Below are 576,716 nucleotides of genomic sequence, written 5' to 3' on the forward strand. Positions count from 1 at the left end.
ATCGAAATCGAGGCAAAACGTCATTGTGACGTATTCGTATTTCAGAGCTCGGTTCTCGCGATATTTGAAAAAGCATAAATACCCGCCTCCACAGCAATCCATCGCCATTTGACAGAGGGAGAGAGCAGGGTTAGGTCACAGGCTGTATTAGAGCAGGGTCAGAGCAATAATTGTTCACCTTATTCTTTGTATTATTATTTCAATTCTAATGTATTAAATTCTATTATTATTACTAATTCTATTAGCAATTGTTAGAGCAGGAAGAGAGGAGGATAGAGGAGGATTTTTTTTCCAATATTTTGCACTACAACTGCTTTGGGGTGTCCCATATTCCCCAGTGTGAAACACTAATTTTTCTGGCTGTCAAAATTGATATTTGTCAGCAGTATTTCTACAATATTTTGCACTACAAATGCTTTGGGGTGTCCCATATTCCCCAGTGTGAAACACTAATTCTTCTGGCTGTCAAAAGTGATATTTATCAGCAGTATCTATACAATTTTTTGCACTACAAGTGCTTTGGGCTCATTAAAATGGAATCAAAACAGTCCACATATGAGCAGAATTAGCAAGCAGGTGCTGGCAGCAGTCCTGATGGTAGTATTCCCAGTAAGTCATCTGATAAAGTACATAGTCTTTTTAAATCAGGGAAAAAAACACGCACCCAAAAAATATTTACCGTGTTGAAGCGAAAAAGAAATGTAACTGAGGAAAAGTAAACTGCCGATAAAAAAAAATTGCCAACATGCCATTCTACACAAGCAGTGGCAAAGAAAGAATGAGGCCTTCGCCTTTCTTTATTAGTGCCAGATCAAAAAATTTTACTGAGCCTTCTTCTTGTATGGTCACTCGTGACCAAGCAAGTCTAAAAGTGGTGCACAACTACTGTTATGCGGGAAAGCCGAACTGCAATAAAACAGTAAGGCATTAGAGGATAATGTATGCTCAGAATCAGAAATGACACCAATCCCTGTGGAGAGTCCATCCACCAGTGGTATGTCTAATCTTGAGCATTCTGTTTGTGTACCCATAAAGAAGTGCCCTTTCAGCAGTTCTGCTGATGTGTGCCTGAACAGCTCGAGTGTAGCCGGTGATACACCAATTGAGGATGCCACTTTGGAATTAGAAGAGGATGAGGGAGAGATTTGTGTAGGCGACTAGGGCGCTAATGATGATGTTGATGATTATGATGCAGACAGATACCAAATTGCCTTTCTCAATTTCTATTTATATTCTAGATTATATAACGGCTGAATAGTTTTCTATTTTACTCCTAGTGGAGAGGGGATCTGATGCAGACAGATACCAAACTGCCTTTGTCCATTTCAATTTATATTGTACAGTCTATAACGGCTGAATTTTTTACTATTTTGTACAAGTGGAGGGGGGCCTAGAGAGACAGAAACCAAACTGCTTTTGTCCATTTCTTTAGATATTTAACTATAAGTGTAGGGTGTAATATACACCCAAAGACGATGGCTGCATTGCCAATATGCATAGATGGAGAGGAAGACAATCTGGTTTGTGTGCAGTATTAATGATGGCCTACCAGGAATTAAACTGTTTTTTTCATAACTATATAGCTTTACAATTACATTACTTATCCAAGAAACAGGTGGAGCACTAAATTCGGTTATTTTATGGCCAAAAACATTGATTTTTAAACAAAATTGAAAAACAAAACCAAACAAAACCAAAACACGCAAGGGCGGTTTGGAAAAACCAAAACCAAAACACGACGGTAATCCAGATCCAAAACCAAAACCAAAACATGGGGGTCAGTGAGCATCTCTAGACTGTGAATAAAGGTGCTGGGCATAGAAGGGGCATGTGTAACTAAAGGTGCTTGGCAGAGAGTGGGCATGTATGACTAAAGGTGCTGGGCAGAGAGGAGGCATGTATGACTATAGCTGCGGGGCATCAAGGGGGCATGTATGACTATAGCTGCTGGGCAGAGAGCGGACATGTGTGACTATAGCTGCTTTGCAGAGAGGGAGATGTGTGACTATAGCTGCTGGGCAGAGGAGGGCATGTGTGACTAGAACTGCTAGGCAGAGAGGAGGCATGTGTGACTAAAGGTGCTGGGAAGGGGGAGCATGTGTGACTAAAGGTGCTGGGAAGATGGGGATATGTGTGAATAAAGGTGCTGGGCAAAGAGGGGGCATGTGTAACTAAAGGTGCTTGGCAGAGAATGGGCATGTATGACAAAAGGTGCTTGGCAGAGAGGGGGCATTTGTGACTATAGCTGCTGGGCAGAAAGGGGGAATGTGTGACTAAATGTGCTGGGCAGAGAGTAGGCATGTGTGACTATAGCTGCTTTGCAGAGAGGGGGATGTGTGACTATAGTTGCTGGGCAGAGGGGGGCATGTGTGACTAAAGGTGCTGGGCAGAGAGGCGGCATGTGTGACTAAAGGTGCTGGGTATAGAGGGGCATGTGTGACTAAAAGTGTTAGGCAAAGAAGGGACATGTGTGACTATTGCTGCTGAGAGGGGACATGTGTGACTAAAGGTGCAGGGCAGAGAGGGGGCATATGTGACTATAGTTGCTGGGCAGAGAGGGGGCATGTGTGACTAAATCTGGGGGGCATGTGTGATTAAAGCAAGTAGGCAAATGGGGGCAAGTGTGATTAAAGCAAATGGGCAGAGGGGGGCAAGTGTGATTAAAGCATTTGGGCAGAGGGGGCATATATAAGTAATACATTTATCTGTAGGAATGCGGCCTAGTGCTTTTCACCTGCTAGACACGCCCACAATGATGCACAACCACGTCCCTAATGATATGACCACACCCCTGTGACGTGCATCGCTGCTAAAAGGCAGTGCATAAGTTTACATGCTAATCACCTATAGGGGGCTCCATGAAGTTGTTGTATCGGGGCACAAAATTCCTCTTGTCCGCCCTGCTTGACCTCATAAATGCTCTACAGAATGAATGGGCACAAATTCCCACAGAAAAACCCCAACATTGTGTGGAAAGTCTTCCAAGAAGAGCTAACGCTGTTATTGCTGCAAAAGGGGGACCAACTCCATATTAAAGTATATGTATTTGAATACAATGTCATTACAGTCCCTGTTGGTGTAATGTTCAAGGGTCCGAATACTTTTGTCCATATGTCATTGACACAGGATATATGATACTTTCAGAAGTTACAAGAGGTCTTCACAGACATTTATTATGAAAATGATATTGTTTTGATCCATTATATTTTCCTCTAAGGTGTATATATATTAGACTTTAATTGACATAAATAATGCTGTTTTTTTCTTGCTAAAGGAATTTTAGCCAAGCCTATTAGGACCCTTTGATGTTTTAACTGGGCAGATAAAAGGGTTAATTGTATCTCTGTTATAACAGGGAAAAACCAGGGTACTTCATTAGAATACATTGCCCTAACTTGCTTGCTTACACAGGGATTTGCTGGAAATCATTTTAACTAAATGTAGCTCAGATTATAGGATAGATCATGACATTAACATTTTATTTCATAATTATGCTGAGTAGGCTATAATCATCACATCTACTATTAAATACCTTATTATATATTAACAATATTTTTTTTAACCCATGACATTATTAAATATGTGAAATGGAACAGCGTATTGCTGTTTACATATTGAATGCACTTAACACATATAAATGCTATTGTTAACAATATAAATTATATGTTTGCACCTGATATTATTTATAGCAATGATGTGATATTACCCTTTACATATCACTGTATTTGATTACTGTGCCTGAAGAAGGGGAGAGGAACAACCACAAAACATTGTGTGTCATGATACCCACCTATCTCATAGTAAACCAGCTCTGATGAGTCTCTCCACCATTTTACTTATTTTCCGCAATGGATGAACTCAAAGTTTAAATAGTTACAAGACATGCAAACACAAATGATTGCTTGGTAACAATGAGTCATTTATTTTCTCTACAATGAATGGAAATGTTCCTTGTATGCAGTGTGCACAGTTCAGGTATAGTTCAAATGTGTTAAATGGGGACACATTTGTACATGACCAGCTAAGCAATCCCAGATATCAGGATATCATTTTGTGCCAGTTTCTATGTAGTTTTAAATGCCCTTGTGGAGGATAAACTACACGAAAAAATGTTTTTTATATTTCGCACTTGGAAAGGACCAACCTCTAGATTATTATTTCAGGATGTAATCCCACTAATCACACTGAAGGGGTGCTCTTCCAACACATTTACATTCTTAATTCATAAAGACTAGCATTGGAAACAAAAAATAGACAGACACTACAGTCCACAATTTCATAATTACAAGTTGTTGAAAATTTCATTTTTATTACAATAATTAAAAAAAGAGAAAACCCATGCCAGGTAACTTCATGGTGAAATAATAAAAACTATAGACTGAAGAAAACTTATATAATGTGAGAAAAAAATAGAAAAATAATGAACAAAATATAGTGTCATTAAAACCAAATACCCGTAGAAAGAGCCAAATTGTTTCAAAGTAGAAAAAGGGAGGTGATCATGATTTCTACTCCATGCTCGTATCAAGTCAAAAATGCCTCCCATACTTCTCCTTAATATGTTGATCCTACCTTCATAATTCTCTTTTCTGGAATGGATGGGAATTATATTGTTCTATTTGCTATTCCCATGCTCTAGTCCATCTCATGTTTTTATCATTTTAGGGACAAGAATTTAATTACATATACTGAACGCCAGAGCCGTAACTAGGGTGGTGCCGGCGGTGCCGTCGCCCAGGGCGCAAGCCCGAGGGGGCGGAGCAGCCGCCCGCTACCTGCCTCTGTGTCCTGGCTCTGTGAATGCAGGCTGCAGAGTGCCAGCGAGCCCATGCTGTTCAGGTTCCACCCATGGAAACTAAATATGTGAGCCTCCTCTTCTAACCTCCCCTGGGACAGTCTCTCTCCCTCAAATTCGCCCCATCTCTGAGTGTGACAGACAGCGGCATACCTCCAGTTTCACGGACTTCGGAGGGGGTGGAGCTTATCCGAAAGTGGGCGGAGCTTCACCTCTGTACATCTTCTGTCTCTGTAACACATCCCCCTGTGTGTCACAACTTCTGTCTCCTCCCCTTTCCTTCTCTGCTTGGGAGAGCCTCTGTCCCCCCTTTGTGTGTGTGTGTCAGCCTCTGGCCCCCTCCCTGTGTGTGAGTGTGTATGTGTCAGCCTCTGGCCTCCTCCCTGTGTGTGTGTGTGTCAGCCTCTGCCCCCTCCATCAGTGTATGTGTGTGTCAGCCTCTGGCCCCCTCCCTGTGTGTGAGTGTGTGTGTGCCAGCCTCTGCCCCCTCCCTCTGTGTATGTGTCAGCCTCTGGCCCCCTTTCTGTGTGTGTGCCAGCCTCTGCCCCCTCCATCTGTGTCTATGTGTCTTTGTATGTGTCAACCTCTGCTCCCTCTCTCTGTGTGTGTTCATGTGACAGCCTCTGCCCCCCTCCCCTTTGTGTGTAACAGCCTCTGCCACCCCCATGCAAGTGAAAGCCTTTGTCTCCCCTCCTCTTCACCCCTCCCCGCCACATGTCACAGTATGGCTGGCATTTGTGTAGAGGGGGTGACCAGACTCCTCCTGGCTTCTGGACTCTGCCCTCTATCCCCATCACGACGTCATGACGCTGCTAGTGGATTCAGAGGAGCCGAGAAGAGCCAGGAGCTACAGCGGCGGCTGGACTGGGAAGGTAGAAGAGGACTGTCTTAAAACAGCAGAATATAGAAGAAGAATAGCGAAGAAGAATACAGACGTATAGAAGAGAAGGTAAATATGAAGCAATAAATTGTCCACATTCACATATGCAAAATCTGGAAAACAAAGTCACTTTAATACTACAATCTGTGCTTTTTCCCCACATGCCTCTGTTATATTCCCAGCACACCAAATAATTTAATATTCTACACCGTGCTAGCATCTCTCCATAGAAACACAGAATTTGACGGCAGATAAGAACCACTTGGCCCATCTAGTCTGCCCTATGGTAACCTCAAACCGTATTTGATCATTAGTTCTTTGTAAGGATATCCCTATATATATCTCAAGCATGTTTTTTTTATATATTTTTAATATGCAGGAAAATATATGGCTGATATCACCATCAGATGAGTTGTACCTCTCCCAATACACCATCACCTTTCACTCTGCCAAGAGTGTTGTTTGTACATTTTGTTTGGGATTGTGAGGGTAGTATGTACAGGAAAAGGCTACACTGTCTGGAATCGCTATATTACTTTTATTTTTGTTTTAAGCCAATTTTTTTGGAACTCCTAACTAGAGCGGCTTACACCTGTGTCCCAGACCAGGCCCAGGTACAACAACTAGAGAAGGAGAAACACGCCACCTGACCTGTCTCAGGGTACAGTGGACGGACCAGGATTTTCATTTGCACCTCATCACTGAGAGAAGGACAGTAAGTCAAATTATTAGTTTTTGTGTGTGTATATATATATATATATATATATATATTGCGTAGTGTGTATAGGTTTTCTTCTAGATACAAGTTTTTTCACCATTGTTGGGGCTCTTTACAGCTTTCAAGAATATCAATGACACATAGAAGGAAAAGTGCTAGCCACACCCCAACAGTAGGTTGGCCACACCCACTCAACAAAGGTCACTCCCACTAAGATGGGGGGCGCCGGTGCCCTGTCTCGCCCAGGGCACTAAAATGTCTAGTTACGGCACTGCTGAACGCTACCAAAATCCAGCAAACCTCAAACGTATCACCTGTCTCCCCTATCTTTCAAAGTCGTTTAAATGCGCCCTTTGGATTGCACGCTCTGTTTGTAACAAAATTACCTGCATACACAACCTCTTCCTCTCAAACAACCACAACCTTATGGCAATAACAGAAATATGGCTCACTCAATCATACACTGCCTCACTTGCAGCCTTTTCACATGGTGGCCTTCATTTCACCCACACCCCCAGACCTGGAGGCAGACAAGGAGGTGGGGATGGACTACTTTTTTCCCCAAAGTGCATATTCACAGTTATACTAAATGTCCCATCACTCACCTTCACATCTTTTGAAGTGCATACTGTTAGGATTTTTAACCCATTCTCTATGCGTATCGCTGTGACCTATCGCCTCCCTGGACCCCAACAACAATCTCTTGAACATTTTTTTACATGGCTCCCTCACTTCTTATCTTCTGTAATCCCCACCATCATCATTGGTGATTTCAACATCCCTTTCTCTTTCATCCATCTGGGGGACACTGCTTAACCATGGGGTTGAGTAGGGAGGGAGGAGTCTGGCACCTAAAGAGTTAACTTTTTTCCTGCTGACAGCATATCCCTCCCACCAATTCCCCACATACCTCAGTTTAAATTGGGTGCCCTAGGAGAAGGGCTGCGCATCAGAAGAGCTCCAAGAGACAGTGAACACTGTTCACTGGTAATAGGTTTTTTTTTGTTGATAGCAGCGAGAGGCTCTGTGTACAACTGAGCTGACTCGTGGGAGAAGCGCCTGTCAGCTGGGGGCGGCCCCGCAGACAGAGGAGGTAAAACGCTTCTCACAGCGGGAAGCAGTCGGCAAGAGACTCTCCCCGCTGATAGCAGGACGGGCGCTGCCATTAGGCAGAAAGCGCCATTACTGCTGCCGTTCCCCGGTAGCCAGCTGGAGCATACCAAGTCCCCTCCTCCTATGGGATGGTAGTGGGTACTTGAAGGATGGCGCGCTAGTGATAGCGCTGTACGGGGAACATATTCTAACAGGATTTCCCCTAAATAAAGAAAGTGAAAATCGCTGTTAATGAAAAACACAGAAGGAGATTCCAGTGGTAGGGGAATGTGTTTGAGGAACACCACTTACCCCCCCCACCCCCCTGCTGAGTGAGTATGTGGAAGATCCCTTTTGGTGCCAAAGTTCAAAAGGAGGACAGATGCAGCAGTCATTTGGAGAGAAGTGCACTGTTGACACATATCTTCCCCGCTAAGTATCACTTTGTTTCTTCTGTGTATGCATGTGTATTATAAGACAATGATGTGTTGAGAGAACTGTTGTTTAAGGAAAACTATAAAGCTCTCCAAACCTGTCTTATTTAATCAGAAATACTATGATATGTTAAATAACCTAATCTGTATTTTCTGATAAATGTTGTGGAAGTGTTTGGGCGTGTCAAACATATTGTCTGTTCCAAATGTAATGCTAAATTGGCTTGTGAGCATTGGCCCAGGTGCTCTGTGCTAATTGCAGTCATTCTGGAAAACCTGCTGCAGCCTTTCCTTGGCTAATTATACCTTATACTCTCTATATAGGATTGATAGAGAAGTATAGATTCTGACCGCATTTTTTAGAGAAGAGCATAATGTTTATAAAAAGATTATTGCTCGCTCAGGAACAGAAATACTATCTTTGACTGGTTCATAGATGAATGTGTACCTGTATTTTGCGGTGAGAAAAATAAAGCAACAGGATTTCACCTAAGAGAAAGTGGAAATCGCTGTTAGCAGAGACACAGAAGGAGATGCCACCGGTAGGGGAATGTGTTGAGAAGCACCTCTTCCCCTCCCCCACTGAGTGAGCAGGTGGTAGATCCCTTTTGGAGCCAAAATACAAAAAGAGGTCAGATGCAGCAGTTATTTGGAGACAAGTGTACTGCTGACACGTATCTTCCCCACTAATATCACTATATTTGTTCTGTGTAGGCATATGTATTATAAGACTATAATGTATTGAGCGAGCTTCAGGTTAAAGAAAACTTTAAGCTCCCCAACCTGTCTTATTTAATCAAAAATACTATGATATGTTAAATAAATAACCTAGTCAGTATTTTCTGATAAACATTGTGGAAGTGTTTGTGCGTATGAAATGTGATTTTGTTTTTTCCTTATCTTGTCATGACTGATAAAGGTAAAACAACTCATGTCAAACATATGATCTGTTCAAGTATTCTGAGCAGAGAGCCAGCAGGGGGGACCTGTGTAAGAAAGCCACCCCTGCCCCTCTGCTGAGAGAGCACGTGGAGATTCCGTCTGGTGGGAAAGGACACAGCAGCTATTCGGAAGGAAGTACAGCTGCTGACACACATCTCCAAACTGCTAAGTATCATTATTCTCTCTATATATGCTGAATAGAGAAGTATAAATATTGTGGGCACATATACTAGGGAGAGCTTGATGTTAAAGAGATTACAGCTCTCCCTTCTGAAAGGTATCTTGTGTGTTTATGCCTATTCTGTCTATACGTGACTTTATTTTTATTTCTCTTATGAGGGCTGATAAAAAGTAAAGCAACACGTGCCAAATAGATGGTCTGTTCCAAATGTAATGCTAAATTGGCTTGTGAGCACTGACCAAGAAGCAGGTGCTCTGTGCTAATTGCAGCCATTCTAATGCAGTTGCTTTGGCTAATTATATCTTATACTCTCTATAGACTGATAGAGAAGTATGGATTCTGATCACAATTTGAGAGAAGAGCATGTTTATAATAGATTATTGCTCTCTCAGGAACAGCAATATCTTTGGGTGTGGTAGCTTGTTTTCTACTAAAAATGTGATGAAAACAGAGCAACATGTGCCAAGTGTTTTTCTCCCTGTTCCAAAGGCAATGCTAAATCAGCTGGTGAGCATTTGGAATCAGGGATGCTGTGAGGATTGCAGTCAGTCTGGAAGGTCTACAGCTGCTCACTGACGTCCCTGGGCTAAGTATATTCTATACTCTCTATGTAGTGGGTCTACTGATAGGAAGTATAGATTTTGACTACATTTGGGGGTAGAGTATAATATTTATAAAAGATTATCGCTCTCTCATGTACGGAAATACTATCTTTTGACTTGTTCATAGATTAATTAGTATTTCTGGGTGGATACCTTTGGTATGTACCTGTATTTTACTATGTGGTGGCTTTGTTTTCTACTAACAATGTGAGAAAAATAAAGCAACATGTCCCAAGTGTTTTTCCCGGTTCCAAATATAAGGCCAGGTTACCTGGTGAGCATTAGGATCCATGGATGCTCTGGGCTGATTGCAGCCAATCTGAAAAAAAACCAGCTACTTGCAGCCTTCCCTTGGCTAAAGAGATTTTATACTCTCTATAGGAGATAGAGAGGTATAAGATTCTGAGTACATTCCGGGGGGAATAGCATAATAATTATAAAAATTATTATTGCTCTCTCGTTGACAGAAATACTATCTTTTTTTGACCTGATCATAAGATTAGTTAGTATTTTCTGTGTAAATATCTGGTGGTAGTTGTAGTTCAGACAGCCCTTTCGCGGGGGCGGGTCTGGCAGAGGCCAGACTACCAGTTCAAGGGCCGGGGGAAGCAGGAGACAGTCCCTTCCCTCTGCTTAACCAGATGGTTTGTTCAGACCAGTGCTGAACCTCAAGCAGTTAGATCTGCATCTGAGAGCAGACTCCTTTCGGATTGAATCCCTGAGAACGGGCATAAATGGCCTGGAGACAGGCCAATTCATGGCATCTATATACATCAGGGATGCCTATCTCCACGTTCCGATCTGAGAGGGGCATCAGCCTTTTTCTCAGGTTTACGATAGGCACAGCTCACTATCAGTTCAGAGCTCTTTCGTTCGGGCTGGCCACAGCCCCAAGGGTGTTTACAAAGATTATGGCAGTTATGGCGGCACTTCTTCACTCCATGGGGGTGCAGTTAGTGTCTTATCTGGATGATCTTTTAGTCAAGGCTTCAACAGCACAGTTGTTGGAACAACATCTTCACCTTACGGTGAGGGTGCTGGAACAGCACGGCTGGCTCTTGAATATAACAAAGTCACAGATGGTCCCTCAGCTGGTGGTTGTTGGAGGACAACCTAACAAGAGGCAGATCCTTTGCCCCGTGGGCTTGGGTCCTGGTATCCACAGACGCCAGTCTGAGTGGTTGGGGGGGCAGTGGTCCTTCACCTAAGGATACAGGGCCTGTGGTAAGAAAGACAGTGGGGTCTTTCCATAAATATGCGGGAGCTCTTGGCCATCTGGAAGGTGCTACAGAGAGCTCAGAGTGTTCTTCAGGGAAGGCCGATCCGCATCCACTCCGACAATACCACGGCAGTGTCATACATAAACAAGCAAGGAGGCACCAGGAGTGCAGGAGCCTCCCTTTGAACCTCTACTCTCATCAGAGTGGCGGTTCTTGACCTGGAAGACAGTCTTCCTGCTCGCCATTGCCTCGGCTAGAAGGGTCTCCAAGCTGGAAGCTCTATCTTGCAAAGAACCTTATCTGGTCTTTTATGAGGACAGAGCAGTTTTAAGGACTATTCCGTCCTTTCTCCCTAAGGTGGTCTCAGGTTTCCATGTCAATCAGGAAATAGTTGTTCCGGTGTTCAGAGAGGAACCTCTGACTCCAGGAACAAAAACAAATAAGTATTTGGATGTAGTGAGGGCATTACGTATATAGGTTAAGAGATCTGCAAAGATACGTAAGACAGATTCTCTATTTGTATTATTTGTTTTTTCTAGGAGGGGATGGCCAGCATCTAAGCAAACTATTGCCAGATGGCTTACCCTGACAATTAAGGAGGATTATATTGTATTAATCTCCCTGTGCCGAAGGGGCGGCACGGAATGGAGCCACGATGGACCAGCTGTGCAGGGCAGCCACCTGGTCCTCGGTCCATACCTTTACGAAATTCTACCAAATTAATGTATTTGCGTCTGGGGACGCCTCCTTTGGCCGTAGTGTTCTACGTGCAGGGAGATCAGAGCGGTCCCACCCTTCAGAGGGATTGCTTTAGTAAGTCCCCAATGGTTAAGCAGTGTCCCCAGATGGATGAAAGAGAAAACAGGATTTATACTTACGATAAATCTCTTTCTCTGAGTCCATCTGGGGGACACTGCGGTCCCCCCTTTTTCTTTTCTCTCCACTCCCCCCTCTGTTGAGTGGTGTATCTTGGTTGATTGGCCTCTCGTCCTAGGGCTTTGGTAATCAAACTGAGGTATGTGGGGAATTGGTGGGAGGGATATGCTGTCAGCAGGAAAAAGTTAACTCTTTAGGTGCCAGACTCCTCCCCTCCCTACTCAACACTATGGTTAAGCAGTGTCCCCCAGATGGAATGAGAAAAAGAGATTTATCGTAAGTATAAATCCTGTTATTTCTAATCCACGTTCCAATGCTGCTTCAAAACTGCTCTCTATGACCTTCTCACTTGACCTCTCTCAGTGGATTGAATCCGCTACTCATCAGGATGACCACTGCCTTGATCTTGTGTTCTCTAGACTATGCTCAGTTTCTAATTTCCTTAACACTTCTTTCCCCCTCTCGGATCATCACCTCGTTAGTTACTCGCTCACTCCCATTTCTTTAACCTCCCTGCTGTCAAACTCTTACAAGCCTCCTCATACCCGCAGGAATATTAACTCTATTGATTTTCAACAGATTTCCACCTCTCTCCCTCTCTCCAACACCTTTTCTTGCCAATCTCTACATTCTCCTCCCCTGATATGGCAATTCCTCATTTTCACCATACCCTAGCAAATGCTCTTGATCAAGTGGCTTCAGCGATTTTTTCATACTCTGCATAGACTTTGTTGTCAACCGTGGCACACTAAAGTAACACAAAATCTACAAAAACGTAATGTCACTGGCATAATCTTGTACCTCTAATTATTTCAGCGCATATACTGCTATCTACCACTCCTATCAAAATGCTCTGGACACTGCTAAACAAGCATACTTCCAATCTCTCATCTATGCTCAGGCTTCTAACCCCAAATGCCTTTTTAACACATTTAAATCTCTTCTCAATCCTCCCACCCCAAACCCTCCAGCTACCATCAGTGCCCAGGATCTTGCTTCCTATTTCAAGGACAAGATTGATAAGGTCAGACTTGAAATGGTATCATCTCCCTCAACTAGCAATCAGCTCAGTTTCTTCCCGGCATCATCTGGCACCCTCTCTTCATTTGATCTCAGAAATGGAGAGGAAGTTTCTTTCTATCTTCTTATCTTCCTACTCTACCTCCTGTCCCCTCTCACAAATTGGAAGGTCCTTGTCTTGTGTGCTCATTCCACCTCTAACAAAAATCTGTAATCTATCTCTCTCTACTGGTATCTTTCCATCACTATTCAAGCATGCAATGATTACTCCTATTCTAAAAACACTACATTCTGACCCAAACTCTCTCTCAAATTACCGCTCCTCAGCTCTCATGCCCCTCCAAAATTCTCGAGAGAATTGCCTACACTCGCCTCACATGTTACCTTTCTGAAAACAACCTATTGGATCCTCTTCAATCAGGCTTTCGCTCTCAACACTCCACAGAAACTGCGCTGGCCAAAGTTGTCAATGATCTACTTACAGCTAAAACTAAAGGTGATTACTCTCTTCTAATTCTCCTGGATTTCTCTGCTACATTCAATAATTTTGACCACTCTCTCTTGATGCAGACTCTAAAATCTCTAGGTCTTCAAGAGACTGTCCTATCCTGATTCTCATCCTACCTATTTAATCGCTCTTTCAGTGTTAATCTCTCTGAAACAACCTACAATCGCTTCCTTTATCAGTTGGAGTTCCACAAGATTCAGTTCTAGGTCTTCTGCTATTCTCTATCTACACCACTTCTCTTAGAAAACTAATAAGCTCCTATGGATTTCAGTATCATCTCTATGCGGATGATACACAAATTTATCTATCCCCTCTTGATCTTTCACCATCTGTGTTGTCTCGCGTTACTGACTGTCTTTCTACCATTTCATCTTGGATGCCCTCTTGCCAACTCAAACTCAATCTTTTAAAAACAGAATTAATAATATTCCCTCCCAACAATGCTATCTCTGTTGACAACATGACCATAAATCCCACCCTGCAAGCTCGCTGGTCTAATCCTTGACTCGCAACTATCATTTGTTTCCGACATCAACTCTATATTTACATCATGCTGCATCCATCTAAAAAACATTTCCAGAATACGTACATATCTCGCACAAAACACTCCAAAAACTTTAATTCATGCACTCATCTCCTGCATTGACTATTCCCTTCTTACTGGTCTTCCCCTAAATAGACTCAAACCCCTACAATCTATTTTGCATGCAGTGGCCAGACTAATTTTCCTTGAAAATTGTTCTTCCTATGCTGAGCCACTCTGTCATTCTCTACATTGGTTGGTTGTTTTTTACCGAATCCAATATAAAATTCTTCTACTAACATATAAGGTCATCAACAAAACTTCATCAATATACATCTGCTCACTTGTCTCAAAATATCTCCCAACTCGACAACTCCATTCTGCACAAGATCTGCGTCTCTCTTGCACTCTCATTACATCCTCCCATTCCTGGTTACAGGACTTTTTTCGAGCTGTACAAACTCTGTGGAATTCTCTCCCTCGCACAGTAAAACTTTCCTCAGGTCTACAAACTTTCATGCGTTCTCTGAAACCCACCTCTTCATTCAAGCTTATAATATTTCTCTACCACTCTTTAATCTCCCTAGGTTACCTTATTACCACCCTCTACACAGCTAACACAAGACAACAACCCTCTGACCAACATTGTTGTGTGACTGAGCATACAGACCACTAAATACTTTGTAGCCTTTGCATTCTAGCTGGACAAATATTTAATATGATGTAGCACTTACCCTTGTTTATCAAACCATTATCCCATAGATTGTAAGCTTGCGAGCAGGGCCCTCTTTCCTCTCTGTATGTATGTATTACCCAGTATTGTTTTATTAATGTTTGTTCCCAATTGTAAAGCGCTACGGAATCTGCTGGCGCTATATAAATAAATGTTGATGATGATGATGATGATGATGATGAATTACAGGCGCTATTATATTATTATTATATGATAAACACATCATTCACTATACTACATAGTATACACATCTAATAATACGGGGTACATATTAATTTACTAATATGCTGATTAATTAGTACAGTTACCATTGATGCATCAGTCAGTACTCTGCAATCGTTGGCATAACAGTCAGTATCTTATATAGTTCATATTAATGTTAAATGGCAACACTCATACTACTATTGTTGCATGATAGCTTCCTTTTAAATAAATAAGCTCTTTAGATTGCCAGATCCTATATTTTTATTTTGGCTCCTACTGAGGGCACTTATAGATCATTTCTTATGATCCTCCCAAATATGGTGATCTAACTGCAATTAAATCATATAGACCATTTATCACAGGCCTCTCAGATGCAGGGGTCTAGTTATTTTTGCTTTATGGATACTTCTGTGTCATCTAGGACTAGATAAAGAGTATACTTTTAACATATCCACAAGCATCCCTCCAGTCTGAATTATACTCCTGTCTCCTCTGGAGCTAACTGTAATGGAATAAATTATGGTACAAATATAAGTTGGATAAAATAATGTTGATGTATATAATGTGTTTAAAATCTGTATGATCAATGGTCAATTTCTGTTTTCTGTGCAATGGGCTAAATTCTTTTTGTATGTTATACCCCACAATGGGCATCTATTCATAGGATGTTAAAATTGTTACCAGTTTTGATGCTATATAGAATGTAAGAGGTCACATATGCCCTTTGACCTGCTTAGACATAGAATTCTATGTACAATGATGTGATTGTAAAAAAATATATATAAGTTTGTCCTTGTAAGGAATATTCTTAAAGTATGTGAAGTGATTAGTGACGTATGTAAGAGGGGTGGGGTTACTTGAATATAACCTGTGGTCTTACGTGGGGAAGACTGCTTGTTTCAGTCTTTGAATACAAGCCATTGCATATGCAATTTGAAAGAATAAAAAGAACTTTTGCTTTTCAACATTTACAATTTTTGAATCATTTATACTTCAACATTTTTGGAGGTCGCACCGAGATATCATCTGTAAATAGCGCTCAGCCAACACTTCTGGAAGAGGGGAGACGAAATTATATACTCAACTGTGGCCACAAAGGTAATATATTTTTATCTTATGATTATATATTTCTGTCTCCCACTCTGGGTTTGCTGAAAAGGTATTTATAGTTATCTCTGTAAGTGTGAACTTGCAAACGTATCTTTAATTGCTTGTCAATATGTTTTATATATTTGTATAGATGTATAAGCATAGATTTGGAACCAATTAGAATTTCCATTTATTTTCTGTTCATTGCTCAGAGACTGGTTTACCTTGTTAACCATGGTATGAATGGTTGCATGTATGTGAGTGTGAATGGGCTTTCTTGACGAGGCCAGAATCCAGGTCAGTTGTCAAATTCAATGTATTACTCATGGTTAACGCTTGAAGGAGGCAAAGAATAGTCCCAAGTCACTTACTGTGCGCCTTAGATAGCAGTGCGTGTAACATGTGTGTGAAAAGTCCAGGATTTATCTGATGAGATAAAGTGTGGTATCCCTAATAACGGTTGAAGCTGGTAAACAGGGCGTTGCATATTAATAGTGGTTATAGCCCTATTACCATAACGCAGATTGACTGGAGTATAAAAATGATAAGCTGCGCCATGGAAACATATGCAACCACACAGGAAAATCCTAATAGGTTGATATTTTCCCTGGTTCTCCAGTGGCTGTTATGTTCCATATATATAGAAAAAAGTCTGTTCAATATGTGCATAAATTATTAACAAGGTGTCCTGAATTTACAGAAAAAGGAAATTTTGATTTAAATGTCTTAGGAGAAATAGGAAAGGGTGTTTCTAAAAGTAAAGAAATGCAAGCTTTGCAATTTTGATTAAATGAGGCTATAATTCCGCCTCCACATATTGATCAATATATGCCAGTTAAAACTCCTAGTGCACCAGGAAGCAAGATGACCCAATATCTGATTTGTTACCTATTGTAATGGGAGCACAAAGAAGGTTGTATCCACAAGTGTCTCTCCATGTGGATCATCAAATAGATATATCACAGGGAGATAAAATTGTGGATAAAACAAAAAGGGATGAAGAAATTGTTGTAAGGGTTGATGGGCATCAAAAATTAGATGATAGTGAGGAAGAAGTAAGGGGAGCAGTAGGAGGTCTGGTTGCAGAGGTTAAAAAAACCCTTATGGGTAAAGATTATGCAAATACTGAAATACATTTCCAGTATTCCAAGATGTGAAAAATCCTCTGAGGTCCACATGCTTCCTTTAAGAACTATTACTACAGATCAGGGAGCACAGTGGGTAGCTCATGTTCCTTTGGACACGAACTGAATTGAATTAAATTGTTATGGAATGTAAAGACTATAGAACTAAACCTACAGAGGTCATGATCAAATTGCAGAGATTATACAAAATGCATAGTCCCACATTTTCAGATATACTGCAATTGTTTCATGCTCTGTTAACCTCAGATGAGCTTACTACTTTAAATACCCAGTGTAGTGGAATGAGGCTAATTTTCAAACCCCTAGCAATAGTGCAAGAGTTGAAATTTATGGGGGCGTGGTTTGGACGCCATTCTGTGTGGACGGAGGTTTTGCCAGCTCTCCCCTCTTGGCTACAAATTTCACATTTTCCCGTGAGCTATCTGCCCTAATTAGGACCCTGCCACACGGCTTACATCAGAACAACACTCTGCTGGTCCCATTAAAGTGATTCCGGGCGCACTGCTCCAGTTTCTGACCCTCCATCGGCTGCCTGTCTCGCGCCGCTAAGACCCCCTTTCTGCCTCCCTCGAGACCCACAGCTGTAAACACCCCATCGCTACCTGTGGGAAGGTCCGCTCTGGCTTCTGCCCGAATCAGCTGGGCTCCCCCGCCGCTCCAGCGGCCCCCGATCCACAGAGGGCCTACTTCCGGTTCTGAACCTCGGCCTTGAGTGCGGGCAGTGGTGGTCGGCGCGGCACTTCCGGTGGGGGGCGTGGCCTATCGGCGGGAGTTGAAGAGCTTGGATTGCAGGGCAAACATCGTTTATGACTGCCTTCCAGACAATCACTAAACAGTGACAGGTTAGTGGTGGTCTCTTTCTGGATCAAGCTGACTGACATCTGAGTGGCACAACAGGGACCCTCTACAAAGTGGGCTTATCTGGTTCTGTGACAGAGAACAAAGAATCCCTTTGCCTGGTATTTGTAACTTCTACACGAGAGCTTTGTGCCCTGAGTTAATCTTATCTATATACTACTATTCTGAGCTGAAAACCAGAGCTGAAAATCTGCCTGCACCCAAAAGTTTGTCACACTGCTGACATCTGCTGGTCAATTATAATATTGCGGCTGCAGAGCTTTCTGTAAAATACCTGACATCACAAGGTGTTGACATTCCTGTTAACGCATGGCTGAGAATATCTTTGTAATGTGTATGAAGCATGGGCATCTCCCTGCCACTATGGAAGTTTTGAATTAACATGCAGGATACCCACCCAGTGTGACACTCTAAGTAATCAATCGTTTAGCGGAGTATACTTTCCAAACCTTGCTGGCTTTACATAATAGACAGTCTGTCATGGCTCCTAAAAAGATTAAGCCTACTGTCTTGGCTCCTCCACTTAAATTCCAACCAAAGCCAAAGTCGGCGTCAAGTTCTCCTTCTACCTCAAGAGATTCCCCCCCAGTGGCTCGAGCTACGGAGTTAGAGATCCCCCCTCTACCTCCTGTTTCTGATTTGGGAACCAATGCCGCATTGGATGCTCCACTAACAGCGCGTGTTCTACAATCTACCTTACACCAGATGTTGACTGCTCTCCGGGCTGACCTGACGTCTGAAATGAAAGCGGCCATTGGAGGCTTGAAATCTGAAATCACTGAAATCGAGGATCGTACAGACCACCTTGAAACAAAGATGGGAGAAATGTGTGCATTTAACAATGACCTTGCCTCCTCATATCAATTCCTGCAGAGTGAGGTTGCTTTCTTGAGAGGTAAAATGGCGGATCAGGAGGATCGGTCCCGCAGAAACAACATTAAGATCAGGGGCATCCCAGAATCTGTTTCTAATGCAGATCTGCAAGATTATGCCGTTTCTTTGTTCAAGAAGCTAATCTCAGTGAGTGATGATAGAGACTTTCTCATTGACCGCATTCACTGTCTTCCACGCCCTCGATCTATGTCGGGGAATCTACCGAGAGACACTCTTCTTTGGGTCCATTTTTTCCATATCAAGGAGGCTATACTCCGAGTGGCTCGAGATGTGTCTAATGTGGCTATCCTGGGGGATCTGCAGCTCTTTCAGGACTTGTCACTCATTACCATCAACCAAAGAAGAGCCCTTCATCCAATAACGGCAGCCCTGCGAGCAAATGACATCCCTTACCGTTGGGGCTTCCCAGTTAAGCTACTGGTATGCCATGAGGAGTCCTCATATGTCATCTCATCCCTTGAAGCTGGCACTAAACTCTTGGAGGACTGGCATATTTCTCCTACACCCGGAACCGCGTCTAGCAAGACCCCGCTTCAATCAGAGTGGACTCGTGTTTCTAAAGACTGAGGTGTAATACTACGGATAAAACCGTAAAGCCTTACAACTTCTACCTCTGGCTTGATAAGTATAATTATTAATAATTCCTTTTTGATTTCCCTTTCTTTTTGGATATCGAATATTTAGTATATTGTGTTAATACGCTTGTGGTTTGCCTTAAAAACCCTTGTTAACTTTCGAAATGTATCAATCAGGTTTAGCTGAGGAAGACCTGGACCCATGCGAAGATTAGGATGTCGCAGTGGGTGGGCCTGGTGCCCCCGCTGGGAACACTCCCCTCTTTGCATTGTCTGTATCGTATTATTGTAGGATATATTCCCTGTTATAGTACACCAGAGGTTTAGTCTGATGTTATATGGTTACGGTATTATTGCTGTTTGGATTTTTTTTCTGTTTTTTTTTTCTTGTGGCTTACTCTTTCCTGAGTGTTACACGGGTGGGACCGTATCCTTGTTCCACCACCTACCCACATGGTACCTAGTTTGCCACATGCTTCCCTCTGTGGCAAATGCTCTGACCCCATTCAACGGGTTAGTTTAGTTTTTCTCTTCTTTTTTTCTTTTTGTACCCTTCCACCCTGGTCCCCCTTTTCCCCGGATCACTCGCACTATACACTACAAGAATGGAACTGGCTCACTAGTGACATCTTTTCCTTTCCAGGTTCCATAACTTATGGTTCGGTTTTACTCCTTGAACGTTAAAGGACTCAATTCCCCAAATAAACGCCGACTGGCGCTTACTACATTTCATAAACGTAGAGCAGATGTTATAGCCCTGCAAGAAACTCATTTTTCATCCCGTGCCCCTCCCCAACTTAGAGACACGAGATATCCCCAGGGATACTTTGCTAACGGCCAATTCAAAAGGAATGGGGTGGCCGTGTTGTTCAGTGCTCCTGTATGCTTTAATCTACAGACAAAAGTAGAAGATAAATCTGGCTGATTTATAATTCTGGTTGGACTTCTAGAGGATAAACAGGTGACCCTAGTCTCCCTATATGCTCCCAACTCCCGTCAAATTCCTTTCCTTAAGTCACTATGTGAGGAGATACAGAAAGTACGTAAAGGCCACCTGGTCCTGATGGGAGATTTCAATTTGACCTTAGATCCCAAAATAGACAAATCTAGGCCATTAAAATTGGCGGGTCCTGATCCAACCCTGGGTCCTTCGACAGCCTTTCGTAAACTATTAGCGGAATATGATCTTTATGATGTTTGGCGGGTTCAATTTCCAAATGTGCGGGACTACACTTACCACTCTAGCGTACACAACACATACTCTAGAATAGACATGGTTCTGACGGACAAATGGACACTACAACATACTAATGCAGTTAATATTCTTCCTATCACATGGTCAGACCATGCCCCAATTGAGTGGACCTGGAATTTAAATCTCACTAAAATCCCCCCGATACCGTGGCGGATGCCGGCCTATTTACTTACTTCCTTTGAGGCCAAGCTCGGCTTATCAGAAGCACTGACACAATATATCCAGGTGAATAACCCGCAGGATACCTCCCTATCCACTCACTGGTTTGCTTTGAAAGCAGTTTTACGTGGTTCAGCTATTCAGATTGGTGCACGATTGAAAAAGCAATTCCTTTTTCGTCAACGTACGCTTGAATCCACTCTAGTCACCCTAGAATCACAAAACCAGACCCGTCCTTCTAAAACCCTCCAAAAAGAAATAAACAACGTTAGGAAACAGTTTAATACACTTTTTATTACCCGCATGAAATCAGCTCTTACTAAACTGCGTCAGAAATTTTATTCCACGGGCAATAGAGCCAGTCGGCTTTTGGCCCGCAAACTTAGAGGTAAGCAAGCTAGAAATCGAATAAAAACTCTGAACGACTCTAGGGGTAATAAGATCCACAATCCCGCTGATATAGCAAATCAATCCGCTAAATACTATGCTAGCTTATACAACCTCCAGGATGACAAAGACACGGTACAGCCATCAGAACTGTCTATATCTACCTTTCTCCAACACCTTAATCTCCCCTCGTTAGATCGCGATAGCCTGAAGCAGATTAATCTCCCTTGGTCTCAATGTGAGATCGAGGAGGTCATTAAGCGTCTCCCTAGAGACAAGGCCCCTGGTCCGGATGGCTTCGTAAATGCCTTTTATACCACATTTCGGTCGGAGTTGGCCCCGCTCCTTACCAATCTTTATAATAACGTTTTGATGGGGGGTAGCTTCCCAGCTGTGATGTTAGAAGCGCAAATAATAACGATCCCCAAACCTGGTAAGGATCACTCCGACTGTAAAAACTATAGACCTATAGCACTACTTAATACTGACCTAAAAATTTATGCTAGGTTGATAGCCGACCGTCTGAATCCCTTCTTACTACAGTTGATCCACCCGGACCAGGTGGGCTTCATATTGGGTCACCAGGCGTCAGATAACACACGGCGCATTTTAGATGTGATAGACCTTTTGTCTGAGACCAGAGAGATCGTTATGCTTTCTCTGGACACAGAGAAAGCATTTGATAGGCTCCATTGGCTCTATATGAAAGAGGTTTTACTTACATTTGGTATTCAGGGCAACATTTTACATGCTATATTAGCTTTATATCAGGGCCCTTCTGCAAGAATATTCAGTAACGGTTTTCTATCCGCTCCTTTCTCCATTACTAATGGAACAAGGCAGGGGTGTCCCCTCTCCCCTCTGATGTTTGTCATGGCTATAGAGCCTTTAGCGCATACAATTAGACAGGCTTCCCAATTTCCAGGCATTACTTTCATTCCTATACACACAAACTATGTTTATTTGCGGACGACGTATTTCTATTTGTTACCAGCCCGGAGTCCTCACTGTTAGCCTTGAAACGCATCCTAGATGACTATAGCTCGGCCTCGCTATATAAATTAAATATCACTAAATCTGAAGCCTTACCTATTAATATACCGCAATCATCACTATCGTTTTTGCAAAAGAAATTTCCATTTGTCTGGGTAAAGGATTCTCTACCGTTTCTGGGTATACATTTTCCCTCTACCTTGTCCGCCATATTTGAAACTAATTTCACTCCAATCTTTTTGCAGCTTTCTTCCCTAACTAAGAATTGGCTTAACTTTGAGGTCTCCTGGCTGGGTCGCATAGCTGTTTTTAAAATGATGTTACTATCTAAACTGATGTATATTTTTCGCACTATTCCTTATACTGTACCTAAAAGATTGATGGCCCGATTTCATACGCTAATGATGTCATATGTGTGGCGGCAGAAACGCCCCCTTCTCTCCCATAAACGTATGGCCCTATCTAAACAACGTGGGGGTCTGATGCTCCCTAACTTAACTCACTACCAAGAGGCCTGCATATTGAGCCAACTGCGGGATTGGGTACTCCCTCCTACCTCTAAGCCATGGGTCGATTTGGAGAGAGCCTTGTGCCCTAGCTACCCATTGTTGGATCTTCTCTGGACACCTAGGCCGGCTCGCCCATCTGTTATATACAGGTTACGGTCCATCTCGGATGCCATGCAGGTATGGGATAGAATTATTGGGTTGCATGCTAACTTTGTACTCCCATCTCGTAATCTCTCTCTCTAGGCAGTGGGTCAACTCATCTCAGATCTAAACCTTACGGTTTGGAAAGCCAGAGGGATTTCCTCAGTATCAGATTTGTTTGCTCAAGACCTTTTTCTTTCCTTTCCTCAGCTCCAAGATCGCTACAACTTGCCATCCTCAGAAACATATAGATACTTGCAAATCTGACATTGGGTCAGAACGGTCTCTAGGACCCCCTACTCTCTTATTTCACTCCCATCGTCTGTCATAAACAGACTGACAAAGGGTAGTGGTAGAGGTGGAATAACGTTTTGGTATCACTACATTCACTCTCTAATTCCCCCTGCTAAAACTCCTGCACAAACCCAGTGGGAATCGGACGTGAACCTAAGGCTCACTGAGCAACAATGGGAAAGAATTTATGTAACTTCCTACCGTATGTCCAAATGCATTAATCATACAGAGATGAAGGTCAAACTTCTCAACCGGCTGTACCTTACCCCGGAGCGGTTACACAGGTTCTGGCCAAGTTAATCAAAATTTTGTTGGCGCCAATGTACCCAAATAGCCAATATTTTCCATGTTTTCTGGGCTTGCCCAGTGATTCAGCCGCTGTGGGGCGAGGTATTTGCTCTGATCTCAACTGTCTTAAAGACTCCGGTTGCCCTAGACCCAGCTCTGGCTCTTCTCCATGTCTACCCGACTTCCATTCCGAAGCACGACCGTTACCTTTTGGGCCACATATTGATGGCTGCTAGAGCAGCAATAGCACAAAACTGGAAGTCTCAGGATCCCCCAACCACTACCCGAATCATCTCTAAGATACAATATAGTTTTGAGATGGAAACAATAGATACGCCCTATTCCTCATCTGCATCAGCTCCCATCATGAGATAGTTTAGGTGGCATGAATATATCACAGATGGCCCTGGGGCTCCTCAAGAGGTTCCTGACTTCCCAGCAGCCCACTCCCCAGAGGCCCTCATAGAATCCCCCTAGCCTGTCAAGCAGTTCCAACCCCCCGATACCCCTTCCATGGTAGAAGCATCTCGTGGAGGTCATAATGAAGGTTGATATGTTTTGCTGTATCATTTTATTTTTTTTTTTTCCTTTTAACACTAAATGTTAAATGTACATTGTTTATATAGTGTGCCTTATGTTAATCAAGTGATCCTTTCCCCCTGTGCGGGGACTCCCCTATGTGCTCCCCTTTGTTTGTATTCTTCTCTTCCCCCTTTTTTTTTCTGTACCCCATATATCTTTAAAATTGTTCAATAAAAATATTGATGAAAAAAAAAAGAGTTGAAATTTATGTACAGTGGAATTTTGCTATCGCAAATTTAAAGAAATGTTTCCCCTGAAAGAAGATTCGTCCAAAGTTTTTTGATTAAACAGGGAGCAACTGAAGGGGTAAAGGAATATAATGCTAGATTCAGAAGGGAAGTTGTAAATTATTCAGGCATTTCTGATGTGTTTGCAAAAGTGGATTTTAAAAGAATTTTAATTTTGACTAGTGCTTTTGTGGAAGGGTTGAAAAATAATTTAAAAGTCAGAGTGCAAATTCATGACACTCTCTGGGCTATAAAATATATTGATGCTTTAGTTGCAATTGCTGCATATCATGAGGATAATATGGTAATTAAAAAAGTGCAAGCAGAAACAAAATTGATGAAGATAGTCAATATCTGTTCGCATTTACTTATCAGGGTGATCAGTATACTTGGACTAGAATTCCCCAGGGTTTTGTGAACAGTGGTACTATATTTAGCCAAGCCTTAGCAGCTGATTTAAAGACTTTGAGATTTTCACAATATAGTACGCTTGTGCAGTATGTTGATGATTTGTTGTTATGTTCTGTATCTTCTGAAGCATCGGTTACAGACACTGGTGAATTAACTCATTTGGCTTATTCAGGACACAAAGCGTCAAAGGGTAAAATGGAGATGTGCAGTCCACAGGTCCTGTACATAGGACACTGTATAACTAAATGAAAAATACATTTATCCCAAGATTGCATACAAGCTATTCATGATTTAAGGAATGGGTGGTGGGGGCTCTTTTTAGGGAGCTTACCTTGGACGTCTGCGCTTGATGGGAGTATCTTTGGGGTTGGTGCTGCCGTTACGGAATTTCCGGGTGTTCCAATTCCTGAGCTCGTTGCTTGTTGCGTTGTCTGTGCCGTGGCGCAGCCTGGGGTGGAGAAAGAGAGTGGTAGATGGGGGGAGAACACAGATTTGTGGTACCGACAACGTGGATGCTTATGGTGTAAGCAGTTGATTATAGCTCGTTTTGCTGTTGTTGGTCTATAGCTCTTCTGCCCTGTTTACAGCTCTAATGCAGTGTATATTGTGGTAGTGGTACCGTCTGTATGTGGGATCTTTTTTCTACAATCATTACCTGCTGACATATTAGCCACAACCAGTGTCAAATTAACAGTGGGATCGCTTCTATTTAAAAAACAAATATTCATGTTAACCTTCCCCCTTACCGTGGCGCTTACTCGAAAAACACACATAAGGGGGGTGATATAATTGGCTTATTGAAACATAATGCGGCTCAGTAAGGTAATGACTTATCTGGGAAACGTTATATATCCATCGATGTGGAAGCTGTAGCATCTCTTGGAAATTTAAAGAAACAGCTACCCATGAGTACAACTGTGATGCAGGTGGGCTTTGTGTACATATCCAGCATGAGCTATTGATCATAATCTGACCACTAAGGTTATACATTTGCAAAAACGTTTTCAGACTTTCCCTGTTTGTTATTGCATATGTTTTCACACTCCTCCTGTTTCTATGCCTCATAAGTGTCACGAGGCGCCGCGGCTCGCTTCCAGCGCCCTCTGGCGTACGGCCGTCACCTTGACGACCGGGACGTCATTTCCGACTAAGACCCAACAGTCGGACGCTGCTTGTAAGAGGCCGGGCGCGCGCGCGCACAGTGTCCTCCAGCTAATTAGTCCAGCCTGTGGCTGATTTAGTTTAAGTATACTGCCGCCGTGTATATTTCAGGGACAAGCCCTGATTGGTTGCTCTGGGTATAAGAGGCAGGGAGGGCTTAGCCTCCCTGCCGGTTATAGCTTCTGTTGCCAGTCTGCTGACCTGCTCTGTGCCTTGTTCCTGCCTGTTGGACTTTCTGCTGATTACCCGTGTATGGCCCTTTGCCTGGATTTGGACTTTGCTTGTGTATCTCATGACCTTGACCTCTGGCCTGTTTACCGATCTTCCTGTCTGCTCATGACCCTTGACCTCGGCTTGTTAATTGGAATTGCTACCTGCTGCCGGCCCTTGACCTCTGCTTGGACTTCACTCCGCTTGCCTGGGTTCTCCCCAGCCGGTACACACTTCATGACCCTCTGTCAGTCTGCAGCCCAGCCTGTCCCCACCATCAGGGGCTCCAGTGAACACCTGACTGGCAGAGTAGACTCCGGGTTGTGTTGTGGCGGCTGGAGGGGTTCCTAACAATAAGGGCCCAAACGGTTTTGTACAGCACCTGTTTCAGCAGTCTCAATAAAGGGGAGTATCCTGACTGCTCTGTGCAAGGTGTCTGAACCCTTTGTATGTTCCCATGCTAAAGATGCTGCATATATTGCAAGAACTATACCTATGGTCATTAATGATAGTCCTATCATTATTGTCCATGCAGGTTTTTATACATGTCAAAGCAATGGTTTTACACATTTTTATACTTCTGAACCTGACTACCTTTGTGCAAAAATCTTGCAATGGGATGCGTGAATCCAGGTGTCTTTCCCCTCGAGTTTTGCTGATGTGGGCGTTGTCAATAGAACTTGATAAGGACCCTCGTATCTGGGCTTAAGATTTCCCCTGACCACCCAGGCCCCAGGCTGCATTTTGTGGGTTCCTGTATCAAAATTATGGTCTGGAATGGAAGAAAACACTTGACCATGTATTTTAGTTAGTTGTTTTTGCAACATGGTAACATAATTCAACAAGTCACCATGTGAATGCTGTAGTTGCTGTGGAAAATAGCAGCCTGTCCTGTGTGCTGTGCCAAACTGAATCTCATACGGCTGAGCCCTGTATCCTTTCTGAGTGTATTTCTTACCGAGTGCAGGGCCATGGGTAGGCATGAAATCCATGGCAGGCCTGTTTCAGCCATTATTTTCTGCATTTTCAATTTCAGAGTACCATTAAGGCGCTCCACACATCCCGAACTTTGGGGTCTGTAAGGGGTGTGGAGGGCAGATATGATTCCCATGTTTTTTAACAGTTCATTGAATCCTTGCCCTGTAAAGTGTGTCCCTCTGTCACTCTCAATGACCTCTGGTACCCCATATCTGCAGATTACCTCACTCATAATTTTCTTGGCTACATTTTTAGCATTTGCTGTTCTGCATGTCCACGCCTCTAGCCAGCGACTGAAGAGGTAGACACACACTAGCACATACTCAAAGCCTGAGCATTTTGGAAGTTGTATAAAGTCTATCTGTATCCTCTGAAAGGGATACTGTGTCTGGGGTGTGCTTTTCCATGGAATTGGGACAGACTTACTTGGGTTATCCTTTGCACAGATTTAGGCATCCTGCCACTAATGCCCGTGCTGCTTAGGCGAACCCTGGTGCTATCCATAACCTATCAGTAAGTGCAACCATAGCATCTTTCCCCAGATGCACTTTCCCGTGTGCTATATTGGCCATAATGGGATAATGTGCTTTTGGTAGATACAAATGCTGACCTTTACACCACTCTCCTTGCACTTCTAGTGCTCCATGTTTTGCCCAAGCCATTTTCTCATTCTCTGTTGCTTGCTTATGCATAATTTGGAGTGTGGTACTGTCAAACTTAGGGTCAGGAGTCACCATGTAAATAGACTCCCCTTGGGGTACTGGGGCTATGGCAGCTTCTCGGGGTAGTGTCTCCAGGCGCGGGCTGGCAGGTTTCGGCCCGGGGGGGCGCACAAGCGGCCGCATCACGTTACATGCGATGCGGCCGCGTCATAATGCCTGTGCACTGATGCGGCTGCATAATATTAAGTAATTATTTCATCCACGGGGATGGGAAGGGAGGAGGCGGCCAGCCCGAACAGCCGTTAGACTGAGCGGCCAGGGTGCCTGCTGCCCCCCTGCCTCCCGGTCCAGCCCGCCCCTGAGTGTCTCTGGTGTGTGCCTTCACCTTCATCACTAACAGTTTGGAGAGCAGCTGGAATGCAGTGAACAACGCCCTAATGTGTTCTGCGTGCTTGACTGGTTTGCCTGCTGAACCCATAAAGTCCCTACTTTTCCATACAGGGCCATAATCATGTGCAATTCCAAACGCACACCTTGAATCAGTGTAAATGTTTACTTAATGTCATTCTGCATATATGCATGCAAGTGTCAGAGCTTTTAATTCAGCTTCTTGCGCTGACATGTGACTCGGTAGAGTCTATAGAATCACTATTTCTGTGTATTTGGTTACAGCACACCCTGTATAAGGGGTGTAGTAGTGTTAACCATCTACAAAAAGAGTGATGTCTGCATTTGGTAGTGGTTTATCTTTAATGTCAGATAAACCCAAGATTCCTGGTGCATTAGTTCTACACAATCATGTTCAGAAAAATGTTGTGTTTGCATTTTATCTTCCTGAACAAGCTGGGATTCCCCCAAATCCCTAGGGGAACCCCGATGTATACAGGTACTTCTCCCATCTTTTGAATCTTGCAACAATAAGGTAGCAGGATTCAACATTGTGCAACGCTTAAGTGTAACGTTACAGGAAGTTAGCAGTGCTGCTTCATATTTGGTAAGTCTGGCTGCTGAGAGGTGTTGTGTTTGCGCTTGATTTAAAATCTCTGTTACCGAATGTGGCACCATTAGGGTTACTAGATGCCCTAGCACAATATATGTACTTTTTTTTTCAAGCACTACGGCCGTTGCAGCCACTGCTTTAACACATGTAGGTGCTGCTCGCATGACTGGGTCTAATTGTGCAGAGTAGTATGGAAGTGGCCTCTGCTTGTGACCATGCATCTGTGTCAGTACTCCTTGCGCATGTGCACTGACTTTATGACAAAATAACGTGAAAGGCTTGTCATAATCTGGCAAAGCCAGTGCTGGGGCATTAAGTATGTCATGTTTTAACTATTGGAACACCTGTTGTGTTTCTGTGAGCATGATGAGACCCTGCTGTGTTGGTCCTTTCAAAACCTCATATAATGTTTGCAGTTTGCTGGATGCTGCTGGAATCCATTCTCTACAATATTAGTAGGCCCAAAAATGCTCTCAACTCTTTATATGTTCGTGGTATTTCAACTTTTAGTATTACTCCTTTACTGTATTCTGTCAGATGCTTTGCCTGGTGTGAAATGCAGTGTCCTAAAAATTCTACCTTCTGTAGAACTCATTGCACTTTGTCTTTTGAAACTTTACAGTTTTTGTCATAAAGAAACTGTAAGAGTGAAATTTTGTCTTGTACACAATTAGTGTGAGTATCTGCGCAAAGCAAAAGGTCATCCCCATACTGTATAACTACTGTGGAGGTGTGGCATGGCAACCAGTCTTTTAATACGAGAGCCATGGCTTCTGAGTATTCACTTGGACTGCTAGCACCACATTGTGATAATCTTAACCAAGTGTATTATTTGTCCTGATGTGTAAATGCAAATTACTGCTGACTGTCCTATGTAATGGGAACAAAGAAAAATGCATTTGCAAGGTCTATCACTGTAAACTATTGTGATGTAAGAGAAATTTGGTTCAACAATGTGTATGGGTTGGGCACAATAGGCGAATTTACGATGATACGTTTGTTGATCTCCCTTAGATCGTGTATCATCCTAAAAGATGGCATCCCATCTGTATTGGAGGGCCCCTTCCAGATTGGGAAAAGGGGTGAATTCCAACTGGATTGGCACTCTTTAAGTATCCCAGATTTTAAATAATTCCCTACTTGCTTACTTATGGCTGTTGTTTGATCAGGCCTTAAGGGGTACTGTTTAACTTTTACTGGCTGTGCCCCCTGTTTTAGTTTAATTTGTACAGCTTGTACAGGCATAAGGCCTACTACATACATTTTGCCCGTGGCCCACAGGTCAGGATTAACCTGCTGACAGAAACTCTAAATCTGTCTCTTGTTTTACATCATGCATGTTAACGGTCATAAGGTTAACGGTGCAGTGTCATAAGCAAGAAGGCCTAAGCTGCCTGCAGTGGGCATAAGAGTTACCTCCCCATCTTTATATTGCATGGTGGCATTAAGGGCTGACAGTAAATCAGCCCTAGTAGGTTCATGGGGAAAATGTCAGACACCAAAAACTGCATGTCTATTGCTAGGGTGTCATTTACTTGTACATGTAAAGGCGTTGTCTTATGTAGCAATTGTATCTGTCCGTCTAACCCTGTGGCTGGCACCACTGCAGAGGAGTTTAAATTGTAGAATCTACTAGTGCTGTGGAACTACATGTTGCAGCAAGGCATGGGTGTCAGGGCATGTTGGCACTTGTGATTCTGTGCCAGCATTGCCTGGCTGCCATTGGTATGCATCAGCATGCCCTGACAGTTTAGGGCAGCCCGGCCTGGCTGGGACTTGCAGTTCCACAAACAAAAATGGCATGTTTTTTTGTTTTTTTTTTACATACAATCACCGGTATTACCCTACACCCACTGCCCAGGGTTGTAGGAAGAGCTCTTTGGCTTTCAGTACTGGATTGGATGTTCCTAGAGGGGGGGCTCTCACTTTTTTTTTTTGCGGACCGGACTCCCTAGGGAATCCAGTCTAGCGCAGAACAGCCTGGGGTTGGTTTGTCATTATGGCAGGGGAACCCCCTGCCTTGTGTTTCCCTCTATAGTGCCACCCACCCCGGCTGGTTTGCCTAGTGATGGTTGCCTGAAAATGGGGGGGGACCCCACGCAAATTTTTCCCGATTTTCGCTCAACCAGCAGTAAGCTGGCAACATTAGGGTTAATAGTGCTTGGACTGGGGGACGCCATGCTTTTTTTTTTCCAATAATATAATTTTAGTGAGCCTAAAATCGCCAGAGTTTGGCATGTAAAACTTTCAACCAATTAGAAATCAGTATTGGTTTGCAAATGGCAATTTTCTGCTAAACCCAGGTGAGTTTGCTAAACACGGGAGAGTTTGAAATCAACACAAATTGTGGGAGATAAACAGCGATTTGGGAGATCATACCAAAAATCGCTACTTAATATATATAGCAACTTGGGGACTCAAATCACTGGATATCTTGTGGCGATTTTAAAATTGCTGAAAAATTTGGACATTGATACATTTACCCCTAGGAGTCCTCCTGATCTTCCACTGTAAGTGGAGAAAAGGGGTTCCTCCGTGGATGGGGAAAAGAGTTTCTCTGGGGGTCGGGAAAGTGGTTGCTTCATGACTTCCTCCTGGGGCAATTCATTGGCCTCCTGTTGACAGTTGTGGCAGCGTTTTGTTGGAAGAAATATGACACATTTGTTTTCAATTAAATGTTATCTCTCTCTCCTACAAAAACATATATACATAGATCTATTCTTAGGTTTCAATGTTAATTATTTAATAACACACATGGAACATTACTCCACTATTAGCCAAATACAAACACCTCTAAACTACTTGCATATGGACTTTACCTAGGATGTTTATGAAAACTTCAGTTTCCTAAAGTAAATGTAATCACATACTAATAGTGAAACATCACTGTTTCATAGCAGGCCTTGTACTTTGTCAATTGAAGATTATTTTAAGCCACATTACTAATTACAATACTTTTTCTTCTACAGTGGGATATAATTACGAGGACTAGATCAAACTGTAATCAGTTTATTCAAGTTATTTATTTATTTTTAATTGTAAACTTATGCCTTGCAATTTCACCCTTAGGTCTGCAAGGAGCTGCAGTTGCCTTCTCCTCGGGTCTCCCCAGTGGCGCTTCAGTTGCTATATAGTACGCTGCTGCCATACCCGCGCCGTGGGTACAGCTTTGCAGCCCTGTAGGTTGCTTTCTTTTGCTTGTTGCTTATGTAACAAGCGACAAAACCCAATCAATGCCCCATTGTACACGTAATGTGCCATAGCTCAATTCAAGTAGAGCTTGCTGTCCTCATGTTTGTAAGTGGATGAGACTTTTCAATGTTCTCCTTACTGATTGGCTCTCAGGCCATGTGTCGGCGTAGGTATGTAAGTTGCGGATCCCTTCTATACCATAACTAAAATGGTGGATTTCCTTTCACTTGTCCCAAATGGAGTATCTGTTATTCAATCACAATTGTGGGCCGTACCAAGGCAAATAGGGGCGTTCCAACACCTGGGCATTCACACGTAACAAATGGTGGGAGAATACACACTATATAAAACTGGAGAGGCAAAGAGTGTACTTTACCATTTTGTGATCCAGGATATATATCTGTATATCTGCCCTATACATTGCTTTGAAACGTGAGGAAGAGTCAGCTGGGCAAAGCCAATCCTCCACCAAGCATAGCCAGCTCAATTCTACCTACAGAGAGGTGGAGATTCTGCTGGAACTTGTGGTGGAGAGTCTGCACCATACCAACCGGAAGCTATCCACCCCACCGAGGCACTGTATTTAGGAGGAAATCACAGAGCAGGTTAATGCTGTGGCTCCTATTTGGAAGTCTGTAATTGAGGTAAAGAAACGGTAAGAGAATGCATAGCTTGTTCAATTATATTGTGCTCAGAATACTGTATTTTATGTAAAATGTATTATGCATTCTACACCGTTATCATGTGTCTAAATACCGCTACTAAAAATATCTATTGTTAAAAAGAATACATATTATCTTTAATGAGACGTTGTGGAAATTCTTACTTGATATAATATTCATTCATACCTGTATTAAGCTGTGGTAAACAAAGAAAATATAGCAGACATTGAAAATAGAATTATCTTTTTAACTGGGTTCAAATTGGAATCAACCTTGTGTGATAATGAAGGTAGTTAATTAAATGATTATTACATATCCCTAAGTATTGAGGGTATATTATTTGTGCGCCATTCAAAAGGTAATTCTTTCTTTATTCGTGTATTTTTTTAAATCTCACATGGAATTTTTTTTTAAAAAAAGTGTCAGTAAAATCATTTAACACCACTTGGCATGAAGATGTTTTATCTTTTAACCCCTTAACAGACTCTGCTTAATGGGCAGAGTCAAAACTTCTGATAACATCCTTTCAACCAGTTACAATAAAACTCTGCTCGGAAACATCCTACTTATTGCAGTTAAGTGGGTTATATTCATTTAAACACTGGTGGTTGTGGGGCTGTTTTGCCATCATGAAAGTCAGCAGTGCAGGAGTGTTTTTTTATGGGAGGGAGGCAGTGAAGACAACCACTTCTATCTCAACTTGATATGGCCATGTCAAAATCGTAATGTGCCCACACATTCACTGTCCTGCTTCCAGAATTTAATATTTAATAATTTTATATTCTTAAGACATATAAGATCTTTGTTTAGGTAGGATATTGCACTACATATATTTTCAGGTTACATTGAATAGACTGAGAAACAGACAGAAAGGGGAGAAAAATAGAATTATTTTTTTTAAGATTCAAATAGAGTTTAGTTTTAGGCCCTCTCTTTTTTAAAACATAAATCACAGGCTATAAGCAGAAGCTTGGTAATTATCTTTTTTTACTTAGTTTGTTTCTTTTTACTGCTATTAATGATTTCACTGTGTCATGTGACTACCATAGCAACTACAGTCACATGGCGTATAATGTAGCGATCAGAGGGGCTTTGGAGATTTTTATTGTTATAAAAGAACTTGCAACATATACTTTATGCAATAACTTGAAAATTGTTGAATACTTGAGCTTCAAAAGGAGTCTATATCTCATTAAAAAAAAAAAAAAAAAATAACATAAATAAGTCAATTGATGGGCAAAGAAATTAACTAAAAAAAATTATGGTCAAGTTTCACCAAAACAACACAGGAAGGCCAATGTCATAAATGTAAAATCATAAATACAACTTGACTATATTCCTTAGTTATACAATAATGTACCTAAAACAGATAAACTGACATGTTAGCTGTATGCAAAGCATTTTTTCAAAAATAAAGACTCAGAACAAAATCTACAAGGATTGGAAATGAAAGAAAGCCACAGAAGGAGAAGGTCTGGCTTTCATCATCAACATTTATTTATATAGCGCCAGCAAATTCCGTAGCGCTTTACAATTGGGAACAAACATTGATAAAGCAATACTGGGTAAAACATACCGACAGAGAGGTAAGAGAACCCTGCTTGAAAGCTTACAATCTACAGGACAATGGGAGTTAGAAACACAAAGGCATGTGCTACATCATATTGCACAATGGACCAGCTAGAATGCAAAGGTAAAAGTATTGAGTGGGCTGTGTGTGTTGCAGTGCTGGTCAGAGGGTTGTTGTCTTGCGTTAGCTGTGTAGAGGATGGTAATAGGGTAATCTAGGGAAATTAAGATGGTGGTTGAGGAATATCATAACCTTTTCTGAAGAGGTGGGTTTTCAGTGAACGCTTGAAGGTTTGAAGACTAGAGGAAAGTCTTACTGTGCGAGGGAGGAAATTCCACAAAATGGGTGCAGCCCAGAAAAAATCCTGTAACCGAGAATGGGAGGATGTGATGAGAGTGGAGGAGAGACGTAGATCTTGTGCAGAACGGAGGTGTTGAGTGTGGAGATATTTCGAGACCAGTGAGGAAATGTATGTCGGTGCAATTTTGTTGATGGCCTTGTATGTTAGTAGAAGATTTTTATATTGGATTCGTTGAAATACAGGCAGCCAATGTAGAGACTGACAGAGTGGCTCAGCAGAGGAAAAACGGTTAGTAAGGAAAATCAATCTAGCCGCTGCATGCAAAATAGATACGCGCAGTTTCTCCACCACCGCTGCCAAATTGATCTACCCATCAACTCTCCAAACCCTGAACCTTTCTCACCGCATGCAAGATATTACCCATCAACAAGGGAGGATCTTCTGTCTAATGGAGACCTGACACCATGCCATCCATGTGAAGTACTTAACCACTACACTAATTAAAGGTGCCCATCTCAAAGTTCCCACACCTCTAGAATGCCCTGTATGCTCACGTCGGGTTAACTGAGACCTGAGAGACAAGGAATACCCAGGGAGTGTGAAATGCTCTCATAAACACTTATGTTGAAGGGACATTTAAGCAAGAAATGGTCAATCATCTCCACCCCTCTAGACACTCCTCCTGTGGGCAGCCACAGCCCTTCTGTGCTTTAAATTTCACTTCACAGAAAACTGCCCATGAAAGGAGAGACAGGGAATATATCTGTACTTTGGGAGTTCACAAGAGCTATACCTACCTTACAGACACTGTCCGGGCAGTCCCTCAATGACAGCGGCTCAAAGTAGGAGTGCAAGATTCTCCTCTGCATCTCACTTCTAAAGGAGCTCTTGACCTCCTCCACTTCAATTCATGATAGCCATGCCACCTTCTAACCAAGAGATACATAGATTGGGAGATACACATGGGGAACTCAAACTCTTCACTGCACCTCCCCCCCATCCATGTACTAAGGCTATTTATCCACCAGGAAGGAGCCTCCCTGGTCTTCCTCATAGTACCATACCCTCCTCGGTTTATAAGTCGCACTTGATGAGGTTTAGCCTATTCCCCCAGAGCATCTGGAAGAAATTACTGTATATCAACTATGGCAAAATGCACACATAGCTAATATACAAAAGGATTAGTATCAGGTAAATTTTGATAAGATCAACTCTTTTTCACAGAGACATTTTCCATCTCTTTCAAAACACCACTTTGGCGGAAGCTTCTCCAAATCTATGCTCCCAATTTTAGGTTGTATAATCGCCTGAGTCGAATTGGATGCGAAGAATTTTTACCTCTTCACTAGCCTTGGGGAGACAGTTCAAAGGGTCAAACTATTGACCACCCTCACCCGACCAAAGAACTTTGCACTTATCTTGGTTGACTCTACAGCCTGAGGCCTCAAAGTACTTTTGTATTACATATGTCACTACACCAGCCTCTGCCACATCAGACAGAACAATAGTGACATCATCTGCATAAGCCATTACCTTCTGAAATGCCTCTGGGCTCAGCTGAGAAATTATTTAGGACTATGTAATCCGCTTTCACTTTTGTTTTATATCTATCTTTCTGTACTAAATACCCAATTTTCTATGACTGCTGTCTGAACTGGGGTCACAACCTTTTTGCGGACACATTAGGCCTCTAATGCTGGAGGTTTTAATGTGGGAACCTGTATTGAGAGCTTTGTAACTACTACCTCCTGCTGAAGGTTAGTAGTACTCTGTGCAGTCGAATCACCCAATTGCAATGTAGAATTCTCCACTCCCTTCAACCATCTCATCTGATACCTTATTATGTTCAGCAAATGGTCACTTGCAGAAAGGGTGACCCTTTTGACATCAAAAGTTGCATACAATTTTGCTACATTCACCTCCCATATGCCCTAACTGCTGACACATCGAACACTTTTTCTCTGTACATGTAATGCTGAGGTGTCTAAATTAATTGCATTTGTGACACTGGCGAGGCTGATTCTAACAGATAAAAGATTAGGCGCTCATTGACTCTGAAATTGTTCTATATTCAGTGTGATGCCTCTATATAGCCAACTGAATTGTCTCCAGTGTGTTTATACTAAGGAGCCTTAAAGACTATGTTATGTTGATCTCCAAAAGGGAATAGTTACCATAGGATGTATTGTCTATAAAAATAATTTTATTTGACATCAATAGGAACAAATAAAACAGATAAAATCCCCAATCAACTACGATTGGTAGAACTTATTAATCAACTTGTAGGATAACCATTCATAGATAATGACTTTACATATAAAACATTCTCCATATAGGTGCTAAACCATCCTTTTTATAACTCAATATGTCTAATGTAGCAGCTAGTATGATCAGCGAGTATGTTCATTCAGTCACAATATAATGCTTGCCAGTCGATGTCAACAGACAGTCTGAGTGTGACAGCTATTCCAGCACAAAATAAGATAACAATAAAGTAGGTCCCGCTTGGTAGCTTGAGAACAAGATGTAAATATGTTGCTGACACAGAGATGTAAATATTGGCAACAACAAGTGCAAAGGAATACTTGCTGTTCGGGGTTCAAATTACCGCTGGGTACTCAGTTTTACAACAATGCTGTCAGTTGTGTCGAACAGACTTGTGTCACCTGCGTTCCAATGTGGAACGCACTGGTTCCGCCAGATATCCTGTAAATTAATCGTGCCTCAACACGTTTCATCTGGGGTTCAGACTTTCTCAAGAGGGAGATATTCCTGGATCTCCCCTAGATGGTAATTAGTAGTGTAGACTCTAGTGTGATTGGTCTTTGATTATGCCATTTTTCTAGATGTAACCAATCATAATTCACTAAGTACGGAGATAATACATTAAATTCACTTGTTTTGTTTCCATAACTTTTATATGAAAGTACTGCTGTTATCATGAAGAATGAACATTGTATCGTCCCATAAATAATAATTTAATAAAAACAATCATGTGTCCTTATATATAAAAAAAAATAACAAATTAAAAATTCTCACTGTAGTTAAACACATTCTGTATAAAACCATTGGATTTAAATAATTATAATGTTATATTATTATTTATAAGGCGCCACAAGGTTTCCGCAGCGCCGAGCACAGTACAAACATTGGACAGTACAGGGAATAACAGTACAGAACAATAAACGAGAAGTACCAAGACTTCAGATGCTCCAGGGAAAGCAAAAATATTGAAGTTGGAGCAGAAAAGAAGGTAGAGAGACAGGAGCGAGAAGGTCCCTGCTCATAAGAGCTTACATCCTAAAGGGAAGGCAAACAGACAACCGACACAAAGGGAGTCAGAGAAGCGGAGCAAGTGCACCCTCTTCAAAAGAGGAGCCAGGAGATGAGAGAGCGAGCATGGAAAGAGGGTTAAGTGGAAGGCTGGTAGGCTTTGAGAAAGAGATGAGTTTTGAGTGCCTGTTTGAAGGAGCACAAGTTAGGGGACAAACGGATGGATCGTGGGAGGTCATTCCAGTGCAGGACGGCAGCCCAGGAGAAGTCTTGAATTCTTTAGTGGGATGAGGTGATTAGAGTGGAGGAGAGGCGACGGTCATTGGCCGAACGCAGGGACTGGGCGGGAGTGTGGATGGAGAGGAGATTGGTGATATAGGGGGCAATAGAGTGGGAGAGGGCTTTGTAGGCGAGGGTAAGAAGTTTGAAAAGGATTCGGTAGGGGAAGGGGAGCCAGTGAAGGGCAAGGCAGAGAGGGGAGGCAGAAGAGGAGCAGCGAGAAAGGAAGATAAGCCTCGCAGCCGCATTGAGTATAGAAGGAAGGGGGGTAAGGCAAGAGCGGGGGAGGCCGGTGAGGAGATGATTACAGTTGTCTAGCCGGGAAATGATAAGGGCGTGGATAATAGTTTTGGTTGCTTCTTTAGATGAAAGGGCCGGATGCAGGCAATGTTGCGAAGTTGAAAGTGACAGGATTGGGCAAGGGATTGAATGTGGGGGTAAAAGAAAGGGAGAAGTCGAGGTTGACGCCCAGGCAGTGGAGTTTGGGGACGAAGGAGATGGTGGAGTTGTTAACAGTGATGGAGAGATCCAGATGGGATGAGGACTTAGACGGAGGGAAAACATTGAGTTCTGGTTTTTCAATGTTGATTTTGAGAAAGCAAGAGGACATCCAAGAGGAGATGGCAGAGAGGCAGTCAGATACACGAGAGAGGAGGGGGGGATCAGGAGAAGAGATGTAAAGTTGAATATCATCGGCGTATATGTGATACTGAAGGCCGAATGAGGTGATGAGAGCACCGAGGGAGGAAGTATAGAGTGAGAAGTGTAGAGGGCCAAGAACAGAGCCCTGAGGGACTCCTGCAGGGAGAGGAAGAGGATGAACTGGACATAGATACAGAGAAAGAGCGGTAGGTGAGGTAAGAGGTGAACCATGTAAGGACAGAGCCAGAGAGACCGAGAGAGTGAAGGGTCTGCAAGAGAAGGGGGTGGTCCACTGTGTCAAAGGCTGCAGATAGGTCCAGGAGGATTAGCAGGGAGAAGTGACCCCTGGATTTAGCAGATATAAATAATTTATATAAATAAAACAGCCATGTTTCCAACCATAGTTACTCATTTTCCTAACTCAATTCCCAAAACGGTTAAACATGTAAACCTATTAATTGTTCTGAATATATGGTGGTAATTTGGCACAAGATAATTGCTCCAAGGGTTTGGATTCCACAATGCCTTCACTCATTGTGACTTTTGGGTACAGCTTACCTACTGTACCAGGTGTTCTTAGGTGGTCTCCCATCCCATCCCATTACTTACCTTTCTTCACCCTGCTTGGCTTCCAAGATCGAACGTTTTGGGCATTTCCAGGGTGATATGACCGTAGCAGCTGTTCTCTAACGCTATTGCATTAGAGAATTCATCACTTGTGATTCTGCCAATGGGATGGGAGACCACCTACCTGGTACGGTAGGTAAGCTGTACCCCAAAGTCACAATGAGGAAAGTCATGGTGGAATCCAAACCCCTGGAGCAATTATCTTGTGCCAAATTACCACCATGTATACAGATCAATTAATAGGTATATATATATATATATATATATATATATATATATATATATATATATATAAAACGTCATCTAATGTACCTATAACATAAGGGTCATAGCGTATCTATAATTTTAGATTAGATAATGATTATACATGTTTAACCGTTTGAGGAGCGGTAACAATTTTTATTAGGTGGCCACCTGAACAACTAACATCGATAAAAAAGTATTAACACTTTTATGCTGCATTAGGAACTCTGGTCCCTGTCTCTGGGTTACTAATTAAGCAGCTGTTAAACACTCTGTAGGACGGAGCTAACTATAAGGAGCTAAACAAACTGATTGGTGCTGGCTGTTGATGTCACTTTGAGATATCGTTTTATACCAGGATTTGGGTAAAGAAGTCTGATGTTGATTCTCTACATGAAAGACTCTTCTACTACTATTCTTATCCAGTGAATTATTATCAGGAATTTCTTCCCCTTTGTGCAACACAAAATTACACAGAGTTGTTGCTAATTAAATGCTATGGTTAATAAGTAATATATAAAAGTTGCAGCTGTTACGATTTTGCTACTAAATTTGTACTGTTTTTAATCAATTCAATTAGGAATGTATTTTTAGTCCTGTTTGTTTTTAGTGATTTAGGTTCAGGACGCTTCTGGTTTCTTTCTTCCATTTTTTTATGTTCCTTATATTATGCATTAGTGTTATTATTTTCTGCTATGATACCGTTATTTTTAGGTTTATTATTAAATTGATTTTATATATCTTCTGCCCTCTTGGTTTTTTTTATTGTCTATGAATAGAATTTAGAGTGCTGTTTTTTGTTTTGTTTTTTACTGTTTTTTGATTAAAGGAATATATAGGCAATTCCTTATCTCTACAGCAGCCTTTATTCTGTTTGGTTATTTACTACTTATTTTCAAACACAAAGTATTTATCTGTATTTTTATTCTTAAAATTTTACATTGCCCATTCTGCGCCAGAGGAAGTTCTGTTTTTTGTCATATACATTTGGAAAAAGCTACTGAAGCAGATAAACAAGTAAGGTGCTTACATGGAGCCACAACTCCAAGGGATAAAAAGAGCATGTTAAGAATTGCGAAAACAGCAAGAAAAGATGCGGAGGTGGATGTTAATGTCCAACTAGGAAAAAATGACAGGGCTAATGCTGAAGTCATAACCGTAAAAGATGGTTTTAGAAAGTTAGGGACTGCTCTCGAGTGGCAACCACTGTAACTTTTTCAGCAGTATTGACAGTACACAGAGGTGCAGACTGGACTCATTTACACCCCATTCATACTGCACCAAAAACCCGGGTTTTTGCAGAGGCACGCTGAAAAACCCGGGTCTTGGTGCAGTATGAATAGTCCAACCACAAAATCCTGGGTCTAAAATCCCGGGACTTAGACCCGGGATTTTGCGAGGGGTAATTCCCGGGTTGGACCCCGCTCGCCTGCAGTAGGAATGGTGCAACCCGTGTAATTCCCGGGTCTCACCATTCATACTGTAAAAATAAAATAAAATGGGGAAGTAAAAAAAAAAGATTTTAATTAATAAAAAATACATAACAAATGTTTACTTAACTTATTTTCAGCCAGCGGTGTCTCCGGTGCATTGCCGGCTGTCAGGGGGACCTCTGGGTACTAAAATGATGTCATTTGTAATGAACTAGAAATGACGTCATTTTAGTACCCAGAGTACCCTGACAGCCGGCAACGCACCGGAGACACCGCTGGCTGAAAATAAGTTAAGTAAACATTTGTTATGTATTTTTTTTTAATTAAAACATTTTTTTCCACTTTTTTTTTTTCTAAAACCCGGGTCGGGCAGGTGCTGTATGAACCCGCCCGACCCGGGAATCTTCTTATCTATACTGCCCTGTGCCCCGGCAATATCCCGGGTTAACAACCCGGGATATTGCCGGGGCGGCAGTATGAAAGTGGTATTAATCAGAAACTTCAATGGGTGGCTAAACAAGTAGTTTTAGGAGGAATTTGGTTTGATATACCATAGTCATGTCATCTAGCAAGAAAGGGGCTTGTGAGCAGTTTGGAAGCTTCATCAGGAACTATTTAAACTAGCAGAGGGGGGCAATGAACTAAACAGGAATAAAGCAATCTCTCCCCCCAACCAAGAGGTATCGTTTCTGAAGGCTAATGAAACAAGAAACATACCCACAGTAACAGAAGACAATGCAGATAAAAACAAAATAAACATAGATAAACATAGTACCAGACGACACACAAACTCTTAAAACTATGTGTGCAAATGGTAGGAGCTTAGGAAATAAAATTCCAGAACTAAGTGCGATAATGACAAGGGATGATCTGTATATTGTGGCTATTACGGAGTCATGGTGCAATGAATATCATGACTATGACATAGTTATACCAGGATACACTTTATTTTGGAAGGACAGAGTGGGAAGAATTGGAGGAGGGATAGCAATGTATGTGAAAAAAGCATAAATACTACTTTAACACAAAATATTGAAGAAAAAAAACTGAGGCCTTTTGGGTGACCATATAAACGGAGACGACTATTCTTCGTACTGGGGCGATCTACAGATCACACAGAAGTGAAAGTTAATCATTGTATAGGTTCATGGAAGATGCTTGAAAGGGTGGGGTTATTCAAAATGTACAAATACAGAGAAAATTCCCCAAACATACTGCTATAACCAGCAAAGGAGTTGCTATCTCTACTTGTACATAAAAATGTAGAATTCTGTTGCACACATTTGCAAATGAATGGAAAGCCATCTGCCACTACTCGGCGGCTGCTGCTAATAGGGTGGTCATAACTCTAAACATTGAAAGTCACTGTTTTGGGTCATACATATATGTTTTAAAATTAAGAGCTAACTTACCAAGTGGTACACCAAAAAGCCTCCAAATGGCAATACAACACCAGCACTCCCCATCAGCTGCTGACACCAAACATGCCTCTCAAACAATACAGAAGTAGTAGTTTCTCAAACAATGTATAGGTTCATAGCAGGTGCATGAAAGGGTGGTTATCCAAAAGGAACAAAGAGAGAGAAAAATCTCCCAGCACACTGCTATAACCAGCAAATGTATAGATCACCAGCTCAGGAAGAGGAACTAGACCTGAATCTATTGCAGGATATCAATAAAATTGCATTAAAAGGAGAGGTAATAATCATGGGAGACTTTAATTTACCTTATGTGAAATGGGAGGGGCCTTTTACAAGTTCCACTGTGTAACAAAACGTACCTTTTCCACACTCCAGTGCTGACCTCTCTGTGCCGTGCACGGCACTTCCGGGTAGCGGAGCTCAGACCACGCTGATTGGATACAGAGTCTGTGGAATCTCCTACTGTACCTATCCGTCTGAGCCGCGTACCAGTTATCGCCTGTCTGACCAAGTCTGTAGAATCTCTTTGTATACCTGTCTGCCCAGAACCGTGTACCAGTTATCGCTAGAGTCGGGCGGGCTCGGTTTCTCAAAAACCGAACCCACCTAAACTTCGGGGATCCAGGTACGGAGCCTCTATTTCGGATTCCAAAACGTCATTGTGACGTCGTCGAATCTGGAGTTTTGGAATCTATAAATACCGCCCTCCACGGCGATCTAGCGCCATTTGAGAGAGGGATACAGAAGGGGTAGGATAGAGTGACAAAGCACAGAGCTCCATTGCTGAATTTGTCATTGCTGAAATACAAATATACAAGTCTTTGCAGGCTTTTCTTCTGAATTTGCACCAAAAAGTGTACAGTGTTATTCTAATGGATTCACAGCAGTACACAGAAGATCAGGAGCAGCTGCTGCCACCAGTCATGACGATAGTAATCCCTGTACATCATCTGGTAAAGCCTATGTAAAAGTACATAATCTTTTTAAGTCCGGCAAACAAAAATGTAACAAAACACCTTTTACCTTGGTCAATTACAAAACACCTGTAATCAAGGCATAGTTAAGTGCCGAAAAAAATAAAATTGCCAACATGCCATTCTACACAGGCAGTGGCAAAGAAAGAATCAGGCCTTCGCCTTTCTCTAGGAGTGCTAGTTCTGCAACTGTCAATGGGGCATCTTCTTGTAAGGTCAGTCATGATGATGCAAGACCTTGTCATTCTGACTCAAATTCAACAGTGTTATATTGAATAAACAGACACATAGGGGGAGAAGAAGTGGGAGACAGAAAATTAATCATCTTCCTCAGGACTGTCAATGGTGTTATAGTCTCTTAGTAGGCTGTGGATCAGCCTGCAACAGTCCTGGATGGTCATCTTCTCCCTTTTCAATATGAGGCGATTCCTGGCAAGCCAAATAGCGTCCTTAAAGCAGTTCATTAGGCTCCAGGCCACCTGGATTGCCCCAATGATGTGGGTCCCATGAAATAATCCATAAATTACTGAATGGTATGAAAGGCAAGTTCTGGGCACACTGTCCTTATGTTCATGTTCCAAGGCATCAAACAGTGCCTGTGCAGTCTCAAAAAATATGCTGTGCTGTTTCACTTCTGGTGATGCAGAAGGGGCAGTGAACATGTCGGCACAGGTCCCAGGAGTGCATAAATGTCCTGAGAGGCAGACCCTCCTGGATAGCCATCCATGCAATGTCTTTGTGTCTATTAGTCAGCCTCTTAGAGGCCACATTGCAGACAAAGAAGGCGCGAAGCATGGTGGGGATATCCGGGATCCCTTTCCCACCTTTGAGGGTCTCCTTGTACATAAACAACTGCATAACAGCCTTAAAGAGGGATTAAACTTGCTAAAATGATACACTGTGGTTGAACAGGGCTGTAACCTCCATTGCTAGGTGTCGGTGTATGCGGACTTGTGAATGTCCTCAAATAGGCAAAATACATGAAATTTTGCTCACAATTGTTATTATTATTTATTTATGTATGCGGGAATGTTGATGTTCTTAGATAGTCAAAATAAATGAAACTTTCCCCAACATGCAGTCCGTGTCAGTACTATAAGCAAAGACAAAGTGCAAGTCTCAAGTGGTAACTCTGGTGACAAACAGCTCCTACACATACCCATATGATTGTTCTGTTGACAAAGCATTAGAAAAGGGTGTCCTTATGTGCCATGTTCCAGACATGGGTCCTCACAATGCAATAAAAACAAGTATGTGTGTGTATATATTTCATCATCATCTATTCATATAGCATCACAAATTCCGCAGCATTGTACAGGGAAATCACTCACATCAGTCCCTGCCACATTGGGGCTTACAGTCTAAATTCCATAACACACACACTATAGTCAATTTAATATCAACTAATTAACCTACTAGTATGTTTTTGGAGTGTGGGAGGAAACCGGAGCACCCAGAGGAAACCCATACAAACACGGGGAGAACATACAAACTCTATACAGGCCAGCCATGTCACGGAAATGCTAACCACTATTTATATATTAATATATAAAGACAGTATGATAACAGCCAAAATTACAGGTAGATAATACAGAATTGAAGAAATGGACATGTTGCACCAGTAGATAAATGAGGCTTTATTGAGAATACGTATTTTCACATGTGTTAACAATTCATGTTCTATACACTAGCATATAGGAACACACAGATGAAATAAGGGTTGATTATTGATTCGCTATGAAAAGATCACCGATTCCATATGCTTCATACTTAGACACAGCGCGTCGGGACACTTAAGCGACACAAAAAAAAAAAAGGCAGTGATATATAGGTGTGTCATTAACTTGAAAAATCAAAAGGAAACCATGACAGGATACATAAAGCAGAGATAATCTATAAAAAATATTTTTAATATCTCAATAAATATAACATATATTGCCTCAAATTGGTAATTAAAACAAAACATTTTAAAAACACAGGGGCTAAAAAGTGTATAAATGGAATCACAAATGTCTACAAATGGACTAAATAAATGAGTATGTCCGTGTAGTTCTAATACATATATAAGTTTGTTCATACAAAGATAAAGTCACAATACAATCCTTCCAAGGGGGATGCTTTTCTTTTTTGTTTGTGGTTGCTTTTGATTAAGGGCTAGCAATTAGCCTTGCTTTGCAGCTGCGATTTGTGTTTATTTGGTGTGGTGCAGCCCAGCCCGGGATTCCTTTTTTCTTTTTTTTTGTTCTTTTTACAAAAGATATGATGTGCTTTGGGATGATAAAACATGATCCTGTCAGCCTGCACACTAATGTGCTATCTGACCTAACAGTCGTTTATTGGGTGATTTTTAGTAGGGATGTGCACCGGCCACTTTTGGTGTCTCGTGTTTTGTGTTCGAATTTGTTTCGCAAAACACCTGACGAAAGGTTTTGGTTCGGATTTATTTTGAAAAAAACATAAAAAGTGTTAAAATCAAGTTTTTTTGGTTTATTTTCACTCCTACGCTATTATTAACCTCAATAACATTCAATAACAATCATTTCCACTAATTCCCAGTCTATTCTGCAGAATCAGTGAATTTTGTAATATAGCAGTACCAATGGACTTATACTGCAGGATTGTTTTTGGATATTTTTTTTTTTAATTTCTTTTTTTTATAATTTTTTTTAGAACTTTTTTTGGACTGAGCAGAACACAGCACAGCACAGCACGAGATATAGCAGGACAGAGGACCACCTAACACAACCTCCATCTACCCTGATCAATGCCCGAGTGAAGATGGCGGCGGCTAGCGGGGAATTTATAGAATACGAGTATCGCGAGATCCGACAGCGGGATTATGACTCAGAGCCTCGGTTTCATTTTTGCAATTGGCGGGAATACCCGGATCTGTCTCGGATCCGGCTCGGATCGGCAACGTTCGGATGGGCTCGGATTTCAGATATCCGAGCCCGCTCATCTCTAATTTTTAGTGTGTGGACATTTTATCCTTTCTTTTAGCAGGCATATTAGCATTTGTATTGCCACGGCTCTTTCTCCACAGACAGGTTACCCACTGCTAGCATTCACAGCTGACTCATTAACCACTGTATCACTTCTGTTACCATTACAAGACAGCTTACATTCACTTGTATAAACCACATTAACCTTTTAATTGCCACTGTTACCTTTCATAGACATCTTTTATTTTAGCAGATATATTAACATTTGTACTGTCACTTATCTTTCACAGACAGGTTACCCACACTGCTAATATTCACAGCGGATTCGTTAGCAATTGTTTCACTGCTGTTACCCTTCACAGACAGATTTTCTTTGATTTTAGTAGATACATTAACATTTGCAATGCCACTGGTATCTTTCACAGGCAATTATCAGAAATGTTTTTAGCAACAATAATACTACTATCAGTATTAGAACTTGTGTGTCCCAGACTCTCATACTCACCATCTGTGAGTGTACCCATATCGTCCTCCCTTGGATATTTGGGGCTGACAGGGTCGGTTCAATGTTTCTTGGTGCCCTAGGCAAATGATCAACCAAACCCCCACCCCCATCTAATACCCAAACTTGACTTTGTAAAATAAAAAGTATAACTCCTGGGGGGAGGGGGTTGCAAATGTTACATTTCAAAACAAAGCAAAAAAAAACAAAACATAAAAAAAACAAACAACTTTTGGCAACTGCCCCACACATTACTACAGTCCCATTACCACCTCCACCCCAATACTCTCCCCATAAATATCTCTGTCACCACCACCACCCCTCTCCCCACACATTATATGTAGGCGTTGGCTGGCAAACTTTAATCTGAGGAACAAGCACACAGCAGCGGTCCATCATAAGTAACCCCCAAATTTAACCCCTCATGATAATTAGCCCCTTATCAATCAATCCTATCATTAACTTCCTCAAAATCATTAAATATCTCATTATAATAACCACTTTATCAACATTAATCTCCCCATTATTAACCCCACAACATTATAAATTAACCCCTTTACAGCTATTTACGTCCACATCATCTCCCTCATTTAATCCTTTAGTCTCATCATAACAACCCCTTCAACATCATTAACACCTTGATAATCATTACCTCATTCAGCATCATAATTCATTTATACAAACATCATTAAATAATCCCATTAATATTAATTAACCCATTTATTAACTCGCTCAGCCTTATCAAAAGTACCCCATTAAGATCATTAATCCACTCAGCCTCCAAACTAATCAAGCACATTAAACTCCTCCTCCATCCCCACTTACCTGTTGCTGCTCAGTCCTCCCTTTAATAGTCAGAGGGGATCACGTGCCAGTTCCCTACTGTGTGCTTTCTTTTACAGCGATCACCCTGCAGGCTGGAAGTGATACAGCTGCCTGTGAATTTGAGCAGGTAGCTGGGGACCGGTAGGGGCTGTGTGCTTTGTTCCAGCCTCTCTTCTTCACCCATGAGTGCTGGAGAAATGTCTTCTATCAGGGAAGCATGGTTGCCCCCAAAAGCCTGACACCCTAAGCAGCTGCCTAATGCCAGTGCTGGGCCTGTGTGCTGATGAAAGAGTTCTTTGAGGCAACCACATCCTGTAATCCTGTGCTTCTCCTCATGGAAAGCACCTATTTTCTCACTAGTCTTTTGTGGCTTTGACTTGCTAACGTCCTCTGTTCCTTTGATGTGCTCTCATAACCTCTATGGATCTTTCTCCGCTCTGCGGACACCTTTAAGTTTTCTAGACTTATCTCTTTTTAATTTAATATTTTCATTATGTTGTTAATCTCGCAAGTGTAAGCAACACTTTTATAACTAAAGTCACGTTTCCTCTACCTTTTCTTAACTGCAAATTTATTTTTCAGCCAGGCCACTTCCACCTCCTTGACTGTAACCACAGCATCATCAGGTCCCATAGATTCAGTGTCCTCCCCACTCATGCTCACCTCCCCTTGTTTTCCCCTGCCACTGGAGCCTCCACCCTGCTCAGAAGAATTACAAGAGGTATTTCTCCAGGGTCCCCTGCTCAGGGACTGGTAGTCCAGATTTATTGCTTCCACTTAGGGTAGTCACTGGATTTTTGGCTACCTCCTTCAATCCATTTCCTCACCCCCTGATGTTTTCCGGAGTGATAGGGATCACACCTGCACTGTTTGGCTACAAACTGTAGCATTTCCCTGGGCCTAGTTCACTCCTGGATTGCTCTAGAGGAGCAGCCACACTAGGCCCTGAGCCCAGGGCCTTGTCTTGTTTTTCATGCCTCAGGTCATTTTAATCCATGCTGCTGCTCTCTAATTATGAAGGAGCTGGAGGTTTTGCAGGTCTCACAGCCTGGGGACTCTCCTGGTGAGGATCCCCAGGAGGCTCAATCTTACTCTAGAGCTTCACTAAAATACAGATTCAGCTGCTGGTTTTGGAATGCTCATCTGAGCTCTGTTTTCACTGTACGGATTGTACTCCTGCTTCTGCCCACCTTTGCCATCACATGACATGGCAAGAGTCTAAAATCCTGTGCCTGTATAGCAGACTGACTGTTTGTGTCTGTCAACCATGCTGATTTCCCTCTAAAGATATTATAAAAAGGAGATAATTATTTATAACATAATAGTTAAGGAAAATACTCAACCGCATGTTTAAAAAGGTACTTAAGTTGTTGTTTTAAAGAGAAAAACAGCATTTATGTGGGATGTTTGCTATAAGCAACTCCTTTAATTTACCACAAGTTTTTTAATGGTTAGTTTTAAGCAGTAAAGGGATACCAAACATGTAGTTTTGTGTCATTGAATTATAGTTACTTAAAATAGGTAACAACAGAAATAATAAAAACAATATTCAAATTCAGGCTGCAACAAATCATCAAAAGTTTAACAGATATGCAGTGAAACTAACAAAGAAAAAAGTGGAGTGGGGGTAGGGGCTCGCAGTTTGTGTTTTTTTTTTTTTAAGTTTTATTTGACCATGGGAGACATTGACAAGTTATGAGACTCCAGTAGTTATCCTTAATACCAGAATTTCTAAAAAGTGCCTATACACAGGGTGATGTGGCTATTATAAAACACTATATAACACATTATAGTGAAATCTAGAACTATACTGACTATGTGGGAGATCAGAAGCAAGAGGGGAGAAAATTATTAGTTTGATTATAAAAATTTAATTGATGGAGCAGTGAAAAATAAATAAATGCTAACATCAGAAGCAAATGTATTAATTAACCCTGTCACCGCCGACTTTGAATCTTAGGAGGCCACACTATTTTTTTTTTTTTTTTACACTGTAAACTTTACTTTTCATTTTAGATAATATATACACAAGCACGCATGCATATGTATTGCACACTTTTCCTCAAAACAATAAGAACACATTCTGGGTTCACATTCAAAATCTCCCTTGGATTTTATTTTATTAACTTTAAGTACGAGTTTTTATACCTTTTATATTATAATGAGTTAACCTATGTACGCAAACTATATTACAAGTCTCTTTATGCTGTAATTAACTTCTACACCATGAGCAATCTCCTCTGCTTTTAAATATTCAGTGATCGAAGTGGGGGTGTCTCTACATTTCAGGATTCTTTAATGGTACTATGTGGGACAAAAAGTACAGTACTTTGGGGTAGTTGCTCTACTATGGGAGATAGATTGTACAGACAGTAGGCAAATGTGACTTTGCACAAACTCATGTGTTGTCCTCAGGTCCTGATTGGTTCCTCTTATCCCTGCTGTGCGATCTGTATTATCAGACTTTTCATATTGTTTGCAGCACAATAGTAATGTACTGCATATTGTATATAGCACAAGTTGGGTAACTTCTTCTGAAATAATTAAAATTATTTTTGTTTCCAATTGCGCTGAAAAATTTGCTATTAAATTCTACTTGCTCAGTCAAAGTGGTCTCAATGTGGAAATACCCTTTTTAATTATACCAGTTTTGTTTTATTAATATGAAAACCACCATCATGGCTGTTCAAACTGTACAGTATTTAAATCCTATAGCGCTCAGTGGCAGAACATATAACCACACATACCAAATAACATATAACATGTAATAACATGTGGTTTCCCACGTTAATGAAACGTACACTGTGTAGACCTTGATTACACTCATGCACTTACTAACATGCAGCAAAATCCCCTTTGGGGTGATCTGATTGATTATATATATTTATATATGGGCTAAAAGCTGGATATAGCGTTGATCCATAAGGTAATATTAAACCTATATATTAAAAAGTACCGTTGTAGACTCAAACTTAGATGATAATGTTACTCCACACGATAAACCAGTCCTCCAAGGGCTGTAGAAGATGTATCATCCGTTTGGAAGAGCTGTATTCCTGAATACAAATCCAACCGCCCGATGGTAAGCGCTGTTGGTAATCTCGATGTTCAATCAGAGAACCGCAAGTGATGCTGGGTAATGTAGTCCATATATGAGATGTAGTAATGGATCCTCCAGCGTTGGACACTGATATAACTGCAACCACCGGCAGTGCCTGTGAAGCTTCCGGCTGTTGCTCCTCTATGTTGGTAATGGGCTCGGAGCACGTAGTGTTATGTGCAGAAAATAAACAATAGAGGGAGGCAATGCAGGTTTTGAAACCAGAGAGACACATGAGTAGGCTAGGAACATCAATGACCAGCTGGTCATTTATGTTCCTAGCCTACTCATGTGTCTCTCTGTTCCTGGATTACCTGCATGTTTCTGGCTGCTACTACAAACTGGTTTCAAAACCTGCATTGCCTCCCTCTATTGTTTATTTTCTGCACATAACACTACGTGCTCCGAATTTCACACTATCAAAATCCCCCCAGACCGCAAGCCACTCTTCAAATTTCCATACCAGCATTAGGTATTGAAAGTGTTGACATACAATTCTATACACAATTTTTTTCTGACGTTTTCATGTGAACAGCAGAGGTTTACAGGCACATAGATCACCAATTTTGATGAATTGAGGTGTGAATCATCAGCTTTGGGTGTCTCTGAGAGAACAGAGTCAATTTGCTTTTTATCAGCACTTGCCCAAGGCAATTTGGCGTTAACAAATTTTTACATGTTAATGCCAGTACTCATTTGGTACAAAAATGGAGAGGAGAAAAATAATATAAAAGAAAAAGGCAAGTCTCAAAGAGCAGTAAAAGTATGGAGCATCACTGGGGCCAAAGTAGGGCTTGGAGGGCTGGACTCAATGGCAAGGGAGCCACAATATGATGCTAATTTGTGTCATACTATGGCATCCAAAGAGTCAATAGAAAGCAAGTACAGGTCTGTGCCATTACGTAGAACAGTTTACAGTGTGATTCCAAGTTAGACCTCTGGGTGGTATCAAGTGGCTGTTGGCAAAGCCTAGGCTGAACTTAGGATAACAGCCACAAGACGGTACTAGTGAGCACCAGATGTCCAGAGCAGTATGAAAGAGGAGGCTGAAATTAGCTTCTTATTCCACCAGTTTCTTAATCACACTCCAGCTTCTTATTCAGAAAACTTTATTTTTAAAGGACTAAATCTAGTTGGATCACTGAATTCACATTATATCTACACTAAAGGGTGTCTCTTACACAAATCGCAATGGTGCTTTGCCTAGCCTAACATGGAATAGGGCATGAAATCAGGTGGCAAAGTGGGCACAGGCACTATATTTTATCATTTTTAATAAGTAGCTGTAGTTTTGCAAGGGTTAAATACTGTTAGGCCACCAATTTGACAGTGGGAAACAACAAAGGGTGGTCAGTTACATGCAAACCACTTGTATTTTGCCTGGCCCAACACTATTTTGGTCATAAAATCAAGTGGCAAAGTGGGCACATATAGAATTTTCATCATTTTGAATAAGTAACTGTAGTTTTGCAAGGATGAAATGCCGTTGGGCCACACATTTGATAGTGGGAAACAACAAAGGGTGGTCAGTTACATGCAAGTCTTTTGCCTGGGCCAACACTGTTTTGAGCATGAGATCAGGGGGTAAATGTATCAAAGTGCGATTTTGCAACTCTAGTGATTTTCTCGGGAGAGTTGAAACTCGCCGATGTATGAAGCTGAGATTTCATGCAAAATCTCCAGAGTTCTGCTTCTGTCAAAATCGCTACTTGCAAAATCGCCAGAGATCAAACTCCCGACTGTTTGCCACTGCAGCTATACAGCTCTCAAATGTTTGAAGCTGCGAGTTAGCAAACTCAGGAGTTTGCTTCAAAACACTCCAGATACAACACGCTGCTTGATAGCAGCGTGTTGTAGAAACACGTCACTGTTACACTGCCCTGGCAGTGTTAAAATGTTAAAGAATAGATAGAAGTTTAAAAAAAAAAAAAAAAGCGTGAGGTCCCCCCACTATTCATGCTTAACCCTAGTGCTGCCTGACTAGTGCTGGTCCCGTGAAAATCGGGGAAAAATTTTGCGTAGGGTCCCCCCGATTTTCACTTTACCAGCACTAGGCAAACCAGCCAGGGTTGGCGGCACTATAGCAGGGGGGCGCGCGGCAAGGGTCCCCCTGCCATAATGACTAACCAACCCTAGACTGTTCAGCGCTGGGCTGGATTCCCTAGGGAGTGGGGTCCGCCGAAAAAAATGAGCGGGCCCCCCCCTAGAAAGAACCAGCCCAGTGCTGATAGCACTAGGGCTCTTACTACTACCCCTGGGCTGTGGGTAGTAGGGTAATACGGCGAAAAAGTTTGAAAAAAATAAACGGACGTCATTTTGTTTTGTGGAACTACAAGTCCCAGCCAGCCCGATTGCCAAAAACAGTGTGGCCATGCTGGTGCTTGTATAACTACAAGCACCAGCATACCCACGGCAGCCAGGGCATGTGGGCACTTGGAGAACTACAAGTGCCAACATGCCCTGACATCCCTGGCTTGCTGGGACCTGTAGTACCACAAAAAAAAGTTTAATAAATAACAACACCCTTGTAAATACCGCACATATTTATTAAAAATAAAAACCCCACAATAAATACACTAACCACCCTCATTAAAACCACATCTATTTATTAAAAATAAAAACACCCCAAATACTCAAAGATGTCTTCTTTCTTCTTCCAAAGTTCCAGGCTTGCCCCCAACCCAGCAAATTTGTACTTCCAAAATGGCTTGAAGAAATTCAGCATCACTTCGGCCAGAAGGGCCCCATATTTGTAACATCCCGAATCTTTGTTCTTGATTGTAGAAAAATAATAAAAGCGTGGGAAAATCACATTATACTGTAGTTTTAGCTTGCGGTTCGGACCTCCTACATAGTAGGAGGTGTTTGCGGCGGATAAAGACTTTTATTATTTTTCTACAATCAAGAACAAAAATTGGGGATGTTACAAATATGGGGCCCTTCTGGCCGGAGTGATGCTGAATTTCTTCAAGCCATTTTGGAAGGGTTAAGCATGAATAGTGGGGGGACCTCACGCTTTTTTTTTTTTAAACTTTAATCTGTTCTTTAACATTTTAACAGCTGCCGGAGCTTGTATGACAGGCCAGTGTAACAGTGATGTGTTGACAACTCACTGTTACAACACAGGAGAGTTTGCCAAACACAGGAGAGTTATAGCTAAACTCGGGAGTGTTTACATCGCTCAAAATCGCCAGAGATGACCAGCGATTTTGAACTTGAGTGTCAAAATCGCAGCTTGATACATTTCCAGTTTTTGTTTTAAAACCCGCGATTTGCCGCGATTTAAACACGCTGACAAACTCGCACTTTGATACATTTACCCCTAGGTAGCAAAGCACTTTCATAATTTTGAATAAATAACTGTAGTTCTGCAAGGGTTGATGTTTTTTTTTTTAAATTGCAACAAAATAAATCCCATATCAGTTTGTCCAAAATAAAATAGACTATATACAACATCAAGGGGTAAAAAGGACCAATAGGGATGAAACTTTATAAACACCAAGTTCTACTACAATCCCTCCACAAAAAAATACTGCATCATGTCACAAATAAGATAACTGTATACCAAAGAAACATGACATCCCCTAACACAATATTCTGCATTACAACAACCCCGTCACCAATCTATAATACCACCCACACACCCTTTACTGTCAGGAAATGAAAACAAACTTTAAATGTATGTAAACCTTACTAAAAAAATAAAGAGAAGGATTTCTACAAAATCTAATAGTGAAAGAACAGGATAGATAGCAAAGATTCAATAGACTGCTCGTAGCATCCATCCAGTCCCTCTCCATTTCCATTATTTTCCAAACCTACTATCCACCATATACCTACTGGGAAGGATTTTGCACCTAATGGACTCTAAACACAGTGCGCTTCATGTGTAAAAACTAACAACTGCGCTAACTAAAAAAAACAAGTGCTTAATTTAAAATCTCCACACCTTTGAGCGCTCCATACACCTAGTCAGGGTAACTAAGCCCCAGAAGGCCTAAGATGTAAAACACTCCCATGTAAACCTCTATATTAAAAGGACACTGAAGCAATAAGTGGTCCATTGTCTCTACCTCTGCGTAACATTGCTCCTGTGGATACCCACGATCGACACCCAGGGGCAGATTGGGAAATTAAAGTGGCCCTGGAAAAATTCTGGAAGTGGCCTCATATGGGCTGGACCAAATCAACTGTAGGCAGAGCCAACTAAAAAGTAGGTGGGATCAGCACACTTATCTGTAGCCACATAGGTGGTAGGTGAAGCTAATGCAACATAAGATGGTAGGCAAACTCTTATTGATGCAAGGTGGAACGAAGACACAAAAAACGGCTATAAAGTATTGTGCTCTACCCAAAGTATTTAATGAATGTAGAGAACTGAAAAATGGGCTGTGTCTCACGGAGTGTCAAACATCACTGGAAACTTATTTTAAATTGAATCTGTCCACATAGTAAATTTTGTATTTAATTTTCTAGGAGGTGCACCTATATATCTATATTTAGTAATTCATACTCAAAAAAGGAAGAAACAGGAGTATATTTTTGTGTGGCACTCTGGGATGTGTAATATTATAAAATAAAATAATTAATTCTTTATGAACTAATTTAAAATTAAGTATCCTCCCTGATTACATGGACACCAGCGAAACATTTCTTAAAAACAAATTAAAATCCATCCAAACATGCTTTTGTGAAACAATGTGAAAATTGTGTAGAAAAAAATTGCAGTATTAACTGTAATGCCTGTATCAACCTTACATATGCTTAATAAAGAGTCCAATGTTCATATCTTAGCTTTAAGGCTCCATAATTTAATATAACTACTTGTGGAGCCTTGAAACTAAAATATAAATATTGGAGTCCTTATTAAGAATATTTAACTCAATACAGGTATTGCAGTTAATACTTCAGTTTTATTTCAATTAACCCATTAATGGCTTAATGGCAGACCCATTTCTCCTACCAGTCTTCCACATTGCACTGGACCACAGCTGAGATCGGTGGATCCGGATTCCCTGTAGCACAGGAGATCATCTGTGTGGCTGTCACTGTCCCAGCCACAGCCTCCGCACAGCAATAAGCAGCCTGCAGGCAGGCGCGGGCTGGGAGGTATCAGCCCGGGGGGCACGTGATGCGGCCGCGTCATAATGACGCGGCCGCATCGCGTGTCACGTGATGCGGCTGCCTGTGCGCTGACGCATCGGATGCGGCCGCCGGCGACATAAAAAATATTACTGCACCCACGGTGGGGGACGGGGGGAGGCGGCCGGCCCGAACAGCCGCTAGACTGAGCGGCCCTTGTGCCCGCTGCTCCCCGGTCCAGCCCGCCCCTGCCTGCAGGGACCTCTTCACTGCCAGGACCTCCCGCTTCATTTTGGGCTGGGCTGGCATGGATAAAAATTCTAACACCTAACCAAAGGTCTAATTTCAACACTATACTACGAACTTGCTCCCTCCTTTTCAACTTTTAGAGCCCCCCACAAACTGACTTGGGAGCGGGACCTTGGTGAGGAGCTCTCGGAGGAGGAATGGTCAGAGATATACACGAATGCCGCCTCTAGTTCCATCTGCGTTAGAATCAAAGAGAATGCCTACAAGGTGCTATACCGATGGTACTATGTGCCTTCGCGTCTATGCAGAATTCTCCATGACTCTTCTGATCTGTGCTGGCGGGGTGCTCCCAGGAAGGCACATTCCTCCACATATGGTGGTCGTGCCCAAAATTATCAGGCTTCTGGTCTGAGATCAGAGGCCTGATTAGTGTAATTCTTCAGGTGGACATTCCACAGGAGCCCAAATTCTTTCTACTTCTTCTGGGGGCCCCCTCGGCATCCCAACACCAGAACAAACTGATTAAGCACATTGTTTTGGCAGCTACTTGCCAAATAGCAGCAGACTGGCGTATGCAATCCCCTCCCTCCATGCAGTCCATAATTAATAGAGTCTGGCAGACTCAACGGATGGAGTATATGACTAGTATTATTCGGAACACTTCGAGAGCTGTCACCAAGGTTTGGGACCCATGGTTAGCCTTCTTTCAGGCGTGCCCACCCTTTACATAATCCAGTTCTTATACCTCATCTCCTTCTTGGACGTCTTTCTCCTTACAGTGGATCTAGTCACTTCTTACCCTCCTTCCTTTTCCCCCTCCTCTCTTGCTTCTTTCTTCCTCTTCACTCTCTCTTTCCTTCTTTCCTCTTAACAAAAAATTTGGGTCACTCGCTACCGCTATATTCAAAGGTTCGGTCGTCTCAGTGGTTCATATGTTCCACGCTGGCTGTTGATTTGTTTACTTCCTGTCTATTTTTTTTTTATAACTGGACTCACTTTGTCAACCGTTTCTTCTTTTGTTGTGATTTTGACCTTGTAAAATAAAACTTTTAAAAAAAAAAAATAAAAAAAATAATTCTAACACCGCCCCCTGCTGGTTGTAAAAAAACAAAACAAAAAAAAACGGAATGAAGAAAAGTAAATGAAAAATACATGGACACATCAGACTGCATCCAGGTTGCCTCTTTAGACCACCAGCATACCAGGAAACTTCGTGCTAGGCTCTATGACCAATACGCCCATGTCGACACCCATATGCTTCAGGCTTCTCTTGACGTAGAGACTCCAGTGAAATGCAAGCCAAGTGAGATCTCTAAACATAGGATAAATCTGCTTAGAATTCACCAAAGACAGAACCTTCAAGCACATATCAGCTATGCAAACCTTTAGTAACAGGCGTACATCAAAGTGAGTGTGCAAAATCCCCCTCTCCAACATCCTCCTAGAGGAGTTTTTGGCCTCTCCCACTTCAATCTTCCATTTCCTTGTCATCTTCAAACCCTAAACCACATAGGCCGGGCAGGGCCGGATTAAGGGAATGGAGGCCCCTGGGCTAAGGAAGCCTCCATTCCCCCGTGATCCGAGCCGCCCCCAAGGCACTTACCTCCTTCCCCGATGCGCTGAACACTCTTTACTGAGATCTCATGAGAGCGAGATCAGTAAGGAGACTACAGCGCATCGGGGAAGGACCGCACTGAAAGTGCTCAGCAGCGACCGATCAATAATGCTGCTGAGCACTTTCAAGGGCCCCCTGGATGCCAGAGGCCCCTGGGCTGTAGCCCAGTTAGCCCTATGGTTAATCTGGCCCTGAGGTATCCATGCTTAACTCGAAGATTTTTTACGGGACACCCATCCAACCTTGTGTTGAAAAAGGGGTGTACACAAACTCAAAAAGCCAGCTACCCAATGAGGGGGAGACTCCAAAATGAGACTTCCCTGATGAATCTTCAAGAAGGCAGTACTAAGGAACAGCACTGGGTTTACCACTTCCAGACCATGTTCATCCTTCGGTTTGTATGTCACAATCCTCTTGATAAAATTCAACGTGTACCTCCATAACAACTGAAAGAACAAGGAACTTACCATCATCTCGGAAGTCTCTTTTTAGAGTCTCCCCCTTTGTAGGACAGCAGTCAGGTAAACAGAAGCTATAACAGGCGGCTAAGCCCTTCCTGTCTTAAATAGTGCTGTCAGCTAATAGGATGCGGCCCAGGGAGCGCTGAGAATTCACAGGTGGCGAATGATTCATTATCCCCCCACGCGCCCGCATTTTGTCCCGATGCTGGTGTGTAGCGAATCTGACAGAAGCATCCCGGCTGTTGCCAAGGCAACTGGTACGCCCTGGCCAGATGTGACATCCCAGCTGTCTGACAGTTAGCCAGGACGCAAAGAGAGGTAGCAGCCGAGTCGTCGAAAGCACCGCGTCTGCTTAGACATTAAGCACTCATATTTTTCTAAAACCCCCCCCCCCCCAAAAAAAACCCTTTATTTATAAAACACCAACACACATTTTCCACAAAGTAAGGACCGAGACAGGCCATAGCAAATTTCAATGTATAAATCCGGCAAAGACTGTGCACTTGTCTGAGCCAATACACAGAAAAACATAACAAGAACGAGCAAGTTACACATATATTTAGTTGGACTGAAATGCAGGGCCATCTTAAAAACATTATGGGCCCCCAGGCAAAGCAGTGCACCTTGAAGCTTTTTTTTTTGCAGGATTATTTATTCTAATTAAGAGCCCTGCATACGGGGCCCCCTTGCCCGTGGGGCCCCCGGGCACCTGCCCATCGTGCCCAATGGAAAAGATGGCCCTGCTGAAATGTGCAGAAAATTTGTAATAGAATACCTCTAACAGTTGTATAAGAGTGTGGGGTTTTGTTATATTGCTCCAAAATATAAGGAGATGGCGGGGCAATTGGAACGCACAATTTTTTTTTTTAGTTAGTGCAGTTGTTAGATTTTACACATGGAGCGCACAGTGTTTAATGTCCATTCGGGGAAAAATACATGTAGTGTGGTGGTGGATAGTATTCTGCATGAGGTTTGGAAAATAAGGTAGGGACTGATGTGAATGAGTTCTCTGTACAGTCCTGCGGAATCAGTGGCGCTATATAAATGGTGATGATGATGATAAGTTAAATGGAGAGGGGCCGGATGAAAGCTGCAAGCTGGAGTAGACTCTGGTAGGGGTTTGGACATCTCTAGGTAGTAGCTAACAACTGGAAGTATCTCGATTCTTGGATATGTATCCTGTTCTTTCACTATTAGATTGTGCGATTATCCTTTTTTTTTTTTTTAAAAGTAAGGTTTACATACATTTAAAGTATGCTTTCATTTCCTGCCAGTAAATGGTGTATGGGTGGTATTATAGATTGATGGTTGTTGTACTGCAGAGTATTGTATTAGGGGAGGTTATGTTTCTTTGATGTATATAGTAATCTTATCTGTGAAGTAATGCAGTAGTTTTGCATTTAACCCTTGCAAAACTACAGCTACTTATTCAAAATGATATGTCCAGTTTGCCACCTGATTTCATGTAAAAACAGTATTGGGCAAGGCAAAATACTAATGTTTTATATGTAACTGACCACCCTTTGTTGTTTCCCCACTATCAAATATGTGGCCCAACAGCATTTAAAACTTGCAAAACTACAGCTATTTATTCAAAATGATAAAATATGGTGACTTTGTCCCCTGAATTCATGGCCAAAACCTTTTTGGGTCAGGCTAAATATTATTGCAGTTTGTGTAAGGGACCCCTCTCTAGTGTTAATCAGATATGAAATCAGTAATCCAACTTCATTTAATCCTTTAAAAATAAAATTTTCTCAATAAAAAGCTGGAGCATGAATAAGAAGCTGGCCGAATAAGAAGCTAACTTCAGTCTCGCTGCAAAACTACATTTACTTATTCTAAATGATAAAAAGTGGAGCATGTCTATACTTTACCACCAGATTTGTTGGGCTAGGCTAAATACAATTGCAAATTAAATTGTGCTCTGGGCCATTGCTCTTCTGATACAGACATAGTTACGGCCCAGATCCAACTAGATTTAATAATTTAAAATAAAAGTTTTTCTGTATAAAAAAGCTAGAGCATGAATTAGAATCACTTCTAATTTATGCTCCATGACAAGCTAAGATCAGCCACAGCTGCAAAGCAGCACATTTCAGACTTGTTTGGGTTTAACCACCGGGCATTGCAGAATGTTAGACTGACTGGCAGCAAAATTGTTACAATGTAAGTTGCGCGGGAAAACTCCAGACTTCTGACCGTTGTCCTCTTGGCGCGCGAGAGCAGCACCTCAGCCTCACACAGCACGAGAACCCTCTCCGCTGTCGGACCGCGGTCTCTGGGTACCCGACATTTATAGATTTAATTGAGAAACAAACCATCATTGCTGTGTAGTCGCACCCCGCCCTGCTTTCGGGGTTCAGAGGAAGCGTATTAGCGCATGCGCATTTTCCAGTCCCAGGCTGGCCGTGAGGACGGTAAACGGAGCGACAAGAAGATTATTTACTGTACCGTAGGACAGTTTCTACTGATGGTCAGTTGCTCACCCGATCCACAATGGAAGATCGCCAGGACCTGGTAAGTTGGAAGTGGCATGTTACTGGTGAGTGACTGCGTCAGTGTATAAGAGTGTTTAATTTCTCTATCATGTATTTGTCCTTCTGGTATGTTAGTCTCTAGGGGACAACGAGGCGGTCGCCTCGGTAGACCAGGCTTTGGCAGTATTTAGCTATCATGTCGCGGAATTGCAAGTTCCAGAATGCACTGTTGATAATGCAAATGCTGGAACTGTGTAGCGCCAGAGCAACGTTCTCCCTTATATCTACTGTAGCAATGCGTACCTTTTAATTTCCGCCTTATCACCGTTCTGGCTTGTGACAGGCGGACGAAGAAGAGGCGGACAGTAACTATGCAGTTAGTTAGGGACTTCCTGTGTGCCCCCGGTGTTACCGAGAACCAAATGTTGGAGCAGTGACAGGGAAAATTTACAATTAGCCAATATACTTCAGGTTGACTTTCCATTTTGGCTATACGTGGTATTGAATTAAAAATGTTTAATGAAAAGTGGATATCCCTATTAAAGGGAAAACCCATCGTTAGTGGAGACTTCTCTTGGTGCAAGTTGGGGGCAACATCCTTCCTGCCGTTAGCGTTAGCTCAATTGCGATGCACCCGTGTCCTCTATTTTATTCCCTGCTTCAGGATGGTATTATCCATACTCTGTGTTCTCCACAGAAAGTTTTGCCACCCGGCTGTCCGGGTCATCAGAGTGTGTTAGACCACTAACCAGCCAGTCTGACTTGTTCAGGCAGGTGTGGATAATAACCTTAATCATTTTGTCATTATTGCACAGTATTGCACTGCTCCCACCGAACTACTGGGTGGGGGCAGACGAGGCTGCAGTTAGCTTCTTATTCGGCCAGCTTCTTCGTTTCTAATTCATGCTCCAGCTTCTTATTCAGAAAAGCTTTTTTTTTTAAAGTATTAAATCAATTTGGATCACCGATTTCACGTCAAATTAACACTACAGGGGGTTCCTTATACAAAATGCATTACTATTTTGCCTGACCCAACAAGGTTATGGGCATGAAATCAGGGGGCAAAGTGGGCAAAGTCACCATATTTTATCATTTTTAATAAGTAGCTGCAGATTTGCAGGGGTTAAGTGCCGTTGGGCCAGCAATTTGACAGTGGGAATCAACACAGGGTGGTCAGTTACATATAAAACATCTGTCTTTTGCCTGGCCCAACGCTGTTTTGGGCATGCAATCAGGTGGCAAAGTGGGCACAGATAGCATTTTGAATAAGTAGCTGCAGATTTGCAGGGGTTAAATGCCCTTGGGCCAGCAATTTGACAGTGGGAATCAACACAGGGTGGTCAGTTACATATACAACATCTGTCTTTTGCCTGGCCCAACGCTGTTTTGGGCATGCAATCAGGTGGCAAAGTGGGCACAGATAGCATTTTGAATAAGTAGCTGCAGATTTGCAGGGGTTAAATGCCCTTGGGCCAGCAATTTGACAGTGGGAATCAACACAGGGTGGTCAGTTACATATAAAACATCTGTCTTGCCTGGCCCAACGCTGTTTTGGGCATGCAATCAGGTGGCAAATTGGGCACAGATAGCATTTTGAATAAGTAGCTGCAGATTTGCAGGGGTTAAATGCCGTTGGGCCAGCAATTTGACAGTGGGAACCAACACAGGGTGGTCAGTTACATATACAACATCTGTCTTTTGCCTTGCCCAACGCTGTTTTGGGCATGCAATCAGGTGGCAAAGTGGGCACAGATAGCATTTTGAATAAGTAGCTGCAGATTTGCAGGGGTTAAATGCCCTTGGGCCAGCAATTTGACAGTGGGAATCAACACAGGGTGGTCAGTTACATATAAAACATCTGTCTTTTGCCTGGCCCAACGCTGTTTTGGGCATGCAATCAGGTGGCAAAGTGGGCACAGATAGCATTTTGAGCATTTTGAATAAGTAGCTGCAGATTTGCAGGGGTTAAATGCCGTTGGGCCAGCAATTTGACAGTGGGAATCAACACAGGGTGGTCAGTTACATATAAAACATATGTCTTTTGCCTGGCCCAATGCTGTTTTGGGCATGCAATCAGGTGGCAAATTGGGCACAGATAGCATTTTGAATAAGTAGCTGCAGTTTTTCAAGGGTTAAATGGCGTTGGGAAATTGTGTGTACTGCTGGTGCAGAGATGGTCCTGAGGCCCAAAGTGCAGAGAACTAGGGCAAAGTTTGGGGTTAGGCCGGCTGAACCCTTTGTTCAAAAGGTGGTGGGTGCTGAGGTTGGAACAGGTGGTGTAGCAGGGGGTGAGAATTGTGGGGAGATCAATATTGTGGGTGTAAAATTTCCGCTCAAGTCTGTAATTCAAGTAGGTGGGGAGCCTACTAAGGTTTTTAACCTGTAGTGTTAATTTGACGTGAAATCAGTGATCCAAATTGATTTAATACTTTAAAAAAAAGCTTTTCTGAATAAGAAGCTGGAGCATGAATTAGAATTGAATAAGAAGCTGGCCGAATAAGAAGCTAACTTCAGCCTCGTTGGGGGCAGTGTAATACTTAACCATCATTTTGTTGTTATTAATGTTATTGCCCACAACTGCCAGCACAAGTCAGACTGGTGGTCTAACACACACTGCTGACTGAAGTGCTCACACAGTGCCTATTACAAATGGGCAAATAATGGTTTGTCCTATTATAATAGTGACTCCATTGGACTCCTAAGAGCCAGGAGGCATGTAAAAACAGCTCGGTGCTGCACCTGGTAAATAGGTCCTGGGCAGAACACTGATATAGGTTATGTAGAATCTCTGGTTCCTATCACACATGATGTATGACATCAGCTACGCAACACTTGGCTTTTTTATGGCTTCTGTGACATTAGTTGTTGATTGGTGTGAATTACTATTAAAAGAGCATCTGTCACTTATGAAGTAATAAAATAAACCATTCCTTGTAGCTTTAATTTTTCCAAATGTTTTTTTATATCCAGAAAATCACTTTTGTTTAGAAACTCACCCAGTCCTCCTCAACATTCTCATTAATGACCCTATATAAAAGCAATAAAAGGTAGGGGAATGATGATTAATGTTGTTGTCTTGTAATGACAGAAACACTTCTATGACTGGACACACAGTGCTGTAGCCCAGCTATCAAGCCTGCTGCTAAGGCGCAAGCCAAACTTGTCAATTATGATGCTGCTGATTTGTGCATATACAAGCAGTTTAAGGGGCATGTTGGGTGGTGGTGTGTTAATAAGTGATTTTCTGTCTAAAGATTTGAGGTAAAATCTCCAAAGTATTGTTGATTTAAATGTACGACTGTGCTAGATTATTACTTCATAAATGACAGGTCCTCTTGAAATGGGTATGAATGCTTGAGGGTTTCGGATGTTGGTGGCAATGTAGATGTAAACAAGGCTGCAGTTGGCTTCTTATTTGACCAGCTTCTTATTCACTTCTTACTCATGTTCCAGCTTCTTATTCAGAAAACTTTATTTTTAAAGGTTTAAATCAAGATGGATCATGATTTCAGATTAGAGTAAAACAAAAGGGGGTCACTTACACAAATTGCAATTGTATTTATCCTGGGTATGCGTTGGGGCATAAAATCAGGTGGCAAAGTGAGCACAGATAGCATTTTCATTTTTTTGAATAAGTAGCTGTAGTTTTGAAAGGGTTAAATGCCATTGGGCCACAAATTTTAGAGCAGGAATCAACACGGGGTGGGCAGTTACATATAACCCACTTGCCTTTTGCCTTGCCCAACACCATTTTGGACATGAAATCAGGTAGCAAAGTAGGGAGTCAGTTCAACCAAGTGTGTCCACCACCCATCTCAGATTTTAATGAACATTTTTTTAGTTAACAGACGATGTCCCAAAAAATCATTTCTGCCAAAATATGGGCACCATACTCCTTTCAAAGCTCTCCTTGTTACATCTGTATCTTGCAAAAACAGAAGTTTTTTTTTCCTTTCACATTTATCCCTTATAAAACACAAAAGTGTAGTTGGCCTGTTATAATATGTTACTGCTCATCAATCTTTAGGTAGTCCTTTATGGTATTGTGATTTTTGCTCATTAAAACTCATAATTGGGAGATAAATTGTAGAAAGGGCCATGGTAAAAAGTATGTTTACCACTATGATACAATTTGTTCTGGTGAGCTTGTTAATTAACAAAAACTGAATTGGATTTTTTTTTCTTGTACAGGATCTACTTAAAAAATCATACAGGAGAAGATATTATAGAAATAGGTAAGTGTGGTTCATTACTTCTAAAGTAAATAATGGGAAATTCTAGTATGTTGGCCTTATTTAGAGCTACTAGTGAACAGTGTTAATTTACAATATATATGCTTAGGGCTCTACAAATACTGCTAGCTTCCCAATACACCCATCCTGTGCTTGCATTCTGGATATAGACACATGTGAGAGTCCCGATTGCAGTGGTTTAATCTATCTATTTCCCCTGTTCCATACCCATTCCTGTGATTGTAGAAGTCCCATGGATGGTAACTAGAGAGCAGGTTTCTGACTTACATTTCACATTATGTGATCTTCGTTTCCCATTGTAAGGATGAATCATCAAATATATCTGAATATTCTTTATTTTAGCAAGTGGGGGAGAAATAAGGGTTTTCCAAGCTTGTGTAATCCCTCCTCCAGTTGTTATGAAGATTAGACAAGTTACTTATTGGTAAATGAGGAAGGATACTGTGGAGAACTGCAGATTCTAGGTTTGGTGATAATGCAACATTTGTAACTTTCTTGATTAGGGCAAACAATTTAATCAATATTGGAATTGTTACAGTTGTAGTCCACAAAATATGGAAGCTATTTGGAGACTTTATTATATTACATCTTATGTAATATTACCAGCGTGATATACTGAATATGTAAAGTATCTGTTTATACAGCCTTTCTGCATCTGTTTCTGGTTAAAACATTTAGAAATATAGTTGGAGCTGGTACAGATCTTTAAAAAAAAATCTAAATTGAGGGAGATGCCGAAGTCTGCTTCCCTTTGATTTGTAGTTGTAGGCTGTTCTGAGGAAGTAGGATTGTTTAGGATCAGATGTCAAAAAGTTATTTCTCACTTATTTGTAAGTGGATTCACTATATGTGGGGATTTGGATCGACAGCAGTGATAATATAGTTTTTAAATGCTTAGGGGCATATTCAATTCCGATCCCGATCCGCGGGATTGCGCCGGAACGGCCGCGAACCTAATCCGCGGTACCGCAATAACGTGGATTTTCGTTCGCAGCCCATAGGGCTGCGTACGAAAATCCGCGTTATTGCGGTACCGTATTACCGGCAGTACTGCGCATTTTTACCGTGGATCGGATCGGAATTGAATATGCCCCTTAATGATTAACTTAATTTGATAGTGTCTAACTTGGGCTGGAGTTTAAGAGGGTTTTCGCCCAAGTTATATAATTTGGAACAATATGTGGGGAACAAATTAGCTATTTCTCAAACTTTGGAGATTTAATGCCCACTGTTGATAATTAGCCCATGCATTATGTTTCTAGCTTGTTAAACCCTAACTTTGCATATTGCTTATAGTAATTTATTTGACCTATTACCTTGTGCATTGAATTTCTAATGGTGATTACGGGCCTTCTGATTTTGGATAATACAAGAGTGTTTATCTCTTAATATTATAAACTGAAGAGTCTTTAAGGGGGGTATTCAATTACAATTTGCGTCCGCGATTACGTGCGGCTGCGCATTTAAAGTGTCATTACGGTAGCGCAATATCACGGATTTCTGAAATCCATGATGTTGTGGTACCGGGACCCGTGCGGCCGTGAATTGTAATTGAATATGCCCCTAAATGTCTCTATATAGTGCATGTGCTGTTTCTCTACATCTGAGAGGTCATTTTCTGCTAATAGGCTTTGGCTTAAGTCCATCTGGCCCTTTGGGGAAATTTAGACTTATCCATAAGTGGGTCTGGGGGGAAAAGATTAAATTACCCATAATGATTAGAAATGTATCTTCTGAGCTTCCGGATATCAAAAAGTTACCTTTTTAAAGGGGTACCTGAGGTCCTGAGTGTGGGGGCTTGTAAACATAATATAGTGACTAACTGTTCTTTCTAGTAATCCTACCAGAATCAAACATATGCCTTTTCTTCAAATAAAACCTGCTAGGTCTTAATAAGACATGTAACAAATAGCTAACCCAATTATATTTTTATGAGTCATTAGATGCAACACTGGGGAAAGTGATTGTCAGACATTTGAGGAGAATTGGCAAAAAGAGGAATAACTGCATTGATAATTGGAACACATTAAATTGTATATCTGAAAAAACACAATATCATCTATGTATGAAAAGGAAAGAATGCTTATCATGGTGCCTTAAAATATTTTTTTTTGTTAAAATGATAATGTTAATAACATTAATAGATAAATAAGCATATTTTCAGAGCATCTAAGACAGGTATCAAGAAATTCACACAGAGAAAATTATTATAACTGCCTTCATGACATCAGGGAATCAAATACTGTTGTAAGAACAGCAAATAATGTATTTAGGACATGAGTAGTCTCACAGATATGCTTTATCATAGGGAGAGAAATAATCTTGTAGATGAGTAAACCAAATAATATTGGTCCCTTCAATTACCAGTATTCCAAGGAGAATTTCTTGTATGGCTACGACTGCAGATTTAACTTGGTGAAAAGACTTCAGAGCCATTCAACGTTATGAAAGTAAGAGAGACTGATGTATAGTGAAAAGTACCAGTAACAGGACTCACGATAGCAGAATCCAATTAAGAAAAATGTACTGCTGTTGTTAAATGAGTGTGGGCATAATCAATGTGAGATTGACCTGGGAACAAGTGCGAGCGGGTGCTTCGGGATTGGATAGCGGGGGATACTGAAACAGACTTCATGAGAGGTCTAGTGCTGTAGCCACAATTTGGAATGGATCTCAGTATCTGAATGGGGAGAGGGCAATCTCACAAAACATAACATTATTGGTATAATAATGTTAATGCATTAAAGAAATGTATTTCCCTGTCCAGGAGCTGACTTCAGCTGTCTATTAGCTAGAGATATAATGGCTGAAGCTCCCTAACTTGACATGTCCAATGCATTTCAGGGAAACAGCTGGGTGGCATTAAGAAGTAGCCGGGTAGGGGCAGTGTAGTACTTTGCAGTAGTATTGAAATATGTTGGAGGTTATTGCCCACACCTGTCTTGATTGGTCAGACTGGTAGTCAGTGGTCTAACACACACACTGCTTACTGTAGTGGTCATAGTGCCTGTTCTAATAGGAGAAACAATGGTTTTTTATATTATATTAGGACTGTGTTGGGTGCCAAGAGCTGGGTGGAGCACCTGGGAAATAGGTGCTGGGTAAATCTCTGGGGAAGCTAAGGCAAGCTGGAATCTCCATCAGGGATTCTCACAAGGTCACACTGGATCTTGTACTTCCTATTATCCAACACCTGTGTTGGTTCAGTCATTATAGAGGGGTGAAGGAATTTGACTTTGCCTCTGTACGGTTGTATATGCCAATCTGTTAGTACCTTATGGACTAAAGATAATGGGTGTAGGACTATTTAGATGGACCTTGATTTGGACTGGAAATACCTATCTGTACCCAACTTTACTGGGAGTGAAGTGACCAGGTGAAATAATCTTTTCTTTGCCAGAGTCAAGGGTGAACAATTTCTTACAGGACTATTTGAGCCTGAGGCTTGTCTGTCAGTCAAGATCTGTTCTTTATGTGTAATAAATTAATTCTCAACTGGAAATCACATGATGGGTGTTCTGGTGCTTAGGTCTAGCCAGTGTGTGAATTTTGATATGATATTTTTGGAAGGGGGGTATGTGAGAATGGCTTTGGAATGTGCTTCCAACGTTTGCACTGTCTGGAATGCCCCTCAACCAAAAGTCTAGGGGCTAGATTTACTAAGCTGCGGGTTTCAAAAAGTGGAGATGTTGCCTATAGCAACCAATCAGATTCTAGCATTCATTTACTTAGTACTTTCTACAAAATGACAGCTATAATCTGATTGGTTGCTATAGTCAACATCTCCACTTTTTCAAACCCGCAGTTTAGTAAATCTAGCCCTAGATCTCTCAGATTTTCCTCAGGGGTGTTAAATCAGTCTATGTTTTTAAACAAGATACATTTTTATTGTTTTTTTTTTTCTTTCTTCAAAACAGAAAAAAAACAAAAACTAGCAACAAAACAATATATACAAAATAACTACAGTTTCCACAATAACCCTTCAAAATCCCCACAAATAAAGACAAAGAATTAACTTGGTATAGACCACAAATAAAGTCAGACATATGTAAAACGGCTTATAACAGACATAGATGTTCTCGTAATGTAAATAATACACAAAGTGCATATCGTACAGAGTATTGCATATCTAAAGACCAGTAAGGGAAACACAAAACATGTAAGCAATGCGTATAAAACTAAAGGAATATGCTGGTGCACAGGATACAACCAACCATGAGGCTGCCCCCCTCCCATTACAACAATAGGCTATCTAATCAAAGACTACCAAATTCCCTGAACAGTCTCTGTACCGTGAACGGTACTAGCGGGACCACATCTTATGATTGATATATATATATATATATATATATGTAGACAACAAGATATAAACACTGGCGCTCAATGCAGTATTGTATAAATGAAGTGATAAAGTTAAACCCACATATACACCTCTTCCATGTGAGGAGGCAGCCTTCCTTCAAAACTCTGGCTGGTAAGGCCGAAAATAGATGTGGTAGGTGCAACAGAAGGAGGGCGCAATAGTGATGTCAACAGATTATACTGAACAAAGTGGGTACAGAATAGGTTGGCATAAGGATGTGATATAAAACTCTGGGTTGGTATCCAACAATAATGTAGTTGAACCAGTTCACAAATCCAAATGCTAGACAGAATGTTCAAGCATGACAGTCACTGATGTAAAGATAGTCAATTTCTAATGCCACAGTATGAGGTGTGCTAGCTAACCATATGGAGCTCGTTGAACAGAAGTAATACTGTTTGCGATTCAACAGATAGACAGGATTAAGTGGAATTGCGTGTAACGATACAGTTCACCAGATAACAAATCAAATAGGTGGGAGCGTACCAGAAAGTAAAATAAAACCAGCTTATCTGTATCAGGGTCTCCGACAGGAAATCTCAGCTCCGTCTGGTGTGTCAGGAACAGGCAAAACAGCAACTGCAGTATACAGTAGTTCTCAGCCTCAGGCAGCCGTCCCCATACAGTCACCGCTCACAGTCTCCAATTAACCTAAAAATCAGCTTTAACAAAACAAACGTCTTCATCCAAGAAGGAAACCAGAATCCGCGCTCTTGGGAAAGAGCGCGGATTCTGGTTTCCTTCTTGGATGAAGACGTTTGTTTTGTTAAAGCTGATTTTTAGGTTAATTGGAGACTGTGAGCGGTGACTGTATGGGGACGGCTGCCTGAGGCTGAGAACTACTGTATACTGCAGTTGCTGTTTTGCCTGTTCCTGACACACCAGACGGAGCTGAGATTTCCTGTCGGAGACCCTGATACAGATAAGCTGGTTTTATTTTACTTTCTGGTACGCTCCCACCTATTTGATTTGTTATCTGGTGAACTGTATCGTTACACGCAATTCCACTTAATCCTGTCTATCTGTTGAATCGCAAACAGTATTACTTCTGTTCAACGAGCTCCATATGGTTAGCTAGCACACCTCATACTGTGGCATTAGAAATTGACTATCTTTACATCAGTGACTGTCATGCTTGAACATTCTGTCTAGCATTTGGATTTGTGAACTGGTTCAACTACATTATTGTTGGATACCAACCCAGAGTTTTATATCACATCCTTATGCCAACCTATTCTGTACCCACTTTGTTCAGTATAATCTGTTGACATCACTATTGCGCCCTCCTTCTGTTGCACCTACCATATATATATATATATATATATATATATATATATATATAAATATAGATATATATCTTATCTGGAGGTTCTGAGTATGTATGTCACCTCTGCAGGAAGTGTGGCCTGTGGAGAGCAGCAACCTATTTTGTGTTGTTTTTTTTTTTTTGTTTTTTTTTTAGACTAGATACTCACGGACCATGGTGTTAAACATTGTACAGACGTGTTAGATTTGCCCGATTTGTATGTCTTTCGTCCCATGATGTGGTGTTTGTAGTTTCAAAAAATATCTGAGTTTAGTGATGTTTTTGAGGTTTTATGTGCTGGTTTGTGTTGTGGGTATCGTGCAGCTTTTCTTATGGTCTCCATGGGCGGCTAGGCTCCATTCCAAGTTTATTTTAAAGAAAATTTTTTTTTCAATGCGGATTCAGTTAATGACCCTTTAACCTCATTATTTCTATAGAAACTTTTAACACGTTATGTTTGATGCATTGGATACCATAGGAAATTGTACAAAACTGCTCTGTTAATACATGGTAATTAGAATAAACAATTTTTGGATTATGTAAATTCTTTACTAAAAAACTTAGAAAGAAGTAGAAAGATGAGTCAATGTGTTTAGTAAAAACTACTGGAGAGCATTTTAAGTAAATACATTAGAGTGATCTAAGAGTGCAATTTTTATGATGTGAATGAGTTCTCTGTACAGCGCTGCGGAATTAGTGGCGCTATATAAATAGATGATGATGATCACTTATTGATCATTCAGTATGTATATTAGTAACTTCCTTTGTTGCACTTGGCTTCCTTTTACCTTTTAAGTATACAGCACAATTTTCTATTAATTTAGAACAAAAGTTTTATTTGATCTACTTATGTGTACAGGCATGTGTGGCCTTTGTTCTCTGCCCACTAGTATACATGGCTGGGTAAATTTCTTCCAAGAGTAGAAAGCCAGAAAAATATATGAAATTATTAGGAGGTGGGTTTGCCCGACAGTACCCAGCATGTATGTGCCTATGTGCCAGCACTGTTGGACACAGCAATTTGTGAATTGGGGCTATTTGATAGATCTCAGTGCTCCACCCAGATGGATGTTTATCACAGGGCTCCCCCTGCCAACCAAACAAAGCATTTTGCTCTGCTAAAGGCCATTCACTCCCTGATTTATTCAGGTGTCGTACTTCCAATTTCAGACCATCAAAAAAGGTTTGGGGTGGTTATGTTATGGCCACTGCTGCTCAGACCAGGGGGTAAATGTATCAAGCTGAGAGTTTTCCGGCAGGTTTGAAAAACCAATCAGATTCTAGCTATCATTTATTTAGTACATTCTACAAAATGATAGCTAGAATCTGATTATTTTCAATAGGCAACATCTCCACTTTTCTAACCCGCCGGAAAACTCTCAGCTTTATACATTTACCCCCAGATATTTGAATTCAAGAACTGTTTTGTACACAAATGTTTAGCATGCTGTTGAAGCCATGGTCCTTAGAGCAAAGGCTTTGTGTTATAGTGTAGTGCAATTCATACTTCGGGTAAGAAAACTGGTTTCGATCAGAAATTCAGAGTCTGGAGAACATACACTATATGAACAAAAGTATTCGAACGCTTGATCATTACACCAACAGGGGCTGTAATTACATTGTTTTCAAATACATATACTTTAATATGAAGTTGGTCCCCCTTTTGCAGTGATAACAGATTTCACTATTCTTGGATGGCTTTCCTCAAGATGTTGGATTGATTCTGTGAGAATTTGTGCCCATTCATTTTGTAGAGGATTAAGGAGGTAAGGCACTGATGTTTGACGAGAAGGCCTGGCTCGCAATCTCTGTTCCAGTTCATCCCAAAGGTGTTTGATGGGGTTGAGGTCAGGGCTTTGTGTAGGCCAGTCAAGTTCTTCCACATCGAACTCATCAAACCATGTCTTTGCAGTCTTTGCTTTGTGCACTGGGGCCCAGTCATGTTGGAATAGAAAAGGGCCTTCCACAAACATTTGCCAGAAAGTTGGAGGCATAGCATTGTCCAAAATGACTTGGTATGCTGAAGCATTAAGATTGCCCTTCACTGGAGATAAAGCGCCTAGCGCAAACCCTGAAAAACAGCTCCATTCCATTATCCCTTCTCCACCAAACTCCAGAGTTGGCATAATACAAGTCAGGCAGGTAACATTCTCCCGACATTTGCCAAACCCAGACTCGCCCATCTGCCTGCCAAACACTTGAAGTCATTGAGCTCTTCAGACCGACCCATTTTGTATCGCAAATGGAGACTGCATGGCTAGGTGCTTGATTTTATACATCTCTGGACACGGGTTTGATTTAAACTCCTCAATTCTATAATTTACAGGTGTGGGCAAATACTTTTGTCCATATAGTGTGTTTCATGGTCCTACCTCCTTCTTTTAGTTTACTGAGGTTTCTTATGTTCTGATTAGGGATTGGATGCTGGTCAGTGGCTTAGCTTTTTTTAAGGTTCAGATGTCGGCTGACATTGCTTTCTTTCAAAGAAGACTGGCTCAGTTACTAGATGTTTAGACGTTTTTGCAGGGTGTGATCGTTTCGGTGTCCTTGTGGGATCACACTTTGCTTTTGAATTCTTTGTAACCTTCACATTTGGAATTGTTGGGATCAGTTTATTTGAAATTCCTAATTTGGAAGACTGTCTTCCTTTCTTCCTATTCTAATGCCAGAACAGTTTCAAAGCTGGCATCCTTGTCCTGTAAGTCTCCTCTTCTCTTCTAGTTTTCTATGAGCATAGGGTGGTTCTTAAGACCAAACCTTCCTTCCAACCTAAGATGGTTTCCAGATGTCACTTTACTCAAAACATTGTCATTCTGACTGGTCAAAGGTAAATCTCCAGGGGGGAAAAAGACTCTTTGCTCTCTGGACGTGGTTAAAGCTTTGTGGACGTATGTGCTTAGGAGTCGAGATGTATGCAGGGCAGAGCATCTTTTGGTCCTCTTTGATGTACGTAAGAGGGGCTGGCTGTTTTACAAGATTACCATTTCTAGATGTCGTTGTGTGTATCTTGGCCAAGCAGCTGTGTGACTACCTACTACTGTGTTCACACTTTCACCAGATCTTACATGCTTAATGTGTTTGAATCTAGGTATTCCAGTTTTGTGAGAAAGGTGCTCTGAGTGTTCCCACCCTTGATGGCACCATCCCCACAGTACCTGGTTTCCCCCAATTGATTTTCATACTTGGGTTAAATGCTTTTCTTTCTCTTAGTTCATTGGAACAGCAGTAGCCTACCCTTTCCACTCTGGGTTCTTCTTTTGTGTCACATGTTTTAATCTGATTTTGTCCAGGATGATGTTTTCCTAGATTTCTGTTAATTTCTCTCTTTCTCTCTTGTTATGTGGTGCTTGGTTAAATATACACTGAGGGCCATACAGGGGCAAGGCTCCCGAATGGCTTCATCTACACCAGGGGTGTCCAACCTTTTAGCTTCCCTGGGCCACATTGGAAGACGACGAGTTGGTTTGGGCCGCACATAAGATACACTAACAATAACGATAGCTGATCATCCAAAAAACCATAGAAAACATAGTTAACATATATAAGAGAAAAAAGTGATATATATATATATATATATATATATCACTTTTTTTTCAAATCCCCCTATACATACCTTTCAATCGCCCTGTTCAAAAAATCCTCTCTAGTTATTATACTATAATCACTTTTTGGATTGTTTTGATGCAATATTAATAAAGTGCATTTAAGCCAGGCATTGTATATCAGGGTGCCCTGACCAGGCCTGCGGTACCTGACATATACATCACTGTGACCCCAAATTGTGACCTGTTTTGCTTATTACACCACTATGTTAGTTAAGGGATAACAACTTATAATGGGCCAAAGAGAATAATATATAATGCCCCATTAGTATTACAAGTAGTAAGTATGTAACAGGGAGATAAGGGCCGTGATGCTCCAGGACCAGGTGACTTTTATTCACTGGTCAGCGTCCCTTGAAATAATAAAAAAAATCCCCCTTAACTTACCTTTTAATCGGCTTGTTCTCCTGTCCTCTTCTCTTCTTTTCTCCAATTCTGTGCTGCTGATTGTTCTTCTCGCGCGGGTGACTCCTCTGTGCTGCGCTCCGCAATGGATGTCGGCCGACATTCACTGCGAGCACCGCACGGAGGAGGAGACAAGGGAAGGAGTCGAAGTACCAGCTGACATGACCGCAAGGTAAGTATTTTCTTTTCTTTTTTTGCAGGATTTTTTTTTTCCATTAACAGTGCTGCCCCCTTGCCACAACCAAAACTCCTTCTGGGCCACATTTACAGGCGTGCTGGGCCACATGCGGCCCGCGGGCAGCGGGTTGGACAACCCTGATCTACACTATACCCCAAGGTATCTGGTATTCTCCGGTGTATCGGTTTTAACATTATTATACAAATTCTATTGTTTTATAATCATTTTGTGTACAAATAATTTAGTTAATATTACTGTGTGGTGCCTTAAGTAATAAAAAAATCCATTAACGGACTGTCAAAGTGCATTTTACTTCAATTTATTGTTTTTCTTATTTATTAATAGATTACAGGATTTACCTGATCTGCAACCTGGGGATGATCCACTGTCTACAGTAAGCGATTATTTCCATGTCCCTGGTAAGATACTATATATAAATGTTTCAGTTTCTTAATATTGAAGGAATTTCAAGTGGTGTGTGTATTTGTGTTTTTTATCATTGCAATACATTGTTTATGCACATACTATATATGAGTTTCTTAAATAGAACCAGAAAATACCAGCTTAAAGAGCAAGTATAATTTGACATGATATATACATATATATATATATATATATATATATATATATATATATATATATATATATATATATATATATATATATATGTATATATATATATATATATAATATAATATATATGATATAAATGTCTAGTGGCGTGTGTTAGTCTGTCTGTGTGTATGTGGAAAAAATAAAACCAAGCTGCAGCGCCACCTGCTGGGCGGAGTTATACACTGACCTACTAAATTCTTAGTGTGTGTTGAAAAAAAAATTCAGAAAGGGCTGAAATTTGGTATACTAAGATGTTTTTAATTTGTTAATTGTTAAACGTGTTTATAAAGATTTAAAATATATATATATATATATATATATATATATATATATATATATATATATATATATATATATATATATATATATTTTTTTTTCTTTCTTGAAGGAGAAGTGACAGTTGGGAGTGGTCGGTGGTTACCGGGGGTGACAGTGGGGAGTGGTTGGTGGTTGAGGCCTGGGCTATGGCCCAAATGCATGACAAGAATGTTTTTAACACCTTAAGTAGCTTGATTTGTCTAGAATGCATGAGTATCATGCACGGGTTAACTTGTATATAATATATATATATATATATGTGTGTGTATGTCAAAAGGTTGCATACTACTATGCTGAATAATGTAGATGAACTATCTGGTGTTTATACTTCACTAAACAAGTCCAGTATGCTCTTTCATCCCTCCTGCAGCTGGTATAATTTTTGTTGCACTGTGTAGATTAATGGTTTCATTCACTAGGAGAGATCCCAGTAATGTCAGAATTACTGCATTTTTAGCTTTTTATAGTTCGTCCAAAGGTGTGAAATCATTTCCCTTTACACTGCACGGAATATTTTTCTGGCCAACACAAACACCTAAATTGCACACTGGCAATGATGCTAACTATATTTGACACGCGGACACAGTTATAAACAAAATACAAACCTTTTCATGGAAATGCTTGGAAAGCAAGGATCTAAAGGTTCCCATGTCTATTTGACTGTACCACTCAAAGTTGTCTTGTGAGAACAAACCCCACCTGTTAAGATCTCAGCTTATTGTCACTGTTAAAGAGAGAGGGAGGTAAATAATTTGAATAGCCACAGTGATCCTCTCAGTCATGATCCGTAGAATCTATTTTTCTAAAACAACTTGCTACCTATTGGTTAAATACATTCTCTTGGTGTATCTAAAAGGTATCTGAATACTTACGGTAGTTAAAAAATATCCTTTTCTGTTCACAGAGTGCACATATATTTGAAAGATGAAAGTACATGCTCCAACCTTGCTACTGTGTCTTTGGCATGTTTGACTGCTATAACACTGTGTACTATGTATTAATCTTTGTCCCCTTGAGAGCTAAAGACTAGTGGAACTTGTCCTTTACATGATCCCTAAATTGCTATGGACTAGTCACATTTGTCCTCTGCATTAAAGGATTTAAGAAAACCTATTGTTCACTTTCCATCATGAAACTGTGGGTTTTCTGAATCTGCCAGAGGAAAGTAATCTTTCCCCCATTGGAATCGTCTGCGCACATGCTCATCACAATGTGCGCGTGCATGTGCACAGTCAATTCAAGTCTGTGGTTAATTCAAGGGATAGGGGGGAGGCTCTTGTAGAGAGTTCTTCCCTTTCCCTGGCACTTGGAATGGTGGTGGTACCCTTATTTTAACGAGAGAAGTCCCATCTTTCAATTGTGGGTATTTTCTGTTTAGCTTTCTTATTTGATCGGCAGACAATAAATATGTGATGAGCCCAAAAATGCTCAACTTAGGGGTGAAAAACGCCTCAGCAGCGACGAGGTTAAAAACAAAAGATGTCCACAAAGGTATCATTTTCCTTTAATGTGTTACAACAGTACATGTTTAGTTTCTTAGTACTGTGTCCTTTCCAAGTCACAAAACCTATTTTGTTGCAAATGAAACTTAAAACCTAGTTGATAAACAGCTTTGAGATTAATAATATCTAAAATGAAGGCAAAAATAATAATGAAAAAGCAATCACAGTATTTCATAGCAAGTACAGCAGGTGAAATAAGTATTGAACACTCATCAACATTTTACTCGGTAAATATATATTTAATGTGGCTATTGTAATGAAATTTACACAAGGGGTATATTTACTAAACTGCAGGTTTGAAAAAGTGGAGATGTTGCCTATAGCCAATCAGATTCTAGCTGTCATTTTGTAAAATGTACTAAACAAATGATAACTAGAATCTGATTGGTTGCTACAGGCAACATCTCCACTTTTTCAAACCCGCAGTTTAGTAAATCTACCCCCAAATGTCAGCAACAACCCTTGCAATCCACACATGCAAAGAAATCAAACCATAGATGTCCATAATTTAAGTTTTGTGTAATAATGTGAAGTGACACAGGGATAAAGTATTGAACGCGCTTCCTGAAATTTATTTAATACTTTGTACAAAAGCCTTTGTTGGTAATGACAACTTCAAGACGCCTCCTGTATGGAGAAACTAGTCCCATGCATTGCTCAGGTGTGATTTTGCCCTATTCTTCAACGCAAATAGTCTTCAAATCTTGAATGTTCTGTAGGCTTCTTCTATGAACTCTGATCTTTAGTTATTTACATAGATATTCAATTGGATTCAAGTCAGGTGATTGGCTTGGCCATTCTAGCAGCTTTATTTTCTTTCTCTGAAACCAATTGAGAGTGTCCTTGGCTGTGTGTTTGGGATCATTGTTTTGCTGAAATGTCCATCTTCGTTTCATCTTCAGCATCCTGGTAGATGGCAGCAGAATTTTATCAAGAATGTCTTGGTACATTTTTCCAATCCTTCCTTCAATTACATGCAGTATTCCAGTACTGTGTGCAGAAAAACAGCCCCACACCATAATGTTCCCACCTCCAAACTTCACTGTTGGTATGGTGTTTTTGGGGTGATGTGCAGTGCCATTTCTCCTCCAAACATGGCATCCAAAGAGTTAAATTTTGCTCTCATCTGACCACACTATATTCACCCAGCATTTCACAGCCTTTCCAAATGTTGTGCAGCAAACTTTAAGCGAGCTTCAACATGTTTTTCTTCATCAAAGGAGTCAAGCGTGGTGAGGGTGCATACAGGCCGTGGCGGTTAAGTGCATTACCTATTGTTTTCTTTGAAACAATTGTATCTGCTAATTACAGGGTTTCCTGAAGCTCTCCACAAGCAGGGTGTGCTGATTTAAATCAACTTGATTTTAATCACAATTTAAATCACAGGTTTTTTTTTTAATTCATTGATTTAAATCACCATTTAAAAAAAATCCAGGTTTTGACAAGCTTTTAATGGTAATTGGCATACTGTGCAATATGGACAACAGTCCTTTGACCTTTCATTAGCTGCTCTACTAATTGAAGGTCTGTATCTATGGCTATTGCATGCTGATCTAATTTAATAATGACTCGTGATACAAAGAGGCACAGACAAGAAACAGATAAGTCCAGAATCCAGAGAGAATGACCAACACCACCCCAAACCAGTGTTTCAAGTTCAGAGAGAAAGGACAATTAAAAGAAGTAACTTATCACTGTAAAAGCAACCCCGTTTAATGACCTTTTGTTTTACCACGATGTTGTGTCAGCAGTGACACCAATAGACTGGTGTAAAATGCACATTGGTTCAGAAACTAGCTAGTAGTGAAAATATCATGGTAGCAGTAGAGCAATTGCTAACAGCAGCAGCATCATCGAGTTCACTGGAAAGAATATTTTACACGTTTGGGTTGGCGCAGTCAATACTGAGAAACCGCTTGGGTACTGACAAAGCTGCAAAACTTGTGTTTCTTTTTAAGGCGTTCAATAAACCTAATGTGTCGTCTCATTCAGATTTACAAATCAGGCAAGGCAATTGCCAACTATTGTAACTTTTAACATCATTGCTGTTTCTTTCCTTTTGCAGTTTGTTGTGATTTGTTTGTAGTTTGTTGTGCCCTGCCATGATTGCTGACACTGTCAAGTCATTTAAAATGAATATAGTAAAGAAACAATATTTTAAGAGAACTTTGTATTATTGTTTTTACTTGGTTTATAGGTTTACTTGATCATTGAAAAAAAAAAAAATAAAAATCTGATTTACATCAAAATAATCAGATTTTTTTGATTATTTTTTTTCCTCACTCTACACAAGTGGTCCTTGGTTCTTGGACAACTCTTCTGATAATTTTTTTCACTCCTCTGAAATCTTGCAAGGTGCACCTGGTCGTGTCCGGGTTATGGTGAAATGATGTTCTTTCCACTTCCGGGTTATGGCTCCCAACAGTGCTCACTGGAATATTCTGCAGTTTAGATATTCTTCTGTAACCATGCCATCAGTATGTTTTGCAACAATAAGGTAGAGAAGGTCTTGAGAGAGGTCTTTGCTTTTACCCTTCATGAGGTGTTTCTTGTGGTGACACCTTCGTAATGATTGCTTTATAATTTCTGATAGATTTCAGATGGTGTCTTGGCTTTCCATACCTTTATGCACCTCCCTTTTTTCATGTCTTCAATGCTTTTTCCCTGTATCATTTTACATTATTACACAAAACTTAAATTATAGACATCTATGGTTTGATTTCTTTGCATGTGTGGATTGTAAGGGCCGTTGTTGACATTTGGTGTAAATTTCATTACAATAGCCACATTAAATATATTTTTACTGAGAAAAATATTGATGTCTTCAATAATTATTTCACCCCTGGTATAATATCACAAGGAGACAGAGTCTACTAATTGGTCACGGCAGTTCTCCAGACTGTTAACATTCAGGATTCAGAGGATCCTTCCATTGGTGTCATTTCTCTTTTTATGAGAAAGCTAAAGCACATTATTTCTTTTCATTCTTCTTATCAGTTGTCCAAAATGTTATGGGATCCAAGGTCTTATTCTGATTTCTGCTGAAGTTCCTAGTAGTTTATCGATTACAGCTTATGGCTACAGCAAGGTGTCCAAACTTACTAAAATTCCTGTCCCAGGTGCTGCTTCTCTTAAATTCAGTACAGAACCATGGGCATTTTGAAATCCATTTGTGTTGCAGTGGGTGTCAGCTCGACACCCATTCTGGACATCTGCATGGGTTGACAAGACTAATGAAAAATCGTTGGAACTGGTGATCGAATTGCTTCAGTTGGGCTTTCCATGCTCAGATTTACTGGTCTTACTGGATCACATTAGGAAAGCATCAAAGTACCTAGGCAAAGCTGTATGTAGCCTTTGTTGATTCTAAAATTTCAGCAGTGATCGCTAGAAAGTGTTCTTTGGCTCAGATCTTGGGAAGTGAAGTCTAAGGACTCTTGCATCTTTGTCCTTTGATGGTCATGTTCTTTTTTGCGCAGAGCTAGACAAAATAACTTGGCAACAGGAAAACGAGCCTCCATCTTCATTTAAATGATCCCAAGTCAAAAGTGCGTGAGTTTCAGTTCTTTCGCTTTCCCACCAAACGCAGCTTCCTCCTCAAGGGGTAGTCTTTTGTTCTGTGAAGTGCACAACTAAGGGGAAAACGGGCATTGGCGTCCAGCCTCCAAGCCCTCTGACAATCCAGCCGCATGACGGGATTCTAAAAATGGCATCCTATTCAAATATGTGAGTAAGAGGAATTGTAGAGAGGGGTTATATTTTAGTTCTTCATAGTCCTACACCCAGTCAGATCGTTCCTCGGGAAGCCCAGTGGAAAAGAACAAAGACTGGTTATCACGGAGGTCATTTTGTCTGTGCTGGTGTCAGCGATGTTTTTTCCAGTAGTGGAAATACGAAGACCAATGGATATGACGCCTATCTTTTTCTGGTTCAGACAGGACCTATTGAGCAGTCGGGAACCTGAAGTTTCTAAACACTAGTCTTCAAGTGGAAAGGTTCAAAATGGTGTCCCTATGGTCAGTAATCAATGGCATGGAGCAGATTGAATTTATGGTTTCTATAGAGATATAGGACCTGATTCAGTATGGGACCTAGGCCTATTTACTTAGCATATTTTTACACTGCACAGTTTCAGAAAGTGAACCTATACAACTGCAGCTATTCAAACCTGTATCTTTTTGCCACTTGCAACTCCTTACACCTGAAGAGCGTGACGGGGAGGGAAAAGGTGTTCTAACATTGATTGTGGACTTGTTTGAGAAACTGTATGGATGCAGATTTGGGCATAGTCCCAGAAACGCCTGGAAAAGGGGTTTTATTTGCGGGTTTTGAAGGGCAGGTAGCGTATGAAGACGTTGCTGCGTGCAATTAGAGGTTTGTGATTGATGCGCATATTGAGACTTTATTAGTTGCTCGATTTGCCAAGAGTAGTGTTGTTTGAAAGATTAAATAAAATATACTGGTGTTTTTTTTTGGTTTTTTTACCAATCTTAAGAAATTGGTTTTTGCTGTATTAGCTATGATATTCATCATCATCATCATCATTTATTTATATAGCGCCACTAATTCCGCAGCGCTGTGCAGAGAACTCAATTACATCAGTCCCTGCCCCATTGGAGCTTACAGTCTAAATTCCCTAATATAGACACACACATACAGATAGACAGAGACTAGGGTCAATTTTTGATAGCAGCCAATTAACCTACCAGTATGTTTTTGGAGTGTGGGAGGAAACCGGAGCACCCAGAGGAAACCCACGCAAACACAGGGAGAACTTACAAACTCCACACAGATAAGGCCATGGTCGGGAATCAAACTCATGACCCCAGTGCTGTGAAGCACAAGTGCTAACCACTAGGCCACTGTGATATTGAAGTCTATATGATACTTCATAGCAATTGCGTTCATAAAAAACCTTTTATTAACCTGTTCCCAAGTTGGACGTAAGTGTCTGAGGGATGTGTCTTTTTTCAAATGGATGCGTCTACTCATTCAGACCTGGACACCTTTTCAACACTGGAAAAGTTGCATGCACGTGTTTGCATATGTATATCGTATTCAATTGCAAGTTATGTTTACATTGTACTAGGAGTCAGATTGGCTATGGTTTTCACGGACACTGTGCTCAGTTCAGAACGAATCGGAAGTGATCACTTATTTACACAATTTGCTTTTAAAAGCAGAATCTTCTTTTATTCTCAACCACTTTCAGATAACAGCTGTCACATGCTGAACCTTCCAATGTACTGATTGGGGTCTGGTGCGCTGTGTCCTTTCCAGATGGTGCGTCAAGGGCCCATTATTTATAACTTTGTTCGTTCTCTGACTGGCTGCTCGTTCCCTGCCTCGTTTACCTTTGACTGTTTATCACAGCTGGGACTACAGCATGATGCCACATATTCATGTCCAGATAGCTCTAGCTTCTCTGACCATTTGACTATTGTCCTTATGCTTTTCTGCTATTCCTCCAGCATCTCCCAATGTCTTACTTGTGTCTGCACCAATCAGGTGTTATCCTGGTTTCATTACCCTTCTCTGTATCTGCATCAATCTGGTGTATTCCTGTTACCATCTTCCAGTGTGGTCCTGGTATCATCATCATCGTCTATTTATATAGCGTCACTGATTTCGCAGGGCTGTACAGAGAACTCATTCACTTTAGTACCTGCCCCATTGGAGCTTACAGTCTAAATTCTCTAACATATACACACACACACACACACACACACACACACACACACACACACACACACACACACACTAGGGTCAATTTTGAAAGCAGCCAGTTAACCTACTAGTATGTTTTTGGAGTGTGGGAGGAAACCGGAGCACCCGGAGGAAACCCACACAAACACGGGGAGAACATACAAGCTCCACACAGATAAGGCCATGGTTGGGAATTGAACTCATGACCCCAGTGCTGTGATGCAGAAGTCCTAACCACTTAGCCATCGTGCTGGTATCCTCTTTTTCTCAGTGTATGCCTGGTGTATTCCTAATATTGCTGCTAATCAGCAAACATCTGACATCTGAAGGTGGCCCATATTCAATCTTCGTTTAGCCGTTCAATTCATCAATCTCACCTGTGGTGGATGAGGGACAGGGACCGCTCTTTTTCCTTCTTGGACTGGACTATAGCAACGATGAGTGTCAGTCTTCAGAGATGAGGAGTGGTAACATTACGTCTTTGGCTTCAAGGCCAATGGTCTAGCGAAGAGTTAGAGCTCACTGTGCATGTATTAGAACTCAGAGCTGTGTCAGATGCTCTAAAACCTGGTCAATTATTTCCGAGAGGCTGTTTGTTACGCATCTGTTAGACACTGCCTGATTCACTAAGGGAGCATAGCAATGGAAGCAGTGCGATGCTCTGGGAAATGTTCTGCTGGGAAACCTTTGGTACTGGCATTCATACGGATGTTACTTTGACACGTATCATCCATCATCATCAATCATTTTATTTATATAGCGCCAACATATTCCATACCGCTTTACAATTGGGGACAAACATAGTAAACTAATAAACAAACTGGGTAAAACAGACAAAGAGGTGAGAAGGCCCTGCTCGCAAGCTTACAATCTATTGGACAATGGGAGTTTGACACATGAGGTTAAGTCTACATTTGCAGTTGGCCCAGCCAGACTGCAAAGGTAAAAGTGACTCATAAGCTAAATGATCCTGTCACACAACAATGTTGGTCAAGGGGTAGTTGTATAACGGGTGGTAATAGGGTAATGTAGTGAGGTTAAGAAGGTGGTTGAGGATTATAAGCTTGTCTGAAGAGGTGGGTTTTCAGAGAACGCTTGAAAGCTTGTAGACCAGATGCTTGTAGATCTTAATGTGCGAGGGAGAGAATTCCATAAAGTGGGTGCAGCCTGAAAAAAGTCCTGTAACTGGGAATGGGAGGATGTAATGAGTGTGGATGAGAGACGCAGATCTTGTGCAGAACGGAGTTGTCGAGTTGGGAGATATTTTGAGACAAGAGAGGAAATGTATGTTGGTGAAGCTTTGTTGATGGCCTTGTAGGTTAGTAAAAGTATTTTATATTGGATTCGGTAGAAAACAGGCAACCAGTGTAGAGACATACAGAGTGATTCAGCAGAGGAATAACGATTTGCCAGGAAAATCAATCTTGCCGCAGCGTGCAAAATAGATTGTAGGGGTTTGAGTCTGTTTTGGGGAAGACCAGTAAGAAGGGAATTGCAATAGTCAATGCGGGAGATAAGTGCATGAATTAAGGTTTTTGCAGTGTCTTGTGTGAGATATGTGCGAATTCTGGAAATGTTTTTTAGATGTATGTAACATGATTTAGATATAGAGTCATGTGGGAAACAAAGGATAGGTGTGAGTCAAGGATTACACCTAGGCAGCGAGCTTGTGCGGTGGGATTTATGTTCATGTTATCAACAGAGATAGAAATGTCAGGTATGCTCTTGTTGGTTGGTGGGTGGGAATATTATTAACTCTGTTTTAGAAAGATTAAGTTTGAGTTGGCGAGAGGACATCCAAGATGAAATGGCAGAAAGACAGTCAGTTACACGGGACAACACAGATGTCGAGAGATCAGGAGAGGATAGATAAATTTGAGTATCATCCGCATAGAGATGATACTGAAATCCAAAGGAACTTATTAGATTTCCAAGAGAAGTGGTAAAGATAGAGAACAGCAGAGGACCTAGCACTGAGCCTTGCAGTACTCCAACTGATAAAGGAAGCGGAGCAGAGGTGGCCCCAGAGAAATTGACAGTGAAAGAGCTATGAGAACCAGGATAGAACATACCTAAACATTGATGTAGACCAAGTACACCCCTTCATGACAACAGTATTCCCTGATGTTAGTGGTTTCTTGCAGCAGGATAATGTGCCCTGGTATACTGAAGCAAATTGTTCAGGAATGGTTTGAGGAACATGACGAATAGTTTAAGGTGTTGACTTGGCCTCCAAGTCAACACCTTGAACTTTCCCCCCCCCCAGATCTCATCCAATCAAGCATCAGTGTCGTGCTGGAAAAATAAGACTGATCCATGGAGGCTCCACCTTGCAGCGTAAAGGATCTGCTGCTAACATCTTGGTGCCAGATACCACAGTACACCCTCAGACTTTTTGGGGAGTTCAGGCCTTGACGGGTCAGAGCTGGTTTGGCGGCACAAGGGGGACCTTCACAATATTAGGTAGGTGGTTTTAATGTTGTAACTGATCGGTGTACTGTAGGAATCCAGATGTGCAGTAACTTTAAAACTTCTTAACTGTTGTATTAAAGTAATTCTATCGTTTTAAAATAAGCATTGCCCAATCAATTGAATGTGTGTCCAAAGCACAAAGTGATTTATTTTTAACAGATGTAAATAGTCAATAATTCAATACATTATATATCATGATAAAGTACAGTACAGCACAGCCAATACCAAAAGATAAGTACATACCAATGCAATCGCTTGCGCTCGCTTGCGCACCCACGGGACCCGATGGACAATATTCTGTATAGAATATTGTGTCAGAGTTGACTGAGGCCCCAGTGAGATGCAACTAATATATATACAGTCAGTGTTTCATTGTGAACAATAGAGATGACGTAGATTGTTTCTATAGGTCCAGACGTTGGGTGGGTCCAGGCCAGACAGGTAATAGGTTGATTCAATCTAAGGAATCCAAAGGTGGGGGTCTTCTCTCCAGGGGGTCTGCTCCTTTTCATAGCCAGTATCATACAAAGGTTTTACTCTCTAATATCAATAACTAAAGTATGCAATGTGCGATCGCTTCGCCGACTGCACCGGACAGCTGCTGATGATTAGGGCTTCAATATGATATCAGGCATGACACCTTTCCTATTACCTAAACCTTTAATAACACTACAATGTACATATAATCAACATATACATATATATATACATATACATATATATATATATATATATATATATATATATATATACATATATATATACATATATATATATATATATATATATATATATATATATATATACACATACATATATATATATATATATATATATATATATATATATATATATATATATATATATATATATATATATATATACATATATATATAGACTAATAATAAACCGAATACTATCTGCTCCTGAATTACAGTGTAACAGAACCAATATGAAATTATATAAATAACTAACTGTTGTAATGCGAGTGTGTGCGTGCGTATTTTACCGTGCGAACGCACCACGTCATGTAACACGTGGCGTACGCTTCGCAATATGCACGGCAAACCAATATTAAACCAATATACTTTCGTTCATCCAATTATACGACTTCAACAGTCCACCCTTTGATAGTACAATAAACTATCACCTTAAAGATGTTAGAAGCAGGATCTCAGTACCACGTTTCATTGTTATGTAATACAAATCCCCTTTGGTGTATGTCCACACTGTTTGTAGATCTAAACAAGTTATCATAAGAGAGAGTCTTAATCCTCTAAACAACTTGTTCTTTTACTATAAACCGTACACTTCTAGAGCTTGGAGATAACTTTTTGTATGCCCTTCGAGGGTGCAATAAAACACTTAATACATTATTTGGAAAGGTACATGGTACAGTAGAACGTGTATCAGCTATACAGAATTCTCTACTACAGTTCTTCAAGTTTAACAGGTTCTTCTGTCCAACGCATGTCTTTAAGCTCAGAATACATTTAAACACTTCATGTTCATCAATAGCATCATCCTATGTCTATCAATAATGTCATATGCAATCTCCTTCAGCTTGCGTTAATATACACACATCTAATAATGTCACCAGTTCTTTTCATCAACACTTGTGGGCGGGCTATTGTCTGTTCATTCTTCCCAGTCTCCCAATACCCAGATTTAACAGTGATCGGCTTGTAAAGCATTGGGAGACTTCAGACTAAGGGACCTAGGTGTCCTACTTTTTCCCCTAGTGACCTCCCACCCATAGTTCGGGTACCTCAAGAATATTTAGTGGAAAGAGAACTAATCCTACTTGATATAATCACTGAGGCACGCGTGAGCACGCCCAGCACTTTGTTTGGTCTAAAACCTTACCCTCCCAAGAATGATAATCATTCTCAAGGATGCCTGCTCGAGTCCGGATATTACTGGACTGGCATCGCTGGGTGTATATCTCTTTTTTTTTTTATAACTATGGGGTCGCCGTACTTACGGACGTAATGCTACTCAGACAATAGCCCCTCGCACTTTCTCCAAGCTCCAAGGTTTCCAAATTTTCCTTTACCCCTGAATTGAATAGAGTAATTGACTGGACTGATTATGCTACTAACTTCTTCCTCCCCAATACCTCCTTATCACTACCTGAACCAGTCTCTGTCACCTGCTAATAATTAAAAGAATTAACCGCCCTGAGAAGAGAATGAAATGAGAGAACACAAAAGAGGATAAACTACAACTTCATGCTGGACAACAGTCTTAGCCTTTGGCTCAGGCGCTACTAACTGCATTCGAGGCCTTTCAGTACAGACTCATGAGTGCCCTTGGACCCTTCTCTGAGTGTTGGCCCCTCTGCAGTGGGTGGTATGGGCACCAGTGTGTCTCTGCTACCCTTGAAGCCGTGAGGCTGGTAGCCTACACCTGGTACCTGTCTGGCAAATAACCTAAGCTTAAGAAATTACTGCTCCACAACTTACTCTCCTGATCCAACATCCTGACAGTTAGTGTGACCTTTCAGGAAACAGTGTTTTGGACGTTCTCGGTTGCTGTCTCACTATTTACCTTCTCTCAAGGTCTAACCTAGCCTCCCAGTTACAATCTCATCTCACGAGGGGTCGAGAACATTTCAAAAACTGACAGGTTAGGAGTCTGCCCAGGGGTGATCTCTTGGTAGCTGGAAAGGACTAGTGGCACTTCAATCAAGTTCCAACTCTTATTCAATTCATTCTACCGAGTACCACTACTTTATGTTCACACTGGTTTATGGCTAATTGAAAGTATGTGATTTGTTACCACTACTCATACATTATACATCTATTATCAATAACATGAATACCCCTATCATCTATTATAACTCTAGGACTATCACATTGAATAACAAAAGCTTTGAGTATGATACAGTAATACATTAGACACATTTCAATACACCTCTACCCAGACATTTTTCATTGGTACACCTGTGTATACTTGAGGATCCTGCATGGTGGTAATTGGATGACGTGCATTTGTTTTACCTGGAGGAAAACCCATCAGCAGGAGGGATATGGGATGGCTATATTAGTCTACCTTGTCCATCTCTCCAGAGTCCACCAGACTCCTCACCACATCTCTTCACCTTCCAGACAGTTTATCCTTCAGGTAACACAAATCTTCCTATATTAACCAATATGTGTATGCGTGCATGTGTGTGTGTGTTCACCTTTTTAAAACTAAAACAATACAACAAAAAACAAAACAAAACATAGATTTGTTAGCTGTCACATAAAACCCTGCTGTCTATTTGACAGCTATGTTCTCCCTGGTGTGACAGCCATGTATGGTTGTGCGTGTAAGTGTGGACCTTACTAGCAGCTACTTCCGTTGGTAACTGTGTCCCTGTATAAAGTCCTCTATGTAGTGTCCTAATCATGTGCTGGTATTGCTATAAAACGATTTCTCAGTCACCTCAACATCGCCCTCTAGACTAGAAAAATGCTAAAGACCAATGTATATCAATCGATTTTCCCTCTGCCAACTCACATGTCATTCTCAGTACCTCATATTCAGCTACTTGACTAAGTGGGAAAGGCCAAGAGGTCTCTTTCTATAACACTTTCTTCAAATATAACAGTATCCAGTACATGCCTGTCTAACAGTGAAAATTATAAAACATGAAAATTCTACATTTTCTAGGGTTTCACATTATGTCGTATCTTGTGGTAAAAAATCCTACTCCAATGTTCTACACAGAGATGCATATCTGTATGCCTATCCTCTAGCAATCTCCTGTCTCCACCCTTTGTGCATCCATAAAAAGGCACATTTTTGTACAGGAGGCACGAGCCAAAACAAAAAACAAAACAGATATGCAATCTATAACACATGAATCGTATTTCCACAACAGAACCTTTCTGCTTAAAATCAGCAGTTTCTATACACATGAAAACAAAACCCCTGACTGTTTCTGTAACTCATATCAATCTAGTGTGTGTATCTCTGAATTTGTCTTATGTAAAAACATAAAAATATGTTTTAGCCCCATTGTTGAGACTGTGTCTGATTTTATCTCTACCAGAGCAGAGAGAGAGAGAAAGAGAGAGGGAGAGAGAGAGGTAGAGAGAGAGAGAGGGAGCGGGAGAGAGAGAGATAGGGAGAGAGAGAGAGAGAGAGAGAGAGAGAGAGAGACTAACGTTTGTGTAAAGAATGAGAAATAGGAAAGCAATGAATGATGGGAATACGAAGGTTTGAATACAAACATACATGTAGAAAGGGAGATTTTTTTTTACAACAAAATGACAGCTGGATTGGACTCTGACTCTATGGGGAAATGGCTGTATTCATTCCTCTGTTCCCCTTAGCTATTTGCTAACTATGACCCCTCCCCATACTTGACTAGGGGTTCTTAACAGTGCAATCCAGTGTCGTCCGTCATTTGTTCATTAAGAACTCGGTATCTCATTGACTACATACCTTTTCAACGGACTTTTCTAACTTATAATAGAGAAATGTGAAAATGTACTCTTAGTGACTCATATTTTCTCTGAAATACATAAAACGATATTTTGGAGCAAAGTATGTACATACTTCATTGTTGGATAATGATTCTCAGCCAAACAAATTATCATGAGTCACTGCAGCCTAAAACAAAAGAGTGTTCCAATTGTCTATTGTTAATTAGTCTTTCAAGAGTAATTCTTCTATTTCTCTATCTCACCCCTTTTAAACACTTGTCTATACTTCTTTTGTGTCCCTTTTATCTGTGAAAAGAAAAACAAGATAGTTATCTTAAAACAGCAAACAAAACAAACATTTCTATTCTTTGCCGTCGGCTAGCGATTTAGGAAAACAAACATGTGACAACATAAAACGAACAAACAAAATCAACAAAGATTACTTTTAAAAAAATAAGTTTCTTTCTACATTTTGCACCTTAATGCTCACCACAGATTAACTCTAGAGTCGGCTATATTTCTCCCCCAGAATATTAGTTGTTACAGAGTGTGCAATCAATTAAAGGGGAACCTCTGAGAGAAGTGTACGCCTCCTTTGTGGATGTCTATGTGATTTCCAACCCAGGTATTCATTCTTCTCTCTACACAGTTCCTACTCATGTGTCCCTTCTTATGGCAGTTGTAACATCTCACTATTCTGGGTTTCCTGTTATGTGGGTTGTATTCTGGTGGTCGTGTGTGCAGTCCCTCTAGTGCTGGGATACTTATCATCATTACCCTATCACTTAGTGTCTCTTTCTGTTTGTTTATACTTTTATCATGTTCTATAGCTGACTCCCTGAGAGCACTTACATGGTTCCTTTCCAGTATGGTAATGAAGTTTGCACCCTTCCTTTTAAGTTTTCCCTGAGGCCATCCATTAGAACTTTAACAGCAACCTCTCTGTAATATGGATTATCTTTTATGTCTGGTACCCCAGTATATTTGCCCATTGCTATCAAAGCTCTGCAAAAATAGTCTGCTGCATTTTCACTATCTTTTTGCTGGATACTAAAAATTTTACTCCAGTCCACTATCACTGGGAAATATGTGGCCAACTGTGTGATTATATGTCTAATATTGTCCTGATTATCATCCTCGGTTAAGGATTCATCCTCCTCCAACATACAATCCTTAATGAACTTTTGTATGTCAGTATTGAGAGGAAGACAGGTCTTCAATAATACTCGCCAATCGTTATTAGTTGGCTCATACACATTACCATAATATCTAATAAACTGCTGACATTTGGTCAAATCTTTCCTAGGATCAGGGAAATCAGACAAAATTGAAAATGTTTCAGACCTAGTGCATGGATCATGCTTTGCTACATGTTTTAAGGGAACATCACTATTCCTGTCTGCTTTCCCATTGGGAACTGCTGCTGTGCAGACAGGATGTAAGTCTACCAAATCACTGAAACTAGTTGCTGAAATTGCTGCTGCAGTAAAATGGATGTCTCCCCCTGTGTTAACCTTTTCATTACTCTCACCACTTTCAGCAGCTGCCCCTGCTGGTGGGACCGTTCCTCTTCTTTGTCCTGAAACATTACTTTTAACGTTACTTAAAACAACATACAAGTTACTAGTTACAGTTTTTACATTTTTGGTATTGGCTGTACTGCCCGCCCCGACCGAATTTATCGGGGGCGTGTTTGCGCTCAGTTCGCCACGCTTTGCAACGCACACTTCCGGAATGCTTGTTTCCGGTACGCTTACTTCCGCTGAACACGTGTTTTTCCTTACACTCACTTCCGCTGTGCGTTCGCTGCTCTGCCACGTGTTACCTTCCATTTGCCACGATTTTAAACAATGATTATGTGCATTTCTCACTTTCGTTGACTTAATCAACCGTACTTTATCTTTTACGGTATTTAGCACCTCTGCATTAAAACTCCCTGTTGTTGGGAAAGGCCTATCACATTCTTTGGTCATTTCGACCCACGTGTCACAATACACAGTTGCGTATGCACCATATTTTGCACACATGAGAAACCTCGCTGACTCAATAAGACCTTCCTTAGGCAGTAAACTGGCAATCTCTAGCGTATGCCTAGCACCCATGTTGCACAATATACTTTCTACCTGGAACACAGACACACCGCAATGCTCTGTTCTTTCCGGCCAAATGTGAAACACAGACACACCGCAATGCTCTGTTCTTTCCACCAAATAATTTCAACTCTGTTGCTATACTCACCGCTAGAGATCTATAATCCTCGGTGAACGTATTTCCTTTAGCCGCGCTCACTCGCTTTTCTCGCCCCTGGCGAGGGTCCCTAATACAGAAATATCACTGTGGGCCCCAAGGGCTATCAGCTCCTCGATACCCTGGCTCAACCACAAAAATCTGCTGAGTTTATTATCGCTGGGAGCGCAAAGTCGATACAATCAACCTGCCTTTCCAGTATAATTCCTCCTAGCTGCTTCACCAATTCGCACTAACGGTGCGACCGGATCGCACTGCCTACCAATACTAATTATTAGCAAACCTTGCGATCTATTGGTAGCGCTTTGCGAAAACCCAGTTTTCGCATTCGGTATACCTGCCCTGTATACCGTCCTTCAGTTGGGCAATCCGCCTCGTCAGACAGCAACTGAGCACCTCAACAATATAACAGTGTATCTAAGTTACAACATCACACACTATACACCTTTTCTGCGCAGAAAATCAAAAGTTCCCAACAATAGTAATAATGTCTCAGAGGCTTTCACAAGTAATTATACTATGCATGTATAATAACTATCAAAACAATTGTTCAACCACGTGGCAAATCTACCGGAAGTTTGCGTACGCACAGCAGGAAGTACACATACGCACAGCAATGCAATACACTTTAAACCATTAAAACGACAATAAAAAGAAACATTTTTCTTTCTTGTCCCTAGATTCTAATTAGCGTTCCTTCAGTCTATACAACAACGGACATTCGGTTTCGCAACACACAGTGAACCACAGGTATTAGACGTATTACGTTCTTTCCTGCTTTATACGACGCGTCCGTCCATCCACCCTTTGTTGAGGAACCGAATATCGTAAGCGTTGCATACCTGCCGGTAACGTAATTCCTAACTCACGAGCCCCCATATTATTAAAGTAATTCTATCGTTTTAAAATAAGCATTGCCCAATCAATTGAATGTGTGTCCAAAGCACAAAGTGATTTATTTTTAACAGATGTAAATAGTCAATAATTCAATACATTATTATATCATGATAAAGTACAGTACAGCACAGCCAATACCAAAAGATAAGTACATACCAATGCAATCGCTTGCGCTCGCTTGCGCACCCACGGGACCCGATGGACAATATTCTGTATAGAATATTGTGTCAGAGTTGACTGAGGCCCCAGTGAGATGCAACTAATATATATACAGTCAGTGTTTCATTGTGAACAATAGAGATGACGTAGATTGTTTCTATAGGTCCAGACGTTGGGTGGGTCCAGGCCAGACAGGTAATAGGTTGATTCAATCTAAGGAATCCAAAGGTGGGGGTCTTCTCTCCAGGGGGTCTGCTCCTTTTCATAGCCAGTATCATACAAAGGTTTTACTCTCTAATATCAATAACTAAAGTATGCAATGTGCTATCGCTTCGCAGACTGCACCGGACAGCTGCTGATGATTAGGGCTTCAATATGATATCAGGCATGACACCTTTCCTATTACCTAAACCTTTAATAACACTACAATGTACATATAATCAATATATATATATATATATATATATATATATATATATATATATATATATATACATATATATATATAGACTAATAATAAACCGAATACTATCTGCTCCTGAATTACAGTGTAACAGAACCAATATGAAATTATATAAATAACTAACTGTTGTAATGCGAGTGTGTGCGTGCGTATTTTACCGTGCGAACGCACCACGTCACGTAACACGTGGCGTACGCTTCGCAATATGCACGGCAAACCAATATTAAACCAATATACTTTCGTTCATCCAATTATACGACTTCAACAGTTGTTAGTAGCTCCACCCCCTGTATACCTGTCTTATGTAATGCACCAGTTTAGTTTTAAGTCCCCAGCCCTGTAGGGCATGTGTTTTTTTTTTTTTTTTTCATTCATTCATTCCTCTTAAATGGAACCCCATTGGCGTTATTCTGAGTCCTGTATGGTAGCCTGTGTTCTCCCCACCATCTATTTCCCGGGTGCTTGAAGCCCAACAGAGTCCTATTATAATAGAATAAACCATTGTTTCTCCTATTAGAACAGGTACTACAGCCAGCAGTGTGTGTTACTGACCAGTGCTGGCAGGTGTGGGCAATAGCCTACAACATTTTTTAATATTGTTACAAAGTATTACAACTGCCACCACCCGGCTGGCAAAATTTTCTGGGGAGAACACTGGTGGGTGGGTATATATAGGGCAGCTCACTGCACGGAAGGCAGTGTGCTACTTCCGCCACACTTGCTTCCAAGGCTGAATGCCTCCAGGGGAGCCTGTCACAGCCATTGCAGGCTGTGTCTTGGGTCCTGTACAGCGGCTGCAAAACGGCAGCCACAGCTTCATTGCGCATCAAAGAATCTGCAGATGGTGATTATAACCCTCTTCCAGCACAGTGATGGGAGAGGGATGGTTAAGAAGTTGCAGTGGACCCCAGGGTGGCTGCCTCTTAGTGGGGGCAGTCTTCATTTTTTTCCTTGAAGGGCTGATTCAGGTGGGAGTTACTCAGTTGTAAGCCCCCTATATGCACTTAATTCGTGTTGGGAGTGTCTAATCCATTTCTGATCCCTGTTTGGTAGTTGCTTCTTCCCTCTCTGTGTATCTCCTGCTTGGTAATCTGTAGCTCCACGAGTAAAGACACCAGATCAGCACTCCTTTTAACTATGAGATGTCTCACCAGACATACGTTTCGCCTGGGGGCTGTTGGTAATAACGTCACAGACCCGGAAGTAGGTGTGAGTGCTTTTTGGGTGGCACGGCATGGTCTCTTTATTGACAACTAGTAGAATGTTTAAAAATGAACTCACCTTGATCTTTTAACTCTGCGCATATGTAGCCTGTGTCCCCTAATGGATTTGGAGAAATTGATTAAACGTATGTGTAAAAATTCTATTTTAATTATTCTGACTAGTTACATGTCTTATGTGTTCATTGTTATCTGTTCTACCTATTACTGCAAATCTGAACTATTAATTAGTAGCTTACTAAGTTGAGATGAAATCTGGAATTTTTGTTATCACTGAGGCTCAGATTGGTTTCCCCAAATCTTTTAATAGTCCATAACTGGTCTGCTGTATGCTAATAGTAATCACCTAATTCAGTCATGCAAGGATATAAATTCCTTTACTTTTTCATCCTATCTGGGGTACATTGCAGCTCCTCAGTTTAGATTAATTGCACAAGGGATTTGGGCTTATTTTTTTCTGCTAGTTAGCTTTTACTTTTATTTTTTATTTTTCATTTTTTTTAAAATTTTTATTTTAGGAAGTTTTTTTTCCTCTTCTATCCGAGGAATGTGTTCTACCTATATGTTTATGCAGCCACACTACACTGTCTTGTGAGAGCTGGACGGCTCTCACTGACAGCACTGGTAGTGTTTAGTGCTGACAGGCGGCTTTATGAAGCCGCTGTCACACATTCGGCTTCCCGACATACCAGCGCTGCCTGACAGGCATAAAGTGCCGGTACTCGGAGCGATGGCGGGCTCCATCTTGTGGGACCATACCAAGTTCGCTCCTCAGGCAAAGGAGGGGGGAATATTGGTCTAAGCTGCTAAAATCGGTCTGGAATGCCAACGGAGGATTAAGCAGCGGCGGGCTGTTAAAATAATAGCACCATAGCCTCTGTTTTCGGACCAGGAGCTCCCACCTCCGTTTTCTTGCACGCTTGGATTCTCCCAGTTGGCGCTAAGAGATTGCCCGGGAAGACCGCAGACTCTGCTCAGCACATCAAGTGACACGGCTGATTGACTCCTCTCCCCCTTATCTGACTTATCTGGAAAGCTAAGTAGCAGTACTATATCTTATATTCAGACTGGAGATATATATATATATATATATATATATATATATATATATATATATATATATATATATATATATATATGATTATTGTGTTGCTGCTGGATTAAAAGTATATTAGATTCTACTTAGACAGCTTACATTTTTCATATTGCTTGTTACAAGGTATATCTTGTCTGTAATAGATTAGTTAGTATTCTTGTATTTTTTCCACACTATACTTTTTGCGACTGAATTCTGTTGCTTCAGTGTGTTTTCCTCTTAAAAATGTCTGATAAAAAATGCACCTCTTCCAAATATTTCACATGTTCAAAATGCAAAGTAAAGTTGCCTATTGAACAAAAGAACCCGTGGGCACTTTGTACTGACTGTGACGCAGGAACCCACAGTACGCAGGCCCAGATTAACGTACTACCACTCCCAGAAGAACCAGCATAGGCAGCTTTCCTGGCAGAGTCGGTTACTACACTGGTCCAACTGTTTACTAAGCCCACAGGGCTAACAGCAGTTTTTGCTGTTCTCCCTGCTGCTTCGGTACAAACTGCCCTCCCTGTGACTGCAGGAATGCCAGTGACCGCAGGGACATTTGAAGTAGCTTTGGCGAGTACATCATCATTGCCCACTAACCCAGGCTCTTCCTCTGGAGAACTGTAAGTGTACCGCACTGGGTAAGCCCTATATCCTAGTAAAAATCAATTTGACTTATTATCTCCATCGATATCATATACTAATGATGAGACCATAATTCATTTTAATAATTGCAGATTAGTTTGGGCTAGGATAGGTGCACCTACACATTGTATGTTATAATTACAAAAAGAGAGAGAGAAAGAGAATATGTGTACCAGGGCACTCTGAGGGCAAAAGCATATTAAAATATTTGTATTATCAAATCTTTATTAGGTAACAAGTTGATTAGCGAAATAATAAAAACCACAAAGTGAATTAATTGTTGAACCAATAAGTCATATACTGTTAAAACTACAACTGAATGCTAGACTGTGGCGCTGTTAAACTTTATTGGAGTTAATAAATACCATGCTAGTTATTTTGAGTTCATCTAGTAATTTTTTATAAACCCCTCAAATACCAGTCAATTATACTCCATAATAAAATTAAATGAATGCCTCTATTTAAATATATTACATCGTTGTCATGCTGAGTGATATAATTAACTTTAAATCAAGGCAGTCAAAATAGTGTCCTTACAAATAATTTCCGTTCATGAATGGATCTTATCACCATCTATAACTGGTAATAATGTGTGGTATTCAGTAGGGAACAGGCTTATCCTAACTGAGAATTTGTGTATAGATGGTTCAATTACAACATAATTGTTCCTCACTAGCAAGAAACCCCAAATCAGATAGTATCTTAATGCTTGACAGCCTTGGAGGTAGTAAGTTGGATAGTAAACCTTTCTGTTAATATCGCTAAGGCATCTGAAGCCTAAAGAGCGGGGTCTCTACCGATAATTGTTATAATCAATCCAAACTCAGGCACTCGCATAACCTAAACTATTACTAAATATCAGGCATTAAATAGAAACATCGGACATAGAAACGCCAGCGCGAGTTTCGCTAATGAGCTTTGTCACAGGCAAGCCGATTCCATTCGATATTTAAAGATCTAAGACACGCCTATTATGACGTTAGGCCTAGAGACGTTTATGGTAACAGTGGCCAAGGAAACATGACAGACACCTCATGAAGGCAATCAAAAGTGCTAGTCCTTGTAACTGCTATGTTATCGAGTAATACAAACCGCCCTCAAATGCATATTTACGAGGCAATTGTATACAAAGAAAAGTGTTTAATCATATCACACTGTATCTGAGGTGGATAATATCCTGGAAGTTTAACAAATAACACTGTGATAAAGACTGTGATAAGAAAGCACAATGGGCCAGTCCAAAATAAGAGAAATTACTTGATCTGAGACATAAAACTGAACTAGTGGTTAAATAAGTGTTTAACTATACAGGTAAGTGATATAGATGTAATTAAATATAATATATGTTATCAGAATATATTATATAGTGTAATAGTGATAGTGTGACATTCAATAGACTTTGATTAAAGGGTATTTAATCAAGTATGATCTATTATGATAATAGAAGGTAAGTGAGTAAAATAAATAAACAGTGAATCAGTGTTGATAACTAATATAGAGAAGTTACTAGACAACAAGTCTAATCTGAAAACATAATAAGTAAAGGTGACTAACAGTGTAGCATAACCTGTAAATCAGACTAATGTCCAAATCAATCAATAAATAAAATAATATATCTGGCAGACAATATGCATCCTAAGTCTATCATAGGTCTTAAACAGCAGGTATATTGAAGGGTATAAATCCTTAAAGAAGAAGGAGAAAATCCACATGGTTCTATCTTCCTCTGGAGAACCAGCTTGGTCCTCATCCTTGGTAAGAGGCCTAGATAGATTAAACTGCTTTCTAGAAGCACCAACACCAGTACTTTCTAGAAATAAGAGTCTTCGGTCTGCAAGTCTTCCCTCTCTGATTCTGAGAGATCATCAGAAAAGGAGGGTGAGCTTATTTTTGAATCAAATTTTACAGATATCACGGACCAGGAAGATTCCCTTAGATATCAGGGCATTGACTATCTGATTTTAGCCGTCTTCTGTTAGAGCTAGTGGGCGTGGTTTAATTGCATAAATTGTTACAGCTGGTTAGTGCAAGCTCTATTTAACAGGTGGTGGTAAGCGATTTCAATGAGCTTGTGATTTCAAGTGCTGTTTGTTTAAAGTGTGGAGTTAGATCCAGTAAGGAGTTGAATCCAGGAAGGGGTTTAATCTGGTAAGTGGCTAGCAAAGGTTAGTACTCTCATTCACTGTAGGCTACAAGAAGTTAGGTTAGCCATAATAACTGATCTAAAGCAGACCATTGCAACATTGATAGAGATTGCCAACCTGTAGCAGAGTTTACAGCTCACCATTGATGCGTTAGCTGAGCAGGGTGGAGCAGAGACAGAGGAGGATGCACAGGTAGGCAGCTAGGTAACAGTTACTAGGATTAGCAGAGGGAGGAAGAGGCAGGCCAGTTCTGAGCTAAGCAATCCCAGCAGATTTGCCAGATTGGATGAAGATACTGTGGAAGGCAGTTCAGAATTGGTAGAGTTGGGTGAGACTGCTTCCTCTAGCAACCAAGGGAACGGTCTCTCCAGCATAGAGGGGATCAAAGTTACTCAGGGACCCAAGCAGATAGTGGTGGTAGGGGATTCAATTATTAGGAAGGTAGATAGGGCAATCTGTTACCAGGACCGTGCATGCCGAACAGTGTGTTGTCTCCCGGGTGCTCGGGCTCGGCATATTGCGGATCGGGTGGACAGATTGTTGGGATGGGCTGGGAATGACCCAGCGGTTTTGGTGCATGTTGGCACCAATGACCGAGTTAGAGGAAGAAGGTGTGTCCTAAAGAGTGATTTCAGGGACATAGGTTGCAAACTTAAGGCAAGGACATCCAAGGTAGTATTTTCAGAAATACTGCCAGTGCCACGCGCTAGTCCATGAAGGCAGCGGGAAATTAGGGAGGTTAATGCGTGGCTAAAAGATTGGTGTTGGAAGGAGGGTTTTAGATTCTCAGAGCACTAGGCTGATTTCTCGGTCAGTTGCCACCTCTATTGTCTAGATGGATTGCACCTGAATGAGGAGGGGGTTGCTGTGCTAGGGGAGAGGATGGTTAGAAGGTTGGAGGAGATTTTAAACTAGGCTTCGGGGGGTAGGGCAAGCAAGTATTTATGGGATAAATATTGAGAGTAGTAAGGAGGAATTTAACAATAGTGAAGGGGGGTGGATTGGGGGGGAAAGGGAAGCATAGCCCATAATGAGAGGCCCTTTTTAAAGCAAAAAGAAATACCTAAGGGAGGTAATAGACTTAAGTGTATGCTTGCAAATGCAATAAGTCTTACAGGTAAAATGGGGGAGTTAGAACTAGTAGCTATGAATGAGCAGTATTATATTATAGGTGTCGCGGTTGGCTCATAGAAAATAGATCTCTAGGCTCTGCTGAACATGGCTTGGCCCACCCACAGGCGCAGAGTCTAACAGGCAGGTGGTTTTCACCAGGTACCCCCGCAAGGAGGTATGGTCTTTGCGGCACCAAACCTGCAGGTAGCGGCCCTGTGAGTGGGTGAACAGCAGAACAGTGTGGAGGAGCCAGGCGAAGCGGGTAGAGACACTGGAACAGCAGGAGTACAGCATTGGAGTTATGCTGAGCACACACGGGAAAGCAGAGGTAGCTTTAGGGAGAACAGCTGATGAGTCATAATAGTAGCAGCGGCTCTGAGCGGTAGCGATGAGAGAACTGAAGCTGTCGCGATGAAGTACACTGGAGATGGTAGTAGCAGTGCTGGAGCAGCAATAATTCAACACAGCAGATGACTGAGAGCAAACTGAAGTAGCGGAGGTAACAGCTGATGAGTCACAGGTGTAGTAGCGGCTCTGAGTGGTAGCGATGAGAGAACTGAAGCTGTCTAGAATTGTTTAAGTCTGAAGTTTCCCCAAAGAATGTAATAAAACATGCAAATAGGAAATTAGATTGGCTAAATTAGAAAATGAAAAGCAAGTTGCAAAAGAAAGTAAGACAAACCCCAACAAGTTTATTAAGTATATAAATGGCAAAAGGATTAAAAAAAGATAATATAACAAGTGAGATTGATAAATTGATAAATGATAGTAGGGAAAAAGCAGAGGTATTAAACAATTTCCTTTATCCAGTATTTACTAGAGAGGAACAAATGGTAGGAATAATACAGAAAAATGGAAATGAAACCATACCATTAATTAATACTTGGTTGTCAGAGGAAGAAGTCCAAAGTGAGTGAAGAATATTAAGATAAATAAAGCTCCAGGTCCAGATGGCATACACCCAAGGGTCCTTCTGGAGCTAATCTCAGAAATGCTAGACCACTATTCTTAATTTTCAGAGATTCAATCTAATCGGTCTCAGTTTCAAGTGATTGGCGAATAGCAGATGTGGTACCGTTGTTTAAAAAGGGGACGAGATCACAACCAGGGAATTATAGACCTGTAAGCCTGACATCAATAGTGGGGAAACTACTGGAAGGTATATTTAGGGGTTGTATTCAGGATTACTTGGTGTGCAATAAGATTATTAGTGGGAATCGACATGGATTTGTGAGGTATAGGTCATGTCAAACTAATCTAATTATTTTCTGCAAGGAAGTTAGTGTGAACTTAGACCAGGGCAGCACAGTAGATGTGGACTACTTAGATTTTGCAAAGGCCTTTGATACAGTGCCACACAAGAGGTTGGTTTACAAAATTAGGGAACTGTGTCTAGGAAACAACATTTGTACTTTGATTGAAATCTCGTTAGAGAATAGGGAACAGAGAGTTGTGATAAATGGAACATTTTCTAATTGGTGAAAAGTTTTAAGGGGAGTACCTCAAGGTTAATAACCTTGGTGATGGTTTAGAGAGTAAAGTTTCTATTTTTGCAGATGACACTAAACTCTGTAAGGTAATAAAATCAGAGCAAGATGTAGCTTCTCTACAGAGGGACTTAAATGAACTGGAGGATTGGGCGGCCAAATGGGATATGAGGTTCAACATAGATGCAAGGAAAGTCGGTGTAATTTTGCCACTGTATAAATCGTTGGTAAGACCTCATCTTGAATATGCAGTACAGTTCTGGGCACCACACTATAAAATAGAATATTTGGAACTAGAAAAGGTTCAGAGAAGGGCGACAAAATTGCTAAAGGGTATGGAGTCATTAAGTTATGAGGAAAGGTTAGCCAATTTAGGCATGTTTACTTTAGAAAAGAGGCGTCTAAGGGGAGATATAATTACTATGTACAAATACATTAACGGTCAATACAGAGAACTTTCATGGAAACTTTTTACCCCAAGGACTATACACCGGACACGCGGTCACCCCCTAAGGTTAGAGGAGAGGAAATTTCACAACCAGCAAAGGAAGGGGTTCTTTACAGTAAGGGCAGTCAAGATATGGAATTCATTGCCAGGGAAGGTTGTGATGGCAGATTGAATAGATATGTTTAAGAAAGGGTTAGACAAATTTTTGCGGGAAAAGTGTATCCAGGTATACGACCGTTAATTAATATGAAGGATAGTAGTGGATAGAGGGTAAAAATAGGACTGCAATATTGGGGCTGGCGGGATTTTCACAATTGAAACTGATTGACGGTTGCTTACTCTCTGAATTTCAAATATAAGTGCAGGATCGCAGGAGATCCAAAATAGGTTGAACTTGATTTACTGATGTCTTTTTTTTTTTTTGAACCTCATCAACTATGTGACTATGTTACAAGCTCTGGATCTTATGGATTTTGGATGAACCCAAATCTTCGGATCAGGGTCTTTTAAAAAAAATGAGAATGCACGCTATTCAGGTTCCTCCGTCAATGGAACTCACAGACATTGCAGAAACTGTTTGGAAACAGCCAGAACGGAAATTTATTTTTCCAAGGATATTCCTTACCCTGTACCCGTTAAAGGAGGTGGATCTGGCCCGATGTGAGCTGATCCCAAAAGTTTATTCACTGGTAGCTCGCTTAGCTCGTCCCACTACGCTTCCGATGCGAGAACTGCAGCCCTACAGGATACTACTGACTGCAAGGTTGAGGGTTATCTAATATCTATCTATGTAGCGGCAGGCACTTCCTTTAGGCCCATGTTTTCATTGGCATGGGTTGCCAGAGCGATAAAAACATGGGCAGAACAGCTGGCCGAGGGACTGCAAGATTCCGAATTGCTTCTCCTTGCCTTGCATCTGAAAGAGGCGTCTGGATACTTATATGAGGCGGCCCAGATTGCAGTCTCTCTTTTGTCCACCATTTCGGCCTCAGTGGTGGCTGCTAGAAGGACCCTATGGTTGAGGTCCTGGGACGCAGACACAGAATCTAAGAAATCGTTTGAAACTTTACCCTAATCGGGTGCAGTGTTGTTCAGGCATGAATTGGAGAATATCATTTGCCAGGCCACGGATGGCAAAAGTGCTTTTTCTAGACAGCCCTTTCGCGGGGAGTACTTTGCTAGAGGTCAGACGACCAGAAGCAGAATGTCTGGTATCAGGGAACACTCATTTAGAGAGAGTTCCTCCCCCTCTGCAAGATGCAGATCAGGAAAAAAACCAGCATCCCCTTCTTGCGGCATCAGGATTGTGTGTGGGGGGGGGGCGGGTTGAGTCTATCCAGGGAACAGTGGATAGCGGCCTCCAAAGACCGTTGGATTTGCTGAATCATTACAAGAGGGTACATGATAGACCTGTCAGGCCCAGCCCCTTGTCGCTTTTTTACAACATCCTTACCCCACAGTCTAGAAAGGAGACAGGCGATGCGACTCTGTGTCACTTCTCTTCTTTTTGCAGGAGTCATTTGCTTGGTATCAGACGACCAGAGCAGATGACGGTTTTACTCAAATCTCATTCTGGTCCTGAGACCGGATGGCTCATTCCGACCAATTTTAAATTTAAAAATGTTAAATCTACACCTAAATGTGGACAGATTTCGCTTGGAGTTCCTCCGATCAGTAATCAATGGACTGGAGGCAAACAAATTTTTAGCGTCAATAGACATAAAGGACGCTTACTGTCATGTCCCTATCTGGCAAGGGCATCAGTCAGTTCTCAGATTCATGGTAGGAATAGCCACTTCCAATTCTGGGCTCTCCCTTTTGGTCTTTTCACAGTGCGCAGAGTCTTCACAAAAGTTATGACAGTGATTGCAGCATGTCTTCGTTCCAGTGGAATCAAAATAATAGAAAACGTAGACGACCTCTTCATCAAGGCCACATCAGCGACTTTGTTACAACTCACCTGATTCTTACCATCAGGATCCTGGAGCACCATGGATGGCTGATAAACTTAAAAAAATCACAATTGATTCTCTTCCTGGGGCTCATCATGGACACTAGGGAACAAAAGGTGTTTCTTCCGGAGGACAAGGCCAGGTCTTAACGAGAAGTAATTATGTGGGTCCTGGCCACTCCCAGTCCAACCATTCACTTAAGCATGCGTCTCCTTGGGAAGATGGTGTCGACATTCGAGACAATTCCTTACGGTCGGTTCCATTCCTGCTTCCTCCAGTGGGACCTCTTAACCAAGTGGTCAGGTTCACACCAATATTTGGAACACCAGAGGATACATTTGTCGTCCAAAGCAAAGAAGTCTCTTTGGTGGTGGTTGGTCCAGGATCACCTAGCGACAGGCAGGTACTTTGCCCCGTGGTCCTGGATTATAGTGACCACGGACATCAGTTTGAAGGGTGGGGGGCTACAGCCCTTCACTTACGCCTTCAAGGCCTTTGGTCGACTCAGGAGTCCTCCCTGTCTATCAACATTCTGGAATTGAAGGCCATGCTAGTGGCTCTTTGAGGCGCCCAGACCCTTCTTCGGGGTTCTCCAGGCAGGTTACAATCAGACAATGCCACAGTAGTGGCTTATGTCTACATACATGGCGGAACCAGAAGTGCAGGTGCAATGTCAATAGCAGCACAGATCTTTGCCTGGGCAGAAAAGTACATTTCCTCAATCTCAGCTGCGTTCATCCCAGACATCCAGAACTGGGAGGCAGATTATCTAAGTCGTCATGCAGTGATGCTGGGGGAGTGGTCACTCCATCTAGAGGCATTCTTGTCACTTATCCGGAGATGGGGTCTTCCAGACCTGGATCTCATCGCGTCGAGGCACAAAAGGAAGGTCCCAAGATGCTGCACAAGATTAAGGGACTCCTTGGCGGTGGCCGTCGACGTCATGATAATGCCCCGGACTTGCGGTTGGGATATCTGTTCCCACCCTTACCCATGATTGACTGCTTTTTCAAAGGAGTAAGACAGGGGGGATTCCCAGTAATTCTGGTGGTAATTCTTTGGCGGTCTAGAGGATTCTCTCCTAGAGAATCCTCGTAGAGAACTTGTCTCGTAGACACGTTGTTGCATGCTCGCAGGTCAGTTCTGGCTCGTATCCACCACCGCATCTGGCGAACCTATATCAGATGGTATGAGAATAGGCCATGCCATATGTCAACCTTTTCGTCTTCACCGTCTTCTGCCATTCCTCCAGGATGGCCTGGATGCAGGTCTCCGTTTAGGCTCTCTAAAAGTACAAATTTCAGCCCTTTCGGTTTTCTTTCACCTTCGATTGGCGGACATGCCTAATATTAAGATGTTTCTGCAAGGAGATTTGCATATACAACTGCCTTATGTCTCGCCTACAGCACCATGGGATCTCAACCTGGTACTTAATATGCTTACGGAGCCTCCTTTTCAACAGTTACATTCAGCTGATCTAAGGTTCTTAACGTGGAAAGTAGCGTTCCTTCTCGTAATTGTATTTGCTCGTAGAGTATCAGATATGGGAGCAATTACGTGTCGTGAACCATATTTGGTTTTTCACGAGGATAGAGCAGTTCTACGGACTATTCCTTCGTTCATACCTAAGGTGGTCTCGGGTTTTCACATGAACCTGGAGATTGTGGTTCCAGTGTTTCAGCCCGGAGCATCGTCTTCCGAACAGAATTCGATGCAGTGTTTGGATCTCAGAATTTATGCAAGGAGAATTTCTCACATTAGACGCTCAGGTTCCTTATCCTGTTTGACTCTCTAAAAAGTATGGCCAGCCTTAAAGCAATCCAATGTAGGATGGATTATTGCAACCATTAGGCAGGCTTGCATCAGTGCTAACCGGCCTGTTATGCACGTTTTGTCGCTATCCAATAACGATTGTCGAATCCCTATGTGTTTCCAAAGCACAAAGTAATTTATTAGCCAAAAGAAGCAGAATAATATAAGCGAAATAAAACAAGTACAGCCGTTGCTTATCGCAGGCGCTCTGGATCAAGTGAACAGTCATTCAGGTGCGAAGGCTGTGGTCAAAGAAGACTGGTCAGTAAGCCCAGAGCCCCTGCCTATATGCAGCCAGAAATACAGTAAAACAATGCAGATGATGTGGCTTGCTTCTATTGGTCCAGGCTTCAGGAAGGTCCAGTGTACTGCAGGTCATAGGCCAGTTCAAACCAAAATATCCAAAGGTGGGGGTCAGCTCTCCAGGGGATGTGCTCCGACTTACCCGCCAAGAATCCAGTTTCAACTAGTCTATTTGCATATTACAGTTGGTATCACTTTAAACATTTATTTCCTAACATCGCTAACTAGAGTATGCAGTGTGCGATCTCTTTGGCGAATGAACCGGACAACTGCTAATGAATAGGGGATTAAAATACTAAACATTCCATCTGGGGGACACTGCGTTCCCTCCATTCTGCTCTTTGGCTGTATGTTATTTGGTTGTTTGGCCTATCTTTCTTGGGGCTTTATAATTAAACTGAGAAGCTGCAGAGGGTTACAGAGGGGAGGGGTCAGTCAGCTTTGATACATTACACAAGTTAACTAGTTAAGTGCCAACTCCACACTCCCCTCATACAACCCTTGGTAGCCGTGTCCCCCAGATGGAATCCGAGAAACAGATTTATCAGAAGTATAAAAATCCTCTTTACCCTGGAAATTGCATAATAACGTAGATTATGAACATTATTTTGTATTGAAGAGCAGTGCGGTTTCTGCTATGGCTAATACGAAGTACAACACCAGAATTTGACTTTACATTGAATGTTTATATAAAAACCAAAGCATTTAGAAAGTTTTTCTTGTTTAACAGCTTCTATACTTTTTTTTGTTTTCTCACCTTAGGTGGTTATGCGTCACCTAATACTAGTACATTTTCATCGTCTGTTGGTAATGATAAAAGTAATACAGAAATTCAACAACGCGAACAGGTAAGCCAAAACTTAAGGTTTTTGGAATAAGGCTTTTTATGTAAATACTTAAAATATTGTTATAAAAAAACCCTTGATATTCCTCCTAATTAACATGTGTAGGAACATTCCTTACAGTAAATGTAGGTGGAATATTTGTTATGTAAATAAAAGTTTACCAATAATGATAAAATTAAATAAATAAAAATAACAAAATACAATAATAATGGATGAAAAGGGATATATGCACATTTCTGCAAAAATTAGTTTCAGGATAATATAGTGGGATGTAGACATGCAGATTAAGAATTTAGCATTTAAAGTAAAAGCATCAGTTGGACTTTTCCAGGCGAATGTTGTGTCAGTGGTCAAAGTGAAAATTTAGAAGTGGCGTTATGAAAATATAAGTGAATGGAATTTGGTAGTTTTTGGTATTTTTTTTTTTTTTTTTGTAAACAGTTGTCCCCTCTTTGCTTGAATTCTCAACCATCCTTCATTACTACTTGTGTTTTACCTGAGATCCAAACTCGCCCATACTTCTGTTTTTGCTGCATCTGTTATATACCTTGAAACCTCTCTGTTTAAGAATCAAGGAAAGGTGTGCATCCATTGAATACTCAAAATAAATTATACAAAAAAAAAAGTTTGGCATCAGCAGTCATTTCTCACATTGGCTACTGGAATTATTCCAGATCTGAAGCATATACCCCACTAGCATCAGTGTAGGCATCTTGTAGATTTTCATCTGCTGTCTAACTACAAGTCCATGCATGTCCTTCCCTATCTGCCTAGCAGTTCAATAACAGCTAGGGTGCCATAGGTTGCTCAATCAGGTATTTCATTACAAATGCCCCTCTCCTCTGTTTCTTAAGGTTTATCTGTTGTACTCCCCCTAGCTCCTGAAGCTTTCTGCTCTCTCAATCATTTATTTGTTCTTTCTCTGTTTTTTGTTCTTGGGATCTTCCCACTCACAATCGCTTCTGCTGACTTTTCTGTTCACAAACGATGCATAAGGTGAATGTGTGCCGTCTGTTAGGTGTATGTAATGTGTGGCCGCACTGCTAGGGGGAAAGGGAGGGGCACATAGATGTGACAGGCGCCACTTTGGGAGATGAAATGAAAGCAGTGGCAGAAGTGGCGGTATTGTCTACTGGCCAACTTCAGTTACTGGGATGAATTGTAAAAAAAAACAAAAACCTTGCATAATCTGAAAACATGTCTGTATAGAAATTACGAGAGTTCTCAATATTCTGTGGGACTGTATAAGAGCCTTTCAGTGTAAGCCATGGTTCCCATAACTTATGAAAAGAATGCAGTTAACTATTAATGATAGTTGTCAATCTTTCCATTTTAGTGGTTTCCCAACGTTTCATCTCAATTTGTGCAAGTGTGGATACGGGCCATATATATGATCTAGCCTAGCTAGAGTCAAATAATTCCAAAGTACTACAGCGCTCTAATGCCAGAATGCATTATACTAGACATCAAATCACAACAACTATACATATATATATATATATATATATATATATATATATATATATATATATATAAAACCATAGTGAACATCTTTAAGGTCTTAATTAGATTTGTATGTTGAATATCGTGGACCTAAGATCCTTGTATAACTTCTCACGATCACTTAGTTCCAAATAATGCAGGCTAAATATTATTAACCATATAAGAGTACCGTAACAAGTTGATCCTGTGGATGACGCTGTTATCCAAATGTGTATATTCCTCCAAATTACGGGTTTGTGCACATATTTAAAATGCCTGTTAGTCAAAAAGTTCCCTCCCGGGATTCTGATGTTCTGCCCGGTGTGTAGCGCGATGTTTAGCGTGGTGTTCCTATGTATATATGTATAATTCTCAAGATATAAAGTATTGTATCTCATTTTATTTATATCAGAATATATAATATATATCAATCAAAATGTTTTTATTATAAGCTGGTTTAGTGTATGTAATGCATGTATGCATATATATGTATAAAATGTATGTATGTGTGCTTATATGCATACATTTTTATATTGTAGATGACCAACACAATATAGAATTATTGATATTGATGTGGTGTATTGAAATATGGGAACAAGTTTAAATTGCTATAACCAGCATTTTTTTTAGAAAATGTGGTTTTTATAAAAAGATGTTTTATATATGATCTGAATTAGTTGGTAGACAGGTCTCTATTATGATCTGCATACAGACTTTATACAAATATATACACAATTATATCTTTTTAATATTAATATTTTAAATTTATTAAGTATAGTAATTTATTAGCAATGGTGCATTGATACAATGAAAAAAGTTCATGCCCTATTAAGACACATTATTATTGTGAATAGAGTACACAAAGGGTTAAGTAGATAGATTTAGGGAAGGCTGATGCTGACCAATAGATACAACATCAGTGGTATATAGGGCACTAAGTAACTACAATTGTCCAATCTTAATAAAGTTCCACAGGAGGAACGAAACGCGTTGAGGAGGCAATTGAGAACAAATTTACCTGTACTGCAGTGTAAGTACAGATGTACATTTTGTATGGAACAATAAAGTTTTTGATATTTATCCATTATTCTGGTCTTCCCTTGGTGTTGACACATGGGCTGGAGTGTTCTGCCGACGAGCGGGGTTGCTGACATCTGGCTGGGAGCTGGTCGTGTGTGACGCTGCGGGAGGTGCAACCTTCGGGCCTTCAAACGCTGAAAGAGTTGGATTGGAACACCACGCTAAACATCGCCCTACACACCGGGCAGAACATCAGAATCCCGGGAGGGAACTTTTTGACCAACAGGCATTTTAAATATGTGCACAAACCCGTAATTTGGAGGAATATACACATTTGGATAACAGCGTCATCCACAGGATCAACTTGTTACGGTACTCTTATATGGTTAATAATATTTAGCCTGCATTATTTGGAACTAAGTGATCGTGAGAAGTTATACAAGGATCTTAGGTCCACGATATTCAACATACAGATCTAATTAAGACCTTAAAGATGTTCACTATGGTTATATATATATATATATATATATAAGTACAGTTGTTGTGATTTGATGTCTAGTATAATGCATTCTGGCATTAGAGCGCTGTAGTACTTTGGAATTATATGAATTTTTGAGTCTATTGGGGAGTCTCCCTACATGCTGCCCATGCCAGAGTGAGTGTAACTAAATTGAGCGCTTATCCAAATTTATACGTAGCTAGGGTCAAATGCCTCAGGTAAAGAGACTTTAGAACCATATATTCTTATAATACTTTACTGATAAAATTTACATAGACAATAGGTGATCAGGAACAGAGTGACAATCTTCGAGTTCTGCTTGCTGTGTATCTTGAAAACTTTGTAACCCCCAGCATGCTGTACAAAATAATTAAATATAGTGAGGTAGCTTTAAATCCTTATATACATATCCTCACAAACTACATGATGGTAGTAACTGCACTTTGTCTTACAATGTAGTGTATAAATTCTAGAATGTGAATGTGGCGGAGAAGTTTTGAGTGGAGTACTTTATATTTATTCATCCAAACCTGGTAAAAAAAACAACAAATAAACACAGATGAAGAGCAAAACTTAAATATAGGAATTCAGATGTATGGGGCAGCTTTCTGTAGGATCTTTGCAGTTATATGGATGAGCTAAATGTTATTACGGACAAAATAAATAAATATTTGAGTATATTGATGTTTGTATAATACTTAGTCTTAAGGGTGGCATTGTATTATTCAAACTACCATGTGTGTGTGATTTTCACAGAGCACACATTTTCAGAAGTGTGTCTGTAGAGATATGATGAGTGTTGCAAGAGGGCTCTTGTTACTAAAGTTTAATTTCACTGCAAGAGAGAGAGCTGGGAATATTGCCTTGCAGTATACTTTACAGATGAAGAAATAGAACTTGATTCTGAGAACTGAAGTTTTAAATGCAGTAACCGATGATCCTGAAACCTCAGTCTCTTACCATCATGAAAAGCTTCTGCTGCTAAGATATGAAACATTTCAGAAAACATGCTGTAATCCGGCGGTTCCCAAAGTGTGCGCCGCGGCTCTCAGGGGTGCCGCGGCGCTGTCACTGGGGTGCCGCGGGCCAGCCATAAAAAAAAAGATAACACAGAAACTTACCAATCCGCCAGGCGCCGGGACCCAGCAGCCTCCTCTCTCCCGCAGCAGCTGTCACTGACGTCGATATTCAGTGAGAGCTGCGGGAGAGAGGAGTCTGCTGGGTCCCGGCGCCTGGCGGATTGGTAAGTTTCTGTGTTCTCTTTTTTTTTTTTATGGCCGGTGCGGGGCAGAGTGAAAAGGATCGTGACAGCGGGGCCGTGTGACAGCAGAGGGGGACAGTGTGAGAGGGGGACAGTGTGACAGCAGGACAGTGTGACAGCGGGGCCATGTGACAGTGGGGCAGTGTGACAGCAGAGGGGGGCAGTGTGACAGCAGGGCAGTGTGACAGCAGAGGGGGACAGTGTGACAGCGGGGCAGTGTGACAGCAGAGGGGGACAGTGTGACAGCGGGGCCGTGTGACGAGGGGGACAGTGTGACAGCGGGGCAGTGTGACAGCAGAGGGGGACAGTGTGACAGCGGGGTAGTGTGACAGCCGAGGGGGACAGTGTGACAGCGGGACAGTGTGACAGCGGGGTAGTGTGACAGCCGAGGGGGACAGTGTGACAGCGGGGCAGTGTGACAGCAGAGGGGGGCAGTGTGACAGCAGAGGGGGACAGTGTGACAGCGGGACAGTGTGACAGCGGGACAGTATGACAGCAGAGGGGGACAGTGTGGCAGCAGAGGGGGACAGTGTGGCAGCAGAGGGGGCAGCGTGATAGAGGGCAGCAGAGGGGGGCAGTGTGACAGAGGACTGCAGAGGGGGCAGCGTGAGAGAGGGCAGAGGAGGGGGACAGCGTGAGAGAGGGCAGAGGAGGGGACAGCGTGAGAGAGAGGGCAGAGGATGGGGACAGTGGGGCAGAGGAGGGGAACAGTGTGACAGAGCAGAGAAGGGAGACAGCGGGGCACAGGAGGGGGACTGTGTGACAGAGGGCAGAGGAGGGTGACAGAGGGCAGAGGGGGCAGCGTGAGAGAGGGCAGAGGAGGGGGGAGAGTGTGACAGAGCAAAGGAGGGGGGACAGCATGACAGAAGGTAGAGGAGGGGGCAGCATGCCTGGATGCAGAGGGGGCAGCATGCCTGGATGCAGAGGGGGCAGAGTGTCTGGATGCAGAGGAGCAAACAGGACTGCATATAAATTATTTTGGAGGGGTGCCTTGAAAAAATTTGGAGACTCTAAGGGTGCCTCGAACTGCAAAAGTTTGGGAACCACTGCTGTAATCCTTTCTTGTCTCACAAAAAGGAGCCAGAAAAAGCTTAAAAGTTAGGTCACTGAAGTGGACCAAAGAACATGGTGACTGTCAGCTTATTTTAGGCAAACTGTGTGAGCCTGTGCATTATTAGCGATACCCATAACCATGTAGCTTATAACTGTGTATGCTTTCATTACGATAGTTATGAAACACTTAGCGAAACTGTTGTCAAAATTGGAGTATGTTTACTACTTTAGTGATAGTGCTAGTGCACAATACGAGAACTGCAAAAACTTTTTTAACATGGCTTCCATAAGAATGACTTCAACATTCAAGGAGAATTAATTTTTTTTCCACATCTCATGGTAAGAGTCCATGTGATGGCATTGAAGGGACAGTTAAATGTCTAGTCACAAGCACCAGTCTGCAAGCAGTGGATTTCCCATCACATCTTGACGACACGTTTTGACCTGGGCATATGAAAATGTACATAATATAAAGTTTTTTTTACGTGTCAAAAAACTAAATACAAGACTGCAAAATCAAGCTGCATTTTCAGCTAGAAACAGAATACACGTTGTCAGGACCACGTTCTCATCACAGATTTCGGCCTATTGGTAATGATGAGCTACACATATATCGATTGTCGTCAGACGACGTAAAGACAGGAGGAACCAAAGTTAGAGTCACTATGACCGCAGTCACAAAAATTGTGGACAAAAGTGATCTGCTACCTGGAACATACATAGCAGTGTATGATAACATCTGGTAAGATTGGGTATATCATTCAATGTAATGAGGAAGAACAAGATGTGCTGATACACTTCATGAAATAAAACCAATCAACAAATGTGCTGTCCTGATCTTCAAGAGATTAGTGTTTTGTTCCTTTTATTCACGTCCTCTGTGTAACGGAAGTTCCTACTAGCCAAGGAAGTACTGTAAGGCAATATACACTTTCTGCTGACACTTTAAGGAAAATAACATACCGTTACAACAAGTTCCAAACAAGGGAAAAATAATGAGATTGTTGACTCAACTTCAGTTCTGGACTAAAGTTATGTTAACGGTTTTAAATTTCACGGTTTCTTGTGTTAATTATGTATGTGGCACAACAGTAATCGAACATCAACCTCATTATTTTTTTTTCTCCACTATGAAACAGGGTATGCTGCTTTTTTTTTTTTTTTGTGGTAGTAATGTATACCTTTTTTAAACCCCCCCCCCCCCCCCCCCAAAAAAAAAATGGGACCCCTAATGTCAATTTAACTTAACGTTGTTAATTCTGTACGAAAAACGTGCATTTTTGCCGTAACGCAAAACATGAGGCAGATAAAGTAATTTGGTTTGTAATTTTGGATTCGGGAGGAAGAAATTTTGTAGTGATTCCTTAATAAACACCCATGATACTTAAAATAAACTTGATAATGAAGCCGCGACTAGTAAATTATTTAATAAATTGAAAAATCAATATTTAATCAACTAATTGTCAGACAGTCGAGATATTTGGCAGAAACAGTTGTATTAACATCCTCTCCTAAAAAAATTTTTTAGAGGGAAATTTTCATTACGGTTGTGGTATAAATATCATTTTTTTCTTGATATTTTTCAATGACATATAAACTTTTTCCTGTGATTCTAAGACAACATTAATCTGTAACACCTTTGTTCCAACCTTGCACAAATTTCCTACCGTACCTGGAACACATTTTAAAAGTAGATAAATTCGAACACATATTATCCAAAAAAATAACATTTTCCTAATATCCAGATAAAACCTTTCTACCATCCTGACACTCCTGAATATATACCTGTAAACCAAGTAGAAGGATTCCACCAGGAACTTTCCCACCAGTCATCATTTTCAGAACCTAGATCATTATGGTTTATTCTGAACTTATCCTTTATTTGTGTGATATTTAACATATATTTATCTATCGCTTCCTCTGGATTGTCAGTTGTGTTCGTGATGTATGTGTAGCAGTGAACATCATAAACAGTTTCTAATGTGTGACTATCCACTACCTTGTGCAGATAAATAATCTAATGTTAACCTAGGTTGGATTTATTCAGTTTTATAAGCTTGAAGCTGTTTGGAAATATACCTGAAAATGTCATCATAAATTTCTGTAATATTGTCCAACAAATCAACTAATTGTTCATTTGCCACGATATTATTTAACTATCCAATATGTCCATGAGTGAAACCATTTTCAAAGCCTACTTTTAATTTAACTGAGTTTTCTGTTTTAAAAAAAATGGTTATTTTTAGCACCTATAGTTTTTATAGATCTCCTCCTTCTGTTTTATATTGTGAGTGATATTGTCAATCAGATCCTTATGTTCCATTACATTTGTACGAGGAATTAATTCACCAAAATAACATGCCTTCAGAATTTGAAGGTAGCCATTTATATGCTCGCCTTCCACATATGAAATACAAATTCTCAGGAACTGTATATGGTATACCAGACATTAAACTATGAGCTGCCTCATAGCCCAATTCACAAGTGGTCTGATTTACAGAATGTTTCGTCCACCTAGTTACATTTTCACTTAGTGTTACATTGATCAGTTCTTAATTAAATTTAGGTTGTTAAACTTTTGAGTCCTCAAATATTCTTTAATTGCTCCTAAATATATTTTTGATACATTATAATATACTCCTTTCTGCTGAATAGTAGGATTAGCAGTTTTATATTTTCATGTATCTATTATAATATTTATCAACTTTATATGCGGTGACATGGTAGTACTGTACTCTCCCTTAGTCTTGTTACCACATTTTTTTCTCACCTAATTTACTTTAATTTATGGGAAACGATATAAGACCAACATTTTGATGTCAACGCGGTACTTAAGTACAAACCCTACACTCGCTAGTATTACGTTTCTGTCACGAAGGAGAATGCTGTACCTGCAGGTATTGACACCGCTTCACTAGGAGGCGCGGAGTCTAACACGCCGCTGGTCTTCGCCAGGGACCCCCGCAAGGAAGTTTGGACTTCGCGGCGAATGACGTGCAGGTCGCGGCCCTCCCAGGGAGCTTCCTGCGAGGTGGCGAAGGTATCGTGGTTGTACAAGCTGGAGTAAGGAACCGAGCGGGCAGATGAAGTACAAAATCGGAAGGCAGAGAATGGTCAACAAGCCGAGGGTCAATCCGGAGAGAATTATGCAGAGCCAAGGAAGAATCCAAAGGAGGGTCAGGAGGAGCCGGGTCGGTACACAGGGAAGCAATTGGAATAATATATATAACGCTGGAGGCTAGATTAATGATAAACTAGTTGCTCTGGCACCATAATGGTGTCAGCGCCCCAGAGCCCGGAAGACGCGCAGCGCGCCCCAGTGCCGTCGCAACGGACGCGAATGCGCGCGGAAAGGACCGGAAGGAGCGTCTCCGTTGCCTGGCAACGGAGTGCTCCGTGGGAGTAAGACATCCGTCCCCGGCCAGCGGGGATGCATGGGGACGGTGTCTGACAGTACCCCCCCTTTTTATAGAGGGCCACAGGACAACCGTTGTTTCTTCAAGAAGGCAGACAATAATCGTGGGGTATGTAAATCCTCTTTAAAAACCCAAGACCTCTCCTCAGGTCCAAAACCCTTCCAATACACAAGGTATTGCAAGCATCCTCGAATTTTGTGTTCAGCAAGGATTTGACTAACCTCATATTCATCAGCCATAGTGGTAGGAATGTCTCGCGGAATGGGGATGACATGAGAAAATTTGTTGATTATCAGAGGTTTGAGGAGCGAGATATGAAAAGTGTTATGGATCTTCAGAGCAGGAGGGAGTTGGAGTCTAAAGGTAACTGGATTAATTACTTGAATCACCGGGAAAGGACCAATGAAACGAGGTGCCAATTTCATAGAGTGGACCCGTAATCTAAGATCCTGCGTGGACAACCAATCCTTGTCCCCAACCTGGAGGAGCGGCACTAATCTACGATGGTGGTCAGCAGAAGATTTGTAGTGATGTCCAGACTTTAGGAGGTTCTGCTTAGTGGAAGTCCATATTTTAGCCATATCTCGAGTCATGGTATTGGCGGCAGGAACCGTGGGAGACAGGGAGGAGAACGTGGGGAGAATAAGATGGGTACCAAAAACGATGAAGGGGGAATAACCAGAAGAAGGTGAACGATTGTTGTGGGCAAATTCGGCCCAAGGCAGCAGAAGACTCCAATTGGACTGGTTGTCAGATGAGAAGCAGCGGAGAAATAATTCCAAGTCCTGATTCGCCCGTTCCGTCTGCCCGTTGGTTTGTGGGTGATAGCCAGAGGAAAATATAAGAGAAATGCCTAAATCCTTGCAAAAGGCCCTCCAAAAGCAAGATATGAACTGGACTCCATGGTCAGAGATTATTTCCTGAGGACACCCGTGGAGGCAAAAGATTTCCTTGATGAAAACTTGTGCCAATTTGGAGGCAGACGGAAGACCCTTTAGTGGAACAAAATGGGCCATCTTAGAAAATCTCCACTGTTACCCAAATGGTGTTGAAACCACAGCTGGAAGGCAAATCGGTGATGAAGTCCATAGAGATGCTGGACCAAGGGTGATCAGGAATGGGAAGTGGTTGCAACAGTCCCGCGGGGAGTTGCCTGGGAACCTTGTTTTGGGTACAAGAGTTACAAAGTCCCGGACATCCGTACGAATCGTTGGCCACCAATAGTGACGGAATAATAGTGAGAGGGTCTTCTCGGAAACGGCATGTCCTGCAAATCTTGAGACATGTGCCCAACGAAGCGCCTTCAGATGTAGATGAGATTCTAGAAAAGAACAACCCACAGGAGGAGTACGAATGACAGCAACAATGCAGGAAGGTTCAATGACCGGTGGAGGCTCAGCAATGGGTGGAACATCGGAGATAACGAAAGAACGGGAGAGAGCATCAGCCTTGGAATTCAGAGTACCAGCACGGTAGGTGAGTTTTAGATCGAACCGAGCAAAAAACGAAGACCACCTGACTTGTCGGGGATTCAAACACCGGGCATCTCGCAGATAGATGAGGTTTTTATGATCGGTGAAGACGGTGACCGGATACTAGGCACCCTCTAGAAGATGACGCCACTCCTCAAGTGCCGACTTAACTGCAAGTATCTCCTTGTCGCCAATGCCGTAGTTAGCCTCGGAGGAAGAGACTCTCGTAGAAAAGAAGCCACAGGGAAGGAGTGTACCAGATCTGGATTCCTGTGATAATACTGCCCCAACACCAACAGAGGAAGCATCTACTTCTACTAGGAAGAGTTTGTTTTGATCTGGCTGAGCACGTACGGAAGCGGATGCAAAAGCCTTCTTGAGTACTTCAAAAGTGGAAATGGTCTCTGGAGATCACTTCTGGGGGTCAACAGATTTTCTAGTAAGGGCAGTGATAGGAGCAATGATGGCGGAAAACTGCGGAATAAACTGCCGGTAATAATTGGCGAAGCCAATAAATCTCTGAATAGCTTTCAGGCCCATCGGTCTTGGCCACTTAAGAATGGCAGATAACTTCACTGGATCCATCTGGAGACCGGTTACCGACACAATATAGCCCAGAAAAGAAATCTGTGGAACCTCGAAGACACACTTCTCGAGTTTACAATATAACTTATTGGAACGTAAGCGAGATAAGACTTCTTTCACATGAAGACGATGGGATGGTAAGTCAGGAGAGAAGATTAAAATGTCGTCCAGGTAGGCAACCACAGAAATGTAGAGAAGGTCTTGAAAAATGTCATTGATAAACGACTGGAAAACAGCAGGCGCGTTGCAATGGCCGAAGGGCATAACTAAGCACTCAAAGTGCTTTTTCTCTAGTACAGATAGCAGTCTTCCACTCGTCTCCTGGGCGTATGCGGATGAGGTTATACGCCCCTCGTAGATCCAACTTAGTGAAGATCTTTGACCCAGCGATCCTATCAAAAAGCTCGAATATAAGTGGTATGGGGTACCTGTTCTTGACGGTGATGGCATTCAATCGCCGGTAATCAATACAAGGCCGTAAAGTGCCATCCTTCTTTTTAACAAAGAAAAATCCCGCGCCAGCGGGTGGGTAGATTTCCTGATGAAGCCTCGCTGGAGATTTTCAGTGATTATATGTAGACATTGCTGAATTCTCAGGGAGAGACAATGGATAAATTCTGCCTTTGGGAAGCGGTTTGTCCGGTAGTAACTCAATAGCGCAATCCCAGGGGCGGTGAGGAGGAAGAGATTCAGCAGCGGTTTTGCAAAACATCCTGAAAGGAGATGTAGGGAGATGGCAAGTCAACTGGCGGAGAAGTCAGATGACACTGAAGAGAAGATTGTCCAGGTTTAACGCTGGAGAGACACGACTTGAAGCATTGGGGACCCAATGAGATAACCATCGCATGATTCCAATCAAATTGGGGAGAGTGAAGCTTAAGCCAAGGCAGTCCTAAAATAACAGAATTCACAGAACGAGTAAGAACCAAGAACTTGATAACTTCAGAGTGTAATACCCCTACCGTCAGCCGAAGAGGAGCGCAGATGTGCGAAACGGAACCATTGGATATTCGATTCCCGTCCACTGCGGTGAGGAACAACGACTGAGGCAATTTTCGAGAGGACAATTGGAGTTGCGATGCCAGAGTGGCAGAGATGAATTTTCCGGCGGAGCCGGAGTCCACAAAGGCTGCGGTCTCAAAGGGGCCGACCGGAATATCCAGGGAGATAGGCATGAGGCAATCAGTGCCGGAATTAGAATAGGGAGTAGCAACCCCAACTCCTAGGTCGGCCTCCATGCCACCGACTAAGAGGGGGCGTATCCCGGTCTCTTGGAGCAAGAAGAAATAACATGGCCGGGTTCCCCGCAGTATAAAAAGAGATTCTGCTTGAAACGTCGCTGACGTTCTTCAGTAGATAACCGGGAACGTCCAATCTGCATGGGTTCCTCCGAAGGTGCAGGGTTCTGAAATAGCTGAGCAAGGCGTGGTGAGATCCGTCTGGTAGCCGAGCGTTCCTGAGTCCGCTCCCTAAAACGCACATCAATGCAATTGCATAAAGAAATTAGGGAGTCCAGATCAGCAGGCAGTTCACGTGAAACTAACTCGTCTTTGCCGCGGTCTGCAAGGCCTTGCCAGAATGTTGCCACTAAGGCTTCATTATTCCACCTGAGTTCGGACGATAGTGTCCGAAATTGGATTGCGTACTGGCCGACTGTCAGAGATCACTGGCGAAGGTTTAACAGACTGGATGCAGCAGAAGACACCCGGCCGGGTTCGTCAAACACTCTCCGAAAAGCTTCAATAAGGGTAGATACATCAGACTAGAGGGGATCATTCCGTTCCCACAGGGGGGAAGCCCAGGCAAGGGCTTGTCCAGATAGGAGAGATATAATAAAGGCCACCTTTATCCGCTCAGAGGAAGAGGATGCAGGGTTACACTCGAAGTGGATTAGACACTGATTTAGGAATCCTCTGCATCTCTTGGGTTCTCCGTCAAACTTGTCCGGCGGGGAAAGCTTTAAGGAAGCAGTAGAAGCCACAACAGAAGAGGATGAGACAGCCACGGACCCAGAGGTCGTCACAGGAACGGCTTGAGCAGAGGTCACAGAAGCCTGGAGAGATTCGAGACGAGCAGCGACACCCTGGATGCACAGGAGCAACTGCGCCTGTTCGGACTCCTGCTTTTCGACTCTGTGGGCAAGGTGGAGAAGAAGGTCCCTGGCAGATGGTTCACTGGGTGTTTCAGTCGACATGGCCAGAGCAAACTGTCACGAAGGAGAATGCTGTACCTGCAGGTATTGGCACCGCTTCACTAGGAGGCGCGGAGTCTAACACGCCGCCGGTCTTTGCCAGGGACCTCCGCAAGGAAGTTTGGACTTCGCGGCGAATGACGTGCAGGTCGCGGCCCTCCCAGGGAGCTTCCTGCGAGGTGGCAAAGGTATCGTGGTTGTACAAGCTGGAGTCAGGAACCGAGCGGGCAGATGAAGTACAAAATCGGAAGGCAGAGAATGGTCAACAAGCCGAGGGTCAATCCGGAGAGAATTATGCAGAGCCAAGGAAGAATCCAAAGGAGGCTCAGGAGGAGCCGGGTCGGTACACAGGGAAGCAATAGGAATAATATATATAACTATATATAACGCTGGAGGCTAGATTAATAATAAACTAGTTGCTCTAGCACCATAATGGTGTCAGAGCCATCCTTATATAGAGAGAGCGAGGTTCTCATTGGTGGCCAGAGGGCGGCGGTCAGACGCACCGACCGTTAGTCGCGCATCCCGTTGCCGTGGACGCGCCTGTGCGCGGTAAGGACTGGAAGTAGCGTCTCCGCTGCCTGGCAACGGAACGCTCAGTGGGAGTAAGACGTCCGTCCCTGGCCAGTGGGGATGCATGGGGACGGCGTCTGACAGTTTCTTTCCTATCAAATGATGAAATGCATCTATAGGATGTTGATCATGGAAGTAATTAGGATTATCAAAATACTATTGTGCACATTGTTTCCTTAAATGACGCTTACAGTATATACAAATACATACTTGAATTGGAGGTACATTTTTGCAATGCTCCGGTGATGTAATTTCTCTTTTACATCACTTTTCCAAGGTGGTAACATTGTTCAGTTGTCCATTTACTGGACTGTACATATACAGTTCAAGAAAAAGACCAATTGAAAATGTCATTAGTGTTAAAATAAATAGCAATGACCACAATTTCAAATTTGGTTTAGGACCTATTAACTCTGAATACCAGTTTCTTTCCATCTCTTGTCTTTTCCTCTAAACAAGACTTACATCCCCTGACTTCATCAGGAACCTAGTGTCTTGCCTTTGCAAGGGCTCAGATATTATTATGTTCTCAGAAATGTCGTACTTGTAGAGTAATAAAGGTGATAATTATCCTCTTACTTGATCACTTTTTAAAATGTGAAACATGTATCCAAGTGCTCTTTTCCTTGACTTTTATCGCAGTTGGCGTTGTCAATGACACAAGATATAGATCTTCCCACCAATCAGTCAGCGAACCAGATCTCAAGAAACTTCTTATCATCACTGAATCTCCAGGATGCAGATTATGACAGGACTGTCAATTGAAATTGTTTGTGTGCCTATCACAGCAGCTTGAATCTGTCTCAACTGTTTAGTATAAACGATAAACTGTAGTTAACAGTCACATAATTAACTTGGCTTTGACTGGTATTGCAATTCAGAGTCAAATTAGGAATTTTTCCAAACAGAATTTTATATGGTGACAAGTTGTGAGGCCCACGAGGGGTTAATCTGATAGCATGTAAAACTATCGGTAATGCGTCAGGCCATTGCATTCTTGTTTCCTTAAATATTTTAGACAGTTTATTTTTAATAATTCCATTGTATCTTTCAACTTTCCCTCTACTTTGCAGATGATAAGGTGTATGCAGTTGTTCTTTTATACCTAGCAATTCACACATTAATTTAAAAACAAGTTGTCAGGATTCAAACCCAGGGCTTCTGCCTCCGTGGACTGCTGCTCTGCTGACTGAGCTATTCTGGCTGCTGGACAGTTCCTTGTCTTTATTCAGTGTTCTAGATCAGTTCCAGTGATCTTCCGATCTTCAAGCTTGCCTTAGCTCCACCCCTTGACTTCCTATAAAAGCCTGGCCAGTTCCTGTCTCCAGTGCCTGATTATTGTGCTCTGTGCCTGTGATCTAGCGCCTGCTTCTGTTGCTTTTCCTGTATACCTGCATATACTACACGAGTACCGACCTCGGCTTGCCCTCCACTACGCTTCTGCCTCAACCTTTGGACCGCTATATCTCTATGTGTACCGAATCCGGCTTGTTTAACCTTTCTTCCATCTCATCTCTGTTAGCCAGCCTTCCTCCCTGCCACTGGGCTCCTATCCAGTCTCCGGACCGTGACTCAAGTCCAGTAAAATGAGGACCACTATCAGAAGAAATTACCTGTGGTATGCCATATCTACATACAAATTCTTGTACAATCTTTTTAGCTGTAACATTTGCAGTGGCTCTCACAACTGCATAACCTTCAATCCAACCAGAAAATTTATCAATGCACACTAATACATATTCTAACATCCTACACTTACAAAGTTGGATGAAATCAATTTGAATTATTTGAAACGGGCCGTCAGATGGTGGCAGGTGATTCTGAATTGTTTTTACTGCCCTCCCTGCATTACTCTGTATGCAGATAATACATGAATCTCGGTACCTGGCAGCTATGGCTGAAAATCCAGGTGCATACCAATGCATTTGGACTATATTCTGCATAGCAGTCTTATCTGCATGGGTCAATCCATGACTTATTTGTGCCAATGCTGGAAAGAGTGCTTTGGGAGATACAGGCTTACCAGACTTCCCAAGCCAAAGTCCATCTTTATCAATTTGGCATCCTACTATTTCCCATCTGGCCCTCTCCTGTGAAGCACAAACTTTTTGCACCTCAATTAGTTCAGTTTGATCAGCAATTACAAAATTTAGTATTTCAGTACTCTCAACAATCTGTGCAATGTCTGTTTGTGCTGCTTTCTTAGCAGCTAAGTCAGCTCTATTATTTCCTTTTGTTACTTCATCATGTCCTGTCATATGCGCTTGGCATTTAATAACTGCTACCTGTTTTGGTAACTGAATAGCATGCAGTAATTCATTTACAATTTCATTATGAGCAACAGCTGTACGAAATTTCTTTGTCACCATATTTCAGCATAATCATGAAAAACGCCAAGCCCATATTTACTACCTGTAAATATTTACGTTTTTTCCCTCTACCAATTGACAAACTTTAATTAATGCTTTTAATTTGTCAATCATATTATCATCTACTATTGCAAATCCTGACTGTGATGTTCCTGTATCATTTTTCCTGTGGCAACTCTCCTCTACATTGAAAATGAAATCAGGATTCTGCTGTGTTTTTTTTTTTTTTTTTTTTTTAACTCTTTATTTGTTACCAGAGGAAACAGCATAGAAAAGAGCCAACAACAAGTAAAAACCAACTGTGTTAAGACAACAAGATGTCTCCTCTTATTTTAAAGTTTTATAGTAGAATGGAGGGGTAGGAAAGGGACAGGAAACAAAATGGGTTAAGGAGGGGGAACGGGGTGGAGGGTTGGGAAGGACAGGCACGTATATCACCATACCTATTATGAAGGAGGTTGTAAGCAACATATTTACAGAATAACAACCTATAAAATAAATAAGAAAATAAAGTAGACGACAAGATATATGGATCTCTTACCCATGGCGCACGGCGACCAACCTGGAGGATCCGGAGACGGCCCAGAATCTATGTACCATTACCGTCCCATCTCTCAGCTCCCTTGCCCCTCCAAGCTTCTAGAGAGACTTGTCTACACTCGCCTCACACGCTTTCTTTCCGCAAACAACCTGTTGGATCCTCTTCAGTCTGGCTTTCGCTCTCAACACTCCACAGAGACTGCGCTGACCAAGGTTGTCAATGATCTGATCACTGCTAAAACTGAACTCCTCCATTACTCTCTCCTAATTCTCCTGGATCTCTCGGCTGCATTTGACACTGTTGACCACTCTCTTCTCATACAAACGCTGCAATCCCTAGGTCTTCAAGACACTGTTCTATCCTGGTTCTCATCCTACCTCTCTAATCGCTCTTTCACTGTTAATTTCTCTGGAGCCACCTCTGCTCCGCTTCCCCTATCAGTTGGAGCACCACAAGGCTCAGTGCTAGGTCCTCTGCTGTTCTCTATCTATACCACTTCTCTTTGAAATCTAATAAGTTCCTTTTGGCTTTCAGTATCCTCTCTATGCAGATGATACTCAAATCTATCTATCCTCTCCTGATCTCTCGACATCTGTGTTGTCCCGTGTAACTGACTGTCTTTCTGCCATATCATCTTTGATGTCCTCTCGCCAACTCAAACTTAATCTTTCTAAAACAGAGTTAATAATATTCCCACCCACCAACAAGAGCATACCTGACATTTCTATCTCTGTTGATAACATGACCATAAATCCCACCCCACAAGCTCGCTGCCTAGGTGTAATCCTTGATTCACACCTATCCTTTGTTCCCCACATTGACTCTATATCTAAATCATGTTACATACATCTAAAGAACATTTCCAGAATCCGCACATATCTCACGCAAGACACTGCTAAAACCTTAATACATGCACTTATCATCTCCCGCATTGACTATTGCAATTCCCTCCTTACTGGTCTTCCCAAAAACAGACTCAAACCCCTACAATCTATTTTGCACACTGCGGCAAGACTGATTTTCCTGGCAAATCGCTATTCCTCTGTTGAATCACTCTGTATGTCTCTACACTGGCTGCCTGTCTTCTACCGAATCCAATATAAAATACTTTTACTAACCTACAAGGCCATCAACAAAGCTGCACCAACATACATCTCCTCTCTTGTCTCAAAATATCTCCCAACTCTGCAACTACGTTCTGCAAAAGATCTGCGTCTCTCATCCACCCTCATTACATCCTCCCATTTCCGGTTACAGGACTTTTTTCGGGCTGCACCCACTCTATGGAATTCTCTCCCTCGCACAATAAGTCTCTCCTCTGGTCTACAAACTTTCAAGCGTTCTCTGAAAACCTACCTATTCAAACAAGCTTATAATTTTCCTCAACCACCCTCTTAACCTCACTACCTTTAGCCTGTTACCGCCTGTTACACAATTTCACACAAGACAACTACCCCCTGACCAACATTGTTGTGTGACAGGATCATTTAGCTTATGAGTCACTTTTACCTTTGCAGTCTGGCTGGGCCAAGATGCAAAATGTATACTTAACCTCATGTGTCAATCTCCCATTGTCCCATAGATTGTAAGCTTGCGAGCAGGGCCTTCTCATCTCTCTGTCTGTTTTACCCAGTTTGTTTATTAGTTTACTATGTTTGTCCCCAATTGTAAAGCTCTTCGGAATATGTTGGCGCTATATAAATAAATGATGATGAAGGACCATGTTCTAATAAGGCATTATACGGGGACAGGTCCACCATATATGAAGCATCGTGCCTCTGGCCACATTCCCGCCAACAGCTCGAAGTAGCAGTGGGAAACAATCTAGACAACCTATCTGGGTATAGTAGCACCTATAGTACAGCTTGTATGCAGTTTCTTTAATAAGTGTGAATATTGAGCTCTTGGCAATCCCCTCTCTGACCTCCTCCCAACAAGACTCATACGGAGGGGGTCCCAGGTCCCTCTCCCATTCACGTTCATGGCGTCCTGGAGTGTCTATGTTTTTTTTTTTTAAACCTGGTCGTGATGCATTATTTTGCTTCATGTACACAACACAATCATGTGGCTCATGAGCAAAATTTGTAAAATTCTGACTTTCACTCTTATTGGTATTCTCTTCATCTGATTCGCTTAATGCCAAATCATTATCATCTTATCCAAATATACCTCCCTCTCTCTGAACCTTGCAAGATTCAATATCAGAAGCTATAATCAACAGGGTTGCAGGGTTTAAAACATTGCATCTGACAAGTGTAATATTTGGAGCCATAAGAAGAATCAATTCCCATTTTGTTAGTCTGGCATTTGTAACACATCTAATCATATGGCAATTTAAAAGTGCATCTACTACATGTGGGACTTGTACTGTAAATGGATTTCCCAAAACTATATCTATAAACTATATCAGCACATTTATCTACTAACAAAGCTGCGGCTGCAACAGATTTTAAGCAATTTGGAAGCCCTCTAGCCACTGGATCAAGTTGTTTACTGTAATATGTAGCAGGTCTGGGGGTATTTCCATGGGGCTGTGTTAAAATACCAGCAGCATGACCTGAATGTTCATGACAAAACAAAGTGATTGATAACTCATAATTTGGTATACCCAACGCAGGGGCCATCAAGAGTTCTTGTTTAAACTGTTCAAAACAACTTCAGTGTCCTATGTATAGGACCTTTGGATTGCACAACTGCATTTTATCCTTTGACACTTTATGTCCTGAATATGCCAAATAAGTTAACAACTCGCTAGTGTCTGAAAGTGATGCTTTAAAAGAATTGAAGCATAACAACAAATCATCTACGTATTGGATGAGTGTGCTCCCTTGTTAAAAACTCAAATTCTTTCAATCAGCTACTTGGCTAAATATAGTACCACTATTTACAAAACCCTGGGGAGCCCTAGTCCAGGTGTACAAATATTGACTATCCTTGTGTTTATGAATAGAAAAATAAGCAGAACATAAATCAGTGTTAGGTCTGTCTGATCATGTGACCTGAGAGGCGGGGAATTCAAACTTCCCCGCTATTTAGTCTTAACTCTGACACTCCTGTGTCAGAGCAACAAGTGTCCTTGTTGTCTGGCTGCTCCTGATCCCTGTGCTTTCTCTGTGCACTTCTCCCTGTGAAAACTGGCAGACTTTCTGTGTACCGACCCGGCTTGTCTATTTAACCCTGCATCTGCTGAATCCCTGGCAACATGCACTGGCTGACCTTCTGTGTACCGAACCGGCTACAGTTCCTAACTCCTATCGTTATTGTCTCCTCGTGCCTCTCTGCTAGACAGCAAGGTACGTCTGGCTTTCTGCTTCTTACAGTTAAGCTGTTTAATATCCAGCTAGACGAGGCCTTTTACTGTGTTCCCAGAACCGTTCACCTTAATACTATCTCTCTACCACGCCGGTGGGCTAACCTAGGGGCCGTGGCCTGCGGGCCTCCGGCAGCTAAATCCATCCCGCCTTTGGAGAAGACTGGGGGGTCCGTTAGACTCTGCTTCCTGGGAAGGCCAGTGCCAATTCCCTGTTGGTAGTTGTCTCCAGTGAGACGTCTCAATCAATGATTGAGAAAATCTGGGCTTTTGGTGGTATTTGCATAAAAATCGTTACAGGATCGGGAACAGCTGGATGTAAGGGTTCAACTATAACATTAATAGCCCGTAGATCTTGAACTAGCCAATAGCATCGGCCACCTTTTTTTTTGTTTTATAGGGTAGATGGGCAAGTTACATGGACTTTGGGTTTTAAACTCCTTGCTGTAATAATGATTGTATGACAGGGAAATTACCTTGCTCAGCTTCTGGCCTTACAGGATACTGAGGCAATGAGGGAAGTCTTACATTTGGTTTTAATTTAACAGAAATTGGGCTAACTTTCATTTTCCCAGTTTCGTTTGCTTCAGTAGTTCACAACTGACTAGGTATTCTTTCTAATATGTCATCTACCCTTTTGTTTAGCTCTGCTTGGTAGCACCATAGGGGCTGAATTTTATGTGTCTCATGATATCTTGTACTATCATTCATGTCAAGAGCTAGCTGCATGTCGTGTCTCTTTTTCTCATTAATGTCTAGAAACACTCCATCAGGAGCACAAAATATTGAACATCCTAATTTACACAACAAATCTCTACCCAATAAATTAGAGGGAGCATTTGTTGCCAATAAAAAGTGTTTATCTGTGATAGGACCTAACGTGACTGTAACTGGCTGTGTCTTTTAAATAAATTACTTGTCCAGCTACTCCCACTGCATTAAGAATTTTGCTAGTAGTTGGTTATACAACCTCATTTTTTAATACTGATCTTGCAGCTCCTGTATCAATCAAATATTCATGCTTTTTACCATTAATTGTCATCTTTACAGTGGGGTTCTTTACACCTGTTCTCAATATTGGACATTTGGAGCTGAAGCTGGAGCTGCAGGAGAAGTTCTTATTTGATCTGGCCTCACCCTATCCCTTTGTTTCCTAGGTTTCCTGCAATATTTAGCAAAATGCCCCATCTCCTGTCAATTATAAGGAATCACTTGTGATCTGTTACTTCTGTTAGGGTTTACATTTCCCCTCGTTTTGAGTCAAACACCCTGTATGGTTGCTTTTGCAGCTTCCATTTGCAAATTCATCAATTTTGTTTCTGCTTGTGCTCTTTTAATGACCATATTATCTTCATGATGTGCAGTGACTGTGGCTAACCCATCAATGTTTATTGAAGCCCACAAGGGGTTGTGTATCTGAATCCTAGTCTTCAAATTTTGCTTTAACCCCTTAACAAAAGCACTAGTTAATATTCTTTTAAAATCACCCTTATCAAACACATTAGAAAAGCCTGAATAATAAACAAATTCTTTTCTGAATCTAGCATTGTATTTTCTAACTCCTGCAGTTGCACCCTGTTTAATCATAAAATCTTTGGTCCAGTCCACTCTCAGGGGAACATTTCTTTAAACTTTGCCATTGCAAATTCCCATTGTATATCAATATGGGCTCTTGTATCATTTTTAGGGGCTTGACAATTAGCCTTCTTCCACTTACACTAAATATATAAAGTAGTAAGTGAGGTTGACAGCATGAAACAATTGCAGTATATCTGAAAATGTGGGACTATGTGTTTGGTACGATCTTTGCAATTTAATCATTACCTCTGCAGGTTTAGTTCTATAATATTTACATTCAGTAACACTTAAATTCAATTTGGTTCTTGTCCATGGGACATGTGCTACCCTCTGTGCACCTTGATCTGTAGTTATAATTCTTAAAGGGAACATGTGGTCATCAGGGGATTTTTCATGGCGTCTTGGAGCACTTGTAATGTTACTTGCAGATAAATTTGCATAACCTTTACCCATAAGGGTTTTTTTTTTTTGTCACTTTAACTTTACAATACGGAGACTAGTCCATTCCATCCTTGTACCTAGGCCCAAAAGCAAATATTTCTTAAATCAAGGCAGGAGACACTGAGTCGGAGATTTCCAGCCTATGGGGGGACTGGGATGGGGCCCCACCTTCGTCTGTGACGTAATTATGCCAGCTACGCCATTTCACTAATGGGGAAGTAGCTGCCGTAGAATACGGAACTCCTAGGGTCTCCATCTCAAAGCTGAAGTTCACTTTAGATATCACCTTAGCCAAAGACGGGGGAGACAGTTGTTTCCAGGCCTGAGCTATAGCAGCTCTGGTTGCAATGAGCACTTGGCCCATCACGTACCTGTCCCAGGAGGGAATGGAGGGGGGATAATGATGTAACAAAGCAAGCTCTGGGGAAGGAGATGTAGGATATCTAAAAACCTTTACCAACAACTGGAAAACCTCTAACCACAGGGGTTGTAGGACTGGGCATGCCCAAAAGATATGGAATATATCCCCTCTCTCAGTGCAATTACGCCAACATGTCGGGGGTACTGAGGGCCAAATTTTGTGCAGTTTCTCAGGGGTCACGTACAATCTATTCAGAAGTTTCACCAACATTTCAGTATGATTAAGGCATTTAGACATTGTGAAAGAGTTTCTAAAAATATGTTCCCATTCCTCCTCCGTGAATACTACCTGGAGATCTACCTCCCATTGGAGTTGAATTTTTGATTTGGTGATAACGACTTGCGAAGTTAAAATATTATACCAGGTAGTTATGCTAGCTTTGTTGTAACTCTTTGTCAAGTTTACCTGATATATAGCCGGGGGGGGGAACCTATGACTATACCTCTGAATGAGGGCTCTGACAGCCAGTGTCTAAGCTGAAGAAATTTATAAAAGTCGCTCTTCGGCAAATGATATTGTTCACTCAACTGAGAAAAGGAGGAGAGTGTACCTGAATTAAACAATTGGCCTAAAGTCGGAATCCCCCTAGATACCCATCCCGACAGGTTTAAGTCAGGAATCTGTTTTGATGCTGCTTGTATTGAGACATTTTCCGTGGGTCGAGCAAAACCCTCAGGGCCTTCACACAATCGGTCCCAGACTATCAAGGCGTCCCTGGTGAGAGCGGGCAGGTTATGGGCTTGCGGTCTCCATTCCCGAGGAGCCCAAACTAGATCAACTAAAGGAAAATCAGGATTACGAGCCTTTTCCAGGCCCACCCATGGCTTCCCACACCCTGGGAGGAACCAATCACGCATCTGAGAGAGTAAACAAGCATCATGGTATTTTCCCAGGTCGGGGAGGGCCAACCCCCCCTGTGCTTTCCTCCTAACCATACGCTGCAAGGCCATCCGAGGCGGCCTAGCCTTCCACACATATGTCCTCATAACCTTGACTAGTTTATTTAACAGGCGCTGTGGGAGATGGAATGGGAGCATCCGGAACAAGTACATCATCTTTGGGAGGAGCATCATTTTGAATGCCGATATTCTCCCCAGCCAAGAGACCTCATAGCACATCCATGAAGTAGTTAAGGACTGGAGTTGGTCAAGTAATAAGGAGAAATTCTTATCTATCAAACTATCAAGATGTGGGGTAACCTGAATACCTAAGTACGAAATTTCTGTGGATTTCCATATATAGGGATATTTGTCTTTCAACTTCTGTAATCTCTCCTGCGGAATGTTAATGGGAAGAGCCTCCGTTTTGGAAGTATTCAATTTATACAGAGAGGCTGCGCTAAATTGGGCTAGAAGTGTATGGATGGCAGGTAGCGAGGTCTCCGGGTTGGCAACGAATAATAGGACATCATCTGCAAATAAGCATAACTTGTGGGCTTCTTCTTCCACAACCACTCCCACACACTCCTGATCAATTCTCACTTTAGCGGCCAGTGGTTCAATAGCCATGAGGTACATGAGAGGAGACAAAGGGCAACCTTGACGGGTGCCATTAGAGATTGGAAAATTATCGGACAAAAACCCATTGCTAAATACTCGCGCCGATGGTTTGACATACAGCGCCAGGATAGAACTCAGGATCTCCCCGGCCAGCCCCATACGCTCCAAAACCTTTGTCATATACATCCAGTGGAGTCTGTCGAACGCTTTTTCAGCGTCCAATGAAAGCAAGAGCAGTGCATCCCCCTTCAAGTGGGTCTGCTCTATAATGTGAAAAATACGCCTTGAGTTGTCTGGGGCTTGTCTGCCGCTGACAAACCCCACCTGGTCTGGATGGATCAAAATGGGGATAACCGGGGAGAGCCTGTTAGCGATGAGTTTCGCAAAGATCTTAATGTCCGAATTCAGTAGGGCTATAGGCCTATAATTTTTACAATCTGTAGGGTCCTTACCCGGCTTGGGAATTACAATTATATGGGATTCCAGCATTTCAGGAGGAAATTTCCCTACTGCTGTACCTGCATTAAATAGTTGCTCCAAAATGGGCACTAAATCTTCATGGAAGGTGGTAAAAAAGTTATTAGTGTAACCATCTGGTCCGGGCGCCTTATCTTTGGGGAGATACTTGATTGCCTGTCTAATTTCCTCCTGGGACCACGGAACATTGAGCTTTTTCCGTATCGATGGGTCTATAGAAGGGAGTGGGAGACCTTCCAAAAAGGAGGATATATCATATTCAGATGGGTGGTGTGTAGCGGGGTCTAATTGGAGGTTATATAAATTTGAATAAAATGAAGCGAAAGTATTTGCTATATCACGAGGGTTAGAGCATTTAGACCCTGTAGAGTTTACAATGCTTTTAATTCTGTTACGGGCCTGGAGGCCCCTCAATTTTCTTGCTAATAACCTTCCCGCTCTATTACCTGCCACATAGAATTTTTGGCGTAGTCTAGACAATGCTAATGAAGTGCGGGTCAGGAGTAACTTATGCAGTTCAGATTTAACATGGGAGATCTCTGCACCAATAGATCTAGAAGGATGTTGTTTATGTTGTGTTTCTAGGAGTTTAAGCTTGGTTTCTAGCTCTGACTGTCTATGAAAATTTGCTTTCCGCATTCTAGCTGCCACCTGAATAGCTGCACCTCTCACTACAGCTTTGAGGGCACACCAGTAAGTAAAGATAGAGATCTCTTTGGGGTCGTTTGTTTGCATGAATGATAAAAGAGCCTCTTTAATTTCTAACTTGGCTTCTAGAGAAGAAAGTAGGTGGGCTGCCAAACGCCAGGGCCGTAGGGGAGGGGGCTGTCCCGAGGGTTTCCAAGACCATACCACTGGTGCATGGTCTGACCAAGAGATAGGGAGAATCTGCACCTTACGTGTATTCTGCAATGACCATTTATCTGATAGAATGAGATCAATTCGTGAGTACGTGTTGTGTACTGAGGAATAGTATGTGTAGTCACGAACATTAGGATTAGCTACCCTCCAAACATCATACAGACCATGTTCTGCCAGGAGTCTCCCAAACACTAATGACGGGTTCCCCGGGGTTGGGGAATTTATTGGTCCAGAAGGGAGCGATCTATCAAGCCTAGGATCTATGACTAGATTGTAATCTCCCAAAATTATCACGCTACCCCGTTTAATCTTATCTATTAGTGCAAAAGTCGACTTCAGGAATGGGACTTGTCTCGAATTCGGGGCATATAGGGATACTAGGGTGACCCATTTACCCTCTAGTTGACCAACAATTATCAAAAATCTGCCACTCTTGTCTTCAACCTTTGAGGATAATGTAAAAGTGCATTTGGAGCTGACTAAAAGAGCTACTCCACATTGTTTATGAGGCCCATTAGCGGTGAAACATGTGGGATAATGGTGATTCCTAAAGACTGGGGTGGCCCTAGCTGCGAAATGAGTTTCCTGAAGACCTACTATATCCGCTTTATGTTTATAGAAAGAGAAAAAAGCTAATCTACGTTTGTTTGGAGAATTTAATCCCCTGACATTTAAAGATAAAAACTTAACCATTATCAATGGTGATATGTACTGAGGGATATGGGTGACCTACTAGAGTCGAGATACTTCTAGGGAGTTTCAATGCCAACCAAAAGGCGAGGAGAGTGAAACATGGGATGTTGTGTTCCGCTAGGAAAGGAAGGGAAAGGTGACAAAGGGGAAAAGGGAAAGGGGTAAGAACCCCCCAACAGGATGGGGAAACGAAAATAACCCTATACATAGGGTCAAAGCATTTGCCGGAAGGACAGGGCACCGACAAAATACTTAACTTGGGGCACATGGCACGGGCCACAATGCGCCACCACCCGCATACAAAGACAGACATAACTGAACATATGAAAAACCATACCAATTACCCGAATGAAGTGAGAGATCTTAGGTTTATACCCTCCAAAAGCTCAACTTCTCAAAGTAGGAGTATTAATTCGATGTAAGCTGCCAACTACAAAAATATATAACTTTCCAGTACTTAACAGATTAAATATTGTGCTTCCCATACTGGCATAACCCTAACTGCAAAGTACAAAACCACCTCCCAGAAAAAAACGTTTTCCCTCCCTCTTATAGACATCAACCCCTAGAATACTAACAGATTTTTAAGGCACAAACAAGCGCAAAGCTAACCATTGTATCCGTAGGGATGGCTGGAACGACTTACCCTGGAGGGAGAACAAGATAAAGAACTAAGACAAAAACAGCAACAGTCCCCCCCCAAGCATCCGCATAGTGAGACTTATAACCCACACATTATTGTTTCAGAGAATAGAACACATGAGTAACCATGAGGGAGCCTACACACCGGGCAGGCCCAGCTAGACAAATATCAACATTGGAAAAGGATATCAGGCTTTTTAGAGACTCTCACTATATAGTGTCCCGGCAAGAATGTCCAAAGCCATAAAGAGAAATTCCAGAAGAACCGGACCGGAAACCTAGGATCACAAACTCCCAGGGATGGCTGTCCTCAGCTCTAACAAGAAAGATTGACGATGTGAATAGAAAATGTCCTCAACCCGACTCCAAATTTCACCTATATGGAAATATCGACACTGGGAAGGCCCCGGGAATTAGGGTCAGGCCGAGGTGATTGGATATTCCAGGCCTCCAATGTCTTTGATCCTTCTTCCACTGTAGAGAAGACATGCATCTTGTTGTTTCTATGGACCAGGAGTTTAACTGGGAAACCCCATCTATAGGGAATGTCATTGTCTCTCAGTATTTTAGTAACAGACTGAAACGAGCGGCGTTTGGTTATTGTAGCTTGTGAAATAGCTGTAAACCTTGCAGAATGTCTGAGTCCTCTGCTTCTCTCACTGCTCTCAATATCTGCTCCTTTACATGGAAGAAGTGAATGCGCATAAGGGTATCTCTAGGCAGAGTATCTGATACATTTCTGGCTTTAGGTAATCTATGTATTCGATCAATAAGTAAATCCTGAGTGGAAGCTGTTGGCAGGAGCTTCCGAAACAGCTCTGTGGTGTAAGACAGGAGATCTGCATTGGAAACTTGCTCCGGAATGCCCCGTATTTTAACGTTGTTCCGACGGGATCTATCCTCCGAATCAGCCAGTTTATCTCTCAAACTAGACACCTCAGCTTTGAGTTGTTCATGCGAAGTTATCAGATCATTATGAGAGGCCACCATCCCGTCCATATTGGTCTCCAGATGGCCCGTCCTTTTCCCAATCTCTACTACTTCCTTCCGAAGTGCGTTGATAGAGGAATGCATTTCAGCAAGTTTGTCTGTTTTAAAGGTAGAGAGTAGGTGTTGCATCATTTGGAAGGTGGTCGGAGCGTCTGGGTCAATAGAAGCTGAGGCATCACCAGGTGGTTGTGATACCGGTGACGCCGTTCTGACTGGGGGTAGTGAATCGCCATGCCTGTCAGCTTCTTTAGGGGAAAGAGAGGAGGCAGTCGGCTTCTGAGGTTTAAAGAAAGGTAATGGTTTGGCTGGATTAGCTGGTTTGTTCTTTTTAGGAGGCATGTTTACGTCAATGTTCCAGCAAAATGATAACAGCTCTCAGACAGTTATGCTTGGATAGCCCACTCTAGGAGAAGACAATGAAATATAATCAACACATTGGTAGGGTAGAGTGACTTCACCTAGCGGAGGGGAGAGAGATGCATGCGGGTGGCAGCTATAGTTACATTTTAGGTCAGATGCATTATTGCATGATTGATCAACTTCTAGGCCAAGTATAAGCCTTGCCTTAAGTAGACTCTTGATGCAGCACAGACCGGCTACAGGGTGTTAAAATAGATAATTCAGGCTACAATGGGTGCAAAATTTATTAGAATATCGGAGGCCAGCAGGTGGCAGTGTACGTCAAGCCAGTGTATAATATTGCAGGGTTAAACTCAAGATTAAAGACTGCAGTAGCAGCTCAAGACCACTAGATGGCAGCGTTCCGTAACTTGTGAAGGGAAAGAGCTGATCTGCACAATCAGATTGTCCCGACCCGACTTTTGTTCAGTTACTCACTGCTGTGAACCAGGCCACGCTGCGGGGAGACAGTCAGCAGGGTCAGCAGACAGGCTGGTACCAGGACTACTGCAGGACTCAGCAAGCCTCCCAGACTACAGTGCAGAGCAGCAGCTGCAGGGGCACAGATTTCCAGGCCACTTCTTACAGCACCAGACCCGTCCAGAAGGCACATCACAGATGGAAGGAGCCCCTCCCAGCACTCATGGAGACGTTTTCGGAGCGCAGGTAAGTGGGGTACTCGAGGGACCGCTGGGCTGTGCAGGAAATGCCACTGTGATGGAGGTCTAGGTGGCAGCATAGGCCACAAGCTGCAGCCCACAAAGCTGTGACTCCAGACGAGCTGCGGATGTCACATTTGACCCCAGACAGTTGGGGGGCCACCAATCCGTCACTCAGTGCTGTCTTGGGGAGGTAATGAGCCCAGAATTTACTAAAATATAAGGCAATCACAGGAGCCTTAAAAATCTGCGTCCTCGCACTATGGCGTCCAAGCCACGCCCCCCCATAAGGTTTTTTTTAATTTCTGTAACAGAACCCCCTACTGCTCCCCTTACCACACCCTCACTGTCCTCATCATATATTTGGGACTTATCAGAACTTACAGAAGTTTTATCATCCCTTTTTTTTTTTTTTCTTTCACATGTGTCTCCCAGTGGCATATCTATTTGATGATCCACTTGGTGAGGCAACCTGCAGATATAGCCTTCTCTCTGCCCCCATTACAATAGGTAATAAATCAGATATTGGGTCGTCTTGGTCTCCTGGTGCACTGGGAGTTTTAACTGCCATACATTGATCAATATATGAAGGCTATCACTGCACTAGGAGTCTTTGCCCAGCATATCACCAGATGATGATCTTACCAGAGTAGTGTGGGTTACACAGTGGTCCTCTGGTAGCAGGGTGACTAGTGGAACATATGACTCAGCAGATGGTGAGAGGATGCAAATAGAAAAGTCAATGACTAGCAGCAATCTGGGTAGTGATTAGGTAGATATGAACACGAGGATCTTGATGGACGTGAAGAAGTGCAGGAAGGTAACGGGGAAGTCAGTGGTCTGCGGACAGCAAGTTGTACCACTGCTATAGTGAGAAGACTTGTCCAGGTGTAGGTAGGTAACGGGGAAGTCAGTGGTCTGTGTACAGCAAGTTGTACCACTGCTATAGTGAGAAGACTTGTCCAGGTGTAGGTAGGTAACGGAGAAGTCAGTGGTCTGCGTACAGCAAGTTGTACCACTGCTTGTAGTGAGAGGACTTGTTACTGGTGCAGGTAGGTAACTGGGAGTCAGTGGTCTGCGTACAGCAAGTTGTACCACTGCTATAGGTGGGGATAGGTACAGGTGTCGATGAGTGGAAACATAGAATGTAGACACTGAGAGCACAAGGAACTTGATCCCAAACAATATGCACAAGTCTATGTTGGTGTGGCAGGCACTGCTTGACAGAGACGAATTCACTACTGGAATCCAGGCTAATAGCATAAAGTAAATTAGTATATGTATCTCACGACTGAGCAAAGAGGTAAACTTCCCAGCAGATATGCGGAGTAATAACACAGTCTCAGGGAGATGGAGGATTCTGTGGGTAAGTGGAGAACATTCCAAGCGGATATGCAGTAAACGAGTACAGTCAATAGAAAGTAAGCATACCGAGTTTCAGTTGAGCAGGCTGTCCACGAGAGGATACCGGAACAGCTGAGCGGCTGCACGCCAGCACAAGTAAAGAAACCACAGGTGAGTGGTAGCGGTAATCAGGGTCCGGTTCAGCACACAGGCAGAGAACTTGACACGGGTAGAACAACGATGAGCAATGCAGGAATCACTGGAGATAGCGAACACGAGTAGAACACTGAAGGTAATAGCGGACTGGAAGCTGCAGATCATTAGAGCAGGATTCAGCAGGGAACTGAAGACATAGTAGAACACAGGAGACTTGAAGCGGTCTGGAAACCGGCAATGAGTTGAGCAGGAAGCTGACGACACGGAGAAGTACACAGGAACACCTTCAGAGACTCACAGGGAATGAGACTCCAAGATCAGGCAACGAGGTAATGAACACAGGTGCTTTAAATAGGGAGCGTTGCCTGATCAACCAATTAACTAAAAGCAAAATGTCAGAAGAGTTCTTAGGAACTGCGCCTGCGCAGACCATCAGGATGGCGGGCGGCCACGGTTCAGGATAGGTGCTGGCAGGAATACTGGAGAGCCACGCACCAGTGAAGAGGCACTCATCGTCCGGTGAGTGACAAAGGCATGATTGTAGCATTATTGAACCATAATTGCAAGACTTGCACTTTTTTACTTTTTGAAACACTTTTTCCTTTTTTCCCCTAAAACGTTTAAATCAAAACTTCCTTTTGCTGTAAATTCAGGACAACTTGTTAACCATTCATGCATGTATTGAACAGATTTCTTTCCATATTTATGGAAAATAATTGCTGCCGGACTCCCAGGGTAGATATCCAACCAACTTGGCTTCCACTGTATGGCTACATTTTGTCCCATGTTGTAGGTTAATCTTTTCTTTTATAGTCCGACTTATTCAGTATCTGCACTATGGTAATAGCACTACAACCACTATTAAAATGTATTACACCCCATTTATAGGCTTCAACCATTTAGGGGAACCACACTTTATCTCGTCAGATAAAACCTGGTGTTATCACATGCACATATTACATACACTGCTATCTAAGGCCTATTGGGGTACTTTTTTTCTATGTGTTTTACAGTACTTTTCATGTGGCTTGGGACTATCTATTCCTTCTTAAAGCCTTATCCAGAAGTAATACTTGAATTCTGAATCTTTTCCTGGACTAAGGCCCTGTCAAGGAAACACACACACACACACACACACACACGCACGCAAACTTTCATACTATGGTTAACAAGATTAAACAGTCTTTTTGATAAATAAATAGCAAATGGAAATTCTAATTGGTACCAAATCTATACTTTTACACTTACATAGTTAACTATAAATACCTATTCAGCAAACTCAGAGATTAGGAGACAGAAGCATATAGTCAGAAAAGATAAAATATTACCTGCGTGGCCACAGTTGAATATAAATTTCGCCTCATGTCTCTGGATGTATTGGCTGATCACTATTTACGGATATTCTCGATAGGGCCTCCATAATGTAGAAGCACTCAGAAGCAGTAAGTGTTGAAATAGCAAAGTTCCTTTATTTCCCTTGTATCCAATGCATCGAGTCTTGCTTCTGGTCAGAGCAAGGACTGAAGACAGATTAGAATGACACATATTTTAAACAGGAAAACCCACCCCTCTAGCAAACGTCACTATTCATGTTGCATCCTTTTGAAATAATACACACCAGAAATCAAACATAAATAACTTTGACAGACATTTCATCAGAAAGAAAACCTATATGCCTAGGTCAAGGAGCATGTGTGACCTAAAGCTTATGTCCACTCTAAACATCTGGTATCAATTTGAACATCCTGTTAACATGAAATTCAGTGAATGACACAAAGAAACCATATTACCCTATACACAAAATACAAGCAATACAGAAACTGGAAATATTCTATCTGAACACATATATATTACAGTAATAATATTTCATCCAAGTTAAATAGTTGTACCAAAATTTAATCCATAGCAATTCAATGGGGTTGGCCGGAGCAAATTATGCCGCTACTTGGCTCAAGTGGAAAGCCAGAAAGTAAAGTTTAGTATCCGGAAAACCTCTATCTCGGTTTCTTTCTAGCGACCTAGCAGTGCTAGGGGTTATATCGTTCAAAACTAATTTAAGGAAGAGGAATTGCAACTCTTGAAAAGTTGAGTGAAGAACCTTGAATGTTAAGGTCTGAAGAAGGTATAGCAATTATCCTCTCAAACCATGAGGTCATATATTTTCTCCATGTAGTGAGGTCAGATTTTATTCTAGCAAACAGTTCTGCAGGTAAAGATAGTCATAAGAAGTAGTGATAAATATTCACAAACTTGTAATTTTTCTATGATGCTACTTAAGTGCAATGTTGGATAGAATCCCAGCTTTGATACGCGGAGGAGTTTGCATCAACATGGTCTTCGAGTTAGAAAAGTTTATTTTATAAAATGAAATGCTACCTCATATATCAAATGGTGTAAGGTAGGGATATAAGTTTGGGGTTGAGATGGGGATGAAAGATTCGGTGTTCTCACCAGGACCTATTTCCTTTGTGCTCCATCCTGCTATTTTACTTGCCCCCTAGCTCTTGGAGCCCAGCACTCCTATTATAATTAAATATAATAAACCATTGTTTCACCTATTAGAATAGGCACTATGTGAGCACTACAGCCAGGTGTGGACAGGATTCTCAAATGTTTTTAATATTATTGCAATGTATTATAACTGCCCCCATCTGGCTAATTCTGAATGTCACCAGGCCGGCAAAATTTTCTGGGGAGAACACTGCATGTCATCCATTAACAGGGAGCTTTTATTTTATTGATCCCCCTTCTCCAATCGACAAACAGTGTCTGAGTTTCTGATTATGGCAGCAAGAGGTTCTATTGCCAGGGCAAAGACCAGAGGTGATAAGGGTCAACCTTGTCTTGTCCCATTGTAAATTGGGACAACATCTGACTGGGAGCTATCAATCATCACCCTAGTTGCAGGAGAGGCATAAAGAGCAGCGATACTAGTGAAAAAAAATCACCTGTAAAGCCAGAAGATTAGATAAAATCTTAGAGTAAAGCTTAATATCATTAGACAAACTGTTAACACACCAGAAAAAAAATATGGGTCTGCAGCAACCGACTAGGTAGGTTCAATGGCTAGATGTGGTGCAAAAGCACCCATCTTGGGAACCAGTGATAGGGCCTTTTCGATGGATCTAGCCGAAGGCATGCTATTGTGGTGCCAAATCGGGATCCGGAAGGGGAAGCCCCATCGATATCTGATGTCGTTATTCTGTCAAAACGTAGAGAAAGGCTTAAGTTCCTCTTTGAAAGAGTTGTCTGTGCCAGAGCCTGGAAAAATTTCCACAAAATTGACCACAAGTCAGGGAGAGAATTGCCGGTGATGAGCGAGTGTCGACAGTGCACGGTATGTTGAGAATGCCGTAGTGGTGCCGTTAGTAGTGCTTTCAAGTGCAAGCAGTAACTTCAGCGTCTGCAGAAGCATTCGGACAGGTCTCAGTACATCAGGGTTGCCTTTGTTGCACAGTCGGGATGTAGGCTGGAGAGAAGACTGAGCCCAGGTAGTTAAGATGGCAAGGCTGGAATGCAGAGTCCACCTCAGCTGACCCGTTCCGACAGGAGCGAGGTGGTGTGGGCACTAAAAGCTAAAGCCTGACCTAGAGCAGTGGGGCTTCCCAGAAGCCAGCACACACTGGATGGGTAAGCGTCTTGTCTGCAGAGGTTGGGAGAAGCCAGACAAGGCGGTTGGTAATATTTCACGGGAGGGGGACCTCGATGGGACCAGATAATATAACAGGAAGTCAGAAGCCTAAAAGAAACATGCCCTTCCAATATGGCCCACCACCATATCAGTTCTGCCTGTTCTATTTTATTTGTGCAACAACCAAAAATATAGTTTTGTTCATAAATATGAATATATTCATCATTTGTGTGATGCATTCCTCATAGATTTTCATTTGCTAAACTATTTTTTAATGTCGACTGGGAGGGAAATCGAATCACCTATCTTTCTGTGTTTGTACGTGTGTTTGTATGCATGAATTATGTATATATTTTGTGTATATTACTTTCTGAATACTTTTTTTCCCTTTTTGTCTAGAGAGTTGAACAAGTTTCTTCACCAAACCTAAAAAACTCAACATTTGATGATCCTCAACATATTAAAGGTTGGTATTTGATTGAAGTCTCTGATCACGTGTTTGTTAAACATATATAATTATTATATGCTGGCTGTAGGTCAGTGATGGCTGCAGAGCTAGTGTGTTTCTAGTTCTAAGGGTGTGTTTTTTTTTGTGTTTTTTAAATCAAATATTTTTATTTAAACTTTTTGAGACACTACAGAAAAAACAATAAGAAAAGAAATAAAATAAAAAGGACAAATTAAAGGGCAAATAATTGTAAAGGGCAAGACTAGATCCCCAGAGCGGGAAAAGGCACTCAATCCGGGTCAAAGTCGTCCCCCAGCGCCGCCACTGCGTATCTCGACTTTTAGTGTGTTTAGTTACAAGTGAATTAGTATATTGATTAATATATTGTAATTCGGAGTTATATTGGAGGTAAAAAGGAGAACAACTTTCTATACCACTGCTAAAGGACAACAAAAAGACAGATCATTTGTGCCTTTTTTTTTTTACTTGATATATAGTATGCGTACTCTTTTAATTATTTGCTTGCTTAAGATTTTTGTAGTGTGAGATTAATGGGGGTTAATCCAAGTAAGTGATCATGCAGCTCTGTTCCCTACTTATTCAACTGATAGACATTGTGTTAGCCATTGTTTATTTGTTACAAGTGTGTGTTTTCTATAGCATAGTTATAATTACACAAGAGCTGGGCAAAGGGTGAACAAGAGAAGAACATTCTACCTTGAAAACATAGCTACACTAGGACAACTTTCAAAACTCAACTGAAACTACATTTCAGTTCTGACATTTTCATCTTTCCATGACTTCATGCTTCCCACCTCAAGAAGTCTGTTGTGAACTCTAATCTTATTTCCTTTTCACCTCAAAAAGTTTGTTTTTATCTGTCAGTTTATTTCCCTGCAATATCCCCTCTGTTAATCAGCCTGCTCTACAGATTGCTCAGCCAGACACTCCCCATGCAACAGCTTTTTCAGTCTTCTATGTAAACATTGCATATTCTTGCCTACTCAAGGCTTTGCCTGCCATCACAAATATGAAGAATTGAAACAGAGTTTGAACTGGATGTGGACTGGACTTTGTGGGCAGCACGGTGGCTAAGTGGTTAGCACTTCTGCCTCACAGCACTGGGGTCATGAGTTTGACTCCGACCATGGAGTTTCTATGTTCTCCCTGTGTTTGCGTGGGGTTTCCTCCGGGTGCTCCAGTTTCTTCCCACACTGCAAAAACATACTTGTAGGTTAATTGGCTGCTATCAAAATTGACCCTAGTCTCTCCCTCTCTGTCTGTCTCGTTCTCTGTCTGTGTGTCTATATTAGGGAATTTAGACTGTAAGCTCCAATTGGGGCAGGGACTGATGTGAATGAGTTCTCTGTACAGCGCTGTGGAATTAGTGGCGCTATATAAATTGATGATGATGATTATCTCCCCATCTGATACTGCTTCTTCCACTGAACTCTCCCTCGGGATCTCTCCTCCCAACTCCCAGTCCTAGCGACTGCCAAGGAGACTACCTTTCTGTCTCCTGGCTACACCTTTAGTATAATCCCCCCTGAACTCTCCTTCTCCTCCGTTTGAAGTTCACTCCATCCGCATCTTCTCCCCTCCCCATCTTTGTGTTCGTGTTGTCTATTGTCCCCCTAGCCCTTAATCCCAGTTTCTTGATAACTTTGCCGCCTGGCTTTTTCATTTCATCTCTTCTTATCTTCCCACTATTCGTGATTTTAACATTCCTACCGACTCTCCTATTGCTGCCGCTGCATCTAACCTCCTAGCTCTTACTTCCTCCTATGGCCTTTCCCAATGGACAACTTTTGCCACCCACCTTGATGGTCACTCCCTCTCTGAACACAATCCCCTTTCCTTTACCCTCTCTTTACCCCTTACCCACCCCCTCCCAAATTTATTTGCACATAGTGTCCCATCATCAGCATGGACACCATCCTCTTAGCGTCCTCCCTTGAACCACTCCTCACTTCTATTTTTAATATTTTGAAAAACATAAATGTTCATACTGTTGTTAATAAATGCTCACAGTTTTATTTTGGGATCATGATGGGATCATCTGCTACAGGAGCTTTCGCTTTGGACTGTTTGTTAAAATAATGAATAGGCCTGTTCATTACTTTTAATTTATATCTTTAAACAATTCCTTTGATGTATATTATGTACTATGACACAGTATGTTAATACTGAAATATTTAAAACATTTGTGATATTTTTTTTTTCTTTCACATATAAGAAAGCTTACTACTGATCATTACCATTTGGCGCTGCTGCTCTGGATAGATGGTGCTACTTAATGGGTTGGAACTGGCTGAAGGGTTTATTTGTTTAGTTTTTACATTTCAGAAAGGGTTTGCATTCGACCTGTTGGACTTAACACGGCGGTTCCCAAACTGTGCGCCGCGGCTCCCAGTGGTGCCGCGGCGCCGTCACTGGGGTGCTGCGGGCCAGCCACAAAGAAAACCACAAACTTACCAATCCGTCGGGCGCCGGGACCCAGCAGCCTCCTCTCTCCCGCAGCTGTCACTGAATATCGACGTCCGTAACAAGCTGCGGGAGAGAGGAGGCTGCTGGGTTCTGGCGCCTGACGGATTGGTAAGTTTCTGTGTTTTTTTTTTTTTTATGGCTGGCGCGGGGCAGAGGAGGGTGACAGCGGGGCAGAGGAGGGTGACAGCGGGGCAGAGGAGGGTGACAGCGGGGCAGAGGAGGGTGACAGCGGGGCAGAGGATGGTGACAGCGGGGCAGAGGAGGGGGACATTGTGAGAGAGGGCAGATGAGGGGGGACAGCGTGAGAGAGGGCAGTGTGTCTGGATGCAGAGGGGGCAGAGTGCCTGAGGGCAGATTGTCTGGATGCAGAGGGGACAGCGTGGCAGAGGAGGGGGACAGCGTGGCAGAGGAGGGGGACAGCGTGGCAGAGGAGGGGGACAGCGTGGCAGAGGAGGGGGACAGCGTGGCGGGATGCAGAGGGGGCAGTGTGTCGGGATGCAGAGGGGGCAGTGTGTCGGGATGCAGAGGGGGCAGTGTGTCGGGATGCAGAGGGGGCACTGTGTCGGGATGCAGAGGGGGCAGTGTGTCTGGATGCAGAGTGGGCAGAGTGCCTGGATGCAGAGGGGCATTTTTGCATACAACTAAATAAGTATTTCTGTCCTGACCTAAATACTTATTACAATTTTTTGACCCAACTACTTCTAAAACAGGACTGCTCAATAATTATTTTGGAGGGGTGCCTTGAAAAAATTTGGAGACTCTAAGGGTGCTGCGAACTGCAAAAGTTTGAGAACCACTGACTTTACAGATTCTCCTTGCAGAGAACATCTACCTTAGTAATCCATAAAACATCCGGCTTTCTTGTGTATGAAAAGATGGTGATGGACCAGCTGGATGGAGGAATGTCACTTTCACTTCATCAATGTTTTCATCTTTCTCCAGAATAAATGCGAGCTACCATTTGTTGTCCTAGACAGCAGTTACATAACCTCTGATGTCATCTTGAGGATTTGAACAATGACCCTCTTGCTCTTTTTTCAAAGTTGTTTTCTGCAGCTGGCACAAACTTTTGCAACTTTTGGCATTTCAAAAAATAATCTAGACATCCATTCTGAAACCGTTCTCATCCCCTTCTTATTAGAAATATGATTAGCCTTTTTAAATGTGTTGAAACAATAAGGTATCTGTCACTTTCCTCCATGTTTATTCTTCTTTAATAAAACAGTTTAAACACCAATGGGGCTGGATCACTTATAAATAACTTATTGTATAAATATATTTAAATTTCTAGCACAGTGCGCTAATTTATATCATTGCAAATGTACTGTTTTTTATTATATTGTGTTGCTCTTTTGTATAAGAAATGTATTTATTTAAGAGATAGTCAGGGGAGAAAACTCTGCAGCTGGCACAAACATTTTCAACTTCTGGTATTTCATAAAATAATTTACAAATCCGTTCTGAAACAGTTCTCAACCTCTTATTAGAAGTATAATTAGCATTTTTAAATGGGTTGAAACAATAATGTACCTGTCAATTTCCGCCATTTTTTATTCTTCTTTACTCTTCTAAACCAATGTAAGCACAAACTACTGCAAATAATGGTCTAAACCAATTTAAACACCAAAGCAGGCTCTACTGGGCTGCCAGGGTGTTGGGACAATAATTCCCATAAGACTCTGCTGAGGGCGTAGAGGAGCATGTGCTGAGCTCTGATTGGAGGATCCCATCACATGTTCCCCTGACTCGTTTAGATCAGCAACAGCCTCATTGGCTGTGCCATCTCTTCTCTGCCTGGCCAGGTGACTGAGGCTTCTTCTTGTGAGTTCAGTGTTGCTTTCAGTCTGCTTGGTCTCTTCATCCCAGCACCCCTTCTCCAAGTTGCTGTTCCTCCCAGCTCCCAGCACACATTTTCATAGTCTGATACTCCACTGCAATTAAACACTCCTCTTTCATCCATCTGGGGGACACTGCTAACCATGGGGTTGAGTAGGGTAGGGAGGAGTTTGGCACCTAAATAGTTAATTTTTTTTACTGCTGACAAGCCCTGCCCCTGCCAACCCCCAACGGAACTTAGTTTGATGTAGGTGCCGAAGCAGTATGGGCTGAAGTTAAAGAGCTGCACAGTGAACAGGGTTCACTGTAGTTAAGTTTTTTTAATTTATTTTTAAAAGTTATTTCCCTTTTAGTTTACACGAGTGGCTCTGTAATACAGAGCACACTCGTTGTAAGAGAAGCAACGGTCAGCAGGGGAGCCGCGGCTCCCGCTGACCGTTTTACACTGAAAACTGTGAGTCTTCTCACAGTGTGACAAGCGGTCTGTTCAGACCGCTGTCACACTGCTGCAGGGTCCGGCGCTACCACAGGTAAAGAGAGCCGGGACGCCTGCTGTCCCCGGAGGCCATTTTCTGAGGAGGAGAGGAGAGTGGAGCATATCAAGTTCCCTCCTCAGTGAAAGAGATGGGGGGACTTGCAGGAATGGCCGCGCTGTGATCACCGGAGACTGCAAGGGCTGTGGTCTGAGCAGGATTCTGTTCTTCCTATAAATGTGCTGGAACTGATGGCCACCTTGAAAGCAGTGCAGGGAGCTCAGAGTGTTTTGCAAGGAAGGCCGGTTCGCATTCAATCCAACAATGCCACGGCAGTGTCGTACATAAACAGACAAGGAGGCACCAAGAGTGTAGGAGCGATAAAGGTGACGTTTCAGAATTTGGCTTGGGCCGAAAGATACGTGCCTGCGCTGTCAGCAGTTTTCGTCCAAGGAATACAGAAATGGCAAGCAGACTATCTAAGTCGGCACGAAGTTCTACCGGGAGAGTGGGCTCTTCATCCGGAAGTGTTCCAATCACTGTTAAACATGTGGGAACTTAAGGATCAAAATTTGATGGCGTCACGCGTCAACAGGAAGGTTAGAGTTTTGCGCAAAAGCAAGAGATCCGCTTGCAGGGGCAGTGGATGTGTTGACAATGCCATGGGACTTCAGGTTAGGTTACTTGTTTCCCCCCATATCAATGATTCCCAGGGTCCTTCGAAGAGTCAAGCAGGGTGGTCGACCAGTCATTTTGGTGACTCTAGCTTGGCCACGAAGAGTCTGGTATCCAGAGATTCTTCTTATGGCGGTAGGTCCGGGTCTTTGGTTACCGCTTCGAAATGATCTGCTGATTCAGGGACCATTCTTGCATCAGAGTCTAGACCGGCTGACTTTAATGGGATGGCTTTTGATTCCAGTCTGTGGAAATCTAGAGAGTCTTTTTTGAGGGTAGTGGACACTCCTCAAAGTTAGGAAGCCTGTTTCGGCTCAAATTTATCACTGCATCTGGTATACTTATATATAAAGTGGTGTAGGAAGAAGTCTTAAAATTCAAAGTCTTTTTATATGACTAGGTTTCTTACTTTTCTACAAAATGCCTTGGATGGAGGTCTCCGTTTGGGAACTCTAAAGGTTCAGGTGTCAGTACTGTCGTTGTACTTTCACAGTCGTTTGGTGGAGATACCGGATGTTAAGACTTTCTTGCAGGGTGTGCTTTGCATCCAGCCGCCCTATGTTCATCCAACGGCGCCTTGGGATCTTAATTTGGTCCTTAATATGCTGCAGGAGCCTCCATTCGAACAGTTACTCTCAGTGGAGTTGCGGTTTTTAACTTGGAAAGTGGATTTCCTGCTGGCTATTGCCTCAGCTCGGAAGGTCTCTGAGCTGGGGGCTTTATCTTGTCGTGAACCTTATCTGGTCTTTTATGATAGAGCAGTTTTAAGAAATAGTCCATCTTTTCTTCCTAAGGTGGTGTCTGGTTTCCATGTAAATCAGGAAATAGTAGTTCCGGTGTTCAAAGAGGAGCCTCAGGTTTCTGGAACAGGAAAAATTTGATTTTTGGATGTGGTTAGGGCTTTACGGATTTATGTTAAGAGAACTGCTAAAATTTGTAAGACAAATTCTCTATTTGTTTGATTTTTTTTTTAGACGTGGATGGACAGCGTCTAAGCCAGTGGTTCCCAAACTTTTGCAGTTCGCGGCACCCTTAGAGTCTCCATAATTTTTTCAAGGCACCCCTCCAAAATAGAGCAGGTCTATTTTAGAAGTAGTTGGGACAAAAAAATGTAATAAGTATTTAAGCCAGGACAGAAATATTTATTTAGTTGTATGCAAAAATGCCCCTCTGCATCCAGGCACTCTGCCCACTCTGCATCCAGACACACTGCCCCCTCTGCATCCCGACACAGTGCCCCCTCTGCATCCCGACACAGTGCCCCCTCTGCATCCCGACACACTGCCCCCTCTGCATCCCGACACACTGTCCCCCTCCTCTGCCACGCTGTCCCCCTCCTCTGCCACGCTGTCCCCCTCCTCTGCCACGCTGTCCCCCTCCTCTGCCACGCTGTCCCACTCCTCTGCCACGCTGTCCCACTCCTCTGCCACGCTGTCCCACTCCTCTGCCACGCTGTCCCCCTCCTCTGCCACGCTGTCCCCCTCCTCTGCCCTCTGCCACGCTGTCCCCCTCCTCTGCCCTCTGCCACGCTGTCCCCCTCCTCTGCCCTCTGCCACGCTGTCCCCCTCCTCTGCCCTCTGCCACGCTGTCCTCCTCCTCTGCCCTCTGCCACGCTGTCCCCCTCCTCTGCCCTCTGCCACGCTGTCCCCCTCCTCTGCCCTCTGCCACGCTGTCCCCCTCCTCTGCCCTCTGCCACGCTGTCCCCCTCCTCTGCCCTCTGCCACGCTGTCCCCCTCCTCTGCCCTCTGCCACGCTGTCCCCCTCCTCTGCCACGCTGTCCCCCTCCTCTGCCACGCTGCCCCCCTCCTCTGCCCTCTGCCTTGCTGTCATCCTCCTCTGCCTTGCTGTCCCCATCCGCTGCCTTCTAAAACGCTGTCCCCCTCCTCTGCCCTTTGCCACGCTGTCCCCCTCCTCTGCCTTCTGAAACGCTCTCCCCTTCCTCTGCCCTCTGCCGCGCTCTCCCCTTCCTCTGCCGCGATGTCCCCCTCCTCTGCCCTCTGCCACAGGCGTGCCGCGGGCCAGCCAGGGAAATACCAACAAAACAAAAACTTACAAATCCGCCGGGCGCCGGGACCCAGCATCCTCCTCTCCTATGCAGCTTGTCCGGCGGATTTGTAAGTTTTTGTTTTGTTGGTTTTTCCCTGGCTGGAAAACAAAGACAACCAGCGCAAATATCACCAGATGCTAAATATTCAAACACCATCAATAGATGTAATGGTAGAATGAAAAATGACTGTATCGGTATTGTAAGGGTCCCAGCCGGCTATGAAATACAAAATGATTTATTCAAATATCACATTCATTAAAAACAAATGATAAACGTATACATGTGATTATTCACAATTGTAGAAAGTTGGAGGTAGTGAGACCATATATTTATCCCCTGTAGTTGCGTGGGACAATAAGGTATATATCGATACCAACAGAAATGGACCCCAATGATGAAAAGTTCAGACTCCGATAGAAAGTACATAGGGAAATGATTCCCAACAATATATCTCGACACTGAGAACCGGGAGCAAATGAATAATGAGGGAGCGATGAGAGGCAATGATGGAGTATGTAACGCACAATTTTTCCGTGGCCGCGCTCAACCCTCGATGTTCCTTGAACAGGGCAGGCAGACTTGTGATTGGATGCGCACCCTCAGATGTCCGTCCAGGAACAAAGTATTGTGAATAGAAATTCCTAGCTCCGCAAGTTTCTTTCTGTCCAGGTATGATGTTAGCACAATTGAGTCTCTCAAAAGCTATCAGAGTATAACAAAAGTGTTTTCCCTGGCTGGCCCGCGGCACCCATGTGACAGCGCCGCGTCACCCCTGGGAGCCGCGGCGCACAGTTTGGGACCCACTGGTCTAAGCAATCGATTGCTAGGTGGCTTATCCTGACCATTAAGCAAGCTTATGTCAGTACTAGCCGTCCTGTTGCGAGAGTATTGTTGCCCATTCTACCCGTTCTGTTTGGGCGTCTTGGGCTGCGCGAAACGGAGCCTCAGCGGATCAGTTATGCAGAGCAGCCACCTGGTCCTCAGTCCATACTCTCACAAGATTTTACCAATTTAATGTCTTTGCGTCTGCGGACGCCTCATTTGGCCGTAGTGCTCTACGTGCTGGGCTATCAGAGCGATCCCACCCTTCAGAGGGGCTGCTTTAGTAAGTCCCCATGGTTAGCAGTGTCACACAGATGGATGAAAGAGAAAAGAGGATTGATACTTACGATAAATCGGTTTCTCTGATTCCATTTGGGGGACACTGCGTTTTCTCCCTTCTGCTTTCTTCTATGTGTCTTGGTTGATTGGCCTAACTTCTTGGGGCTTTTTAGTCAAACTGAGTTCTGTTGGGGTTTGGCAGGGGGGGAGGGCTTGTCAGCAGCTAAAAAAGTTGACTATTTAGGTGCCAACCTCCGGCCCACCCTACTCAACCCCATGGTTAGCAGTGTCCCCCAGATGGAATCAGAGAAACCGATTTATCGTAAGTATAAATCCTCTTTTTTCAAATGTGACACATATGGTCCATAGTCAGGTAATGTTTAGGTGGCCTTAGATTAGTCACCAAAGGGCTTTTCTTCATTAATTAAAGCTCCCCCAAACCTAACCTGTCCCTGTAAAAGGCGGGCCTAATCGAAAAACAACTTAAGTGTCTTTCCACATAGTGTATCTTTCCACTTAAGTTCACATGCCTGCGGAGAAGTGGGAGCAGGCGCTGTCTGTAATATCTCCTCCCCAAACAGACCTGAAGAGGAACTTGTATCCTCTAATGTTTCTTTTCTTGATTTTCTCAGATGTGTAGTGCCTCAATAAATACAATTTTCATAAATCACTCGAAACTGAAAGCTCTTGTAGTAGATGACCCCATCATGATCCCAAAATAAAACTTTGGGGATTTATTAACAACAGTATCAACAATTTTTTAGATGTTTTTAAAATTTTTAAAAATTTGCCTTTTTGAGAAAATCAACATTTTGATTTTGAAAATTCAACATTTTTAATATATAATATGAAAGCCCATAAAAAGAGGTTTAAAATGAGACCTTGCCCAACTCTATCTCAATCAGGTGAGCTAATGCAATTTAAAAAAAGTTAACAGCATGTTTTTCATTAAAAAATTGCAGCTTTAAAGGCCAAAACCAGTGCACATATCAGCCTAAGATTTCGGGTTTTTCTTTACACCCATAGCAGATTTTAGAATACCAAATTTAAATATAATTAGATAATGCAAGGTAGAATTGTTCTCAAAATTGTGTTTATTTGATGTAGAATGACTGCAAATTAGCTTCAGGAGATTTTATTGTTTGCTCTTTTAAAGAATTTTAGAGTAGCCGTCCTTGTTTCAGATCCTTTATGGCTCTGTTGTACCTCAATTTAGTGCTCAACACTCTGATGTTTGACCCTTTTTGAACCACTGCAAGAATATTTTTTGAGATGGATGAGTAATGCAAACACTGGTGCAAGGAGCCCTTTCTGAATGTCTGTGGAGATAAGTAGATTTAGAGTCAACCCAGCATTTCTGTCTAAAGAAACATCTTTTTCATGGTAGGCCAATATTAATGGATGTCCTACTTTACATTTAATAGTTATTATCATCTACATAGTTTATCTTTCTCAATTCCCACTGTTGGTAGACACGTTCTCTGCACAGCTACTATCTAAATTTATGATTTTGCAACATATGTGGCTAGTTTTTAATACTCCCTACTGTCTTGCTTGGGTACATACTATTGTAATGGCTGTCATGGAGGATTGAAGAGGAAAAATATGAAATATTTTCCCTTTCTTTGAAATACTCTGTGGAAGCCCTGTTTCCCACCCATGCTTATTATGTTTTATATTTTTTAGAGAAATCTTTGAAAGTTACTCAAAGAAATAGGGGGGTTATTCCACATCAGATCACCCAAAAGAAACATGAAATATCCACGACCGATGTCAGATTTTTTGAAAATGTAGTTAAGAGAGGATGTCAAAACAACTCTTTCTGCCAAATATCTCGACAGACAATTAGTTGATTAAATATTGTTTTTTCAATTTATTAATCGCAGCTTCTTTATCCAGTTTGTTTGAAGTATCACGGGTGTTTATTAAGGAATCACCACAAAATTTGCACCTCTAAGGTAACTCTTCCTCCTGAATCGAAAAATCCAAACCAAATTACTTTGTCTGCCTCATGTTTTACGTTATGGCAAAAACGCACGTTTTTCGAATAGAATTAAAAACGCTAAGTTCAATTGACATTAGGATCCCATTTTTTGGGGGTGTTTCAAAAAGGTATACATTACTACCACACAAAAAAATCAGCTGGGTACTTTGTTTCATAGTGGGAAAAAAATAATAATGAAACAATGAATACATAATTTACACATTGTTTAAAACCCATACCAAAAAAGTGAACTAAACTGAGGCAATGGGATAAAACTTAAAACATACAGGAAATGAAACAAACAGAAACTGATGGGAAGGGGATTCCCTTTAGAGAGACCAAAACTGAAACTTTCCAGAGAAAGAGAGAGGGAGACACAGAAAGAGTCAATCATGGCAGCTGCTCATTTGTTAGTAATATGGCAGTCTGTATTTAAAAGACTATCTACCCAAAAACCATTGGATTACATAGCTGGGACCACTTTAGAGATGAAGAAAATGAACTTTTGATTCTGAGAACTGAAGTTTCAAATGCAGTAACTAATGATCCTGAAACCTCAGTCTGCTACCATCATGAAAAGCTTCTGCTGCTAAGACATGAAGAATTTCAGAAAACATGCTGTAATCCTTTCTTGTCTCACAAAAATGGAGCCAGAAAAAGCTTAAAAGTTATGTCATTGAAGTGGACCAAAGAACATGGTGACTGTCAGCTTGTTGTATATCTTAGGCAAGATGATTGTGACACTTGAAACAGTGTGAACCTGTGCGTTATTAGCGATACCCATGACCATGTAGCTATAACTGTGTATGCCTTCATTACGGTGGTTATGAAACACTTAGCGAAACTGTTGTCAAAATTGGAGTATGTTTACTACTTTAGTGATAGTGCTAGTGCACAATACAAGAACTTCAAAAACTTTTTTAACTTATTACTTCGACAAGGATGACTTCAACATTCAAGCAGAATTACATTTTTTGCCACATCTCATGGTAAGAGTCCATGTGATGGCATTGGAGGGACAGTTAAACGTTTAGCCACACGCAAAAGCCTGCAAGCAGTGGAAACCCATCACATCTTCACACCTTTGGACCTGGGCAAATGAAATATATATTGCATAAAGTTTTTATTTTTACGTGTCACAAAACGAAATACAAGACTCCAAAACCAAGCTGCATGTCCGTCTAGAAACAGCAAAGACTGGCAGGAATACGTTCTCATCACAGATTTCGGCCTATTAGAAATGATGAGCTGCACATATATCGATTGTCAGACGACATAAAGACAGGAGGAACCAAAGTTAGTGTCCCTACGACCACAATCACAAATAATGTGGACAAAATTGATCTGCAACCTGGAGCATACATAGCAGCAGTGTATGATAACATCTGGTACATTGGGTATATCATTCAATATAATGAGGAAGGACACAATATGCTGATACACTTCATGAAACAAAACCAATCAACAAATGTGCTGTCCTGGCCTTCAAGAGATAAGTGTTTTGTTCCTTTTATTCACGTCCTCTGTGTAACGGAAATGCCTAATATCCAAGGAAGTACTGGAAGGCAGTATACACTTTCTGCTGACACTTTAAGGAAAATTACAGACCATTACAACAAGTTCCAAACAAGGGAAAAATAATGAGATTGTTGTCTCAACTTCAATTCTGGACTAAAGTTATGTTAAAGGTTTTAAATTTCATGGTTTCTTGTGTTAATTATGTAATATGTAATTATGTAGATGGGTGGTGGATATCCCTGGTTGAACTGACATGGAATTGACCCAGGGGGAAAGGAGGAGCTGTGTTATATACCACACATGGGGAGTTTTCTAATCTGGAAAGGAATATTCCCTGTTAAAATACATGGCAGTCATTACAAGGGAAATCATTAAAGGTTAACATATTTAAAATTGTTTTGTCTAAGTTTGGAAGCTTTGTTATATGTCATTCTAGGTCTTGTAAGTAGTATTTCCTTTAAAACTTCATCTTTCAGCAATATAAGCCAATGCTTTTCAAGTATCTGTTTAAACTTGACTGCTAATTATTAAATTGTGTAATAAATGGAATCTTTGTCTCCACTTCCTAATTCTTCTAATAAGTGACAGTGACAGGTTGTTTTTATAAATCGCCTTATCTACCTCAAAACACTTTTTAATAACCACTGTGGTATTGTAACATTATCCTGCTCAATGTAGAAGGACTAATGTTCTAGTGATATCTGTGACATCAAAGGTGTGGAGAACTGGGAGGCTGAAACAGGATCCATCCTGGTTCCTTCACACAGAGGTGTTTGCTGAACTGGTACTGTACTGGGGTCAGTCAGAAATAGATCTCATGACATTGCGTCTGAACTTCAAAGTTCTTCAGCTTTTGTGTGAACGGATGTTGTCACAGATGCCATGAGTTCCCTGGCAAGTTGATCTCTGCTATGTCACCTGGAAGGTTGTGTTTTTACTCAGAATTTCTTCTCTAATTACACAGGTCTGCAACCAAAAAGCTGTTTTCATAATTTTATCTGATTCTTATGTTATTTAGTGCGCTGAATTCGAAAATGACCACCGTTTTTTCCTGGGACGTCAGGTATTTTCACAATCGAAATGTGCCTAGGTGAAACAGGTAGCTGGAAATCGCTAAATTTCAAATTCATCATACTTGGGGAAAAAAACTGAACATGGAAAATCAAATTTATTTTCACTGCCTGTGCTCCCAAAAACATGAAAATACCCTTTTTTTCTATGTTTATCGGACAGTAGAGACCGACAAAATCACTGGAAGCAAAAAACTTGGCCACCAAGAAGTTTAGTTGTTTGTGAAAAGAATGTTCTTAGAGATACATTGGTACCCTCTGAGAAGGTTTTATTACTACCACTCCATATAAAATCAGGATTAATGAAGCAATTTGTTAAGGCACTTCCCAAACATAGCGAATGCTTCAAGTACTTGGGATCCAAGTTTCCAGGCTTAACGGAGGCAAAACTGGAAGAAGGGTTTTTTGTTGGCCCGGATATTAGAAAACTCATGTCCGACAAAGACTCCATCAGTTCAATGACTCCAACTCAAAAAGAAGCGTGGGTTGCCTTTACTGTGGTCATAAATTTTTTTGGGGGAAACCAAAAGGACCCAAATAACAAGGAAATGGTGGAAACAATGTTGAAAGCGTTCCACAAACTTGGTTGCTCCATGAGCTTAAAAGTCCATTTTCTCAACTCACACCTTGACTATTTTCCTGAAAATTTGAAAGCAGTGAGTGGAGAGCAGGGAGAACGTTCCATCAAGATATAAAAGAAATGGAAAGAAGGTATCAAGGGAAATGGAGTGTTACGATGATGGCTGACTACTGATGTTGTACAGGGATTTTCTGGAAGCCACCTACAAGAGGAAAAGCTAAAAAAAAAAGGTTAGAGTTTAAAAAAAAGACGATTTCACATGCAATCTACTTGAGTGTGGTGTTAACTTTGTCGTCACCTGTGCAAATGAGTTAATATTTTTCATGTAAATAAAATATTTGCGTTAAGAGATTTTTTTAAACGATGACCACTTGTTTGTTCGAAAACCTGACGTCCCAGGACAAAATGGCTGTCCTTTTTGGATTCAGCGCACCAAAAAAAAGTAAGAATCAGTCAACTAAACCAAAACAGCTGTCCCAAATTTTTTTTTTTGCAGACCTGTGTTGTGTCCCATTTTCAGGCGCTGTGTTCTACCCCCCTTTCCTTGTCTTTCATTCTGACAGGGCAGTGCATTTTCTATTTTATTCGAAGATGGTCTCCTGGGTTCACTTGAAATAGGAGATTCTTGTTCCAACCTTTTGTCTAAATTCCAATTTGTTTTTGTAGCATCTGGATGTGGTTCAGATTCTCAGGTGGAATGCGCATCTTCGGTTAGTAAGAGCAATAACATTATTATTCTGTCTGTTGCGCTTTGTAGAGTTAAGAAACCCAGACTGCAAACTTTGGGTGTGGTCTTACGTTCAGCTGTTTCAGAGCTACCTGTAAGGGATTCCATATTTTCAAGGCAAAAGTGATAGTTTAGGCCTACGCTGTTTGGAAAGAATCATTTTGTCATTTTAGATTCTATGTCTAATTACGAGACTGTTGCAGAAGGTGTAAAATTTGCAGCTAGTGGTGTTAACTGCTTGGCCCACTAGTAAAGTTTGGCACCAGCAAAACCCTGTCTTTAATTGATTTGATTGAGAATGTCTTGCTTTATTTTTGCACTTTATCTTTAATACAAATTAAGAGTTTTGTGGTATTTGAGTTATGTAGTTTTTGTGAGCAAAATTGGAAATGCGACATCTATTGGGAGTGTGTGAAAATGGTATAAAAGCTTAAGGAGAAATTTTATTTGATAGCGATGATCCTTCCCAGCCATGAAATTATCATCATGTTTTTAAATTCTTTTTAAAAGTGATACTTAGTGTCGTATGAGGCAATGAAAAGTCCTAGATTATGTTTTAGTTTTTTTGGACTCCCAGTATGAATTTAAAAGTAGAAATAAGATTAATTTCATATTAAAGGGGGGCATGTTGTATTAGGTCCTCTGACTTTTAAATATTGATTTTATATCCTGATATTTTCTAATAATTCTCAATCATTTTGTGGAAGTTATGTATAGTAATGCCGATTGAGTGAGTGGAGAGAGATCTGTGAACAATGATGTTCGATAACCAATGTTTCTCATCTGCACTCCATGAATATTGTCACATTAATGACTAGAGAATGCCACTGACCGATATTGTCGCGACTAATCTGGGAGGCGCAGAGTCTAACGCACCCCCGGTATTCACCAGGGACCCCCGCAAGGAGGCACGGGCTTAGCTACGTAGGGTGCGCAGGTTGCGGTTCTCCCAGTTGGCTATCAGTGCAGCGGAAGAGAGCAGGAGTAGTCGTACGGTCCGGGTCGGTAGCCAAACAATGGTGCAGTACACAGGGATGGTCTGAAAGAGTGGTCAGGAGGAATCCGGACGACAGAATCTAGAAATTAAGGAGGGCCAAAACGCAGGACAAGGGATAGTCAGGAACAAAGCCAAAAAGGTCAGAAACAGTGGAAACGGGATACAGGATGGTGATGATGAGCTGGTGAAACCAATACTCTGACACCGACTGTAGGGAGGAGGTGCCAGATATACTCCATGGTGGGCCCTGATAGGTGGCTGCTAAATTCGGCAGTCAGATGCACCTGGCTGCCAACATGCGAATATGAACACAATCTCTTAGTAAATCAGTTTTAAAAAATTTGACTGCTTGGGTGGTATAAAATATCTTTATACTTCTTAAGAAATCTTCAGAAATGCAACATTTATTAAGTGTTTGGAACAAGAATTGCCAGAATATTCTATCAAATGCCTTATGTCCACCGAGTGAAAACTCAACTGCAAGGGTTTTTTCTAGAAGTAATAATTTGAATATAAATCTATGGTCCTCCTTGTATTATCCGTGGCGATATGCAATTATGTATATCTTTTCCCTCTATGAATAAAAATAATACAGGATTCTAACATAATGTTTTGGAACCTTGGAGTGATGAATTAAACATGGAGTGGAGGTGGGTTGTCAATACACCTGAAAATGTTTTATAACATGTATCTTTTTTTTTTTTCAAAGGGGAGACACCTGTACTGAGAAATAATCTCTCAGGAAATCTACAGACTTCAAAAAATTTATTGGAATCTTCTCCTGTTCCTAACAAATCTTATGAGAAACTCTTTTCTGATGATTCAGATGAAAGTCAACATACTTTAACTACACTAATTGAAGATCTGAAAGATGGAGCCAGTGATTCAGGCAGGCAGTCTGACAAAAGTCCAGTAAAATCCAGAGAACAGATGTACAGTTCTGAGAGTTCGGTGGTGCAGGAACACCCATGCCCAACTGCTAACCTTCTTACTAGAAATTGGTAAGGTTTTATTGACTTTATTTTAAAGATAATTGTTATTGGTAATTTTAGATTACAAGTAGAAAGGCTTTTTTGTTCTAAGAAATAAATGTATAGAATGTGAAAGTATAGGGTGACAAGCAGTGCCAGAGTGGGACTATAAATCAGCCCTGGCATTTAAAGCACCCTCTGTTGATGAGTTGGAAATCAACCATGTGGCCACTTTGTGTTGGGGGTGTGGTCAGCATGGGGCATTGATACATACATTATAATAAAACATTACATTTATCACGCCCTCCCCATACACATCATGACACCCACAGTCCACTTTACTTTCTATGCTTCTGATGCTGCTGACATCCATCAGGGTGGGAACTTCCTATAGAATGAGCAGAGAAGCTCTTATCTCACAATATTGCCAAATCTCATGAGACTTAGCCTGCAGCAAGTCGAAGAGTTCTGTGTCCTGTCCTGGGACTTGGAGCAACTATCAGCTTCCTCCTGCTAACCAGAGCTGGATTAAGGCTAAGGGGGCTCAGGGCACTTAAGACAGGGGGCTCCTATGATATAATATGATTATTAGACAAATGCACAGACAATAATGTGTGCACTACTTTTAGGTGTGCACAGTTTTGCCTTCACAAGCAGTACAGTGGGAAGCAGGACCTACCTCCCAACTGTACTTGCAGTCAGACCAAACCCTGACTAAGCGGGACAGTCACCCACCAAATTCAGGACAGTTGGCAGACTGTCCTGGTCTCTTACCTGTACTTGTCAACTGCGGCTGCTGTGTTTTTAGTTGCTGCTTGTCTTGATCTTGGAATGTCAGAGACACAATTTGGAAAAAAAATGGGTACATAAAATTTAGAAAACTCCCATCAGCCTCGGCATTAATCAATAGCACCCACGTTATATAATTATGCCTCCTTCCAGCCCCAACATTAAAATAATATTATGCACATTTGATAAATAGATCTATTTCCCTCCAAACAGCCCTTGCATTAAATTAATATCCTAAAACTACCCCAGCATTAAATTGAAGGTCCCATCACCTCACCTTAAATAAATAGCCCCTGTTTGTAAAAGGATTACATATTGTTTACCTTCTGGAAAGCTGCAAAACTAAAAAACACTCTTTGCCCCCCTCATCCAGCTCCAACATTAAATCAATTGCATTCACATTTAACAAATAGGCCTATTTCTCCTAATGACCCCCAACATTATTTTGTTGGCACCCCCATTACATCAATAAATACCATGTCAATACATTGTTTGTACCCAGATTACAGTAATAAATAACTCTCCGACACACTACAACAATTTGCAGTACCCCTTCACTTAACAGCAACACTCCTACATTACAGCAATTATGAATAGCCCCCAAATTACAGCAACAAGCATTACCCCCACATTACTCTTTGCCACTTATTAACAATATTAACCCCCAAACACAGTACATCATTACAACCATGCCACCCCCACACTGGAGTAATATCAACAATTATACGGTCACTGTAGGGAACCAATGTTCTGCTTTTTCAAATCTTCCACAAAATAACAACGGAGTAGCTATACATATAATTAACAAGTACACTTTTCTCTCAATTAAATTGCAATGGCAAAATGTTCATGAATCATTCCACATGAAATAAAACGCTAACAAATATATCAGAAAAAGAACAACTTTTGAATGATCACCTGACCCATCACTGTCACTTTAAAAGTATTTCCATCTACAGGAAAATGTCAGAGGAAAATATTTTCACGGATGGCTGTATTAATAGATGACCTTGAAATTCTTTCACGAAGGAGCGACCATCTCTCCTCGGCTAGGGTCACCCCAAGATCCTGTTCCCAAGCCTGCTCAAAAGGTTCCTTAGGAGGAGATGAGGAGGATACGAGAGAACTATACAGGATCAATATATAGCCTCGGCGACCCGGACTATAAATACAATGCCTCTCGAAGGGTGTTGGCAACGGCAGCTTAGATGATTTAGTCTGGGCTTGTATAAAGCTTTTGATTTGCACATAGTGAAAATATAGGTTGCTTGGAAGTGTATGTCTCTCACTCAGGTCTGTGAAGGAGCTTGGTGCATGCTCTCCCATCAGGTGAAAGAATCGATCTAACCCCACTTTTCTCCAAGGGTAGGCAAAAGCATTAATGCAACCCTGTGGGAAACGGGGGTGTCTCCACAGCTGGGTGAGAGGCGAGGGGTACTGGCCAGTGTATATTTTTTATTCAATTTGTCCCATACCTCCAACGTAAAAGGGATAGAGGGCGTAACAGAGGCTGAGGCTGGTCTGACACTCCTAGGAATCCAAGGTAAGAAGCGAACTCCTATATCTGGAGACAACAATACCTCAATATCCACCCACTTCTTGAGTCCTAACGGTGAGAGTCAAGAAATGAGATGAGTCAGTTGTGTAGCTTGGTAATATTTGTCAAATAAGGGAAGGCCCAGGCCACCATTATATTTAGATTTAGCTAGACAGATTTTACTACGTCTGGGTCTCTTGCCTTGCCACACGAACTTGCCACATATAGATTGAACAGAGCTCAAGAAAGAGTCAGGGACTTTAACCGGAAGGTTCTGGAATAAGTATCAAAGTCTGGGTAAGACATTCATTTTGATGGTATTGATCCTCCTGAACCACGAGATGAAGAGAGAACTCCAGGTCAATAAATCTTGTTTTATTGTAGACAGCAAAGGGGGGTTATTAGCCTGTAACAACGTTTCGTAGGAGGTTGTTATATAGGCTCCCAGGTATCGGATTGCTCGGGGACGCCATTGAAACTCGAAGTTGAGCTCTAATACTTTCTTTATATGAGGTGGAAAATGTAGCGCAAGCGCTTCTGACTTGGAGTTATTCACTTTATAGCCAGAAAGAGAACCAATATTTTGCAGTTCCGCAAATAAATTAGGAAGAGAGGTTTGAGGTGATAATAATGTGAGAAGAACATCATCTGCGAACAACGAAATCTTGTATTGTCTACTCTTGACCTGGATTCCCTTCACATCTGGGTTCAGTCGAATCCGAGCAGCAAGTGGTTCGATGCATAGTGCATAAATAAGAGGGGAGAGAGGGCATCCTTGTCTCGTCCCATTACCAATGCCAAACACGGATGAACTCAAACCATTTGTCGACACCGAGGAAGATGGATTATGATATAAGGCTTGAATACCTTGAAGAAAGTTGCCAAAGTATCCAAAAGATTGGAGGGTTTGAAACATAAATGGCTAGGAGAGCCTATCAAAGGCCTTTTCTGTGTCTAACGCTAAAACTACAGAAGGGAGTTTGGTTTGGTTTATATAAGAAATCAAGTCTATAGTTCTCCTGGTGTTGTCCAGAGCTTGTCTGTTTGGGACAAATCCAACTTGATCTGAATCTATGAGGTGTGACAGATGATTGTTCAACCTACTTGCCAAAATTTTGGCAAATAGCTTAATATCCGTGTTTAGCAACGAAATGGGCCGGTAGTTAGCGCAAACTGTGGGATCTTTATAGGGCTTGGGTATTACTATAATACTGGAATGTGAAAATTGCTCCCCTCGTAGAATTGAGTTGAAAATAGAAAGTAGGTGCGGAGACAAAATATGCTTAAAAGTTTTATAATAAGAGGTGGTAAATCCATCAGGACCAGGAGCCTTTCTAAGTCTTTTGGGATTTAAGAGCTGCCTTAAGCTCCTCCTAACTGATGTCTTCGTTCAATTTAGAAGCTATGTTCTTGTCTAGTTTTGGAAGGTTACTCGTCCTTAGGAATTGTTGGATGATAGACGGTGAGGGGGGTACCGGGACACCCTCTTTATTCATATTATATAAAGATTTGTAGTAACTATAAAAAGAGTCATTGATAACTTTCGGGTCGTAACGCAACATACCCTTCCTGTCTCTTACTGCCATTATTGCCTGGGCTGCTCGTTTTGCTTTCAATTTATTTGCTAGCATAGTGTCAGATTTGTTGCTTTTCTCATAAAATTTTTGATTAAGCCAGCGAAGGGCTCTCTCTTTGTTTTTTCCGCTAACAAAGGTTGGATTTCTCCTCTAATGGAGAGGATTTGCTTATAAACTAGTTTTGAGTGATTTTGTTTGTGAGTACCCTCGAGCTGTTGCAACTGGGCAGTAAGAGAATTTAGTTTCAAGGTTTGTTGTTTTTTACGAAAGGAGGCAAACTTAATAATGGCCCCTCTAATGACTGATTTATGTGCCTCCCAGATCGTGGGAAGAGAGATGTCAGGCGTTAGATTAAGATCAAAATATTCTTGGAGTTGAGACTCTATCTGCTCTTTGAACACGGGCAGTTGGAGCAAAGATTTGTTTAATCTCCAAAATGAGCTACTTTTTGATTTATCCAACAGATGAAACAAAGCCGTGACTATTGAATGATCCGACCAAGGGTTGGGGAGTATGGCAGTGCAAGAGAGGAGTTGTATAACTTTACTACAACCCATAATCATATCAATTCTGGAGTAAGAATTGTGTGGATGTGAGTAAAAGGTATAGTCACGAGAGGAGGGGTTATGGGCTCTCCAGGAGTCGAACAGACCAGTCCCAGCCATATGTTTGATCAGCGCTTTTGTTTGGGTAGTAGGCGGGGGGACATGCCGCGTTACTGACCTGTCCAGTTCCTCCGACAGAATAGTATTAAAATCCCCGCCTAATAGGAGAAGACCTCTCTGTATTTTACTTAGCTCAAGGAAAAACTTGTTAAAGAAACTAGACTGCCCTGTATTGAGGGCATACAAATTTGCCACAGTAATAGTTTGATGTCCCACCTGACCCACCAATATAATGAAGCGGCCCTCATGGTCTAGACTAGACGATGTAAGCTGAAAAGGCACGGAGTTCCTGATCATGATGGCAACCCCACACCTCTTGACTGGTAGGGAGGCATATTCCACAGTGGGAAATCTACGGGAGGACAAGGAGGAATGGTCGCCCTGTTTAAAATGAGTCTGCTGTAGGAATACAAAATCAGCTTTCAAATCTTTTACAGTTCTGTGTAGTAGTGATCTCTTTTGTGGTGTGTTTAATGGAAGCAAAGGTCAACGACATGATGCTCTACGAGAGTACTAGGGGGGCGCACTAAGTTAATCGAGGGGAGCAAGGGGGAACAAGTAGAGCTTGGATAGCAAAGAGAACGAAAGGGGAAGGGAAAGTGTAGAAGGGGAGTATTGGTGAGGGGATAAGGGTAGTTAATGATCTACCACCCCACCCAATGAAGTGTGGGGGAAGAGGTGACTACTGAGGTTGAGCCCACGGTAAAGTGGGAATTCGAACCGCCTCAAATAGGGCGGGTCCAATGGGCTCAGGAGTTGGGTTTCAAGTAACTAAATTTAAGGTAATGTGAATAGGGAGATTATGAGGACTAACCTGTCTACACACTCCTATGACCCAATGTATATGGGGTGCGAGGCAGGGCAGACAAACCTAGCCCAACCCACCCAGCAACACGTATTACAAACAGAAGTATAAATCCTTATAGAGGTTTACAATACTACAATAACGTATATGCAGGAACAATTAAAGCAATATTAAAGACTTAGATTCTAAAACAAAATTCCGGGGAACCTTAAGTCTCCACCCGATCTCTGGCACCAGGAGGCGGCCATGCCCCATAAGCTACCCAACAAAGTCCACAGGCACCGACTGTAGACAGAACCATGTTGTCGATCGGGTCCCATCACTTACAATATGTGAAACAGCAGGAGAGCCCAGGAGACATGGCCGTCCCACAACTGCAGGAAGTTATCCTAAAGAACAATTTGGGAAACAAAGTGTAAACAGAACATGAACATTTTGAAACGTGTAATAGCAAGAATAGCATGTGAATAAATGATCAACATATTATGTATGTCATTTTTCTAGAACAAACTAGCTAATATAATTTGTAATTTAAACTTTACTAATCAACTACACATAGTCCCTTTCAGTTGAGGGTGTCGGGACCAATGGTACTTGCCGAGGATGACAGATTTCGATTTATGGAACCGTCACACTTGCCAGGAAGACGTAGAAGCCTACTCTCCGTTCCAGGAGGCTGACGTTTAGAATGGTCACTTAGTATCAAAGGGAATGAAGAACTTCTATCACTGACTGGAGATCGGATCCGGACGGCCCAAATCAAGTGTGCGTAGCAAGTCCCTGCCTTCGATCGGATCCTTTATGGTGATTTGACGACCACCTGCATCTACGATTAAGGGGAAAGATAAACCCCACTTGTATTTATATCCATGCTCTCGTAAAGTTCTTGTGACGTCCTTTAATTCTCTGCGCTTCAAGATTGTGGATGGAGCCAGATCCTGGAAGATTTGAATCCTGGAATCTTCAAATAGAATATAAGGGGAGTTCCTGCTTGTCGTAGTTATGCTTTCTTTGGTTTTAAAAGACAGGAATTTAAGAACAACATCCCTGGGAGGTTCAGTGTCTTTAGGTTTAGGGCGCAAGGCCCCATGTGCTCGTTCAATGCATATGGTTTGATCTGAGAGCTCAGGGACTAATTTTTGAAATCAACAAACCAGATAGGGTTCTAATTGCTGATGGTCCACCGACTCCGGAATGTTACGAATCCGAAGATTATTCCGGCGTTCTCTGTTTTCTATATCTTCTGATTTCTCTTTGTAGAACAGCAGCTCCCTATTTAGATATCAATATCTTGTGTTGTTTCCTGCAGCACTTTGGAGTTTGATTTTACTTTATGTTCAATAGAGGCAGTACGTTTAGTCAACTGCGCAATTTCGCCGCGGAGATCCGCCGACAGCTTTTGAAATTCGGTTGTGAAGGTGTACTGGAGTGAAACCATCATAGCCTGAATAGTGGCTAGAGCATCCGCAGAGTCAGTCGGGTTTCCCTGAAGCTGAGGCTTGAGGAGACGGAGGGGGAGGGTTGGTGTGCATGGGAGAATCCTGTCTTTTCATGTGTTGAAGGATTCCCGTCTGTGTCCCCCTTTTGCCTCTGGAGCTCTTCTTATGCATGTTTATTAGCAGTACACCAAACAAGGACTATAGGCAAGAACAAGGGTGTCTCCGGGTGGGCCAGGCCAGATAGCGTTGTTTAAGCGGGCATTACGGGAGAACAAATGTCCACTCCGAAATGGGTAATGGAAGATGTTGTTTAAGGCTTGAATGAGTAAAGAGCCACTTTGATTGTGTTAAACTCGTTGCATCTGAACTATTACTGTTTAGCCACTAGATCGCAGTGTAGGCACAGTAACAGGGAGACTGTTGTACAGCAGGTATGAGACAGCAGTTTCAGTTGCAATATTTGAGTTAGACAGTAGAGGGCGGTAAATCTTCACTCTTCTTATAGGATCAGTGTGAAGCTGAATTTATTTGATGTATAATCTCTTAATGCCTTGAGCTTTTTGAGACACTAGATCTCGTCCTGGGGGGTTTATATGTTGCCAACACAGATCCCTTTGCAGCAGTAGTATTATACAATTTGCCCTGGGGTGTAATAATTAAAGAGGAGCACTGATCTCGCTTTCCACAACCTGAGCTCTTCCCACAGGTATAGGGACAGAGCGTTGAACCCCCTATTTCCTTCCGCCAGGGAGTATTATATGCCCCGTTTTGTATGTGCCTTATGGATACACAGCTGGGCTTGAAGGGGGTGAAGTACTCACTCACAAACGGCAGGCAGGCTTTTCGCTGGGTCACGGCGACCGGCAGTTCCCCGTCGAGAACCGGAAGTGCTGCTGGCTGGCCACCGCTGGAGATGGAGACTGCGGATGAGGCGCTGGATGAAGGGCATAGGAGGCACCGACGTCGGACCAGGTAAGGGTCACTCTCTTTGTTGCCAGGGCCGCAATGGGAACGGATGATGGTGGTGAGGCGCCAGTTAGGCGGGGGACCAGCCCCGGAGCCAGCGGCTACGTCTGTGCCAGGTGAGCAGGCAGAAAGAGGTCTCTCACCGCCTCTTACTGCCCTCCAGAGCCTCCGATGTTTATTCACCCGCCTGGGACAGGGAACGCAATGAAGTGGGCGGCTATGCGGGGCCTCCAGGCGCGTCCGTTAGGGCTTATGGAGCCCTTAGCAAAGGCAGACCCAGGGGTAAATGTATTAATGTCCGGATTCTTCAACTTCGGCGTGTTCAGCGTCTTCGGCGATTAAATTTAAAGCGGTACTGCATTGTAAAGGGAAGTTTCCCTTTACAATGGAGCGCTGCTTTAAATTTAATCGCCTAAGATGCTGAACACGCCGGAGTTGAAGAATCCGGACATTAATACATTTACCCCCCAGTCTTCAAATGAGCCACCACGGTCCAGGGGGGTACTGGATCCCTTTTTCTGCGGGGCGGAAGGGGACTTTTCAGGTCCAAATTGAGCCAGTGTTATCGGAACTCTCTTCTCATGCTGCCACTCACGATGGCTGCCAGGCCACGCCCCCCAAAAGGACATGTTTTTATAGTGCAGTAAGTCCGCCCATTGTAGTGCCTTAGCACCGGTGATTGGACAGTTAGAAAGAGGCATAGTTCTAAGCACAGATTGGAAGCAACATAGGTAGTCTTTGTTATCCATAGAAAAATAAGCAACGTAAATAAAGTACGACATATCATTTGTGTCTTTTCCACTATGAACTATCGCATACAGAGGGCATAGAATACCAATAATATTGTAATGTGAATAAATAGGTAGTATAATATGAATACCATATATATTAAAGTGAGATAAAATGGTATAGAGCCAGGTAGAGGGAGAGCCTAGAGGAAGTTTTGATATATACCTTGATATACAAAAGTAAGAATGGAAACATATTCTCTAGTAGTTGGTAGAAGTCAATTTCTGAATGTAAGGCTTATGCAATTCACCATTCTCTAGAAAAGTGCCCAGATCGAAATCCAGGTTTATATTGGATTATTGTATATTGTATATTGTAGCCCACATGGACACTTGAGTAGATAAACCACCACTATTCTTACTTTGTGAGGTTCTTTCTCTTTTTGCTTATATTTATTAAGAGTTAAGGGGAATTTTTCAATGACCTCCTCCCCACACCTTTGATAAGTTTCAATATATAGGCTCTTTTGGTGATAAGGGATAGAATGTGAGCTTGTTCTTAAGCTCTGTGTGTAGATAGACAGAGGTCCCCTTATTTGTATCAGGAATTCCATCCCTTGTGTTTTGCATAAAGAATTTTTGTAAAGTTTTTATCTGAACTTTTAACGATATTGGATTTGGATTACTATTAAGGAACTGTACTTCTCTCCTTTTGGATGTAGGACTGTTTTTCCTTACAGGATCCTATTAGAAAGTCAGTACAATAGGACAATCTTGAGGATTATTCCAATTATCTTAATTCCTTTTTAGACACATATATATTTATTTGTGCTGATATTTGACTCCTTAGTTGATTATTTAACTCTTTAGTGGGATTTCTCATTGCCTTTATTCATTGTGCATATATCATTTGATTATACCAGTTGTGTTCTGGCCAGAACTTTCTGTTTGATTAATTGAATATTATTACATTGTTGCGTTTCGGAACTCTATTTGTTAACTTTATTAAAATAATAAACTAATTTGCACCCCTTAAATTGTAACATTGTTTGTCCAGGATCATATTAACTCCTTTTTGCCTTGTTCTTCTTAATGACTGAGGCAGCAAAAGTTTAGATTTCACCTACTAAGATATAGGCAACCCATCTCTGGACCTTCTACCTTCTTACCCTACTGCTCTCCCCTCCCCCCTGCAGACCAGCAAGCAACCCCTCCTCTCATTTTCCTCGTCACCTTTACCTTTTTCCGTTTACCCATATTTAAAAAATTGGTCAATGTGTTACTCAGCTCTGTGCCTTCGCATAACTTTGTATTATAGATAGATATAGAAGAATATACATTGATCAGCCACAACATTAAAACCACTGACAAGTGGGGGCGTGGCCTGGTGGAGCATGAGGTCTTGCCTCTTTTGCTCTCCACTGGACTGGGTAAGTATTTATCTGGCCTTGTATCAGGACTTTGGTGGTCGTTTTGGTTTGTGGAGTTTCATCTTTCCTGTTGGGTGATACCTGTCTGGCCTTCTCCCCAGAAATCATCTATCTGGAGTGTGTGTTGTCAGGATATTTTCCTTCCCTTCCTCTTGGCCCCTCTCACATCCTGTGCTGCTATCCACAGTTTTGCCCCCCCCGGACCGTTCTCCTAGGCCAGTGGTTCCCAAACTTTTTCAGCTCGAGGCACCCTTAGGGTCACCATAATTTTTCCAAGGCACCCCTAAGCAAAAATAATTACAGGGTAGTCCCGTTTTTTAAGTAGTTGGGTCAAAATGACGTAAGATGTATTTAGACCCCTTCAACATCACATTGTGTCCCTTTATCATATCACTCTGTATCCTCTTCGCCATCTCACACCCTGTGTCCCCCTCTTCGCCATCTCACACCCTGTGTCCCCCTCTTCGCCATCTCACACCCTCTGTCCTCCTCTTCGCCATCTCACACCCTGTGTCCCCCTCTTCGCCATCTCACACCCTGACCCCCCTTCAGCATCTCTCTCTGTCCCCCTCCTTAAGTGTCTCTCTGTCCCCCTCCTTCAGTGTCTCTCTGTCCCCCTCCTCCAGCGTCTCTCTGTCCCCCTCCTTCAGCGTCTCTCTGTCCCCCTCCTTCAGCGTCTCTCTGTCCCCCTCCTTCAGCGTCTCTCTGTCCCCCTCCTTCAGCGTCTCTCTGTCCCCCTCCTTCAGCGTCTCTCTGTCCCCCTCCTTCAGCGTCTCTCTGTCCCCCTCCAGCCTCTCTGTGTCCCTCTGTCCCCTTCAGTGTCTCTGTGTCCCCTTCAGTGTCTCTGTGTCCCCTTCAGTGTCTCTGTGTCCCCTTCAGTGTCTCTCTGTCCCCTTCAGCCTCTCTGTGTCTTCGTTCAGTGTCTCTCTGTCCCCTTCAGCCTCTCTGTGTCCCCCATCAGCCTCTCTGTGTCCCTCTGTCCCCATCAGCCTTTTTGTGTCCCCCATCAGCCTCTCTGTGTCCCCCTTCAGTGTCTCTCTGTCCCCTTCAGCCTCTCTGTGTCTTCGTTCAGTGTCTCTCTGTCCCCTTCAGCCTCTCTGTGTCTTCGTTCAGTGTCTCTCTGTCCCCTTCAGCCTCTCTGTGTCTCCGTTCAGTGTCTCTCTGTCTCCCTTCAGTGTCTCTCTGTCTCCCTTCAGTGTCTCTCTGTCTCCCTTCAGTGTCTCTCTGTCTCCCTTCAGTGTCTCTCTGTCCCCTTCAGTCTCTCTCTGTCCCCTTCAGTCTCTCTCAGTGCCCCTCTTCAGCGTCTCTCTATCCCCTTCAGCCTCTCTGTGTCTTCGTTCAGTGTCTCTCTGTCCCCTTCAGCCTCTCTGTGTCTCCGTTCAGTGTCTCTTTGTATCCCTTCAGCGTCTCTCTGTTCCCTTCAGCGTGTCTCTCAGTGCCCCCCTTCACTCTCCTTTACTTACCTTGTTCCCTGACGTCTTCTCTGCTGCAGCTCCTCACTGAGGCTGCCGGACATGATGATGTCACGCCCGGCAGTCAGTGAGGAGGAGGATCCGGCGCTGGATGATGGGTAAGTTGTTTTTTTTTTTTTTTGTTTTGTTTTTTTTTTGTTGTTTTTCTTTCTTTTTTTTTCTAGGGCGATCGCGGCACCCCTGTGACAGCGCCGCGGCACCCCAGGGAGCCGCGGCGCACAGTTTGGGAACCGCCGCCCTAGGCTATGGGAAAACACTCCACTATTACTGCCACTGGCAGGCTGGATAGGTTTGCTAAAAAATACTCCACTTCTGCTTCTGGGAAGGTTCAGCAGTCTGTGTCCAAGGCGTCCCAGTCCACCAAGGATCCTCCTGAAGAGCCGATAGTTACAATACAGGTGACCTTGAAAGCCATCCCCGCCTCTGGAAAGAAGTTGACAGACAAAATTGGGGAGGTCCAAGTGTATCTGTCCCTCCTGTGGCAAGACTTTCAGAAGTTTCGGGAGCGAGTAGCGGAAACTGAGACAAGTATTTATATTCTTAAGGATAACACAGCACCTATGAAACATCAAATTAGTTGTCTGGGGTCGCAGATGGCGTCCTTGAAGCAAAAACTCTCGGAGATTGCGGGTCTTCTCGGTTGCATTAATGTCAGATTTGTGGGACTTCCGGTGTGGGCGGAAGGAGGATAAACTGGAGTCCTCCCTTAAGGCATGGTTACTGGTCTGGAAGAATTCATCGCTCAGTTTACGGTGGAGAGAGCATACCATATTCCCTCTCAGCGTTCTCCTGTGGGAGTGCAGCTCCACACCTTCATTTCTAAGCTGCTGCATTACAAAGATTGTCATGCTTTCCTCCTTCTGGCACTGCTGAGAAACAATTTAATGCTTCAGGATTAGAGAATGGCGGTATTCCCTGACATCTCTATTGTCGTACACAAGTGCAGTGCTCAGTTTATTCATGTGAAACAGCATCTTCGTGAATTTCATTACCCATACGCTATGCTCTTACCAGCCAAACTCCGGGTTGTTGCTAAAGGGTCGACCTTCTTCTTTGATTACCTGGTTGATGCGACTGCTTGACTGCTTTTTTTCTGACCAGTGATGAACTGTGTACTTCAGTGGACTACTTTTGGCAACCATGGCTATTGTATGCATTCAGCTGTGTTCTCGCTCTATTTATGTATGTTTTGTTATCTCTGCATAATTTACCTGCTCTTCCATTTAGTCACTTGCTGGGACGTGGTTTTCAGATTGCGGATAGCGGTTATTCGCCCATAGAGTGTGAGCATCACGGGATATTGGGTGTCACCTCTCCCTTCTTTGTACACTGTATACTGCTATGGGTGTCACTGGGTGGTAATTACTCCCACTATAGGGCAATCTTGGCTGGGGTGGGGTCCCATTGCTTAGAGCTTGCGGTCTCTGTTTCCTTTGTATCACTTGTTGTTTTTTCTGGAGGAGGAGGGGTGTTCATGTTAATATCCAGGTGTATTTGGGCAGCGATTAGATATTCGGGGTGAGGGGTTGTTGAGTAGGGACTGGAGAACTGTGTTATCTAGTGTTAGGTACAGGGTCATGTTTTTTACTTACAATTCTCAAAGGTTTGTGGTGCTTTGTTGTTATTTGTGCTGATGTTACCGCAGAGTGACTGGATATCTGTACGGGATCGGGTGAGAGGTTTTCCTCTAGCGATTCTCCTGCGTATTCCCTAGTGTTATAACAAGTGGCAACATAACTAGTGGTTTCCTCTGTTTCCTGACCTGGAACCTTCGGGGCCTCAATGATAGGGTGAAGAAGTCAGTTGAAGAGGTGTAAAGCAGATTTTACCTGTCTCACTGAGACCCCTTTGATCAGGGGTAGACTATTGACCATTAAGAAGCTGTGAATTTGCTGGTTCTACCATGTATAGCCCATGCCTGTAATTCCAGGGGGGTGTCCCTTATTATCTGTAAGAGGGTCAATTTTGTACTGTAAAAGGTTAATACTGATCCCTTGGGCATATATGTATGTCTGAGTGGCACATTTAATTCAAATCTGTTGATTCTTCTCTGGATTTATATCCTGCCCCTATAATAGCGAGCTCCTCAAAAGCTGCAGTGACTTTATTTTCCTGTTTCCTGAGACCTCTGTGCTTTGCTTTGGTGAATTTAATGCTGTCTTAGATACCCATATGTACAGGTGGTGGATGTCGGGGAGCTCTCTGCTTTCCGTGAAGATGAAAGTATCTGGGCATATGGGTCTCCAATGATATGGGTCATTACATTAACTATAATATTCAACCTCAAATTGATTTGAAAATTCGAAGGCATTCCTGGAAACCGTTGCTGATGGCGGTCATGAGTCAAGTTAATCTAGTAAAAATGATCTTTCAGATGAAGTGCTTATATGTTTTATATTCCATAATCCACAATTGACCATATTATCTAGTCCCTTGTGTGGGCAGATAAGAGGGCCTTTATTAGGTTGACTACACTCTTCAGGTCTTGGAGGACTGTTTTCCCTACTAGATTTCCCTACTGTTATCCCTGCCGGGTTCGACATTGCCGTGCCGAAACCTCCACCTTTACTACTTTGCCTCTCAGTTAGCGTAAATTAGAACAAGGCTGTTGTCCCGGGGAGAAACTGATCTGCATGATTGCCTAGTATCTGAGATGGGTTCCCAGCATTACAGAACCTTGTTCCTCCTGGCTGGTAGACACAGTGTGTGTGTGATCCTACTATTGTGTCTCAGGCAATAAAAATTTGTGAATTATCGGTTAAAGTCGCCGATGTCTCTGTGTATGACGCGGTAACCCCTTCTGGTGTAATTCAGATTTTGTTGGATTAGATGGAAAGGGTAGAGGCTTGGCGCAAATATGGAATACACCATGTTTGGCAACTGTATGAGAATGGGGTTCTACGGTCCATTGAGCAGCTTCAAATGTTGCATGGAATCACTAGTAGTCATTTCTATAGATACTTACATATTAGGCATGCTCTTGACTCGCAGTTATGGGTGCAATTGGCGAGGTTGGCCACTCTGCTTCAAATTTGGTCCATTTACTTCATCCCGAAAGAGGGACTGAATGTGGTTGGCCTTCTGAAGCTGTGACTCGCCTGGGAGACTCATTTGGGTGAGGTTAATGATAAAGGCTGGGGTAACATGCTTGAGGGTCCAAATAAGGTCGCTGCATCTGCTAGGTTTTGCCAAATCCAATTTTTTCTTTTGCATAGAGCCTATCTTACTCACCTCCTGCTTTCTAAATTTAGCGAGGGTCCAGGTGATACTGTGTCCTAAATGCGGAAGTCCGGTGGCAACTTTTGACATATGGTATGGGACTGCTCGGTGGTGTCTGTCTTGTGGGGGGAGTTTGTGGGCTGTGTGGTACAACAAGAGGTGGGGATGACTTCCCTCCATTCTGAAATGTGTCTTTTCTGTCTGGTCCTGGTAGGAAATACGCATAAACTTATGAGACAGCTGGTTACCATGTTGTTTATTTTCTTGAGGTAGAAAACCCAAGGATTCCAACCCTTTATGCCTTACCTAAAATTCATAAGAATGACAAAGTTCCACCAGGGAGACCTATAGTCTCTGGGGTTGGAAGTTTAACTGAGAAAGCTAGTCAGTTTGTAGATCAACATTTACGAGAATTTGTAACAGGATTACCATCATATACAAGAGATACCCTAGACGTATTATCCAAGATCAATGATTTATCTGTTGACAGTAAGACCATGTTAGCATCTCTTGATGTAGAATCTCTGTATACTAATATATTACACCAATATGGCATCTTGGCAGTTCAGCATTTCTTGAACATGAAGACCCACAGTGAATTTAATACATTCCTTATTGAACTTCTTGATTTTGTTCTAACTAAGAACTATTTTCTATTTGAAGATAAATTCTTTCTGCAGACCAGAGGAACCGCTATGGGCACATCTTGTGCACCGACGTATGCTAATATTTTTCTTGGTTGGTGGGAACATCAATATGTGTTTAATGAGGTCAATGAGAAATATACTAGACATATATTATTATGGCTACGTTACATAGACGACATTTTGATTTTGTGGGATGGGCAGGAGAATACATTTCATGAATTCATTGGAATTCTGAATATAAACCATCTTAATTTGAAATTGACTTCAGATATACACCAAAATACTATTAATTTCCTTGATTTGAAAATACAAATCAATAGTGAAGGCAGATTGTGTACTGATATCTATAGAAAGTCCACAGCTACTAACAGTCTGTTACACTATACCAGCTCACACTTTCCCCCTGTTCTTAGAGGTCTACCTAAGGGTGAACTTCTTAGGACGAAACGTAATTGTTCAGACGATAACACTTTTCAGGTCAGATCTCAAGAATTACAGACGAGATTAAAACGACGTGGCTATAGCAATAAAGTTATACGGAAAGCAGCCCATTCGGTTCAAGAAAGAAACAGAGAAACATTAATTTATCCATCTCCTAAAGTAAGTGTTCGGGATTCTGGAGTAAGAATGATTGGGTCATTCTGTAATGAATGGAAGGAAATTTCAGAGATCTTTCAGAAACACTGGAATGTATTATTGCTAGATGATGATCTTAAGCAAATTTTGGACAACAGAGTTTCCATGACCTGGAAGAGATCTAAGAATCTCAAGGACCAACTGGTACACAGTCATTTTAGTTCCAACAATAAGATTACTAGGAAGACTGTTGGATTTTTCAAATGTGGTACATGTAAGGCATGTGAGTTTTGTATACAAACTAAAGAATACACTGATCGGTATTCCAAAATTTGGCCAATAACAGATTTCTTGAACTGCAACTCTATTGGCGTAATATATTGTTTAACCTGCCCGTGTAGGTTGAAATATATCGGCATGACAAGTAGGCCGTTTAAGAAACGTATTTTAGAACATGTAAACAATATTAAAAATGCATCCCGGGACAAAGAAAAATTTAAACCTTTGACAACAGTGGCAAAGCATTTTTTGTCATATCATGGAAGTAATCCCAAACAACTACAGGCCTTTGCCATGGAAAAGGTCTCTCTAGGGATTCGTGGGGGTAATTTTCATCAAGAACTCCTTAAACGAGAGGCGAGACAAATCTTTATGATGAATAGTCTGATTCCAAACGGTCTGAATGACTCAAATAATCTTATGGTCTACCTATAAATGACAATTTTGTTATTTTTATATTCTAAAATGTATATATAGCATTTGCAATCTATACATCTTGTTAGTATAGCCCCATATTTCATTCATCAGAATTATTCACCTTCATAGTTAATCAATATGGTGCAGATATTCAATCCTGCACCATTATTAAGATTGGTTCACATAAATTATTCCTCCGTTAGTTTTATATGAGGATCTTCCTTGCACATTTTAAATTTGTTTTACACTGATCATAATTAATTAAATTTATACACTTACCTGAATATATGGGATATAATATATCCAATTTAGGTAGGATCCATGAAGGTTTAAATACAGACACAATTGGTCTGAATTTAGTGTTTATATATTTCTATGTCAACAACCCCTAATATAGGTTCTTCCTAGAAATGATAATCATACCGATCCTTATATTTTTTGATTCTCACATAGTAGTCACTTTTATCTGTACAAATTTTTGTACAGTCTAATTTTTATTCATCACTTTCACTTTTATATTATTTCACTGGGATAGGTGTCTAAATCCCACACCAATATTAATATATATACTATATCCTCTCTTTAATTGCAGATGAGGATAATTATTTTGCGCATTTATCTCATACTTACTATAGTTATTTATCACTATCATTCTTGTATATGCTGCTTAGTATATAGGGTAGTATTGACATCTAATTTAGGTAGGATCCAGGAGGGATCAAACGTAGATACAATCAGTCTCAATTCAGTTATTATATACTCTTTGTTTACATGCTGACAGCCGGGAATGACGATCTTCCAATGATTGATTACAAGGGGCGGAATAATGCTAATCCGATTAATAGGATTGGCTGCAGCAACTGTCGATCAATAGAATTGCTTGTCACGGAGTTCCGCCTATCATAACGTTACACGTCATACTAGTAGGCGTGAACTACTGCATAAATATGTTTACTCCTCACTGTTTCTGGTTAGCCTTGAAAAAGCATGTAGCGAAACGCGCGTTGGCGTTTACCCTGCTACTGCTCCCACTCACTCTCTGTTATAATTGTTTAAACTTAGTAATTCTCAGGATACATCAACCCTATATGGGTGATAGATATTATAGATGTGTGTGTGTATGCGTGTGACGGCTAAACGATATGGCTGTAATTTAGAAGGACATTCACTTAACATATAGGTGACTGACCTATAATAACAAAACTAATCCACTTAATGATATATGGAACAATACATTATCAGCATTACCAGCATATACTGCTAGATCAGAGAGCACATGCTAACTCTGTAGTCTGCTTAGTCCTTGGTATATTACCATATATGGATAGAACGGTCTAAACTTGTGCATTAACAGCTGGGTCTGAGCATATTAAAGTTTAACCCTCACTGGGCTTTACAAGATAATATGTATATGTACTGGATAGTTCAACAATAACGGACACATTTCAAATCTATATGTAGTCTTTATTACATCAGTGGTATGAACAGTGATTAAGTAACCATTCTAAAAGACCAAAGTGACAATACATTGTGTCATTTATAAATTAACTGCTTCAGAGTGAATTGAAGCAATGTAAAGGCCCTTATTGAACAACCGTCACCGCAATAATTAATTCACACCACATATATCTTTATTAATGAATGTTACCTCAGAATAACAAAACGTTTTCAATAAGAGAGTGACTAATAATATCATACATTGACAATGTATATATGTTGGTATAAAGTAGCAGGGCATAGCAAATTTTGCTATTTTAACTCACAATTATAGTCACAATTATTTTAATATTTCGCTATCTGAACTAGGAGGGATTATTTTAATGTATATTAATAAAGACATAGATATTTTAGTAACTATGATCGCTGAGTGTCTCCAATTACACAATTCTTCCCTATCCCTCTCCTTTTTGCTTCTACATTAATGATGGTGTAGGAGTGCACCCACCAGTAAAGATACAATTTTCAATCTTAGAAGTTATAGATATTATTAAACTGGTAGCGATACCTAGTGCAGCGGTATTTTCTTCTAAAACCACGTTGTTTATGTTGTATAAAGTTGTAATTGCAAAAATTGCTTCATAGGTTGCCATTTCGAGGGACTGGATTGATCAGTGACACTGTTGGCCAAGAACGATTCATGTACACTAGTTGTAATTTGGTTGACAAATATGAGAAGTTATGGTGTAGACCCTATGTGGTGGAGGGTCTGCTGAGGTGGATCCCCTATAGGTGCTGTTTTCCGGGCAGGTTTTCAGACACTCCATATCAAGTACTTGCTAGGTGTGCTCTGTTTGCAGGGTCCTCCACTTTTGATATGCACTTTGACTCATATGTTTTCCGCTTCTTACAGCCACAAGATGAAATTGTTTTGTTGCCATGCTTTCTGTTTATGTACTGAATACTTGATTATTACTGCTTCTTGTTCTTGATTTTTTATTTATTGATTTTCATGACGTTGTTGCCCCTGTGACGGTTTAATTTAGTAATGTTAATGTTAAGGTGCTAAGCATCTCCAGTACGGCAGGTCTTGTGTAGTGTGTCGTGGTTAGTACCTACCAAAAGTGGTCTAGACAACTTTTGAACCGGCGACAAGGTCATGCACTTCTAAGGCTCATTGATGCGCGTGGGGGGGTTTAGGCTAGCCTGTCTGCTCCGATCCCACAGAAGAGCTACTGTTGCACATATTGCTGAAAAAGTTAATGCTGGCTGTGAAGATACCAGCTTTAATGTAACTCTGTGCCTTACAGCTTGCCCCTCTCAGGGGGTGTTGTCTATCCAAACTTCACCTGGCAACCAGCAAGGCAGCGGTCCTCAGTCACTGTCACTCTGCTTTTGGCAGACACACAGCTCCCCAAGATCTGGATTGGTAGATCAGGGCAAGGGCGGTACCCCAAGGACCAATTGTCCCTTTCTTGTCAGGGCAGAGGCTGTGGCCTCAATGCCAGCATGACATCATCTATCACCGAGTAGTGAATACCTCTTTGCTGTTCTCTGGAGCTCTTTTTTAAACCCCAAAATGCCCACCTCAGGAGTTTCAGGACCTGATTTATTGGTCCTTTTCTTTGGCTATATAGCAGAGTTTGTTTAAACAGGAGAGATCACAATCCAGACAGATTACATTTAAATACACAATGCAGTCCTCTGTAATTAAACATAAAATTTTATCTGTGGACTTTTTCATTATCTGAACACATGAGACCTCCTGGTGTGATGTACATTCATACAGGACTGGTGGACAATAATCTGTTTGCCTAGACTGAAACAATGGCCTAGTCTGCAAAATAAGAAAACCATGCTGATAGACATTTTAACTACTTACAAATGGAATATATACAAGTTTAAATATGACTGACAAATATGGGAAACCAGAGAGCTAGAAAAAGTATATGGTTTTTATAGTCCACAGTTTGTGAGAAACGAGGTGCAGACTGGTTGAGGTGACAATTAGTACTTCGTTTCACCACACTGGTTGTGATAGAAAAGTGTCAACACACAGAGCATTGCAGCTTGCGACGTATGGGGCTCAGTAGCTGCAGACCGGTCAGAGTGCCCTTACTAAGTTGCTTGGTCTAATAAATCATGTTTTATTTTATGTGCATGGCCAGGTGGGTGTGCTTCGTTTACCTGGGACAGATATGGCACCATGATGCACTATGAGAAGAAGATAAGCCAGTGGATGCAGTGGAAATGTTCTGCAGGGAAACCTTGAGTTCATTTGGATGCTACTATGACATGTACTAGTTATCTAAACATTGCTGAAGACCAAGTATCCACCTTCATGGTAGTGATATTTTCTGATGGCAGCAGCCTCTTTCCGCAAGATAATGTGCCCTTACACACTTCATAAATTGTTCAGAAATGGTTTGAGGAACATGACAAAGAGTTCAAGGTGTTGACTTGGCCTCCAACTTTCCCAGATTTCAATCCAGTCAAACATCTGTGGGATGTGTTGAGGGAAAAACATGGAGTCATGGAGGCCCCACCTCGTAACTTAAAAGATCTGACGCTAACGTCTTGGTGCAGATACCACAGGACACCTTTAGTGGTCTTGTGGAATCATGCCTCGACTGGTCAGAGCTGTTTTGGCGGCACAAGAGGGACCTACACAATATTAAGCAGGTGGGTTTAATGTTTTTTTTTTTTTTTTGTAGAAGTCAAACGTTGGGAAAGAGGTTTGATTGATCATAGCGTACACTCAGTGGCCAATTTAATGATTCAACAAGTTGCACACGCAGTTGCTTTAGATGTGTCGACTTCACATTCCTGTTGGGAATCTTATACATTCCAAATGTGCTCCTTTGGATTGAGATCTGTTGACTGAAGACCATACACTGAACTTATTGTCCTGTTCAGGGCACATTGCCAGTAACAATACAATGCTTGGTTAGTATTAAGGTGCCTAGTTTATGCCAAGAAGACATTCCCCACACCATTACACCGCCAGCCTGCACCATTGACACAAGGCAGAATGGATTCATATTTAAGTCATATTTTAACTCTACCATCTACATGTCGCAGCAGAAATCGAGCACCAAGGATATTTACAAACGTTATGACTGGTCATGGCAGCTCTCTTAAAAACAAAAGGGGTGAAGGAGGCATTATTGACGAGAGAAAGCAAAGTTACCCATAAACATCCTTGGGCTACGAGCAGTTTTCATGCTGTGGGGCAGGCTCCATTACTTTTGAGGAACAGACCCATTTGTATCCCAATATGACAACACCACTGTTGTGGCATATTTAAATCACCAAGGGGATATCAGAAGTTCCTAGCTATGGAGGAGGCAGGAAAGATCATGTACTAGGCAGAACATCATGTCCCAGGGATCTTGGCTGTTTTTATTTCAAGGGTGGTCAATTGAGAAGCAGTCTTCTTAAATTGACATGCCATTCATCCCGAGTAAGGGTCCCTACATCCGGAGGTTTTCGACCAACTTGTGGATAGTTGTTGGTAGCCGGAGATCAACATGGTTGTCTTTCGACTAAACCACAATGTAGTTTTGTATTGTGCAAGAACCAGGGACCCGCAGGCATCTAGTGGAGGACATGACGATTTCCAGGTGGTAACAGCTAGTGTATCTTTTTTTTTTCTCCAATCCCCACGTTACCTCAGGTACTGAAGAAGGCCTAGAGGGAAAGGGTGCCTGTATTTCTAGCGGCACCGCTCTGGCAGAGAAAATCACGGTATGCTGATCTTCTAAACATGGCGGCAGAACCTCCATGGAGACTTACTCTCTGAAACCTTCTAAGCCAGGGCTCATTTAACACGGCTGGCTTTGACGGCATGGCGGTTGAGGCCATATTTTTGGAAAAAAAAAAACAACTTCTATCTAAGAAGTTCATCCAGACCCGGATCAAGGTTAGGAATTTGGCCACTTCCAAATATTATCACAGAGACTGGGGAACTTACATAGGCTGGTGTGAAATGTGACATGCTACCACCTGTTCTTTTTATAGGATTATAAGTAAACACAGAGAGAGAGAGATAGTATGTTTACCAGGGCACTCTTGAGGGCAAGGGCATAAAATATTTATACTTCAAATCTTTATTAGGTAACAAGTGGATTAGCGAAATATTAAAAACAAAACACAGTGAAATAGACAGTAAACCAAAAAATTCAGTTACATTAATAAGTATTGTATTGGTATTTATTTAAATTTTACAAAAGCTTTAATAGATTTCTCAAATACCAATCATTTATAATTATAATACAAGTTAGTGCCTTTATTCAGATATGTATCTTATCATAAGTATGCTGAGTGATATGATAAACTAAATTGCAGACAGCCACTCATGATAATTAAAGATAGTACCACTTTGTAAGTAAAGGGTATTGCCATCCATCGGTAGCAGCAGTTTGAATGGTACTATTACAATGTAATTATTCCTTGCTACTCGAAAGCCCCTCACCAGGTAGTATTACAATAATTGGCTTAAAAGTAGTGAGTTGAATGAGAACCTATCTGCTACTATCGCTCAGGCATCTGAAGCCTGAAGCGCTGGATCCCAGCTGTATCAAAATTACCAAGCTGCTAATACACATAGTATTATATAGATACAAGTAAGCTGTGAGTCACCCTAAGGCATCTAAAGCCAAGAACGCGGAGTTACATGCAATAGAATTATGATAAGAAATTATGGGACTTAAAAATTAGTATACAGTCAAAATAACTAGTAAATAGAACATTACGTTATCAACCTAAAATAAAATAAAATAATATTGTGTGTTTTTGTTCTATCAAAATTCTGTAAAAAAATGTAAGTCCCTACACATGGACAAAGCAAAAACGAGAAGAAAAAAAGCAAGTCCTTATAGTTTTACAGGAATACCATAAAGTTATTGTAGTCATTGTTAAGTGCGTATTGTCGCTAACCAATAACGATTGTCGAATCTCGATTTGTGTTTCCAACTCACAAAGATTTATTCTCAAAAAGTAGCAGTAGATATTCAAGCGAAAATTATAATAAGTACAGCCGTTACTTATCGCAGGCGCTCTGGTTCCAGTGTACAGTCATTCAATCCTGAAGTCTGGGGACGAGATGTCTGCCCACTAGATGAGGAGCTGTTGTTTATATGCACACAGAAATACAGTAAAACAATGCAGAATGGTATAGCTTGCTTCTATTGGTCCAGGTTTCAGGAAGGTCCAAGGGTTTGTCAATCATTGGCTAGTTCAACCTAAAGAATCCAAAGGAGGGGGTCATCTCCTCAGGGGGTATGCTCCGATCTTCCCGCCAAGATTCCTTAGTCTTAAATAGTTCATAATTCCCTATCATTCATAAATTGTGTATGCACTCTGCGATTCCTTCGCAGAGTGGCCCGGACAGTTGCAAATGTTAAGAGGAGTATTATGATACCACACATGATATGATTCCTTCAACCTGTGCCATATGTTTTACTGATATGCATATAACTTATGATATTACACATAAATACTACTATATTTCGACATAAATGACTGTGTTGCAACTACCATTAATGTGTACTATTTTACAAGTGTGCGTGTATTTGCGAATGTATGTAAAAGACTAAATACTGTTGTTGCCACGTGTTGCAGCTGCGTACGCCCTTTTACGCCGTAGAGTGCCCTTTTACGCCGTAGCGCGCCGTACGCATCTTTTCAGACAAAGACAACCAAGTTTGCTCTATTTTAATTGAAATGACTTTATCCAATATGCTGACTTCGACATCATTTAGGCCGTTAGTCCAGGAAGTTACTGCTTAAATTTTTTTTCATTATCAAACAAAGAGAACAGATGTCTATTAATCCCACAAATTTAGCGCCTGATATTCCTCTTTTTGACACTGAAGCTGAAATTGAGGCACTATAGAACTTTGAAGAACTGGATTCGCCAACTAGCCCTACAGAAGATGTCCCTAACCAAACCAGTAAATCCTTACCACTTAAACATAAGGAATCAACATTTTCCCCTGATTTATCAATATGTCCTCAAGTCAAAACCTTCAGGGACATGGTCTCGAAAGACTTGTACTAACTCCATCAGCAAACTAAATATAGAAGTAAAATTAATAACAACTTAACCCGGGATGAATTAACAGCACTGATGGAAATTGAGGAATGGGATGACATCATAATAAAACCCTCAGACAAAGGGGGCAATGTCGTAATGTGGCCTCGTACAATGTATCTAAAAGAAATTTATCACCAACTAAACAATAGTAATTGCTACAAACGTCTAATTTTCAACCCCACATCAAATTTTCTATCCCAATTTAACCAGTTGATTGGAAATGCTTTCTCTAGGGACATTTTAACAAAATCCGATTTCCAATACCTCTCTGTGAGCAGAATACCAACTATTTACTTCCTTTCAAAGATCTATAAAAATTAGTGCAACCCATCAGGAAGACCTATAATCTCAGGTGTGGTTTGCCTGACAGAAAAAGCAAGTAGGTTTATTGATAACCATCTTCGTGATTATGTAACAAGTTTAGATTCTTATGTATGGAATACTTTGGATGTATTGTCTAAGCTTAACAATATTACGGTCAGTAACAATACTCTACTAGCTTCCCTTGATGTAGAGTCCCTTTATTCAATATCCCTCACAAATTAGGGATTAATTCAGTCGAATACTTCCTTGACATGGGACTCAAAAGTAATTTCAGTGACTTTCTAATCACATTATTGGATTTTGTATTATCCAAAAATTATTTTCTGTTTGAAGAGAATTTTTTCCTTCAAATTCAATTTATTCCTGGGGTGGTGGGAGAGAGAATTTGTATTTGTCGACTCCAACAGTATATACACAAGTCACATTTCTATGTGGCTGAGAAACATCGATAATGTATTAATTTTATGGGATGGAGATATATCATTATTTAATGAATTTACAGCTCTCTTAAATTCCAATACGGTCAACTTGAAATTAACTTCGGAAATACAAAAAAATCAAAATTAACTTCCTAGATCTGACTATTTTCAAATTAGAGAGTGGTAAACTTGGAACAGATATCCACCGTAACCAAACAGCCACTAACAACCTCTTACATTCATCAAGCTCACATTACCCTGCAGTCATTCAAGGAATCCCTAAGGGTGAAATGCTTCGAATACGAAGGAACTGTTCGGAAGACGACAAATATAAACAATGAATAGAGAAACTTGAATCCAGACTCAAATGTAGAGGCTACAGTAATAGGACCATCAATAAAGCTAAAAATACGGTCAAAACTAAGATAGGGAGATGCTAATCTATCCTTCCCCTAAAATTAGGGCTCTTGATACTCCAACTCGTATGATTGGTACTTATTGTACTGAATGGAAACAAATCTCTACTATTTTCCAAAAACATCTTAACATTTTAAGGTCTGATGAGAACCTTAAGAGTATTATTGGTGACAGAATCCATACGACCTGGAGGAGGTCCAAAAATTTAAGAGACCATCTAGTTTAAAGTAATTTACCCTCAACCAAAAGAATTACTAACAAACCATTGAGTTTTTATAAATGTGGTTTATGCCGTGTCTGTCAGTTTATGAAACAACTAAAGCAGTACAGCGATCGATTTTCAAAAGTATGGATGATTAAACAGTTTTTGAACTGTAACTCACTTAACGTTATTTACTGTTTAAGTTGCCCATGCAACTTATGTTATGTTGGCATGACCAGTAGACCATTTAAGGTCAGGGTATTAGAACATGTTGGCAATATAAAGAGAGCCATGAAGGACAAAGAAAATTTCAAACAACTTGCATCTGTTAGAAATCACATTTGGCAATGGCATTGGCATTTTTTGAAGTACCACAATTCTGACCTCAAATTTCTCCAGGCATTTGCTATGGAACAAATCACCTTAGGCTTGAGGGGTGGGGACTTACAACAAAAATTACTTAAGAAAGAATCTAAAAGTTTTTTTTAATGAATAGTCTAGCCCCACGTGGCCTAAATAACTACAATAACTTTATGGTATTCCTGTAAAGCTATAAGGAATTCCTTTTTTTCTCCTTTTTGCTTTGTCCATGTGTAGGGACTCGCACACTTTTTCACAAAATTTTGATAGAACGAAAACACAAGATATGTCACTAATTTTTACTTTTTATCTCATTATGTATGAACTTACATTTCCTAATACAAATATTTTGAGAGACAAACAATACACATTTTATAGAACTCACTTTATTTTTTATTTTCTATTTTTTTATTTTTATTTATTATTTTTATTATTATTTGTTATTTTTATTTTTTAATAATATATTTTATTTTAGGTTGATAACTTAATGTTCTATTTACTAGTTATTTTGGACTGTATACTAATTTTTAAGTCCCATAATTTCTTATCATTATGATTCACTTATGATGCTTTAGTTTTAATTCCTTTATTATTATCACAATGGTTATTTTTCTCCCTCACACAGTAATTACATCATCATTCACACCAAATAAATATACTTTATATTTAATTTCAATATATTAAATCTCACCATCACTTATATATTTAGTTATTCACTTTCTTATCATCAACTCAATTTGATGTTCTGACCTATCACTAGTCACTTATCCAGCATCCCTGCACATACAGTCTCTGCTTAAACGTTATTATTAATCCATCAGGATCTCTTTACCTCATATACGGAGTGACATCATTGGAATCCTCTTCTCCTTTTATATATACACGATCATCTGCCAAAATAAACACATGAAGACTACTTGGTACTACTCCTTTACATAATAATGATAAGTTCTAGCGCCTGTGATTGGCTACAAGTGGTGTCCGTCATTTCTCCCTGGCTACCGTTACCATAAACGTCTCCAGGCCTAACGTCATAATGGGCGTGTTTTAGGTCTTTAAATAGCGAATAGAATGAGTGACTCGTCTTGCCTCTGACAAAGCTCATTAGCGAAACGCGTGTTGGCGTTTCTGTGCCCGATGCCTCTCCTCCATGCTTAATATTAAGCTATAGTTCAGTTTATGCGAGTGTTAGGATAGGAAGCCAAACAATAATTCTATTGCATGTAACTCTGCGTTCTTGGCTTTAGATGCCTTAGCGTGACTCACAGCTCCCTGTATCTATATGATACTACGTGTATTAACCAGCTTGGTAATTTTGATACAGCTGGGATCCAGCGCTTCAGGCTTCAGATGCCTGAGCGATAGTAGCAGATAGGTTCTCATTCAACTCACTACTTTTAAGCCAATTATTGTAATACTACCTGGTGAGGGGCTTTCAAGTAGTAAAGAATAATTACATTGTAATAGTACCATTCAAACTGCTGCTACCGATGGATGGCAATACCCTTTACTTACAAAGTGATACTATCTTTAATTATAATTAGTGGCTGTCTGCAATTTAGTTTATCATATCACTCAGCATACTTATGATAAGATACATATCTGAATAGAGGCACTAACTTGTATTATAATTATAAATGATTGGTATTTGAGAAATCTATTAAAGCTTTTGTAAAATTTAAATAAATACCAATACACTACTTATTAATGTAACTGAATTTTTTGGTTTACTGTCTATTTCACTGTGTTTTGTTTTTAATATTTCGCTAATCAACTTGCTACCTAATAAAGATTTGAAGTATAAATATTTTATGCCCTTGCCCTCAGAGTGCCATGGTACACTCTCCCTCCCCCCCTCTCTTCCTCTCTCCCCCTCCCCCCCCTCTCTTCCTCTCTCCCCCTCCCTCTCTCTCTCTCTCTCTCTCTCTCTCTCTCTCTCTCTCTCTCTCTCTCTCTCTCTCTCTCTCTCTCTCTCTCTCTCTCTCTCTCTCTCTCTCTCTCTCTCTCCTTCCCTCCCTCCCTCCCTCTCTCCCTCCTCCATAGTTACTAATGTGTGGGTGCACCTATCCTAATTTGAAGAGATTGTGTATCCATTATAACGAACGTTGGCACGCCACATCGATGGTGACAACATTGTCATTTAAATATCTATTCTAGGATTCTGGGCCTACCCAGTGCGGTACACTTAAAGTTCAATATTTTTTTTTATAGGATTGTCTGGACAGGGTGCTGAATTTGACTTCCCTTGACTTCTTCCAAGAAGTCTGGCTATTTTGCCAGAGGTCCAGACCTCTCTATAAGGGTTTATTCTTGTGCAAACGCCCTTTGTTCCACTGATAGTGCCATCGAATCTGAACTTGGTTTGACACTACAGAAGTTGCTTTTCGATCCTCTGGAATCTGTTAATTGAAGGTGTCCTTTTTGCTTGCCATATCTTCTGCTAGACTAGAGTCTGGATTGGTTACTCTGTCTTGCAGGTCACCGTTTCTTGTCTTTTACTCTGACAGGATGTTCTGTGCACCAGATTTTCTGTGGTGTGGAGGTCAGTTTCCACACTTTGTGGCTTTGTCTCACTGCTTATTCACTGTTTCTGGATTTTCGTTCTGCTTCACACTGATTTCCGTAGAAGAAACCAATTATATCGCACTAGGACAATCCTATATTAACCAGGAGGTGGAATAAATGATAGGCTTTTTATAATACATCCATCTACCTGTAAATGGTGCACCCACACACATTACTGAATGTAAACATGGACAAAGAACAAGTATGTGTTTCTGAGGCACTCAAAGGATAATTGAAATAATATAAAAAGTATCTGAAGTTTATTGGTATACAGTAAATTAATTTTATTGAGTAGTAATTAGAGTAGTGAAATATTAAAACTTGAAATGAAAAAAATAACCAAAATAAACAATAACTGGTAAAACTGGCAGACGTACTGCCAGAACGCGCTGACCCTCCTGTGATTGAATATAAGTTGTTAAAGGGTGCTAGACTTTAGTGATCCACCAAAACACCTTGCATTTATTATATAATGGAAGGGTTAATGCTCTTAATAGGTTAAATAAGTCTGTGTACTGATCGAAACTTTTTAGTTGTATAATCAAAAAAGAATCTAGTACAGACTGTTGAGGACAGCAGGACTACATATATTAGATGAAAATACTGGGTGGATTTAACCAATCATAGGTTTAGAGTAGTGTTTATGTGAAGAAGGAAGTTATACAGTCTCCCTCTAATATCGGAGCAACCTAAGTATAATGAGATAATAGTGTGTTAAATCACTACCGGTATCTCTGATAGTAGTGCTGTCTAAATGAATGAAATGATCCATAATACACCCACTCTAATGCTATAAAGCTAAGTATTGAATAATCTAGTGAAGTGGATCCAAGTCTGTAGAGGATTGCCTCGCTAGGAGATACAGTATATAGAGTCCCTGTTGAACAAAATCGCTGTGTTTGCTTGTTAATACTAGTCCGTGGTTCCCCAATTGTATATAGAAGTATGATAAAGATACACCACAGTAGACTAGAAGAACCGACCAGAGCATGATTCGCTATTATAGAAGAACCATGATGAATCTATCTAGCACCCACACTATAAATCTGATAATAGTAACAGAGGAGAGTCAGCGCGTTTTACTGAACTCAGCTTTTTCAAGGCAAACCAGACCCTATGTTCCGATAGGGTATTTATAGTGTAGGACCCGCCTACTTGTTGACATCATGTTGATTGATCGCTATGGCAACACAGGACACTTCCTAATACCAGCGTTTTCTAATTCTCTTGTAATAAGAAAAGAGTGGCATAATTAAATTATTCTGAAATGCTGAAATAACATTGTCCTTTATGGTAAGTGTATTAAAAACCTCATTATCTTAAGAATGTAATTAACTGATGCTAATCGTTTCATAAGAATAGTCCACTGAGACACATCAGAAACACAAAAAATAAAGTGTTTATATTATTAAGACCATAGGGAACAAAGAAATTATATAAAAAGCACATATTAAATGTGATAAACATAAGAGCAAAGACTTAGATGTTTGATAAACGAAAAGAGATAAATAATAGATTAATAAACACCTGTGATAAAGGTTATACAAATATGTGATACATTAAGTTACATATATGAAGAAAGATCCATATGTAAGGAGAGAGTCAGATATAGTTAATGTAATCACGAATGAAAATATGAGATACCTTGTAAGGAATAAAAGTAACTATAGAAAAATGCTTAAAGGGGAGTATCTGGTGTAAGAAAAGAAGCTGTAAAGCAATAAGGTAAGTGTTTTAAACAATTAGCAGTGAAAAGAATGTGTGTTGTGGAACTAAATATAATTCATGTGAGCATCAAAAAAAGGGATAAAAGTGAAAAACCTGAATAAAATATATTACATTGGGATATATAAATACAATTCAAGAAGGGAGCACCATGCATGCTCCAAAAGGTATGAGTGATGGACTAGTGAAAATATGTGCTCAAATATATTGATATTATAATTCAAAACATCCCCAATAGCATACAGAGGTAGAAAATTACAAGTATACCGAAAAATTGTTATGGTCATTAAGCCCTCTAGGAGCCAGACTATTCATCAAGAAAATCTTTCTTGTTTCCCTTTTCAGTAATTCTAGGTTAAGATCACCCCCTCTTAGACCCATATGGATTTGTTTCATAGCAAATGCCTGAAGTCCAAGTGGTTTTCCATTGTGACATTTTTTAAAATGCCTAGCTACTGTTGTAATTTGTTTTAGATTTTGTGTGTCCCTTTCTGCCCGTCTGATATTACCCACATGCTCTAGCACCCTTCTTTTTAGGGGTCTGCTAGTCATGTCAATATAACGTAAATTGCATGGGCAGATGAGGCAATAGATCACATTTGGTGAATCACAGGTAAGAAATTCATTGATTTTCCAAATTTTACAGTAGCGATCTTTATATTCCTTAGTTTGGGTCATATATTGGCATGCCTGGCATTTACCACATTTATAAAATCCAACAGGTCTATTAGAGATTTTAGGTAATGGAGGTAAGGCACTATGTACAAAACTATCCCTCAAATTTCTTGAACGGCGCCATGATATGGATACTCTGTCTCCTAAGATTTTATCAAGATCATCATCTGATTTGAGTATTGCTCAATGTCTTTGAAAAATCTCTCCAATCTGTCTCCATTCAGTACAGAATGAACCTATGAGACGAATGTTTGAATTTTGAATCTTGTCCTTAGAGGACGGGTAAATAAGATCCTCTCTATTTCTTTTGTTGACCGCTATTTCGGCCTTGTGTATAACACGTTTGCTATACCCTCTAGCAACTAATCTATTTTTGAGTTCAACCGCTCTATTATTAAATGTTTGTTCTTCAGAGCAGTTGCGTTTCATCCTGAGGAGCTCCCCTTTGGGGATGCCCCTAATCACTGCTGGATAGTGGGAGCTAGATGAATGGAGAAGGCTATTAGTTGCGGTTTTCTTTCTATAGACATCAGTACTAAGGTGTCCATCTGATGTTTTAAGGATGGTGAGATCCAGAAAGTTAATACGATCTTTATGTATTTCAGATGTCAACTTAAGGTTAAGGTCGTTTGTATTCAAAATTTCAGTAAATTCTAAAAATAGACTTTCCTCTCCATCCCATAGGACCAGAACATCGTCTATGTATCTTAGCCATAAAACAATATGGTCAGTATATTCATGGTTCTCCTCAGTAAAAACCTTCTTTCTCTCCCACCAACCCAGAAAGAGATTCGCGTACGTGGGTGCACATGCACTGCCCATTGCGGTTCTTCTTATTTGGAGGTAAAATTTCTCTTCAAAAATAAAGTAGTTACAAGTCAAGACAAATCTTAATAGATTTAAGATGAAATCATTCATATCATCTAAGGCTCTCATATCCAAGAATATTTTATTGCCTGTAGGCCCTGTTTATAAATTATATTCGAATACAAGGACTCCACGTCAAAAGATGCCAATCTTGTTGTATCATTAACAATAACATTATTGATCTTTGCCAGTACATCCGAAGTATCTCCTATATAAGAGTCAAGACTGGTAACAAATTCTCTTAGCTGTACATCAATGAATTTACTGGCATTTTCGGTTAGATTTCCTATGCCGGAGACTATTGGTCTGCCAGGAGGGTGTCTTTCGTTCTTGATAATTTTTGGTAGAACTTAGAATGTGGCCACCTTGGGATGACATACTACCAAAAAGTCAAAATCAGTACGTGAAATAATTCTTCTTGCATGTGCATCATGCAATAGTCTATCGTATCTTAGCTGATAATTGGCTGTTGGGTTGAAGATAAGGCGTTTATAACCGTCAGTATCATTCAGCTGACGGTAAACTTCCTTTACATACTGTGATCTAGGCCATAAAACTACATTCCCGCCCTTATCCGATGGTTTTATAATTATGTTATCCCACTTTTCAATTTCTTTGTATGCTTTCCATTCTCCCTCCGTAAGATTGTATTTAGCCTTAAACCTGTATTGTTTTTGTTGATACAATTGGTCTAGATCCCTAGATACAAGATCTTTGTATGTCTTCACTTGAGGACAAATAGTCAAATCAGGAGTAAAAGTTGATTTCTTTTTATTTTTAGGAGGCATATTTTCATCCAATGGTTCCTTATCTAAGGACAAAAGGTAATCTGATGTGTCAAGTTCTTCCAAGATTTGGAGTGCCACTCTTTCTTCATCTGAGTCTAATTTTAGATTTTCTGGATTGTGGTATAAATCCGAAGAGGTTGCTTGATCTCTTGTTTTTATATGAATTTTTTTTTTCAAAAGCAGTTTCCTAGAGAAGAGTGTAAGATCTTTCTCCCACTCAAATCTATTAAAATTTTTGGAAGGTGAGAAAGATAAACCATTTTCTAACAGAGAAATTTGGTCTGGAGTAATCTCAATATCCGAAAGATTTGCTATTTGTTTGGTTTACATTGAGGGGCTATACTTTTGCCAGTTGGATTGAAATTGTCATTTACCTGAGGCTGTTAGTGCTTTCTGGTAGACTCATCTGCTTGTTTGGTCTGGAAGGCTGAACTCGGCCGCTACGCGTTTGTCCGTACAAGTGTTTATCAAATTTTATGGTTTGCAAGGTTTTGCATCCCAGAATGCAGGTGTTGAGCGCCTGGTTTAAGCGTTATTGTTTCAGAGCAATCACTTTCTTTGGGGCAGCTTAGAATTTTCCCCATTGTTGCAGTGTCCCCCAATAGCATGACAGAGAATTGATGATTTATTTACTCACCTTAAAATCCATTTCTCTTAGTCCATTGGGGGGACACTCACTCCCTACCCTTGCTCTGACACTTGGTTGTTTTATGTTCTAGGTTTTCTGTTGTTACTCCTAGTTATGACCTCTCTTCTGGACTTTGTTATAAAATTGAAGATGGCTCCCATGGGAGAGACATAGTAGGGGAGGTGCTATCCTTCAACTGTTCAAGAGTTAAAGTGGCTTAGCTCCAATTCCACCTACTATACCCCATTGTCGCAGTGTTCCCCAACTAACTAAGAGAAATTATTATTTTATTTTTTTTAAATCTCCCAAAACGAAAAAAAAATGAAAATAAATAAATAAAATGCTTCATATAATGTACATATGAATCAATCTTTTTGAAAAGGTAAAGTGAAGATTTTGCCCATAGCATTCAATGAGATTCTATATTTTATTTAATGCATTATAGAAAATGATAGTTAGAATCGGATTTGTTGCTATGCGTAATGGCTACCCTTCTACTTTTTGATGGCAAGAAGGCGTTTTAAAGTACCTGTTATTTGGATTAAGTGGATGGTGTTATCAATCACATGTTTACCATTTATGTTTGATCATATTGATTGATTGAACATTCCCGGTTACAGGACTTTTTTCAGGCTGCACCCACTTTATGGAATTCTCTCCCTCGCACATTAAGACTCTCCTCTGGTCTACAAGCTTTCAAGCGTTCTCTGAAAACCCACCTCTTCAGACAAGCTTATAATCCTCAACCACCTTCTTAACCTCACTACATTACCCTATTACCACCCGTTATACAACTACCCCTTGACCAACATTGTTGTGTGACAGGATCATTTAGCTTATGAGTCACTTTTTCCTTTGCAGTCTGGCTGGGCCGACTGCAAATGTAGACTTAACCTCATGTGTCAAACTCCCATTGTCCAATAGATTGTAAGCTTGCGAGCAGGGCCTTCTCACCTCTTTGTCTGTTTTACCCAGTTTGTTTATTAGTTTACTATGTTTGTCCCCAATTGTAAAGCGGTACGGAATATTTTGGCGCTATATAAATAAAATGATTGATGATGATGGATGATACGTGTCAAAGTAACATCCGTATGAATGCCAGTACCAAAGGTTTCCCAGCAGAACATTTCCCAGAGCATCGCACTGCTTCCATTGCTATGCTCCCTTAGTGAATCAGGCAGTGTCTAACAGATGCGTAACAAACAGCCTCTCGGAAATAATTGACCAGGTTTTAGAGCATCTGACACAGCTCTGAGTTCTAATACATGCACAGTGAGCTCTAACTCTTCGCTAGACCATTGGCCTTGAAGCCAAAGACGTAATGTTACCACTCCTCATCTCTGAAGACTGACACTCATCGTTGCTATAGTCCAGTCCAAGAAGGAAAAAGAGCGGTCCCTGTCCCTCATCCACCACAGGCGAGATTGATGAATTGAACGGCTAAACGAAGATTGAATATGGGCCACCTTCAGATGTCAGATGTTTGCTGATTAGCAGCAATATTAGGAATACACCAGGCATACACTGAGAAAAAGAGGATACCAGCACGATGGCTAAGTGGTTAGGACTTCTGCCTGACATCACTGGGGTCATGAGTTCAATTCCCGACCATGGCCTTATCTGTGTGTTTGTATGTTCTCCCCGTGTTTGTGTGGGTTTGTGTGGGTTTCTTCTGGGAACTCCGGTTTCCTCCCACACTCCAAAACTCCAAAAACATACAAGTAGGTTAATTGGCTGCTATCAAATTGACCCTACTCTCTATCTCTCTGTCTGTGTGTATGTTAGGGAATTTAGACAGATCCAGTGGGTCAGGTACTGATGTGAATGAGTTCTCTGTATAGCGCTGCGGAATTTGTGGCGCTATATAAATAAATGATGATGATGATTTAACCAGCTTTAAATTCAGCATTTTACTTTGCTATTTCCTCTTTTTTTGGTTTTGGAGAATATGATTTATTGGTCTGTTTCAAATATCTTTTCCATAGATCTTTGTTTTCTCAACAAACTTTTAACTGTTTTATTTGTAATATACTGTGGAATCCTGGTAAGTTCTGATTGCCCTTAGTTAACTTTTTTCTTATTTAACTCTATAATGTATATTTTAATATTTTCAGGCAGGAAACTTGTGAGTTTCAAATAGAAGAAGAAGAAACCAGCTTTAATTTGGGTGGCTGGGTTTCACCTGCTAAAGCGACCCGGACACCTCTCCTGAGGCCAGAGGGAGACAAATCAATATCCTCTATTGGTGAGACAGAAAAATCATCTCTAAATGTTTGTTAAAATTTTGGATGCAGCAAAGCATGAACATGGAATTAAAATTAAATTCTGAACAAATAAAAAAAAATAGTTTTATCCTGTATTACAATCCTTTTTATGCATGTGATTGCCCCTACCTTATTTCTGATGTATACCTTATCTCTTTCTGCAAATTTCTGTTTAAAAGCATATTTTGTATTGCCAAGCTACAGCTTGGCATTTATGAACATGGAACAAAAGATTATGGCTGCTCGTTTCCAAGCTTGCTGCTCCTCAAATCAGCTATCCCTGCAAAGGATAACCAGTGACTCCAGTTATTGTGAGAACTGATGGATTATGTTTTGGGATTGAAAGATTGTTACATGAAAAGTATTAACTTTTTTTTTTGTACTGTTTGTTAGTTTCCTCATAAAATATCCATAAAAAATTATTTTAGTTCATTATAAAATTTATAAAGAAAAAAACCTTTGCTCTGGTAGGCTTGGAAATTTAGAAATTAAATAAAAATTCTGTTAATTAAGGTGTTACTCCCATCTGATCATGAAGAGGCTAAAGCAAGATGTGCTAGAGAAATAGTTATATATTTTGTATTTCTACAAGTTAACTCAAAGATCTACATTTTGACATTTTAATTTAGTTGTACTTATCCTGTAAATTAGTGTCTGTTGTACAGCTATTTAACTGATCTATACCCTAGGTACAGTGGTTGAAATCTGATGATACTGGATGGTGTGCCATGTAGTCGCATCTCCCTTCGGTCTACAGACCTCCCGCACTGCAGATCATGTGGCTGTGTGCTTGTCCTGGCTGTCACCATTAAGTGCAGTGACTGGGTACCTAATTCTGTTTAATTATAGCAAGGAGTACTTTCTCTATCGTTACTTAGGAGGAGTCACCCACATTGTCTCCCACCTTCACATCTCTAGTTCACCATTGTGTCCACTGTGGTGTAAATATTCTGCCTGTAAGTATCAACGGCGGAAGACGTCTGTGACGAGACTGGGTACCACAGTGGGTATAAATAATGTGCCAACCTGATCCATCAGTCAGTGGGCGAATTTGGCTATATTAGTCGCCTAGTGGCTAGATCCAGCATTGTATTGTGACCAAAGAGGGAGGGGGGAGGCTTGCCATAGGAAGTATGGAACAGCTGTGGACACTGACACCTCACAAAGTAGTGGATTGTGTTAATAACAAAAAAGTCTGGATTCCATCTAAGATGAGGAGGTGGGATTTGTCTTTCCACGTTCCAAAACTGGACTTGATTGCAGGGAAACAGGTGGGCTACTGCTGTGGTCATATTCTACTTTCACGCCTGTTACCACCTAGGATCCAGCCACCACCAATGAAAAAGGGATCATGGCCCAGAGGGTTGACCCAAGCACAATGGGATTTTGAAGGGAGTTCAAAAGGGAACCCTGAAAGGACATTGTGATTGTTGCTGTGGTATTTACTTGAAGAAGGACTTGGACTTATATTGAGTTGTTGTACTCTATCAGTGCCAGAGAAGAATGTTGGAATCAGGAACCTGCTCAGTCAGATTGGATGCTGTATCTTTGAGACTGATTTGTCCTCCTGTGGACTTTGTTAGGATTTTTGCCTACACTGGTGAAGTTACTGATACTTTGTTATATTTGGTGGGGTAATATGTTTCTCCTTCCGGAGAACTGTTGCGTTTACTTTGTGTACACATTTGATAAATAAAGAGGTTTTCTCTTTAATATTCACATTTCCTATCTGGTGGACACTGTTACCATGGGGTTGTATGATGGGAACTAGGAGTTGGCACTTAAACAGGTAATTATTTGTTTAACCTACAGACAGATCCCTCCCCTCTGCAACCCCCTGCTTCCACAGTGTAATTTGAGTGCCCAAGGAGTTGGGTTTATTGTGTGCCGCTCTGCAGCATTTTCTTACAGACTTAGAGAAATTTCATTTATTTTCTCTTTCTTTACTTAAGATTAGGTGTAGGTATCGCAGCGCTGCTACTTTCTGGAGCTGTGTTGGAAGCATTTCTTCACGTGACCCCTGCTTCTGTATTGCCAGAGCACGGATGGATCTGGTACTATAGATCACTATAAGAAGTGACAGCGGTCTAAACTGACCGCTGTCAATTGTGCACAGTAGGGTGTCCAGCGCTGCTTGTCAGCAAATTGCGCCTTGATCCCAATGCAGGCCACCATTTTTAGGATGGTACCAAGTTTCCCCAGTAATGAGATGTGGATATTTGGAAAGCACACTGTCACAGATGGGCTGAAGGATGATGCAGGCTTAAATATAGAAGCCAGCACATCAGCCCGAGAGAACAGCAGTACTGTTAGGTTGCTTGATAACAAGACAAGCACACCATAACAGATATTGGAGGGGCAAGGAGCACCATAAAGAGAGTACAGATCTACAGAAAGTGGCGACTTGGTGTCTCCCTGAAAAGAGCTGAAAAACGGCAGCTGCCTGTTATCCGCTACTGAGGCAAGCTGTATGTTCTCCATGCTGCACACAGACTTCTCTCCTGTTCTTCTCATGCTTTTCAGAGGGTCCTTGGCCCTCTAGGAGGGCTAAGTACACTGTTTTGTCATAAAAGTTTTTGTTTGTTTTTTGTTGACAGCCATGTACTTTATAGATGTATGTCCTGCTACATTACAGGGGTTCGTAAGCGCTATATACAGGTCACACACATACTGTAACCTAAGGTTACTCACTGAAAGTATACGCTGGGTCTCCATCTCTCTATTTTACTTAAGATATTGTGAGGCAGAAGGGGTCGGAGATACTGTTTGGACTACTACCCAAGGACAAATCGGTATCCTCCCTTACTACTCTACTCTGTCATAATCGTGTGTGCTAACTTATTCTTCCTGCCTGCATTTTTTTTTTGCTTGGTAAACAACAAAATGAAATAAAAAAATGTCAGACAAGGGAAATCCTTTGTCAAATCCTTGCTCGGGTTCACAGTGGAGAACTCCCATTATCAATTCTGGGCTCTTCCCTTTAACCTCTCCACAGCTCTAAGGGTGTTCACCCAGATCATGGCAATAGTGGCCGCACTGCTGCGCTCCAAGGAGGTCAGCATAGTTCCTTTCCTGGACGATCTGCTAATCAAGACATATTTGGAACAGCTACTGAGACAACCTCTCTCTTGTCATTCGAGTTCTGGAACAACATGGGTGGATAATAAACCTTCCAAAATACAAGCTCACTCCCTATCATCCGATGGTCTTCCTATAGGTCTAATCTTGGATATCAGGTTGCAAAATATTATTCTTCTGGATACCAAAGTGCTCTTCCTTCAGATCTCTGTGCAAAGGGATTTGGCCCTTTTTCTGCCTTCCATGCTAGTATGCCTGAAGCTTCTGGGCCAGATGGTCACCACGTTCGAGAATATTCCCTTTGGGAGATTCCATTTACGCACCTTTCAGTGGATCCTGTTGAAGAAATGGACGGGCTCCACCATTCACTTGGATTCCCACTTGATCCAGTAGTCTCAGGACTCCCGCCTGTCCCTCTGTTGGTGGCTAATGAAGGATCTTTTGCCCATGTGTTGTCTATGTTCAGGTCCATTACCATGTTGTCTTGGACAATTGACAATCAACCTAAGGTTGTTTAAGGTTTTCACCTGAATCAGGAGATCGTGATTCTGGGTGAGGGATGGATGTTTGGGCCACCAATCCAAGGAATCTACGGATGTTGTTGCCTCCTTCGCTTATATGTCAAATGAATTTTAAACATTCGCAAGACAGATTCCCTCTTTGTGCTTTGTGCTGTTGCAGGTGCATAAGAGGGGATGGCAGGCTAATAAGCAGACCATCGCCAGGTGGATCATATCCACCATTTGGCAAGCCTATATCACAGCAGATCGGCCTGTTACTACCTGTTTTGCAACCCATTCCACCCAATCAGTGGGTGCTTCTTGGGCTCCACGAAATGGAGTTTCAGCGGATCAGCTTTGCCGAATGGCCACCTGCAACACCAACCAATTGTTAAGTGCGAAGAGAGGTATGTTTGAAAGATTTAGGGATACGAGAGAACAGGACATAGTAGAAACATGAATGTTAGGTTAAGGGACATGGGAGAAATTAAAGAACATGGGAGAGATCAGACACAGAATAAGTGAACCACTATTGTTCAATTTGTCTTTGACATTGTTCAGTTAAATTTTCCATAACCATGCTTCTCAAATTTCACTTCATCAAGTACTATGTGTAGCCTTTGTGTGACTTAAATAAAAATATGATAGTGGCTGCTAAAGTCATAAGTATATTCCTTAAATCAGTGCTGCTATTTGTTAATATGATGCTCACCTATTCCTCTTGTATTGAAAAAACTTTTTTGCAAATGTTAGTACTTTACTTTTGGATTTTTTTTGTTGTTGTGGGTTTGAGAGATTAAAATAGTAAAACATTTGTTTTTAAAAAATACCCTATTAAGCTCATAATTTTTTTTCTGTTCTCCCTGAAACATGTTCTGAATGTGTTCCTTTACTTTGGATAAAGTTATAGGAAATGTAAATGAATGTCGTTTTATTGTTTTTGTATTTTTCTTCCTTTACGCTTATGCTTTTTTAAATTCTAATTGTCTGTTTTCATTTTATACTTGGATTGTCATTTCACTGTCATTTCACTGTTCACAGCAAAAGGATGAGACAATAGCCAAGTGATAGAAATGCAGGTTTATTCATTAGTAATACACTATTTTAATTTTGCTTCTCATCTCTTTTGCTATCACCTTCAAGGACCAAAAGTTACTCTTGATTTTCAGAGGCAAAAGTCTGAGATTATACAAGAATCAGTAATTGATCATCCCCTAATAATAGGGTAAGAATATTTGTTTTTGTCTCGTTAATGGAAATATTGTGACGCTTGTCCAAAATCTTTCTCCACAGTAGCATTAATAAATTAATTTCACCTACTTGTTTATAACTTCTTAATCATTTTGGAAAATGTTCTCTTAAGAGATATTTTAGAAATGTTATTGTACTGAATGTACAGCTTGTTTTTTGTTTTTCTTTATCATTATGTTTTAGAGTGCCAACGTTTTTGAGTCTTTTGGAGTAAACCTAAAGCTCTGCATAGTATATATATTATGCTCTACTAAATACAATGAAGCAAAGACAATTGATCAGATTATTTTGACTGCTGGCATCCAGTTGAACACTGGCATTGAGGCTCATAAATACGGATAGAAGGCATTCACTTTCGCAAACCTTAATTAGTACTAGCAGTGACAGAGATGCGGAGCTGGTGTCAATAGCTGGTATCAACAGCAAAAAGAATCTGGTCAATGTAGCTGAGACTGGTGCACTAACTGGCTGCATGGTGCCAAATCGGCAATCGGAAGTACCAGACTACAGGCAGATTAGAAGTCGGGAACAGTCTGGTTCAGAATACACAGGAATTGGCCACAATATGAACAGGAACCCTGGAGTATTGAGCCTAATACTCTGGAACAGGCCTGTGTATAGAGCAGGTTTAAATAGCTGAGCTCATGAGTAGGGCTGGTCACTGTCAGAACTTCTTTTAAAGGGCCTTGTGCCTTCTATTGCAGTAGGATTGTGGCTCTTGGTTCTGGATCTGGAGCTGAAGGAAGAGTAAAGGGGGCATGCTGGACAGTGGGTTTGAAAAGTAACAACCAGACTCCAAAGTGTTACACATCCGAAATATAATTTTTTTATTAAATTGTCCCAGTTACTGCATACATTTAACTACTTTATACAAATATGTGTACCACATCATATTTATATATACACACATCATATACCACATCAATGGTATCTTGTTCATTAATGCTCCCTCTTTCTCCAGGATTTTTTTTTTCTTCCTGGTTGAATTTCATATAGATTTATTGGAGACCGATTAGTTTCTATTTGTAGCATAATGGAGTAAATGTATAAATCACATAAATAAAAATACAGGGTGTTCTAAGCAAAATGGAGGAAACATAATTTCTCATTATTGGTCAGATAGTTATTTATACATTTTTAAGTCCACTAGAAAGAAAATCCCAACGTATACATAATCTCCTAAAGATAAGGATATAAAAATGGTCACGCTCCGATTTTAGTTATGGGACCAATAACAAACAAAAAAGTAAGCTGTACAAAAATAAAATAAAAGCTGTGGGGTATGGGCATAGTGCTTTTGGCAGCCAGACAAGGTTTATGGAATTGGACAATACATATCATACTATGTGTGACATTCATAAAACACTTTAGCGTCATGTTGAACAAGTGAATTGGGTGTGTGGTTTTTTTTTTGTTTTTTTTTTAATATAGGTTTTGCTGTATTTTTATGTTTTTTCTATAGAATTTATATTGTTATTTATGTAGTTTTTATTAAATGTTTTGCTTTTTTCTAAGAATAAAATGTTTCCATAATATACCTTTTATACACATAACCTAAATTGTATTGAACAGTACCAGCTATAATCTTAACACAATGTGTTGTACCAGATTAATACAGTGAATATCCATGTAGTATTCCCAGGAATATAATTTACAATCAACACCACTATAAGCCCATGTAGAAAATATGTTTTGTTTGTAATGCAAACCGTGCCTGTAGAACAACTCCAGAAGCACTTTGGCATTTCTTATTTGGTGTCTGGAGATGGATGGATTGTATACAGTGATCACATTGACCAGCTATTTTACCCTGTATTACAGTTAAAGTACTACATTTCAAAAATGAGCAGGTTTTGGAGGATGTGATATTTCCCACTTCTTTTCTCGTTCCTTGGTCTTATTCTGTTCTTGCTGTGACAAATTGAAAGCCAGAATACTGTCATGTGGTTGCTATGGGATGTAGGTCTTTTCTAAGCTGTGATAGCGACAAGAATTGTAGAAGGGACTGCAGCAGCGGAGCTATGTACATGGAGCTCCCCATCCTGCTCTGTCAAACTGACACCTTATTTTCCTCTCCTTGCTACAATTCTTAGGTGCTGGCTTTGGTGATGTTGAGCTTACAAGTCAGATCCTAGTGACAGCTTGGTAAATTTGTATATGATTTTGTCTACATACACAACTGTTTTTTTCAATAGAAATGAGAAATGTTATAGCAGCTGCTCACATAGGAACAACCGAAGCCTGCTACATTATATAGACATCCCATTTTCCTCTCCCTGCTCCAATACACAGACACCATCACTACTCTACCCAGCTCTAATTTGCAGACACCTCCAGTGATCATTTTGACAGGCTATAGCACGTGTTTGAAACTACATCACAGCTAATATTATGAAGGAAATTAAATAAAAATAATAAAATACAAATAATTAAGAAAATATTATATAGGACCCAGAAATAGTAATGTAGAAACCCAAATATTTTAAATGATGGGTCCCTGTGACACACAAAATTATGAAGTGTGTGTGTGTATGTATATATATATATATATATATATATATATATATATATATATATATATATATATAATGTGTGTGTGTGTGTGTGTGTGTATTATACTCTATGTACACTATATGGACAAAAGTATTCAAGTCTGAGTCCCCCAAATCCCCACCCCACCTGTAAACCCATCATATATCTTGTAACATATGGTACTTTCTCCCTAGGTAGAGCTATAGCTGGACACATACAGTAAAAGTGACGAGTCAAAAACAATGGATCGCAAAAGAAAACATGCAAAATAATCAGTGTACAGGAACATACGACAATGTTGGAACTTACACATAACAGGCAGATAATAAGAGTGCATTAAAAACAGTGCAATTGGAACTATATCAGACAACCTCACCGCTACCCCAACCCAATCCCCACCCTGTATACCTAACAAAAAACAGTGGTATACTGTGGTAAACCTTCTTACACTTTTATAGAAAACAGTTCTAGAAATCCAGTCACTTACATTGAAAGAGCATTTTATAGTACTAAATTAGCTAATTTCCTGTCCTAGAACTGAACAATATGTGTCCGTATCAATTAAAGTTCTCCATCTCACCTGTGATCAGCATGAGGCCTGCATTTGTTTTGAGGAAGAACCTAATGTCAGGTGCTTGTAGTAATGGAGAGGAACAGAGAGCTAAGTGAACGTATGACCAAGCAGCCTCTGCAGTGTCAGACCAGGCTAACCATTCTGGAAAACTTTTCTTTAGCATATCCATATCGGTGAGTGGAGCAGCTCTAATGGAGAAAGGGCTTAGGAAATGCCTGTAGTAACCTACAATGCCTTTTATTATTTGGTATTGGCCAGTTTATGACTGCTTGCGCCTTGTCTAGTTGAGGTTTCACTTGCCGTCGTCCGACAATGTATCCTAAATATTTGGTTTCTCTCCTAGCTATAGCACATTTTATGGTATAGCTGTCAAGCCCGTGGACCTCAATGAAGCTAAGACCACTTCGATTTTATGCAGATTTCACTTCCAGTCTGGCGTATTAATAACTGACATCGTCTAAATAAGTGGTTGCATTTGCAGAATGGGGTCTTAGAAATTTATGCATGACCCTTTCGAAGGTGGCAGGTGCCCGATGCAACCCAAAGGGTAGAACACCAGGGGTGGAAAATGCGGTCTTTTGCTTGGCTGAGGAAGTAAAGGGAATTTGCCAATAACCCTTTGTTAAATCAAGAGTAGTCAAGTAGTTACTACTGATATATTTTCTATCAGTTCGTATACCCGTGGCATAGGTTAGGTATCGAACTGAATGCTTCTTATCCACCTAGAGACATTGCAGAACCGAATACTTTCATTGGGCTTTCGGAGAAGCACAGTAAGACTCTTCCACTCACTAGTCGATTCCTCAATCATATCCAGCTGTACAAATCTCTCAATCTCCTTTTTCACCATAGCTTGTCTGGCTTCAGGAAGGAGGTACGGCTGGTTCGCAACAATTCCCAGCAGAGTGACAATGTTTTGTTCAATTAAAGTAATGCGCCTATGAATTACGGAGAAAGACATCCCTGTTCCAACTTGCCCCCAGGATTAAAGGATCGAACTGCAGCAGTTTTATCATACCTTTTTCTTTTGCCATTCCTGTGCCTCTTTTACATGTTGTTGTATGATAGGGCATATATTTCCCAACAACTCATACTTTTGGGCCTCAAAATGTACCAGATTTGTCTCTTTGAGGCCTTGCTGTTCCCACCCTTCTTTCAACGAATCCAAGATATCTCTGGGCTGTCTCCCAAACAATATTCCAAAGGGACTAAACCAGTGGTTCCCAAACTTTTGCAGTTCGCGGCACCCTTAGAGTCTCCAAATTTTTCCAAGGCACCCCTCCAAAATAATTATTGAGCAGTCCTGTTTTAGAAGTAGTTGGGTCAAAAAAATGTAATAAGTATTTGGGTCAGGACAGAAATACTTATTTAGTTGTATGCAAAAATGCCCCCTCTGCATCCAGACACTCTGCCCTCAGGCACTCTGCCCCCTCTGCATCCAGACACACTGCCCCCTCTGCATCCAGACACACTGCCCTCTCTCACACTGCCCCCTCTGTTACACTGTCCCCCCTCCTCTGCTCTCTGTCACGCTGTCCCCCCTCCTCTGCCCTCTCTCACGATGTCCCCCTCCTCTGCCCTCTCTCACGATGTCCCCCCTCCTCTGCACTGTCACGCTGTCCTCTCCTCTGCCCTCTCTCACGCTGTCCCCCTCCTCTGCCCTCTGTCACGCTGTCCCCCCCCCCCTCTGCCCTGTCACGCTGTTGCCCTCCTCTGCCCCTCTCACGCTGTGTTCCCCTCCACTGCCCCTCTCACGCTGTGTCCCCCTCCACTGCCCCTCTCACGCTGTGTTCCCCTCCACTGCCCCTCTCACGCTGTGTCCCCCTCCACTGCCCCTCTCACGCTGTGTCCCCCTCCACTGCCCCTCTCACGCTGTGTCCCCCTCCACTGCCCCTCTCACGCTGTGTCCCCCTCCACTGCCCCTCTCACACTGTGTCCCCCTCCACTGCCCCTCTCACGCTGTGTCCCCCTCCACTGCCCCGCTGTCACCCTCCTCTGCCCCTCAGTCTGTCCTGCTGTCTGCCCCGCTGTCACACTTCTCTGCCCCGCTGTCTGCCCTGCTGTCTGCCCCTCTGTCACACTTCTCTACCCCTCTGTCACACTCCTCTGCCCCTCTGTCTGCCCCTCTGTCACACTCCTCTGCCCCTCTCACGCTGTGTCCCCCCCCACTGCCCCTCTCACCATGTCCCCCTCCTCTGCCCCGCTGTCACCCTCCTCTGCCCCTCTGTCTGCCCCGCTGTCTGCCCCTCTGTCACACTTCTTTGCCCCGCTGTCACACTCCTCTGCCCCTCTGTCTGCCATGCTGTCTGCCCTTTGTCACACTCCTCTGCCCCTCTGTCTGCCCCTCTGTCACACTTCTCTGCCCCGCTGTGCCCCTCTGTCTGCCCCGCTGTGCCCCTCTGTCTGCCCCGCTGTGCCCCTCTGTCTGCCCCGCTGTGCCCCGCTGTCTGCCCCTCTGTCTGCCCCTCTGTCTGCCCCGCTGTGCCCCTCTGTCTGCCCCGCTGTGCCCCTCTGTCTGCCCGCTGTCTCCCTCTGTCTGCCCGCTGTCTGCCCCGCTGTGCCCCTCTGTCTGCCCGCTGTCTGCCCGCTGTCATGCTCCCTCTCACTCCTCTGCCGCGAGCCAGCCATAGGATAAAACAAAGAGCACATAAACTTACCAATCCGCGCGGCGCCGGGACCCAGCAGACTCCTCTCTCCCGCAGCTGTCACTGACGTCGATATTCAGTGACAGTTGCAGGAGAGAGGAGTCTGCTGGGTCCCGGCGCCGCGCGGATTGGTAAGTTTATGTGCTTTTTGTTTTTCCCTATGGCTGGCTCGCAGCACCCCAGTGACAGCGCCGCGGCACCCCAGGGAGCCGCAGCGCACACTTTGGGAACCGCCGGACTAAACCCTTTTGAGACCCTCAATAAATATCTTTATGGAGGGTAGGAGGAGACCCAGTGGTATATAGGGGTTTCATTAGCAATTCCTCTGTTGATCAAGCTTGGTTACCATCTGGGAGATTGTGAACAGTCAAGGGTGCGTTGTGCACAGATGGGTAACTCATCGGAAACGCTGCATTTGAGGCATTGACGCTGGCCAGCCGCGGCTTTGTGGTGGAGTTTATTTGGTTTATTTTGTCTTCTGTGGCCCACCATCAGCAGACAAAATATCTACTGTCTGTTATTATGTCTGTTAAGCAAATTCAGCAAATTCTCCCAATTTATGACTTTAAAATAGGATTTGCGGAATTTATTATTATAGATGAAATTTTAATACCTTACCAAATAAGTGAGTAAATAACAATTTTCAATGTCACTAACAATTTGCTAGTAAATGCTTCAGCTGTGGGTAGTTTTATAACTGCAATCTGTAAATGTAGAAAATAGGTATGATTTTAAAAAATCATCTTTTGTTACATTTTTAGAGTGATCTGTCACGTGTCAGTATTTTTCCAAGTTTAATGAACCTGATTACTTGCGAAACTCAAGTGATTTAATATAATCCTACCTCTGCTTGTTTTAACAGTGTTTACATAATTATAAGTTGATCCTGAGAGAGTATAAAATGGAACACACAATTAATGTTTATTTAACATTGTGTCTTCTGTTTAGGTCATCTGTGTATATGTATGTATGTGTGTGTGTGTGTGTGTGTGTGTGTGTGCGTGCGTGAGACCATATACCAAGTTAGCAATTTTGCTACCTATGAGGAGGAATGCAAGATTTACATTTAAGTGTGCCCTACCAGGACTATGGTCTGCATGTGAAAGAAGATTTACATTTATATGCGTGTAAACATTTTCATGCAGGTTTGTTGTTAACATCATAGGAGTCCATTTACAGCCAGAAATACGTAAAGGCGGCTCACGGTTGTCTGTATTCTCCTCCCTTATGCGCCCAGTCTCAAAATAGATATTTTTTCATTCGGATTAATCTTGGGGAAGACAGAAAAGGGATTCAGAAAAAGCGCAAAGCTTAGAATCTAAATAAGACAATTTAATTCACATTAAATTATTTAAGAACAAATAGCATAAATGAGCATAATAGAATGACCATACTTAATAATATTGCTAGCACAGTCCTGTTTAATAGTGCCAACGGCAAAGGGGAGAACTATATCCATTCATATATGGCTGTCCAGCATCACAAAGAAAAGCGGTATAGTTACCAGTCACAGCTAGACTGGCTCTTGATATAGTACGCACAACTCTGTGTGCACATCCACTTGTAATAACGCTCACAGATTGCACCATTAAGTGTTACACTTTATATTATGTTTAATCGATCAGATTGTTCCAACCTGTGTGCAGTGCCAGTATAGCCACTCTGTGGTTCTCCCGCAAGTTCCTGTATCTCTTCAAAAAAACACAATAGATAAAAAAAAAACAACCCCGGGGTTTGAGTACTGGTCTGTTAGTTGCTCCAATCTGGTTAAATGAGCTAGCCTGACGCGTTTCTCGGTGTTAAACACCGTTTCATCAGAGGCAATATCTTGGAGAATGTATAATAAATTAATGCGCTCAAATTGCCTAGAACAAACCTATAATATAAATGGAAACTATTTATAGAATTAGATATTTAACATGAAATAGTGCAGAATGGTAAAAACAGTGAATTTAATTAGTATAAATAAACAGTTCCAGAGAAAAAGGAGGAATGAATATTTCCAACGATAATGGGATTTGGTGCATGAATACATACATGAAATGAAATAGAAATAGCAATAGGAATAAAATAAAATAAAATAAGAAAATAAAAATACAATAAAATTAAAATAAAAGTAAAAAAATCCGGAAAATGCAAAAATGCAGTCCAAATAGAAGCACTCATGAAAGTCCTGGTGGAAAAATAACTAAAAAAATGACCTAATAACGCAAAAAGCAATAATCCCAAATGGGGATACAAAAACTGTCCAGATACCTGATGTGTGCTGCGGTCATCCGGCGAATATCACTATGGTAGACAGGATGAAAACAGGAAGGCTAGCGGTGGAGCTCACGGGAACAGATATTGACTGTGTCCCTAGCGATGCTGCAGTGTGATGATGGAGAGCCTGGCGTGCGTTCCACAGTGGAACGCATGAACCGGATATCCTGTGACGTCACGAATGTGGGCGTGTCCCAACGCGTTTCATCTGCAGGAGCAGATTTCTTCAGGGGATGTGGTATGAGTGGAGCATCTGATGTGCTTCCTTATATATTGACAATAAATGATTGTTTGATAGAGTGTAATTGATGATTTGTTACTGAGCCTACAGAAGAGCTTAATTGTCCATTGTAATAAAATCTAAACGCCAACCAAGTCATATGAGTATACAGGTGATAATACGTCTATCATAAACAAGGTGGTAGTTATAAATGTTAAAAATGTAATTACATACCAAAGGTTAATATAAGCCAATTGAAAACCCTAATATGGATTTGTGTAACAGATTATATTGATAACATTAAAAAAAAAAAATAAACATATAAAGGCGACCACGATCGTATGATATATAATAGTTCTAACATGTAGTAAAACTCCATTTATTTCTGCATAAGCTAAGATGTTTAATTGGACTGATAACAAGTCAGAATAATACTAATAATAATTATAAATGTAGGGCTGATACATACATGACTGATGCTTTAAAACCTCTATGACTAGCTAGCCTAAATGATGACAATGATAACTATTAGGATAATTAAAATAAATGGATGAACTGATTCTAATAAGTAACTATGTTTATATACATGAGGTTAAACATATCAAAATAAAATGAATGGCAATATTAGCCATCATTAAAACACATAAAGAGGCATCCTTCCAAGGTAAGTATAAATTGTAAAGGATTTCCTACATGATGGTTTAAGGAGATACTACATCATGGTAAGCGAGAGGTGGCGTGTCCTGCCACTATTTGTCACTCTATTGGGATAGATCTACTACATGTCTACTACTGTACTGAATATTCCCGGGAGGTCTCCCATCCCGGTACTAAGCCAGCTCCAACCTGCTTGGCTTCCAAGGTCGACGGAGATTGGGCATCACCAGGGTGGTATGACCGTAGTATGCATGGAGATACTTTACCCAAGGGGACAAAAAGGCATAGACACTACATGTCCACAACTTGCAACCAATGTAGATAAGATGTTTCTAATAGTGAAGACATATTCTACATTGAAATGTCGAATTCCATATTCAGTCCTCGTGGTGATAAAGTGTCAAAATAGAGGATCAATTTACTTTCTTCTTTATTAATGTTTTTAATGGGGTCCCCTCCTCGCCAGTTATTGTATACACATTTGATACCCAGAAACTCCAACCCAGTAGGATCACAATTATGTTTAATTTTAAAATGGCTGGAGAGGTGATGTTTATCGAGCCCATTTCTTATGTTTCTGATGTGCTCACCAATTCTGACCTTTAAGGGTCTGATTGTTCGGCCTATATATTGCTTACCACATGGGCATTGTATGAGGTAAATGACGTTCTTGGTGTTACACGTTATAAAGTCTTTGACTAAGTACTTTTTTTGATTGTGAGATGAGTAAACCTCAGTAGTTCCTTGGGTACTGTTATGTTGGATTGTACGGCAGTTAATACATTTGCCACAGTGGTAAAAGCCTGGTTTCTGTATATTTTTGGTCAGCCAGTTGGGGTGTACAGTGTTATCTTTAATGTGATTTTGGACTAAAACCTTCTTGATATCTGGCGCTTTCCTGAAGACTACTTTGGGTTTAGCTGAAATCAGAGGACCTAAGATTTCATCCTTCTGTACAATATGCCAGTGTTTGTAAATAATATGTTTCAAGTGGTTTGCTTGATTAGAAAAATCTGAAACAAAGTATATTTGGTTATTCACAGGGACTGCTCCTTTGCAGGGATTGGGTTGTAAAGGTATTTTATATTTGAGTAATTGATTTCGATCAGTATTTTGAAGCTTGTTAAATGCTGTGTCAATGATACGATTATCATACTGCTTTTCCTGGAATTGTGACTTGAGTTCAGTACCCTGAGTGATATAATCCTGCAAGTTACTGCAATTGCGTCTAATCCTCGTGAATTGACTAAAAGGAATGCTTTTAAGCCACTGTGGATGGTGATGGCTAGTAGAAAGGATATAACTGTTAACATCCACTTGTTTCCTATATGTTTTGGTTGTTATACTGTTATTTTGTATGAAGATTTCTAAATCAAGAAATTCTATAGATGACTGACTATAGTTGGCAGTAAAATGTAGGCCATAATTATTGGTATTGATGTGACTGAGAAATTGTAAAAGAGAGGTTTCTGACCCATCCCATATGATGAGGATGTCATCAATGTACCTATTCCACAGCACTAGGTTTCTCTCCCAGCTATTATTTGACCAGATGTTTTGATTCTCCCAAAAACTCATATAGAGATTGGCATAGCTGGGGGCAAACCTAGTGCCCATTGCGGTCCCTTGTATTTGCAGGTAGAATTGGTCCTGTAACCAAAAATAATTGTGTTTCAGAATGAATTCAATATTTGTCAATATGAATTCTATCTGTCTGTTGTCCAGTGTATGGTCTTGCTCTAGAAAGTGCCGTGTGCTAGTGATACCTAAATCATGTTTAACCTCGCTTTATACTGTTATTAAACATGATTTAGGTATCACTAGCACACGGCACTTTCTAGAGCAAGACCATACACTGGACAACAGACAGATAGAATTCATATTGACAAATATTGAATTCATTCTGAAACACAATTATTTTTGGTTACAGGACCAATTCTACCTGCAAATACAAGGGACCGCAATGGGCACTAGGTTTGCCCCCAGCTATGCCAATCTCTATATGAGTTTTTGGGAGAATCAAAACATCTGGTCAAATAATAGCTGGGAGAGAAACCTAGTGCTGTGGAATAGGTACATTGATGACATCCTCATCATATGGGATGGGTCAGAAACCTCTCTTTTACAATTTCTCAGTCACATCAATACCAATAATTATGGCCTACATTTTACTGCCAACTATAGTCAGTCATCTATAGAATTTCTTGATTTAGAAATCTTCATACAAAATAACAGTATAACAACCAAAACATATAGGAAACAAGTGGATGTTAACAGTTATATCCTTTCTACTAGCCATCACCATCCACAGTGGCTTAAAAGCATTCCTTTTAGTCAATTCACGAGGATTAGACGCAATTGCAGTAACTTGCAGGATTATATCACTCAGGGTACTGAACTCAAGTCACAATTCCAGGAAAAGCAGTATGATAATCGTATCATTGACACAGCATTTAACAAGCTTCAAAATACTGATCGAAATCAATTACTCAAATATAAAATACCTTTACAACCCAATCCCTGCAAAGGAGCAGTCCCTGTGAATAACCAAATATACTTTGTTTCAGATTTTTCTAATCAAGCAAACCACTTGAAACATATTATTTACAAACACTGGCATATTGTACAGAAGGATGAAATCTTAGGTCCTCTGATTTCAGCTAAACCCAAAGTAGTCTTCAGGAAAGCGCCAGATATCAAGAAGGTTTTAGTCCAAAATCACATTAAAGATAACACTGTACACCCCAACTGGCTGACCAAAAATATACAGAAACCAGGCTTTTACCACTGTGGCAAATGTATTAACTGCCGTACAATCCAACATAACAGTACCCAAGGAACTACTGAGGTTTACTCATCTCACAATCAAAAAAAGTACTTAGTCAAAGACTTTATAACGTGTAACACCAAGAACGTCATTTACCTCATACAATGCCCATGTGGTAAGCAATATATAGGCCGAACAATCAGACCCTTAAAGGTCAGAATTGGTGAGCACATCAGAAACATAAGAAATGGGCTCGATAAACATCACCTCTCCAGCCATTTTAAAATTAAACATAATTGTGATCCTACTGGGTTGGAGTTTCTGGGTATCAAATGTGTATACAATAACTGGCGAGGAGGGGACCCCATTAAAAACATTAATAAAGAAGAAAGTAAATTGATCCTCTATTTTGACACTTTATCACCACGAGGACTGAATATGGAATTCGACATTTCAATGTAGAATATGTCTTCACTATTAGAAACATCTTATCTACATTGGTTGCAAGTTGTGGACATGTAGTGTCTATGCCTTTTTGTCCCCTTGGGTAAAGTATCTCCATGCATACTACGGTCATACCACCCTGGTGATGCCCAATCTCCGTCGACCTTGGAAGCCAAGCAGGTTGGAGCTGGCTTAGTACCGGGATGGGAGACCTCCCGGGAATATTCAGTACAGTAGTAGACATGTAGTAGATCTATCCCAATAGAGTGACAAATAGTGGCAGGACACGCCACCTCTCGCTTACCATGATGTAGTATCTCCTTAAACCATCATGTAGGAAATCCTTTACAATTTATACTTACCTTGGAAGGATGCCTCTTTATGTGTTTTAATGATGGCTAATATTGCCATTCATTTTATTTTGATATGTTTAACCTCATGTATATAAACATAGTTACTTATTAGAATCAGTTCATCCATTTATTTTAATTATCCTAATAGTTATCATTGTCATCATTTAGGCTAGCTAGTCATAGAGGTTTTAAAGCATCAGTCATGTATGTATCAGCCCTACATTTATAATTATTATTAGTATTATTCTGACTTGTTATCAGTCCAATTAAACATCTTAGCTTATGCAGAAATAAATGGAGTTTTACTACATGTTAGAACTATTATATATCATACGATCGTGGTCGCCTTTATATGTTTATTTTTTTTTTTTAATGTTATCAATATAATCTGTTACACAAATCCATATTAGGGTTTTCAATTGGCTTATATTAACCTTTGGTATGTAATTACATTTTTAACATTTATAACTACCACCTTGTTTATGATAGACGTATTATCACCTGTATACTCATATGACTTGGTTGGCGTTTAGATTTTATTACAATGGACAATTAAGCTCTTCTGTAGGCTCAGTAACAAATCATCAATTACACTCTATCAAACAATCATTTATTGTCAATATATAAGGAAGCACATCAGATGCTCCACTCATACCACATCCCCTGAAGAAATCTGCTCCTGCAGATGAAACGCGTTGGGACACGCCCACATTCGTGACGTCACAGGATATCCGGTTCATGCGTTCCACTGTGGAACGCACGCCAGGCTCTCCATCATCACACTGCAGCATCGCTAGGGACACAGTCAATATCTGTTCCCGTGAGCTCCACCGCTAGCCTTCCTGTTTTCATCCTGTCTACCATAGTGATATTCGCCGGATGACCGCAGCACACATCAGGTATCTGGACAGTTTTTGTATCCCCATTTGGGATTATTGCTTTTTGCGTTATTAGGTCATTTTTTTAGTTATTTTTCCACCAGGACTTTCATGAGTGCTTCTATTTGGACTGCATTTTTGCATTTTCCGGATTTTTTTACTTTTATTTTAATTTTATTGTATTTTTATTTTCTTATTTTATTTTATTTTATTCCTATTGCTATTTCTATTTCATTTCATGTATGTATTCATGCACCAAATCCCATTATCGTTGGAAATATTCATTCCTCCTTTTTCTCTGGAACTGTTTATTTATACTAATTAAATTCACTGTTTTTACCATTCTGCACTATTTCATGTTAAATATCTAATTCTATAAATAGTTTCCATTTATATTATAGGTTTGTTCTAGGCAATTTGAGCGCATTAATTTATTATACATTGCATGGTACACAGGAAGGGATTCCTGAATTATTGCTGCTCTTGCCGTTTGGGGTTGAGCGCAGGTCCTTTTTTGATTTGAATATCTTGGAGAAGAACAGGGTTATCCCAAATTGAGACAGTGGCAGCATCCAGACCCTATCCCCTAACATTTGAAGGAGCGCTTATTGACCATCTGATCTCTTTTTCCATATATAAATATATCTATCTATTATTACAATTAAACACACACAGTATATATGTTGTGATATAGTACAATTTCTGTCCTTTATGGAATATGCCTTTTAATATTTCTGTGTTTTGTTTTGTTTTTTATTTGTTTTTGTTTTTTTTAAAACTTAGGTTTTCACCGATTGCCTCTGACCCTTTTGATTCTTCAGCTGTTGTTAAGAATGTTGAAGAAGAATTTGAAATTAAAGACCTCTCAGACTTTAATCAACGGGTCATTCGGCTACGTCCTGTGAACTCTAGAGCAAAGAAAAACCTAAATTTAATAAAAGGTGCAGAACTGTCTGTGCACAGGCAAAAGGTTCCCTGTATTTCTAGTGATGTTTGCCTGAAAGAATGCTCTTTAAAAAATCCTGAGGAATGTGTACAAAACGATATTCAGTCAGATGAAGAACCTAGTAATAATACCTATAGTCCCTCAGGAGAAATGACTACAGTTATGAATTTAAAAAAGAAAGTCCTTTTAGAGGGAAGGAAAGCTAAACAAGGTTCAAGTGAAAAACAAACTGGACATAAAACAAATTTGCAGTTAAAAAATGTTGCTTTGCCACTTGCTGAAAGTGGTGTTGCCCAATCTTTATTTGAGGAACATTCACCTAAAGAAGACTCTTTGAACAATACAATGATAGAACATCAACAATCAAATCAACAAAGTCAAACGTCTAGAAAGAGTGTTGTTGTAGAACAGATTGTTCTTTCGGGCTTTGAGACTAACGAAGCTTCACTTTCTAAATCAAGAGGTAAGTGTATTGGAAATTTTATGTAACTAGTGACAGAAAATAGAAATAAATTCTGTAGTCAAAAAAAATAAATTTAAGTTAATTGCTAATTTTCATATTTTTATCTTACGGGGCGACCATAACTTAATTAAGGATGTTACTGCACTGCCACTCATCTGTTACGTAAAGTAGAGGGCTGATTTATTCTGTGAGCTCATGGTGTAGAAGAAATGAATAACTGGAGTCCTCCTCATTAGTACTGAATGGCTATTAGCATTATTATGGGGTCTTAATGGATTTTGTTGTCCAAATGTAGAACCCCTTTTAATTTAGTTATGCACAATGGGCAGCAAACATTGTAAGATAGCATATTTAATTGGTTGTTCTCATCCTTCTTTTGATTTAGCTGTGGTTGAGGATGTGGACGAAGATTTTGAAATAGAAGATGTGTCAAATTTTAAGCAGATCTTTCCTCCACACCCCAGGAAGTCAAAATCTGTGAAAAACCTATGTTCTACAGACAGTGGAGAAATGTCTGTAGACAAGCAAAATGTACAGAATATTTCCAATGAAAATGATTTCCTGAATGAAGACTTTTCAAAAAAAATCCAGCCCAAAATCATTCAAAAGCATATTAAGTCACATGACTTCTTAGTGGATAGGAAAAATAAACAAGGTACATCTCAAATACAGAAGGAACTAAAAAGAAAAGCGTTGTTAAAAAAGGATGCATTGCCACAAGCAAAGAATAGTATGGATGAAGAACCTTTAATTGGAGAACATTTGCCTCAAATGGAATCTATTTTAAACAATAAAAGTCCAGGACATAAACAATCAAAACAAAAAAAAAGTGCTTCAACTTCTAAATCAAAAGGTAAGGGCTTACTGGTTACCAGAAATGTAAATTCCTGTTTTCATTCTTCAGTGTGAAGTAATATATGGGTACATGATATAATAGACTAAAGTTGTTAATAACATGTGCAAAGGACGTTACAATTATTGATATTGTTTATTAACGCTTTATTACTATTTCATGTGTATATATATATATATATGTCATTCTAGAGGTGTAGGAATTGTGCTTCTTCTTGGATCCTTATCTATTGTGAAAGTGAGTGTATAAATGTAATATCACAGCTATAATCTTAATTTTAGAGATGTGTGTTCAATACATCAAGATATTTCTACCTCTATACCTAAAATCTTGCGTAAAGGGTGAATTATTTGGCATTTGGGAGATTTATGCAAAAACATTAAACATTTCATGGTGATTTTCTGTGATTGCTCTTCATATATAACGTGATCAATTTACTTTGTGTATTTTATGTTTTAGTTTATTCTAGCTTATGCTTGCTAATTGAAAATCTGTTTACTTTTGTTACTAAAAAAGACACTTAAAACACTATACTGATTGCCTTTTACCAGGCCACTACTAGGTTTCAAATATAGTGGAACTCCCATCCCCCCTAGAGGTCACTAGTACTCGTTTGACCCTAGCCCTAGAACATTGGCACTCTTTTTTGAACTTTCATCACAAGTTCAGTTTCAAAAATTCCAGGGAAATGCAGAAAAGATCAAGGGATAGCTGACAGAATTGATCCATGGCAGGAGATTATGAGACACCATTGAAAAACAAAATATGTGTGATTCAGGTAGGGAGGAAAATGGGAAGGACACTAAGCACTGTGCAAGTCTAGTAGAGGATATCAGAAGGTAAGCCAGCTTGGGTATTGCAAGAAGATTCAGTAACTGTCCAGGTATGTGGTCAGGACAGGTGGCAAGCTTCAGTGGTCAATATCCTGGAAATTGCTTTCAGCAGGAGTCTAGATTCAGTTGTCAAAGCTCAGGAAATTGTTCTCAATGAGGGCAGAATCAAGGCAGAGTCAATGCACAGAATATATGTCAGGCAAATTCAGGCCATAGAAATTCTAGGTGACTGTAAGAAGGGTGATTATTCTAGGGGTATAGGGTTCTAATCTCCCTAACAGTCTGGCAAATGTATGGATGACCATTTAATAACGCTTCTTGACTAATACCGTCAATCAACTCCTCACAAGGATAATTCTGATTTAACCAAAGAAATATAATTCATATTTTCCCCTAAATCCACAGGACTAATATTCATATAATAATTTATGTTTATCTTTTCAAGAAAAACAGCACACAAGATGTAGCTTCATTTTAATGTGTTGTATTATTAATTAACATTCTAATTGTAAAATGTATGTATATTATAAAAGTAGACAGTGGAACAGTATTTTATACAAACTCAGCAGATTTAATTTACTCTTCTGACATTGGTGGCATAGAATAGATTTTCGTACAATACACTACATTGTTTGCCTGTTGTATAAATATAAAATTCATTGTGTCTGTGTAAGTGCATGTGTGTGAGTCAAGCTTTACCTATTGTTCCAGGTGTGTGAATGTATTGTGTGAGTATGTGGAGGAGTTGGAGGCGGGAGTGAGCTGGGGAAGGGAGAGGGGGGGGGGTAGTTTAACTTTATCATGCTTTGCAACAGTCATTATTCACTATCCACATTCCATTCACATGGAAGCTACTAGATGGCAGCCATTTTGCAAGCATGGTAGCTTCTACTCACATCGCTGCCATATTAACTATTTCAATTTCTCCAGCAATAAACTGTATTATTTCAAAATTTTCCATTGCAAACCACCTTTTAACAATCTGAACACTTCCTGAACAATACTATCAATGAGCAGGGCCAGTTCTTAAACCTCTAGTAATATACTTGTACGTCCACCACAAATATCTATTTTACACAAAAGACATTTAGTGAGAGCCAGCAAGGCATGTTACACAAGACATCTATTCTAATTTTGTTTTGCAACAAACTCAAATGCTACCTTTTTTATTTCAACAATCCATCCCAAATATAACAGGAATTCCAAGAATTATAAAGCATTACAGGAGTCAGCCATCTTAAGCACATGTGCTTACCACGATGGCTAAGTGGTTAGCACTTCTGCCTCAAAGTGCATGAGTTCAATTCCCGACCATGGACTTATCTATGTGGAGTTTGTATGTTCTCCCTGTGTTTGCGTGGGATTCCTCCCACACCCCAGAATCATACTAGTAGGTTAATTGGCTGTTATCAAAAATTGGCTCTTCTCCCACCCCCCCAAATCGGGCAGGGAATGAAGTCAATGAGTTCTCTGCACAGCGCTGCGGAATCAGTGGCGCTATATAAATAAATGATTATGATGATGTGCATGTAATGGCCTAATGTACTGCCAATGGAACTTTCATATCAAAAGGGCCCAGTTCTTACTAGACTAATCCAGCCCAAATATAACAATATCACATACAAATCAGAGTAAACTCAAACTGAGCTATTCCATTTAAATCTACCAACCACACAAGCTTTTTCCCTTAACTCTCATAAACACATATATACTTACACATACCTTACATTTACACATTTGAACAGTATTCCATTCAATCAATTCAAAACTCCATCATTGCATTCATTTTCACATGTTAACCAGCCCTAAATTGCCTTCCAGACCACCTCATATATACAGTCCTCCCTCTAACCTTGGGAGCAGGGCAGGAAAAAGAACATTTTTTCTTGTGTTACAGTATCAAACCTCTGGGCGGAGTTTACTTTACCACAGGAAATAGATCTGTTACATTCCACGAAGATATGGACTCAGGTTGTAACCCTGATTGACGCTGGCAGGCCCAGAGGTGCAGAGTCTAACGAGTTCCCCGCTATTCACCAAGAACTGCCGCAAGGCAGGATGGACTTTGCTGCCGGGAACTCGCAGGTCGCAGTCCTCTGGGTTGCCCCAGGGAGTAGTACTGCAGAGAAATGAACTGTACTAGTGGAGTTCTCCCTGGAGATGGTGGAGTGGGAGAAGTGGCAACCATGTCAAGGCTGTATACATGCAGATGGAGACCTGCCCCCAGTGATAGGCGGAAGCAGAGTAGAATGGAAGCCGGATCAGTGCACAGTAAAACAATCAGGCGTGGTCAGCACGCAGAGATTCGGTACGCAGAAGACAATGAGATGCGTATCCAAAGTAATGGGACTGAATCAGACACAGGATCAAAACCAGGGGTCAGGAGCTGGCAACAAAGTTGTTCTGACACTGGACAAGTGTCAGTGTGCTGTTCAAATAGCCAAGCAAGTTTGAAAACCCCGCCCTGAGCTGCCGCCATGTGAGAGGACGCCCGGAAGTGCCGGGCAGCGGCGCATGTGACATGGCAATGGAATGTGGATGGGTAAGTCGTGACAAGACCACATCCTTTGAAATGTTAATCTGAGCAGCTGCTCAAGACTTATACAAGCATTCACAAACCTTATGTTTCTAGTGGAGGGAGGAGAACTTTGTTCACAGCAACTTCTGATTTAAGCATGGCAGAATTCTGATTATGTTTTTAAAAAATGAAATAGATTATATATACTCTTCAGTACTTTCAATATCCGCAATAAGTTAATGTAGGGGAGCATTATTGCTCCTAGTAAACAAGTTTTCCAAATAAACACGGGAACGATGACACCTAGATAGACTTGTCTATACTCTGTAATATGGGAATGATGTAATGTAAATATGTTCATTATATGTGGATCACTTAAGCCACCGAGAATACTAAATGTATGTGCTGTAATTATACTTTTCTGAAACGTGATTTCTCTTGCAGTTAGACACATACCTACATACTTATGCTATCGGAAGAAAACTGACAAGTTCTCTCCTATAAGCTTCCTCCCCTTTTGTTTTTTCAGTGCCCTGTAAAGGAGGTTTGGCATGGTAAGTCGGGCCCTAGTGTGCTAAATTCTTGGTAGCATCCTACAATGAGGCAGTCTCAACTGTCTCTGGTAGTTCCTCAGTTTCTGGCACCAATCTTAGCTATTTTCAGCTTTGCTTTATTGCCACTACATTTGATGGATACTCTTAGCTGTTCCCAGGAGTATAAAAGCATAAATTATCTTGCAGCATCAATGGTTCCCCCATCACTCTTACCACAGTGAAAAATTGCTCATTTTCCACACTTCAGGCCTTGGTGGTTTGGAAGTCATTCTGGATGCCTAGGATGATAGATAAATATAGCAAGTTGAACCTGCAGACTGTCTCTTGAGTTGCGCGTTTCACTTCACTGTTGGCTGAGGAGCAGCAACCTCATAAGAGGTTGACCGTTTGCTATCTGGGATTCTGCATTGGTGACTACGTGTGTCAATTTCTATGGATGGGGGCAGTGGAGCTTCAGCACAGGTTTCAGGGTCTTTGTCTTCACAAGACTAGCCGTAGGACAGCAGGTTTTTTTTTTTTAATAAAGTTTGTCAGACAGTGCTGCCGCAGTGGCATACAGTAATCACCAGGGAAGTACCTGAATTACCCTAGCAATGAGAGAGACCGCTGATAATTTCTGTTGGGCAGAAAAGTTCATTCTGGCATTTTCAGCAGTCATCATCCTAGGGGTAGAGAACTGGGAAGCCAACTTAATCAGTAGGCAGACTCTTTATTGTGGAGAATGGACTGTCCACCTAGAGGTATTCCGGCAGCTGGTGTTCATCCAGACTTCAACATGATTGCATTTTGGTTGAACCACGTGGTGGAGCGCTTCTGCACCAGTACAAGGGATACGTAGGTGTGCCTAGTGGATACAATATATGTTTCTTATAGTTTTCAACTGGTCCATCTATTCCCACTGTTTGAAATGTTTTCGTCAGTGCTAAAAGATGATCAGGAGAGGGTGATTCTTGTGCCACCTAACTGGCCTGGGAGGTCTTGGTATAACTTGATCTTAAGCATAGCAGTGGGCGTGATGCCATTTTTCAAGATCAGACTGCTTAGTCAGTCCCCCTTTCTCCACCAAAGTTTTTCTAGGCAAGCTTTATCTAAATGGCGGCTGAAGCCATTATTATTAAGGCCAAGGTGTTCGTTTACAGTGTGATCTAGCAGATAATGAAGACTAGAAAGCCTGTTTCACCAAGGAATTACTGCAAAATCTGGAAGATTTACATCTCCTGGTGTGAATTGAAAGGAATTCCTACCTGATCTCACAGGAGGGACCAGTTACTGCTGTTCCTGCAGTACAGTCTCTATACTATTTTTTTTTTTTTTTTTTTTTACCCCTGAAGTGCAAACCTTGTAGTGAGTGATGTATGTCAGCCTCCAAGAGCACCCAGTGGCTCCATGGCATGTCAGTCTGGTACTGAGATCACTTCCAGCATCCACCTTTTCAATTATTTAGGCGGAGTTAAGTTACCTAACTAAGCCTTCTTTTCAACCCAAGATGATCTGCTGGTTCCACCCAATATGTCTCCATTGGTATATGGTTCTCAATGTTCTCTGGACAATCTTTTGTCAGGTGGGTTATTCTAGTAATTCCCCAGACTTACATTGGGGCAGTGTGCCTGTGAGGCACATTTCACTAAATCAGTTGGTGCTGCAATGCTGCTGCCGCTAAGCAGCTGTTCCGTGTGGCCACCTGGTCTTTGGTGCACATCTTAACAAAGTTCTACAGAATCAAATCTTTGCCATTCAGCGATATCAGTTTTGGATGGGAGGTGCTGCACTCCTTGATTTCTGAGCAGGCCATCTCTTAGGGGCAGCTTTGTAACGAGTGGGTTGATCTTTCCCATTTGCAACTTTGAACATTTATAATGTGTGATGCTTATATGAACGGTTTGGTTTGACATCATGTAGTTTCTTTTAGTTTTATTAATCTCTTCATAGTATCCTTGGACTATGGACAAACTGCTAGAGAATAGCTTGAAAGGACCCACCGTGTTCTTAAATAAAGCCATATGGTTTTCATATATACATTACAGTGGATTACAAATTGGCGATTTTTTTTCTTCTTCTTTATTTCCAGACCTACATCCCCCATCTATTTGCCCAAACACAAGCCAGCAGCATCTGAAGACCCTTCAGCATCATAAAAGTTTGTAAGGGATTAACCTTGCATCACGATGTTCATTATTCAGTCTAAACCTCCATTGTTCTTACTTTGACTTTAACAGATATTGAGGCACCATCTCAGCAGCGAAGAAGCATACGTGAGGATGGACCGGCGTTCCTTGTTGTTTCAGGGAGAATTGTAGGGAAGTTGCTTCCTTCGTTTTCTGCAACAGAAGCTGTTATATGTGCAGGAGTAGGGGCAACAAGAACAGGCTCCTGCAGTGTGAGACAATCAAGCCGGAAACCACCGCTACTAACTATAGACACACTGAATCAGAGAAGCGTCAGCTGGCAGCACCAGGTGGGAGGAAACCTTGTGAACTATTCGGCGGTTCACAATCTTTTTAATAAGTATTTAGGTCAGGTCAGAAATACTTCTGAAGTTGTTTGCAAAAATAATACACATAAATCCAAGGGAAAATAATATTTTATATATATTTTTTCAATTATAATTCTGTCAAACAACAATTTACAGCTTTAAAATGATAAAGAAAATAAAACAACAATAACTGCAGAAATGCGCCCCGTCACGATTACACTGCGCCCTCCTTCATTCTTTTGCCCCTCAATCACTGTTTCCGAACACCATTTCCCCTCTGTTCTTTTACTTGGCCTTCCTTCTTCAACTCTGCGGCGCTCCTCACAGAATATGTTGTACGTGATGACGTCAATGTCAACATTCAGTGAGAGGGGAACTGTGAGGAGAAAAAGGATGCTGCATCCCAGGCTCCGCCAGAATTTTAATTTTTTTCTTTTTATTTGTTTGTCCTGGCGTACACTTTTGGAACCGCTGCCCTAGACACATCTTAGCCAATCCTGATACAGCTGAATTGGACAAGACATGCAGGGTGGGATTATCCTTGTGAGAAATTTTGAAAACCTAATATGGTCCTGCTGGTAGAGCTTCGGGAGCTTGGTATCAAGAGCCTGTCTCTTACCAGCTGCAGTGTGGTTCCTTATTCCGAACAATGCTTCTGATGCCCATCTTTGCAGCTACACCTTATTGCCAGGAATCTGGAGTTGCTCATGGATCTGTTAACCTGATGAGCCTGCTAGAGCAAGGAAGATGGGTCCAGGTCCCTACCAACTGGGTGGAGAGATTTGGCCAATTTGGCTGGGATCAGGAAGTCCAAGGAAACGATCTACAGCTTGGCTGGGACATCATAATTTTCCTATAACTTGTACTGGTAAAGAGAACCCATTATTCTTTCTAAGCAATTTGGGGATTATTGCACACTGGGGCGCTATACGGTGAATGTTGAAGTTTGGTGAGCACTGGGTGGTTAAAGTACTGTTAGAGATATATAAATATATATCTCAAATCAATATTTTGTGCACTCACCTTTTGCCTTCTAAACAGCATCAATTCTTCTAGTTACACTTGCACTCAGTTTTTGAAGGAACTTGGCAGTGAGATTGTTCCAAACATCTTGAAGAACTTTCCACAGATGTTTTGTGTATGTAGGCTAGCTTAAATCCTTCTGTCTCTTCATGTAATCCCAGACAGACCCGATGATGTTGATTTCACGTGTCTGTAGGGGCCATATTATCACTTTCAGGACTCAATGTTCTTCTTTACGCTGAAGATATTATGACATTGGCTGTATGTTTGGAGTCATTGTCCTGCTGCAAACTAAATTTGGAGCCTACTCTTTGATGGTATTGCATTAAGGACACCATTAATCCTGATCAAAACCTCAACTCCATTTGCTGAATTGCAGCCTTAAACTTGTAAGAACTCACCACCATGCTTCACTGTTGCCGGAAGACACTCATTATTGTACTGCTCTCAAGCCCTTCAGCGAACAAACTGGCTTCTGTTACAGCCAAGTATTTCAAACTTTGACACATCAGTGCTGAGCACCTGCTGCTATTTCTCTAAGCCTCAGTTCCTATGCTATCGTTCATTGTTGAGTTACTTCGCCATGTTTCCACGTCAAAAGTATGGCTTTTAGGCCACAATTCTTCCATGAAAACCACTTCTGGCCAGTCTTCTCCTGACAGTAGATGGGTGTACCTGGGTCTTGCTGTTTATTTTTCAGTTCTGAGCTGATGGCACTGCTAGACATCTTCCAATTTGTAAGGGAAATAAGTATAATGTGCCTTTTATCTGATGCACTAAGTTTCCTTGGCCAACCACTGCTTCTATGGTCCTCAGCGTTGCCTGTTACTTTGTGAAGAGCTTGAACAGCTCATCTTGAAACCCCTCATTCTGCTTAGATATCTTTGCCTGTGAGAGACCTTGCTGATGCAGTATAACTCCCTTGTGCCTTGTTGCTGTGCTCAGTCTTGCCATGGTGTTTGACTTGTGACATGAAACTGTCTTCCCTAACCTCACCTTTGCAGCAAACTATTAAAGCCATCCTGACAACTGGCAATAGCCAGCCTGTGTGAGACTCCGGTGACTGCTGTGTATTATCACTAGGGATGTGCACCGGCGACTTTTGGTGTCTCGTGTTTTGGATTCGGATTTGCTTGAGGTTTTGGGTTCGGATTTGTTTCGCAAAACACCTGCCGAAAGGTTTTGGTTCGGATTTGAGGTTTTGGATTCGGATTTTTTTTTTTAAAAAAGCATAAAAAGTTCAAAAATCAAGTTTTTGGGCTTATTTTCACTCCTACGCTATTATTAACCTCAATAACATTCAATAACAATCATTTCCACTAATTTACAGTGTATTCTGAACACCTCACAATATTGTTATTAGTCCAAAACGTTGCAACGAGGTATCTTTCTGGACTGCGTAGTGGAGTGGTCACCACAATATAATAAGAAAACCATCAACTGGTCTTAATTACACCAAAAATTGTATCTGGACTGCGTAGAGGAGTGGTCCCTACAATATAATAAGAAAACCCTCAAATGGTCTGAATCCCACCAAAAATTGTACCTGGACTGCGTAGAGGAGTGGTCCCCACAATATAATTTAAAAACCCTCAAATGGTTTGAATCCCACCAAAAATTGTACCTGGACTGCGTAGAGAAGTGGTCCCCGCAATATAATAAGAAAACCGGCATCAACTGGTCTTAATTACACCAAAAATTGTATCTGGACTGCGTAGAGGAGTGGTCCCTACAATATAATAAGAAAACCATCAACTGCTCTTAATTACACCAAAAATTGTACCTGGACTGCGTAAAGGAGTGGTCACCACAATATAATAAGAAAACCATCAACTGCTCTTAATTACACCAAAAATTGTACCTGGACTGCGTAGAGGAGTGGTCACTACAATATAATTTAAAAACCCTCCACGGGTCTGAATTCTACCAAAAAAGTTTATGGACTGCATAGTGTAGTGGTCCCCACAATATTATTTAAAAATTTTCCAGCAACAGTCAACGTTGTTTAATATCTGATACACCTCTATCTGGACTGCATAGTGGAGTGGCCCCGGTACTAAATTTGGTACCGGGGCCACAATACCTCCTCCAACTTCCAAGTGTAGTGTTTAAAACATATAAACACTACAGTAGTTCTAGCACGTCAATACCTCTTGTCTTAAATTATGACAGGGCATTTTACTTTTGGTTTAATTTTTTGAATTTGTTGACATTTTATTTTACTTTTTGAACATGGCAAACGACTGTTGAATGGTCACATAATGCCAAAAAAAGAGTTGCAAGATGGAATTGTCCTTGGGCCCTCCCACCCACCCTTATGTTGTTGAAATAGGACATGCACACTTTAACAAACCAATCATTTCAGCGACAGGGCCTACCAAACAACTGTGGCTGAAATGATTGGTTTGTTTGGGCCCCCACACCAAAATAACAATTCCTCTCTCCCTGTACAAACTAAACAGGCTCTACTGAGGAAAGATGTCGTCCTCATCCTCAACCTCTGATTCCTCTCCCCCTACAGTGTGTACTTCCTCCTCATCACACATTATCAATTCGTCCCCGCTGGACTCCACAACCACAGGTCCCTCAGTACTATCTGGAGGGCAGTGCTGTACTTCATTTAGGAATTGATTATTCATTTTTATAAACATCATTTTTTCAACGTTGTGAGGAAGCAACCTCCTTCGCCGCTCACTGACCAGGTTCCCCGCTGCACTAAAAACTCTTTCCGAGTACACACTGGAGGGGGGACAACTCAGGTAAAATAGAGCCAGTTTGTACAGGGGCTTCCAAACTGCCTTTTTTTCCTGCCAGTAACAATATGGACTGTCTGACATGTCTATTTGGATGGTGTCAGCAAAATAATCCTCCACCATTTTTTCAATTGTGACAGCATCCAATGCAGCGACAGTAGACATGTCTGCAATGGTTGGCAGGTCTTTCAGTCCGGACCAGATGTTGTCAGCATCCCCGCCAGCGGGTCTTTTAGGAAAATTGAGCTTTTTCCTCGCAGCCATAGATGTGGAAGAAAATGAGGGTGGAGCTGTTGGCATGTCACGGTCCTCTTCAGAGGACAATCTCCTGACCAGCAGGTCTTTGCACCGCTGTAGACTTGTGTCCGCCGGAAACAGAGACACAACATACGCTTTAAACCGAGGATCGAGCACGGTGGCCAGAATGTATTCCTCTGATTTTAAAAGACCGACCACCCTCGGATCCTGGCAAAGCGTACGAAAGGCTACATCCACAAGAGCTACATGCTTTGTGGAATCGCAATGGTTTACCAGCTCCTCCCTCACTTTCTCCAGCTGCTTCTGCAACAGCCTGATCAGGGGAATGACCTGAGTCAAGCTGGCAGTGTCTGAACTGACTTCTCGTGTGGCAAGTTCAAACGGCTGGGGAACCTTGCACAACACGGAAATCAATCTCCACTGCGCTTGACTCAGGCGCATCCCCACTCCTTTGCCTATGTCGTAGGTGGCTGTGTAGGCCTGAATGGCCTTTTGCTGCTCCTCCATCCTCTGCAGCATATAGAGGGTGGAGTTCCAGCGCGTCACAACCTCTTGTTTGAGGTGATGGCAGGGCAGGTTCATGCTTTTTTGATGTGCCTCTAGTCTGCGGTAGGCACTGGCTGAATGCCGAAAGTGTCCAGCAATTTTGCGCGCCACTGCAAGCATCTCCTGCACACCCCTGTCACTCTTCAGGTAATGCTGCACCACCAAATTAATGGTGTGGGCAAAACATGGGACGTGCTGGAAATTGCCCATATGTAATGCCCGCACAATGTTACTGGCATTGTCTGACACCACAAATCCCCATGAGAGTCTAAGTGGGGTAAGCCACTAGGAGATAATTTCCCTCACTTTCTCTAATATGTTGTCAGCGTTGTGCCTCTTATTAAATCCTGTAATACACAATGTTGCCTGCCTTTGCACGAGCAGCCGTTTTGTAGATGCTGCTACTGATGCAGCTGTTGCTGCGGAACGGGATGTGGGCTGTCACAGTCATAAAGTCCTTCATTTGCCCAGAGCCACTTGTCCACATGTCCGTGGTTAAGTGGACAGTGGGTACAACCGCATTTTTTAGAGCACTGAGGACACTTGATCGTACTTCTCTGTACATTTTTGGTATCGCCTGCCTAGTGAAGTGGAATCTCGACGGGATTTGGTACCGGGGACACAATACCTCCATCAACCCTCTAAATCCCACTCCACTGATGGCGGACACCGGGCGCACGTCTAACACCAACATTGCAGTTACAGCCGCAGTTATACGCTTTGCAATAGGGTGACGACTATCGTATTTTGTGATCATGGCAAACGACTGTTGGATAGTCAATTGTTTTGTGAAAGACTTAGCGGTCTTACGACTTCCCCTCTGGGAAGATGACCGACTAACAGCAGCAGTGGCAGTAGTAGGCGTACCGCTGCAGGATGCCTCGGATGAATACCGTATTGAAGAGGACTCAGTCTGGCTGCTGACTTGGGCTGCAGGACTGAATCTGATGGAGATCGTGGAGGAAGTTGACGAGGAGGGTGTTGCTGGTTTGTATCCAACTGGACCACGGGATTTAGGTATCCCTGTACCGATGACGGTCCTAGCTCCAGTTCCTGAACTAACCACTGAACTATGAAGGTTATGCAGGTGACGTATAAGGGAGGATGTCCCGAGGTGGGCAAGATCCTTACCCCTGCTTATTTGAGCTTTACATAAGCTACATATGGCAATAGAATTGTTGTCCAGATTGGGATAGAAATAACTCCAGACCGAAGAGGTGCATTTTCTGGTCTTCTGACCCGGCATGGCAATGGGCTTTTTAATCCCATGGACATCAGCAGTTTCCCCCACTGCTGCCTCATTTACAATAACCACATCAGCATCATCATCATCCAGTTCCTCCACACCGCCAGCTACATCAATAGCCTCCTCCCGAGCCACCTCTTCCCGTACAGTGATGGGAAGGTCAGGCTTGACAACCACCAACACCCTTGGACTCGCCTTGGGGATTTGTGATAATGTCTCTTTAGAAGGCAGAGTTGTTTGCTGTGTTGTTGCTGACAGCATAACTCTCTTAAATTTTTTGTGGGGGGGGAGGAGGAGGGCTTAGTTCCTTGGGTGAAGCTGAACCACTTGTCATGAACACGGGCCAGGGCCTAAGCCGTTCCTTGCCACTGCGTGTCTTAAATGGCATATTGGCAACTTTACGTTTCTCCACAGATGATTTTAAGTTTCTCTTTTTGCTACTTTTACTTAACTTGGGTTTTTGAATTTTACATGCCCTTTACTAGGAGATTGGGCATCGGGCTTGGAAGACGACATTGATGGCATTTCATCGTCTATGTCATGACTAGTGGCAGCAGCTTCAGCATTAGGAGGAAGTGGGTCTTGATCTTTCCCTACTTTATCCTCTAAATTTTTGGTCTCCATTATATGTAGCACAAGATACTGCAGAATGTGTGAACTTGGTAATATTGCAGTACCAATGGACTTATACTGCAGGATTGGTTTTGCAAATTTTGTTATAATTAATTTTTTTTTTAATAATTTTTTTGAAAATGGGGAATAATGGGGAAATAACTATGCCCTTAGAAGGACAGAGCACAGGACACAGCACCACTGGACTGAACAGGACACAGCACAGGACACAGCTGCACCACTGAACTCAAAATTGACAGAGCACAGCACCACTGGACTGATACTGCAGAACACAGCACAGCACAGAACTAAACAGCACAGCACGAGATCTACCAGGACAGAAGACCACCTAACACACCCTCCCTCTACCCTGATCAATGCCCAAGTGAAGATGGCGGCGACTAGCTGGGAATTTATAGGATCCGAGTATCGCGAGATCCGACAGCGGGATTATGACTCCGAGCCTCGGTTTCAGGTTTTCATTTGGCGCCAATACCCGGATCTGTCTCGGATCCGGCTCGGATCGGAAACGTTCGGGTGGGCTCGGATTCACGAAATACGAGTGCGCTCATCTCTAATTATCAGAACAATTTTTATATATATATATATATATATATATATATATATATATATATATATATATATATATATATATATATATATATATATATATACACACATATATATTTATATATACATATATATAACTAGTAGCTTCCCTTTCTTCAGCTCACTACCTCCAGTAAGTTTCAAAGGTCATTTATGTTCCCATTGGAGCTCAAAGTCTATATTCCCTAGCATACACACACACAGATCTAGGGTCAATTTGATAGCCGCCAATTAACCTACCAGTATGTTTTTGGAATGTGGGAGTAAACAAGCGCCACAGAGATAAAGCCACCGTGCTATACTTGACATTAGCTTCACTTGTGCATTTTGTGACTATAGGAGATAGGCAGGGTTTGTTTCTATATAGCATGTTCAGTTTAGAATACATTCTGGCAGTGCTGGCTTTAGCTCTGGGATGACCTAGCCTGCATCCCTCCTTAGAAAATAGCACACCATGCTTCTTACCTGCTACTTACTGTCAACTGTCATTTTTTTTCTCCACTATGAAACGTAGTACCATGCTGTTTTTTTGTGTCGTAGTAATGTATACCTTTGTTAAATTAATTAATTTAACCTATCATTTTTTAATCAATATTTTTGTTGACATTTTTGAAATACAGTACAAAAAGAGAGAGAGAGAGAGAGAGGAAAAAAAAAAGAAGTACATGACATAGTTCCGAGATGTGCTGCATTGCACAATATTAGAATAGACTATAACAACAATCCAGATATCGCATTGTACATCAAGATACAAACATAACACCTGCATGACAATATGAAATAACAAGTATTATATTGTGTTCAGCTCCTTTAATCTCTTTAATGTAGGGGTAATAGTAAGACTAGTTAAAGACAATGAGATAGGTGATTACTTGTGATCAGCCAGTGATGTTGGAAATACGTATAGGGGGTGAAGGAGAAGCAGTCTCAAGATACAGCAAGAGAAGGTGAAAGACATCAAATATGGTCAAAGTTCACAGCCAGAGACCGCTCTGCATATCTTGACTTTGCCCATCTCGACCATACCTTAAAGTATTTTGCCATTGTGTTTCGGAACGGTAGAGTAAAGCGCTCATGCCCCACAGCTACATTAACTAGGACTACCCAGGAACCAAAGTCTAGCCCATCCTGTGCCATCCACACTCTAGCAATTGCTAACTTGGACAGAGCGAAAAGATTAAGGACATATCTGGTTCAACTCTTCCCTAATAGCAAGTCAACTCCCTAAACAAATATAAATAAGTCTTGGGGTACAGCAGTGGAATATCAATTCCCGTGTCTTGTATATACAACACCATCTGTCTCTAACCACAGGGCAGCCCCAGAGCAGATGCCAGAAAGTGTCGGACACTGTCGAGCGTATTGTTCCAGTTCTTGTCAGTCAAAGGTCCAAAGTCTAGTTCCCAACCCCGTCACAGTCGACCCAAATCGTCAGGTCTAAGTAGAGAGAGTATATTGGCATATAATAGTGAGATGGTTTTAGTGGAACCCACCTGTCTAAGGAGCACTCTAAGAGGGTCCGGACTAATGGTGATATGAGTGTTTCCCAACTGTGCTGTCGGGGCGTGACGAAGCTGCAGGTATGTATAGAAAAGGTTATTTGGTAAATGAAAATCATACTTGTAATTATGCAAATTATTTGAGGACCCCATTGGAATACACTTTTCCAAGGGAGGTAATTCGCCCGGCCCTCAAGGTTGGAAACTGTCGTAATTTTTAATGCTCCGGGAGTGTGCTATTAGCCCATAGTGGAGTGCTTGCATTCAATCCCGCAGGTTCCAATGTCCCCTTTACGATGTTCCAGATAATTAACGCCTGCTTAAGCAATGGTGGGATCATTCTCGTAACTCTAGTGCCCAGCATGCATGTATGTGTGGTCTGTCACACCCTGGACATCCTCTAAGGAAACTCGTCAGGTCAGCTGTTGGAGAGTCTCTAATCCTCCCCAGGAGATGGATCAGCTGCGTAGCAAAGTAGTAAGCCCTAAAGTCAGTGTGGGCCAGGCCTCGAGACACCTGAGGATGACATAAGGAGGTCATTCTGATATGTACTTGTTTCTTCCCTCAGAGCAGAGAGGACATGTATTTATTAATTTGAGAGAAGCGACATCCTAGGAGATAAACTGGGAATTGTGCAGTATGTACAAGAATTTTGGTTGTAGAACTATTTTAGTTAAATTGATGCTGCCTGACACTGACAGATACAACCTCATCCAGGTAGAGATCTTGGCTCGATGATAACTGATCACTGGATCCATGTTTAGCGATATATAGTCCGTAGGCGAATTTGTAATCCATATTCCCAGATATTTAAATTTTAACGTCACCTGCAAGGGGGGGAAACACCTAGCAACACTATTCAGGGCCCCCCACCAATGGGGAAAATGCTAGACTTGGACCAGTTTATCTTCAGGCCAAATAATCCACCAAATTTATCTACCAGGTGTAACCGTGTGTCTAGTTATGCCTGTCCAGCGAGAATGCAGACAAGGTATGACCGTTTACGGTAATTCTGGCAGCTGGGGCAGAATAAAATTCAACCAGATCAAAAACCTGTGATCAATGCTGAATTTATACATGACTGCCTACAAATATTCCCATTCCACGAAATCAGCTGCCTTGTCTGCGTCTAGAGATACAACCACTGCCCCATCTCCGTGACTACCAGGCATCTGTAAATTGGTGTAAAGGCGCCCGAGGTTGATGGCCGTAGACTTCGCCGGCATGAACCCTGTCTCGTCTGGGTAGATCAGCTGAGGAATAACCATATTTAGTTTCATGGCAAGTACTTTAGCTAAAATGTTTGTGTCCGTTGTTAACAGGGAAGTGGGCCGATAGGACTCTGGTAACAGTGGGCCCTTATTCGGCTTAGGGATGACCACTATTGCTGCCTCAGACATGGATGGCGGAATAGCGCCTGCCTCATAGAATTCATTTATTCATTTTAGTGCTCCATTAACTTCAAGATAAAAAAAGGTGCTATTTTTTTTGTACAGCTCCATGGGAAGTCCATCCACCCCCGCGGCCCGTTTACATTTAAGAGATGCTATTGCCGCCTGTACAGTAATGGGGGGCCTCGAAGGAATCCACAGCCTTCAATGAGAGCTTGTGGAGACACACTTGGGACAGGTAGTCATGCAACTGGGTTCTGGAGTTGTCTGCCCTGGAGGTGTACATGTCCTCATAGTAGGCCCGGAATACTATAGCAATTTTCTCAGTCTGGAAATGAGTGGTCCCCGACCAATTAGAAATGGCAGATACAGTATTGTTTTGCATTTCCATCCTGGCCAAGTATGCCATGGGGCTACCACTCTTATCACCCTATGCATATACATCATGTTTGGAGAATAGGAGCTAATGGCAGATTTATCTAACAAATAATCATCTCATTCCTTCTGTGCATGCAGCCAATTTGGCAGGTCAGCAGAGAGTCCTGTTGACAAATATGTTTGTTCCATGTCCCGACAGGCCTGATCTAGCCATGAATCCTCCGCGTTGGAGGATTTTTTTTGGCCCTCAACATGGTTGTCCAAGGTTCCACAAAGGAACGCTTTAAATGTATCCCGGTGAACTGACGGGCAAACAGGAAAGGGCTCCCACTTGTTGCCGAAACATCTCCCACCACCTATTAAGACCCTCGTCCATAATTGCATTAAAATCTCCCATGCAGACCACTGGGACATGCAAGGAGAGTGCAATGAATGTAGAGGCCTTCTTGAGTACCTCCTAATTGAAAGGTGGAGGGATGTACACGGCCAGGAGTATAACAGGTTATTATCTATCGGGGCTCATAGGAATACATGCTGACCATAGGCATTCAGCTTTACCTCCTCCAACACAAATCTTAAATTCTTTTTTTTTTTTATTGATACCCCCGCGAGTGTGAAGAGTGCACCAATTGATGCGCACAGTCCATGTTAAAGTCCTCTTCTCCAGTTGAGCTTCAATACAATTACAATGATGGATAAAATGTTGAAGTTCAGTGGGCACATTTGCACATGCAAATTCATCTTTTATTGTATCATGTAGTCCCATATGTAGGGGAGAATCTATTTGAGAGCAGAGTGTTTCATAAGCAAAATGATATGCTGTTCCTTTAACCTATCAGATTGGAAATGGCCATTGTACAGTTGGAAGTGCAAATGACACTGACTAATTTATCCCAGAAATCCAGGCTGGTTGGAAAGTAGCAGAATAGGGTGTAACAGGTAGGTGGTTGTAGTGATCGAGTCTCCAATTTTAAAATATGTGGTTTATTTATTTTTTTGCTTTGACATTTTATAGTAAACCACTGAAAACCGTTCTGTGCAAACTGGGCCTTTTGTGAAATGACTTGAAGCCTTTACTATAGTTGTAAATCAAGCTATGAAGCTATCTTTTAGGAATTTCATTAGATTGCCAAAAGTGCCAGCATGCCCCGACGCTCAGGGCCCGCAAATAAAATTTTAATAAGACACCTTTCATTGTAAAAAAATTTTTTATTTTAAATAAATTACAAACCCCAGTATTACTCGCCAACCACGAAGTTCTTAATCTGTAATAATTGCAGTGGTCTGTGGTTGTCAAAAAAAACAATTAAAATTCATCCCAGGGTGCGTTTTCCTTGCTATATTGCCTGCAGCCCCATCTAGCAGATCCTAGTGCTGGTTCTAGTAAACTCTGAATGGCTCAGAGCTTTTTGTCCCTTCCTCCCTGATTTTGCTAGCACCAGCCTAGTTAAGCAGTACAAGGTATAATCTGTATAGAGAGGGAGAGGCTTGGGCTACCCGGTCAGTGTTCTCCCCAGAAAATTTTGCCAGCTGGGTGGCATGAAGAAGTAGCCAGATAGGAGCAGTTGTAATACTTTGTAATAATATTGAAAAATTATGGAGGTTATTGCCCACACCTGCCAGGACTGGTCAGACTGGTTATTAGTGGTCTAACACACACTGCTGGCTGTAGTGCTCACATAGTGCCAGTTCTAATAGCGGAAACAATGTTTATTATATTGTAATAGGTCTCTGTTGGGCTTCAAGAGCCGGGTGGCAAGTAAAAACAGTCAGGTTGAGCACCTCGAAAATAGTTGTTGGGGACAACAATGCTGGTGATGGTTGTTTTTTTTTTTTTTTTTTTTTTAGTTACCGTATTTTTCGCTCCATAAGACGCACCTGACCATAAGACGCACCTAGTTTTTAGAGGAGGAAAACAGGTAAAAAAAAATATTCTGAACCAAATCTCAAAGCAAGATGTGGAAGCTGGTAATCGGACTTACCCTTTGGTAGAGCAGGGCTACAGCTAGGCTGCAATGGTCTTCCGTATACCCGGTTCGCTCCCGTCTGTGTAAGGCTTGTTGCCGTGGGGACGCTCAAGCGTCCTGCTGTCAGGCGGATGTCTCGATTCAGTGGTAAGTGGTCGTTCTGAATGAGGAGCAGTCGGTGCGAACATCATGTTGAGTCTGTTTGCTATACAGAATGTGGCTGGGATTAACGTCACCTGCTGGATGCACAGATATGACACTGGCCACCAGGGAGAAGCTGGTATTCAGTAAAACCACATGGTCCTTCTTCAGCTGGAACGCCGGATGGAAGGTGGGGAAAGGAGAAAGGATAGACCACCTGATACTTGGTATGGAGCATGAAGCTGTGCAGCAGACACAGAAACTCGGATTACTAAGGGAAAAGTTCAGTAGTAATATTAGGAAGTCCTCCGGGACTAATAAACAGGTGTTGCCAGCTGTACCGAGACCTGTTCAATCAGCCCTGGAGGAACAGCGAGAGTTCAGAAAACGCCAAATTTCTGGATGACCGTATATTAGATCAGAGTCATGAGCAGCTTGGGAGCCGTTCTTCATTCTGCATGTTTTATTCTGTGCCAGGAACATTGATTCAGTCATCCATTTATTTTCTGCTCCGTGGTGGTAATGGAAATTTGCATCCGCTCCCGTTGTGTTCAAGGAATTCCTCAAAGTTCTGCGCTCTGCGGCCGGGACACTTAAGCCGAGGTAACAACAGATCGGCTGTAACCCATTCAGTGCAAGATCATCTTCTATCGAGCGAAGTGTCCCATAGCTGCGACATCAGAACAAGGCTGTATGTGAAAGCCAGGGAAGAAAACCTAGAGCTTAGAGCTGCTTGAAATTGGCGGTAAAGCCGTAATTATCATGAAATTTTAACAAGGTCCCTTTTGCTGCTTAGCAGCAGGTAGAACACAAATCAACGCAGTCACACTCGGGCGGATTCTATGCCTCACACTAGAGTCGAGCGATGGGATCACCACTCTGGCCACACGTGTAGGTGGCCAAACGGAAGAGACAGTCGTTTTCCTGTTGGTTGGAGTGACCGGATCATGTAAACTTTTACTTCACAACCGCTCGTTCAGCGGCACCACGTCACTGCTGCCTGTATCTGCTGCACAGCTTCATGCTCCATACCACTGAATCGAGACATCCGGCCGGCAGCAGGACGCTTGAGCGTCCCCACGGCAACAAGCCTTACACAGACGGGAGCGAACCAGGTATTAAGGATCTGTACAAGGCTTTTTTGTTCGTATTCGCTCCATAAGACGCACACAATTTTTCCCCCACTTTTTTGGGGGGAAAAAGTGCGTCTTATAGAGCGAAAAATACGGTAATAACTTTTTTGTACTGGGCCAGGTGACTATAAACGGTAATAGTTTTAGAGCGCTCGTTTTTCCGGCGGCCGGAGGAACAATAGAATACCCCCCTAAATGTCTTGTAAGTTGTATTCGAAAAAGGCAAAATATTGACTAGGACCAAATGTTGACATAAACATTGGAACACACACACACACATATAATAATATTTTTTTTTTATTTTAACACCTGATGAAATGTAATACTTTCGGTATGATGATCTTTCTCTTGTAACCTGCCTCTCTTTGCATTAAGTACATCAATATTATTTAATATAGTCAGGTGAAGTTAGTGAATCGTGTAATTTCTAAATTATGGTAAATTCAAATGAAGTCGCAAAAAGACTGTTTGAATTATTCCAGTGAACTTAGTGAACAAGAATTTTTCGTCCACCATCCACACATAATTGTTCATGGCTGTGGATTGGATTGAGGGTCACAATACCTGAACCCAAGCTGTCTGTGATCCTGTTTTTCTTTGATATATGTTAACATTTTATTTTATTTTTTGCTTTGGTTCCTGGCCACTAGATCACAATGCACTGTGTTAATAGTAAAAATAGCTTTCACATTGATACATAATTATGCTTCAAAATAAGTAATTTTTCAGCATACTTCCAAAAGAGATACTGTCTCTGTTTTAACATATATGCAGAAAAATTGTGAAATTTATTCTGGTCACAAAAATGTGGTGTTAATCTACTATGTAATAAAAGTAAATTTATTATGTTAACCATCATTTCATAAAAATTTGATCTCATGCAGGTAGGGCAGAGAAAATCATTGTAACTGATGACGTGGAAATGCCAACTCTAGAGACAAACATCTCTGCTGACAATAATCATAATGCGGTTGATGAAAATGGAAGAGCGCTTCGGAGGACTAAAAGATTATCAGTGCCGCCAGGACCATATTGGATTGCTTCTCAAGCTGATTGTACTTTTCCAACAGAGCGTGAGTTTCCGCAAGGTCCACTCAAAAACAAGAAGCGTATGTTGTGATTGTGCTAAGGATCTACAGCATTGTCATAAAACTGCTCTGTAACATTTTTTTTATTTTTTTTTAAAGTTCTACCCCATAAATGCAGTTTTTTCTTTTTTTTTTACCAACTTTAAGTACACTTTGCAAAATGGAGATGTTTAAGGGGACATGCACAGAGGTGGTTATGGTCTTTACAATGTATATTCTGTTTATGTAGTAGCAGATAGAAGAGAAAGAGAAAAAGCTGCTTGGACAGAAATATTTAATAGATGAAAAAATGGGCAGATGGCCTGCCTATAATGGGTTTCCTTACATAACACATGACAGAACCTTAATGCCATTTTCCCATTTAGATTCAATCACTCATCAAGTAAAAAACTTTGTGTCCATGAGTTATCTACTTCACAGAGATAATTGATAGTCTTCTATGCCTACCACCCTCACCATCTGCTGCTACCAGTAATGGAAACTTATTAGTGTGCATGTACTGTACTTTAGACTTCTCTGCACTGCCAAGCTAGAACTTCTAGGGGGGGTATGTGTACAAACCGTTTTGGTTCAACCAATGCCTTTTTGTAGGAGGAAACAGGAGGAACAGAGAGGGTTCATTGATATTCCTGTAAATAAACTTGTTTAAATTAATGCAGGATACATCTCTTTTTCCTGCTTCTTCTACAGAAATGGGAAGCATATCAGGCAGGTTAGATTTTACCATGAAAATAGCCTTTTTCCAGTTTGAATATGACCTTTCCCTTAAACAGGTTAATTGATTTTTGTTGTGCTTTTTCTTTTAGTGTTTATACGGGGCATAAAAGAATGAACAGCTAATTATCTGTGTCTGCTTTTTACATATCCTTTCATGGTTACTCCACTTTTTTACTTTTGTTTTTATTTATTTAAATTAAGCGTTTTCATTTCTTTATAATTTATACAAATCCGTACAAGCATCACAAATATAACTAAAAAACAAATTAAAGAACCAGGCAAAAAAGCGTGACAAATCCAATAAAATTTTAGAAGAATTATACATGGCAAGCAGATTTTCCTGACATAACATCTCCCATCAGAATATAGTATATAGTTGTTACAGGAATCAAAATTATAACAAAATTAGAAATGCACATTAATACACATTATTAATAGCATAGTATAGCACGATATAACATGACATAGAGTAACATGTCCTCGCGGGTCAACCAAGCAAACCAGGACTCTCTGAACATAAAGTGTAAGGGGAATCGGTCCATCTGCTACAGATACTATAAAATTGTGTTAATCACTTTCTGCTAATATATACAAATCTTTCATGCCTCAATGTTTTATACACCAAACGAATCCAGTCCAGAATCTTGGCCTCTAGGAGCTAACCACAATCTGGCTCTACTAACATTAGCCAACATGAACACATTTGTTATAAATTTTAGTGTCCCCTTATTTGTCATATCTTTTAGTTTTAGGCTGAAGATACATGTACCTTGGAAAATATATGCTATTGTTACTCCAGTGTTGTTAATACCTTTAACAACCTTAATCGAAAAATGTTTAACATGAGGGCCCAACCGTTTGAGATGCTAGCAAGTCCCACAGATATCTCCACACTAGCAGTTAGTGTTTTGACCTCTTTAAAATTTCTCCAATCTAAACTTGGTAAGGCATGCCCTATGAACAATATACACTTGTATTTGCTGGAATATTAAGGAGGTATTGGAGTACCCCAGCTACTTAAAGTGATCTCAATCCAATGTTTGAGATGACACAGGTTCAACTCCCACTTGTCCTTTAGCTACAGTAAATCACCAGTTCCACCATCACAGCTCAAAACCGCTGTACCCCAGTACACTCATCTAATAGGTGCCAGAAAGAGGCAGAGTTCATTTTACATTTAAGATAATTGGAATTGTTGTGATGGGTCCATTTTAGTGGAATCTATTAGACAGATGTTCCAGACATTCACTTCCCACTAGAAATTTAGTAGACTTATGTCAATTTATTGCTAGTCTGGAGTAGTAACCAAATTTATTTTCAAAAACAGAAAGAGTGGCATGTCATCCGCATAGCGGGAAATCTTGTCCTCTCTATTCAAAGTATTAAAGTAATTTCATCATTTTTCAATAAGCATTGTCTATGCGATTTCTGTGGTTCCAAAGCACAAGCAATTTTATTTAGCCAAAAGCAAAAGTTTAGCAGTTCAATAAACAAGTACAATACAGCCGATACCAAATACATACATACATACATACATACGCTGCGCTCTCTGCTGGATCCAGCTAGACAGTCCTTCAGTGCAGAAGACTGTGGTCAGTGATGACTGTCTAGCTGGACCCAGGGAGATAGAGATATATATATATATATATATATATACACACACACACACACACACACACACACACACACACACTCAGTGATACAGAGAAAACAATACAGATTATGTGGTTTAAACTGGTCCATTTACACTACACAGACAATATCATTCTAATCATTTTTTCCCTATCATCGATAACTAAGGAACGCAATGTGCGATCCTTTCTTCGAATGAACCAGACAACTGCGAATAAATAGGGGATTAGAATGATACCAAACATATCTATCTATATCTATCTATCTATATCTATATATATATATATGTGTGTGTTTATATATATATATATATATATATATATATATATATATATTACATACATACACACACACATACACACACCCTATGTGGCTATATCCCCATAGAGGGATATAGATTTAGACCATTTTCAACGATTTTCTCACTAATATATTAAACATCGAGTTGATATAAAATCGCCAGCAAAGTGTTTCCTTCAAAATTGCTATTCTCAAAATCACTTCAAATTGTGCTCCCGATGTATGAAGCTGCTATTTTGCAAAGTCACCCGAGTTTGATTTGAAAATCGCCAGAATCAACACACTGCTTTCTATAGGCAAGATTAGCAAACATCATTGTTACACTGCTGGTCAATGTTACTTTAACAGGAGGCACAATGGAAGTTTAAATAAAGCTCGTTTTAGAGGCGCAATTTTTAAAAAAAAAATATATTACAGGGGCCAAATTTGTGTTATGAATAAATTGTAAACATTTCCATAATGAATGTATATTTTTTTTATTTAGTTTATTATATTGACTTACTATCTAATTAATTACCAGTGGGACAGTCATTGTTTTCCTATGTTGTGGCAACACTTAATATTTCCAGATAGGGTCACCTTTTAAAGTACAAATTTGTGGCACTATATACATGCTGCTTTTTCTAGGAATGATTAGCAAACACATCATCTATTGGTCTATGCAGACTAATGAAGAGTATAACAAGGGACCCAAATGGCAATTACTCTGAAGGTGGTTGAAAATGGTGTTGGAAGGAAAAGTCTTGTTGGGTGTTTTGGTGCAACATCTAATAACATAGTAACATAGTTGATGAGGTTGAAAAAAAGACACCAGTCCATCAAGTTCAACCTATTTTGGATCTCCTGCGATCCTGCACTTATATTTGAAATTGATCCAGAGTAAGCAACCGCCAATCTGTTTCAATTGTGACAATCCCCCCAGACACAATATTGCAGTCCTATTTTTACCCTATATCCACTACTATCCTACGTTTTAATTAACGGTCGTATCCCTGGATACACCTTTCCGCTAAAAATTTGTCTAACCCTTTCTTAAACATATCTATTCAATCTGCCATCACAACCTTCCCTGGCTATGAATTCCATATCTTGACTGCCCTTACTGTAAAGAACCCCTTCCTTTGCTGGTTGTGAAATTTCCTTTTCTCTAACCTTAGGGGATGACCACGTGTCCTGTGTAGTCCTTGGGGTAAAAAGTTTCCATGAAAGTTCTCTGTACTGACCCTTAATGTATTTGTACATAGTAATAATATCTCACCTTAGACACCTCTTTTCTAAAGTAAACATGCCTAAACTGGCTAACCGTTCCTCATAACTTAATGAATCCATACCCTTTATCAATTTTGTCACACTTCTCTGAACCCTATCTAGTTCCGTATTATCTTTTTTATAGAGTGATGCCCAGAACTGTACTGCATATTCAAGATGAGGTCTTACCAACGATTTATACAGTAGCATAATTACACTGTCTTCCCTTGCATCTATGCCCCTTTTTATGCATGCCAATACTTTGTATGTCCTTGCAGCTGCTGCTTGACATTGAGCACTATTGCTAAGTCTACTGTCTACGAGCACTCCCAAATCCTTTTCCATTATAGATTCTCCTAAATTAATTCCATTCAATTTATAGATTGCGTTCTTGTTTTTGATCCCTGAATGCATAACCTTACATTTATCTGTGTTAAACCTCATATTCCATTTGACCGCCCAATCCTCCAGTTTATTTAATTCCCTCTGTAGAGAAGCTACATCTTGCTCTGATTTTATTAACTTACAGAGTTGTCATCTGCAAACATAGAAACTTTACTCTCTAAACCATCACCAAGGTCATTAATGTCACGGCTGTGAGTACCGCCGCGGCTCGCTTCTGTCTTCTTCTGGCGTCCCGGCCTTCACCTTGACGACCGGGACATCATTTCCCCTTCCTGCCCAGCCGTCACCAGGGCAACGGCCGGACGCCTCTACGGTAGCGCTGCGTCCCGGCGGTGGTGGTAGCCGGGCACATGCGCGCAACAGGTAGCCTGTGGGCTGATTTAATGAGGGGGGCTGAATTTACAGGCATTAGCCTGCAACTGTGTATTTTAGGGACAAGCCCTGATTGGCCCTGCTCTGTACTAGTAATTAGCCTGCAGGAGTGTATCCAACTCCTGATTGGTCTGTGTCTGTATTTAAGGCAATGAGGTCTGCTGCCTCATTGCCGGTTATAGCTTCTGTTGCCAGTCTGCTGACCTGCTCTGTGCCTTGTTCCTGTCCGTTGAGTATTCTGCTGATTACCAGTGTATGACCCTCTGCCTGGATTTGGACCCTGCCTGTGTTTCTCGTGACCTTGACCTCTGGTTTGTTTACCGACCTTCCTATTTGCTCATGACCCTTGACCTCGGCTTGTTTGTTGGAATTGCGACCTGCTGCCGGCCCTTGATCTCTGCTTGGACTTCACTCCGCTTGCCTGGGTTCTCCCCAGCCGGTGCACACTTCACGACCCACTGTCAGTCTGCGGCCCAGTCTGTCCCCACCATCAGGGGCTCCAGTGAACATCTGACTGGCAGAGTAGACTCCGGGTTGTGTTGTGCTGGCTGGAGGGGTTCCTAACAATTAATAAATATATTAAAAAGGAGTGGCCCCAGCACGGAACCTTGAGGTATTCCACTTAAGAATTTTGACCAATTAGAAAATGTTCCATTTATCACAACTCTCTGTTCCCTATTCTCTAACCAGTTTTCGATCCAAGTACAAATGTTGATTCCTAGGGGCATATTCAATTCCGATCCGTTACCGCGGAAAAATGCGCACTACTGCTGGTAATACGGTATCGCAATAACGCAGATTGGGCTGCGAACGAAAATCCACGTTATTGCGGTACCGCGGATTAGGTTCGCGGCCGTTCCGGCGCGATCCCACGAATCGGGGTCGGAATTGAATATGCCCCTTAGACCCAGTTCCCTAATGTTGTAAACCAACCTCTTGTGTGGCACTGTATCAAAGGCTTTTGCAAAATCTAAGTAGAACATATCTACTGTGCTGCCCTGGTCTAAGTTTTCACTAACTTCCTCGTAGAAACTAATTAGATTAGTTTGACATGACCTATCCCTCACAAATCCATGTTGATTCCCACTAATAATTTTATGGCGTACCAAGTAATCCTGAATACTATCCCTTAAAATACCTTCCAGTAGTTTCCCCACTATTGATGTCAGGCTTACAGGTCTATTATTCCCTGGTTGTGATCTCGTCCCCTTTTTAAACAACGACACCACATCTGCTATTCGCCAATCCCTTGGTACTGAGACTGATGAGATTGAATCTCTGAAAACTAAGAATAGCGGTCTAGCTATTTCCGAGTTTAACTCCATAAGGACCCTTGGGTGTATGCCATCTGGACCTGGAGCTTTATTTATCTTAATATTCTTCAGTCGCCTTTGGACTTCTTCCTCTAACAACCAAGTATTAATTAATGGCATGGTTTCATTTCCATTTTTATGTATTACTTCTACCATTTGTTCCTCTCTGGTAAATACTGAAGAAATGAAAGTGTTTAATACCTCTGCTTTTTCTTTAGTATCATTTATCAATTCACCCATCTCACTTCTTAGGGGTCCTATATTGTCTTTTTTTTATCCTTTTGCCATTTATATGGGGTTTGTCTTTTTGTAATGTGCCTTTTATTTTCTAATTTAGCCAATCTAATTTCCTTTTTGCATGTTTTATTACATTCCTTGTACCTACGGAAGGACTCCTCTGACCCTTCAGACTTAAACATTTTAAATGCACGCTTCTTCCTTTGCATTTCTTCCCTTACCTTTTTATTTAGCCACATTGGTTTAGACTTAATTCCTTTACATTTATTTTCCATAGGAATGAACTTATACGTGTCTGTTTCCAACAACATTTTAAAGACAGCCCACTTTTCGTCCGTATTTTTTCCTTCAATGACTTTGTCCCAGTCTATGCTCTTTATAGATTCCTTTAGCATATTAAAATTTGCCTTTCTAAAGTTTAAAGTCCTAGTTGATCCCTTTTACCATTGCTTCTGGAAACTAATTTCATATCATATTATGATCACTGTTTCCCAAGTGCTCCCTTACTTGAATATTTGATATTACGTCTACATTGTTTGTTATTACTAGGTCCAGTATAGTCCGGTATTTGGGGCATGTAATGGTCTTTTAGCATGCTCAGATACCTATTTCCCCTAGCTGTACCGCAGGTCTCAGTACTCCAATCAATGTCCGGATAATTAAAATCCCCCATAATTAAAATTTGACCTAGTTGTGTAGCCTTTTCAATTTGCTGTAGAAGTTGGGCTTCCTCTATCGTACTAATATCTGGCGGTTTATAGCATATCCTTATCGGCAACTCCTCTGAACTGTTTCCTCCGCTGGATATTTCCACCCACAATGCCTCTATATTATCACCAATATTCTCGTATATAACTTCCTGAATACTTGGTTTTAATTCTGGCTTAATATAAAGACATACTCATCCTCCCCTTTTATTTACCCTATCCCTCCTGAAGAGAGAATAGCCTTCCAAGTTGACTGCCCAGTCATGTGTATCATCCCACCAGGTCTCCGTAATACCTATAATATCATACTGCTCATTCATTGCTACTAGCTCTAACGCCCCCATTTTACCTGTCAGGCTCCTTGCATTTGCAAGCATACACTTAAGTCTCTATTGCCTCCCTTAGGTATTTCTTTTTGCTTTAAAAGGACCTCTCCTTATCGGCTATGCTTCCCTTTCCCCTCCTTCTCCACCCCCTTGACTCTTGTTAAATTCCTCCTTACTACTCTCAATGTCTATCCCATAAATACTTGCTTGCCCCTCTCCCCCCGGAGCCTAGTTTAAAATCTCCAACCCTCTAACCATCCTCTCCCCTAGCACTGCAGCCCTCTCCTCATTCAGGTGCAATCCATCATGACAATAACGATGACAACTTACCGAGAAATCAGCCCAGTGCTCTTAAGAATCCCAAACCCTCCTTCCTACACCAATCTTTTAGCCACGCATTAACCTCCCTAATCTCCCGCTGCCTCCCTGGACTAGTGCGTGGCACAGGTAGTATTTCTGAAAATACTACCTTGGATGTCCTTGCCTTAAATTTGCGACTTATGTCCCATAAATCATTCTTTAGGACACCCCTTCTTCCTCTAACTCGGTCATTGGTGCCAACATGCACCAAAACCGCTGGGTCATTCCCAGCCCCTCCCAACAATCTGTCCACCTGATCCGCAATATATGCCGAGCCCGAGCACCCGGGAGACAACACACTGTTCGGCATGCACGGTCCCGGTAACAGACTGCCCTATCTACCTTCCAAGTAATTGAATCCCCTACTACCACAATCTGCCTGGGTCCCTGAGTAACTTCGGTCCCCTCTATGCTGGAGAGACCATTCCCCTGGTTGCTATCGGAAGCAGTCTCATCCAACTCCACCAATTCTGAACTGCCTTCCACAGTATCTTCATCCAATCTGGCAAATCTGCTGGGATAGCTTAGCTCAGAGCTGGCCTGCCTCTTCCTCCCTCTGCTACCCTTAGTAACTGTTACCCAGCTACCTACCTGTGCATCCTCCTCTGTCTCTGCTCCACCCTGCTCAGCTAACGCATCAATGGTGAGCTGTAAACTCTGCTCTAGGTTGGCAATGTCTCTCAATGTTGCAATGGTCTGCTTTAGATCAGTTACCTGGGCTTCTAAAGAGACCAATTGCTCACATTTCTCACAGAGGTATAAACCTTGGAACACTTGCTCCAAGTGTGCATACATATGACAAGATATGCATTGAGTGAGATCATCAAGCCTGCTACTACTCATCTTATTATGGCTAACCTAACTTCTTATAGCCTACAGCGAACTTAAGAGTACTAAACTTTGCTAGCCACTTACCAGATTAAACCCCTTCCTGGATTCAACTCCTTACTGGATCTAACTCCACGCTTTAAACAAACAGCACTTGAAATCAGACAGCAGTGAAATCACCCCAATCTGATATTGGAGTCCACAACAAAGAGAGAGAGAAGCATCCCCATCACCAGGCTTCTCTTTGGTTGCACAGGCCACTTGTGTTTTTGGTGTTGTAGTTGTTTTTATGTAGTGTTGCAGTCATCTACATTTATTTATGTTTATTTGTAGGTGATTCTGGATGTGGGTGTCAATTTTGATTTATGACACATCTGTCATAGAGGGGTGATAGAACTTATCTTTTGGCCTTTAGAAGTCCACATTCATGTGCCTTGATACAGTCTGGCGGTGTGTCTCTATGTCCAGGTAATAATCAATAAATTGTTTATTTATTTTGGCAGCAGTCTCTGTAGACTGGTGGAAGCTCGTCTGCCACCCCTTTTCTTCCCACTGATATGCACTGGAGTTGTGGGCACTGAGGTGTTTGGGGTAGTGCTCTGGCTGCTACCATCTGAAGATGGGATCACTGGAATTCGTGCCATTATTTGGCCACAAATAGAATTTAAATTTGAGTACATCTCTCGGACTGCCCCAGTAAGGTTGTTAATGCCATTGTTCATTTGCACCAATGAATTGTCAATCCTCTTCATTCTGCTACATAATTGCATTTAATTGTCCTATATGTTCCTCAAATAGTAAAACCCTTTCGTAAGCCACCATGGAATCCCTCTCAGAGAGACCTTGTGGAAGGAAATTGTACATTTACAGGATTCTGGATTATTGTTTGACCATAAAGGAATAAAAGAAATGAATTTATATATTATTCCCCAGTATTAGGTTGTGGTTGTCGGTGTTTCCCGCACATTTATAACCTTGAGGAGCTCGATTGGAATGAGCTTCTTGAACTCCTTCTCGTACAACTTGTGTAGGTCAACACTAGAGCAGGCCCGCCACCAGCGCTTGCTGCAGCTCTTTTCTCCTCTGCCATTTTCTCTAACTCTGCACTTGTTCTCACTGCCGCTTTTGGCAGTTTTCAATTGTTCGCATATTGGGACCCACCGCATTCACAGCGGCACATAATTGTGAGTATAGCTGCTTCTTACGTGCAAATGTGGTCTTTGCAGCACGGCTCCCCAAAATACGCTAATACACAGGCACTAAATTGTGTATGAGTGCAGAATTTTCCTGAAAACTAAAGCGCATGTTGCGCCCGGATTTTGTTTCGCCAACAGAAGGGCCTGACTCTTCCCCCTCACCTTCTAGCTCCTCTCTCTCCTCTTTCCCACTGTACCTAGCCTCCTCACCTCTCCTTTCTCTCAACATGATAACAGACAAACACACAGGGGCAAAACAGACCAAACAAAATAGTGTGAAAAAGAAAAGACGGGAAATACAAAACAACAAACAAATACACTCACAAACTAAGGACAGGGAAAATACAGTAAACATCAAAAAAGTATCTCGACATACAAGGGAAACTAAATCAACTAAGACAAAAACCCCCCTCAAAACTCACTTTCACACCTTATCACAATATAAACTCTCTTCTACACAGTTGCCTGCTCTCTCTATGCTCCCGAAACCTCTATCAACTCAAATATGGAAGGACCTTGCTTTTTATTATGTTCTTGAGGTCAAAATCACCAAGTTTTCCATGTAAAGCTTGCATCTAATCGGAAATGAGTATTGGATTGAAAATGACTATTTTTGTCTAAAGACAGGCTAGTTAAAATCGACGCAAATCGCGATATGAACAGCGATTTGGTTTTTCAGACTGATAATTGCTACCTAATAGATATGTCGTCGCTGATAAAATTGCAGCTTGTGTACGTCTACGACCTAGTATAGATGCTAGGTGTTTAGTTTTGTTTTTTATTTAATTCTGTTGTATATGATACTTGGTGTAATAATATGCCATATTCTCGCAGTCACATTCTTTAAGGAAAAAAAAATTGTTATATTTTTTAAACTAAATTTTAACCTATGTTTTTAAATTTGTATTAACATGAAATCTGTCTTCATGAATCTATTGGGAAATACTGTACCTTGAGGATATAAGGGCTCAGCCCGGAATTTGGCACTTAAAGTAAAATCTGCACTGTTTTTGAAAATTCTTACACATTCTCTATTCCCACTCTACCTTGTTATCTTTCTATTCAAGACCCACGGGACAGAACAGAAAGTAACACAGCAAAGAGAACAAAAACATCCCCTGAACATTTTTCCTGGAAAACTTTTACAGGTAGAGTAAAAGCACTAGAGTGGGCATACAGCATGCAAATTGGATTCAGAGAAAATGATTTCATGTAATTACAAAAATCTTAGATGTTTTCTTGAACTTTGGGAGGATACTGGACCTTCCCAATGCTGCCCTTATAAGTGTGATGCTGCACCTTTGGATGGAGAAACACTAAACTTGTAAAACTTCTTAAAGGCACAAAAGACCAGCTGGCTGCCCAACACAGTTGATCAGCTGAAGCTCTGAGGTGCTCCGTACAGGATGCATTCTGGTAGAATGTGCTTTTATGCTGACATGAACAGGTTGAAATCACAAAAGCAATTTTGCAGTTCTTTGTTTCACGTTTGGTGGGCTCTCTAAGCTCCGGAAACGACTTTGTCAAGATTTAGCCTAGAGCAGTCTGCTAGATCAGTGGCACATGTAAAACCCACTGGAGTTTGCATTGAAAAACACAAACCACATGTAAATACCTGTGTAACCCATGCCTGCAGTTGGTATGTGCTGGCCTACTGACACATACGTTTTCTTATTCATTTCCCATTAATTTCAATGGGTTTTTCAATATATGCACTTTAGGTGGAGACCTCTTTTAAATGTATGCACTGTTGGAATGAATGGGATTATCCCTACATTTAATAAATAAAATCCATCATCCTGACCCCTACTTGTTCCCACTAAAGCAGTAGGACAATAAGTGTATGTTACGCCGGCTAGAGTAGATTTCAGCCCTAGGCTAGGCAGCCAATTTTAACAGTCGGAGATCCCCCTGTCATAGTGGAACCAGAGTAGAGTGGTTAAAAGGGTATCTAGGGTTTTTACAAACCCTTAGTGTCAAGACCGCAGATTTTACTTTGTGGATTGCATTTTTGTTTGTTTGCTTCTTTTTATTTGTCTACACAAGTGAGTTTTATATGGGTTTTTTTTGTTCTCTTTCATTCAATCTGGGGTACACTGCTACCATGTTTTTTATGAGGGGATCATGGAGTTGGCACTTAAATAGTTAATTGTTTAATGTAACTTGCTGACAGAACTCCTTCCTTTTGCAATCCCCTGTAGCTCCTCAGTGTTTAAGTGCCAAAGGAGTTTATTGTGGGCTGCTCTGCAGCTAATTCTATTACTTTATTATTATTTTTTTTGCTTTTCTGTTTAATGCTTTGAAAGACTAGTGTGTGCTGCTTTGCAGCGCACATATTTGATGGGTCTGTGATGGAAATTGCTCCCATCAACAAACCACAGCTGTCAAATAGTTTAGAACCAGACGTTCTCACTGTCGGCTTAGGGGCTGTTTGAGTGTACACTCTTTACTGCAGTCAATGACCGCTCTGCCATTTAAGCAGAGAGCACCGCGATTCTGAAATGGTGACCGACATTTTGGCGGATCATACAAAGTCCCCAACTATTTAGAGGTGGGACTTTGTTTACATGCTATCTGTGGTTAGCAAAAAGCGCCAGAGGAATGAAGAAGAGGCTGTTTGCGGACTTAGGACACAGAAGCCATTGTTAGCAGCCAATGCCTTCTGAGACCGACAATTTTGAGGATGCTTGAAAACCCATCAGAGTGTGGTGCTAGACAGATCATGGCTCCTCCACCCTTTCCAGACACTTGGTATCTTCTCAGAGCGGGAAATGAAGGAGGACAGCAGTATTCATCTGTTAAACTATTAGAAGTGCACACTGCTGTTACCAAAACCTACTGACCGTCTCCTCTCCATTTTCACTGTACTAGTCCTTGGCTGTCCAGTAGTTCTAAGTATCATTTTATTGTTCTATTGTTTTATATTGTTTTTTTTTTTTAAATATAGCTATCTTTTTTAGCACATTTGAAAAAATATCTTTTTTTTTTTTTTGTAATAGAATTAGCAAAGAGGAAACAGGAATGTGTCCTAAGTGTTAGCACGCACCTGCCCCCTTTTATACTATGTGGTCATGTAGAAAGCTTCAGAAATTCTGGAACCAAGGTTCTGCACTTTCTTAGCTCTTCTCTTAACATCTTCTTACCCATTGATCTGGCCGTCATCATTCTCTGTAATTATGACATCTGGATCTCGGTCACCCCCCATTAGATATCTAGGGCATTAAATTGTTTCTTATAGTGTCCTCACCATTGAATTACCCCCTCTACCCTTTTCTCTCAAAGGTTAAAACTGAACTTCTGAACACACTCTATTTTGAGAGAAGGGCGACCGTTCCGGATTTTTAGAGAAATGGGTATTTCAATTTTATGCTAAATGAGGACCATACATAGAATCCTTGTATGAGGACCTACGCAATAATATACTTAAGATGTTTGATAACACAACTTGGTTCCTGTATTGGTCCCTAGGGAGTGATTGTTCTTCTGCCATTCTCTTCTCTCTCTCTTCCCTTTTGCTGGCACATTGAGTCTGGGCCTACTGCATTGGAAACTGCGCCACTCCCCCCTCTGTTGACTGTTTCACCTGCCCCCTGTTTACTCTTTCAAGCGACCCATGGTTAGCCCAGGTTCTCTGGAGCATGAATGAATTTTACTCAGAAGTGCATGACTTGAATGCAAAATTCTTTTTTCACACCAGATGGGTTCACACAGTTGGAATGGGCTGAAAAAGGATTTTTATAGGTGGTCGGGGATCAACGACACACAATTCTCATATTTTGGGCTCTATACACCACCACAATGGATTTGAAATGAAACAAACAAGTTGTGCTTTAACTGCAGACTTTAAGCTTTAATTTTAGGGAACTTACATCCAAATCAGGTGAACAGTGTAGGAATTACAATGGTTTCTATATGTGCCTCCCACTTTTTAAGGGACCAAAAGTAATGGGGCAAACTAAATAATCCTACATCAAACTTTCACTTTTTAATACTTTGTTGCAAATCCTTTGCAGTCAATTACAGCCTGAAGTCTGGAAGGCATAGACATCAACAGACGCTGGGTTTCATCCCTGGGGATGCTCTGCCAGGCCTCTACTGCAAATGTCTTCAGTTCCTGCTTGTTCTTGGGGCATTTTCCCTTCAGTTTTGTCTTCCTCAAGTGAAATGCATGCTCAATCGGATTCAGGTGTCACGGGCACTAGGAGTCTTTACCCAGGGATCACCAGGTGATAGGCTTACCAGAGCAGTATAGGTGGTAATATGGTACTCTGGTAGCAGGGTGATCACGGAACAGGAAATAGCAGATGATGAGATGCTCAGGAAAGTCTATGACTAGCAGCACTGGCAATATGGAGGTAGTAATACACGAGGAACTGTATGGACAAAGGACACGTGAAGGTAGTCAGTGGTCTGCGGTAGCAAGTTGTACCACTGCTATAGTGAGGAGGAATGTCCAACAGAAACGAGGAGGTGATGAGAGTCAGCGGTCTGCGGATAGCAAGTTGTACCGCTGTCTGAGTGAAGGAATGGAATCCAAGTGGAGATATCCGGGGAGTCAGTGGTCTGCGTTAGCAAGTTGTACCACTGCTATGTGAGAGGATACTGGAACAGGTGAAACTGTAAACAGGAGTCAGTGGTCTGCCACTAGCAAGTTGTACTACTGAATATATATGTGAGGAGGTGCACGGGGAGAGACTGCAACACAATATATACACGGGCACCTTGACTTTGATCCACAGTAATATGCACAATATAAATGTATAAATGACTGAACAATACTGCCAATATAGAAAGTCTCTTGAAGTAGTCCAGCATAAGATAACACAGTCAATGATGGCAATAGACTCAGCGGATAGCACACTCCAGAGGAGAACCAACACAGTCCAGCAAGGTATGCAATACACAGCACAGTCAATGAGAAGTATGCATACCGTGGTTCAGGAGGCAGTCAGACAGGAGTGCAGAGATACCTGAACGGCAGGAGGCCGGCAGGATGCGAAGTCCCTGGATGGGTGAAGCGGTGGTCTAGTAGGTGCAGCGCACGGGAAGGTAGACCAGCAGGGAACACAGGAAAGCGTGGAGAGCGGATCAGCAGTAGATGGATGAGTAGTGCTGAGGAGTAGCAGCAGCGGGTCTCTGCGGGAACACGGAGGTAGCCAATAGCAACCAGCAGGTGCAGTAACGATGGGACACGGGAGAGCAGAGTTGAACAGGCACTGTTGATCACGGAGAATAGCGGGTAGCAATAGTGGAGGCAGACTCAAGGAAACACGGGAGCGTTGACGAGGACTGAAGACTGAAGCGCACCGAGGCAGCGGATAGGAATCAGCCAAACAGTCACGATGAAACACAGACGGGTTGCAGGTTGAAGACTGTAGTGCACGGAGGCAGCGGATAGGAATCAGCTAGCAGTCACGATGATGAAACACAGACGAGTTGCAGGTTGAAGCCTGTAGTGCACGGAGGCAGCGGATAGGAATCAGCTGGCAGTCACAATCATGAACAGGTGAGTGGATGTGGTTGAAGCCTGTAATGCACGGAGGCAGCGGATAGGCATCAGCTAACAGTCCCAATGATACATGGTAGAGTTGAAGTGATTAGAAGACTGTAGTGCACGGAGGCAGCGGATAGGAATCAGCTCACAGTCACGATGATTCAGTAGATGGTAGAAGTGGTATGGGAACCACAGTAGCAGAAGTGGTTTGGAAACCACAGAGGTAGAAGTGGTTTGGAAACCACAGGAATCAGCAGGGCTGAATAAACAAGGAAACACAGGAACACCTTCAGAGACTCATGGGGAATGAGACTCCAAGATCAGGCAATGTGGTGATGACCACAGGTGCTTAATATAGGGAGGTTGCCTGATCTGCCAATTAAGTTAAAGGAACATACACTGGAGGTATAGAAAGGGCTGCGCATGCGCAGTCCCTCAGGATGGAGGACGGCCACGGTTCCTAAATGTCCGGGAAGAAGCACTCACAGTCCGGTGAGTGACAGTACCCCCCCTTTTAAAGGTGGGCACAGAACGCCTGGAACCGGGCTTGTCCGGATTTTTGGAATAAAACTTCTTCAGAAGGGCAGGAGCATTAAGATCTTCAGCTTTGATCCATGAACGCTCCTCAGGACCAAAGCCCTTCCAATGAACGAGGAAACGGAGGACTCCTCGCGAAATTTTTGCATCCAATACCTCAGTAATCTCGAAATCCTCCTCCTGATGAACTTGAACTGGCTGCGGTGCTGAGGGAGGAGTCGAGAAACGGTTGATGATGAGAGGTTTGAGCAAGGACACATGGAAGGCATTGGAAATCCGAAGATTCTTAGGAAGAAGAAGTTTAACACATACTGGATTGATAACTTGAATGATCCTATATGGACCAATAAAACGAGGGGCGAATTTCATAGATGGAACCTTCAAACGAATATTTTTGGTAGATAACCAGACACGATCTCCAATTTTTAGTGGTGGAATAGCCCGCCTCTTCTTATCTGCGAAAGACTTATATTTGTTAGATGTCTTCTTTAAACAGGTTTTGACCTGAGACCAGATATTTTTGAAGGTCTGACAAGCAGTCTCCACAGCAGGAACTTGGGTGGGCGGGAGGGCAGGAAATTCCGGAAAAGACGGATGGTGACCGTAGACCACAAAGAATGGAGTTTTGGATGATGACTCATGGTACATGTTGTTATGGGCGAATTCAGCCCAAGGGAGCAATTCTACCCAGTTGTCTTGGTTGGCTGAAGAGAACATCCTAATAAAAGTCTCAAGATCTTGATTGACTCGTTCCGTTTGTCCGTTAGATTGCGGATGGTAAGACGATGAGAGTGCTAATCGTATGCCCAAGGTTTTACAAAGGGCCCGCCAGAATCTGGAAACGAATTGTACTCCTCTATCTGACACAATCTCAGACGGACATCCATGGATGCGGAAGATTTCTTTAATGAAATGTTCAGCCAGAGTAGACGAGGAAGGTAAACCGGACAGAGGGACGAAATGAGCCATCTTCGAAAATCTGTCTACCACTACCCAAATAGTATTGTGATTCTTACTTGGTGGCAAATCAGTAACGAAATCCATACTAATATGGGTCCAAGGCTTGGACGGAATGGGTAGTGGTCGCAGCAACCCTGCTGGAGTTCTGCGGGAGGATTTGAACTGAGAACATAAATCACAGGAAGCAATAAACTCTTTGACGTCTCTCCTCATTGAAGGCCACCAGTAACTACGAGAGAGAATCTCAAAGGTCTTATGTTCACCGGCGTGTCCAGAAAAACGAGAGGCATGGAACCACGAAAGGATTTTCCTCCTCAGAGTAGGAGGCACGAGGGTCTTCCCAAATGGTAGCATTTTGGTGGATGAAGCAGCCAGAGAAATACATTTGGGGTCTAGAATAGCATGGTTGGGAACCTCTTCTACATCAGAGGACGTCACAAAAGCTCGAGATAGAGCGTCAGCTTTCTTGTTCTTAGCAGCTGGTTTGAAGGTTATAATTAATTCAAAACGGGAAAAGAAAAGAGACCATCTTGCTTGACGAGGGTTCAAGCATTGAGCAGATTGCAAATATGACAAGTTCTTATGATCCGTGAAGATCGTCACCGGATGGCGAGCTCCTTCCAACAAGTATCTCCATTCCTCTAATGCAGCTTTGATGGCCAGCAACTCCTTGTCCCCGATAGTATAGTTTTTCTCTGCGGGCAGAAGACCCCGAGAGTAGAAGGCACAAGGATGTAATTTTTGTTGCTCCGAGCGTTGGGAGAGAATAGCTCCTAAGCCCACATTAGAGGCATCTACTTCTAGGAAGAAGGGGAGTGTCACATCAGGTTGTCGCAGAATGGGAGCAGACGAGAAGGACTCTTTGAGGATTTGAAAGGCTTGGAGAGCCTCAGATGACCATTGCTTAGTATTAGCCCCTTTCCGAGTTAAGGCCACAATGGGAGAAGCAATGGATGAGAAGTCTTGAATGAAGCGTCTATAGTAATTGGCAAAACCTAAAAAACGCTGGATGGCACGAAGAGTAGTTGGCTGAGGCCAATGTAGTACAGCATTTACTTTGTCTGGATCCATCTTCAGGCCAACTCCGGAAACTATATACCCCAAGAATGGAATCTGGGGTAACTCGAATGAACATTTTTCCAATTTACAGAACAATGAGTTTTTCCGTAGTCTGGAGAGGACCTCTGCCACATGTTGGTGATGAGAAGGCAGGTCCTGTGAGAAGATCAATATGTCGTCCAGGTAGACAACGACACATACATATAATAAGTCCCGAAAGATCTCATTGATGAAACCCTGGAAAACCGCGGGGGCATTACACAGCCCGAAGGGCATTACTAAATATTCGTAATGCCCATCTCTGGTGTTAAACGCGGTCTTCCATTCGTCACCGGAACGGATTCTAATTAAATTGTAGGCACCACGAAGATCCAACTTAGTAAATATCCGAGCTCCCTTGATGCGATCAAATAGCTCAGTGATCAGCGGAATGGGATACCGATTCTTGATAGTAATGGCGTTGAGTCCACGAAAATCTATACAAGGGCGTAATGATCCATCCTTCTTTTTGACGAAGAAGAACCCAGCTCCAGCGGGAGAGGTGGAAGGTCGAATGAACCCACGCTGGAGATTCTCCTGTATGTACTCAGATGTGGCTTGAGTTTCAGGTAACGAGAGAGGATAGACCCGACCCCTGGGAGGAGTCTTGCCAGGTAGAAGGTCGATCGGACAATCCCAAGAACGATGAGGAGGAAGACGTTCAGACTGAGCTTTATCAAACACATCGGCAAATGAAGCATACTGAGGAGGGAGTCCCGGGGAGGAAGATGAGATGGAAGATTGCTGTACTTTAAGAGGAATAACTTGAGAGAGACAACGATGGTGACATTCAGGCCCCCAAGACGTAACTTGAGGGGTGCGCCAGTCAATCTGGGGAGAGTGACATTGAAGCCATGGAAGGCCTAAGACAATCGGACTTGTCGTAACAGGAAGAATTAAAAACGAAATTTCTTCATGGTGTAGTACACCAATCTGAAGGGTTACTGGAGACGTACTCTGGGTGATGAGACCATTGATGAGACGTGATCCATCTATAGCCGTCACAGTAATGGGTGTTTTTAAAGTGATCACTGGTAGGGACCATTGATTCACTAGTGATTTAGAAATGAAATTTCCTGCTGCTCCGGAATCAATCAATGCCTGTGACTCAAAGGATTTAGTAGCAAAGGAAATCGTAACATCGAAAGCGCAGACTTTAGATTTCATAGACAATGGAGAGGACTCCAGGGACCCTAACTTCACCTCTCCAGAACTAGTTAGGGCCTGGCATTTCCCGATTTCTTAGGGCAAGAACTGAGCATATGTGTGGAATCAGCACAATAGATACAGAGTCTATTCTTTACTCTTCGTTTCCTCTCTTCTAAAGATAATTTGGAACGTCCTATCTCCATGGGAATCACAGAAGGTGAAACTGGACGAAATTGAGGGTTTAAACGAAGAGGTGCTTTAGCAGAAGTTGTTTTCTCAGATTCTCTTTCACGAAATCTCATGTCTACACGATGGCAAAGAGAGATCAAATCTTCTAGTGACGAAGGAAGCTCTTGGGTAGTCAGTGCATCTTTAATTTTATCGGAGAGCCCCTGCCAGAAGGCGGCAACTAATGCTTCAGTGTTCCACTGAAGTTCAGAGGCTAAGATCCTAAATTGAATGACATACTGTCCTACTGTATGGGAGCCTTGTCGCAAACGAAGAATGCTGGAAGCAGCGGAGGTCACACGACCTGGTTCATCGAACACACTTCGGAACGTGGAAATGAATTTGGCACTATCTTGTAGAATTGGATCGTTTCTTTCCCACAGAGGGGAGGCCCAAGCCAGGGCTTGTCCAGAAAACAATGAGATAAGATAGGCCACTCTGGAACGATGGGTAGAAAAATTTTGAGGTTGGAGTTCAAAATGGACTGAACATTGGTTAAGGAAACCTCTACAAGTTTTGGGGTCCCCGTCATATTTTGACGGAGTAGGCAGGTGAAGCGTAGGAGCTGTAGACACCTGGGATGGCACTGGGGAAACGGAGGAAAGCACAGGAGCTTCAATACTAGCTGTAACAGTCTGTCCAGATGTTCCTTGGGAGGTTAACGATTGGTAACATTGAAGTAACAGCTGTTGGCGAGCATCCTGTTGCTCCACACGACTGACCAGAAGCTGCAGCATCTCTTTAGCAGTAGGTTCCGTATCTGGGTCTGTCATGGCCTGATCTTACTGTCACGGGCACTAGGAGTCTTTACCCAGGGATCACCAGGTGATAGGCTTACCAGAGCAGTATAGGTGGTAATATGGTACTCTGGTAGCAGGGTGATCACGGAACAGGAAATAGCAGATGATGAGATGCTCAGGAAAGTCTATGACTAGCAGCACTGGCAATATGGAGGTAGTAATACACGAGGAACTGTATGGACAAAGGACACGTGAAGGTAGTCAGTGGTCTGCGGTAGCAAGTTGTACCACTGCTATAGTGAGGAGGAATGTCCAACAGAAACGAGGAGGTGATGAGAGTCAGCGGTCTGCGGATAGCAAGTTGTACCGCTGTCTGAGTGAAGGAATGGAATCCAAGTGGAGATATCCGGGGAGTCAGTGGTCTGCGTTAGCAAGTTGTACCACTGCTATGTGAGAGGATACTGGAACAGGTGAAACTGTAAACAGGAGTCAGTGGTCTGCCACTAGCAAGTTGTACTACTGAATATATATGTGAGGAGGTGCACGGGGAGAGACTGCAACACAATATATACACGGGCACCTTGACTTTGATCCACAGTAATATGCACAATATAAATGTATAAATGACTGAACAATACTGCCAATATAGAAAGTCTCTTGAAGTAGTCCAGCATAAGATAACACAGTCAATGATGGCAATAGACTCAGCGGATAGCACACTCCAGAGGAGAACCAACACAGTCCAGCAAGGTATGCAATACACAGCACAGTCAATGAGAAGTATGCATACCGTGGTTCAGGAGGCAGTCAGACAGGAGTGCAGAGATACCTGAACGGCAGGAGGCCGGCAGGATGCGAAGTCCCTGGATGGGTGAAGCGGTGGTCTAGTAGGTGCAGCGCACGGGAAGGTAGACCAGCAGGGAACACAGGAAAGCGTGGAGAGCGGATCAGCAGTAGATGGATGAGTAGTGCTGAGGAGTAGCAGCAGCGGGTCTCTGCGGGAACACGGAGGTAGCCAATAGCAACCAGCAGGTGCAGTAACGATGGGACACGGGAGAGCAGAGTTGAACAGGCACTGTTGATCACGGAGAATAGCGGGTAGCAATAGTGGAGGCAGACTCAAGGAAACACGGGAGCGTTGACGAGGACTGAAGACTGAAGCGCACCGAGGCAGCGGATAGGAATCAGCCAAACAGTCACGATGAAACACAGACGGGTTGCAGGTTGAAGACTGTAGTGCACGGAGGCAGCGGATAGGAATCAGCTAGCAGTCACGATGATGAAACACAGACGAGTTGCAGGTTGAAGCCTGTAGTGCACGGAGGCAGCGGATAGGAATCAGCTGGCAGTCACAATCATGAACAGGTGAGTGGATGTGGTTGAAGCCTGTAATGCACGGAGGCAGCGGATAGGCATCAGCTAACAGTCCCAATGATACATGGTAGAGTTGAAGTGATTAGAAGACTGTAGTGCACGGAGGCAGCGGATAGGAATCAGCTCACAGTCACGATGATTCAGTAGATGGTAGAAGTGGTATGGGAACCACAGTAGCAGAAGTGGTTTGGAAACCACAGAGGTAGAAGTGGTTTGGAAACCACAGGAATCAGCAGGGCTGAATAAACAAGGAAACACAGGAACACCTTCAGAGACTCATGGGGAATGAGACTCCAAGATCAGGCAATGTGGTGATGACCACAGGTGCTTAATATAGGGAGGTTGCCTGATCTGCCAATTAAGTTAAAGGAACATACACTGGAGGTATAGAAAGGGCTGCGCATGCGCAGTCCCTCAGGATGGAGGACGGCCACGGTTCCTAAATGTCCGGGAAGAAGCACTCACAGTCCGGTGAGTGACAGTACCCCCCCTTTTAAAGGTGGGCACAGAACGCCTGGAACCGGGCTTGTCCGGATTTTTGGAATAAAACTTCTTCAGAAGGGCAGGAGCATTAAGATCTTCAGCTTTGATCCATGAACGCTCCTCAGGACCAAAGCCCTTCCAATGAACGAGGAAACGGAGGACTCCTCGCGAAATTTTTGCATCCAATACCTCAGTAATCTCGAAATCCTCCTCCTGATGAACTTGAACTGGCTGCGGTGCTGAGGGAGGAGTCGAGAAACGGTTGATGATGAGAGGTTTGAGCAAGGACACATGGAAGGCATTGGAAATCCGAAGATTCTTAGGAAGAAGAAGTTTAACACATACTGGATTGATAACTTGAATGATCCTATATGGACCAATAAAACGAGGGGCGAATTTCATAGATGGAACCTTCAAACGAATATTTTTGGTAGATAACCAGACACGATCTCCAATTTTTAGTGGTGGAATAGCCCGCCTCTTCTTATCTGCGAAAGACTTATATTTGTTAGATGTCTTCTTTAAACAGGTTTTGACCTGAGACCAGATATTTTTGAAGGTCTGACAAGCAGTCTCCACAGCAGGAACTTGGGTGGGCGGGAGGGCAGGAAATTCCGGAAAAGACGGATGGTGACCGTAGACCACAAAGAATGGAGTTTTGGATGATGACTCATGGTACATGTTGTTATGGGCGAATTCAGCCCAAGGGAGCAATTCTACCCAGTTGTCTTGGTTGGCTGAAGAGAACATCCTAATAAAAGTCTCAAGATCTTGATTGACTCGTTCCGTTTGTCCGTTAGATTGCGGATGGTAAGACGATGAGAGTGCTAATCGTATGCCCAAGGTTTTACAAAGGGCCCGCCAGAATCTGGAAACGAATTGTACTCCTCTATCTGACACAATCTCAGACGGACATCCATGGATGCGGAAGATTTCTTTAATGAAATGTTCAGCCAGAGTAGACGAGGAAGGTAAACCGGACAGAGGGACGAAATGAGCCATCTTCGAAAATCTGTCTACCACTACCCAAATAGTATTGTGATTCTTACTTGGTGGCAAATCAGTAACGAAATCCATACTAATATGGGTCCAAGGCTTGGACGGAATGGGTAGTGGTCGCAGCAACCCTGCTGGAGTTCTGCGGGAGGATTTGAACTGAGAACATAAATCACAGGAAGCAATAAACTCTTTGACGTCTCTCCTCATTGAAGGCCACCAGTAACTACGAGAGAGAATCTCAAAGGTCTTATGTTCACCGGCGTGTCCAGAAAAACGAGAGGCATGGAACCACGAAAGGATTTTCCTCCTCAGAGTAGGAGGCACGAGGGTCTTCCCAAATGGTAGCATTTTGGTGGATGAAGCAGCCAGAGAAATACATTTGGGGTCTAGAATAGCATGGTTGGGAACCTCTTCTACATCAGAGGACGTCACAAAAGCTCGAGATAGAGCGTCAGCTTTCTTGTTCTTAGCAGCTGGTTTGAAGGTTATAATTAATTCAAAACGGGAAAAGAAAAGAGACCATCTTGCTTGACGAGGGTTCAAGCATTGAGCAGATTGCAAATATGACAAGTTCTTATGATCCGTGAAGATCGTCACCGGATGGCGAGCTCCTTCCAACAAGTATCTCCATTCCTCTAATGCAGCTTTGATGGCCAGCAACTCCTTGTCCCCGATAGTATAGTTTTTCTCTGCGGGCAGAAGACCCCGAGAGTAGAAGGCACAAGGATGTAATTTTTGTTGCTCCGAGCGTTGGGAGAGAATAGCTCCTAAGCCCACATTAGAGGCATCTACTTCTAGGAAGAAGGGGAGTGTCACATCAGGTTGTCGCAGAATGGGAGCAGACGAGAAGGACTCTTTGAGGATTTGAAAGGCTTGGAGAGCCTCAGATGACCATTGCTTAGTATTAGCCCCTTTCCGAGTTAAGGCCACAATGGGAGAAGCAATGGATGAGAAGTCTTGAATGAAGCGTCTATAGTAATTGGCAAAACCTAAAAAACGCTGGATGGCACGAAGAGTAGTTGGCTGAGGCCAATGTAGTACAGCATTTACTTTGTCTGGATCCATCTTCAGGCCAACTCCGGAAACTATATACCCCAAGAATGGAATCTGGGGTAACTCGAATGAACATTTTTCCAATTTACAGAACAATGAGTTTTTCCGTAGTCTGGAGAGGACCTCTGCCACATGTTGGTGATGAGAAGGCAGGTCCTGTGAGAAGATCAATATGTCGTCCAGGTAGACAACGACACATACATATAATAAGTCCCGAAAGATCTCATTGATGAAACCCTGGAAAACCGCGGGGGCATTACACAGCCCGAAGGGCATTACTAAATATTCGTAATGCCCATCTCTGGTGTTAAACGCGGTCTTCCATTCGTCACCGGAACGGATTCTAATTAAATTGTAGGCACCACGAAGATCCAACTTAGTAAATATCCGAGCTCCCTTGATGCGATCAAATAGCTCAGTGATCAGCGGAATGGGATACCGATTCTTGATAGTAATGGCGTTGAGTCCACGAAAATCTATACAAGGGCGTAATGATCCATCCTTCTTTTTGACGAAGAAGAACCCAGCTCCAGCGGGAGAGGTGGAAGGTCGAATGAACCCACGCTGGAGATTCTCCTGTATGTACTCAGATGTGGCTTGAGTTTCAGGTAACGAGAGAGGATAGACCCGACCCCTGGGAGGAGTCTTGCCAGGTAGAAGGTCGATCGGACAATCCCAAGAACGATGAGGAGGAAGACGTTCAGACTGAGCTTTATCAAACACATCGGCAAATGAAGCATACTGAGGAGGGAGTCCCGGGGAGGAAGATGAGATGGAAGATTGCTGTACTTTAAGAGGAATAACTTGAGAGAGACAACGATGGTGACATTCAGGCCCCCAAGACGTAACTTGAGGGGTGCGCCAGTCAATCTGGGGAGAGTGACATTGAAGCCATGGAAGGCCTAAGACAATCGGACTTGTCGTAACAGGAAGAATTAAAAACGAAATTTCTTCATGGTGTAGTACACCAATCTGAAGGGTTACTGGAGACGTACTCTGGGTGATGAGACCATTGATGAGACGTGATCCATCTATAGCCGTCACAGTAATGGGTGTTTTTAAAGTGATCACTGGTAGGGACCATTGATTCACTAGTGATTTAGAAATGAAATTTCCTGCTGCTCCGGAATCAATCAATGCCTGTGACTCAAAGGATTTAGTAGCAAAGGAAATCGTAACATCGAAAGCGCAGACTTTAGATTTCATAGACAATGGAGAGGACTCCAGGGACCCTAACTTCACCTCTCCAGAACTAGTTAGGGCCTGGCATTTCCCGATTTCTTAGGGCAAGAACTGAGCATATGTGTGGAATCAGCACAATAGATACAGAGTCTATTCTTTACTCTTCGTTTCCTCTCTTCTAAAGATAATTTGGAACGTCCTATCTCCATGGGAATCACAGAAGGTGAAACTGGACGAAATTGAGGGTTTAAACGAAGAGGTGCTTTAGCAGAAGTTGTTTTCTCAGATTCTCTTTCACGAAATCTCATGTCTACACGATGGCAAAGAGAGATCAAATCTTCTAGTGACGAAGGAAGCTCTTGGGTAGTCAGTGCATCTTTAATTTTATCGGAGAGCCCCTGCCAGAAGGCGGCAACTAATGCTTCAGTGTTCCACTGAAGTTCAGAGGCTAAGATCCTAAATTGAATGACATACTGTCCTACTGTATGGGAGCCTTGTCGCAAACGAAGAATGCTGGAAGCAGCGGAGGTCACACGACCTGGTTCATCGAACACACTTCGGAACGTGGAAATGAATTTGGCACTATCTTGTAGAATTGGATCGTTTCTTTCCCACAGAGGGGAGGCCCAAGCCAGGGCTTGTCCAGAAAACAATGAGATAAGATAGGCCACTCTGGAACGATGGGTAGAAAAATTTTGAGGTTGGAGTTCAAAATGGACTGAACATTGGTTAAGGAAACCTCTACAAGTTTTGGGGTCCCCGTCATATTTTGACGGAGTAGGCAGGTGAAGCGTAGGAGCTGTAGACACCTGGGATGGCACTGGGGAAACGGAGGAAAGCACAGGAGCTTCAATACTAGCTGTAACAGTCTGTCCAGATGTTCCTTGGGAGGTTAACGATTGGTAACATTGAAGTAACAGCTGTTGGCGAGCATCCTGTTGCTCCACACGACTGACCAGAAGCTGCAGCATCTCTTTAGCAGTAGGTTCCGTATCTGGGTCTGTCATGGCCTGATCTTACTGTCACGGGCACTAGGAGTCTTTACCCAGGGATCACCAGGTGATAGGCTTACCAGAGCAGTATAGGTGGTAATATGGTACTCTGGTAGCAGGGTGATCACGGAACAGGAAATAGCAGATGATGAGATGCTCAGGAAAGTCTATGACTAGCAGCACTGGCAATATGGAGGTAGTAATACACGAGGAACTGTATGGACAAAGGACACGTGAAGGTAGTCAGTGGTCTGCGGTAGCAAGTTGTACCACTGCTATAGTGAGGAGGAATGTCCAACAGAAACGAGGAGGTGATGAGAGTCAGCGGTCTGCGGATAGCAAGTTGTACCGCTGTCTGAGTGAAGGAATGGAATCCAAGTGGAGATATCCGGGGAGTCAGTGGTCTGCGTTAGCAAGTTGTACCACTGCTATGTGAGAGGATACTGGAACAGGTGAAACTGTAAACAGGAGTCAGTGGTCTGCCACTAGCAAGTTGTACTACTGAATATATATGTGAGGAGGTGCACGGGGAGAGACTGCAACACAATATATACACGGGCACCTTGACTTTGATCCACAGTAATATGCACAATATAAATGTATAAATGACTGAACAATACTGCCAATATAGAAAGTCTCTTGAAGTAGTCCAGCATAAGATAACACAGTCAATGATGGCAATAGACTCAGCGGATAGCACACTCCAGAGGAGAACCAACACAGTCCAGCAAGGTATGCAATACACAGCACAGTCAATGAGAAGTATGCATACCGTGGTTCAGGAGGCAGTCAGACAGGAGTGCAGAGATACCTGAACGGCAGGAGGCCGGCAGGATGCGAAGTCCCTGGATGGGTGAAGCGGTGGTCTAGTAGGTGCAGCGCACGGGAAGGTAGACCAGCAGGGAACACAGGAAAGCGTGGAGAGCGGATCAGCAGTAGATGGATGAGTAGTGCTGAGGAGTAGCAGCAGCGGGTCTCTGCGGGAACACGGAGGTAGCCAATAGCAACCAGCAGGTGCAGTAACGATGGGACACGGGAGAGCAGAGTTGAACAGGCACTGTTGATCACGGAGAATAGCGGGTAGCAATAGTGGAGGCAGACTCAAGGAAACACGGGAGCGTTGACGAGGACTGAAGACTGAAGCGCACCGAGGCAGCGGATAGGAATCAGCCAAACAGTCACGATGAAACACAGACGGGTTGCAGGTTGAAGACTGTAGTGCACGGAGGCAGCGGATAGGAATCAGCTAGCAGTCACGATGATGAAACACAGACGAGTTGCAGGTTGAAGCCTGTAGTGCACGGAGGCAGCGGATAGGAATCAGCTGGCAGTCACAATCATGAACAGGTGAGTGGATGTGGTTGAAGCCTGTAATGCACGGAGGCAGCGGATAGGCATCAGCTAACAGTCCCAATGATACATGGTAGAGTTGAAGTGATTAGAAGACTGTAGTGCACGGAGGCAGCGGATAGGAATCAGCTCACAGTCACGATGATTCAGTAGATGGTAGAAGTGGTATGGGAACCACAGTAGCAGAAGTGGTTTGGAAACCACAGAGGTAGAAGTGGTTTGGAAACCACAGGAATCAGCAGGGCTGAATAAACAAGGAAACACAGGAACACCTTCAGAGACTCATGGGGAATGAGACTCCAAGATCAGGCAATGTGGTGATGACCACAGGTGCTTAATATAGGGAGGTTGCCTGATCTGCCAATTAAGTTAAAGGAACATACACTGGAGGTATAGAAAGGGCTGCGCATGCGCAGTCCCTCAGGATGGAGGACGGCCACGGTTCCTAAATGTCCGGGAAGAAGCACTCACAGTCCGGTGAGTGACATCAGGTCAGGTGATTGACTTGGCCATTGCATTACATTCCACTTGTTAGCCTTAAAAAACTATTTTCTTGCTTTTGTAGTATGCTTCGGGTCATTGTCCTTCTGCAGTATGAAGTGCCATCAAATGAGTTCTGAAGCATTTGACTGAATATGAGCAGATAATATTGCCCGAAACACTTCAGAATTCATCCTGCTGCTTTTGTCAGCAGTCACATCATCAATAAATACAAAGGAACCAGTTCCATTGGCAGCCATACATGCCCACGCCACGAAACTACCACCACCATGCTTCACTGATGAGGTGGTATGTTTTGGATCATGAGCAGTTCTTTTCCTTCTCCATACTCTTCTCTTCCCATCACTCTGGTACAATTTGATCTTTGTCTCATCTGTCTATAGGGTGTTGTTCCAGAACTGTAATGGCTTTTTTAGATGTTGTTTGGCAAACTCTAATCTGGTCTTCCTGTTTTTGTGGCTCACAAATGGTTTACATCTTGTGGTGAACCCTCTATATTCACTCCTGTGAAGTCTTCTCTTGATTGTTGACTTTGACACATATACACCTACCTCTTGGAAAGTGTTCTTGATTTGACTGTTGTGAAGGGGTTTTTCTTCACCAGGGAAAAATTCTTCTGTCATCCACCACAGTTGTTTTCCGTGGTCTTCCGGGTCTTTTGGTGTTGCTGAGCTCTCCAGTGCGTTCTTTCTTTTTAAGAATGTTCCAAACAGTTGATTTGGCTGCACCTAATGTTTTTGCTATCTCTGATGGGTTTGTTTTGCCTAATGATTGCTTGCTTCACTGATAGTGACAGCTCTTTGGATCTCATATTGAGAGTCGACAGCAACAGATTCCAAATGCAAATGTCACACCTAGAATCAACTCCAGACCTTTTACCTGCTTAATTGATGATGAAATAACGAGGGAATAGCCCACACTTGTCCGTGAAATAGGTTTTGAGTCGATTGTCCCATTACGTTTGGTCCCTTAAAAAGTGGGAGGCACATATAGAAAACGTTGTAATTCCTATACCATTCACCTGATTTGGATGTAAATACCCTAAAAATTAAAGCTGAAAATTTTTATAACTTTTAGAAATTGCACTTCAGGTCAAATCTATTAAAGGTGCACAAGGCTGAGAGTTAACTCCCTGTCATTCCCCAATTTAACCATATCAATCCTGATGAGGGTGGATAACATAACTTGATTCCTACCAGTGGTGCCATATCTTATGGTATTTATGCATACATTAACCTCTCATGCCCCCATACTTTAGTAGCTGGATTGATCCAGTGAGTTACGCTAGATGGTTCAGCCGCCATCCACCCTCTAGTTATAATAATCTTAGCCAGGGATGCTAAGTTACATATATATTTGAAGAGTGAGTTCTTCAAATTCTTTTGTAGTGTAATGCCAAACAGACAGATCTTAGGCCATAAAGAAAGAGTCACAAGTAGTGTGGAAAAGATACAGTTCCATATTTGGCCCCAGAAGGATTGGACAACTGGGCATGACCATAAAAGATGCCAAAAAGTGCCCTCAGGGTTATCGCACTCAGGGCACTCTGCAAAGGTGCGCAGTCTCGTCGTGTGCATCCTGGCTGGTGTTAAGTATACTCTGTGTACCATTTAAAAATGGATCTGCTGGAACCTAAGACAAGAGGTGGCATGTCATGTGATGTGTCATGATTACTTTATGATTTCTATGACAGTCAGTAAAACTGCTTGACTTCACAGTGAGACTGCAGAGACTGCCAGAGAACTATATAGACACTGATTTATGCAAATCATTTTTTAGTTCTATTTTTTTTTATTGACAATCATGACTATTGCTGTATAAAATTTCAGTTATTAATTTAAAAATGTATGCGTTTATCTCTGGCCGTGTTAATGATACATATACTCTTTTTTTTCTTAAGTTGGCAGATGGTTCTCTCTGCTTCCATGTGTTATCATGGTGTAGCGTATTTAGTAAAAATATTATGTAAAATAATTTACTTTAACAACAGTTGTTTTTTTTTACATGACCAAAATATGTGATTTAAATTATGAAAACAGTGAAGTTTGTATGTAATGTAACAAGATGCTGCAAATTTATGTCATTAATTTGCATCCTGTTTAAAATCTTTTTTTTTTTGTAGCTTTTAACATCTGTCACCCAAGTGACATAACTGTATGAGTCTTAGATATGGACCTCTGCTGTACCCTGAATAAATTAGCCCTGCTGGTACAGTTAAAGGTCAATTCTTAATGACACTGTCAGGGTAGCGAGCTGGATGGAGCTACTAACAGGTATTGGCACCACTGTACAAGGAGGCGCAGAGTCTAACGCACCCCTAGTTTTCGCTAGGGATCCCCGCAAGGAGGTTTGGACTTCGCTGCAAGGGATGCGCAGGTTGCGGTTCTCCAAGACAGTCACCGGTGTAATAGCATATAGGGTAGTCAGGTCAAGCCGGGTCAAACCAAGAGGGCGATGGTGCCAAGGGAGAATCGCAAGAATGGTCAGAAAAGCCAAGGTCTAGCCAGGAGAGCGTATGAGCAAAAACGGAATCCAGGAGAGAAGTCAAGCAAGCCGGGTCAATACAGGAAAAGGAAGCTACAAATACAGAGGACGCTGGAGATGGGTTTGGACCTGATGCTCTGGCACTCTAATGAGTGCCAGAGTCCGATTTATATAGAGGGACTACAGAAATGATTGGTCAGTGATCAGGTCATTATAGACCGCCGACCAGCGCTGGAACATAGCATCCCGTTGCCTGGCATTGAGGTGCGCTACTGCGCCTGCCCAAACGGCACTTCCAAACGGCCGAGGGAGAGAGCCGGAAATGACAAGCGGCCGTCCCCGCTTCCTGATCGCGATGCGGGGACGGCGTCTGACAGACACACTTTATCCTGTAACTTGTTAGTTCTGATTTGCTTGGTAATTTTAAAGCAAGTTTTCTACTAGTTTACATGAGATTTAGACTCTGTGGATGCTGTATAGTTTGTCAGTGAATGAGGTTTAATTTTACTTTTGCAGTGTAAACAGAATTCGATACTTATGCAGTGCCACAATTGCATTGGTTTCCCATTATTACTTGACTATAATCCATACATTGATTTTTTTGTTCATTAATTTAGAATCATTTTGCTTTGAGCAAGCTGAGCTAACCTTGGTGTTGACTTCACAAAATCCTCTAAGAGGCTTAAATTTAGTATTCTGTACATTGCTTTTTATGTGCCTTTCAGGGATGGGAAAGTTGCTGAATGTCAACACATACATGTACGGTGGGAAGGTTTGAAAGCTCCAACTTTTACAGTATGTATGAAGGGTATTTGGCTTATGGTTAAAGGTGTTCTACATTGTAAAAGGCTATTTATTTCTGACTCTACAGCGGGTGCTACATTCCCTTGAGAGTCTGCTATTGCTCTCTGTTATCAGAAGGGTCTAATGATGAGGCAAATATACTTTTGATGTTAATATCGTAATAACCATTTAATAACTACCTCCATTATCACTCACAAAGGGTAGGTTTCAGTTTAAACCCAGTTCTTAGACAGATAGTGCAAAAATTGAAATATAATTATTTACTCTGATTACCACAGTCTAATACAGTGAATAATACATATATCAAGAAAGTCTCAGTTAAGATAATATGTCGTCTTATTAGTAATCGATATTTTCAGTAACAGTCTTTACACATAGTGTAGAAATAGTGTAGAAATCTTAATACATTTTACATAAAATACAATGCATTGCCTACTTCAGCTGCTTTTCCTATGTGTAAATGTACCTTTCCTATCTATTTTATTAAGTAAACATGGTAGTACTATACATGTATATGTATGTATATCCGATTTCAGTGTTTGCATGTATGTATTTATGTAGATGTTAGTTGGAAGTGGGGGGGTTGCAAAATGGAGGATTTTCCAGACCACATTTTCTCCAGTCAATTTATTTAGCACTAATCTATATGTGCAGAACTTAGTACAAATCTCCTTTATCTCAACTATTTCACTTTCTTATCTTCTGTTTAACAGTCTTTCCAATCTAAAGGACTGATTCATTAAGGATCTTAAATGAAGAGGTATCTTATTTCAGTCTCCTGGACAAAATCATGTTACAATGCAAGGGGCGCAAACTAGTTTTCTGTTTTGCACATAAGTTAAATACTAACTGTTTTTTTCATGTAGCACTCAAATATCAACTTTAAATTTCAGTGTTCAAATAAGCTATCAAGTATTTGCGTGCTACATGAAAAAAACAGTCAGTATTTAACTTAATGTGGAAAACAGAAAACTAGTTTGCATCCCTTGCATTGTAACATGGTTTGGTCCAGGAGACTGAAATAAGATACCTCTTCATTTAAGATCCTTAATGAACCAGGCCCTAAGTCCTGATCTTAGCTGTATTCTTTATCAAATGATTTATGCAAAACTTAACCCTGATCAATATAATCATTTCCTGCTACACTTTCCCAAAACCATACAATATTTTTCTATGTAATAGCTTTCTACAAAACTTTCCCAAAACAATCATTCTAATCTTCCATGTCACTTTCTAAGTAAACTAACAATATTACTTGCTATGCATTTACACTAACAATATCACATTCATCATGTTACAACAATTAAACAGTTTATTCCTATTTATTCAACATAATCAATCTAACACCATACATATCATTGTCTTACTCAATCTGACTTTTCCAAACTTAAGTTTTAAGAGAAACAGAAAAATCCCACTAAGGGTTAATGGCGCACACTGTGTAGGCGGAGGAATGAGCACAAGATAAATGTCTAAGAAGTTAGTGCATAAATATTATGTATTGATATAGATATACAGAGAGGGGATAATACAGATCTCCGCTGCTGCACTCGTGGTCTATTGCACAACAACCACTATCACACATATGTGTTTATCAACCAAAACAAACAAGACACATTGCGCTGCGAAGATCACTATTATTATAACTCAATGATTCTACCTGGAGAGTCCATTAAAAGCAATAGGAGATATTTGAAGACATCAAAAGAGTATATATTTAATCGCAGATAGTACAATAAAACATAGATTCTATATAACACAGTATAAAAGTTTGTATAGCCGGCCGGCATATATCAAGAGATCCAATATACAAACAGATCATCTAAGTTAAAACCAGATATAACGGGCAGTGACCGTACTGCTCCCAACAGTTAGAGAAGTGTTATTATATTGGCCAATAACTCTTTGAGAACAGGCTTGTGTTTTAATTTGTGTCACAATTAGAACAAGAGTAGTGAAAGAAGTCTCTTTCCAAACTTAAGCCTTTTCCACCAAACACAAACTCTACTCCCTTTGCACCCAAAGACAGACCCAGTACAGGATGTGATTGTAATTAAAAGATGTAAATTACAAAAGGCCATTGCACTGAAACCTGGCCAAGCAATGGTCTGTGTAGGTCATATTTCAAAGCCAGACAAACTGGCTTTGCTTAACAGAATTCTAATAAAGAGGGGGTCTTCTCTTCATCATACACCCAAATTTTTCTCTTTCAGCAACAAAATGCAACTAACAATCAACAAACCATTTTTAAATGGCTTTTTTTATGCCTCTTCAGCCAGAATTAGTAGGACAATAATATATTTCACAATGCAACATATAAGTTTTCAAGGTTATGTCTATAACTTATATGTAGCTAGTGGGAAAAATATGCATATTTAGTAAATTAATAAATCACATGTTTAGATGAGTTTTAGGGGCATATTCAATTCTTGGCGTTATAGCCAAAAATCTTGCGGTGCGCGCATTATTACTGTTATTACGGTAATAGTGCGTGTAAATACTGTTATTACAGTAGTTTTTTCGCTGGATTTCAGCTCGCGGCTCAGGGAGGTGCAAGCTGAAATCCAGCTTACTATTATCGTAATTACGATAATATTTTTAACGCCGCGGGGATTCTAAAGAATTGAATATGCCCCATTGTGTTTATAATGTCATTTTGATATTGCTTGTTATACGTTCAGAAATATTGCTGACATTTATGTTTTTAGCTTAATTCAGGAAAAGAATAATAATTTTGGCATAGAATTGACAACAGATCTCCCATATATATTTTTCAGAAGGGGGTTGTTCGGCATCAACAGTGATTTCAAAAGGGAAAAAGCAAACAAAAGAAAATAACACAGAAGATAACAACAAAAACATATCAAAGCATTCTCCAAAATCTGAAATGAAAGATCAAAAAAAAAAAGAAAAACAAGAAAAATTTATGCAGACATCAAAAACAAACAAAGGAATAAAAAAACAAAAGATCAAAGCCAATGAAAATTCCAAATCTTTGGATTCTGCACAAGTGAAAAAGATATCAAAACCAAACATGTCTTCAAAACCTAAAAAACAAGTAATGTCTAAAAGACGTAGTGCTGGAAAAGGTGATTTGCCTATTGAATGTGGTAGCACTCCAGATAAGGGTTTAGATAACAACTTGCAAAGTGACAGTAATTTCTCACAGACCTCCACTGTTCAGGGTGTTTGTCATATAAAACAAAATATGTCACTTAAACGAAAACATGTTGATGAAGAAGATGAACACGTGTCTCCTAAAAGAAAAGTAAAGTATGTTCGAAAAAATAAATCTAAAGAATTAGCAGATTTTGAAGACTGCAGACAACTTGATACTGAAAGTATAGACGTTGGTACAAATGCAGAGGAAAGTCGAAAATCACAACCACAGACCACGGATCTCCAGTAAGTAATGTGTTTTGTTTTGTTTTTTCTGGCATAGGTTAAAGTCACACACATTGTCAAATGAATCTCTTTGAAAATTTCGTGAAAGTATGGTGACCAAAAAGCAGGTTCAAAATATTTAGCATTACACTTGCATTACTCTTGTTTTACTTTGAAGTGAGTCTTAATATATTGTATTGTGTTTTTTTGTGTTAGGACAGTGTGCTGCTTTTGTTTAATGCTACTCACCTGTAAGCCTGCACTTACCTGGCATGCTCTTCGCATGTCGACTTGAGATTTAGTTTCTGCCTATGGGGATTGGTTGATTGGGTATTTTTATTTTTCTGTTTTGTTCCTCACATTTTTTCTTTTTTTTTAATTGTAGAATTTTTACTAACTACATTCTTTACATACTTTTCTTTTAGTTTGCTTCCTCTCGCCTTTCCCTACAGCTCTTGATTAGGTTGGAAATTTGTTGCTTGTTGAAGGCACTTTATCAAGGTTGCCATCACGGCAAATTGCTTACAATTTGTGGTGTCATCTTCCCTAACAGCAGGTACTGCCATTCCACAACTCCTGACTACTTTATGTGAAATACCCTACCCTGATATCGGGTGCACATTGTGGATATCAATTATGGCAATAGAGAATGGGGAGGAGGATCAACAACCAAGCCATGCTTATTTCAGCTCTCAGCCTGATGACATTAATATGTGCTTTTCTGAGATTCGGTGGGTGTCTGTCATTCTCTACTTCGACGATCTGCTGAACAAGTTGGGCTCTCCGGCCTTGCTGTAGGCTCTTGTTAATGAGATAGCGTAGACCTTGAGAGTCTCTTAATTGGATCATCAACTAGAAGATATTCAACCAGACACCCATAGGTTCGTCTTCCTATGGCTGCTGTTTGACAAGAGTCAACAGAAGATGTTCTTACCAGAGGACAAGATACTCTCTCTCTATAGAGTCTTGTAAAATGTCTGTTAGCTTGCAGACTGGAGTCTGTACATTTTTGCTTGAATGTCTTAGGAAAGATGATCTCGATCTTTGAGGCCATGCAATTTGCACGGGGCCACTCAAGTCCGTTCCAGATCAAACTTATTTATAGTAGAATGTTCTGGTCATCTGTGTGTGTGTGTGTGTTAGGTAATTTAGACTGATGTGAATGAGTTCTCTGTACAGCGCTCCATAATTAGTGGCGCTATATAAATAACTGATGATAATGATGAGCCCTGGGCTTGAAAACTGTCAGCAGCTAGGCCCTTCACCCCATAGTGTGGTACTTTCACTCGGAGGTCATTGAGTTGACAAGTGTCAACATGATGGCATCTGTTTCACATGAGGGAGTGTTTTTGCTCAAGTACAAGGGATCCTTTTGTGGCATCTGCCGTAAAGACCACACCTGTTAAGTCAGTGGCTTTTTTATCACAAATATTTAGCTCGGCTTCCTTTAACAGCATGTCTTTTAAAGCCATGATCTTTAGAACTAATGGATTCTTTGACAAGTCAGACTATGTTCACGGCTATGATTCCTGTTTCTGCCAGTAATGATTGTAGGGTGTGAAAGTTTAACATTGCCTGGTATGTAATGAAAGAGTTTCCCTACCTCTTCTTTTCAGTTTGCCCATTCTTCGCTGTCCTTGCAGGAGGTTCTGGAAGGGGGTTGAGAATTAGCTTTTTGAAGATTCAGGATTCCGCCTTCTCAGTATTATTTTAGAGCAAACTGGCACTAATACTGGAAATGCAGACTTTCCTATAAAGAGCGAAGCATGTGTAGCCTTCATACATCCCCCCCCCCCCCCCTCAATAGCTCCTTTTGATCTGATCCTCGTGGTGACCCTCTTACAGCAACTACCCTTGAATTCAGTGCAGTTAAAGCTCCTTATCTGGAAGACATTCTTAATGTTCTGTTACCACAGCTAGGAAAGTCTTGAAGCTGGGGCCTCTTGTAGGTCACCATCTGTCATCTTTCATGAAGTCACAGCTGTTCTTCAGAATAACGCTTGCTTTCAGCCCAAAGTGGTCTCCCAAGTTCCACCTTAATTAAGATATTGTTATTCTAGCCTTGAAAAATGATAGGTCTCAAGATTGAAGAGGGCTCTCATACTCTCTGGACATTGTCAGCACCTGGAGGACCTAGGAACTAGACAAGACAGGTGAGTTTTTGGTCCTCTGTGATGTCCATGAGAGGTTGACAGCATCCTTACAGGCCATCGCTTGGTGGATTACTATGGTGATTCATCAGGCTTACATTGGGGCAGAAAGAAAGCCTGTTCCCAAAATTTTGACAGCCATTGTACCTAATCGGTTGGTGTTTACTGGGCTGGGTGGCCACCTGCTCTTCGGTACACAGTATTGAACATTTTTGCGTCCAAAGATGCCATCTTTTGACGTAAAGTATTGCTTCTGTTGCTATGTAGGAACAGCTTTGGGACTTCCCTAGCTTTTCCAGCTTCTCCTACTTGAATGAAAAACAGGAGAAACAGGATTTTTATACATAAGTGAAAACATTTTTTTGTGGTACATTGAACACCATCCATTTTTTCTCTTTTTCTTTGCAATATCCTGTTCGCTATTTTCTTGTTGTTGGAGAAACTTATTCACTCCTCCTTTATATGACAACTCCGAATGCTGTCTCTGTAGCATGGTGTTTCCAGTGTCCCCCAATGGACTTCGAGGAAGGCAATAAACTTGAAAATCCTATATTCTGACATTTCAGCATCTGCCTATTTATATAATCCTGTCATACAAATTTAAATCTTCCACTTCAGTGCAAAATTAGTTGCATTCCTGGGTGTAAATTTTTCATGCTGCGGGTTTGAATAGTGGAGATGTTACCTATAGAAGCCAATCAGATTCTAGTTATAATCTATTTAGTGCATTCTACAAAATGACAGCTAGAAACTGACTAGTTGCTGTTGGCAACATCTTCACTGTTTCAAACCCGCAGCATGATACATTTACCCCCTGGTCTTAATCTGCACTTAGCGGTACAGTCCTAAATTTGCCCCAGTCCTCCTAGTCACCCTGCACTTTCATAATTGCCTCTTTTTTATGTTAATTTTATTCCCTGATAAACTCATAGTCAGGCAGATTTGGCCTTCGGATGATTTACTAATTTGGTGATAGCTCATAACTGGATTGTGCAGACATTATCCTCAGAAGATCACATTTACACATCGGTAACATAATGTAATGTTCAATATTTTAATGCGTTTGCTTCAGCTGAGGCTACTTTTCCACAGAGCAAATCTCCTGTAAATCCACTATTATTGATGCATAGGAGAACATTAATAGTCCTGACTTAATTTTCGATATGTAGAACTTTGGATTTTGCGTTCTTACTGTATCATTTGCAAAGAAAAAAATAAGTAATTTATCTATTTGCTAAGAGTGGGTTTTGTTCTTTTTACAGACAAATAAAATTCAATGATCCCTCTTTAAATCACATGAAATATAATGCCGCGAGGGTTTTTTTTTTGTCAACAGTTGCATTAGAATATATTCAGTCCATTATATGTAACCTTATTTATTGCTGTTATCAGCTTGCAGTATAAGAGAGCACAATTTGCTCTTCATTTAATTAAAATTACACTTTATTCTTTTAGTCAAAAATGTTTTTATTTTTTGTGCTTGCAATAGTTTATGAACATCTGCAGGTCTCAATTTTAGACAACGAAAATGAGTACATTATAATAGTGACTTCTTTGTCATCAGGTTTGTCAAGATTTGTTTTTAATAGTTGTCATTTTTTTAATGAGCCTGTCCTATGGACCAGCCTGTAGCATCACACTAGTTGGTAAAGTTGATGGCGAGTTGGTAAAACTGATAGTGGAAGAGCTTACACATATGTTTTCATTCTAGCAGTCTTTTATCTGGGGTATGCTACCTGTGCAAATGTGCATTACAGTATACTGTATTAATTTTGAGGTATGTCACTGTCATTAGTACCAGCCTTGCCATAATGCCAGATTTAGTCTGTGTTTTAAGCTGGTGATAAAAAGAGGGAGCATTTTTTTTGTGTGTTTTGAATATATAATTTAGTTAATGCGCAAAAAAGATTTCTGTAAAAGCATTAAAGAATTTCACTCCAATTGTGTTATGTGCATAATAAGCAACTATTGTGCGTGGTCTTGCTGCTTTCATAAACAAAATTATGATTTTCACATGTTATGCATAATCCGATTAAAAGTGAATTCACTAAAAAAAATTCTGTAAGTCTTCACTCACAGCAGGAGAACACCACTGGCTCATCGTGCTTTTCAAAATTAGATGTTTACCACAACCCAAAAGATTCCATTTTGTAAGTTAAACAAAGATGTAAATTTCCATGTATATTGTTTAAAGATTATATACAATTTCTCAGTGATAACTTAACGTACCACTCCTTGTTGAGGGCCCATGTAAGGAAATCCTGTCACCTGGCCTATAGCTGTGTAAAATTTAGAGACAAATTTTACAGTTAATTTGTTAAGCATTGGGCTAAAAAAGGCAAAATCACAGTGTAAAGGGGGAAAATGTTCTTTTATCAGTTCAGCCAATGTCTCCAAAAACAGTGCGAGTTGTTGCCCTTCTTTTTTGGTTATGAGTCTTCCTTCATTTCTGTGTGTACTTTTTTTGGACCTGGGTTGAACAGATTTTGGTTTCAAAACTAGTTTTGTGGCCAGTTTTGAAAAGGATGTACCACAATGGTTTTGCTTGCTGTGACTTCATTTTGCATGCCCCCTGTACATGAATTCACAAAGTAACGTAGTTCTATATAATTATTATTTTTTTTATCACTAGACTTTCTTAACCTTTTTTATTTGGCTAATCTTTTTGTAGCCAAAGTGGGCCAGTGTTAAGACGAAGGCTAGTTCAATTTACAAGTCCTGTGGAACCACTTGCATGCCCCTTGAATTCTCCAGGTATGTGTTTATTAATATGCAAATTTCATGAACAATACACACTTCTCTTAATATTTATGTACATAATGACGAGTATAGTACTGCAGAATTATTGAACAAATTTGTTAAGTCACTTTTATGATGCTTCCCGTTTGGTGATAAAATATGCATACACTCATAAGGAATTATTGTAATATGTGCCTTCTTTGGTTTTGATTAGTAGCCGTAGCTCCTACTTTTTTTTTTTTCTTTCATTTTTCATTAATCCACTTGGACATAATGAAATAAAGACTTGGGGCCTGATTCATTAAGAAACTTAAATTAAGAAGTTTCTTATTTAAGTCTCCTGGCCAAAACCATGTTACAATGCAAGGGGTGAAAATTAGTTTTCTGTTTTGCACATAAGTTAAATACTGACTGTTTTTTCATATAGCACACAAATACTTGATAGCTTATTTGTACACTGAAATTTAAAGTTGATGTTTGAGTGCTATATGAAAAAACAGTCAGTATTTAACTTATGTGCAAAACAGAAACCTAATTTGCACCCCTTGCATTGCAACATGGTTTTGTCCAGGAGACTTAAATAAGAAACTTCTTAATTTAAGTTCCTTAATGAATCAGGCCCCTGGTGTTTATACATGTTGCGCTTTTGACTGAGAAGGCAGTTAAAGGATTACTGGTTTAATAATAGCACTTGTAGGGATAGGGTTAATGTAGTGCCATGTCTGTTTTTAGCACTACTGCCCCCTTCAGATTGTTAAGTTGCACAGTGAATTGTTTGCTGCTTATATGGTCATTTTTTGTTCAGCTCTATTGATCTTTGTTGATTGCATGCTCTATTGCACTGCACTTTTCTATTTCTTTACCACCAGCTAGTGGCATATTAGATCTTATTGATCACCAATCACAGTGTGTACAAGCCCAAATTGTATACAAGGGTTATTTTCACCTTAAAGGTACACTCTGGTACATATATATAACACAATTATATTGGGAGGTACTGTTTTGGGATACTTGCCAGGGACAAGTTCAGTATTCTCTGAAAAATATTCATTCTGCACTCTTGTGTGGTTGTTATTTTCCTGCTTCTATTAGCTTTCATTCGCAGGTGTATTGGTGCAGCTGTACCTTACAAGGATGAAGTCCGAAAAGGGGAAAGCTCCTTGGGTAAAATCTTACACCTGTTCAAAGTGTAAAGCAAAATTTCCCAGTGGACAACAGGACCCGGGGGCAGTTTGTGCAAAATGTGAGATGGGGGCCCAGGGTGAGAACGCCCAAGTTGATGCCCCACCACAGATGGTGGAATTTGTGTGGGTGTGAAGATACCGGGTTTATGTGGCCCAATGCTACCCACTTCACGCTGGCTGGCCACCCACGGGTGCCTTCCTATGCCAGGGAAGTCTACCCAGTACCTTCTAGGATTTGTATTGTCACTCAGGCAAATGCAGTTATAAAAATAAAACAGTATATTTATTGTCATACAGACAACTCTAGAATCTTATCTACACACAGTAAATAAATGCCAGGCAGGTTTACCACATTATCTGTCCCTTACCCCAATAGCTTAAGGAATTATAGTCACCTGCTGTCCAGACTTCACGACCCATGGATCACTCTCAGCTGCATATATAGACTCTAGTTAGAAAACGACAATTCAAAACTAGTAGATCTTGCACCTTCATGAATGAAATCCCAGAATGAACACCATTCTCCCCCCCCTGGAGTCGTTCCTTATAGCTCACGTCTAATTTCCACAATCTTTCCCCTCCCTGGGCAAACCTCTGGGTCTATTCTCCTTAACCATTGGTCAGTGCTGGACTACGGGGGGGTTGGAGAGGGCAGTGAAGATGAGCTGTCCTTCCAGAGAACCTCCCCTGTTAGATAGCCTGTCTGTACTAGCCTGGTGTGAAAAATGGACACTAATTAGTTTTCCTACTCCAGCACATGGCAACCTGATCCCTACCCATAATCCCCCTGGCTTCACTTTAAAGACAATGAATAGCAACCTTACTGCAAGTCATCAATATACAATACACAATATACATATGTACAATAAACTATAATGTCCCCTTAGCCACATGTTATTGGACAATGCAGTTGTAGTCTGGTGAGCTGGGGAACAAAAGCATGGGCTATAAAAAGTACTATAATCCACATTATGTGAGAAATGAGACACTGAATGCTCACAGGGTTATCACACTCATTTCGTCACAGTGGGTGACTACGCTGCCGCAGGCGGTAACAGCCCTTGTTCAGCTTCTCGCCTGTCCAGCATAGATCCCACCACTTGCGCCCCCCCTGCTCCCTTTCCATTAGTCCCTTCTGCAACAGCACTCATGCCAGCTACAACGGAGGATGGGATCTGGGCCCTGCTGGTCCTACACCTTATCCCTCTCTCTCCAGGGTCCTCCCCAGAAGAAACCTACTAGGTCTGCGTCAATATTTAGGGGCTTGTACCGGTTGAATCGGTTCCTGGATTCGCCCAGACCTCAGGCACCAGGAAACAAATGTCATAGGTCCACTCATCCTCTCCTTTCGGTCTCTGATTCAGTGGGATCATTGGAGAAAGGGGTGAGCTCATTGAGGACTCGGACTCCACTCAGATGGGGGACTTGGAGGACCTTTCCAGATTCAGTGCATTGAGGATCTGGTACTGGTAGTTTGCAAGGCCTTAGACCTTTTGGACTTAAAAGAACCTCAGTCGGCTTACCTGGATCTTTTTAAACACAAAAAAAGTCAAGCTGTTTGTTTCCTGCCATCAGCGGAACTTACAGATGGATAGTGGAGTCGGCTTGGAAACAGCCAGATTATAAATTTGTAGATTCAATGCTAATTTTCTGCTGCATGTTGATGAAATGGCCCACTGGGAACAGGTTCATAAAGTTAACACACCCATGGCTAGTTTCGCTTGCCATACTACCCTTCCTGTACCTGGTCCAGCTGCCCTTCACAATAGCATCGACTGCAAGGTAGAGTGCTTTTTCAAGTCCATCTATGTGGCGATGGGTACTCCGCTCAGACCCATGCTGTCCTCTGCATGGGTGACTAGGGTGTTGGAGACCTGGGCCCAACAGCTAGAAGTAGGGTTACAAGACTCAGAATGACTTCTGATAGCTCTGCATTTGAAGGAGGCTCCGGAATATTTGAATGAGGTGGCTTAATAAGCCAATGCTGAGTCGAAAATGTCTCTTCCCTATTCGAGTTCGGTCCTGTTTGGGCTGGAATTAGACAATATCATCTGTCATGCCACGGGCGGTAAGAACACCTTTCGCACAGTGAATGTTCCCAAACCTTGAGTTCCAAGGTTTGGGTTTTTTCGCAGGCCTTTCCAGATGGTTTTACCGTCAGAGGTCAGTCATACAGAGGTAGACCATTTGCAGCCATGGGCCACTTCCAGATGGGCAGATCCTCTTACTTAACTAGTCTTCCTTGCTCCATGCTCCCAGATAAGCCTAATGCCTGACTGGATCCCCCTCCTCCTCGTGGTGGGATGCCTGCTGTAGTTCAGAGACCAATGGGCTGCATACAGCTAGGATCAGTGAATATTGGGGATCATGCAAAGAGGTTGCATGATCAATCTACTAGGTCTGGCCCACCATTGTTTCTTTGCAACCACTCTTCCACATGATCCCGTAAAAAAGATCAACGATACTTCAATCTGTCACTACGCTTCTTTCAGCATTTGTCATCTGCCGGGTTCCAGTGGGGTAAAGGGGGCAAGGGTTCTATTCCAGCATCTTTCTGGTCCCCAAGCCAGACTGGTTGTTCTTTCCTATCCTCATTCTCAAGGCTCTCAACCTCCTCCTTTGGGAGTACAAAGTCTGCAAGGAATCTTTCTGATTGAGTGTGGCATATCTACATCAAGAGGTGTGAGCGTGTGGTCTGCCACATGGTAACATTTTAATTTTCCAGTTTTCTCGCCTTGGTACTGGATGACTTAGAGGAGGGTCTTTGGCTCAATTCCCAAAAAGTACAGGTGTCGTCTCTCTGCTTTTTTTTTCCATCAGTCAATATCGTATTTTCCTGAGGTGCAGACTTTCCTTCAAGGGGTTCTGCATATCCAGCCTGCTTATGTTCAGCTTACAGGACCCTGGGACCTGAGTTTGGTCTTCCCTTCGAACTGTTGAGTTCAGCTGAGTTAAGAATCCTGACAAGGAAAGTGCTTTTTTAATGGCCATAGTTTCCACACACCGGGTGTCAGAGATTGAGGCCCTTTCCTGCCATTCACACTATCTCATCTTGCACGATAACACGGAAGATGACATGACTGTGTTCTGTACAATTCGTTCCCGGTCTTCCAGGAGATGGCTGCTTCTTCGGGTCTCAACTCCATGACTGCTCTAGATGTGGTTCATGCTCTCAGTTTTTATGTGGAGTGGACATCAGCCATTTGACGGGCTGATTCTCTGTTTGTTTTGTTTGATGGCCATAAATTGGACTTGCTGGCTACAAACAAGACCATTGCCAGGTGGATCAGATCCACTATCAAACAGGCCTACTTGAGTTCTGATCGGCCTGTGCCTAGTCGTATTGCTGCGCATTCTACCCGCTCCGTGGAGACCCTTTACTTTTTTCAATGTTTTTGCTTGTCCGGTCATTAGTCCTTTTAGCATCACATTAATTCCCAGCTATTTTTACTGGATGCTGTGACAATTGCATAAACAATAGGTAATTAAATCGGTATATGAAAATTACATCACCCCCGTAATTTATTTTGTTACAGGAAGATGTAAGATTTTAATGAAAGTTTTTAAAAATAAGCTTCTAACTAGAGATTTTAGTTACTTTTATGGGTAACCCACTAAAAAAAAAATATTCCAGTGGGTTACCCAATAAAGTATTCCAGTTGTCATCTAAGTTCGGTCCTATGTGGTCTTTTCTTTACAGAATTGTGTGATGTACTTTTATCTAATTTTCTACATTGCATCAATGGAGATCCCCAAATCTGTTAATGTTTTTTCTATATAACCTAACGAATGGATTAAGTCTAATATTATTCCTTCTATCAGGCTCTGTCTGACAACCAAAGAATGGTAGGAGTGAGACCATAGTCTCTCCCTTCTTCTGCTTTCAATTTTTGTTTTGTTTTTTTCACTCTGCGGTGAAGACGAAGCAGTTGGCTCAGGCTGAGAGTACGGGACCATACAATACAATTTAAAGTTGCACGTTACCTTAAGCTGTCTGCAGCTCAAAAATGCAAGTGTGCAGGTGCACCTTTGCCCTTTTGCAAATGGGTCATCTTTATTTTGATCTATAAATCAAGCCCTGTATTGCGAGGAGGGATGTACTGTATGTCTCAACATTAGGGCTCAGGTACTCCTTTTGTTGCTTTCTTTGGTGGCATGAAGCCCTTTTCTGGCACTTCATTGCAAAATAAGGGCACCAGGACACTGCAATACTAATTTGAAGGCCCCCAGAAGCCACATATGTGGAGTCTCCCAAAAAATTATGAAAAATTAGACCGTTGTGTTTCGCAGCAGCCTTTTCTGAGATAATAGTGACTGAAACTGCACTTTGGAACATCCTTTAGGCACATAAATTCTGCCTGTCAAGAGCAGTAAACAAGTGGAAAAAAACTTGGCCCTACACTTTCTTTTCTTTGCTCCATATGTGTGGGTGGAGATCATATGGGGTAATGTCAAATTACTAGATGCAGCTGCTTTTCTGGCGCATTCTAAAGTTGTAGCAGTGATACAAGTTTTGTATAGCAAATGGAAAAGGGATCCAACAACAGAATAGATGAGGGTTGTTAAAAAAGGGGAAGGGAGCAAAGTTTCCTACCAATGTTACATATACATTTTGACATAATGCGTTTAGGACATTTCTAAGTTTTATAATACCTTGGCTCAAGTGACGTACATAGAGCCTAACTTAATAAACCATTTATGTTACAGGAAAACTGCTTCTATACCTAGAGATATAGATATGTATATACAATAAGCCTTGAAGTTTGTACACTACAGCAGAATATGAGCACCTGAGGTTTATCATTACTGGTTGATCTCCACCCTTTGCCCCTGCACACGGAAATGACACAACACTAAATGTTCATGTGTTTCCTGGAAGTGCGGAGTTCTTGTATTGGTTCCATATGCTCTAGGTCTTCTGAAAGGCAGACACTCTTATCATTAACTAGACTAGATAGCATTCCATTAAGTATATGTACCATATGCAGTCTAGAAAATGCTCTTTGGAGGGGACTGCTTCCCTTCCCTAGCAATTAAAAACTGTAGCTGCTTTTTCTCTTTCATCCAGTCTGGGGGACACTGCTTACCATGGGTTGTGGAGGGAGCTTGGGGAGTTGGCACCTAACTAGTTAACTTTTAGTACTGCCGACAGACCCCTCCCCTCTACAATCCCCCTGCCCCCTCTTTTTCAGTTTTTTTCAGGTTTCCATCGAGTTGGGCAGTGTTTTTAGTGCTTAGTGTAATTTTATTACTTTTATTTTATTCTTTTTATTTTTACCTCATTTTTTCCCAGTAGCAGGCTGGAGTGTGTTCTAATATAGGGGACACACTCACAGCACAGCAGCGCAGACGCTCCCCTGGCAGATGAGAGCCAGCGGTTCTCACTGACAGGGACAAGAAGGAGATGGAGGAAAGGGTGTCTAAAATTGAGAGTGACAAGCGGTCTCACGGACCGCTGTCACTCCTGAGCCTCCCCTATAACCGGTGCTGCCATTGCAGGCATAGAGTGCCGGATATCGGATATGTCAGTTGACGGCGGCCATTTTGGATTTTGGGAAGGAGATCCTAGGAAGAAGGGGGCTATACCTGGATCCCCCCTCATGCATAGGAGGGAGCATCAGGTATTATCCGCTGTGGAGGTCTCCATTACTCTGCTACAGAAAATGAATTTTTATTTTTTAATCGCTGCAGAAGCAGCACTACTGAAGGGGGGGAGCTAACACATAGAGCTCCCCCTCCTTCCTGAGAGAGAGATGGTCTGTCCCAGTCTTCTGGCGCCAAGGAGAAGCCCGGGAACAGAGAACACATCTGAGGGAGCAGGCACCAGGATACTGCTGTTGGACTTCTCCCCTGTTTGGCCTATGGCTAAGTATCTGATTTATTTAAACACATATGCTGTATTGCTGTGTACAAGAGGGCTAGTAGGAGTTATATTATAGTTCTCCTACCTGCTTAAATATTATTTTGTGTTTAAAATATTACGAGTACAGCTTTTTATCTAGATTAGTTGATTCTTGTAGTTACACTTTCCTCTATACATATTATATCTCTCTCTCTCTACTCAGCTAAAATCTTTCAATTTAAGTCTGTGTTTGGTGTGCCTTCCTTTATTCGGAAATGCCAGATAAGGGAAAGGGCCCTAAATCAATATTTTTTACGTGTTCTAAATGTCATGTAAAATTAACTTGTGGGCAGAAGGACCCGTTGGCGCTCTGTTTGTGAAGCAGGGGTTTCCCCTGCGCAATCCCAACAGGTCTCAGCCCCTCCATCGGAGGAACCGGCCTGGGTGGCCTCCCTGACACAGTCGGTTTCCTCCTTAGCACAGATTGTTTCTCAATCCAATCAATTGTGGTCTAGTGGGGCAACTTCGGTGTCTAATAATCCAAATACACCATTGGGCCTCCCTGCTTCCTCTGGTTCCAGTGGAACGTCTATACCAGGACCTTCCTCATTACCGACGGACCAAGCCCCTGTTCCCACAGAGCCGCCATGGTCCGCAGCTTTTATAAAGGGTTTGGATAAACTGAACCAGTTACTCGAATCCCCAAATATTCCGCCTGCTAGAAGGAAGCGGCCTAGATCTGATAATACCCTTATGGTCCTTTTAGACTCTGAGGCGTTTTCAGTGGAAGAGGGGGATATTAATTCTGATCCTGACCAGGTTCTACCGTTGGGACAGGAAGAAAGCTCTAAAAGCCAATTTATTAACGATTTGGTTTTAACAGCAAGACAAGCGTTGGATCTCCCAGAGACAGAAATCTTTTTAAGAAAGCCAAAAGAAGGGCTAGCCGTTTTCTCCCTTCTGTAGAACGTAGAGATATCGCAGAAGGAGCCTGGAAACAGCCGGAGAAAAGGTTCTCTGTTCCCAAAGGTTCTCTTCCTTGTATCCATTGCAGGAAGAGGATATGGTAGCTGGGAGAGCATTCCAAAAGTGGATATTCCTATAGCCCGATTGGCCAAGCACGCTTTACTCCCAGCCCCAGGTTCTGCATCCCTACAGGATGTCAATCACCGCAGAGTGGAATCCCAGCTAAAATCTATATTTGCGGCTGCAGGTTCTTCCTCTAGGCCCACATTTGCGTCAGCTTGGGTTGCTAGAGCCATGGAAGCATGGGCAAACCAGCTGGCAGAGGCATTACAGGACTCTGATATACTTCCCCTGGCTTTGCATTTGAAGGAGGCATCGGGGTACCTGTATAAGGTGGCCCAGTATACAGCGGCTGTATCCTCTTCTATTCAGGCTGCATCTATCTCGGCAAGAAGAAGTTATGGCTGAAATCATGGGAAGGAGATGCGGAATCAAAAAAGTCAGTGGAAACCATTCCTTTTTCAGCGACAGGTTTGTTCCCTAATCTCTCAGGCAACCGGGGGCAAAAGCACTTCCTTGCCAGTATTCTCTAGCAGGAGCCGGAACCCTCGGGTCAGCTCTTTTTCGTCAGCCTTTTCGGGGGACCTCCTTTCCTAAAGGACAGTTCTTTAGAGTCAGACAGCCCAATTCTCGAGGCTCCTCTGCCAGGGGGAGATCCTCGTTTGCAGCTAGGCGCCAGGCCTCCATATCCCAGGAGAAGCCTGCGTCATGATGACCACTCTGTTCTGCAGGGGGCGCCAGTGGGGGGACGTCTGTCTTTGTTTCAGGAACAGTGGGCAGCGTCCTCCCTAGATTCTTGGATTCGGGGTATTATATCAGAGGGGTACAGGATAGACCTGTTGGGCCCCGCTCCACATCGTTTCTTCCAAACTCCGCTACCCCGAGATCCATCAAGAAGGCAGGCTATACAGGATTGGGTCGCTTCTCTTCTTTCACAAAAAGTTATCTGCAGGGTTCCAGATTACCAGAAAGGGCAGGGGTTTTTATTCAAACCGGTTTCTGGTCAAGAAGCCGGACGGCTCCTTTCGCCCCATCCTAAATTTAAAGGGCCTCAATGTGCACTTATAGGTGGACAAATTTCGTATGGAATCCCTAAGGTCGGTGATAAACGGCTTTAGAGAAGGATCAGTTTATGGCGTCCATAGACATAAAGGACGCATACCTCCATATTCCAATATGGATTCACCATCAGTCTCTTCTAAGATTCTTGGTGGGATCCTTCCACTATCCGTATCGGGCCCTCCCCTTCGGCCTCTCAACAGCGCCGAGGGTTTTCACGAAGGTCATGTCAGTTATGGCAGCATGTCTTCACCTTCAGGGGGTTCAGGTCGTGCCTTATTTGGACAATCTGCTCATCAAATCCTCCTCAGTAGATTGCTTACGTCATCACTTGTTCCTCACCTTGGTGGTTCTCGAGGGCCACGGATGGCTGATCAATTTAAAGAAATCCCAGATGGTTCCGTGGCAACGCATGGTTTTCCTAGGCCTCATCATGGACACCAGCCAGCAAAAGGTTTTCCTGCCTGTCGAGAAGATTGCTTCAATTCAGAGCATAACAACTCAGGTCTTGTCTTCCCCCAGCCCCTCAATGCACTTGTGCATGCGGCTGCTGGGAAAGATGGTGGCCTCCTTCGAGACCATCCCCTTTGGTCGAGCCCATTCTCGTTGTTTCCTGTGGGATCTGTTGACAAAATTGTCAGGATCCCACCTTCGCTTAGATCTCCAGAGGATCTCTCTATCCCCGAGGACGAGACAATCACTCCAGTGGTGGCTGATTCGGGATCACATGACGGTGGGCAGGTCCTTCGCTCCATGGTCATGGATCATAGCCAGGACAGACGCCAGCCTGAAAGGTTGGGGGCGGTGATCCTACATCTCCGGCTCCAGGGCTTTTGGTCGGTTCAGGAGTCGACCCTTCAATAAACGTGCTGGAATTGAAGGCTATTCTTTTAGCCCTTCGGGGGTCCAGTCCCTCCTCCAGGACCACCCCGTCAGTCCGACAATGCCATGGTTGTGACATATGTCAACAGACAGGGAGGAACCAGGAGTGTAGCTGCAATGAAGATTGCAACTCAAATCTTGATTTGGGCAGAACTATATGTTCCAGCAATATCGGCAGTATTCATTCCAGGAATAAGAAATTGGGAGGCCGACTACTTAAGTCGAAATCAGTTGATGCCAGGAGGGTGGTCACTCCATCCAGAAGTGTTCCAGTCTCTGGCTCAGAGGTGGGGTCTTCCGGATATAGATCTCATGGCCTCCAGACACAACAGAAAGGTTCACACATTTCGCGCAAGGGCAAGGGACCCCTTAGCGGTGGCAGTGGACGTAATGATGATGTCATGGGACTTCAGGTTGGGATACATGTTCCCTCCGATTTCCATGCTTCCTCGTGTGCTCAGACGAGTAAAACAAGGAGGTCTGCCAGTAATTCTGATAGCTCCCTCATGGCCGTGCCGAGTCTGGTACGCGGACATACTCTCTATGGCAGAAGGACCGGGGTTTCGTCTTCCATCTCGAGTCGACCTCCTTCTGCAGGGTCTCTTCCGTTACCAGAATTACCTCAGATCAGTTTAACGGCATGGCTGTTGAAGCCAGCCTCTGGAGGGCTAGAGGTTGTTTCCTCCAGTGTGGTGAACACTATGATGCGAGCCAGAAAGCCAGTCTCAGCTCGCATCTATCACCGGATTTGGAAATACTATATCAGATGGTGTGAAAATAGGACATGTCACACGTCCTCTTTTTGTCTCCCTCGTTTATTGGCTTTTCTTCAGATGGCCTGGAAGCAGGGCTTCGTTTAGGTTCCCTAAAATTCAGGTATTGGCACTTTCAGTCTTTTTTCACCTGAAATTAGCGGATTTGCCAGATATTAGGACTTTCCTTCAGGGAGTCTTGCATATTCAGCCTCTCTATGTTCCACCTACAGCACTGTGGGATCTCAATCTGGTGCTGGATATGCTTAAAGGGCCTCCCTTTGAGCCTTTACTGGTGGCAGATTTGAAATGGTTGACCTGGAAGGTCCTTTGTCTTTTGGCTATTGCATCTGCATGTAGGCTTTCAGAATTAGGAGCTCTGTCTTGTCGGGAACCATATCTGGTTTTCCACGAGGACAGAGCGGTGTTAAGAACCCTCCCTTCTTTCGTTACTAAAGTAGTTTCGGTTTTCCATCTGAACCAAGAAATTGTAGTTCCGGTCTTCTCATCTACTTCCCATTCGGATCAATAGTCTATGGAAAAGTTAGATGTGGTTAGGGCTCTCCGCATTTATGTCAAAAGAACTTCTCAGATTAGACGTACTGATTCCTTGTTTGTTCCTTATGATGCTAATAAGAGAGGCTGGCCAGCCTCAAAACAGTCCATTGCAAGATGGATTACGGCTACTATTAGGCAAGCTTACATAAGGCTAACCGTCCGGTGCCAGAGAGACCTGGTCCTCTGTCTACACCTTTAAATTTTTTTACCAGTTTAATGTATTTGCATCCGCGGATGCAAATTTCGCTCGTAATGCTTTGCGAGCGGGATTTTCAGAGTAGTCCCACCCTTAGGGGGTTGCTTTAGAACGTCCCCATGGTAAGCAGTGTCCCCCAGACTGGATGAAAGAGAAAAGAGGATTTATGTACTTACGTTAAATCCGTTTCTCTGATTCCGTCTGGGGGACACTGCGATCCCTCCCTTCTGCTTTTCTTCTGTGTTCTCTTGTTTGACTGCCCTTTTTTCTCCTTGGGCTTTTTAATTAACTGACAGGAAGAGGAAGAGGCAGGAGGATTGTAGAGGGAAGGGGTCTGTCGGCAGCACTAAAAGTTAACTAGTTAGGTACCAACTCCCCAAGCTCCCTCCACAACCCAGGGTAAGCAGTGTCCCCCAGACGGAATCAGAGAAACGAATTTAACGTAAGTACATAAATCCTCTTATTTATGTGGGTGGTGGGTTTGTTATTTAGTGAGTGAAGACATTTGTTTATTCAAAATTTCTAAGTCAGGGTCAGCAGGTAACTGGAAATCAGTTACTTGATTTAGTAGATTAATTACCACTCTCCAAAATTGGGCTATTGGGTTCCAGATTTTGATGGTTTTGGCAAAATATGGAATTATATAGAATGCATATTAGACCTTTGTGTTTTACACAGTATATACTTGTGTCTTTTATTGAGTAAAATTCATTCGTTTAGACATTTTCATTTGTGAATGGATAAAGTTTTTTAATTTGTAAATAGTGAAAGGAAGTTGAGTGCACTAGGTTGTGTTTCTCACGGTGGGTGGTGCGAATTCTTCACAAGTGTGAAGGAATTGTTGAATACCTGACTTGCACCATGGGGTTGCGACACTTGTAGTTTCCAAATACGGATGAAAGGTAGGTGGGAGCTTGTATTGAATGTTAGATTTTTCCCATTTGGTAAACGGTAATTTAATTGTAGGAATGTCATGGACAAATGCTGGTTGGACGCCTTTACAAAGCCATGGGAAGTAGTCCAGACTGTCATTTCCCAAAAAAAGGACCTTTCAATTTCCACCTACTTTTAACTCCGGGTTTAGTTTGCCAAGCGATCATATGTCTAAATTGTAAGGCTTGATAGTATTTGTATAATATTGGAATGACATTTCTCCTGTATTTGGTGATTTAGTCTTGATTTCCATTATCTAGGTTTGTTTTTGACACTTAGAAAAGTTGTTAAACTGCATTTGAAGTAAGTGGCGAGAACATTTTGGAAAGGGAAAAGTAAATTCTGCATACCGAAAAAATATACATGGGATTCCAATTTGTCAGATCCCTCTGGAATGTGTCAATTAGTGGGAGAAATTTTGATTGGAATAGTAGATTTATAAAGTTTGGTTTTAGCAATGCCCAAGTTTTGGTTGGCTTTATTGTCCCCAGAGGAATTCAAAATAAATTTATATTACTCCTTTTTTTTTTTTTTTTGTTGGAGTAATCGGGTAAGTGAATAGCTAGGGTTTTTGATTTCCGGTTATTGAAGTTATATCTAATCCTTGTAAACTATATGTAAGGGAGGTGTATATTGTGAGTTAATTTAGGTGCTAAAAAGACAAAGTCTTCAAATAAACAGAGGATACTTTAAAGTAGAACAATGTTTTATTGTAAAAAGAAAAAAAAAAGCGTAAACATATACTTACCTACAGCTGATGATTGATTAGAAGAGGTGTAAGATACAGCAGTCTGGCACAGGAGCACAACCCTATTAAATAGGCTGGACAGGTAAAGATGTCCCACGTACTTTCTGCAGTCAGTCTTGGGCGAAAGACTCGTGATTAACAACAGGTCTGACTTCTATAGTCATTTCCACAAACTATCTAAAGATGTTGCTTTATTTGGTTTCAACATATATTGAAGCTTTATAATTGGCTATGCATTTTTGGCATCACATCTTGTAGCTCGACCAACACGCTAAGTATGCTGACGTGATCTATCAAGCCTAAACAAGCATGAAAAGAGAGATATATACAGTTTCTGTTATCTCTTAATGACCTCATATTCCGCAAAGGAGGTATGCAGGTTGGTTACATCATCCACAAAAGGAGAAATATGGTAATGGTGGGAACCCTTTAAAATCAGTGTTAGCCCCTTGACAACCGTTTGACAAGTCTCTGTTGTTTGGATATGTTCCCCCGTCAGGTTTAAGAAGGATCACTAAGCTTATAAGTTTTAGAAAATCCTAAATTAATTTGATCTCCATATAACCTTACGGGTTAACGCTCCTCTTCCCTATAATTTGATGCACAAAACAATGAGCAGAATATTTTCCTGTACCCCTCCCCATTTCTAAAACCTTTCCTTGCCCCGTTGTTCGTCTCCCCCCTCCCTCTGAAAAATAAAAACAAACAGCATTTTTCTTTTCCATGAATAACATACCGGATTTTAGATAATTTATCTTGGTCTTTCTTACTATTGTGTGTAAACATTTTTGAATTTCATATGTATACAGTATGTTTATACATTCTCTTGGTATGTTTCAAACTCGTTGTTTTCTTTTGAAAAAACCCTAATAAAAATTACTTTAAAAAAAATAAATAGAAATCAGTATTAGCACGGATTTTAGCCACTAGGGGCTCTAAGCAGTGAGCATATATCAAAGGTAAAAAGGGCATGTCTCTCTTGTGCCATTGTTCACGCTGAATCTTGGAGAATTCAATACAATTTTTTACATATCATACATTACATATGTATGCTGGTGGTGCCCGGTAGCCAGTTGTGATGGAGCTCCAAGTGCAGCAAATGGTGTGTGGATTGGAATCCTGTGGTTTCCGCTGGATCTGGGCAGCTTTAATGGATGCTGGTTATATTACAATGTTACCAGGATTGTGAAGCTCCGAGAAAGTAGGGCTGTCTGTAAAGGAGTCTGCTCCAATGACCCGCAATTGTGGGTGGCGTTTGGCCCAGTTCTGTGTTTACAGCGAAGGCGGAACCAAACTTGGTCATCCATAATTGACCATCAGTTGTACGGGTCCCTTCTGAGGGACGGAAGACGCCAGAAGTCACAGCAGCGCAAGCTTCTCGGGCTGTAGTGTGGGATATGCCTTAGTTCAGAGCACTGTTAAAATTTGTCTCCCGAAGCAGTGCAAGGGATGAAATGTCCCAAATATATTTGGATAGACATATCGGAGTTTCAGGAGCTGGTAAACAGTACTTCTGTTTAAGATGGCCGTCAAGCTAAGTTTGCATTTTGGATTATCGAAGCAAATTAGGAATAGAAATAAAACAGAAGCACACCACTATACACATCTAAAGTTGAGTTATTTCTAGGGATGTGCACCGGCGACTTTTGGTGTCTCGTGTTTTGTGTTTTGGATTCGGATTTTCGTGATGTTTTGGGTTCGGATTTGTTTCGCAAAACACCTGCCGAAAGGTTTTGGTTCGGATTTAAGGTTTTGGATTCGGAATTTTTTTGAAAAAAGCATAAAAAGTTCAAAAATCAAGTTTGGGCTTATTTTCACTCCTACGCTATTATTAACCTCAATAACATTCAATAACAAGCATTTCCACTAATTTACAGTGTATTCTGAACACCTCACAATATAGTTATTAGTCCAAAACGTTGCAACGAGGTATCTTTCTGGACTGCGTAGTGGAGTGGTCCCCACAATATAATAATAAAACCATCAACTGGTCTTAATCGCACCAAAAAATGTACCTGGACTGCATAGAGGAGTGGGTCACCACAATATAATTTAAAAACCCTGAACTTGTATGATTCGCACCAATAAATGTATCTGGACTGCGTAGAGGAGTTGGTCACCACAATATAATAAGAAAACCATCAACTGGTCTTAATCGCACCAAAAAATGTACCTGGACTGCGTAGAGGAGTGGGTCACCACAATATAATTTAAAAACCCTGAACTTGTATGATTCGCACCAATAAATGTATCTGGACTGCGTAGAGGAGTGGGTCACCACAATATAATTTAAAAACCCTGAACTTGTATGATTCGCACCAATAAATGTATCTGGACTGCGTAGAGGAGTGGGTCACCACAATATAATTTAAAAACACTGAACTTGTATGATTCGCACCAATAAATGTATCTGGACTGCGTAGAGGAATGGGTCACCACAATATAATAAGAAAACCATCAACTGGTCTGAATCGCACCGAATAATGTACCTGGACTGCGTAGAGGAGTGGTCACCACAATATATATAATAAGAAAACCATCAACTGGTATGAATCGCACCAAAAAATGTACCTGGACTGCGTAGAGGAGTGGTCACCACAATATATATAATAAGAAAACCATCAACTGGTATGAGTCGCACCAAAAAATGTACCTGGACTGCGTAGAGGAGTGGTCACTCACCACAATATAAATTAAAAACCCTGAACTTGTATGAATCGCACCAATAAATGTAATTAATAAAAAAAACCTCCACGGCTCTGAATTTCCCCCAAAAAAATTCTGGACTGTGTAGTGGGGTGGCCCCGGTACTAAATTTGATACCGGGGCCACAATACCTCCTCCAAGTTCCAAGTGTAGTGTTTATAACATATTAACACTACACTAATTCTAGCACGTCAAATCCTCTTGTTTTAAATAATGACAGGGCATTTAACTTTTGATTAAATTTTTTTAATTTGTTGACATTTTCTTTTACTTTTTCAACATGGCAAACGACTGTTGAATGGTCACATAATGCCCAAAAAATAGTTGCAAGATGGAATTGTCCTTGGTCCCTCCCACCCACCCTTATGTTGTTGAAATAGGACATGCACACTTTAACAAACCAATCATTTCAGCGACAGGGCCTACCAAACAACTGTGGCTGAAATGATTGGTTTGTTTGGGCCCCCACAACAAAATAACAATTCATCTCTTCCCTGTACAGACTAAACAGGCTCTACTGAGGAAAGATGTCGTCCTCATCCTCAACCTCTGATTCCTCTCCCCCTACAGTGTGTACTTCTTCCTCCTCACACATTATCAATTCATCCCCGCTGGACTCCACAACCACAGGGCCCTCTGTACTATCTGGAGGGCAGTGATGTACTTCATTGAGGAATTGATTATTCATTTTTATAAACATCATTTTTTCAACGTTGTGAGGAAGCAACCTCCTTCGCCGCTCACTGACCAGGTTCCCCGCTGCACTAAAAACTCTTTCCGAGTACACACTGGAGGGGGGACAACGCAGGTAAAATAGAGCCAGTTTTTACAGGGGCTTCCAAACTGCCTTTTGGAGTTCTACCACGTCACTACCTCTAGTTAATTTAGATTGCAAGGCTTTGAAGATAAAAAAAAGCAGGCTGCACAGACTGTGGAGCTAGAAAGTGAAATTAAATGGACCACGTTACTTTGGTAGCTATCTATGCCCCCTACCCGCACTACACTTGTAGTTGAATATAAAAGAAGCAGCCTGCATAGACTGTAGAACTAGAAATTCAAATATACAAAGAAATGGACAAAGGCAGTTTGGTATCTGTCTGCATCAGATCCCCTCTCCACTAGGAGTAAAATAGAAAACTATTCGGGCGTTATATAATCTAGAATATAAATAGAAATTGAGAAAGGCAATTTGGTATCTGTCTGCATCATAATCATCAACATCCTCCTCAGTGCCAGCTACATCAATATCCTCCTCCCGGTGAACAACATTCACACCTTCATTAGCCAAATCTGTAACTGGACTGTGGGTGATCCTTCCAGCATATGCAGAGGGCGTGCTGCAAATGCTGGATGGAGTCACCTCTTCCCGTACAGTGATGGGAAGGTCAGGGTTCACAACCAACAAACCCTTGGACTCGCCTTGGGGATTTGTGATGTCATCTGTTTAGAAGGCAGAGTTCTTTGCTGTTTTGTTGTTGTTGCTGACAGCATAACTCTCTTAAATTTTTTGTAGGGGGGGGGAGTAGGAGGGCTTAGATCCTTGGGTGAAGCTGGACCACTAGTCATGAACACGGGCCAGGATCTAAGCCGTTCCTTGCCACTACGTGTCGTAAATGGCATATTGCTAACTTTACGTTTCTCCTCAGATGATTTTAAGTTTCTCTTTTTGCTACTTTTTGAGAACTTGGGCTTTTTGGATTTTACATGCCCTCTACTAGGAGATTGGGCATCGGGCTTGCCAGACGACGTTGATGGCATTTCATCGTCTATGTCATGACTAGTGGCAGCAGCTTCAGCATTAGGAGGAAGTGGGTCTTGATCTTTCCCCACTTTATACTCCAAATTTTGGTTTTCCATTATATGTAGCACAAGAGAGCGTACCCCTAAGCCACACACACTTGGCAAAGCCTTTAAAAATTATATGCGGCACAGGAGAGTACCACTGGACTTATACTGCTGAATCAGTGAACTTTGTAATAGCAGTACCACTGGACTTATACTGCTGAATCAGTGAACTTTGTAATAGGAGTACCACTGGACTTATACTGCTGAATCAGTGAACTTTGTAATATATCAGTACCACTGGACTTATACTGCTGAATCAGTGAACTTTGTAATAGCAGTACCACTGGACTTATACTGCTGAATCAGTGAACTTTGTAGTAGCAGTACCACTGGACTTATACTGCTGAATCAGTGAACTTTGTAATAGCAGTACCACTGGACTTATACTGCTGAATCGGTGAACTTTGTAATATATCAGTACCACTGGACTTATACTGCTGAATCAGTGAACTTTGTAATATAGCAGTACCACTGGACTTATACTGCTGAATCAGTGAACTTTGTAATATATCAGTACCACTGGACTTATACTGCTGAATCAGAGAACTTGGTAATATTGCAGTACCAATGGGCTTATACTGCAGGATTGGTTTTACAAATTTTGTTGTAATTAAAAAAAATTTAAATTATTTTTTTGTATTTTTTTTTATAACTTTTTTTAAATTTTTTAAACACTTGGGAATATTGGGGAAATAAGAACTATGCCCTTAGAAGCACAGGACCACTGGACTGAACAGGACACAGCACAGGACCCAGCTGCACCACTGAACTCAAAATTGACAGAGCACAGCACCACTGGACTGATACTGCAGAACACAGCACAGCACAGAACTAAACAGCACAGCACGAGATCTACCAGGACAGAGGACCACCTAACACACCCTCCCTCTACCCTGATCAATGCCCGAGGGAAGATGGCGGCAACTAGCTGGGAATTTATAGGTTCCGAGTATCGCGAGATCCGACAGCGGGATTATGACTCCGAGCCTCGGTTTCAAGTTTTCATCTGGAGCCAATACCCGGATCTGTCTCGGATCCGACTCGGATCGGCAACGTTCGGGTGGGCTCGGATTCAGGAAATCCGAGTGCGCTCATCTCTAGTTATTTCATATAGTGTCCATTAAAAGATGCATTTAATATTATTTACATGTTGATTCTCAATGGTCTCGTTCTGTGGAAAGTTATTACCAACTTTTTTGTATGAACTGTTACATTTACCATTGTAATGGTATAAATGAACTGATGCAGAAATGGTCGTAAAACGGACGTAAGAAAAAAAGAGCATGCAAAATAGCGTATATCTACCCATATGCTGAGCAATACACATCTTGATGTGCCTTGCTCTGCATCGGCATCATGTTTGTCTGCCAAGTTATCATCATCATTGCTGATTTGAATCTATCCTGTGCAGGTGCAAATTATACACCTCCTAACAGGCATATATGCGTATTTCTACAGGTCTTTGCGTGAACAGGTCTTTACTATATTATGCTTGGATTTACATTCAGCTTCCCTCCGCCTCTTCACGCACATATGCGCATTGTTACTGTGGGCGTTCACAGTATGAATTATTACATACAACCTGAAGTAGGTTCCTCTCTGCACCGGGCCCACTGTATGTAATCCATTGGTGTTTGTTCAGCATATATCACACTACACAAAAATTATGTAGCTCTTAACTAGTGCAATGGATTTATACTAATCTGGAAAAGCAGCCATTTGATTAGGAAAGCAAAGAGACAGAATAGTGTAATGCAGTGCTCATTCTTTGCACTGTCTGCTTCAATCGTGGGCTGACACTAGCATTATAGCAAGAGAGACATTATAAAGTAGGACGTTTGATATATTTTATACATTTTACTGTATTTTTGTATGTCATCAGTGGAAGCACTGTACGTTTTCTTTATAAAATATATACATAAAGAAGTGACACAGTTCGCAACACAATACTTAGATCTGACTCATCTTGGAGACATTGCCTTTTTCAATTCTCATTACATTTCTTCTTTTGTATTGTATTCAGTTGTCATTACATTACTCGTTTTGTATTCTTAAAGGAAACATCCACCTTCTCACATCATTTGCTTAGGTTGTGTAGAGTAGTAGTAATGGAGTAGTTCATATCATTTTTTTAGATGTAGAAACAGAAAATAAATAGTTAAAAAGGAAAAGGCACACATCTAAGGCTGGATACACACTATGCAAAATTTTTCCCGATGCAATATCATTAACGAGTTTACCAACAGCTGAAAATCCCGATCAGTATGTCGATTCATGTGTATACACTATACACTTTTTACAAGATTTACCTTCAGATCTGTGCTCTTTATGTCATAACCATTGTCTGAAAAGATTGTGACTCTGTAAACCCTATGGAGATCTGAATGGATGGACCCTCTGTAGTGTGTACACAGCCTTAGCGCTATATGGGATACATTTATTTTAACTTAATCTGTGGTCTCTTTCTGTGGAAAATGGTTACCAACTCATGTTTTGAACTGTGACTTTTACAGTTGTAACTGACTTTTGACAGTGAAGTGCAGAAATGAACCTAATGTATGTTTATCATTGGTATTTGTGCTGCACTTAACATACAAATTGTATTCATGGTATATGTGACTAATTTCACATTTTTTGAAGAATTAGGAGATGAAAATAATACCAGAGAGAGGCAAAGAAAAAAGACTAACCACTGTGAATCAGCAGGTATGTTTTTTTTTTTTTTGTTGTTGTTGTTCTTCTTCTGATTCCTAATTATGGTTCGAACTGTGACTTTTACAATTGTAACAGGTCAATTGCAGAAATTGACTTACTGTATGTTTGCCGATGGCATTTGTGCAGCGCTTAACACACTTAAATTATATTCATGGTAAATGTCTTATTTTGTGAAGAACTAGGAGATGACGAATATACCATAGAGAGGCAAAGAAAAAAGACAAAAAAGACTAACCATAGTGAATTAGCAGGTATGTTTTTTTTGTTCTTCTAGTAGTTTTCTACTTTGAAGTTTGAAATTCATTCCAATGTGTATTTCAGATTTTAATATATCTGTTTAATTATTTCAAACCCATATGACCAAACGATATTGGATGGTTTAGGTGTTATTTCAGATCCAGATACAAAAAGTGATTCACTTGCTGGTATGTTGCTTTTTATTTTTGTGTATATGAATACAAAATATATGAATCAGTACCAGTAATTTAAAAGATCCGTTGTCCATCCCAGGCTAGCAAGCATTGGCTGATTGTGGGTGCCAGAAGTGCAGAATTGTCTTCTTTGCTGTGTGCATGTCCTTTATTTTGGGCATGGGTTTGCATGAATGCCAATCATTCCCATCCTAATGCTCCAGAGTAATTGATAGATTTAGCCATACATTTCTAAATACAGAGGGTTTGAGCACTTTGCTGTATTCAGTCTTCATAGACTTGATCATCTGTGATATTCCTAGTTTTGAAGTTGGCAGGTATAAAATAAGCTGGTGCAGAGGATTGGAACATTCACAGCAGCACATACCACACTATATGGGCATAAAGTATTTGGCCACACCTTTTAATTATTGAATTGAGGTGTTTCAATCAGACCCGTTGCCAGAGGTGTATAAAATGAAGCACCTAGTCATGCAGTCTCCATTTGCAAACATTTGTGGTACCAAATGGGCCGTTCTGAAGAGCTCAGTGACTTCAAGCGTGGTACTGTGATAGGATGCCACCTTTGCAATAAGATGGTTCGTGAAATTTCATCCCTGCTTGATATTACATGGTGAACTGCAAGTGATATTCTTAAAAAGTGGAAATATGGTAATGGCGGGGATCAAGTTGGATCCCTTTAAAATCAGTATTAGCCCCTTGACAACCGTTTGACAAATCTCTGGTGTTTGGATATGTTCCACCGTCAGGTTTAAGAGGGATCACTTCGCTTATAAGTTTTAGAAAATCCTAAATTAATTTGATCTCCATATAACCATACGGGTTAACGCTCCTCTTCCCTATAATTTGATGCACAAAACAATGAGCAGAATATTTTCCTGTACCCCTCCCCATCCCTAAAACCTTTCCTTGCCCCGTTGTTCGTCTCCCCCCTCCCTCTGAAAAATAAAAACAAACAGCATTTTTCTTTTCCATGAATAACATACCGGATTTTAGATAATTTATCTTGGTCTTTCTTACTATTGTGTGTAAACATTTTTGAATTTCATATGTATACAGTATGTTTGTACATTCTCTTGGTATGTTTCAAACTCATCGTTTTCTTTTGAAAAAACCCAAATAAAAATTTACTTTAAAAAAAAAATAATAAAAATCAGTATTAGCACGGATTTTAGCCACTAGGGGCTCTAAGCAGTGAGCATATATCAAAGGTAAAAAGGGCATGTCTCTCTTGTGCCATTGTTCACGCTGAATCTTGGAGAATTCAATACAATTTTTTACATATCAATGCATTTCATTACATATGTATGTTGGTGGTGCCCGGTAGCCAGTGTGATGGAGCTCCAAGTGCAGCAAATGGTGTGTGGATTGGAATCCTGTGGTTTCCGCTGGATCTGGGCAGCTTTAATGGATGCTGGTTATATTACAATGTTACCAGGGTTGTGAAGCTCCGCGAAAGTAGGGCTGTCTGTAAAGGAGTCTGCTCCAATGACCCGCAATTGTGGGTGGCGTTTGGCCCAGTTCTGTGTTTACAGCGAAGGCGGAACCAAACTTGGTCATCCATAATTGACCATCAGTTTTACGGGTCCCTTCTGAGGGATGGAAGACGGCAGAAGTCACAGCAGCGCAAGCTTCTCAGGCTGTAGTGTGGGATATGCCCTAGTTCAGAGCACTGTTAAAATTTGTCTCCCGAAGCAGTGCAAGGGATGAAATGTCCCAAATATATTTGGATAGACATATCGGAGTTTCAGGAGCTGGTAAACAGTACTTCTGTTTAAGATGGCCGTCAAGCTAAGTTTGCATTTTGGATTATCGAAGCAGATTAGGAGTAGAAATAAAACAGAAGCACACCACTATACACATCTAAAGTTGAGTTATTTCATATAGTGTCCATTAAAAGATGCATTTAATATTATTTACATGTTGATTCTCAATGGTCTCGTTCTGTGGAAAGTTTATTACCAACTTTTTTGTATGAACTGTTACATTTACCATTGTAATGGTATAAATGAACTGATGCAGAAATGGTCGTAAAACGGACGTAAGAAAAGAAGAGCATGCAAAATAGCGTATATCTACCCATATGCTGAGCAATATACATCTTGATGTGCCTTGCTCTGCATCGGCATCATGTTTGTCTGCCAAGTTATCATCATCATTGCTGATTTGAATCTATCCTGTAGCAGGTGCAAATTATACACCTCCTAACAGGCGTATATGCGTATTTCTACAGGTCTTTACGTAAACAGGTCTTTACTATATTATGCTTGGATTTACATTCAGCTTCCCTCCGCCTCTTCACGCACATATGCGCATTGTTACTGTGGGCGTTCACAGTATGAATTATTACATACAACCTGAAGTAGGTTCCTCTCTGCACCGGGCCCACTGTATGTAATCCATTGGTGTTTGTTCAGCATATATCACACTACACAAAAATTATGTAGCTCTTAACTAGTGCAATGGATTTATACTAATCTGGAAAAGCAGCCATTTGATTAGGAAAGCAAAGAGACAGAATAGTGTAATGCAGTGCTCATTCTTTGCACTGTCTGCTTCAATCGTGGGCTGACACTGGCATTATAGCAAGAGAGACATAAAGTAGGACGTTTGATATATTTTATACATTTTACTGTATTTTTGTATGTCATCAGTGGAAGCACTGTACGTTTTCTTTATAAAATATATACATAAAGAAGTGACACAGTTCGCAACACAATACTTAGATCTGACTCATCTTGGAGACATTGCCTTTTTCAATTCTCATTACATTTCTTCTTTTGTATTGTATTCAGTTGTCATTACATTACTCGTTTTGTATTCTTAAAGGAAACATCCACCTTCTCACATCATTTGCTTAGGTTGTGTAGAGTAGTAGTAATGGAGTAGTTCATATCATTTTTTTAGATGTAGAAACAGAAAATAAATAGTTAAAAAGGAAAAGGCACACATCTAAGGCTGGATACACACTATGCAAAATTTTTCCCGATGCAATATCATTAACGAGTTTACCAACAGCTGAAAATCCCGATCAGTATGTCGATTCATGTGTATACACTATACACTTTTTACAAGATTTACCTTCAGATCTGTGCTCTTTATGTCATAACCATTGTCTGAAAAGATTGTGACTCTGTAAACCCTATGGAGATCTGAATGGATGGACCCTCTGTAGTGTGTACACAGCCTTAGCGCTATATGGGATACATTTATTTTAACTTAATCTGTGGTCTCTTTCTGTGGAAAATGGTTACCAACTCATGTTTTGAACTGTGACTTTTACAGTTGTAACTGACTTTTGACAGTGAAGTGCAGAAATGAACCTAATGTATGTTTATCATTGGTATTTGTGCTGCACTTAACATACAAATTGTATTCATGGTATATGTGACTAATTTCACATTTTTTGAAGAATTAGGAGATGAAAATAATACCAGAGAGAGGCAAAGAAAAAAGACTAACCACTGTGAATCAGCAGGTATGTTTTTTTTTTTTTTGTTGTTGTTGTTCTTCTTCTGATTCCTAATTATGGTTCGAACTGTGACTTTTACAATTGTAACAGGTCAATTGCAGAAATTGACTTACTGTATGTTTGCCGATGGCATTTGTGCAGCGCTTAACACACTTAAATTATATTCATGGTAAATGTCTTATTTTGTGAAGAACTAGGAGATGACGAATATACCATAGAGAGGCAAAGAAAAAAGACAAAAAAGACTAACCATAGTGAATTAGCAGGTATGTTTTTTTTGTTCTTCTAGTAGTTTTCTACTTTGAAGTTTGAAATTCATTCCAATGTGTATTTCAGATTTTAATATATCTGTTTAATTATTTCAAACCCATATGACCAAACGATATTGGATGGTTTAGGTGTTATTTCAGATCCAGATACAAAAAGTGATTCACTTGCTGGTATGTTGCTTTTTATTTTTGTGTATATGAATACAAAATATATGAATCAGTACCAGTAATTTAAAAGATCCGTTGTCCATCCCAGGCTAGCAAGCATTGGCTGATTGTGGGTGCCAGAAGTGCAGAATTGTCTTCTTTGCTGTGTGCATGTCCTTTATTTTGGGCATGGGTTTGCATGAATGCCAATCATTCCCATCCTAATGCTCCAGAGTAATTGATAGATTTAGCCATACATTTCTAAATACAGAGGGTTTGAGCACTTTGCTGTATTCAGTCTTCATAGACTTGATCATCTGTGATATTCCTAGTTTTGAAGTTGGCAGGTATAAAATAAGCTGGTGCAGAGGATTGGAACATTCACAGCAGCACATACCACACTATATGGGCATAAAGTATTTGGCCACACCTTTTAATTATTGAATTGAGGTGTTTCAATCAGACCCGTTGCCAGAGGTGTATAAAATGAAGCACCTAGTCATGCAGTCTCCATTTGCAAACATTTGTGGTACCAAATGGGCCGTTCTGAAGAGCTCAGTGACTTCAAGCGTGGTACTGTGATAGGATGCCACCTTTGCAATAAGATGGTTCGTGAAATTTCATCCCTGCTTGATATTACATGGTGAACTGCAAGTGATATTCTTAAAAAGTGGAAATATGGTAATGGCGGGGATCAAGTTGGATCCCTTTAAAATCAGTATTAGCCCCTTGACAACCGTTTGACAAATCTCTGGTGTTTGGATATGTTCCACCGTCAGGTTTAAGAGGGATCACTTCGCTTATAAGTTTTAGAAAATCCTAAATTAATTTGATCTCCATATAACCATACGGGTTAACGCTCCTCTTCCCTATAATTTGATGCACAAAACAATGAGCAGAATATTTTCCTGTACCCCTCCCCATCCCTAAAACCTTTCCTTGCCCCGTTGTTCGTCTCCCCCCTCCCTCTGAAAAATAAAAACAAACAGCATTTTTCTTTTCCATGAATAACATACCGGATTTTAGATAATTTATCTTGGTCTTTCTTACTATTGTGTGTAAACATTTTTGAATTTCATATGTATACAGTATGTTTGTACATTCTCTTGGTATGTTTCAAACTCATCGTTTTCTTTTGAAAAAACCCAAATAAAAATTACTTTAAAAAAAAAATAATAAAAATCAGTATTAGCACGGATTTTAGCCACTAGGGGCTCTAAGCAGTGAGCATATATCAAAGGTAAAAAGGGCATGTCTCTCTTGTGCCATTGTTCACGCTGAATCTTGGAGAATTCAATACAATTTTTTACATATCAATGCATTTCATTACATATGTATGTTGGTGGTGCCCGGTAGCCAGTGTGATGGAGCTCCAAGTGCAGCAAATGGTGTGTGGATTGGAATCCTGTGGTTTCCGCTGGATCTGGGCAGCTTTAATGGATGCTGGTTATATTACAATGTTACCAGGGTTGTGAAGCTCCGCGAAAGTAGGGCTGTCTGTAAAGGAGTCTGCTCCAATGACCCGCAATTGTGGGTGGCGTTTGGCCCAGTTCTGTGTTTACAGCGAAGGCGGAACCAAACTTGGTCATCCATAATTGACCATCAGTTTTACGGGTCCCTTCTGAGGGATGGAAGACGGCAGAAGTCACAGCAGCGCAAGCTTCTCAGGCTGTAGTGTGGGATATGCCCTAGTTCAGAGCACTGTTAAAATTTGTCTCCCGAAGCAGTGCAAGGGATGAAATGTCCCAAATATATTTGGATAGACATATCGGAGTTTCAGGAGCTGGTAAACAGTACTTCTGTTTAAGATGGCCGTCAAGCTAAGTTTGCATTTTGGATTATCGAAGCAGATTAGGAGTAGAAATAAAACAGAAGCACACCACTATACACATCTAAAGTTGAGTTATTTCATATAGTGTCCATTAAAAGATGCATTTAATATTATTTACATGTTGATTCTCAATGGTCTCGTTCTGTGGAAAGTTTATTACCAACTTTTTTGTATGAACTGTTACATTTACCATTGTAATGGTATAAATGAACTGATGCAGAAATGGTCGTAAAACGGACGTAAGAAAAGAAGAGCATGCAAAATAGCGTATATCTACCCATATGCTGAGCAATATACATCTTGATGTGCCTTGCTCTGCATCGGCATCATGTTTGTCTGCCAAGTTATCATCATCATTGCTGATTTGAATCTATCCTGTAGCAGGTGCAAATTATACACCTCCTAACAGGCGTATATGCGTATTTCTACAGGTCTTTACGTAAACAGGTCTTTACTATATTATGCTTGGATTTACATTCAGCTTCCCTCCGCCTCTTCACGCACATATGCGCATTGTTACTGTGGGCGTTCACAGTATGAATTATTACATACAACCTGAAGTAGGTTCCTCTCTGCACCGGGCCCACTGTATGTAATCCATTGGTGTTTGTTCAGCATATATCACACTACACAAAAATTATGTAGCTCTTAACTAGTGCAATGGATTTATACTAATCTGGAAAAGCAGCCATTTGATTAGGAAAGCAAAGAGACAGAATAGTGTAATGCAGTGCTCATTCTTTGCACTGTCTGCTTCAATCGTGGGCTGACACTGGCATTATAGCAAGAGAGACATAAAGTAGGACGTTTGATATATTTTATACATTTTACTGTATTTTTGTATGTCATCAGTGGAAGCACTGTACGTTTTCTTTATAAAATATATACATAAAGAAGTGACACAGTTCGCAACACAATACTTAGATCTGACTCATCTTGGAGACATTGCCTTTTTCAATTCTCATTACATTTCTTCTTCTGTATTGTATTCAGTTGTCATTACATTACTCGTTTTGTATTCTTAAAGGAAACATCCACCTTCTCACATCATTTGCTTAGGTTGTGTAGAGTAGTAGTAATGGAGTAGTTCATATCATTTTTTTAGATGTAGAAACAGAAAATAAATAGTTAAAAAGGAAAAGGCACACATCTAAGGCTGGATACACACTATGCAAAATTTTTCCCGATGCAATATCATTAACGAGTTTACCAACAGCTGAAAATCCCGATCAGTATGTCGATTCATGTGTATACACTATACACTTTTTACAAGATTTACCTTCAGATCTGTGCTCTTTATGTCATAACCATTGTCTGAAAAGATTGTGACTCTGTAAACCCTATGGAGATCTGAATGGATGGACCCTCTGTAGTGTGTACACAGCCTTAGCGCTATATGGGATACATTTATTTTAACTTAATCTGTGGTCTCTTTCTGTGGAAAATGGTTACCAACTCATGTTTTGAACTGTGACTTTTACAGTTGTAACTGACTTTTGACAGTGAAGTGCAGAAATGAACCTAATGTATGTTTATCATTGGTATTTGTGCTGCACTTAACATACAAATTGTATTCATGGTATATGTGACTAATTTCACATTTTTTGAAGAATTAGGAGATGAAAATAATACCAGAGAGAGGCAAAGAAAAAAGACTAACCACTGTGAATCAGCAGGTATGTTTTTTTTTTTTTTGTTGTTGTTCTTCTTCTGATTCCTAATTATGGTTCGAACAGTGACTTTTACAATTGTAACAGGTCAATTGCAGAAATTGACTTACTGTATGTTTGCCGATGGCATTTGTGCAGCGCTTAACACACTTAAATTATATTCATGGTAAATGTCTTATTTTGTGAAGAACTAGGAGATGACGAATATACCATAGAGAGGCAAAGAAAAAAGACAAAAAAGACTAACCATAGTGAATTAGCAGGTATGTTTTTTTTGTTCTTCTAGTAGTTTTCTACTTTGAAGTTTGAAATTCATTCCAATGTGTATTTCAGATTTTAATATATCTGTTTAATTATTTCAAACCCATATGACCAAACGATATTGGATGGTTTAGGTGTTATTTCAGATCCAGATACAAAAAGTGATTCACTTGCTGGTATGTTGCTTTTTATTTTTGTGTATATGAATACAAAATATATGAATCAGTACCAGTAATTTAAAAGATCCGTTGTCCATCCCAGGCTAGCAAGCATTGGCTGATTGTGGGTGCCAGAAGTGCAGAATTGTCTTCTTTGCTGTGTGCATGTCCTTTATTTTGGGCATGGGTTTGCATGAATGCCAATCATTCCCATCCTAATGCTCCAGAGTAATTGATAGATTTAGCCATACATTTCTAAATACAGAGGGTTTGAGCACTTTGCTGTATTCAGTCTTCATAGACTTGATCATCTGTGATATTCCTAGTTTTGAAGTTGGCAGGTATAAAATAAGCTGGTGCAGAGGATTGGAACATTCACAGCAGCACATACCACACTATATGGGCATAAAGTATTTGGCCACACCTTTTAATTATTGAATTGAGGTGTTTCAATCAGACCCGTTGCCAGAGGTGTATAAAATGAAGCACCTAGTCATGCAGTCTCCATTTGCAAACATTTGTGGTACCAAATGGGCCGTTCTGAAGAGCTCAGTGACTTCAAGCGTGGTACTGTGATAGGATGCCACCTTTGCAATAAGATGGTTCGTGAAATTTCATCCCTGCTTGATATTACATGGTGAACTGCAAGTGATATTATTAAAAAGTGGAAATATGGTAATGGCGGGGATCAAGTTGGATCCCTTTAAAATCAGTATTAGCCCCTTGACAACCGTTTGACAAATCTCTGGTGTTTGGATATGTTCCACCGTCAGGTTTAAGAGGGATCACTTCGCTTATAAGTTTTAGAAAATCCTAAATTAATTTGATCTCCATATAACCATACGGGTTAACGCTCCTCTTCCCTATAATTTGATGCACAAAACAATGAGCAGAATATTTTCCTGTACCCCTCCCCATCCCTAAAACCTTTCCTTGCCCCGTTGTTCGTCTCCCCCCTCCCTCTGAAAAATAAAAACAAACAGCATTTTTCTTTTCCATGAATAACATACCGGATTTTAGATAATTTATCTTGGTCTTTCTTACTATTGTGTGTAAACATTTTTGAATTTCATATGTATACAGTATGTTTGTACATTCTCTTGGTATGTTTCAAACTCATCGTTTTCTTTTGAAAAAACCCAAATAAAAATTACTTTAAAAAAAAAATAATAAAAATCAGTATTAGCACGGATTTTAGCCACTAGGGGCTCTAAGCAGTGAGCATATATCAAAGGTAAAAAGGGCATGTCTCTCTTGTGCCATTGTTCACGCTGAATCTTGGAGAATTCAATACAATTTTTTACATATCAATGCATTTCATTACATATGTATGTTGGTGGTGCCCGGTAGCCAGTGTGATGGAGCTCCAAGTGCAGCAAATGGTGTGTGGATTGGAATCCTGTGGTTTCCGCTGGATCTGGGCAGCTTTAATGGATGCTGGTTATATTACAATGTTACCAGGGTTGTGAAGCTCCGCGAAAGTAGGGCTGTCTGTAAAGGAGTCTGCTCCAATGACCCGCAATTGTGGGTGGCGTTTGGCCCAGTTCTGTGTTTACAGCGAAGGCGGAACCAAACTTGGTCATCCATAATTGACCATCAGTTTTACGGGTCCCTTCTGAGGGATGGAAGACGGCAGAAGTCACAGCAGCGCAAGCTTCTCAGGCTGTAGTGTGGGATATGCCCTAGTTCAGAGCACTGTTAAAATTTGTCTCCCGAAGCAGTGCAAGGGATGAAATGTCCCAAATATATTTGGATAGACATATCGGAGTTTCAGGAGCTGGTAAACAGTACTTCTGTTTAAGATGGCCGTCAAGCTAAGTTTGCATTTTGGATTATCGAAGCAGATTAGGAGTAGAAATAAAACAGAAGCACACCACTATACACATCTAAAGTTGAGTTATTTCATATAGTGTCCATTAAAAGATGCATTTAATATTATTTACATGTTGATTCTCAATGGTCTCGTTCTGTGGAAAGTTTATTACCAACTTTTTTGTATGAACTGTTACATTTACCATTGTAATGGTATAAATGAACTGATGCAGAAATGGTCGTAAAACGGACGTAAGAAAAGAAGAGCATGCAAAATAGCGTATATCTACCCATATGCTGAGCAATATACATCTTGATGTGCCTTGCTCTGCATCGGCATCATGTTTGTCTGCCAAGTTATCATCATCATTGCTGATTTGAATCTATCCTGTAGCAGGTGCAAATTATACACCTCCTAACAGGCGTATATGCGTATTTCTACAGGTCTTTACGTAAACAGGTCTTTACTATATTATGCTTGGATTTACATTCAGCTTCCCTCCGCCTCTTCACGCACATATGCGCATTGTTACTGTGGGCGTTCACAGTATGAATTATTACATACAACCTGAAGTAGGTTCCTCTCTGCACCGGGCCCACTGTATGTAATCCATTGGTGTTTGTTCAGCATATATCACACTACACAAAAATTATGTAGCTCTTAACTAGTGCAATGGATTTATACTAATCTGGAAAAGCAGCCATTTGATTAGGAAAGCAAAGAGACAGAATAGTGTAATGCAGTGCTCATTCTTTGCACTGTCTGCTTCAATCGTGGGCTGACACTGGCATTATAGCAAGAGAGACATAAAGTAGGACGTTTGATATATTTTATACATTTTACTGTATTTTTGTATGTCATCAGTGGAAGCACTGTACGTTTTCTTTATAAAATATATACATAAAGAAGTGACACAGTTCGCAACACAATACTTAGATCTGACTCATCTTGGAGACATTGCCTTTTTCAATTCTCATTACATTTCTTCTTTTGTATTGTATTCAGTTGTCATTACATTACTCGTTTTGTATTCTTAAAGGAAACATCCACCTTCTCACATCATTTGCTTAGGTTGTGTAGAGTAGTAGTAATGGAGTAGTTCATATCATTTTTTTAGATGTAGAAACAGAAAATAAATAGTTAAAAAGGAAAAGGCACACATCTAAGGCTGGATACACACTATGCAAAATTTTTCCCGATGCAATATCATTAACGAGTTTACCAACAGCTGAAAATCCCGATCAGTATGTCGATTCATGTGTATACACTATACACTTTTTACAAGATTTACCTTCAGATCTGTGCTCTTTATGTCATAACCATTGTCTGAAAAGATTGTGACTCTGTAAACCCTATGGAGATCTGAATGGATGGACCCTCTGTAGTGTGTACACAGCCTTAGCGCTATATGGGATACATTTATTTTAACTTAATCTGTGGTCTCTTTCTGTGGAAAATGGTTACCAACTCATGTTTTGAACTGTGACTTTTACAGTTGTAACTGACTTTTGACAGTGAAGTGCAGAAATGAACCTAATGTATGTTTATCATTGGTATTTGTGCTGCACTTAACATACAAATTGTATTCATGGTATATGTGACTAATTTCACATTTTTTGAAGAATTAGGAGATGAAAATAATACCAGAGAGAGGCAAAGAAAAAAGACTAACCACTGTGAATCAGCAGGTATGTTTTTTTTTTGTTGTTGTTGTTGTTCTTCTTCTGATTCCTAATTATGGTTCGAACAGTGACTTTTACAATTGTAACAGGTCAATTGCAGAAATTGACTTACTGTATGTTTGCCGATGGCATTTGTGCAGCGCTTAACACACTTAAATTATATTCATGGTAAATGTCTTATTTTGTGAAGAACTAGGAGATGACGAATATACCATAGAGAGGCAAAGAAAAAAGACAAAAAAGACTAACCATAGTGAATTAGCAGGTATGTTTTTTTCGTTCTTCTAGTAGTTTTCTACTTTGAAGTTTGAAATTCATTCCAATGTGTATTTCAGATTTTAATATATCTGTTTAATTATTTCAAACCCATATGACCAAACGATATTGGATGGTTTAGGTGTTATTTCAGATCCAGATACAAAAAGTAATTCACTTGCTGGTATGTTGCTTTTTATTTTTGTGTATATGAATACAAAATATATGAATCAGTACCAGTAATTTAAAAGATCCGTTGTCCATCCCAGGCTAGCAAGCATTGGCTGATTGTGGGTGCCAGAAGTGCAGAATTGTCTTCTTTGCTGTGTGCATGTCCTTTATTTTGGGCATGGGTTTGCATGAATGCCAATCATTCCCATCCTAATGCTCCAGAGTAATTGATAGATTTAGCCATACATTTCTAAATACAGAGGGTTTGAGCACTTTGCTGTATTCAGTCTTCATAGACTTGATCATCTGTGATATTCCTAGTTTTGAAGTTGGCAGGTATAAAATAAGCTGGTGCAGAGGATTGGAACATTCACAGCAGCACATACCACACTATATGGGCATAAAGTATTTGGCCACACCTTTTAATTATTGAATTGAGGTGTTTCAATCAGACCCGTTGCCAGAGGTGTATAAAATGAAGCACCTAGTCATGCAGTCTCCATTTGCAAACATTTGTGGTACCAAATGGGCCGTTCTGAAGAGCTCAGTGACTTCAAGCGTGGTACTGTGATAGGATGCCACCTTTGCAATAAGATGGTTCGTGAAATTTCATCCCTGCTTGATATTACATGGTGAACTGCAAGTGATATTATTAAAAAGTGGAAATATGGTAATGGCGGGGATCAAGTTGGATCCCTTTAAAATCAGTATTAGCCCCTTGACAACCGTTTGACAAATCTCTGGTGTTTGGATATGTTCCACCGTCAGGTTTAAGAGGGATCACTTCGCTTATAAGTTTTAGAAAATCCTAAATTAATTTGATCTCCATATAACCATACGGGTTAACGCTCCTCTTCCCTATAATTTGATGCACAAAACAATGAGCAGAATATTTTCCTGTACCCCTCCCCATCCCTAAAACCTTTCCTTGCCCCGTTGTTCGTCTCCCCCCTCCCTCTGAAAAATAAAAACAAACAGCATTTTTCTTTTCCATGAATAACATACCGGATTTTAGATAATTTATCTTGGTCTTTCTTACTATTGTGTGTAAACATTTTTGAATTTCATATGTATACAGTATGTTTGTACATTCTCTTGGTATGTTTCAAACTCATCGTTTTCTTTTGAAAAAACCCAAATAAAAATTACTTTAAAAAAAAAAATAATAAAAATCAGTATTAGCACGGATTTTAGCCTCTAGGGGCTCTAAGCAGTGAGCATATATCAAAGGTAAAAAGGGCATGTCTCTCTTGTGCCATTGTTCACGCTGAATCTTGGAGAAATCAATACAATTTTTTACATATCAATGCATTTCATTACATATGTATGTTGGTGGTGCCCGGTAGCCAGTGTGATGGAGCTCCAAGTGCAGCAAATGGTGTGTGGATTGGAATCCTGTGGTTTCCGCTGGATCTGGGCAGCTTTAATGGATGCTGGTTATATTACAATGTTACCAGGGTTGTGAAGCTCCGCGAAAGTAGGGCTGTCTGTAAAGGAGTCTGCTCCAATGACCCGCAATTGTGGGTGGCGTTTGGCCCAGTTCTGTGTTTACAGCGAAGGCGGAACCAAACTTGGTCATCCATAATTGACCATCAGTTTTACGGGTCCCTTCTGAGGGATGGAAGACGGCAGAAGTCACAGCAGCGCAAGCTTCTCAGGCTGTAGTGTGGGATATGCCCTAGTTCAGAGCACTGTTAAAATTTGTCTCCCGAAGCAGTGCAAGGGATGAAATGTCCCAAATATATTTGGATAGACATATCGGAGTTTCAGGAGCTGGTAAACAGTACTTCTGTTTAAGATGGCCGTCAAGCTAAGTTTGCATTTTGGATTATCGAAGCAGATTAGGAGTAGAAATAAAACAGAAGCACACCACTATACACATCTAAAGTTGAGTTATTTCATATAGTGTCCATTAAAAGATGCATTTAATATTATTTACATGTTGATTCTCAATGGTCTCGTTCTGTGGAAAGTTATTACCAACTTTTTTGTATGAACTGTTACATTTACCATTGTAATGGTATAATTGAACTGATGCAGAAATGGTCGTAAAACGGACGTAAGAAAAGAAGAGCATGCAAAATAGCGTATATCTACCCATATGCTGAGCAATACACATCTTGATGTGCCTTGCTCTGCATCGGCATCATGTTTGTCTGCCAAGTTATCATCATCATTGCTGATTTGACTCTATCCTGTAGCAGGTGCAAATTATACACCTCCTAACAGGCGTATATGCGTATTTCTACAGGTCTTTACGTAAACAGGTCTTTACTATATTATGCTTGGATTTACATTCAGCTTCCCTCCGCCTCTTCACGCACATATGCGCATTGTTACTGTGGGCGTTCACAGTATGAATTATTACATACAACCTGAAGTAGGTTCCTCTCTGCACCGGGCCCACTGTATGTAATCCATTGGTGTTTGTTCAGCATATATCACACTACACAAAAATTATGTAGCTCTTAACTAGTGCAATGGATTTATACTAATCTGGAAAAGCAGCCATTTGATTAGGAAAGCAAAGAGACAGAATAGTGTAATGCAGTGCTCATTCTTTGCACTGTCTGCTTCAATCGTGGGCTGACACTAGCATTATAGCAAGAGAGACATTATAAAGTAGGACGTTTGATATATTTTATACATTTTACTGTATTTTTGTATGTCATCAGTGGAAGCACTGTACGTTTTCTTTATAAAATATATACATAAAGAAGTGACACAGTTCGCAACACAATACTTAGATCTGACTCATCTTGGAGACATTGCCTTTTTCAATTCTCATTACATTTCTTCTTTTGTATTGTATTCAGTTGTCATTACATTACTCGTTTTGTATTCTTAAAGGAAACATCCACCTTCTCACATCATTTGCTTAGGTTGTGTAGAGTAGTAGTAATGGAGTAGTTCATATCATTTTTTTAGATGTAGGAGTAGAGTAGAAACAGAAAATAAATAGTTAAAAAGGAAAAGGCACACATCTAAGGCTGGATACACACTATGCAAAATTTTTCCCGATGCAATATCATTAACGAGTTTACCAACAGCTGAAAATCCCGATCAGTATGTCGATTCATGTGTATACACTATACACTTTTTACAAGATTTACCTTCAGATCTGTGCTCTTTATGTCATAACCATTGTCTGAAAAGATTGTGACTCTGTAAACCCTATGGAGATCTGAATGGATGGACCCTCTGTAGTGTGTACACAGCCTTAGCGCTATATGGGATACATTTATTTTAACTTAATCTGTGGTCTCTTTCTGTGGAAAATGGTTACCAACTCATGTTTTGAACTGTGACTTTTACAGTTGTAACTGACTTTTGACAGTGAAGTGCAGAAATGAACCTAATGTATGTTTATCATTGGTATTTGTGCTGCACTTAACATACAAATTGTATTCATGGTATATGTGACTAATTTCACATTTTTTGAAGAATTAGGAGATGAAAATAATACCAGAGAGAGGCAAAGAAAAAAGACTAACCACTGTGAATCAGCAGGTATGGTTTTTTTTTGTTGTTGTTGTTGTTCGTCTTCTGATTCCTAATTATGGTTCGAACAGTGACTTTTACAATTGTAACAGGTCAATTGCAGAAATTGACTTACTGTATGTTTGCCGATGGCATTTGTGCAGCGCTTAACACACTTAAATTATATTCATGGTAAATGTCTTATTTTGTGAAGAACTAGGAGATGACGAATATACCATAGAGAGGCAAAGAAAAAAGACAAAAAAGACTAACCATAGTGAATTAGCAGGTATGTTTTTTTCGTTCTTCTAGTAGTTTTCTACTTTGAAGTTTGAAATTCATTCCAATGTGTATTTCAGATTTTAATATATCTGTTTAATTATTTCAAACCCATATGACCAAACGATATTGGATGGTTTAGGTGTTATTTCAGATCCAGATACAAAAAGTAATTCACTTGCTGGTATGTTGCTTTTTATTTTTGTGTATATGAATACAAAATATATGAATCAGTACCAGTAATTTAAAAGATCCGTTGTCCATCCCAGGCTAGCAAGCATTGGCTGATTGTGGGTGCCAGAAGTGCAGAATTGTCTTCTTTGCTGTGTGCATGTCCTTTATTTTGGGCATGGGTTTGCATGAATGCCAATCATTCCCATCCTAATGCTCCAGAGTAATTGATAGATTTAGCCATACATTTCTAAATACAGAGGGTTTGAGCACTTTGCTGTATTCAGTCTTCATAGACTTGATCATCTGTGATATTCCTAGTTTTGAAGTTGGCAGGTATAAAATAAGCTGGTGCAGAGGATTGGAACATTCACAGCAGCACATACCACACTATATGGGCATAAAGTATTTGGCCACACCTTTTAATTATTGAATTGAGGTGTTTCAATCAGACCCGTTGCCAGAGGTGTATAAAATGAAGCACCTAGTCATGCAGTCTCCATTTGCAAACATTTGTGGTACCAAATGGGCCGTTCTGAAGAGCTCAGTGTCTTCAAGCGTGGTACTGTGATAGGATGCCACCTTTGCAATAAGATGGTTCGTGAAATTTCATCCCTGCTTGATATTACATGGTGAACTGCAAGTGATATTATTAAAAAGTGGAAATATGGTAATGGCGGGGATCAAGTTGGATCCCTTTAAAATCAGTATTAGCCCCTTGACAACCGTTTGACAAATCTCTGGTGTTTGGATATGTTCCACCGTCAGGTTTAAGAGGGATCACTTCGCTTATAAGTTTTAGAAAATCCTAAATTAATTTGATCTCCATATAACCATACGGGTTAACGCTCCTCTTCCCTATAATTTGATGCACAAAACAATGAGCAGAATATTTTCCTGTACCCCTCCCCATCCCTAAAACCTTTCCTTGCCCCGTTGTTCGTCTCCCCCCTCCCTCTGAAAAATAAAAACAAACAGCATTTTTCTTTTCCATGAATAACATACCGGATTTTAGATAATTTATCTTGGTCTTTCTTACTATTGTGTGTAAACATTTTTGAATTTCATATGTATACAGTATGTTTGTACATTCTCTTGGTATGTTTCAAACTCATCGTTTTCTTTTGAAAAAACCCAAATAAAAATTTACTTTAAAAAAAAAATAATAAAAATCAGTATTAGCACGGATTTTAGCCACTAGGGGCTCTAAGCAGTGAGCATATATCAAAGGTAAAAAGGGCATGTCTCTCTTGTGCCATTGTTCACGCTGAATCTTGGAGAATTCAATACAATTTTTTACATATCAATGCATTTCATTACATATGTATGTTGGTGGTGCCCGGTAGCCAGTGTGATGGAGCTCCAAGTGCAGCAAATGGTGTGTGGATTGGAATCCTGTGGTTTCCGCTGGATCTGGGCAGCTTTAATGGATGCTGGTTATATTACAATGTTACCAGGGTTGTGAAGCTCCGCGAAAGTAGGGCTGTCTGTAAAGGAGTCTGCTCCAATGACCCGCAATTGTGGGTGGCGTTTGGCCCAGTTCTGTGTTTACAGCGAAGGCGGAACCAAACTTGGTCATCCATAATTGACCATCAGTTTTACGGGTCCCTTCTGAGGGATGGAAGACGGCAGAAGTCACAGCAGCGCAAGCTTCTCAGGCTGTAGTGTGGGATATGCCCTAGTTCAGAGCACTGTTAAAATTTGTCTCCCGAAGCAGTGCAAGGGATGAAATGTCCCAAATATATTTGGATAGACATATCGGAGTTTCAGGAGCTGGTAAACAGTACTTCTGTTTAAGATGGCCGTCAAGCTAAGTTTGCATTTTGGATTATCGAAGCAGATTAGGAGTAGAAATAAAACAGAAGCACACCACTATACACATCTAAAGTTGAGTTATTTCATATAGTGTCCATTAAAAGATGCATTTAATATTATTTACATGTTGATTCTCAATGGTCTCGTTCTGTGGAAAGTTTATTACCAACTTTTTTGTATGAACTGTTACATTTACCATTGTAATGGTATAAATGAACTGATGCAGAAATGGTCGTAAAACGGACGTAAGAAAAGAAGAGCATGCAAAATAGCGTATATCTACCCATATGCTGAGCAATACACATCTTGATGTGCCTTGCTCTGCATCGGCATCATGTTTGTCTGCCAAGTTATCATCATCATTGCTGATTTGAATCTATCCTGTAGCAGGTGCAAATTCTACACCTCCTAACAGGCGTATATGCGTATTTCTACAGGTCTTTACGTAAACAGGTCTTTACTATATTATGCTTGGATTTACATTCAGCTTCCCTCCGCCTCTTCACGCACATATGCGCATTGTTACTGTGGGCGTTCACAGTATGAATTATTACATACAACCTGAAGTAGGTTCCTCTCTGCACCGGGCCCACTGTATGTAATCCATTGGTGTTTGTTCAGCATATATCACACTACACAAAAATTATGTAGCTCTTAACTAGTGCAATGGATTTATACTAATCTGGAAAAGCAGCCATTTGATTAGGAAAGCAAAGAGACAGAATAGTGTAATGCAGTGCTCATTCTTTGCACTGTCTGCTTCAATCGTGGGCTGACACTGGCATTATAGCAAGAGAGACATAAAGTAGGACGTTTGATATATTTTATACATTTTACTGTATTTTTGTATGTCATCAGTGGAAGCACTGTACGTTTTCTTTATAAAATATATACATAAAGAAGTGACACAGTTCGCAACACAATACTTAGATCTGACTCATCTTGGAGACATTGCCTTTTTCAATTCTCATTACATTTCTTCTTTTGTATTGTATTCAGTTGTCATTACATTACTCGTTTTGTATTCTTAAAGGAAACATCCACCTTCTCACATCATTTGCTTAGGTTGTGTAGAGTAGTAGTAATGGAGTAGTTCATATCATTTTTTTAGATGTAGAAACAGAAAATAAATAGTTAAAAAGGAAAAGGCACACATCTAAGGCTGGATACACACTATGCAAAATTTTTCCCGATGCAATATCATTAACGAGTTTACCAACAGCTGAAAATCCCGATCAGTATGTCGATTCATGTGTATACACTATACACTTTTTACAAGATTTACCTTCAGATCTGTGCTCTTTATGTCATAACCATTGTCTGAAAAGATTGTGACTCTGTAAACCCTATGGAGATCTGAATGGATGGACCCTCTGTAGTGTGTACACAGCCTTAGCGCTATATGGGATGCATTTATTTTAACTTAATCTGTGGTCTCTTTCTGTGGAAAATGGTTACCAACTCATGTTTTGAACTGTGACTTTTACAGTTGTAACTGACTTTTGACAGTGAAGTGCAGAAATGAACCTAATGTATGTTTATCATTGGTATTTGTGCTGCACTTAACATACAAATTGTATTCATGGTATATGTGACTAATTTCACATTTTTTGAAGAATTAGGAGATGAAAATAATACCAGAGAGAGGCAAAGAAAAAAGACTAACCACTGTGAATCAGCAGGTATGTTTTTTTTTTGTTGTTGTTGTTGTTCTTCTTCTGATTCCTAATTATGGCATTTGTGCAGCGCTTAACACACTTAAATTATATTCATGGTAAATGTCTTATTTTGTGAAGAACTAGGAGATGACGAATATACCATAGAGAGGCAAAGAAAAAAGACAAAAAAGACTAACCATAGTGAATTAGCAGGTATGTTTTTTTCGTTCTTCTAGTAGTTTTCTACTTTGAAGTTTGAAATTCATTCCAATGTGTATTTCAGATTTTAATATATCTGTTTAATTATTTCAAACCCATATGACCAAACGATATTGGATGGTTTAGGTGTTATTTCAGATCCAGATACAAAAAGTAATTCACTTGCTGGTATGTTGCTTTTTATTTTTGTGTATATGAATACAAAATATATGAATCAGTACCAGTAATTTAAAAGATCCGTTGTCCATCCCAGGCTAGCAAGCATTGGCTGATTGTGGGTGCCAGAAGTGCAGAATTGTCTTCTTTGCTGTGTGCATGTCCTTTATTTTGGGCATGGGTTTGCATGAATGCCAATCATTCCCATCCTAATGCTCCAGAGTAATTGATAGATTTAGCCATACATTTCTAAATACAGAGGGTTTGAGCACTTTGCTGTATTCAGTCTTCATAGACTTGATCATCTGTGATATTCCTAGTTTTGAAGTTGGCAGGTATAAAATAAGCTGGTGCAGAGGATTGGAACATTCACAGCAGCACATACCACACTATATGGGCATAAAGTATTTGGCCACACCTTTTAATTATTGAATTGAGGTGTTTCAATCAGACCCGTTGCCAGAGGTGTATAAAATGAAGCACCTAGTCATGCAGTCTCCATTTGCAAACATTTGTGGTACCAAATGGGCCGTTCTGAAGAGCTCAGTGTCTTCAAGCGTGGTACTGTGATAGGATGCCACCTTTGCAATAAGATGGTTCGTGAAATTTCATCCCTGCTTGATATTACATGGTGAACTGCAAGTGATATTATTAAAAAGTGGAAATATGGTAATGGCGGGGATCAAGTTGGATCCCTTTAAAATCAGTATTAGCCCCTTGACAACCGTTTGACAAATCTCTGGTGTTTGGATATGTTCCACCGTCAGGTTTAAGAGGGATCACTTCGCTTATAAGTTTTAGAAAATCCTAAATTAATTTGATCTCCATATAACCATACGGGTTAACGCTCCTCTTCCCTATAATTTGATGCACAAAACAATGAGCAGAATATTTTCCTGTACCCCTCCCCATCCCTAAAACCTTTCCTTGCCCCGTTGTTCGTCTCCCCCCTCCCTCTGAAAAATAAAAACAAACAGCATTTTTCTTTTCCATGAATAACATACCGGATTTTAGATAATTTATCTTGGTCTTTCTTACTATTGTGTGTAAACATTTTTGAATTTCATATGTATACAGTATGTTTGTACATTCTCTTGGTATGTTTCAAACTCATCGTTTTCTTTTGAAAAAACCCAAATAAAAATTTACTTTAAAAAAAAAATAATAAAAATCAGTATTAGCACGGATTTTAGCCACTAGGGGCTCTAAGCAGTGAGCATATATCAAAGGTAAAAAGGGCATGTCTCTCTTGTGCCATTGTTCACGCTGAATCTTGGAGAAATCAATACAATTTTTTACATATCAATGCATTTCATTACATATGTATGTTGGTGGTGCCCGGTAGCCAGTGTGATGGAGCTCCAAGTGCAGCAAATGGTGTGTGGATTGGAATCCTGTGGTTTCCGCTGGATCTGGCCAGCTTTAATGGATGCTGGTTATATTACAATGTTACCAGGGTTGTGAAGCTCCGCGAAAGTAGGGCTGTCTGTAAAGGAGTCTGCTCCAATGACCCGCAATTGTGGGTGGCGTTTGGCCCAGTTCTGTGTTTACAGCGAAGGCGGAACCAAACTTGGTCATCCATAATTGACCATCAGTTTTACGGGTCCCTTCTGAGGGATGGAAGACGGCAGAAGTCACAGCAGCGCAAGCTTCTCAGGCTGTAGTGTGGGATATGCCCTAGTTCAGAGCACTGTTAAAATTTGTCTCCCGAAGCAGTGCAAGGGATGAAATGTCCCAAATATATTTGGATAGACATATCGGAGTTTCAGGAGCTGGTAAACAGTACTTCTGTTTAAGATGGCCGTCAAGCTAAGTTTGCATTTTGGATTATCGAAGCAGATTAGGAGTAGAAATAAAACAGAAGCACACCACTATACACATCTAAAGTTGAGTTATTTCATATAGTGTCCATTAAAAGATGCATTTAATATTATTTACATGTTGATTCTCAATGGTCTCGTTCTGTGGAAAGTTATTACCAACTTTTTTGTATGAACTGTTACATTTACCATTGTAATGGTATAATTGAACTGATGCAGAAATGGTCGTAAAACGGACGTAAGAAAAGAAGAGCATGCAAAATAGCGTATATCTACCCATATGCTGAGCAATACACATCTTGATGTGCCTTGCTCTGCATCGGCATCATGTTTGTCTGCCAAGTTATCATCATCATTGCTGATTTGACTCTATCCTGTAGCAGGTGCAAATTATACACCTCCTAACAGGCGTATATGCGTATTTCTACAGGTCTTTACGTAAACAGGTCTTTACTATATTATGCTTGGATTTACATTCAGCTTCCCTCCGCCTCTTCACGCACATATGCGCATTGTTACTGTGGGCGTTCACAGTATGAATTATTACATACAACCTGAAGTAGGTTCCTCTCTGCACCGGGCCCACTGTATGTAATCCATTGGTGTTTGTTCAGCATATATCACACTACACAAAAATTATGTAGCTCTTAACTAGTGCAATGGATTTATACTAATCTGGAAAAGCAGCCATTTGATTAGGAAAGCAAAGAGACAGAATAGTGTAATGCAGTGCTCATTCTTTGCACTGTCTGCTTCAATCGTGGGCTGACACTAGCATTATAGCAAGAGAGACATTATAAAGTAGGACGTTTGATATATTTTATACATTTTACTGTATTTTTGTATGTCATCAGTGGAAGCACTGTACGTTTTCTTTATAAAATATATACATAAAGAAGTGACACAGTTCGCAACACAATACTTAGATCTGACTCATCTTGGAGACATTGCCTTTTTCAATTCTCATTACATTTCTTCTTTTGTATTGTATTCAGTTGTCATTACATTACTCGTTTTGTATTCTTAAAGGAAACATCCACCTTCTCACATCATTTGCTTAGGTTGTGTAGAGTAGTAGTAATGGAGTAGTTCATATCATTTTTTTAGATGTAGGAGTAGAGTAGAAACAGAAAATAAATAGTTAAAAAGGAAAAGGCACACATCTAAGGCTGGATACACACTATGCAAAATTTTTCCCGATGCAATATCATTAACGAGTTTACCAACAGCTGAAAATCCCGATCAGTATGTCGATTCATGTGTATACACTATACACTTTTTACAAGATTTACCTTCAGATCTGTGCTCTTTATGTCATAACCATTGTCTGAAAAGATTGTGACTCTGTAAACCCTATGGAGATCTGAATGGATGGACCCTCTGTAGTGTGTACACAGCCTTAGCGCTATATGGGATACATTTATTTTAACTTAATCTGTGGTCTCTTTCTGTGGAAAATGGTTACCAACTCATGTTTTGAACTGTGACTTTTACAGTTGTAACTGACTTTTGACAGTGAAGTGCAGAAATGAACCTAATGTATGTTTATCATTGGTATTTGTGCTGCACTTAACATACAAATTGTATTCATGGTATATGTGACTAATTTCACATTTTTTGAAGAATTAGGAGATGAAAATAATACCAGAGAGAGGCAAAGAAAAAAGACTAACCACTGTGAATCAGCAGGTATGGTTTTTTTTTGTTGTTGTTGTTGTTCGTCTTCTGATTCCTAATTATGGTTCGAACAGTGACTTTTACAATTGTAACAGGTCAATTGCAGAAATTGACTTACTGTATGTTTGCCGATGGCATTTGTGCAGCGCTTAACACACTTAAATTATATTCATGGTAAATGTCTTATTTTGTGAAGAACTAGGAGATGACGAATATACCATAGAGAGGCAAAGAAAAAAGACAAAAAAGACTAACCATAGTGAATTAGCAGGTATGTTTTTTTCGTTCTTCTAGTAGTTTTCTACTTTGAAGTTTGAAATTCATTCCAATGTGTATTTCAGATTTTAATATATCTGTTTAATTATTTCAAACCCATATGACCAAACGATATTGGATGGTTTAGGTGTTATTTCAGATCCAGATACAAAAAGTAATTCACTTGCTGGTATGTTGCTTTTTATTTTTGTGTATATGAATACAAAATATATGAATCAGTACCAGTAATTTAAAAGATCCGTTGTCCATCCCAGGCTAGCAAGCATTGGCTGATTGTGGGTGCCAGAAGTGCAGAATTGTCTTCTTTGCTGTGTGCATGTCCTTTATTTTGGGCATGGGTTTGCATGAATGCCAATCATTCCCATCCTAATGCTCCAGAGTAATTGATAGATTTAGCCATACATTTCTAAATACAGAGGGTTTGAGCACTTTGCTGTATTCAGTCTTCATAGACTTGATCATCTGTGATATTCCTAGTTTTGAAGTTGGCAGGTATAAAATAAGCTGGTGCAGAGGATTGGAACATTCACAGCAGCACATACCACACTATATGGGCATAAAGTATTTGGCCACACCTTTTAATTATTGAATTGAGGTGTTTCAATCAGACCCGTTGCCAGAGGTGTATAAAATGAAGCACCTAGTCATGCAGTCTCCATTTGCAAACATTTGTGGTACCAAATGGGCCGTTCTGAAGAGCTCAGTGTCTTCAAGCGTGGTACTGTGATAGGATGCCACCTTTGCAATAAGATGGTTCGTGAAATTTCATCCCTGCTTGATATTACATGGTGAACTGCAAGTGATATTATTAAAAAGTGGAAATATGGTAATGGCGGGGATCAAGTTGGATCCCTTTAAAATCAGTATTAGCCCCTTGACAACCGTTTGACAAATCTCTGGTGTTTGGATATGTTCCACCGTCAGGTTTAAGAGGGATCACTTCGCTTATAAGTTTTAGAAAATCCTAAATTAATTTGATCTCCATATAACCATACGGGTTAACGCTCCTCTTCCCTATAATTTGATGCACAAAACAATGAGCAGAATATTTTCCTGTACCCCTCCCCATCCCTAAAACCTTTCCTTGCCCCGTTGTTCGTCTCCCCCCTCCCTCTGAAAAATAAAAACAAACAGCATTTTTCTTTTCCATGAATAACATACCGGATTTTAGATAATTTATCTTGGTCTTTCTTACTATTGTGTGTAAACATTTTTGAATTTCATATGTATACAGTATGTTTGTACATTCTCTTGGTATGTTTCAAACTCATCGTTTTCTTTTGAAAAAACCCAAATAAAAATTTACTTTAAAAAAAAAATAATAAAAATCAGTATTAGCACGGATTTTAGCCACTAGGGGCTCTAAGCAGTGAGCATATATCAAAGGTAAAAAGGGCATGTCTCTCTTGTGCCATTGTTCACGCTGAATCTTGGAGAATTCAATACAATTTTTTACATATCAATGCATTTCATTACATATGTATGTTGGTGGTGCCCGGTAGCCAGTGTGATGGAGCTCCAAGTGCAGCAAATGGTGTGTGGATTGGAATCCTGTGGTTTCCGCTGGATCTGGGCAGCTTTAATGGATGCTGGTTATATTACAATGTTACCAGGGTTGTGAAGCTCCGCGAAAGTAGGGCTGTCTGTAAAGGAGTCTGCTCCAATGACCCGCAATTGTGGGTGGCGTTTGGCCCAGTTCTGTGTTTACAGCGAAGGCGGAACCAAACTTGGTCATCCATAATTGACCATCAGTTTTACGGGTCCCTTCTGAGGGATGGAAGACGGCAGAAGTCACAGCAGCGCAAGCTTCTCAGGCTGTAGTGTGGGATATGCCCTAGTTCAGAGCACTGTTAAAATTTGTCTCCCGAAGCAGTGCAAGGGATGAAATGTCCCAAATATATTTGGATAGACATATCGGAGTTTCAGGAGCTGGTAAACAGTACTTCTGTTTAAGATGGCCGTCAAGCTAAGTTTGCATTTTGGATTATCGAAGCAGATTAGGAGTAGAAATAAAACAGAAGCACACCACTATACACATCTAAAGTTGAGTTATTTCATATAGTGTCCATTAAAAGATGCATTTAATATTATTTACATGTTGATTCTCAATGGTCTCGTTCTGTGGAAAGTTTATTACCAACTTTTTTGTATGAACTGTTACATTTACCATTGTAATGGTATAAATGAACTGATGCAGAAATGGTCGTAAAACGGACGTAAGAAAAGAAGAGCATGCAAAATAGCGTATATCTACCCATATGCTGAGCAATACACATCTTGATGTGCCTTGCTCTGCATCGGCATCATGTTTGTCTGCCAAGTTATCATCATCATTGCTGATTTGAATCTATCCTGTAGCAGGTGCAAATTCTACACCTCCTAACAGGCGTATATGCGTATTTCTACAGGTCTTTACGTAAACAGGTCTTTACTATATTATGCTTGGATTTACATTCAGCTTCCCTCCGCCTCTTCACGCACATATGCGCATTGTTACTGTGGGCGTTCACAGTATGAATTATTACATACAACCTGAAGTAGGTTCCTCTCTGCACCGGGCCCACTGTATGTAATCCATTGGTGTTTGTTCAGCATATATCACACTACACAAAAATTATGTAGCTCTTAACTAGTGCAATGGATTTATACTAATCTGGAAAAGCAGCCATTTGATTAGGAAAGCAAAGAGACAGAATAGTGTAATGCAGTGCTCATTCTTTGCACTGTCTGCTTCAATCGTGGGCTGACACTGGCATTATAGCAAGAGAGACATAAAGTAGGACGTTTGATATATTTTATACATTTTACTGTATTTTTGTATGTCATCAGTGGAAGCACTGTACGTTTTCTTTATAAAATATATACATAAAGAAGTGACACAGTTCGCAACACAATACTTAGATCTGACTCATCTTGGAGACATTGCCTTTTTCAATTCTCATTACATTTCTTCTTTTGTATTGTATTCAGTTGTCATTACATTACTCGTTTTGTATTCTTAAAGGAAACATCCACCTTCTCACATCATTTGCTTAGGTTGTGTAGAGTAGTAGTAATGGAGTAGTTCATATCATTTTTTTAGATGTAGAAACAGAAAATAAATAGTTAAAAAGGAAAAGGCACACATCTAAGGCTGGATACACACTATGCAAAATTTTTCCCGATGCAATATCATTAACGAGTTTACCAACAGCTGAAAATCCCGATCAGTATGTCGATTCATGTGTATACACTATACACTTTTTACAAGATTTACCTTCAGATCTGTGCTCTTTATGTCGTAACCATTGTCTGAAAAGATTGTGACTCTGTAAACCCTATGGAGATCTGAATGGATGGACCCTCTGTAGTGTGTACACAGCCTTAGCGCTATATGGGATACATTTATTTTAACTTAATCTGTGGTCTCTTTCTGTGGAAAATGGTTACCAACTCATGTTTTGAACTGTGACTTTTACAGTTGTAACTGACTTTTGACAGTGAAGTGCAGAAATGAACCTAATGTATGTTTATCATTGGTATTTGTGCTGCACTTAACATACAAATTGTATTCATGGTATATGTGACTAATTTCACATTTTTTGAAGAATTAGGAGATGAAAATAATACCAGAGAGAGGCAAAGAAAAAAGACTAACCACTGTGAATCAGCAGGTATGGTTTTTTTTTTGTTGTTGTTGTTGTTCTTCTGATTCCTAATTATGGTTCGAACTGTGACTTTTACAATTGTAACAGGTCAATTGCAGAAATTGACTTACTGTATGTTTGCCGATGGCATTTGTGCAGCGCTTAACACACTTAAATTATATTCATGGTAAATGTCTTATTTTGTGAAAAACTAGGAGATGACGAATATACCATAGAGAGGCAAAGAAAAAAGACAAAAAAGACTAACCATAGTGAATTAGCAGGTATGTTTTTTTGTTCTTCTAGTAGTTTTCTACTTTGAAGTTTGAAATTCATTCCAATGTGTATTTCAGATTTTAATATATCTGTTTAATTATTTCAAACCCATATGACCAAACGATATTGGATGGTTTAGGTGTTATTTCAGATCCAGATACAAAAAGTGATTCACTTGCTGGTATGTTGCTTTTTATTTTTGTGTATATGAATACAAAATATATGAATCAGTACCAGTAATTTAAAAGATCCGTTGTCCATCCCAGGCTAGCAAGCATTGGCTGATTGTGGGTGCCAGAAGTGCAGAATTGTCTTCTTTGCTGTGTGCATGTCCTTTATTTTGGGCATGGGTTTGCATGAATGCCAATCATTCCCATCCTAATGCTCCAGAGTAATTGATAGATTTAGCCATACATTTCTAAATACAGAGGGTTTGAGCACTTTGCTGTATTCAGTCTTCATAGACTTGATCATCTGTGATATTCCTAGTTTTGAAGTTGGCAGGTATAAAATAAGCTGGTGCAGAGGATTGGAACATTCACAGCAGCACATACCACACTATATGGGCATAAAGTATTTGGCCACACCTTTTAATTATTGAATTGAGGTGTTTCAATCAGACCCGTTGCCAGAGGTGTATAAAATGAAGCACCTAGTCACGCAGTCTCCATTTGCAAACATTTGTGGTACCAAATGGGCCGTTCTGAAGAGCTCAGTGACTTCAAGCGTAGTACTGTGATAGGATGCCACCTTTGCAATAAGATGGTTCGTGAAATTTCATCCCTGCTTGATATTCCATGGTGAACTGTAAGTGATATTATTAAAAAGTGGAAATATGGTAATGGCGGGGATCAAGTTGGATCCCTTTAAAATCAGTATTAGCCCCTTGTCAACCGTTTGACAAATCTCTGGTGTTTGGATATGTTCCACCGTCAGGTTTAAGAGGGATCACTTCGCTTATAAGTTTTAGAAAATCCTAAATTAATTTGATCTCCATATAACCATACGGGTTAACGCTCCTCTTCCCTATAATTTGATGCACAAAACAATGAGCAGAATATTTTCCTGTACCCCTCCCCATCCCTAAAACCTTTCCTTGCCCCATTGTTCGTCTCCCCCCTCCCTCTGAAAAATAAAAACAAACAGCATTTTTCTTTTCCATGAATAACATACCGGATTTTAGATAATTTATCTTGGTCTTTCTTACTATTGTGTGTAAACATTTTTGAATTTCATATGTATACAGTATGTTTGTACATTCTCTTGGTATGTTTCAAACTCATCGTTTTCTTTTGAAAAAACCCAAATAAAAATTACTTAAAAAAAATAAATAATAAAAATCAGTATTAGCACGGATTTTAGCCTCTAGGGGCTCTAAGCAGTGAGCATATATCAAAGGTAAAAAGGGCATGTCTCTCTTGTGCCATTGTTCACGCTGAATCTTGGAGAATTCAATACAATTTTTTACATATCAATGCATTTCATTACATATGTATGTTGGTGGTGCCCGGTAGCCAGTGTGATGGAGCTCCAAGTGCAGCAAATGGTGTGTGGATTGGAATCCTGTGGTTTCCGCTGGATCTGGGCAGCTTTAATGGATGCTGGTTATATTACAATGTTACCAGGGTTGTGAAGCTCCGCGAAAGTAGGGCTGTCTGTAAAGGAGTCTGCTCCAATGACCCGCAATTGTGGGTGGCGTTTGGCCCAGTTCTGTGTTTACAGCGAAGGCGGAACCAAACTTGGTCATCCATAATTGACCATCAGTTTTACGGGTCCCTTCTGAGGGATGGAAGACGGCAGAAGTCACAGCAGCGCAAGCTTCTCAGGCTGTAGTGTGGGATATGCCCTAGTTCAGAGCACTGTTAAAATTTGTCTCCCGAAGCAGTGCAAGGGATGAAATGTCCCAAATATATTTGGATAGACATATCGGAGTTTCAGGAGCTGGTAAACAGTACTTCTGTTTAAGATGGCCGTCAAGCTAAGTTTGCATTTTGGATTATCGAAGCAGATTAGGAGTAGAAATAAAACAGAAGCACACCACTATACACATCTAAAGTTGAGTTATTTCATATAGTGTCCATTAAAAGATGCATTTAATATTATTTACATGTTGATTCTCAATGGTCTCGTTCTGTGGAAAGTTATTACCAACTTTTTTGTATGAACTGTTACATTTACCATTGTAATGGTATAATTGAACTGATGCAGAAATGGTCGTAAAACGGACGTAAGAAAAGAAGAGCATGCAAAATAGCGTATATCTACCCATATGCTGAGCAATACACATCTTGATGTGCCTTGCTCTGCATCGGCATCATGTTTGTCTGCCAAGTTATCATCATCATTGCTGATTTGACTCTATCCTGTAGCAGGTGCAAATTATACACCTCCTAACAGGCGTATATGCGTATTTCTACAGGTCTTTACGTAAACAGGTCTTTACTATATTATGCTTGGATTTACATTCAGCTTCCCTCCGCCTCTTCACGCACATATGCGCATTGTTACTGTGGGCGTTCACAGTATGAATTATTACATACAACCTGAAGTAGGTTCCTCTCTGCACCGGGCCCACTGTATGTAATCCATTGGTGTTTGTTCAGCATATATCACACTACACAAAAATTATGTAGCTCTTAACTAGTGCAATGGATTTATACTAATCTGGAAAAGCAGCCATTTGATTAGGAAAGCAAAGAGACAGAATAGTGTAATGCAGTGCTCATTCTTTGCACTGTCTGCTTCAATCGTGGGCTGACACTAGCATTATAGCAAGAGAGACATTATAAAGTAGGACGTTTGATATATTTTATACATTTTACTGTATTTTTGTATGTCATCAGTGGAAGCACTGTACGTTTTCTTTATAAAATATATACATAAAGAAGTGACACAGTTCGCAACACAATACTTAGATCTGACTCATCTTGGAGACATTGCCTTTTTCAATTCTCATTACATTTCTTCTTTTGTATTGTATTCAGTTGTCATTACATTACTCGTTTTGTATTCTTAAAGGAAACATCCACCTTCTCACATCATTTGCTTAGGTTGTGTAGAGTAGTAGTAATGGAGTAGTTCATATCATTTTTTTAGATGTAGGAGTAGAGTAGAAACAGAAAATAAATAGTTAAAAAGGAAAAGGCACACATCTAAGGCTGGATACACACTATGCAAAATTTTTCCCGATGCAATATCATTAACGAGTTTACCAACAGCTGAAAATCCCGATCAGTATGTCGATTCATGTGTATACACTATACACTTTTTACAAGATTTACCTTCAGATCTGTGCTCTTTATGTCATAACCATTGTCTGAAAAGATTGTGACTCTGTAAACCCTATGGAGATCTGAATGGATGGACCCTCTGTAGTGTGTACACAGCCTTAGCGCTATATGGGATACATTTATTTTAACTTAATCTGTGGTCTCTTTCTGTGGAAAATGGTTACCAACTCATGTTTTGAACTGTGACTTTTACAGCTGTAACTGACTTTTGACAGTGAAGTGCAGAAATGAACCTAATGTATGTTTATCATTGGTATTTGTGCTGCACTTAACATACAAATTGTATTCATGGTATATGTGACTAATTTCACATTTTTTGAAGAATTAGGAGATGAAAATAATACCAGAGAGAGGCAAAGAAAAAAGACTAACCACTGTGAATCAGCAGGTATGGTTTTTTTGTTGTTGTTGTTGTTGTTCTTCTGATTCCTAATTATGGTTCGAACTGTGACTTTTACAATTGTAACAGGTCAATTGCAGAAATTGACTTACTGTATGTTTGCCGATGGCATTTGTGCAGCGCTTAACACACTTAAATTATATTCATGGTAAATGTCTTATTTTGTGAAAAACTAGGAGATGACGAATATACCATAGAGAGGCAAAGAAAAAAGACAAAAAAGACTAACCATAGTGAATTAGCAGGTATGTTTTTTTGTTCTTCTAGTAGTTTTCTACTTTGAAGTTTGAAATTCATTCCAATGTGTATTTCAGATTTTAATATATCTGTTTAATTATTTCAAACCCATATGACCAAACGATATTGGATGGTTTAGGTGTTATTTCAGATCCAGATACAAAAAGTGATTCACTTGCTGGTATGTTGCTTTTTATTTTTGTGTATATGAATACAAAATATATGAATCAGTACCAGTAATTTAAAAGATCCGTTGTCCATCCCAGGCTAGCAAGCATTGGCTGATTGTGGGTGCCAGAAGTGCAGAATTGTCTTCTTTGCTGTGTGCATGTCCTTTATTTTGGGCATGGGTTTGCATGAATGCCAATCATTCCCATCCTAATGCTCCAGAGTAATTGATAGATTTAGCCATACATTTCTAAATACAGAGGGTTTGAGCACTTTGCTGTATTCAGTCTTCATAGACTTGATCATCTGTGATATTCCTAGTTTTGAAGTTGGCAGGTATAAAATAAGCTGGTGCAGAGGATTGGAACATTCACAGCAGCACATACCACACTATATGGGCATAAAGTATTTGGCCACACCTTTTAATTATTGAATTGAGGTGTTTCAATCAGACCCGTTGCCAGAGGTGTATAAAATGAAGCACCTAGTCACGCAGTCTCCATTTGCAAACATTTGTGGTACCAAATGGGCCGTTCTGAAGAGCTCAGTGTCTTCAAGCGTGGTACTGTGATAGGATGCCACCTTTGCAATAAGATGGTTCGTGAAATTTCATCCCTGCTTGATATTCCATGGTGAACTGTAAGTGATATTATTAAAAAGTGGAAATATGGTAATGGCGGGGATCAAGTTGGATCCCTTTAAAATCAGTATTAGCCCCTTGTCAACCGTTTGACAAATCTCTGGTGTTTGGATATGTTCCACCGTCAGGTTTAAGAGGGATCACTTCGCTTATAAGTTTTAGAAAATCCTAAATTAATTTGATCTCCATATAACCATACGGGTTAACGCTCCTCTTCCCTATAATTTGATGCACAAAACAATGAGCAGAATATTTTCCTGTACCCCTCCCCATCCCTAAAACCTTTCCTTGCCCCGTTGTTCGTCTCCCCCCTCCCTCTGAAAAATAAAAACAAACAGCATTTTTCTTTTCCATGAATAACATACCGGATTTTAGATAATTTATCTTGGTCTTTCTTACTATTGTGTGTAAACATTTTTGAATTTCATATGTATACAGTATGTTTGTACATTCTCTTGGTATGTTTCAAACTCATCGTTTTCTTTTGAAAAAACCCAAATAAAAATTACTTTAAAAAAAAAAAATAATAAAAATCAGTATTAGCACGGATTTTAGCCTCTAGGGGCTCTAAGCAGTGAGCATATATCAAAGGTAAAAAGGGCATGTCTCTCTTGTGCCATTGTTCACGCTGAATCTTGGAGAATTCAATACAATTTTTTACATATCAATGCATTTCATTACATATGTATGTTGGTGGTGCCCGGTAGCCAGTGTGATGGAGCTCCAAGTGCAGCAAATGGTGTGTGGATTGGAATCCTGTGGTTTCCGCTGGATCTGGGCAGCTTTAATGGATGCTGGTTATATTACAATGTTACCAGGGTTGTGAAGCTCCGCGAAAGTAGGGCTGTCTGTAAAGGAGTCTGCTCCAATGACCCGCAATTGTGGGTGGCGTTTGGCCCAGTTCTGTGTTTACAGCGAAGGCGGAACCAAACTTGGTCATCCATAATTGACCATCAGTTTTACGGGTCCCTTCTGAGGGATGGAAGACGGCAGAAGTCACAGCAGCGCAAGCTTCTCAGGCTGTAGTGTGGGATATGCCCTAGTTCAGAGCACTGTTAAAATTTGTCTCCCGAAGCAGTGCAAGGGATGAAATGTCCCAAATATATTTGGATAGACATATCGGAGTTTCAGGAGCTGGTAAACAGTACTTCTGTTTAAGATGGCCGTCAAGCTAAGTTTGCATTTTGGATTATCGAAGCAGATTAGGAGTAGAAATAAAACAGAAGCACACCACTATACACATCTAAAGTTGAGTTATTTCATATAGTGTCCATTAAAAGATGCATTTAATATTATTTACATGTTGATTCTCAATGGTCTCGTTCTGTGGAAAGTTATTACCAACTTTTTTGTATGAACTGTTACATTTACCATTGTAATGGTATAAATGAACTGATGCAGAAATGGTCGTAAAACGGACGTAAGAAAAGAAGAGCATGCAAAATAGCGTATATCTACCCATATGCTGAGCAATACACATCTTGATGTGCCTTGCTCTGCATCGGCATCATGTTTGTCTGCCAAGTTATCATCATCATTGCTGATTTGACTCTATCCTGTAGCAGGTGCAAATTATACACCTCCTAACAGGCGTATATGCGTATTTCTACAGGTCTTTACGTAAACAGGTCTTTACTATATTATGCTTGGATTTACATTCAGCTTCCCTCCGCCTCTTCACGCACATATGCGCATTGTTACTGTGGGCGTTCACAGTATGAATTATTACATACAACCTGAAGTAGGTTCCTCTCTGCACCGGGCCCACTGTATGTAATCCATTGGTGTTTGTTCAGCATATATCACACTACACAAAAATTATGTAGCTCTTAACTAGTGCAATGGATTTATACTAATCTGGAAAAGCAGCCATTTGATTAGGAAAGCAAAGAGACAGAATAGTGTAATGCAGTGCTCATTCTTTGCACTGTCTGCTTCAATCGTGGGCTGACACTAGCATTATAGCAAGAGAGACATTATAAAGTAGGACGTTTGATATATTTTATACATTTTACTGTATTTTTGTATGTCATCAGTGGAAGCACTGTACGTTTTCTTTATAAAATATATACATAAAGAAGTGACACAGTTCGCAACACAATACTTAGATCTGACTCATCTTGGAGACATTGCCTTTTTCAATTCTCATTACATTTCTTCTTTTGTATTGTATTCAGTTGTCATTACATTACTCGTTTTGTATTCTTAAAGGAAACATCCACCTTCTCACATCATTTGCTTAGGTTGTGTAGAGTAGTAGTAATGGAGTAGTTCATATCATTTTTTTAGATGTAGGAGTAGAGTAGAAACAGAAAATAAATAGTTAAAAAGGAAAAGGCACACATCTAAGGCTGGATACACACTATGCAAAATTTTTCCCGATGCAATATCATTAACGAGTTTACCAACAGCTGAAAATCCCGATCAGTATGTCGATTCATGTGTATACACTATACACTTTTTACAAGATTTACCTTCAGATCTGTGCTCTTTATGTCATAACCATTGTCTGAAAAGATTGTGACTCTGTAAACCCTATGGAGATCTGAATGGATGGACCCTCTGTAGTGTGTACACAGCCTTAGCGCTATATGGGATACATTTATTTTAACTTAATCTGTGGTCTCTTTCTGTGGAAAATGGTTACCAACTCATGTTTTGAACTGTGACTTTTACAGCTGTAACTGACTTTTGACAGTGAAGTGCAGAAATGAACCTAATGTATGTTTATCATTGGTATTTGTGCTGCACTTAACATACAAATTGTATTCATGGTATATGTGACTAATTTCACATTTTTTGAAGAATTAGGAGATGAAAATAATACCAGAGAGAGGCAAAGAAAAAAGACTAACCACTGTGAATCAGCAGGTATGGTTTTTTTGTTGTTGTTGTTGTTGTTCTTCTGATTCCTAATTATGGTTCGAACTGTGACTTTTACAATTGTAACAGGTCAATTGCAGAAATTGACTTACTGTATGTTTGCCGATGGCATTTGTGCAGCGCTTAACACACTTAAATTATATTCATGGTAAATGTCTTATTTTGTGAAGAACTAGGAGATGACGAATATACCATAGAGAGGCAAAGAAAAAAGACAAAAAAGACTAACCATAGTGAATTAGCAGGTATGTTTTTTTCGTTCTTCTAGTAGTTTTCTACTTTGAAGTTTGAAATTCATTCCAATGTGTATTTCAGATTTTAATATATCTGTTTAATTATTTCAGACCCATATGACCAAGCTATATTGGATGGATTAGGTGTTGTTTCAGATCCAGATACAAAAAGTGATTCACTTGCTGGTATGTTGCTTTTTATTTTTGTGTATATGAATACAAAATATATGAATCAGTACCAGTAATTTAAAAGATCTGTTGTCCATCCCAGGCTAGCGAGCATTGGCTGATTGTGGGTGCCAGAAGTGCAGAATTGTCTTCTTTGCTGTGTGCATGTCCTTTATTTTGGGCATGGGTTTGCATTAATGCCAATCATTCCCATCCTAATGCTCCAGAGTAGTTGATAGATTTAGCCATACATTTCTAAATACAGAGGGTTTGAGCACTTTGCTGTATTCAGTCTTCACAGACTTGATCATCTGTGATGTTCCTAGTTTTGAAGTTGGCAGGGATAAAATAAGCTGGTGCAGAGGATTGGAACATTCACAGCAGCACATACCACACTATATGGGCATAAAGTATTTGGCCACACCTTTTAATAATTGAATTGAGGTGTTTCAATCAGACACGTTGCCAGAGGTGTATAAAATGAAGCACCTAGTCATGCAGTCTCCATTTGCAAACATTTGTGGTACCAAATGGGTCGTTCTGAAGAGCTCAGTGACTTCAAGCGTGGTATTGTGATAGGATGCCACCTTTGCAATAAGATGGTTCGTGAAATTTCATCCCTGCTGGATATTCCATGGTCAACTGTAAGTGATATTATTAAAAAGTGGAATTGTTTAGGAACAGCAGCAACTCAACCACGAAGGAGAAGACCACATATAATCACAAAGCAGGATCAACGACTGCTAAGGTGTATGGTGCGTAAAAATCGCCAACGCTCAGCTGATTCGATAGCTGAAGAGTTCCGAACTTCCACAGGCATTAACCTGAACACAAGAATTGTGCCGCGGGCGCTTAATGGAATGGGTTTCCATGGCGGAGCAGCTGCATGCAAGCTTCACATCACCAGTGTCAAGTGTTGGATGGAGTGGTGTAAAGCACACACACACACTCATCTGTTGAGAAGTGGAAACGTATTCTGTGGAGTGATGAATCGCTTTTCTGTTTAGCAGTCAGATGCGCGAGTTTGGGTTTGGCGGATCCCGGGGAAAACGTTACCTACCTGACTGCGTTATGCCAACTGTGAAGTTTGGTGGAGGAAGGATAATGGTATGGGACTGTTTTTCAGGGTTTAGGCTACGCCCCTTATCTTCAGTCAAGGGCAATCATAATGCTTCAGCATACCAAGTCATTTTTTACAATGCTATACAATGCTATGCTTCCAACTTTGTGACAAGAGTTTGGGAAAGGCCCTATTAAAGTAATAAAATAATTCCTTCAGCAAAAGAGACCTTAAGAATAAAATTATATCATTGTTTATTTACAACAAAAAGCTAGCGCTGTGATAACATTATCACTTATTTTCAATTTCTGAAAACTCTGGTCTTCAACAGACCAGACACGTACTTTTAGTTCCAACAAAAGTAGGTTGTACTACAATTTACAAATATCATATTACAATTGGCTGAGAAAGTATATAGGCGTATCCTGATCCTCTTGAGTCTCCTGGATGCAATGGAGAAGTTGAAGAAGTCTGTGCAAGTCTTTATTCAAAATTTCTTGATTGGAAACGTCTGTTCTTTGAATAACGCCTTCATTCCTGTTCATATCCCTTTCATCAGCTCATACGCAAGGCTCCAATTGACATAATAGTACCACTTCAAATATTAATGATATACTAAATTAAGATAAAACAATGTAAATATTTTCATATTAATAAATTGTCTTCATCCAAAATAAAACATCTTTGACAGCCCTTTTTTATTCCATCATGCCTGTGCCTCAGTGCACAAAGTAAGGACTAAAAAGATATGGTTTGAATTCGGTGTGGAATAACTTGACTGGCTCACACAGAGCCCTGACCTCAACCCCATCGAACACCTTTGGGATGAACTAGAACGGAGATTGCGAACCAGTTCTTCTCGTCCAACATAAGTGCCTTACCTCATAAATGCTCTACAGAATGAGTGGGTACAAATTTCCAAAGAAACACTCCCAACATCTTGTGGAAAGCCTTCCAAGAATAGTGAAAGCTGTTATCGCTGCAAAATGGGGATCAACTCCATATTACAGTATATGTATTTGAATACAATGTCATTACAGTCCCTGTTGGTGTAATGTTCAAGCGTCTGAATACTTTTGTCCATATAGTGTATGTCTGGACATTGAAGTGCTGATCGTGTGAGAGATCAGTGACCTTTAAACTTACGTGATTGATTAAATGAGGACAGACTGCATGTGACAGGTGTAGAATTATTATGTATACAGGGAAATGGAGATAGGTTGCCACAGATTGAGAGTTAGTGTGGAATGATCATGGTCTCCATTATGACAGTGTTTCTCAAACCCAGACCTCATTGCCACTAATGTTTTCCAGGTGACAAGGGAAATAATTATACTACCTGTGGGTCTGTTACAATGTGTCAGTCACTAATGAATATACCTGTGCTAAAATGAGGAGATATGGAAAACAAGGTTTAAGAAACACTGCATTATGGCACAGTATTAGTGCAGGAAGATAGTGGTTTCTTATGCATCTTCATATGTAACAAAATTAATTTATTCAATTTGTTCTTTCCTCTGTGTAGAGAACTGGAATATTTATAAATCATAGAAAATGCAAAAGTGTTTTTTACATTCTTATCTATATTTATTAATGTAACTGTTTAAAATTACAAAAAATTATTTCAAGAATAGATATGTTGTTTTCTCTTACATTCTTACATCCTTTTGGGGGACACTGCGATACATAGGGGTATAGCTGGTGTCTCCGGAGTTAGGCACTTATACAGTTAAATCTGTGAGTGTAGCTCCACCCTTGCTATGCATCTCCCACAGGAAGAGAAGTTCTCTGGCCAGGGTGAGTTACTTTAACGGCCATCTCACTTCCAGCCGGCTATTTCACATATTACCGGCAAAAGAGCCGCAACACACAACAGGTGCCGCTGATGTGTCTCCTCTACCCCCTAGGCAACGAGCTGAGGATGAGGAAGGATAACTTAACTTAATAGAGATTCTGGTGATAAGGATTCATTTATTCCGGATAATAAATTCACGGTTCACGGAATTGAGGTTTTGTACTGGAAGTTAGACAAACATTAGGTTTTGCCAACCCTGAGGTTTCACATGCTGCTGGTTTCTCGCTTTTATTACAGCTCTTAATTACATTTCATTATTCTATTTTATTCTGTTGGTGATATTTCGCTGTTTTTAGATAATTTTAGTAATTTAAATAAAAGTTATAATTTATATTATAGAATCCCCAACAATCTTGGACAAATTAATCATGTGGAGTTGTTAGTGCATCCTCAAAACCAATCTTTCTTTCCCTTTATCGTTATCTGATTACTATGGGTTTTGATGCACCCCTTACTAGAGCATAAGAACTAAATTATACAATTATTAATCTCTATATAATAAGGGTATTTCTACTCCTGATCATTTGGTGCGACCATTCCCACCTCCCCTATCCTTACTTCTACTAATATTCTATCCCACCATCTTCAAACAACCATATCCTTCTTGGAAGCTCATGGTTGGATAATAAAACGACCAAAGTCCTCATATTACCAGCGCAAACAATGCACTTTCTAGGCCTGAACTTCGATACCAGGTGTCAGAAGGTATTTCTCCTGGAGGACAAGATTCAGTCAATACAGAAAAAAATCAGGGAAATCTTGAAGAAAAGAGAAATATTTCTCCGGAGCTGTATGTAGCTGCTGGACACAATGGTTTCAGTATTCGAAGCAGTAACCTATGCTCAGTTCCACTCAAGAGCTTTTCAGTGGGAACTAGTGTGAAAATGGTCAATGTCCCATTTACAACTGGACAGACAGATGATCAGTGTTTCCTCTCCTATAAGACAGTCCCTTGCCTGGTGGCTGCTCAGGTCTCACCTCTCCAGAGGTCGATCCTTCCAAATATGGGAGTGGACAGTTTTCACCACAGATGGAAGTCTGTCGGGATGGGAAGGGATCACCTTAAATCAGATTTCAGGGTTCGTGGGACCCTCTGGAAACGTCTCTCCCCATCAATTTTCTGGAACTAAAGGCCATCTACAATGTGCTAGTCCAGGCACAGGTGTTTCTGCAGAGAACACCAGTCAGAGTGCAATCAGACAATGCAACAGCAGTTAAATCATCAAGGTGGCACTCGCAGTGCCAGAGCCATGAAGGAATCCAACAGGATAATTGTGTTAGCGGAGCGACACATTCCTGTTATTTCAGCAATCTACATTTCCATTGTGGAAAAGTGGGAAGCAGATTTTCTCAGCCGCAACAAGGTTCACCCAGGAGAATGGTCTCTACATCAGAATGTGTTCGATCTCCTAGTGTAACGGTGGGGTTGTCCAGATATAGATCTCATGGCGTCACACTTGAACGCCAAAGTTCCTCTTTTCTCTGCAAAATATAAGGATCCTGCAGTAGGATTCGTGGACGCCATGGTAATTCCATGGAAGTTTCATCTAATCTATTTATTCCCTCCACTTCCAATGCTCCTGAGGGTTCTCAAGAAGCTGAAGAGGGAACGAGTACTGGCCATACTGGTGTACCCAAACTGGCCGCCTCAAGCTTGGTACTCGGACCTCCTGGGAATGGCAATACAACCCCCATTTTGATTGCCTCTTCTTCCAGACCTACTCACTCAAGGTCCTCTTCGATGCCACTCATTAGGTCGGTTGGCTTTGATGGCGTGGCTATTGAAACCATGATTTTGACATCTAAAGGGTTCTCATCAGCAGTTGTGAAAATTATGATCATACCCAGAAAGCCATCTTCTGCAAAAAATGATTACATAATCTAGAAGACTTGTGTTCTTTGGTGTGAAATTCAAAAATTTCACACGTCACGGTTTAACCTTTCCAGGTTACTAGCCTTCTTTCAGGCAGGTTTAGACACAGAATTACGTTGGCCTCCTTGAAGTTTCGAGTTTCCGCCCTGTCTTTTTACTTCAAGTGCAAGTTGGCTCTTTTGCCAGAAGTTCACACTTTCCTACAGGGAGCGCTTCACATTCTTCCTCCGTTTGTACATCCGGTGGAACAACCATTTGAACCTTTAGATTCGACAGACCTTCGGTATCTCACTTGGAAGGTGGCATTTCTGCTTGCAGTGTCTTCTGCATGGCGAGTGTCCGAGTTGGGGGCTTTGTCTTGTGTTTCCCCCTTCCTTGTTTTTCATGAGAATCAGGCAGTGCTTCATACCAAGCCATGCTTTGTTTCTAAAGTTGTTTCTCGTTTTCACTTGAATTAAGAAATAGTAGTTCCTTCTTTTTTTCCGAAGTCTAGGTCTTTAGATCAGTCCTTGTTGTTGTTAGGGCTCTTAAGTGTTACATTGCCCTCACTGCGGGTTTGCACAAAACCACACACCTTTTTGTGTTGTATGATGCACACAGACGTGGTTGGCCTGCCTCCAAGGTTTCTTTAGCCCATTGGATCACTTCCACCATCAAATTGGCTTATACAAAGGCAGCTAGGCTGGTGCCAGACAGTTTGTCTGCTCACTCAACCAGGGCGGTAGGTGCCTTTTGGGCGGCGCATCATGGGCTTTCAGCTGAACAGCTGTGCAGGGCAGCTACGTGGTCTTCCGTCCACACTTTTGTAAAATCTTACAGACTACAGGGTTTTGCATCTCAGGATGCTTGCTTTGGCTCTTAAGTTTTGTGTGCAGCTGTATCAGAGCAGTCCGTCCCTTAGGGGGTATGACCTCTATGTTTCGCAGTGTCCCCCGATAGTACGTAAGAGAAAATAGGATTTTAGTACTCGCCGTAAAATCTCTTTCTCGTAGTCCATTGGGAGACACTGCGTGCCCACCCTTGCTCTGAAAGTTTTACGGGTTTGATTATGTTGTGTTGTGTTGGTTGACTTGCTTTGAGCATCCTTTGGGCTTTGTTAGACATAAACTGAGTTCTTTTCCTGTGGGAGGGGCATAGCAGGGGTGGAGCTACACTCACAGATTTAACTGTTTAAGTGCCTGACTCCCAGGACCACCAGCTATGTTTCGCAGTGTCCCCCAATGGACTACGAGAAAGAAATTTTATGGTGCGTACAAAACTCCTATTTTTGCTAATAAGGAACATGGTCCAGATAATTTTTTAAAAAGCTTACTTTTAGGGCCAGTGGTTAAACGTACATGCAGCTCCGATAGAGGTAAATAACTAAATTTCTTTGACACTATCTACATCATAGCAGGAAGTTGTTTAAAACAAAAGATGTCATTAGGTCCCAACCATGCATCAATGTGGTTTTGTATAATTGTAGGTCATGTTTTGTACTATAATTCAATATTTGTATAGAAATGAGTGATGAAAAAGAAAGCTTGGTAAATGAGAAGTGGAAAACCAGGTATTAAGTTTGTGTCATATAAATATCAACACAAAGGTGGCAGACTTGATGCTAAGGTTAAAGACATGCATTCTCAGATTCAATTTTTACTCAATCTTTACCATAGGTTATGTGTGCAAAGGTGCAATCAGGTCCATTAAGGACCTGATGAAGAAACTTGCAGCAAGTAAGTTTGGAGCAGCCAGAACCCTGAATTTAGATCCTTATGTAGTGTTTTAATGGAAAATCAAGCTTTTTACCTCCCAGTATTGAAAAATGTAATAGATTTGTGGATTGTGGGATCGATTCAATTTGAAAGGTGAAATTTGGAGAGTATCCTGTAACTAAAGGGAAATTATTTTAATTTAAAAGTATTTCATAAGGGTTTCCAAAGTAGGAATAATTTTGCTGCTGTTGTCTCTCAATGAGTTATAGCATGGAGATAGAAAAACTTAAGTGCTTAGTTTAAATTCAAAATAAATTTCTCCATAGCAGTATAGAATATAAGTACAGACATGGAGAGTAAAATTGCAGGAGGTTTGCGTTTAGAAAAGGTTGAAGGAATCTCCAGCGTAGCTAGTGTAGTGTGTTCATGCTGCAAATCAGTTCATCATTCGTTAAATGCATTGCCATACAAGTTATGATATCGCATATATACATTATTCTCTTTGCATGCTTCCTCCCATGTGTTTCAACTGACCTATTCCATATATGGTGCTTTACTGTAAAAACCTGAATTCTTTGTCACATTATCAATAATTTTCATGTGCTTAAATTTGATATGGTCATTTTTGTTTGTTTATAACAGATTGTATCAGATATGGCGAAAAAGGTGTTTTTAGCGGGAATGAATCCTTTCAAATGTGGAGAAGTTTTAACAACAGTGTTTTTTCCTCTGGAAAGTTAAAAATTGGTCCTCTGATGAAAAATGCGGGGTCGGTTTCCTTGTTTAAAATAATTGTAAGTATATAGATATCAGGAAATGCCACATTACGAATAATTCCTGTATCTGGAAAAGAGTGATAATATCTGCTATGTAATTTTTCACACTTTTAAATGTGATTTACTGTGTTACTGGGAAAGTAACAACATGAAAAAGTGGTAATCCACCATATTGTTTCTCACATAGTATTGTTTTTTCACTTGTTAGGTCTAAAAATAAAACTGTCTAAATCCAGTGGAAAGACAAAGATTAAAGTGTGATGTGCAATTAATTGACACTTTAAAACTGAAGAGTGTCCTGACAGCAAAATGTAGATTTTGAGCCAATCTAATATTTGTTTAAAGCAGTATTTCCCAACTCCAGGCCTCAAGGATCCCCAACAAGCTCATGACTTGTGTATTACTGTCTTAGAAAACAGGTGGGAAAATTATTACCCAGCCAAATGGATATACTCCGCTGTATCTGATTGTGACTGGATCACTATTAAATAACTTTTGGTAAAAATTTATTTAAAGCTAATAGCACGGGGCACTTATTTATGTATGGCAATGCCAGTATTTTTGATGTTGTGTATATTGTGATATAGGAAATTGTTATTTCTGAGACCAGGCTAGAAACTGTTTTTTCCTGTTTTCACCTAACCAAAGGATATGCCTTATTTCTGATGCATATATCTGATACAATAGGCCTTTGTGGATGGAGGTCTTGTGTGTATTGGGATGTATTTAGTATGGAAGTGTCATTGTTTAGTATTTGTAAGGTTGCTAGTGGGAACCTCCAATTAGGCATATGTGGAAGGAAGTCTGATAGCAGGAATGGCTAATGAAGTTTTGTGATGAAGTGTCAGGCTTGCTCTGGCCAACGGCCCAGCAGGGGGTCATTACTGTGTGTCCTTTTGCCAGAGTGAATTTCATAGATGAGTGTACATTTTGTTAGCCTTGAAATGCATGTAAATTCATGTTTGTGTCAATAGAGTATATCCAGTTTCTAAAAATAGACTATTTCTCAACTGTATAAAAGATGAGCTCTGTGAGCATGTTAGTGTTCTTCTGAATTGTCATCTGACCTGATCACACTGGAACCTTCCACCATTGTGTGTGAGCAAATAAATCATCTTGCTTCAAAGACCTGCTTGGAATCATCTTCAATATTGCTGTTTTCCTGTGATCTACAGATTAGACCCTAAAATCTAATCCGTTCTCCGGCTGTCTGCGGTTTGGACCCAAACTATTCCAGTACCAACGCTCTGCCGCTACCCAGCAGCCCTGGTGTGATAGGCTAGGGGGGATTCATTCACAGCAACCCGGATCCATAGTAAGAGGTCCGGAGTTACCAGCCAGGTACACCAGCAACAAGATACGCTAGCAGCGTCAGTGACCCAGAAGAAACCCGGTACTGGATGCCGGTAAGAAGTCCAGTGGTGGCAGCTCGTGTAAGCCCCTCCTACTGCGGCAAGAGGGCGCTTTTTGGATAACGAAAGGAAACGCTGGCAAAGTAAGCCCAGCCGGTTCCCAGCAACAACAGACAGGGTGGCATAGGCGGTCCATCCTGTCACAATGATTATTAAAGAAATCCTCAAAACATGACCTGTTTGGGGAGATTGAAGACAACTTTGGGAAACATTGTTTTACACCTTATAAAGAGAAGTTGTAGGGGTAGATTAGAGTAACGTGGCCTGCGCACTATTACCCTGAGTACGGTAATTTTAACTCCGATTTCTGCTCACAGACCTGTGATGAAAAATCAGCGTTGATATTACCATACTAACGGTAATCATGCGCACTATTACCATAGTATCGGTAATAGTGCACAAGTCGCGTTACTCTATAGAGTAACGCTGTCGATTGAATCTGCCCCTTAATGTTTATTAGATATTTTCCTTAATGTTTATTAGATCTTTTCTGGAAATGCAACACAGAACCAGATTTGGGTTTTAACTGATCAGAGATTACTTTTTCTTTTTTTAAAAAAAATAAATCTAAATGGATCCTTTTAATTACACACTCTTTCCCGTCCTGTACAGTGAGGCAGTCTTTTATAAGCTATAACGGCAAATGTGTCAAATCCATATCTGATATTCATAAGAGAAGTCACAAGCTTATACTGTTCTGCTGTATTTGAAGAAAAACATCCAACAAAACAACAATTGATGGAATGCATTATTTGTCTGAACATGCATAATAATGCGCATTGTCAACGTCCCCAAACTTGGCACAATAACAGCCCTACTCACAAAACTTACTCTGAAAGTCAAAATGTTGTTTTCCGAGTTTATTTTGTTCCGCTGTAATCTATAAAACTGCTTTACTTACTTAATTTATCTCTTAAGTTAAGACACAGGTACATTGTGCTTTTATCAAAAGATTGTCCTCTTGACTTAATTAATTTTAAATTTCCCTTCCTTCCACCTGGGGGACACTGCTTACCATGGGGTTGTATGAGGGAACAAGGAGTAGGCACTCAAAGAGTTAACTTGCTGCTGACAAGCAACCCCTTTGAACTTCAGTGTGTGTTTGAGCGCCAGAGGAGAGGTCCTCTGGTTAGCTGCTTTCAGTTTTTCTGTGTATGCCGGTAAGTTTTTTGTTTTTGTTTTAAACAACAATTTGTACCTTTTAGAAGGTGTATGTGCTACAGGGCAGCACATACACATCTTATGCAGTTGGAACCAGAGCACAGCAGCAGCGAACATAAGGAGGCTTCTGCAAGGATAATGTCTGGTAACAGCCGTTTAGGAAGGGGATCTTTTGTTCTTCTGGGGTATGCATACACCAGCGCTGCCAGCGTACAGTAAGCGCCACGTCTCTGTGTGCCGGGCACAATTTTGGATCATACCAAGTCCCCTCCTAGTTTAGAGAGGAGACTTGGCTCTAATTAGAACAAAGCAACTGCTATGTAAGATAACAGATAGCTACAAATACAGGCCAGCGGGGTTATGTAAATAGAAGCCAGTAATTGCCCAGTGTGCTTAGTCTGCCAGAGAGGGGAGGGAGTGATTGTAAAGGAACAAGACTCCCTGCTTGTTTCTATCATATGGTTTATTCCTACTTGGAAAACACAGCTGAGGAAGCTTTCTACACTGATGGGACTGGGGGGAAAGTTGTTAGGATACCACCCTTACCTGGGATGGCAGTTACCCTCCCTGGGATTCAACTTACTCGGGTAGTCCAGAGTAAATCCAAAATAAGGCTTTATTATGACAGCAAAACACCACAAGACATTCACAAGATACAGGGTAAATGATAGCCAGTACCCTCCAGCAGCCTCTTGCAGTCAGCACTCCAAAGTAATAATCTTAGGGTCATATTCAATTGACGGCGGGATCGCCGCAAAGCCCGCGCTCGAAAAATATTATCGTTAATACGGTAATATCTCGCTGGATTTCAGAGCCGCGAGCTGAAATCCAGTGAGTAAATTACCGTATTTACGCGCAATAATACCGTATTAAGGGTTGCAAGGCTCGGACCTTCTTCCTCTGACTCTACATTTAACGGAGCCTTGGTTTACCTGTGCGAGTCTGCTCATGACGCATCCTTTGTTTCTCCTTTCTCTACTTCCACACAACTCTATGGCTGGGTTTTTGGGAGTCCAAGTCAGAGTAAAGAATTCTCTGGAGTCTCTTCCCTGTTCGTGTTCAGTCGTCTTTGGCCCAGAATTAGATAATATTTTCTGTCCGGCCACAGGAGGTAAGATTCCTTTCCTTCCAGTGAGTGCCCCTAAACATTATTGGGTTCCAAGGTTTGGGTATTTTCTCCAACTCCTTCTGGTGTCCCATTGACAATGGACTAGACCTTGAGGGGCAGTGCCTCTGTAGCCAGAGATCATTCCCATGGTTAGAGTACAATTCTCTACAATTCATACAGTACTCATTCTCCTGGATAAACCGGCAGCCTGACGAAACACTTCCCCTTTCCATGTCCACAGGGGTATGGAGGCGCCCGGCTGTGGATCAGAATTTTTGGGACAGTGTCCTCCCAGGACTAGAGGTGGGGGAGAGATCATTACAGGGCACATAGTTGTTCCTCTAGGGTCGTCCCCCTTTAGTTTCTTTTTCATAGAGTTATCTTGATTGGAAAGTCAGGCTGTCGTTTTGCTTTCTTCAACAGAAGTCATCGGCCAGAAGATAGTGGAGAGACTATTCTTGGCTCTCCCTTGGCCCTCCAGACTTCTCCTGTAGAGAAGGCGGGGTAAGATAGTTTACACCTTTCTAACACTGGAGGGGCTCTAGTCTCGCTCCTTGTAGGGCGTTTTGAGCCCTAAATGGAGCGACAGGGCTGTGTTTAGTACAGTTCCATCTTTTCAGCCAAAGGTGGCTTCAGGAGATTGTGTTCCACCATTAAGCAGGTTTATGTTCTTTCCGATCAGCCTGCGCCTAGCCGTATTTTCGCCCATTCCAACCGCGTGGCGGGGCTTCTTCGGCTTCGCATAACGGGGTCTCAGGATCAGCTTTGCCAGGCGGCCAACTGATTCTCTGTCCACATGGTTGTAGGACAGTCTGTTAGCACGGTCCTTCCCTTAGGGGATTTGTTTAGTATGGCCCAGTGCTAAGCAGTTCTCCCCGAGGGGAAGGAAGAGAGAAGAGAATTTTATGCTCTCGTTAAATCCATACCTCTTGAGTCCATCTGGGAGACACTGATTTCCCTCACTTCTATTTTTCTGTCTTTTTATTCTTTTTGTGTTGAGTCCCTTTCCTTGAGGCTTTTGTATTACACACTGAAGTTCACACGGGATTGCAGAAGGGAATATAGCCTGTCGACAGCAAGTAAACTGAGTGACTACTCCTTGTTCCCTCATACAACCGCATGGTAAACAGTGTCCCCCAGATGGACTCAGAGAAATAGATTGAATGTGAATATAAAATCTTTCTCTTTCATCCAGTCTGGGGGAAACTGCTTACCATGGGGTTGTGGAGGGGAGCTCAGGAGTTGGCACCTAGCTAGTTAACTTTTAGCACTGCTCCCCTCTACAATCCCCCTGCCTCTTCCTGTTCCTCTCAGTTTTTTCTAAGTGCCCAAAGGAGTTGGGCTGTAAATTTTTTGCTAGTGAAATTATTAATTTATTTATTTTTTCAGGTATTTAACTTTTAATTTTTACTTTAGACACTTTTATTTTGACAGCAGACTTGGGAGTGTGTTCTATCATAGAGAGCACACTCCCAAAAGACCGCAGCATAGACCCTGCTCTGTCTGATGAGAGCCGAGTTTTTTTGCAGGGCTTACATCAGAGTGACAAGCGGTCTCTTCAGACCTCTGTCACTCTCAGCCTCCCCGACAACCGGTGCTGCCACTGCAGGCATAGAGACGGTTATCGGAGCATCAGCCGGCGGCCATTTTGGAAAGACCCAGGCAGGCATGAGACAGAAGCCCGGGAAGGTATGAAGGGGGCAGACCAAGATCCCCCCCTCAGAAATAGAAGGGGGCCAACCACTGCAGGAGACCTCAATCTTTTCGAGGTCTGCATTACTCTGCTAATTATTTATTTTTCTATAAAAAAAAAATGGAGACAGAATATCGGAAGAGGGGGAGCTAAAATTATATAGAGCTCCCCTGCTCTTCAATTTATTGGCAGTATTCCAGTCTTCTGGAACTAAAAAGAAGCCCGGGAACAGAGACAGCCTTGTGGGAGCAGGCATCAGGACATTGCTGATGGACTTCTCTCCTGTGTTTCACCTTTTGGCTAAGTATTCTATTTTTATTAAGCATTTATAAAAACTGTATATTTACTGACAAAATGGGGCTAGTAGGGGTAATATTATTGTACTCTTTACTTGCCTAAAATCACATTGTTTATTTAAAGAGACAAGTGCAACTTTTATTGTAGATTAGTTGATTACTTGTTTTTCTCTGTCTCCCTCAAGTCTGGTGTGCTTGCTGATTCTTTCCTTTGTAAAATGTTAGATAAAGGAAAAGGTCCTATTGAAAAATATTTAACCTGTTGTTATAGAGGTGAGGTTAAATTACCATATGGGCAGAGGGACCCGTTGGCGCTGTCTTCTGATTGCGAAGGGGGCCCCCCATATGCGCAAACACAGCAGATTTTAGCCTCTCTGTCGGAGGAACCGGCCTGGGTGGCTTTACACAGTCAGTTTCCTCTTTACCCCAGCTTCTCACTAAATCTCCTTAGTTATTGACAAGCTCGGCAGCGCTTTCTTCTGTATTGCAAAATGTTGTCACGACTGTGGTGGGGTCCTGCTGCTTCTACTGGAAGGGCTATAGCAGGCCCTTCTTCTTTGATAACGGATCAGACCCCTGTCTCGGCAGAACCAAGCATCCTTCTCATCATTAATAAAGGGTTTAGACATGCTAAACCAGTTACTTGAATCCCCATATTTGGGCCCTAGTAAAAGAAAGCGGTTTAGGTCCACTAATCCTTTTCTGAAGAAGGGGAAGCAAATCTTGATCCTGACCAGGTTCACGTATCTAATCAGGAAGAAACCACCAGATATCAGGCCATTGATGATTTGGTATTAGCGGTGAGGCAGGCCTTGGACCTCCCAAAGGCAGAGGATCCTAGTCCTATAAATAAAAGTTTCTTTAAAAAAGCCAGAAGAAAGGTTATTCGTTTTCCTCCTTTGGTGGAATGGAGAGATATTACTGAGGGAATATAGAAACAACCTGATTAAAAGTTTTCTATACCAAAAAGATTCTCCTATGTAGATCCATTACAAGAAGAGGATCTGGCTTGCTGGAAAGGAATCCCTAAGGTGGATACTCCTATAGCCCGTTGGCCCGCCACACTATCCTGCTGGTCCTGGGCACTGCAACTATGCAGGACACCACTGTACGCAAAATTGAATCTCAGCTAAAGTCTAATTTTGTAGCAGCGGGTTCTTCATAAAGACCCACATTTGCTTCCCCTTGGTTCGCTAGAGCCATGGAAACATGGGCAGAGCAGCTGGCTGAGGCCTTTCAGAATTCCTTTCCCTCGGTTTACATTTAAAAGAGACATCTGGTTATCCTTATGAGGCAGCTCAGAACACAGCATCTGTTTTTTTCTCTATTCAAGCTTCGGCAATTTCAGCAACAAAAACCTTATGGCTGAAATCCTGGGAGGCTGTTTGGAAATCTGGAAAATCCCTAGAAACCATTCCTTTTTCACCATCTGGTTTGTTCGGTCCGAAATTAAACAGTATCATTCTCAGGCAAAGGGTGGCAAAGACAACTTTTTGCCAGTGAACGTAGGCAGAGCCGCCCCACGTGTTTCAGCTCCTTGAGGCAGTCCTTTCGGGGGACCTCCTTCCTAGGGGCCAGTCATCCAGGGACAGACAACAAACAAATTCTAGAGGCTTCTCAGACAGAGGTAGGTCCTAACAATGGACAGCGTCCTCTCAGGACCCTTGGATTCGGGGCATTATAACTAGGGGGTAAATGATAGATCTTTTGAATCCTGTTCCACAACGTTCTTGTAACCCCGCTACCCTAGATCCTCAGAGAAGACAGGCAATATAGAGTTGTGTCGCCTCTCTTCTTTCAGCAAGAAATTATTTGCAGAGTCCCAGAAAACCAGAAAGGGAAAGGTTTTATTTAAATATTTTCTTGTCAGGAAGCTGGACGGTTCCTTTTAACCCATCCTAAATCTAAAGAAACTCAATGTGCACTTAACAGTGGACAAATTTCGGATGGAGTCCCTGAGGTCAGTAATATTTGGATTGCAAAGCAATTAGTTTATAGCTTCCATAGTCATAAAAGAAGCATACTTTCACATTCTTATCTGGAGCGGTCATCAGTCTCTCTTGAGATTCACTTGGGCTCTTCCCTTCGCCTCTCTACGGCTCCAGGGGTTTTCACAAAGATCATGTCTGTTATGGCAACTTGTCTTCACTCAGTGGGAGTTCAGGTTGTGGCCTACTTAGACGATCTTCTCATAAAATCCGCCTCGGAGGTTTGCTTGCAACAGCATTTGTCCCTCACCATAGCTTTTCTCGAGAGCCATGGGTGGTTAATAAACTTAAAGAAATCCCGGGTGGTTCCGAGCCAACGCATGATCTTCCTAGGACTCATCATGGACACCAAACAACAGAGGGTGTTTCTGCCAGAAGAGAAAATCAGGTCGGTTCAGAGGATAACATCTCATGTCTTGTCCTCTCCCACTCCTTCAATTCACTTGTGCATGCGTCTTCTAGGGAAGATGGTGGCCTCCTTGGGGACGATCCCCTTCGGTTCTGCTCATTCCCAGTGTTTTCAGTGGGACCTCTTGACAGAATGGTTGGGATCCCACCTACATTTGGACCGCCAGAAGATTTCTCTGTCTCCGGATGTGAGAAAGTTGCTTCAGGGGTGGCTGATTCCGAAACACAAGTCGGTGGGCAGGTCTTTTGCTCTATGGTCAAAGATCATAGTCACCACAGATGCCAGCCTAAAAGGTTGGGGGGGGTGGTAGCCCTTCACCTCAGGCTCCAGGGTCTTTGCTCAGCTCAGGAGTACTCCCTATCCATCAACACATTCGAGTTGAAAGCAATTCCTTTTGGCTCTTTGGGGGGGCCCAAACCCTTCTTCTGGATCATCCAGTCAGAGTTCAGTCCGACAATGTCACGGCTGTGGCATACGTCAACAGGCAATGAGGAACCAGAAGCACAGCTGTAACACGGGTATCAGCTCAGATGTTCGCTTTGCCGGTACAATATGATCCAGCAATCTTGGCAGTGTTCATTCCAGTAATAAAGAACTAGGAGGCCAATTATCTCAGTCGCAATGCGATGATGCCAGGGGAAGGGGTGGGGTCTACCGGATATAGATCTCATGGCCTCCAGACACAACAAAAGAGTTCCCAGGTTTGGCGCAGGGGCAGGGAACCTTTGGCAGTAGCAGCGGACGTAATGACCATGTCGGGGGACTTCAGGTTGAGATATCTCCCCCCCCCAATTCCCATGATCCCTCGAGTACTCAGTCGAGTGAGGCATGGCATTCTGCTAGTAATTCTGATAGGACCTGCAGGGCCGCGGCGAGTGTGGTACTCGGACATAATCTCTATGGCGGTAAAGCGAAAGCATCATCTCCCGTTGCGAGACGATCTTCTCCTTCAATGTCCTTTTCACCACCAGGATTTACCTTGCCTGAATTTAATTACATGGCTGTTGAAGCCAGGCTCTGGAGGGCTAGGGGTTTCTTCCCCAGTGTAGTGAACCCTCTGCTACGAACTCGTAAGCCTGTTTCGGTTCGCATCTATCATCGCATTTGGCGAGCCTATATCAGATGGAGTGAAAATAGGTCTTGTCATACGTCCTCTTTTTTGTCTTTTCCGACTTCTAGCCTTTCTTCAGGATGATCTTGAGGCAGGTCTCCGCTTAGGTTCCTTAAAGCTATAGGTATCTGCCCTTTCAGTTTCCTTCCACCGGATATGCCAGACATCAGGAAGTTTCTTCAGGTAGTATTACAGATCCAGCCTCCTTACACTCCTCCTACAGCACATTGGGATCTTAACCGGCTGCTTGATATGCTTACAAGGTCTTCTTTTGAACCCTTACTTTCAGCATATTTTAGGTCTCTGACCTGGAAGGTGGTGTTTTTTCTTGACTATTGCATCCGCTCGTAGAGTTTCAGAGTTGGGAGCTGTGTCCTTTTGACAACCATAATTGGTGTTCCACAAGGACAGAGTGATATTGAGAACTCTCCCTTCCTTTGTTCCGATGGGTATTCAGCTTTTCATTTGAACCAGGAAATTGTGGTTCCGGTTTTTCGGACAGCTATTCAGTCTGATCAGGTGTATATGGAGAAATTAGATGTTTGTTAGGGCTCTCCGCATTTATGTTAAGAGAGCTTTCCAAAAATCGGAGTACCGATTTTCTGTTTGTCCTTTAGGGATTCTCACAGAGGCTGGCCAGCCTCTAAACAGTGAATTTCAAGATGGATTAGGATAACAATTACACAGGCTATATCAAGGCTAACTGTCCTGTGCTAGAGAGACTTGCGGCCCATTCCACCCGATCGGTGGGGGCGTCATGGGCAGCGAGAAATGGGGTTTCTGCGGACCAACTGTGCAGAACAGCCACCTGGTCTTCTGTCCATACTTTTACAAAGTTCTATCAGTTTAATGTGTTTGCGTCTTCGAATGCAAATTTTCCCCGTACTGCTCTACGGGCCGTGCTTTCAGAGTGGTCCCACCCTTAGGGGGCTGCTTTAGAACATCCCCATGGTAAGCAGTGTCCCCCAGAATGGATGAAAGAGAAAAGAGGATTTTTGTACTTACGTTAAATCCGTTTCTCTGATTCCGTCTGGGGGACGCTGCGATCCCTCCCTTCTGCTTTTCTTCTGTGTGCTCTTGGTTGATTGGCCTTTTCTCCTTAGGGCTTTTTAATTAACTGAGAGGAACAGGAAGAGGCAGGGGGATTGTAAAGGGGAGGGGTCTGTCAGCAGTGCTAAAAGTTAACTAGCTAGGTGACAACTCCTGAGCTCCCCTCCACAACCCCATGGTAAGCAGTGTCCCCCAGACGGAATCAGAGAAACGGATTTAACGTAAGTACAAAAATCCTCTTTTTTTTATTGTGTCCTAATTTATTTGCAATAAAATTAATGAGGATTGCTAAAATATTATTTGTTATTTATAAATTATCCTTTAAAAAAAGTTTCCATATTTCTGTTTTTTTTCCCTTCTGTTTTTGTAGAGTTACTATATTGACAGTGGTCTGGTGAAACTTACTTTGCATCGGTCACATCACACTTTGAAATCTGGAGATTTTTTTTACATTCCTCCAGGTAAGTGTATTTTTCTTTATTCAGTTACACAAAAAAAGGTGAAGTTTAATGTCAGGAAATCTTAAAAAGCACTCAAAGTAGCAAAAAATGTTAACTAAAACAACATTTTTATACATTATTTTAAGAGAACTAGTGGAGTACAAAATAAGGTAAGGTGAAAAATAAGAGGTGTAATATAAGGGTGGAGGCACAAAAGATCAATACCAGGTACAGAGATCACATCTCTCTCTCTCTCATATATATATATATATATATATATATATATATATATATATATATAAAATCATCATTTATTTATATAGCACCAGCAGACAGTGTCGGACTGGGGCATGAAGGGCCCACCGGGGAATGCAACACTAGGGGTCCAGCAAAGGGGTTGTGGTCAGCCATCATAGAGGCGGGGCCAGACACTAGAGGGCGAGTGGTTAGTCCACGAAGCACAGCTAGCACCTTAGTTCAGTATATAAAGAATGCAGTGTGTGTGTATAAAGAATACACAGTCTTGACCTGCCCCTTAGATTAGGCAGAACAGTCACCAAAAAACGGGATTGTCCCACTAGACCAGGCTTGGCTAACCTGTGGTACTCCAGGTGTTGTGAAACTACAAGCCCAAGCATGCTTTGCCAATATATAACAGCTTATTGCTGTAAGGGTATGCTGGGACTTGTAGTTTCACAACACCTGGAGTACCATAAGTTAGCCAAGCCTGCACTAGACTCAGAACATTTAACAGACTGTCCTACCTGTTGTTGTCACTTTTACCACCTGTGGCTGCTGGTTTCTTTAGTTGCGGCTTGTCTGGATCCTGGACTGTTGAGGGCCCTATTTGGAAAAAATAATGGGTACATTTAGAAACGCCAACCATCCCTGCCATTAAATCAACAGCACCCAGAGTTACAGAGCAAACGTTTTAAAGAGTAGAGTTTACTTACTACATTGTGTGTTCTGTACTGTCAATGAGTGTAGGACAGTGGTTCCCAAACTTTCTCAGTTCGAGGCTCCCTTAGGGTCACCATAATGTTTCCAAGGCACCCCTAAGGCAAAATAATTACCGGGTAGTCTCGTTTTTTAACAAGTTGGGTCAAAATGACGTAAGATGTATTTAGGCCCCTTCACCATCACATTGTGCCCCTTCATCATATCACTGCGCCTCTTCACCATCACATTGTGCCCCTTCATCATGTCACTGCGCCTCTTCACCATATTACTCTGTCCCCCTCTTCGCCATCTCTCTCTGTCCCTATGCGTCTCTCTCTGCCCCCTTCAGCGTGTCTCTCTCTGCACCCTTCAGTGTCTCTCTGTCCCCCTTCAGTGTCTCTCTCTGTGCCCCATTCAGTGTCTCTCTCTGTCCCCTTCACTCTCCTTTACTTACCTTCTTTCCTGACGTCCTCTCTGCTGCTGCTGCTTCTCACTGAGGCTGACGGACGTGATGACGTCGCGTCCGGCAGTCAGTGAGGAGGAGGATCCGGCACTGGATGATGGGCAAGTTTTTTTTTGTTTCTTTGTTTTTTCTCTTCTTCTTTTTCTAGTGTGAACCGCTGGACTGTAGGAGATCAGCTGACAGGGGGAGGGGCCCGGGTCACATGATCGCAGCTGCGATCGCAATTGAAAGATGACTGGCTGACACAGCCAGTCATCTTTCAATTGCTATCGCAGCTGAGATCGCAATTGAGCAGCGGGGACGCCGGAGGACCGTCATGAGGGGCCTCCAGGTAAGCTCCGCCCATGGGTAAAAGGGGGTGTGGCCGTACAATAGCCGGGCCTACCGGTGGTTTAACCGGTAGTCCGCTGAGCCAGTCCGACGCTGCCAGCAGTTTCCGGACCACTTTCCAATTGGGAGCAAACAATAATAAATCAATATTGGGTAATACATGCAGAAAGGTAAGAGGGCCCTTCTCGCAAGCTTAGAATCTATGGGACAATGGTTTGGTACACAATGGTAAGTGCTGCATCATATTGCATATTTGTCCAGCTAAAATGAAAAGGGAAAAAAGTGGGCTGTATGTTCAGTCACACAACTATGTTGTTCAGAGGGTTGTTGTTTTGTGTAAGCACTGTAGATGGTGGTAATAAGATAACCTAGGGACATTAATAGAGTGGTTGAGGAATATTATAAGCTTGTCTGAAGAGGTGGGTTTTCAGAGAAAGCTTGAAGACTAGAGGAAAGTCTTATTGTGCAAGGGATGTAAATCCACAAAGTGGGTTCAGCCCGAACAAAGTTATGTAACCAAGAATGGGAGGATGTGATGAGAGTGGAAGAGAGACGCAGATCTTGTGCAGAACGGAGGTGTGTAGTTTAGAGATATTTCGAAACAAGTGAGGAGATGTATGTCGATGCATTTTTGTTGATGGCCTTGTATGTTAGTAGAAGAATTTTATATTTGATTCATTGAAAAACAGGCAGCCAATGTAGAGACTGACAGTGGCTCAGCAGAGGAAGAACGATTGCCGACTGGAAAGCACACCAGAACTCTCGGGCTACTCATATAATTTGTAGAGCTATGAGCTCCTCTTTTTCTCTGAACATATGAGATGTTTTGCATCTGAGTATTTGATTTATCCAGTTTATTATTAGTGCCTGTGTGGTGTATGTTTGTGCTCTCCTTTCACAATGTTTATATGGTTGTGTTAATATTGACAACTGACTTAATTTAGCCAGTGTGTTTTGTCGCTGGTCACTTGTTGCTAATTTACATGGAGTACTGATGTTACACTCTGGGGGTGTGGCTCTGCAATAGCGCTCTAGAAATTGTTTTGCGCTATTGTAAGGTATATATCTAGATATACATAATTTTTATATTTATTAACTCTTTTCCTAGATTGTGTTCTACTGTTTGGTTCTCTCTCTTGATAATGTCAGTAAAGGGGACTATATCCAGATCCAAAATTGCTGGGGGGAAAATCTGTTATGCATTTCATATGTTCCAAATGCCTAGTTGCCTTATAAGGGAACTACAAATCAAAACCATTCTCTCATGAGAAAGGTGAGGTTCCAAGTGACTCAGACAGGATGGGAGGATGCCTCCTCTAGCAGCCAAGTTGTGAAGGAGCTGGGGTTAGCGATTTGATAAGATTACAATATTCAGGTTCTAGAGGAACATGTGTTTCCTTGTGTTAAAAGAAAAATAGGCACAGTCTCCTTTCTATCCTCCCTACAGTTTACAGAACTCTTGAGTGAGGCTTGCAGAAACCAGATAGGAGTTTCCGCAGAGGTTTCAGTCCAACTACCCCTTCTCGGAAGAAGATATGGGTAAATGGGAGATTACACCTAGAATGGATGCCCCTATTGCCAGTCTTGCTAAATCCACCTTTGTTCCTATTCTGAATTTAATACCCACAGCACAGAATGTAAATGTGAAGGGGTTTTAAAATAGCTTTTTGTTGTTGCAGGTCTAGCCCTCAGATCTGTTTATAGTGGCTGCTACAGTAAATAAAGCAGTAGAAAAATGGGCAGAGCAAATTAATGAGGCCTTACTTTCATGGCCAAAAGTTTTGAAAATGACTCCATTATTATTTTTGATGGCACTTTGCATATACTCCAGAATGTCATGAAGAGTCATCAGATGAATTGCAATTAATATAGTCCCTCTTTGCCATGACAATGACCTTTATCCCAAAAACAACATTTCTCTTTTACACTAGTTGGGGGACACTGCTCACCGTAGGATATAGGGGGCGCTGTGGGAGGATTGGCACAAAAAACTTGTTTAGTGTGCTCCCCTCTATGCCCCCTCCACAGGAAGAGCTCAGTTTTTTTCTTAGTGCCTACGGAGTAGGGCACTTTAAGTTTAGTCCTAGAGATTTTTTTGTGTTTTTTACAGATAGCTAGGATTTCTCTGCGGCGATCACAAGGTGACCGCCGCAGCTACTTCAGGGAGAGCACCTGAGGCGCTGTCACAAGCAAAGTAATCGGAAGGCCTTACCTGCTGGTATTTGCGCTGCTACCCAAGGAGGCGCGGAGTCTAACCACGCTTCACCAGGGAACCCCGCAAGGAGTTTTAGACTTAGCCGCTGAGACGTGTCAGTCGCGGCACTCCCAGGTAGCTACCAGCGAGGTTAAATGAACAAGCGTAGTCGTCAATCCAGGGTCAATATCGTGCGGGCAATGAAGGTACCAAGGAGTCAAGCAGGAGAGAAGTCAGGAAGCCAGGGGTCAGAGCCGGGAGGTCAATATTGGAACCAGGGGTAATCCGAGAGAGTGGTCAGGCAGGCAAGGGTCAGAATCCGGAGAAGCAATTGGGAATATACAAGATATATGTGTAACAACGGATCCAAGAGAGGGACTAGCAGACTAGATATATAAGACCAGGCTTATATAGACAGAAATCCCCAATCATTGGTGGGAGAGGAGGACAGGAAGCGGCCCTAAGTGTCTCCGTTGCCTAGCAACGGAGACACGCTGTTCGGGCGCATGCGCCCGAACATCCTGTCTGCCGGGCGTAAGTGACGACGGGACGAGTGCAGAGAAGGAGTCCGTCCCGCCACCAGGTAGGAGTGCGGGACGGCGCCTGACAGGCGCTTTAGTGCCACTCTCCTGATTTATGTAGTGCTCCCGGGAAAAGGGTCACCTGGCACTCCAGTAGTGTCCAGGACCCAGCCGCTTCCATGAAGGCGATGCGGCAGCATGCTCCATCACTCGAGACTGCTGTGGAGGCGGAGCTGCTTGCGGTTCAGTTGCCCAGACTGTCAGCCGGTATTTGGAGGAGCAAACAGGTAGTGAGTCATATTATGCTTGTGGGGAGCTGGAGTTCAGTCCCCACCATGGTCTGATATGTGTTTTTATCTGCAGTTACAAATGTATGTTTTTTGCTGATTTTGTGCAGGTGAGTTAAGAGGGTGTGGTTAAGTAATAATTAACTCACCTGTTTTTTACGAGGGCTCTGGCAAGCTTATCAGCCATTTCCCACTCAGCCTGCAGGACACTCAGGCGCAGACACATCCCTGGGGATTGAAAACCAGTAGATATAGAATGGCTTTGCTTTTACTTCAATCTGTTTCAATGTTTGAGATTTCTATATGTTGTACATCCTGTGGGGGTACATTGCAGAACACTTCTAGTTCTAGTCTTAGCTGAAGCACTGTATTATTGTGTATTTCTATAGTGTTTCAGTTTACCATATACTGCACAGTTCTTCTTTGTTATAAGATAGTTCTACAGTGTCTCTCATTTATCTTTCTGTTTTGCAATATGTCAGAAAGGGGGACCGGGGCCAAATCTTAGGCTGTCCCTGTAATGTTCTACACACGCCTGGGTGCGGTAGGTACTGATTCCTTTTCCTTATCTTCGGGTACGCAGTCATCAGACGCCATTCCTACGGGACACTTTGCTGCAGGGTGGTCCAGGGGTCTCCCAGGAGCCTGTTTGGGTGAGTAGTTTGGAAAGGTCTGTGCAGGGGTTGACCAGAGTGTCTAATTCCCTTTTAAGAATTGTTCCATTCTAGTATGGCAGGTGGAAGGCGTAAATGCTTGGGTCTGCCTTTTGCCCAGGAGTTAGTAGATACGGACACGGATCCATCCGAATTGAGAGATGGTGATGTTCTAGAAGATTCTGACTATGAGGACTTACCCACAGATGAGGCGGATATGTCCAATAGACAGGGCATTGAGGACCTTATCCTGGCAGTGCGACAGGTTCCTAACATATCGTATAGGGAACAATCTGTTTTACAGACCTCCATGTTTAAAAGGGCAAAGAAAATAACGTTTTTCTTCCCTTCTTCTGCACAATTGTTGGAAATTTGGGGCGAAGCCAGACTTATGCCCGATAATAAATTCCAGATTCCCAGATGATACAAACCTTTCTACCCTCTTTCCTGATTCGGAGGTAGGATCATGGGAGTCTCATCCCAGTATCGATGCTCCTATTGCACACTTGGCGAAGTCTACTGTTTTTCCATCGCCGAATGATGCGTCGCTTAAAGACAGTACTGACAAAAAATGTGAAGCGATTTTGCCCGGTGATGGCAGCGGCTTGGGTCGGTAAAGCTGTTGAAAAATGGACCACTACCCTTCGTTCAAGAATTCAGCCTGGCGTAGCTAGAACTGAGTTGGCTCCTCTGACAGATCATATTAAAGATACTGCTGAGTTTTAAGGGGATGCGGTTCAGGGGTTGTCAAAAACCTTGCTTAACAGTGGCAGCTAGGCGCACATAATGGTTATGATCTTGGGAAGCGGATGCTGATTCCAAGCAGCTTTGTTTGGTTCTCCTTTGGACAAATTCATTGCTCAGGCCACAGGGGGGGAGAGTACTCTTCTTTCAGTAGCTGCGCCAGAAGCAAAAGGGACCAACTTTTCCCAACCATTCAAGAACAGTTTGCTGACAAACCATGCCTTTTCCAGCATGATGGAGCACCTTGCCATAAGGCAAAAGTGATAACTAAGTGGCTCGGGGATCAAAACATCAAAGTCTTGGGTCCATGGCCAGGAAGCTCCCCAGACCTTAATCCCATTGAGAACTTGTGGTCAATCCTCAAGAGGCGGGTGGACAAATAAAAACCCACAAATTCTGACAAATTCCAAGCATTGATTAGGGAAAAATGGGCGGCCATCAGACAGTATGTGGCCCAGAAGTTGATTGAAAGCCTGCTAGGGCGTATTGCAGAGGTCTTCAAAAAGAAGGGTCAACACTGCAAATATTGACTCTGCATAAACTTATAGTAATTGTCAATAAAAGCATTTGACACATATGAAATGCTTGTAATTTTACTTCCTTATACCATAGCAACATCTGACATAAAGGTCTAAAAACACTGAAGCAGCAAACTTTGGGAAAACCAATACTTGTGTCATTCTCAAAACTTTTGGCCATGACTGTACAGTCTGGGATATCTAGATCGGAATTGTTACCATTAGTGGACCATGTAAATAAAACATCAGAATATTTAGGAAACACATTCCTTGATGCTGGTCTATCTTTTGCTTAGACCCTGGGAGACTGTTCAAAACCATACTGGAAACTTTACCATTTGAGGGGGCTGTTCTTCGGTCTAGATCTGGTTTAGCTTTCAGGCCATGGGTGGAAAGTGTATGCACCTCATCATTTAACATGGTGTGCCTCTTGTCCTTGCAATATATGTTTGGCCTTTTAAATTCCAGGCTGTGGCCCTCTCTATTTTCTTTCAGAGAAAATTGACTAATATTCCCGAGATTCAAACCTTTCTACAGGTGTTTTTTTTACGTCCAATCGCCTTATGTTCCAACAAGAATTTCTTCATTTGGTCTTGTTGGTGCTACAGAGACCAACATTTTGCTGTTGATTTCAAACCCCTAGCTTGTAAGGGGTCTTTCTTTTTTTCTATTTTTTAAGGTGAGGTTCTTCTTTTTATATTCACCAACAGTAGTATCTGCTTTATCTTGCAGGTACCATACCTGGTCCTTTCACAATGATAGGGCTGTCCTGTGCACCAAGCCTTGGTTGCAGCCAAAGGTGTTGTCAAAACTACAGCAGACTTCCCTTTTCTGCTAACCTTACAGCCCGCTCTTCCAGTTTGTTGAGATCCTGGGCAGCAAGGCATGGAGCCTCATTTGAACATTTGTGTCAGCGGCCATATGGTCCTCTGTCCATACCAATTCTACTGTTTAAAGGTCTTTGCATCTAGAGGCTCCAGTTTTTAATGAAATGTTTTTTTGCACCACTATATCAGAGCATTCTCTCCCCTTGAGGCAGCTTTGGAATGTCTCCAGGGTTAAGCAGGAATATAGAAGAAAATTTCTCTGAATACTTTTGGGGGACTTTATTGCTTTGTTTTAAGGTTGAGTGTTCTTGTTTGATTCTCCATATATCTGTCCTTTAATTTTGACGTTGTAGGTTTAAAAAAAAAAAAAAAAAGCTGAGGAACTATTGGTGTAGATGTATTGGAAGGGAGGAGCTTGAATCTAAATAAGATTATAGTTTAATTAATGCCTACACCAGGCATCTGCACCCTGTATACCCCAAAAGTAAGCAATAGTCTAAAAATGGAATCCGAAAAATCTATTTAATGGTTAGCACATGAATCCTCTTTTTACATATGACACACATCCTCCAATTAAACTTGTCAGGGTCCTATGATTCCAGAGAAAGTCAAACTAGAGAATTTTAAATTAATACGCTGCAGATTGTAGTGTTCCCATTAAAGCTCATTTAGTGCCTGCTAGACATGAACCTTATTGTTCTACTAGTGGTGTGGGGAAGGGAAGTTAATTTGTAAAAAAAACAAAAATCATTGATTGGTTTGATTGCTTCTTTTAAAACTAGCTTTGTAAACTTTAAGCACATAAAAAAAAAATTGCAAGGTACATGTTTTCAATGGTGACCACTTTTTTTTTTTTTCAGGTAATTCGTATACTCTAACAAATCTTCAGAAAAAGGAAGCTATACTTGTTTTCACCATCATCAATTATTGTGCTTGGCAGAAAACATCAGAAATCCATAATATAATAAACTGAAGACCCAAGTTCTGTTCATAAATAGGTTTTACATATATTGTTTAAATTTAAGAGCAGTTTTATTATTAATGTTAATATTGAGCAAGTTTTAAATATTTTGTGTAAAATTAAACAGTTTTGCAATTCTCATGTAATATTTTTATTGTTTTTTTATGCTCCTTTGGTTGTCTTTTAGGGTCATCAACCTACTGATAGCTTATTACTATAAAAAAAATTGTACATTTTTATATTTCAAATCAAAATCAATCGGAGAACAGTGATTCATACATTGGAGAAATTGCTCAATGTGAACAAGCCCTGTCGGACAAATTAGGAAGGGGGGGGGCAAGAGTTTTTCTCTTTGAAGCATGAGAGTCGTCTTTAAAAGGGACTTTTTTGTGTTTTGTTTTGTTTTTTTTAGAAACCACTGGTTGATGATCAGTATTTTCTATGGTCATACATAAGCTTTATATAAGGGGTTTTTGATACATTTTTCCAGTTAGAAGACATGCTAGATTGCATAGACCATATTACATTTATCAGGAAGTGCTATTTCCTGGTCACAATATTTTAAAATGTTACATTTAAATAATTTAAAACTGAAGGGTCTTTGTGTGGAATTAAAAAAGTGTTCCTATTGAACTTGTGTCACTGCTCATTTTTCTATGAAATCACATGTCTTATATGTCTTTCAAAATGTTTTGTGATAGAAATTGCCAGGTCTTAATAAAATCTCTTCTAGAAGTAAACAGGTTTTTTTCCATCCTGCATAACAGCCATTACAATTGGTAGGTTCCCTTTCAAGTTTAGGTAGGTACAGTTTAGAATAAGCCCCCAGACATTTTGTAAGGCAGATGCTCCTCTTCCTCTACTACGTCTTTTCTTGTCTCTATTCTGTGTGTAGGTTGCGTAGTGTAATATTGTTTTCTGTTAGTGCCTTACTGTTGTGGGTCCTGTCAACGCACCATCTTGATGTAAGCCGAGGGCTGGGCTGGATACGCCTGCCTGTCTGTTATCTCAAGGAGCAGATCTGGTGTAAAAGTTAAATAGGTCACAAGTCATCAAGATGGAGAATTGGGTTAAAAGAGGACTCGGAACCCCTTTGCAGCATTCCCTGTTCTAAGAAAGGATTACTACATTAATTTGAACTGCTGTAGCTGGAGATTTGCTGTGGAATGGAGCCCAAGTAAAACCCCAAAGAGACCGAAGGACAGCTGCACTAGTTAAGTCCCTAAGTTAGGGGTGCTTTTTCTTTATGCATTTCACTTATTATACCCTGTCCATTTCAGTACTCTTGTACAGCCTGTGAAAGGAAAGAAGGAGAGCAACAGCATAGAGTTTGTGACGCCTGTGATTAGTCTTTAAGAACTCAGAAGGGGTTGTTTGCAGAGTGTCTAGTTCTCAATCCAAGGTAAAATCTCTGCTTGATGTAGGAGTCCTTTCTGACCAAGGATTTATGTGCTCCTCAGGGGATCAAAAGAGCAAAGACTCATAGACGTGTGGATTTGGAGAATACATTCACTCACACAGGATGGGGTTTTCCAGGGATTTTAGAAGACCCCTCTATTAATGAATCTAGACAGTTTAATTTAGACAATATGGAGATTTTGCTAAAACATATATACAAGTCTATGGGGTATGGATGAGGAAGCTCATAAATCCCCTCTGCAGATTGAACTAAAAAGGATAGTGCTTACCTGTACATTAAGTTGTAAAAGAACTTATTCATAAGAAACGGACACAGGTGTAAAAGATCATTCTAACTCTAATAGGTTAGCACATATTTATACGTTTAGTTATGAAGAGGCTCAAAAGTAGATGCACCTGTGGCTGATATGTTAACCAGAACTGCTATACCTATTGAAGAATATGGTCATCTGAGGGATGTCATTGATAGAAAGATGAAAAGTTGTTTTAAAAAGCTTCAACTGGAAACACATTGAAGTCGGGGGTAGATATGGCCAGGGCACTGAAATTGTGAGGAGAGTCAGATACAGGTGGCTAGAGAAAGTGAGTAACAATACATGTTGAAAACCATTGAGCCTATGCAGACAGGCATAGAAGTTTTGTGTTGAAGCAACTTTGTTTTTGCTGAAAAAGCAATGGTGGCTAGGAAGAGTAAGTCTGGTTTCGCCCTTGTCAGTAGAAGCTCATTCAAAATATAATCTAGCTAATCTCTCGTTTAAAGGGTCTCTGCTCTTCATGGGATAAATTAGACACCACAAGGTATTTAGACCTTCTGCCACAAGTCGGAAGGTCTAAATGCCTAAACGCTTTCTTGTCTTGTGTGCACCTCTTAGAGTAGATAAGTTATAGACCAGGGAGACAATACACCAAGCACAATATTCCTGCTGCACCCAAACAGTCTTTTTGGATATTCACACTTAAGGGATTACAAATCAGTGGGGACTTGATCTTGGCAAAAGTTATTCTCTAACACCAGTTAGGGACAGAACTGCAAAGTTCACAGAAATATGGACCCACTCTATCTTGTATCTACACTATATGGACAAAAGTATTTGGACGCTTGACCATTACACCAACAGGGACTAATGACATTGTATTCAAATACATATAGTTTAAAGTGGAGTTTGTCCCCCTTTTGTAGCGATAACAGCTTCCACTCTTCTTGGAAGGCTTTCCACAAGATGTCGGAGTGTTTCTGTGGTAAATTATGTCCATTAATTCTGTAGAGCATTTGAGGTCAGGCACTGATGTTGGACGATAAGGCCTGGCTCGCAGTCTCTGTTCCATTTCATACCAAAAGTGTTCTATGGGGTTGATGTCAGGGCTCTGTGTGGGCCAGTAAATTTCTTCCACAGCGAACTCATCAAACCATGTCTTTGTGGGAAGAGTTTGGGGGGGAAGGTCCTTTTCTATTCCAACATGACTGTGTACCAGTGCACAAAGCAGGGACTACAAAGTTGGAAGCATAGCATTGTCCAAAATGACTTGGTATGCTGATGCATTAAGATTGGCCTTCACTGGAGATCAGGGGCCTAGTCAAAAGCTGAAAAACAGTCCCATACCATTATCCCTCCACCAAACTTCACAGTTGGCATAATGCAGTCAGGTAACATTCTACTGTATAAATAAAAATAGATACAGGTAGCGCTCAACTCTATCTAAAGACAAGAGCAGCTGTTACTAAAATGGAAAATCCTGTCCCTTTAATATATCCTGTCCCTTTTACATATCGGTGTATGATGAATTCGATTTGGATTATGACACCTTGGCCATCCAATCATTTGAATTAGGGTTGGTCTCGTAAAACATCCCAGAAACAACTGGGTTTGGGCCAGGACGTCCCATCAAGTCAGACCCCTTCATCTATATCACCCATACATGAAAAAACTTTATATTCCACACCATCAGTTCCCTCTAATCCATTGACTGTTGAATCACCATCCTCCAGAATCACCATCCTCTAATAGGATTTTGGAAACAAGTGCTACCAACGATAATGACCCCATCTCCAAAATAGGGCATGTTTTGGGGCTGGGTCCAAATTTCATGAACCTTCACATAAGATCCAATCATTTAAATCCCACAAAAAGGAAACTAAACACCTCAGACGAGGAAGAAGAGGAGGCCAAAAAATTAAAACCCATGATGTAAAACACTCGTCCTCGACAACATCTACAGGGATTTTTAATCTGAGTTCACATTCACTATCAGCAGCAGAAACAAATGTTCTCAATAAAGGATTAAAATATGCCCCCACTTAGTCTATGAATAAGTTCAACACCTACCTAGATGTCAAGCGCTTTGTGTGAAAACTTACCCTCAAAAAATTCTTTGCCATAACCCCTATGGAACGGGCTATTACAATTGAACAGTCTACATATAAACATACTGACTTAAAACCAGAGTCACTCTTTTACCCACGACAAGTAAAGGGATGTCTAATAGAAAGCTTTGAAACCTTGGTCCTTAATGACATAGACAAAATCAAACAACATAAACAAAATAAAGTAAATCTAACACCCACGGAAATGTATGCATTAAAAGAATTGCAAAATAACAAGGAAGTAACGATCAAACCAGTAGATAAAGGTGGGGGAATTGTCATTCTCAATACCACCGATTACAATGCAGAAATGCATAGACTTCTGTCTAATACATCCACTTATGGACGTCTAAAAACAAATCCAACAAATACATACTCCGAACAACCTAAAACAATACTCATAAAAGGGAGAGATCTGGGAATTATAACTCTCAACGAGTTCAATTACATATACAATACCCATCCCACTATTCCCGTTATCTACTACCTACCCAAAATTCATAAAAATTCCACTCATCCCCCAGGAAGACCGATAATCTCAGGAATCGGATCCATCACTGCCAATCTATCCCATTATTTAGATACCTATTTGCAGCCACATGTAAGACAGCAGAAAGCCTTCTTGAAGGATACTACGCACATTCTACAGCTATTAGATACCATAAAATGGGAACCATATTATTGGCTGGTCACATGCGATGTGACATCTTTATATACAATGATTAAACATGATTTGGGTATAATGAGCATTCAGCACTTTCTTGAACAAGATCCCGATCTAAATAAAGAACAGGTAGAATTCATCCTTACAAACAGAGTTCATTTTAAAGCATAACTACTTTTGGTTCGATGACGAGTTTTACCTACAACTACAAGGAACAGCCATGGGCACTAGATTTTCCCCCAGCTATGCACATTTATATATGAGCTTTTGGGAAAACGAAACAATTTGGTCCAACAATAGCTTGGAGGCAAACCTAGTGTTCTGGAAAAGATTTATCATAATTCGACATGGCCCTGAGATTGCTCTACTTGAATTTCTTTCTCACATAAACACGAACCGCTATGGTCTACATCTCGCAGCAAAACACAGTTATCTGTAGAATTTTGGGATTTGGACATTTTCATCTCGGATGGCAAGATTGCCACTAAAACATACAAGAAGCCGGTCGATGTGAATAGCTATATTCTATCTGATAGTCGCCATCATCCTCAATGGCTAAAAGCCATTCCATTTAGTCAATTCACGAGGATTCAACGAAATTGCACCTACTTAAAAGACTAGATAGAACAAGTCCCAGAAATGGTATCAGACTTCCAAGAAAAAATGTATGATACCAAATTAGCTCTGGATGCATTTGATAAACTTAAACATACGGAGCGCAATACCTTACTACAATATAAGAACACCAATATTTCCGTACCAACAACAAACCGAGATCAGATTTACTTTATTTCTGATTATTCAAGTGGAGCGTACACACTTAAGAACATAATTACTGTTAAGGTAATTTTACAGAATAAATAACTTGTCCAGTCCAATTGAAGATTTTGCAATAAAAAGGGATTTACTTCATTTTTAGATCTTACATAGTTACCAGCCTGCAGACCAGGATTGTTTAGCAGAGTGCCTGCACTCAATTGAATGCAGGTCAATTTAAAAACTTTTACAAGTGGGTGTGTTTACAAAATGATGTCATCACAGAGGTCAATGGCTTACAAAGAATCAGGATTATCTTCACGGATCTACTTTAGCAGAAGAGATATTTGCACTAAATATAGTTCCTAGCCTTTTCACAGTATTATACTAGCAATTCCTCAATATAATAATATGTATAATGACAATAATATATAATAATATTGCAAATCAGGTTGCTGACACTAAATGTTATTATTATATATACAACTTCAACATTACAAAACATTGGCATATCTTGCAGCAAGATGACATAGTAGGATCCCTTCTACCTGAACATCCTAAAATCGTATTCAGAAGAGCCCCAGATTTGAAGCAAACTCTTGTTAAAAATCATATAAGAAATAATAACTCAAAGACCAACTGGCTAAGCACATTTAGCCGCAAACCTGGCTTCTCTTACTGTGGTAGGTGCAGCAATTGCAAGTGTCTTAACCACAGGTCTACCACCAGTACTACGGAATTTTATTCCACATACATTAAAATGAGGTTTAACATAAAGAAATCCATCACTTGTGATACAAAAAACGTGATTTATGTATTGGAATGTCCTTGTTCCAAACAATATGTAGGGAGAACAATTAGGTCTCTGAAAGTTAGAATAGGAGAGCATATAAGGAACATCAAGAATGGGTTCGAAAAACATCAACTCTAACCATTTTAAATTAAAACATAATTGTGACCCTAAAGGTCTTAGCTTTGTTGGCATTAAACATGTACAGATGAACTGGAGAGGAGGGAATCACATTAAAAGAATTAATGTGGAGGAATCTAAGATGATTCTCCTGAATACTCTACTACCACGAGGACTGAATGCTGATTTTGACCACAATATCTAATAGGAAGCTGCCATGCCTCCCCCCCCCCTTTTTTTTTTTCTTCAATTGCATAACCCTATGTTTTGGCTGAGTTACTACCATCTACACTCCATACCACCATTTGAGTGCATAGTGATCAGTTTACCATCAAGCTATACCAGTCTCCCCAAGGTGATATCTTCGTGTATGCTACAACCAAAGCACCCTGGTATTGCCCAACCTCTACCGAACTTGGAAGCCAAGCAGAGTGTGCCAGATTAGTACCAAGATGGGAGACCGCTTGGGAATATCCGGTGTAGTAGGTATACATGTCTGAGAATAACTATCCCAATTTGGAGAGGACTGGTCAATGGCAAAGATGTGTAATACTGGATATGATGTGATGCAACCATTACGCAGCCTTTTCTAAAACTCTTCAAGAATCATAGTTATATCAAGTAACGACCTGTGACCCCTCCCCCATGTATGCAGGTATTTGGTCTTTATGATTCCTCGGACGCTATGAGGTATCATATAGATCTGGCCAGGTTTTTAATATTTGAGCCTCCATCTTATGGTGAGGGCCATTATCTCAACCATTGCAGTCATTCTAATTTTTAGTTTTCAACTTTTTTACGATATTCGCTTTTTAAAACTGACAAATCGGTGCATTTATTTTTATATTTACTTTTATTTCTATGTCAATTATACATTATACACTGATTAGATAGTATATCTATTTTTACTCCTTATGTCAATCATGTAACAGAATCCTCTTCTAGATGTGTTCCCCCCCCCCCTTCCTGTCTTTATGCTTACAAGGGCACATCACTAACCTTATTGGCCAAGGTAGTTTATTATGGTAGGTTAAAATCACTATAACGGTAGTTAATAGGGACTTATGTTCTATGTACCCTGCTGTATTTAATATCCCTGTGATATATGCAAATATTTCCAATGTATCGTGGATTAATGCCTGAAGGCATTAATCGATTGCCTGCATTACCAATTAGCAATATTGAATTGCCAATTATATCTATTAACAACAGCTATATAAGTGCACTGGGAAAGACCAATGACCATTCACCCCTGAAGAAATTCGCTAAGCAAATGAAACGCGTTGGAACACGCCCCTACATCTTTGACGTCATCTGGAAGTAACGTGCGTTCCACTGTGGAACGCACGCCATTTCTCTCCCGCGAATCGGCATTACACTACTATTGAGGACTTGCTTCGTGAGCGCGGTTAGCGCTGTTCATGGAAACAGGGATCCCTCCATCTTGCTATCGCTAGAGGACACCTTGGACTCCATTTGTGTGCTGGACTGTTATGAGGTTGGTCTTAGACTGTTTTTATTGGACCCTGTTGTCCCTCACTTTTATCCTGTCTTGTTTGGGCTACAAAGAGGCATACCATCTCTGCAACAAGGCTCATTGCAGCAGCCTCCACTGTTCCTCTACACTTGGACTCGCAGACCATGGCTGTTTGACCATTAACCATTGGATTTGCAGTGTTATTTTGCTATTCGCATGTAATAGTGGACATTCGTTTGTATTACCATTGTATGCTATATTAAATGTTTTTGTTTTTACCCCTGTTAAGTGCCTATTGTCGCTAACCAATAACGATTGTCGAACCTCGATTTGTGTTTCCAAAGCACAAAGATTTATTCTCAAAAAGTAGCAGAATAATTCAAGCGAAATAATAAGTACAGCCGTTACTTATCGCAGGCGCTCTGGATCCAGTGTGCAGTCATTCAATCCTGAAGTCTGGGGACAAGATGTCTGAACACTAGATGTGAAGCTGCTGCTTATATGCACACAGAAATACAGTAATACAATGGAGATGGTATAGCTTGCTTCTATTGGTACAGGTTTCAGGAAGGTCCAAGGGGTTGTCAATCATTGGCTAGTTCATCCTAAAGAATCCAAAGGAGGGGTTCATCTCTCCAGGGGGTATGCTCTGCTCTTCCCGCCAAGATTCCTTAGTCTTAAGTAGTTCATAATTCCCTATCATTCATAATTGTGTATGCACTCTGCGATTCCTTCGCAGAGTGAACCAAACAGTAGCAAATGTTAAGAGGTTTATTATGATACCACACATGATATGATTCCTTCAACCTAATGTGCATATAACTTATATTATAACACATAAATACTACTATATTTCAACATAACTGTGTTGCAACTACCATTAATGTGTACTATTTTACAAGTATGCGTGTTTGTGCGAATGTATGGGAAAAGACCAAATACTGTTGCTGCCACGTGTTGCAGCTGCGTACGCCCTTTTACGCTGTAGCATGCCCTTTTACGCCACAGCGTACCGTACGCATCTTTTCAGACAAAGACAACCAAGTTTGCTCGATTTTAATTGAAATGACTTTATCCAATTTGCTGACTTCGACAGCTCCACCCTTTGATAGTGAAATAAACTATCACCCAATCACCGTTTCAAGTTCAGGATTATACAATACTTCTTCACAGACCATGATCTCGGTATCTGGTACCACCCTTTCAGTTTCTTTCTCAGTGTTACTCCTAGGAGACCATTTTCCATACTTCAACACAGTAGGAACACATTTGACACATAAACCAATTGCTAAGATGACACCCAGTATAAGGAGAAGGAGCTTACCTACACTAGCAACCATTTCCTGTACCCACTCCCCCAGACCGGAGAACCATTTCACAGGGTTCAACCACGAGAACCAACCTGCCACCTTTTCCCCGACCTCATATAACGAAGAATTATGGTTCTTTCGAAATTCCCATTTTAGTTGCAAAATTTCATCCATCTTCCGGTCTATAACCTCTTTAGGGTCATCCGTATTATTGGTGATGTACGTGCAACATTTGACACCGAACTGGGTGGCCAGTGTCACACAGTACCCACCAGTAATAGAGGTGAGATAATTTAGTACCAGTCTATGTTGCACCAACTCCTTCTTGTACGCTTGTAGCTCCCTTCCAGTATACCTGAAAGTGTCATCATACATCTCGGTGATATTATCTATTAATTTAGCTAGGTCTTGGATATATTTAAAGTTTAATGTTGCGCCCAAGCGGTCCTGGTGAGATCTAGAGCAACCATTACTTGAAACCCAGCGGTCTCACTAATCAATTTTGTAGCTATGGGTTCCTCACCAGGAATCATATTTCTCTTGCCACGGTGTTCATACTGTGTGTGTACGTATGGTGGTAATGTAGTCTTGTGAATACCAACTATTTCTTCATAAGTAATAGTCATGATTTCAGGAACCAGTTTAGCTAAGAAGCACAAGCCCTTGGAACTCGGAGTCACCCAGGAATAAGCTTTCCTCACACAAACAAAATACACATCATCAGGGAGAACATAAGGAACAGTATGCCCATTATATCACACAGAGTTTTGATAAAACTACCCATGCCCAGTGTCTTCATTTGCTCGAGACACGTGTCCGCATGGATGACATTTTTACAGTTATCTATAGAGACTTTTCCAATGGATACTTTCTTATGTTTGGTGATACGCCCTAATTTGTGACTTCCATCAACATTCCTGCCTATTGGTGACCTTGTGAGTCTCCCTCTAAAATGAGTGTGGCGAGCCATTGTCTGATCTAATGGGTCAGCTTCCCAATTCTCCAGACGTTTTGCAGGAGAGATATTTAGACACAGCAAAGATCTGTCTATAGAGTATTGTCGAAGCGTCAGACTAGGGGACCTAGTGTTATTGTACCTCCCGTCTTTGGACCTCCCACCCCTCAATTCGAGTACTTCGGATATGTTTAGAGGGAATGGCACTAGTCCTATATTATGCTGCCCTTGCGGCACGTGAGAGCACACCCAACACTCGGTTTGGTTTAGCACCTTACCCACCAGGGAGTGATAATCCTCCAAAGGATGCCCGCCTATATTCAGAGTACTGGGGGACTGGCATCGTTGGATGCATCTCTCTTCAACTAGGGAGTCACAGAACTTGCAGATACAATACTCATCAGACAATAGCCCCCCACACTGCCTCCGAGTTCCTGAGCTAGCAGACCTTTTCATAACCCCCGGACCAAGTTTTATAATGGGCTGCTCTGAGTATTCTAATAACTTTTCTTCTGCCTCCATCTCATCCGCATCACTACCAGAACCTTCCTCCATCCTCCTTCACAAAAATAGAATGTCCTAGAAAGAGTAAAAACAAGGAAAATCCTCGAACAAAAGAAAAACAAAAACCGCCACTCCATCGCTGGAAAGATAGTTCTGGGGCAACGTCTCTGGTTCAGGTGTCTCGACTGCAGGCTTTAGGTCTCCCGGAACAGACTCACAAGTGACAGAGATCTATGTCGTCGGTCTGAGTTTTATCTTGCACTTTCTCCGGATTATGGACTCTCCTGCAGTGGGTGGAATGGACCCAAGTGTCTCTCTCTGCAACCTTCAGTGATGTAGTACTGGTCAGCAGCACTTGGTACGGGCCTTCCCAACGGTCTGTTAAACAACCTGAACATAAGAAATTGCGGATCATAACATAGTCTCCAGGTTCAACATCATGACAGTTCGTTTCTGGCATACCAGGTGACAGCATTTTTAGTTTTTGTTGTTGTTGTTTTAGCTGTCTACTCATTCTTATAAGATATTGTACAGTCACTTCATTATTACACTTCAAGTCGTCTTGTGGACTCACGATCAAATGAGGTTGTCGTCCGAACAGTATCTCAAAGGGGGACAGATTAAGAGGAGGTCTAGGAGTGGTCCGAATGCTATGGAGGACCAATGGCAAAGCCTCAGGCCATGCCAACCCAGTTTCAGCCATTACCTTACTAAGCTTGTTCTTTATAGTACCATTTACTCTCTCCACCTTACCACTGGCTTGTGGTCGGTAAGGGGTGTGAAGTCTGCTACCGATTCCTATGAGTTTACACATATTTTGGAAGATATCACCAGTAAAGTGGGTACCCCTATCACTTTCAATGATTCGAGGGATACCGAACCTACACACAAAATCTTGTACAATTTTCTTTGCAGTGAACACAGCAGTACTAGTGGCTGCCGGATATGCTTCTACCCAACCGGAAAACACATCAATACACACTAACACATACTTTAGATTCCTGCACGGTGGTAATTGGATATAGTCAATTTCTATTACCTGAAAAGGTCCGTCTGTAGGAGGGATGTGGGATGGCTCAGTTGGAATAGTTTTCCCAATATTTTTCCTCAAACAAGTAAGACATGACATTGCCTTCTTACCAGCCTGAGAGGAAAATCCAGGAGCACACCAGTATGCTCTTACCAGTTTGCACATACCTTCTTTACCCAGGTGAGTCAGGCCGTGTGCTGCTTCAGCCAGGCTTGGATAGTACGTTCGGGGAGCTACAGGCTTACCTTGTCCATCCCTCCAGAGTCCTGAGGACTCTTGACCACATCCCTTCGCCTTCCAGACCGCCTTTTCCTGCAGGGAACACAAATCTTGCATTTCAATTAGTTTCTGCATGTCTAATGTCTGAAAAACCATCATAGTCTCGGTCGATACAGTCATAGGTTGCCCTGCTGTCCATTTAGCAGCTTCGTCCGCCCTGTTATTGCCCAGTGACACTGGGTCTTCTTCAAAGGTATGGGCTTTGCACTTTATGACGGCTACTGTTCTGGGTAACTGTATCGCTGTCAGAAGTCCTTTTATGTGTTGTGAGTGTGCCACTGGCGTACCTGCTGCTGTCGTAAAGTTTCTAAGACGCCAAAGGGCCCCAAAATCGTGCACTACCCCGAAGGCGTACCTAGAGTCAGTATATATATTGGCTGATTTACCCTCTGCCAACTCACACGCTCTCCTTAATGCTACTAGTTCCGCCACCTGGGCTGAGTGGGCTACCCCCAATGTCAGCCTGGAAAACTGGTTATACCTGGAAAATCAGAGCTTCTCATTGGCTTTATCAAACTTTTTGGTTAGTCCAATCTGACTGAGCACAGAGCCAGTTCTACTTATCCGACACAGACTGGATATATATGGCCTCTAAATCCCGGTACATCTGCTTCACCTCAACATCGTTCTGTCCTCTGAATCTCTTAATCCCAGCCACTCTAAATTTGCCACTCTAGAAGGCCTTAAGAGTCCCATAAAAAGCCTGGGCTCACTACCAGGGAGTTATCACTAAAAGAGCACCCCCCTCAGAGGTAGACCAGATCAGACCCAAGTCCCACCATTGTCAGCCAGAAGTGGTTAAGCTTCCAAAACTACTCGCCTGTCCAACAGGTGGTCGAGATCAGTCATGATTGGGAAATTATCCGAGATACCCCTAGGGAGGTACTCCATAGCAGATATTAAAGGGACCAAGCGGTGGGAGACAAAGATTAAATCAATATGAAACAAGAAATGGTGAGTTTGGGAGTGGCACGAGAGATGTCTAGCAGTCATATTTTGAAACCTCAAAATATCCACTAGCCACGTATTGTGAACTAACCTGACAAAGGATGTCAGTCAAGTAGGGGCCACCCCAGGGTCTTCACACCACTTATTCAATTTAGAGTCTACCACTTTATTGAAGTCCCCCATACACACCACAGGAGTGTAGGGGCTAGAGCCACAAGGGATGCACTTTTATATACATTTCATTAGTATAAGGAGAAGGATAGAAATAACCAATAGCACATCGACCAAAGGGGTCAATCTGAACCTGCTCCAAAGCAAAATGTACTTGATTTCTTACTAACAATGAAACACCCCTGGAGTAGGAAGAGTGGGTAGCATGATATAGCCACCTGACAAGTTTTTGAAAGGAAAAAACCTTGCTGCCTGTGAGGTGAGTCTCTAATAGACAAACTATGTCTGGGCTATATTTCCTAAACTGAGTTAGAACTAGTGACCGCTTGGTTTTGTCATTCATAACCCTAAACTTCCAGGCGAACAGATGGAGTCTCCCCAAAACAGGCATACTTATATTTGTGCTGGGCATCAAAAATCAAATCCTGGATAAGAGAGCGTAACAAGGAACAGCATCTGGATTTTTCAGTGAACTACCAGCTCTGCATGCACAGCAATACAGTACAATATCTATAGGACACTGAAATAGACACAGTTATATGTAGAAAACATACTAGAAAATCAAACTTCCCAGAACCCATTGACCTGTACCAACCCACCCAGCAGACCCTAAATCCTATATAAAAACAATTATCTAACCCCACAGGTGAGAAGTATTTTGGTAAGCAGGAGAGAAAGGGGGATTACAAAATCCTAGCCCCTTTAGTAGAGACTTACCCATATGAAATAGTCCCATAACTTGTGACAATTGACACTATTTAAGGATCCCAGAACCTAGCCAGTGGACATCTCTCAAGTGAATCTGCTGCCTTCTCGAAAAGAAATGAGACCTACCATTATCAGATACTCGTAATCTAGCTAGAAACATTTTAGTATAGGAAAGTTGTAGTTCCCACAGCTTCCCTTTTTATCTAAACTGGGAGCGGGTCTTCTGAACCTCCAGGGCAAAATCAGGAAATACCAAAACTGTACAGTTCTCAAATCTCAAAGGACTCTGTTGTCTTGTCATTTGGAGTACAGCGTCTCAATCCTTAAAATGTGGACGTTTTGAAATTTGTCATCTTAGCTCTGCACTGATCAATTTGTGATGCCAGGCCAGATATTTCACTTCTCATAGGGGCCATGATATCATCCAGAGTAGATATTTATGTTAAGCCTCTTCTTTTGGATGTTATGACGGAATAATAAGACGTCGGCCTGCACTGCCCCAATCTTATCAGTGACCCTCTTCTGAGGATGTGATCGCCTGTAATACTTGTTAAAGGGAAGTTGTATCCTCTAGAAAATTACCTCCTGGAGCAGGCATAGCAGAGGAAGGTTGGGGCACCAAGGGTGAGGCAGAAGTGCCAGTGAAGGTAGACTGACTTGTATATTTTTCCAGCTTAGTTGCTGCGGCTGCTGCATGGCTTGACTTGTCCATCTCAACAGAATATGTGACCACGGCAAGAGTGTAGCTGCACCCTCTACCGTAGGCCAGCTGGTGTACATTTATCTCACAAACTATAGATCCCAGTGCTCTAAGTACATATCAAGAAGCCCCACTTCAGGAGGACCAAAATGTGTATTAAGGCAGCAACCAATGTAAGGGAGAGGTGGGTGAGGTAGTCCTAATGCGGACTGCGGTTAATGGGAAACAGTTAGTCCAGTAAAGGCAGAGCCGGTGAACACTTTCAGACACAAAGGGGCACAGGTCACGCATGGTGTAGTTTATTGGGTAACATAAAATCCAATATTTGAATAAATGGTCTCGGCCCTGTAGGCTGAAACAGAAGGCAGGGCAGATCCGTCAGTTTGCGGAGGTGAGGTTATAGGCAGCAGAAATATACAGTTGGCATACAGTACTTACAGTGTCCAGGGGAGCATAGATGTTTAGAGGCAGGGAAGTTTGTCAATCAGCAGTCAACAGAGCACTGCCTGGGGTGCCCTGTCCCGTTCACAAAATGGCAGAGGAGGGATTTTACCCCTCGTGCCAACACACCCCAGCACAAACTGCAAAACAAGTCCTTGCTGTAGTATATTGCAACCAAGCTCAAATGGCAATAGACAAGAGCTCCTGCTGTATGACAATAAGTGCCTCAGTCACTGATCAACGGCAAGTTGTATTGGCAGCGCCACAACGGAACAGCAGCAGGCAGAACCACACCAGTACCGATGGCCCTATTGGAACCAGTTTGCCTGGCAAACGATCCTTTGTCAGCCGGCAACACTTGCCGGGGCTTACAAGCCGTTCCAGCCATAATCCAGCCATGATAGAAACTATCAGAAATTTCGCTCTGCGATAGGAAAGCCAAGCATCAGCCTGGAACAGAGGGACCCACTCTGGTGAGTCACAAAGGCGATCATGAAGCTGTAGATGGGATAAATCTGGATATTAGCAGGATCTTGCTGGAGATCTATATCATACTCCATACTAAGCCAAGGCACGTGCTCCAGACATCAGTCTTAAAGTGCCTAATGGCTGATGCCCCAGTTTGTTACTTCCCACCCCTCTTTTCCTTGAAATAAAGACATGAGATTTGTTTGGGGGAAAAAAGGTCACAGCTTTTTAAAATCAATTTTTTGAAAGGTGGCAAAGAAAACAGCTCTGCATTCATCAACTCCAGCCATAAATGTAAATATCAAAAACAATTCATAGCCCTTGGCACTTTTAGGCCCAAAGGAATCCAACCCCCTTTACCCTGGCTTCTTACAAGGCACACAGTAAGGGTAGTATTGAGCATTTCAGCCACACTTCCAAAGGGGGTATCCCCATGGCCGCCACTTGTGCCTCCCATGGCTACTGACTTCAGTGCTTTTCAGCAAACATTAGGTTTCCCCACCTTGAACCACAGCCTGCCATAACTAACACCTCGCTGTGGCCTTCAAAACCATGCTAATGTGCCAAAAATCTCCTCCATAACCATATCCAACCCCAGATCTAATAACTAGACACGTCTTTTTGCACCAATGTGACTTGTTAAATCGAATCCTGACATGTCTGACCACACTGCCAACTAACCCTTTCACAAATTATTCGACTGCAGAGTTCATATTTCAACATGCCTCATCTATAGCATGGCCACCAATTGGGCCATGCCATTTGATCCTGGGTATTATCTCTGACCAATCTATTGAGGTGTAGAGTCATTAACCCTTCATCGTGCAATTTAATTTTACTCATTCCCACCCAAATGAATTACACAGCACTTTTGGTACCAAAACCTTTTTCGTGCACCTTTCAATGCATTTATGAAATTGTTTCACTTCATTCCTCCTCTGCCCAACCATTTAATTCCTTTTGCCCTGGGTAGGTTACTATATCCTCTGCACTTGGGCTGCTAGCTGCCCGATAGATGAAGAAATGTTCTACTAACTAAAATTTAAGGGAGATTTTCTGTACACCTGTAAAACAAAACTCCAAATGTTTAACTCTTAACCTTTGCACACACATCTCCATAATTGTCAGCTAAACACGATCGACCTATTGCTGTTAAGCAGGAAGGGGTAGAGGTGATTCAAATGAAGGTAAAAACCATAAAAAAATCTCTGGGCCAATGCGCCGATCTACATCCTTCTAGGAGGATAAACTAAGTAAATCCCTTCATGCCCCCACAATCAACGGCGGCTGGCAGTTTGCACCCTGGATTAGCTCTTGCGGAAAGAGCGAACATTTTTTAACCATTAATCTAATGCAACCCATAAAAACTTTGACCCTGTAGCATCAGTAATCTATAATTCCCTACTAGATGCTGATGGAATCAGCCAAATCCTTTTACCATTAAACTGTTTCACAAAATTACTCCATCTTTTTATGTCCTCTTTCATCTTACAGAATCTTAATAAATTATGTGGCCTCTTAAATCCCTCCGTAGCACTTTCTAATTTTATATGAAGGAGAGCAAAGCATAAAAAAGGAGTAATATTTGCACCTGGGCAAAACCATGATGCATTGGAGGGGGAGGTAAATTTAAAATAGTGGGACAGATTTATACTTGGGGTAGGACATGTCCTAGATCAACTTTAAATTTCAGTGTAATAATAAAGCTAGCAAGTAATTGTATGCTCAATAAAAAAACAGCCAGTATTTAACTTGTGTGCAACATAATAAACTAATTTACACACCTTAAATTGTAACATAGTTTGTCCCAGAGAACATTTACTCCTTTTTTTGCCTTAATGACTAAGGCCCTTATTTCACTTTTTAAGCAAAATTCAGCAGTCCTAGCAATAATTGCAACTGTTTTAAAGTTGCCTTGTCCGTGTACCCCCACCCTCCACTCCTATTGAGCTCCTCCTAAAACCTCCTCACTCTTGCCTTTGGTAACCTACACAACATCTCAGTATACATTTTAATCTCTGGATATGACAATTTCATAGTTAAACCCTCTGGGCCTGATTCATTGAGGAAAGTACTAATTTTTTTCTCCTGGACAAAACCGTGTTACAATGCAAGGGGTGAAAATTAGTTTTTTTAGTTTGCACTTATGTTAAATACTGGCTTTTTTTCCCCCTAGATCAACTTTAAATTTCAGTGTACAAATAAGCTATCAAGTATTTGTATGCTACATGAAAAAACAGCCAGTATTTAACTAATGTGCAAAATAAAATAAAAAACATTTGCAACATGGTTTTGTCCAGAAAACTTGAGTAAGAAAACTTGCTTAAGTTTTTGTTTAACTTTCCTAAATGAATCATGACACTGAAAACAATAACTCCTGACACTTCAAAGTCCCTGCATGTCCCACCACCAAGAAATCATCCAAATAGTGTGCCACTCTTCTACAAAGCTAACCCTGAAACAGAACAACCCATCGACAAAAATCTATCCACAAAATAACTATTGTCCAACTTAAAACCCATAAACTTAAAAGGTGCATTGGCAGAAACCTGAGCGCTGATTCAATATCTATCTTGGCCATCAATGCCAGGGCCTGATTAAGGCTTCTGGCCACCCTAGGCTAATACTGCCATAATCCCCCCCCCCCTTTCCCCTCAAGTCATTAAAGGAAAATTCAGGAGTATTAGCCAGCAAAAAAAAATTAGATTCTCTTACCTGTTCTTTCTTGCTTGTTCTTGCAGCTTTGTTGTCTTTTAGCTATCTTCTTTAAATTTGGGGTTCTGTTTTTAAAATGTGCAGACATTACAAACCCTCAATGATTAGGCTCTTTAGAGAGCATCCTCATGAACACACAATGCAGAGATCATGGCCCTCCACCAGCCATTTCATCACACCCCAGCGACCAATTCATGATTCCCCTGGCAATTTCATCACCCACTTCCCAAGTTATTTCATCACCTACCCAGTGTGACAAGGGGCACGTTGATCTAATGGCTGGGGGTGGGGAGGGCCATGAAGTGGCCACTGAGGGTTTAGAGACATTTATGCATACATTCTTTTCACTAATGTTATAAATTGGCAAGTGGAAGGTATGTGTGGGGAGCTAAAGATGGATGATGAGTTGGCTGGAGGGGACAAGGTGATAACTACTCTTGGAGAAAAATGAAAACAATTTGAAAGCTCTGAAGGCTTTCAGAAAAGCATATAAGAAAATAAATATGGATCTAGATGGATATGAAAAACTAATTATTCACATAAAAAGAGCTAATTTTAATCGTGACAAATAGGATTATACTCAGGACAGAGTTTGTAAATGAGACAATCGTCCCACAAGACGATTTGCTAAATCATATAGCACTTCTGAAGCAGATTCGTCTGAAGGATACATTCCCAGAAGTCTGTCAAATTAGCAGGAATTTTCCCCACAAGAATTTTATAGGGCAAGGTACATCAAAAAGAGAAAAGGCGGCCCAAATGCAAGAAGACGGGAAGGGGGGAGGGGAATAAATTGAAACAATCAAGTATTACAGCAGGAGGAAACAGCAAAAGGAGACAGAGATTCTAAATATGGCCCTTAGGGTCATCAACCTCACAGATAAAGAACTTACCCCCCATCATGTAGGTCTTCTAAGTAAAGTCTTATCCTATTCACCAGTACAGCTTATGAACAGATTTGAATGGAAAAAAGATCTCTCTCTCTTTGCAAGAAAATTATTGCTTAAAAAATTATTTTTTCTAAAGACATCAAAGAACACAACAAATATTGATGTTTGTAAACACAGTAATGCTTAATCATCTATGTATTGAAAGAGAAATCATTCAAGTTAAAGCCTATATGAACCTTGTGTCCAGGGATTTGAATGGACTTTATGTCAAATCCTCAAAGCATCCTAGACCACAATAAAATCTTGATAAAGATGAACTTCAGGTCCTTAAAGTTATTGAGGGATTGAAAGCTTTTGTAATTAAGTCCTCAGATAAGGGGGAAATATCATATTGCTGTCAAGGGTTAAATACATTAAGGATATACATCGCCAGTTAAGCGACTTCACATGTTATCAACGTCTCATTTTTAACCCTATTTCAAATTACACTTCCATATATAAAACCTTAATTAATCCAGTGTATAATGAGGAAATTATATCTAAACAAGATTATGAATATTTAAGTATTGAAAATCCCAAAAACACCAATTTGTATATCTTACAGAAGATACACAAATGTGAGCACAATCCCCCGTGAAGACCAATAGTCTCTGGAATTAGGGGACTAACTGAGAATGCGAGGATCTTTGTTGACGCACATCTACGTGAATTCATAAATTTACCATTCCGTCTATGGTTTTTGTTTTGAATATCCCATCTCAAATTCTGTAACCAATTAAGAGAGTCGATAGGCGGGTCTAAATTGACTTACCTGCTTTAGAAACATAAGGATTCGAGCATAGTAGATCTATCAGCTGATATTAAATTCAGCTCTGTTAACCCACTATTATATGGAGATCAGGCTGAATAACATTATTATAAAATTATTATATAACATCTCTATAATGTTTCTTTGAAAATATATAATCCATTATTGTATGGATATCAGATAGGAAATAACCTCTCAGCTGTTTTTCAGGACTGATTGAATTTCATAACAGTATGTTAGGACCATCATAGACTTACTATATAATCAGAGATAACTTGGACACTTACTTTTATGCTATAAAATTATGATGGTTAGACATTAGTAAAATATTTTCTCCAGTATACAAATAATCTGGGGAATCAGTCCTAAATTCCATTCTAATCCCTATATTTAGAGTTGGTGATATATGTCCTTTCCAATCAAATTACTGTCCCTGCATATATGTCAGAATTGTCATAATAATAATAAACACGACCACAAAGTTTTTTGCAGTTGATCTGCAATTTTTAATTCACCACATATGTTTTAAATTTAGGAACACATATACCCATTCATATATCCTCGGGTGCCCCTTTAAGACACATTTCTTTCCTTTTTCTTTGCTTTTAACTTTACAGTTGTGCTGTTTAATACCAACCCATTTTAGGGTATGTACTGTATACAGTTCTGAAATATTATGTGATAATAGTGGCTTCCAATGTGATAGTTGGGCATTAGAACAAATATCTGCCTTCTATTGAAAATTGGATTTAGAACATCCGCTCCCCTAGAAAATATAAAAATGGTATCACTAAAATGTGATTAGGGAGCACTAGATCTTTAACATAAATCAGTATAACTATTTGTTTCAACATTAAATGCTATTCCAAGTATAATATTCTTATTTGATCAGAAATGTGGTGAATATAACTAACTATAAAAGCTATTAAGTCTATAGGAGAAGGACTAAACTCAGACTTATATGAGGAAAGCCAAGACAATAGCTATAATACTTTGGAACAATGTCTCCATTTTGTATACAGTGAGTTGTGATAAACTCTCCAATCAGCAGGACTTCTGAAAAAGATACTGTAATACTTTGCAGTTATCAGACAACTTTAATGGTACTTATGCTAATTTAACGATCACATGGTGTTACGAGCCGCCGCGGCTCGTCTCCGGGTCCTGCTAGCGTCCCGGCCGTCACCTCGACGACCGGGACGTCACTTCCGCTTCCTGGTCGGCCGTTGCCAAGGCAACGGTCCGACGCTGATAAGATAGCGCTGCGTCCCGGCGGTACTAGTGGTTGGGCGCATGCGCGTAATTTAACACAGCCTGTGGGCTGATTAATGCAATTATTCATGGGGGCTGTGTGAGACTCAGAGCTAGGCTCTGATTGGTGGCTTGTGGTATTTAGGGCAGTGAGGTCTGCAGCCTCACTGCCGGTTATAGCGTTCTGTCCTCAGTTCTGCTGCCTGCTTGTGCTATCCATTTTGGTTCCTGCTACCTTAGATTTGACTACCCGTGTTTTGACCCCTGCTTGTTATTGGACCTGTGACCCTTCTCTTCTGACCTTGACCTTTTGCCTGGAATTCGGATTTTGCTTCTCTGCCTGTGAGTTTGACCCTTTGCTTGCCCTTGGATATTGCATCTGTGCCTGTGACTTTCTGACCTAGGATTCTTCTTATACTACTGTCCACCAATTACTCCACTCCTGGGAACTCCTTTAAGTCAGTATACGTTTCTCGACCCTCAGTCGGCCCGCAGCCCAGTCTGTCCCCACCACTAGGGGCTCCAGCGAACACCTGGCCTTCTGAGTAGTTCCCGAGTTTCACTGTACTGACTTGGGAGTTCCTAACATTATAACCGGCCAGGAAGATTGGTATTATACGGCCATGGACGGAGAAGAGTCGAATCTGTCCCCAGCCCAGATTCTGGCCAACCAGATACAGGCGGTTTCCCAAGTGGTGCAGACCTTATCCCAGCGTCTGGCAGTCCAAGAAGGGGTTTCCAGAGACCTTCAGCTCCAGCAAGTTCCCGCTGGTGACACACCGGAGCCTAAAATGAATTTGCCTGACCGATTCTCTGGAAGCAGGCCAGCCTTCCGTAATTTCAAAGAGAGCTGCAAATTGTACTTCCGTCTGAAACCACGTTCCTCTGGTTCCGAACAGCAGAGGGTAGGGATCATCATCTCATTGCTCCAGGGCGACCCGCAGTCTTGGGCCTTCTCCTTGCCTTCCACAAGTCCAGCCTTACAGTCTGTGGATGCCTTCTTTCAAGCTTTGGGGCTATTGTACGATGACCCGGACAGGGTAGCCTCACCTGAGGCTCATCTCCGTACGCTAAGGCAAGGACGTCGCTCAGCGGAAGAGTATTGTGCGGAATTTTGGCGATGGTCCACTGATATCGCCTGGAACGACCCAGCATTGCGAAGCCAATTTCGCTTAGGACTTACTGAGCAGATTAAGGATTCCTTAGTTCAGTATCCGATGACCGACACGCTGGAGAACCTGATGCAACTTGTCATAAAAATTGATCGTCAAATCAGAGAGAGAAAGGCTGAACGGGAGTCCGCTGCTCCGATGGACGTTTTCACAAGCTCTGATAACACTTTGCCCGATTCTTCTGAACCTATGCAATTGGGCGCTTATCGCTTGCCTCCGGAGGAACGCTCCAGAAGACGCTCACTAGGTTTGTGTATGTATTGTGGTCAACCAGGCCACTTAGTCCGTTCATGTCCCAGCAAGCCGGGAAACTCCAAAGCCTAAGTGCAGGTGAAGAGGTGCGCTTGGGGCTTCAGATTACCTCTTCAGACAATTCCTTATTAGTCCCTGGACGTCTAACTTTCCGTGAGAGATCCATGGACCTGAAAGCTTTTCTCGACAGTGGTGCGGCTGGTTATTTCCTGGATATGCATTTGGCTCAGACACTTGATATTCCACATATCAGGTTGGGATCAAGCATCACCACATGTGGTTTGGACGGTAACCCCTTGCCTGGGGGAAGGATTCTCGCCAGGACTCCAATGGTTCGGTTGTCTGTAGGAGTCCTCCATACGGAGTAGCACTCCTTTTATCTCATCTCTTGTCCCTCTGCTCCTTTGATATTGGGGTATCCATGGCTTCGCAGTCATAACCCCCTTATTGATTGGAAAACAGGGGAGATTATCCGTTGGAGTCCCGGGTGCTCTACGTCCTGCTTGACCTTGCCTCTTAGAATTATGCAGCCTACTCCAGAATTGTTGCCGGTACCCTATCAGGACTTCAGTGATGTCTTTTGCAAGAAGAAAGCTGATTCACTTCCACCACACCGGGAATACGACTGCGCCATCAAATTGGTACCCGGTTCTAAGTTGCCCAAAAGGCGTTTATATTCACTATCCCTTCCTGAAACTCAGGCCATGGAATTATATGTAAAAGAGAACCTGGAGAAAGGTTTCATCCGCCCTTCTAAGTCCCCGGTTGGCGCAGGTTGTTTTTTCGTTTCTAAAAAAGATGGCAGCCTGAGGCCTTGCATCGATTTCCGTGGACTAAATAGTATCACGATTAAGAATATGTATCCGTTACCCTTGATCTCTGTTCTGTTCGATCAATTAAAGACAGCTACTGTATTCTCTAAAATTGACCTCCGAGGGGCCTACAATCTTATCCGAATCAGGAAGGGGGATGAGTGGAAGACTGCCTTTAATACCCACTCAGGACATTACGAATACCTCGTAATGCCATTCGGTTTGTGTAACGCTCCGGCAGTCTTTCAGGATCTGATTAACGATGTTTTACGTGAGTTCTTGGGAAAAACAGTGGTTGTTTATTTGGATGACATCTTAATTTATTCTGAATCCCTATCTCAGCATCGTCAGCACGTCCGCCAGGTTTTATTGAGATTGCAAGAACATCATCTGTACGCAAAACGGGAGAAATGCGAATTAGAGGTGTCCACAGTGGCATTCCTGGGTTATATCATCTCCTCATCAGGATTCGCTATGGATCCCGCCAAGGTGCAGGCAATTCAGGATTGGGTCCTACCTACTAACTTGAAGGCGATCCAAAGATTCCTTGGCTTCGCCAATTATTACCGTGGGTTTATTGGCTCATTCTCCTCGTTAGTGGCTCCTATCACTGCCCTCACTCGAAAAGGAGCAAACCCAGCGGAGTGGTCCGCAGAAGCACTGGTGAGTTTTTCAGCTCTCAAAGCTGCATTCATTTCCACCCCAGTCCTTAGACACCCGGACCCAGGACTTCCGTTTATTGTGGAGGTGGATGCTTCGGATGTCGGTGCTGGTGCCATCCTCTCTCAGAAAGACTCACTGAGTAAAAAACTACATCCTTGTGCATTTTTCTCAAGAAAATTTCTGCCAGCGGAATGTAATTATGACGTCGGAAACTGTGAACTATTGGCTGTTAAGTTGGCATTGGAGGAATGGCGACATTGGTTGGAGGGGGCTGCACACACCATTACCATCTTCACAGACCATAAAAACCTCCAATATATTCAGACTGCAAAAACTCTGAATCCCAGGCAGGCTCGCTGGGCCCTATTCTTCACCAGATTTAGGTTCATCATCACATTTCGTCCAGGTGCAAAAAATGTTAAGGCTGATTCTTTGTCCCGAAGTTTTTTGGCTCAGCATCCCCAAACTCCTGACTCACAGTCTATTATTCCTTCCACTTCAATTCATCTCGGACTCACCCAGGATCTGGGAGCCACTATCCAACACTTCCAGAAAATTGTTCCCGTTCAGACACCTCTCAACAAGTTATTTGTCCCGGTTCATCTAAGGAGACCTGTCCTCCTAGAGGGTCACAACAACCGCTTTGCTGGTCATCCGGGAATTCGTAGGACTATTGAAATCCTTTCTCACTGGCTTTGGTGGCCCACCTTATTGGATGACGTGGAGACTTACGTTCGTGCCTGTCCTGAGTGTGCTAGAAACAAATCTGCTAGGAACCGTCCTGCTGGTCTACTGCTACCCATGCCTGCTCCAAGCAGACCTTGGTCCCATCTTTCGATGGATTTTATTGTTGACCTTCCAGTATCTGCAGGCCATAACACCATTTGGGTAGTCGTGTACCGATTCAGTAAGATGGCACATTTTATTACCTTACCCAAACTACCCCGGATGCCAGGACTTTGGCTACCTTGTTCCTGACCCACATCTTTCGTCTCCATGGTCTTCCTGAAGACATCGTCTCGGACAGAGGATCTCAGTTTATTGCACGATTCTGGAGATCTTTTTGTAAGTCCATTGGGATCACTATCAGTTTGTCCTCAGCGTATCACCCGCAGTCGAATGGACAGACAGAAAGAACCAACCAGTCCTTGGAACAGTTTTTATGCATCTATGTTTCAAAATTTCATGATAACTGGTCCTCTCTCTTGCCGTGGGGGAATTCGCTTACAACAATTCCTGCCATTCCACAATACACATATCTCCGTTCTTCTGCAACCTTGGATTTCACCCGAAGGCTAACTCTTTCTCTACTGCTGTTCCCAGTGGGGATTCTGGAACACCTGCTTTTACGGCTAGGTTGAGATCTATCTGGAAAAAGGTGCACTCTGCCCTGGGTCAAGCCTCGCAAAAATCCAAGGCTTTCGCTGATCGCCATCGTGTGCCATGTTCTCTGAAGGTGGGAGATCGAGTTTGGTTGTCCACACGGAACATCAAGTTAAGGCAACCTTGCAAGAAACTGGAGAGCATAACAGTCAAGTTGTACAATAACCCTACTACTGTACAGGCGGTCTGGGCGCCCTGGACCACTCATTTTGGAGCTACTCCTTTAACCTCAACCTATTCCCGCTTGCTACACTCTCCCCAACCACCCTCACAACATTAGAGTTTCATTGCTGATCACTATCACCCCTCTATTCTCACATTTGCCAATAACCCCTACCCCCCCCTTTTTTCCCCTTCCTTACCCCACGACCATCCCCATTGTACGTTTTCACCCTATGAACTTTGGTATAAAGCTAGCCCTTGGTACATACTGGTTCCTCATTTGTATAGCCTTTATTTATGTCTTCTATTACTGACTTGTTACTAACCACTGTGCCTTTATTCCTGGTGGCTTATTTTTGAGTTTTACCTTTGTACTTTGTGAAAAACAATAAAAAATTATTTTCAAAATAATATTAACCCAAAACTGACATCAGTAATTGATTATAAACAAATAAACTTCCTGGACCTCATTATATCGATGTTGACCAATAATGAAATAATAACGGACATGTACAGAAAATTCACAGCTACATATTGCATTTTACATGCAACTAGTGCACACTTACCTTCGACAATATGGGGCGTACCAAAGGGGGAATTCCTTTGAACATGATGTAATTGTAGCAAGCCAATGATTTTTGAAGAATGAACTTAGGAATTAAAAGATAGACTGATTAAAAGAGGCTACAGCCACAATCTGATTAAGAGTACCTATAACACAACAAAAAAGTTAACAGGAGAAATTATTATTCTCGATACAGAAAACTAAGTCTGATAAGAGACAAATTCGATTTTTTGGAACTCTCAATAACCAATGGCAGCCAATAGGAGAAATCCTAAATAGACACAAACACATTTTACAACTAGATGAAGATATAAGAGAAGTGATTGGGGATAAAATCCCAATTACGTAAAGACGATCATGAAATCCTAACGACATACTAGAGAGAAATCACTTTACAAATACAGGAAATAAAAAAGGATTATTAAAATCGACTGCTGGGTCGTTTGCATGTGGTACATGCAAATCATGTAAATATATATAGTCAAAACAAAACCAAATCCTTTAAAGACAAATACAAGTAAGAACATACAATTAAAACCAAGTTCATAATTTGTCTCATACTTCATGCTTCACAACGTAAAATATTAAATCAAAATCACTTTATGTATGTAGTAATTAAATCTAATATTGAATAAGGTTATTTTGATATATTTAGAATGAACCACCACAATAGTGGAATATATTGAATCAAGAAAGAGTTATGTCCCTAGGATATTAATGTTAATTAATTCCTTAAAGGAAGGAGAATGTTTCATCTAAAATTCGTCTCTAAATATAACATGATATGCATATAACAAGTAGAATGTTGATACAAAAACCTTTGATCTTGATCATCTAGGATGTGTTAATTATTACACATCTACCAGTTATAACGCTCCAAAAAAGTCATATATAATGCATAGGTAACATGCTTTAGATCAGGGGTCGTTTACCCCCAGGACGTCTGCTAGATGTGACATGCAGACCACTTTTGTCTGGCATGCCTGAGCTCCACAGTTGCTTCACTAAAGCAGCTGCACATGCTCAGCAGCTCAGTTGTGGCCATCATCGGCTGCTTTAGTGCAGCAGCTCCCAACTGTGGAACAGAAGACTCCAAAGGTAAGTATGAGGCATACTGTGTATTGGGGACACGTGTAAGTGGCATTCTATCTATTAAGGGCACGTGTAAGTGGCATACTATGTATTGGGGCTCGTGTAAGTTGCATACTATCTATTGGGGGCACATGTAAGTGGCATACTATGTATATGGGACACAACTCTGTGGCATTCAGTGTATTGGGAGCACAACTTTATGACATTCAATGTATTGGGGCACAACTATGTGGCATTTAATGTATTGGGACCACAACTATGTGGCATTCAATGTATTGGGGCACAACTATGTGGCATTCAATTTATTGAGGGTGCAACTATGGCATACCATGATTTGGGGGCACAATTAAGAGTCATGGTATGAATTGGGGGCACAATTATGAGACATGGTATGAACTGGGAGCACAACTATGTGGCATATTAATTGGGGGCACTACTGGTTGGCATAATGTTTATTTGTTGGTCCCATTACTATAAATATTACGATATTAGCATCATAAAATGAGACCAGGTCCGGATTTACCGCTAGGCAACCTAGTCACCTGTATATGGGGCACAACTCTGTGGCATTCAGTGTATTGGGAGCACAACTTTATGACATTCAATGTATTAGGGTATAACTGTGGCATTTAATGTATTGGGACCGCAACTATGTGGCATTCAATGTATAGGGGCACAACTATGTGGCATTCAATTTATTGAGGGTGAAACTATGGCATACCATGATTTGGGGGCACAATTAAGAGTCATGGTATCAATTGGGGGCACAATTATGAGGCATCGTATGAACTGGGAGCACAACTATGTGGCATTATATTAATTGGGGGCACTACTGGTTGGCATAATGTTTATTTGTTGGCCCCATTACTATAAATATTATGATATTAGCATCATAAAATGAGACCAGGTTCGGATTTACAGCTAGGCAACCTAAGCACCTGCCTAGGGCCTAGCGGCTCTCTGGGGGCCCAGATGGGGGGGACCAGGGAGAAAAAAAACAATTTGGGGGGGGTGGTTTAGGGGGGGTACTGCCGCGAATCAGGTGAGGGGCACAGTGTTAGAGCTGGGGGTAGAGGGTGGGTAGTGGCTAGATCTCCTTCAGCGTAGGTACCCTGGCTCGTCAATATGACATCACAGGGTCATGTGATCGCAGCGGTCACATGGTACACACAGTGAAGGCGGGCTGCTGAAAGTCTATGTTAGCCGTGCAGGAGCTGCAGCATTTCTTTTGGTTCCTGGTTGTATTCGTGTAGAAAAAGGTAAGAAGGGGTTCTAGTGTCTGTATGATTGAATCAGCGCTGGCACAGGGGGCATGTGTAATGAAAGCTGCTCTGGCACAGGGTGCATGTGTGATGGAAGCTGCTCTGGCACAGGGGGCATGTGTGATGGAAGCTGCGCTGGCACAGGGGGCATGTGTGATGGAAGCAGTGCTGGCACAGGGGGCATGTGTGATGGAAGCTGCTCTAGCACAGTGGGCATGTGTGATGGAAGCTGCTCTGGCACAGGGGGCATGTGGGATGGAAGCTGCAGGGCATGGGGGGGGCATATGTAGCTAAAGGTGCTGGGCACAGGGGGCATGTGTGAAGGTGCTGGGCAGAGGGGGGGCATGTGAGTTAGAAGTCTGTTTCCCACACGGCCCCGCCTCAGCCAACAATACCCTTACAACACTCACTATCTTTTCTTTAATATTCCCCATGACACGTGCTCATTATCTATTCCCTCACATGACCCGCTGCCTCAATCCTGACACCTCTTACCTCAAAATGAAAAGAGGCACCCTTTATATTAATATAATATGTGTGTGTGAGGGGCCAGTGTATTTATATTATGTGTGTGTATGAGGGGCTGTTTGTGGGGGGGAAATAGGTTTATTTTTTAAATGGTAACACAATTTAAAGTTGCAACTGGTTGGAGGGAAATAGCTCTATTTATTAAATGTGTATGCTATAAATTTAATGTTTTGGTTGGAGGGAGGTCTACTTATAAAATGTGGGTGCTATATTGATTTAACACTGGGGCTGGTTGTAGTTTACTAAATTTCGTGTACCCATTTTTTTTTCCCAAATAGGGCCTCCAACATTCCAGGATCCAGACAAGCAGCAGCTGATCTAAAGACACCAGCAGCCACAAACCGTTAAAGTAACGAGAACAAGTGGGAGAGAGCAGGGCAGTCTGCCAACTATCCTGAATCTGGTGGGATTTATATTATGAGGAGTTCTTTGCGTACATGGCACAACAGAGGAGTATGAAAGAACAATATTACCAGTCACACTCAAAGACAAAACTGTTATGGTGGTAGCTGCCATATCACCTAAACTCCCATATCCACTCATTTTGGGACGAGACTTCCCACTGTTTAATGATGTCCTCGGTGAGCAGATCCAGCCGGACATGCCGGCAACTGATGCAACGGTCGGAAGCCCGGTCTTAAAGGAACCGCCTAAAGATCCACAACATCTGGACATCGATCTTTGGGAACCGCCAAACTGGAATGCCATCCTGGGAGTCACAGCAGGAGTTCCACAAAAGCATCCACTTGCGGGGAAACATGGACAGTCTAAACTAGCTTTGGTCGGTGATGTCGCAGATGAGCGCACCCCATCTGTCAGTGAGGATACGGACTGGTCCGCAATACCAATTTTGTTTCCTCTGCAGGACTTTGCTCGAGACCAACTTAATGATGCCACTTTGGAACATGCCTTTAAAAGTGTGACTGAGGTAAATGGGGTAGCAAAAGCCGCCCAGTCTGCAGAAGGTATACCATATTTTATTGTTAAAAATAATTTCCTGTATAGAGTTGCTAATGTGCAGGGGGAAAAAGTAGAACAATTAATGGTTCCTCAGGTCCATGTAACCCTAGTGTTAAAAGCAGCACACACACATGTCTGTGGGGGACACCTAGGGGAGGATAAAACACGGGAACGAGTTCTACTTAGGTTTTACTGGCCCGGGGTACACATGGCAGTGAAAAAGTATTGCCAGGCCTGTCCCATTTGTCAGAGAACCTGTCCCAAACCCATGTACAGGGCACCTCTCATTCCAATACTAATAGTACAAGTTCCCTTTGAACGGATAGCTATGGACCTTGTGGGGCCACTGGAAAAATCCGCTCGTTGGCACCAATATATACTAGTGGTGCTTGACTATGCAACCAGGTATCCAGAGGCAATTCCCCTACGAAACATAAAGTCCAGCACCATAGCTAGAGAACTTGTATTGATGTTTACACGCTTGGGAATACCCAAAGAAATTCTCACAGATCAGGGTACTCCATTCATGTCTAAACTGATGAAGGACATGTGCCAGTTGCTAGGGGTTACGACGCTTCACACCTCTGTATACCATCCACAAACAGATGGCTTGGTGGAACGTTTAAACTGCACTTTAAAGCACATGCTCAGGAAAGCAGTGGCTCAAGAGAAAAAAGATTGGGACACTCTTATTCCCTATTTGATGTGTGCCATCCGTGAGGTACCTCAAGCTTCAACAGGGTTTAGTCCCTTTGAGTTATTGTTTGGGAGACAGCCCAGGGGTATCTTGGATATGTTATTATTATTATTATTATTATTATTATTATTATTATTATCCTTTATTTGTTAGGCGCCACAAGGTTTCCGCGGCACCGTACACCGTACAAAACAGTCGACTACACAGGGTGAAACAGTACAAAACAATAAACAAAAATACCAATACTTCAGAAACTCCAGGCAGGCTGATGCAAAAAACGGAGCAGAAGAACAGGTAGGGAGACATGAGGGAAGAGGGCCCTGCTCAAGTGAGCTTACATCCTAAGGGAGGGAGAACAGAACAGGCACAGGAGGAGCCAGAAAGGTAAGGGGGAGAGCGAGTTGAGAGCGAGTGACGGGGTTATGTGGATGGTTGGTATGCTTTGAGGAAGAGGTGGGTTTTCAGCGCACGTTTGAAGGAGCACAGAGTAGGAGAGAGACGGATGGAACGAGGGAGTTCATTCCAGTGAAGGGGGGCAGCGCGGGAAAAGTCTTGGATTCTGGAGTGGGAAGAGGTGATAAAAGTTGAGGAGAGGGCGTCGATCATTGGCCGAGCGCAGGGAGCGGGCAGGAGTGTGAATGGAGAGGAGGCTAGAGATATAAGGGGTAGTAAAGTTGGAGAGAGCCTTGTAAGTGGTGGTGAGGAGTTTGAAAAGGATTCTGTAGGGGAAGGGGAGCCAGTGTAAGGCAAGGCAGAGAGGGGAGGCCGAGGAGGAGCGGCATGAGAGGAAGATGAGTCTCGCAGCCGCATTGAGTATAGAGCGGAGGGGGGAGAGATGGGAGTGGGGGAGGCCGGTGAGGAGGAGGTTGCAGTAATCCAGGCGGGAGATGATGAGTGCGTGGATGATAGTCTTAGTGGCATCCTGAGAGAGAAAGGGACGGATGCGGGCGATGTTGCGTAGTTGGAAACGACAGGCTTGGGCAAGGGCATGAATATGGGGGGGGCAAAAGAGAGAGGAGTCGAGGGTGACACCCAGGCAGCAGAGTTGGGTGACAGAGGAGATGGTGGTGTTGTTGACGACAATAGAGAGGTTGTGGTGGGATGGGAGTCTGGACGGAGGAAAGACAATGAGTTCCGTCTTAGAGATATTAATTTTGAGAAAACGCTCGGACATCCAGGAGGAGATGGCGGAGAGGCAGTCAGATATACGAGAGAGGAGGGTAGAAGAAAGATCAGGAAAAGAGGTGTAGAGTTGAATGTCGTCAGCATACAGGTGATATTGAAGACCGAAGGAGGAGATGAGAGCACCAAGGGAGGAAGTGTAGAGCGAGAAGAGAAGAGGTCCGAGGACAGAGCCCTGCGGGACTCCTACAGTGAGAGGGCAGGGGGAGGAGGAAGAGCCGGACTTGGATACAGAGAAGGAGCGGTTAGCAAGGTATGAGGTGAACCATGCGTGGACAGATCCGGAAAGGCCTAAAGAGAGAAGGGTTTGCAGCAGGAGGGGGTGGTCCACGGTGTCAAAGGCTGCAGAGAGGTCAAGGAGGATTAGTAGGGAGAAGTGACCCTTGGATTTGGCCGATAGGAGGTCATTAGTAACCTTGGCCAGTGCAGTTTCGGTGGAGTGAAGAGGACGGTAGCCGGATTGGAGGGGGTCATGGAGGGTAAAGACCGAGAGGTGCCTGGTTAGGCGGCTGCAGACAATCCTCTCGAGTAATTTGGAGGCAAAGGGGAGCAGTGAGATGGGGCGATAATTAGCGATAGAGGTGGGGTCAAGATTGGGTTTTTTGAGGATGGGAGAGATAAGAGCGTGTTTAAAGGTGGAGGAGACCACACCAGAGGAGAGTGATAAGTTGAAGAGGTGAGCAAGGTAGGAGCAGACAGTGGGAGAAAGAGAGCGAAGGAGGTGGGAGGGGATGGGATCGAGAGAACAGGTCGAGGGAGGAGAGGAAAGAATGAGGGAGCTAACTTCTTCTCCTGTTGTGGGGCAAAAGGAGCACCAGAGTTGATTGTTGGCGGGAGGAGAGGCGATGAGTGTGGTGGGAGAAGGGGAAGAGTAGATGTTCAGTCTGATGGCCTCAATTTTGGAAGAGAAAAAGGTGGCAAAGTCCGAAGCGGAGAGGGAGGGCGGGAGGGGAGAGGGAGGGGGAGAGAGGCGGCGGGGGTTGGAGAATTGAGAGGAAATGAGGGACTTGAAGAAGGATTGTTTAGCGAGAGAGAGGGCGGAGCAGAAAGAGGAGAGAATAAATTTAAAGTGAAGGAAGTCGGCCAGGGAGCGAGATTTCCTCCAGAGGCGTTCAGCAGTGCGAGAGCACTTTTGGAGGAAGCGGGTGAGTTTGGAGTGCCAGGGTTGGGGAATAAGGCGGCGTCTGCGGATAGCGGAGGCCGGGGCAACAGCATCAAGGGCAGTGGTGAGGGAGAGGTTGTAGAGAGAGGATGCCTCATCAGGACAGGCCAGGGAAGGAAGAGGTGATAGTAGAGTTTCAAGAGAGGAGGAGAAAGAGGAAGGGTCAATAGCATCAAGGTTGCGCCTAGTGAGGGTGGCTTTAGGCGCGGCAGGAGCGGGGGAGGACGACAGAGTGAAGGAGAGGAGATGGTGGTCAGAGAGTGGAAAGGGAGAGTTAGAGAAGTCAGAGAGATCACAGAGATGAGAGAAGACAAGGTTGAGGGAGTGACCAAGACAGTGGGTGGGGGAAGAGGTCCACTGATTGAGGCCAAGAGAGGAGGAAAGGGTGAGAAGTTTGATGGTGGCGGGGTCAGAACGGTTGTCAATGGGGATGTTAAAGTCGCCAAGTATGATGGAGGGGAGGTCAGAGGCGAGGTAGTGGGGGAGCCAGGCAGCGAAGTTGTCGAGGAAGAGGGACGTGGGGCCAGGGGGACGGTAGATGATGGAGACACAGAGGTGGATAGGGGAGAAGAGACGGATGGAGTGAACTTCGAATGAGGAGAAGGAGAGAGAAGGTAAAGTAGGAATAACCCGAAAAGTACAGTTAGGGGACAGGAGGAGGCCCACTCCACCTCCTGGGCGCTCATCCGGTCTGGTGGAGTGAGTGAAGGAGAGACCCCCATAGGAGAGAGCAGCAGGAGAGGCAGTGTCAGATGAAGTAAGCCAGGTTTCAGTGATGGCAAGAAGATTTAGAGAGTTGGAGATGAAGAGGTCATGGACGGAGGATAGTTTGTTACGGATTGACCTGGAATTCCAGAGGGCGCATGAGAAAGGGAGGATGGGAGCAGGGGAGATGCGGATGAGATTGTCGGGGTTGGAGGAGCGAGGGGGAGGGTGAGAGTTGGGCAGGAGAAGGGTGGTGGGGGAGAGGATAGGTATGGGAAATGAGCGGGGCGGCATAGTACAGAGCAAGATCAAAGGCAGTGGCGAAGACAATATGAAATGCAGTTAAATGCAATGCAATAAAATTAATATAAAGTGCAAATGCAATGACATGAAATGAAATAAGAAAATGAAAAATGGGATGAAATGAAATAAAAGCGAATAAAAATTACAGTGTGAATAATATAAAATAAAATAATATTAAGATAAGATGCAAAGCAATAAGATAAACCATAAGATAAAATGGAATACACTACAATACGATAAAATAAATCTAAGTAATGATGAAATAGATCTAAGTAAAAGGTATACACTACAATACGACAAAATAAATCTAAGTCATAAAATAAATAAATAAATCAAAGTAATCGGATAAAACAGGGGCTGCAGAAAGCCGGTACCAGGTGTGAGGAACGGGGGAGTCCAGGAACCGGAGAGTCCTGGTTGGAGAGTCCAGAGACCGGGGAAGGGGAGTGCAGGGCTAATCACCACAGGTCGTTGTAGTCGTCAGTGTAGTGTAGACCAGAGGTCAGGAACAACCTAGGCAGCGGGAGACGTGGCCAGGCTGCCCGCAAGGCGAAGACAAGGCAGCAGGAGATGAGATGGCGGCGGGTGTCCAGAGGAACTAGCCGGCAGACCAGGTGGGGAGACACGAGGAGAGGCAGCAGGAGATAGCAATGTCCAGAGATCGGGCCACGAGGAGAGGCAGCAGGAGATAGCAATGTCCAGAGATTGGGCCAGAGATCACTCCAGAGATCGGGGCCGAACACCACAGAGACCAGGAGCAGGCAGCGGGAGATCAGCAGGCAGCGGGAGACCAGCAGGAGATGAGATGGCAGCAGAACATGCGGCGGGTGTCCAAAGGAAATGGCCAGACGGGGGAGACACACGGAGAGGCAGCAGGAAGAAAGCAGTCCTGAGATCAGGGTCGATCACCACGGAGGTCAAAGAACAGGAGCAGTCAGCGGGAGACCAGCAGGGACCGGAAGACCAGGCGGCGGATGTCCAGGCAGACCAGGCGGCAGGGAGACCCAGGCAGCTCAGGCGGATCGGGTCGGCAGGCAGTGGTCAGCCACGTGTTGAGGGGGTAGACGGCAGGAGACAGCAGGCGGATCCAGCAGGGGGTCCGAGCAGGCGGATCCAGGCAGCGGGAGAGGCACCCTCACCGAAGAAAGCGGAGCACAGCGGGAGGCGTCACACTGGAGGACCGGAGGTAAGAACCAGGGGGGTAGTAGGCCCAAGCCGCGGCCTGTAGTAGTGGAGGCGGCGGCGGTCAGTGGTGGGCATATGGATGGATGGGGCCGACGAGCTTAGTGGAGGGCAGTTGGACGTGTTCACTGTCTTTTGAGGAAGGGTAATTATGCTGAGCGTGTGGGAGCCGGAGCTCCTGTCTATCTGGCCGCCGTGCTCGAGTACCTGACAACTGAAATTCTGGAGTTGGCAGGAAAAAAAAAAAAGAAGGATGGGAGCAGCAAGGTCCCAGGGAGCCAAATCGTGTACAATTTGTGTCCCAAATGTATGAGAGGCTAGGAAAGATAGGGCCCATTGTGCAGCAACATGTAAAAGAGGCTCAGGAATGACAGAGAAAAAGTTATGATAAAAGTGCTGTTGTTCGATCTTTCAAGCCTGGGGACAAGGTCCTAGTCCTGGTTCCCACCCAGGAAAGCAAACTTTTCGCCCATTGGCAGGGTCCATATGAAGTTCTAGAGGCTGTCGGTCCTGTCAATTACAGAGTCTGCCAGTTAGGTAGGAGAAGGGAGGAGCAAATATATCATGTTAACCTCCTTAAACCTTGGCATGATGAGGAAACCTTTCCTCAGGTAGTGAGTACTGCCATTGAAAAGTCTGAAGTGCCCATAGAGCCAGCTTTGTCCATTCAGCAGAGACAACAGACTGAAGAAATGATTCGCCGGAACAGGGATGTCTTCTCTTCAATTCCTGGGCGCACTACCTTAATCGAACATGACATTGTCACTGCGCCAGGAGTCATTGTAAAGCAGAAGCCATATCGTATTCCCAAAGCCAGACAGGTGGACGTGAGAAAGGAGGTCGAGAAGATGCTCCAGTTAGATGTGATTGAAGAGTCCACTAGTGAGTGGAATAGTCCCATTGTGCTTGTCCCGAAACCCAATGGGACAATTAGGTTCTGCAATGACTTTAGGCGCCTAAACAGTATGTCGCAGTTTGATGCCTATCCGATGCCACGTGTGGATGAACTAGTGGAAAATCTTGCTGGTAGCAATTATTTGACAACCCTTGATCTAACAAAGGGTTATTGGCAAGTTCCCCTGAATTCCACGGCCAAGCCAAAGACTGAATTTTCCACCCCTGATGGTCTCTATCAATATAAAGTCCTACCCTTTGGGTTGCATGTGGCACCTGCCAACTTCCAAAGGGCCATGAATAAATTGCTACGACCTCACACAGCTTATGCAGCCGCTTACCTGGACGATATAGTGATTTATACCCCAGACTGGGGATCACATTTAGCCAAAGTTGAGGCGGTCTTAGCTTCATTAAGGTCAGCAGGGTTAACAGCTAACCCAGAGAAATGTGCCATAGCCATGAGAGAAGCCAAATATTTGGGGTAAGTTGTTGGTCGAGGGCGTGTAAAACCCCAGCTAGATAAAGTGGAGGCAGTCAAAAATTGGGCAAGACCAGAAAAAAAGTCGCAGTTAAGAACCTTTTTAGGCTTAGACGGTTACTACAGGTGGTTTGTAAGCCACTTCGCCACTAGAGCTGCTCCACTAACGGACATGTTAAAAAAAGTTGTCCAGATAGATTAACCTGGTCTGACTCTGCAGAAACCGCCTGGTCTGATCTTCGGTTAGCTCTTTGTTCCTTCCCAGTGCAACAAGCACCGGATTTTACCCGGAGGTTCTTCCTCCAAACTGATGCTTCTGGTGTTGGCTTAGGTGCAGTCTTGTCACAGGAGAAGAATGGAGTAGAAAATCCTGTCCTGTACCTAAGTCGCAAGTTGCTTCAAAGGGAACAAAAATATGCCACTGTGGAGAAAGAATGTCTCGCCATAAAATGGGCTACAGAAGCTCTGCGCTATTATCTCCTAGGCAGAGAGTTCACCTTAATAACAGACCATGCACCATTGAGATGGATGCAGAACAACCGGGAGGTAAATGCCAAGGTAACCCGCTGGTTCTTGGCACTGCAACCTTTCAAGTTCTCAGTAGAACATAGACCTGGGATTCTGCACAAGAATGCAGATGCATTGTCATGAAAATTTGCGCTCCTCGCGAAGTCCGCATCCCCCTATTTGGAGACGCTAGGGGGGAGGGATATGTAACAAAAGGAGGCATTTAGATGACAATATGCATAGAAAGCAGGGAAGTAAAGTAAAACATTTGTGCAGCAATGCACCTAGATTGTAAAGTCCTATGTGTAACAAACAATAGTTTAATTTTGGTTAACTTACATGCAGAGAAATCCTTCCTCTCAGCAAACAGACAGGATGTGTCTCTTTAGTGCAAACAGAGCCAGTGATGGGGCGTTTCCTTTTAAAGAGAAGGTGGGTGTGTTACCTGTCCATCAAGCTAATGCTGGGGGAGGAGTATCAGGTATAAAAGCTTGTTTGTATCATTTGTGCACTGAGATCAACGCCGGGGAAGCTGGCTGGTCTTGAGCGAGAGCTGGTCTATGTATAGCTAGCATTTAGGGTCTCCAGGTATTGCTGTGAAATCTGTACGGTGTCAAAACATTTACCATCCTGACAATAAAACTACATAAAAAGGAAGAAGTTGTTTGCGTGTGCTTCAGCAGTAGCGGGCTCTTACCACATTATGCTATAACCATTTCTGATTCTATAAAAGAAATTCTAGTAGCAAACATGATTGTAATAGTTATACATATTAATATTAATTTCCAGCTGGTAAATGCAGAAATTAATATACTGGTTATATGTGACGTGTCATACGGAGTTCTTAACACAATTCACTTTCAGACTAGCGATCATTAAACTGTCATCCAATGGGAAAATCTAGGAACTAAACTTCTGATTGTCTCCCTGGAGTTTAAAAACCTTGGTTTTTGCAACAACCGACTTGGCTGGACAAAGCAATACTAGTGAAACGCGCGTCTGTGTTTTGCTGGATGCAAAAGTTTTGATTATGTTAATAACTTCCTATATCAACTAGGACCAGAAGATAGATTTTATGTAGACAAAATTAGCCATCATCTAAGAGAATTTATCTCTGCCCAAACCCTGAGAGAGTGACCGGCTAGGCAGTTAGCATGTCATCCTCTCATGCTAGAAACTATGTAGCAAGCAGGGTTACCAAATCAGTAACATTTTTCACCTAAACAGAAGGAGACCTAAAGATTTACTTGCTACATGCTCTACATAGGGAGATAATATATTCTTAAAGACAATTGGATTGAGGTATGTATAAATCTGAATATAAAATAATTCAGAGGGATAATTGTATTTAACAGGAAATTTAAAGGACAGATTGCTAATTGAAAAGAGAGTAATCTATATGTACCATAAGTACCGTATTTCCCCATGTATAAGACGCACCTTTTTCCCAAAAATTGTGGTCTAAAAACTGGGTGCGGCTTATACAGTGGTAGCTGGGATCCAGGGGAGGGGGCCAGCGTTACAGTGGCAGTGGGGGGATCCAGGGGTAGGGGGGGGCGATTGCAGGGGCTTAATGCCAGCAGCTGCACACTATGTGCAGGTCTGTTTGGCAGAGAACAGTCGGCCACAACACTCTCCCTGCCTGTCTATGCCGAACAGACATGCATATAGTGTGTAGCCTCCAGCAGCAAGCCCCTGCAATCTCCGCACACTTTTTGACAGCTACCGTAATATATATTTTTAAAAATTTCGGGGCCAAAATTAAGGTGCGTCTTATACATGGAAGCGCCATATACATGGGGAAATATGGTAGATTATGTAGGTGGTACAAATCAAAGAGAATATAGAACACACAGCAATTTTAAATCACTTTATTCATATTAATCACTACCATATTTTGTTGGTTTTTATATCTAGAGATTTTTATGAGTAATAGTAATAAAAGTTACATTTTAATGCAGCAATGGGTCACTTGTAAAACACAAAACAATATATATTTGTCAAGACTGTCTGTGCACCATAAAATAATCCAGCCTTTTCCTTTTCTTTTTTCTTTTTTCTTTTTTTAAATGTTGTCAATTTTAGGGGATTTAGTAGCACCTCTTGTAGTTTCACAACACTGATCTAGATCCACATCGGATAACCAATTTAGGTACCTATAGACACAAAGTAGAAAGTGGACAATTGAATATAAATATTAATATAAATATTAATATTGTAGAAAAGAGTAATAGTCTTATGGATGTTATGGATTAACACTAGTGCAACCGTAATTCTTTAAAAATGGCCATAGAGCTCCCAGGTGAATAAACAAACATATAGCAAGAAGAGGTTTAGCCTGTAAGTTATGCTTATATTTGTGATGTGACAACCTCCCTATTAAGTCTCTGCTAGCCAACATATTGAAAACTATGCTATTCAATTTTTAAGATATCTTGCAGACCCTTGGCCACAGATGAATTTGGTTTAATCATTAGTAAAATCAAAGTACTATAAGGCATCTTAACTGTGTTATTACGCTACTTCTGTATTTCACCACATTACATAATTTTCAGACTTCACAGTGAGATACCGTTATAGATATGCATTTATAGTCCAGCATATAATTGATGACAATCAATGCTGCTAATGCTACAATTAAAAAGAGTCTTCCCACATGACTTAACTTGCACAGCATAAATATAATTTACATTCACATTGTATTGAAAATCAAAATTCATGTGGTTGTGGAACTTTGATTACATTTAATAACCTTACAGTGTAATAATAAATAATTAGAATACATCCATGCTGTTGCTGCTTCCAACTAAGAAATAAATATGTGTAATCAACATACATGTTGATTCCTTATTATAATTGTGTCCCCTATTGGTAATCAGCATACAACTACACTCCCAGTCCTCTACACTACTCATGTCAAACAAAAGAAAAATAAAAGGAGTAGGTTAATTGTTAATACAATCAGAGCATACTGGTCTATACAAGAAGTAGTTCAACTTAAAAATTGTCTCATATAAAACAAAGAACAAATTACATCATTGAATTAAGCCAATTGTGCCTTTACATTACCTCATCTTAGGTCTCCTTGAGAAAGATTGCAAAACATACGTTGGAGGATGCATTGTTAGAGTATGCGCTTTCAGTTTTCTATGTTTCTCTAACCATCTGATCAATGCACATATTAGAGGTGCTCTGTAAATAGTATAAATAAGGCACAACAGAATGCATGCTTGCAAAACCATGGCTAACGCTGGCAGTATGAATTAAAGTGTAGCCTACACTACACATAGTGTTAACTACAGCAGCCAAACTATTATATTGTATTAACAAAGGGCAGCCCCTATCAACAAAGAACATGACTCTTTATCAGGAGTTTCTCTGTAAAAAGTGTAGATAAGGCACCATACAATGCCTGACTGGAAATTCAGGCTGATGTCGGCAATGAAAATGAAAATGCTGCCTATACAGCACACAATGTAAATCACGGTGGCCAGGCAACCCCTATGATTAGTGGTAACACACACACACCAGCTGATTAATGCACATGTTAGGGGAGCTCTGTCAGTAGTATAATGAAGCCACAATATACTGCATACTTGTAAAACCATGGCTAATACTGGCATTATGAATTAAATTGCAGCTCATAAAGGTCAGCCCCAATCAACAAAGAACGTTTTTTTTTTTATCAGGAGTTACTCTGCAAACAGTATAGCTAAGGCACAACTAGGGCCACCATGAGAAATCTGGGGCTTCGGTAGAGCACCCTTCTGCACCCCATTTAGCTGGAAAAGGGATGTGCGCCACTGTGCAGCGACACCGAAGGGCCGTGGCCAATATGGACTGTGGCTGCACCTCTTCACACATGACATTATGGGGGAATTCAATCAGCCACAATGTGTCTCCAGAACGTTCGTGAGACTTCACGGCGGAGATTTTGTCAGAAATTTATACCGTAATTGCTGACAATGTTCATGCGACAAATCACCAGCAATTGAATTCTCCCATTATGTATTAAAATGGTGTTGCTCTCACCTGTTATTGCAGCTTTCACAGCCTGGCACTGTATTCTTCTATGGATCCTGGTGGAATGTCGGGACCGGTTTGGAAAATGTATAGGTACATGAAATATGGAAAATAATTAGTGAACAGTAAACAACACAGATGTGCACATATATGTATATATATATTTATATATATTGTAGCACAATCACCCTTCTTGTCACACGGGCACCCTGCAGATATCAGTCACAAGGACAATTTCTTGTTGCAAATCAAATGGTGCTTTATTGTTGCATCACAGTATCAGCAAACAACTTTGTCAGGATGACACCAGGCAACCTACATCCAGGGCTGTCTTTCCCTCTGTTCACGCTGGGCAATTGGCCGGGGGCCCCACGAGCATAGGGGCCCCATAGGCAGGGCAAAATAGGAAAAAAATCTATTCACCCATGTATCAAGGCACAGCTGTACAGCATGTTTTTTAATGTTTAAACATTGATTTTTGTTGCAGGTAGCAATAAATATAAACTTAATTTTATTGATAATTTACATTTTTATTCCTGTGAGTAGTCGTGTAGGTAGGGGCCCAAGTGCACTGCTTTGCCCGGGGGCCCATAATGTTGTTAAGATCGCCCTGCCTACATCTGGCTATACAGCAGTTTCCCTCACAACCATCCGGCCACTAGCTGGCTTCGGTTACCATGCACATATGCACAATACAGTCTTTTATAGTTGTGACTCTTCCCACAGCTTTGGGGTGACTAGCAGTCGACACTCCCACTTTGCCTTTAAAGGAAGTCTCCTTAGAACTCCCCTATCAGCGCTGCTGTTTGCTTTGGACATGAAACACTTTAAAGCATGTAAGTAAAAATCACACTTTTACATTTACTTTGTCACATTTCTCAGACCTGTATGTAACATAATCCAAGTGCAATGCTATACTCATGTTACCTGGCCTGCAGCCTTAAGCTGTAGATTCCCCTGGACCTCACCTGCTCTGTGCATTAGAGGTGTGGCAATTAGGCCTCTTTGCCCATATATATATGTATGTGTATATATATATATATATATATATATATATATACATACAAGTTAACCCGTGCATGATACTCATGCATTCTAGTCAAATCAAGCTGCTTACGGTGTTAAAAAGGTTCTTGTCATGCATTTGGGGCTAGGCCAGGCCTCCTCAGGGGAAGAGCGTTACTTACCGACGCAAGTGCCCATTTTTAACGTGGTTTTGTCCACGTGTCACCACCTCATAATTTTTCTCCATCACCTCATCCTTCATCTTTATCGCCACATCTATCCAGATGTCTATCCAGACACAGGGATCTCTCTCAGCGATCCTGAGTATCACACTCCTCTCGCTCTGTCACCCCCGGAAACCACCAACCACTCCCCACTGTCACCCCCGGCAACCACCAACCACTCCCAACTGTCACTTCTCCTTCAAGAAATATATATATATATTTTAAAAATCTTTATAAACACTTTAAACAATTAACAAATTAAATGAACAAATTAAAAACATCTTAGTATACCAAATTTCAGCCCTTTCTGAGTTTTTTTTCCACACACACTAAGAATTTAGTAGGTCAGTGTATAACTCTGCCCAGCATGTGGCGCTGCAGCAAATTTCATCACTTTCTGAGTTTTTTCCCCCACACACACTAAGAATTTAGTAGGTCAGTGTATAACTTCGCCCAGCAGGTGGCGCTGCAGCTTGTTGTTTTTTTTCCACACACAGACACACGCCACTAGGCTTTTATATAGTAGATATATATATATATATATATATATATACATACAAGTTAACCCGTGCATGATACTCATGCATTCTAGTCAAATCAAGCTGCTTACAGTGTTAAAAAAGGTTCTTGTCATGCATTTGGGGCTAGGCCAGGCCTCCTCAGGGGAAGAGCGTTACTTACCGACGCAAGCGCCCATTTTTAACGTGGTTTTGTCCACGTGTCACCACCTCATCATTTTTCTCCATCACCTCATCCTTCATCTTTATCGCCACATCTATCCAGATGTCTATCCAGACACAGGGATCTCTCTCAGCGATCCTGAGTATCACACTCCTCTCGCTCTGTCACCCCCGGAAACCACCAACCACTCCCCACTGTCACCCCCGGCAACCACCAACCGCTCCCAACTGTCACTTCTCCTTAAAGAAATATATATATATATTTTAAAAATCTTTATAAACACTTTTAACAATTAACAAATTAAATGAACAAATTAAAAACATCTTAGTATACCAAATTTCAGCCCTTTCTGAGTTTTTTTTCCCACACACACACTAAGAATTTAGTAGGTCAGTGTATAACTCTGCCCAGCATGTGGTGCTGCAGCAAATTTCAGCACTTTCTGAGTTTTTTTCCCCACACACACTAAGAATTTAGTAGGTCAGTGTATAACTTCGCCCAGCAGGTGGCGCTGCAGCTTGTTGTTTTTTTTCCCACACACAGACACACGCCACTAGGCTTTTATATAGTAGATATATATATATATTATATATATATATATATATATATACATGTATCTATGCCAGGATCTACCACTTCAAATAAACTAATCCCTTTTTAAAGAAATGTGAGTGTTATAACTATATGTCTTTGTTTGAATTAAAATCTGTGTGAAAATACTGCACCATGTTGGCTTCTATTTGATATTTCCTACATGAGCTATACAACAAACATATGAAGATTTCTGGACTACATACAGATAAGCTATTAAGTTTATTTTCCTGGTACGCACATATAACTACATATCGAAATAGATTCTCTGCTCTTGATAGGGCAGAGAGTGAGGTGGAGGATTTTTTATCCCCACATCCAGCCGCAACAGAAAGACCCAAACATCCGATCAGAGAAAATATCAGGTTAGCCTCACCCCTAAAGCGCAGATATTTAGAGGAAGAGGAAGGAGAGGGGGTCAGAAACCCCCAAAAAAGAAGATTTCTGTGGATAAACAAGTATCTCTAAAGAAAAATGGTATTTTTAATCTTTCTTATCATACGCTCTCTGATTCAGAAATTTCTGTTTTGTGTAAGGGATTGTCTTTTGCACCCACAAAAAAGCCAAATAAATTCGAACTTTATATTGACATCAATAAGTTCGTTAGAAAATTAACGTTGAAAAGGCATTATGCAAGAAAGGAACAGGCAGTCCTCACTAATTATGATACTATATCAAAAACTGGGTTGAAGCCACCTTCTAAATATTACCTGTTGGAGTCTAAAAGTAGTTTTTTGGAAACATTCCAAACTTTGATTACGGAAGATTTATGTAAGTCAGATTTTGTTATCTCTGGTTATAATAACCTTAAACCTCAGGAAGTCAAGGCATTAAAAGAATTATAGGCGAATTATGACCTAGTATTAAACAGGCTGATAAGAGAGGGGGGTTGTGATTTTAAATAGAGAAGATTATATAAGAGAGGCTGAACGCCTCCTAAATGATGCTTCCTCCTATTAAAATTGAGTTCTGATCTAACTGAGGAGTTTTTCTCTACTTTACGAGACATACTCATCCCAGCACTCCGTCAAGAGTTTGTAGTTAAGGATCAATACCAATACCTGTTACTTAATAATCCCCTTGTGCCAAATTTTTATTTTTTACCAAAGATCCACAAAACCTTGGTTAATCCTGACGGTCGGGAAATAGTGGCTGGTATTGATTCCATCACATCATGGGCCTCACAATATGTCGATGTGTTCCTACAGAAGCATGTGGTAAAACTAAAATCATATGTGAAAGATACCACAAATGTTTTACATTTATTTCAAAATTTTGTATGGAATAAAAATTATATGTGGGTCACAATTGATGTTCAGGCCCTATACACATCCATAGAACATAAGAAAGGTATAGAGGCCACTCAATGTTTTTTGAACAGTGATCAAGTTCTATCGGAAGCCCATAAAGATTTTATTTGCAATCTGATAGATTTTATATTGACCCATAATTATTTTAAGTTTCGGGATCAATTTGATTTGCAGATTTGTGGCACTGCGATGGGGACTGTTTTTGCCCCCAGTTTCGCCAACCTTTTTATGGGGGACTGGGAAGAAAAATATGTATACAAATGTGAGAAATTTAGAGATAACATCAAACTGTACAAAAGATATATTGATGATATTATAGTCTGGGAAGGTGATACTCAGTCTGTGGAAGAATTTTTAAGCCACATAAATTGTAATAACTACAGCTTGAATTTTACAGCTAAGTATGACCCTTTGCAAATTGAATTTTTAGATCTCATCTTAATGGGACAGAATGATAGGGTCATTACTAAGAATTTTTTTAAGGATGTGAGATTTGGTTGCTGTGACTGTACATTTTGGACCATACTTTTTATTGGGTCTGTGTATGCTGCTTTTCTGCTTTGCTGCTATAGACAAGCTGAACATCCGCTATTTGATATGTAAGTAGCTGATGTGCATTTTAAATAAATTGTATTACTGAGACATTACACCTGTGGTCTTTATTCTGCTCCATTTCTGAGGCATCGTATTGTTTGCTGGAATTTGGAAAACATATGATCTGCTGTATCACATTTTTTATTAGCATTTTAAGTTACAAACAATACACAAAATATGTTTTACCTCAAATTTTAGTAATATTAAAATATATAAACAGAAAAATAAAATAAAATTTCTCCAGGTGTTAAGAAATGATTAATATTACACACATTCAATTGTCAGATATTATATACATTACAGTTCAGAAATTGGCGCTGGTGAACAAGGGAATAACAAGTTTTATACAGTATATATACAATGGTCGAAATGGACATTTAGAAGTGACAAAATATAGATACAAAAGGTGGAGAAGTTCGCTCTTCCCTCTAAAATGATTATGTATTGTGCTGCCTATGGGAGGAGAGTGGGTGGAGGTGGGCCCCTACCCTCAAGGGTAAATGCAAAAAGGTATTCTCCCTGGCCCAGTAAATATACTGTTTGCAGAGGTAAGTCCAAGGTGTAATAATAAGTATGGCAAAAACAATGTTTATTCGCAGTATATGATAAAATATTAACAACCTCAATAACAGGTCTGGACCAAACATATGAAAAACAATGGACATATAAAATGTAATCTGCTGGATTACAACTAGGATGTTTCAACAGCAACAATAGTCTCGAGTGAAAAGCATTAGGTATCAGATGAAAGCATAATATCTCAAAATAATGTACCAATAAACAAACTGCAGTCTCTCAATTCTGTTTCATAGTCCTGTTAGACAAATAATACAAATGCTGCTTGTGTAAATCACAATGAAAGTTCAAGCAGTGAACAACCAGCCAACTATTTATCAGGTTCAGGCATTCAAAGTATCCTTGTAAAGAAGTGGATGGTGGTATTAGAGCAGAATAGATGAATATGCAAGAGGGTAATCAATACTGAATGGGTATTGCACTCATGCTGTAAACTGAGAGTCCAAATAGAATGAAACATCCCAGCAATGAAATGCAGAATAGATGGAGAAAGTACATGCAGTTCTAAAAGAATGAAGCCAGACTCACTCAATACTGGCATGGTTAAGTTCCTTCCAGTGAGTCGCGTGTAGATCTTTTACCTCTCCTGAGAGTGTGGGGCATCCGATGTAGATAGATGGCGTAAACAGCGTTCTAAATGCAATATGTCTGTTGGTGCGCATGCGTGGTATTGCGAAGCGATGAGTAGTTACCGGCTATTGCCGCCGGCTAATGATGTAGTTAGGATGTTCCAGCAGAATATGGAGTGGGTTGGCTTTTTTTATTAACCCATATGTAGCCTAAATTTCGATGTGTTTGAGCAATGGGGTAAAAATAGTACATTCAATTGGTTGTCCCTAAACAAAGGGTAGCCATGTTGTAGTCCTCTCAATCCTACACAATTGCTTTAGAGCAAACTCCGTTCTATGCGAATCCTGAGCGTGGACAGTCTTTTAGAAAGGATGAGTTTGCAATTAATTAAATAAAGGATTGTCCCATAACTCTAACAACCATATTATGGTAGTCACACTATCAACCACATGCCTCAAACTCAGGACTTTTAGGGAAAGACAAATCGATGTGTAGCTGAAATATTTCACATATTTTCAAATATAACATACATTAAAGAATAGTCAATATATACCCAGAATGTTTACTAACCCCTAAATAACATACACTGGGGCGAATCAGTACCATAGAAAAGTGTTAAGATCAAAATCTGCATTCAGGCCATGGGGCGAGAGGGTTTTTAGATTGAAGATCCATTTTGCTTCTTCTTGTGAAATTTTCTTAATATAATCCCCTCCTTGCCATGACTTCTCAGTCTTGCAAATAGCCATAAACTTGAGACTGAAGGATCATTATTGTGAAATTGGAGGAAATGTACTGTGATTTTCAACTTTCTTTCTAATGTTTCTCTGATGTTCTAGGATTCTAACACTGAGTTTTCAATCGTCCTACCAACATATTGCTTGCCATAGGGGAATTCTAATAAATAGATAACCCCTGCAGTGTCACAAGTAAGTTTTTCTTTGATGTTATATGTGACTCCAGTGATCTTGAATCTGAAAGTTTTCGGTAGGTTTTGTATGTCTACATCTACTTGAGATACATGGAGTGCATCTATTACATTGGTAGACGCCTTTAACATTTTCATTAAGCCAAGAGCTCTTTTTTGCTGTAAATCTTTGCGGGGCAATAGTACTTTTTTACTTGATGTCTTTTTAGATTATCTGCCCTCTTGTAGATGAATTTTGGTCTAGGAGGCAGAATCTCCCTTAGTTATTCTTCTCCTAAGAGACAAATAACTAGCTTTCATATGATTCCGTCTATCCTGTTGGTATCCTTATTCTATCTGGTGATAAATGGAATCTTTACACATTCTTTCTCTGTGTCAGCAGTGTTTTTCAAAGGTTTCCTGTTTTTTTCTGTATTTGTTGTCTTTTCTAAAAGTCCTTCCCTTGCGATTTCCCTAACTTCTCCCAAGACTTAGTATCACACCGCAAACATGTCTTGGAGGTTCTGTCCCGCATTAGGAAGAATTATCTATATTGTAAATTAGAGAAGTGCATCTTTGAACAAAGGCAAGTTCCCTTCTTAGGCTATATCATCTCGGGCACTGGATTGCAAATGGATCCTACCAAGTTAAAAGCCATACTAGATTGGCCTCAACCCTCGGGCCTTAAGGCTACACAGCGGTTCCTGGGATTCTCCAATTACTACCGCCAGTTCGTTAAAGGATACTCTACCTTGGTGGCTCCCATCACTGCCTTAACCCGTAAGTCTGCGAATGCCAAAATATGGTCTGGAGAAGCCATCCAAGCCTTTGCTACCTTAAAATCCTTCTTTTCCTCAGCACCCATCCTCCAGCAACCTGACTGTTCTCGCCCGTTCATTCTAGAGGTGGACACATCCTCCGTAGGTACAGGAGCAGTTCTTTCTCAACGAGAAACTACCGGTAAACTACGGTAAACTACGTCCATGCGGATTCTTTTCCCGTCGTCTTCTTCCTGCTGAGAAGAACTACGGTATCGGGGATAAGGAGCTCCTGGCCATCAAATTGGCTCTTTTTGAATGGAGGCATCTTCTAGAAGGAGCCCAGTTCCCCATCACTATCTACACTGATCACAAGAACTTGCTATATCTACGTACGGCACGCTGCCTAAATCCTCGACAAGCAAGATGGTCCTTATTCTTCTCCCGATTTGACTTCAACATTTCCTTCCGTTCTGGATCTAAAAATATCAAGGCAGATGCTCTATCTCGCTCATTTGATCCTGCTGACTCGGAACCCTTGGAGGAGAATAAATTTATTCTGGACCCTAGTCGAATATTGGCAGGAACCCATATCAAGAAAAGCTGTCCTCCATTTCTGCACCTCTTCGCATCAAACTTCTACGATGGGCTCATCGTTCCCTCTTCTCGGGTCATGCTGGCATCCGCAAGACTTGGGCCCTGTTATCTCGCAATTACTGGTGGCCTTCCATACGGGAAGATGTAAGGAAGTTTGTGTCTTCATGTTCCATATGTGCCCAACACAAAACCCCCAGGAGGAGGCCTTATGGTCATCTACTTCCATTACCAGTTCCTGAATACCCATGGTCACAAATCTCCATGGATTTTATCACTGAGCTACCTCCCTCCAAGTCTTGTACTGTGGTCCTAGTGGTCACAGACCGCTTTTCGAAAACTGCTCACTTCATTCCATTGAAAGGTCTTCCATCCTCCTCCTCATTGGCTGATATTTTCATCAAAGAGATATTCCGCCTTCATGGTTGTCCTCATCACATTGTCTCTGATCGAGGATCTCAGTTTATATCCAAATTCTGGAGATCCTTTTGTCATAAATCTGGGATCAAGCTTGATTTTTCCTCTGCATATCACCCCCAGTCTAACGGTCTCACAGAGAGAACCAACCAGGAGTTGGAGAAATTTTTAAGAATATTCATATCTGCCAATCAAGACAACTGGGTGGACCTCCTTCCATGGGCTGAGTTTGCCCATAATAACCATTTCCATGAGGCTCTCTCTAATTCTCCTTTTTTCGTTCTCTATGGCTGTCATCCTAGATTACCCATCTTTTCCCAAATTACTGCTTCTGAAGTCCCAGCAGTGGACGTATTATTTCGTAACTTCGCACATATCTGGGAACAAACCAAATCTAGTCTCAGAAAAGCCATCTCTCGTTCTAAGGAGTCCTATGATAAAAAGAGAGGAGCCGGCCCTAATTTCTCTATCGGGGATAAAGTTTGGCTATCTACAAAGAACATTCGGTTAAAGGTTCCCAGCAAGAAATTTGCTCCCAGGTTCATTGGTCCATTTTCCATCTCAGAGATCATCAATCCAGTAGCGTTCAGATTAAGCTTACCACATTCTCTACGTATCCCAGATGTTTTTCATGTATCATTGCTGAAACCAGTGGTTACCAACAAGTTCTCCACCCCTCCTAGGGCTCCTCCCCCTGTTATTATTCAGAATCAGGGTGAATATGAAGTAAAACAAATCTTGGACTCCCATAAAAACAGAGGTGGTGTACAATTCCTAGTAGACTGGAAAGGTTACGGTCCCGAGGAATGCTCCTGGGTAAGAGCAGTCGACCTTCATGCACCCCGTCTACTCAAACTCTTTCATAAAAGATTTCCCTGTAAACCTGTATAGGTGTTCGGAGTCCACCTTTAAGGTAGGGGGTACTGTTACGATACTTACCATTCCACGCTCCCCCGCCGCTCCGTCAGACCCGAAAGCCGCACTTCCGGGTTCAGCGATCACGTGACCACTACCTAGGGCGGTCACATGATCACCTCCAGGGCGGGGAATTCAAATGGGACTCTGCATAAAAACCTAGCTCTGACATTTGGAGACTGTCAGAGCAACTTACCAGTTCCTGGCTCCTGATTCCTGTGTCCTTCCTTGTTCCGTGTGTATTGACTCCCAGTGTACCGACTCGGCTTGTTCACTCTTCTGGATTCTACTGTCCTCTGTGTACCGACCCGGCTAGCTGACCTCGCTTCTGTTCTTGTGACCCGTGTACCGACCCGGTTTGATTGACTCCAAGACCGCTTCCTGATTCTGTCTGTATTGCCTGCCTGTGTACCGACCCGGCCTGTCCGACTACTCTCATCTCGCTTCTGCTCCGCTGTACTACACCTTGGGGCAAACCTGAGGACCGCGACCTGCGACTCCTGGCAGCAAAGCCCATCCCGCCTTGCGGCGGTTCTTGGTGAATACCGGGGAGATCGTTAGACACCGCACCTCAGGTAAGCCCACGTTAATCAAGGTTAGTAGAGAATCCAGTAAATCCGTTACAAACTGTCTGATAAACTGACCCAAACCTTCGCTTAGATTATACTTCGCTTACTGTGAGGTGTACCAAGACTGCTCGATATCAATGGACTTGATCGGCTGTGACTTAGGGGTGTTCAAGGCTAGTTCCACCTAACAAATTTATTACTCTACCTACATTTTGATTACATTTCTTGTTGATAAGCCTCTTACTAGGGGAATCCATAGGGCATCCCCATGCTTATCTGGATATGCTTTTTACCAACAACATCTTTCTTATGCTATAATTAAATCGAGGGACTTACCTATGCCAAATCATTACCACCACATGTATTCCTAACATGTCCGGGGCACTACCTTTGCAATTTGCCTGTACAGCAGGGGAATAAGGGCTGACCATTGCCTACTTCGTCTACCTATCCATCGAATATGAATCTGCTTGTGGTCGATAATAACAGAATTTCTCACCCAGTGGATGTAGTAATGACCAACCACCATCCCCGGATCCTTTTGACAAATTATCTGTGGTTAGAACCGAATACCCTCATGTCAAGCCTCAATCAGGCCTTAGTCCGGGGAGAAAAGATGGGAAAGATCCTTCATGCCCCTACATAACGTGACGGGCGGTTAAGCCTAGCACTACCGACAGGGAGAAAGTGGTGAGAGGGGCGGGGGGGTCCTTGAAGATAAGGAAGTAGGGAAAGGGCATGATTAGGACAAGACAACATATCACGTACAAAATAATTTACCCATCCTTACCCCTATAAAATTGTAACCATCGTTAGTTTGCTGGCACCCGAGGATTAAGTGCATATGTAGGGACTAGTGTTGACAATGAAGACTCGCGCCTGAGCCGCAACAGTAGCTGCTCCCCCTTCTGAACAAATGGGTTCAACATCCATGGCGACAATTGTTAGTCTGGTGGAACCAGCGGTCTACGGCCGTGTATATCCTTTATAGGCGTCAGATTTCCATCGTCCCAGGGACTTAATATCGTCGATGGGAGCACATGACTGTGCCAAAAGCGTCAGGTCTAGCCCGGTGTGCTGGCAGGCTGAGCTGCGGCGGTAACCACCTCAGTCCTGCTGGGGTGGCAAATCATGTGGCGGCACAAAGCCTGAGGTCAAATACCAAACAGTGTATGGCCATCAGGCACTAACCACTGGTCCCAGGACAACTCCTTTACGATTGGCTGGTGCTAATTCTGGCGTCATCGTGACTATCCCCTTCTGAGCGAATAGGGTAGTGGCTTGTGGGCAATCAGCGAAAGCACTGAGTGACCTGTTGCCGACACACAAAAGCCTCAGACTATAGGGCGGATAAAACTGCAAAGCGATAACCTCATGCTACTGGACATATTGAGCTATCCTCATGTACGGGTAATGTCATCTAACGGCCTCTATCCCATTGATCAATATACAAACAGAGGGTTTACCAGGCCACCTGTGAAGTAGACATGTTAATGACCCTAGCCAGTAGTACAGCGCCTATGGTGTGTTGAGACTGAGACACTAGCTCATCCACTCGGAATGCCCCATATCAGCTAAGGAAAAAATTGCGCTGAATTATAAACTTCATAAAAGGGGAGCTGCATGTTGTGTACTAAGAGTAGCTCCTCCTTCCGTACTTGGGCCTACATCAATAATTTACCCCTATATTGGGTATATCCTGGAGTCCCCGCGTGCAGATAAGCTTATTCCATGGGCTTTTATAATTGCTTAACCTAAGACTTCCCAATGCTGTTTCTAGACCCTGCAGCAAACCACGGTAGTGGGTGCCGTGGTGGATGGCTCAAATCCAACCCCCAAACCCAAGGCTGAAAATTGCATGTTAAACTGAATTTGTGGGGAAGGGGCCCGGTGACATGACTAAGCCTAGCCTCCCCCATAGGGGACTAACCCCTTAAGTTTGAATACTAAGCTGACCCAGCACATTAGCAACCTGACTATCTTGTGTCCTTTGTTTTCACGCCACCATGGAAGGGGCATTCTAAGTGCTTTACACGCTAGCTATTGCTAGTGTTTGTGAGATGCTATGTACCGGCAAGCTAAGGAAAGGAAGAGACTAAGTCACCGGTGACGAGTTATGACCTAGAAAACGCTTCCCCTGTTACCATGCATGCACAGCTGTATGTGTAAATGATCCTTGAATGCAAGGCAGTGTATAACAGTATAGCCTTGAAGAACCTATCTTCCAATGTTATGTAAGTGACATTAAGTTTTGTGTTCTAGCAAATGATGTAAGCTTGCGACGTGTGGTGAGAAACTAGAGCGGCAGTTCCCAAACTGTGCACCGCGGCTCCCAGGGGTGCAGCGGCGCTGTCACTGGGGTGCCGCTGGCCATCCATAGAAAAAAGAAAGAAAACAGAAACTTACCAATCCGCGCGGCGCCGGGACCCCGCAGCCTCCTCTCTCCCGCAGCTTGTTACTGAATATGGACGTCAGTGACAAGCTGCTGCGGGAGAGAGGAGGCTGCTGGGTCCCGGCGCCGCGCGGATTGGTAAGTTTCTGTTTTCTTTCTTTTTTCTATGGCTGGCGCCTGGCGTGGGGCAGAGTGAGAGGGAATGTGGCAGAGGAGGGGGACAGAGGGCAGAGGAGGGGGACAGTGAGCAGAGGAGGAGGACAGAGAGCAGAGGAAGAGGGCAGAGGAGGAGGACAAAGAGCAGAGGAGGGGACAGAGAGCAGTGGAGGTGGACAGAGAGCAGAGTAGGGGGACAGATGGCAGAGGAGGGTTGCAGAGAGCAGAGGAGGTGGACAGAGGGCAGAGGAGGAGGGCAGAGGGCAGAGGAGGACGACAGAGAGCAGAGGAGGGGGACAGAGGGCAGAGGAGGAGGATGACAGAGGGCAGAGGAGGGGGACAGAGGAGGAGGACAGAGGGCAGAGGAGGAGGACAGAGGGCAGAGGAGGAGGACAGAGAGCAGAGGAGGAGGACAGAGTGCAGAGGAGGGGGACAGAGAGCAGAGGAGGGGGACAGAGGGCAGAGGAGGAGGGCAGAGGAGGGGGACAGAGAGCAGAGTAGGGGGACAGCGTGACAGAGAGCAGAGGAGGGGGGACAGAGGGCAGGGGAGGGGAACAGCGTGAGACAGGGCAGAGGAGGGGACAGCGTGACAGAGGGCAGAGTGGGCAACTTGAAAGAGGGCAGTGTGCAAGTTTGCCTGTGAGAGATACAAACAACTCACAAAGATACATTGTCCAGAAAATCCTTGATTCTAAAAAAGTGCAAGGTCAAGTGCACTTCCTAGTGCAGTGGAAAAATCGAGGTTTAGAGGAGCGGTCTTGGATTCCGCGAAGACAACTTCATGCCCCTAAACAGTTGAAGGAGTTCTTCAAGAAATTCCCTCGGAAGCCTGGATGTCGGGGTTCCTCGACCCCTCCTCAAGGGGGGGGTACTGTTACGAGCCGCGGTGGTGCCCAGCCGTTGCGACTCACTCACCTGCGTCCCGGCCGTCGTTATGACGACCGGGACGTCACTTCCGGCCATGACCCGGCCGTTGCCAAGGCAATGGTCGGACGCTTTCTATCCAGCGCCACGTCCCGGCAATGAAACTAAGCCAGGCGCATGAGCACATCAGCGCCACTAGCCTGTGGGCTAATTAATGCATTAAACCAATTATACAAGGGGTTGTGTATTGTCAGAGCCAGGCTCTGATTAGCTGCTGACAGTATTTAAGGCAATGAGGTCTGCTGCCTCATTGCCGGTTATAGGTTCTGTTTGCCAGTCTGCTGACCTGCTCTGTGCCTTGTTCCTGTCTGTTGGAAATTCTACTGATTACCCGTGTATGACCCCTTGCCTGGATTTGGACCCTACCTGTGTTTCTCGCGACCTTGACCTCTGACTTGAATACCGACCTCCCTGTCTGCTCGTGACCCCTGACCTCGGCTTGTTTATCGGATCTGCTATAAAACATCAGAATCCGGACATTGTAGCCATAGTGTGATATTGTGGCTTGATATAATGAGTAAAAAGGATAGATGTATCTTTATCCTGTATTGTAAAAATAATGATAATTCTCCACTGGAGTGTGTGTAAGGAATTAGTCTCTAGAATTATTCCTGTAATACTCACAATGAGTGGATCACAAATTTCTTACTAGTGCTTACACGCTGAAGATATAGATGTTGGAGTCCTTTGAATAAATCTTCTTACCGCCGTAGTGGCTAATATGAAGAGAAACAAAACAAAAAACCCCCACAGATGTCCTCAGGAGTAATTAATTCTGGCTCCTCATCAGCACGGCACATGGATCCAAACAGAAAATAGAAAAGGATTTTACCTTAACATCGCCAGAGCGGTATCATTGGCATGTATAAAAAGCAATTTTCTTCGGTGCGCACCTTCAGACAGTCCCGATGAATAACACTTACACAGTATCACACTTATGTTTTATAGACATTTTATACACTCATTCTTTGATCGTGATATGCTCAAGTATATGATGATTTTTTATTCAATAAGAACAAAGTAACTTCACTAACGGACATCCTCAAAATTTGTTCAATCCATCTGTATTATGCTTTGCATGCTATTGAACCATCTCGCAATGTTCTGTATATGAAGATCAGTTTATCATATACATGTGTTATTGTCTATTTTATATGTTGTAAATGTGACCATATCTTTCAGGTTTGGTATTTAACTCATTCCCAATTGTATTCCACTTATCTAAGTGGTACTACTTATTATTATATTCTGTGTTTATATATATTTATCGGCTAACTTTAATAAATCCAATACTGGTGATTCTGCGCAGATCATTTGCTTGTTTTGTTCTATCTGTTTAGAGACCCAACACTGTCTCTTTTTATGAACTGCTGCATTTGATACCAAATTTTATTTATTTTTTATCTCAATAGCCGTTTATGTCCACATATTAGCGCCAGAGATTTAAGTGTTTTGTGGTTCCACTGGGGCTTACAGTCTAAATTCCCTAACATACACAGACAGTGAGAGGGAGAGACTAGGGTCAATTTGATAGCAGCCAATTAATCTACCAGTATGTGTTTGGAGTGTGGGAGGAAACCGGACCACCCAGAGGAGACTCATGCAAGCATGCAGAGAACATACAAACTCCACACAGCTAAGACCATGGTCAGGAATCAAACTCAGTGCTGTGAGGCAGAAGTGCTAACCACTATGTCACTGTGATGCTGTGCTGCATCTGTTCCTAGATCAACAGCAATAAAATTTTCTGGAGCACAAAGAGAGAAACTGCTTGTCTGGGCAAGCATTTCATTTTTCACTTAAAGAGAATATTTAGCATAGGCAGTGAATTAGTGTGTTAGGTAGATTGCATGTGTGTTTTAGATATTGAGATATTGGGCCTGATTTTCAGTTAGGAGCAAAGCAAACAAAAGGAGCAAATTTGCACTTTGACAAAACCATGTTGCATTATAGAGGGAGATAAATTTAAAATGTAGGGACAGATTTATAATTGGGATACAGCATGTCATAGATCAACTTTGTAAAAATAAAGCTATCAATTATATGTGTGCTACATGAAAAAACAGCCAGTATTTTCCTTGCGTGCAAAATAGTTAGTCAATTTGTACCCCTTGCATTGTAACATGGTTTGTCCAGATACAAATTTGCTCCTTGTCTTTGCTTTGCTCCTAACTCAAAATCAGGCCCATTGTGTCCCCGTGAGAGTTAGTTCATGAACGTTATAATCCAGTTATGATAATCCCTAGGAGAGAAATTGTGGCACTTAACACTACTTTAGTATTGTAACCCTTTCTTAAGGCCATATTGGTAGCTGGTCATAAAGGACAAACCTGCTGAATTATGTTTTGCGGTATATTTTTCCTTTTTATATATGATTATAGGTTACTTTTACTTACACTAGCAGCTGGAACTAGTGAGCTGCATACTTTTTAAAATCATTCCAGCTACTTTACCCACAAGCTGTGGCTAATCACAACACTCCTTTCTTACTTTAGAAAAGCATTTGATTTACAGGCATCCTCTAATTTTGTAGTTATGAATTCAATGTTGTTATTATTTTGTACAAGTGCCTTTCCTAACAGTTTAACTTTACTTAAAAAAGAGCATTTATTTTTATCTAGCAGTAACGTATATAATTTAATTGACAAACTGATGTGAGTTTCATTTCACAAAAATATTCAGTTTGGCGAAATGAAAATTGTATCTTGGATGTTCCTAGAGGGCTCTATTTTTGGAGCACAGTGATGCCATGTAACGATTGTTTTCAGAATTCAACTATGCTCCAAAAAAGCTGATTTTGTCACACAGAGGAGGGGAGAGCAGCACGTGTGATATCTTATGTTATCTCATGCGTGTGCACTGTGTCTTTACACCTCAATTCCCCGCAGATGGTTAGCTGAGACAAATATGAAGCAAAGATTGGACATGCGCTCCCTCTCTCTATTTGCCTTAGTACGTAAATCGCCTATATTCCAAATTAATAGGGAGCATTTGTTTGTTCAAGAGAATGGTAAAGCTCGAGCTTGATTTAATTGCTGCTAACATTGCTTCCCCTAACATTTAATTGCCACTAACATTGCTGCTCATGAACAGTTAGAAAAGTCCTTAAGATCATTTTTTTATTGTTCATTTTATATTTTATTATCAATCTGGCCTGAGCTCTGTTATGGGATGTTCAATGTCAATTCAAATTAAGTTGACTCAGAAAAAAATGGACTTCTAACATTACAGCAGACTACTAGCAGAAGAAGTAGAGGACAAAATGCACCAGAAATATAGAAAATGCTCTGCTGCAAAACAGCTACTTTTGTATAACAAACTAATACACTAAATCACTATACTGGATAAATATAACAAATTTAAAAAAAGCCATAGGTAAAGGAGTTACCAGTGTCACATAATAAAAAACATTTCACACATTTAAAGTTTAAGCAATGTTAACTTAAGGGCTCCAGATATCACATCCAAAATATAACACAGTTTGTGCCTCAATTGACAAAAATAAAGTGTGATGTAATATCAGAAGAACTACTGCTCAACCATTTCATATAATCTTATCCAGTGGTCTAAGTGGACATTTAGAAGTGGCAGTATGGAAATTTAGATGTTGTGGTATGAATAACGAAATAGGAATGTAAGTGTATGGAATTTAACAGTTTTTCATGAAGATAGTAGGAGAAGTGGGGTATTGCATACCACTGTACGCTTGAGTCCAAAATATCTAAACTCCACCACTCTCTAAAGCTAGGTACACACTACAGAATTTTCCACCAACTTTTTATGCCGATCGATTTTACATCCGTTCGATGGTCCGATCGCTCGGTCCATGGACTGCACACACACTAGCCTTGTTTTAGACGATAAAGGGAAGAGCAAACATCCCTTTAGCGACTTTTTACAGCCATGTTGTCGTGAGCAATAATTTTAATTTCGTACACACTGAAGCATCATTTGCGGGGCATGTAACGATATACCAAAGACATTAGCCTAAAGGGGCAGAGCTTTCACTATAGTTAACACCCAAAGCCGCGTAAAAAGAGAAGGCAACACTGTCTCTTCATTCATTCATATAAAATAGAAGTTTAGTAACATACATTAAATTTAGAAAACCATTTAAGTGGAAAAGTGCAATGCAATGAATATTCCCTAATAATAAAATCCTTTCGTATGTAATGGAATGCTCCATTCTCGGCGGGCATCATCGCTGATTGGGCCACAGCAGAAACGAAAGCCCATGTCTGAGTGTATAAAATGACAAAGGGACCTGTCTGGCACCGAGGAGCTTGAGAAGATGGCGAGTGAGAAAGTGTCAGTGGGTGTTAAGGTTAAGGAGAAGGTGTCAGTGGGGGTTGCGGGTAAGGAGAAGCTGTCAGTAGGGGTTGCAGCTATGGAGATGGAGACTGAGTCAGAGATGCTGGAAGGGCCAAATTTTTTTGAAAAAGTTAAGGTGGGGGATGGAGATACTCAAGAAGAGCAAAGAGCAAATCCAATGAGCCCAAGAGAGGTGGAGATGATGGTCAAAGTACTGGACCAGGACGACAACGACATTAAAAAAGGTCAGTAGCACATGTAGTGTACCAGCTTGAAGGACTTTATTTCATTCTAGTGTCACAAGAAGAAATGTAAACGCCTAACGCCTAATTTGTATCATTTTTTTTTATGTCAGAACGAAGAATTAATGCTGAGAAGGCCTGTTTAGATACCAATGATACCACTAATGTTACACCTGTCATCAAACAAGAAAAAATTGAAAAAGAAAAATATATAAAAGAAGTTTGACACAAAGGTATTTCAGTGAACATGTATAGACAGCTAAATGCTTTGGGCACCTACCTGTACCATTATAATAACCAAAATGGCGCCTGTTTTCCCAGAATATATGGAGGTTAAGCCCACTATTATGGCGATTGTGCCACAGGGACCAAAACATAAACTGATCTCGAGCAGTGTGCAAGGTGAGAAAATGAGGGTATTTCTGTCGTTGCATATAAATTACAGATATAGAAGTTTATTGGTAAAAAAAAATTATTTCCTTGTTTCGTAGGTAAAGAAATCAAAGGGAATAGAAACCCAAGCGACATCAAGACCTGTTCTTCCACAAACCAGTAACACCTTTAAAGTGTATTTTTTTTCACTTGTCGTATTGCAAAAATGTTTGTACTTTTTTTCCTGCAGTAAAACTGTTGTATGAACACTGTGTGGTTTATTCTGGGTATTTCACAAATATTAGTTAATAAAGGTTAATATGACTTTATATCTTTAATAGTTTATAAAGGTTAAAGTTTACAAAGGGTAAATATGAATATATTGCCAACATAGACGCAAAAGGTAATAACACACATGCTTTTTACAAGTGTAATGGTGCAATATACATCTATACAAAACACAAGCCTGTGATGTGCGGATGCCGCACCACATGGGACTGGGACAGACATTGAAAATTTACATACGCACGCCCCCCAGGTCGAGGAAGTATAGGAGGATTGTCGTGGATCGGATGTAAGTTTATACACACTACACAACTGAAACGAGATTCGAACGAAAATATTTAACTGTATGACCAACCAAATGAGGCGACAATCATCCATTTGGGCAGACTTTCGACCATTGTGTCACTACACACACTGACCCAACTTTTGAACGAGCGGTCATATGTCAGCTGATTGAGCCGATTATTGGACGAAAACCGTGTAGTGTGTACCCAGCTTAAGAATTGACCTGGTAAATATCCAGTGTGAAATATAACACACTCATGGTCTGTGCTGCAGTAAAACCTTAGGGGGTAAATGTATGAACCTCCGGATTCTTCAACTCCGGCGAGTTCAGCGTCTTCAGCGCATAAATTTAAAGCGGCGCTGTCTTGTAAAGGTAAGTTTCCCTTTACAAGGCAGCGCCGCTTTAAATTTAAGCGCTGAAGACGCTGAACTCGCCGGAGTTGAAGAATCCGGAGGTTCATACATTTACCCCTAGGTGTCTAATTACACTGGTCTATAAAATTTTACTTTTCGAATATCAAATTGCTCTGATAGGGTGTTTCTGATAGTATTGTTTGCGCTAATTTCAAATTTGTTTGTCTAATTTACATGGAAGGCTGTGGATTTGAGTAATTTGCTTTTAAAAATATTTTAAATTTAAATTTTCCTTTCAATATTCACAATATACTACAAAAGCAGCTAACGCAAATAAAATGAACTTTTATTGCTTTTTCTGCTGTATTTAGCTTAAGGAACATCACTTTCTAGTGTCCAGCAGTAATTTGCAAGCATATTTGGATTCCATTTTCCTTGGTAGTGAGTTTCCATTGTTGATATATCCTGCTGGAAATGTCACCGTGTTTGTCACTTACATCTCCAAGATTTTTGGGGAAAAAGTCCAAATGCATATCCAAAAAATGTATTTTCAAAGACATATTGAATCCCAGGGCTCTGTAGTTTTTAAGAATTTCACTAACCAGTTCTATGTAGCTCTTAGCCTTCTTGTTTCCCAGGAAGTTTTCACAACTTTTTGGAAGGATCCCCATGCAACTGTCTCAGCTTCTCTCAAAACATTCATCCTTCATGAGCTCTTGTATTTGTGTTCCAACAAATATCCCCTCTTTGATGTTTGCTTCACTTATTCTAGGAAATTCTGCATCACCAACATCTTCTGAATCAAAGCTTCATGCTTCTGGTGGCACTGGAATTGGTAGCACTGTGATGAACAGGCCTGATGGTTGAAGAAATATCAGGATATTTAACAGAATTCTTAAATTTGCTTGTGATTCTATTGATTTTTGTGATATACAAATAACAGTCTGTGGAATGGTGCTACGGTTCTCTCCATACCATGGGAACAGCAAATGTCATGTGACGAGATTTCCCATTCAGCCAACTATTAAGCAAAGTTACACATGAAGCACAACAGATATGAGGGACCCAGGATTTGTCCCAATCTCCAATTTTACACCCAAAGTAGAGCTCAAACAATTTGCTTACCAAACGAGTAATGTTTCTTCTATGCGACTTCAAAATTAAGTCACCACACACGTAACAGAAATTGTTTGGATGATTTATACAACTATGAGGCATTTTGTGGAAGTATGCATACCATATACTTATAAACTGAAACTGAAAATGGAGTAGTGACTGATTCAGTTTCAGAGGAGTGACCCAGACAGTTTCATCATATATGCAGTAGATTTATCTGCTTCCACATAAATAAATGATTCATAAGGAATGGCTAATGCATTTAACATGATTGTTTGCTCATTATGAAAGTCATGAAACAAAAAGAAATCATTTTAAAAATTTTTTTAAAAATATTTATACACCAATTTGTTTTACGCAAAATGTGTAATTTTAAGAAACAAAAACAAATATGTCAGTTTAAAAGAAATGGAGCTCTTAGGATTTTGACCTCATTTTTGTAATCAGCACCAGAAAATACATACAGATCAATCAAAATGATCCATTTAACAAAACCATTGTTGACCACTGTTAGCAGCAAATTACTGCACAGTTAGTTTAAATTTATTGTAAGTCCAACAGCAAAGATTGTTTATAGCATTCTCAACCAGGGATGATAATATGTCCTGACACATGTGAAAGATGGTTTCTTCACCCACTAGGTGTTGACCAAGTGGAACCTTTGCCATATCACCCAACACAAATTAACAATGCAGATATAAAGGGGCACAAGACAGTGGTATTAAGATTTGTAGTTAGTAAGCAATAGGGTAAGTAATCAGGGTTAAGGCAATGTAGAAAGTAATGCAGCAATTAAGTTAAACACTAATTGTCTTCAATTGTAGTAAACTTACAGGGCAACGTTGCATTATTAGTTACTCTCTAGGTTGTAATTCAAAGAGCAGACTCCTGATGTAATTAATCCTTATATGAATCACTCCATTCTCCTCAGACTAATTAAACAAAGTATCTATGAAAGCAGTGTGGCCATATTATCTTGATGGGACACTTAGAGAATGTAGGTATATGCCTCTTTTCAATCTGGTGACCAAGAAGGGCCCATCACTTTTCAATCTGGTGACCAAGAAGGGCCCATCACCCCCAATTTACAGGTCTTTTGAGGAAACAAAGATAAACACAATGGGCCTCACTTAGAGTTGGACATTTGCGCCACTTAACAAAAATGAGTTTCATAAAATTAATTGTATTGTATATTCACACAACTTGTATTCATATAGAGAGCTGGGTCAGGAGAATAACTTTAGTACAATACATTAAGGGCATGTAAAAGCAAGTTAATCCTCGCCTCTTATAGATCTGAAATTGACGCATATTTTTTTTCCTTCTACACAAAAGTTGCAATTGTATGTTCAACTCTAAATGTGGTCCTATGACTGTTTATGACACTTTAACTCTTATATCTGTTTGTACTCAATTTATGCTGACTTGGTGTGTCTCTTAAGTAATTGTAACATGGTTTTTAATGAACACTACTCGGTAAAGCAGTTGATAATGGGACTAATAGTGCTCACTACCCAGTAGGATCTCATTCTTTTTCCAGAGGCCTCTAGCTTGATTTTATCCTGTGTGCATCTCACAATCACTTTGGGTGTTACCTGTGAATTAGAACTCCCATTTCTGAGGTTAAGTCTATGGTACATCCTTCAGTGACCGGCCTAGTGCTCTTTCCACCTTGGAGCTGTTAGTCAGCTCCAAGGGTCCCAATAATGTTCATTAATCTGCTCCCCGCAGTCTAGGAGGGTCACTTTCAGTGTGGAGCTTGTAGCACTTTGTGTTTTACAGCCCTCCTTCTATACAGGCACCAGCCCTGTGTTGACCAGCCTCTGGTTTGCTTTCATTGTGGTAGGGTGACCCCACAATCTTGATCTTTCAGTTATAATGAAAACCAGCACCTGGATGGTGCCTTTATAGGTAGGACAGGGGATTTTTCTTATTGCCTTTAACAACACTGGCCCAGTGATATCAGGAGTGATGGTAAGGTCAAGTGGAGTCATTTTGCTTTCTTAATTTTTAAATTGGGTAAACATTTGCAGCAATTTTCAGCTTTTGAATTGAAATTACAAAAGTTGATGGGACTATTTTGGGATTGGGGGTGGTTGTGTTAATTTGAGCAACCCCCAGACATTTAAAAATTTGGCTCTTATGACTATGGAATATTTTATGTTTCTGTACTGGGCTTTTTGACGAATGTATACTGCAGGGACTGAATGGGTTAATAGTATATGCAGTATCAAAGTTGAAAATTATGTTAGGAGTATATTGTGAAGTTTGAATTCACAATGTTCACACTCTGTCAACTGTTGTAAATATTAATATTAATATTTTCATCATTAACATACTTATTTGTTGCCTTTAGCGATGTGCTATTGACTCTGACTGTGTACTGATGTATAACTGATGTTTTTCAGTTATGTATTATTATATTGTTTTTTATAATTCCATTATAACTGTAAAGCAATTACTATTCTGAAAAATGAAAATGTTCTAGTAATATGTGTACTGAACCACAAAACTCAAAGTTCCAAATGCTGATTGAAAACACTATTGTCTTTTTGGAAATCAAAGTGAAACCATAACAATATATAGATAATTTACTGTTACTTTGCACTTAGCAAATCAGCGCAAAAGGGTTATAGAGAATAAACATATCTTTGCTTGTTGTAGGTTCTTCTTGACTGTACAGAGTCAATTCCGCTCTCTTACACTCACATGATAACACCTGTAATTCATGAAGAACTGACACGAGAAAGCAAATTGGCTAAAACATTTATTGATTACATAAATGGAAAGCAGTTAGCATTACATATTTATATGTGCAAATATATGTAATTATTATACATATATACACTTCCAATATGAGGCAGCATTAAAGGATTTCCCTCTGAGAAATAATTTGAGAGACAGTGTATTATTTATGAATCTGATGTTTTATTATACATAATAACTTTCCTCAGGGAAATAATAAAATGAACATACTACTTCCAAATATTTAAATAGTAATGTAAAGCCACTTACTCAAGTGCAGGTATGTGTTGTGATGACCACCATTTCAGTTTGCACTGATATTAGAGGCATATACGAAGTTGCAAAGGCAACCTAGCAACCTTTGTACAGTCAATCCAAGAAGTGCATTCCCAAATGTCACATGACAGAACATTAGCTTTGGGTTTCGTTGTTCAAGCAACCTGTGTAAACATAAACAGAAATGAGACAGAGAAACAAAGTGAAACGCGTGTTTCGCTGTTGAGTGCTTTGTCAAGGCAAAAATAAAAAGACAACGGGGTCAAATTATTTTTTTTAGTAATCGTGACTAGAATATTATCCGGTAACCCATGGTTACCAAATAATTCTTGAATATTAGTGAAATAACATTTACTGTAGATGACCTGGATGATTAATAGTTATTTAATCAGTGCTAAACCTAAAAATTGTAATTTTGACACCCACCACACCTATGTGCAGCTTAGCTTCACCCCAATCAACCATATACCAGTTGAGAAATAAACAAAATATTTAGACAGAGAAGTGATTTAAATTCTTTTGGTCCCTCTAACCATTGCCATGTGAAATACATGTGCATAAAGATAAGAAATTATAATTAATCTTCTGGCCTTTTTTAGCTTTTTCATCTTGAAGAAACTGAAACCTCTTGTTCTTCAAACAAATCATGTAAATAAAATAAACATCAAAATAGTGTGATTCCATTTATATAAACAATATTCACTCAAACCGTTTCCAGCGGGTTGGAAAAGTGGAGATGTTGCCTATAGCAACGAATCAGATTCATTTTGTAGAATGTACGAAATTAATGATAACTATAGGCAACATCTTCCACTTTTCAAACCTGCCAGTAACTCGCAGCTTGGTCTTCAATATGTTTGCTTGAGAGGTCAGCCACATTGAAAAACATCATCCCCTTGAAAAGTTGCTTTTAGGGTTACCTTTTCATACCACCGGGTTACCTTAACAACCAGGAGTAATCACCATAAAACAAGACAACACAGTAAGCAGATTTAACCCCACAAATCTTGTAGTCCGCCACACACCAACTGCAATCTCCACTCCAACTTGAATCTCTGAATAACATAATTTTAGAAAAATCAGATGCATCCTGTCCCTAATTTAAGCACATTTTACCCCCACCTTCCAATTGAATATACCTAACAACCAGGGCTAGATTAAGGGCCACAAGGGCCTGGACCTGAAAATTATTGAGGGTCTATTGTGAGCAGTAGCATGCTATGGAGGGGTATTGGCTATCATCATCGAAGACATGGGTAGTACCACCATCCATTAATCTCCATCTCCCTCTCCTTTGCACACACAACTAACTGGTTCAAGCAACATTTAAAGAAAGTGGACAGTAGCAAATACCTCCCAACTGGTCTTCATTTTCCTGGCTGAGCAGGGCAGTCCCCAAAAATTGAAACTATCCTGATGGAATCAGGACAGTTGGGAGGTAAATTTATGTTATTTTACTGACCATGAATAACAACAAAACAGAAACTGCATATAAATGATATTAATCAAATTAGTGAGGAGTAAATAATATCAGAAAAGACAGGAGAGTGCACATTGCGTTCTCAAGGAGAAATAACAGTTTAAATTATGCCAGACATTAGTGCACCCAGTTCACATTATGCAACACATTAGTGCACCCAGTGTGCTGTCCCGCTGCTCTGATTGTGTTTAAAACACAATGAGAGCAGCGGGACATCAAATTATCACTGCCTAACAGACCTGCACAGTGTGCAGCCGCCGGCAGCAAGCCCCTGCTAGGGGGGGCGATCGCCCCTGGATCCGCCACTGCATAGTATACAATTATTAATCAACAATATGCTTACACAATGCAATATATATGCTCATCAATAGCCAGAGTCCCCTAGTGATGCATTAACTGTGTAGCAGTCAGACAGTGCTACTTTATCCTCCTTCTCTTCCAGTGCACAGAGAGTTAGCAATGGGAAGCTGCCTGTGATGTTACCAGAGCACCGCCAGGGCTGGTGATTAACTGCAAGTGAAGCCAGCCAGGCAGGAGGAGCATAGGTTATGAGTCATAACTATGACTAAAGGACACGCCCAAGAGAGGCTCTCCTGGTTCCGTCCCCAGCTGGGATATAAAAAAAGAAGCATGTAAAATAAAATAAATAAAAAAATGCCAAAGGACGCCAAGGGTTTCTTTCAATGTAGAGGCCTGGGGCTGCAGTCCCATCAGACCCATTATTAATCCAGCCTGGCTAACAACTATGCCCCATTTGTGAGCCACATACATCTCCATTCCATGATCCCTGACCATAGCACTGTAGTAGTGGGAAACAGTACCCACTGCCATAACAAATGATCCTTAATTTTACTCACTACTAATACATTGGATGCATGATTAGCCTCCGTATGTCTGCTACATACTGGCAACACATTTCATATCCTGTATACCTGTCCATAACCGTCTCCCCTCTTGCCAATCTCATCTCCGTTGCTTGATGCACTGTCCAAAATACTAGGAGTGTCACCCAAGCACTAAACTGGATCTGATACAGGGTAAACAAACAGAAAATAGCTGCATATAAACAATCACATGTGTACAGATTAAACTTCTTTTTTATGACCCAAAATCACATCCCTTCATTCCTTTATCTCCTCCATTACACCCTAAACCCAACAGGACACACCTTTTTTGTCATACTCAACAGTTTGCAATCGTCACTACACCACCTTGTACTTTTCTTTACTTTTAAACTTCTTTGAAATAACAGTGTATATTGTCGAAGTCGTATAATTGGATGAACAAAAGTATATTGGTTAATATTGTTTTATTGGTCGATTGCACTCAGTATGCCATGCTACATGTGGCATATGGCGATCGCATGGTAAAATACGCACAAACACACTCGCATTACAACATTTAGTTATTTATATAATTCATATTCATATTGGTTCCGTTACACAGTAATTTATGAGCAGATAGTATTTAGTTTATTATTAGTTTATATATTATGATTATATGTACACTTCAGTGTTATTTAAGGTTCAGGTTATAGGAAATGTGTCATGTCTAATATCATATTAACCCCCTTTACATCAGCAGCTCTCCGGTGCATTCAGCGAAGAGATCGCACATTGCATACTCTAGTTATTGATGTTAGGGAATAAACCTTTAATATGATGCAGACTATAAAATGCTAATAGACTAGTTGTAACTGGTTTATGGGCAAGAGAATCATCTGGAATGTTGACCTCAGCCTTTGAGGGGGTTGTTTGAACTAGCCTATGACCTGTTTACCCTGGACCCACCCGAAGTCTGGACCTCTAGAAGCAAGCCACGTCATCTGCATTGTTCTCTCCGTAACACTGAATGTATATATAATCATTGCTGCGCTCCCAGTCTTCAGTCATTCTCTGACCACAGTATTCAAGGGTGAATTACTGTTCACTGGTGCCCGTGGGAGCGCAGCGGTATGAATGTATCTTTCGGTATTGGCTGTACTGTACTGTATTATATTATAATCATGTATTGAACTATTAACTTTTTACATCTGCTAAAATAAATCACTTTGGGGGGTATTCAATTGTTAGCGAGATCCCCGGAAAAACGAGCGCTCAAAATATATTAGCGTTAATACGGTAATATGCGCGTAAATACCGTTAATACGGTAGTTTACTCCCTGAGCTGCGAGATGAAATTCAGCGAGTAATTACCGTATTATCGCTAATATTTTTAGAGCGCTCGTTTTCCGGGGATCTCGCTAACAATTGAATACCCCCCTTTGTGCGTTAGAAACACAATACAATCGCTTGGGCAATGCTTATTTGAAAACGATAGAATTACTTTAATAATTTTGGGGCTCTGAGTTTGGAGGTTACGTTATCGGCAGGTATGCAACGATTACGGTTTTCGGTTCCTCAACAAAGGGTGGATTGACGGACGCGTCTCATACGGGAAAGAACGCAATGTGTTCAAGACCTGTGGTTCACTCTGTGTTGCGAAACCAAATGTCCGTTGTTGCATAGTCTGAAGGAACGCTAATTTGAATCTAGGGACAAGAAAGAAAAATGTTTCTTTTTATTGTCGTTTTGCGTTTTAAAGGGTATTGGATTGCATAGGGTATGTGTACTTCCTGCATTGAGTATGTGTATTTCCGGAATTGTTGCCAACAGGATATAAAGAAACCTTTGTGTGAAGTGGTGTTCTGTTCTAACAAAGAGCAGGTGATAAAGAGACACCACAGAGTATACATGGCAGGTATACTCAAAGCGAAAATAACAGGTTTTCGCGGCATTCCCAATAGTAATCGCAAAGTTTACTGCTAGTTAGTAACTGTAAGCGGTGCGATCGGACCCCATGGTTGATTTGGTGCAGCCGTGATTGGGACTTGGGAGATGTGGGAGGAAATACGCTGCAACCACTGATATTCTTGATTGATATCAGTTGCTAACAGTGGTAAAGTACTCAAACTAGGAAAGGCAGGGTATTGCAAAGTTGGTACTTGTCTGATCCCAGTTGTGTTAGGTTGTTTCTCCAGTGAGTACACTGACAATCGCATGATATTGTTAGTGGTACTCAGTAGCATGAAGTTGAGGGAACGTACCTGTTGAAATCGTCCAGGGCCAAGAAGACATGGCCCATTGTGTGCTGCCTAATGAATGGCCGGTTGGTTCGGCAAAGTGTTATGTTATGTTATGTATAATAAAAACGGTGCGTATGCAACGGCATACTGCGACAAATGGGTCAAGATGACCCGGGAGTGTGTGAAACCTTTCCCAAACATAGGTAGTTTGGGAAAGGAGGTGTTAAATAATAGGTAGTTTGGGAAAGGAGGTGTTAAATAATGTTAGAGATAAAGTGCGGTTGATTAAATCAACAAAAACGAGAATTGAACATGATGACTGTTTAAAATTGTGGCAACAAGAAGGGTACACGTGGCAAGGGAGTGCGTGCTCAGCGGAAGTAGGCGTGGTGCAAATCGCGCGCACAATGGAAGTGAGCGCTGCAAAGCGTGGCGAACTGAGCGCATGCGCGCCATCACCGCGAAATGCGGTTGGGGTGGTAGGTACAGCCAATACCAAAAATGTTAAAAATGTAATGAGTAAGTTTTATGATGTCTTAAGTAATGTTTTAGAAGAAGAAGATGTACCCACAGTCATTTCAGCCATTGCCCATGCCAGTAACATATACGGACAAGGAAAGGGAATGGTTCCACCAGCAGGGTCAACGACTGAAATTGGTGAGAATAATGTAAAGGTTATCAAAGGGGGAGACATTCATTGTACTGACACAGGGATTCCAGCAACTAGTTCAGAACATAGGGATTTGGTAGGCTTATATCCTGTCCGCACAACAGCAGTTCCCAATGGGAAAGCAGGCAGAGATGGTGTAGTTCCCATGAAACATGTAGCAATGCATTTTCCATGGACTAAGACGGAACTATTTACAATTATGTCTGATTTCCCTGATCCTAGAAAAGATTTGGCCAAGTGTCAAAAATTTATTACACATTTAGATAATGCACATGAGCCTACTAATAAAGATTGGCGAGTGGTGTTTAGAGCTTGTCTTCCTCTCGATACTGATATACAAAAGTTCATTAAGGATTGTAAGTTGGAGAAGGATAAATCCTTAACCGAGGATGACAATCAGTATAATATTGGACGTATAATCACACAGTTGGCCATATATTTCCCAGTGACAGTGGAATGGGGAAAAATATTCACTATCAAACAAAAAGGTAGTGAGATTACAACTGATTATTTTTCTAGGGCTCTAGCGGCCATTATTAAGTACACAGGGATATCAGATATAAGGGAAAATCCACAACATAGGGAGGTAGTTGTTGCAGCACTAATGGACGGCCTCCGGGAGCATCTAAGGACCTGGATACAAACCTCCTTTCCTAATTATAGAGGTCTCACTGTAAATGAAATTCGAGAGAATGCTGTAGAACATGATAAAAATATATGTAAAAAGGAAAAAGCGCAGAGTGATAGGTTAATGATGTTGGGTATCCAGGCGTTAGGAAAATTACATTCACAACCTCAAAATTATAAAAACCACTATAAGGGACGAAAGAAACAGAAATCTTTGAAGTGTTTTAACTGTCTTAAGAAGGGACATTTGAGGAAAGATTGCAAAGAAAATATTAGAGCAAAAGCTAGGAAATTAGGACCAGGCAAGGCAAATAATAATCAATGGTAAGTATTAATGTGAAGGTTTAGAAAGAAACTGATTTAAAAGTAATCTTTGTTATTGTGTTTGTTTGTTTTATGTTATCACATGTTTGCTTTCCTAATCGCTGGCCAATGGTAAAGAATGAAAATGTTTGTTTCGTTTGCTGTTCAAAGATAACTATCTTGTTTTTTCTTCTCACAGCTATGGGTACACAGAAGAAATATAGACTTAGGGCCTGAGTCATTAAGGAGAGCAAAGCATAAAAAAGGAGTAACATTTGCACCTGGGCAAAACCATGTTGCATTGGAGGGAGAGGTAAATTTAAAATGTGGGTACAGATTTATAGTTGGGGTAGGGCATGTCCTAGATCAACTTTAAATTTCAGTGTAGTAATAAAGCTATTAAGTATTTGTGTGCTAGATGAAAAAACAGCCAGTATTTAACTTATGCGCAAAATAATAAACTACTTTGCACCCCTTGTATTGTAACATGGCTTGTCCCAGAGAACATTTACCCATTTTTTGCCTTAATGACTCAGGCCCTTAGTGTTTAAAGGGGTGGGATAGAGAAATAGAAAGATTACTCTTGAAAGACTAATTAACAATGGATCATTGAAACACTCTTTGTTTTAGGCTGCAGTGACTCATGATAATTTGTTTGGCTGAGAATCATTATCCAAAAATGAAGTATGTACATACTTTGCTCCAAAATATCGTTTTATGTATCTCAGATGAGTCAAGAGTTAATCTTTACATTTCTCTGTCATAAGTCAGGAAGTCCGTTGAAAAGGTATGTAGTTACTGTGATACAGAGTTCTTAATGAACAAATGACGGACGACACTGGATTGCACGGTTGATGTAAGACCCTCTAGTCAAGTATGGGGAGGGGTCATAGTTTAGCAAATAGCTAAGGGGATTAGTGAAATGAATACAGCCATTTTCCCATAGAGTCCAATCTTCCTTTTTGCATGTATGTTTGTTTTCAAACCCTTGTATTCAAATCTTTGTATTTCTATTATTCATTGCTTTCTTATTTCTCATTCTTTACATCTATGCCAGTATATATCTATCTTTTTTTCCTCTCTCTCTTCTCTTGTATAGAGATAAGAAAAGACATAGACACAGTCTCATTAATGGGGCTAAAATATTTTTTTACATAAGACAAACTTAGGGATATACACACTAGATTGACATGAGTTACAGAAACAGTCAGGGGTTTGGTGTTATGTGTATAGAAGCTGCTAATGTTAAGCAGAAAGTTTGGTGTGGAAAAATGATTCATGTTTTTATTTAGAATGCATATGTGCTTTTTGCCTCCTGTACAAAGTGTGCCTTTATATTTATGCACAAAGGGTGGAGAGATCGCTAGAAGTTAGGCATACAGATATGCATCTCTGTGTAGAACATTGGAGTAGGATTTTTGCCACAAGATATGACATAATGTGAAAACCCTAGAAAATGTAGAATTTTCGTGTTTTATATTTTTTCACTGTTAGACAGACATGTACTGGGTTGTCACGGCTATGGATATTTTATGGATCCCCAACCTCTACCAGGATGATAAAAGCAGAGGATGGTGGAGACAAAACCCGCTGGGATTGATAGTTCAACTTGGGAGCAGCACAAGGAAGAATACACAGACGATGATATAGTGTTGCAATTTAGTATATTAATTTGATGATGCAGCAACAGTAGATAACAGATGTAAATATAAAACTCAGCTGGGCTGAGTACACGGCAGTTCATAAAACAATACAATCACAAGAGTATTTCAGATGGTAACCATTAGCAACGGCATGACGATAGGCAGTAACAGTTCAACGCTGAGATGGTAATATAGAAAACTTGAAACCTTCACACCACATACAGCAATAAAGGAGAATCACTGACACAGCTAAAAGTCCAGTATGAATAGTAGATAGACTTGGCTGATCCAGTTGGAATAAGATTCACTTTAGCAGATGGTTTACAGGTAATGTATTGGTTCAAACAGCGGAACAGAAGATGTTAATGCAGTCCAAGAACTTGGGTAATCTGGAAACATGCAATGGAATGTTGCTTAGAAGTACAGCGTGGAAATAACAGACCAACCGTGCATAACACTAGGAGTCACAAATAATCCAACTTCACCAAGAGGCGTGAGTTCATTACTAACGAGATACAGCTGATAACGCACACAACTTGAATAACATAACTGGCTACTAGCTCGGCAATATATTCTTGAGAACAGTCCAGCAACTTAATAATCAGCAGAGTAGTAATATAGCCGTACCAGACATAGAACCACAGATGACAAGATAACTTGATTGTAGTTCAATAAAGAATATAGGCAGCTTGAGCAGAGAGGTAGTTGAGCCAAATATGAGCGCAGATGTAATAGGCAACTCACGAGACAGTTCAGTGTGCAGATGGAAATCAACGGATAGTTTCAGCTTGTAGATGACCATGAACTGTTATACAGTGGATCCGATGAGAGCAGTGAAGACAAGCAATCTCGGCAACCGATAACATCCAGGAGAAGTCAAAGAGTCAGGGATGCAGCCAGAACCCACGGCAGTGTGAGTAACATGAAGATCAGGCAATGAGTGCCTGATCACAGGAGGTTGAAATAGTCTTCAGGAACCAATAAGCTTCGGAAGGAGGTCCCAATTAGGATAACATAAAACAGCCATGAAAAGGTAGAGACTCTGAAGCAAAAGACAAGCACCAACATAGTTCTTTAAAGGGCAAGTCACACGCTAGCACCTAGCGATGGGACCGACGTGTGACAGTACCCCCCCTTTTAGAAGTGGCCACTGGACACTTTAAGTTTCCACGAAAAGTCATCTTTATGTCGAACTTGCGTAACAATGCAGGGGCATCAATCTCAGAAGCCTTTACCCAGGAACGCTCCTCAGGACCGAAGCCCTTCCAATCCACTAGATATTTAATCACTCCTCGAACCTTCTTAGAATCTAAAATCTGAGTGATCACAAAGTCCTCCTGCTGAGAAAGCTCTGGTACAGTTGAAGAAGATGTTGTAGAAGAAAAACGATTAATAATTAATGGCTTCAACAAGGAAACATGGAAGGAATTTGAAATACGAAGTGAGGATGGCAGTTTTAATTTGAAGGACACTGGGTTGATGACTTTCAAAATCTTATATGGACCGATAAATCGAGGAGTGAACTTCATAGAAGGAACTTTAAGACGAATGTTCTGAGTGGATAACCAAACTTTGTCACCCACTTTAAGAGCAGGTATAGCTCTACGTCTCTTGTCAGCCGCTGATTTATATCGAGTAGAAGTTTTCTTGAGCTGAGAAATAACTTGGTTCCAGGTGGTCGAAAAATTTTGAATGAGTTCTGTAGCTGCAGGAACATGGGTGGAAAGGAGGGCTGAAAACTTTGGCAATCCAGGATGTAAGCCATATACAACATGAAATGGAGTAGAAGAAGTGTACTCATGAAACAGATTATTATGTGCAAACTCTGCCCATGGCAGAAGATCCGTCCAATTATCCTGAGAAGCAGAGGAAAACATGCAAATAAAAGTCTCAAGATCTTGATTCACTCTCTTCGTCTGCCCATTTGATTGTGGGTGGTATCCAGAGGAGAAATTAAGCTGAACTCCTAAAGCTTTACAAAGTGCTCGCCAGAATTTAGAGGTAAATTGTATTCCTCTATCGGACACAATTTCTTGAGGACATCCATGTAATCGAAAAATCTCTCTAATAAAATGTTGTGCCAAAACTGAGGAAGAGGCCAATCCTTCTAATGGTACAAAATGAGCCATCTTTGAAAAGCGGTCCACCACCACCCAAACTGTATTGTAACCTCTACTGAGAGGAAGGTCAGTTATTAAATCCATACTGATGTGAGTCCATGGTCTAGAGGGTATGGGAAGAGGCAACAAGGGACCCATAGGAGCCAGACGAGAAGATTTATGCTGAGCAAAAACATCACAGGAAGCCACAAAATCTTTAACATCAATATGAGCGAGATATTAGCTCATAAGTCCTCCGAAATCCTGCATGGCTAGAAATTTTAGAGGCATGGTACCAGCGTAATAACTTTCTCCGGAATGTTTTGGGAACAAAAGATTTACCAGGAGGAGGAGTTTGAGACACAGTAGAAGCCAATAGGCACTTAGGGTCCAAGATGACACGATTCTCAGGAGGATCTAAATCTGTTAAAGTGTCAAAAGCCCGAGATAGGGCATCCGCTCTTTTATTCAAATGTCCAGGTTTGAAAGTGACATGAAGATTAAAACGAGAGAAAAAGAGGGACCATCGAGCCTGTTGAGGGTTGAGACACTGTGCCGTTTGTAAATATAACAGATTTTTGTGGTCAGTGAAGATTGTCACTACGTATTGTGCTCCTTCCAATAAATATCGCCATTCAGATAAGGCCAATTTCATCGCCAATAATTCTTTATCTCCAATTGTGTAATTTTGTTCAGCTGGCAAAAACTTTCGAGAGAAAAAAGCACATGGTAACAGACGATTGACCGAGGAACATTGAGAGAGAACTGCTCCAACTCCAACTGCAGATGCATCTACCTCTAAAAAGAATGGCTGCCAAAGGTTTGGCTGTTGGAGAATGGGTGCTGAAGAGAAGGCCTTTTTAAGATAGGAAAAGGTCTCTAAAGCCTCTGCTGACCATTTTTTAGGATTAGCCCCTTTCTTAGTAAGAGCTGTAATAGTAGCCACAATAGTAGAATAATTCAAAATAAACTGTCTGTAATAATTTGCGAAACCTAGAAAACGTTGAATGGCTTTAAGAGTTATTGGAAGTGGCCAGTCTAGAATAGCTTGAACTTTTTCTGGGTCCATCTGCAGACCCGATCCGGAAACAATAAAACCGAGGAAAGGCATAGAAGTAGCTTCAAATTAACATTTCTCCAATTTACAGTAAAGATGGTTCTTGCGGAGTCTACTTAGTACCTCAACTACATGTTCCCTATGAGTATCCAGATCTTTAGAAAAATAAGAATGTCATCTAGATATACAACAACATAGGAGTAGAGGAGATCCCGGAATATTTCATTAATGAAACTTTGAAAAAGTTTGAAAAATTACAAAGTCCAAATGGCATTACCAAATATTCAAAATGTCCATCACGAGTATTGAAAGCGGTTTTCCACTCATCTCCAGACCGAATACGGATTAAGTTATAGGCACCTCTCAAGTCTAGCTTCGTGAAGATGTTAGCTCCTTTAATTCGGTCAAATAATTCTGTAATCAGAGGGATGTGATACCGATTTTTCACAGTCACCGAATTAAGACCACGATAGTCAATACATGGACGGAGAGAGCCGTCTTTATTTTTTACAAAAAAGAACCCAGCCCCAGCCGGGGAAACAGAAGGTCTAAAGAATCCTCTTTGGACATTCTCTTGTACGTAAACAGACATGGCTTCGGTCTCTGGTTGGGAGAGAGGATACACCCGACCTCTAGGTGGACTCTTATCAGGTAGTAACTCAATAGGACAATCCCACAAACGATGAGGAGGAAGAATCTCTGTAAGCACTTTGTCAAAGACATCAGCAAATGTTTGATATTGAGGAGGCAGTGTAGAAGATTCTGATGGTACAATCATCTTGGAAGAACAAAGAGGTTTCACTTTGTGTAAATATTCAGAATGACATTGTGGACCCCATGATAGAATCTCGGAGGTCTTTCAATCTAATTGAGGAGAGTGGAATTGAAGCCATGGAAGGCCCAAGATGACTGGTGATGTAGTACATGGCATGATATAGAAGGAAATACTTTCAAAATGTAGTGCTCCGATATTAAGGCAAATCAACTTAGTCCGGGCATGAATTATACCTTTAGGAAGTTGGGAGCCATCAATAGCTGTGATGACAACAGGATTCTCCAAGGGAACAAAAGGAATGGCCCATAAGGTAACTAAATCTTGTGAAATAAAGTTTCCAGCAGCACCAGAGTCAATTAAGGCCTGGGTAGAATGTCTCTTAGAATCATACAATAATGAAACTGGAATGGTACAAGCAACAGAAGAGGAGGTTTGCTCTAGCCCCAATCTGACCTCCCCAGAACAGATTGTCAGGTGCTGTCTCCGCACTCTCCACAGGCGCCGGAGATGGGCACCTTCTCTCCGCAATCCACGTCCTGTTGCCAAGCAGCAGAACTCTATCTCTACTCACCAGTCTGCAGCCAGCATGTCTAAACCGCCTAAATCTCCCTAACCCAATCAGGAGGCACCTTAGAGTACTTAAAGCAGCGTCTGACACATGTCTAGTGCCAGAATATTGGTTCTACCCTGCTCCAGTTTGCATTCCTGTTCCTGAACTCCTGTGTATAGATTCCTTGGCTTGTTTGACCTCTCTTCCGGATTTCCCTTGTACTTCGCTGCCGACACTGGTATTGACTTTTGGACCATCCCTGACTACTCTTGCCTACTCTCCGTGGTACCTCGCTTCCTTGGTTTCGACTCGGTCTGTCTGACTACCCTATTCGCTGCACTGGTGACTTCCTGGGAGAACCGCGACCTGCACATCGCATGCAGCCAAGCCCAAACCTCCTTGTGGGGGTCCCTGGTGAACACCGATGGTGTGTTAGACTCCGCGCCTCTCAGGTTAGTAGCGCTAATACCAGTCGGTGATATTCTCTGTGTAAAAATGTGACAGAATACTCTGGCCATGAGCGGACCGGACGAACCTTTGGCCCGCGACTTATTACTTCACCTGGGTCAGAGAGTGGAATGACAAGAATCCAACCAGGCACAATTATTGCAATGCATTCAGGTAGTCATCTCCCGTCTGAACTCCTTACAAGCATCGCCACCTACCACTTCCTTGGCCGCCACATCCTCTGCTGCATCTGATCCTACCGTCCCTGCTAGGGGTACTACCATCAGAGGCCTCCGTCTTTCTCCTCCCGAGAAATACGATGGCGATCCGCTGAAATGCTGTGGCTTCCTCAACCAGTGCTCTGTTCAATTCGAATTGGCTCCGGAGAATTTCTCGTCAGAAAGAGCTAAAGTGGCCTATTTGATTTCGCTCCTCTCAGGGCAAGCATTGGCCTGGGCTTCCCCTTTCTGGGAACGGGATGACACTATACTGCAAAATTCTGTGGTCTTCATTGAAAGATTCCGCAAGGTATTTGATGAACCCGTAAGAATCTCTTCGGCCGCCTCTGGTCTCCTAGGATTACACCAAGGCTCTCTTACAGCTGGACAATATGCTGTGCAATTTCGGACCCTTGCAGCCGAACTCCGATGGAACGATGAAGCTCTCATCGCTACCTTCTGGCAAGGTCTTAATGAGCTTATCAAGGGTGATTTAGCTTCTCGTGATCTTCCTTCCAATCTGGATGACCTCATATCCCTGTGTATTAAGGTGGACATCCGCCACAGGGAACGTGCTCTCGAACAGGACCGCACTTGCCGGCCGTTTCCTCGTCTAGCACCCAACTTTGTTCCTCCTACTCACCTGCCGAAGAACCTATGCAGATCGGCCGTTCTCGTCTGTCCCCAGAGGAACGTGAGAGACGTATGAAAAGCCGCCTCTGTTTGTATTGCGGTGAACCAGGACATCTTCTCTCCGTTTGTCCCAAGAGGCCGGGAAATGCCACCTCCTAGGTGATAATAGGGAGGTCATCCTAGGACCCCAGTCCCTTTCTCCCTATCTTCGGAAGGAGTCAGAGTTTTTGATGCCAGTAACCTTGGTTTTCCCTAATGGCCTATTTACTACCTGGGCCTTTGTGGACTCGGGGTCCGCAGGGAATTTCATCTCTTCCAAACTTGTGACCGAACTCTGTCTGGATACTATCCCTTTGGCTCAACATTTGATGCTCACTGCTGTGGATGGAAATAGAGTCTCAAATGGCTCAATCTCTCTCTCTACTTCCCCACTCCAGATGGAGATAGGAGCACTTCACTCCGAGAGTATAAGTTTCCTTGTGCTACCCCAATCGGTTAACCCTATCATCCTGGGGCAACATGGCTGAAGCTCCATTCTCCACAATTCGACTGGCAGCGAGCTCAAGTTATCCGATGTGGTTCATCCTGCAATAAAAGATGTCTGAGATCCGTTTTCCCATCAAAACCTAAGCTGGCCTGTCTCTGTACTTCTTCCCTGGTGGGCCTTCCTGAAGTCTACTCTGAGTTCACAGATGTGTTCTCTAAAACCGCTTCCGAAATCCTACCTCCTCATCAGCCTTGGGATTGCCCCATCGACCTCATGCCTGGAAAGAACATTCCTAGAGGCAGGGCATATCCGCTGTCTTTGCCCGAGACACAGGCTATGTCGGAGTATGTTACTGAGAACCTCAGGAGGGGATTCATTAGGAAATCATCTTCTCCAGCAGGGGCAGGCTTCTTTTTTGTAAAGAAGAAGGGCGGCTCTCTCAGACCGTGCATTGATTACAGGAGACTAAATGCCATCACGATTAAAAATCGTTACCCCCTTCCTTTTAATCTCTGAGCTCTTTGACCGTATTCGAGGGGCACAAATCTTTGCTAAGTTGGACCTCAAGGGAGCCTACAACTTAATCAGAATTTGCAGAGGAGATGAGTGGAAAACCGCATTTAATACCAGAGACGGCCACTATGAATACCTGGTGATGCCGTTTGGGCTCAGTAACGCCCCAGCGGTCTTTCAGGACTTTGTGAATGAAATATTTAGGGATTTGCTCTACCAATCAGTGGTTATATATTTGGATGATATCCTAATCTTTTCCCAAGACCTGTCTACTCATCTCATGCATGTCAAAGAGGTGTTTTCTCGTTTACGTGCTAATCTCCTATTCTGCAAGCTCGAGAAATGTCTCTTCAATTGCTCTCAAGTACCCTTCCTAGGATATATTGTATCAGGCTCCGGCCTTCAGATGGATCCAAGCAAATTGTAGGCTATTCATAATTGGCCTCAGCCTTCCGGTCTCAAGGCTACCCAGCGTTTTATTGGCTTTACTAATTATTATACCCAATTCATTAAAGGGTTTTCTACGTTAATCTCTCCTATTACTCTCCTCACTCGGAGAGGCGGCCAATCCAAGTCTTGGCCCCCAGAGGCTGTACGAGCATTTCTAGCCATTAAGGAGGCCTTCTTGTCTGCACCCGTCTTATCTCAACCCGATCAAAATAAACCATTTTTCCTAGAGGTGGACGCATCCTCTGTTGGGATTGGAGCAGTACTGTCCCAAAAGAATTCTGTAGGTCTTCCTGTTCCTTGTGGTTTTCTCTCCAAAAGATTTTTGGCCAGTGAAGCTACGGGATTGGGGACATGGAACTTCTCACCATCAAGACCGCCCTGGAGGAATGGCGCTATCTGTTGGAGGGGGCGCGCTTTCCCATCACAGTGTATACAGATCATAAAAATCTCACCTACTTGCAGTCTGCACAATGTCTGAACCCTCGACAGGCCCGCTGGTCGCTATTTTTTAACAGATTCCAGCTGATACTAACTTTCCGGCCCGGTACCAAGAATTTTGCGCGCTGACGCATTATCTCGATCTTTTGACTTCTCCGATGTCTCGTCATCTATGGTTGCCAAACCTATCCTCAATCCTTCCACAATTGTAGCCTTGACCAATTCCTCTTTCAAGACTCCTCCTCCTGGTCGTTCTTTTGTACAGGAACATCTACGCATTAAACTTCTAAGATGGGCTCATAACGTCAAATTCGCTGGTCATGCTGGGGTTAAGAAGACAGTTGCTCTTCTATCTCGCCTTTATTGGTGGCCCTCATTGCCCTCGGATGTCCTGAAATTCATCCGCGCTTGTGAGGTCTGCGCCCAACACAAGATCCCGAGGAGACCCCCTGCCGGTCTTCTCCATCCTCTGCCCATTCCGGACCTTCCATGGCTTAGTATCAGCATGGATTTCATTACAGACCTTCCTGCCAGTCATGGCTTTAACACCATCTGGGTGGTGGTGGATCGCTTTTTGAAATTAGCCCACTTCATTGCCCTCAAGGGATTACCTACTGCCTCCCAGCTGGCTCTCCTGTTCATCCGAGAGATTTTTCGCCTTCACGGCTGCCCGAGGGACATCATTTCTGATCGTGGAGTCCAATTTGTCTCCCAATTCTGGAGATCCTTTTGCAAACAGCTTGGGATCAGCCTAAAATTCTCCTCCGGGTACCACCCGCAAACTAATGGGCAGACTGAACGGACCAATCAGGACCTGGAGGCATTTCTGAGGTGCTACTGTTCGGATCAACAGTCGTCCTGGAGTGAACTTTTACCCTGGGCAGAGTTTACCCATAATAACCACCAACACGAGTCCACGGGTAACTCTCCCTTCTTTACCATCTACGGGAGACATCCCATTCTCCCCACCTTCTCTGATCTTTCGGATTCCTCGGTACCTGCTGCGCAGAATATGGTACACAATTTTTCTCAAATTTGGTCCCAAGTACGTTCCAGATTACTACAAGTTTCTGACCATTACAAACACTTTTCAGATCGGCATAGAAGGAATCTCCCTGTACTTCGGGTAGGAGACAAAGTCTGGTTAGCTACCCGCAACCTTAAACTCAAGGTTCCCACTATGAAATTAGCTCCACGCTATATTGGACCCTTTTCCATCTCTCATGTGATCAACCCTGTTACCTACAGACTTCATCTACCAGCTTCCCTGTGGATTCATAATACCTTCCATATCTCTGCTTAAACCACTCATTCTCAACCAATTCTCCAGCAAAATCTCTCCACCTCCTCCTGTCAAGACTATTCGTGGTGAAGAATTTATGGTAGAACGCATTCTGGAATCTCGTATCTCTAGAGGAAAACGCCAATTTCTCATCCATTGGAAGGGCTATGGCCCAGAGGAGAGATCTTGGGTCTATGAAGAGGATATTCATGCTCCACGTCTGTTGGCAAGATTTCTGCGGGATTCCTGCACCACCCGTAAGAAAGAAGGGGAGGATACTGTCAGGTGCCGTCTCCGCGCTCTCCACAGGCGCCGGAGATGGGCACCTTCTCTCCGCAATCCACGTCATGTTGCCTAGCAGCAGAACTCTATCTCTACTCACCTGTCTGCAGCCAGCATGTCTAAACCGCCTAAATCTCCCTAACCCAATCAGGAGGCACCTTAGAGTACTTAAAGCAGCCTCTGACACATGTCTAGTGCCAGAGTATTGGTTCTACCCTGCTCCAGCATTTAGTTTGCATTCCTGTTCCTGAACTCCTGTGTATAGACTCCTTGGCTTGTTTGACCTTTCTTCCGGATTTCCCTTGTACTTCACTGCCCGCACTGGTATTGACCTTTGGACCGTCCCTGACTACTCTTGCCTACTCTCTGTGGTACCTCGCTTCCTTGGTTTCGACTCGGCCTGTCTGACTACCCTATTCGCTGCACTGGTGACTTCCTGGGAGAACCGCGACCTGCACATCGCATGCAGCCAAGCCTAAACCTCCTTGCGAGGGTTCCTGGTGAACACCGGTGGTGTGTTAGACTCCGCGCCTCTCAGGTTAGTAGTGCTAATACCAGTCGGTGATATTCTCTGTGTAAAAGTGTGACACAGATCAGGGTCTGGCGTTTCCCGGCCTCTTACAACAGGTGTTCAGGAAATGGCCAGGATCACCACAATAAATACATAGCTTCTCACATCGTCTACGGTCACGTTCCTCCGGAGTCAACCTAGATCTCCCAACTTGCATAGGCTCATCGGCTACAGATGTTTGTGAAGCAGGATGTGACACAAATCCATAAGTTGAACGACGTCCTAATCCCTTCTCTACTGTTCTTTCTCTAAAGCGTAAGTCCACTTTATTACATAAGGAGATAATAGCATCCAACGTAGTAGGAAGTTCATGAGGTGCTAATGCATCTTTTATGCGGTCTGATAGCCCCTGCCAGAAAGCAGCGACCAATGCTTCTTCATTCCAGGACAGTTCAGATGATAATATATGTCACGGGCACTAGGAGTTCTACCCAGGATTCACCAGATGATAATGCTTACCAGAGGGGCGGATTGCACAGCGATCCTCTGGGCAGTAGGGTGAATAGTTGGAACTTTATACAACAACGGGTGGAGAAGGAATATCAATGGAGTAGATAAGAGTCAGCGACTTGCAGCTATAGTGGTAGGAAAGTCAGCGACTTGCAGCTATAGTGGTAGGAAAGTCAGCGACTTGCAACTACAGTGCAGAGACAGGTATCAGCATAGAAGTGCAGAGCGGACGTGAAAGGTGAAGGTAGGTAGCGAGGAGAGTCAGTGGTCTGCGGATAGCAAGTTGTACCACTGCTGTGATGGGAAGACTTGTCCAGGTGCAGGTAGGTAGCAGGGAGAGTCAGTGGTCTGCGGATAGCAAGTTGTACCACTGCGAGGAGGTAAGGACTTGTCCAGATGCAGATAAGTAGAGAAACAGCAAATAGTCTATAGCTGTATGTATACAGCAGTTGAGCTGAGAAGCTTGTCCAGAACAGATATGCAGGGTAATAGCAAATAGTCTATAGTGATTATGTATACCGCTGCTAAGTAGAGAGGCTTGTCCAGGTGCAGGCACAGCAGGAGAGCTAGGAGTCTGTAGCCGGTATGGGAACCGCCGATGAAGAGAGCAGGTAATCCAGCAGGAAGCTGAAGACACGGGCAGGACACAGGAAACACCTTCAGAGACTCACAGGAAGTGAGAATCAAGATCAGGCAATGATACAAAGAGCACAGGTGCCTTAAATAGGAAGAGGTGATTGATCCACCAATTAGATTAAAAGCAAGGTCATAAGAGTTCAGGGATCCTGCACATGCGCAATCCGATCAAGATGGCGGGCGGCCGCGGCTCAGGACAGGCGCCGGCAGGAAGGAGAGAGAACCACGCACAAGGGCAGAGGCACTCACGGTCCGGTGAGTGACAATATACGAAAGTCAATTACATATTGTGCCGCTGTATGAGTCCCTTGACGAAGACGAAGTATGGCCATTGAGACAGAGATGAGACGACCAGGTTCGTCAAAAATCTGGCGAAACATCGGAAGAAAGGCTGCGTAGTCAGAAAGAAGTGGGTCATTCTTTTCCCAGAGTGGAGATACCTAGGCTAAGGCTTGGCTATTGAGCAAGGAAACCACATATGCCACTTTGGACCTATCAGGGGGAAAATTATGTGATTGAAGTTCAAACTGAATCGAACACTGATTTAGGAAACCACAACGCATTTTAGGGTCCCCATCAAACTTGGCCGGAGCGGGTAACCTGAGTGTAGATGCAGTCACAAGGGAGGCCTGCTGCCCCGAAACTTGATCCGGGGAAGAAACTGGCACTACTGGTGGGTTAGTTTGCAACAAATCCAGACGATCAGCAAGTGCCTGTAAACATTGTAATACCTGATGCTGTGTATTATCCTGTCATTCCACACGACCGATCAAATGCTGTAACATATCCTTTGCAGAGGGCTCCACTGGGGGATCAGACATTTGGCCTGATCTTACTGTCATGGCTATGGATATTTTATGGATCCCCAACCTCTACCAGGATGATAAAAGCAGAGGATGGTGGAGACAAAACCCGCTGGGATTGATAGTTCAACTTGGGAGCAGCACAAGGAAGAATACACAGACGATGATATAGTGTTGCAATTTAGTATATTAATTTGATGATGCAGCAACAGTAGATAACAGATGTAAATATAAAACTCAGCTGGGCTGAGTACACGGCAGTTCATAAAACAATACAATCACAAGAGTTTTTCAGATGGTAACCATTAGCAACGGCATGACGATAGGCAGTAACAGTTCAATGCTGAGATGGTAATATAGAACACTTGAAACCTTCACACCACATACATCAATAAAGGAGAATCACTGACACAGCTAAAAGTCCAGTATGAATAGTAGATAGACTTGGCTGATCCAGTTGGAATATGATTCACTTTAGCAGATGGTTTACAGGTAACGTAATGGTTCAAACAGCGGAACAGGAGATGTTAATGCAGTCCAAGAACTTGGGTAATCTGGAAACATGCAATGGAATGTTGCTTAGAAGTACAGCGTGGAAATAACAGACCAACCGTGCATAACACTAGGAGTCACAGAAAATCCTACTTCACCAAGAGGCGTGAGTTCATTACTAACGAGATAAAGCTGATAACGCACACAACTTGAATAACAGAACTGGCTACTAGCTCGGCAATATATTCTTGAGAACAGTCCAGCAACTTAATAATCAGCAGAGTGTCAGTATGAGAGCATAAATCTGATATGCTGAAATAGATTATTGGATGTCAGGACCCAAAATAACTCTTTGCATGAATACCTAAATTAACCTGATCTTAAATTCAGATAAAGGTGTGACCAAATGAGCCCAGGAGGAGATAATTGAGTTAGGTAAACCCTGTGTGAAGAGACCAGCTTTAGATATGCAGATCACAGACATCCATTGTATTTGATCATGTATTTCCCTAGCTAATGGACTTCCTTTCAATGGGTAGTGTAAACACAAACTAACTCCTGGGTGTAAATTGGAGAACCATATGCCTAGAGGAGATCCTGGTAGACAGCATATGAAAGCCTATACAGGTATATAGAAATGTGAACTTGAAAGGAAATTAATTAATTCTTCATATTTTGGGAAATCTGGATGCCACTCTGTACTGATGGGCCAAAACCATACAATGGTCTTGAAAGATAGATACCAACTACACAGGGAACAACCATAGGCACATGTATTTCAGGATGAGATTGGATATTGTTGTAATTACATTATGTTTGGTATTTAAACGTGCGGGAGATTATGACCGGTTTATTAAGGGGGGTGTTATTTCTCTGAGATATATCTGTGAAGAATTACCAACAGGTCAAAACTTAGGAATAGTTTGACCAAACCTGAGTTAACACCCAGGGGACATTTCCGCCCCCCACATTAGCATTCATGCTGCCCCTGTGAATGCCGTACCATTTGAGTTTGCTTAAAAACCTGTGTCTGGAGGGACAAAGTGTCAGACTTCTGGGGAAATCAAGTTACATTGATAAGCTGTCCATCTTCTTAGCCAAATGCCCCTTGGCCAGATGCAATACATGTAAGTGCAAATCTGAATGTAATCCTTTTTATTTTAAACTGTTTTTGCTTGTTCTGTCAAATTTATTATTTGTTTCTTCATTATTTTTCTTTTTATCTTAATGCCCTGTACCTTTTGTATATTAAATCTAAAATTTAATAAGTTGCGTCCTTGATACTCTAAAGAATCCATAGCCTGTTTAGAAGAGAGATTGCTTGTCCAGGTTACCCTGTGTGTGATTTGTTGATACATTTGATTAACAAGCTGTGTGTGCTTGTATTTACATTTGTGCAACAGTCTGGAGGTGTGAAGAGTTAACCCTGTGTGTGCTGGTGTGAGTCTTGCTAGTTTGTGGAACTAGAAGCCTGGGTGCCAGTGTGGGATAGTAAATTGGGGTCCTATTGCCCATACCCAATAGGTGGTGGCTGTACCTTGGGGTGTGAGAGTGCTGTGTTTGGGGGCAATTCCTTAGGTCTAGAACCTGTGTGATAGGTTAGAGAGACTGCGGGCTGAAATCGTGTGTGACCTCATACAGCAAACACCCCAAAGTCACGGCAGCTGGGAGCGTGTTCGTGACACAGAGTAGTAATATAGCCGTGCCAGACATAGAACCACAGATGACAAGATAACTTGATTGTAGTTCAATAAAGAATATAGGCAGCTTGAGCAGAGAGGTAGTTGAGCCAAATATGAGCGCAGATGTAATAGGCAACTCACGAGACAGTTCAGTGTGCAGCTGGAAATCAACGGATAGTTTCAGCTTGTTGATGACCATGAACTGTTATACAGTGGATCTGATGAGAGCAGTGAAGACAAGCAATCTCGGCAACCGATAACATCCAGGAGAAGTCAAAGAGTCAGGGATGCAGCCAAAACCCACGGCAGTGTGAGTAACATGAAGATCAGGCAATGAGTGCCTGATCACAGGAGGTTGAAATAGTCTTCAGGAACCAATAAGCTTCGGAAGGAGGTCCCAATTAGGATAACATAAAACAGCCATGAAAAGGTAGAGACTCTGATTTGTGTTACCTGAAGAATAAACTGTCTGGAAGGTGAAGAGATGTGGTGAGGAGTCTGGCGGACTCTGGAGAGATGGACAAGGTAGACCAGTAGCTCCCAGAGTGTATTTTCCAGACCTAGCGGAGGCAGCACATGGTCTGGCTCAGATGGTTACAGAAGGTATGCGCAAGCAGGTAAGAGCATACTGGGGTACACTAGACATTTCTTCTCAAGCTAGTAGGATGGCAACGTCCTATCTTGATTAAGAGAATGTCAGGAAAATGATACCAATAGAGCCATCCCATATCCCTCCTGCAGATGGGTTTTTCTCCAGATAAAACAAATCCACGTCATCCAAATACCACCATGCAGGATCCTCAAGTATACACTGGTGTACCAATGAAATATGTCTGGGTAAAGGTGTATTGGAATGTGTCTAATGTATTACTGTGTCATACTCAAAGCTTTTGTTATTCAATGTGATAGCTCTAGAGTAATAATAGGTGATAGGGGTATTCATGTTATTGATAATAAATGTATAATGTATGAGTAGTGGTAACAAATTACATACTTTCGATTAGCCACAAACCAGTGTGACAATAAAGTAACGGTACTAGGTAGAACCTAGTACCTCTAGGTGGACTCTTATCAGGTAGTAACTCAATAGGACAATCCCACAAACGATGAGGAGGAAGAATCTCTGTAAGCACTTTGTCAAAGACATCAGCAAATGTTTGATATTGAGGAGGCAGTGTAGAAGATTCTGATGGTACAATCATCTTGGAAGAACAAAGAGGTTTCACTTTGTGTAAATATTCAGAATGACATTGTGGACCCCATGATAGAATCTCGGAGGTCTTTCAATCTAATTGAGGAGAGTGGAATTGAAGCCATGGAAGGCCCAAGATGACTGGTGATGTAGTACATGGCATGATATAGAAGGAAATACTTTCAAAATGTAGTGCTCCGATATTAAGGCAAATCAACTTAGTCCGGGCATGAATTATACCTTTAGGAAGTTGGGAGCCATCAATAGCTGTGATGACAACAGGATTCTCCAAGGGAACAAAAGGAATGGCCCATAAGGTAACTAAATCTTGTGAAATAAAGTTTCCAGCAGCACCAGAGTCAATTAAGGCCTGGGTAGAATGTCTCTTAGAATCATACAATAATGAAACTGGAATGGTACAAGCAACAGAAGAGGAGGTTTGCTCTAGCCCCAATCTGACCTCCCCAGAACAGATTGTCAGGTGCTGTCTCCGCGCTCTCCACAGGCGCCGGAGATGGGCACCTTCTCTCCGCAATCCACGTCCTGTTGCCAAGCAGCAGAACTCTATCTCTACTCACCAGTCTGCAGCCAGCATGTCTAAACCGCCTAAATCTCCCTAACCCAATCAGGAGGCACCTTAGAGTACTTAAAGCAGCGTCTGACACATGTCTAGTGCCAGAATATTGGTTCTACCCTGCTCCAGTTTGCATTCCTGTTCCTGAACTCCTGTGTATAGATTCCTTGGCTTGTTTGACCTCTCTTCCGGATTTCCCTTGTACTTCGCTGCCCACACTGGTATTGACTTTTGGACCATCCCTGACTACTCTTGCCTACTCTCCGTGGTACCTCGCTTCCTTGGTTTCGACTCGGTCTGTCTGACTACCCTATTCGCTGCACTGGTGACTTCCTGGGAGAACCGCGACCTGCACATCGCATGCAGCCAAGCCCAAACCTCCTTGTGGGGGTCCCTGGTGAACACCGATGGTGTGTTAGACTCCGCGCCTCTCAGGTTAGTAGCGCTAATACCAGTCGGTGATATTCTCTGTGTAAAAATGTGACAGAATACTCTGGCCATGAGCGGACCGGACGAACCTTTGGCCCGCGACTTATTACTTCACCTGGGTCAGAGAGTGGAATGACAAGAATCCAACCAGGCACAATTATTGCAATGCATTCAGGTAGTCATCTCCCGTCTGAACTCCTTACAAGCATCGCCACCTACCACTTCCTTGGCCGCCACATCCTCTGCTGCATCTGATCCTACCGTCCCTGCTAGGGGTACTACCATCAGAGGCCTCCGTCTTTCTCCTCCCGAGAAATACGATGGCGATCCGCTGAAATGCTGTGGCTTCCTCAACCAGTGCTCTGTTCAATTCGAATTGGCTCCGGAGAATTTCTCGTCAGAAAGAGCTAAAGTGGCCTATTTGATTTCGCTCCTCTCAGGGCAAGCATTGGCCTGGGCTTCCCCTTTCTGGGAACGGGATGACACTATACTGCAAAATTCTGTGGTCTTCATTGAAAGATTCCGCAAGGTATTTGATGAACCCGTAAGAATCTCTTCGGCCGCCTCTGGTCTCCTAGGATTACACCAAGGCTCTCTTACAGCTGGACAATATGCTGTGCAATTTCGGACCCTTGCAGCCGAACTCCGATGGAACGATGAAGCTCTCATCGCTACCTTCTGGCAAGGTCTTAATGAGCTTATCAAGGGTGATTTAGCTTCTCGTGATCTTCCTTCCAATCTGGATGACCTCATATCCCTGTGTATTAAGGTGGACATCCGCCACAGGGAACGTGCTCTCGAACAGGACCGCACTTGCCGGCCGTTTCCTCGTCTAGCACCCAACTTTGTTCCTCCTACTCACCTGCCGAAGAACCTATGCAGATCGGCCGTTCTCGTCTGTCCCCAGAGGAACGTGAGAGACGTATGAAAAGCCGCCTCTGTTTGTATTGCGGTGAACCAGGACATCTTCTCTCCGTTTGTCCCAAGAGGCCGGGAAATGCCACCTCCTAGGTGATAATAGGGAGGTCATCCTAGGACCCCAGTCCCTTTCTCCCTATCTTCGGAAGGAGTCAGAGTTTTTGATGCCAGTAACCTTGGTTTTCCCTAATGGCCTATTTACTACCTGGGCCTTTGTGGACTCGGGGTCCGCAGGGAATTTCATCTCTTCCAAACTTGTGACCGAACTCTGTCTGGATACTATCCCTTTGGCTCAACATTTGATGCTCACTGCTGTGGATGGAAATAGAGTCTCAAATGGCTCAATCTCTCTCTCTACTTCCCCACTCCAGATGGAGATAGGAGCACTTCACTCCGAGAGTATAAGTTTCCTTGTGCTACCCCAATCGGTTAACCCTATCATCCTGGGGCAACATGGCTGAAGCTCCATTCTCCACAATTCGACTGGCAGCGAGCTCAAGTTATCCGATGTGGTTCATCCTGCAATAAAAGATGTCTGAGATCCGTTTTCCCATCAAAACCTAAGCTGGCCTGTCTCTGTACTTCTTCCCTGGTGGGCCTTCCTGAAGTCTACTCTGAGTTCACAGATGTGTTCTCTAAAACCGCTTCCGAAATCCTACCTCCTCATCAGCCTTGGGATTGCCCCATCGACCTCATGCCTGGAAAGAACATTCCTAGAGGCAGGGCATATCCGCTGTCTTTGCCCGAGACACAGGCTATGTCGGAGTATGTTACTGAGAACCTCAGGAGGGGATTCATTAGGAAATCATCTTCTCCAGCAGGGGCAGGCTTCTTTTTTGTAAAGAAGAAGGGCGGCTCTCTCAGACCGTGCATTGATTACAGGAGACTAAATGCCATCACGATTAAAAATCGTTACCCCCTTCCTTTTAATCTCTGAGCTCTTTGACCGTATTCGAGGGGCACAAATCTTTGCTAAGTTGGACCTCAAGGGAGCCTACAACTTAATCAGAATTTGCAGAGGAGATGAGTGGAAAACCGCATTTAATACCAGAGACGGCCACTATGAATACCTGGTGATGCCGTTTGGGCTCAGTAACGCCCCAGCGGTCTTTCAGGACTTTGTGAATGAAATATTTAGGGATTTGCTCTACCAATCAGTGGTTATATATTTGGATGATATCCTAATCTTTTCCCAAGACCTGTCTACTCATCTCATGCATGTCAAAGAGGTGTTTTCTCGTTTACGTGCTAATCTCCTATTCTGCAAGCTCGAGAAATGTCTCTTCAATTGCTCTCAAGTACCCTTCCTAGGATATATTGTATCAGGCTCCGGCCTTCAGATGGATCCAAGCAAATTGTAGGCTATTCATAATTGGCCTCAGCCTTCCGGTCTCAAGGCTACCCAGCGTTTTATTGGCTTTACTAATTATTATACCCAATTCATTAAAGGGTTTTCTACGTTAATCTCTCCTATTACTCTCCTCACTCGGAGAGGCGGCCAATCCAAGTCTTGGCCCCCAGAGGCTGTACGAGCATTTCTAGCCATTAAGGAGGCCTTCTTGTCTGCACCCGTCTTATCTCAACCCGATCAAAATAAACCATTTTTCCTAGAGGTGGACGCATCCTCTGTTGGGATTGGAGCAGTACTGTCCCAAAAGAATTCTGTAGGTCTTCCTGTTCCTTGTGGTTTTCTCTCCAAAAGATTTTTGGCCAGTGAAGCTACGGGATTGGGGACATGGAACTTCTCACCATCAAGACCGCCCTGGAGGAATGGCGCTATCTGTTGGAGGGGGCGCGCTTTCCCATCACAGTGTATACAGATCATAAAAATCTCACCTACTTGCAGTCTGCACAATGTCTGAACCCTCGACAGGCCCGCTGGTCGCTATTTTTTAACAGATTCCAGCTGATACTAACTTTCCGGCCCGGTACCAAGAATTTTGCGCGCTGACGCATTATCTCGATCTTTTGACTTCTCCGATGTCTCGTCATCTATGGTTGCCAAACCTATCCTCAATCCTTCCACAATTGTAGCCTTGACCAATTCCTCTTTCAAGACTCCTCCTCCTGGTCGTTCTTTTGTACAGGAACATCTACGCATTAAACTTCTAAGATGGGCTCATAACGTCAAATTCGCTGGTCATGCTGGGGTTAAGAAGACAGTTGCTCTTCTATCTCGCCTTTATTGGTGGCCCTCATTGCCCTCGGATGTCCTGAAATTCATCCGCGCTTGTGAGGTCTGCGCCCAACACAAGATCCCGAGGAGACCCCCTGCCGGTCTTCTCCATCCTCTGCCCATTCCGGACCTTCCATGGCTTAGTATCAGCATGGATTTCATTACAGACCTTCCTGCCAGTCATGGCTTTAACACCATCTGGGTGGTGGTGGATTGCTTTTTGAAATTAGCCCACTTCATTGCCCTCAAGGGATTACCTACTGCCTCCCAGCTGGCTCTCCTGTTCATCCGAGAGATTTTTCGCCTTCACGGCTGCCCGAGGGACATCATTTCTGATCGTGGAGTCCAATTTGTCTCCCAATTCTGGAGATCCTTTTGCAAACAGCTTGGGATCAGCCTAAAATTCTCCTCCGGGTACCACCCGCAAACTAATGGGCAGACTGAACGGACCAATCAGGACCTGGAGGCATTTCTGAGGTGCTACTGTTCGGATCAACAGTCGTCCTGGAGTGAACTTTTACCCTGGGCAGAGTTTACCCATAATAACCACCAACACGAGTCCACGGGTAACTCTCCCTTCTTTACCATCTACGGGAGACATCCCATTCTCCCCACCTTCTCTGATCTTTCGGATTCCTCGGTACCTGCTGCGCAGAATATGGTACACAATTTTTCTCAAATTTGGTCCCAAGTACGTTCCAGATTACTACAAGTTTCTGACCATTACAAACACTTTTCAGATCGGCATAGAAGGAATCTCCCTGTACTTCGGGTAGGAGACAAAGTCTGGTTAGCTACCCGCAACCTTAAACTCAAGGTTCCCACTATGAAATTAGCTCCACGCTATATTGGACCCTTTTCCATCTCTCATGTGATCAACCCTGTTACCTACAGACTTCATCTACCAGCTTCCCTGTGGATTCATAATACCTTCCATATCTCTGCTTAAACCACTCATTCTCAACCAATTCTCCAGCAAAATCTCTCCACCTCCTCCTGTCAAGACTATTCGTGGTGAAGAATTTATGGTAGAACGCATTCTGGAATCTCGTATCTCTAGAGGAAAACGCCAATTTCTCATCCATTGGAAGGGCTATGGCCCAGAGGAGAGATCTTGGGTCTATGAAGAGGATATTCATGCTCCACGTCTGTTGGCAAGATTTCTGCGGGATTCCTGCACCACCCGTAAGAAAGAAGGGGAGGATACTGTCAGGTGCCGTCTCCGCGCTCTCCACAGGCGCCGGAGATGGGCACCTTCTCTCCGCAATCCACGTCATGTTGCCTAGCAGCAGAACTCTATCTCTACTCACCTGTCTGCAGCCAGCATGTCTAAACCGCCTAAATCTCCCTAACCCAATCAGGAGGCACCTTAGAGTACTTAAAGCAGCCTCTGACACATGTCTAGTGCCAGAGTATTGGTTCTACCCTGCTCCAGCATTTAGTTTGCATTCCTGTTCCTGAACTCCTGTGTATAGACTCCTTGGCTTGTTTGACCTTTCTTCCGGATTTCCCTTGTACTTCACTGCCCGCACTGGTATTGACCTTTGGACCGTCCCTGACTACTCTTGCCTACTCTCTGTGGTACCTCGCTTCCTGGTTTCGACTCGGCCTGTCTGACTACCCTATTCGCTGCACTGGTGACTTCCTGGGAGAACCGCGACCTGCACATCGCATGCAGCCAAGCCTAAACCTCCTTGCGAGGGTTCCTGGTGAACACCGGTGGTGTGTTAGACTCCGCGCCTCTCAGGTTAGTAGTGCTAATACCAGTCGGTGATATTCTCTGTGTAAAAGTGTGACACAGATCAGGGTCTGGCGTTTCCCGGCCTCTTACAACAGGTGTTCAGGAAATGGCCAGGATCACCACAATAAATACATAGCTTCTCACATCGTCTACGGTCACGTTCCTCCGGAGTCAACCTAGATCTCCCAACTTGCATAGGCTCATCGGCTACAGATGTTTGTGAAGCAGGATGTGACACAAATCCATAAGTTGAACGACGTCCTAATCCCTTCTCTACTGTTCTTTCTCTAAAGCGTAAGTCCACTTTATTACATAAGGAGATAATAGCATCCAACGTAGTAGGAAGTTCATGAGGTGCTAATGCATCTTTTATGCGGTCTGATAGCCCCTGCCAGAAAGCAGCGACCAATGCTTCTTCATTCCAGGACAGTTCAGATGATAATATATGTCACGGGCACTAGGAGTTCTACCCAGGATTCACCAGATGATAATGCTTACCAGAGGGGCGGATTGCACAGCGATCCTCTGGGCAGTAGGGTGAATAGTTGGAACTTTATACAACAACGGGTGGAGAAGGAATATCAATGGAGTAGATAAGAGTCAGCGACTTGCAGCTATAGTGGTAGGAAAGTCAGCGACTTGCAGCTATAGTGGTAGGAAAGTCAGCGACTTGCAACTACAGTGCAGAGACAGGTATCAGCATAGAAGTGCAGAGCGGACGTGAAAGGTGAAGGTAGGTAGCGAGGAGAGTCAGTGGTCTGCGGATAGCAAGTTGTACCACTGCTGTGATGGGAAGACTTGTCCAGGTGCAGGTAGGTAGCAGGGAGAGTCAGTGGTCTGCGGATAGCAAGTTGTACCACTGCGAGGAGGTAAGGACTTGTCCAGATGCAGATAAGTAGAGAAACAGCAAATAGTCTATAGCTGTATGTATACAGCAGTTGAGCTGAGAAGCTTGTCCAGAACAGATATGCAGGGTAATAGCAAATAGTCTATAGTGATTATGTATACCGCTGCTAAGTAGAGAGGCTTGTCCAGGTGCAGGCACAGCAGGAGAGCTAGGAGTCTGTAGCCGGTATGGGAACCGCCGATGAAGAGAGCAGGTAATCCAGCAGGAAGCTGAAGACACGGGCAGGACACAGGAAACACCTTCAGAGACTCACAGGAAGTGAGAATCAAGATCAGGCAATGATACAAAGAGCACAGGTGCCTTAAATAGGAAGAGGTGATTGATCCACCAATTAGATTAAAAGCAAGGTCATAAGAGTTCAGGGATCCTGCACATGCGCAATCCGATCAAGATGGCGGGCGGCCGCGGCTCAGGACAGGCGCCGGCAGGAAGGAGAGAGAACCACGCACAAGGGCAGAGGCACTCACGGTCCGGTGAGTGACAATATACGAAAGTCAATTACATATTGTGCCGCTGTATGAGTCCCTTGACGAAGACGAAGTATGGCCATTGAGACAGAGATGAGACGACCAGGTTCGTCAAAAATCTGGCGAAACATCGGAAGAAAGGCTGCGTAGTCAGAAAGAAGTGGGTCATTCTTTTCCCAGAGTGGAGATACCTAGGCTAAGGCTTGGCTATTGAGCAAGGAAACCACATATGCCACTTTGGACCTATCAGGGGGAAAATTATGTGATTGAAGTTCAAACTGAATCGAACACTGATTTAGGAAACCACAACGCATTTTAGGGTCCCCATCAAACTTGGCCGGAGCGGGTAACCTGAGTGTAGATGCAGTCACAAGGGAGGCCTGCTGCCCCGAAACTTGATCCGGGGAAGAAACTGGCACTACTGGTGGGTTAGTTTGCAACAAATCCAGACGATCAGCAAGTGCCTGTAAACATTGTAATACCTGATGCTGTGTATTATCCTGTCATTCCACACGACCGATCAAATGCTGTAACATATCCTTTGCAGAGGGCTCCACTGGGGGATCAGACATTTGGCCTGATCTTACTGTCATGGCTATGGATATTTTATGGATCCCCAACCTCTACCAGGATGATAAAAGCAGAGGATGGTGGAGACAAAACCCGCTGGGATTGATAGTTCAACTTGGGAGCAGCACAAGGAAGAATACACAGACGATGATATAGTGTTGCAATTTAGTATATTAATTTGATGATGCAGCAACAGTAGATAACAGATGTAAATATAAAACTCAGCTGGGCTGAGTACACGGCAGTTCATAAAACAATACAATCACAAGAGTTTTTCAGATGGTAACCATTAGCAACGGCATGACGATAGGCAGTAACAGTTCAATGCTGAGATGGTAATATAGAACACTTGAAACCTTCACACCACATACATCAATAAAGGAGAATCACTGACACAGCTAAAAGTCCAGTATGAATAGTAGATAGACTTGGCTGATCCAGTTGGAATATGATTCACTTTAGCAGATGGTTTACAGGTAACGTAATGGTTCAAACAGCGGAACAGGAGATGTTAATGCAGTCCAAGAACTTGGGTAATCTGGAAACATGCAATGGAATGTTGCTTAGAAGTACAGCGTGGAAATAACAGACCAACCGTGCATAACACTAGGAGTCACAGAAAATCCTACTTCACCAAGAGGCGTGAGTTCATTACTAACGAGATAAAGCTGATAACGCACACAACTTGAATAACAGAACTGGCTACTAGCTCGGCAATATATTCTTGAGAACAGTCCAGCAACTTAATAATCAGCAGAGTGTCAGTATGAGAGCATAAATCTGATATGCTGAAATAGATTATTGGATGTCAGGACCCAAAATAACTCTTTGCATGAATACCTAAATTAACCTGATCTTAAATTCAGATAAAGGTGTGACCAAATGAGCCCAGGAGGAGATAATTGAGTTAGGTAAACCCTGTGTGAAGAGACCAGCTTTAGATATGCAGATCACAGACATCCATTGTATTTGATCATGTATTTCCCTAGCTAATGGACTTCCTTTCAATGGGTAGTGTAAACACAAACTAACTCCTGGGTGTAAATTGGAGAACCATATGCCTAGAGGAGATCCTGGTAGACAGCATATGAAAGCCTATACAGGTATATAGAAATGTGAACTTGAAAGGAAATTAATTAATTCTTCATATTTTGGGAAATCTGGATGCCACTCTGTACTGATGGGCCAAAACCATACAATGGTCTTGAAAGATAGATACCAACTACACAGGGAACAACCATAGGCACATGTATTTCAGGATGAGATTGGATATTGTTGTAATTACATTATGTTTGGTATTTAAACGTGCGGGAGATTATGACCGGTTTATTAAGGGGGGTGTTATTTCTCTGAGATATATCTGTGAAGAATTACCAACAGGTCAAAACTTAGGAATAGTTTGACCAAACCTGAGTTAACACCCAGGGGACATTTCCGCCCCCCACATTAGCATTCATGCTGCCCCTGTGAATGCCGTACCATTTGAGTTTGCTTAAAAACCTGTGTCTGGAGGGACAAAGTGTCAGACTTCTGGGGAAATCAAGTTACATTGATAAGCTGTCCATCTTCTTAGCCAAATGCCCCTTGGCCAGATGCAATACATGTAAGTGCAAATCTGAATGTAATCCTTTTTATTTTAAACTGTTTTTGCTTGTTCTGTCAAATTTATTATTTGTTTCTTCATTATTTTTCTTTTTATCTTAATGCCCTGTACCTTTTGTATATTAAATCTAAAATTTAATAAGTTGCGTCCTTGATACTCTAAAGAATCCATAGCCTGTTTAGAAGAGAGATTGCTTGTCCAGGTTACCCTGTGTGTGATTTGTTGATACATTTGATTAACAAGCTGTGTGTGCTTGTATTTACATTTGTGCAACAGTCTGGAGGTGTGAAGAGTTAACCCTGTGTGTGCTGGTGTGAGTCTTGCTAGTTTGTGGAACTAGAAGCCTGGGTGCCAGTGTGGGATAGTAAATTGGGGTCCTATTGCCCATACCCAATAGGTGGTGGCTGTACCTTGGGGTGTGAGAGTGCTGTGTTTGGGGGCAATTCCTTAGGTCTAGAACCTGTGTGATAGGTTAGAGAGACTGCGGGCTGAAATCGTGTGTGACCTCATACAGCAAACACCCCAAAGTCACGGCAGCTGGGAGCGTGTTCGTGACACAGAGTAGTAATATAGCCGTGCCAGACATAGAACCACAGATGACAAGATAACTTGATTGTAGTTCAATAAAGAATATAGGCAGCTTGAGCAGAGAGGTAGTTGAGCCAAATATGAGCGCAGATGTAATAGGCAACTCACGAGACAGTTCAGTGTGCAGCTGGAAATCAACGGATAGTTTCAGCTTGTTGATGACCATGAACTGTTATACAGTGGATCTGATGAGAGCAGTGAAGACAAGCAATCTCGGCAACCGATAACATCCAGGAGAAGTCAAAGAGTCAGGGATGCAGCCAAAACCCACGGCAGTGTGAGTAACATGAAGATCAGGCAATGAGTGCCTGATCACAGGAGGTTGAAATAGTCTTCAGGAACCAATAAGCTTCGGAAGGAGGTCCCAATTAGGATAACATAAAACAGCCATGAAAAGGTAGAGACTCTGATTTGTGTTACCTGAAGAATAAACTGTCTGGAAGGTGAAGAGATGTGGTGAGGAGTCTGGCGGACTCTGGAGAGATGGACAAGGTAGACCAGTAGCTCCCAGAGTGTATTTTCCAGACCTAGCGGAGGCAGCACATGGTCTGGCTCAGATGGTTACAGAAGGTATGCGCAAGCAGGTAAGAGCATACTGGGGTACACTAGACATTTCTTCTCAAGCTAGTAGGATGGCAACGTCCTATCTTGATTAAGAGAATGTCAGGAAAATGATACCAATAGAGCCATCCCATATCCCTCCTGCAGATGGGTTTTTCTCCAGATAAAACAAATCCACGTCATCCAAATACCACCATGCAGGATCCTCAAGTATACACTGGTGTACCAATGAAATATGTCTGGGTAAAGGTGTATTGGAATGTGTCTAATGTATTACTGTGTCATACTCAAAGCTTTTGTTATTCAATGTGATAGCTCTAGAGTAATAATAGGTGATAGGGGTATTCATGTTATTGATAATAAATGTATAATGTATGAGTAGTGGTAACAAATTACATACTTTCGATTAGCCACAAACCAGTGTGACAATAAAGTAACGGTACTAGGTAGAACGAATTGAATAGAATGAGAATTGGAACTTGATTGAAGTGGTTCATAGCTTTGGCCACTAGTCCTTCCCCGCTACCAAAGATCACTCCTGGGCTGCCTCTTAACCAGTCAGTTTTTAAGGCGTTCTTGACCCCTCTGGAGATGAGATTGTAACTGAGAGGCTAGCTTAGACCTTGAGAGGAGGTAAATGGTGAGACAGCAACCGAGAATGTCCAAAACACTGTAAGTTGTGGAACAGTAATTTCTTAGGCTCAGGTTATTTGACAGACAGGTACCAGGTGTAGGCTACCAGCATCACGACTTCAAGGGTAGCAGAGACACACTGGTTGTTAGGAACCCCTCTAGCCGGTACTGCACAACCCGGAGTCTGCTCTCCCAGTCAGGTGTTCACTGGAGCCCCTAGTGGTGGGGACAGACTTGGCCGCAGACTAGCAGAGGGTCGTGAAGTGCGTACCGACTCGGGAGAACCCAGGAAAGCAGAGTGAGGTCCAGGCAAGGGTCGAGGGCCGGCAGCAGACAGGGAATCCAATACACAATCCGGGGTCAAGGGTCACAGGCACGGTAGCTAGGTCCAGATACAGGCAAGAAGGTCAGGGTCACAAGATACACAGGCAGGGTCCAAATCCGGACAAGGGGTCATACACAGGCAATCAGTCCAACAGGTTTTCACCAATACAAAGCAGGAGCAGGTAAAGCTGACAGGCAAACTGGACGCTATAACCGGCAGGAAGGCTAAGCCCTTCCTGCCTTATATACAGACTTTGACCAATCAGGGCTTAGCCCTGCAATACATCATAGACCATGCCCCTGACATTAATTAGATCGCAGGCTATCCTAGCGCATGCACCCGGCTGCCTCACTTGCCGATGCACACCACTAGTTACACTCGGCGTCCAGCCGTTGCCTTGTCAACGGTCGGCCCGAGAAACCGGAAGTGACGCCCCGGTCGTCATGGAGACGGCCGGGACGTTCACTTGAAACAGGAAGTGAGTCGCGGCGGTGCCCGAGGCCGCCGCGGCTCCTGACACTGGTGCCCATTTCACCCACTGCATAGGGGCCAACACTCACAGAAGGGTCCAAGTGCACTCATGAATCTGTTCTGGGAGGCCTCAAATGCAGTTAGTAGCACCTGAGCCAGAGGCTAAGACAGTTGTCCATCATGAAGTTGTAGTTTTCCTGTTCTGTGTTTCTCTCATCACATTCTCTTTTCAGGACGGTCAATTCTTTTGATTGATGACAGGTGACAGAGGCTGGTTCAGGTAATGATAATGAGGTATTGGGGATGAAGGAGAAGTTAGTAGCATAATCGGTCCAGCCAATTACTCTATTCAATTCAGGGGTAAAGGAAAATTTGGAAACCTTGGAGCTTGGAGAAAGTGCAAGGGGCTATTGTCTGAGTAAGATTATGTCCGTAAGTACGTTGACCACTTAGCTAAAAAAATAGGTACCCCCAGCCATGCCAGTCCAGTAATATTCGGACTTGAGAAGGCATCCTTGAGAATGATTATCATTCTTGGGTTGGTAAGGTTTTAGACCAAACATAGTGCTGGGCGTGCTCTCACGTGCCTCAGTGATTACATCAAGTAGGATTCGTTCTCTTTCCACTAAATATTCTTCAGATACCCGAATTATGGGTGGGAGGTCACTAGGGGAAAAGTACAACACCTAGGTCCCTTAGTCTGGAGTCTTCCAATAGTTTGCAAGCCGATCACTAATTCATGTACAAAGAAACCTGAGTATTGGGAGACTGGGAAGAACGAACAGACAATAGCCCGCCCACAAGTGTTGATGAAAAGAACTGATGACATTATTAGAAGTGTGTATATTAACGCAAGCTGAAGGAGATTGTATATGGCATTATTGATAGACATAGGATGATGCTATTGATGAACATGAAGTGTTTAAATGTATTCTGAGCTTAAAGACATGCGTTGGACAGATGAACCTGTTAAACTTGAAGAACTGTAGTAGAGTATTCTGTATAACTGATACATGTTCTATTGTACTCTGTACCTTTCCAAATAATGTATTACGTGTTTTATTGTACCCTTGAAGGGCATACAAAAGGTTATCTCCAAGCTCCAGAAGTGTACGATCTATAGTAAAAGAAGAAGTCGTTTTGAGGATTAAGACTCTCTCTTATGATAACTTGTTTAGATCTACAAACAGCATGGTCATACACCAAGGGGGACTTGCATTACATAACAATGAAACGTGGTACTGAGATCCTGCATATAACATCTTTAAGGTGATAGTTTATTATACTATCAAAGAGTGGAACTGTCGAAGTCGTATAATTGGATGAACGAAAGTATATTGGTTAATATTGTTTTATTGGCCGATTGCACTCAGTATGCCATGCTACATGTGGCATACGGTGATCACGCACACACTCGCATTACAACATTTAGTGATTTATATAATTCATATTCATATTGGTTCCGTTACACAATAATTTATGAGCAGATAGTATTTAGTTTATTATTAGTTTATATATTATGATTATATGTACACTTCAGTGTTATTTAAGGTTCAGGTTATAGGAAATGTGTCATGTCTGATATCTTATTAACCCCCTTTACATCAGCAGCTGTCTGGTGCATTTGGCGAAGAGATCGCACATTGCATACTCTAGTTATTGATGTTAGGGAATAAACCTTTAATATGATGCAGACTATAAAATGCTAATAGACTAGTTGTAACTGGTTTCTGGGCGAGAGAATCATCTGGAATGTTGACCTCAGCCTTTGAGGGGGTTGTTTGAACTAGCCTATGACCTGTTTACCCTGGACTCACCCGAAGTCTGGACCTATAGAAGCAAGCCACGTCATCTGCATTGTTCACTCTGTAAAACTGAATGTATATATAATCATAGCTGCGCTCCCAGTCTTCAGTCATTCTCTGACCACAGTATTCAAGGGTGAATTACTGGCAACTGGTACCCGTGGGAGCGCAGCGGTATGTATGTATCTTTTGGTATTGGCTGTACTGTACTGTATTATATTATAATCATGTATTGAACTATTAACTTTTTACATCTGCTAAAATAAATCACTTTGTGCGTTGGAAACACAATACAATTGCTTGGGCAATGCTTATTTGAAAATGATAGAATTATTTTAAAAATATTCATTCATACAGCTGTATATGTATAACACAACTGAAGCAGATTCCTCTCTTATCTGTGTAAATCAACAATTGAGGTCTTATATAGGATCTAAAGCAACTTAATACCTACCTCCCAATTTGCAGAACTATATCATTTCACTTGTAGCCTCAGTCAGTGCCTCGATTTGGAAAGAATATGGCCCATTTTTCATGCATGACAATTTCAGCTTGGACATACAGTGCCTGATGCATCCTGGAAAGCAATTTTAAATGAAACTTGTGTTTAAAAAACATGCACGCATGTGTCCCCCTTACAAGCGAATCTCAAGAAACATTTCCATTTAAATATGGGTATAAGTATGCTCTGGCTATACTTAACTTGACGTATGCAGACAGACACAACAGACTGCAGGATATGCACAAGCATATGTGCAATATAAAGTTCCATTAGAACGCATGGCAAAAAAAAAATCGGTATTTTCTCTTAATACTATAACCCTCAATATATATAAAAGAAGATGTTTGTTTGTTTGTTGGTGAATAACTTTCATAGCTCTCAAGGTAAAGCTGCTAAATGTTACATTTAGTATCAAAAAAGTAAACTATTAGACCACATAGCGACAATGCAACAGAGAGACAGAGCGTCAAATATTGGAAACAAAATCTTTGGGTTGAAAACAATTGCTTGACTGCTGGAAGGAAACCTCGCCACAATACGACATAACAAAAACGCGAGAAAGCAACAAATCTTATTTTCAAAATAGCATTTTTGATCTATTTACCAAATAATTCGCTAATATATAAAAACTGCAACACATTACAAATCGGACCCACGCAATGTCGGGTCACCCTGCTAGTCATTAATAAAAATACATTTAAAAAACGACATGTTTTTATATTTTGTTACATGAAGTACATAAATCAGGATGTTTTTAATGCGTACTGTACATAAAATGCATTTTAATAGTTTCTCTTGCTTGCAATGTTCCGGCATGCATAGGTGTAAGTCATCCTTATCAGTCGGCACTTATACCTGCCCTGTAGCTGGTGCAAGTAGTAGGGGCAAAAACACGAACCCCAGATTTTTCCAGACGAATATGTGTGCACTGGATCTCGGCACACCCGTACTGTACATTGCCCACGTGCGTCCGGCCCTTCGCTCCCTTGTTCCACCCTTCAAGCCGTTCAGACATAAATTGCATGTAATTGCGTTCACCAGTATAAGTTCCATTTCTGAGCATTTTCAGAGCAATTTCACATAAGGTGTGGCACGCAATGAAACTTATATCCGCAGATGTATCAGGCCCACAATGTCTAAATATTGTTATGAACTGAACACAAGACAGAAAACTCCTATCAGGATTTTTAAGTAGTGGGCTCTCTCTGACAGGGCACACACTCTCATACTTCATCCAGCCTGCTAAGGAGTACATCTGACAGGCTGGCATTGCAAAGAGGTGATCTGTCTTGGACACCCTTAAGAGAAAATTCCTTTACCTTTCGTCTCTGTCACACATCACACCATTGCAAGCTTGTAGTACAAATTCTTGACCTGCATATCAACACCCCTATTTTCAATCCCCAAAGAAGGCCAAGAGAAAGGCAATTGAAACAACTAGATTTCAAGCTCTGCAGTTCATATCTGACCCAATACTATATCCATCACCTTAAATATTTCAAAAGACACTGCTTTCCTAATGGAACTTCTAGCCTTACCCTTTCCAATCCCCATCATGGCCCACTCCATGGCCTATCCTAATTTATGTTATCAGGTCCTTTATACCTTTAAATTTAAACCAGAATGTTATCTCAGCCAACCGCTAATTCACTGAGGCAGAGGTAAGCGCAATTTTCGTTTAGGAACAGGTCTCCCAAAAACCATAGCAGTAAACTTAAACCTGATCATTAGAGTAAACATTGACCTGTGACACCCAGCTCTGCCACTCATGGCTTGCTGTACCATATACTGCCCATGTGTAGCCTTCAATGACACTCCTATAGCTGATCTCCTTCCAAAAAAAATCCACCTTCCAAAAAAACCCCAGGTAATTACAGCCATGACTGTCTTCCTCTGGGAACAACAAATAGAACATGTCCATCTGGAATTGAAATAAATCATAAGCTACCATGTTCTCAATCCTTGGCACCTGCCCAAAAACAAAGAAAATGTTCCCTTTTAAACACAACAGGACTAAGTACCACAACATGTTAAAGACAGGGTGCAGGGAAGAAGGTATAGTATTATTGCCCATAGCCATGGTCATATTATCACAATGAAAGCATACTCTCCTTTTCTCAAAGCTTTTACCCCATAGGTCTGCTGCAATACTATTGGAAACAGTTCAAGCAGCACTATATTATTGCTAATTATTATTAATATTTCACTAACACTGGACAGGTTTTTTGGAGATATGCCCTGAATGCTACTACTCCTGTTGCATCTGTGAGCAAATGCAGTTTGCTTTTATTAACAACCTCAGTTTGACACACAGACCTACCAGTGTAAACTCATTAAAATCCATCCCATATCTTTAAATTCTCCATTACACTTATAAAGTGATGAGAGGTTTGAAAGCAAAATGTCCTCTTATGTAACCTGCGGGTAGAGCTGGATTAAGGCTTTCTGGGGCCCACGACAGGAAGTCATCCAGATATTGAATATCCCATATCATCCCTTAGTACCCACTCTTAAAAGCAGCTAAAACAATTGAAAACAGGCACACAACATTGCTCAGCCCCTGGGCAAACATTTGTTTACATGTGGTCTTTCCTCCTACGCACCTCCTAACAAGGGTCAGCTTTCAAAATGTTGTGGGAGTAAATGCAGATTCTATATCTGTCTTTGCTAGTAATGCTCCCTGATAGAATCACTGGAGTAATTGAATGGTTGCAACAAATAAAGTATACAACACAGAGCATATCTCCTTGCTAATTCCACTATTTACTGGCAATGACAGATGGTGGATCAATATAAACTGGGGACAAACAAAGCCATTCCAAAAGTGGATAGTCAGAGGTGCCCCCCATCCACCCCAAGCTTGCTGTACATTTTCAAACCCTTAAGCTCTGTGTAAGGTATCTGAAAACCCTTGTTCCTGTAACAATGGTGCTATGCCCTTTCCGAATGGTTTCCTGTACCTGCCTTGTCTTCCCCCCTCTTAAACCACCATGAGAGTGGGGACCCCCACCAGATACTGAGCATTCATGACTAAATCTTTCATATGGGTCCCACATTAAATTGGCGATCATTGAACTGCCAGCATGATCTGAAAAGAGCTTAGCTTTTTTCTGGCCTTTTTTCCCCACAATTACACTAGCCAACATTTCAAAGGCTTCCCAAACGTTAACATGGCACTCTGGAGTATTACATTTGTTCTTCAAATTGCAATCGTAAACTGTTCCTCAGTATTTTATGAAGTTAGATGGCTGCTGGGCAAAAGCTTCTCATCACTATAACGAATTATACACTCTTACATCTTAGATGCCTGAACATGAATAATTATGTTCCAATGTAATCAATTGTAAGATGCCTGGAGATCAAGGACCCAGGTTTAAATTGACAGCTATATTGTTTTAGAACCATCTTTAGTATATCTCAGCTACTGTACATTGCTTTTTTTCACACAGCATTGAAGGCATTTACACTGTGATCCAGCATCATCATATATTTAAAGAGTTTCAATGTATATGTATATGTACTGTCTGTACACCTATTACTTTTAGCATTTAACTCCAGTGAAATTGCCTCTATATTGGTATAGCAACCAGCCCCAATCCCCATGGCACATCAATTTCCCTTTTGACCTAGACCTTGACTGTGCCATGAAAAGTATTATGTACTATAAAGTTAAAGATGATACTAAGCAAAAAAGACATTTATGTTCATTACACTGTAGTTATCAACAGTTTAAAATATCATATTATATTTTCTCATTGAATTAATTACCATACTCAAATTATATCTGTAAATTATATCTGTTGGGTACTAGATAGTATTTGGAATGATTGTCCTATATATTATTTTTTTTTATCTAGTAGATGCTTATGTGTGGGTCCTCAGTTGTCATTTTGTAATTGTATTTAATGTATACAATATTCTGTGCCTGTTAGAACAGATATCAAATCATATCCATTACTGACGCTTGCTTCTTTCATCATTTTAGCTACTTAATTAAAATCCCCAATTAATTATTTATAGTACAGGTGCTTGTTTTATTGTATATACTTTTTTGCATTTGGTAACTGTGCTTAATCTCCCATCACTCAGTTATATATTAATATATTCTGCAAAATGTATTTGATTTAGTTAGCATAGATTCCCTCTTTGATTCCAATTTCAAAATGTTTCAAAATTAAAAGCCTTTGACATAACTGTAGTTCTGAGATGTGATGACAAAACTTCATTACTATATTGCTAGAAACATGGTATTAGAACATATTGATTTAACCATTATATATCATTAACACCAAGCATCTCCTTATACCTTCAACTTATGCAGTAACAACTTGTTTTTCAAATGACAAAAGAGAGGCCTTGAAAGGCCCCTTAAACGTCAAAATTGAAAAGTTCAGATCTGAACCATTAAGGTGAAATACATTAATCATTATTAACCTGCCAGAAGGGCCATGATGGCAACTAGAAACCTGCTGCGTGAACAGTTATTGGAATAGAGTGGTGTTCAGTTGCGAATCGGTAGGGGAGGAGGTAAGTGGTGAATGGCCGCCATGGGCAGGCAGGTAGCTATAAGTGACTGGCGCACTCGCTTCCCCCTCTTTCCAGAGAAGACCACTTGGGAAGCAACATCGTTAAATTGGTGCCGCCAGTAGTAATTAGTGCAGTAAGATCCAGTTGTTGAAACAGAGTCACAAACAATGGCAGGGAAACAGGGCTGGGTGAGTTGGAAAGAGTGACAACTGCTGGTGGGACTAGAAGAAAAGGGGAGGGTGGAGTCCCATTTTGTTTGTAAGACCAGTAAGCCAGTCTTGAGTTGCAACAGAGCAGGGAGCCAGTAGTGAGAATGGGATACAGTCATTATCAGGCAGGGCACCCAAGGGCTCTGTCACCAGAGAAGTTCAAGAGGCCCCCACTAACTACGAGACATATAAAAAGCAGGCTTGGGAGCCATGGCCTGGCTGTAGAGAGGAGCAGAAGTCTTTCCTGACCCCTTGCAATAGAAGAGAAAATAACTGTTTTGCTTGCCTCATCATGCGAAAGTCTTCCACAAAAGGGAGCAGTCACCACCACAGAAATCACAAAACAATTTTCCAGACAAGAACAAGGTGTAACATTTTTACCACCAGTCTCACCATCTACAACTTTGCCAACCTTTAAAACTGAACCTTCAGCAACTCCCTCCATAAAAATCAACATTACAGACCTAAGGAATCCAATACTGAAGATGAAAAACTCTTTACGCAGATCTGCAAACAGCAATTGGTGACCTTAAAAAATGAAATGGCCATACTCACCAAAAGAACAACAACCCTTGAAGACAAGATGAAATCCAGCATCAAATTCCGAAACAAAGCATCCCATGAACTTAATTATCTTCACAGAGAGAATGAATTCCTGAAAGAAAAACTAGAAAATCTGGAAAAATGAAAACATATACCAGAAACCATTGACACAGGAAACCTAGAATCACATCTGACCAGTTGCTGATACTGCTTTAAATTTAAATTAAAGAATTGGTGATCGCTGCCCACTGAAACTCTCCCCGCAAAAATCACCGCCCCCTCGCAAAAATCGCCGCTCTTCTCCCTCCTCCCTCCTCTCCTTACCTTGTCTCACCACCACCGCCTCTCTGCTACGTCTCCTCCCCTCCACTCACTGACACTAGTAAGTGGAGGGGAGGAGACGGAGCAGAGAGGCGGCGGTGGTGACAAAATAGCCTCTTCCCCCGCTCCCCATCCAATTGAATGCTGTGCGGCGGCCATGACAGGTATGGTCAGCGGTCGCCGCACAGTTTTAAAGTATTTCAGAATTCTGTGACTCCCTCCAGGCGCCCTCCAGAGCCCGGCGCCCTAAGCAAGTGCCTAACCTTGCCTAATGGGAGCGCCGGGCCTGATCACACGAACAATAAAGTTTTAGCTATACTAAATCACATTAATGTTCCTTTTGTGATCTCATGTTCTAAAACTGACCTAGAAGGAAGATTTATCATCCTCATAGACAAGATTTGCGATAACCCTTGCTAATATAATCATTGTTTTCAACCTTGTGCAAACTACAAAAAAGCTTGCTCTTGGTAGGAGGACACATATATCTGTACAACCTTGTCAGTTCTAGACAAATCAAACCCTAAGAATCACCCATTACAATGACAATTACAAAATATATAAACCGTAGTATGGCCAAGGCTGGTCTATTCTACATCTGGAGAGCACTAAACCCTTTCTTCTGAGACTAAACTTTCTACTTATTTACTCACAAATTCAACTCATGTTGGGGGATCTCCGCCCTTATATTTCAATCCAATTTGTGTCCTATTTCAATTAACTCACGTCACAGATCATAAAGCAGGTGAAAATTGTCTCCCTTGTACACAGCTTCTATTCCTTCATCCACTTCTACTGTACTACAGACTTTGATGACAAATATATAGTTCTCACAGGGTGATTGGGCTGGCTCTGTTAAACTCACTCTAACAAACCAGTATGCACCGATGAAATGAACCTTCATGAAGCTTGCAGGGGTCTGCTCTTGGCAGGTGAAGACTTCAACACAACACTGATCCAAAGTCTGGACAAGTCCCCATAATACTTTCAACTCTTTCCAGTCTAGCAGCATAAGCCATAATAAGCACTCTCCACCCTACCACGTGTGACTATACCTTTTATTACTGCCTAGAAAAGGATAGGTCTGTTGTTGGGATGCAACTTTCTTTCATGTCATCAGCTGCAATCTACAATACATACCAATCCATGGTCAGATCACTGTTGTCATTTCCCTATTTAGTCTCCAGGAGGGCCTCTGTGGCGGCTCAATGAATCACTTTCACAGAACCCCCAATTTTCAACTGCAGGATATGAAGTCTTACTGACTATTTTTCTAACAACATCCAATCTAATTCTTGCTCCCCATTGATATGGGAAGCTTACAAGGCTGTTATAAGAGGCACTATTATTAGCTCCCCTTATCATCGCAATAAAGAACAAAAATGCTTCATAGACCATTGTCAGAGATAAGCCCCTCTGGCTACCCCCTGATTTAATATCTTATATATTCCAACAGTCATAAAATATATCACCTCTATTTTGTCAGGAAACCACTCCTGAACCCCTTTATCTGTCACAAACCACCCTCTGTGCACTCGTTACTTCGAAGCTCACTGTAAGGGAACACACAGGATTCCAGACCAAATCTCACACTCACCTCTTTCTCTAAGGCTACAGATTTACTGGTCCCTTTCCCAACAGAGACACCCGCTTCCACCACTCTCCGTCAACTGCCACCAGCTACGTATAAGGCCTGTAACAAACCTATGACTTAATAATCCAATTTTGCACACTTGGTGCTCTGGTAGCTAAACAGTTAACCTTTCACACTCTGGTTTCTAAACAGTTAACCCAGCCAAGCAATCTCTCTCTTCTAAACAGGCAATGGATTCGTTCAGAGCAATAAGGACAAAACTATTAAATCGTTAGATCTAATATACAAAAGGTACAATGCTTAAAAATAATATAAAACAATTAGATAAAGATTTGACATACAAATAAAAAATTGCAAACAAACAACTAAAAACAAATGGGATGAAAGTATGGAGTATAACTTGTGTATAATAATCTGTATGCAGAAAAAATGGACAGTCCTTCAATTAGATTGATCCCCAAGAAACTGAAAACATGTAACTGGTCTCAGATTTTTTAAATAAACCTTTACAGCTTTCCACACCTCCACAGGAGTTGTGGTCTGTGACACTTTTTTACAATCATTATTTGCATGTTGCCTGATTTAATGCCCAATTCTACTATGGGACCTAACTTTTCTGTGGAGTGTCACACAGACCCAATTTTATTATTAAGAGATACCCTATGAATTTACCCATCTATTAATACCAAACAGGCCTAGGTGCAAGGTATAAGTTGATCTTATACTCATTTCCTCCACTTCTCTGTGTGGCAGAATTCTTAATTTGACATATGACCTGCCCTTCAACACGCTATTGAGGAATATGTGGTTGATCACTACTTTTATTGATTTTAAGAGGCATATTTGAAAACTGAATTATTTTTATCTATATAAAATATAGCCAAGTCAGCACATGGTCTCATTGAACCAGACACCATGCTGAGTGTTTACTAAAAGTCTCTTCAGGTGTCATAATTCCACCAGCATATAGCTCACCGCAGGGGCTTTTGCAGCTGCCACAGGTGAAATTGCTATCTTCTAACACTGGAATGTGCAGAGCCACCAAATACACACACAACAGATTCTCTGACTTCACATTTTGCACTTTAGTAGCTCAATTTATCAAAGGATTCATTTCATAAACCATATTTACACTGCAATTATGATTTAGGCCTTATTCCCCACAATTATGTGATGAATTAATCCTTATAACTGTAAGTTCTCTGTGTTCATGACAACCATCTTTACTGCTAAACTACAGCTTCTTGAAAACTTACATAAACAACACCCCTCTGAAAAGATTTGCCGCAAAGTCCTATAATTAAAATTTGAATTCCAGTGGAGGCTCCTATCAATTCAATACCTAGGAATTAGAATGATGAAATAATACAACCAATTATTCCAAGCAAATTACTCCCACTCCTGAACTTAATCAAACAAAATATCAAGGTTTCATGTTTCCTTTACATCTTGTGGTTCATAGGAATCAAAATCATTATGATTAATGAATTACCTAAGTTACTCTATTTATTTCAAACAATACCTGTATCGGATCTGGGATCATTCCTTAACACACCACAAACACACTGTAGTAAATTCATTTAGAGGGCAAAAAGCAAGGCTCATTATCCCTTGTTTAGTCCATTAACTCTGATCGATTCTGGCTGCCCAGTTTTGAACAGTACTACGATGCTGTTCAAATCAATTTGTGTTATATTCTGTGATGTTGACCGAGGTTTTTTAAAAAATGGGTAGACATTAACAATGTCTTCACCCAAGAAAATACATTAAGCTCTTTATTATGGCTCCCCAGAAGCAATAAACCAGCCTTGACATACTCATACTCTTTACACTAGTTCTATGGGACAAACTCATTAAGATGCACAGTTTAACCAAATATCCCCCCACCCATCTGGAAACATCCGCTCTTACCAATCGTAAATATCAAAAAATATGCTCATCCTTAGGTCTTGGCGGATCTTAAAAGATACTTGCATATATTAGTAGAATTCACTCCAAACTCATTTTGTAATCTATGTAAGAAATAGGGGATCCCTTTGAATCTCCAAATCTAATACCTCACTAAATTCTCCGGACACAGTTGATAGGAAATGCATACATCAAGTAGTCATCTCCCTAATGTACCACACCATCCCAGCCTTCAGAATAATTTGAGGCACAGGAAAAAGACAAGGAAAGACTTTGGATCAAGAGACATGGCCGCTCATTAAACAACACATTGCCAAATCATCCTCCATAAACACCTCTATAAAATAAAACACATTCAACATTTACGCAAGGTGGTACCCAGTCTCCTCTAGTCTTCCCACATCATCTACCATGTACTCGAGACATTTGCCAAACCCAATGATAAATTAATTCAACATGTCAGCAACATAGCAAGATCCCTGATAGCTAAGGTTGGAAAAAGACCTTGTAACCATGTGACAATGCTGTTACATCACGTTTATGGTATATGGGAACCTTCATACTCCTTTTAGAACTTCCCCATCCTGGACACTCTCTAGATAACTTCCTCTCATTCTCTAATATAAATGTGTAATTTAATATGCTTTCATCACCTCCCCCTCCTAACACCTAGCTCTCTCCCTGTCCAAAAGGCCACTCAAGGAATAAAATCTTCCCACAATTCTGCTCCCCTGCCTATCCCATCCCAACCCTATCTACCCTATATAAAAGTTAAAAAAGCCAAACAGGAAAATTCAAATTCCTCTCTATATACTAATTATGCATCCTGCTTAATTTTAACACTGTTATCCTTCCCCAACAGAAATGTAAACAAACAATGTTTATCATATTGATATGACTCCAACTATCATTGTTGCTCAAAGCTCTAGTTTTTATTCTGTTTTTGATGATTTTTATGTTTACTTATCAATTTATAACATGTTCTCTATTGTTGGTCATGTTTACCTATTTGAACATAGGCCCAGTGGCCTGATTCATTAAGGATCTTAACTTGAGAAGCTTCTTATTTCACTCTCCTGGGCAAAACCATGTTACAATGTAAGGGGTGCAAATTAGCATTCTGTTTTGCACATAAGTTAAATACTGACTGTTTTTTCATGTAGCACACAAATATCAATTTTAAATATCAGTGTACAAATAAGCTATCAAGTATTTGTGTGCTACATGAAAAAACAGTCAGCATTTAACTTAAGTGCAAAACAGAATGCTAATTTGCACCCCTTGCATTGTAACATGGTTTTGTCCAGGAGACTGAAATAAGAAGTTTCTCAAGTTAAGATCCTTAATGAATCAGGCCCACTGTTTTTATCAATAAAAAGATTTTCAAAAAAGCCTCTGAGCACAGCTACCAGCAAGGGAGGCTACAGTCTCTGGTCAGGAGTGTAGTGGTGGTCTGAGGAACCTGCAGATGTGGACAGTTAGGCCACCAGTTTGGTGGAGCCCTAAGGGCATTAAGGACTCTATGACTGGCGAGAGAGAAAAACAGTAATAAGCTTGGATGCTTGTCTTAATTATGGCCTAATCACAGTTAACAAAATAAAAATATAAGTCTGGCACTGCTTGTTTTTAAAGGTAAATAAGTGCAAGGCAGCACGGCGGCGTAGTGGTTAGCACTTCTGCCTTACAGCACTGGGGTCATGAGTTCAATTCCTGACCATGGCTGAACTGTGAGGAGTTTATATGTTCTCCCCGTGTTTGCGTGGGTTTCCTCTGGGTGCTCCGGTTTCCTCCCACACTCCAAAAACATACTGGTAGGTTAATTGGCTGCTAACAAATTGGCCTTAGTTTGTCTGTTTGTCTCTGTCTGTGTGTGTATGTGTGTTAGGGAATTTAGATTGTAAGCTCCAATGGAGCAGGGACTGATGTGAGTGAGTTCTCTGTACAGCGCTGCAGAATTAGTGGCGCTATATAAATAAATGGTGATGATGATGATGGATGTCCGATCAGGATGTGGTTCCAAAGCACAGAGAGTGATTATTAAAAATAAAGTTGCATTCAGAAAATAAGTACAGAAATGACATTTAAAACTACAGCCAAAAACCTGAGGGTAAAGCACGTGCAGTACACACAGTACAAACACAAAGCTTCAATAATGAACGGTCTCCTGTCCAAAAGACAGAGATGAGTTATTCATGCATGAGGGGATGCAGAGGGGTCGATTGTATAACAGGAGTTTCAGTCATAGTTTCTGTCGAAGTCAAATAATTGGATGAAGTCATTTTAAATTAATAAATATTGGTTATTATAGAATCCTCTGCGATTGCGATTCGTACGCATATGAATGATACATCCGCAATTACATATGAAAACACAGCAAATACACTAACACTCACTTTGACATTGTAAATAGTTCACTTTAATAAAGTTTCAACTCACATCATTTTATTAGTAAGACTTAAAGGTTATTTATACAAAGATAAATTTGCATTAAAGGTATTTATGATTATGGTTAGTTATGATTAGTATAACATTAATTCTCAAAAGTACTCTATTAATGGGTTGGTTTAAACCAGTTTTAGTTGGTTCCCTTAGTTAAGACATGTGCACAGCTTTTGGAGTGCATTGCCCCCACCTTTGGAGAAGAGTCTTTTGAACTGACCTATGACCTGCATTGTACTGGAATCTCTTAAACCCTAAACCAATACTGAGCTGCATAAAACCAAGCCACTGAAGCAGCAACAGTCTCTTTGCCAAAACAGACTTCAGACTGTTCCAGGATTCCAGTGCTCTGCGTAACATATCGGTATATACTTTCTTATACTTTATTGTATTTTGGCATTAAATCTCTTGTGCGTTGGAACCACATTAATCGCATTGGACAATCTTTATTGGTGACGATAGAAACGGACATAATGGTTTGGGGGCTTTGAGTGGCACCACAATAGTTAAGGATTCGCAAATCCTACGGATTTCAGTTTACCAACAAAGGATGGGAGATGCGTCATAAACACGTAAGAACGCAAATATTTCTATATCTTTTATCATCCAGTGTTGCTAAACTGAATATCCACTTTGTGTAATGTAAGAGGCGCTAGTGAGAATACAGGAACAAGTAAGAAAAATGGCTTCTTTTACATGTCAGTTTGCGATTAATATGTGGTTTCTTTGCAAAGCATACGCATATATTCCCTGTATTATATTGCCACATGTTTTAACGGTTATATTGCTAAATATTATTGATGTATTTTATAGTGAATGGAAATGTTAAAACCTCTGAGAATTTATTACCAACATTTGGAAAATATTTTTCTGTACAGAAAACAAATGTGTATGTGAATTGTGTGATTATGAAAGTAAAAGAACACTGCTGAGGAAACAAGGTATAAGAAGGTAGTATACAGTAAAATAAAGGTAGTATACATGAAAATAACGGTAGTATATGCTGTATTCAGTGAAAACAGGTAGTCCCAGTTGTAATCCTAGAGCATACAGATAATTAGCACCTGTAGGCTGTGCGATCGGACTGAATGTGCTGCATACTCAACTGTGATTGTGCAATTGTGGGTGGTGAGGGGAAATTCCCTGGGAAGGTTGGTATTGTTGAGTTCAATATTTAGTGCTCCCAGTTGTAAAGAACTCAGGAGAAAGTTCACTGGAAAGGCAGGGTATTGTTTTGTGCTGTGAAGTATTGAGGAGTCCGCATCCATACGGGCACTAAACGTTGATATTCCTGTTCTCCCAGTTGAAAGTGACTGTGTTAGGGTCCTCACTGTGTATGCTTGGCATCACACGAATTGTTAAGTTGTACCCAGTTGAGAAGAAGTGAGTGGATGCAGGTTATAGAATTCGTCCACAGCCAACTAAAAACCTCTAGTAGGTGTTTTGTGCTGCGAAGAGTTGGAGTCCATTTCCACATGGACACTAAATAAATGCCATAATGACATAGCAACCCCAGGCTGTTCAGCACTGGCTGGATTCCGTAAGGGAGTGAGGTCCACAAAAAAATACGTGCATGTCTGTGTCTTAGAATGCTGGAGGCCCTATTTGGAAAAAAATGGGTACATAGGATTCAGAATACTTCAACTCTGGCATTAAATCAATAGCACCCATGTTCTATAATTAGGTCTACCTCCAGCCCAAACATTAAAATAGTAGTATTCACATTTGATAAATAGACCTATTTCCCTCCAACCAGCCCTGACATTAAATTAATATCCTCACACCACCCCAGTGTTAAATTAAAGGTCTCGTCACCTAACCTTAAATTAACAGGCCCTGTTTGTAAAAGGTACATATACTGTTTACCTCCTGGAAAGCTGCGCAACTAATAAACTCTCTGCGCCCCACAACCAGCTCCAACATTAAATCAATAACATTCCCATTTAGCAAAAAGACCTATTTCTCAATATGACCACCAACATTACATCAATAAATACCATAACCATACATTATTAGTACTCAAATTACAGCAATAAATAACCCCCCCCACACACACTCATACTGCATCAATACCCCCCCACATTACAGCAATCAGCATTACCCCCTCCCCCTCGCATTACAGAAATACCCTCTCCCACTTATTAGCAATACTAACCCGCAGCTCGCAGCTCCCTGAGCTGCGAGATGAAATTCAGCGAGTAAACTACCGTATTAATGGTTTTTACGCGCAAGTTTACCGTATAAACGGTAATAGTTTTAACGCGCTTGTTCCGGCGGCGCCAGAAGGAACAATTGAATACCCCCCAGATTGTTAGTTCGCTTTTCCTTCCTGATACTTTCAACATATATATCTAACAAACAATCAATTCAATACACTACCACTATAGTGTTTAGATCTTTGGCGATTTGATAATAAAGGAGCACATTATGCATACACAAACAAAAGATTTTAGTTGCAAACACATGTTTCGAAACCACAAACAAAGTTTTTACCTTTGTCCCAGATTAATTCCAGTATATCATCAACTCATAAAGCAGGATATTCGATTAACCAACACTACAGAAAAAAAAAAAAAAGAAAAGAAGAACAAACTGCTCTGTTTTTTTATGATGTCTCTTTCACCCTTTCGTGGATAAATCAAAATCTGACAGTCTGCAGGTAGAGATTAGAAACTCCACTCAAGAGCCCACTCTAATTAAAGGCAAATAAATGTATGTCTGGTCAAAGTATAAAAAGAGATTTATTAAAAATAGAGTTGTGCTCAGAAATAACAACAGAATTAACATTCAAAAATACCCCCAAAGATCAGATGTGATCGAAACAGTGTACGATATGATAGCAATTAATGTGTAATAATTGGACTCCCAGCTTACATTGCACCCAATAATGTAAGATGTTTGGTACTGTAAATCACTGGGCATAAATAAATTAAGGTTAATACTTCAAAAGCAGGGGAATGTGTAATTGCAGACATTTTGTGTCACCTATAGCATATGTGTTCTGTTACATAGTTAGATGCTTATATCTCAGAGACATAGGGGTATATTTACTAAAATGCGGGTTTGAAAAAGTAGAGATGTTGCCCATAACAACCAATCAGATTCTAGCTGTCATTTTGTCTCCCAGGTTCACAGATTAACACAACATTTCAAGATATAGGCAGACACCAAATTATGGCTTCAAAAGGACACTGCTCTTAATAGACTGCTGAGCTGAGTCTCGCAACCCTAGCAAATGTTTGCCAGCTAGCCCCTGTTTTTTATTGATGTATGGTATGTACCCATACAAAAACTCTAACTGAAGGTAATATTATATTTTTATTATGTTCTAAAAGAGAAATATCTTATGTCTAAGAATTCCTGACTAAAACGTGTATGGATAAAAGATCAGTCTAATACTGATAAGTACACTTTATTGCTGTTCTTCTGGCACAAAAGTGTTTTGGTTTCCGACTTTGTTTATATATTTTTTTTTATGAATGGTTTGACAATTATATACTGTATGTCATTTTCTATACTTTTTATACATTAAACATTGTGACTTTTTTTGCCATTTTAAACTCCATTTAATACCATTTTGTCTTTGTGTTCTTAAATTATTTACTTGCTTGATAAATTTTGTTAGTTATAAATTTTACATAAGCAGATACAGAGTATGGTTTGGTTTATAATAACTCTGATTAATTTAAGTTGTGATTATATAGTGAGATAAATCAGGGAGTAACTTGCCAGGGAATGATATTTTTCATATTCTTGATAGGCTGCAGATAATTCAAAGAACATTGGTATTTGGATTTTATGTAAGTAGCAGCATATAAGAAAGAGGTCAAACACATAAGTTCATGTTAATGCTGAATGTAATGGAATTTACGCACAGACCCTGATTGGTAATCATAAATCCCAATTCAGATGGAAACTGAAAAACCGCTGGATGGTAGAGAAATATTACTTGCTACAGAATACAGTATATCAATCACCCATATAAGAAATATTACTGGTTATGAAATGAACATGCTTTAAAGAAACTCACCATTGCATGCAGGAAAATAAACATATAATCGGATCAGTGATTACCAGAAACGAAGTGGACACGCTGGAAAAATTTCAGCATTGACACCTGTAGTGAGCTTGACTCCAGAAACCAGGACAATAAACACAAAGGGAGAGGCTCATTACCTGTAATGTAGTACAGCACTGACACTGTAGTAGGATGCACAGTGACAACCACAAAGTGAAGACAGTTCAGACACTTGCGCCTCCTTAATACCATCAATCCTCAAATCCCGGCAGGTTTAGATAATCAGACACACCAAATACAGGAAGGGAATGGAATACACTTAGCAATACTGTTATAGATAGCAGCAAGTGGAAACGGACACAACCAATGCAGAAATGAGCATAGCAATAGTTCAGTTCTTGATAGCAGCAAGTGGAACCAGCCATAGCCAATGCAGAAGAGGAGCACCACAATAGTTCACTGAGTATGGGCTTCAGCCTTAGATAGTACACAGAAGTACAACACCAACAAAGCAGTATATAGTAGCAAGATGTCCAAGTGTACATAAACTACAGGTGAACTATCCCCAAAGTTCAGCAGGTGTAGATAACTGGACACAGCAGAAACAAGAATGGAATACACTAAGTAGTACTACACTAGATAGCAGCAAGTGGAACTGGACACAGCCAATGGAGGAGCAAAGCACAGCAATAGTTCAGTGCTAGATAACAGCAGATATGTAGCCAGATCGCTTAGAAACAACTTATTGTATACATTTAATAGTGTGACAGGATTACTTAGAGATAACTTGTTGTAAATGTTTTGATTTCTGAGGTAGTATGCCGCTTTGGAGGTAACTTGTTTTATAAGATTTTTGAAGAATGGAAATCCCATGTTAATTAAGCTTTTGATCTAAAGTTGAGCAAAACACTGTTTTAGCCTGAATGCACAACAAGGGGACAGTATCTTTTGTATAGTGTGTGTCCTGTGTGGGAGAGAGATAGGGACAATATCTGAATAATGAAAAACAGCAAGTAATTTGGGAGATCACAAATTGATATAAGATTTGTAAGTTTAAAATGTGTTAAATCCAAGTTTAGAGAATATTGCATCCTGATGCTAAACATTGAATGTGATATCTCAGACTTGCTGATGCCAGGAATGTGCAGAGGTTCTGGATTACCAGCTGCCAACATGTGTGCCAGAAACTGTACTTTGTTTTTCAACTATTATATACCATCTCTACTTCTGGATGATCACTAATACCTTTAACTAGTGTGTAAAGATCCTTTTAAGAACCCTTTCTGAGCAGTAAACATCAATGCTTCAAGATCCTGCTTTGACACCTATGAACCTGCTGTAATTCCTGTGACCTACAGATTAGACCACTCTAATCCATTATCTAGCTGTTCTGAGGTTTGGGACCCAGCATCTAGTAATAACGCTCTGCCCACTAGCCTGAAGCTCTGGCCATTGTGAGAGACCAGAAAAAGCCATCCACAGCAACCATAATCTGAAGTTATAGGCCACGGGTACAAGCCCAGGTCCCCAGCAAGGGAGTGCTAGAGCAGCAAGAGGTTATACAGAAGAAAGCGGTTCTAGGTGCAGGTGAAGAAGCCTGGTGGTGGCAGCACAATGCCCCCTATAGCATTTAAAAAGGGCATCTTTCGGATAAAGAAAGGGGACAGTAGCAAGGTACAACAATAGTTGAGAAAGTAAAGGCCTCAGCCTTAAATTGTACACAGAAGTACAAAATTGGCACTGCAGTGTGTAGCAGCAAGATGTCCAAGTTCATAAACACTAGAGGCGAAGAAATAAATCGTAGTCAAACAATGCATTGTCAGGATGGCATGCAGCTAGCAATATTAGTCACTACAGAGTAAGATCAGGATTCAGATAACTGAATTTCTGGGCACTGGTCTGAGAAAACCCAATCTGGCAAGGGATCTTTACACTGACTGGATCTTATAAGTACAGGTATTCCCTCCATCACAGGTACAGAATTAATATTCATCAAGACATCATCAAATTAACACTTGCTGTTTCTTTAGGCAAAAACCAGCTGCCAAACAGGAAAAGGTATGTGAATCGTAATTCCTAGCAAGACTCTTGAATTGTACTTTCTTTATAGAAAATATTAAACTAGTGAGACCCACAACTGGCAGTCCAGGTGAGAGTGGCTCACATCGGGTAGCAGCGCAGACACATCGAGGAATGCTTTGTGGGCATTGCTTAAATAACACAGTGTAGTTGATGACCATAATACACAAACATATTGGCACACGCCGGGTTCTCGGTACCTTTAGATCGAGGCTCGGCTTACTTACCTCCCTGCTGGCGATCTATAGCCACCGCGGCCAGGCGCCATCTTGGATTCGGGTCTGCGAATTCGGGTTTGCAGTCCATCATACCCGCTATGCCATTGGCAATACCTGCTATCCGCAAATCATCATACCGGATGTTCCAGTGGCAATACCTGCGATCAGCAGTTCATCTTACCCGCTATTCCAGTGGCCGTACCTGCTATCCGCAAATCATCATATCCTATATTCCAGTGGCAATACCTGCTATCCGCAGATCATCATACCCGCTATCCCAGTAGCAATACCTGCTATTCGCAGATCATCATACCCGCTGACCTTCGCTCTCCATTTCTGTGATCCTGTCTCCAGATTCGCTGAACTCCGCTGATTTCACCTTACTCTCCAAAGGGCCGCGAACCTGCGTAGCGGAAGCTGCCAAAACCCACACCTTCTTGCAAGGGTTCCTGAAGAAGACCAGCCACTACATTAGATTCCGCGCCTCCGTTAAAAGCACCAGTCTTTAGACAGATCAGGGTCCTAGTATTCTAGATTTGCGTTACACATAATTTGGGTGGCATTTTCTCTAAAAGGTCTGAAAACACTACATGCAATCAGAGGGAGATGAGGAAGGCATCCTGCTTCAACAGAACTAGTTTATTTAGCCAGGATGCATTCCCAGGGTTCCCATGACTATGTACATCTCATGGTCCTAGAGGTTTGGAAGGGCATAGTGGTAATGCAGGAGTGGTAAAGGAAGGAGAGGTAACTGATTCATGATGATCCACCACCTTTAATATCCAGGTGGTGTTAATGATGCAATTGATCCTGATTTATGCAAAGAAGCATATTCATCTTTTTACATGGATTTGCTAAATATTAGGAGATGTGGGCAGGGAGCACTTACAGCAAAAAAGTAGATCAAGGCAGCATTGCTACCAGACACCTTTCTTGTTTTCATTTGCTGGGTTATAAATTTCAGTGTAAATACTTTGTGGATCAATGTCTTCCTATGGGCTGTGCTTTTTCATTTAGGTTATTTGAAACTCTTCGTTCCTTTTTTAGAGTGGATTGTTAAGGTTTGGTACACACTACAGAATTTTACAACCAATGTGTTATCTACAACGACTGGGCCTACAACTAAAGTTCTGATCGGTTGGTAGTTTCATGCGTACACAATATACACGCTTTAAACGATTTTTGCTGCAGTGAAGCATTTTTTGTCAAGTATTATGTCGGCTCAAAAGGTTGTGATTCTGTACACAGTGAAATGATATATTAATTCCATTTAAGAAATTTAAATGAAGGGCTTAACATAACCAGCAAATGACTCCCACAAACTCAGATTCAGGAAAAGGAAATACGTCATCGCCAACCGTTCTGTAACACATCCTTGTGTACAGTGTACGTTCGTTTGCAACTCCACATTAACAGTTTATTTTAATATAATGGGTACTGTAGCTAGTGGTCTTTTGCTACTCACTATGGAAAGAACACTGCAAGCACAGACCCATCATCATCATTTATTTATATAGCGCCACTAAGTCCGCAGAGAACTCACTCACATCAGTCCCTGCCCCATTGTGGCATACAGTCTAAATTCCCTAACACACACACACACACACACACACACACACACACACACACACACACACACACACACACGGGCAGTGTCGGACTGGGGCATGAAGGGCCCACCAGGGGACAGCAACGCTAGGGGCCCACCAGAGGGGGTGTGGCCAACCATCAAAGAGGCGAGACCAGACACTAGAGGGGGAGTGGTCAGCCCACAAAGGACAGCTAGCACAATAGTGTAGTATATAAAGAATGCAGTGTGTATAAAGAGTACAGTCTTGATCTGCACCTTAGATTGGGCAGAACAGTCACCAAAAATCAGGATTATCCCACTAGACCAGGCTTGACTAACCTGTGGCACTCCAGGTGTTGTGAAACTACAAGCCTTAGCATGCTTTACCAATATATAGCAGCCTATTGCTGGAAGGGTATGCTGGGACTTGTAGTTTCACAAAACCTGGAGTGCCACAGGTTAGCCAAGCCTGCACTAGACTCAGAACATTTGACAGACTGTCCTACCTGTTCTTTTTACCACCTGTGGCTGCTGGTTTCTTTAGCTGCGGCTTGTCTGGATCCTGGAATGTTGAGGGGTCCTATTTGGAAAAAATAATGGGTACATTTAGAAAATTCCAACCAGCCCCGGCGTTAAATCAATAGGACCCACATTTAATACTTAGGACTTCCTCCAGCCCCAACATAAAAGTAATAGTATTCCCATTTAATAAACCTATTTCCCTCCCAACAGACAGCCCCTGCAATAAATTAATCACATTTACATATAATAAATATACCTATTTCCTGCAACCGTCACTGCCATTAAATAATTCATATTCACATTTAATAAATATACCTCATGCTCCTCAAACTCAGCCCCACATTCAATTAATAGCGCCCAAACCACCCCATCTTAAATTAATAGTCCCCACTATAAAATTAAATTGTCCCATCTTCACCCTACAAAGAAAATAGCACCCATTATTTAGCCACCACCTACCACACACACATTACATTGCCACAAGCCCGTTGTGACATCACACACACATTACTGCGCCCCTTCATCACCATGATGTGCCTCCTTATAATCACACTGCACCCTCCATGCTGCTTTTGCTCCCCCCTTCTCCTGGCTCCCCTTCACACACTGCCATACTGTCTGTGCTCCCCCTTCACACTGCCATGCTCCCCCTTCACTCTGCCATGCTCCCCCTTCACTCTGCCATGCTCCCCCTTCTCTGTTCCATGCTCCCCCTTCTCTGTTCCATGCTCCCCCTTCTCTGTTCCATGCTCCCCCTTCTCTGTTCTATGCTCCTATTTCTGTTCCATGCTCCCCCTTCTCTGTTCCATGCTCCCCCTTCTCTGTTCCATGCTCCTATTTCTGTTCCATGCTCCCCCTTCTCTGTTCCATGCTCCCCCTTCTCTGTTCCATGCTCCCCCTTCAGTTCCATGCTCCCCCTTCTCTGTTCTATGCTCCTATTTCTGTTCCATGCTCCCCCTTCTCTGTTCCATGCTCCCCCTTCTCTGTTCCATGCTCCTATTTCTGTTCCATGCTCCCCCTTCTCTGTTCCATGCTCCCCCTTCTCTGTTCCATGCTCCCCCTTCTCTGTTCCATGCTCCCCCTTCAGTTCCATGCTCCCCCTTCTCTGTTCTATGCTCCTATTTCTGTTCCATGCTCCCCCTTCTCTGTTCCATGCTCCCCCTTCTCTGTTCCATGCTCCTATTTCTGTTCCATACTCCCCCTTCTCTGTTCCATGCTCCCCCTTCTCTGTTCCATGCTCCCCCTTCTCTGTTCCATGCTCCCCCTTCTCTGTTCCATGCTCCTATTTCTGTTCCATGCTCCCCCTTCTCTGTTCCATGCTCCCCCTTCTCTGTTCCATGCTCCCCCTTCAGTTCCATGCTCCCCCTTCTCTGTTCCATGCTCCTATTTCTGTTCCATGCTCTCCCTTCTCTGTTCCATGCTCCCCCTTCTCTGTTCTATGCTCCTATTTCTGTTCCATGCTCCCCCTTCTCTGTTCCATGCTCCTATTTCTGTTCCATGCTCCCCCTTCTCTGTTCCATGCTCCTATTTCTGTTCCATGCTCCCCCTTCTCTGTTCCATGCTCCCCCTTCTCTGTTCCATGCTCCCCCTTCTCTGTTCCATACTCCTATTTCTGTTCCATGCTCCCCCTTCTCTGTTCCATGCTCCCCCTTCTCTGTTCCATGCTCCTATTTCTGTTCCATACTCCCCCTTCTCTGTTCCATGCTCCCCCTTCTCTGTTCCATGCTCCCCCTTCTCTGTTCCATGCTCCCCCTTCTCTGTTCCATGCTCCTATTTCTGTTCCATGCTCCCCCTTCTCTGTTCCATGCTCCCCCTTCTCTGTTCCATGCTCCCCCTTCAGTTCCATGCTCCCCCTTCTCTGTTCCATGCTATTTCTGTTCCATGCTCCCCCTTCTCTGTTCCATGCTCCCCCTTCTCTGTTCTATGCTCCTATTTCTGTTCCATGCTCCCCCTTCTCTGTTCCATGCTCCTATTTCTGTTCCATGCTCCCCCTTCTCTGTTCCATGCTCCTATTTCTGTTCCATGCTCCCCCTTCTCTGTTCCATGCTCCCCCTTCTCTGTTCCATGCTCCCCCTTCTCTGTTCCATACTCCTATTTCTGTTCCATGCTCCCCCTTCTCTGTTCCATACTCCTATTTTTGTTCCATGCTCCCCCTTCTCTGTTCCATGTTCCCCCTTCTCTGTTCCATACTCCTATTTTTGTTCCATGCTCCCCCTTCTCTGTTCCATGCTCCCCCTTCTCTGTTCCATACTCCTATTTCTGTTCCATGCTCCCCCTTCTCTGTTCCATACTCCTATTTTTGTTCCATGCTCCCCCTTCTCTGTTCCATGTTCCCCCTTCTCTGTTCCATACTTCTATTTCTGTTCCATGCTCCCCCTTCTCTGTTCCATGTTCCCCCTTCTCTGTTCCATACTTCTATTTCTGTTCCATGCTCCCCTATCACTTACCTTTTCTATCTGCTTCTTCCTTTTCTTCTCCTCTGTCTTGCCGGCGCTCCTCACTGAACGTCGGGCGTGATGACGTCACGCCCGGCATTCAGTGCGGACGGAGCCAGCGCTGCGGTCACGTGAGTTTTTTTTCTTTTTTTTTTTCTATTAAAGTTTCTAGCTCCCCTCACCAACGAAGAGGGGAGCTATTCAGGATCGGGGCCTACCGGTGGATAGTCCGGTCCACCGGCGGGCCAGTCCGACCCTGCACACGGGTCAATTTGTTAGCAAACAATTAACCTACCAGTATGTTTTTTTGAAGTGTGGGAGAAAAACTCCTCACAGATAAGGTCATGTTTGGGAATTGAACTCATGACCACAGTGCTGTAAGGCAGAAGAATATGGAGAACAATCTAGAAGTAGGGGAAGTTGTAGCGGATGTTGTAGGGTTAACACCACTAGAGTCATCCCAGATAAAAAAATGGCAGTCACATGGCAAAATTAAACAGGGAGGCCTATTTACAATATTTTAATGGTGAAGGTGCTGTGCCCTGGCAGAATGACATTGTGTAATGTATGGGCAGTAGCATTTTATGTTTGTAAACTGTATTGTCAGGTACATTTAAGTAAATAAAAATTTTAAGTATTTACAATGTATGTTACACTTAGAGGTATGTCATTTATTTGCACTTCAGATGGGGAACTATTCCGAGCAGTAACGATGGCGGTGCGGGCGGTGCAGCCGCCCAGGGCGCAAAAGCCTAGTAGGGGCGCAACACCTGTCCGCCCGCCCGTCCGCCCGTTACATCCCCGATGGAGTGGCAATCTAGTCCTGCAGTGCTGCCACCGCACTGCACTAAAATGTCTAGTTACGGCTCTGGAACTACTGTCCGTCTCCATGTTTCTATTGGACTGTCCAGCAATTTCCTCATCACGGGTGAAGCGCAGTAGGTCAAAGTACCACAATACTGGCACATAAAGATTTCTTGGAGGCCTATTTTTTGTTCACTTATTTTTTAAATACAGTACTCAGGTACCGTGTCTTCCCCTTGCCCACTCTACAGTACCTCCAGTATAATGTGGAAAGCATGTTGTCACAAGGTCTTCCATCGCTACACTCCTCTTCTGCCTGTTAGAGTATTCTTTATATTTTATTTTCAACAAGCATGATGGGATCTATAGGCCTCAATGAAGTCACTCATGAGCTCCACATTTCTGTCAGAGGTCATGGCAAAATATTTTCTAAAAAATCAAAACCATACATATTGTCATATTTGTAGACACAAAAAAAGGGTCAACATCAACTGGCATTAATAATAAACACACATATATTAGCAGATTTACATACATCACTAAACAAACGTTCCATTAGAAAAGTAAAACATTATGCACTTTCATATTTACATACAAACCAGTCAAGGACAATTTCTGAAAGTCTTGTGCTATAACGTATGTACCTTGCTGTACTAACGATGAAATTTGGTAAAACGTTTGTTGTATCCATTCGCATTCTACAGAAAGTCCAGGGTAAATTATTCTGACACATCCTTTGCCATCAAGCTCCTTAATGTACCTAACCCTCTCCACTATCGACTGAAAGAGTTGTGTAAGGGGTCAAGGAACATTTTCATTTTTGGAGACCCTTGTTTGCCTCTACTATTGGGGCCAAGTGATGCTTTTTCCAAATCTTAAGTAGCACTGTCCGGTGTGGTGGGTGGCCAACAGTGACCATAAATTGTTTAAGAATCAACTGAACACTGCTCTGACCTACAAGTGCCCACTTCATCTGCTTTCATGCATCTGTATTAAGTCAGGGACGTGGTGCTTGAAGGACGAGTGGTAGGCCTCTACACCTCGAGGGCTGAGCTTGTTTGTCTATCACATTGTGTCGGACTGAGGTGTTGCTGTTTTTTAGCCTTCTTTGTCCCGAATTATGGTGAGCCCCATAGGTGTCCAATTCGGTCCCCTTCCTCACACGTCTCTGCATCATCATAGCTGCTTCCATGACTGGAGCCCGGGGTTTAGACATCAACAGCACACCTGGCCTCTTCTGTTCTGGACTGCCTCTGTTAACACACTGCAGGCTATCTTTACTGCTATAGGTGTGGTGATCTCCCAGATTCAGCTGCAGTGTCTCCTTTAGGGTGCTTGCAAGTTGCTGTGCAGACCAGATTGAATGGGCAATCAAGTGTTGACCCAGAGTGAAGAACTATCACATCTGCCAGCTAGCTATAACCCGGCCCATCCATTAGTTCTCAGCCACCCAGATAATTTTCTTAATTTTCTATACTTAACAGTCTGCAAGTGACAGTTCACACAATTTGTGGTACTGCTGTCCTGGTGCTCTCCAGGTTGTTTTTCCATTTTGGGAGACTGTTTTCTGCCTTTGCTTGTCAGTGCTGCAATGAATGACACATCATTCAGAAACATTACATCTGATTCCTCAGCTCCATTTAACATGTTATTCTTTACAGTCATTATCTGGCACTAAATTCTATTACTAAACTCTGCTGCCATCTAGTGGCGGAAGCTAATATTACCTCCCTATCTCACTAGTAGCACAGTTTTGAAAAGATGAGACTTTAGGAATTGCATACATTTTTCACTAATTGTTATATTTTACAAAAGTTACCCTCGTATATGGTAAATGTAATTTGGGTGCATATTATTTTGTTAATTATCTGGCACAAATTGATTCAGCTAAACGCTTGTGGATCGCAATAGCATTGTGGTTTATATAATTATAACTTTAATGATCTTCCCAGCAAACTTATCCTTGACATTTCCACAAGTGTGAAACTGTTATATTGGTCAGAATTATTGGCTAGTTTAATACATTACTTACTGTAGAAAACTTCTCTCCTATACAGAATCAAAGTTTAACCGTCAATACTACTGTTTCTGAATTGCCATCTTATTTTAAATTAACTGTGATATTTTCATAGATACAAAAACTATCATTCCTTATGCATTAATTATATCATACTGTCCCTTACACTGTATTAAAATGTGTTAGTTTAGCAGGTTTGCTATCAACAGTACAAATAAATTGAGTCAGAGTATAACTGCGGATTGCGCACCAAAGTAACACGTTCAACAAAAAGAGGCTCAAAAAACTCCTGTCCTGATGGCGCTGAAATGATTATGATATAGTATAAGCAGCAGTCACAAGGGTAGTGGATATACCCGTGTATAAGGGTAATTTTATTTTATTTATTACATTGTTTTTAGCGCAGACACATTTTTGTATCTATTTGCTATCAACAGTGCAGACTTGCTGTTGTCTAGTGGCTTTTTATTTTTTTAATACATATGTTGATACCCGTATCACTATCTCTCCAACTAGTGATTATTACCCCATATTCAGATTAACTTTTTTTCACAGCTTAAAAAACATAGACCAAATTTTACATTTTTGAACTTTGCCTACTCACAAATACAACTACTCACCCTGAAGTCATCTTCTCACTTTAGCTTTTACTAACAAATTTCTCCTGGAAGAAACACCAGTACCTTTTTTATCCCAATAGCCTTATTAAAATAAACTGCACAGGTATAGCTAATTCTAACTATATCCTATTACATTGAAAACTCATTAACCTTAGGTGGTTAGAGGGTTTGTTGTTTCCTACTTTCTTGTTTATATTGATAAAATGTAATTCTGATTTCTTTCCTTTAGGGGGAGTCATTTTCAGATCTTTTACAAAAAACACAGCTACTGTGTGACACTATCTATTTGACCTTGGGTGACCGTGCTCTCCAGTTACCAATAGTTATGTTATGGATACATTTCTCGACAAGCCCTCCTTCGCCAAAGGCATGATACCCCCTACTCCATTGAAAATGGGCCTAAAAAGACAACCAGCTAACAAAGCTTCTTCCCCATCACAAGATTTTTGGATTTAAAAGCCAAAGAGAAGATACTGACGGCGTATATAAAACAGCCACAATTGTTAATTTATGACAGATGCATCATGATCTTCCTAGACTTTTCCACCTCTGTGGCACAAAAATGAAAAGAGTTTTTGACAGTATGTGCACACCTAGTTGACAACAACCAAAGATTCGCCATCCTGTATCCATCAAAACTCTGTGTTTATATTTCGCTTTTCGTGAAATGATCCATCCTTATGTTCTGCTATTGACTCCCCCACACCCAACCAGGGTGTAGTTTTACACAGATACTGTTTCTGTTTGTATTTTTGTCATTTATTGTGTCTTCTGCACCACTTACTCAATGGATGCACAACACAAATTTAATTGTTTAGAAAATGAAAATGTTCTTTCCTCTGAGACATTGCTTTTTATAATGCTACTATATGTTTTATATTATTCCACTCTTTTAGACTTTTTGCCCTGCATCTTCAAATCTATTGATGGTTGCCGTGCAGGAAACCCCACAATTTCTGGCTCCTTTGCTCACTGGGACAAGGGGGTCACCAAATTTCTGATGTGTTCCTGATAGCAGGCCCGCAAAAGGGGTAGGATGAACTCCACTTGATATACACATACCCCCACACAATTAGGCCACAGTCTATTCTTTAAATTTGAGGTCTAAATTCACCACTTAAGTGCCTCCAATAATTTCACCACCAAATTTTTTTCAAGACCTTTCATATTTGCTAGTACACAAGGACACCCTGGATCTTATATTAGAACGAGACCTGAATACAGTTGATGACCCAGCTATAGACAAGGCTCCACCCACACTCACCTCAATGACAACATATCCAGAGGCTAAAATCTTCCCACCAACTTACAGACAGGTCTTATACTTACCTCTCCGCAGTACACAGATCATTATCTACAATTGACCATATCCTGGTGGTGGATGCCCTTGTGACACAAATACACTCTACACACCAAGGGGACATACTGATTTCAGATCATGCTCCAGTCTATATCTAAATTTACCACGCTTCCTATCCCATCTTGCCTCCTCTGACATTTTTCGAAATTATCTTAATGACAAATGGATGAACTATGTTGATGACAATCAGGGCCGGACTGGGACTAAAAATCAGACCTGGCATTTAAAATACACAGGCCCACCTCAGTTCAATCATGAAAGAAAAAAAAAAAGACTACATTGTTTTGTGGGTGTGGCCAACATGGGGCATTGATACATACATTATAATAAAACATTACATTTATCAAGCCCTCCCAGCCACATCACGCCATCCCTAGCCCACTGTACTTATCTATGCTTCTGGTGCTGCTGACATCCATAAGGGTGGGAACTTCCTGTAGAGTGAGCAGGGAAGCTCTTTGTCTCACGAGATTACCATATCTTGTGATACTTAGAGCTCCTCGGCTTGCTCTGCAGCTATCAGTTCCCTTCCCCTAACCAGAGCTGGATTAAGGCTCAGGGGGGCAGGGGTATTTAAGACAGCAGGGCCCCTATTTTGTAACATGGTTATCATTTTAGAAAACTACACAGGCACTACTGTTAGAAGCACACAGCTTTGCCTTCACAAGCAGTACATTGTGAAGCGGGACATACCTCCCAACTGTCCTTGCAGTCGGACCAAATCCTGACTAAGTGAGACAGTCACCCAAATTCAAGACTGCCCCTCCAGATTCAGGACAGTTGGCAGACTGTCCTGCTCTCTCTTACCTGTCTTGGTCACTTTCACCACTTGTAGCAGCTGGTTTCTTTAGCTCAGTTCTTTCTTGTCTTGATCCTGGAATATTGGTTGCCCAATTCTGCAAAAAATGGGATACATGAGATTCAGAAAACTCCAACCAGCTCCGGTGTTAAAACAATAGCACTCACGTTTTATAATTAGGCCTCCCTCCAGTCCCTACAATAATAATATTCACATTTAATAAATATACCTATTTCCCTCCAACCAGCCCCAATATTAAATTAACAATATACCCATTTACTCAAAACATATTTCCCTCCCCTCCAAACAGTCCTAGTAATAAATGAAATAGCATTAAAGTTTAATAAATATAACCATTTTTCCACAACCATCCCCAGCAATAAATAATTCATATTCACATTAAATAAATAGCCCTCCTCCTCCAAATCAGCCCCATATTCAATTGATAGCCCTAAACCACTCCATCATGAAATTAAAGGTTCTTTCACCCCCCACCTAAAGTCCACCATTAAATAGCCTACCTCAAACACTATATTAAGATCCTCCCTTCCCTCACATATTGTAATAAAATACTGCGCCCACATGCACACAATATGAACACACTAATATATATATATATATATATATATATCTATATCTATCTATATATATATATATATATATGTATAATATTCCTCAACCACCATCTTAACCTCACTACCTTTAGCCTGTTACACAATTTCACACAAGACAACTACCCCCGGACCAACATTATTGTGTGACAGGATCATTTAGCTTATGAGTCACCCTACCTTTGCAGTCTGGCTGGGCCAAGATGCAAAATGTATACTTAACCTCATGTGTCAATCTCCCATTGTCCCATAGATTGTAAGCTTGCGAGCAGGGCCTTCTCACCTCTTTGTCTGTTTTACCCAGTTTGTTTATTAGTTTATTACATTTGTCCCCAATTGTAAAGCGCTACGGAATATGTTGGCGCTATATAAATAACTGATGATGATGATGATGATGATATATATAATGTCCAGATTCCACACAATGTACTGATACACACACAATTGCCAGTCAGACACACAGCCCCCCCCAGAAACACACAGCCCCTCCAGAGAGAGAGAGAGAGAGAGACACACACACACACACACACACACACACACACACAGCCCCCCCAGAGAGAGAGAGACACACACACACACACACAGCCCCCCAGAGAGAAAGAGAGAGAGAGACACACACACACACACACACACACACACAGAGCTCCCTCAGTGAAACACAGCCCCCTCAGTAAAACACAGCCCCCCCTCAGAGAAACACAGCCCCCCTCAGAGAAACACAGTCCCCCTCAGTGAAACACAGCCCCCCTCAGAGAAACAGAGCCCCCTCAGTGAAACACAGCCCCCCTCAGAGAAACACAGCCCCCTCAGTGAAACACAGCCCCCCTCAGTGAAACACAGCCCCCCCTAAGGGAAACACAGCCCCCCTCAGTGAAACACAGCCCCCTCAGAGAAACACAGCCCCCCTCAGTGAAACACAGCCCCCAGCCCCAGTCAGTGAGACACACTTACCTTGTTGCTCGGCGGAGGGAGTTCAATGTGATGTGCGGCCAATGTCAGTAATCACATGGGACGCGCACCATGTGACAAGTACCATCCCATGTGATTAATATCACATGGCCGCACATCACATTGAACTGCCTCCGCCGAGCAGCGCGCAGTGAGTTGCTCTGCTCGGGCGGGCATGGTGCCTCACCGGATCGGCCCAACTAGCCATCGGCCCTCCTGGCATTTGCCAGAAGTGCCGATTTTTATGTTTTTCCTCAACCTCATGATATGTATTAAGAATGGTTGTTCATAACCCACCTATTCTATTGTAAAGTGAGGGTATTTTCCCACACAGTGGCAGTGGATTACATTATACCTATATCATTGCCCTGTATTTGGAATGTTCAGAAGGTTCTTATATGTATGCTATATAAATGCTTATTTGCAGACACTATTATGTATGCCTAACACCTTGTTGTTGTATGTAGTTTATAAAATTTGTCTTAGATATTGATTATATAATGCTATTCTGTACATAGCCATATAAATGATGTATGTATAGATGTTTAATTTTGTAATGCTTTATAGAGGCCAAATGGATTTATGAACTTTGTACTCTTGCTCTTAACGATCTCAATATAAATTTTGATATTCAGAGCTGCGTGTAACATTACAAAAACCCCCAGGGACCCACCACAACACAGTAATGTCTAGTCCTAGTCTACAGCCATACCATCGTTGGAAATACCCATCAGAACTTGGAAGCTAAGCCAGGTTGGGCCAGGTAAGTATCGAAACCATATGGTTTTGAGAATACCCGGTGCTGTAGAGTACACTAGATATATAGGGTACCTGGACCGGAGAACCCTGACAGGAAGGATATACACGCATATCAAATACCTATAAAGAAACATTCAATATAATGGCATCTTGAGATTGAGATCAACACCAAATCCTTCAGTTATAAAATTCATATAATTGATTCTCTTATGTCAAGATCCCACCTTTCTTTAGTCCGGACATTGTAATAACTATAGTATCCGATTTTGATTGAGAATCATTGTGATATGTTACACCAGGTTATTCCTATACTAAATATATTCATAGAAATTATATGTCATTAAGTATTATAATGACTTCTATTATGCACTCCCAACCAGATGATTTTGATCAGAACAATCTGTTAGAACAATCTGACGGGGGAAAATTAAGTTTAATGATTAATTATAAAAATATGAAGGTACTGACTAGTCCTTATAGTCGTAACTTAAACCTATGCATAACCAATGTTATAGAAAATTCTAATCATACTGTAATGCATGTATCAATTTTACACAGAATGACGTCACTCACGCTTCACTATAAATCCGAGGCTTATCGCAACCACTACTACTTTCCCTTGAAAAAGTCACCGGATGTGACGAAACGCGTTGGGTTTTGCCTACACTCGAAACAGGAAGTTGTCATCGTCGCGTGCGTTCCACCGTGGAACGCACATAAACTCTCTGAATTTCTCACTCTGCTCACCGATTCATCTGTCATCACAAGGATGCCGGCTAACGAACCACAGGTATAGAGACTGTTATTCTAACACTTCACCTCTACTGGATAAACAAAATCTATTCACCACAGACTTGTTCTTAGCTCACACTGTGCATCCACACTCTATAATGGATGAAATATTTTATGAATATTAATTGGATGGACTTTTTACGGTTTTCATCAATTTTAACATCCATTAAATTTTAATTGTAATTTTTTCCTATTCATCTATGTAATTCTATTGCTCCATGTTATGTTTTGCCTACAGTTAATAGGCTGCAAACATTATTCTAAATAAAACATTTTAGCTTTTAGACATATACTCTAAATTAATATCTATCAGTACAAATACTACACTTTATATTTGTACCTTCTGTGTAACAATAGCGTAGGATCAACCTTCTAACTACTTGTATTATTGATAGGTTAGGATCACCTGTAAGATCTCTAGCTGCTGGTTACACAGGTCATATGTGGACCAGTGCACACCAATTATTACTTCTTTTTTTTTAAACTGTTCATTAGAAACATCTTTTTTTGACAAAAAGCATTACAAAATCTCGAGTGGTTAATCAGTAACAAATAACACGTGTTTACATACAGCAGGACGCATAAACACTCTCTTAGTTCTACCATAGTCGGAAGATAATTGCATATTTATCCAGAACTGTAAAGATGTTGTTTTAACATTTCAAAATTATAGGATATGGAGGGGGTGAGGGTAATGAATAGGAGGGGAGAGATGCAGGGACCAAAGGAAGGGATGGGGAATTGAGGATTCACACATCAGACAAAAGAGAAATAAACTTATTTAGAAGTACCGTTCCATATTCAGGTTCCACTAAAGCTAGAGTGGAGGTTCATTATGATATAAAGCCCATAAGGACCAGACCTTGTAGAATGCAACAGAGGAGCCCCTTAGTATGCTAGTAATATGTTCCATCTGGTAAGTATTGTCAGAGTAAAGGAAAGAGAGAAAATGTGCTTACAGAGGCACTCAGCGATCTTTATTATATATAAAATATAAATCTTTATTAATTATACTTTTAAAAAGAGAATAATCCCTCCAAATGTAATAGCGAAATATAAAACAAAAATAAAGTGAAACAAAAGTGAATTAAAATAGCAAAAATGTTTGCTATGCTCCGCTACTTGATATATTGCAATAATTATTATATCAATTGTTCATGCTTGACAATATATATTATTATGCATCACTCCACTATGAGACTGACTTGGTCAAAATGACACTAATGAAATTAGTGGTATGATCGTTTTATAATTAGTACCACCTAGACTGACTACTGCAGTTCATTTGTTTTCTTAACATTGGTAATTGACAATCATATAAGCCTATCAAGGTAATCCTATATAGTTGCTACGTATTGCGTATGTAGCATACCTAATATGTTTATTATAACTGCATTATCTCTGTCCTATCGTTGTCCAGTCTCACACTTGCATTCTATTGTATCAAACTCAATAGAGATTAGGCGCTGTCTATGGCTGTATTAGTGGGACACCTAGTAAAGTGTTAATAGCTGCTATAGAGTCTAAATCCTCCGTGTTAAATGATCACACATACACACTGAAATATTCAGCTAAATGAGGATTGAGTGCTATCTATAATAATATGGTGAAACTTGTTATATAACACCTAATCTCATACTCTTAGCTGCTGCTAGGTCTCAATCATACAGTTAAACGATCTCATATATGCCCACTGATATGTTCAGCCCATTCGTACAGCGCTACCTATGATAACTAATTGAGTTGGCTAATAACAAGGAGTGAAAATAAGCAGTAGCGAGGCAAAACGCCAATGCGCGTTTCGCTATTCGCTTTATCAAGGCAACCGCAGTAGTCAGTCTAGGTGGTACTAATTATAAAACGATCATACCACTAATTTCATTAGTGTCATTTTGACCAAGTCAGTCTCATAGTGGAGTGATGCATAATAATATATATTGTCAAGCATGAACAATTGATATAATAATTATTGCAATATATCAAGTAGCGGGGCATAGCAAACATTTTTGCTATTTTAATTCACTTTTGTTTCACTTTATTTGTTTTATATTTCGCTATTACATTTGGAGGGATTATTTTCTTTTTAAAAGTATAAATAATAAAGATTTATATTTTATATATAATAAAGATCGCTGAGTGCCTCTGCAAGCACATTTTCTCTCTTTCCTTTACTCTGACAATAGAATTTTTGTGCGTGAGTGCACCAACCAGTATTAATAAGTTATACGTGATCAACAATTGTGTACTATCTGGTTATCATAGTAGCGATCACCTGGTGCAGTGGTATCTTCTCTATTGAATCCATCTGGTAAGTATGCCAGATCCGACTGCAGACCATCTGGAGTGTTGGCGGCGTGGAGTTTTTCCAAAAGGCCGCTATCTGACATGTGGCCGCACTGACGATGTGTCTGAGAAGTTTATGAGCAGATTTGGTAAAGTCAGGGAGGGGCAGCGGTAGCAGGATATGCTTGGGATCGGGTGGGATGTGAGTATCTAGAATTGTTGAAGCTAACGCAAAAACTGCTATCCAGTATGGTCGTATCCCAGGACAGTCCCACCATATATGCATAAATGTTCCCACTTGCCCTAATTATTACTTTTAAAAAAAATTAAAAAGAACCATAAAACTTGTTGTAAATGATAAAAGTTTTTTTGTCATTTTTGCTATTTTGTTCCCCTCCACTTTTGTGTTCTCTTCAGGAGCTGTGAAAAACAATGAAAAAAAAACACAATTAGCATTAGGTTATTTATCATACATAAATTACTTCTTGGAGTGTTGTTTGCCAGCATTATTGCCAGCATAGGTTAAACTTGTGGAATGGGTAGCTAGGTATTTGGTAACTGCCATGTGGTAAATCATGGTTTTTGAACAACTACAATGTGCCTCAAAAGGAATACAATTTGGAAAACGGCTTAATGTCAATACTTACATTCAACCATGGCATCCTCCAACACCACCTGTGTGGCATCCGCAGAAGCCTCAGCCACCTCCTTCTCCACGGCCACCTCCTCTACCGTCAACTCCTTCTCCACCTCTGCCTTGTCCTCCAACTTTGCCACCTCCTCCACCTGCACCACCGCCACCTCCTCCTCCTTATCCTTCTCCACCTCTGCCTCCACCTCCTCCTTCATCTCTGCCTCCTCCTCCACCTCCACTTCTGCCACCTCCTCCACATCTGCCAACTCCTCCTCCACCGCCTCCTCTAGCGGCTCTCTTTGGCGGGCATGATTTCTACGGTCTGTTGGAAGAAATATTACACATAAGCTTATTGTAAAACTTCGACCAGCTTCTCAATTATAAACATGCAGCCAGATAATAATGTGAGCTGACATTGTGAAAACTGCATTTTTCTACAGATATAAAGATAATCTTTAACAAAAGGAAATATAATTGTCAGACACACACCACTTTCAGATAGCCTGTAACAATGTTTGGTGCGGATTAGGGATGTGGAAATGTCATTATTACTGTTTAAATTAGTACGAAAGTAATAATTTTTTACTTGCCAAAAAATTATAACATTTAATTAGTAACATTTTACAGGAGGTATTTTGGTATGGCCTTGTAAAATGTAAAAATCAGCTTAGGCCAACTGTGAGCGTTGTCCCCAAAGATGGTGGGCCAATATTTTGTCAGTGTAACATATCTGCCACTGTTATATTATAAATTTCTGGAAGTTTATGTCAGTATGTTGCTTTAGTGGTTATCACTTCTGACTCATAGCAAGGGGGTCATGAGTTTGAATCCCAAACACGCCTTATTGGTCTGGAGTTTGGGCCTCAATCAGTAAGGAAAGTAAATGTTACCAAAAATATTTATGACACATGGGCCAAAGCATGTTGCGTTGGAGGTGGAGTTACATTTGTAATCTGGAGATATATTTATATTTGGGGTAGGGCATGTCTTGCGTAAACTTTGAAACTAATCGTTAAACTAAGTATGTGTATTACAGTATTTTATGCGAGTAATAGAGAACTCACATGTAACTATCTCCTACCTCAGCTCTGCCAAAAGCTGTGGTTGCCGCCACTGTAAGTTGCTCCAGCGGCACTGGAGCTGAACGACACTGTGACACCGGTGAAACCAGCACCAGAGGGATCTGTGTAGCCTCTCGTACGCCTGCAGTTTCATCTTGTTAGATATAAAATGCCCTGCAGGCATACTGTCTATCGCCTCCGCCAACACCCGCAACTCTCTTTGTGCGAACGTAGTGGCTCTCATTCTACTATACTTTCCAATACTCTGCTCTGTGATTGCTTAGCACAGTATGTGAGGGCGAGCTCACATCAATTACGGATCTTCTCGACATTAATATAAATGAATATAATAATATTTATTTATGAACATATTTTCAATAATCAAATAAAACACAAATTAAAAACTAACTGTAAATACAAAATCCTTTATAATAATAGAAAAAACATCAAATGCAAACACATGGATGTTGGCTATTTCACATTGTTAGAGGTGTTGCAAGGGAGGTCATGCTGGAACCCATAAGGGCTGTCTTCTGTATCTGTTTAAAAAAATGATAGAAAAGAGAACAACCTTTAGGCCATTTTTAAATAGAATATTACTTGACTGTGTGTATTTTGTACAGACCTGTACTTTCCAGCTAGATATACTACCTTTTCTGATGCCTTAACTGTAGCACAGGCCCCCCAATATCCTAAAATAAATAACATTGTTAACTATAGATACTTACATGCTTACAAAGTCAACTCCTTCAAGTCCTGACCCTCCTCCACTATGAAATGATACTTGCCGCATCTCTTGGTGCTCAGCTGACAGCTGGGTCATAAGGTCTGATGGAATAAATTAAACACATTTACAAACATGGTGTCTGTTTCTCACTTATCCTCAAAATGAAAGAGCTTATCTGTCATAAGGTATCGCCATTAGAACACAATGACACATCAATGCTTTCAAATCAATAAACAGACACAACACTTACTTTATGTACTTGACCTGGGCAGAAAAGAACATTCACATAGTGAGTCAGATATATGATTAACACAGACTATGGTTGATTAATGAATATTTTTCAGGTGAGGCAGACATCTCCCAGCTAAGGCCTGGTAGTTCATCAATTAAAGCCTTTAGTTTGGTCTTTTTTCAGCAAAGCTCTAAAAGTCAAGCTTCAACATTATTTTTATAAGTGCTATGGCTAGAAAACTCACATCTGAAAATCTCAGCAGGGGCAGAGGCAGCCCTTACAGCGCGACTAGAAAATAATTGCAGATTTCAAATGTAAACATTTTTTACAGTCAACACTGTCTGGTGCAAGCATTTGTAAATGTTTAGAAAAATGAAACATGCCTTTACTTTCATCACCAAACAACAAATGTATTTTTAGGATCTTAGAGAATTTCAAAAGTGAGATATAAACCATATTAGAAAAATATTTTAATGTGCAAATCAGTCTGGAACCTGAGGTGGCCTGCCTCCACAGTTTTGGGAGAGGTGGGGATCTGTTGGATAAACATGTAACATGGGGAAGTGCAAAACACATAAGAATCATCTTAATAGATATTACATTGAAAAGCTTCACAACACCCCACCCCCCAAAAAAAAATTGGGTTAAAATTTATAATACAAAAAAACACAAACATTAAAATGCTCATTACATATGAAAATAGAGATGCACTGTTATTGTGGAACATAAAATATCTTACAAAGAGAACTTTTAATGTGTCTATACAGGGGTAAGAGAAAATATAACTCTCAATACAAATAAAAGTCCACTATACAAATCCACACCAGTAAACTCCAAAATAGACTCCTAACCAACTTCAAGTATGCATGAACCATTCTTTTATAGTGGATTCTAATGAGACAAGTATATGCAGGTGTATGGCCCACTGTGGTATCAGATGATAAGATCTGATGTTGGGTTTATGCAAAGCTGTTTACTGGCCTCTGTTGTTTAATTTGATACTGATTAAAATATGTTTGTGTTTATTTCTGATTGCACTTTAATCTGAGATGCATTTGCATAGATATACTTATTTAAAATTTTATAAAAAGAAACATGATCCTTCATGTTGGTTACTTAGAAGGTGTGTGCAATTGTTCATTTAATTATGCTCATTAACACTTTAGGTTGCCACTAGTGCTTGTGTTGTGTTGTATGTTTGTTTCCATCTGTACTATGCCTTAGTGGTTAGACAAACCAGCTGCCAACAGTAGGGTCATGAGTTCGAATCCTGCATCATGCTCGTATCTGTGTGGACTTTGTGTATCCCCATGTTTCTGTGGGTTTATTCTAATGTGTATAGAAGAGTACGCTAGTGTATGTTTTGGTGTTGGCTTTGTTTATAGAGTATTGTATCAGGTATGCATATTCATGATTGCAAACTATTAGCCATTGAATTTGCATCCACATTTATTTACAGTACAACATTACATATGACACATTCTTCATGTCGGAGAACAAGAGAATGTGTGTGTGTAATTCTTTATTTTTTTATCCTTAAACCTTTATCTTGCCAGTAGTGCCTGTGTTGTGTTGTATGTTTTTTAGGAGCACTATTAACTAGCACCTATAGGACTTTCAGACATGGTGCTTGTCATTCAAGTCTATATAATGTATGTAATGCTCAATCTGCACGTTGCCTTAGTGGTTAGACAATCCACTTTTCAACAGTGGGTTCATGAGTTCGATTCCTGACCCATTTTGTGGACTATGCCTAAATTGCATATTGAAATTTGGGTGGAGCTACAACACAGACAAGCAACTGTTCAAAATAAAGTGAACCAAACAAATAGAAAATATCCACAGATATAAGCAAACAACACCTAAGTTACACAAAAAATCTGCAGAAGGCAAAAAATGACAAACAAATTAAAGTCAAACGATTATTATTATTATATTAAACATCAATGAATTTACATTGCAATTTATTACAACTGTGCATCCACCATGGTTCTTTTAAAATAATAGTACATTGTTTAATTAAGTTAAGATGAAAATCCTTCTTAAGTGAAGTTATGAAGGATTTTCATCTTAACTTAAAAAATTCTTAACTTACGCAGCAGATTTTCCTTCTTATCTCCCTTTTCTGGGCATGCGCAGAGTGGATTTTCGTATTATCCGCAAAAAACGGCAGATAAGATCACTAATAAATCAGGTCTTCTTTTATCAACTCGCAACTACTCTCCATGTTATTCATGCTGAGGACCGATAGTGTTTATTATTATATGAGTAATGGTTGCCTGTGTTTGTGGGACAAAGAGGCAGATGATATATTTGTCTAAAGTCAAGTAAAGGATTACCTGTTTACTTCACTCCAGACAGCTGAGAATTCTACCACAATTTAGGACAGCGTCCAGAGTGAATATAGTAGAAAAGTTGAGATACTATAAAATCACTGGCCCTGCCCTTGTATATGAATTGACCAATCAACATAGTGCATTACTTCAATGCAAATCTGCTAAGCATTCACTCCCTTTATGCCTGCTCTATTAGAGGAGTACCTCAATCTTTACTTGTCAACTTGCTGCAGAGGCAGTAAAGAGAGCACATATGTGCACACGGTTTAGCAACTGTGTGCACATACGTATGTGCACATGGTTACTAAACCCCAAAAAATATGTTACTTAATTTTTTTTTCATTTACTGACAAGCTGCATACTATTACTGGCATGCAAACTTAAAAATTATCCAAATATATATGAAAAGCTTTAAGCATTTGATATGGCTATAGGTGCATACTGTTTAAACGTTTAATCAGAAGACACATTTAATGTAGTATGCTGAGTCGCATGTTTCTTAAAAGACTTGCAGCTCTAGATACACACAATGCATGTTTTTGGACGCATTTTACGCAAAAATGGTGCAACACTAAATGAGGCCCTCAGCATCCAAGTCTATAGACTAGACAAATTAAAACATTGTCATTAGTATTGCAATCACTGACATATTATCGTGCACAAATATACAAACTAACAGGACTCAGACTAGGAACTGCTATCATTATATACTGTTTTGGCAACCAAGGCAACAATACTGAATCCTTCCAATACATAAAGGAGTTAGGGTAGAGATAATAGATATGTTTATGTTACAAATGATACAAATGAAACACCAAATGCAGTCAGCCAAAAAGAGAGCTAATATTCCAAAGGGACCTTTGGAGTTCTATCAGTTGTTTACACCACAAACTAGTCCTTCATTTTTTCTCCTAAAATGAATTTTAATTATTAAAATAAATTATTGATGATGGTTGTCAAGTATAGGTATAATTCTCCTGATGATACACCAAAGCAGAATAAAATTATTGTAGTCATTGCTGGAATTGCACTTTATATATTTGTTGGATTTTGAGAGCTATTGTAGGGTAAAGCTAGATTGTGCTATCATCATCATCATCATCATCATCATCATCATCATCATCATTTATTTATATAGCACCAACATATTCCGTAGCGCTTTACAATTGGGGACAAACATAGTAAACTAATAAACAAACTGGGTAAAACAGACAAAGAGGTGAGAAGGCCCTGCTCACAAGCTTACAATCTATTGGACAATGGGAGTTTGACACATGAGGTTAAGTCTACATTTGCAGTCGGCCCAGCCAGACTGCAAAGGTAAAAGTGACTCATAAGCTAAATGATCCTGTCACACAACAATGTTGGTCAAGGGGTAGTTGTATAACGGGTGGTAATAGGGTAATGTAGTGCGGTTAAGAGGGTGGTTGAGAATTATAAGCTTGTCTGAAGTGGTGGGTTTTCAGACAACGCTTGAAAGCTTGTAGACAAGAAGAGAGTCTTAATGTGCGAGGGAGAGAATTCCATAAAGTGGGTGCAGCCCGAAAAACTGTAACCGGGAATGGGAGGATGTAATGAGTGTGGATGAGAGACGCAGATCTTGTGCACAACGGAGTTGCCGAGTTGGGAGATATTTTGAGACAAGAGAGGAGATGTATGTTGGTGCAGCTTTGTTGATGACCTTGTAGGTTAGTAAAAGTATTTTATATTGGATTCGGTAGAAAACAGGCAACCAGTGTAGAGACATACAGAGTCATTCAACAGAGGAATAACGATTTGTCAGGAAAATCAATCTTGCCGCAGCGTGCAAAATAGATTGTAGGGCTTTGAGTCTGTTTTGAGGAAGACAAGTAAGGAGGGAATTGCAATAGTCAATGCGGGAAATGATAAGTGCATGAATTAAGGTTTTTGCAGTGTCTTGTGTGAGATATATGCGAATTCTGGAAATGTTTTTTAGATATATGTAACATGATTTAGATATAGAGTCAATGTGGGGAACAAAGGATAGGTGTGAGTCAAGGATTACACCTAGGCAGCGAACTTGTGGGGTGGGATTTATGGTCATGTTATCAACAGAGATAGAAATGTCAGGTATGCTCTTGTTGGTGGGTGGGAATATTATTAACTCTGTTTTAGAAAGATTAAGTTTGAGTTGGCGAGAGGACATCCAAGATGAAATGGCAGAAAGACAGTCAGTTACGCGGAACAACACAGATGTTGAGAGATCAGGAGAGGATAGATAAATTTGGGTATCATCCGCATAGAGATGATACTGAAATCCAAAGGAACTTATTAGATTTCCAAGAGAAGTGGTATAGATAGAGAACAGTAGAGGATCTGGGAACACAGTTGTAGAGAGCATTGTGTGGTGGTTGGACCCATACTTTATGTACATAATATAGAATAAATAGAAACCAGACAAGGTTTTTGCCCGAAACATGGCTCACATAAAAATATTTACTATTGTGAATGATATTTCACCAGCCAACAGAAGCTACTTACTTGACACTTCTATTTTTGTTGACAATATGACAATAAATCCTACCCCACAAGCTCGCTGCCTAGGTGGGATCTTTGACTCAGAAGTATCCTTGGTTCCCCACATCCAAATTCTATTTCTACATCCTGCTACATACATCTAAAAAACATTTCCAGGGTATGCGTATATCATGCACTAATCATCTCCCACATTGACTATTGCTATACCATCCTTACTGGTCTTCCCTGAATCAGACTGTAGCGACTACAATCTATTTTGCTTGCAGCGGTTAGATTGATATTCCTTGCAAATAATTCTTAAACTGCTGAGCTGCTCTATCAGTCTCTACATTGATTGCCTGTGTATTACCGAATCACATACAAGGCCATTAACAAAATTGCACCAAAATACATCTCTTAACTTGTCAAAATATCTCCTAACTCAATACCTCCGTTCTGCACAAGATGTGCATCTCTTATGCTGACTCATTACCATTTCTGTTTATAGGACTTTTTTCGGCTGCACCCAATTTGTGGAATTCCCACCTTCGCACAATAATTATTACCTCTAGTCTCCAAACCTTCAAGCGAACTCTGAAAATCTATCTCTTCAGGCAAGCTTATAATATTCTTCAATCACCGACTTAACCTTCCTAGGGTACCCTACTGCCACCCTTTGCACAGTTCACATAAGACAACAACTTTCTTAACCCCTGACCAAAATTGTTGTGTGATTAGATCATACAGCACATTAATCACTTTTTACAGTCTGGCTGGACCAGTATGCATTATGTAGCACTTAACCTTATGTATTGAGCTCCCCTTGTCCAATAGATTGGAAGCTTGCAAGCAGGGCCCTCTTATTGCTCTTTCTGACTGTATTGTTTCATTACTGTATTGTACTGAATTTGTTGGCGCTACATTAATAAATGTTGATGATTGTCACGAACACGCTCCAAGCTGCCGTGACTTTGGGGTGTTTGCTGTATGAGGTCACACATGATTTCAGCCCGCAGTCTCTATCTACCTATCACACAGGTTATAGCCCTACAGAATCGCCCCCAAACACAACACTCTCACACCCCCAGACACTTCAGGTTTGCCACCACCTATTGAATACGGGCAATAGGACCCTAATTCTCTGTCCCACACTAGCACGCAGGCTTCTAGCCTTTCACAGACTAACAAGACCCACACCAGCACACAAAGGGTTACCTCTTCACACCTCCAGACTGTTACACAAATGTAAATGCAAGCACACACAGCTTGCTAATCAAATGTATCAACAAATCACATACTGGCATTCCAAGCATTATCTTGGTTGAGCTTTCTCTTCTAACAGGCTAATGGATTTGCTAGGGTATCAAGGACACAACTTATTAAATTATAGATTTAATATACAAAAATACAGGGCATACAGATAAAAAAAATAATGAATAACAATTAATAGATTGACATAACAAGCAAAACAGTTTAAAATAAAAGGGGTTACATTCAGAATAGCACTTACTTGAGTTGCATAATCTGCGCCATGGGGAATTGGCTAGGAAGATGGGCAGCTTATGTTATCAATGTGGCTTGATTTCCCCAAAAAGTCTGACCCTTGCCCCTTCCCAACATAGGTTTTGTAAGCAAAATTAATGGGATGACCTTCACAGGGGCAGTGTTTAATGCTAATAATGGGCAGGGATGTCCCCTGGGTGTCACTATACTTTGCTCACAAATATTCCCAAAGTCTTGACCTGTGGGTAATTCTTCACAGATATATCCCAGAGAAATAACTCCCCCTTCAATAAACCGGTCATAATCTCCCGCACATTTAAATACCAAGCATGATGGAATTATGACAATGTGACATACCTTTTCCAAAGATATGAGATTTAAGCTGTTCACGGATACCACCCGTCCCTGTCATTCACAACCCTGGTGTGAATTCTGCTCTTCAGTATGGAGTAACCCAGATTTCCCAAAATATGAACTATGACAACATTTTCTTTTGAAGGTTATATTTCTTTATACTTCTATAGGCTTTCACATGCTGCCTACAAGGCTCTCCAGCTGTGATCGGCCCCACACAGTCTATTCAAGTGTCCAAAACTCCCTCCCAGGCCAGGCTGTCTCACAGTAGGAGCCCTTTGAAGCTGTCCCAGGTGACACACTTATCTTTTCACACTGGAATGTGCAAAGCCAGCAAATACATTTTCATCAGACTCTCTGGGCATGATTAAGGAACTTAAACTAAGAAGTTTCTTATTTAAGTCTCCTGGACAAAACCATGTTACAATGCAAGAGGTGCAAATTAGTTTTCTGTTTTGCACATAAGTTAAATACTGACTGTTTTTTCATGTAGCACACAAATAACAACTTTAAATTTCAGTGTACAAATAAGCTATCAAGTATTTGTATGCTACATGAAAAAAGTCAGTATTTAACTTATGTGCAAAACAGAAAACTAATTTGCACCCCTTGCATTGTAACATTTGTCCAGGAGATTTAAATAAGAAACTGCTTAATTTAAGTTCCTTAATGAATCAGGACCTCTGTCTTTACATTTTACACGTTAACTAAACTTATCAATGGATTAATTTGATATAACATATTTACACTGCAGTTATGATTTATCCCTTATAAATAACTGCAAGGTCTCTATGTTCACGACAACGATGATGATGATGATGATGATTGTGAAGAAGCATCTTGTACTATGCATCCTCTTCTTTTTAGCTTTTTTTTGACAAAGTGCTTTGTACAACCCTATTGGCGTGTCTACCACATGCTACCTGTTCCCCACATTCCTGTACCTTTGGCACATAATTATATATACATATATGAAACAAAGTGGAAATAACTTAAAATAAGGAGAAGCAACATATTTGTATCATAAACTTGTTCTGCCATGAGATCAGTGCAATGGAAATTATTGGTAGCACGTCTCCTATCTGGCTGTTTGCCAGCATAGCACTTTGGTAAGTATATGACTGCAGCATTTAGTGCAATGATAGTGCTTTAGAGCATCAGACATATTATAAAATGGTAAACATCTTACTACTTCATTAGCAGCTGCTAATGGTGATGATTAAAATTCACACACTTGGGAATGTTAATCTACAAACACCATATCTGTTTTAGAGTTTTCAATTAATTTGGACATTTGTGGAAATAATGTAAACATTTGTTGACTTTTAAGAGATTGCAAAGTGTCATTGAGACTGCAGCTGCAGTGCTTATAAAAAAAAGGCTTTAATTATGGTTTTCTCTAGGACTCTTATGAGATGTTTATATATTATTAGATACAGGCACTTCATTAGGTAGGTCAAGGAAAAGGGTGCTTAAAATGATAATTAACAGAAATAGTGAATTACAAGATAACTCGTGTTTGATTTGCTAAAATATTCATAATATATACATATATGTGTGTGTGAATAGTATAGGGAGATTACAGTATTGCAAGTCATGTTGTATGCAGATTATTACAGTGCTTACATCCATGTATGCTATTTTACTGTATACAGTCTGTATTACTACAAGTTACTACAAATGTACCTAGTGGTCGAAGTGGAAATGTAGAAGTGGCGGTATGGAAAATGTAAGTGAATGGAAGTTGATGGTTTTGCAATCATGCAGTAGAAGTGGCAGTGTGCCATACCACCGGATAATGCTGGCATAATAAATTACTACACTCTTACAGGATAATTAAACCCAACACTAAAAATCTGTTCTGGGTGCAGCTAAAGAGCCAAAATAATAAAAAGAAGTCCTACATTAACAATATCAACTGTTTGTTGGATCTACATATCTACATTTGTCCACAATGGCTGTACTATCCATTTAGCTGTCCTCTTTCCTCTTACTGGTTGACCTGATTTATGTAAATGTGAATTTTATTGTGGAGGGGCATTGGTCAATTGTTGGCCAGGTCAAGGGGTTTAGGAGAGAGAAGAGCAGCACTTTCTTTACAAACACAAGAAGAACACACAAAAAATTGCTTGTAATCACTTGTGTACCTGTTGTAAAAATCTCCTCAACAGCAGCTACACAATGCCAGGCCATTTGTTTCTGCTCCCCCTCCCCCCTACTGCATAACTCTGTATCCCCAACCAGCTTCAGGTCACATTTGTATATGTATATTATGCTGGCAGGTATGTGCAGTGTACAAAGACATCTGCACGCATTTCCTGCAGAAAGGAATTCTTGATAATGATTGTCAGGTGCATTGTAGGGATGTGCACTGACCACTTTTGGTGTCTCATGTTTTGTGTTTTGAGTTCGGATTTGCTTGATGTTTTGGGTTCAGATTTGTTTCGCAAAACACCTGTCGAAAGGTTTTGGTTCGGATTTAAGGTTTTGGATTAGGATTTATTTTGAAAAAAGCATAAAAAGTTCCAAAATCAAGTTTTTGGGCTTATTTTCACTCCTACGCTATTATTAACCTCAATAACATTCAATAACAATCATTTCCACTAATTTCCAGTCTATTCTGAACACCCTCACACCTCACAATATTGTTTTTAGTCCAAAACATTTCACCGAGGTAGCTTTCTGGACTGCATAGTGGAGTGGTCCTGGTACCCAATTTGGTACCGGGGCCACAATATTTCACCCTCAACTGGTCTCAATTCCACCAAAAAAGTATCTGGACTGCGTAGTGGAGTGGTCCCCACAATATAATAAAAAAAAAACAATTGTTCTGAATTCCACCAAACAAGTATCTGGACTGCGTAGTGGAGTGACCCCGGTACCCAATTTGATACCGGGGCCACAATATAATAAAAAAAACCTCAATTGTTCTGAATTCCACCAAACAAGTATCTGGACTGCGTAGTGGAGTGGTCCCCACAATATAATAAAAAATCCCTCAACTGGTCTGAATTCCACCAAAAAAGTATCTGGACTGCGTAGTGGAGTGGTCCCCACAATATAATAAAAAATCCCTCAACTGGTCTGAGTTCCACCAAACAAGTATCTGGACTGCGTAGTGGAGTGACCCCGGTACCCAATTTGATACCGGGGCCACAATATAATAAAAAAAAACCTCAATTGTTCTGAATTCCACCAAACAAGTATCTGGACTGCGTAGTGGAGTGGTCCCCACAATATAATAAAAAATCCCTCAACTGGTCTGAATTCCACCAAAAAAGTATCTGGACTGCGTAGTGGAGTGGTCCCCACAATATAATAAAAAATCCCTCAACTGGTCTGAGTTCCACCAAACAAGTATCTGGACTGCGTAGTGGAGTGACCCCGGTACCCAATTTGATACCGGGGCCACAATATAATAAAAAAAACCTCAATTGTTCTGAATTCCACCAAACAAGTATCTGGACTGCGTAGTGGAGTGGTCCCCACAATATAATAAAAAATCCCTCAACTGGTCTGAGTTCCACCAAACAAGTATCTGGACTGCGTAGTGGAGTGGTCCCCACAATATAACAAAAAAAACCCCCAATTGTTCTGAATTCCACCAAACAAGTATCTGGACTGCGTAGTGGAGTGGCCCCGGTACCCAATTTGATACCGGGGCCACAATATAATAAAAAAAACCTCAATTGTTCTGAATTCCACCAAACAAGTATCTGGACTGCGTAGTGGAGTGGTCCCCACAATATAAAAAAAAAAAACCCAATTGTTCTGAATTCCACCAAACAAGTATCTGGACTGCGTAGTGGAGTGGCCCCGGTACCCAATTTGATACCGGGGCCACAATATAATAAAAAAAACCTCAATTGTTCTGAATTCCACCAAACAAGTATCTGGACTGCGTAGTGGAGTGGTCCCCACGATATAATAAGAAATCCCTCAACTGGTCTGAATTCCACAAAACAAGTATCTGGACTGCGTAGTGGAGTGGTCCACACAATATAATAAAAAATCCCTCAACTGGTCTGAATTCCACCAAAAAAGTATCTGGACTGCGTAGTGGAGTGGTCCCCACAATATAATAAAAAATCCCTCAACTGGTCTGAATTCCACCAAACAAGTATCTGGACTGCGTAGTGGAGTGGTCCCCACAATATAAAAAAAACACTCAACTGGTCTGAATTCCACCAAAAAAGTATCTGGACTGCGTAATGGAGTGGTCCCCACAATATAATAAAAAAAACCCAATTGTTCTGAATTCCACCAAACAAGTATCTGGACTGCGTAGTGGAGTGGCCCCGGTACCCAATTTGGTACCGGGGCCACAATATAATAATAAAACCCTCAACTGGTCTGAATTCCAGTGCACAGATGGCGGACACCGGATGGACGTCTAAAACCAACATAGCAGTTAAGGGCGCAGTTCCTCTTTTTTGTGACTGCACAAACAATTAACGTAGTAATAGAAATGACAGTTTTGTTTTTTTTTTAAATATAGAAAGAAAGAAGGTAGTACTAGAAATGGCAGTTATTCGAATCCCCAGGAGAGTCTAAGTGGGGTGAGCCACAGAGAGATTATTTCCCTCAGTTTCTCTAACAGGTTGTCAGTGTTGTGCCTCTTCTTAAAACCTGTGATACATAACACACACACACTTTTTGTAGAGGGGGGGAGGAGGGCTTAGTTCTTTGGGTGAAGCTGAACCACTAGTCATGAACACGGGCCAGGGCCTAATCCGTTCCTTGCCACTGCGTGTCGTAAATGGCATATTGGCAACTTTACGTTTCTCCTCAGATGATTTTAAGTTTCTCTTTTTTCTACTTTTACTGAACTTGGGCTTTTTGGATTTTACATGCCCTGTACTAGGAGATTGGGCATCGGGCTTGCCAGACGACGTTGATGGCATTTCATCGTCTATGTCATGACTAGTGGCAGCAGCTTCAGCATTAGGAGGAAGTGGGTCTTTATCTTTCCCTACTTTATCCTCCAAATTTTTGTTCTGCATTATATGTAGCACAAGAGAGTGTACCCCTAAGCCACACAAACTCGGCAAAGCCTTTAAAAATTATATGCGGCACAGAAGAGTACCACTGGACTGGAGTTATACAGCAGTACCACTGGACTTATACTGCAGAATCAGTGACATTTGTAATATGGCAGTAACAACAATGGACTTATACTGCTGAATCAGTGAACTTTGTAATATTGCAGTACCACTGGACTTATACTGCAGAATCAGTGAAATTTGTAATATGGAAGTAACAATGGACTTATACTGCAAAATCAGTGAACTTTGTAATATTGCAGTACCAAAGGACTTATACTGCAGAATGAGTGAACTTTTTAATATAGCAGTACCAATGGACTTATACTGCAGAATGTGTGAACTTTGTAATATTGCAGTAGCAATGGACTTATACTGCAGAATGAGTGAACTTTGTAATATAGCAGTACCAATGGACTTATACTGCAAAATCAGTGAACTTTGTAATATAGCAGTACCACTAGACTTATACTGCTGAATCAGTGAACTTTGTAATATAGCAGTACCAATGGACTTATACTGCAGGATTGTTTTGGGATATTTTTTTTTTTTTTTATAATTACTTTTTTTGTAATTTTTTCTATAACTTTTTTTGAAATTTTTTATAATTTGGGAATAATGGGGAAATAACTATGCCCTTAGAAGGAGAGAGCACAGGGCACAGCACCACTGGACTGAACAGGACACAGCACAGGACCCAGCAGCACCACTGAACTCAGAAGGACAGAGCACAGGACACAGCACCACTGGACTGAGCAGAACACAGAGCACAGCACAGCACAGCACAGAACTGAACAGCACGAGATATAGCAGGACAGAGAACCACCTAACACACCCTCCCTCTACCCTGATCAATGCCCGAGTGAAGATGGCGGCGACTAGCGGGGAATTTATAGGATCCGAGTATCGCGAGATCCGACGGCGGGATTATGACTCAGAGCCTCGGTTTCAGTTTTGCAATTGGCGGGAATACCCGGATCTGTCTCGGATCCGGCTCGGATCGGCAACGTTCGGGTGGGCTCGGATTTCAGAAATCCGAGTGCGCTCATCTCTAGTGCATTGTAGATATAATTCTCCTGCTGAAACACCAAATCAGGAAAACATTTTAGTACTTGTGATTGGAATTGCACTCCCTCTCTTGCCTTACCCTTCACCTGGCACTGTACATAGTTCTTGGATTTTGTCAGCTACTGTAGGGTAGATCAAATAGAGTGGGTAGTGGCCAGGTTTCAGAGACCCATGTCTTATGTACAAAAGATAGAACAACTAAGCAAACAGAAACCAGACAAGGTTTCAGCTCTAAACACAACATACAAATATACTCACCATTGTAAAGAAGCATTCAGAATTGTGCTTCCTCCCACTTCTTTTAGAAAATTTAGAAAATATAAGTTGACCTGTAGCCCCCTATGGGACTGATCCCTATATTTGGGCCTGTAAAACGCACTAGCATTGATTCACGCAAGCTATCATTGTGCAATTAGTGATCACTTAAAACAAAGAACCTAGAGAATTAACTCATGTTATCATCTGCATTCTACGTGATATCCCACATATGTCTTTCACACCATGAGCTTTCTCAGTGACTCATAGGAGTATCTAATCACAGGGATTTTTCCTGACCAATATTGCTCTATGATTGGGTAAAGAATTATGTATCAAACTAAATGGATTATATAAGAACAAACAGCAAAAAAACAAAACAAAACAAAACCCAATATGAGTAAACAAAAGTTTATCATAATTCCATACAAACATTTAATATATTTATATTTTTAAATATGTATTGTATTCTTCTGGGAACATGGGGAACAATTATCCTGGCTCTGTATCAAGCAGTGAGCATGATATCAAAGAAAAACACCAGATACACATATATTCCGAGCTGTCAGATAATTACAAGAGTACCTGTGTAGCACAAAAGCAAAAGCCTTCTCCAGAACTAGGAAAGGAAGTTGGATCAATTAAGATAAATGATGATGGACAGTCATGGTTGCCAACAACTGGCTGTCTTAAGTTTCCTACAATGGGGGCTTTAATGGTGACAGACAATTATTTTGCCTTACAGTAGCAACATACTCTCCTCACCAATGGACTTCTTGTGGAGATTTCTGGTTGGGATATTGGCTCTTTATCACTCTTCCTCTGCAATAGTATCAGCAAACAGAATATCCTTCGAGTTCACCAATAGCACGGAATAAGGGTGCCCCCTTTTCCCGCCTATTTTTGTTCTTGTTATAGATCCCCTTGCAGCTAGAATACACGCCAATGGGAAAGTACAAAAATGGGCAAATTTGTTGGTACCCCTTCAGGGGCGCACGCAGGGGGGAACCAGAAACCCCTCCCCTCGGCTAAGATCAGTGTCCCTACATTGCGGCACTGTACTATACAGCAGCCGCGGCGCTGTCAAAGAAGCATCCGCGGCGGTGCTGTATTGTAGTACAATACACCATCGCGGACGCTTCTTTGACAGCGCCGCGGCTGCTGTTCAGTGTAGTGCCGCCGAAATGGAGCTGCTGTGCATACGCGGCCGCATGCGCAGCAGCTCTGTTTTTTGTTTTTTTTGGGGGGAGGGGAACCCCCCTTAAAAATCCTGCGTGCCCCCCGGCCCTTCACGAAAAAGAACAACCCATATTTTTCTCTCAAATAACTTTAATCGCTAGTGGCAATCACTGCAATCAAGCGATTGCTTTAGCTCTCAATGAGACTTCTCCACCTGTCAATGAGTAGTTTGGCTCACTCTTCCTGAGCAAACTGCTCTAGCTGTCTCAGATTTTACTCTGTATCAGCTCTTTACATAGATTTTTGATAGTATGCAATTGCAAAGCGCTACGGAATTTGCTGGCGCTATTTAAATAAATGATGATGATGATAGTATTCAGATCAGAGCTCATAGAAGGTCAGTTCAGAATAATCAAAGGACTTGATAGTCTTGAGATTTCATTGTGCCCTGCATAGATTCAACGCACCTTGCACCTAAAGCAGGAGGAATGAAGCATTGTTTAATTGAGCTGTTGTCACGAGCCGCGGCGGTACTCACAGCCGCCGCGGCTCGCTTCCTGCCTGCCCCAGCGTCCCGGCCGTCACCATGACGACCGGGACGTCACGTCCTTCTAACTCCCGACCGTTGCTGAGGCAACGGCCGGACGCCCAGCAGTGTAGCGCCGCGTCCCGGCAACAGAGGACAGCTGGGCGCGTGCGCAGGGAGATCTAATAGCCTGCTGGCTATTAGACTGTGATTTATTCATTAATCAGCTCCTGGAAGTATTTTCAGAGCTAGACTCTGATTGACTCATATGTACATTTAAGGCAGTGAGGTCTGCAGCCTCACTGCCGGTTATAGCGTTCTGTCCCCACCACTAGGGGCTCCAGCAAACACCGGGCCTTCAGAGTAGTCCCCGAGTTTCACTGTACTGGCTTGGGAGTTCCTAACATTATAACCGGCCAAGGAAGATTGGTATCATACGGCCATGGACAGCGAGGAGTCGAATCTGTCCCTAGCCCAGATTCTGGCCAACCAGATACAGGCGGTTTCTCAAGTGGTGCAGAATTTATCCCAGCGCCTGGCAGTCCAAGAAGGGGCTTCTAGAGACCTGCAGCTCCAGCAAGTTCCCGCTGGTGACACACCAGAGCCTAAAATGAATTTGCCTGACCGATTCTCTGGAAGCATGCCAGCCTTCCGTAATTTCAAAGAGAGCTGCAAGTTTTACTTCCGTTTGAAACCACGTTCCTCTGGTTCCGAACAACAAAGGGTAGGGATCATCATCTCTTTACTCCAGGGTGATCCTCAGTCTTGGGCTTTCTCCTTGCCTTCAACAAGCCCAGCCTTGCAGTCAGTGGATGCCTTTTTTCAAGCTCTGGGGTTATTGTACGATGACCCGGACAGGGTAGCCTCAGCTGAGGCTCATCTCCGAACGCTAAGGCAAGGACGTCGCTCAGCGGAAGAGTATTGTGCGGAATTTTGGCGATGGTCCACTGATAGCGCCTGGAATGACCCAGCATTGCAAAGTCAATTTTGCTTAGGACTTACCGAGCAGATTAAGGATTCCTTAGTCCAGTATCCGATATCCGTCACGCTGGAGAACTTGATGCAACTTGTCATAAAAATTGATCGTCGGATCAGAGAGAGGAAGGCTGAACGGGAGTCCTCTGCTCCGATGGACGTTTTCACTAGCTCCGATAACACTTTGCCCGATTCCTCTGAACCCATGCAATTGGGCGCTTACCGCTTGCCACCGGAGGAGCGCTCCAGAAGACGCTCACTAGGCCTGTGTATGTATTGTGGTCAACCAGGCTACTTAGTTCGCTCATGTCCCAATAAGCCGGGAAACTCCAAAGCCTAAGTGCAGGTGAAGAGGTGCGCTTGGGCCTTCAGATTACCTCTTCAGAAAATTCTTTATTAGTCCCTGGACATCTAACTTTCCGTGGGAGATCCATGGACCTGAAAGCTTTTCTTGACAGTGGTGCGGCTGGTAATTTCCTGGATTTACATTTGGCTCAGACGCTTGATATTCCGCATATCAAGTTAGGATCAAGCATCACCACATGTGGTTTGGATGGTAACCCCTTGCCTGGGGGAAGGATTCTCGCTAGGACTCCAATGGTTCGGTTGTCTGTAGGAGTTCTCCATACAGAGGAGCTCTCCTTCTATCTTATTAGTTGTCCCTCTGCTCCTTTGATATTGGGGTATCCCTGGCTTCGCAGTCATAATCCCCTTATCAACTGGAAAAGTGGAGAGATTACTCGTTGGAGTCCCGAGTGTTCCACGTCTTGCTTGACCCTGCCGCTTAGAATCTTACAGCCTAGTCCAGACTTGTTGCCGGTACCCTACCAGGACTTCTCTGATGTGTTCTGCAAAAGAAAAGCTGATTCCATTCCACCACATCGAGAATATGACTGCGCCATTGATTTAGTCCCGGGTTCCAAGTTGCCCAAAGGGCGGTTATACTCCTTGTCCATTCCAGAGACTCAGGCCATGGAGCTATACGTGGAGGAAAACCTGAAAAAAAGATTCATACGTCCTTCTAAATCTCCCGTAGGCGCAGGTTGCTTTTTCGTGTCAAAAAAAGATGGCAGTCTTAGACCATGCATTGATTTCCGTGGACTGAATAACATCACTATTAAGAATATGTACCCATTACCATTGATTTCGGTGTTGTTTGATCAATTAAAATCTGCCACTATATTTTCGAAGATTGACCTCAGAGGGGCTTACAATCTTATTCGAATCAAGAAAGGGGATGAATGGAAGACTGCCTTCAATACCCAGTCGGGACATTATGAATATCTCGTGATGCCATTCGGGTTATGCAACGCTCCGGCGGTTTTCCAGGACCTGATCAACGACGTTTTACAGGAGTTCCTGGGTAAAACAGTAGTTGTGTATCTGGATGATATTTTAATCTACTCTGAGTCTTTACTTCAGCACCGTCAGCATGTTCGCCAAGTTCTGCTGAAATTACAGGAACATCACCTGTATGCAAAAAGGGAGAAATGTGAATTTGAGGTGGCCACCGTGTCATTCCTGGGATATATCATCTCCTCATCAGCATTCGCAATGGACCCTGCCAAAGTTCGAGCAATCCAGGATTGGGTCCTCCCTACTAATCTGAAGGCGATCCAGAGGTTCCTCGGATTTGCAAATTATTACCGTAGGTTTATTGATTCTTTTTCCTCATTAGTGGCTCCTATCACTGCTCTCACTCGAAAGGGAGCTAACCCAGCAAAGTGGCCTTCGGAGGCATTGGCGAGTTTCACGGCACTCAAAGCTGCTTTCATTTCTGCTCCAGTGCTGAGACATCCTGACCCGGAACTTCCGTTCATTGTAGAGGTGGACGCTTCTGATATCGGTGCTGGCGCTATCCTTTCTCAGAAAGACCCAAGGAGCAAAAAATTACATCCTTGTGCATTCTTTTCTAAAAAAATTTTATCTGCCGAATGTAATTATGATGTCGGCAATCGGGAATTGTTGGCCATTAAGTTGGCACTGGAGGAATGGCGACATTGGTTAGAGGGAGCTACTCATACCATCACCATCTTCACGGACCATAAAAACCTCCAATACATTCAGACCGCTAAAACTCTGAATCCTAGGCAGGCACGCTGGGCCTTATTTTTCACCAGATTTAACTTCACTATTACATTCCGTCCAGGTTCTAAAAATACTAAGGCCGATTCCTTGTCCTGAAGTTTTTTGGCCCATCATCCTCAGTCTCCGGACCCGTTGTCTATTGTTCCTACAACTGCTGTTCATTTTGGACTCACCCAGGATCTAGGAGCAACTATCCGGCGCTTCCATAGAATCGCTCCAGTTCAGACACCAGTCAACAAATTATTTGTCCCCGTCCATTTAAGGAAATCTGTTCTCATTGAAGGCCACAACAACCGCTCTGCTGGCCATCTGGGAATCCGTAGGACTATTGAGGTTCTTTCTCGTTGGTTGTGGTGGCCCACTTTGTCAGACGATGTGAAGAATTATGTTCGGGCTTGTCCTGAGTGTGCTAAAAACAAGACCGATAGGAACCGTCCTTCTGGGCTATTGTTACCCTTGCCGGCGCCGAGCAGGCCTTGGACCCATCTGTCGATGGATTTCATTGTTGACCTACCAATATCCGCAGGACATAACACCATCCTGGTAGTTGTCGATCGGTTCAGTAAGATGGCACATTTTATATCTTTGCCCAAGTTACCGGATGCCAGGACCCTGGCCACCTTGTTTTTGACGCATATTTTTCGTCTTCATGGGACTCCTGAAGATATAGTATCAGATCGAGGATCCCAGTTTATTGCCCGGTTTTGGAAAGCCTTTTGTAAGTCCATCGGGATCTCTATCAGTCTGTCTTCAGCATATCATCCTCAGTCGATTGGACAGACAGAGAGGACGAACCAAGCTCTGGAACAGCTTTTGCGCATTTATGTGTCTAAATTTCACCATAATTGGTCCTCTCTTTTGCCCTGGGCAGAATTCGCGTACAATAATTCTTGCCATTCCACTATTCACACATCCCCGTTTTTCTGCAACTTCGGGTTTCACCCAAAATCCAATTCATTATCTACTACTGTTCCCTGTGGGGATTCCGGAACGCCTGCTTTTACGGCCAGGCTAAAGTCCGTCTGGAAAAAGGTGCACGCTGCACTAGGTCAAGCTTCCCGAAAATCCAAGATCTTCGCTGACCGTCACCGTAGACCCTGTTCATTGAAAGTGGGGGATCACGTTTGGTTATCCACACGGAACATCAAGTTGCGGCAACCTTGTAGGAAGCTGGGGCCCCGATACATTGGACCATTTCCAATTGAGAGGAAAATTAATCCAGTGGCATTTAGATTGAAACTACCCACTTCCTTAAAAATACCTGCGACCTGTAATTGTTCGCTTCTGAAGAAAGTCGCTGCTCCCAGCAAGTTTAATCGGTCTCTCTCTAACAGGCCCAGGCCTCTGATGGTGAACGGAGACCACGAATATGCTATTGAAAAAATCCTTGATTCTAGGAGGGTTCAAGGTCAAGTTCAATTCCTCGTTCATTGGAAGGGTTATGGCCCTGAGGAGCGTTCTTGGATACCACAGAGACGTCTACACGCTGGAAGACTCATTAAAGAATTTTTTAGGAAGTTTCCCACTAAGCCTGGATGTCGGGGTTCCTTAACCCCTTCTCAAGGGGGGGTACTGTCACGAGCCGCGGCGGTACTCACAGCCGCCACGGCTCGCTTCCTGCCTGCCCCAGCGTCCCGGCCGTCACCATGACGACCGGGACGTCACTTCCTTCTAGGCAACTGCCGGAAGCCCAGCAGTGTAGCGCCGCGTCCCGGCAACAGGGGACAGCTGGCTATTAGACTGTGATTTATTCATTAATCAGCTCCTGGAAGTATTTTCAGAGCTAGACTCTGATTGGCTCATCTGTACATTTAAGGCAGTGAGGTCTGCAGCCTCACTGCCGGTTATAGCGTTCTGTCCTCAGTCCTGCTGCCTGTTTGTGCTATCCATTTGGTTCCTGCTACCTTGGATTTGACTACCCATGTTTTGAACCCATGTTCTTGGACCTGTGACCCTTCTCTTCTGACCTCGACCTTTTGCCTAGATTTCGGATTTTGCTTTTCTGCCTGTGTGTCTGACCCTTCGCTTGTCTCTGGATTTTTGCATCTGTGCTTGTGACCCTTTGACCTAGGATTCTTCTTTACTATTGCCCGCCAATCAATTCACTCCTGGGTACTCCTTTAAGCCAGTACACGTTACTCGACCCTCGGTCGGCCCGCAGCCCAGTCTGTCCCCACCACTAGGGGCTCCAGCGAACACCGGGCCTTCAGAGTAGTCCCCGAGTTTCACTGTACTGGCTTGGGAGTTCCTAACAGCTGTAAGAGTACCAACAACTTTATCCACGTTTGTAGCAGGTATATGGAACACAAATTAGCCCTCTATGCTGACAATGTTTTACTGACAGTGGTGGACCCTCCACCCCTCCTTAAAAAATTGATTCATATAGCTAATTTTCAGGAAAGAAAATTAACCCACAGAAAACAAAAGTTTTAGATTTATACTTTTCTGAGGCAATGATGGTTTCACTGTAACAGACTGTTGAAAAGTACATAAATAATCTATTATTTATGTTTCATTTTATAATATATGAACAGATTCAGTCACAATGGAATTAGATAAGTGACTGCACATGGAAATCCTCCCCCATTGCAAACAATTGGGTTGTAAATACTTGAACAGGTTTTGAACAGTTGGTCAAATTAACATATGAAAGACTGTAGCCAGGTTCTAGTCTCTGCCCACAGAAAAGGGTTTTTACTGTACACAGAAAAAGAAAGGGTCTCTTTTGGAAGCTGCTTCTAGGCTGACGAGACATGCTGTGATGCAGGTCATGGCCTACATAGGCCCTGACTAGTATGGAGTTTGAATGGCATGAAAGGTAAGTGTGAGCGTGTTGTAATGTGCTGTTGAATGAAAGACGCATATGTGTAGAATTCATGAGAATGAATGATTATTTGTTGTAAGTGATATGAAAGTTTTAATACAGATGGTAAATGTGATTGGAAAGATTTTGGTTTGGTATGGACAGTATTACATAAATGCATGCCTTATTTGGGATAGATTGCTGATATAAATATAGATGTTTGTGCTATACATGGTTCTGTATTAGTTAAGCTTTGGTCATGGAAGAATTGGTGTTATACATAGTCCTGTGTGGTTTTGTGTTGGTTTCAGGAAGTGAGCAGATTGTTAAATATAACGTTTTGTTGGCTGTGTTGGTTTATGCATAGAAAGTGATGGATTATTTAGGAAGTGATCAGATTGTTAAATATAACGTTTTGTTGGATTGTTGGTTTAAGGGAAAAGTAGAGCAGATATATCTGGTTGTAACCATGTGTTAAAAATGGCCATTGGACTTGAGTGAGATGTGTGCATGCTTGTCTGTATAGATATCTCCCACCCCCCCGTTAGACAAAAAATACTAGTGGATATTGTGTGATAACTGCTGAATAGAGAGCTATTTGTGGTGAACTGGCTAATACTGCTTGTAATGAGTAATGGGTCTGTCTTGACTTTACATTGTTAGTAAGTGAGGCTTTGTGAGCCAACATGTGTTTGTAACAAAGCATGGCAAGTCAGCCATTTTGGATGGTGACTTTACATTGTAAGAAGTAGTTTCATTATGATCTGAGATACATACACATGGTCACATGCACATACACACACACACTACACCTTTAGACTAGAGTTAGGCAAAACACACACACACACAATTACATATATATGTGTATTACAGGCAATAAGTATGATATATTGCACTAAAAATTATATTTTGTGATGTTTCTTGGGTTAATTTAGAAATACCTTTGCGAGGAGTTGGTTGACGGTAATGGTCATATATATAACGGTATTAAATGGTCATACATACATTTGCCAGAATATTAAGGAGATTAAAACCCATAAAAGGAGGGAAAATTCCTTCAACACAGACATTTACAATTAATTAGATCCTACAGAAAATCATATATCTTGGAATATACATAATATACTAAATATTATCACCAGCTTTTCAAAATGTTCCTGCTATAACATGGACACTGAGGCTGAAAATCTGAGAATGTTCTCACCCGCCCCATGGAACTGTCACCCTAAAACCATAATAAAAAAATCCTATAGTTCCCACTCTTTGGCAATCTGGGACTATGCTAATCATAGATATGAATTATCTCATCAACTCTCTCCAGTTGTTACACTTTACAATAACCCAGAATGTTCTCCAGGTCTTTTGTCAACTTCTTGTGGCCCCTTGCTAGCAAGTGGTATAAGACATATGAGTGATATATCCTGATATAGCACTTCCCTCTTTTTGTAGATATTCAATCCAAATTTGATATGTCCATTAAAAATTCCATCAATTTCAACAACTCAGACATTTCCACAATAAAATTAGAAATTTCCTCTCTCTTAGACTTCTAACCACTGAGGAAATGCTATGTCTCTAGTGGATGCCCATAAAAGGACTAATCTCCACTATATACTCAGAGCTCAAGGTCTGAGACTCAGTGCCTCTCGACCCTCACAAGCTAGTGTAACCCCTGCGGAGAATGATAGATGCACACAGATGTCCTACCCTGTCGACTATTGGTCTACCTACCAGTGCACAGACTCATCACAGCTCCACACTGCAGTGAGGCAGTGTAGAGGAAATTTGTCTTACCGTTGACTGAAGAACATGAAGGCATTTTTTTTTTTTAAATTCTTCATAAAGATCTTTTTTTAATTTTACAAAGAAAAATCAAGTTTACATCACGTCAAATAATTGTAACATAACTTCTCAATGTACAAACAAAATGTTTCCTTTTTTATCACAAACATAAATAAGAAGAAAATGAAATAAGAGGGCAAGAAAGGAGACAGGGGAGGAGGGGGGGGGGGGGGAGGGAGACTGAGACTGACCAAGTCACTGAGTATTGTGTTCTCCTGGTGTTTCTCATGATACATACTACAACTTCCCATTAATACCAGTTAGCTGGCTATTTGCCAATTATTCGTATTTTGGAAAAAACCTTATTCAACCCAACCTCCATCCACCATCCTTATAGATTTCTCAGTAAAGACCACCTAGTATCCTCAAAGACCCGCATTATATGGAGCCGAGACGATTCTTCCAAAGTGTCTATATAAGCACCCCATTTACAATGGAAGCATTCCACTCCTTTCTCTAAATCATGGAAGGTGGCTCGTCGAAATATAATGAAGTAACCTCCAATATCAGTGAAAAAACAGAAAGGGTGGGTTGCACTATCTGTAGACGTATGAAGCAGCCAAAAAACGAACCTGAAAGTGTATGGGAGGGAATCCCTACCCTCCCGGAAGGGGGACTGGTTATAGAGATATGTCAGGTTCAAGGCGCTGGAAAATAGGATATATGTAGCGGGGTAAAAATAATTGCATTTATTGAACCATAATATGCACAATGTACTTTCCGGCCGGAAAGAGGAAATATAATGGCATGGGTACAATCATGTACGATATATAATAAACATGTGAACAACAATCAGAGCCGAAAATTGTAGGATGGATAGATTAGTCCATCAATATCGACGTATCACTGAATGGTAGGATTGGTGCACTGTAGAAAATAAAAATAAAAAATAAAAAATAAAAATTAGTAAATATGCAAACGGTATTGCAATATCAAGGTAGAAATGTCCAAAGAACAGATGAAAAACAAGTGAGATACAGCTGTATTGCCAAAAACAAATGTCCCATACAAAATCCTGATGCGTCAATGGGCTCACTGCAAAGGCACAAAAGCCCAAACGGGGTAGCAAATAAAAGCAAAGTATAGCCCGTGGTAGATGCTCCAAAAAGTCTGTATAAACCAAATGTGACTTACATGACCGCTGGATGAGTTGAAGTTATCCACGAAGCAGAGGTTCCTCCTGTGGTGCGGCAGCATCTCTAGCCTGTCAGCCTTATGGTGGTGAAGATCGCAAGCCCGCAGCTCGTGTATATTGAAGGTAGCGTATGCACGCTCTGTGTAATCCTCGTAAACAGTGGATGTCTGTTAGGTGTATTTATAGATGAAAATCTAGCATGCTAGACTTGGGTTCTTTTGTTCTGGTCGGTGCTGAAATCTGTAAGGTAATGGTAGTTTACCCAACGCGTTTCGCTCGTGGTCAAAAAGACCAATGAGCTTCTTCAGGGATTGTGGTGATAAGACTGGTGTTTCTTTGAGTCCTTTTATAAAGCCCAGAAGTCTGTAATTGGGCGGCAAAAACATTCACTTAATTGTCCGGAGGCTCCGATGCATAGTGCCTTTGATCCGGCGGCAAGCCTTTCACTTGATTGTCCGAAAGCTCAGCTGGTGGTAGTAAACAAGTAAATAAGTAAACCAATAAATGGTAATGTATAACTGGCACATTGGTGGTCGGAATGCACAAAAAGGCAGTATGTCCCGGATTGAAAACAAAATGGCATTAACAATCCTATCGGATGTCCTTATTAACAGATTGTGAAAAATATTTTAACATATTAACACTACACTAATTCTAGCACGTCAAACCCTCTTGTTTTAAATAATGACAGGGCATTTAACTTTTGATTAAATTTTTGTAATTTGTTGACATTTTCTTTTACTTTTTGAACATGGCAAACGACTGTTGAATGGTCACATAATGCCAAAAAAATAGTTGCAAGATGGAATTGTCCTTGGGCCCTCCCACCCACCCTTATGTTGTTGAAATAGGACATGCACACTTTAACAAACCAATCATTTCAGCGACAGGGCCTACCAAACAACTGTGGCTGAAATGATTGGTTTGTTTGGGCCCCCACACCAAAATAACAATTCATCTCTCCCTGTACAAACTAAACAGTCTCTACTGAGGAAAGATGTCGTCCTCATCCTCAACCTCTGATTCCTCTCCCCCTACAGTGTGTACTTCCTCCTCCTCACACATTATCAATAGGTCCCTCTGTACTATCTGGAGGGCAGTGCTTTACTTCATTGAGGAATTGATTATTCATTTTTATAAACATCATTTTTTCAACATTGTGAGGAAGCAACCTCCTTCGCCGCTCACTGACCAGGTTCCCCCGCTGCACTAAAAACTCTTTCCGAGTACACACTGAATAGAGCCAGTTTGTACAGGGGCTTCCAAACTGCCTTTTTTTCCTGCCAGTAACAATATGGACTGTCTGACATGTCTATTTGGATGGTGTCAGCAAAATAATCCTCCACCATTTTTTCAATTGTGACAGCATCCAATGCAGCGACAGTAGACATGTCTGCAATGGTTGGCAGGTCCTTCAGTCCGGACCAGATGTTATCAGCATCCCCGCCAGCGGCTCTTTTAGGAAAACTGAGCTTTTTCCTCGCAGCCATAGATGTGGAAGAAAATGAGGGTGGAGCTGTTGGCATGTCACGGTCCTCTTCAGAGGACAATCTCCTGACCAGAAGGTCTTTGCACCTCTGTAGACTTGTGTCCGCCGGAAACAGAGACACAACATACGCTTTAAACTGAGGATCGAGCACGGTGGCCAGAATGTATTCCTCTGACTTTAAAAGAGTGACCACCATCGGATCCTGGCAAAGCGTACGAAGGGCTTCATCCACAAGAGCTACATGCTTTGTTGGATCGCAATCCTTTACCAGCTCCTCCCTCACTTTCTCCAGCTGCTTCTGCAACAGCCTGATCAGGGGAATGACCTGACTCAAGCTGGCAGTGTCGGAACTGACTTCTCGTGTGGCAAGTTCAAACGGCTGGAGAACCTTGCACAACACGGAAATCAGTCTCCACTGCGCTTGACTCAGGCGCATCCCCACTCCTTTGCCTATGTCGTAGGTGGCTGTGTAGGCCTGAATGGCCTTTTGCTGCTCCTCCATCCTCTGCAGCATATAGAGGGTGGAGTTCCAGCGCGTCACAACCTCTTGTTTGAGGTGATGGCAGGGCAGGTTCATGCTTTTTTGATGTGCCTCTAGTCTGCGGTAGGCACTGGCTGAATGCTGAAAGTGTCCAGCAATTTTGCGCGCCACCACAAGCATCTCCTGCACACCCCTGTCACTCTTGAGGGAATGCTGCACCACCAAATTAATGGTGTGTGCTAAACATGGGACGTACTGGAAATTGCCCATATTTAATGCTCGCACAATGTTACTGGCATTGTCTGACACCACAAATCCCCATGAGAGTCTAAGTGGGGTAAGCCACTGGGAGATGATTTCCCTCAGTTTCTCTAATATGTTGTCAGCGTTGTGCCTCTTATTAAAGCCTGTAATACACAATGTTGCCTGCCTTTGCACGAGCAGCCATTTTGTAGATGCTGCTACTGATGCAGCTGTTGCTGTTGTTGCGGAAGGCGATGCATCTACCCAGTGGGCTGTCACAGTCATATAGTCCTTCGTTTGCCCAGAACCACTTGTCCACATGTCCGTGGTTAAGTGGACAGTGGGTACAACCGCATTTTTCAGTGCACTGAGGACACTTGATCGTACTTCTCTGTACATTTTTGGTATCGCCTGCCTAGTGAAGTGGAATCTCGACGGGATTTGGTACCGGGGACACAATACCTCCATCAACCCTCTAAATCCCACTCCACTGATGGCGGACACCGGGCGCACGTCTAACACCAACATTGCAGTTACAGCCGCAGTTATACGCTTTGCAATAGGATGACTACTATTGTATTTTGTGGTCATGGCAAACGACTGTTGGACGGTCAATTGTTTTGTGAAAGACTTAGCGGTCTTACGACTTCCCCTCTGGGAAGATGACCGACTAACAGCAGCAACAGCAGCAGTGGCAGTAGTAGGCGTACCGCTGCAGGATTCCTCGGATGAATCCTGTATTGGAGAGGACTCAGTCTGGCTGCTGACTTGGGCTGCAGGACTCAATCTGATGGAGATCGTGGAGGAAGTTGACGAGGAGGGTGTTGCTGGTGTGTATCCAACTGGACCACGGGATTTAGGTGTCCCTGTACCGATGACTGTCCTAGCCCCAGTTCCTGAACTAACCACTGAACTATGAAGGTTATTGAGGTGACGTATAAGGGAGGATGTCCCTAGGTGGGCAAGATCCTTACCCCTGCTTATTTGAGCTTTACATAAGCTACATATGGCCATACATTGGTTGTCCGGATTTGGATAAAAATAACTCCAGACCGAAGAGGTGCATTTTTTGGTCTTCTGACCAGGCATGACGATGGGCTTTTTCATCCCATGGACATCAGCTGTTTCCCCCCCTGGTGCCTCATTTACAATAACCACATCATCATCCTCATCATCAAGTTCCTCCACAGCGCCAGCTACATCATCAATAGCCTCCTCCTGAGCCACCTCTTCCCGTACAGTGATGGGAAGGTCAGGCTTGACAACCACCAACACCCTTGGACTCGCCTTGGGGATTTGTGATAATTTCTCTTTAGAAGGCAGAGTTGTTTGCTGTTTTGTTGCTGACAGCATAACTCTCTTCAATTTTTTGTAGGGGGGGAGGAGGGGGAAGGCTAAGATCCTTGGGTGAAGATGGACCACTAGTCATGAACACGGGCCAGGGCCTAAGCCGTTCCTTGCCACTACGTGTCGTAAATGGCATATTGCCAACTTTACGTTTCTCCTCAGATGATTTTAAGTTTCTCTTTTTGCTTTTTTTTTGAGAACTTGGGCTTTTTGGATTTTACATGCCCTGTACTAGGAGATTGGGCATCGGGCTTGGAAGACGACGTTGATGGCATTTCATCGTCTATGTCATGACTAGTGGCAGCAGCTTCAGCATTAGGAGGAAGTGGGTCTGGATCTTTCCCTACTTTATCCTCCAAATTTTTGGTCTCCATTATATGTAGCACAAGATACTGCAGAATTTGTGAACCTGGTAATATTGCAGACAGTACCAATGGACTTATACTGCAGGATTGGTTTTGCAAATTTTGTTGTAATTAATTTTTTTTTTAATTATTTTTTTGTATTTTTTTTTATAACTTTTTTTTTATTTTTTAAACACTTGGGAATAATGGGGAAATAACTATGCCCTTAGAAGCACAGGACACAGGACCACTGGACCACTGGACTGAACAGGACACAGCACAGGACCCAGCAGCACCACTGAACTCAAAATTGACAGAGCACAGCACACAGCACCACTGGACTGATACTGCAGAACACAGCACAGCACAGCACAGCACAGCACAGAACTAAACAGCACAGCACAGAACTAAACAGCACAGCACGAGATTTACCAGGACAGAGGACCACCTAACACACCCTCCCTCTACCCTGATCAATGCCCGAGTGAAGATGGCGGCGACTAGTGGGGAATTTATAGGATCTGTGTATCGCGAGATCCGACAGCGGGATTATGACTCAGAGCCTCGGTTTCAAGTTTTCATTTGGCGCCAATACCCGGATCTGTCTCGGATCCGACTCGGATCGGAAAGGTTCGGGTGGGCTCGGATTCACAAAATCCGAGTGCGCTCATCTCTAGTAAATAGATTTAAAACTGATTATGGGGGAAGGCATGCTTTTCCCGTAGCTGCTGAAAAGAGTATATCGTGCCCCCTGGGTCAAAGATATCTTTCACCGCCATAATTCCTTTCTCTCTCCAAGCTCTGAACATCTTTTTTTCAAGTGAGGGTGAGAACTATGGGTTACCCCAAAGTGGTAGGTATTTTGTAAATCTCTGGTTACTTTTAAACTTTTTATTTATTGCTATCCACGCCGTGTATGTGTCTCTGAATAAAATGTTGTGCAGTTTTACCGATGGTATCTTTGCCCTGGGTAAATGAAGCAAGGTGGGTGGGGCATATGGATAGAAACATTCTTCCTCTAGAGATTTGTTAGTAAAATGCTAAATCCCCAACAACCAGTCTGAGATGTACCGAAACATGGCAGATCTATTAAACGCTTGTATATCTGGGAAACCCAGCCCTCCCTTGGTCTTTGGTAATATCAGCCTTTTCCTGGCCATTTTCGGCTTCTTTTTTTGCCATACAAACTGACTAAACAGAGTATTGGACTTCTCTATATCCCTTTTACCGACTGCTATCGGTAGCATCAACATACGATATGATAATTTGGGAAAAACTATGTTTTTGATAATTATTATCCTTCCCATTAATGATACTCATAGATGTTTCCAGTTATTAAGCTGAGTTTGGATTTTGCTGATAATAGGGTTATAGTTGCATTGGTATAATTTGAAGGGGGAGGTGGTGACCTGTATTCCCAAGTATTTTATTGCATCTTTCACTACTCGAAATATTCCAAAATCATGTTGTTCACTATCAATTGTTTGGGGGCTACCTAAATACAATATCTCTGATTTGTTGAAGTTTATTTTATAGCCTGTAAAGGAGCTAAACCTTTTTATCATGTCTAGGATTATTGGAATCGTAACTTCGGACTTGGAGATAAATAGAAGCATGTCATCTGCGAATAGAGACAACTTTACTTCCTCTTTCCTTACTGATATTCCTGTAAATGCCTGATTTTGCCTAAGAGCTATGGCTAATGGCTCTAACGCCAGTGCAAACAGAAGTGGTGACATTGGGCAGCCTTGGCGTGTCCCTCTACATATTTGAACCGGAGGAGACGCATGACCATTTACCACTATCTGTGACAAATCTGTGTATATCTGTATATCTATCTGTGTATAATGTCTTAAGAGTTTCTATGAATTGTACCAGGAAACCAAATTTGGAGAGGGTCTTGTAAAAGTGGTCCCAACCCACCATGTCGAATCTAGGCATAGCCGGATTTTTTCCTCCGCCCCCCCCCCCCCCCCCACTCTGATTGAAGTACTGCAATGACCTTTCTGATATTTGAGACCGAGTTCTGGCCCCAAATAAAACCAGTCTGATCTGGATGGATAATAGAGGGGAGTATTCCTTTGACCCGTTCTGCAAATATCTTTGTCAATATTTTATAATCCGTATTCAGGAGCGATATAGGCCTATATGAACTGGGTAGCGTCTGGTCTCTACCTGGTTTGGGTAATACCTTTATTACAGCCATGTTGAAATAAGCAGGGGATTGTTTTTCTGCTAATATTGCGTTATAGAAGTTCTGTAAAATTTTCGATATCTTAGGGAGGAGCAATTTATAGAAATCTCCAGAGAGTCCATCTGGCCCTGGCGCTTTATTATTTTTTAAATGTTTGATGGTTGCTATCACCTCTTCTTCTGAAGTCGGGGCAGTTAAGGCAGATATTTGTATGTCTGTTATTTTGGGTAACTTAACCTGAGACCAAAAACTTTGCTTATGTTCCAAATTCGGATCCTCTTGCGCATACAGTGACTCATAAAATTTATGTAGTATCTCTGCTATCTCCTTCCCTGCATGTTTCACTACCCCAGAACTGTCACTTAATGAGGTAATATGTGTAGGGGATCTAGTCCCTTGTAGTAGGTTAGAAAGCAGATGGCTCATTTTATTCCCGTACCTATAATATTGGTACCTGCCTCTCTTGATATGTTTGTTCCCTATTTGCGTGACTACATTATCAAACTACACTTGTTTCTCTCGATACTGCGCCCTATTGGCTGGGTTAGGTACACGCTTCCATCTTTTGAAAGCCTTTTCAAGATCTCTTTGAGATTGCAGATATAGCTCGGATTGTTCTTTCTTGACTTTCTTAACATAAGATATTAATTCCCCTCTCATCACAGCCTTCGCCGCCTGTCAATAAAGAGCAGGGTTTGAGATGTGCTCTACATTGTGTTGTTCGTACATGGCCCAGGCTGCATCCAACCTATTTCTAAATTGTTGTGACGATATCATACCTGATGGGAATCGCCATTGTCTATGTGTACCCGTGTTATTATTTAACTCCATGTTAAACCAAATAGGAGCGTGATCTGACAAGCCTATTGGCTCTATTTCCATTTCATTTACCCATTGGGTGATAGATTTGGATATTAAGAAGTAATCTATCCTGGAAAACGTGTTATACACTGCTGAATGAAAGGTATAGTCTTGGGTACTCGGGTGGCGCTGACGCCAGACGTCTGAGAGTTGCAATTGCTGCTCAGTATATTTGATTCCCACTTTATATTTTCGCGTCTGATGCTGGGGCCCTCTCTGCCTGTCCAGTGTGTCCGAAGATACTATGTTAAAGTCTCCCCCTAATATTATTTGCGAATCAATATGGGCATACAATTTATTAATTATCTTTAGATAAAAAAAATTGTGATACACTGTTGGTGCATATATGTTGCAAAGGAGATATTTACTACCTGCCATTGACACCTCTACACTTACAAATCGGCCTTCTTCATCTACTTGCTTATGAATGCTTGAATTATGATAGGTAAATTTTTACGCATCAGGATTTCCACTCCCCTTGACTTAGAAGAGTAAGAGGAATATGCTATCACCTGCTGGCCTAACATCGTTAACTTCTCATGTGAGTCCGTAAGGTGTGTTTCTTGCAGAAAGGTGATATCTGACCTCAGTTTGTTAATATAAGTTAATATCTTTCTCCGTTTAATTGGAGAGTTTATCCCATGGACATTCCACGAACATATCTTTACCATGCTCTGCATCTCAATATATGATTATACATACATCCTGAACCTCTATGCATACCATTTGTAAAAAGCATGTACTGAGCAGCATAGTTCACTTCTTGGTTCTCCTTGTTGATTTTTCAGTCTCAGCAATTGGGAAAGAGAGGGGAGGGGGGGGGAGCAGAAAGATAAAGAGAGAAGAAAGAAAAAAACACACAAATAGCAAAAAAAACAATACAATGAGCATTTCCGGTTGGTGGATGCACATAATGAGAAAGTGTAATTCACACCCCCGCATTTTACCACAACTTGAGAATATCTTTATCCTCATCTTTCTTAAAACAGCAAACTAATCAAAATAGGTGGTGGTATCTGCCACCCCACAACTTGTAACCAATTGTGGCGTATGCAGGGCTGCCAAGAGGAATTCAGGGCCCGGGTACAACAAATTCATGGGGCCTCCTTTGTAGTCGAGTATGCTTAAAAAAAAATCGGAGGTGTGGTCATGCATTTGGGGGCATGGCAAATGCGCCATTGGGGCGTGGCTAACACATCAAAATCACTTGGCTTTCAATTCGCCGGAGCGTCACATATGGTCTGGATCCTGTGGGCCCAATTTGGAAAAAAATGGCTACATTTAGATAAGTCCAAACAGCCCTGGCGTTAAATCAATACCACCCACGATTAATAATTAGGCCTTCTTCCAGCTCCAATATTACAATAATGTGCCCCATCAACATCGCCATGCCTTATGATCACACTGCGCCCTCCATGCTGATTTTGCCCCTTCACCTGGCTTCCCTTCATCACACTATACTATGCTGCTCCCCCCCTTTTTCAATCCCACTGTGCCATGCCTCCCCCTTTTTAACCCCACTGTGCCATGCTGCCCCGTTTTTTAACCCCACTGTGACATGCACCCCCTCATTTTTTAACCCCTCTGTGTCATGCTGCCCCCCCATTTTTTAACCCCTCTTTGCCCCCTCATTTTTTAACTCCTCTGTGCCCCCCCTCATTTTTTAACCCCTCTGTGCCCCCCTTGTTTTTTAACCCCTCTGTGCCCCCCTCATTTTTTAACCCCTCTGTGCCCCCCCATTTTTAACCCCTCTGTGTCATGCTGCCCCCCATTTTTAACCCCTCTTTGCCCCCCATTTTTTAACCCCTCTGTGCCCCCCTCGTTTTTTAACCCCTCTGTGCCCCCTTCATTTTTAACCCCTCTGTGCCCCCCATTTTTTTAACCCCTCTGTGCCCCTCCTCATTTTTTAACCCCTCTGTGGCCCACCATTTTTTAACCCCTCTGTGCCCCCCATTTTTTAACCCCTCTGTGCCCCCCCTTTTTTCTCCATTCACTTACCTATTCTTCTCTCTTCTTTCTTGGTCTTCTCTGCTCCTCTGTGCTCCATTGCTCCAGACTGACTGAATGCTGGGCGTGACATGATGATGTCACACTCGGCATTCAGTCAGTCTGGAGCAATGGAGCACAGAGGAGCAGAGAGGAGGGACGCCGGCGCAGCAATCACGTATGTTTTTTTTTTTTTAAACTGCCCTGCTCCCCCTACCAACGACCGAGCCCCCAACTCCCCCTCCCCCCCACCGCAAAAAAAAAAAAAGACAAGAAGAAAATGTAGTTTTGAAAAAAAAACCATGCCCGGGCCCAGGTAATTAGTACCCTCCCCCCCTCTCGGCGGCCCTGGGCGTATGTTAAGCTTATATATTTCACCTTTTAACAGTGCGTAACAATTTAACAATTTAAAGACAACTTGTAACTTTCTGGTGCCACCAGTTATTTAAAACTCTAATATTTTGGTTTACAAACTTTAGATTCACATATTTTACGAACATAGGCATCATGGTATTCTGGGTATTCTAGCTTTGATTATCTGTCTCAGCTATTTCAGTAAGCTCCATGCTAACTTCCTTGTGCCTATAGAAAACAGTGGTTGAGGCCTGCATACACACTGTATTCTAATTAGTACCAGCCCTCTGATCGTTAAAGAATTCAATTTCAAATTATTTAAGAATCTAACTGTTATAACTTCGACGAACCTCAACAATACCATTCTCTATCTTATCTATTATCCCATTCTAATGGAATCATCTGACTAAAACATATATGAATCCCTAAGATAACAATTGCCAATTCAAGTGCATTTTACTTATCCGCTATCTGGGCAAGTCTCTCAGAGTTCTCTTCGTCTAGGTAGGCTTGCGCGTCTTCCAATTTGTTAAAGTCCCGGAACTCTGTGCCCTGGAACAGACGGAGCTTGGCTGGGTACAAAAGTGCGAACTTCCGTCCTTCTTTAATAAGTCGTGTACACACCGGTGTCATTTCTTTTCTTGCTCTGGATACCTCTGTAGAGTAGTCCTGGAATAACAGTAGTTGCTTGCCTTGCCACAGGATTTTTCCTTTGCTGCCGACCAGATTTTGACCTTATGAACAAAATTCAAACATTTGAAAATAACTATCCGGGCTCTTTTATCCAAATTGTCTCTAGTCGGGCCTAATCTGTGTGCTCTTTTGATTTCCAGCCCTTTCAGATCCTCTGAAATGTCCAGCAGAGATGGCAAGTCAGATATAAGAAATTGAGTTAGGGCCTGGCCTCTAACGGATTCTGGTAACCCAACCAAGCGGAGGTTGCTGCGGCGTGATCTATTTTCTAGATCATCGATTTAGTTGAACATTTGACTCTGCATTTTGCGTAACATGATGACCTCTTGCTGTAAGGTAGAAACATCTTGCATGTTTTCTCCTATGCGCTGTTCATTTGCCACCACTCGTTTATTTGTAGCAGCAAGTTGTTCTGATAGTTCCTTTACAGCTTTTGCAAATTTATTTGCAAAAGCTACGGTTCCATGGTCTCGCGTATAGCTCTCACAACATGAAGGCTTTTAGTGATACTTTTGTAACCCTTTCCAGCTTAATGCAAGTCAACTATTCTTAATCTTAAGTCTTCTGAGATCTCATTTGTTTGAAGCATGATTTATATGAAGCAATGTTTCCTGTCAATGGCAAACTTCAAATTTGTGAGTGGTTTTATAGGGCAGGACAACGCTAACCAACACCTCCAATCACATTGACTGGATCACAGGTTAGCTAACTCCTGATGCCTTTTAGTTTTTTTTTTTAGAACTCATTAGCTTAGTGGCTCACATACTTTTACCAATCTATACTTTGAATGTTAAAAAGATGTATTCAATATTGGAAAAATGTACTGTAATTTATGTGCTATTGTTTTAAGCAGACTGTATTTGTCTATTTTTGTGACTTGATGAAGATCAGATCACATTTTTGTTAGCAGATCAGCACTTCATTCATGCTTTGTCAATCGGCACGCACTAGGAAGTTCTCTGTGGTATAGCTATTTAAAATAAACTGTTTAGTTATAAGCTTGCAGACATGACAGGATCTTACATGAACAACAACATTACTAGAACATTCCTGTAGAACAGAGTCCATTTCTATAATACAGAATGAAAATACATAAACACATTTAGTAACAGTGCCACCAGCTGGCGTCCAGTGTAGTCACTCAAACAACATTAAGAGGCCGATTTAATTCGGTCACATTAGTGTAGGGATACCGCGGCGCTAATACTATTACCTTTAATATGGTCATTTTAACACAGATTTTTGCTTATGGCCCCGAGGGCTATGAGCAAACATCAGTGTTAAAATTATCATACTAGTAATATTGCGCACTTTTACCATAGTAAAGGTAATAGTGCGCAGGCCACTTTATTCCTAGAATAACGTGGCCAAATGGAATTGGCCGCTAAGGGTTAGATTTACTAAGAATTGAGTTTGATAGCGGTTTTAAACTGCACACATCGCAGGAGGTTTAGTGGTCCAAACCGTCGCATTTACTAAGGGGCAGTTTGAGGCTGCTATTTAAAATGGCTGACTATGTGTGGCTGATAGAAAACAGATAAACCTAAGACGGTATTATGCAAACCGCCATTCAAAAGACAGGACGGGACAGCAGGACAGTTTCAATACCTGCTTCTGAATGACTTGATGGCTCAAACATTATATTATAAATTAATTTTGCCCCTTAATCAATAAATAATGATTGCCCCAATAATTTAAATGTCAATAGTGGCTGTTTTAATGGTAATTTGGGCTTTAGAAAAAAAAAAGTCTCAGTCAGTTGTAATATCTCAACCTCTCTTTAACAGAGACTTAATCCACTAGACCCATTTTTCAGTGATGTCTTTCTTCAGGTCAGTGTACCAGTCTCTTGCCCTTTTGCTCCTCACATTCCATCGCTCTTCTCCAGGATCTTTCACTCTGTCTGGGCCTGCACCACTTCTCGCAATGGCCGTTTTTGCATTGATTTATATGAGAGGTGCACAGGTACTTTACCTTTGTTTTTTACTTCATCTGCTGTGACATGTGTTATCTGGTTTCCAGCTGATTTCAATCTCTTGTTCAATAGCTGCATTGCTTGCGTCTTTGGAGTTAGTGCTCCCTCCTTTTTCTGGATCTTCTCAGGTCATCACTTCATTTCTCAGTTCCTCAACAGATGTCACCCTTTTGCTCACAGTTTTTTTTCTGGTTATGGATTTAAGATTCTGTGTCCTTTGGAACATTTGCTGTACCCAACGAGAATATATTCCAGTGGCTGGTTCTGCAGTGTACTGCATCTTTCTGCAGGAATGTAGACAAATGTTTTAAACCCGACAACTCTAATATGTTTTACACTAGGTTCCTTGCCATGCTATAATTCATACAGAGTTTTTTCTAGTGTTCTGGAGAATAGTCTGTTCTGTAAATAAGTGGCTGTCATTGCGACTTCGACCCAATATTTTTCAGGTAGTCTTTAATCTATTAACATGCATCTTATTATTTCAGTCAGAGTTCTGTTCTTCCTTTCAGCTACTTGATTTTGTTCTGGTGTGTAGAGTACTGCCTTGTGGTGCTCTATTCTCTATGCTGAGTGTGTTCCATTTTGTGTCCTTTGAATTCACCACCATCTTCTCTATGAAATGCAAGAGGATTTATTTAATCCTGTAACTTGTCCAATACTTCATCTTTGCTTTGAATCAGGCAAGTGACTGTGTATCTGGAGTAGTCATCAGTGAAAGTCACTATATATCTGTTATCTCTTGTTGTGCATATTTTAATTGGGCCAAACACGTTGTTGTATATGAGATCAAGTGGTCTCAATGCTCTGCTCTCACTTTGTTTTGGGATTGTTATTCTTGTGGCTTTTGCTTTTATACAGCATTCACACCTCATGGTTGCTGAACAGTCTGATCCTTGTCAGGTCTCTCTTCTGCAGTTATTTAATGCTGTCTGTGTGTCCGTGTCCTATTTCTCTGTGCTACACATCAATACTTGATACTGCAACACATTTGAAATTAAGCACTCACAGACACAATGACTATGTCTGTGAGTGCTTAATTTCAAATGTGTTGCAGTATCAAGACGATACAGGTGTTCTTCCGCTTTGGCTGTGGACAATACTTTTTTTTCATTCTGGATAATGCACATGTTATCTTGGAATTTAACAGTAAGTCAGTAAGTCCTTTAGCCACCATGCACATTAAGGACAATAGGCAGCACCTGGGCCTAAAATAGCCCTGTAAACATCATACTCTGTACAATGAAGTATATATGCTTATAGGCTTTGACATATCATAGGCAAGCTGTGGGAACCACAGAATGTTCTATAACATTTGTTCCATAAGTATCCTTGAGTCCATGTTATACATACAAATCATCACTAGTGTCATCCTGCCTTTCTCCTTAGTGCAGCATATGTCATTTTTGTCTGTGTGGACATCGATGGTGACACAGTTTTCAAACAGTGGGTGCACTGCTGGTGGCTATTGGATCCTGTCCTATATTTTTAAAGGGATGCATTTTGCAGCTTCCAGTTGTACCTTGCCAGAGAAGTGCATTTTGAGCCTTATTTTGCCTAGAGATGTTCACTAACCTCCGTATTTTGGTTTTGGTCTTTGATCTGTATTAACTTTGTGATTTGGTTTTGGCAAAACCACCCTCGCGTGTTTTGGTTTTGGTTTTGCATAAGTATTTTTTTTAAATTGCTAAAATATGCTAGAATCACATAATTTGTCTATTTATTTCCTACATTATTATTAACCTCAATAATACTAATTTCCAGTCATTTCCAGTCAATTTTGACCACCTCACAGGTCACAATATTGTTTTCATCCACTTTCAGCCAAAGACCGCAGCGAGCTGGCTGGATACTAAGCGACAGAGCAAAGGCACAAACACATAGCAGTTCATAGCACATCAATGTAACATTGCCACACAGCAGTGGCAAAAATGAAAAGTTTTGCAAGATGGAATTGTTGTTGGGTCCTCCCGCCCCCCCATTCCTTGGGCCCTCCCACCCACCAGAGGAGTGCAGGCAAATTTCAGCCCGGGGGCGAGACTTGACTCTGTAGCCTATTTTAAAGGAAAAAATGCAGATGGCCCAGTGACCCGGCTCAAGGTAGCCCACTATGGGACCGGCCTGGGGGCAGATGCCCCCCTGCTCAGCCTGCCCCTGCCACCCACCCTTATGTTGGATATTAAAAAGAACATGTACAGTTTAACAAACCAAACACTTGTACATGACACCATGAATCATGAAAGGTATATGTATATGGAAAAATATGCAAGACACAAATATGAAAACACATGGTCTCCCTGGTATTCCTCAAAACACAAACTACACAGGACTGCACTAAACCTTATTTAAACTCAATTTCTCTGAATTGTTATCCTCCTCCTCTTTACTCTGTGCATTATGGTGGCTTAGTGGTTAGCACTGGGGGCAAGAGTTTGATTCCCAACCATGGCCTTATATGTGTGGAGTTTGTATGTTCTCCCTGTATTTGCGTGGGTTTCCTCCGGGTGCTCCAGTTTCCTCCCACACTCCAAAAACATACTGGTAGGTTAGTTGGCTGCAATTAAAAATTGCCCTTAGTCTCTCTCGGTCTGTGTGTGTATGTTAGGGGATTTAGATTGTAAATGGGGCAGGGACTGATATGAATGAGTTCTCTGTGCAGCGCTGTGGAATTAGTGGCACTATATAAATAAATGGATGATGATGATGATTATGGCTACAGCTCCTGAACACCTGCTTTTTTCTAATCCAGTTCTAACCACACCTTCATAGTGGGAACTGATGGTAAGTTTTATAAATGTTATATATATATATATATATATATATATATATATGTATGTATAAATATATATGTATATATATATTGATAGCTATAGCCATGTTGCATAGACTAATGAGAGGAAGGGTGAAAGGATAACTTTACGCCTATCCAAATTTTGTAACAAAGCCCTAATGGAAAAGAATTAAAGGATGTGTGCAATTAAATGTGTATATATATATATATATATATATATATATATATATATATATATCTAAACAAACCAAACACTTCAGCGACAAGGAGTGCTTGGTTTGTTTGGGCCCCCACAAAACAAGCACCTAGTACCATAGTTTCCTTAAGACCAACAGAGCTGTCAATGAACTCTACAGTGGCAAGATGTTGTTGTCATCATCCTCACCCTCTTCAGTTTGTACATCATCTTCACACAAAATTAATTCATCCCCGCTGGAATTCACCATTACAGAAGTCTCTATACTTTGATATAATTGGTGATAAAGGGCTTCTTCATTGAATTTGTAGTTCATTTTGATGAACATCATCTTTTCCACATTGTTAGGAAGTCCTCCTACGCTGGTCACTGGCAAGGTTCTGCCTGGCTGTGCTGAAAACGCTTTCTGAGTACAAACTGGAGGGTGGGTTGCTTAGGTATTGCAAAGCAAGTTTGTTCATCTGTCTACAAATTTCCTTTTTTTCCTCCCAGTATGTAAAGGGACTGTCTGACATGTTTATTTGTACTCTGTAATGAAAATAATCCTCCACCATTCTTTGGATGTTGATAATAGGATCAGGTGGAGTTACGGCAAAGATGTCACACATTTTGGGTAATTCTTATAGACCAGACCAGATGTCAAAATGTTGTGCTCACTCATCTGCATCACCAATGAGTCTTTTGGGAAAGCTAAGTTTTGCAAAGCACACAGCAGTTTATAGCACATCTAGGAAACATTGCCACACAGCGATAGCTGAAAGGATATATGGTGCAAGATGGAATTGTCCTTGGACCGCTTCCACCCACCCTTATGTTGGATCTTAAAAAAGACATGCACAACTTAACAAACCAAGCACTTCAGCGACAAGGAGTGCCAGTTTTGTGGCTGAAGTGCTTGGTTTGTTTGGGCCCCCACAAATCAAGCTAACAATGGACTTAAGGCAGCTAAGCTAACAGGGCTGTCAATGAACTCTAAGAGGTATCAAGCTCTAATTTATTCAGAGATTAAAAATCGCAGCAAATCGCTGTTAATAACCTGCAATTTTAGTCCCCAAGTCGCCAGATGTATTAAGCTGCATTTTTTTTATCTGATCTTTAAAATCACTGGTCATCTCTCGCGATTTGCTGGGATTTAAAACATGCCCGTGTTCGGCCAACTCTCCTGTGTTTAGGTTAAAATTACCATAGACAATACGTTGCTTCTTAGCTGCGAGATTAGTAAACACATCACTGTTACACTGGTCTGCCTATACAGCCGCAGGTCTCAGTGGTGGTCAAAAGTTTAAAAATTGATAAATGTTGAAAAAAAATGTGTGGAGTCCCCCAGTCCGACCACTATAAACCCGAGTGCTGCCAGCTGCTGGTTGCGCAAAAATCGGGAAAAGTTTGCATGGGGCCCCCCGATTTTCATGCAAGCAGAACTAGGCAAACCAGCCGGAGTGGTTGGCACTGTAGCAGGGGGACTCACGGCAGGGTTCCCCCTGCCATAATAACATAGCAACCCCAGGCTGTTCAGCACTGGCTGGATTCCGTAAGGGAGTGGGGTCCACAAAAAAATACGTGCATGTCTGGGTCTTAGAATGCTGGAGGCCCTATTTGGAAAAAAAAGGGTACATAGGATTCAGAATACTTCAACTCTGGCATTAAATCAATAGCATCCATGTTCTATAATTAGGTCTACCTCCAGCCCAAACATTAAAATAGTAGTATTCACATTTGATAAATAGACTTATTTCCCTCCAACCAGCCCTGACATTAAATTAATATCCTCAAACCACCCCAGTGTTAAATTAAAGGTCTCGTCACCTAACCTTAAATTAACAGGCCCTGTTTCTAAAAGGTACATATACTGTTTACCTCCTGGAAATCTGCGCAACTAATAAACTCTCTGCGCCCCCCAACCAGCTCCAACATTAAATCAATAACATTCCCATTTCGCAAAAAGACCTATTTCTCAATATGACCACCAACATTACATCAATAAATACCATAACCATACATTATTAGTACTCAAATTACAGCAATAAATAACCCCCCCCACACACTCATACTGCATCAATACCCCCCCCCACATTACAGCAATCAGCATTACCCCCTCCCCCTCGCATTACAGAAATACCCTCTCCCACATATTAGCAATACTAACCCGCAAACACACTACAACATTACCACCCCCATGCCACCCCCCACTACAGCAATGCCACCTATTAAATCTCCCACAAAATTGCAGCAACAGAGTAGTTGCACACATATAAGAAACAAGTACCATTTTCTCTCAATTAAATTGTAATGCAGAATTTTCCTGAATCATTCCACACAAAATAAAACGTTAACAAATATATCAGAAAACAACATAACTGTTGAATGTTCAGCTGAACCTACACTGCTACATTAAAAGTATTTCCATCTACAGCAAAATGTTAGAGGAAAATATTTTTTTTTTTTTACCACAGTAATCGAATACGCGTCTTTTCTAATACGTTTAAATAACACATTATATAAATTAAGGGGATGGAGTGAATGGGTGAGAGCTAATTGTATGTGATCCATCAGTTTGACTAGATTGGAAACATTTAGATTATTTACCTGGAGACGTCTGCCACCTTAACTCACAGACAGGGCTGCCAAGAGGAATTTTGGGCCCCGGTAAAGCAACTTCTTGGGGCCGCCTCATTAGTTGACAATGACAGAGACTTGTGCGTGAAAAAGCACTAGGCCACCCCCTTTTGTCATAAGTTCATATTATCCCACAGCGCAGTGCCCCCAGTTCATATTATGCTACATAGTATTATCCTCAATTCATATTATGGCGTGCAGTAATGCCCCCAATTCATATAATATGCCATGCAGTATTGCCCCGAAATCACATTATGCCACACAGTAGTGCCTTCAAATCACATTATGCCACAATAGCGCCCCAAATCATATTATGTCATACAGTTTTTACCTTACATTCATCTCTGAACTCACACTCACTACCACCTCGTGAACCCTGTGTACTCATTCACCTGCTGCCACCTCTCTACTCACACTCACCAGTTGATCCCTGTGTCCTCACACTCATCTAGCACCCTCCCCATGCTCCTCACCATCAAAATTTTGACATTGTTCTTGAAGATGATTTCCCAGCTCTGCATGACCTGCAGCGTCCGGCGGATTGAGAACGGCCCTGTCAGCTGATATAGGCTATCTGATGTAAGGGAGCAGAGTACAGGAGACAGAGGAGGTGAGCATCAGGATTGATAGGGGGGTCGGGAGCAGCCCTGAGCAGATCCATGCAAAAAATTTAGTAAGGTGGCTGGTTCCTGGGGAGGAGCCAGTCACCAGAAATTTAGTTAATTTTGGGGATGGCCACTCATAGGCTAGGGCCAGCCAAACGGCAGTCAGGTCCCGAAAGAAAGTAATTGCCTATCCGCATTGTCCGATTTAGCCATCGGCCCTTCTGGCATTTGCCAGAACTGCCAGATGGGCAGTCCGGCCCTGCCTACAAGACTACTAGTAGTTTACAACAAATGACTGTTACACAATCCTTTGCAAGAGGAAGCAAGTATGACAGCTCTCACCCACTCGGACAGCTGATCACAGACGGCATGGTGACTATGCTAGTATTAGATTTGCATCCAATATCCACCATTAATGCAGCAGGTTTTAGACAGTTAGTTAAGGTCCTGTGTCCCCGTTACCAAATTCCATCTCAACACCATTTTACTAGCTAAGCAATTCCTCACCTGTAACCTGGAGGTTGAAAATTATTGGGCTACAAAATGCCATTCTACCCACTGTAAACTTAACCACAGATATGTGAGCAAGCGGAACTGGGCAAACTAAAGATTATATGACTGTGACAGCCTCTTGGGTTAGTGAATAATCTTCAGCAGCAAGAGCAGAAGCAGCACCTAACAAACAACACCAGATCTTTCAGAGGCTGGCTACTCTCTACATCACCTGCTTCACTAAGAGGCATACCACTGACAACCTATTTGAAAAACTAAGGGATGTCATTGCAACATGGCTTATCCCGCTTCGACTCTCATGAGGATATGTGATTTCTGATAATGCTACCAATATTGTTAGAGCATTGCAGCGGGTAGAATTCCACCACATTCCCTGTTTTGCACACAATCAACTTGGTGGTACAGAGCTTTTTGAAAAATGACATTGACATGCAGGAGAGTCCAAAATATTTCAAGACATTTTCGGCATTATGCAACAGCTGAACAGGAGAATGCAGCAGCTGCAAGAAGAATCGAATTTGAGGGGGAATGTACTTTAGTCCATTACAGTGGAGAATACTTTTCGTGTTGTGCAAGGTGCTGAAACCACTGAAAACAGTCACCTGTAAAGTGAGTTCAGACACTGTTAGCTTGAGTCAAGTGATTCCCCCAATTAAACTTCGGAAAAGCTGCTAGAGAAATTGAAGGAGAAGATGAAACAAAGCAATTCCACTAGCTATGACGGACTTGTAGATCAAGTACCTTATTCGCAACGCCGGAATGCCAGAATTATCAACATCTTGAAATCAGATCACTACATTTTAGCAACTGTGCTTGATCCTAAGTTTAATAGCTATGTCTTCTTTTTTTTTCCAACTGACCCAGGTCTAAAGAGATGCAATGAGCTCCTGGTCGCAAGCTGACAGCTCAAGTGGTACACGACACAATGACGTTTCCTCCTTCAGTTTCTCTGGCAACTGCTGCTAGGAAAAAGCTTAGCATTCCCAAGAGACCCAGTGGTGATGCAGATGAGTCAGCACAACATTTTAACATCTGGACTGGTCTAAAAGAATTGCCCAAAAATAGTGACAGCTCTGCAGTAAAATTAACTACTTTCCATGTTAGCAATGACACTGAGCAATGGCACAGGAGACTGATAAGAACACTGCCACCCTTCCTGTTTCTGTATGAGCAATGCAATAGAGCAATGTCACTGTAGACTGATAAGAACACTGCCACCCTTCCTGTTTCTGTATGAGCAATGGCACAGAGCAATGTCACTGAAGACTAAGAACACTGACACCCCTCATGTTTCTGTATGAGCAATGTCACAGAGCAATGTCACTGGAGACTGATAAGAACACTGCCACTCCTCCTGTTTCTGTATGAGCAATGGCACAGAGCAATGTCACTGGAGACTGGAGAGTGACAAGAGCACTGTCTGCTACCCCTGTTTCTGTGTTAGCTATGACACTAAGCAATGCAACTGGAGACTGCCAAGAATGGTGCTACCCTTTCTGTGTCTGTCTGTGAAATGGCGCCGGATCTCCGTGGAGGGCGGTACTTATGGAATCCGAAAATTGTGAGATCCGACGATGCACCAATTACGCTTTGCCTCAATTTATTTCCAAAGACTTATGAAAGTACCGAGCCGCCTCCTTTACTCAGATTGCCTAAGTTAGGGAGGGCACGGCTTTCAAAAAACCGAGCCTGAGCATCCCTAATTTTGCCCTGTGTAAAAAAGCCTCAGATACAAATGCCACATGCAATAAAGACAGTGCAATATTACCTCACCTTCATGATTTATTTAAACCATTATTGAAGCTAAACCGAGCAGTATATTGGGAGAAATATTGAAAAGTTTAATTTCATGAAAGGTGTGGTATTTTGATAGGGATGTTTATAATTTTGCATAATATGCCTCTATTTTTCTGTCTCATGGCAAACTGTACATTGTAATTTTTCAGCAAAGTGTTGATATATTTTGTAATTCTCAGTTTCATTGTGTATTTATTTACTTACTCACTCACCAAGGTGATCACCATTTTTTGTAACATAAATAAGAAAGTATCACAATTTTTATATTGGTGGAATTATTCCTTCTCTCCAGGTGGTATGTGGTATGTGCTAAACCTGTTTCCTTATTTATCTTCTGTGAAGGAAGGACAGTCAGAATAGTAAATAACAGAGTGGTTTTATTAAACTGCACAGAGAATGAACAGGGCTACATGGCCATCACTTCTTTAAATTTAATTGATACAAATATGTTTTCAGGTTTGATGACAAACGACAGAGAAGTTGGTATGTTCTGTAAAAAAATATAAAAATAAAAAAAACTTGAGTAATTGCAAGGACATGCAGAAAAATAGTTAATGAAACAATAAATTTAAAAACATACACTTGTTGTAGTTAGTTATGCATACACTTTTTTTCTTTTTATTTGCAGTTACACAAATATATGGCTTCCTCTGTAAAAAATATAGAAGCACTATACATTGGCTTTAATGGAACAGTGTATCCATTGCCAAAAATATAATGATTAATCTCAGACTGTTGGCCTTGTTTAAATATGATTTGTTTGAATGGCTGGATGGAAAACCATTTATGCAGTTAAATAAATGGAACATATTTGTTGGACACAGCTTGTTGGGTTTACAGCTACTAAGTTCTTGAGCTACCTTCTAAAATATAGGTAATAAGGAATGGATTTGCTAAGTAATCTAAATGTAGTTTCTTTAAAACTTTCTGAGACTTAGAAATAGAAATATATTGTTCTTGTTTGGATATTCTTGTGAAGTTGATATGCATATTTCCATGTTTTAAATTACATTTGATTCAGTTTGTAAGAACAATGGGCCTGATTCATTATTGATCTTATCTGCCGTTTTTTGAGGATCTTTAGAAAATCTCCTCTGAGTATGCCCAGAAAAGGGAGATAAGAAGGAAAATCTGCTGCGTAAATTAAGAATTTCTTAAGTTAAGATGAAAATCCTTCTTAACTGCACTTAAGAAGTTCTCCCAACATTTAAGAAAAAGGGTTGGGAAAGGGAGGGGAATGGGCGGACATTGAGCGTAGAACATACTGACTTAAGAAGAGTAGGCGTTTACCTCTGGATCTGTCGGATAGATAAGAAGATATGCTTAGCGTTGTTCTTAACTTCTTGCTCTAGCAGCAGTGCTGAAGAGCACCACTAAACTGTTCAAAAAGCATTGTTCGTTTAAAACACTCACAGCTAAATATGCACAACATACATCTTAATACACTTCACTCATTTTTTTAAAAATGTATTTATTTCCTTTTATATGAATATCAAACATTCACTAATGTACTGTTTTTATTAAAAACAACCATTGTGGATGCATAGTTGTAGTAAATTGCATTTCAAAGTGGTTGATGTGTAATATCTAATAACTAGCCTATACTTTTTTGATATTTTTAAAAAACGGCTAATAATACGCTAGTAGTAATGAAACACATAACAGCTTAATTAGTTAAAATTGTACAAACTTAAACCATGCATACTCTTCCATAAGAGATACATAGTCAATCCACACAAACATGAGGAGGATATATAAACTCCACAGAGATAAGGCCGTGAGTGGAGATTCAACCTAGGGACCCCACTGTTGAAAGGTGGATTGGCTAACCACTAAGCCAATGTGCAAGTAGAAACACTATGTGTATGATATAAACTAGAACAAAAATCTGAATATGTACTTATAATAAACTTCTTTCTTTTAAAATTTTATTAATGTTAATAATTATACAATGAAATATTATAGCACTAAAACCTTGGTAGATGCACAATTTAAATAATTTGCTATGGGAAATCATTGATGTATAATATAGTAATAGTTGGACTTTAATTTGTTTGTAATTTTTTGCCTTCTGCCTTTTTTTGGCACTTAGGTGTTTTTTGCTTTTATTTGTGAATATTTTCTATTTGTTTGGATCCACTTTATATGGAACAACTGCTTGTCTGTGTTGTAGCTCCACCCAAATTTCAACATGCAATATAGGCATATTCCACAAAATGGGTCAGCAATTGAACTCATGACCCCACTGAGGAAAAGTGGATTGTCTAACCAATAATGCAACGTGCTGATTGACATTACATACATTATATAGACTTGAATGTCAAGCACCATGTTTGAAAGTCCTATTAGGTAAAAATAAATGTGAGTTCATAAACCAAGCTTATAGTGCTCCCAAAAAACATACAACACAACACAGGCACTACTACCAACATGAAGGTTTAAAGATAAACAATAAAGAATTACACACATATTCTCTTGTTGTCCGTCATGAAAAATGTGTCATGTGTAATTTTGAATTTGAAATAACTGTGGATGCGAATTGAATGGCTAATAACTTGCAATCATAAATATACATGCACAATACATTGTAGACAGAGGAAACACCGACACATATACTAGCGTACTCTTCTATAAGTGACACGTTGGAGTAAACCCACAGAAACATGGGGATATACAAAGCCCACACAGATACAGGCATGACTCTGGATTCAAACTCATGACTCCACAGTTGGCAGCTGATTTGTCTAACCTCTAAGTTATACTTCATACTGTAGCAAACATATAACACAACACAGGCACTAGTGGCAACCTAAAATGTTAATGAGCATAATTAAATGAACAATTGCACATGCCTTCTTAGTAACAGACATGAAGGATCATGTTTTGTTTTATAAAAAGTTAAATAAGAAAGTCTATGCAAATGCATCTCAGAATAATTCGCAATCAGAAATAAATGAAAACATATTTTAATCAGTATAAGGCTAAACAACAGATTTCAGTAAACAGCATTGCATAGACACAACATCAGAACTCGTCATCTGATACCACAGTGGGACATGCACCTGCATATACTTGTCTCATTACAATCCACTATAAAAGACTGCTTCATGCACACATTAAGTTGTTTAGGACTCTATAGTGGAGTCTACTTTTTTATAGACACTTTCAAAGTTTGTGTTTGTAAGATATTTTATGTTCCACAATACTGGTGCATCTTGTTTATCATAAGTAATGTGCATTTTAAAGTGTGTGTTGTTTGTACTATACATGTTAACCCAATATATATTATTTTTTTTTACTGTTTGGGGGGGGGGGGAAGTCATGTTGTGAAGCCTTTCTTTTTCTAATATGGTTTATATTACACTTTTAAAATTCTCTAACATCCTAAAAATAAATTTTTCAAAACATATACAAATGCATACACCAGACCGTTTGGACTTTAAAAAATGTTTACCTTTGAAATCTGCAATTTTGTAATCGTACTGTAAGGATTGCCATTGTCCTTGCTGAGATTTTTAGATGTGAGTTTTATAGCCATAGCCCTTATAAAAATTGTTAGAGTTTCGGTTAAAATAGGCTTTGGCTGGGACATGTCTGCCTCACCTGAAAAATATTCAGTAATCAAGCATAGTCTGTGTTAATCTTATATCTGACTCACTATGTGAATGTTCTTTCCTGCCCAGGTAAAGTACATAAAGTAAGTGTTGTCTGTTTATTGTTTTTAAGGCACTGATTTGTCAATGTTTTCTAATGGAGATACCTTGCATTCTCTTTCATTTTGAGGATAAGTGAGAAACAGACACCATTTTAGTAAATGGCTAAATGTTTGTAATTTATTCCAACAGACCTTATGACCCAGCTGTCAGTTGGAGCACAAAGGAGTTGTAGCAAGGATCATTTCATGGAGGAAGATCAAGCCATGAAGGAGTTGCCAATCTTAGCATGTAAGTATCTATAGTTAACAATGTTATTCCTTTTAGGTTATTGGAGGACATGCGTTACAGTTAAGGCATCATAAATTGTAGACTTTACAGCTTGAATGTACTGGTGTCTACAAAGTACACACAGTCAACTTTTTTTTTTAAATGGTCTAAGGTTGATCTCTTTTTCTCTAATATTTTAAATAGATAAAGAAGACAGCCATTATGGGTTCCAGCATGACCTGTCTTGCAACAACTCTAACCAATGGGATAAAACCAGCATGCATGTTTTTGTAGTTTTTTTTATTTGCAAAGGAGTTTGTGTTTACAATTTGTTCTTATTTTGTGTTTTATATGATTATTGCAATTGTGTTTATAAATAAATATTAGTTTTTTTATTTGTGCAATACTCATTCTTCTGTAACTCTGCTACTTTGGACACTGTTAAACACCCTCTTCTCCTACACATCCTTCACTCCATTGTCCATCCAGGCACAGTTATCTCCTGGGTCACTTCCTACCTCTCTTACCGCTCCTGTAGTGTACCCACCTCTGGCACATTCTCCCTTCCACTCTCACTCTCTATTGAGGTATCACAAGGTTCTTTTTTTCTAAATGTTGTACTTTAATATTGTACATCTCTTGTCTTGGGGTACTAATTGGGTCATTTGGCCTCCAAAACCACCTCTATGCTTAGGACACCCAAATGTACATTGCTTTCCCTGACCTATTTATTTCTGTACTATCTGTTGTAAACCACTGTCTTTTTGCAGTCACCCATGGATGTCACAACGATAGCTAAAGCAAATCATGTTCTATACAGAGCTCATTCTTGTCCCTCATGCCAGAGTCACCAACTGGCCTCCAATCTCACTCACTGTCAATAGCACCATTATACCCTCTGTGTTGCTTAAAATTTAAATCCTCTAAATCCTAAGTAAGTTTGTGATAAGGATAGCAGGAATCCATTAATAAAACCTAACATAAATTAAAAAAAACAAAACATTTGTACAGACAAACGTCCCACAAAGTTTAAGTATTATACCCTCAAAGCCTAAACAACTGTCCAAAAGAATTTTCCAAACAGAGTACCAAATTCGTAGCTGACAATTTCACTAATAATCAGCAATTTGCTTTGCCTCCAACAGCATAGTGTCCCCCTGCAATAATGGCAAGAAAGGCCTGATTAGTCTGCACTGGCCTGCATTCCCTAGGGTGAAGTGCCACTAGCCCCCCCCTCCCCTACATAGGGGGATCCACCTATGATGTGAAAATAATATATTCCTTAAATAAACAGTGTGTGTGTGTGTGTGTGTGTGGGATAACAATATTCCATGTAAGTAAAAGCTAACTGGACCACTCTACGTCCCAGGATGGGCAGGTTTAGCCAAAGTAGCACTAGTACTACAAGGGCAAGCATGGTCAATTTCTGCATGGCCATGCTGGGACCTAGGGGACCAGATTCCTGTTAACAAGTGCCTGTAATTGCGAATAGTGGTATACACTTCTCATAGCTCCATCACGCCACAGCTGATTATTGGAAAGTATAGCATTTCCAAAATGAGAGCCAGCACCTTCGCAAGGCGTGAGCTGCGGTTCCTGGCAGGGCCATGGACAGTATGCCTGCAAGCCGTTATATCTCAAATGAGATGAAGCTGCGGGCTAAGGTACACCGCTTTATATGGTGTTTTAACTGCCAGCGGAGCATACAGGTCCAGCCACAGCTTTTAGAAGAGTTAAGGATGAGATTTTAAGATGTAAGTTCTCTTTAAATCGCCTAAAATTCTATAATTCAAATACTTTATTTTTTTTACAATTACTTTTAAAGACATGCCCTATGCAACTACACCTCCAATGCAACATTATTTTGCTCATGTGACAAATTAATTTGTAAATGGCATTTTTGGGATTCAAACTCATGACCCCAGTGCTCTGAGGCAGAAGTGCTATCCACTAAGGCAACATGCTGATATCAACTTCCATACAGTTTTTAAGATAACACTGGTAGGTGAGCAACGCTCAAATTAGTGCCATCCTCATTTGTCAATATTAGAAGGCCTTACCCAAATACCTCCTGTAATATGTCTCCCGAATCTGTTAATATTTCGTTTATATAAACATTGTTTTGGAAAACTACAATATTAATGTAGTACTTAGTTTTAGAAACAAAAAATGTGAGTTCAACATCCCTATGTCACCTAAGGCAAATCCAAGATTTGTTACAGGCCATCTGAAAGTGTTGTGTGTCTCTAAATTTAATTTTTTTTATTGAAAGACACTCTATTATGTTTGTCGCTAAATGCATGTTTCACAATGTCAGCTGGCATTATTATATGGCTACATGTAGGTAATTGTGAAACAGGGAGAACATTTATAAAGAAACTAATGTGTTATACTTATTCCAACAGGCCGTCAGAGGTGTGTACCACATGAGCCCAGAGAGGAGCCTCTGTGGAGGAGGAGGAGATGGAGGTGGAGGAGGTACCCAGGGAGGAGCCTGAGGAGGTGGAGGAGACACCAAGGGAGGAACCTGAGGAGGAGGAGGCACCCAGAGAGGAGCCTGAGGAGGAGTAGGAGGAGATGGTGGAGGGGCAGCCAGGGAGGAGCCTGAGGAGAAGAAGGAGGTGGAGGAGGCAGCGGGTGCACTGGTGAGGGAGGAGGAGGCCCATGTGGAGGCTTTTGTGGAATGTATTTTTAACAAACAAACTGATATTTTTGTTGTTGTGGGTAAACTTCACCCCAAGAAGTCATTTATGTATGATAAATAACATAAGCATGCAAATTTTTTTGGGGCTCTTATGCCCACTCTACCTATAGGGCCTTGTGCCCTCTCTATTGGGCCTTTAGCCCCTCTCTAACTATGGGTTTTAAGCCCAGCTATCTATGGGACCTGGTGCCCAGATAATTCCTTACCTATACCTATCAGTGCCAGGGCCTTGTACCCACTATCTGCAGCCACTAGCCTAGTGCCCAAAGTGCCCACGGGCCTTGTGCCCGACCCTATAATCTATGCTATACTTACCTGCTGTGCGTAGGATTCTCAACTTGCCCCGTCGTTTTCGCCTCCGGGTCTTCCAGACCCTCCAGCTGGCGGCACCTCTTCTCCTCTTTGGCACGCAGCTCTCTGTTGTTTTCTGGGTAGGGGTGCTCCTAGCCCCCACAAGGGCTCCCCGCTGCCACCTTCGGTGCTGTCTTTGCGTGGCTGGGTACCTCCTAACTCTTACAAGGGCACCCTGCCACTTACGCCGCCTTCTTCTTGCTTGTTCGTGCTGGACGTCCCACAACGTCCTCTTCCTTCTGCTCCACCAGCAAACTACTCTCAAGATGGCGGCGCTCGGTGGCTTAAATAGCCGCCAGCACGCTGATGTCACTCGACGCCTCCGCAAGCGCTGATTGGCTCACCGCGGCGCCAATACTTCAATCGCCCACAAGTGACCCAGGACTGGCTCACCGATCCAGTCACCGATTGGCCAGCAGGGGGAGGTGAGCCCAGATTGGCTCACTCGCCCTCCGCTGCCGGGACCTGCGGAAAAAAAAAGAAGTAGTCACCGCTGGACCGCAGGACCGGTGAGTAAGTTCCCAACTATTCTATCTTCGCCCTCTTCAAGGGCACTTCCTTGGGACACTTCTCCACAGGTTGAACATGCTGGTCTGCAAATTTTATTGAATACATTGCTTTAGTTTTCTAGCTTCCTCCTCCGCCTTTCATTCATGTTTTTAGTCCCACTTTTTTCTATTAGCGATTAAACACTAAGGGCATGATTCATTAAGCAAAGCAAAAGAAAGGAGTAAATTTGCTCCTGAACAAACCAAGTTACAATGCAATGGATGTAAATTAGTTTATTATATTGCACGTAAGGAAAATACTCGCTGCATTTTGATGTAGCACACAAATACTTGTTAGCTTTATTTTTACACTGAAATATAAAGTTGATCTTAGACATGCCCTTCCCCAAATAAAAATCTGTCCCTGCATTTTACATTTAGTTCCCCTCCAAAGCAACATGGATTTGCCAATGTGCATATTTACTCCTTTTTTTTGCTTTCCTTTCCTTAATGAATCGGGCCCTAAATGTAAAATTAATACAAAGTGACATGCAAAAAAAAATAATGTTAACTTTACAAAACAGACATATTGGGGTTGATTCATGCATGCAATTGCATTCATTGGTGTAAGATCCTACTGATATTGATGACTGGCACGGCACAGTCTTTGTTTGGTAAAGTACGCATATGTATGTTACTAGATATCATAGAACATGTGTAAGCAACTAAGACATACCATAAAAAGCATTGTGTATAGCACTCATTAAGAACTTGAGTTATGTATTTAATGATAACTATACATATGTATAATGATTGTATTGTTTAGAGTTGTTGATTTATTTTACAATATATATATATTTGTATACATTCTGATGTGACCTTATATTGCACATATGCTTGTGCGTATACTGCAGTCTGCAGTCTGTTCTGTGACCTTGTAAGGCAAGTACTGTTTAGGTAGAGTACACTTACACCCATATTCAAATCGAAAGACATGATGACATCAAATTGGATTTGAATACGGTTGGAGCTACACTTGTGTGTTCTGCCAATTTGAATCAGACCCATTGTCTTACTTACAATAATGAACTATAAAGGTGCAATATTTGGGTTTAATGTAAAATGTTATATATACTATTACTCAACAAATATTATTTATAGGAAAGTAAAAGAAAAAAATATTAAGGAAAACTGAAAGGAGTGATATTTTCCTCTACAATAAATAATAAAACGAAAACCTTACATCATGACACTTATAGTTTATGCCAATGTATAATAATTAATTTAATAATAGCAATATGTGTTAGCAGCATGTTAGTAGTTTAAATACAACTCATGTTGCCGCCTACTACACATAATAGGCATATTGAAATTCACATTAGAGCTCTATTCTCCTACATGATCATACAATTGCTCAGTGACTTCTATTTTTCTTTATATTATCCCATGTATAGTGGGGTGGGGGTATGACACTATTTTATTTATAATAGCAGCATCATAGCCTGAAATGAACTGGGATAAAATGCATGTGTTTACCATAACATCAGAACTTACAAAGTGGTTTTATACTGCAAGTTGCTGAGCATACTGTAGAGGTTGGCACATACCCCAACCGATCTGTAAATAATTCTGTGCAGTCAACTGACGAAATGATAAGAGGGAAAATTATGTTCTTCTCATGACCTTTATATGGTTTCTTTCTCTCTTTTGCTGCTTCATGGGCTGCTCACTGATGGCATTCGAAATGGGTAAAGGCAGCGAGAGGTTGAGAAATGTGACCATATTTTGCAATATGCCCAAGAAATGACTCTGCAGTGAAGTAATTTCTTGCTCTAAATCCTATGTAATTTATCTATGCATCTTCAGCCAAGCATTTCATTTAAACCTTTTGTTCCGAGATGCACTGTGATAATGGTCTACTCCTGTCATCCCAGGAGAAGTCCATTGAAAGATTGCAAGGTCGTTTGAGGACTAAACTTAAACAGCGACCCTGCATTGTTTACATAATACACTTACAATATCCTTTGGGTCAATCTATTTAATGCATTGCGCCTTTGAGTTGATACTGTGACAATATTTCTAAATATAATTCATTGTACATTCATTATACATTTTCTTGCCATCCGCTGATTAATTGTAATCTTATGATGTTTCACAGTAAAATAAAAAGAGGCAGCTATTTAACTGTTAAAGTTAGTTATAAAGCAGGGCTGGCTGGGTGGGGTGACAATAAAAACTTTTGCCTGGGCCTTGTGCCACCCTATAGTAAAGTTGTTCTTTGTTTGTTGTCAGATATATTTGTTGATTACTAAATGGAAGTTAGGGACATAAAAAAGGTTAATTTAGTAGTCACAGAATATGTGGACGTGCAGTGCATTTAATTTTATGTCGATACACTTATTTGTCGGCTGAGTGCATCATAAAGTGCATTTCCACTTCCTGGTTTTATAGCCACACTTGCCCACTCTCCCGGAATGTTCAGGGAGACCTCCAAATTCCAGGTAGGACTCCCGGACTCCCAGGAGAGCAGGCCATTCTCCTACATCCAGTCCAAGTGGGGGAATCGGGATATCCCAGAGGCGAGGTTTAAAAAGGTGGTAAGTATGTTTTTAACTGACCTTGGGAATGCAGATTTTGGAAAGTATAGGAGCCCCACCACCTGACCTGCACTGCTGAGAAGTAAGGGGTGACATTTATGGACAGTTCATGTCAGGTGACTTGGGTGTCCTTGTTTTTAATTTCAGAACTACAGCAGTTGTGTCCATTACACTTAAGGCTGTCATGCTTTTGGGCACTAAAACCTACAAAAAGACGTTAACAAAGAATACATAGAGAAGAAGGGTGAGGAATAAAAAAAGATTAGTGAGAAATAAGGGCAGCACAGTGGCGTAGTGGTTAGCATGTCTGCCTCACAGCACTGGGGTCATGAGTTCAATTCCCGACCATGGCCCTATCGGTGTGGAGTTTGTATGTTCTCCCTGTGTTTGCGTGGGTTTCCTCCGGGTGCTCCGGTTTCCTCCCACACTCCAAAAACATACTGGTAGGTTAATTGGCTGCAATAAAAAAAAAAAAAATAAAAAAAAAAAATTGACCCTAGTCTGTCTGTCTGTCTGTGTGTGAGTGCGTGTCTATAGTAGGGAATTTAGACTGTAAGCTCCAATGGGGCAGTGACTGATGTGAATGAGTTCTCTGTACAGCGCTGCGGAATTAGTGGCGCTATATAAATAAATGATGATGATGATGATGATGATGATGAAATAAGGCAGAAAAGGGTACTATAATATGTTGCCCATATAGATGAGTGATTAAAGAAAAAACACAGATTATAAGGAGTTACAGGGGAAAACATTTCTAGTTATAGACAATATAAAACAAGAAATGTTATAAGTGAGTAGAATAAAAAGGTATGGATAAAAAATAATTTTTGGAATTTACACGGTAAACACATATATAATACAAGTTAACCCGTGCATGATACTCATGCATTCTAGTCAAATCAATATACTTAAGGTCTTAAAAAGGTTCTTGTCATGCATTTGGGCCTAGCCCAGGCCTCCTCAGGGGAAGAGCGTTAGTTCCCGACGCAAGCGCCCTTTTTAATGTGTGTTCATGAGGTAAAATTACCTCACGAAAATGAGTTTGACCCCTCAACTCGTAAATTTAGCCTTTACTACCCCTCCCACGGGGGGAAGGGGGGATGATGGAAGTTAACTGACTTGACTATTCTAATTTTTTTGTCAAATAATGTCAGTATACCAAATTTCAGGTCAATTGGATGAGCCCTTTCTGAGAAAATAGTTTTTTCCACACACACACACACACACACACACACTAACACACGCCTCTATACATGTGTGTTCATGAGGTAAAATTACCTCACGAAAATGCGTTTGAGCCCTACCAAATTTCAGCCCTTTTTGAATTTTTTTCCCCACACACACTAAGAATTTAGTAGGTCAGTGTATAACTCTGCCCAGCAGATGGCGCTGCAACTTGTTTTTTTTTTTCACACACACACACAGACGCCACTAAGCATTTATATATTAGATCACTACTGATTTCCAGACGTGCAGAGTATTACATAATGATCACATATGCTAACAATGGTTCATTATGTCTCCTACTCACTTACATATAAGAGACTGAAACGCCAACAACATACACCCAGGGGGAGATTTATCAAAGTTTGTTAAACTGACAGTTTTCAGTGCTTTCAAAACGTTGGTAGTCTTTACAAGCACATTATACGGCCTCCTTAAATTACCACCTAAACAGCAGGAATAATTGAGTCTCCCTTCAAAGTGACGTCATTGCAGCCGCCCAGGATCTTTTTTGATCAGAATTCCTTTAAGTTTGTTTTTCAAGCAGTCGGTATGAAGAATCTGTCGGGGATGACAGCTTCGGTGTCCTCATGTCTGGGTAAGTGTTGTCGGTATTTACAGCATAGTAGTAACATACAAAACCCCTTTCAAAACGGCATGATTTAATCAAAGGCCAAACCACTGGAAACCACCACTTTAGGCATCACTGTCTAGTTTTACATTTAAATTAAGAATATAAACTGCAAAAAAATATCAAGCTGTGGTTTTGCAAATCACTGGATTTATTTCTATTATTTATTTCTGGATTTATTTATATTACATTTATTACTTTTATTTATATATAAAGGGGAACAATATTTATTTTATTTCCCTAGTATCCACCAACTAGGAGTACTAGAAAAGGCCCAATGCTAATTATCATTGGGCTAGAAATCCAATGATGATAGTGCCCAAATGTTTGTTTGGACATCCCTATTGGATCAGGCCGCATGTTAAGCTGCATGGTCCTATGCTGAAGGAGAGGGAGGTTTTTTTGTCCATTGCTAATAGCGTTTTCCTGCATACGATTCAGGGGTTTTGATACCGCTGCACATTGCTAGCCTTTTCAGCCTCCAAAACTGCTGGATAGTATATCTGGAGGCTTGGAAGGCAAAATTGCTGGTGATGTGAGGCTGTTTCAAAACTGGCACTTAAACAGCAGCTTGATAAATTTCACCCTGAGACTACATATATCACCTGGAGTATGAGTATTCACATAATCTGCAATCCCATTCCCGACACCCCAGGTACTCTCCTGATCCTGAGAGACCACTACAAGACACACCGGGCTCTTCTCAACAGCAATTTGGGAACAACACCTAGCGTCTGATCACCCTGGCGCGTCCGCCGTTGCTAGAACCTGGCCTTTTGTTCCTATAGGGAAAAATATGAAAAGAGAGATAATGCAAAATGAGAAACAGTCAGTTGTGTTCCCTGCCAGTGACCACCTCACTAATGGTCACCAGGATCCGCTAACGCCGAGCTACACTGCAGGCCTCCGGCTGCCACCTGGACCCTTAGCCTCTAAGCTTGTACTTTAGGAATTCTGGACTTTTTTTGGTATCCTTCCAGACCGGTTATAGGGGCCTTAGATGACACTCTCAAACAGCCCAATGCTTAATTTCCTCACAAGAGCCCAAAGGTCCCACCACAAAGAGGGCTGAGCACACTCCTAAACTAACAGGACTTAGTTTCCTCTACTACCGAGGGCCTAGCGCCCTGCTATAAATGATAAGGGCCTTGTGCCCAGCTACATAAGGCCCCATCTGGGTCTTTTGATCTCCCAGTCTCACAGCAGACTAATCAGGACTTGCACCTGCAAGGTTCTGATAAAACACTGCTAGGCACTTTCCTCTCTCTTTCACAGTCTGGGGAGGAGGTTGGCTGCTTCTTGAAAGACACTGTAAACAGTGACCAGTACATCTTGAATTTTGTATGTGTGTGGGACACAAGGTCCCTCAATTGCAAAAGGGTGTTCCTGTATGTTTAGTTAGTGCCGGACAAGCAAGGATTTTGTTTCTGTTTGTTTATTTTTATGACTGGAAATAAAACTTTGGTTTGACTATCTGTGGCTAGTCAAACCAAAACAATTGACTGGTGTGATATCCTTGGCTGGACTGTCTGAAGTGCAGCCTCCTTCTACCCCCGAAGATGGTGAATCCAGACTGATTAGCTCACAGTATACAGAATATGACCTGATTAGTCGGTTTGATTTAACTCCTGTTTTGGTTCTGTATAAACTTTTGCATTGCATGGGCCCTCTATCTAGGGAGTCATGTTATTGGCATGATCGTGCTACATGACCATTATTATGTCCCTGATGATCCTGGATTTGCTGGGCAGCATGGTGGCTTAGTGGTTAGCACTTCTGCCTCTCAGCACTGTGGTCGCGAGTTCAATTCCTGACCATGGCCTTATCTGTGTGGAGTTTGTATGTTCTGCGTGGGTTTACTCCGGTTTCTTCCCACACTCCAAAAAAACATACTGGTAGATTAATTGGCTGCTATCAAAATTGACCCTAGTCTGTGTTTCCATGTACCTTCATAAATTTTTATCTGTTTTATTTGGCAGAAGATTATATGGGAGATGGAGCACTGAGCTGATCTAAAGAGCATTTTACTAACAATTTAGTTTTCAGCAACAGGCCCTTATTACAACCAGTATTATCAAGTCCACCACACATATCACTCTATTCATCAGTCATCACATATTGTCTACTAATATCCCTTTAGTCTCCCAGGGGGAGGGGATGTCCACAAACATCCCAATTAATATTCAATAATTTCAATACAAACTTTGTGCAACCAAAAACATCTAGCCATCTGTATAATAAAGCATGTATTTTGCAGTCTTCACCTCCAAACAATATCACTTAACTTATCTCATACAAGAGTATTTTCTATTTTATCACACATCTGTTTGTCCAACCATTACACATTATCTTCTCCATACATGTCCCAAGCCTGGTAGGGAGGGAGCACACGCCAGCAAGGCAAACTAAATGCAATGTATTTCATTCTATACAATCTTTCCCAAGTAAGAATATCCCAAACAATCTTATTTAACCTATATCTTCCTAAATAACAAAATCTATCCTTATCTATTACCATCAAATCACAGCTATAAATATTTCTTACAAACAGTGTAACCAGAGTTTCACAGAGTATTTCGGACTAAAGACACCTGCTTGTATTGGCGCTGTCACCTTGGGAGGCGCGGAGTCTAACAGGCCACTGGTCTTCACCAGGGACCCCCGCAAGGGAGTTTGAGTTTCGCCGCAAGCAACATGCAGGTGGCGGTCCTCCCAGGAAGCTACCAGAGAGGTGGGTGGTGAACTATCGTGGTCGTACAGGCAGACGTCAAAACCATGCGGGTAAGCGAGGAACAAGGCAATAGACGAAGTGGAGTCAGCAGGCCATGGGTCAAAAACCAGAGAGCACGGAACAGTCCAGAGGAGAATCCAAAGCGGGGTCAGGACAAGCCGGGTCGGTACACAGGGAGTCATTCAGGATACAGAAAGAACTGCTGAGGTGCTGGAGCATAGGAGACCTAGTTATTCTGGCACCTTAGTGGTGCCAGAGTCTCTCATAAATACAGGTAATTGCTCACTAATTGTTGGACAGTGGGGAGCGCAAAGAGCTCGCACGCGCCCTAGGCCCGGCCAGAGGGAGTGTCTCGTTGCCTAGCAAAGGAGAGTGGCGTCCGTCCCGGCGAGAGAGGAGACGTGGAGACTGTGCCTGACACAGAGAATGTCCTAAATAGCAAAAAATAACAATATTTATTACTATTCAATCTCTTACAAACGTATACTTCTTAAAAGTTATACCACATGGTCTCTATAACAAAGCTTACAACACAGATATTCTCTCCCTCAATAACCTCTTTGCTTACTTTGAATAATATCAATTAACAATAACCACAAACCTTCCTATTGTAGCTCCTATGGTCTATAGCTTTACCATTAAACCACTAACAATAAACAGTGCACATCCCCTGTAGCCTGTAGCTTTACCATTAATGCACTATGAAAATATACTTAACCATTATCTATTACCTCATGTTCAAATATTGCCACCACCCATTAGGGCCCATGTGAAAGTCTTGCATGGTCTCCAGATAAGGGATAGAGATGTTTCTCTTTGTGTTTTCAGTTAGCAAGAGAAATATCTATTCACTAAAGTTAATTACAGGAACTTCTGTGGGAGGGGATGATGTTCCTGATTGGATGCCAATTGTTTTGAAATGTAAATGTGCTTGGGCTCCCAGAGAGAAATGTCTGTATCTTGCCATACAGAGTTGGGGGGAGGAGAGAAACCAACTCTATTGTAAATTATTTTGTGTGAAATGTAAAATATTATATTCTTTCTCATTCCTGATTACGGCTTTAGATGGCTAATTCTAAATATACGTTATACCTGTAAGATAAAACTTGAACAGTATGATAACATGAACATGATGAACATGGATTAAATTAAAACTTTGCACTCATAAAGACAGCACATCTGTTTCTTCAAGTTTCTTCTGCAATCAGGGAATTTGTTTAGGAGTATTTCTAAGGCCCAACCTCATTTAAACTCAATGGTGCAATTGTAAGTTTATTTTGCTGGACCATGGTTAATGATGAAGCACAGAATTTGTGCTATTTTGTAATTAGCTCAATTGTTATTGTTATATTTGAGTTGCTTGTAAAAAATAAGTCTATGGCATGATGTGCTATTTACTGCAATACATTCTGCTCTGTCTTTTTCAGGATTAAAGCAATGTGCTATAATAACAGATGAAGGACTCCTCCACAAGAACAGTTTTTCAAACTGTGTTCCAAATGGAATGCATTTTAAATGCAACTCCAGAGATATAGCACTATCTCTCCTATCCACACAGACAGCCTTGGTATACATGGCTCAGAGTTTGTCACACAAAAAATGCTTTCTCTTGTGCTCTCCTACAAGCCTGATTTGTCAAGGAACGTAAATAACGATTTTGTGCGTATAATCCGCAAAGTTAATATGCGCATGCCCAGAACTGGACCATACGAAACTAAACACAGCAATGTTTGATTCATCTGCATATGCACTCCAAAAACATACTGGTAGGTTAATTGGCTTCTATCAAAAATTGACCCTAGTCTATGTGTGTGTGTGTGTGTTAGGTAATTTAGACTGTAAGCTCCAATGGGGCAGGGACTGATGTGAATGAGTTCTCTGTACAGCGCTGCAGAATTAGTGGCGCTATATAAATAAATGGTGATGATGATGATATACAAAGGACATTCACTACAGCTTATGATTTCTGGGAGACAATGGGGCAGGGTAAGGGCGTTCGCCCATAGTCAAAGTACAGTAAGGGCGTATCAATCTTAAGTGCACGCAGCCATGTCTGATTTAAGCTTTGGACATTGTAAAGTTACTTGTTTTTCTGCTGTATCTCTTGCTCCAGCTACACAGCTAGCCTAAGTCTTGATTACTAGTGATGATAGTCACGTATGATGCTATAACGTGTTTGCAATCAGATGTAACTGTAAAAATTTATTTTCTGTTCAGCAGACTTAAAAAACATCCTAATAAATGTATTGCATGGGGGAAAAATATATCTAAAAATATTTTTAACTGTTTTATCATTATTGCCTATATTATTAACAGGTGACATTAATTATTTTTTTTTTTCCTGTGCGTTCTTTTGCAAATTTATATTCCACATTGGTGTTATACATATCCTGCAGTGTCTTGTGTAGTAAAGCAAGGCTGACCTACACCCAAATCCATCAGCGCACGTATCTTCAGATCCACTCCTTGATGAATTCGGGCATGCATATGCCTGAATTCAACAAGGAGTGGATATGAAGATATGGAAAACAAAATTAAATTACTGTTAATAGTATAGACAATAATGATAAATCAATTACAATTTTTTTTTTTAATATACCCCCCTCCCCATTTTCCGTGCTTTTTAAAATAAACCCACATTGCGCTCAAAATGCGTGCCTTGATGAATCAGATCCACTGTGTTATTTCTCTGTTGGCTATGTTTGTTTTAGTGGGTGAATTTATTTGTTGCATTTAGATTTGTAATTCATAAAAAGGCAAAAACAACAGTAAGTCATGCCACGATCATCACCTGACCTGAGTTTTACATTACAATTTTGCTATAGGTAGAGATACTCCAAAATTTTCAAACAAGTTCCAAAATCAATTACATTTTGCAGTTCGATCGCCACGAACATATTCACACCGCAATCACCAATAAACCCTTATTAAAATTTGTGGTTTGAAATTTGCTGTTCACATTCACCGTTTGCAAGATTATCAGACTCTACTTATAGCATCTGTGTACAGCACTAATTCTTGTAAGGTTAAATCAATCAAAACTATATGTAATGGGTAAAAATTTCACAAGGCACTGTAATGTATTTTCAAATCAATTTAGAGTACTATTGTTGCCCCTAAGAAATAACAGTAAAAACATCATGATAATGAGTATTGATACATACATTACTAGAATAATGAAATAAACTCTTGTGATTTATTTCTATCACAGATAAAAATTACAACACAGTGTACTGATTTATTTTGCTTTCCTGCACACCAATGCACACATACTAGTTGAAAAAGGGCAGAATGATTCCACAGTGTGGGCGGTCATGGCGGTGTATAATAATTTAAGATGGGATGATGAGAATGTTTATTTAATACTGGTGTGGTTTGGGGGGTAATTGTTACTCCCACTGGAAACCAGATAAACTCGTAGAACTATGAGAGGTCTATACCTATAGCAAGCCGCTTTTCTCATAGAGAGCGATATTCTGACAGGTAATCAGATACCCCCAGGTCTTGTACTCAGAAAAGTAAGATTTTTTATTAGAAACCTGGCAGCAATGACCTATGGGGCTGGGAGTAGTACACCAGCTGGAATACACAGAAAGACCATTACCAATGCAAATGGTTGTAGGTAGCAAACAGGAATACCAAGGTCAAGCTAGAAGGTCAGGGCAGGCAGCAAGCAAAGAAGGTCCAGCAGACAAGTAATATCCTGGAACAAACAGGGTCAGACAACAGGTAATATAACATAATATATAATATCAGCAACACAACAGGCTTCATGTAATAAAGGGCAAAACATGCTCTAATGAGAGCAAATCGGAAGCCTCATTGGGATCGAGGCCCCTTTCACAGTAATAGGTGATTGCAGTCACATGACTGCAATCCCTGAATAGCGTTACCCGGCTGCCTGGCAACTAGCAGGGACGGAAGAGGCAAAAATGTGTTGGACAGAGACATAAAGCAGCATCCCCGCTGCTTAGCAACCAATGGACAAAGAATTAGTATCCTCCTTGAGTAGGGGTTAAAGAACTCCTAGAGCCGGGTTTATTAGGAAACTGTCTATAAAACGCTTGTCTTAAATATTTCTGCAAGAAGGTTCTTAGCACTAATCCAATATCTCTCCTCAGATCCATAGCCCTTCCAGTGGACTAAGTAATGAATTTGACCTTGTATCCTTTTTGAGTCCAAAACTTTCTACAATGAATTCACTGGAGGAGGTTTAACAGAAAGACTAGACAAAAACTTTTTAGAAAACACAACAAGCTTGAAAAGAGAGCAGTGAAAGTGAAAGTTGACTTTTTAATGATGTAGAAAGATCCAAATGGAAAGCAACAAGGTTAATTTTCTTAATGATCTTGAATGGACCAATGTTCAAATTTCCTAAACGGTTGATGGAGTTTGATGTTTTGGGTGGAGAACTAGTCCCCATCTGCAAAGGTACATGCCCTACAGTGTTGGTTCGAGAAGAATTTTGAGTGGAATTATGCATGTAACAAGGCTGACTTCACCTTTTGCCAAACAGATTTAAATCATAGAGTGGAATTACCTGCTTCAGGTAGATTAGTAGGCATGAGATGATCCAACGAAATCGCTCCAGGATGCTGACCAAAAACGCAAAAGAATGGAGAATTATTAGAGGAAGAATGACAGGATGTGAACTCTGTATGCGAACTCTGCGGACGGTTGATATTCAATCCAGCTATTGTGAAATTCATAAAATAGCTATGCAGATTCTTTTACAAAGACTTGTCAACTCTCCTAGGCTGGGCATTAGATTGAGGGTGATAGGGAGGGGAACATTTCAAATTTATATCATAAAGAGAGCAGGAAGCCCTCTAGATCTGCGCAACAAATTGAAATCCTCTGTCTGAGACTATATCAAAAGGCAGACTGTGAAGTCTAAATACATGTTTTATAAATGGGAAGGGGGGCAATGATTTTGCGGTAGGTAGCTTAGTAAGCGGAACAAAATGAGCCATCTTGCTGAAACGATCCACAATTAAACAGATGGTATTATGGCAAATAGAAATTAGTAACTCTATGATAAAATCAATGGAAATATGGGTCCGGGTTTTGCTGAGCACTGATAGTGGCAAGAATTGAACAGAAGATATACTCCTAGGAATTTTATTTTTGGCACAAATCCCACAAGACAAGACAAAATACTTTACATCATGTTTCACTGATGGCCACCAGACTGAACTAGATTTCAATTTCAGTGTTTTGAAAATACCAGGATGACCTGAGATTTTGCAGGAATGAAGTTCAGAAAGAACAACATTTCTAAAACCTTCAGGGATAAATAAAAGTTTAGCCAGGGTCTCAGGAGGAGTTTGGTCTTGAACCAGCGACAACTGAGTAGAGAGGTTTTGAGTGAAACCTGCTAAAATTGATGAATCAAGAATTATGGGGAGATTCCTAGTGTTAGGATCTTGTCTAGAAAGGACACTTATGGAATAAGGTATCGGTTTTGAGCAAAGTCTTAAGGTAATAATAAAATTAAACAGAGTGAAGAACAATGCTCATCGTGCCTGTCTGGAGTTTAACCTTTTCGTAGTCTTAATATATAACAGATTTATATGGTCAGTAAAGATGATAATAGTATAATTGGCTCCTTCTAGCCAAAGTCTCCAGTCTTCAAAGGCCCATTTGATAGCAAGCAGTTCGCGAATGACAACATCATAGTTGGATTCTGCCAAAGAAATCTTCTAGAATAGGAAGGCACAGGGATGTAACCTCTTGTCAGTAGGATTCACTAGTGAGAGGATGGCTCCGACACCAACATCAGAAGCATCAACTTCAATGATGAAAGTTAATTTCAAATTGGGATATCGGCGCACTGGAGCAAAGATAAATGCTTTTTTTAAGGTAGCGAAAGCTTCCAGAGCTTGAGGAGAACAAATTGCTATGGCAGCCCCCTTTTGGTAAGTGCAGTGATTGGTGCTACCAAGACAGATAAAGAGTGAATAAACCTTCTATAGTAGTTGGCAAATCCTAGGAAGCTTTGAATGGCTTTAATGTTGGTGGACTGAACTCAATCTAAGATGACTTGAAGTTTATTGGGATCCATGGAAAAGCCTTGAGTGAAAATATACAAGGAAGGCAACCTTAGCAATTTCAAACTCATATTTTTCTAATTTAGCAAACAACTGATGCTCCGGAAGTTTGTGAAAGGACTTTCTTTACACAAAGCCAATGCATTCCTAGAGATGGGGAATAAACTATTATATCATTCAGGTGCACCATGACAAATTTGCCCAGAAAGTCACGAGACACATAATTGATTAATTCTTGGAAGACCGCAGGAGCATTTCAAAGAATAAAAGGCATGACAAGAAACTCATAATGTCCTGATTGAGTATTGAATGCAGTCTTCCATTCATCTCCATCTTTCACCTGGATTAAATTATAATCCCCAGGAAGTTCTATATTAGAAACATTTGTAGCTGCCTTGATGAGATAATACTGAGATCAATGGTAACGGGTAAGTATTTTTGATGACAATTTCATTTAGACCCCTAAAATCAATACTGGGTCAATGACGAATCATGTTCTCATGGATATACTCTTCCATGGACTTAATTTCAGGACAAAAAGAAGGATAAAGTCTCCCTTTAGGCAATCTGACCCCCAGAACTAATTCAATAGCACAGTAGCTATGATGTTGGGGTAGTGTGTCAGCTGCTTTTTTAAATAAAAAGACAAGGAATTCATGATAAAGATGAAGAAGACTTGGAGGAACAGGCAGGAGTATCCAAATTTGTAAGGACATGCCCCTTACATAAAGGTCATAGTGGCATGGAAACTGTAGAAATCTTATGTTTTCCCTGGCTCTAACCCTACCATATGTCCCAATGCAGTACGTCAGAGGAAAGAAGAATTACTGCTCCAGTCACCTGAGTCATTCTCTTTTCCTTCTCACACTGTATCGGAAGGAAAGACAAATCATTCAGGTTAGATATTTGAGGCAGTGATTCTTCTTTCTGTTCCTCTCTAGTGGCTGGACACACCTCTCCGGCATGCACTCACTTTTTCATTGGCTATTGCATTCACCTGGTGGGGCATTCATTCCCCTGTTTGAAAAATGTATCTGATGGGTGTAGGGTGAGGGGTAGAGGAGTTCATGTAATGGTAGGATCAGTACCTGGTACCTTGGGGAGGCATCTGTGCTTCCCACTATACATCTCTATAGATACTTAAACTGGCCACATATCATTTCTCAAACAAGTTTGTCATTTTTGGTTGATTAAAATAATTAAGCTAAATACAAGTGTGAGGGTCCACTGCAATACCTGCTGCAGATGACAGGGGGCAGTACATGATCAACACTAACAACTGCAACATATGAGGATCTACAATAACAGCTAAGGACAACAGGTGGAAGTTCAATATCAATACTGACAACTGCACATTCTTTTTCATTTACTGCAATCAGCACCTTGCTAAAGTCAAGTCAATTAAGACTTTAACAGTATGGCGTTTTTCTAAGGCGCTTACTCCTTACAATCTTTGCTGGTGCTTCAAAGTGTCTTTCTTTTTTCTCTGCAATTCTAGATTCATCAAACTTAAAATGTCAAATGTGAACTGAATTTTTTTTAATTCAAATTGAGTTCAATTGGCGATTTTACTGAGAACGTGTTTGTAACCATTAAACTAAAATTTTGAACCCGTCCAAAATATTTATTTAGCATTTCCATAACCCACTTTTGATGGGAAAAGGGGAAAAACACAGAAGCTGTTTCTGCTATAGTATAGGCTAAAATTCTAATGTAGTCACTGTGCAGAGATCCAGTGCTCCCTGAAAATCAATTAGTATTGGCATAGCAAGCAGAGTATCACTGCAGCAGAAAAAGCAGAAAAAGCCACATAGAATGGGGGTTTGTGCAAAGGTGAAGGAAACACTGAAAAAGACAGGATTTACATCAATGTGGTTCAATGTTAATGTGGCTTTGTAGCACATAGGCAGAAGACTCAGAGAAAGAAGACATTGCTAACTTTTCCCTAAACCCAAAGCCTTCTTTCTGCCAAATGGTATATAACATGCAGTATACCCGCGGTTGATATATGGTGAACGTGTTTGCAAGCATTTGTGAGTCCAGATGCATGTGGCATTGAACTTTAATACTCTTTTCAATAGCACATTAATTTTAATGAAGTTTACAGCATTTATAAACTCCAATGAAATGAATAGGCTACTGAAATGAATGGGAGGAGCGCTGCTAGTGAATAGATGTAACGCCCCCTAGTGGTGTCTTCGTAAGCCATACACCCCAGTGACTAAAGCAGGGGTCATTTGGGGGTGAATTAGGTGTTTGTGGAAATAGAAGAGACTCAAGCTAGTTGCTACGGTAGCAACCCAGCCCAGCCTGTGAGAAGATTAAGAGGTATATTTACTAAACTGCGGGTTTGAAAAAGTGGAGATGTTGCCTATAGCAATCAATCAGGTTCTAGCTGTAATTATGAAGAATGCACTAAATAAATGAAATCTAGAATATGATTGGTCACTATAGGCAACATCTCCACTTTTTCAAACCCACAGTTTAGTAAATATACCCCTAAGTGAGAGAAAGTGTGTGAAAGACAGACAGACAGACAGCAAGAGAGAACCGCGGTGGTGTGACATATAGTTGAGGACCTTGGAGAGTAGGGAGGATGCTCCCAGGCTATCCTGGCAATGCTTGGAAGTCTGAGCATGCTAAAAGCAAAAGGGCAAGTAATGTGTGCCTGAATAGAGGGCGAGTACTCAGAGCAGAGACCCCTGGAGAGAAGGGGGAATTGCTGCAAGTAGCAGCATGCATACAGTAAGGGATGTAAGTGCTGCATATTTGTTGGAGATAAGCTACACTGTGATTCCAGATAAACTGTGAGTAACTGTGGAACTACTGTGACCAGCAGAACCTGGTATGTACTGTGATAAAACCAGCAGTGTGCCCAATCCCAGAGAGGGGGAGAAGCCCATATCACTAAAGAGAACTCGAAGAGAGAGAGGGGAACATTTTGCATGGAAGAAACCCTGGAGTGAGGGTTGCTGCAAGAGGCAGTGTCGCTGAAATGTCAGAGCTCAGGGGCTTTGCGCACAAAGAGAGAAGTAAAAGGAAAAATCATCCCCACAGAGGAGGGGTGAGCTGCAGTTAAGAGTTACTCAGCGTATGTCAGAACTGCATTGAGAAGCTGCCTGCTTGTTAGCATCCATGTGAATGCCCCTGCAGAGAAGGCGTGAACTGCAGTGAAGTATGTAGTACTGGAGTGTAAGAGATATGGGAACTATGCTATATTACTGTGACTGGATCACTTATAAATAACTTATGGTATAATTTTTTTTAAAAGAAGCAGGGTGCTTATTTATATAATTGCAAATGTACTTAATTTTGATATTGTGTATATTTTGGTAATGGAAATATCTTTATTTCTGAGACCAGGGGAGGAAATTCGTTATGTTTTGACTTTGTTAGAGGAAATGCATTATTTCTGAGGTATATATCTGATGCAATAAGCATTTGTTGAGGAAGTCATTTGTGTATTTTAGTGTAGAGCAATGACTTGTTTGGGCTTTTGCAACTATTCTTTGGGAATTCTCAAGTGGAGGAAATGTGCATTATGCAACTTTCTAAAGAAAGGATCCATGGTAATCTCATGTTAATTAGACCTTTTGATGTGTGATGTCTAAACACAAGCACAGGAAGGTTTAATTAGACTTGCTGTTAGATTTCCTCTGTGTTTTAGATGCAGGAAATCACAGCAAGTTTTAGGATATCACAGATATGTGTAAATATTGTTAGCTTTGCATTGCATGTAAATCCATGTTTGGGTAAACATATTGCATCCTGATGCTAAAAATAGCCCATACCTCAGGGGGCTGGCTTACCCCCTGTGAGGCTGTGTCCAAAACTTTATAAAAAAGCACTGTTTTGTATTGAAAATTGTTCTTCTTGTTTCATGTGACCTACTCACTGGTACCTTCAACCAGTGTGAGCAAATAAACATCACTTGCTTCAAAGACCTGCTTGGGAACTTCTCTCTCTGTGACCTACAGATTAGACCCAACTCTAATCTGTTCCCGGCTGTTCTGAGGTTTTGACCCAGCTTTCTGGTACCACTCCTCTGCCCACTACCTAACAGCTCTGTCCAGTGGGATAGGCCAGGGGGGATCCATCCACAGCAACCCTGATCCATAGGAAGAGGTCAGGGGTACCAGCCCAGGTACACCAGTAACTGGGTACACCAGCAGTGTCAGTTACCCGGAGGAAACCCGGTATTGGATGCCGGTAAGGAGTCCAGTGGTGGCAGCATTTGTAAGTCTCTCCTACTTGTGGTTAGAGGGCGCATTTAGGATAACGAAAGGGAACGGTGGCAAAGTGAGCCCAGCCGGTTCCCAGCAACAACAGACAGGGTGGCATAGGCGGTCCATCCTGTCACAATTTCATCTAGATGACATTAAGAACTGTGCAGGAGGAGTAAAGAGATACATTTGCAACCATATTCATATTGCTTATTGAGAACTGTGCTGGAGAGAGTAAGGAGATGTGTATATTTCTGTATTGCTGCAACCATTATTATTACCGTGCTGGAGGAAGAGTAATGTAAATAATGAGTTCAGTTTGTCATAGAGATTGTGCTGCAGTGCAATAAAAGTCAGTATAATTTCGGTGCTAGACAAAGTAACATCACCTGTTTCCCACTACTTACAAAGAGACTTTGTTGAAAAATGCCTGCATGTGCAGGGATGCCCTGGTCATTTACACCCATGCCCATCAGCTAGCCAGGACTTGTAAAGGAGGTTCACTGTGTAACCTTTGCACCCCACCCTACACACAGTGACAAGGGGTTACAAAAATAAAAGATAAAAAGCAAAAAGTATAACCCACTCAATTTCCACTACCAGTATTCTTCAGCTTTGGTGGTTTCTACTAATATAGGCTGACAACAAGCATTTTGTGTGAACCAGCGGTGAACCAGTGGAAGCCAGCACCAGGCTAGACGGCTTGGGCTGGTCACAATACAACACCTGTTGTATTGTACATAAAACCACCTGTTGTAGAGTGAAGCTGATATTAAAGTAATTTTATCGTTTTCAAATAAGCATTGCCCAATCAATTGTATGTGTTTCCAAAGCACAAAGTGATTTATTTTAGCAGATGTAAAAAGTTAACAAAAACCGTAATTATGACCCACGGCGCTATGAATGTATAATCCACATTATGACAATAATAAATAACAACAGTAAGCACTATGATTATACCCACAAGGGTTTAATAAATAAATGAATCCCTAAATGATGAATGAAAAAGTAGCTAAAAATAGTCCATTAAATGTACACCAAAACCGAAAAATAATTCCAATAGCAGAAAGATTCCAATGGACAGAATGGAAGAAAAAAAAATAAATATATATAAAAATAAAATAAAAATTACCTCTGGATAGGTCTAAAGGCTGGTATCTAGGTTTGTGAATCTGTAAAGCCCTCCGGGGCTAAAGATGGGGACTCTTTCTCTCCGAAAAGCGATGCACCGCCAACTGCGATTAATGATGGGACCACCTATGCACCCTTAGATAGTGACCCCACCTCAATGTTTAATATGGAATTGGAGAAATTACTGAAGAATGCTTTCACCAAAGGAATTTTAAATAAATCTGAGTATGAATATCTGCATAACCAACATCCTAGAATCCCTGTAATTTACACTCTTCCGAAAATACATAAAAGTCTTACCACACCACCTGGAAGACCCATTGTATCGGGCATTGGGTCTATTACGTCTAACATCTCTGAATATATTGACCAATATTTACAACCTGTGGTCAAAAAACAACGTAGTTATTTAAGGGACTCCACACAGGTCCTTGAAATGATTCAAAATACCTCTTGGAAGAATGGATACATACTTATGACCTGTGACGTCACATCCCTATATATACGATCATTGCCCATTCTAGTGGATGTGAGCATACTAGGAATCTATTGTTAAAAGAGAATACTATTCCTCTCGAACAAATTGAATTTATTATTCAAGCCATCTCCTTTACATTGGAACACAATTATTTATGGTTCCAGGGTGAGTTCTATAAGCAAATTAAAGGGACCGCTATGGGTAGTAAATTTGCTCCCAGTTACGCGAATTTGTTCTTGGCGTACTGGGAGAACACCCATATCTGGAATAATAACCCATTCAAGAAACATCTGCTTGAATGGCGAAGATACATAGATGACGTTATATGTATCTGGGATGGCCCTTTACCAGAACTGCATGAATTTGTCACTTACATCAATGACAACAGTCTCAACATTAAATTTGTTGAACACATTAGCCAAGAGAGGATAGAGTTTTTGGACCTGGAAATATATGTGGAGAATGACCAACTGCAGACTAAAACTTTTCTAAAACCCGTTGATAGGAATACCTTCATACCTTCAACTAGTAATCATCATAGAAGATGGCTAAATAACATACCTAAAAGCCAGATGATGAGGGTTAGAAGAAACTGCTTGGATATCTCCACCTTTGAGCAACAAGCGGAGGATCTGAAGAAAAGGTTCAAAGAAAGGAACTATGATGATGAGGTCATAGAAAGAGCCTACTTGGAAACCAAAGAAATGAAGAGAGAGGATCTGCTTGTATCAAAAGTTGGGAAGAAGAATACTAAAACAGATGAAGTCCTCTTCATTACTCAGTATAGTAATAGGGCTAAACATTTGAAGGCTTGGTGAGAAAGCATTGGCATATCCTTTTAATGGATGAAAAGTTGTCTACCATACTTCCAGAACAACCAAGGATGGTTTATAAAAAGGCAGCCAATCTTAAGGACATTTTAACTAATAGCTACGTCCCACTGGCCAAACCTGACTCTAAGGAAACATGGCTGAATGAACAGGGAAAAGGATTCTTTTACTGTAACCGATGTAAGGCATGTAAGGAAACTAAAATGAATACTACGAAACCTACAATGACCTTTTCTTCCAATACAAATGGGAGCAACCACGAAATAAGAGAACGGATTACTTGTGACATGGTAGGCATCGTATATTTACTAGAGTGCCCATGTGGACTGCAGTATGTAGGCAGGACTGTGAGGAGTCTGAAAGTCAGAATTTTGGAACACTTACGAAATATTAGGAATGAACTAGAATCACATAGTGTATCTGCACACTTTTCAAAAGTACACAACCATGATCCTACTTTACTTAAATTCGTTGGAATTAAGAAAATGAAAAAGCCTTGGAGAAGGGGGGATTTTATAGCATCTATATCTAAGGAGGAAGCCAAATGGATTTTTAATCTTGAAACTTTAACCCCCAAGGGTCTGAATATTGATTTCGACCTAGGTTCTTTTTTATAGCCAACTTAACTTCCCTGTCACTGCATTTACTCATTTTTGCATTTATATTGTGGTTTTGCAGATGTTTTCTACTTCAGTATTTGACATATTAAAACATTTTTTACATTTTTTATATTATTTTTTATATAAATATATATACCTTTTCACCTTTAATAAAATATTCCAATCATTTTTAGATTTTTTAAAAATATTTTATTATAACATCCATACTTTATCCATTATGGATGTTTATCTTTTCATTTATTTTAGTTGTATTATTTTATATGTGGTTTATACCTCTGGAGATTTTAGTTTTTGTTCACCTGAATCAGCCTGGTTTTCAGGCATGTTTACCTTTACCAATCAGGATTTCATAAGGGGGATGTCTTTAAGGATTACCTCCTATATAAGCACTGCCCCCTTTTGGAATGGATCTATACACCTTTTTTTCCCTGAGGAAGCCACCGATGGAGGGGTGAAATGCGTTAGCCACTTATATCTTTAACATTCCTTGCAAAAGAGGATTTTATACATTTTTAACAGCTTTTTACGCTTTGCAGCGTTGCTACACATCCCCGCTGTCCGAAACCGGAAGTGCGGCACTTGGAACGCAGGCTTGCGTTCCATGACACAGGAAGAGAGGGTGAGCTCACTGAAGGTAAACACCGTTGGCGGTGCATCGCTTTTCGGAGAGAAAGAGTCCCCATCTTTAGCCCCGGAGGGCTTTACAGACTCACAAACCTAGATACCAGCCTTTAGACCTATCCAGAGGTAATTTTTATTTTATTTTTATATATATATATTTTTTTTTTCTTCCATTCTGTCCATTGGAATCTTTCTGCTATTGGAATTATTTTTCGGTTTTGGTGTACATTTAATGGACTATTTTTAGCTACTCTTTCATTCATCATTTAGGGATTCATTTATTTATTAAACCCTTGTGGGTATAATCATAGTGCTTACTGTTGTTATTTATTATTGTCATAATGTGGATTATACATTCATAGCGCCGTGGGTCATAATTACGGTTTTTGTATTATAGCATATTGGGAAGTTTAGAATTCGTCCCACACAGACCCACATTGGCAGCTTCACATTTTTTCTTAGAGCAGCGCTGTTATCCCTACCCTTTTTCTATTTTGTAAAAAGTTAACAGTTCAATACAAGATTGTAATATAATACAGTACAGTACAGCACAGCCAATACCAAAAGATACATACATACCACTGCTATCGCATGCGCTCGCTGCGCTATCCACGGGACCCAAGGGACAGTATATCTGCTTAGAATACTGTGTCAGAGTTGACTGAGGGCCAGGGGAATGCAGCTATGATTATATACAGTACAGTGTTACACAGTGAACAATAGAGATGACGTAGATTGTTTCTATAGGTCCAGACGTTGGGTGGGTCCAGGGTAAACAGGTCATAGGCTGATTCAATCTAAGGAATCCAAAGGTGGGGGTCGTCTCTCCAGGGGGGTCTGCTCCTTTCATAGCCAGCATCATATAAAAGGTTTATTCCCTAATATCAATAACTAAAGTATGCAATGTGCGATCTCTTCGCCGACTGCAACGGACAGCTGCTGATGAATAGGGCTTCAATATGACACTAGACATGATACCTTTCCTATAACCTGAACCTTGAATATCACTGAAGTGTACGTATAATCATTATATATATATATATATATATATATATATATATATATATATATATGTATATATACTACTAATAAACCAAATATTATCTGCTCATAAATTACAGTGTAACGAAACCAATATGAATATGAATTATATAAATAACTAAATGTTGTAATGCGAGTGTGTGCGTAACACATGGCGTACGGATCGCAATTGCACGGCAAAACAATATTAAACCAATATACTTTCGTTCATCCAATTATACGACTTTGACACTGACAAGCCTGTGTATTCTGGAGCCGCTTGGAGGGGAGGGGGTAAGCATGCAAAGAATCAAGCAGACCACTTCCTAACAAATATTAGCCCCAGCATCTCTGGGTGTTGAGTAGGGGGGAAATGTGAGAAAATACTCGCCCTGGAATGGCATTATACAAATAGAGTATAAAAAAATAAAAAGTTCTAGACACATATTTTTTTAAAATAAAGCTTAAATAAATAAAACTCCCTAATACACAATTTTTTATACAACTAGATGCAAGTAAATGTCCTTAATTGCAATACAAGAGCTAAGTAGATGTTCTTCTTTTAATCCAAATGGTAATCCTAGTAAGATCTTGTAATTCACTGGAAATAAAAATAAAAAACTATTAAGATGATGCAAGTTGCTCTGTTTGGAGACCTATTACACAGGTCTGCGATGAAAAGATTTTTTAACAATTTTTTTTGCTTGATAGTTTTTTGGCTTCTGAACACAAAAATGACTCCCAATTTTGCATATCACATCACGTTTTTCTGCAAAACGTGTATTTATGAATAAGTAATTTTTTTTCATATTTTTTAAAATAATAAATGTATTCTGTCTACAATTATTATAAAACATTGTCTTAAGTGAATTCAGTCGGTAGTATAGAACGTTGCAATTCAATTCTTGCCATAAAACTTCCCCCCGCCCAGTGCCAGATTAAGGTCCACATGGGCCTGGAGCTGATATTTACAAAGGGCCTAGACCCCATACTGTCTAAAGGAACATTGCACACACACAACAACTACAACTACAAGGTGAGCACATAAGAATACATTCCCATGTTTTCTCTGTGAATGGGATAGCAGAGCTAAAAATTTACATTGGCAAAAAAACAATTGGCCAGCTCGAAAAAGTTTAGAAATTGGAAAAAATAATGTCATCAAATCATCATCATCATCATCATCATTTATTTATATAGCGCCACTAATTCCGCAGCGCTGTACAGAGAACTCATTCACATCAGTCCCTGCCCCATTGGAGCTTACAGTCTAAATTCCCTAATATAGACACACACTCACACACAGACACAGACAGACAAAGAGGGAGAAACTAGGGTCAATTTTGATAGCAGCCAATTAACCTACCAGTATGTTTTTGGAGTGTGGGAAGAAACCGGAGGACCCGGAGGAAACCCACGCAAACACAGGGAGAACATACAAACTCCACACAGATAAAATCAAATCCATTTTAGTAGATTCAAATAACATTTTATATCCACCTCTAAATATAAAATTAGTAGGGATGTGCACCGGCCACTTTTGGTGTCTCGTGTTTTGTGTTTTGGATTCGGATTTGCTTAAGGTTTTCTGTTCGGATTTGTTTCGCAAAACATCTGACGAAAGGTTTTGGTTCGGATTTAAGGTTTTGGATTCGGATTTGTTTTGAGAAAAACATAAAAAGTTCTAAAAACCAGTTTTGTGTTTTCTTTTTCACTCCTACGCTATTATTAACCTCAATAACATTCAATAACAATCATTTCCACTAATTTCCAGTCTATTCTGAACACCTCACAATATTGTTTTTAGGCCAAAAGGTTGCACCGAGGTAGCTTGAGCACATAATGGCAAAAAAAGAGGTACAAGATGGAATTGTTCTGGGCCCTCGCTCCCACCTCTCGCGAGATTTGATGCGAGACTTGGACGACAGAGCCTCGTTTTCATTTTTTTGCCCGCCGGAAATATCCGAACAGTGCTCGGATCCGCACTGTTCGGGTGGGCTCGGATTAGCGGAATCCGAGCCTGCTCATCTCTAAAAATTAGGACTGATGAAACAATTTGTAAAAGCACTGCCTAAAGATGGAGAAACTTTCAAATATCTGTGCACCAAATTCACTAACATATCCGATGCTAAACTGAAGGAAGGCATTTTTACAGGCCCTTACATTAGAAAGTTAATAATAGATGAACATTTCAGGTGTGTAATGAATATTGTGGAACTTTCAGAGTGGACTCCGTTCGAACAAGTGGTTTCAAAATTTTTAGGCAATGTCAAGGATCCAAACTACAAAGAAATTGTCAGGGAAATGCTTAATAGTTACAGAATCCTTGGCTGCAATATGAGTTTAAAGGTACATTTTTTGAATTCCCATATTGAGCATTTCCTAAATAATCTGGGAGACTACAGTGAAGAACAGGATGCACGGTTCCACCAAGACGTTAAAGAGTCGTTGGGATGTCAGCATGATGGCTGACTACTGCTGGATGATACACAGAGATGACACCGAAAAAACATAAGCAAAAAGCGACAAAACTGAGTTTGAAGACAAAAAAACAAGATATTAACAATTATTTTAATATTTATGGTTTTGTTTCTATTATTGTTTGATTTTATTGTTATTTTATTATGTAATTAAGACAAAAACACAGTGATATCATGTACACGTCTTCGTATTTCAAAATAAATATGTCAAGAACAATTAAACTTCATGTTTTTTCTTATATGTAAATGTGATGTGGTAATTATTTTTTTTTACATACTATTTCTTGATGTACACAGGAGTATAATTAAGAATATAAAAGTATTATTAAAAAAGCTTTCAATACCTTAAATTTCACAGACTGGAACACCCCTTAACCATTCAATCAATCAGAAGTGGTTTTCCATGATAGCTACGATGTTATTGACAGGCAATAAAGGGGAGTCCTTAGACTAATTGATTCTCTACTGATGTGGGGAAAAAACAATTACCATTGCTGTGCAGCTCCGATGATGTCTATTGGTTTCCCCTGATAGTTGCAATGGAATTGGCTGGTTGTGAGAAGTCACATTAATAGAGATTAACTGACTGTATATTGATGTGGGAAAAAAATCTTTAAATGTGCTGGCCCTTTCACTTCTATAGCACCCATTAATTTCTATAGCTAATGAAATCAATATAAAAAATACAGCATATCTCCGAGAGGAGATATGCTGGGAAGTTAGTTTGACAATATTGCTCTATGGCATTTTTAAAATATAACCTAGCTTCCAAAAGAGTTAGGAGATCACGCCAACAAACACCATAGCCTAGGAGGTACGTAGGCTCTATCACACTACCACGACCAGAGTACTGGGGCATGATCGGATCATGCCATTGTTGAAATTTTAATCGATTTGGTAGCCTGAAGTGTCCACTTGTCAGTAATAATGGGATCTATGCGGGAGTATGAATTATGGACGGGGGAAAAATATGTGTAATATCCAGGGCCGCCGAGAGGGGGGGGAGCGGGTACTAATTACCCGGGCCCGGCATGTCAGGGGGCCCGGCCCGGGCCCTTGCGCTGCTGATTTTTTTTAATTTTTTAATTTTTTTTTTCAAAACGTTTTTTTTCCTTTCCTTTTTTTTTTTTTTTTTGGCGGGGGGGGGGGGGGGGTTCGGTCGTTGGTGGGGGGAGCAGGCTAGTTTAAAAAAAAACAAAAACATACTCACCTGATCGCGGAGCCGGCATCCCTCCTCTCTGCTGCTCTGTGCTCTATTCAGACTGTCTGAATGCTGGGTGTGATGTCATCATGTCATGCCCAGCATTCAGTCAGTCTGGAGCAATGGAGCACAGAGCAGCAGAGAAGACCAAGAGAGGAGAAAAGGTAAGTGAAGGGAGGAAAACGAGGGGGGCACAGAGGGGTTAAAAAACGGGGGGGGGGGGACAGCATGACAGAGGGGTTAAAAAATGAGGGGGAGCACAAAGGGGTTAAAAAACGGGGGGGCAGCATGACAGAGGGGTTAAAAAATGAGGGGGCACAAAGGGGTTAAAAAACGGGGGGGCAGCATGACAGAGGGGTTAAAAAATAAGGGGGGGCACAGAGGGGTTAAAAAACAGGGAAGCAGCATGTCAGAGGAGTTAAAAACGGGGAAGCAGCATGTCAGAGGGGTTAAAAAATTAGGGGGAGCACAGAGGGGTTAAAAAACGGGAAAGCAGCATGTCAAAGGGGTTAAAAACGGGGAAGCAGCATGTCAGAGGGGTTAAAAAATGAGTGGGGGCACAGAGGGGTTAAAAAATGGGAAAGCAGCATGTCAGAGGGGTTAAAAATTGAGGGGGGAGCACAGAGGGGTTAAAAAACGGGAAAGCAGCATGTCAGAGGGGTTAAAAAATGAGAGGGGCACAGATGGGTTAAAAAATGGGAAAGCAGCATGTCAGAGGGGTTAAAAATTGAGGGGGGAGCACAGAGGGGTTAAAAAATGGGAAAGCAGCATGACAGAGGGGGTGAAAAAATGAGAGGGGCACAGATGGGTTAAAAAACGGGGCAGTATGGCACAGTGGGGTTAATAAACAGGGGTCAGCATGGCACAGTGGGGTTAAAAAATGGTGGGCAGCATGACACAGTGGGGTTACAAAGGGGGGGGGGAGGCATGGCACAGTGGGATTGAAAAAGGGGGGGAGCAGCATAGTATATTCTGATGAAGGGGAGCCAGATGAAGGGGGCAAAAACAGCATGGAGGGCACAGTGTGATCATAAGGCATGGCGATGATGAAGGGGCACATTATTGTAATATTGGAGCTGGAGGAAGGCCTAATTATTAATCGTGGGTGCTATTGATTTAACGCTGGGGCTGGCTGTAATTTTCTAAATGTAGCCATTTTTTTTTCAAAATAGGTCCTTCAACATTTCTGGATCCGGACAAGCCACAACTAAAGAAAGCAGCAGCCACAGGTGGAGAAAGTGAGAAGAACAGGTAGGAGAGAGCAGCACAGTGTGTGAAATGTTGTGATTCTAGTAGGGACAATACCAATTTTTGGTGAATGTTGTGTCCAATGTAAGGTGTAGGCCAAGACTGAACTGTTTGTGTACACACTGCATTGTTTGTATACTACCCTGTGGTGGTAGATGTCCTGAAAGTCAGGAGTGCTTAAACATATGTGACGCTCCGGCGAATTGAGAGCCTAGTGGTTTTTATGTTAGCCACGCCCCAATGGCACGTTTGCCACGCCCCCAAATGCATGACCGCACCTCCCAAAATTTTTGCACTGCCGTTTGGCTAGCCACGCCCCTGAATATATGACCATATACCTAATTTTTTTTGCGCCGCCGTAAGGCGGCGCAAAAAAATTTTGGGGCTTACTTCACTATGAGGGGGGGCCCCATGAATTTGTTGTACCCGGGCCCTGAATTCTTCTTGGCAGCCCTGCATGTGTATACACATACTGTGCAGGCCCCGGGTGAAATAAGAGCATCAAATATGCAAGTTAACTACACAGCTAAGAACATTTTAATGAATAGAGGGATCTTGTGTATAAAAACACACACAACATTGCATAAATTGTGCACAGTTACCAAACATCCCTGTCATCAGGGAAGTCATGTTATCCTTGACAGTGGTGTTTGGGTATGGCCGGACAGCACAATACAAATCAGATGTCACACTTGGTGCTGTTGCTCACGGATTGGTGAGATTTTGCTTTTGGGTCATGCCTTAATAGGTAATACTGTTACCCATTAGCTATGATGGGGTTTCTGACTCATGGCACCATGTGGCCTATGATTACTATGTGTACAGGATTGTAAAGGTGAAAAAGTCAAGTAAAAACAATGCCTACTTGCACATTGTGGGCCTGATTCATTAAGGAACTTAAATGAAGAAGTTTCTTATTTAAGTCTCCTGGACAAAACAATGTTACAATGCAAGGGGTGAAAATTAGTTTTCTGTTTTGCACATAAGTTAAATACTGACTGTTTTTTCATGTAGCACATTTCAGGATAACATTTTAATTCTATATGCAGTGGTATAATAACTGCCTCACACTAGAATTATGGAGCCTGTTGTTAGACTGCTGTTTACGAATCCAGATTAGCGGGTATTCTACAATTTCAGCAGAGAAACCATTTACTACAATGGCTGATCAACAGGAAATCACAGTTAGTACAATGAAATGGTGGTTCCCAAGCAGAGCTTCTTGTGAATCCCTGCCTAATGACTGGAGGCGATGGTGTAATGTGCGTATTGTCGCTAACCAATAACGATTGTCGAACCTCGATTTGTGTTTCCAACGCACAAATATTTATTCGCAATAAGTTGAAAAAATATGCTCAAGCGATGTAATAGTAAATACAGCCGTTACTTAACGCAGGCGCTCTGGATCCAGTGCAGTCATTCAATCCTGAAGTCTGGGGACAAGAAGTCTGCACTCTGGATCACAAGCTGCTGCTTATATACACAATCAAGTACAGTAATACAATGAAGATGGTATGGCTTGCATCTATTGGTCCGGGTCTCAGGAATGTCCAAGGGGTTGTCAATCATTGGCTGGTTCATCCTAAGGAATCCAAAGGAGGGGGTCATCTCTGCAGGGGGTATGCTCTGCTCTTCCCGCCAGAATTCCTTACTCTTAAGTAGTTCATAATTCCCTATCATTCATAACTTGCGTATGCACTCTGCGATTCCCTCGCAGAGCGCACCAAACAGTAGGATATGTAACAAGGTTCATTATGATACCACTCATGATGTTATTCCTTTAACCCGTTCTGTGTATTTCACTAATATGCATGTAACTCTGATATAACATATAAATACTACTATATTTCGACATAACTGACTATGTGTTGCAACTACCAATAATGTGTACTATTTTATAAGTATGCGTGTTTGTGCAAATGTATGGTAAAAGACCAATTACTGTTGCTGCCACGTGTAGTGGATGCGTACGCCCTTTCACGCCGTAGCGTGCCCTTGTACGACATAGCGTACCGTACGCATCTTTTCAGACAAAGACAACCAAGTTTGCTAGACTTTAATTGAAATGACTTTATCCAATTTGCTGACTTCGACAGTTCCACCCTTTGATAGTGTAATAAACTATCACCCAATCACCGTTTCAAGTTCAGGATTATACAATACTTCTTCACAGACCATGATCTCGGTATCTGGTACCACCCTTTCAGTCTCTTTCTCAGTGTTACTCTTATGAGACCGTTTTCCACACTTCAACACAGTAGGAACACATTTGACAACTAAACCAATTGCTAAGATGACACCCAGTATAAGGAGAAGGAGCTTACCTACACTCGCAATCATTTCCTGTACCCACTCCCCCAGACCAGAGAACCATTTTGCTGGGTTCAACCATGAGAACCAACCCGCCACCTTTTCCCCGACCTCATATAACGAAGAATTATGGCTCTTTCGAAATTCCCATTTCAGCTGCAAAATTTCATCCATCTTCCGGTCTATAACCTCTTTAGGGTCTTCCGTATTATTAGTAATGTACGTGCAACATTTGACACCGAACTGGGTGGCCAGTGTCACACAGTACCCACCAGTAATAGAGGTGAGATAATTTAGTACCAGTCTATGTTGCACCAACTCCTTCTTGTACGCTTGTAGCTCCCTTCCAGTATACCTGAAAGTGTCATCATACATCTCGGTGATATTATCTATTATTTTAGCTAGGTCTTGGATATACTTAAAGTTTAATGTTCCCCGAGCGGTCCTGGTGAGATCTAGAGCAACCATAACTTGGAAACCAGCAGTTTCACTAATCAATTTTGTAGCTATGGGTTCCTCACCAGGAATCATATTTCTCTTGCCACGGTGTTCATACTGTGTGTGTATGTATGGTGGTGATGTAGTCTTGTGAATATCTACCATTTCTTCATGAGTAATAGTCATGATTTCAGGAACCAGTTTAGCTAAGAAACACAAGCCCTTGGAACTCGGAGTCACCCAGGAATAAGCTTTCCTCCCACAAACAAAATACACATCATCAGGGAGAACATAAGGAACAGTATGCCCATGAATTATATCACACAGAGTTTTGATAAAACTACCCATGCCTAGTGTCTCCATCTGCTCTAGACACGTGTCGGCATTAATGATATTTTCACATTTATCTGTAGAGACTTTTCCAATAGATACCTTCTTATGTTTGGTTATACGCCCTAACTTGTGACTTCCATCAGCATTCCTGCCTAGTAGTGACCTTGTGGGTCTCTCTCTAAAATGAGTGTGGCGAGCCATTGTCTGATCTGATAGGTCAGCCTCCCAATTCTCCATGCGCTTTGCATGAGATATGTTTAGGCACAGCAACGATCTGCCTATGGAGTATTGTCGAAGCGTCAGACTAGGGGACCTAGTGTTATTGTACCTCCCTTCTATGGGCCTCCCACCCCTTAATTCGAGTACTTCGGATATGTTTAGCGGGAATGGCACTAGTTCTATGTTATGCTGCCCTTGAGGCACGTGAGAGCACACCCAACACTCAGTTTGGTTTAGCACCTTACCCACCAGGGAGTGATAATCCTCCAATGGATGCCCACCTATATTCAGAGTACTGGGGGACTGGCATCGTTGGATGCATCTCTCGTCAACTAGGGAGTTGCAGAACTTGCAGATACAATACTCATCAGACAATAGCCCCTCACACTGCCTCCGAGTTCCTGAGCTAGCAGACCTTTTCATAACCCCTGGACCAAGTTTGATAATGGGCTGCTCAGGATATCCTATTAACTTTTCTTCGGCCTCCATTTCATCCGTATCACTCCCAGAACTCTCCTCCATCCTCCATTCTCCTTCACAAAAATAGAATGTCCTAGAAAAAGTAAAAACAAGGAAAATCCTGGAACAAAAGAAAAACAAAAACCGCCACTCCATCGCTGGAAAGATAGTTCTGAGGCAACGTCTCTGGTTCAGGTGTCTTAACTGCAGGCTTTAGGTCTCCCGGAACAGGCTCACAAGTGACAGCTCTATGTCGTCGGTCTGAGTCTTGTCTTGCACTTTCTCCGGATTATGGACTCTCCTGCAGTGGGTGGAATGGACCCAAGTGTCTCTCTCTGCAACCTTCAGTGATGTAGTACTGGTCAGCAGCACTTGGTACGGGCCTTCCCAACGGTCTGTTAAACAACCTGAACGTAAGAAATTGCGGATCATAACATAGTCTCCAGGTTCAACATCATGACAGTTCGTTTCTGGCATACCAGGTGACAGCATTTTTAGTTTTTGTTGTTGTTGTTTCAGCTGTCTACTCATTCTTATAAGATATTGTACAGTCACTTCATTATTACACTTTAAGTCGTCTTGTGGACTCACGATCAAATGAGGTTGTCGTCCGAACAGTATCTCAAAGGGGGACAGATTAAGAGGAGGTCTAGGAGTGGTTCGAATGCTGTGGAGGACCAACGGCAAAGCCTCAGGCCATGCCAACCCAGTTTCAGCCATTATCTTACCTAGTTTGTTCTTGATAGTACCGTTTACTCTCTCCACCTTACCACTGGCTTGTGGTCGGTAAGGGGTGTGAAGTCTGCTACTGATTCCCATGAGTTTACACATATTTTGGAAGACATCACCAGTAAAATGGGTACCCCTATCACTTTCAATGATTCTAGGGATACCGAACCTACACACAAAGTCTTGTACAATTTTCTTTGCAGTGAACACAGCAGTATTAGTGGCTGCCGGATATGCTTCTACCCAACCGGAAAACACATCAATACACACTAACACATACTTCAGATTCCTGCACGGTGGTAGTTGGATATAGTCAATTTGTATTACCTGAAAAGGTCCGTCTGTAGGAGGGATGTGGGATGGCTCAGTTGGAATAGTTTTCCCAACATTTTTCCTCAAACAAGTAAGACATGACATTGCTTTCTTACCAGCTTGAGAGGAAAATCCGGGAGCACACCAGTATGCTCTCACCAGTTTGCACATACCTTCTTTACCCAGGTGAGTCAGGCCGTGTGCTGCTTCAGCCAGGCTTGGATAGTATGTTCGGGGAGCTACAGGCTTACCTTGTCCATCCCTCCAGAGTCCTGAGGACTCTTGACCACATCCCTTCGCCTTCCAGACCGCCTTCTCCTGCAGGGAACACAAATCTTGCATTTCAATTAATTTCTGCGTGTCTAATGTCTGAAAAACCATCATAGTCTCGGTCGATACAGTCATAGGTTGCCCTGCTGCCCATTTAGCAGCTTCGTCTGCCCTGTTGTTGCCCAATGACACTGGGTCTTCTTCAAAGGTATGGGCTTTGCACTTTATGACGGCTACTGTTCTGGGTAACTGTATCGCTGTCAGAAGTCCTTTTATGTGTTGTGAGTGTGCCACTGGTGTACCTGCTGCTGTCGTAAAGTTTCTAAGACGCCAAAGGGCCCCAAAATCATGCACTACCCCGAAGGCGTACCTAGAGTCAGTATATATGTTGGCTGATTTACCCTCTGCCAATTTACACGCTCTCCTTAGTGCTACTAGTTCCGCCACCTGGGCTGAGTGAGGTGGACCAAGGGGTTCAGCTTCTACCACATCCTGATCGTCTACAACAGCGTAACCAGTACATAGCTCTCCTGTCTCTGTCTGTCTATGGCAACTTCCGTCTGTATAA

At 41.4% G+C, this 576,716-nt stretch overlaps 1 protein-coding gene across 25 annotated transcripts; it reads left to right on the forward strand.

Moving 5' to 3' along the window:
- Positions 1–60,252: 60,252 nt before the first annotated feature.
- Positions 60,253–356,025, forward strand: CENPC (centromere protein C). Of its 25 annotated transcripts, none has more exons than XM_075203471.1 (38): positions 60,253–60,459; positions 64,611–64,654; positions 74,872–74,945; positions 106,291–106,376; positions 140,336–140,402; positions 156,589–156,880; positions 192,015–192,145; positions 196,886–196,967; positions 211,109–211,734; positions 212,120–212,587; positions 233,406–233,594; positions 267,456–268,083; positions 272,279–272,362; positions 272,884–272,966; positions 293,323–293,388; positions 293,574–293,648; positions 297,241–297,306; positions 297,492–297,566; positions 301,158–301,223; positions 301,406–301,480; positions 305,072–305,137; positions 305,322–305,396; positions 309,002–309,067; positions 309,252–309,326; positions 312,919–312,984; positions 313,099–313,173; positions 316,785–316,844; positions 317,029–317,103; positions 320,696–320,761; positions 320,950–321,018; positions 324,623–324,688; positions 324,877–324,945; positions 328,551–328,616; positions 328,799–328,873; positions 328,973–329,047; positions 336,154–336,305; positions 346,886–346,976; positions 355,292–356,025. In XM_075203471.1, exons 1-38 carry the CDS (start codon positions 60,439–60,441, stop codon positions 355,402–355,404), a joined length of 4,698 nt encoding a protein of 1,565 aa, XP_075059572.1. In that variant the 5' UTR covers positions 60,253–60,438; the 3' UTR covers positions 355,405–356,025. The 25 variants fall into 25 exon arrangements, with proteins under 25 accessions (XP_075059572.1, XP_075059592.1, XP_075059563.1 ...); XM_075203491.1 differs by having other exon boundaries at positions 312,925–312,984; positions 316,779–316,844; XM_075203462.1 differs by having other exon boundaries at positions 309,008–309,067; positions 316,779–316,844.
- The last annotated feature ends 220,691 nt before the right edge of the window (positions 356,026–576,716 follow it).

The sequence above is a fragment of the Mixophyes fleayi genome, chromosome 1, assembly GCF_038048845.1.
Source record: "Mixophyes fleayi isolate aMixFle1 chromosome 1, aMixFle1.hap1, whole genome shotgun sequence".
NCBI lineage: Eukaryota > Metazoa > Chordata > Amphibia > Anura > Limnodynastidae > Mixophyes > Mixophyes fleayi.

Bases quoted from the DNA above. Each gene is read 5' to 3' on its own strand.
- CENPC (XM_075203432.1), top strand. From the start codon at position 60,439: ATGGAAGATCGCCAGGACCTG. The intron at 268,084-272,278 runs GTAAGTAATGTG...AAATTCTGTAAG, and splicing joins CCACAGACCACGGATCTCCA to TCTTCACTCACAGCAGGAGA. The intron at 272,967-293,322 runs GTATGTGTTTAT...CATTTTTTGAAG, and splicing joins ATGCCCCTTGAATTCTCCAG to AATTAGGAGATGAAAATAAT.